Source organism: Macrotis lagotis, chromosome 1 (genome assembly GCF_037893015.1).
Source record: "Macrotis lagotis isolate mMagLag1 chromosome 1, bilby.v1.9.chrom.fasta, whole genome shotgun sequence".
NCBI classification, from domain to species: Eukaryota; Metazoa; Chordata; class Mammalia; order Peramelemorphia; family Peramelidae; genus Macrotis; species Macrotis lagotis.
This window is the reverse complement of record NC_133658.1, coordinates 292,770-743,050: the sequence shown is the minus strand read 5'-3', so window position 1 is coordinate 743,050 and position 450,281 is coordinate 292,770. Positions and strand designations below refer to the sequence as shown.

At 47.6% G+C, this 450,281-nt stretch overlaps 13 protein-coding genes, 3 long non-coding RNA genes and 1 other non-coding gene across 61 annotated transcripts; 9 read left to right on the top strand and 8 right to left on the bottom strand.

Annotated features, from left to right (window-relative positions):
* Positions 1–24,240: 24,240 nt before the first annotated feature.
* On the bottom strand, positions 24,241–117,706 carry ATAD2B (ATPase family AAA domain containing 2B). 2 transcript variants are annotated; one of them, XM_074194765.1, is made up of 28 exons: positions 117,479–117,706; positions 99,202–99,353; positions 93,111–93,160; positions 92,670–92,823; positions 91,864–91,966; positions 91,366–91,474; positions 90,272–90,388; positions 89,434–89,509; positions 87,146–87,244; positions 85,822–85,933; positions 74,395–74,510; positions 74,078–74,252; positions 72,501–72,589; positions 71,269–71,428; positions 64,622–64,712; positions 61,297–61,608; positions 60,648–60,780; positions 50,776–50,962; positions 47,453–47,638; positions 44,181–44,316; positions 41,565–41,761; positions 39,239–39,398; positions 32,026–32,148; positions 31,794–31,931; positions 29,570–30,220; positions 28,285–28,412; positions 28,066–28,194; positions 24,241–27,395 (listed from the first exon to the last, which is right to left on the bottom strand). In XM_074194765.1, the coding sequence occupies exons 1-28, from the start codon at positions 117,689–117,691 to the stop codon at positions 27,354–27,356; spliced, it is 4,338 nt and encodes a 1,445-aa protein (XP_074050866.1). In that variant the 5' UTR covers positions 117,692–117,706; the 3' UTR covers positions 24,241–27,353. The 2 variants fall into 2 exon arrangements, with proteins under 2 accessions (XP_074050866.1, XP_074050874.1); XM_074194773.1 differs by having other exon boundaries at positions 41,580–41,761.
* Positions 117,707–118,691: 985 nt separating this feature from the next.
* On the top strand, positions 118,692–139,188 carry UBXN2A (UBX domain protein 2A). 6 transcript variants are annotated; one of them, XM_074194715.1, is made up of 7 exons: positions 118,692–118,710; positions 130,245–130,299; positions 132,414–132,546; positions 133,309–133,415; positions 134,884–135,021; positions 135,290–135,448; positions 137,362–139,188. In XM_074194715.1, the coding sequence occupies exons 2-7, from the start codon at positions 130,259–130,261 to the stop codon at positions 137,552–137,554; spliced, it is 771 nt and encodes a 256-aa protein (XP_074050816.1). In that variant the 5' UTR covers positions 118,692–118,710; positions 130,245–130,258; the 3' UTR covers positions 137,555–139,188. The 6 variants fall into 6 exon arrangements, with proteins under 6 accessions (XP_074050816.1, XP_074050821.1, XP_074050808.1 ...); XM_074194720.1 differs by lacking the exon at positions 118,692–118,710 and adding an exon at positions 122,786–122,876; XM_074194707.1 differs by lacking the exon at positions 118,692–118,710 and adding an exon at positions 123,022–123,112.
* Positions 121,744–121,847, bottom strand: LOC141510530 (U6 spliceosomal RNA). Its single transcript, XR_012475001.1, has one exon. It is a non-coding gene; the product is annotated as a U6 spliceosomal RNA (small nuclear RNA).
* A 2,184-nt stretch (positions 139,189–141,372) lies between the features above and the next one.
* Positions 141,373–151,368, top strand: MFSD2B (MFSD2 lysolipid transporter B, sphingolipid). 3 transcript variants are annotated; one of them, XR_012470178.1, is made up of 15 exons: positions 141,373–141,467; positions 143,205–143,330; positions 143,534–143,658; positions 143,788–143,911; positions 144,038–144,116; positions 144,435–144,580; positions 144,715–144,805; positions 144,907–145,025; positions 145,537–145,620; positions 145,830–145,910; positions 145,998–146,107; positions 147,620–147,763; positions 149,292–149,468; positions 149,961–150,569; positions 150,988–151,067. XR_012470178.1 is itself a non-coding variant. In XM_074194495.1 (15 exons), the coding sequence occupies exons 1-14, from the start codon at positions 141,423–141,425 to the stop codon at positions 150,007–150,009; spliced, it is 1,500 nt and encodes a 499-aa protein (XP_074050596.1). In that variant the 5' UTR covers positions 141,373–141,422; the 3' UTR covers positions 150,988–151,073. The 3 variants fall into 3 exon arrangements, 2 of the variants coding, with proteins under 2 accessions (XP_074050596.1, XP_074050589.1); XM_074194495.1 differs by having other exon boundaries at positions 149,961–150,009; positions 150,988–151,073; XM_074194488.1 differs by lacking the exon at positions 149,961–150,569 and having other exon boundaries at positions 150,988–151,368.
* WDCP (WD repeat and coiled coil containing) lies at positions 146,963–183,826 on the bottom strand. 11 transcript variants are annotated; one of them, XM_074194396.1, is made up of 5 exons: positions 183,672–183,757; positions 175,146–175,371; positions 168,491–170,327; positions 166,727–166,832; positions 151,467–159,532 (listed from the first exon to the last, which is right to left on the bottom strand). In XM_074194396.1, exons 2-5 carry the CDS (start codon positions 175,193–175,195, stop codon positions 159,375–159,377), a joined length of 2,151 nt encoding a protein of 716 aa, XP_074050497.1. In that variant the 5' UTR covers positions 175,196–175,371; positions 183,672–183,757; the 3' UTR covers positions 151,467–159,374. The 11 variants fall into 11 exon arrangements, with proteins under 11 accessions (XP_074050556.1, XP_074050497.1, XP_074050489.1 ...); XM_074194388.1 differs by lacking the exon at positions 183,672–183,757 and adding an exon at positions 177,273–178,034; XM_074194455.1 differs by lacking the exons at positions 151,467–159,532; positions 175,146–175,371; positions 183,672–183,757 and adding exons at positions 146,963–150,335; positions 174,346–174,565.
* FKBP1B (FKBP prolyl isomerase 1B) lies at positions 178,142–183,087 on the top strand. Of its 4 annotated transcripts, XM_074194370.1 has the most exons (5): positions 178,209–178,247; positions 178,572–178,619; positions 179,826–179,934; positions 181,803–181,915; positions 182,548–183,087. In XM_074194370.1, exons 4-5 carry the CDS (start codon positions 181,805–181,807, stop codon positions 182,674–182,676), a joined length of 240 nt encoding a protein of 79 aa, XP_074050471.1. In that variant the 5' UTR covers positions 178,209–178,247; positions 178,572–178,619; positions 179,826–179,934; positions 181,803–181,804; the 3' UTR covers positions 182,677–183,087. The 4 variants fall into 4 exon arrangements, with proteins under 4 accessions (XP_074050454.1, XP_074050463.1, XP_074050471.1 ...); XM_074194353.1 differs by lacking the exon at positions 179,826–179,934 and having other exon boundaries at positions 178,142–178,247; positions 182,548–183,080; XM_074194362.1 differs by lacking the exons at positions 178,572–178,619; positions 179,826–179,934 and having other exon boundaries at positions 178,142–178,247; positions 182,548–183,085.
* Positions 183,827–184,618: 792 nt separating the features above from the next.
* SF3B6 (splicing factor 3b subunit 6) lies at positions 184,619–185,555 on the bottom strand. The gene is made up of 4 exons (XM_074194666.1): positions 185,451–185,555; positions 185,246–185,364; positions 184,990–185,128; positions 184,619–184,865 (listed from the first exon to the last, which is right to left on the bottom strand). The coding sequence occupies exons 1-4, from the start codon at positions 185,478–185,480 to the stop codon at positions 184,776–184,778; spliced, it is 378 nt and encodes a 125-aa protein (XP_074050767.1). The 5' UTR covers positions 185,481–185,555; the 3' UTR covers positions 184,619–184,775.
* Positions 185,556–186,201: 646 nt separating this feature from the next.
* Positions 186,202–192,507, bottom strand: TP53I3 (tumor protein p53 inducible protein 3). 4 transcript variants are annotated; one of them, XM_074194538.1, is made up of 7 exons: positions 192,355–192,507; positions 191,205–191,372; positions 190,486–190,643; positions 189,818–190,085; positions 187,948–188,160; positions 186,965–187,161; positions 186,202–186,462 (listed from the first exon to the last, which is right to left on the bottom strand). In XM_074194538.1, the coding sequence occupies exons 3-7, from the start codon at positions 190,621–190,623 to the stop codon at positions 186,268–186,270; spliced, it is 1,011 nt and encodes a 336-aa protein (XP_074050639.1). In that variant the 5' UTR covers positions 190,624–190,643; positions 191,205–191,372; positions 192,355–192,507; the 3' UTR covers positions 186,202–186,267. The 4 variants fall into 4 exon arrangements, with proteins under 4 accessions (XP_074050639.1, XP_074050629.1, XP_074050613.1 ...); XM_074194528.1 differs by lacking the exons at positions 191,205–191,372; positions 192,355–192,507 and adding an exon at positions 190,963–191,116 and having other exon boundaries at positions 190,486–190,670; XM_074194512.1 differs by lacking the exon at positions 191,205–191,372 and having other exon boundaries at positions 186,203–186,462; positions 192,355–192,506.
* LOC141493396 (uncharacterized) lies at positions 186,517–193,392 on the top strand. The gene is made up of 2 exons (XR_012470202.1): positions 186,517–189,175; positions 193,256–193,392. It is a non-coding gene; the product is annotated as an uncharacterized LOC141493396 (long non-coding RNA).
* Positions 193,393–197,502: 4,110 nt separating this feature from the next.
* Positions 197,503–235,774, bottom strand: PFN4 (profilin family member 4). Of its 5 annotated transcripts, XM_074194616.1 has the most exons (7): positions 235,663–235,774; positions 215,747–215,897; positions 211,145–211,281; positions 205,008–205,144; positions 204,601–204,738; positions 199,157–199,262; positions 197,503–198,286 (listed from the first exon to the last, which is right to left on the bottom strand). In XM_074194616.1, the coding sequence occupies exons 4-7, from the start codon at positions 205,122–205,124 to the stop codon at positions 198,258–198,260; spliced, it is 390 nt and encodes a 129-aa protein (XP_074050717.1). In that variant the 5' UTR covers positions 205,125–205,144; positions 211,145–211,281; positions 215,747–215,897; positions 235,663–235,774; the 3' UTR covers positions 197,503–198,257. The 5 variants fall into 5 exon arrangements, with proteins under 5 accessions (XP_074050717.1, XP_074050724.1, XP_074050734.1 ...); XM_074194623.1 differs by lacking the exon at positions 215,747–215,897; XM_074194633.1 differs by lacking the exons at positions 215,747–215,897; positions 235,663–235,774 and adding an exon at positions 234,973–235,190.
* On the top strand, positions 222,668–231,450 carry LOC141493247 (uncharacterized). Its single transcript, XM_074194341.1, has 3 exons — positions 222,668–223,651; positions 225,043–225,138; positions 229,482–231,450. The coding sequence occupies exons 2-3, from the start codon at positions 225,102–225,104 to the stop codon at positions 230,159–230,161; spliced, it is 717 nt and encodes a 238-aa protein (XP_074050442.1). The 5' UTR covers positions 222,668–223,651; positions 225,043–225,101; the 3' UTR covers positions 230,162–231,450.
* On the top strand, positions 235,563–289,210 carry LOC141493339 (protein FAM228B-like). 8 transcript variants are annotated; one of them, XM_074194593.1, is made up of 12 exons: positions 235,936–236,067; positions 236,151–236,201; positions 238,788–238,846; positions 243,536–243,755; positions 244,015–244,124; positions 244,847–244,915; positions 258,539–258,730; positions 281,397–281,484; positions 281,583–281,736; positions 281,829–281,915; positions 288,544–288,646; positions 289,020–289,210. In XM_074194593.1, the coding sequence occupies exons 5-12, from the start codon at positions 244,038–244,040 to the stop codon at positions 289,110–289,112; spliced, it is 873 nt and encodes a 290-aa protein (XP_074050694.1). In that variant the 5' UTR covers positions 235,936–236,067; positions 236,151–236,201; positions 238,788–238,846; positions 243,536–243,755; positions 244,015–244,037; the 3' UTR covers positions 289,113–289,210. The 8 variants fall into 8 exon arrangements, with proteins under 8 accessions (XP_074050662.1, XP_074050694.1, XP_074050670.1 ...); XM_074194561.1 differs by lacking the exons at positions 235,936–236,067; positions 243,536–243,755 and adding an exon at positions 235,563–235,688; XM_074194569.1 differs by lacking the exon at positions 236,151–236,201.
* A 6,769-nt stretch (positions 289,211–295,979) lies between these two features.
* LOC141493394 (uncharacterized) lies at positions 295,980–314,128 on the top strand. Its single transcript, XR_012470201.1, has 5 exons — positions 295,980–296,587; positions 296,955–297,057; positions 308,459–308,527; positions 312,459–312,539; positions 313,135–314,128. It is a non-coding gene; the product is annotated as an uncharacterized LOC141493394 (long non-coding RNA).
* A 6-nt stretch (positions 314,129–314,134) lies between these two features.
* On the top strand, positions 314,135–316,982 carry LOC141493400 (uncharacterized). Its single transcript, XR_012470203.1, has 3 exons — positions 314,135–315,152; positions 315,731–315,829; positions 316,743–316,982. It is a non-coding gene; the product is annotated as an uncharacterized LOC141493400 (long non-coding RNA).
* A 2,601-nt stretch (positions 316,983–319,583) lies between these two features.
* On the bottom strand, positions 319,584–401,222 carry ITSN2 (intersectin 2). Of its 5 annotated transcripts, XM_074194325.1 has the most exons (40): positions 401,080–401,222; positions 382,044–382,106; positions 380,941–381,033; positions 380,125–380,188; positions 375,378–375,541; positions 374,072–374,275; positions 373,884–373,980; positions 372,948–373,087; positions 370,762–370,825; positions 369,924–370,061; positions 367,222–367,307; positions 366,656–366,906; positions 360,973–361,122; positions 360,189–360,329; positions 359,782–359,869; positions 357,334–357,473; positions 356,715–356,795; positions 349,496–349,632; positions 347,435–347,559; positions 347,114–347,235; positions 346,786–346,964; positions 346,484–346,628; positions 345,594–345,799; positions 343,878–343,942; positions 342,986–343,152; positions 342,256–342,301; positions 342,049–342,170; positions 341,538–341,634; positions 341,168–341,359; positions 333,882–334,003; positions 331,841–331,947; positions 329,876–330,059; positions 324,809–324,907; positions 324,492–324,659; positions 323,408–323,623; positions 323,175–323,296; positions 322,252–322,334; positions 320,389–320,472; positions 320,130–320,303; positions 319,584–319,949 (listed from the first exon to the last, which is right to left on the bottom strand). In XM_074194325.1, exons 2-40 carry the CDS (start codon positions 382,072–382,074, stop codon positions 319,792–319,794), a joined length of 5,052 nt encoding a protein of 1,683 aa, XP_074050426.1. In that variant the 5' UTR covers positions 382,075–382,106; positions 401,080–401,222; the 3' UTR covers positions 319,584–319,791. The 5 variants fall into 5 exon arrangements, with proteins under 5 accessions (XP_074050426.1, XP_074050396.1, XP_074050403.1 ...); XM_074194295.1 differs by lacking the exon at positions 356,715–356,795 and having other exon boundaries at positions 401,080–401,221; XM_074194302.1 differs by lacking the exons at positions 356,715–356,795; positions 401,080–401,222 and adding an exon at positions 396,753–400,645.
* A 5,050-nt stretch (positions 401,223–406,272) lies between these two features.
* GCFC2 (GC-rich sequence DNA-binding factor 2) lies at positions 406,273–428,816 on the top strand. 5 transcript variants are annotated; one of them, XM_074194226.1, is made up of 19 exons: positions 406,273–406,488; positions 406,901–407,008; positions 407,812–407,943; positions 408,377–408,586; positions 409,286–409,380; positions 409,725–409,843; positions 410,437–410,623; positions 411,674–411,797; positions 413,332–413,419; positions 413,668–413,771; positions 418,976–419,005; positions 419,794–419,993; positions 423,134–423,281; positions 424,331–424,449; positions 425,094–425,170; positions 427,327–427,393; positions 427,632–427,778; positions 428,349–428,473; positions 428,564–428,816. In XM_074194226.1, exons 1-19 carry the CDS (start codon positions 406,305–406,307, stop codon positions 428,673–428,675), a joined length of 2,376 nt encoding a protein of 791 aa, XP_074050327.1. In that variant the 5' UTR covers positions 406,273–406,304; the 3' UTR covers positions 428,676–428,816. The 5 variants fall into 5 exon arrangements, with proteins under 5 accessions (XP_074050327.1, XP_074050355.1, XP_074050316.1 ...); XM_074194215.1 differs by having other exon boundaries at positions 406,274–406,488; positions 413,329–413,419; XM_074194245.1 differs by lacking the exon at positions 418,976–419,005 and having other exon boundaries at positions 406,274–406,488.
* Positions 428,789–430,857, bottom strand: MRPL19 (mitochondrial ribosomal protein L19). Of its 2 annotated transcripts, XM_074194280.1 has the most exons (5): positions 430,697–430,853; positions 430,498–430,582; positions 430,192–430,310; positions 429,982–430,116; positions 428,789–429,287 (listed from the first exon to the last, which is right to left on the bottom strand). In XM_074194280.1, exons 1-5 carry the CDS (start codon positions 430,770–430,772, stop codon positions 428,890–428,892), a joined length of 813 nt encoding a protein of 270 aa, XP_074050381.1. In that variant the 5' UTR covers positions 430,773–430,853; the 3' UTR covers positions 428,789–428,889. The 2 variants fall into 2 exon arrangements, with proteins under 2 accessions (XP_074050381.1, XP_074050370.1); XM_074194269.1 differs by having other exon boundaries at positions 430,498–430,857.
* Positions 430,858–450,281: the final 19,424 nt, after the last annotated feature.

Below are 450,281 nucleotides of genomic sequence, written 5' to 3'. Positions count from 1 at the left end.
TGTTCTGTCCTGAGGACAGTAGGAATGGATTTGCCCACATTTTTCCCCTCACATTAAAAGGGCTTTAGTCCAAGCAACAGTGTGCAGAAGGTGAGGAATGATTGCTAAAGACCACTAAGATCTGGCACAACATAGAAAACAGAACAAGCACAGAGATGCTTCCAAGGCACAAAATAATCACAATCTCAATAAAAAAGAACAGCCAGCATTCAGATATCCCACCAGCTGGGTCCTTCGGTTTGGTCTCTGTGACCGTCTTTATGCCTTGTCCTATATAACCTAAATGCCCACAAGAGGCTCTGGCGCCCATCCTCCTCAGTCCCTTATTATCCTTTTCAGTTCCTGAAGGGAGTTTGTTTACCTTTAAGATGGGCAGCTAGGTGACCCAGTGGATAGAGCACTGACCTTGGAGTTAGGACAGAAGTTTGAATCCAGTCTCAGATGCTTGACACTTACTAGCTGTCTGACCTTGGGCAAGTCATTTAATCCCAACTGTTTTGAATTCAGAGCCATCTCCAGTTGTCAATTCCTATCTGGCCACTGGACCCATATGGCTCTGAAAGAGAAAGTGAGGCAGGTACTTAGCCCTGTCTCCCCTCACTCCGATTCAATTCATATGCTTGTCATTACCTCACCTCCCTGATGTTATGGTCTCCTTGGAGAAGGAAGGACAGACACCATCATCATCACCATCATTATCATCATCGCCAACTTTAAGCAGGATCCAAATCCCTTAAAGACTCTCCAGTTAAACTGCCTTTTTCAACTGCCTTTGGTGTGTTTCCCATTTCTTTTGCTTATTTGTATCTCCAGCACTTAGTGTAATTTGGGCACATAGCAAGCAGGCTTTTAATAGTGGCACTATACTTTTGATGGTGCTTTAGTGTTTGCAAAGCTCCTTACAAATATCTCACATGATCTCACAGAAACTCTAGGAGGTAGGTGCTATTTCTAATCCCATTTTTTAGTTAAGGGAACTAAGGCAAGATCACACAATTCTTACATTTCTGAGGCAAGATTTGGACTCATCTTTCTGACTCCAACTACAATACTTTATCCAAAAACATAATCGAGAAGACCAAAAGCAAACCCAAGAACCACCACCAATGGTTTCAAATGTCTATGTAAATAAGAGTGCACAAATGAAATTCAAACCTAATCCAGGAGGATTCTGGCTTTCGAGGTGGAAGGGAATTTGGAGCCAGTGAGTCCAGTCCTTCATTTTACAAAGAATGAAACAAGCCCATGAGGATACAGGATCCTAGATCTAGAATGGAAACTATTGACATATGAGGAAACAGACCCAGAAAGGCATGACTTACCCCAGAGTCCCATATGTCAAAGGCAAGATTTGAACTCAGGTCTTCAAAGTCCATAGCCCATGTGTGGTCTTGGCAGGATGAGATGCAAGTCAGAACCATGGGTTCACTTTATTCCAGAGAAGCCAGAGGTCAAATGTAATCTTGTATGTTTGAAGGAATCCAGGGACAAGAGCAGAGAGTGGGTGGGAGCTTCTAGCTAAGGAGAGGGATCTCACAGCTTCTTCAAAGACAGGAAAGGCTGGAAAAGGGATGAAACATGGATGTGAGATAACCACAATCAAGGGCCCACAGAGGCTGAGGGTTCTAAAGTCACAGAGCGGCCTTTTGTAAGAAGGTCTCCATGGAAGTGCCCCAGAGCTTTCTTCTTGTCCTGAGTCTAAATGTGACTTAAATGAAGACATCAATGGCATGGTTATTAATTTTATAAATGACAGGAAGCTAACTAATTCAGTCAGTTAACAAGCATTTATTAAGCCTCCCCAAGCACAGGGAATACAAAAAGAGGCAAAAGACAGCCCTGCGCCCAGGGAGCTTACAATCAAAGTGGGAGACTACAACAAACTAGAAACTAGATAAATTGGAAATAGCAGAAGGCAATAAAATTAGGGGGACTGGGAAAAGTATCTTCTAGAAGGTGGGATTTTAATTGGGACCTGAAAAAAACCAGGAGGCAGACATAAGGAGGAAGAGCATTCCAGGCATGGGGAATGACCCTCGATATTCACCAGATGATAGAGCCAAGATTCAAAAAAATCTCTTTGTCTAGGCACTGGGCTGAACCTAAGATAATAAAATGCAAAACAGACAAATCTAGTGATCAAAATACCATTTCCCAAGTATAAAATGAGAAGGTATGATAGACTGCAGTTTTGGGGTTTGGGTCCCCAATGATTACTTGTTGTCTCTGTTGTATGTCTGTGACTTTTGGTGGCTGGCAGCTGGCAAGACCTACCTTCTTCACATGTCCTTAGGGACCTTGACCATGAGAGCTCCTGTACCTTAGCTGAAGAGTTCATAAGTGAGACCCATCTCTAAAAACCACATCTTTAAGAATCAGATAACAGAAAATGTCAGATGTAGAGTTCACTGATTCCTTCCAGAAAGAAATCCCAGACTGAAAAGGAAGAATTTACTTTGGGCTATGGTGTAAACCCATTATTCATGGTTTCTCATTTGATCCACCCCAGGAGGTAAGTGCTGTTATTATTCTAATTTTACAATTGAACAAATTGAGGTGAATAGCAGAAAAGTGCCTAGTTAGTAAATGTCTAAGGCCAGTTCTGAACTAAGATTGTCTCTATTCCAGACCCAGCACTGTGTGCACTGTGGTACCACCTAGCTGCCTCCAGAGACACCCAGAAACAGAATGGCCAACCAGAGCATCTAAGATTCAAAAAAACCTAACAAACAAAATACTTCAGTAAAAATCACACAAGACTTGCCAGTGATTGCTGGAAATGAGAGAGAATCTTGGAGTACAATATTCCAAAAGGCAAAAGATAACTCAGAGGGACATTTAAGAATTCTTGATTAAAATTCCAGAGATCAAGAGGCAAGAAAAAAAAAATCTAAAAAAGTTCAATTTATTTTAACAAAGGGAAGAATCTAAACAATAAAGGGCTTCCATTCTAATGATGGGGGGTAGAGGGGGGAAAGAGACAACCATTCCTTCAGATACTTAATATCTTCAGGGGTCACAGCGGAAGCTAAATGAGACAAATGTAGGAATTGGGTATGTTTGTTTTGTTGGTTTTTAAGAAAGGGGAAAAGGAGGATAAAAGGAATATACTAAGGATAGCACATGAGACATATAAAACTACACACACACACACACACACACACACACACAGAAACTGAATCAAGGAGAGAATAAAAAGTAAAACAAACTCATTTTGGATGGGTGGGAATAAAGGAGGAATTAAAAGACAAGAACAAAGTGTAAAAACCAGGGATCCAGTTCTGGGTTTATTGAGAGAGCCATCAAGAGAAAAAAAGGAAGAGGAGAGAAAGGAAAGGGGCAATAAAAAGGAAAATGCTCTTCTTATCACGCATTTTGTATTTTACAGAGGCAAACAGAGATTAAGTGACTGGCCCAGGGTCACTCAGCTGTTAAGTGTCTGGGTTCAGATTTGAATTCAAATCTTCCAGACTTCAGGCCCAACATTCTACTGTGCCACCTAGCTGAGAAATAAGCTCTATGGAAGAAAGAATTGGAAAGGCAATTAATAGCTTGATACAAAGGTTACAAAATACTGCCCAAACAGCAAACTTCCTGGAAATTAGAATAGATCAAATAGAAGCCAATGATTCCATGAAATAGTAAAAACATTGAAAAAAAGAGAAGGAAATGTAAGATAACTCATAGGAAAAATAAATATTCTAGAAAATCTGAGGAGAGATAATTTAAGAATCATTGAACTACTCGAAAGCCATGACCAACAAAAGTGCTATAATATCATATTTTAAGAAATCTTCAAAGAAAATTTCCCAAATGTCTTACATCTAGAGGACAAGGTAGAAATAAAAAATCCCCTGAAATAAACCCCAAAATGAGAATTCCCAGAACACCACAATCAAAATCCAGAGCTTCCAAGTTAAAGAAAAATACTGCAAGCAACTAGGAAAAAATAATTCAAGTACTAAGAAACCACAGTATCATATAAAACTTAGCAGCTATTCCTTTAAAGGAGCAGAGAGCTTGGAATATGATATTCCAGAAGTCCAAAGATATAGATTTACAACCCAGATTAACTTGGTATAATCCTATGGGGGAAAATGTATCTTTAATGAAATAAGGAAACTTGCCAGCACTTCTGATAAAAAGACCAGAACTGCAAAGAAACTCTGAAATTCAAATACAGGGGTCAAGGAAAACCAAAATAGACAACATGTTGACAATAAATCAATCAACATTCTACCATGGGGAGATGATATGTGTCCCACCAGAACTCCAATCAGACAAAGGGTCTGGGAGGAGTTATTATTTATTGATGGTCTTAAAAGCAGAATAAAATGGAAAAGAAGAGAGATTCACTGATGATGGAAAGAAGGGAGGGGGAGGGCTGACAATTTAATCTCAATTTCATTTGAATTGGATAAATTAAGGAAAAGGCAGGGAGGGAGAAGAAAAGGGGAAGGAGAGAGTGACATCTATAAATATAGATTTATAAATAAAGGGAGAGAGAGAGATGAGGGAGAATTTGAGAGAGAGAGGAGAGTTGGATATAGAAATACTTTTCACTCAACAGAGAAAGAGAAAGAGGGGAAGAGGGGGTAATAAAGAGGCAAGGCGAATTAAGGGAAGAATTAACAATCAAAATAACATCTAACAAAGATAAATAAAGATATTTATGCCAGCTTTCTAAATGGTGGCAATGAATTGAAACTGAGGGGATGTCCATCAATTGGAGAGTAAACAATTAGTGGTATATGAATGAGATTGAACACTATTGTGATGATGAAAAAGGGATGATTTCAGAGAAATCTGGGAAGATTTTTAGAAACTTGCAAAGTAAAGTGATTAGAAGCAAGAGAAAAATGTAAACCATAATAACAATATTAAAAGACAAAACAACTTAGAAAATTTAGGAATTGACCAGTAACAACACCATGACCAATCACAATTCCAAAGGTCTTGTGATAAAACATGCAGCCTATCTCCTGATGGAAAGAAAGATGAAGGACTCAGAGGACAAACTGAGATTTAGTTTTTGGATACGGACAAGTTTTGCTTGACTATACATGTTTGTAACTATGGTTTTGTTTTTCTCTTTTTCTCATTTGGGAGGAGGGAGGGAGAGAAGTCAATCATCAATAAAACTTTATTAAATGCTTGCTATGTGTCAGGAACAATACTAAGGCAGAGTCTTGTTAAGAGAAAATATTGGAATCTAATTTAAAAATGAAAAATATGGGGCAGCTAGGTAGCACAGTGGATAGACCACCGGCCCTGGAGTCAGGAGGACCTGAGTTCAAATCCAAACTAAGATACTTAATAATTACCTAGCTGTGTGGCCTTGGGCAAGCCACTTAACCCCATTGCCAATATATATATATATATGTATGTATGTATATATGAATTTATTATGCTTCAGTATAATTCCAAAAGAAACAGAGAAGCAATCATTCATGATCTCAATGAGACAACTGTAAAAATAGAAATGGTTAAGAGATAAACTGCATTATAAAGGCACAGAGACAATGAAACATATATGTGTAAGTGTTCTGTACATATATATTCCTATCAACTATATAAACATATCTATTATATATACCAAATGCCAAGGCTTCATAAGTTTCTGAAAGAAAAATTAATTGAATTACAAGGAGAACTAGACTGCAAAACTACACTAGTTGGGGGGTCTCAAAAGTGCTCCTTTCAGGTCTTCATAAATAAATAAAAAGATAAATAAGGACCTGAAAAATGTTCTATAAAATTTAGTCATGGTCACTCTCTGGAGCTTCTGTCTTACCTGTTGGCCTGAGCTGCTTGACTGCACAGAGATAGTACAGGATGAGATGGGAGGCACCAACTCTATTCCTCTATTACTCTGACCACACAAAGGACCCCTATAAGTTTGGCCATCTGCTTGTCCTCCATGTTCCACTGGCCCCTGACCCTGTAACTTGTAACCAGTATAATCTAAGGCCATTCAACCTCGCCATTCACTTTGTTGCTGCTGAAGCTCCCTCAGGACTTAGGGGGTCTTTCAATCTGCCCTACAACTGAGACCCATGAAAGCAGGGACAATCTTACTCTTTTTCATTTGTTCCTGGGTACTGCTTAGTAGAGGAAAGGCAAGTACTAAGTGTTTAGTAAGTGTCTTTTCATTCATTGTTTTTAAACTAAGAGCTAACACTATCTATATCAGAGAAACTGCCAATCTTTCCAGCAGGACCAGGCATAAAGCAAGGATGTACACTGTCACCTCTATTAATTTATATAGTTCTAAAATAAGCATAGGCAAAGAAGGATTTTGGAGATGACTTGATGGTTTAGTTAGAAAGTCTTAGAACTGAACAGAGGCAACCTCTTCACCAAAGCACTAAACGATGCAAATACTAAAACAGTTTCCATTCCTATGAATGGGGGCTGGGGGTGGGGGGAGGGTGGTCAAGGGAAATCAAAGATGTTGAGTTCAATGAAATGAAGCTCCAGGGGTATGCAGAGGCAATGACAGTGTTGGTCTCAGTCAATAAACATTAAATACCTACTTTGTACCAGGCCTCAGGTCCTCAAGGACCTGACAGTCTAATGGGGGAAGAGAGCTAAAATGGAGTGGAAGGAGAAAGGCAAGGAATTCAGTTGAATGAGAAAGGAAGACATAGTTGGCCTGGGCCTCCTCCTTAAAAAGAGTTCACTACACTGCCATCTAGAGATGCTGATGAGGGGTGAAAACCAGAACTAATATGATCGTGCAAGATGGCAAGGTTTCTGGGTGGAATACATCACATAGGAAATTAAATTTCATTTTCAATAGCAATTCTCTGCACTTTCCTCCCACTCCCCCAAGGTCTCAGATCTCATAGGAGTTGGAGGAGGGTGTAGTGGTTTCATGTCCCTGCTATTGGTTCAAGACCCCACCACTGTGTTGCTCCAATTTTAGGGGTCCAAGCAATGTTGTGTTCCATTTAACTATCTAACACTCAGATTAGCTTTTTACAAAGATAAACATTGAAATGGTTATTTCAAAGACTAATCAAGTACAAACATACTAACCTGACTCCAATACTTGTTGGCATCATCACCTCTAAACCACCTCAGTCTCTGGGCAGGGAAGAGTAGATTAGTTCCAATTTTTTTTGCAGTTCCTATATAACATCAGTCTATTAAGGTCCCAAGTCCAAGACACTTCGGGACTTAGAGGATAGGACCCTGTGTTTTCTGGGTTTACCTGGAAGTCTAGGCTCCAAGGTCTATATGGCTTAAGCTCCCACAAAACAAGCCCCAAACTCCATCTGTCATAACTCCATGGCCCAAGTGGAAGGAGAAAGAAGTCCTTCCGTACCAAACTTTTTCATGGCATCTTTACTGTGAGTGAAGGAAACATCATTTCTGGATGCCACAGGATGGGAAAGAGTCCAATTTAAAGACTCAGCTAGCTCTATGGAGTTAATGGTCAAAAGGCTACTCCCAACCTCATGATGATGAAATTTGTCCTTCATTCTTAAAGACCACCATAATATCAGGGAGGTGATGCCATGAGAAACAAGTGAATTAGATTTGACTGAGGGTGCTAATTCACCAGGCTCACTTTCTTCCCAGAGTCATCTGGGTCCAGTGGCCAGATATGCATCAGGATAACTGGAGATGTCCCTGGATGGAAGGCAATGAGGGTGAAGTGATTTGCCTAAAGTCATATAGCTAGTAAGTGTCTGAAACCAGATTTGAACTTAGATCCTCCTGACTCTAGGATTGGTGCTCTATCCACTACACCTGACTGCCCAACCTCATCATAAGATGGCAAAGATTAGCCATTCTCTGTATCAGGTCCCTAGTCTTTTCCACTTGGGAAATTCTGTCTTCAGTAGTCTGGGCATGCACTAAAGTCTTATTATACATAGCAGTTCTCAGGAAAATCACTGGGTAGACAATGGCTAGGGTGGAAATGAGAACCAAGTCAAAAAGACTTCAGAGTCCAGCAGGTGGTACCACCACCATCTAGGCCACCATTCAAACCCTGACTAGGGAGTCCAGAATCCTAAGCTCAAAATTCTTGGGAATAACTGTGTCCCCCAGATCACAAAACTTGTTTCTAACTCAGCCCTCAGTCATTACTGAGGGAAAAATCAATGTGGAGATGCCTGTCCACCTTCCTCACCATTATAAGCAACAATTGTTAACCAATTGCCAACAATAGACAAACACAGGAGCCCTGGAAGTGGAAGCATATATCCCCACTCCTCAAGTCACCTGCTCTGCTTATAGCTCAGCCCTCACAGCCAACATCCAGGGAAGCAGCTCCTGTGAATAAAAGGCTGGTATCACCACCAAATGTAAACTAACTGCCATGAGAGAGAGCCTACCTGGAGCAGCAAGCAGAGCACTCTGAGAGACAGCAGGTAGCATATGCTGGGAAAGTCAACCCCTCCCCACTTGACCACCATCCCCCTTTGGCCTCTCAGCCCAAGTTCATTGGGAATGATCAGGCCTCCAGCCCAGTGGCCACAACCCTCATCCTGGGAAGCAGCCCACAGGGAGATGTAGCCTGGGGTCTGACAGCTCCTACAGGGGCTTTAGCCACAGTTACTAAGACAAGTTCTTACCTCTAAAGTCCTTGGCCCTGTCTAGTGGCTCAACCTCAGAACCCAATATCATCTTATCAGTAGAAATGACATAAAAGACAAGGCATGACCATCTGCTTTGCTTCCGCACTAAAAGAGATCTGAGATCTTTCCAAATGACTTGGGAGGGAGAACAAAATAAGTATTTATCAAATACCTACAATTAGCCAGGCACTGTTCTAAGCACTTTAAAATTGCTCTCTCAATTGGTTTGGAGATGACTCGATGGTTTTGGAGATGACTTGATGGTTTTGGAGATGACTTGATGGTTTAGTTAGAAAGTCTTAGAACTGAACAGAGGCAATCTCTTCACCAAAGCACTAAACAAACTAAAGCAGTTTCCATTCCTATGGATAGGGGCTGGGGGGTGGGGGGGAGAGTGATCAAGGGAAGTCAAAGATGTTGAATTCAATGAAATGAAGCTTCAATGAAAAGAAGACTACTCTGGGAGGCAGAGATTATTCTCATTTTACAGATGAAGAAACTGAGGTACACTGAGGTTAAGTGCCCTTCTCAGGGTCACACAAATTGTGATCTACTGGAAATCACATTTGAACTCAGTTCTTCCTGAATCCAGGTCCAGTGAAAACTCCACTCTGGTGCTGCCCACTAGTGGCCTCAATTTGAAAAAGTCTTCCACATGTATTGTTACCCCATGAGAAAGTGAGCTCCTAGCACAAGGCATGTGAACCCCCAGAGTTCAGTGCAGCACTCTACTAATAAGCCCTTAATAAATGCTTCATTCACTCAGGGACTGGGGGTGCTGATTCAACAGTTTCCAAAGTAGCTCCCAAGTGTCAAACAGTCCCTAAATCTTAGTCAAGGCAGTCCAAGAGAGAGACATAAGAGAATTGGAGCAGGCAGGTGGGGGGTTGCACTGGGAGGGGCAAGGGGGGAAAGGGGAGTCAGGAAACGATGAGGAAGTGGGGCAAGTAACTGATCCTTGATAGAAGAGAGAGATTCTTAAGTGGCAGAGGTGAGGATTACTCTTTGGTTTGCTAACCACAAGAGAACAGTCCAGACAGAGAAGCAAAAGAGGGCAGGTAGAAAGGTAGACGGGCAAGAAGATGGATAGACAGACAGATAGGTAGTTAGGCAGGCAGGCCAGTATGCTCCTCCTGACGATGGTTGATGATCTTGGCCTAGCTCTGTTACAGAATGCTGGATGACTGCCATCACTGCCTTTATCCAAGTCACTAGTAAAAATATTAAAACAGCACAGGGCTCTCCCACTGGAGGATACCCACAAGTGCACATAGGTCCCAAACTAGTCCCTGGCCTCAGGTCTACAGGTTCTGTTCTCTTGCCCTTCAGCTGTCTTCTAGTCCTGTTCCTCTTTTCTCTGACAATGAGCAGCTTAATCATCCCATCTGCCATGTCTTTCCAGAACTCAAGATGTGGTCCTTCTGGTCTGGGGCACTTGATCTTTTGGGGGGCAGCGGGGTTGGGGCTATCTTCCCATTTCCTCATTTATCTCAGGCTGGCCCAACTTTTTCATCCTCCTTAGGAGAAAGTGGAATCAAGTAACTTGGCTTCCATTCAGAATTGTGATGTGAACATGAGCTCCAATCTCGGTGAAAACAAAACCAAAATCAGGAATTTGGACCAGAGACAATATTCAAAATAAATTAATCACTTGCTGCCTTAGATAAATCCAAAATTCCTATTCCTGAAGAATTACCTACTCTCTACTAATTTATCAAGGTTAGAGAGAAGGAAGATGGATATAATCAGAAATTAATTTTTAAAAATGCATTAAAAAACAAAATGAAAAGTGCTTATGCTATTTTTGTGGAGATGGAGCAATATGGACTAGCTGAAGAGCAACAAGTGGAGACTGGCGAGTCAGAAATGGCTTCAGCAATGTCTCTGAGGTCTGTGGTTAACTGTGGACTATCTAACACAAGGAAGGGGAGCAGCATCAGAAGAGGCTCAAGTGAAAGAACTGGCCATAGACAGGCTAGAGAAGACTCTTGGGGAAGAGGAAGGGTGTAGTGACTGGCCACTAAGCCCACAGTAGGCACTTAGAAAAACCTTGATCGATCAGATTAACATCAAAAGAACTGCAAATCAGAAGCAGGACGACAGTAAATCAGCCAATCTTGAGTCTGCCTTACTCTGCTGTCCAGTCCCTATATCTTAATCTTTTCTACCTATCAAATGATGAGTCAACATCCAGGTAAACGTTCCCTAGTTTTTTCAATCATCTCCTGCTCCCATGCCCCATCAGGTCTCCTGAGAAAACCCTGCCAATTCCAAAATCCCAACTATCTTTTAGAGTCACCATCTACTCTAGTAATAATCAGCTCACTCAATCCAGATACAGACTGCGCCCCATTGCTCTCAGGACACCTCCCCAATACAGTTCAAGATTGCATTAGCTGCTTTGTCAGTCATACTCAGGACTCTTCACTAAAACGTCCTCATTACCCCCCCCCAAAAAAAACAACTGCTGTCTAGGTGTATCTCTCCATCCTGAATTTATGAAAGTGATTTTTTGAAACTCAAGTGTAAGCATGGTTAGCAATCATTCTAATTGCTGGGCATTTCCCTCAGATTGAGGCAAAATATTGATTATATTTTCCCCTAAAATTTTTTTATTTTGTATAATCTTTGTTTTGAACATCCTTTTCATATCCTAATTCATCAATTTTGTCTCCAATAATTTCTTCCATTTCTTTGATAAGAATTTCTATCTTCACAATAGAGACATCATTGCTTTTTTCTAATTTTCACTCTACTTTATATCCATTGACAAAACAATCAATTGCAGAACAGGGCAAATTATCTCACATAAAAGAGGCAAGAAAGAGCTTTTATAGTGGAAGGGAAGATGGGGGAGGTAAAGGGGGAAGTGTGTGAACCTTACTCTCATCACAATTGGCTCAAAGAGAAAATAACATACACACTCAATTGGGTACAGAAATCTATCTTACCCTACAGGAAAGTAGGAGGGAAAGGGGATAAGAGAAGGGAAGGGGGTTGTAGCAGGGAAGGGGAGGGCACAGCTAGGTGGCACAGTGGGTAGAGCACCAGCCCTGGAGTCAGGAGGACCTGAGTTCAAATCCGACCTCAGACATTTAATAATTACCTAGCTGTGTGACCTTGGGCAAGCCACTTAACCTCATTGCCTTGCCAAAAAAAAAAAAAAAAACTAAAGGGGAAAAAACATGAGAAAGGAAGAAGGGAAGGCAAATTGGGGGAAGGGGCAGTCAGAAGCAAAACACCTTTGAGGAGGGATAGGTTCTCAAAGACCATGACATCAGGGAGGTGAAGGCAGGACAATTGGATTTCTTTAGTGAAGGGGTATTGTGCTAAGTCACCAGCCTCACTCTTTCCTACAGTGGCCAGATACAAATCAGGATGACTAAAGATGGCCCTGGATGCATGGCAATGGGAGACTTTGGCCTTTTAAAAGGAGGAAAATATAGTTAGCTATAGTAAATGTGAAAAAAATTGAAGCAATTTTCTCTGATAAAGGCTTCATTTCTCAAACATATAGAGAACTGAGTCAAATTTATACAAATAAGAACCATTCAATTGATAAATGATCCAAAGATATGCACTTTTTAGATGAAGTAATCAAAACTATCTGTAACTATAGGGACTGGACAGCAGAGTACGGCAGACTCAAGATTGGCTGATTTACTGTCGTCCTGCTTCTGATTTGCAGTTCTTTTGATGTTAATCTGATCGATCAAGGTTTTTCTAAGTGCCTACTGTGGGCTTAGTGGCCAGTCACTACACCCTTCCTCTTCCCCAAGAGTCTTCTCTAGCCTGTCTATGGCCAGTTCTTTCACTTGAGCCTCTTCTGATGCTGCTCCCCTTCCTTGTGTTAGATAGTCCACAGTTAACCACAGACCTCAGAGACATTGCTGAAGCCATTTCTGACTCGCCAGTCTCCACTTGTTGCTCTTCAGCTAGTCCATATTGCTCCATCTCCACAAAAATAGCATAAGCACTTTTCATTTTGTTTTTTAATGCATTTTTAAAAATTAATTTCTGATTATATCCATCTTCCTTCTCTCTAACCTTGATAAATTAGTAGAGAGTAGGTAGTTCTTCAGGGATGGGAATTTTGGATTCATCTAAGGCAGCAAGTGATTAATTTATTTTGAAAATTGTCTCTGGTCCAAATTCCTGATTTTGGTTTTGTTTTCACCAAGATTGGAGCTCATGTTCACATCACAATTCTGAATGGAAGCCAAGTTACTTGATTCCACTTTCTCCGATGGAGGATGAAAAAGTTGGGCCAGCCTGAGATAAATGAGGAAATGGGAAGATAGCCCCAACCCCGCTGCCCCCCAAAAGATCAAGTGCCCCAGACCAGAAGGACCACATGCTCTAAATCACTGTTGATTTGAGAAAAGCAAATTGAAACAATTCTGAGGTTCTCCCTCATACCTATTAGATTGGCTAATAGAACAGAAAAGGAAAATTACAAACGTTGGAGGGGATGTGGGAAAAATGAGACATTCATGCACTGTTGGTGGAGCTGTGAATGAGTTCAAGCATTCTGTAAAGAAATTTGGAATTATGCCCAAAGGGCTATAAAATCATGACCACCCTTTTACCTAACCCTATCCACTGCTAGGTCTGTATCTCAAAAGAGATATAAAAAAAACAAAACAAAAAGGACCTACTTTTTTTTTCAGAAATGATTACAACAGCTCTTTTCTGGTGGCATAAAAACATAAATTGAGGGGATGTCCATCAATTGGGGAATGGTTGAACAAATTGTGGTATGTGATGTTCATGGAATGCTATTCTGCTATAAGAAATGATGAGCACTATTGCTCTCAGAAAAACCTAGAAAGACTGATCACAGGAGCTGATGCAAAGCAAAATGTACTAAGAATAAAGTCACAATATTGTATGATGCTTACCTGAGAATGTCTTGGCTATTTTTAGAAATACAATGACCCAACAATTAAGGACTTATGAAGAAGAAAGTCATATATCCCCAGAGAAAGAGCTGATGCTGCCTGAGTACAGATTGAAATACACTATTTTATTTTTTTAGCTTTCCTTTTCTTTTTTTTAAGGCAATGGGATTAGATGATTTACCCAGGGTCACACAGGCAATTAAGCATCTGAAGACGCATTTGAACTAGGGTGCTCTGACTCCAGTTTGGTGCTCTATCCACTGCACCACCTAGCTGTCCCAAAGGTCTCATTTCTTTTTTTTTTTGGCAAGGCAATGGGGTTAAGTGACTTGCCCAAGGTCACACAGCTAGGCAATTATTAACTGCCTGAGGTTGGCTTTGAACTCATGTCCTCCTGACTCCAGGGTCAGTGCTCCACCTAGCTGCCCCTTCACACCGTGACTGTTATGGAAATGTTTTTCATGACTACAGCTTGTACTAAATTGGTTGCCTTCTCAGTGGGGGAGGGGGGTGTGAGACAAAAGAAGAGAGAGAATTTGGAATTTAAACAATTAAAAAGTGTATACACCCTAACTGCAACATGGGGATGATGACCAAACTTGATGGACTTGCTCAGTCCATCAATGCCAACAACCAGGAATAATTTTGAGCTATCTGGGGGCGGCTAGGGGACACAGTAGATAGAGCACTGGCCCTGGAGTCAGGAGTAGCTGAGTTCAAATCCGGCCTCAGACACTTACTAATTACCAAGTTGTGTGGCCTTGGGCAAGCCATTTAACCCCATTGCCTTGCAAAAAAAAAAAACCTAAAAAAAATTTGGGGCTGAGATGGAGAATGCCATCTGTATCCAGACAAAGAATTGTGGAGTTTAAACCATAGAATATTACCTTTAGTTTAAAAAAAAGCTATCTTATTATGTAATTTTGCTATCTCATATTTTATTTTTTCCTTAAGCATATGATTTCACTCTCAACACATTCAATTCTGATCAATATACAACATGGAACACTATAAAGATTATCAGACTGCCTTCTCTGGGGGGTGTGAGGAGGAAAGCGAGATTGGGGGGGGTTGTAAAATTCAAAAAAACAAAATAATGTTTGTAAAAAATTGGTTTTAGGTAGCTAGGTTGTGCATCAGATAAGACTACCAGCCCTGGAGTCAGGAGGACCTGAGTGCAAATCTGACCTCATTCACTTGATATTTACTAGCTTTGAAACCTTGAGCAATTCACGTAACCCCATTGCCCCATCTCATCCCCCTCACCCAAATAATTCTTTTTACATATAATGGGAAAAATAAAGTACTAAATAATTTTTAAAAATTAGAGACACTAATGCACTGTTGATGAAGTTGTGAAGGGATTCAACCATTTCTTTTTTAAAATTTGTTTATTTACACATTGTAAGAATAAACATACCCCCCCATAAAAATAGAAAAACCTCATGAAAAATAAAGTGAGAAAAAAATGAATAAATTGTGCTCCAATCTGGGTTCAGATACTATCAGCTCTGTCTCTGGGATGGATTGCATTCTTTCATCATTAAGTCCACCAGAGAAGTTGCTTCCGTATTTTTCCCCATGGTCACTATTTCTAATTGTATTTGTCTCCATCCATTTCTCCCCACTCCCACTTATTCTATTGTCTCTCTTCTTTCCCTTTGTCCCTCCTGAAAAGTGTGTTATGGGGCAGCAGAGTGGGTTAGAGGACAGAGAACCGACCCTGGGGTCAGGATGACCTGAGCCCAAATCCCACTCCAGACACCCAACAACTACCCAAGTCCCATGGTTCTGGGCAAATCATCCAATCTCACCACCTTGCAAAAACAAAACAAAAGTGCTGTATCTGAGTACCCTCTCCCACGATCTTCCCTCTTCTCTATCACCTACACCCCCCTTCCCCTCTCCCTGTCTCCTTTCTCCCATCCCCTTCCTTTCATTTTTCTCTAGGATAAGATAGATTTCTATACCCTATTAAGGTTTATCTTGTTTCCTCTCTGAGCCATTTCAATAAGAATGAAGGCTCACTCATCCTCCCCTCCCCCTTCACTCCATTGCAAAAGCTTTTTCTTGACTCTTTTAAATGAAATATCTTAGCCCATTCTGTATCTCCTTTTCCTTCCTCCCAGTACATTCCTTTCTCACCTATTGATGTCTTTATTTATATCTTCAGATTCAACTCTCTCCTGTGCTTTGTCTAAATATGCTTTTAACTGAAATGGTTCAAAAGACTTATCAGTATCATCTTCCCATGCAGGAATACATGCAGTTCACTATCATTAAATCCCTCATAATTTGCCCTTCTCCATCACTCTCTATGCTTCACTTGAGTCCTGTTCTTGGAGATCACACTTTCGGTTCAGCTCTAGTCATTTCAACAGGAAAGTTTGAAATTCCCTTATTTCAGGGTGCACCTAGGTGGCACAGTGGATAGAGCACCAGCCCTGGAATCAGGAGGACCTGAGTTCAAATCCAGAGTCAGACACAATAATTACCTAGCTATGTGACCTTGGGCAAGTCACAACCCCATTGCCTTATAAAAAGAAAAAAAAACAAAAAAAAATTCCTCTATTTCATTGAATATCCATCTTTTCCCCTAGAAGAAAATGTTCACTGTTGCTGGGTAGTTGATTCTCAGTTGTAATCCAGAATATCATATTCCAAGTCCTATGAACTATTAAGGAAGATGCTACTAAGTCCTGTGTAATCCTGACCATAGCACCACAATATTTGAATTGGTTTTTTTTTTGGCTGTTTGTAATATTTTGTTTGAATTGGGAGCTCTGGAATTTGGCAATAATATGCCTGGGAGTTTTTATTTTTGGATTTTTCAGGAGATTGGATCTCCTTCAGGAGGAGATTTAGGAGGATGTAAAATTCTATTTTATCCTCTGCTTCTAGGATATCAGGGCAATTTTCCTGCAGAAATTCTTTAAAAATGAAGTCCAAGTCCAGGATCTTTTCCCGGTCATGACTTTTAGGTAGCCCAATAATTTTAAAATTGTCTCTCCTGGATTTGTTTTCTAGGCGAGTTGTTTTTCCACTGAGAGATTTCATATTTTCTTCTAGTTTTCTATTCTTTAGGTTTTAATTTTTCTTGATTCCTCACAAAGTCATCAGCTCCATTCTACATTTGAAGGAGTAGTTTTCTTCAGAGAGCTTATCTCTTTTTCCATCTGGCCAACTCTGCTTTTTAAGAAATGCTTCTCATTAACTTTTTGACTGCTTTTTCCATTTGACCTAAACTAGCTTTTAACATGTTTTCTTTGGTATTTTGGGGTTATCTCCTTGACCAAGTCGCTGACTTGGTTTTCATGATTTTCCTGCATTGTTTTCATTTCTCTTCCCAATTTTTCTTCTATCTCCCTTACTTTTCAAAATCTTTTTGAGCTCTTCCACAGCCTGAGCCCAATTCCTATTTTTCTTGGAGGCTTTGGATACAGAAGCTTGGACTTTGGTGTCTTCTGAGTTTGCGCTTTGATCCTCTGTGGGACCAAAGTAATTATCTTTGGTCACATCCTTTTTCCATTTACTCATTTCCCCAGCCTATGCCCTCGTTTTCAGTTACTTCCCAAGCTTTTGTTAACCCCCACAAGGACCTCAGTTTGTTCACTGTCTTATGAGAGGCTCTGACTGCTCTCCTGGCCTGTGCTCTGGTCTGTGATGACCACAAGCACTCCCCTATACCCTGGAACTGTGAGGAGTTCCTGCTCTGCTTTGATAATAGGGGGCCCCAGACAGCAATCAGGGTCTGAATATGGACAAAGCACAAGAGTCCTGTCCCAGGGAGAGGCCTTGACAGTTCCCCCCCAACCCAATTCCCTTACCTTCCATGGGCTGAGTATTCTGGAAGCAGTTGCAGACGGCTCCCTGTTGGGTGGCTCCATGGGCCTGTTTCTGTTCCCCAGGGCTGGGGCTGCACAGGCCTGGGCTCCATACTTACTCTGGAGAGTTCTCCTACTGATCTTCCAAATTATGCTTGGTGATCCCTGGACCAGGAAGCCTGGAAACCTCTTCCACTGCCACGAACCTAAGCTCCTCCAGGGGCCCAGGTGACCCATGGGCTGTTCATTTAAGGCTGAAGTTCATTTGCTCTGGCGTGCCCCTGGCTGCTCTGCTGCCCTTTCTGACCCTGGTGGAACAGAGCCTTCCCACAGATATTCCAAGTTATCTTGGGCAAGAAGATAGTTTCACTGTTGGGTTCTGCCTTTCCAAAATTTAGTTAGTCTTAATTTTAAATTTGTGGAGCATTTTGGAAGAGAGCTTTAGGAGAAGTCCTGCCTTCATGCTGCCATATTGGCTCTGCTCCCCCCCAACCATCTCTTTCCAGCAATTTTGAACTATGCACAACAGACTACATCACTATTAGGTTTGTATCCCAGAGATTAAAGAAAAAAAGAAAAGGACTTATACATAAATATTGATAGCTCTTTTAGTGGTGGCAAAGAATTGGAAATTGAGAGGATGTCCATTAACTTGGGAATGGTTGAATAAGTTGTCATACATGATTGTGATAGAATACTATTGTGCTATAAGAAATAATGAGCAGAATGATTCCTGGAAAAACCTGGAAAGACTTCTATGAACTAATGCAAAGTGAAATGAACAGAACCAGGACAACATTGTACACAGTAATAGCAATATTTTTTGATGATCAGCTAAATGACTTCCTTAGCTATTCTCAAATATATGATGATCTAAGTCAATGAAAAATGCTATGACATAAAATACTGTCTGTCTCTAGAGAACTGATGGAATCTGAATGTAGATCAAAGCATTATTTTTAATTGGGGGGGAGGGAGTTGTTCTGTTTTCTTTCACAACATGACTAATATAGAAATATGTTTTGCATGACTACACAAGGATGATGGAGAGGGAGAAGGGAGAAAACCTGAAACTCAGTTTTAAAACTGAATGTTAAAAATTGTTTTCAAATGTGATTGGGGAAAATAGTAATTAGAATTTTAAAATAACAAATAACTATCAAAAATAAAAGAGTGCTATATTACACTAAAGTAGAATCAGGGCATCGAACAATCCGATGTGTTATACATGTACAGCAGTGTTTAACATATTTCCATATTAGTCATGTTGTGAAAGAGGAATTAGAACTAAGGAGAAAGGAAATCATGAGAAAGACTGGAAAAAACCCCAAAGTTTTAAAAAGTGAACATAGTATACTTTGCATTGCATTCAAACTCTATGGTTGTTTTATTTTTTCTGGATGTGGACATTTTCTATAACAGTTCTCTCAGGATGGTCGTCAAACACTGAGCTGCCAAGAGGAGCTGCATCCTTCTTAGTAGATTGTTTCCCAATGTGGCTGTTAATGTTAATAATGTTCTCCAGGCTCAGCTCACTTCACTTAGCATCAGTTCATGCAACTCTTTCCATGTTTTTCTAAAGACTGCTGCTCATGATTTCTTACAGAACAATAGTACTCCATAACATTCATATACCATAGCTTGTTCAGCCATTTCACAATTGATGGGCATCCCCTCAATTTCCAATTCGCTGCTACTATAAAAAGAGCTCTTATGGGTCTTTTCTTTTTTTTATGATCTCTTTGGGATCTAGGCTTAGTAGTGGTATTGCTGGATCAAAGGAGAAGCACAGTTTTATTGCCTTTTGGGCTTAACTCCAAACTGATCCAGAATGGCTAGATCAGTTCACAACTCCACCAACAATGCATTAATGTCTCAGTTTTCCCAAATCCTTTCCAATATCATTTTCCGTTTTTTGTCATCTTAGCCAATCTGATAGATGTGAAGTATCTCAGATCTGTTTTAATTTGAATTTCTCTAATCAATAATGATTTGGAGCATTGTGTCATATGAATATAATTTTAATTTTTTCATCTGAGAATTGCTTGTTCATATACTTTGACCATTTATCAATTGGAGAATGAGTATTCTTATAAATTTGACTTAGTTTTAGAAATTTTAGAAATTAGTTTTTTATCAGAAACACGAGCTGTGAAAATTATTTACAATCTTTCTGCATTCCTTCTAATTTTAGTTGCATTAGTTTTGTTTGTGCAAAAACTTTTAATTTAATGTAGCTGAAATCATCCATTTTATAATTTATAACATTCTCTATCTTTTGTTTGGTCATAAACTTCTCCCCCTCCATAGATCCAACAGATAAACTTTTCCATATTCTCCTAATTGGTCCATACTATCATCCTTCATGTCTAAATCCTGTTCCCATTTCAACCTTATCTTAGTATATGGTATGAGATGTGGGTCTATACCTAGTTTTTGCCAAACTATTTTCAATTTTTCCAGCAGTTTTTGTCAGTGAGCTCTTATCCCAGAAGCTGGAATATTCGGGTTCATCAAACAGTAGATTGTCATTTTAAATTTTTACATTTACATTTTTAACAGTTAACTTTTCTTATTAGGTATTTGATACAACTGGGCTTTGTATGGTCCCTTGGGGGAAGGAAGGTCAGCAACCTTTACAACCATCACAATAAGAGAGTTTGGGGACTGGCACCTCTCCCAGATCTTTTTTCTGAACCCTGATCAAAGCAGAGGCCTGCATGAAGCCCCACCTCTAGTACCCCAGTTCAAGTTCTTCCTCTCCTCCATGTTACATCACTCAAGAGATGCTCCTAGAAGATGACCTGAGCAAGTCATTCTTGGAACTTCTTGAGCCATCTGACTTGAACTGGGAGGAGCAGGTGCATAGAAGACATTCCACAACAGCTGCTCCCTTCTCCAATAAAGTCACCAGTCCTGTTTCCATCCAAGTTAATTTTTTAACTCTATTTCCCATAACAGTCAATATCTTAAAAAATAAAAATGTTGGGGCTGCTAGGTGGCGCAGTAGATAAAGCACCGGTCCTGGAGTCAGGAGTACCTGGGTTCAAATCTGGCCTCAGACACTTAATAATTACCTAGCTATGTGGCCTTGGGCAAGCCACTTAACCCCATTTGCTTTGCAAAAAAAAAAAAAAAAAAAAAAAAAACAACTAAAAAAAATGAAATAAAATAAAAATAAAAATGTTGTCATCACTTTCAAGTAACCAACTGTTGTTTTGGTTGATGTTGCACTAAATCCACAAATTAATTTGGGAAGTAATTGACATTCAGACATGAACTCAAAGACCTCAGTCTCTGGAGAGGTAAGAAATATAAGGGGGCCCCCTTCCGAGGACAATGGGCTGTGCCTGGGAAAGGAGGCCTTTTGGGGAATGGGGACTGATGTGAATTGTCACTATCCTGACAATTGCTGGCCCATTAGCTTTCTGAGAATGCATACCTAGTGTAGGCTTCTCTGACTACCTCAGGTCCTCCCCAAACTCTCACCTACCCTACTCCTGCCTTTCTAAATAGACAGTCATAATAAACAAGGTCAAGACAATCTGAAGGCCTGGGTGGGCAGACCCTTGGGCTCAGGAGAGTGGGGAGCCCATGCATCTAGGACATATCTGAGGGTTACCTGGTTTTGACGTCCATTCCCACTGCTGCTGTTTTGTATCTTGTGATGAGCATTTCTGAAGCTGCAGAGGGGTAAAGGGGAGGCAGCCCTGATTCAAGATTCAGGTAGGGAGATCACTTTTTTCCATTGCATCAAGTCTTCTTTTAGATTAAGAAAAAAAGTTCTCTGAATTTGGGTTGAGTTACAGGACAGGGTCGTTTAGGGATTCTCCAGTCAGAATGTGTATTTTTTCATGCATTTTGTATTGACATTCCCTTTATTTCCAGGTCTATCCTTTCCGCACCCCAAACCATCTCCTGTAAGATAAAGTAAAACTTCCAATGGTCAGACTGTGGCAGCCTAGAGTTTCTGCTGCTGATGCCCTGAAGGAAGTGAATGAATGAATCATCTTCTCCTGGGCCAGGTTTTGTCCTTCCAACTAGGCTTTTATCCCACCTCTTGATCACTGCATTAACTGTGTGGACTGTATCAGGGCATGGTGAGGGTCTTCCGTGCCTCTGCATTTCTCACAGTTTGATGATCCTCTTCAGGGCCATTTGCCATGGTGGGTCACTCCCTAACCAATGGGTATTGACTTTGCTCCTAGACCTTTACTATCACCAAAAACAACTTCTAACAAAAATTTGGGGTCCTTTCTTAGATCTCCCTGGGAAGTACTATGCTGAGGAATGGGACCTCTGAGTCAAAGGTTCTTTTTCTCACCTCTTAAGATTTATGTATGGGTTTTTCTAAAAGTGAACCATGTTTGGAACTCCTGCTAAAAACTCTTATTTCATTCCATACAATATAATATTTGTTATATACCCAAAAGCAATGTGCACTCTTTCATGTGTACTTTAAGCTAAATAGAAAATGAGAGGGGGGATAAACCTATTTTGCCAAGCTAGATATACCAGAGTGCAGTTACATGACAGCCAGTAAGAGAAGCAGACAGTCCCAGGAGGTAAAATTCAAGAAAACAGCTGCTTGTTTGTAGATAGATGGACAAAGCAGAACAAAAACAAAAACTGATGAAAAGAGATTCAGGACCCCAAACAATAGGCCACCCGTCCATCTAGGCATCTGCAGTAGCCCAACAGAGGATATATGGTATGTCTTATTTCAAAGAGGAAAGTACTGACAGATGGCAAATGAGGCCACTGTGTCTATTAAGAAGGTACACTCAGTAAAGGAATCCCAGGGGCCACAGTGCACCTCACTTGCCAAGAAAACTCCAAGGATAAAGTCCTAATTTCTATTGTCCACTTCTTTAACCGGCTTGTGGGACTTGGGATACCTTTCCTCCTAGGTCTCTAGCAATCATTTCTGCTTTTATTAGGAGAAAAGGAAAGTGGAACTAGGTGGAAAAACTCTCTGCCTCATCTCTCTCCTGTCTCTTCCCTCAATCAAGAGCTGCTTCTGGCCAGAGGGGTCAAGGATGGCCATCAAGTCTCCAAGGATCCACAGAGCTGGTGCAGACCTTCAAAGGCTCTTCCCAAACACAAGAATTTCAACACCCAAGCACTCCAGAGGTGATGGAGACTCAAAATGCTCATAGTCTCATCAACACAAAATAAGAAGAGTCTAAGTATGCATAGGAAAAAGGGGTCTCCTCCATCATCTGAAAGATGTTGCTTGGTTCCCCCCCTGTAAAATGAGCAGTTTGAACAAAGAGATTGCACCCACACACAAATTCAGAAGCGGGGCCTTTGTGGGCCCTAACTGGCATCTTGTCTGCTCTCCTTATGGCCCCAGTCCCCACTGTGAGTTCTTATTTTGCAAAGACTAGAAAATGGATGTTAACACAATTATGTCCCCAAATGAGCTGCATGCTAAAATGGGACATATTTGGGGGTGGGGGGAAGAGTAGAAAAAGAAACAGAGGTGGAAAAGAGGAAGACAAGACAGTAGTGAAGGGAGAGGGAGGGACAGGAGAGTGGAGAGTGAGACAGAAAAAGAGAAAGAGCTAGAGAGAGACTGGAAGAGGGGGAAGAAGTGGGAGAATGCTAGGGACTTAAAAATAGTCTGCTGACTACCCCACAGACAAGGTAAGTCACACCCCAGCCCCTTACAGCATCACCTGTAAGCTTGGGGCCCAGGGCGTCTTCACATATGCAATCAGGACAAGAAAGGAATGAGTTTTAATTTAGCTCTCCCTTTGCAAGAAAGCCCTAGGATGAAGACATGGTGACCAGGGCTAGGAGTAGAGAGGTCAGAGGCGCAGCTCAGGGTCGACTACCGTATCCTAAGACGACATGGGCTCGTCAGTCGGGGGTGGGGGGGGCTTCTCTATTTCTACCACCCAGCCTGACTGACCACTCTTCTGCCCTCCCTCTCCTATCCTTAAAGACTAAAACAATGGCCCAGTCTTTACCAGCCACTAATTCGGGATCTAAAGCCTTGGGTCACCTGGAAGGCTCCTCGGACCTTCTCCAGTCCCCACACACTGGGTTGTGGCTACATAGGTCCTGCCGCCTTGTTCTCCATCTCCCATCTGTGTCTTTGCCCAGGCTTTCTCCCTGCCTGAAATGCCCTCATCCCCACCCCAGCTTCCTTCATGTGGTCCCCCTTCCTGAAATCCATAGGCATCTCCTTGCATCATACACTTCCCCCTCCCCATCCCCCCAGGAGAATATTAGTTCCTATGGGGTCAAGTCTCTCCAAGGAGCTCAGGTAATTCTCAAATCAAACAAATTAAGCCCCCTACAAAAAAAGGGCTAGTTTTGGGCAGCAGCAGAAAAGATGGAACGGAACTTTCAGACTGGAGTGACAGCACTTCACCATAGCCCTGGAGTCGGGGAGATCTGAGTTCAAATGTGACTTCAGACACCAGTTCTGTGACTCTAGGCAAGTGACTTCATCCTGTTTGCCTCAGTTTTCCCAAATGTAAAATAGCTTGTGAAGCTCAAAGGAGCTATTTGCTTAACCCAATGTCTGGCCCAGATTAAGTACTCTATGAATTTGTGTCATTGCAGCCACCGCCTCCACCACCATCAACACCACCACCTAGGAAAGGAAAGGAATGAAGAGCCAGATGAAGCATGCAAGAGAGGAAAAGTCATCTCTCTGAAGCCAAGCATTTTACAAACAGGATTTCCACTCCCCCCCCCCCCGCCCATGGAAATTCTCTCCCAAGCTCTCTCCTGGTTAATAGAGATTGTCTCCAAATGACATTAAGCCTTCATCTTTCTTCCTGAGACCTGTCTGAGATGAGTTTAGGACCACAGGCACACTGTCCTCTTCCAAGGGCAGAGCTCAGGGTGAATGAAGTCCACCACACACCATCAAGAGACAATCATTTCTTTAACTGAGCTCCAGACATGTTTTTCTTGTCCTCTTTATTCAAGTATTTCACAGCAGGTATATTACAAATTACAGTAAATGTTCAAAATTCCAGAAGTTCAAAAAATTAAATAATTTACTTCAAACTAATGTAAGATGAAGTCAAAATGCAAAACATCAATTTAACACAATTCCAAATCGAGCTACAGAATCCAAAAGAGACCATCACGGATGATGTCTACTTAATTCTCCAAGTAGACATAACAGGAACAAAACCGAACAACAGGACGCCCAAAGTCTAAATAACCAAACGTATAAAATACAAAAGATGCAAGCACAAGCCCAAATTCAAGCTTACTTTGTGATTACAAATAATAATGATACTTATAATGATGACAACAGTATCCAGCTACAGAACCCGACACTGAAGATACTGACCAGATGGTTCCACGGTTGATTCACCGAAAACTTAACCAAGGAATGGGAAGACAAAGTATTACCACAACCCACCCCAGCCCACCCCACAAAGAAACCCAGTAAACCTATAAATACATTGGCATATGAGGAAAAAAAAAATCAAGTAACACACAAAGGACGCAACAACCCAAATTAATGCCAGGCAAGCTCCCTGGCTACCGGCTCCCGCACCACAGCAGTGACGGCGTGGGTGGCTGTCCTGGATCCCCCACTGGACAGACCCCAAGAGTAAGCTGATCATTTGCAATTTTCACAAGAGGAAGCAAGAGCAGAGGTCAATGTGCACAGAGTCTCCACTGGATGTTACACAGTGAAAAACAGACTCACATCAGTGCGCCACGGGTGAGCACACTTGGCGAACACCAGGCGCTTTTCACGATGGAACTATTCAGCATCTGTGACAGAAACAAACCACATTGTGGGCTTCTGACAGAGGCCACATCTGCTTCAAGTGGCAGTTCCCATCCCACTGTCCTCGCCCCCTGTTTCTCCAGCCACATCTAAGGGTCAGATTAAGGTGAAAAAAAACAAAGAAACTTGATCTTTTGGAAGCATCCTAAAATCCCTTGTCAAACTCACTGATGGCTAGAATCTGGTCCATACAAACTCAGTCACTCACTGAAAACCTGCAGTTCTGCCGTTCACAAGCTTAGGTCGTTACTAGAGCAGAATGCTTCTGAATTAGTGAAACAGGAATCAAGATTAAAAAAAATACTGCAGCAAGAACCTGAGAACTTGCCAAAAACCCTTTCACCAGAAACTTGCTACAAAAATCTGCTACATTTTTATTTCATCAAATCTTCAAAGTCTGTAACAATTTTCATCAAAATACAAAATGTTAATGTATTAGACAGTAAAATATTTGGAACAGGTATGATGGTAATAAATACTAAAGAAAGCATGAAAATCCTCCTGGGAATCAAACGGAAGCTACCCCAGAAACCCCCCCCCCTTTCAAAGGTTTGATTTTTAATCGCACTTGCCCACCTACAAAATACAGTGCTTGGACATGGGTCGCATCTTGAGTGATGAATGCTACAAAGTCTTAAAGTCTCTTAGGAATGGGGATTAAGGAAACAAGTGGCATTTTAGAAGAAGGGGAAAAACGAGGCATGAATGAGCTACCTTCCACGTCTGTCCATTGCCACGGCATGCACTTGGCTCCCTGGCCCTGGAGGACAGCAAAGGAGTGAGAACCTCAGTCTGAGCTCCCGGGGCACCAAAAGCCCCAGCCATGGTGGTTGAGGGATCAGGCTCTGTAAACACTGGTGGTCATAAAATACAAAAAGCTGAGGTAGCCTCACACCTCTGCAGGAGTCTGAGACCGACCACGTGAATGAAGCTCAAACACACCAGGTGTTGCATATATGGGAGAGATGCACCTGTGGGTAAAGGACGCTGATGAAGGAGGAGGTGACCCTGGTCTGGACACGTCCCTGACTACCTCAAACAAACAGGCACCGGGAAGGGGGGGGGTGCCCGTCTTTGAGGGAGGGCCTAGGTCATGTCCAATTTCTAGAGCAAATTTTTTTGGACTCCTGACCCACAATTCACCTCTGAAGAGCTACAATCGATACTGATTTGTGAATGAGATAGATCCGAAATGGGCCCAAATCAATGACATTTTGGGGGTGGGGAAAAAACAGGACACAGGGAAAGATAGGAGACTAGATTTCTGATTAATACTGCTTGTGCCTGGACTGTGTCCTCAGAGCCTCCGTGCAATGGGGATGTACAGAAAGCGGGGGGGGGGGGGGGGAGGAGAAGGACACGGATGACACACATGACACACCCTGCTGACCAGTTCCCTCTCTTCTCTGTCCACTTGGCAAGTCCTGGCTTCAAAAAAAGGGGGTCTAACTTCACTCATCTTGGACAATTGATAAAGACAGAACAGAGAGAACACAGGGAGACCGGAACTGATGAGGTTCTAGTCCCCATGGTCAGCAATGAATGCAGAACAGGGTTTTGTTTTGCTTGGTTTTTTCCAATGTGGCATTTCTAGAAAAGAAAGAGACCCTACAGGAAAGAGTGGTCACCATTTGGTCAATGGGGTGGCTCACCGAGCCCCCGCTGCAGCACCAGCTTCCTCCCCTCGAAGCTCTCGCAGTCGGTCATGGGCTACGACCCCCGTAGCCTCGTCTTTCTCCAATATTAAAAAGGCACATTAAAAGCAGTCCAAGAGAGCCTCCTCTTCTCTACACGTCCCCCCGAACAACGCCATGGCCAAAGTGGGTCAGAGAAACAAGGGGCGAGAAGATGGGAGGGAGACGAGACCCACGGCCGCCCGCCATTCCCAGCACCCACATGGCCGCCGCGGCCCCGCCCCACCACCTCACATTGACTGGTCTGCCGCTGGACCAGGTGCGGCAGAGGGAGAACGATTTCTGTAGCACCAAAGTCTCCATGCGGTGACGTTGTATTCTTTGTCTGTGAAAATACAACATGTGCCTGAAGTTCGGTTTGGTTCTTGTAGGCTGGCTGGTTTCAGGTACCTGAGACAATAGCACCAATGCAACAGAGGGAAAGGGGAGCGAGCGCTCCGGCCCGGCCCGAGGCTCCACCCAGGCTTGGTGCAGTCACGAAGCGAATGGCTCAGAGAAGGCTGCCCGCCCGTCCGCCCGCCCGTCCTCACAAGCAGCGTGGAGAGAGAGGAGAGCAGAGCAGGGGAGCGAGCTCAGAGGAACGTCTCAAACAGGTGGACGGTTCTTTCCATCTCCTGCGAGGAAAGAGAGAGCAGTAGGTCACCATCCCACAAGGGGGCCCATCCCTCCAACCACTCTGGCCCAGTTTGACCCCATGGTCAGGGACCCGGTCCCTGCTTGGCCAATTCACAGCCAGTGGTGGCTGCTGATTTCTACCGATTGTCTCTACCTCCTCAGCAAGCACAACACTCAGAGGGCCTTCTAGCAGAAAAAGGAAGGGCGGCTGCAATTTGGTTCTCCACAGGCTGGGTCTGCTTCCCATGCAGACCACTACAGGTGGCCTCCATGGGGAGAACCCAGAGAGGCTGCGGTCTACACCACTGCAGGGAAGGAAGCCACAGGACCACCCCCAAGCACAGGGGACCTTCAGTCTGAGCAAATGGCCTCAATGGAAAAGCTTGGAAAAACATCTTTCCTGACAGACGCGAAAGCCTCTAAATTTCCCATTCTGTCAGGAGGATGGACACCACTGAGTAGCAGAAGCGGCTTTGGCCTCCCTTACCCCCTCTCCCCAGCTGGCTTCCACGTGCTCATGCCTCAGGCCTCCCCTTGACACAACACCCTCAAATACCCAATAAAACTCAAGATGCTATCCAATCGCAGACCCCCAGATGAGAGGCGATGGCCTCCTTCCTCGGCTAGTGCCATGGGCAGAGTGGAGTGCCACGGATGCCTGAGGCTTACCTCCACGAGGCGGGACTTGTCATAATCTCTGCGATGTCGATAGATGCACTGACTGAGCAGGGAGTAAAGCCTCTCCAGCTGATCCACGGCCAAGTTGTTGCTTCTCTTGACCAGCAAATCCAACAGTTTCTATGGGAACAGGCAGGAGCAGAGAGTGGGTCTCGGGCAGGTGTGCAGGCAGCCCGCCACGGGCATGCCCTCCAGGGGCCGGGTGCTCACCTTCAGCCGCTCGTGGTCCACGACCAGGGGGGGCACGGGCTCCAGGGGTTCCTCCGGCACCAGGTCCAGGCTCATTGTGCGTGACGGCTCTAAAACTAATTTACGGTATCTCTTGCCCCGAGCAGCTCCTAGAAACAGAGGCAAGAGGGGAAGATGGGCACGGAGTGGGATGGGCCCCGCTCGCAGCAAGCACAGAAAGTGAATAAAACTCAAGCAGATGACCAAGAGGCACACTGAGCCCCAACAGCCCCAAGCGACGGCCCTGGAGAGGGCGGGCACAAGGCCCACACCCCAACGACCTTCCTTCTGCTCCTCCCTTGGGTTCTCCAGTCCCATCCCCCTGCCCCAGGTTGTGCCCACTTCCCAGAGCTGCTCTCCATGGAATCGGCTGCTGAGGCTCTGCCCCTTCTCGTCTTATTATCCACTTTAGTGTGCGGACTCCCCCCATCCCTCATGCAACTTCGACCCTGTTGCTGAGAGAGGGTCCCAAAAGCTCATGTCTGCATCTTCACTGAACTCCTACACTGGGGCAAAGTTCTCTGAGGAAGGGCAGAAAATGCCCTTCCACCCATAGAGACCTGGGGACATGCTCCCTGCTTGTCAAGACTCTGCCAGTCTGCTATGGGTGCTCCCTCACCCACTTCATCATCTCAGCCCTCAGCAGCCCTGGGCCTGGCTATCCTGGGGCTGGGCACCCAGGCCAGCCGTGGCTCCCCTATTCTCAAGCTCCCTGGAGCAGTCACAGAGCAGGGGCCTCAGTCTCCCCAGGAGTAGGAGAGAGGAGCGTGCATGGGCCATGGAGCAGGGAGCAGAACTTCTTGGAATGCCCAGCACTCAAAGGGCTTCATACTCAGTAGGTGCTTAAAAAATGAATCTCTGGTTCATCCGTTCCTGTGCTGAATCTTGGAAAGGTCGGGCATGATCCACCTGGTGCCAGTCAAATCAGCACGAAGTTTAGACCATGGCAGAGGGCCTGGCCTGGTATGTAGAGCCAGGGGAAGCTCACAGGGGTGAGCTCTGAGGAGCCCTTCTAGACTGTCTTCAGTTGCACCCCAGGCAGCTTCTACACCATCAGGCAGATCTCCTCCCCCCACCCTTCGCACCCTGTCAGTCTCCCCAGCACTAAATCTTCCTGCTCCCTGCCTCACTCCCATCCCCCAAGGTCGTTTTGGGTCAGTGCAATCCCATGATTCGCTGAGCCACGACCCTCGGGGGTCCCATCTGGGGTCAGGTGATGCAACCAAGGACACACTGACGGAGGCCAGAAGTCACCCAGAGGCCATACCTTCCTTATCGGGCTCCACATCTTTGCCCTCCATCTCCATGCTGTGCTCAACCCTCTCCTCACTGAGGCTCGGGAGTGCCTCAAGACCCAGTCGCTTCTCCACATCACCTCTGGGATTCTCCGGGGAAATCTCTGCTTTTTCCTTTGACTGATCCTCCAGAGGAGCATGGGGCTCTTGGAGGGAGGCATCTGTAGCAGTCCCAGCAGGGCCTTGGGAACTCTCAGGGCTGTCGATGGTGACCTCACCATTGAGGCAGCCCCCCACTCCAGGCAGGGGTTCCTCCTTGGGCACCGGCTCTGGTTTGAGCGAAAGGCTACTGCTGTTGGGCAGCAGGGACTCATTGGAGCTCTCCTCCTCGGTGGAGGCCCGGGGGCCATTGTCGAGCCTCGGCTCCGGCTCGAGGTCCATGACATCACAGGACGACTCGTCGTTGGTCATGGATAGGTCCCCTGTCTCCTCGCCATTCTCCTCGGGGCCATCTGGGCTGACTTCAAACTCACCGTTCTCGAGCAGCTTCCTGCCTGTTGCTGGGCTGTCGTAGTCGACAAACTTGCCATCATCCTCATCTTTTTTCAGGTTATTGGCCTTCCTCTTCTTGATAATACCCTTGCCCCACTGAGAGCGCCGCCTCGATTTTCTCCGGACCCGAACTGATTGACAGAAAAACAAAGGAAGGCATCAGATGACGAACAAAGCATGTAGGAAGAAGGACCCCCAGAAGGAAACCCCTGTCCTGGAAGTGGGCAAGAGGTGTGCCAAGAGCCTGCTCCTGTGTGAGCTCATCTGGTCAGTGAACAAATGAGTCAGGGTGGGTTTTTTAACTTAACAGCCAATTGCTGATCCCCAAGGGATCCTTGAATAGGACCACACCCAAGACACTGCCCTGCTGCCAACCTACGGCCCTGATCTATGGGGGTTTCTCTCAGGGCTAGCCAAATGGTGCAGCAGATAGAGCATGGCCCTGGAATCAGGAGAAGCTGAGTTCAGATCTAGCCACTTGGGCAAGTCTCTTAACCCTGAATGCCTCACATCCAGGGTCATCTCCAATCGTCCTGATCCACATCCGGCCACTGGACCCAGATGACTCCAGAGGGGACAGTGAGGCTGGTGACTTAGCACAGAAAACACCCCCAATCCAATTCACATGCTTGCCATGGCATCATCCCCCGTGATGTCAGGGTCTTCTTTGACGATGAAGGGCATACCTCAACTACAATGAATGCCTACAGGAGAGTGCAGCAGGAAGAGGGGAAAGGCAAAACAAGGGAAGGTCAATTAAATTAAAATGATTCAATGACAATCAATGGGGTGCTCCCTAATCATTCAGCTGGATGTTCTCCTGCTGAGAGGATTTTGCTTTCCCTCTCAGAACAGGAAGCTGGTGTCTGATAAGTCAATTGAGTAGAAGTGGCCCCCAAACACTGCCTCTCTGCTCCCACATCAGAGTCTCTAGGACCTCAGAGGCCATCTGGCCCTCCAATGACAGAGAGGAAAACTGAGGCTCAGAGCCAGGACACTCAGCCCCTTCTGTCCATTAATGGAGTAAACAGGTGGTCCGGAAAGGGGAGCCTGCAGCACCTCGACCTACCCATGAGAGGCCTCAAAGAGGCGAGTCTTTCCTCTCCCCCTCAAAGGACAGGGTGCCAAGTATCCAAGGAACTATTCTTTGGTGTCCTTGCTGTGACAAGAGATGGAGGATGAACAAATGGGGAGACAGGATGCAGACCAATAAAATATGGGGCCTCTAGTCATAGTCACTTGGCTGGTATGAACCCAGCGTTCTCTGCTATAGCGTAACACCTGAGCCAGTATCATTACTGGGGCATCGTGTGGCCAAGTCTGATCAAAATAAAACTACCTCCAAAGCCAGGGTCCAGGGATGGAACAGACAAAAGCTGTCAGCCAGAAGTCTGGCCATGGATGAGCTCCATGCGCCATCTGCTGGTCAACACAGCACACTGACACCTGCCTTGGCAGGGAAGGCACCTGGGGCATCCTCCTACCATCCACAGGCTGCCCAGAGCTTGGGGCGTGTGTGTGTGTGTGTGTGTGTGTGTGTGTGTGTGTGTGTGTGTGTGTGTGTGTAGGGGCATGCTCCACCTCTCCTTTGAAATGGAAGGGGTGAGGGAGGTGGGACATGACACAAGATGGGAGGCATCTAATCCCAGGGCTTTGGTGTCCTGCTCTCAGCTCCTCACACCCAAAAGTGTGGCAAAGACTCACAGGCACATTTATTTGCAGGATGGTGCCAGATGTCCATGGGATGCCTCTGCTTACTGCGGAACATCTCCTCTGATCTTGTTTCTGTCCTGCGGGCTGCGGAGCCAGGGGAACCGACTTGTTCTGCGGTGACTGGTAAGCCTGCAAATGGAGGAGTGGCTGCTGCACTACTGAGGCCTGTGGGCAGCCTGGCACCCTGCCTGCAGCACACCAACCTACACAGTCCCGAGCTCACCTCGTTTCTGTCTGGATTCTTTGATTTCTTCACAAAGCTTGTTAAACTCTGGGTCAAGCTCCGCAGCAATGATGGCATGGGCAGTGTCCTTCAAAGTGCAAGCCCTGTGCCTGATGATTTTATCTATGAAACAAGCAGAGTAATTTTATCTATGAAACAAGAAGAGTAATCGATGACCCCAGACAGTCCTGGGGAGGGCCCTTGGCCTAGAGGAAGTGCTAGAGACCAGCCAGGGGACTGGACCCTAAGTATCACCCAAGATTTTTGGTGATAACAGCCCTTCCCTAGTCTGTTAGGAGCCTGAGGTGAGGCACTGTTCAGTTTATAAATGAATGTGGAGGGTGTCATTTTACCCCATGGTGCTTGAGCAGCCCAGACATGAGCAAGGCCTCTGGTCATTTCAGCCACTTTCTGTTTGTCAGTGACATAGGCTCCGCTATCCAGAAGCCTTGGCCACAACTTGTTGGTTGTGTCAGACACTGGCAGATGCACGGGCCCTTCCCTCAAGAAGCTCCCATTCAGTGGAAGAGTCAACATGAAGGGTTATGCCACACATACCAGCTGGATTAACAACAATGGTCAGCACTGGACCTGCCCACTCAGACTGTCAAAGCACTTAACCAAGAGTATCAGAAGACAGCTGCCAATATGGTCATCATGTGGCAGTGAAGAAATCGAGGCAGGCTTCCTTTGATCCTTACCCACAACACTGTCTTCTGACCTTGGGTGATCTTGCTGGCCCTTCCCTCATGGCTCCCTGCCCCCGGCCTGATTGCTTCCAGTTTTTCATTTGGCTTAGGACAGTGCCTTGTAGACAGCAGGCACTTAATAAATGCTTACTGATTTGACCTAGAGCTAAGGGGGGAGACTAGGGCTGGAACCAACTGGAGAATTATTCTCTGAGAGATGATCCCTGAACCCAAGGGAGTTGATGAAATCACAGAGAGAATATTGAAGGATGAGCAGCAAGCCCAGACCAGGGAATGGCCGCAGGAAGAACCCAGAATGCATAAATAGACCACTTCCTGAGGTAGTTTGCCTAGTCTTTTCTTTTTTTTGAAAGACAATGGGGTTAAACCCAAGGCCACACAGCTAGGTAATTATCAAGTGTCTGAGACCTTTGAACTCAGGTACTCCTGACTCCAGGGCCAGTGCTCTATCCACTGTGCCACCTAGCTACCCTGCCTAGTCTTTTCTTGGGTTCTGTCAACATTTGTGGTATGGAGAGAGGCTTCTTCACAGCCAGTAGATCCTCACTCCTCTGCCCCAGGAAGGAATTATGTGTCCCTTCAAGGTGAAACCCAAGTTAGTGCATACCCATCTCTGCAGCAGCCCCCAGGAATCAGCAATGTCTGAGTCTTGAGCTACTGAGCCTTGTCCAGTGACCAAAGAGAGGTCTGACAATTACAATCGGGCAATACCAGCTTCTACCACAAATGAAGCCCAAAGGCAATAAGAAATAGCATCTCTTGGCACTTCTGGGCATCTCTCTCTGCAGCAGTCTAAATGGTAAATATGCACCCAAAAAAATCCCTACACCAGGACAAACGTCTACCACAGAGGGCGAAAAAGTCAAGAAATTGTCAAGGTCCTTAAAATTAAGTCAAAGTGGGCTAAACTTCCAAGGGGAGATGTGAGAAAATGCACCAGTGAGCACCAGCCTCTGTCAACCAACACAGAGCTTTGTGCTAGGCACAGGGGTGGCTCCAAGTACCAAGAGGGCACCATTTCTGCCTGCCAGGGGCAGCCTCTCTATTGGAAGGCAGGGCATACACCATGTGTGTCCTGAATGTGAGTGTATCAGTGTTAAAGAAAATTTCTAGTGTCTGTGTGCAAATCTGGGTGTGTATGTGGGCATGAATTTGTGTGTCTGTATGAGTGTACCCGTGTTTGGGAGAATGTCCACGAGGATCTCTAGGCATGAGTGTGTGTGTGTGTGTGTGTGTGTGTGTGTATCCACGTGGGTGCTTATGCAGGCCAAGCTCCTGGCTGGTTTTAGGGCTTTCTTCTTGGGATCTAAGGCTATTGCCTGGGAATGGCCCAAGCAGGAAACTGCATGGCAGCCCCACCACTATTGATCTCTGCACTTCTACTTCACCTCCTACCCCAATCCCAGGCCCTGCTGCTTCTTCTTTCCACCTCTTCCTGGAATCCTTCCCTGGCCCCTCTCTCTGCCCCTCTAGGTAAGAGTCCTTCCTCCATTTCTTTGGGAAAGTCAAGCTCTGGGAGGGCAGGGGCTGTCGTCCAGAGTCCTCAAGCCCTAGCATGTGGGAGATGCTGGGTAAATGTTTGTTGAACTAAATTCAAAGAAAAAGCAAGGGGGCGGTTAGGTGGCGCAGTGGATAAAGCACTGGCCCTGGAGTCAAGAGTACCTGGGTTCAAATCTGGTCTCAGGCACTTAATAATTACCTAGCCATGTGGCCTTGGGCAAGCCACTTAACCCCACTGCCTTGCAAAAACCTTAAAAAAAAAAAAAGCAAGGAGGCCAGGGGGACGAGCAGGCACGTCCTCCAACAATGACAATGGCTAAGTTCTAATGAGGAAGAGGACCAGCTACCAGTTACTGTTGTAAAAGCTCCATGCACACAAATTGACCGTGGGTACCATACCTTCTGTGGCCTGTTGGTTCCCAAAGACCAAGGCCCATTAAAAAGCACAAGAAAGATGTTCTGTACTTCTGAAACAGAAAAATCCCAAACCCTTTCAGTCCCAACACAAGAGCCCGTGAGAGCACCCTGCCCTTTTCTACAGAAGCTCGGTTAGGGTAGAGAGAACAGAAACCTGTTGGTGAATCCTATGGGAGGAATGATGGGAGATGGCAGACAAGAACAAACTGAGAGGAAACCTGTGCCAAGACTCAACTGAACCAAATCTTCCTGAGAATACCTCAAGATGAGACTGGAAGAAGAGGAAAAAAGATCTGTCTCCTGAGATGGAAAGGCCATCCTCATCCAGAGTTTTGAAAAACTAAGGAGTCTGAATGCAGAGCAAAACACACAAATAGTCATTTTAAAAAAACTTCTTTGATGTTTTTTCTTTCTTCCTTGTGGTTTTTGCCCCCCTTTAGTTCTGATTCTACTTTCACACCATGACAAAAAGGGAAATATGTTAAATTCAAATAGACATATTCCTCACAGCCAGAGGGAAAGGGGAAGGAAGGGAGAATGGTAGAAAAATGCAGAACTCAAAAGCTTACAAAATAGATGAATGCTGAAAACGATCTTAATATATAATTGGAAAAAATAAATGAAAGTAAAATTTAAATAAGAAAAAAGAAAATAGACTGTCTCATTTCTTCTAAAAAGCTTTCTATAACAGAGATAGTCACTCCCAGTCCTTTGTCCTAGATTCTGCCCACTCAACACAAGGAAAAAGAAAAAGTGCTAGTGCAGTTGGCCCAGACCAAGGACATGAAAGTACCAGTCACAAAACTCACACAAACACCAGGGAAAAGAGCACATTCAACTCTCAAAACAGACAAGGTAGTTGTCATTAAGAGGGAAAAAAAGCAGTATTAGGAAATCCATCTTTTTCCCAATCACTGGGGCAGCTAGGTGGCACAGTAAATGGAGCACCAGCCTTACAGTCAGGAGGACCTGAGTTCAAATTTGACCTCAGACACTTAATAATTATCTGGCTATGTGACATTGTAAATAAATTAATAAAAACATTTTAAAAATCCATCACTCAAAAAACTTTCCTAGAATCATCTGTCCACAGAGAGAGGAAGAGAAATGACTTGCTACAGAAAACAACATAATTTTAGCCTCCCAGGATCCTAGTCTATGTCTCTGTTGACCAGAAAGCAACATTCAATTTAGGAAGAAAGCAAAAAGGCAACAGAAAGACTCTCATCTCCCTAAGCTACCCCTCCGAGGTCTTAGAGATGTCACAAGAGATGCTACCCTAGAGTCAAAGCGTCAGCTGAATAGAATCCAAGAGGGAGAGGCAGGTCCCAAAGGGGCTGGCTACAGTCCAAGAACATGTCTTAGATCATGTACATTCGGAAGAGGGATTTCCCAGGCATCACTGGACCCTCCAGAGGCCAAAGACAGCAAGTCTGGGTGAGCTGAGTCTGCACCCAAGAATGCCAATGGTGCAGGGGCCATCGATCAGAACACACATCCCAGACAGGCAATGTGGATGAATAACAAGTTGAAGGGGGAGAGAAATACCCCAACATGTTCCTGAGGAGTAAGAGTCAGCTCTATTCAGCAAATGTGCTCCCAGGGCCCCAACTCACTCTCACCAATTCTCTAACAGCCATCAGTCAAGGAAGTTTCCCCACATGGAAAAGTGTCTCTACTACAAAGAATCTAGGGCCGGTCACTCTGCCGCCCTCTCCCCACCAGAGTCCCAGGTGACAAACTGTAAATGTACCATGCTGTCAGACCGAGAGCCGCCAGTGACTGCTGGAGGACACGCTAAGCTTCTGGGCACCAAGATAGAGGCCCCTCTGTGGTTCTGAGTCTCTGGGCCTCCAAAGTAGAGGGGTTTGGGAAGAAAACATCAAAATCTCTGCCTAGGTTGATTTTTTAATCTCAACAAAATGAAAACCTAAACAGTAGACCTCATAAAATATTGAATTGCCAGTCTCCCCATCACACACACCACACAAAATGCCATGTAAAGGATTTGTTGACAGTGCCCCCCCCAGTCAGTCCACAGCGGCACCTGACTCGGTGTGGACTTATCGATGAACTGACCTGACCATGTTCTAACTAGCTTAATGGTCACTGCAAGGAGTCTGAGTGAACAGGCCCCACCAACATTTCTTCTGGTGCCACCATCCCCTTACAAACTGAAAATAGCCCTCACCTAACTGGGCTGGATAAGGGGCCAAAAGAACCCAACCCCAAACATTAATGTCTCACTAGCCCCAGGGGCTGAAGCCAGTATTTAAAAGGAAGCTTTTTTGGCTAACAATATTGTGGTGGTCAATGTCCTGACACTTGGTTCAACGTCTCCCACATCAAGAGCTTCACCCATTTAAGGTATAAAAACAAAACCCCTTCCTGAGTTTGCCCAAACAACCAAAAGAGCTGGGAAGACAACTGAACAGCTGTTTAACAAGCGGCTGGGACCAGTCCATGGGAAGCATCTCAATCCACTGTCCCCAAGGCAATGTATATCACAGGTGCTCCAGGCTCAGAAGAACCAAGCCTTCTAATAAGAATAGTACAAAATTTCCTAAACTAAGAGTTTAATCACATTGTTCTTATGAAAACTTTTACCAATATTTCAGGGAAACAAAAAGATTTTTTGCAAAATGACATTACTTATCTTAAACCCTGCTCCTCCACTCCTCCAAACTGCTCCTTTGTGCAGAGAGAACAGAACACCTTGAAGCAGCAGTCCCTGTTGATACCCTTCAGGTACAGGGGGCAGTAAGCCAAGATGGGGAAACTGGAGGGAGGCTAAACCTGGAGAGGAATGTGCCAGCTGCCTCTAAGCATCCAAAAGATGACAATGGTTCCCTGAAGCACCAGCAGGAGGAGCAAGCAGGGAGCCCAGGAGCCTGGGGGAGCTCCTCCTGAACTTTTGGTGGGGGCACTTTTTCAGGCCCAAGAAGGATTGAGGAAGTGGCAGTGTTCTTGGAGGCTAGTGCCACTATCTGCCCTCGCCCAGGTCAGAACTCAGTGCCAGTGAGAAGAGCACCCTTTCCCAAGGGTCCCAAAGCAACTCCCCACAGCCTGAGGCACAGAGCTTCCAGTCCCAATCACTTCCCAATAAATCACTTCCCTCATCCAGAGGAAGAGAAACCAATGTTCTTGTGAGTGGCTCGGGAGATTCATGGCTCTGAAACAAGAAATGCCCCTTCTCTTATACCTATATCATGAACCGGGAATGTACACTAATTAGACACCTACTAATTGCTGGAGGATACCAGGAAAGACTCAAATAGTCCCTGCTCTGGAGGAATTCAGCCAGTGGGGGAGACAATGTGCAGATGCCTAGGGACCAACTCAACAAGAGGACAAGTGGAGGGCATGAAGGGAGGCTGGGAGAGGGCGGGCACAACCTGAGCCCCTGATGGGCTCCAGGCTGAGGCAGAGTCATCTCCCGCACATCTGGCAGAAGGAAGGTGAAGGCTGCAAGATGGCAAAGAAAGGGGCTTTTTGACAACAACTCCATAATTCTGTTGAAAGGCTAGAAGCTTTATAAGCATTTAGGGACAAGCAATGCTTGTTTTCAAGGAATTAAAACCATTTTTCAGCTGAAGGAAAAGCCAAGATGCAAGAGAAGCCCATCAGACAGCCTATAAAATGGGCATAACACATCAATCCTCATGGCCACTGTAAGAGCCAAATGATTAACACCTAAGGCTTAAAAACACACACTGAAAACTTGGGTTTAGCTTTCTATAGGTACCCTCAGTCTGTTCCCACTTGCACTGCCAAGTCATCAAAGGGACACCCCAGTGTTGGGATGTCAACTTGCAGGCCACATCACCGGGAGCATCAGGGCTGCTGGGGCCCAAACCAGCCTGTAGGTGGAGCAGAAGGAAATGGTCTCTGCTCTTTGCACTGGGAAGGGAGCAAGCACAGCAAATGCTCAGGGGCTCACCTAACTCAGACCAGAGAGAATGCCCAAGGAACACAAACAAAACCAGTCTCCTCCTTCAGGATGACAAAGATGCAGAAACGAGGAAAGCAAGCCCCAGAATCAGTCACCTTCTCTGGCTCTCCTCAGTCCCAGATCCTGCAGTGTCAAGCCCATGTCATGGGGACTCCAGAGAAACAACCTTCCGGGCAGGAGAATGAAGCCACCAGGTCACCCAGAAGTGCCCACATTCCAGCAAGTAAGGCCAGAGCAGCCTGACTTTGCAAATCGAGGCCAACGGTCCAGAACCCAGCCTTCCTCAGAACAGGCTCAGGTCTTGGGCTGAGGGAGATGTCTTCTCTCCAGGCACAGTGTTTTTAAATGTTTTGTTTTTTTCCTCAGGAAAGGAAGTGATGGTTTTTCACCTGGGGAGCATTCAGCTGGGAAATGGCCCAGAAAGGACCTACTGTCGGTAGTCATGTCTTCAGTGAACACTGTATCGTGGCCCTGTGGTCCCAGTACCTGAGTGACTCTGCTCATCCCCCTGCTTTCCTTTCTTTGAAGGGCACTTTTAATGTCTCTAGACATTTATCCCAGAAAACAAGATCGGTCCAAGAGTGGCTCTACCAGTGTGCCCACCCCTTCTGGGGGTTCCCCCCTCCCTCCTTACCTCCAGGGTCTTTATCTGGGTTATACTCTAATGCATTGTTACAGATGAGATCGATGTCATTCAAGAAGTCCTTAGCAGTTAAATAGTTGTGTTTATCAATTCTGGTGATGACAGTGGATAAGTCCATGGGCTCCTTGATCACCTCCAGATAATCAGACACCTAGAACAAGAGGGCACACTCAAGCAAAGGCTGTTCCAGAACCAGGGTTACTTAGGTTCACTCCTCCAGCCTCTCTGGGAAAGAGTGGCACCAGAGTCCGGGGATAGAGGGAAACAAGCAAAAGACAAGCAGATTCATGGTTCCCATGGAACCCCAATGGGCTCAAGATGAGGAGCCAGGGCAAGAACCAGCTCAGAGAGGAGCCGACTGTGCCAGGAACCAAAGCAGCTCCTTGAGAAGAGAGTCTGCAAAAGCTGCCCCCCACCCCATTGTTATGACTTCTCAAAATGACCAAGGGCACAGTCAAAAGGCTGTCCTATGGAGTTATTACAAAGTTCAGGCCCCATGCCCACCCACAGCACCTTCGCCAGTGCCCACTTCCTCATGCTATGGTGAGGGTCAGAGAGAAGAGGTGCTAAGTGCTTGGCTAGACACTAAGTCGACACTCCTGTGAGGGCAGGAAGCCACTTGCAACTGGCAAACCTGCGACCCATCCATGAGGCCAAGGAAGAATATCTGAGGAAAAGGGCACCCCCACCCCCTGTGCAACTCTCAGCTCTCAGGCCAGGTCTTGGGGCCCCAAGTGCTCATATGCAACTACGAGGGACAAGTAGGTGCCATTTGCGTTGGGCACTGTCCAAAAGGCTAATATGATCCCAGTGGTGCCCTGGGCAACACCAGACCACCATTCTCCACTAACAGGAAAGTTATCAGATCTCCTCAGTGCAAATTAGGGAAAGTTTTTATAAAAATCGTGGGGGGAAACATGTTGAAAACTGAAACTGCTTGGGAAACTGTTTTCCAAGGGGCTGGCTGAAGACAGGAGAAATTCCTATTAGAACACACAAAGGCTTTTATCCCCGAATGACCTCTCTCTCTCACAATTCTCCCCTGGCATCAGAATGCGTGGGCTTGTTTCCTGCCTCTTAATTACTGCTGATGAGGTGAACTGAGACACATCACTTCCTGTCTGGGTGTGGAGTGTGGCCAAAACCCATGATGCTTCTAATCCCAATTCCCCTTCCCTGATTACAATGGGCCTTGAAAGGGGGTGCAAAGTTTTAAGAGCCAAAAGCCTCCAAAAACAATTCCAATGTAATATAAGGTGTCACTGGAGGAATGTTACAAGAGTGGCAACAAAAGTCAAGGAAATAATTGATGAGCAAAAGAAAAAATAAAGGGTCTGTCCCCTTCTCAAACCATGTAATAGCTCCAAAGGACAGAGGCTCATGGGAATGACAGAAAAATAACCATCCCAAGTCAGAGACACAGTTATCACAAGGGGACTGCACAAACACAACACAGAAGTGAGAAGGAGGGAGGGAAGGAGGGAGGGAGGGAGGGAGGGAGGGAGGGAAGGAGGGAAGGAAGGAAGGAAGGAAAGGCAGGGAGGGGCGAAGGGGGGGAGGAGGAAGAAGGGAGGGAGGGCAGAAGGAAGGAAGGGAGAACCACCCAAGATGTTCAAACATGGAGTCCGAACGCTCAGAAGAGGGTCAGCAGAGGTGACCTCAGGTGTGTCCAAGACAGAATCTATTATTCCAGGATAAAAATTATGATTAAAGTTACTACTGAAAATTCCAAGTGGAAAATTTCTTGTCCATCAACATCAACCCCACTCATACAAGTGCACACACACACAAACACACAAGTAAGACGAGCACCAAGAGGTCAGAAATTTTCCACTGGGAACAGAGAACATGTCCTCATGCAGAAGAAGCCCCAGGGTGCATGCCTTGGGTGCTGGCCACCAGCCCGGAAGCCACCGTCAAGCAGGGGCAGCTCAGAGAAGCTCCAGGGATTGAAATCCCCGTGCCCCTTAAGAGGCCAGTCTCCTGCCCCTAGGGCTCGGGCCCACATCGCCATCTCCACCCCTGATGTTCCACCCAGATGAGATTTATCCTGGAATAAAAACTATCGAGGATGGACAGTTGTCAGATGGAATTTAAAATTGCCAAGTCAGTGATTAGAAGGTCCAATTGGGGTTTGAAATGACTCAGAATGTGCCTAAGAATCAATCACCAGACGGCTGCTGATGACAATGGAGGACCACATGGATAGAAAATTGGCAACAGAGGGAAGCATGTATCCATGCCTTCTTTTTTCAATTTTTTTTTTCTTTTTAGGCAGTTCAACTTCACTGTTTGCACCCTATTACGGAAACAAGACCTCTTCAATATCCACCGGTTTGCTGAAGATGCTAAAGCGCTTGTCTGTGGCCAGCCTCTTGGTCACGTCCCTGAGAAACAGCCGTAGCTCTCGCAAGGTGTTCTCCTCCTGGTCCTCCATGCGGGTTTTTTCTGATTCTGACAACTGGCGGGTTGGAGAAGGCAGTGCCAGAGGCAGCACCTCCATAGCGTACAGAGCTGAAGACAAAAGAAGAGGGTATTCACACAAGGCAGGTATAGGACCCACCCATCAGGACACACGGACAATTCAAAGACACAATCCTTCCAAAAACACTGTCCTGGGATAGCCTTTTCCAGAAGTCCAACTGAGGTAACCTGCCAGAACTGCCCAGGGAGGCCCTAGTTGACCATGGCAGGGCCCAAACTCCTTTCTCACAGCTCCACTGTTTGGAATCTTTCCTTCGGCTGCAGAGCAGCAATAAAGATGGAGCTGCTCAGAGCAGAGCTAGAGAAGAATCACCAAGGGCTGCAAAGATCTGCAAAGGGAGCCCATGGAGCTGGGTCATGGAGCTTCAAAGGGTCGGGAAACAAAGCACTCCAAGGAGCAAGTTACAAAATCAAAACCTCATCGCAAAGGAGTGCTGATGACAAGAAAGGGCCTGGGAAGTCTTTGTCTGCAGACCCAGGGCTGCCACCGCTTGGCAAAAACCCCAAGGGGATTCGGCCCAGGTCCAAGGCCAAGAGCAAACTCCAAGAACAAAGGCAAACAACAAACATGATGAATGCAGACAGACATGGTGAGAGCAGCAGGCCCCACCAGAAGAAGAAAAAGAAAGAAAACACTGGACAAGCTGCTTGGAAGAGTCCACAAATGAAGGAAGACCTTGATCCCTTCTCCAATAGCAGATTTTGCCCTAGGATTTCATACCCGCCCCTTGCTGCCTTTGTTTCTATATACATGGACTCTCACTGCTACCAAGCAGTCTCACTAACTGCCCTCCTCAGCTCACTAATGTCCTCACCACTGAGGGTCCATGTCTCCCTCCTCCTGGAAAAACCTTCACTTGATCCTCTTCTGTCTTTTATGTCCAAATCCTTCCAAAAGTGCCTCCACTCCTTACAATTGGACTTCTGAACTTAACATTAAACCAAAACTGTTCCCTCCCTCCCAGGTTACCAACTATCTCTTAGCTGACATCCAATGACCTTTTCTCCTTGCCCTCTGCAGCCTTGGGCACTGTTAGTCACGCTCTCCTTTTCTCTAGGTTTCTGTGACACCACTCTCTTCTGCTTCTTCTCTTATCTGACCACTCCTCCTCTATTCTATTTACAGTCATGACCACTGATTATAGAGATTACCCAAAGCTCTTCTTTGGGTCATCTTCTCTTTATCACTTGGTGATCCTGCTTTTCCCATTGCCTTTCAGACATCTTGACCTGGATGTCCAGTAGACATCTTAAACTCAACATGTTCAAAATGAAACTCATTATCTTCCTTTCTAAATCCACACTCCCTACCTTTCCTATTACTCCTTCCAGTCCCTCATGCTCCCAACAAAGGAGTAATTCTGGACTCCTCCATATCCAATATGCTGTCAATTAATCAATGTCTGTCAGCATCAACTCTGCAGCATGTCCGCTCAATTTCTCCTCTGCAGTACCTCTAGGGGATGCTCCCCTTCTTTCCCCTGACACTTCCCCCACCCTGGTACAGATACTGAATTATTATAATAGCTGCTGTGGGATGGGGTCAGGGGTGGGATGTCTGCCTGCCTTAAATCTCTCCTCATTGTACTCCATCTAGTCCACTCATTCAGTCACCAAAGTGATTTTCCTAAAACAAAAGTCCAATCATGTCACCCCCTACTCAACTGAGTCACTTAAGAGTTAACTGAATGGCCTCCAGGATCAAATCCAAAATGCTCAATTTGGCATTCAAAGCCCTTCCCAACTTGCCACCTCCCCTACTCTTCCAGTCTTCTACACTTCACTATCCTCACTTTGTTTAAAAGCAAAATTGGAAAATAAAAGAGAGATGTTGATAGGAAAGATATTAAGTTCACATTCTCCCAAGACAACCAGCCCATCCTCTTTCTCTGCAGCCTCTGCCTGAGGCCCTATAAGAAAGCGGCACCCATCAGTTCATGGGGTCAGCCCACTCCACCCGAGACATCTCTCATGTGGAGAAAGTTTTTCCTGCTATTCACAGCTCTGCTTTCAGTGCTGCCTTCTGGGACCAGCAGAATAAGGTTGAGCCCCTGCCCTTTCTACATGATACCATGCTGAAGCCTGAGGCCTAGCCTGCTCCCCTCTCACTTCCCCAAAGTTTCTTTCTAACCCTCTACTCCCACCCCAGCTGCTCTTATTTAATTACTCTCCACTTTGGTCATGAAGCCCCCAAGCCTGAGGTGAGATATGACCAATTTGTTAAGTGGCAACAAGGCAGCAAGTAGGTCTCCTTGGCACCTAGAGACTAAAGTCCCTCCAGGCCCTCCAGGACAGTGCCAGCTCTCCAACCAGGTCAAGCTGCCCACTGCCAACAAGGCCTTGAGGACCTGCCCCACTTGTCATACTTGTGGTGTGAGTATCTCCCACACAGTCTCACCCTCTGCATCCCATGCCCCCCATAGCTCATCTGGTCAAGGGGGAGGCTTACCAGCCTTTTTCCTTCTTGGTGGAGGCATTGATGCCTGGTTGAGAATCAACTCCTGGAAAAATTTGAGTCTGTCTTCTTCAATGGGCCTTTGAATATACAAGACCTCTTCATACTGGATTCGAAATATACATTTAACCTGCACCAGGAGAGAGGGAAGGGAGGAGAAGCATCAGGAAGTCAGTCTTCGTGTCGTTCTGCTAGCCTGGTCAATAAGAAAAGCCAATGGGGCTACTCCTCTCACTTTGACCACCAAGGAACAAGGGCAAGGGCCACACCCTGACTGTGTAGAGAAAACCTATGAGGTCTGCTCTATCTAGGCAAATGGTTAAGCTGTGCCTGACCAACTCTAACATGGAGCCTCTTCTAAGAAACAAAGAATGTTCAACTTCTCCCAAGATGAAAATTCAAAAGCCTAACACATTAAAAACAACTCCCTAGAAATAAATGCTGCCCCAGGGGGAAGGGGTTGGCAGTAGTTTAGGAGTTGGCATCTCCTCAGTAGATGTTTTCCATTGTTAGGGATGTGAACATTCATATTCTGTCTCCTTCTCCCCCCCATTCCTGATCCTTCCTCCCCTCCCCCTTCTCCTGTTTCAAAATACATCCTCCTCAACAGGAAACAAGTAAGAGGTGGGGAGTGGGAGGTTAATATAGTATCAGATAACTTCCAGATCCAGAATTAAGAGAACAGAAATCTGAAGGGCGAGCTGAGTGAGGTTCCTCTTCAATTGGGGAATGGCTGAACAAACTGTAGTAATAGGAATATAATGAATTATTGAGCCCTAAAAAATGACTAAAAAATGTTTCAGTGAAACCTGGGAAGACTTGAAGAATTGATACAAAGGGAAGTTAGCAGAACCAAAAGAACAATTTACAAAATAACAACAGAACACAAAAAACAAACAAACTTGAGAGACTTAGCTCTGGCAATTCACGGATCCACCATGCTTCCAAGGGACCAATGATGAAGCATTATGAAGCAGGGTACATACAGGCAAATGGCCATGTTGAACTGCAAGGTCATACCCTTTGGCAGGAAACACTAGTGCCTAGAACATCACCCATGCCCAATGAGTACTGCGGCTAGCCCTGTGGCATATGTATTGGAGAATATCTAGAGTCAGAGGGTAAACCACTCCCCAAGCACAATCCTTGTTCAACCCACTATGCAAAAGTATTTAAGCATGGTCTGAAGAGTGAACTTTCTCTTTTCTTCTTCGCAGGATGTCCCCTTTCTCTCTCTGAGCTAGAACCATGGTGCTTCCAGCCTACGCTGCTGGAGAAATATGGCCTCAGCTTCATGTGGCCAGACACACTGGAGTCTAAGTCCAGTCAGCTCTTAGAGCTGTTTTCCTTTCTGTCTTTCCCTCGGGCACTTTGATATTCAGCCTGTCCAAGATTTATTCTGTGAACTTTGCAGGCTTGTAAATTAAAAATCTTGAGCTTTCCCAACTCCAGGGCTACCCGTGAGTTTTTCACTTTCAAAAGAATTCTCATCTTTACGTTGCCCTGACTTCAACAGTACTCAACTCTGGACTGAGGTGATGGATTGTAGGTACAGAAACAACTATAGTGAGACTCAGCCTGCCACCAAGTGAATTTATTCTACTTGACAACATTTAGTGGTTACTGGAGAGGCAAGGAGAGATTATCAAAGGCCCCCAGAAGGAAAGGGGTCCACTAGAACATTACAAAGACTACGCAAGGTGGGAGGCTAGGTGGCACAGTGGATAGAGCATCACCCCTAGAGTCAGGAGGACCTGAGTTCAAATCCAGCCTCAGACACTTAATAATTACCTAGCTGTGTGGCCTTGGGCAAGTCACGTAACCCCACAAAGTGTATGGAAAAGAGTGCGGAGTGGCTCTGAAAATAGCAGGCAGAATTGATCTCTGAAAGTGTGTAGCACAATGAAACTATGTACATGGTGGGTGGGGTTCTTTATTTAGAACAAAACAAAATAAAATTTTAAGAGAAAATGTAAATGGAATGGTCCTCAAAGGAAATCTAGCACTAGCAGAGAACAATTCACAAACACAATGACCCACAGCCAAGGCCAGATGAGGGCAGGGGCCATGTCTTCGCTATCTATGTTTCCCCCAGCTGGCCAAGTGGTGAGGTTTATCTGACACTCTTGGTGGATGAAGGACACTCTGTGTCCCAAGGAAATAAATAAGGAACCTAAGAGAGGGCGATGGACTTAAGGCCCACTGCAGGCCTGCTACCCCACTGAGAGAGCTCCTCATTTTCGAGCCTGACAACACCTCCGTTCCTGGGTCAGACAATGAAGAATACCGAAATGCTACTGCCAGTCTAGCCCCCTTTAGGCTGTGTAACTTACATTTAAATCCAAGAAGAATTCTGAAATAAAATTCAGCTTTGGTTAAATAAAGATAGGCTTCGAGACTCAAAAGGTATGCCATGAAGACACATCCAACAAGCCTTACATTCATCAACATGTTCCCAAATCTAGAGATGAAAACAAATACAACATACACATAGGCTAGATATCTAGTTCTAGCACAGAAAAAGAGAATCTTGGCTTTCCCCCAACCTTCTCTGCTCCTGTCTAGGGCACCGCCAACCTGTCAGTCACGAGGGCTCACCTCCACATCTGGTCATTTCAATCTTTATGTCATCTCTTTTCTGCCCCTGCCCCTAGCTTGGAGCAGACCCTCATCCCCCCAGGACTGGACTACATTCATAGTCTGTGAGCCTCAAGGCTCTCCCCACTTCAGTGGGTCCCTAAAGTCCAGAACAACCTTGACATTCTTTCATCTTTTACCTGAGGTTGGCACAATGGCTGGGGACTCGCCCTCTTCCTCCATACTACATCCCAGCCTGACTGTCTGAGGGCTGCTGACTCTGTTCAACCATCCTCCATGTTCATGCTTCTGCATTATCTGTCCCATGTGTCTCACCTGACCTTTTGGAATCTTGAGGTCTTTGTGAGGCTGAAACTTTCTCTGGTCCTCCAACCACTTCTGCATGCTAACTTGGGGCTGACTCAGAGGAAGTGGTTCAGATGCATTCTCATGAAAGAATGGCACCAGAACCCTGGAGCACTGAGAGGGCAGATAGGTGGCAGAAAAGCCCGTGGGCAGCCCAGAGCCCACATGGTGCCAAGACTCTGCTCCAAACCACGGACATGGAGACTAAGCAGCTTGGACTTAACTCTGCAGACCCAGGCTCAGTCAGGTCCCAGGGTCGAGGAGGCAGTCACTATTCCCACATTGCCCCACATTGTCAAGCGGCCCAGGCACCATATGCTCACCTCCTCGGGTAGTTCGCTGTACATGGTCTCAGAGGTAGACAGGAGAAATATGGGGGAGAAGGATGGTATGTCCTGCAGCAGCGTCAAAAAGGTTGCTCTTACAGTCTCACTGACTGCTTCCCACCAGTCACCAATATGAGGCATGTAAACAATGCTTGGTACTGTTCTCCGGGCTTCACGGAAGATCTAACCGGAGGAATAAAGGCAGACAGAAAGGCACATGAGGCTCACTCTGTTCTCTCCTGGGAGGGACACCTCTGCAAACAGCAGCTACTCTAGACAGTCAAGAGATCCTGGTCACATGCTGGAGACAACAGGCAAATGATTGCATCCTAGAATTAAGAAGACTTCAGGAAGGTTTCCTCTATAAGGTATGCTCTTACTTGGGACTTGAAGGAAGTCATAGAGGTCAGGAATCTGAATAGAGGAGGAAGAGCATTGCAGACACAGGGGAGACAGTCAGAAAGAATGCCCAAAACTGAGGAGGCCAGGGAAACTGAATCCAAGAATAAGTGTCAGGGAGTAAGGGATAAGAAGGCTGGAGGAGTACAAGGGGCAGATGATAAGATACTTTTATACTAGAGTATTTTGTACTGGATCCTGGAGGTAACAGGGAGTCAGTGTGTTAATCTGGGGACAGAGTGGGGAGTGGACATGGTCAGACCTATCCCTTTGGTGGTTCAATAGAGGATGAATAGGAGTGGAGAGAGACCCAAGGCAGGCAGAACCCCCCCCCCCCCCAAGGCTACTGTAATAATCCTGGACCAGGGTAGAGGCAGAGGCAGAGAAGAGAAAGGGATGTGGCCAATAGATGCTGCAAAGGTGAAAGCAACCAGAGATGCAACAAAGGTAAAAGGGACAGACAGACATTGCCACCATATTAGACATGGGGGGGGGGGGGTCTGGGAGGATGACAGTGCTCTCTCCAGGTAATAGGGGAGTAGGAGTGGGCAGGATTTGGGATAAAAGATGATAAATTCTGTTTTTTGGACACCTTGACCTGAAGATGACTACGAGTCATCCAGTTTGAAATATCTGAAGGTTAGGTAGAAATGCAGGGTTTGAGTTCAGTAGATAGACTGAGGCAGGAAACAGACCTGAGTATCAACAACAGAGAAATGGTCATTATGCCCATGGGAGCTGATGAGAACTCCAAATGAACTGGTCTAGAGGCTGACAAGGGTCAAGTACAAGACCTTGAAGAACACCTAGGATTAGAGGTCTGGTGTGGATTTGGTCAAAGAGAAGAAGAAAAAGCAGTTAGAGAGGGAGGAGAACAGGAGTGACAAGAAGAGAGGAGCCAGGAGAAGAGAGTGACCAATGGTGTCAGAGGCTGCAGAGAGGTCAAGGAGCATGAGGACTTGTCATTAAGAGAGCAACTTTGGTAAAATGATGAGGTCAGAAGCTAAACTGCAGAGCAGAAAGTAAAGAATGAGAGGAAATGAGCATTATCAATCTCGAAGAGATGGGGGACCCTATTAGTGGGAAGTGTTAGGTACAATGCAGGATTTCTGAGAAGACTGATGCAGGTGGGTTTATATGTTAGAGATGGCAAGATCCAAGATAAGGGATGGAGCTGGCTGCTAGGAGTGCTTATGAAGGTGGAGAGGGTCTCCTCAGTCTAGAGCAAGAAACAGATGGCACCTGAGTGAGATACTACAGGAAGAGCCGAGTAGAGGGAGCTCCCAGCCTCCATCTTTTCTGTAAATTATGAAGCCAGGATCTCAGCTGTGAAGGTGGGGAGAGGAAGTCAGATCTGGAGAGCAGCTAGCTAGGGAGGCGTAGTAAAGGAGACAAGCCTGACAACAGCCTAGGGGAGGCCACAGTGAGTCCTCCACTTTAGTTCAGCAGCATGAGCCCCAGAGGTCCTGCTTCTGCTCCTCCCATCCCTCCACTGACAATATCAGACCACGAAGGTGCACCTGTCCTCTCCCATCTACCTCCAGGGGCCACACAGATGATCATGATTCCAAGGGTTGGTACCCTCTCCTCTGAAATTCTTCCCACAAATCTTTGGGTTTCCAAGTAATTTCATGTATAAAGAACTAGATCTGGAACAAGTCAAGTCTCAGAATGAAGACCATGGGGTAACCAGGAAAGAGGTTCAGGAAATGGAGTCTGACACCACTGAAGTCAAATGGGAAAAGGCTCCTTTTCAAGAGTGGGAGATTCTCCCAGAGTTCAGACAGATGGCCAGAAAAGAAGGGACAGGAGAAGGGGCAATCAGCTTCCGACAAGAAACCTCCTAAAAGGGGCTGTTAGGTGGCGCAGTGGATAGAGCACCTCCCTAGAGTCAGGAGGACCTGAGTTCAAATCCGGTCTCAGACACTTCATACTTACCTAGCTGTGTGGCCTTGGGCAAGCCACTTAACCCCACTAGCTTGCAAAAACAAAAAAAAAAAAGAATTCTCCTAAAAATGTCTCTAATGAAATGCAGAGAGGAAAGCAAAGAGAGAGGGAGAGGTAAAAGAGAGAGAGAAGTGCTAGAGGGGGGAAGAGGGGGAAAAAGGAGGAGAGAGGAAGGTGATGAAGGAGGGAGCAAAGATGAAGAGGGAGAGAGGTAAAGGAAAGGGAGAGATGGGATAGGGCCTTGAAGATCTAGACAGGAGAGGGCAGACAACATCACCAGTGTAGTCAAAGGAGAAAGATGAGAATGTTGTGCAGAGAGGAGGGCTCTGAAGGAAGAGCCCGGGGGAGGAGAGGGCCATGTGGAGGGGTGAGCAGAGAAGGCAGAAGGGGGGGGCCATAAAGGGAGCCAAAGAAAACCCAAATTTTCTCTAAAAATGTCCCACAAAAAGTTCAAATGAAAACTCCCAAGTATTAAAGTGAAAAGGGACAACCTCACACAAATTTTCTCCTTTCAAACTAACTGCCCTGGTTAGCCCACTTTCCTGATCACCTGGGTCACAAAACAGAGAAAAGAGACAAGCATGAAATCCTTTTTAAAAGTTTCTGACAGGGGCGGCTAGGTGGCACAGTGAATAGAGCACCGGCCTTGGAGTCAGGAGTACCTTCAGACACTTAATAATTACCTAGCCGTGTGGCCTTGGGCAAGTCACTTAACCCCACTGCCTTGAAAAATCTAAAAAAAAAAAAAAAGTTTCTGACAGACAGGGGAAGGACTCTCCTGAAATGACCCCAACCAGTGAAAGAGACCATCCAGGGCCTTGCAATCAAGCCCTCCCAGCTCCAAAGCTATGCTCTTGGCTCCCACAACTCCTGCCTCTCTTAGTGGAACCCTGGCTCTTGGTCTTCTTCCCCCTGAGGCCAAGTCATGACCCAGGCCCTAAGGGTACCTGCAGTTCATCTACCCCAGGACCTACCTGGGCACATGACTCCTCAGGTGTTTTGGCACTGACTGAATAAAGCGCAGGGAGGTCAAGTCTGTGCACAGAGAACTTCTCCAGAGTGTGCAGCAGGGCAGGAGCCAAGTGCGAAGTCTGCCCTGAGCCTCTCTCTCCAGACAGCAACAAGCGGGGCCTGTATGAAGTGGGCTGCTGAGAAGCTGACCTGTAGCAGGAAAAGAAAAAGGAGTCAGCAGAACCCTGGCCACAAGTGGAGAAAAATTTCCCCTGACTAGTTTATTAAAAAATGCCTGGGGGACAATGCAGATCAACAGAAACCAGAGTATGATGCAGTCAATGAAGGAGAGAGGGGAAAGAGGAAAAAAAAGAGAAGAGGGAAAGCTCAGTTTGGGGGTAGGACACAGAAGGGGAGGAGTAACACAGATAAGAGGAAAATGAGATGGAGGAGAGAGGAAAGAGAAGAGGGAGGGAGAGGTAAAAGAGAGAGAGAGGAGTGCTAGAGGGGGGAAGAGGGGAAAAAGGAGAGAGGAAGGTGATGAAGGAGGGAGCAAAGATGGAGAGGGAGAGAGGTAAAGGAAAGGGAGAGATGGGATAGGGCCTTGAAGAACTAGACAGGAGAGGGCAGACAACATCACCAGTGCAGTCAAAGGAGAAAGATGAGAATGTTGTGCAGAGAGGAGGGCTCTGAAGGAAGAGCCCGGGGGAGGGGAGGGCCATGTGGAGGGGTGAGCAGAGAAGGCAAAAGTGGGAGGGCCCATAGAAAGAGCCAAAGAAAACCCAAATTAGACTCCAGACCAGCTGGGCAGGAAGAGGAATGAGATGGACTTAGTGAACTGGCCAAGTCAGAACAGTCTGGGCCAGTCTTTTATCATCCAAACAACAAAAGTCAATCACATGGGTGGCTAGGTGGTGCAGTGGATAGAGCACCAGCCCTGGAGTCAGGAGTCCTTGAGTTCAAATCCGGCCTCAGACACTTAATTACCTAGCCATGTGGCCTTGGGCAAGCCACTTAACCCCACTGCCTTGCAAAAAAACAAAAAAACAAAAAAACAGTCCAAAAAACAAACCTAAAAAAAAGTCAATCACAGAGATATGTGGTTCTAGAGAATTTTCAGGTTTTCAAAGATCATCTCTTAAGTTTTCACAAGTCTAGTTGGGGCCCATTTTACAAATAAGAAAACTGAGGTAGAGAGAGGTTCAGTGACTGTAGCCAGTATCTGAGGATGGATCTGACTCCAAGGATGGTGCTCGAGGCTCTGTGTCAAGCCCAGGGACCTTCTCTAGTGACAAAACCAAGGTTGGGTCCTCGCCCAAGAGGTGGGTGGGTTTGCAGTCACTCTTATGCTCTTACTTAGAGAACAACACAGACATGTACTGTCCTCAGATCCACATGGCCAAGCTACCTTCCTGAATCAGAGGGTCAGTTCATCAACCACTGGACCTTCCTGCCACAGTCAATAATAAGAGTTCCTTCACCAGCCTGGGGAACCTCTCCTCCATCTTTGCTAGAGAAGCAAAGTCTAAAATCTTCTGAGAAATGCTCAGGCAGATCCCAGGGCCAACAATACAATAGGGAAGTTCTCCAGTGGGAAAAGAGGATCCAAAGGGGAAATTATCCAAAGATAGGAATATCACTGAACAAGAGATAGCCAGACCCTCTCAAGGCCTGGTGAGGTCTGGATGGAGAGCTACCAAAGGAGGCGAGGTCAACCTCAGTGAGAACTTTTGCCAAGAAACATCAATTTAGTTCTTCTCTGTGAAGCTTGCAGTTTGTTCTTGTCCTTCATTATTGAATAAGACCAATATGATATCACTATGTTTGTAACAAATGACAGTGTGTCCAACTGTGGCTGATCTGATCAATATGAGCTTGGAAGGCTCTACCACAGGTTGGATACAAATAGTCTATCTGAACCCTTGGGGTAGGGACTCTAAACCTATGAATGTCACGCTTCCTTTCAGCTGCTTCCATTCTGCGCACCTCATAAAGCGCAGCCCCCTCACTGATGAAGAAGACACGCCATGTTGGACGGTCCTGTACCAGGGTCTCCCAGGCTAATACAATCAATTCTGAAGTTCTTAAGAGGGACCTTCAGGTGTCTCGGTATCATTTCTGCAGAGCCCCTTATGAGTCCTTGTCCTGGATGAGTTCTCCATAGAATAATTAAATCTTTTTGGCAAGAATATTTCTGACATTCTAACAATGTGCCCAGCCCATCATAGTTGCCCTTCCTGCAGTAACGTTTCAATGCTTGGCAGTTTAGTTCTAGAAAGGACCTCAGTGTCTGGGATCTTCTCTTGCCAGGTGATCTTCAGAATCTTCCTAAGAAAATTTAAATGGAAGCGATTCTGTTTCCTGATATGGCATTGGTAGACTTTCCAAATTTCACAAGCATATAGCAATAAGATCAACTAAATGGCTCTCTGTAGACCTTCGGTCTGGTGGTCAGTCTAATACCTCTTCTCTCCCACACTTCTTTCAGAGGCTTTCAAATACTGATCAATGCCACCGTTAATCTCATTTTCAGTGTGTGCCAAGGTAAGAGAACTCGTCTACATCACTCACAACTTCTCCAATTTACTGTAATGGATGGTTCCATGTATGGATGGTGTGGCACTGGCTGGTGGAGCACCTGGATTTTTTAGGTTTTCATTGTTAGACCAAAATGAGCACAAAGAGCAGAGGATCGATCCAGACTTTGTTGCATATCTGCTTCAGAGGCTGCATTGAGGGAACCATCATCTGCAAATAGAAGATCCTGTACCAACACTCCCTTCCCTTTTATCTTGGCTTATACTCTTTTCAAGTTGAAGAATTCACCATCAGGGCTGTAGGTGACCTTGAAGCCATGCTCATCCTCAGTAAAGGTGTTTGACAACATGGCTGAAAATATCATGTTAAAAAGCATGGGAGCAAGGACACAGACTTGTTTCCTTGAGAAACAAGAAATCTTGAGAGCATCCTCCACTCTCCAGATCCCAGGTGAGCAAGTCATCATGAAACTGATGAACAAACATGAAATTTCTCATTTATGAGATTATAATTATGGCTAGCAATCTCTTCTGAACTAGCTGCATGTGAACATTCACACCAACTTGTCACAAAGCTTAAAACTGAGACCCAGAACAAATTGGAAACTGAATAACCTCATTTTAAAAAATGAGTGGACCAAAAAACAAACTATAGAAAGAATTAACCATTTTATCCTAGATAATGATAATAATGAAACAACATACCAAAACCTATGGGATTCATTCAAAGCGACTCTCAGGGGATATATTATAGCTCTAAATGCTTACATGAATAAATTGGAGAAAGAGGAAATCAATGAACTAAACATGCAACTAAAAAAATTAGAGAAAGAACAAATCAAAAATCCCCAATTAAATACCAAATTAGAAATTCTAAAAATTAAAGGAAAATTAATAAAGGCAAAAGCAAAAAAACTTTTGAATTAATAAATAAAACCAAAAGTTGGTATTATGAAAAAACCAATAAAATTGATAAACCTCTGGTCAATTTGATTAAAAGAAACAAGAAAAGCAAATTGCTAGTATCATAAATGCAAAAGATGAACTCACCATCAATGAGGAGGAAATTAAAGTAATAATTCAAAATTATTTTGCCCAACTCTATGCCAATAAATTTGATAATCTAAGTGAAATGGATGAATATTTACAAAAATATAACTTGCCCAGGTTAAATGAAGAAGAGATTAAATACCTAAACAACCCTATCTCAGAAAAAAGAAATTCAACAAGCCATTATTGAACTCCCTAAAAAAAAAAAATCTCCAGGGCCTGATGGATTCACAAGTGAATTCTACCCAACATTTAAGGAACAATTGGTTCCAATCCTATATAAACTCTTTAGAAAAATAGGGAAAGATGGAACTCTGCCTAACTCTTTCTATGAAACCAATGTTACTGTTACCTAAACCAGGAAGAGTTAAAACAGAGAAAGAAAATTATAGACCTATTTCCCTGATGAATATAGATGCAAAAATCCTAAATAAAATCTTAGCAAAACGATTACAAGTCATCACTAGGATAATACATTATGATCAAGTGGGATTTATTCCAGGAATGCAAGGTTGGTTCAGTATTAGGAAAACTGTTAGTATACTCAATTATATCAACAACAAACCTATCAGAAATCATATGGATCATATCAATAGATGCTGAAAAAACTTTTGATAAAATACAGCATCCATTCCTATTAAAAACACTAGAGAGTGTAGGAATAAATGGACTGTGCCTTAAAAAAATTAGCAGTATCTATTTGAAACCATCAACAAGCATTATATTCAATGGGGAGAGGCTAGAGGCATTCCCAATAAGATCAGGGGTGAAACAAGGGTGCCCATTATCACCACTACTATTCAATATTGTATTAGAAATGTTAGCATCAGCAATTAGAGAAGAAAAAGAAATTGAAGGAATTAGAATTGGGAAGGAAGAGACAAAACTCTCACTCTTTGAAGATGACAAGATGGTCTACCTAGAGAATCCCAAGAAATCATCCAAAAAAACTACTGGAAACAATTAGCAATTTTAGCAAAGTTGCAGGTTATAAAATAAACCCTCATAAATCCTCAACTTTTCTATATATGTCTAGCAAGATACAGCAGGAAGAGCTAGAAAGAGAAATCCCATTCAAAGTAACCTCAGACAATATAAAATATTTGGGAGTCTATTTGCCAAGACAGAATCAGAATCTTTTTGAAAACAATTATAAAACACTTCTCACACAAATTAAATCAGATTTAAATAACTGGGCAAATATCAACTTCTCATGGATAGGTAAAGCTAATATAATAAAAATGACAATTCTACCAAAACTAAACATCTGTTTAGTGCCCTACCAATCAAAATTCCAAAAAATTACTTTAACGAGTTAGAAAAAATTGTAAATTCATATGGAGAAATAAAAAGTCAAGAATTGCCAGGAGCTTAATGAAAAAAAGTGCAAAAGAAGGTGGCTTAGCCCTACCTGATCTAAAATTATATTATAAAGCATTAGTCATCAAAACTGTTTGGTATTGGCTAAGAAATAGAGTGGTGGACCAGTGGAATAGACTAGGTGTAAAAGCAGGAGCTGATTATAGTAATCTGCTGTTTGATAAACCCAAAGAGTCTGGCCATTGGGATAAAAACTCCCTCTTTGCTAAAATTTGCTGGGATAATTGGAAGTTAGTATGGAAGAAACTTAGATTAGACCAACACCTCACACCACCCTTTACCAAGATAAGATCCAAATGGTTACAGGACATAGACATAAAAAAACAATTCTATAAGCAAATTAGAATATCAAGGACTAGTCTACCTGTCATATCTATGGAAAGGGGAACAGTTTATGACTAAGGAAGAGTTGGAGAACATTGCCAAAAACCAATTAGATGATTTCGATTATATTAAATTAAAAAGCTTTTTGCAGAGATAAAACCAATGTAACCGAGATCAAAAGAAATGTAGTAAATTGGGAAACAATCTTTACAACTAATGATTCTGACAAAGGACTCATTTCTAAAATATACAGAGAACTGAGTCATATTTTTAAACAAAAGCTTAAAACTGATACAAAATAAAAAGGAAAAAAAGGAAAATCAGTCACTGCCTTCAAAGATTCTGCAGTTCCTGGGATTTGGGAGAGAAGAACTTATGCATCCAGAACTTCAAAACATAAAGAGAAAGTGTTGGGGACTGCTGTGTGTGGGAATACTGTAGATTATCAGCACCTGGTCCCTTTGAGCATCAGAACCTTGTTTTACTAACTGCCATGGGAGTGGGAGTGGATGAAAGAGTGGAAAGGTATTTAAGCACTGGTGTTTTGGAGCACTTGGAGATCTTGATGGAGTACTCCTCTCCTTTGTCTTCCTTGTTTCCTGCCTGGGAAAGATAAGGGAGTACAGAAGTGGGACTCTACAGAGAAGCTTTTACCAAAAAAGTTAGTCAATTTGTCAACATGCAAGACACTCGAGGCAGATACTCTTAGGGGCCATGGGAACCTGAAAGCTTGCAGGCCACAAGTTTCAGGTTTCAGGAGAACAGCAAGGCCCACTTGCTCTTCCTTACCAATGCTGTCTCATCTCCCACCTTCATGCCTTTGCCCAGGCATCATCTCAACCTCTTTTCCAAGCTCATCAGAAGGTCAGTCCTGGACCTCATGATCTATCTATATGTTGTTTCTTCCAGTAGAATGCAAACTACCTGAATTCGTCATCCTGACATTTTTAAAATGTTTGATCTCCTCTATCAAGTCAAACACAAAAAAACAAACTGGACATTTAAGTATGACTCCCTATCTCACACAAGCTGGCCTCACTTTTTCTGGCAGTCTCACCTTCAGACCCTGAGAGGTTGACAGCAACAATGGAGGCCATTTGGGCCCCTGGAGTCTTAAGAGATTCAACAAAAGGGACAGAAGAGGGACAAAGTGGGCTGAGTCCTGAGAACAGCTGGGCATCCTCGATGAGACCTCACTCCCAAGCTGACCCATCCTTGGCCTCAATCACCAGACAAACCCAGGGAAAGCCTGAGGTCAGCCTCTGAAGCTGACCACTATCACCCAACTTCTCCCCACTGAACTGCTACAGTCTGAGCAGGGAAGTAATTCCCAGTGCCCCACACCTCATCCACATTGCCCTGAGGCAATGCAAAAACCCACTGAAGGGCCTGTTCATCAGCTCCCAGGTCATGGCCAATGCTTTCTCCTCCACAGCTGCCTAAGGAAAGAATGGCCTGACCAAAAACTGTCCAGGGTGCATAAAGGGGCACAAACACAATTCAGAAGCAAAATACTAGTGAATAGGAATGGGGGGGGGGGGGGTATAAACAGAGAGAAAATGGTATGGATGTTAAAGAGTTAGTAATAAAACTTTGTATGTTAATGGGATGAACTCTCCCATAAAACATGAGCAGATAGCAGAGTGGATTAAAATCCAGAATCCTTCAATATGCTGCTTACAAGAAATGAATTTGAAGCAGACAGATACATATAGAGCAAAAGGCTGGAGCAGAATATATTATGCTTCAGCTGAAGTGAAAAAATCAGGGGCAGCAATCCTTATCTCAGTCAAAGCAGCTGCAAAAATACATCTCATTAAAAGAGATAAGGAAGGAACTATAACCTGTTAAAAGGTACCATAGACAATGAAGTCATTTCAATATTAAACATGAAAGGTGATACAGTGAATAGAGCACAAGCCCTGAAGTCAGGAGCAGCTGAGTTCAAATCTGTCCTCAGAGACTTAATAATTGTCTAGCTATGTGACCTTGGGGCAAGTCACTTAACCCCATTGCCTCCTCAAATAAAAAAAAAATTTTGATTAAACATGTATGCACCAAACAGTATAGCATCCAAATTCTTAGAGAAGCTGATTGAGTTACAGGAAGACATAGATAACAACTCTACTGGTGGGAGACTTCAACCATCCTCTCTCAGAATTAGATAAATCAAAACCATAAAATAAACAAGAAGGAAATTAAGGAGGTGAATAAAATGTCATAAAATTTAGATATGATAGAAGTCTGGAGAATACTGAATGGGGATAGAAAGAAATAAACCTTTTTTTTCTGCAGTACATGGTACCTACACAAAAACTGACCATTTATTAGGGCATTAAAAACCTCATTAATTAAATGCAGAAAGTCAGAAATATTGAATAATCCTTTTTCAGACCAAGCAAAATTACATGCAATAAAGGGCCATGGAGAGGTTCTGAAAATTAAAAATGAAATTAATAAAATCAAAAACAAGAAAACACTGAACTAATAAATCCAAGAGTTATTTTTTTATGAAAAAAACCCCATCAAAATAGATAAACCTTTGGTTAATTTGATTTAAACAAAGAAGAAAACCAAATTACTAGGATCAAAAATGAAAAAAGGTAAATTCACCACCAATGAGGAGGAAATTAAAGTAACAATTCAAAACTATTGTGCCCAACTGTATGCCAATAAATTTGATAATTGAAGTGAAATGAATGAATATTTACAAAAATACAGCTAGATGGCACAGTGGATAGAGCACCAGCCCTGGAATCAGGAGGACCTGAGTTCAAATCTGTCCTCAGATATGTAATAATTACCTGGCTGCAAGTCACTTAATCCCATTGCCTTAAATAAAAAAATTTATTGCTTAGGTTAAAAGAAGAGTAAATTAAATACTTACAGAACTCTCTCTCAGAAAAAAGAAATTCAACAAACTATCAATGACTTCTTAAGAAAAAATTTCCAGGGCCAAATGGATTCACAAATGAATTCTACCAAACTTTCAAGGAACAATTGGTTCCAATTCTATACAAACTATAGGGGAAAATAGGTTAAGAACTCTGCCAAATTCCTTGATGACACCAATATGTGCTGATAAATAAATCAGGAAGAATCAAAACAGAGAAAGAAAATTATAGATCAATTTCCCTAATGAATATTTTTCCTAATTACCCCATGAAAATTTTTAAATAAAATATTAGCAAAGTAATTACAGCAAGTTATCATGACGATAATACACAACAATCAAGCAGGATTTATACCAGGAATGCAGGGTTGGTGTAATAGGAAAATTATCGGCATAACTGACCATAACAATAAAACTAACAGAAATCCTATGATTATCTCAATAGATGCTGGAAAAGTTTTTGAGAAACCCATTCATACTAAAAATACCAGAGAGCATAGGAATAAAAAGATTGTTCCTTAAAATGATAAGCAATATCTATCCGAAACCACCAACAAGTTACTATATGTAATGAGGATAGGCTAGAGGCATTCCCAATAAGATCAGGGGTGAAATAAGGATGCCCATTATCACCACCATTATTCAATACTGTATTAGAAATGTTAGCTTTTGCAATAAGAGAAGAAAAAGAAATTGAAGGAATCACAATCAATAATGAAGAAACAAAACTCTTACTCTTTGAAGATGACTTGATAGTTGGTATACCTAGAGAACCCTAGAAAATCAGCTAAAAAACCCACTGGAAACAATTAGCAACTTTAGCAAAGTCACAAGATACAAAATAAACTGACATAAATCCTCAGCATTTATATATATATTGCTAACAAGAAATAGCAGCAAGAGATGGAAAGAGAAATACCATTTAAAATAACAAATAAAAGACTTGGGAGTCTACCTGCTAAGGCAGACACTGAAACTCTATGAAAACAACTATAAAACATTTTTCACACAAATAAGATCAGATCTAAATAACTGGGCAAATGTCAATTGTTCATGAGTAGGCTAAGCTAAATACAATAAAAATGACAATTATACCTAAATTAAATTACTTATTCAGTACCATACTAATCAAACTTCTACAAAATTACTTTAGTGACCTAGAAAAACTAGTTAACTTAAATTCATATAGAGGAACAAAAGATCAAAAATATCAAGGGAATTATCATGTCTAGGTTTTCTGACATTCTATTTACCTCCTTAACTTAATGGAAAAAAATGCACAGTAAGGAGGCCTAGTCATCCCAGATCTAAAATTGTATTATAAAGCATCAGTTATCAAAACTATCTGGTATTGGCTAAGAAATAGAGTGATGGATCAGTGGAATAGACTAGGTACAAAAGAGAAAATTACTGTTTGATAAACCCAAAGAGGGCCATGCTGGGTGCACATTTGAGGATGGCCCACTGCCCATCCAGCCCATGAATTAAACACAGAAACAAGAGCTTGACCAGAGGGACACCTCCATGGAAAGCCACCAGAGCCATCCGTGGGCCCAGCCCCTTCCAGTGAAAGAAAGAGCCCCTGTGACTCTCACATCACAAAAGCTGGGGCCACGGGACCACACAGTCCAAGGACAGTCCAAGGGTCTCCCTGGAGCCACGATGGGACCCTGCTTTATCCCCCCCTGGCATCAGTCTGATGGACACTCACGTGCTGAAATGCAGGTAGGGCCTGTGGGCAGCAGCTGGGGATGGTTTCTTTGGTGATTCGGAGGGACAGCTGGTCTCAAATATCGACAAAACGTTCTCATCATCGCTGTCGTCTAAAAGGAGGTTCTGCGTATCTGTCCACACACAAGAAAGGACACAATGGTTCTGAACACAGCCGGAGCCTATTCACCTTCCACCCCCATCCCCATCATGAACAATAGCCATCCAGAGTCCTGGCCTGGAGCCGGGAGCCAAGGCCTGATGCAAACCCCAGTCCATTTTGCGTAGTGGCTAACCTCCATCAAACAGAGTGGAAGCCTCCTTGACAAGTGACCTCTCAAAAGGACAGAATCTGCCCTGAGGCCAAACAAGGTCTTGGTCCTTCTGAGTCCATTCGCCCCTTCTCTTTCCAAGGCAAAAAGAAGGGAGGCTGGAGTCCTGTCAGGAGAAGGGCACCATAGGACTCTTGGCTGGGTCAGTGACATCCTGGGAAGCCACCTGGTCACTTGGAGCATCAGAAAGGACCACCACCCCAGAAAGGACAAAGGAGCTTAGGGTCGCAAAGCTAGCAGGTGTTAGAGGCAGGAGCTGAACCCAAGCCACTCTGAGGCCCTGTTATCCTGAACCATCAAGTCCCAATTTTACGCTACCTTCTCGTCTGTCCCCCTGGCTGCTCTCGGCATGAGGAAACACTCTCTGAAGAACAGAGAGGATGTGGTTGAAGCTGCGCTCCAGGAGAGGCCTGATGATGGGCGACAGGGCGTGGCCTGAGGCCGTGACAGCCCGCTGGGAGGCGGGTACAATGTTCTGCATGGCGAGGTGGAAGTCCTGCGCACTGAGCACGATGGAGGACACGTCCAGCTGCAGCTTGTGGCTGCTGGCGTAGATCTGTGGGTAGCGCCTGCGCAGGGCCAGCAGGGCGGCCTCTGTGCACAGAGCCTTGATGTCTGCACCACAGTAACCTAGTGCACACAGGGAGATAGAAGGGTGCGAGGTGAGAGCTGCCAGAAACCAAGTAGGGGGCTTCTCTGTCCCACCCAACGCCTCCTGTCTCCTCTGGTTCCCTCCAAACTTGGGGAACCCAAACAAAAACCTTCCCCAGAGGGAAGCACAAGCTAAATCATCCCCCAGCCTCTGTGGGGGTCCCATGGCCAGGGTCCGGGACTCCAGACCTCACTGCCCCTAACACCAATAGAGCGAAGCTCTTGATGGGAGCTCGTGGAGGGAGGCTGCAACACCACCAATCTACAGTCAAGGAAACTGAGGCAGGCAGAGAAGAAGTGACTCGCCCAGGGTCCCATAGCTGGCACGTGTCCCAATACCGGGGCTAGCTGCCTTTCACTCTACACTTCAGGCAAAAGGATGCAATCATGTGCTTCCAACACTAGAAACTAATTCAAAAAGCCATTCCAAAGGCTCCAGTGCGACAGACCCCAATTAAAGGGCACCTGAGTCCAGAGAAGGGCAGTCAGGAAGGTTCCTAGGCCTGAGGCAGGGTCCCAACACTCCCCAGCACACAAAGACCCTAGTTCAGAGTCGGCCCATGGGAAAGGCCAGAGGCAGAGAGGCATCGGTCAGAGGAGCCTCTGGGACCTGGGTCTGTCTACCTCCCTGGGGGTGCACGCCAGGGTCCCCAAGGGATGGCTCCTTGAGGCCACTCAGGACCAATGTGCTTAGATGATGGGGGTCTGGAAGCGGCCTCTTCTCCCCATTTTCATGGCTTAGGAGGAGAGCCGGGGGGGGGGGGGGGGGTGCGCCACATATCCTATTGAGTGGGGCCTTGGTTGCCCCTAGGGTCTTCAGAGCAAACAGGGGTCAGGATGCAGATGTTGAAAGGCGAGGCAGATACACACCCACAAGACCACACACAGACACACTCACACACACACACACACACACATAACACAACACACCCACATGCCACACATTACACACATACATACTCATACCCCCACCACACCACACATACACCCTCACCATACAAAGACCCACATTTACACCCATGGGACCTTTTCAGATCCCAACAAGGACAACAAGGACACTTTTGAGGAAGGAGAATACAGGGAGGAGAGGGGTTCCTCTCTCCTCTCACAGAAAATGACTGGATCCTACAAACAAACCCAGCCTTCTCTGCAGCAGCCTCCCGAGAGACTTGCACTGACCGGCGGCCAGCTCCAATAATGCTGACCACCGAGGACTTGGAGAGTTCCCTGAGAAGCTGGGAATCTGCTCCCTGAAGATCACGCTGGAGGTTCTGTGATTTTTTTTTTGTTTTTTCAAGGCAATGGGGTCGAATGACATGCCCAAGGTCATACAAGCTAGATAATTATTAAATGTCTAAGGATGGATTCGAACTCAGATCCTCCTGACTCCAGGGCTGGTGCTCTATCCACTGCACCATAGCTGCCCCGCAGTTCCCATGACTTTTGAGGCAGCAACAACTACCTTGAACCTGAGGCTGTGGAGAGCTAGGACAACTCCACACAGTCCAGAAAGACCAGACCCCAGCGACAGCAGGACCGGTACCCTGCTAGAGCCTAGGGCCCAAGTGAGCTAGGGTACCACCGATGCCAGGGCCCCCTGGCCACATCCAACAAGCAGATGGTTCTAAACAGTGTCCAGACAGGGGCCTTCAGCGGCCCACTCTCTGCTGGGGTCCTGAGGGGCCATGTGAAGCACATTCCTACCTCTTCTTTTGAGATTTCTATGAGATCTGAATGTGGAAGGGGTCATGTCAGTTGGGAGCCCTTCGAGACAAGGCTGCTTGTAAAGCACAAGGCCACCTCTGGGACAAAGATGGGTGGCTCTTCTAGCTTCAAAAATATGGTGACAATTTGAAAAACTGTCCCAACTGAAATTCTAAGGAACTCAAGGGGAAATGAGCTGCCCACATCCACTTTAGAAAGAAGACTGTGGCAATGCCCAGGGAGAAGGAGAATCTAAGACTTAGAAGGAAGGAGGAATCAGAGAGGGCGCCTAGCCGCTGGCAGGCCTGTGTGCTAGGGGCAGGGGCCGGGCGGGGTGGGGCAGGTCCCCCTTCAGGACCACCTCCAGGCAGCTAGTGCGGGCGTGGACTCTCTCCAGCCACGCCCCGCTCTCCCTCCCACCAGGCAGCACAAGGCCAAATCGACAGGGAATAGGTGGGGGGCATGCTGTCTGGTACCCGGCCAAGCGAAGCTGGCGGTGTGCTGGAGAGAGTTACGTTTTCTCCTCCCCTGAAGACGTCGAGGTCTTGGTGGTTCAAAAGCTGAGGGAGGCTGCTTCGGAGATGGAGGTCCCTGTGGATGAAGAGGATAATTCGGATGTAGCCGACTGGATATGGACTGATGGGCAATTTAGGGTTGGCTTCCTGGCTGGGAGAAGGAGCCTTCTCAACAAAGGGGACTCCGCCGGCTTATGTGAGGCGGGGCCGCTCTGCTGGCCTTAGATCCTGGTCTGTGTTCTTTAAGAATGAGAGGAAAAAGGAGGAAAAAAGGAGCAGCAGCGAAGGAGAGCCCTCTGCCTGGGCCGAGCAGATTCCTCCACGTAGCTGGGAGACAGCCTTGCTGCTCTCCAGGCTGCTCAGCACAAGAGCCCCTGCGTCCGGGGACCACGTCGCAGCTCCCTGGACACGCTGAGCAGGCAGCAGAGGGGTCAGGAGCTGGGCCGCCCGTTGGACAGATTCCTGTTTCTCCTAGGCATGTTTAGGATGGTTTGCTTAATGGAGGGCACCAGGTGCCCAGGAAGGAAGGGCAGCCTCTGCTGCCTGCCTTGTAACTTGGCTTTCTCAATAGCAGTCCCTTCATGTGGAAACGGTAAGAGATCACGCTCTAAATCGAGTCAAAACCATTTAAGAACAAAAGTCAAATCTTGTTTCCCAGGCTGAAAGACACACCAAAGCATTCCCTGTCCTTCCACACTGGAACTGCGGGTGACAGAGGCTGGACCAGAGCCAACACAGATTCAAAATGACCAGGTTCAAAGAGCGCCACTCACCAACACATTTCTCAGCCAGTTCGCCAAGGAAGAGGTCTGACAGTCTGGGGCTCCAGTCCCGGGTGTGGATCTGCAAAATGTGCTTCCGGGCCTGGAGAAGGAAAGCACAGGAAGATTATGGGGTGTCCCACGGAGTGGCGAGTACAGAGACGGCAACTCCTTTTGTGGACAAGTGCCACACAGGAAGGGGAAGGACAGACCTCGGACAGCACAGGAGGCAGGGGGCACCTTCCAGGGCAGAGAGAGACAACAGCACCCCCCCCCCCCCCAGTTAATCATTTCATTTATCAATTAATGGGTTTTTACTACCAATTTTGTTCATCTCTCCATTGATTTTTTAAGATTTCTGTCTTGGTGTTTAATTGGGGTTATTTCATTTTTTTTTTTAGGTTTTTGCAAGGCAAATGGGGTTAAGTGGCTTGCCCAAGGCCACACAGCTAGGTAATTATTAAGTGTCTGAGACCAGATTTGAACCCAGGTATTCCTGACTCCAGGGCCAGTGCTTTTATCCACTGCACCACCTAACCACCCCTGGGGTTCCAATGTAGTGTTTTGCTTTGTTCTGTTTATTATGTCCAATTCATTGAACTGCTCTCTCTCTTTTACTGATGAAGTATTTAGAGAAAAAAAATTTGGAATACTGTCCCATTGTGATTATCTTTAGTAAAATTGTTCTTTTGTAAATTGTTCTTTAGTAAAATTTGTTCTTTGACTCACCCATTCTTTGGGGATTAATATTAAGGTGCAGTAATTTTTGTAATCTTTGCAATTACTGAACATAATTTTTATTGAACTACAGTTAGCAAAACATAAATTTAATGTTTATACTTTTCTATAACAGAATTTAAAGCTTTGGTCAATTGGGTCAATTTTTGTGAAACTGCCTCACAACAAGAAATAGGTATATTCCTTTTTATTTCTATACAATATTCTCCAGAAATTTATTCTATTTAATTTTTCTAAGATTCTATTATGAGTCTTCATTTGGTTTTTTTTTTTGGTTAGATTTATCAAGGTTGAGAAGTAAACTATGATCTCCCACTGTTATAATTTTACTATTTCTCCCTGGAACTTATTTAAATTTTTCTTTAAGAATTGTGTCAATTGGTTTATATAATTTTTGTATTGATATGAATTCATTTTCTATGGGAACTTTTAGCAAGATGCACTTTATCTCTTTTCACTAGTCCTATTTGTGTTGCTGCTTTGTCTAAGATCATGATTGACACCAAGCTGAAGCACAGTAGATTCTGTTTCAGTCCCTTACTTTAAGTCTGTATGCATTGTATGGTTTCAAGAGTGTTTCTAATCAATGTATTGTTTATTCTGGTTTCTGATCCATCATCTACCCAATCTCAGTTCTAGCTTCCAGGGCAGGTGCCACACTGGGGCAGGAAGCTCAGCCTGAAGAGGAGCTGTTCTGAACTTGGGGGGGGGGGGGCTCCCAGCTGGCTACTACTAGTCATCAAGACTAGTAGCACAAGTGAAACGACCAGAGAAATATCAGAAAAGAGCAAGTCAGGAAGTTGCAAAACTCAAAACCAAAAGGGCAGAAAGCAGACTCCGCCAAGGAAGACAGCAGTTTGGGACGGAGCTTGCAGATCCCCAGGGCTGTGCTTCTTCAGATGGTAGAATAAAACAAAACCCCAAGAAAGCAGCAAGAGGTACCAAGAGGACCAAAAGTCAACCCAGATATTCCCCAAGAAAGAAGAAGAATCAAGCCCCAGCATGAAGTCCCAAGTCAAGAGTTTGGCTGGAAGAATGAGTACACAAGAAATGACTCCCAACACAAAGCACAATTCTAGCAACAGAGAAGTTCAAGACACCAATCCAAAAGGTAGGAATAGCTCCAAAATATTTATACCCAAAGCCTCAGCAAAGTATAGCTTCAAACAAAGTTCTTATTAGAAAAAAAGCAAGAATTCTGATTTCAAAAAATAACCTGAAGACCAAATGAAAAGAATTGAGTTAAAAAAGTGAAAATAAAGGAGAACTGTGCAGAATTAGCACCAGGGATACAAGGAAAACAGGTGGAGCTCTTGCCCAAAACAAAGGCTTTAGGTCACTCATTTTAGGAAGACACACATCAAAACTGCACAGATCTCTTAGGACCAGCGGGCAAAGGAGAAGCGGAAAAAATCCCACCAGTCACTCCCTGCAACATCCTAAAGAAAACTCTCAGAAACCAAATCTGGAGCTTCTGGGTCAGAGAAACGTCCTGGGAAGTAGTCAAGAAGACGAACACAAAGGAGCTACTGCCCACAAGATTCAAGACTTAACAGCCACGACTATGAAGAAGCAGAGAGCTGGAAAGATGAGATTCCAGAAAGCAATTAGAATATACTCCAGGCAAGAGATAGAAGAATAACTTAGACAGCAAAGGTGGGCATAATCCTATAAGGGAAAAGGTTGAACTTGAACAAAAGAAAACCTGAGGAAAACATTAGAACTGAACAGAGAATCTGACACACCAACAAAGGTAAACAGAAGCATGAAAGCATACAGAATTAAAGAAAAACTGTTAACCTTCTTGCATGGAAAGATGATGCTTGCATCTCCTCAGATTTGATCCCCTTGGGGGTCACAGAGGGAGTCTAATTAGATAACACTACTAATTTTCACAGGTTTACATTGTACTAATTATCTCTATTAGTGTCCTTACTCTCTTCTTTTTTTTAGTTTTTTTTTTTTTGCAAGACACATGGGGTTAAGTGGCTTGCCCAAGGCCACACAGCTAGGTAATTATTAAGTGTCTGAGACCGGATTTGAACTCAGGTACTCCTGACTCCAGGGCCAGTGCTTTATCCACTGTGCCACCTAGCCGCCCCTCCTTACTCTCTTCTAAGATTTTCTATGAAAACCCTCACATCCTCAGCAAAATGGGATAGTATTCTCTTCTCCTTACTATCTCTAATTTTTGTCTATTGTCTTATTATTATTGCTAGCACCTCTAGAAATTGAAGTAGATAATAGCATGGAGATCAGTCACCCACATTTACTGAAAAGCTTCTACCATTGTCCCCATTGCATATGATTCGTGCTTTTGGTTTCAGGTAATTTTCTAGGATATTAAAAAAAAGTCTATGCCTCGAGTATGTAGGATTTTTAGATTGATGTTTTGTACTTGGTCAAAAGCACTGTCCACATCTGCTAAGATAATCACATGTTTCTTGGTTCTTTTTATTTATGATTAGTTATAGGGATTGTATCCCTCGGATTGAACCATGTTTTGATCTGTGGTATAAATCCTACCTGAACATAGGGAATGATTTCATGGGTGTATCGCTACTGACAGGAGTTTATTTAAAATTTTAAAGTCAATATTCATTAATGATACATTGGCCTAGAGTTCTCCTTCACTGCCTTATACAATGGGGAGTTCAGTGGGCAGAACCTTGGGCCTGAAGTCAGGAAGAGCCGAGGTCAAACCTGACCTCAGACACTTCTTAGCTGTGTGACCGTGGGCAAGTAGCCAGACCTGTGGCTGCTTTGGTCTCCGTGACTATAAAACAGTTGTAATAACACCTCACCAATGCTGACAACAAATGAGATAAAATCTCTAAGATATGTCCCACATTGCATAGTATAGTCAACACCGAGATGCTAATTTCCCCTCCCCATCCCAAGTTTGGGCATTAACTGAAGAGATGGAAAGAGCAATTTCATTCAAAGTAACGGCACACATTACTTGCCAAAGCAGACTCCAAAACTACATGAAAAAAACTATAAATCACTATTCACAAATATAAAATTAGATCTAAACTGGGCAAATAGCAATCACTCATAGGTAGGTTGAGTTAATAAAATAAAAATGTTATTCTACCTAAATTACTTATTCAGTGCCATATGAACCAAACTTGCAAAAAATTACTTTATTGATCTAGGAAAAAAAATAACTTAATTAAATTCATATGGAGGAACAAAAGGTCAAGACTATAAAGGGATGGGGCAGCTAGGTAGTACAGTGGATACAGCACCTGACCTGGAGCCAAGAGGACCCAAGTTCAAATCCAGCCTGAGACACTTAATACTTACTTAGGCCTTGGGCAAGTCACTTAACCCCAAAGCTTTGCAAAAATCAAAAAACAAGGGAATTAATGGAAAAACTGCAAAGGAAGGCAGCCTAAACATATCAGAACTAAAATTATAAAGCATCAGTCAAAAAAACCGCTATGAGATAAGAAATAGAGTGGGGATCAGCAGAACAGATTAGGTATGAAAGAAACAGTAGTGAATGACTATAGCAATCTACTGTTTGATGAATCCAAAGACTCCATCTCTGGAATAAGAACTAGAATAAAAACTTCTGGGAATACTGGAAAGATAGTATGGCAGAAATCAGGCACAGACCAACTTCTCACACTGTGTACCAACTGATGAATATGGAAAGGCAATTCTCAGATGAAGAAGTTAAAGCTCTCTATAGTCATATGAAAAACTGTTCTCATTATTGGTTAGAGAAATGGAAATTAAAGCCCCTCTGAGGTACCACCTCACACCTCTCAGACTGGCCAATATTACCAGAAAGTGTAACAATGAATGTTGGAGAGGTTGAGGGAGGATTGGCACACTAATAAATTGTTGGTGGAGTTGTGAATGGATCCAACCATTCTGGAGAACAATCTGGAGCTATGCCCAAAGGGCAACAAAAATGTGCATCCCCTTTGATCCAGCAATGTCATTACTGGGTCTATACACTGAAGAGAACATGAAAAAGGGTAAAAACATCACTTGTACAAAAATATTCATAGCAGCCCTGATCATGGTAGCAAAGAATTGGAAATCGAGGAGATGGCCATCAATTGGGTAATGGTTGAACAAATCACACTGTAAATGTGACAGAACACTAACTATAAAAAAGCATTAGGGGCAGGATTTCAGAGAAGCCTGAAAAGACTGGCATGAAGTGAGCAGAACCAGAAGAACATTCTACACGCTCACAACACCAAGAGGTGATGGTCACCCAGGATGGTCTTATTCATTCAGCAGCACAATAATCAAAGACAAGTCTAAAGACTTGTTATGGGTTGTCTAATGTACTGTCATTTTTTTTCTATAATGCCTTTTCTCTTTCATTTGGATTTGATTCTTCTTTCATAACATGATCAATATGAATCTATGTTTAGCATAAATCAACATGTAGAGCCTATTTCAGATTGCTTTCTGCCAGAGGGAAGGGGGAGAAAAAGGAGGAGGGAAGAAAAATGTAAAATTCAAAACCTTACAAAAATATGACTGGTGAAAACTACCATTATGTGTTGTTGGAAAACGCAAAAAAATTATTTTTAAAAACCTGTTTTGGGGGCAGCTAGGTGGCACAGAGGATAAAGCACTGGCCCTGGAGTCAAGAGGATCTGAGTTCTGACCTCAGACACTTAATCATTGTCTAGCTGTGTGACCTTGGGCAAATCGTGTAACACTTTGCCAAAAACCTGTTTTTAACTATAAAGGGAGTCTGTCTGGTAGTATTCTTGAAATTAAGCTGTGTGACCTGGGTACCATTGGCTCTTTGAAAGTCTAGAGAAACCAAGAGGATTTTTCTCGGATCAATGTCTCCCAGCTAGATCCATTCATCCTATGGATCCACTGCCAGGGGAATGGCAGGGTCAGAGCCACCCAGCCTCATAGCTCTGAGCTGAGGCAGAGACCTCTCCAAGGGTACCCAGGGAGGGACAGTGGGGCCTCAAACTCAGGTTCCTGCTTGATTCTCAGGCCTAGGCTCTCTTCTTGAGATGGTGGTCCATACTCACCTTTATCAGGACCCCTGAAGCACAAAACAAAGAGGCTCCTCCCTCCTCCTCTCTTCTCCCAGTCTTCCCCCTCCCAAGCACCCAATGTGCCTTCTCCAGCAAGGACAGAAAGAAGGGCAGGAGCCATGTTGACCGGAAAAGAACAAGAAAACCCCCCCAATCACCATTCACTTCACTCTCCCAGAAATCTGGACAAGGATTGGCTCACAAAGGAAATGGCTGCAATGGTCTGTCTGCAGGGCCCCGGGTTGGGCAGCTGGACTCACACTAGTAACAAGGCAGATGGGTGAGGCATGGCCAAGGATTCAGCCTCCCATCTGGTCTTGGCAATGCCTTTGTCCAAGCAGCCATGGTGGCCCACACCTCCCATTCATTTCAGGGTGCAAACCACAAGGCCAATGGTCCGGTCACTCCAAACAGATCTAGAAAGCACTGAGACTCTCCTGCCCAGCTCCAGGTGGTGGTGGGCCCAGAGGCCCAATCTAAGGGGACCCCTTCCTGCAGCGACAGACCCAGAGTAGTACTAGCTCTGCCAGCATCCCCAAGGGCCCTGGCTTTGACCTGAAATCACCAGTCAAACATCCAGGAAAGACCCCAGCCCCTCAGCCAAGACCACAATCACTATAGTCCAGTCCCTGATTCCTCAGTGTCAGGATGGCCTTGAGGAAAGCAGGCCCAGAGCTGCAGACAGGGTCCAACCTGCCTTACCTACAGAGGAGGCTCTCAAGCAGGCTGAGGGGCCAACTCTCCTGCTTTTTCTCATGAATTCCAGAAGCTACAGCCCAGGGGCCAGGGTTCCGAAGGAAACCCTATCTACTGCCAACACTGGAGGCAAACAAGGGGTCTCATTGCCAGGGCTCTGCCCACAACCACCTCCTCCAGCTCCTGACCATTTACCTTTTGATCAGGCAGGTTAAAAAGAAATTCCCGATCAAAGCGGCCAGGTCTCCTGAGCGCAGGATCAATGGAGTCCAGTCTGTTGGTAGCACCAATAACAACAATTTCCCCCCTGTTATCCAGTCCGTCCATGAGAGCAAGGAGGGTCGATACAATGGAGCTAGAAGAAAAGAGGGGAGGAAGAAAATGGCTGAAGTCGGCTATAACTGGCACTCCCCCACACTGGGCACGGCCAAGTGGATAGGCAGCACCACAACCTTCCCAGAGAAGAGTAGCCCACCTCCATTGAACTCTCGGCTTCAGGAACCCTTGCCAGTCACAAAGAAAGGGTTAACTATGTATGTGAATTTGGCAAGCCCCACCTTATCCCAGGCCTGGGGTACAAGCATGGCCCCAAATGCTCCACAGGCAACCACTGCTGCCTGAAACAAGCCCCAAATGTGACAAAAGGACCAGAGGCCTGTGAGGCCCTGGTGTTCATGCTGTCCAGCCCAGATGAAGGGCACAAGGCTCAGCAAGGACCCTCTCATCTGTCAGGAGTTCCCACCCAGCCAGAGGACCCTCTCACTTACTGCCAGCCCAACACCCCCACCCCCTGATGCTCCAACTGGCCCTGGGGGGCCCCTCCTGCCCTGTCCTGCATGCCCTTCTTGAGTCCTTCAGAGTACTGACCTCAGAGGGCCTACAGCACCATCTCCCCAGGGCCAAAGATCACCTGGCCTGCTTCGATCTGCAGCCTCGGGTCTTAAGGCAAGGCAGCACTGTCTGAGGCTGGCCAACCGACCCACAGTAGAATATTGGTCCAAGAGGCCCAACAAGGAGAAGACAGTCCTGGCTCTGGTCCCAAATTCCACCTGAGACTAATGAGGGGGTTGGGGGCCACTTAGTCCTCTCACATAAAGCTCCCTACGCACAACCAATGGGCACGTGAACACAGCTGACCAGTTGCAACCATGATCCCATCACAGGACCCATCACCCCTGGAAGAGTTTGGAGACTGGCTGCAGTCTGAGTCCATGGCAGCGATCCCTGCACCTACCAGAAGGGCTAACATTATCCTGTGAGCCCCCAGACCCAGCCAAGGAAGATGTGATCGCTGAGCATCCCCCGGGGGTCAGCAGCAGAGTCAGTGAGAAGGCTGCGGACTCAAAGTTAGAAAACACACTTCTTCCTCCAGAGAGCCCTGAGGCCCTAGATGTTGGGAGCCGCAGAAGGAAGAGCATTCAAGTTACCTGTGTATCTGATCCTGTCGGCTCGATCGGACTGGAGCCAACCCATCAATCTCATCAAAAAAGATTATCGAGGGTCTCATTAGGTAGGCCTAATGGAAGAAAAAAGGAATGGTGAGCAACTCCCAAATACCAGGCCAGAGGTAAAGAATAGCACCTCCAGCACTCAGTGTCTGCCCCCCCCCACTCCACCCTAGAGACCTGGGGCTCCAGAAAGGTTCCTACATAGACCAGGGGCTCCAGACTCCTGAGTTTCCAAAGCACCAGCATCCCAAGGACTGGTGAAGAGGGAAAAATAGACAACAACCTGACATGTGAAAAATGTGGTTCCCCCCCAATGCCTTGGAAGGGCGCTGCCAGGAGAGCTAGCCAGGATCTGAACCCAGATCAGTTATGCAGTGGACCCCATTCCCTCTCTCCCCCCCTGCTGCAGGGAGGCCCCCGTGTCCCTGGGCTTATCTCCAGGACTGTTCACAATGGTGAGTTTGAAGTTCTCCAGGGAAGGGGCATAGTCCATCCTACACTGGGACTGCCCGGAAACCTGCCTCTTGGAAGCCCAGTTCCCCACTCCTAGCTTTGCTCTCTGAGGCCAAATCCTTTCAAATCCCAGAAGAGCAGGACTGCAGCACCCAAACCTTGGCTTCTTTCTCTAGGAAAGGCTCCTCTGTAAGTTGTGCTCCACCTCAGTCCCCCTGCGCAGGGATCCCTCCAGGCCACTGAGCCAGCCTGGGACACTAAAAGGATGTCTGCCCATAACAGGGCAGAGAACAGAGGAACTCTCACCTCCTCACTTCAATACCTGAGCTCCCAGTGGCTCCTTGGGCTACCATATCCCACTCTCAACCCCATCATCTTGCTGTTTGAGGGGTAAACTGCTGTCTAAGCACATTGCCCCTTTTGTACAGGAGCAGGTCAAGTTTCATGTTACAGGGTCTTTCTGCATCCTTCTGGACACAGACTCATTGGGAGGGTTAACTCTCCCTGCCAGCTTGGGACCCTTGGCAAACCTGGTTACAACCCCCCTAGGCCTTTACAACAATCACTGATAAAAATGTTCAAAGAGGACAGAACCCAGGGGCCGTCCCCAAAGTGTGGGACAGAAACACCCAGCTTCTGCTCCAAAGCTGGGGGCTGTCCTAATCTACCTGCAGGATTTGGCCCGGCTGCCCTGGGAGAGGGTCTCAAGAGAGCTCTACTGACCTTCGAGGTTGTCTGTCCCTGCCTGTCCCCTGAGGGAGCCTAAGAGTTCTCTCCATCACATCTATCTGAAGGCAACTTCACTCATACAGCTCACCTCCCCTCTCCATGAGAGGAAATGGCTTTGGATCCCCCCAAACTCAGCTAGGAGACGGGCCTTCACAGTCCCTGGGGAGCTTGGCTGGCTCGACTGGCCACCACCAGGCCCAGGAAGCCTCCAGAGGAGGCCTTTGGAGATCCCGAAGGGGCCATGTGTATGAACAGAACATTGCATGGCAGAGGGGCAGGTCACAGACTCCACAGAGCCCTCCCCCTATTCTCAGGATCTTCCTGGGGTCTCGCACCAAGGGCCCACAGGCTACAAACACAGGGCCCTCCATTACCTGGTCAAAAAGAAGTCGGAGCTGCCTCTCAGACTCCCCAACCCACTTGCTCAGACAATCGGCTCCCTTGCGCATGAAGAAAGCCACCTTCTTGTCTCCTTGGCTGCACTCATTGGCTAGTGCTCTGGCCACCAAGGTCTTCCCAGTGCCGGGGGGCCCATAGAACAAGCAGCCCCTATGGAGGGAAGGAAAGGGAGCCTGCATTAGCCAGAGAGAAGGCTGCTGTGAGCCATAGTGGAGAAGGGGCAGAGGCCAGCACATTGGGCAGTTCCCGGGGATCAGGGGTCCTCATGAACAGGACTGGAGGCTTCACCTACCTGGGAGGTTGAATTTTGAATTTTTCAAAAATTTCAGGATACAGAAGTGGAAACACGACCATTTCTTTTAGTGCATGAATGTGATGACTCAATCCTCCGATACTATCGAAACGCACCTTGGGAAGAGCAAGGGGAAAAAGGCCTCTGTCTAAGCATCAGTGCGGTCCCCAGTGCACTGCTCCCAGAGGGGCCCCCAAGACAAGTGCTCGCAGATCCCACCAAGCACAAACAAAGGTCAGGGAGAAGGGGGAAGCACCAATGAAAACAAGGCCCTCAATGAGTACCAGGACTGAATTCTCTAGAAAAGTTTGTGGCACATGCCTGTGCAACAAAGGTGGTCATGAGCTTTCCTAAGTCAGCCCAGAGAGGCAGATGTTTGTTTGACCTACAAGTCTGACACCAATGTCCATCCAGGACCACAGACTATCATTCTGCTTTTCTACAGTTTGTTCCTTTTCCTATTTGCAGAAGACTAGAATTATTCTTTGAGAATTTGACAAAAATTACTTATAAATCCTTCTGGTCCCAGGATTTTTTTTCCTTTGAGAGTTCATTCATTGAGCTAGAAAGTTACTAATAATACCTGTATTTTTTCATTTGTGAGTTCTCATTTTTCAGTTTTCATACTGAAAATTTAGTTGTCTTTTTTAAAAATAAAAATCAGAGAAGCAAATAGAAACATCCTGTTTGATGATTTGTTAATTCAGTGGCTCTTTTACTTTCGATTTTATTATCTTTGATTTTTAGTCTTTTGCTTCTGGCTTTTAATTGAGGCTATTTAATTTGTAGATATTCTAGAATTTTTTGAGACATCTTCCTTATTAAATCCACAAGAAAAAGCTCACAAAAAAAAAAATGAAGGGGTGGCTAGGTGATGCAGTGGATAGAGCACTGGCCCTGGAGTCAGGCATACCTGAGTTCAAATCCAGCCTCAGACACTTAATAATTACCTAGCTGTGTGGCCTTGGGCAAGCCACTTAACCCCATTGCCTTGCAAAAAACCTTAAAAAAAAAAGAAAGAAACGTAGACCTTTCTTGTATGCATGTGTGCATGTATGAAGAAAAACTAGCATATATCCAATAAGATCCAGGGTAAAGGCAAGATGTCCACTCCCAGTACAAATGTTAGACAGTATGCTAGAAAAGAAGGGGGAAGGGGAAAGGAAAAGGGGGAAAAGGGAAAAAAAGGAAAAGGTTCAGAAAGTGTGTGTGTATATATATAAAACAATAAAATTATCACTTCTGACATCAAGGGGGGGCGGAGCCAAGATGACGACAAGAACAAATCCCTTAGGTGCTCTCTCATTAATCTTCAAAACTAAGGATTCTAAGTAAATTTTCGAGAAACAGAACCCACAGAGGGAACCCAGAGAGACAGTTTTCCTACTCAAGGTAACCTGGAAAAGAGCAGAAAGGCTCTGCTCCCTGGGGTTGGAGGGGTGGCCCACCAGAGGGAAAAGAACTTCAGCCTCCCGGAGGCAGTCCCAAGGGCGGTGGGAGCCATGGCTCACAGCAGCAGGGCCGGGGGGGGGGGGGGGGCGGGCACTGGGCACAAATTGGGGGAACGGGGGGGGGGGGGGGGGGGGGGGGGAATGGCCTCTGCCAGAGTGAGCACGTGAAGTCCAGCCCTCAGGGCACACAGCAAGCAGCCTGGACAGCGAAGCCCCCAGGGCATAAGCCCATTGAACCTAGGGAGGGGAGTGAAGAGAGACTGCCAAGCTCTGCCCTCTGCCCCTGGAACAGGACTCTGAACACATTCAGATCCTGATCGCAATCTAGCCCCCCCCTCAGCCCCGTGGCAGAGGGGGGCGCATATGGTCATTCATAGACCAGGAGGGAGGACAGAGCCTCACACACACTAAGACCCTTGTAGGAGTGTCCCAAAAGCTCAGGAAGCACCCCCAAAACAGGCTAAGGCTGGGAAAATGAGCAAGCAGAGAAATAAGAGGAACACCATTGAGAAATATATTATCTGTGATCCCAAGAAGGATCAATATACTCAGTCTGAAGATGAGGAAGCACAAGCTCCTGCATCTAAAGACTCCAAGAAAAACAGAAATTGGGCTCAGGCTATGACAGAGCTCAAAAAAGACTTTGAAAATCAAATGAGGGCCTTAGAAGAAAAACTGGGAAAAGAAATGAGAGAGATGCAGGAAAAACATGAAAATGAAGTCAGCAGCCTAGTCAAAAATTCAAAAAAATGCTGAAGAAAATAGCATGCTAAAAAGCAGCTTAGGTCAAATGGATAAAACAGTTCAAAAAGTTATTGAGGAGAAGAATGCTTTAAAAAGCAGAATGGGCCAGATGGAAAAAGAGATAAGAAAGCTCTCTGAGGAAAACAAATCCTTCAGACAAAGAATAGAATTCAGGGAGATGGATGAAATTATGAGAAATCAGGACTCATTACTTCAAAACCAAAAAATGAAAAATTAGAAAATATGAAACATCTCATTGAAAAAACAACTGATATGGAAAACAGATTTAGGAAAGATAATTTAAAAATTATTGGAATACTTGAAAGTCATGATCAGGAAAAGAGCCTTGACATCATTTTCAAAGAATTACTATAGGAAAATTGCCCTGATATCCTAGAATCAGAGGGCAAAATAGAAATGGAGAGAATCTACCGATCTCACCAAGAAAGAGATCCCAAAAAAACCAACCTCTAGGAATATTATAGCCAAGTTCCAGAATTCCCAAGTCAAAGAGAAAATATTACAAGCAGCCAGAAGGACACAATTCAAATACCATGGAGCTGCAGTCAGGATCACACAGGACTTAGCAGCAGCTACATTAAAAGCTCATAGGGCTTGGAATATAACATACCAGAAGGCAAAAGAGCTTGGAATGCAACCGAGAATCAAATACCCAGCAAAAATGAACGTCTTCTTCCAGGGGAAAAAGATGGACTTTCAATGAACCAGGGGAATTTCAAATGTTCCTGTTGGAACGGCCAGAGCTGAACAGAAGGTCTGACCTTCAAATACAGGACTCAGGTGAAGCATAGAGATTGGAGGAGAAGGGGAAAATATGAGGGACTTAATGATGATGAACTGCATGTAATCCTGTACAGAAAAATGACACTGATAATACTCATATGAACCTTCTCAGTTAAAAGAGCAGGTAGAGGGAGCTTTTATAGTTGAAGCACAGGAGAAAGATGAATTTGAAGATAAAATATAGTGTAAAAATAGAGTCAATTGAAAAAAAGGGAAATGTAATGTGAGAAAGAAAAAGGAAAGGGGGAATATGCCAAGATATTTCATATAAGATTTTTCTTTATTACAATGAGCTATTGCAATGATATGGAAGGGGGGAAAACAAGGGGGAATGAGGGAATCTTTGCTCTCATCAGAGGTGGCTAGGAAAGGAAACAGCAAATATACTCAATGGAATATAGGCATCTGGAGTAAGAAGGAGAGGGGGACATGGGGAAGGGGGGGGGGGGGATGTTAATGATGGAGGAGAGGATGGACCATGGGGGGGAGAGTGGTCATATATAACACATTTTCTTTTTTACTTCTTCCAAGGGGTTGGGATTGGATGACCTGTCCAGGACCATAGGGCCAGGTGGATGCTGGGCCTAAGGGGTGGTATGGGGGCTCAGGGCCTCTTGGCCTCAGGACCAGGAATCTGTCTGCTGCACCACTCAGATACCCTACAGCAGAGTCAGAGTGAAAGGAGAGAGAAAATATAGTACATGGTAGTGCAGAAATACAAAAGGAGGGAGTTGCAATCAGCAATGGCAATGGTGGAAAAATATGGAAATAACTTTTGTGATGGACTGATCATAAAGAATGTGATCCACCCGAGTTGTTGGTGTTGGAACAAAGACTGAAACACATTTTTTATTATTATTATTTGGGGGGGGGGGGTGCAGGGCAAATGGGGCTGGGTGGCCTGCCTGGGGCTGCATAGCAGGGTGATCATTGGGTGTCTGAGGCCGGATTTGGACCCGGGTGCTCCTGGCTCAAAGGCCAGTGTTCTGTCCGCCACCCAGCCACCCCTACTATTATTACTATTTTATTTTATTTTATTTTGGGTCTTTTTTTTCTTTTTTTTGGTTTTTGCAGGGCAGTGGAGTTGGGGTGGCTTTCATGTCACAGAGCTGGGTGATTGTTGGGTGTATGGGGCCAGATATGGGCTTGGATGCTCCTGGCTCCATCCATTGTGCCACCTGGCCATACCCACAATTATTACTATTATTTTTTTTTAATTTTAATTCTTTTCTCTCCCCTTTATCGCTCAAATGAGTCTATATTTTTGGGGGGAGGGGGTATTTTGTTTACTCTTGAATGAGAATATTTTATTAATGTATTAAAAAAACTGTACAAAACGAGAATAAATATTAAATATAGAAATCAAGAAATGACATCAAAAGGGTGAACTAAAGAGACAAAGTTGAGGATAGAAAATAAATGTAGGTAAACCTTAAGCACTTCCATGTATTACCAACAAAACTAAGCCAGAAGAGACAAAAATAAAGTCCAGCTAAAATAACTTCAGAAGGGCAAAAGTGGTTGACTTATGTGAATTTAACTGTAAGACATTTAAAGAAAAACAGACCAAATAATTACAAAAATATTAATTACTCATGGGTAATTTTTAAAATACCAATACCACAAAAATTATTCAATATTATACAAAGCATCCTTAGAAAAGTTTAAAGGGTCGGAAAATGAAGAATGAAATGCATGAAAAGCTCAGAATCTCAAGGAAGTAACAAAAAAGTGGGAAGGAAAAATGGCCTAACAGACCCAACAGACTCCACTCTGCAACAAAGCAGTTATCGCCCAAACAGAGAGGTGCTGGAGAAATAGAGGCAGAGGAGTAGAGCAGATGAGGAATGGCCTAAGGAATCTCCTGGGGGGCAGTCCCCTTGCCTCGGCACTGCCATCAGCCTCAGGGAACAGACTCAGGGAACAGTGACAGGGAGTAGGAGCCAGGGGGTCCTCCCTCCATGAAAGCCTCCTTCCTTTTCCTGGGGATGCCCAGTCTAGGCAATGTGATCTCTCGGTTTGTTCCTAGGCAGGATGCTGCATGAGGCCACTGGGATTGCCCATTATTAAGTCTGCCCTTCTCAGACCTCTCCCATCACTAGGCCCATCATAGCCAGGAAGTGAAACTGGCTTCCGGGAGATCCCTGCTTATTGGGGGGACATGCACTTGTACCTCTTTCTTTGATCTGGCCTTCTCTGGAGCACTTCCAGGTCACTTACTCCTCTTAACAGATCCTCAAACTTCTTCAAAGGAGGAAGTCTGCCCAGGAGGTGATGATAGCTTACTGATAGTGATGTGAGGCTTGCAAAGAGCTTTACAAATGTCTCATTGGATATGCATAACCCTCATGGGGCCCTTATTATTACAGATCAGGAAACAGAGGCGGACAGAAATGAGGGGCTTGGTCAGACTTAAACAGCTAATCACTAAGCAAGTAATTCTATCTACAGTTTTCACTATTTCTACAATCGAAGTCATCAAAACACCTAATTTTGAGGCAACATCCTTATGAACTGACAGAAGGCTAATCCCTAATCCCTTAATCCTTCCCTCAGTATGCCCTCCCCCACTGGCCCCCCTGCCCAATAGCCAGAGCACACTGAGCTCTGCCCATACTTCACCCACAGCACTTGCTAGAGAACTGAGGAACAGAAGGAGTGAAGCAGAAGGCCAGGGGGACATCTCCCAAGTCCAGAGGAAAAAAGACTGGCATCTAGTTGAGGTCAGTTTAATCCAAAAGACACTGAGGCAGAGCCTGAGGCTGGCCCCAGAAAAAACTAACAACAAAAGAGGAATCAGAATATGGGAAATAAGGGAACATTTTTCATTTGAAAAGAAGACCTGTCTTCATTTCTCTCTGGATCTCTGATTTTCTCTACCATGCTCCCCGGTAGGTACCTTGTACCTTCTCACTCCGGGGTCCCAATGACCAAAGATATCAAAGGAAGAAAGTGCAGGTCCAAAGACTTTAAGGACAAGCAGCTAGAGCAAATGTATTAAGAACAGATGGGAAGATGACCTCCAGATCATCTACACGAGTCAAAGCATCCCTGAATAAATACTGCAAACCAAAAGAAAAACAATGAACCTCTATTAGGGCACAGGCCCCCATGGAGGCCCAAGAGAGCAGGGAACCTCAGTGGGATGCTCCCAAATGGCTCAAGAGATAAGTAAGTGTCAGAACACAGAACATATGATCTTCACAGGTGAAATAAGAGGTTGAAGAGAAAAACTTAAATCCAGAGTCTCGCTAAAGAAACCAAAGAGAATGGTGATTGGGAAGACAAAGACACCAAAGCAAAGGACAATCAAGCAGAAGGGAAGAAAAAATTCAGAAGTTTCAAAGAAAATATTCTCATAGCTCTGGCCTCCCTCCTTTCCTGGCCTGCTCCCCATAAGGCCTCCACCACCATTTCCTTCCTCCTGCACTGCAGGAGAGGCATCAAGTGGCCATCAGAGACCAGATCCTGCCCACTTGGGCAGCACTTCTAGACCAGGGGGCAGAGGCACCCAGGGGACCATGTCTAGTCCAAAGGACACCAGATGACTGGCACCATCCCGATTCTTCCCCAGGGAGGAGTCTCAACCTCGGTGCCTATGGGCAGGACCCTCAACTGTCCTTGAAGGAAAAAGTACATTTTCGGTCTTGACACCCAGGCTCTACCTCTCCTCTTGGGGCTCCTGAGGTCAGCCAAGCAATTTTCAAATCCATGGCACCCTGTTCCCGGGCTAAAGCTCTGGCTCTTCAGGAACATGAGAGGGAGGGGCAGGAAAAGGACAGCACAGATGCTTTTTTTTTTGGGGGGGGGGGTGGAGACATGCCATGGAAAGATGAGAAAGTCCAAGAGGAGGGAGGCCACTCTCACAGATCTGATTCCCCGAGAGAGGAAAGGGGGAAGGAGAAATCATGGAGGCCACGAGGTAGGGGATCAAATCGTGCACCTAAAACAGACATGGAGCAAGGACACCCAAAAGGAAGCTCCCAGATGTCTAGGGCACCACTCAATAGCCAGAGAGAATTCAACTCAGAAGCATATATTCCAAATCTACACCATCAAGAGGCCCTGAGGATAAAAGGAATGAGGGCAGAGCTGAAGAAGTCAGCCTGGGCAAGGGCATCCAAAAGGGCCCAACAGAGGAGAGGAGGAGCAGCTACTGCTGGGAGGAAACTCCTGGATGTCTGGGGACAGAGGCAACCAAGGCAGTGCACTGCAGAAAAGACATAGATGGTCCAAGACTCATCAAATTCTTGAATCCAAGATATGGACGAAGGAAATGTTAAGGATAACACCAAGTTGAAAACACAATGTTCCTCAGCAGAAAAATGGATCTTTGAGCAGAGGTCCTGGGGAATCCTCTCTGGAAGGAGAGGCTCCTCAGTGGGTCAGAGTGCTGAGGCTTAGCCAGACACCACCTCTTGGGAAAACGGTCAAAAAAGTCTCTAAGTGGAGGGCATGGCGTCTGGAGGCAGGACCAAAGACTTGGCTCGACAGCAATTCCACTACTCTTCTGTGATGTTATTGCTATTTGTCCTTCATTTGCAAAGAGAACCAATGTCACTTGACTGGCACATGAATCAGACTGAAGTCAGACAGAGCCTCTCTTTCTCTCCGCTCTGGTCATCAGAGTCCAGTGGCAGGCCGGCCAGAGTTAAGACACCTGGTGATGGTCCAGGATCCAGGGGATGACCTTGGTGCCTGTGATGTCTGACCAAGCTCTAAATGCCCCCATACCACTTGCTTCAGCCACCTTTCTGGCCTAGAACCTACCATTTTCACCTGCCCATTCTGCAGGAAGAAGTCTTCACAGGTATGGGGCAGACATCCCAATATGGGTTTCAGGTCGGTCATTATCCTCAATCACAAAAACAATTTTATCAGGAGATTCCGACGGCCCCTGCTACAGCTTCTTGAAGGCACAGGTGAGAGTCCCATGGCAAGTGGGCACTAAAGGAGGATAAGTAGCCCTGAACCCTGCCACCCCAGGTGCTCATCCTCGCTGAACACTTCAAACAGGGAAAGAAAAGACAATTGTGGTCCAATTGCAGAGTGGATGAGGGATTTGGAATAGTAAGGTGATGCTAGGTCACAGAGGGTCCTCAAATGTCAACAAGAAGAATCTGAACTCAACTAAAGAAGTAATAAAAATCCTCAAAGAAATTTCAGAAGGATAATGATAAGACCAATCCTTAGGAAAGAAATATTATGCTGACAGACACAAAGGATGGATTGGACCAGGGAGAATACAGAGGTGGAAATATCTTTTAGGGGGCTGTATACTAGGGAGGTGATAATGAGGGGCAAAATTGGGAGAGAGGAAGGAAGTGGATATAAGAGAAGGCAGGAGCAAAAAGGGGAGTCACTCAGTCCTCTGCTTCCCCCCACCCCCATTGCCTTCTCCAACCCATGGACATTCACCAGAATCAAACCACCAAAGACCTTGTTTTCCTGGAAACTCTTCTCTCTAGGGACTTTGATGTGCTGCTAGCTCTCTGTCTTCATCCAACCTGTCTCTATAGGGCTCTTCCTGAGGTTTTCTTTTCTTCTCCTCCTATACTGCTTTTCATGGGGATCTCATCAGCTCCCTTAGATTCAACATCCTGCTCTGGCTAATGATTCTCCAATCTGCTCCAGCCTCTCTGCTGCCCTCCCATCTCACATCTCCAACTGGATTGGAGACATCTCAAAGTGGACGTCATAAGATGTCTTACACTTTATATGTTCAAAATTATTCCTTTTCCCACTACACCCTTCTCCCTCTCCTGTCTTCCCTATTACTTACTGGAAAGAGTACCACCATGCTCCTAGGTCCACCTTCAGTGGACTCTTCACTTTCTCACACACACCCCTCCCCATATTCAATATGGTGAGAAGGTCTGTCATTTTTTACCTTTGCAGAAACACTCTAATACACATCTCCTTGAACATTGCCACCAGGCTTTCATAAAAAAATCATTAGTCTCAAAAATGAAAAGGATGAATGTACAACCAAAGTAGATGAATATAAAGAAATAATTAAGAACTATCTTGGGGCAGCTAGGTGGTGCAGTGGATAGAGCACCTGCCCTGGAGTCAGGAAGACCTGAGTTCAAATCCAGACTCAGACGCTTAATAAGTACCTAGCTGTGTGGCCTTGGGCAAGCTACTTAACCCCACAGTCTTGCAAAACTAAAAAAACACAAAACAAAACAAAACAAAAACTATCTTGCTCAATTATATGCCAATAAAATAGGAAGTGGATAAATATTTATAAAAATATCAACTGTCCAAATTAACAGAGTTAAGGAAGTAGAGACCTAAACAACCCAAGCAAATGTGCTATAAGGAATAATGGGAGATGGTTTCAAAATGAGGAAAATAATGCCTATAAGATCTAAGGAGAGGGAAAAAGATAGAGAGGATCACAGGAGGTAAAATTATATACAATTAAAAAGATTTGTAAAAAACCAATGCAGCAGCAATTAGAAGAAAAACTGGAAACTTTTTTTGATAAAGTCTAATTTCTCTAATGAATTGAGGATTGAGTCAAATATATGAAAATAAAGACCATTCCTTAATTGATTAATGGTCAAGAAATATGAAGAAGCAGGTTTCAGAGGAAGAAATCAAGCTATCAAAGGTCACAAAAAAATGCTCTGACACTAAAAATCAGATTGGCTATGATGACAAAAGGAAAATGACAAATGCAGGAAAATAGGTACACCATGGGGCGGCTAGGTGGCACAGTGGATAGAGCTCCAGCCCTGGAGTCATGAGTACCTGAGTTCAAATCCAGCCGCAGTCACTTAATAATTACCTAGCTGTGTGGCCTTGGGCAAGCCACTTAACCCCACTGCCTAACAAAAACTAGAAAAAAAAAAAAATAGGGACACTAATGATTATTGGTAGAGTTGAGAATGAATTCATCTCCTCTGGAGAGCAATTTCAGAAGTAGGTCCAGCAATCCCACTGCCACCTCTACACCCCAAAAGAGCAATAATAAAGGAAAATTTAGAGCAGCTCCTTCTATGGCAGTGAGGTATTGGTGCCATGAAGGGATGCCTATCAACTGAGGCATGGCTGAACCAGTTCTAATAGAGCAGCTATAAGGAATGAGGATGATTTCAAAAAAGGGTGGCAACTTATAAGAACTGAGGCAAAGTGAAGTGAGTAGAAGAGAACACTGTTCACAGGACCAGCAATAGTCTAATGATGCTCAACTGTCAAAGATTCAGTGATTTTCAGAAATACAGTGATTCAAAACAATTCTAAAGGATCCATGATGAAAAATGGTGTCCACCCCCAAAGAGAACTGATGGCTTTACAGTGCAGACTGAAGCATATTTTCCCCTTTTTCTTGTATTTTTTTCTTTTCCTAGATCAAGGAAAAAATGGTTTGTATGAATCCATAAATACAAAGGAGTGAGTTGTAAGAGAATTTAAGATTCAAAACAAATCATTAATTTTTTTTGGGGGGGGGGTAGTGAGAAAAGTCGGATCATATCACCTCCCTCTTCCCTTCAATATCAAGGACAAAATGCTCTACTTGGTGCCCCAAGTCCTTCCTACCTTCCTGGCCTTCTTCCCTGGCTCAGTCTTTCTCTGCTCCTCATGTGACCAACCTGTCCACCAAGGCTCCATCACCCCTGTCTTCCCTCATACTGGACTACACCAGTGGCTCTTGGGGGGTCTGCCTGCTTCTAGCTCTCCCTGCCCAGTCTCCATCGATCCATTAACCTAACTATGGCACTTCCATGCTCCCTCCACCTTCCCAAATCTTCTTTTTCCAGTCTTTTCTGGCCTCATATTCTGTGATTTCGCGAACCCGTGCTATTCCTCATAAAAGCCTCCACTTCCTGTCTCAGAACAAATCCCTGCTCCCGTACAAGTCAGGGCCTTCCTCAGGAGGCTTTCTCCAATTCATCCAGCAGACACCTTACTCCCCCCCCCCCCCCTTTAGATGGGAAGAGCATGGAGAGCACAGAGGAAATGTCTAATCCCCAATATGCAAGGTGGATAATGTCTCAACCATTTTCAAACACATATGGTGACCCCCAGTCACCTCATGGACAAAATTCCTCCACTGGGCTTTCAAATGCTGTGCAGATGGGCTCCAGCCTTCCCCCGACCTCCACCAAGCCCCTTCCCTGGGCACAATGCACAGGACTTGTGGTTGCTCCCCAAGCATGGGGGAGGTCTTCCTCAGTGAGTGCTCATGAGGTGGGCCAGGGGAGCGAGCAGGCCCTGAAATGGCAGGTCTCGCCATGCCCTCACCTCCCTTCCCTCAACTTTATCCTCAATGACCTGGAAGCTCCTGCCCTGAAGCAGCACGCCAGAGGCAGGGCCCCACATCACGAGGGCCAGGAAGAGGCTCCATGACTTCACCGGGGGGGGGGGGGGGGGGGGGAAGCCAAGGGACCTGCCACACATGTACAGCTGAGGCACCTACCGACTTGTCAAGTATCATTGGGTCAACATCTGCCAAGCTGGCACCAACTTTGACACGTTCTCGAAGAATACCACTGGCTAAATCTTCTGCTCTGAAGTTCATTGGCAAACACCTGCAGGAAAGAAAAGGCCAGGTGAACCACAGCAGGCAAGCCCACTCCCCAGAGCTAAGAGGCTCGACACTGGGTCATTTCTGGCCAAGCAGAGAGAGTGAACCCTCACATGTTCCCCTAACACTGGAAAGGAAGGAGGCCCAGGCTGCTTTCTGAAAAGCAGAATGCTTATCCTCTGCTAAAAGACCAATCATAAAATGAAAAAGTAGTCCAGAATGGGTCAGAAAAGAACCCCGGTCTATCACCACAAAGACCTTGGAAGTCCAATCTGAGAGAGTTCAGTCTTTAAAAAGAAATCCTTGCTGAGCAGGGCTTTGTGCCCCTCATAATTCAGCCCCCCAAACCCCTCTTTACTTTTCTCCCCCACCCACTCATTATCTGCCCCTCCTCCACATGCTCTACCATGTGTCTCCCATGTCACTGCCCCCCCCAATTCTCCTTCCATCCAAGTCTCTGAGTCAGGCTCCCCCTACCCCCAAGGCAGTCTGAAGACTCCTGGAGTGACAGAAGTAAACCAGAATGGCTTCAAGACTGGTACTCAGCCCTGGGCATCTCCAGGCATCCTTATTCAGAGTCTCAGTTCTGGTACAGACTCCAAACTGCTCAGTAGAGTAGGTAAAAATCCACTCTCTAGAACAATAGCACCCAATTCATTTTGTACCCAAAAATCTCTCAAGGGGTAAACAAAAGTGAAGAAGAGCATCTGCTGAGAGCTGATGCTGGAGTGTAGGGATCCCCAGGGGGCTCTTGTGATTCCCCTTTTACAGATGAGGAACTGAGGCTCACCCTGACTAGGTGACCTGCCAGGGATGCCCAGTTAGAAACGTCCAGGGGCCTGCACTCCTCCACCTGCCTGCCCTCCCCAAGAGCTCCTGAACCCTCAGGTCCAGCAAGACACTGCCTGAAGAACTGGGGAGTTCCCAGGTCTCTGGCAATTCTTTTAATCAAATCAAAAATCAGCAAGCAAGGAGCAGCTGAGTGGCACAGTAGATAAGAGCTCCAGCCCTGGAGTCAGGAGGACCTGAGTTCAAATTCAGCCTCACTCTTAATAGTTGTGTGATCCTGGACCAGTCACTTAAGTCCGATTGCCTCCCTCCCACCCAAAAAACAATTTTAAAACCCCAGCAGGCAGGGAACTCAGGAGAAGGAGAACAAGGGAGCCCAGCCCCCAGGACACAGTGGTTCTGAGCCACTGGCCAAGAAGTGACCCACCTATTCCTGGCACGGGCCATGCTCTTTGACTTCCTTCTCTCGAAGCGCTCCTCGTCAGACGAGGTGGTGTCACTGCTGTGAATGGCATGCTTCTTTCTCCTGTTCAAAGGAGCAAAGTCTCATCAGAACTATGCTTAGCAGCACCAGTCTGCTGGGCTGCCACTGCAGGATGAGCCCAACCACTTCCCCCCAAACAACAGGAAAGGCCGACTCAGGGCCCAGACAACGGCAGGGTGTCTCCAGGAGCTGCTGAGACCCCAAGGGTGAAGGGGAGGAGGCCCAGGACCACACTGGAGAGTGTCAACGTGGGGAGGCCTGTTTGAGGCCATAGACAGAGCCATGGAAGCCAGTAGTGAGGTCAAAGAGAGGAGAGTTGGCTTCTCACAGACAAAAAGAGAGATGGGGATGAGCCCGGGGAGAGGCCTTCGTCAGCACCATCTTGGGAGGGGAAGGGAGGAAAAGGGAAGAGAATTGCATCTCCTGGACAGGCCCACCTTCAGGGAGGCACTCCACCATCCCCCCACAGCACGGACCACTGGAGGTCCTCGCTGTCCTTCACAACAAGGAAGGCTCCACCAAGACAAAGGGCCCAAGTGCTGAGCCTCAAGGGCTCCCCACAATGACAGACTCAGAGAGCGCCGAGAGCAGGAGCCTGTGGCCAACCCCACCCAACACTTGCACTGAGACCCTGGGAAACCCCCTCAGTAGGCCGGGCTGGTTCTCAGTTTTCCCAGGGGACTTGAGAGCTCCCCAGATGATCCAGATTCTTTTTTTAGGTTTTTGCAAGGCAAACGGGGTTAAGTGGCTTGCCCAAGGCCACATAGCTAGGTAATTATTAAGTGTCTGAGACCAGATTTGAACCCAAGTAATCCTGACTCCAGGGCCAGTGCTTTATCCACTATGCCACCTAGCCGCCCCAATGATCCAGATTCTTTAGGCTCATGCACAAGGTTCAAGTACAAGTCCATCACAAAGAAGTCGAGAGAGCAGCCAGGGACCCTCCTCAGCTCCACACTTCCCTTTGCAGAGGTGGGGGTACAACACACACAATGTGGATTGATTTTTCTCCTTCTTCTTGTTCTTTTGAGAGGAAGGAGCCCTCCATCCAGCCAGACCTCCACAGCTTTACCAGAGTGGGGTCTTCCTCTCTGCACGTCTCCTGCCCGTCAACAGGCAGTGACACTTCTGGTCAAGAACCAAGACATGCTTCATCAAGGGCCAGCCACGAGGAGAAACAGAGGAACTGCCCTGCACAATGGCTGACCTAGAAAGGACAGGACGGCCAGGTGAGCCTCATAGAAACAGAGGGGGTAGGGAGGACCGAAGCCCCACTGGTGCCCTTTGTCTCCCAGGCTGGCCTCCTAGAGCAGAGCATAAGGTCCTTGAGGACAGGGGTTACTTCCCCTCCTTGTCTCCTCAGCAACCAATGGAGTGCTAGGCAAACACTAAACACTTCATAAATGCTTGTTCCAGAATTAGGTAGCGGCAAGGGTGTGGCCAGCCAAGATGAGAACCTCCTGGAACAGAGGTTCAGAGGTGGGCAGTGCCACCTGGCCCAGCACTGTCCCAGGGGAAAGAGGGCAGTGGACCACACTGATGAAGAAGCAATGTTATAATTCATCAAAGCACTGGGTACAAGGGAGTGGAGAACAGAGTCAGAAAGGCAGAGAGAAATTTGGGCTCGACCCAAGGAAAGACTGAAGTAATCCCCACTGCCTACAAAGAGCTGAAGGGTTCTGATTGCTGGCAGGGACATCAGGAACAGCCGCCGCTGCTGCCACCATTGCCTGCAGATCAGCAGCAGGAGCCCCAGGATGGGTCCGTACGTCCACACAGGAGCACAAATCAGGAGCCCATCAAGTGAGTGACAGAAATCCCTTGGAGAGAAGCATCCAGCAATGCCAAGGAGAAAGCCATCTGTACAGGGTCCACATTGGGCACACCCTGTCCCAAGAATCACAAGCAACTGCTCCACAATCATCAAAGCTTCCAAGACCACCTCAGGGGCCACTAGGAAAAAATGCCCGCCCCAATCAGACCGACAGACCAACAAGCTCTCCAAGAAGGCCTCACATCAAGGAATACAGGGAAGGGGTCTCCAAGATGGCTGGCTTTCCCTGCAGGGGACCTGGCAAGGTGAAGGAGCATCCTCAAGGAGCGTCCCTCCCCAAGCCACCACAGAGCGACCACTCGCCTGGCAACAGGGAAGATGGGTGGTGTGACCTTCCTGGCCACTGAGACAGCCAGGAATGGGAGGTCCTGGGTCCTGCCCAGCCCCCTCTTCTCACCTGATATGGCTTCTTCTGGCAGGAGATCTGTGGATGTCAAACAGGGCGTTCTCCCTCTTCTTCTGATGCACTGGAACTAAGAGGGAAAGCACAGGATGCAGACAAGGTGACTGACAAGTCCCCCTTCCCAAACTCCAGGACCTGACTTGAGGAGACCCCAGAGGGGAAGAAGCCCCTCTCCAAATGCTTCTCTAACGCCAGGGCTGAGGGGATCAGCTCAGTGAAACAAGAGGCTCTGAAAATCAGGGAGAGAAGGCTGAAAGGAGAAGCATCAGACTAGAGAAAAAGCAACCCAGGACAGAGGGGAGGATGGGAAGAACAGCCCATGCCCTGGAGGAGGGGGTATTCTGCCCACCCAGAATGGCCAAGGTGACTCTGGGAGAGCTCATTAAAAGGGAAGGGGGCGGACCTGGGGACCCCCAGACAGGGAGCTGGCTGAGGAAATGCCTTCTAGGTGGAGCATACCCTAGCATCCCCACTTCTCCCCAGGACCCAGAAGACAAGAGAAGCTCGAGGGGACCCCCACCACCACCACTCTAAGGGGTCTGCCTGGCCATAGGTAGGCATGTCAGTGAGGTAACAATCCTGCTTGGCATCTGCAGGGATGTGGGCCAGGCCACACAAAGTTCTCTGCTCCAAATCATAGACCCCAGACCAACCTGGCAGATCTTGTTGAGGGCACCCCATGTGGTGGCTGCCCCCACCTTGGGGAAGCTCTAGGTTCTTGGAAGTCTACTTCATACCTTCCTCTTGGCAGTCCCCCCAGCCCTGGAACAACCTTGTAGGACTTATCAGCACCCTCCCTCCAGGGACCCCTTGAGATCCTGACCATACTCACCTATGGGTGGGGCCTGGTATCTCTCCACAGTCTTCCTCTGCCTCAGGTTATAAGGGCGGTCATTCTCCTCGCCTTCAGCCTCCTCCACTTCAATGTCACCATCCTCCTCTTGAGATTCTAAACACAAGACAAAAGCTCAAGTCCACTAATCCCTAGTGAGCACTGAGACACTACCATCCCTCAGGATCGACAGGTATCCCCCCAGGGCCAGTCACAGAGCCCTGAAAGCCAAGCACAAACGGTCCTGTGGCACTCGTCGCCTTGTTTCCCTGAGGATCAGCTAACCCTTCGGTAGTACACTTCACACAGTTCCTCAGCTGATCCTCACCAGAGCCTTGGGTCGGAGGCAGGACTCATACCCCCATCTCACAGGAGAGGAAGGAACTCTCCCAGGGTTGCCCCATTCTACGGGCCTGGGGCAGGAGGAGCACTCAGAGCCTTCCCTCTCTCTTACAATCATGACAAGTCTCTCCACAATCCCAGCTGCATGAGGCCTGGCATGGTCTGGCTGCCAGAGCCCAGCACCCAGCCTGTATTTTTAAATGTAACACAAGTCTCCACTGCCAAAGTCCATTTCTATGCTTACTGCCTGGGCCACTGGTGACTAGCAGATAACCTGAAAACAGGGGTACCCTCATCTGGCAAGAGCATCCCCTTGAACCCCAAGAGGGCCTGGTGGGCCTGAGGCAACCAAATGCATCTGCCTGGAGCAAAGCGGCTCACTTTCTTCCCAAATTGGTAAAAACATCCCATGGGACCAGCTATTGGGAAAAGAGGTTTCCGACCCAAAAGCCCTTGCAGGAGGAAGCTATGGGCAGCCCCTGGACAAGGTCCTCACGTCAGGGGGCACTGCTGTCACCTGGTTGAGAGGGGACCATGCCAAGCCCAGCACCCTGGATACCCCCACAACTCCCTGAGACAAGTCTGGAATCTCTGTGAGCCAGAAAATGAGAGCCACTGCCTGGTCCTGGCCCAAAGGAGGGAGGGTCTAATCTCCAAGGACACTCGGTCTCCCATCAGTCCAGAAAAAAGCCCTCCCCCCACTCCCTTGGGCCAAGGGCACCCAGCCCACACAGCTCAGGGGCCTGACCAACCTTCTTCTTCCCCTTCAGTAGACACCTCATGATGGTTCTGTATGCCGTAGCTGTTTCTTCTCAGGGATTTCCTTCGCCTCTTGACACGTGAATACATGTCCATGTTTTCCTTTAATTAAAAAACAAATAAATAAACAAAGAGCTAGAGGAACAGGTTTTAAATTATAAAGGGGCAGAAGTAATCCAGGAGTATCCTGAATGGCATGCCTTACACCTCAAGGGCACAGTCAGTGGGCAGCTTAGTCCACCATATTGGGGAGGCAGAGTGGTACAGCAGGTAGGACCCTAGACTTGGAGACTAGCAGATGTGCGCTCAGTCTGCCTCAGATACACTCTGTGTGTGTGTGTGTGAATATGTGTGTATGGATGGATGTGTACGTGCACATGTGCGTAACCCTCACGAAAGCATCCACTCTCCTCTGCTGATAGGGCCTGGGGCAGAGGAAGGCTGGGACGCCCAGTACCCAAGAGGCCAAGGGAGGCTGCCGGGGCACGTACAAACTCTGTGTCGGTCCACATCCGAAGCCTCTCCACCTCGCCAGAGCGTCGGTTCCTCCGGATGTTGATGTTATCCATTTCCTGTAGGACCGCCTCGGCAGTGCTTCAGGGACACACAAACAAAGATCCCAGGCTTAGGGTCAGAGAGCCCATGCCACTCCAAGTCCCCAAGAAGTCACGTGTCCCCTTGAGACTGGAGGATATGGGTGGGTCAAAGACTCCCAGCCATGGCCTCGTACTCGGGGGGGGGGGGGGTCACCCCAACGCCTTTCCAAAGATTAGGTCCCGGCAGCAGGGTCAGTGCCTGCTTAGCAGGAAAGGCTGCGGCCATTCGATGGAGTCTTAAGAAATCTCATCGTAGGAGCCACGGGCTTTCCAAGGAAGTGACAGTGGCCTTTCATTTGTGAGGAGGATCAAAGTCAGCAAATCAATTTGGGTGGAAAAGAAGTTATCATATGTAGCAGGCAATTTGGTCGTCTCCAATGTTTTCTTTCTTCCTTTTGGATCTGTTTCTCCTCTCACCACATTCATTTGGGACCTTGTTTATCACAGATGCGAATGTGAAGACTTTCACATTGCCTTCTCTTGGAGGAAGGGGGAAAACTGTAAAACTCAAAGCCTTGCAAAAAAATGACTGGTAGAAACTATTGTATATAATTGGAAAACAAATTCAATATTTAAATAATTAAAAATTAAATAAATAAATCAGTCCCCCCACAAAAGGCAAGAAAACAATCAAGGCAGCTCCTCCTTAAAGGGACCCAAAGCTTGGATCTGGTAAAGAGACAGAGGGTGCTCCTTCGTACCTATTGACAAGTTGATCAAATAATAAGCTCTGATTCACACTTTCAAATCGGTTTTTCCTGGAGCGACAACTTTTCCTGACTTCCATATCCCCATTCATACAAGGCCGGTCCCCATCTCCCTTCTTTTCACCCCGGAGGGGATGACTTCGCAGAGCTGTGGGGAGACCAGAGGTTTCACTTGAAAACACAGAACAGCAAAATGACAGAATAAAATGCAATCATCTAATGTCTACTCTGGTTTGACCAAGAATAATACAGTTGAAGGTAAATGACAAACTGAATAAACCCTTCTCTAGCTAGGGTCCAGTCATCCCCAGTGGCCCCAATGGGCTGGGCAGGCACGGAGTCCCTTCACCTTCTATTCCCACTTAAAAGTTTACTGAATCATTGGGAGAAGAAAGTCAGTACTGACCGGTTCCACGTCATCCATAGAATACTCACATAAACTACTATGTCCGTTTGGTAATGTAGCACCAGGCTGAGAGGTTAACCTAGAACACAATTATATTTAACATGCAAACACATCCATTCACTTAAAGAAACAAGATATACAATACTAACAAAACAATTTTAAACAAAAAAGTTTATCATGAAATGTTACATTTTCATGAGCTAATTAATGAGGATGATCACTCTGAGAAGAGTAGCGTGTCCACTGGACAATCAGGGCAACCCTCTACTATCCCAAGCTCTCCCTTCAATAGTGGCGCAGTCAGGAAGCACCCTAATGAAAACACCCCTCAATTCTGGCATTTGAAAGGATGACTTCCAGTTGACCAGCCAAAAGCCTGGGGACAATGACTCTTCCCATTTAGCATGGAGCTCTGCCGAGGCTCCAGGCTCTGTCCTTATTGTCCCTGGGCTGGGGAGGCAGGGGGAAAGAGGGCAGACTTTTGAGGTGACAACACCAGCAGATACCCTTTCTGAAGCCTCCAGCAGGGTCCTCTGTCTGATCCCGAGAAGAGCTGTGGAGACTCCCAGGATCATCTGAGAAACAGACCCAAGGTCCAGAAGACCCACAGAGAAAAGAGGAAGCCCTCTGAACTACTAGACCAAAACCAAGCCTTCCAATCCATCCTCATGCCTACACCCTCAGGAGGATGGGAGTGCAGGGGCCCAGAGGACCCCAGAAGAGGCTCTCCCTCCTACCCTCTGCACAAGCAGGCCACTCAATATTGAGTCCCTAGAGCAGACATGATCCCCCATGCTGAGAAGACAAACAGCCCGGCACAGAGAAAGGACGCAGGCAATGGCAAGCTACTCATGATAGCCCACTGGTTACAGAACTAATTTAGGCCAGCCAAGAGGTTCGCCTAAGGGACATCTCTGGACCTCTCCTTATGTCTAAAATGCAGGTCCACAGTCAAGGACAGAGATGGCCCCTCCAGAGTAGGCGGGTCAGTCCAGAGAATGACTGGCCTCCCAAGAACAGCAATCACATGAATTCCTCTGCTATTCTGAGAAGCTTTCTCCATTACAGAGCATCCTCAGTTGCTTCACAATCACTTGGCAGTTTGAATGGTAGCTTTTCACTCATCGATGATGTGAGCAGTCCTCATTCTCCTGACATTGCGGTTCTTCTCCCAGGGTTTTTAGGACATTCCCCTCCTCCCTTCTGCTTCTCTTCCTCTCTCCAATTGCTCCTTCTCTGTCCTCTTTGCTGGATACTCCTCCAGATCATGCTCTCTAACCCAGGGGGGCCCCCAGAGCTCTATCCTGAACCCTCTTCTCTTCTTCTCAAAGGAAAAATTACTTCCTTGTATAATTTCATCATTTCCCATGGATTTAATTGTCATCTCTATGCAGATGATTTTCAGCTCTCCTTATCTGGCCTCAAGATCTCTGCTAATCTCCAATCTCACACCTCCAACTGCCTTTCAGACATCTCCAACTGGATGTCCAGGAGGCATCTTAATTCAAAATGTCAACAAGAGGTCTCATGATCTATCCCCCTAAGGTCTCCCCTCTCCTTACCTTCCCTATTACTTTTGAGGACCCCCTCCTCTTCCCAGTCCCTCAGGCTCTCACTCTAGGAATCATCCTATCTCTCTTTCTCTCTCTCTCTCTCTCTCTCTCTCTCTCTCTCTCTCTCTCTCACACACACACACACACACACACACACACACACACACACAACACGGTGTCAAAGTCTATCAAGCTCACCTCAGCAGAATTTCTCCAAGAATTTTACCTTTCAGGCATGATGCTGTCCCTACTCTGGTGTAGAGACCCCTTGCCACCTTGAGCCTGGACTATTAGCTTCTGGAAGGAGTGTGGGGATCTGTCTACCCCAAGTCTCTCCCCACTCCAGTCTATACCCATTCGTCCACCAAAGTGATTTTCCTAAAGTAAAGATCTGACCATGTCATTCCCTAACTCCCTACTCTCTCCAGAATTTAAAGAAACCCTCACTTGGTGCTGAAAGCCCTTCATACCCTGATCCCCTCTCCTCTCTCCCTTTTACTTACACGTCATTCTCCAATGCTCCCAGTCTCCTGGCTGTCCCACAAACAAGGTCCTCTTGTCTTTTGGTCTTTCCTCTGGCTGTCCCTCATAGATGAAATCCTCTCCCTCCTCTGCTCTGACTACTGGTTCTCTCCACTAAAATCCCACCTTCTCCAGTTGGCCTTTGCCAACCCATCTTCATTTCAGTCTTCCCCCTGTTCCTCATGTCCTCCCTGTGCTAAATCATTTACCCTGTGTATGTATTAAAATATTCCAATTCCTCTTATCTCTAATTTCTCCTGGCTAGACCCTGCAAGGTACCTGACCCTTCTGGGTCTGCATCTGCCTAAACTCACCTTCCTATGTCCTTGAATTGAACTCAGGACTTGAGCTTTTCCTCTGACTTAGCTTCTCAAATCTCTGTTGGTGAGGCCCAAGATGATGCTCCCCAAAAGACAGAGCACCTGTCCTTGCCTCTCTCTGGGCAGGTAGGGCACTTTTATCTCTTCCAAGGAAACGGTGAGTCTGGTGGTTTTGATCCCAAGCCAAGATTACAAGGAGGAGGTGGGTCCCATAATTCAGCCAAGCATCCTGAATGACAGAGTGGGGTCTAACCCCACTTCCTTGATGCAACCAATCATGTGGTTCCCAGCACCAGGATGCTGGCAACTGTCATCGGAGCCCTGTCTTCCTGGCATCTTGGAAGGCTAAGAAGCTCCACCTGAAGGTCTCTGGTCATTGAGGCCAGAGACCCAACTGATTGGCTCCTGCTGGCCTTATCTCTCAGCTGAATTTTCCAGGGAAAGGGGTGAGGGAGTGTGGTTCACCCACTCTCTCCCCCATTAGGATGCGAGCTCCTGGAGAGCAGGGATGATCTTCAGTCTCCTTCTGGAGTTCCAGAACTTGGCACTGTGACTGGCACATAGTAATTTGTTTAAAGAGAGGCATGGCCGCTATGGATCAATTCTAACACAACCAGGAGCCCTGGAGGAAGAACAAGGAGTGAGAGCCCCAAGCAGCAGGTCCAGAAGACTCACTAACTGGCTCTGTCTCCTGCAACTGAAGGTGGGCACGGCATCCCAAGGAGCCTGCCCTTCTTTCTATTGGAAACTCTTTCCAGATCCAGAACTGGGAGGCCCTGGCCACTCCTCCCTCACCACAAATCTCCTTGGGTTTCTATCTCTGCAGTATCTCAAGTCTCTGAATCTTTGTCTAATACCTCAAGTTTTGGCCCCCTGACAGCCATGTCCTACCAGAAGGACAGATTCAGTAGGACCTGAATGGTCCATGAGAGGACCCCAGGAGTCCACCATCCACCACTGCTCCTGGAAGGACTGACGGCGCGGTCACAAAGCCCCAGCCATCTTCTCAGACCCAGCTAGAAAAGGACCATGTGGACATCCCCAGGGCCAGGCAAGGGCCGGCACCAGAAAGGTTGGGGGCTTTCACCAGCCACCAAAGGAAAGTGGGGCCTGACTCCTCCTCTGAATATTTCCAAAAGGCTGCTACTCAATTCTATGTGAGACTACAAGCTGGCACCACCAGCTTCAGACACAGCATGTCTTTCAGAAACCCCTCCAAAAACAAAACAGCAAGCCCGAGTTCAAATTCAGCCTCAACACCGATTAGCTGTGGTACCCCAAGCAAGTGACTGACCCTCCAGTTTCCCCCTCTGTAAAATGGGGCTGACAGTCCCTCCCTCCCCAGAGTGCAGTAAGGCTCAAAGAAGGGATTATGCCTGGCCCCCAAATCAGGCAGGAGAGTCAGGGGAGCTGGTCAGGCAGAGGCTCAAGGTCAGCCATACCAATCAGACCTCTAATGGGATCACCTGGGGGAATGCATGAGACTTCCTACTCAGAAAAATGTAAAAGCCCAAATAATCAACAAACAGGAGGTTAGCAGAGGCCCCTTAGGAACTCAGAAGGGAATATCCTGGAAGACCTGAGTTCAAATGCTAACCAGACACTTCCTGGCTTTGTGACTCTGGTCCCATAAGTCCCTCCTCTCCAGTCTTCTCTTCTGTAAAATGGGCAGATAGCACCACACAACCTGGTTGTTAGGAAAACGTCAGCCCCTTACAACTGATACCCAGTTGTAGTGTAATGTCCCAGGAGCAACATGTGAGCAAAGAAAAGCAAAGACACTGATGGAAACTACTTGCCACCTGATTCCTTACAGAATGAAAGAAGAGGCCCAGGGGCAGCCCCTCCGCAGCCCAAACCTCACAGCGCCCCACCGATTCACAGGCCCCAGAGCTGCAGCAAGTCAAGACTGAAAGAAAAGAACTGGCCAAGATCTGCCCTAAGCCCCCACAGCAGTCTGGAAGAAGCACCAAGATGGTACCTGTCCCCATCATCCCAGAGGGCTTCCTAATGCCAAGGGGAAATGAGAGCTCCCAAGGCCCTGGGCAAAGGAAGAGAAGACAAAGTCTTGAACAGCCTAAGAGAAAAGACCTGAAGGCAAGGGGGGGGGGGGGGGGCCACCTGTCAGGACCAAAGCTCTCTGGGGATCATCCTAGCTTGGCCCCATCCAGCCCACCTGCTGGCTGGGACAAACAGAACTGGTTTTATTATTCTCCTTTAATGGGGGAGTAAAGCAAGTAAAAATTGCAAATCCAGAAAGGGTCCGGCAGGGGCCCTGGGTCATCTGGGCCAGCCTGGTATCTGGCTGAGTCCCTTGCTCAACGGGTGTCTGACGCTACTCAAGTGGCCCCTCCTGGTCTGGCTGTTCTGGCTGCCAGCTAGTGGTCTGAGCCCAGGCCCAGGCCAATGGACGTTCTCCAGACCCTAGGGGCTCAGAAACAGTTGGAACAAAATGCTTTTCTCTCACTTCACAGTGAAAAGGAGGGTTGGGATTCTTGGTCTTCGGGCTGGGTGGAGCTCAGCTTCCTGCCACAAGCTCTGACCAATGGAGCGATGAGGAAGGGCGCCGTGGAGTTGGGAATTCAGGACTGGCTGTCTGTCTTGGGAAGAGTTGTTTTCTTCTTCTTTGCTCTGGCAGGGACCTGGAGTAGCTTTTCAGATGGTGAGGGCCAAGTCTCACCAGAGGGTGCAGAGTTGGGCCCAGGAAGACACATGGGAGGCCATGGAAGAGCAGAATGAACTCAAAGGGTCCCCCAGAAGGAGGGGAAATGCTCAACAGAATAGGACACAAGGGCAAGGAGGAGGAAGTCTGCCCAGTGAGTGCAGAGGAGTAAAGGTGCTGAGGGTGGGGACGCCCAGAGGCATTCCTTCCCCTCCCTCGGTTAATGAAGCTGGGTGCTCACAACCTACCATTACAAGGGGCTCAATCAGATCTACCTGGGGGAAGATGAAAACCACTCCTCCTCTCTGTGTGTGTGGGGGGTGCCTCTATGGGGGCAAAACCTCAGGTCAGCAGGCCCTCCCAACCTGGTCCACCATGTCCTTAAGTGAAGGAGTGCACCAAAGAGAGTTAGCTCCTGCAGTTTGAGGGAGCACCTCAATTTGGGGGTTTTTTGAGTGGAAGGGTCTTTCCCTGGGTAATAAGCATAATCTGGCAGCATCTTTAATGATCCATGAAAAAATGACATCAGCCCTCCCAGGCAGGAACTGAACATTCCCTGGATATTTTCACCCTAAATTGAGGCACTACCTAGAACCACAGGAGGCAGTTCTCTCTGACGCAGGCCTGATCTCTGGCCATACAATGGCATCACTGAATGGGTGGGAGGCTATTTTCAAGGTTTCTAGAAGGATATATAAAAAGCTTCTCCCACCCTTCTCTTTAGGCTAAGTCCTTCCCATTTCTGCAGGCCCAAGCCTTGGGGAACAGCGGGTATTAGGCATGCCCAAACCCCTGCATGGGAGTCAAGACCCCCCACAAAGGGCAGCCCCTCTGCCAAGAAAGGACAGGAGGTGTAACACGACCATCCCACAATTCTAAGAGCACTTCCTAAAGCAGCGGCACTGAGATGGCCAACTGATCCGCCTAAGCGATGATGTGGTTCAGGCTGGGAAGACCTGGCCCTAAAGAAATGACTAGGAGATTCCATAAACACACCAGTAGCTTCTGGAAGCCGGGTGTGCCCAACAAACAGGGCTCAGGACTCAGGTGCCTCTCTGCTCACCTGGACTGGCCAGCTGCAAGGCTCCATTCCTCCCGCTGGCCAGGATTTCGTGGTTTGGATTTATCCTTGCAGAGGGCATCAGCGAGCTTCAGCGTGCGCTTGGCTGGTGGGGATATGTTACTATCACTCAAGCTGCCGTCGGCATCAGCATTCTGAAAGAAAAATCATGGAAGTGAAGCTATTTCCTCAGTTACCACGTTACCCAGACAAACCCAGGACCAAAGATCCACAGCTCTAAGGGTGGAAGAGGGGAAGGGGGTCTAGAGACCCTGAGGGTGAGCCCTGGGAGGAAGTGGGGAGCATGCTGGTGGCAGAGAGGCAGTGAGGCCTACAGATCTGGACAGGGAGGTGAGAGAACTGCTCTCAGAGAGGTGTTGGGACTGCTATGATGTGGCAATTTGGGGGGAGGGGGAGGGGAACCCACATGGCAGAGCCTGGGGCCTGGATTCTAACCCAGCTTCAAAAGCCCTAGTCATTGTCCTTGGGCCCACCACTTCAGCTTCCTCATCCATAAATGGGGAGTCAAGACCTCTCTGCCTTCCAGGGTGGTTGTGGGATAGTTTTACCCTAAAGGGGTACAGACATCGTAGCCATCCCCAACTCTCTCCTTCTTCCAAACCAGTTCAAACGTAACTGACATGACAAGGACAGAGGACCACTGAGGCAGGTTAGGAAGAACTCAGGAAGCCCCCCCCCCCGCCTCATGCAGGGGTCATTTTGTGAATGAGCTCCCTGGGAAGATGACTGCGCTAAACGCAAGCCAAGGGCTCATGAGTGTGGGGGACAAGGGCAGACCCACAAATTAATGCAATGAGACCAAGCTGTCAAGCTCAACAAGAAGGGCTGGAATATTCATCCAGACCCAAGCACAGCGGCCACTGGAGGGAAGGCCTTCTAGCAGCACTTCCTGAAGTGGCCCTTGGAACGAAGGAACAGTCTCCCCCAAAGAGCCAGCCAGATCACAGGCGGGCTGCCCAGCCATGCTCCTGCCCACTCCCCAGAAGATTACCGACTCCACCACCCCCAACATTCCAAAAGAAGCCTAAACAGGAGGAACAGTCCAAAGCGCCCAATGACGCCCCAGCTCCAAAGGGAAGGAGCCTGGGGAGTTGCATCTTCAATAAAAGCACCCCAACCTATAAAGCTTTTCATCTTCAAAGCAGATTTGTAACAAATGAACCTGGAGCCCAGTCCTCTGGGGGACGGCCAGACGGCCGGTGGATGGCTGAGAGCCATCAGGTCTTCTGAGGGGAGATGCACCGGGGGCGGGAGTCGGACGCCTGGTGGCCTGGCACCAGCATCTTCCCTGGCACAGGATTCCCCTTTGATACGCTTAACCGAAGCCAACCAATCCTTCCAGCGGCCAAGGAGCCTTAGAAACAAGTGGAAAATGTCCAAATCTTGCTCGTGCAACTTGGCTCAATGGAAGGACTGACTGACCCTCGGCCCACAGCTCCTCCTCCTCTCACCTCTCTAGTCTGTCAATCTTGGGGGCTTTTCGACAGAGCCAGCTCTTCCTTTTACCTGATTTCTACAGCTTCTTTCTCTTCACTGACCCACTTTTCCTCTAATCTCTAAGATCCTTCTTTTGAACTTACTTTAAGGTCATTTCATTTTTTTGGCATTCTGACTTTAAGTGAATGCTCAATTTATTGATTGTGTCTTTTTCTATGGCGCGCCTCCCAGAGAACTCGTGATGAAACCTGTTGCCCTCTTCCAGTCAGATGGAGCCTTGTTTTGGACCTAGCCAAGGAGGGAACATATTTTGATGGGCTACGCATGTTCCCCCTCTTGTTACAGAAGAGGGGGGAAGACAGAAAAAGCAGATCCAAAAATAAAATGAAACTGAATTTTTTAAAAGTATGTTTTTGGGGGTGGCTAGGTGGCACAATGGATAGTGCACCGGCCCTGGAGTCAGGAGGACCTGAGTTCAAATCCAGCCTCAGACACTTAATAATTACCTAGCTGGTGGTCTTGGGCAAGCCACTTAACCCCACTGCCTTAAAAAAAAAAAAGATGTTTTCTCCTGAGAATTACTTTGGCACATTCCAGAAATGTTGAGATGTTTCATCATCGTTTTCTTTCATCCTGTTATCAGTTCTATCATTGTTCTCTGACCCACTCATTATTGGGTCCGTGTCTTGTATTGTACTCCCTGAAATGATTATTATTTTGACTGCATCTTACTGCAAGCTTTATAGAAAGGGTGTATTTATTATTTCCAATTCTTTGGTACTTGGCTGTTAGATCTATATGCCCTGATATATAATGAGATCATAGCAGATGCAAAGAAAAGTCTGACAAAATACATCACTGATTTATGCTAAAACCCTTCCAGTACAGTCACATGTTTACATGATCACTAACTATCCAAAAGCAATAGTCATGCTCCACTGGGGTCCACCAGAAGCTTGCCCAACTAATCCTGGGCTAAGGCCAGAGGTATGCTCATTCTCCCCATCCTAGTGAATGTATTCCTGGAGATGGCTGCAGGAGCAATAAGGCAAAGGAGTAAATTCCAGGCATAAAGACAAGTAATGAAAAGACAAAGCTATCTCTGAGAATGGCAAGGTGGTTTGCTTAGAAAATCCTAGGGAATCAACAAAGATGTTGGCTAAGGCAATTAAGAACCAGCACAGTCACAGGCTACAAAACAAACCCTCAAAAATCAGTACATTTCTACATCAACAAAATCCCAGAGGCAATACTAGAATGGGGCATTCCATCCAATTAACAAAATGCATAAAATATTTGAGGCTCAACTCACCAAAGCACACCCAAAATGGTTCTGATTGAATCACAAAGTGTTCCTTAAAGATGGGGGGTGTGGAACAAGGCCTTCATTACAAGAGCCTAGTACCCTACAATGAGCAACAGGCTGAAGGCTAAACTAAGGCAAATACCAAGGGGATCCTTTGGAGAACTTTGTAAGAGTAAAAAAACTCATTTTAAACAAGGCAAGCTCTAAAAGATCACTTGTAATGTTGAAAAGAGGCAGGGAATTCAGATTAGATTAAAAAAAGTGGTTCTGGCTTTAAAAAAATCAAGAGACAAGGAAGAATAGGACATGACGGCATCCGAGAGTGGTCAGGACAAAAATAAAGGGAGCCTATCCAGCTGTTCCAGCCAGGTAGTCCTTCCCATGCCGAGCCACCAGGACGGGCTCAGTGGAGGCTTCTGGGTCCACCTCCTCCTCCCTAGGTTCTCTCCTCCAAAAGGACCGAAGAGAGCAAACTTTGTAAAAGAAGCTGATGTAGAAGAAAGGTGAAGGCAGTTTTCTTCCTGGAGAAATGAGATTTCATGGCATTTTCAGATAAGGCCCCCACCCCCTGGTTCTAACCCAAGGCCAGGGAGAACTTTCCTCTTACTCTCACCCTCCGCTGGATATTGGGTTCAATCCCGGCCACCCTCAGTTCCTCAGGCCCTCTCAGCTGCCCAGACCCAGACCCCTTCACACGCTGTCTCCCCAGCTAACTCCCCAAGTCAGGGCTCTTGCTCTTTGAACACCTACGTAGGCCAACCTGGAGGAAACACTGCTCATGCTGCTTGCCCAGTTTTACCTTTTCAACAACCCTCCCTAGTGCACTTGATGGTGGAACTGAGGCTTCATCCAACTAGCACTTAGAGGAGACATGGTGCTAATTAAAGCTGGCTCCCCAGCTCTTCCTGATAGGTAAAAGGGAATGGCTGGGAACCAGCCCAGCACCCTCCTGTAGCGCCCAACTGACCTGTTGTAGACCACAAGGGAAGGCTCCTAAGACTCCACCTCAAAACATTTCCCTAAATAATGGAACACTCCAGCCCAGAATCATCAAAACAGGTCAGAGCAGTGGGAGGGAGGGAGGGAGGGAAGGAGTGGCTGCTGAGTCCCAGCCACAAGAAACCAGGTGCAGTGGCCCCAGGGTCTCCCCCACCTCCCGGGCTCCCCTCTCAGCTGGCCACCCACACAGCATCTGGCCCTGGGGGGGGGGGGCGCTCTTCTTAGCCATTTCCAGGGAGAGGCCCCTCCTTTAGCTTCTGAAGTCTATGCCAGCTGGCCCAGACCTCCCCCCACCCCCAGCACCCTGGTCACAAGACCTTCCCAACAGCACTGGACTTGGGCCCGGCAGGCACACTCATGGCAATGCACAACAGAGAGCAAGAGAAAGGTGCCAGTTTTAAGTTTATAGAGCAAAAAGAGACAAGTCTTCCCCAAAATGGGCCAGACTGCTCCTAGGAGCCCCAGGAAGCCTCTGGCCCTCTGGCCACAAGGTGGCAGCTGCCCCTGCGTGCCCCAGGCCTCCTCTGAAGGCACTGCCTCAGGCTCTCCTCTCCCCTGCAGCCTATGGGCTATGTCACAGTCGTCAGAGGTAAATCAGACCTCCACAGGTGGGACTTTGGGCCCCTTTTCCAGGAATGCTGAAGGCTATGTGTGTGAGGCTGTGCGTACCTCCGTCCTCACTGTCCAGTCCCTGACTAGAGCCTGGATGCGCTCTGGAGGCTTTGCGCCAGGCAAACAGTGAACCGTGAACCAGGCTGCGGACGGGACTCAGAAAGAGGCTTCGACGGACTCCTGCAGTCCTCTGGAGGGGCCAAAGGACACTGGCTTCCAGACTTTTGTCCGAATCCCTCTCTGTCCTTGTCTGATCTGGAACTCCCATCCTCTCCCTAGGAACCAGCTCTTGGCCAAAATTGGGGTCACCTCGAGCCCAGCATCCATTCTTCTCTCAACTGGAGGAAACAAGGTGAGCTAAGCCCCCTCCCTAAGGAAAACAAGCTGGCTCCTCTGCCACCACCCACTGCTAGTCAACTTCTTCTAGGGTCTTCTCTTTTCTAAGAACTCCAAGACTGGCCCTTCTCCAGAGTCTCTAATGGGGGCTCAGCCACCCCACCTGCCAAGACAGCAGCTCACCTGTTCTCCAGTTCAAGGTAATAGAAGCTCTAGGTGAGCACTACAGCCCTTCCAACCTGGCCTCCACATTCCTACGCACGGATCCAGGCCAGCTCTTCTTGTTCCCATCCTCCACCTCCCACTTCCAAGTTCTTGCTCCCACGTGTCCCCGGGGGTCTATGAGGCCCCTTGGCCTGGCCTTGGCCTCAGCTTCCCTCAAGACTCAGTCCAGGACTTGTGGGCTTGTGGGGGCGCACCCTGCCAAGAGGGGTTATTTTAATCTCTCCATGAGGACCCAGGCCAGGAACAAAGGGAGAGGAACTTAATAAATACTTAATGGATTAGAATCCAAGGGGAGACACATCATTCCATTCTAAAGCCCCATGAACACTTACTCTTCCCCTGCATTTACCAATGAATTATATTTGTTGGAGGAATAAAAGTCACACAGGTAAACAAAATATTGTGTGTGTGTGTGTGTGTGAGCAGCGCTTACAACCAATCCAAAAACATTTATTAGCCACGTCCTATGTCCGGGGTACCATTGCCACGTACTATCACTGCAGAGGAGAACTGTCCGTGGCTCCCCAGAAGCTCATCTAATGGGGGAGAAGTCCTCAAGAGTCCTGCTGGGGTGGGGGGTGGAAGGGGAGCAGGAGGGGACCTGCCCATATCCAAATGCTCTGACCTGCACCCTTTTGGGCTGGCAGGAGCCTCTCCCAAGGAAAGCCAAAAGGACATTTCCCAGCACTCGTCTTCCAAGTTTCCCAGACACCTTCATAAAAAACAAGCTCCATCCAAGCTTCTGAAGGACCCTCCCAGAGGGCCAAGAAGGAAGCCCAGGGAGGGTCCCAGGCTCCTAATCATCCAAGAACTGACCCCCCCCCAATGGAGAGGTTTCTCTTGGTGTCAAAAAAGTCTTAGGCCACATAGTGACTCTAGTTCACTCGGTAGCCATTTTTGATGACATTTTCATCTGGTTCAGGCCCTCTCCGGAGGGGATGATGGGGACCCCAGTTGGAGTTCACTGCTCCAGAGATAACTGCCCTAAGCTCTGCAGCTGTGCCACTCGGGCAGGCCTGGCAAGCTGCTCCAGGGGCTGCCCAGGCCAGAGGCCCCAGGGGCAGGCCACACATTCCAGAATTTCTCTCTCCTGTTTGCCTAGGACTGATCACAAGAGAGAAGAGACCCGTTCCTTAAAGAAGCAAGGAAAGTATCAGGGAATTGAGGCCCAAGAGGCTCAGGACAGAAAGGACTAGCAGAGTGGACATCAAGTCACGGGTAGGCAAGAGGGAAGGAGGTACCTGGCATCTCCTTGGCCAATAAATCAAGCAGGCCTCATTGAATCTGGGAGCACTCACAGATTCAGGCCCCCCCACAAAGAAATTTGTGAAGAATTCAGGTTTCTCTAGTTGTCTTTTTTAAAAGTTCTGGGCCTCTGGCTTTTACTACAAAATGAGCAAGATTTCTGGTCCCTCCCAGCTCTCCGAATAACAATTTTTAGTTACCAATCTATGGCATAAAACAAGGGGTACTTGTGGTCAAAAAAACAGAGAGGTCGATTTATTCAAGCCCAATACTTAGAGAAATAGATTAAACAGATTCAGATTAAAGATGGTGATGACTAACCTTCACAAGACTTCTCATTGGACACAGCCAGAAATAAATGACCTATGAAAACAATGGGCATCAAGAGATGGTGGTCCAAGTGATCTGTGGCTAAGCCAAAAAAATAAGGTGCAATTCCCCAGGTGACCAGGATTTGAGGGACCCGGATGCCGGCTGTTGCTGGAGTGGAGAGCTGCAAACTCTGCCTTATCCAGTATGTTCTGCTGAGACGTTTTTCTAAATTTTTTACATTTTAAGAGGCTAGAAAGTGGAAGCCTGACCACAACATGGCAATTTTTTGGATTCCTCCCTTCACTGACTCTCTGCCTCTTCCTGGGAAAACCAATGCTCACCCTAATCCCCTGCTCCCCCTTCTCTTCATGGCATCATCTTCCTCTAGTCTCTGCTCTTCACCAAGGACAACCCTCCCCTTGGGCCCTCTGTCTTCTCCAGGCAATCCCCACTGGTCTCCTCCCAGATCTTCCACCTCTCCCTGGCCCAGCCTGTGGACCTTTCTCTGGGGCCCACACTCAAGTCCCCAGGCTCCCCTAGCCTCCATCCCTTCAAGGTATCCTTTGTGAGGATTGCTCCTTCCTTTGTCATCTCACCTCTCTCATTCATTTTTCAATCCTCTACAATCCATCTTCCAACCCAGTGACAACAACTTGCCTCCCTTGAAGTTACTAAAAAACATTTCATCACCAAATGGAATAGGTGCCCCACACACATCTCTGGAGCATCTGGCAGAGCTGACCCCTCTTTCCTCTTCTCCCACCTGGGTTTTGATGAAACTGTTCTCTCAGTCCTTGTCCCACCTGTCAGACAGGTTGCTCCTCCTCAGGCTCCCCTGGCTCACCTCACCTCACACCCCCTCAATGAGGGTGTTCCTCCAAGCCTTATCCCCGGGCCCTTTTCTCTCCTCTCTCTCATGGTGACCTCACCCACAGTCATGAATCTAATGATCACCTGGATGCGGGCAACTCTCAGATCTTTTGTCCCATCAGTCTCAGAGGCTCCACACACCCAGAAGACTTGTAATCTTCCCACCCCAAAGCCAACCTCCGCAAAACATGGCTCTCCCTTCCAGGCCTCCATTCCATCTCTCCTCACACTGCTTTTCCATCGCTCACCCCTTGCTCCTGACCACCTCCTAATCTATCTTTTTAGGCTCTTCCCATTGCAATGTGATTGTCCTGCAATGCAAACCTTACTCAAAACCCAGGGGCACCCAGGCCTGTTCTGGGTCATCCTCCAGTCTCTCCTCTCAGCACCACCTCTGTCCTTATCCTTGGACCTCCTCACTACTGCCTCTCAGAAGCCCCAGAATAAATGGGTCTTTCTTTAGTAAGGATCTAAAACCAAAGCCAACATAATCTGCAATGTGGATAATTGGAAGTCTTTCCAATAAGATAAGGAGGAAAGCAAGGATGTCCATTATTACCACAACCATCTAACATACTGTTAGCAACCAGACAAGAAAAAGATATCAAAAGTACAAACGTAGGCAGAAAAAAACAAAAATTCCAACAGAGAGCCCCAGGGAAAGCTAATTCCTAGCCTAAATAAAATCAGGCCACTTGAATCCACAGCATTTCTGGAGAGCATCAACCAAACCCTGCAAGAAGCTAGAGGAAGAGGAATTCCACTCAAGATAACCAGAGCATAAATCCTGGGGGGTGGGGGTCTCTCTGAGATGCCCTGGGACCCATGAACAGTGTCTATCACTTACCTACTTTGAAAGCCAGAGGATCTCTCACTGATTCAGTGACCACCCTGGAGGCCAAGAGGCATGAACTCCAGATTCAGATGAGGAAGGCCCCTTCTGAACAGGTCAAGGGCAAGCTGGTTGTTAGCAAGAGTCTCATTTTGTCTTTTCCAATGGAAATAAGGAAGATGAAGAGGGGAAGGACAGAAAAGAAATGCTTGTGAAATGATCAAACAGCAGTTCCTCCTCAAGATTTCAAGGTGCTCTGGTTTCCTTCAGCCCTGGGGATGATTCCTCCTTTCAATCTCATGACCCCAGACTTCAGGGATGGTGAGGGCACACAAGGACTTTTCTTTACCTGCTTGGCAGCCAATACCCAGATCACCCCTAAGAGCCCGGGGTTCCCATCATGTCCTGTGAAGACACCACCGAGAGAGAGCCCAGATTTCTGAGTGATTGGAAGCACAACCTCCTACCAAAAGAGCTAGAAAAGGCAACAGATAGGAGCTGGATGAGGAAATTGAAAAACACTGAGAGCCCTGACCAGCCAACTGGGCAAAGAACACCAAAGCAGAGTTCTCCAGACAGAGGCTCCAGACCCATCCAGGAACACACCATGCTCCTCCACTTGACAAACAAGAGCAGCAGGTCCCCCACCCACCTGTCTGGCATTCAACATCGAAGCCTCCCCTACCCATCCTGCGTAAGGACATGTCAGACAAGACCAGGGTCTCAAAGAAATCAAAATCCTAAGGGGGCTCCACCAAGCCCAGCAGCCCCACTCTCCACCAGGAGGGTTTAGCCTCAGGACACTCCCATGCTGACAAAGCAAGTGGTCAGAGCTGTCCTGGAGGCGACACAACAGGGAGTGAGGACTGGGTCACCAGCCACCCAAAGGAAGACAACTTCATCCTCGGACTGCAGATGTGGTACCAGAAGGGATCTGCTCATCCCATTGTACATACACACACATAAATCATACACATATAAACACATAGACACATACAAATCACACACACTCAGATACCACAAATACACAATCACTCACTCACGTAAACACACCAACACACAAATCACAATGACACACACAAATCACTCACACACAGACATACACAAATATCTCTCTCTCTCTCTCTCTCTCTCTCTCTCTCTCTCTCACTCACACACACACACACACACACACACACACACACACACAATGAGCCAGCTGAATTTCACAAGGGATAACCTACCCTAGATCCTACTTGACCATCTGGCATTTGGCTGAGAGATGTGGCCAATACAAGATCCCAATGGGCTTCCTTTTTGTGGATTATGAAAAAACAGGGGATCTGGTCACACAAATGACCCACTTCCAGAAAGTTTTCTCCTGCCCAAAGTAGTTGTCATGTTCCAGAGCATTTATTCCTGGCAAATGGATCCTGTTTGTAAATGTTCTGATTCAAGAAAGGAAGTTTAACTCCCTCCTTTCTACCTCACAGCTGGAACCTCCAAGTCCCACATAAAGCACAATGTGAAATCATTTGGACTCCCAGCCTCTGAAATAATCATTTTTTATTTTTCATCTCAAGAGCCAAAGAACAGACCCTGCCTAAGATTAGGGTCAGCCTTGACCACTGTCTGACACTCTTAGGCTGGAAGCCCTCTTGCAATCCCTGACAACACCACCTGGAGAGCCCCAAAGGTAGGAGGCACACATAAACCTCTTAGTCACAAGGAAGGGTATCCCTCTGGGAGTGCTGATAACTCCATTTTTAGAATGAAGTTGGGGAATTCTCTCTTAAAGCATAAGGTCCTCTTCAAGAAGGAAGGACAAACAGCAACAAAACCCAAAAGGGGCGGTCAGCAGATTTTTCATTCCAACCTGCTTTTGGAAAAGGAAAGGACAGATCCAAAAGCTGGGAGCTATGCATGTTAGCCACAGACCCAGGGGCCATATTATGGGTCACCTTCAGAAGGGTCCCCACACTATGTGGGATGGGGAAAGGAGGGAAAGCACACCAGAGAACTGTTCACCAAGCACCTCCTGTGGACCAGATAGATGCTGGGGAAGCAAAAGGAAGGAAAAACAGAGCCCCCTCCAGGGGGGAACCCCGTGTAAACAAAGCTAGACAAGCTCTTGGCAGGATTAACAGGTAATAACTAATGGGGGAGGGGTACTGGCATGAAGACAGTGAGGAGGCTGCTGTCACTGAGACTATGCCAAGTCATGAAAAACCCCAACAGGAAGGTCAGAGTTCAAATCTGACCTCAGACACAGGCTAGGCTCAGTTTCCTGTAGGCTAGCATTTACTGTGCTGTTTGTCCTTCCTTCCTGAAGAAGACATGACATCAGGGAGATGATGCCAAGACAAGTGAGTGAAGTGATTTGAGTGTGGGGAGCTAAGCTACCTCAGCGCCTCACTATCTCCTCCAGGTTCAGTGGCCAGAAGTGACTTGCCCAAGGTCACACAGCTAGTTAGAGTCATGTGTCAGAAGCTGGATCTGAACTCAGGTCCTCCTGACTCCTGGGTCAGTAGCCACTCACCTCCCTCTGGTACCAACATGAGGATAACATCTTCCACCTCAAGGTGTTCTGAGCTCTCTTACTGTTCCAAGTGGCCAAACTTCAGCCAAGGACCCAAGACCTCCTTCAAGGGGTCAGTGTCCTGGCTACATGTGCACCTCAAATGAAACGCTGGGGCATTTTTGAAGGACAGAGTGGGTTTAGCAGAGTAAAGCCTTTGGCAGAGTTCGCTCTCTTCTCTCCTCCATTCAGGCACTTCCCCAACTCCCACCCGCTTCACCCAAACCTCAGGCGAGGATAGCCCTTCTCCTCATCCAGGCAAAATCCTTTCTGAACCCCATCCCACAGCCTCCATTCCCCCCCATTGAAGTTTGCTCCCATTTTTCCTCATCTGCCCCCAACAGGCCCTTTGCTTCACCATCCTCTCTGGGTCAATACCCTCCCAGCTACAGTCCCCACCCATCTCGCTCTGCTCAGCTCCCTCTCCCTCCCTTCCAATCTCTGGGCAGTCCGGCTCCCCACACAGTCCTCTAGGGTGACCAAGGAGCTCGCAAGGCCAAATCCAATGACCTTTTCTCCATCATCCTCCTTCCTAACATGGCTGTGGGTCCTGACCCTGCCAGTTCCTCTCTGGAGCCCCCTCCAGATCACCCTGCAAGCCCTCTCCTCTGCTCCACCACGGTCCACGTGGCCATCTCATCAGTTCCCTTGGATTCAATTATCATCTCTGTGTCGTTGATACTAAAGTGTGGCCTAATTTCCTCTGCTGACTTTCTGGCTTGAATCTTCAACTGCCTTTCAGATATCACAAACTTGATGTTCAAAAAACATATTAAACTGAACATATCTCAAACTAATCCTCCTCTTTTCCTCACATTCTCCCCCTCTTCCTAGTTTTCCTAATACTGAAGATCATCATCATCCTCCCCATGACCTAGCCTCCCAACATAGATGAAATCCTTGCTGGCAACCCCCCCCCCCCATAACCAATCAGCTGCCAAGAGTCTTTTAGGCCCCTTCTATCCTCTGACGCTGCCACTGTCATGACCTAGGACAACCTGTTCCTGGGCCACAGCAGTGGTCTGAAGTTGAGGTCTAATCATGTCACCAACCCCCTTCTCAACAAACTCTAGTGGCTCACTCTTACCTCCAGAATCAGACAGCAAGCTTCCCCCCCTTTCCAGTCTTCTTACACCTTCTTACACTCTCCCCATTGTTCAGCACAAAGACAATGATGGCCCCTTAGACACCTCTTCAGGCTCTGAGCCAATATTGGTCCTGACTGTCCACAGGTCTGCTCCTCATCTCTGCCTCCTAGCTTCCCTCAAATCCCACCTTCCCTAAAAACCCACCTTCCGGACCATGTCTCCCCATTGATTTATTCGGTAGCCAGAGTGTGTTTGTACCTAGTAGTGTGAATGACGTCTCCCTTAGACTATGAGCTCCCTGAGGGCAGGGCCGTTCTTTGTATCCCCAGTTCTTAGAACTCTGCCCAGGACCAAGGAGGGGCTTAATATATAGTCAATGACTAATTGATTCATGGTCAAAAATAGCATCTAACCTGAGACCCAACAGATTTAACTCCCATTTATCTGCTATCTTCCCTACCGCCCTCCCAAGCATCTTGCTTAGAGGGCTTGCTTCTCCAGGGCTCCAGTCTTTATTAAACCCCTGAAAGGGCTGAGAGACAGCCTCTGACCCTGAGAGGGGAGGGCAGATCTAGACCCAAAAGCCAAGAATGAGGAAAAGAATGTGTATGTGTCAATAGGAATCCATGGTGCCAGAGAATCAGAAAGGAGGGAATGCTCCTTAACCAGGGAACAGCAGAACACGCTTGTGGTCTATGACTGAGTGTAGGCAATGATGAGGAGGAGGGTCCAAGGAAAACCTGGGAAGGGGAGGGATGCAGAGGGAGCAGACCCAGGAGGAGTACCTCAGCTGTGAACAGTCACTGGGAGAGACTTGGAGCCCCTCTGATCAACTAAACAACAGCCCCTTGGATCCAGCCACAGCCCCCCACATCCTGCACCCCTCCTCTCCTCCTAGCTCTCTCCTCAAACTAACAGCCACCATCTGACTTCCAGGCTCCAGAGGCAGGAGACCTGCTCTCTCCAAAGCGCTGGGTCAATCCTTGCTTGCTAGCATTCTTCCCTCCCCTCAAACCCTTCCCTCTTCCTGTTGAGACACCAACATGCTCCCAGCCCGGGCACCCAACCTCAGGGTGATCCCCAACACCCCTCCTACAGTCAAGCCATTTCCACTCAGACTGCAATCACTCAAGCTTATATTCAACCCTTGGAAACCCCAAAATCCTAGAGTGGTGGCCATTTCCTTCTCTACCTAACTTTACAGGTAGAGAAACTAAGGCAGACAGGGTTAGTTAGCAATTAGCTGAGGTCACATTTGAACTCAGGTCCTCCCGATTGCAGACCAGATGTTTGATGCAGTATGGTGCCAATTAGCTGCCCTAGACTATTGCAATAACATGCTCTGCTTTAAAGTTATTTTTCCAAAGTGCAAGGCTTAATGGGGGAAAAAAAGTGGGAAGCAAGGGGGGTCCAGCAGTACCTGCTCTCAAACTATCCTTCATAGCAGTAATCCTCAAAATCCCTTAGTATTGGTTAAGAAAGAGAGAGACGCCAACAACCCCAGGAGTAGTGTCAGATACCCCCAAAGTCCATGGGGTGCTGCTGAGTGACCATCAGCATGGGACCAAAAGCCATGAGAAAACTGCAAAGTGACTAACATATACCATGGAAGTGCCACTGGAGCCAAGATTGAGACATAAGGGGAGACATTAGAAACAAATTAGGAATCAAGGAAGAAATTACCTTTCAGACCTAAGATGAAGAGTAAGTAGGGCAGGATCCGATGTGGATCAGAAAAGACCACAGGAGGTAAAACAAACAATTCTGGGCATAAAGCTTTTGCACAAACAGAACCACTGCAGACAAAATTTGGAAGATTAAGTGGAAGGAAAAATCTTTTAAGAGTAAGTTTCTCAGGCAGCCAGGTGGTGCAGTGGATAGAGCACCAGCCCTGGAGTCAGGAGGATCTGAGTTCAAATCCAACCTCAGACACTTAATAATTACCTAGATGTGTGACCTTGGGCAAATCATTTAACCTCATTGCCTTAAATAAATTTTAAAAAAATTTTAAAAGAGTAAATTTCTCTGACAAGGGTCTCATTTCCAAGACAATGAAATAAATAATTCAAATTTGTAGGAATAAAAGCTTTTCACCAATTGATAAATGGTCAAAGGATTTGGATGCAGTTTCTCAAGAGAAGAAATCCAAATTTAAAAAGTGAGGTGGAAAAACATTCAAATCACTACTAATTAGAAAAAGTTAAATTAAAGCAACTCTGTGGTTCCACTTCACACTGCTCTGACTGACAAAGTTAAAAAGAAGGGACAAAAATAAAAAGGTGGAGAGGCTGTAGGAAGACAGGGCCTTCATGCACTACTGATGGAGCTTTGACTTGATCCAGGTCAACAACATGGGAATTGATTTTCCCTAACTATCTATTCTATGTACAATGGTTTACTTTCTTCCGTTTTTCTGGGGTAGTAGTGGTGAGAAAATAGATGCTTGTTAAATGTATAATAAAAATTTAAAAATGTGATCAAGCAGCTAGGAACTATGCCTAAAGAGCTACAGAAGATCTGACCCAAAGAGAACCAAGCAAGAAGAGAGGACATCTGGGCACTCAGACTTTTCTGGCACCTCTTAATGCCTAACCTTAAATTCACCTTCTGCCCTAACCCTAACCCTATCCACAGACTGGGGGAATGGCCCAAAGGAATGCACTGGAATACTTTTTTTCCAGTTTCAGAAACCTGTCTGATTACACCAAGCCACAAAATGAACGGCCTCTACATGGGGCTTCCAGGGCATCCTCCTGCTTAAGAATCCCAAGATCTCTCTAGAAAGCATCTTTCCTGGGAGTGAAGAAGTCTCTTCTGGGCAACCATAAACCACTGAACAGAACTGAGATATCACAGGTAGAAAGGCCAGCTCCCCCTGGACAAAACCAACACCAAGTACCAAGGAGATGTGACTCTTCTAGGCCAAGTATTCAGGATACACTGGAATGCAGCTGGGGCAGTCAAGGTGAAGGTTAGGAGGACCTCACACAAGCAGAGCCAAGGATGAAGCCCTCACAGCCACCACACTGAAAGCCTGCAGACCCATTCCACAAGTGGTCTGCCCCACCTCAGCTCTGCAGACTGATGCAGAGTACCCACTGAAACTACTAGGTGCCCAAGTTCAAGGATGGGTAGCAGACACAGGAGCTGTGAAGACCAAAAGCATCAGGATCTGTCCACAGCAAGTTTCCCACTGGGCAGCAAAGAGCGACAGGGTCAAATCAAGAGCTCCCTGAGAGGACTTCCAGTGGGGGAGACTCCCCCAAAGGAGGGGCTGAGGAACTGAAAGCCTCTGGAAGAATCCACTCACGGTGACTGATGAGCAGGGACACAGATTAGTTGCCAAAACTAAAACTTCTGGATGCCACCATTCTCCTTTGACACAAAACCAGAAGAAGCATAATTCTAAGGTTCTCCTTCAGAAGGCAAATCGATGAGTTTTGTTGGATATATGGCAGGACAACCAGAAACATCACTGCATGAGGTGTTAGCCCCTTTGTGTTAGGGCCACCCCTACACCAGCCCTGGGAGTCAGGGTATCTGCCTCAGACACTTAATGATTACCTAGCAGTGTGGCCATGGGCAAACCACTTAACCCCATTTGCCTTGCAAAAACCTTAAAAAAAAAAAAAGCAAGGCTGGTAACACCCAATACAATGGAGAAAAAAATCAACCAAGAGAAGACTCGCCCACTCTCCCAGACCTCAAAGTCAATACATAAGTGGACCAGAATCTGGAGGAAGCAGTGAGCCCAAATTCCTTCCAGTGCCCAGGTAGACCTCTGGACAGGCTCAAGTGGCATCAGGACTACCCAGACACATCACTCAAAAGAGGAGGAAATCCTTTAGAGACAGAGCCCAGACTTGTGCGAGCCAAGCACAAAATCAACACCAACCCAAAAGTAAAACTGAAACTAGAAGAGGGCACACAACTGACCAAAGAAAGGGAAATGGAGAGAAAAGCAGGCAGTGACCCAGGAGGAGATCATTCCACCAGGTATTTTAACTGCTCTGCATCAACCAACACCAGGAAGGAACAGAGAGTCTGGCAAGGTGCACAACCAGCAAAAGCTTATCTACTGGCCAAGGGCAATGGCAGTGTCAAAAACAAAAGTCCTCAGTCAAGTCTAAGAAAGGCTTTGAACAAAGATCATCAACAGCATCACCTCAGAGAAGAGAGGAACTGTTAAAGGAAAAAAACAAATTGATAAGAGGCTAACCTAAGCAAAATTATCCTGTCAGATGAAACTAAAAAAATACAAGAGACAGATAAAAATGGAAATTATGGGTAAAGAATTTTGTAACAAACTCAATTCACCACAAGGGACCACTGAGTCACCACCTCAAAACACTCAAAATCCTCAACAGGGTTCAACAGCTTCCATGAGGAAGCAGCAATTTTCCTAGTTAGGTCAGCCACAACTTGTTTGCCTCAGTTTCCTCAATTGTAAAATGGTGGACATTAACAGCACTGACCTCCCAGGATTGGAGACCATCTGCAAGCACGTAGCATGGTGCCTGCATCTCGGTGGGTGCTATGTCCACGTGAGCCAACTACAGCAGCTGGCCCAGACAAGCATTTGGAAGGGAAGTCTCCAGCAGGTACTGCCTTTTTTGTGGCATTTGAAACTAGTAATGACACTGAGGGTTTCACGACCTCTCAGGCTGACAGGTGAGTGGAAGGTGGACTGGAGAAGGGAGATCCCAAGGCAGGTGGGACCCTGCCTCAGTGCAGCAGCCACTGCCTCATCCAGGCCTGAGGTGGTAAGGGTCCACATCAAGGTGAAGGCTGGATCAGAGAAAAGGGGAGTAGCACATTGGAGCTGGGAGACCAGAGTAAAGGAAGTTTAGAAGAGGAGGCTTGGGGGATAGCAGAAGGACAGGTAGAGATCAGAGGGGAGGTTGGGGCAGACAAATAGATCTGAAACTCTTTGGTATAAAATGATAACTGAATCCATGGGAGCGGATGAAACCTCCAAGTGAAACAGTATAGAGAAGAGTGCTGCGAGAGATCCATACATAGTTACTGGGCACGACCTGAGGAGGGGGCAGTCAGAGAGGGAGGAGGGGAACCAGGGGAGAGGGTATTCTGAAAACCTAAGAGAGAAGAGAGGAACCAGCAGTGTCAGGGAGAACAAGGACTAAGAGAAGACCCCTGGATCTGGCCATGAAAGGATCAATGGTCACTACCAAGGAGATGTGGTGGAATGCAGAGAGGAAAGGAAGCAGAGAGTTGCTGAATGCATCAGGCTTCTCTCGAGGAGTTTGGCCAGGACAGGTCAGGGTGAGGGAAGATCATCGCTTAAGAAGAAGACCTGGGCTTGTGTGTGGGCTCTAGAGAAGCAGTCAATAGCCAAGGAGGGATTGAAAAGAAGTGACCAGAGGTGTAAAAGAGGCAGCAGGATCACCTGAACAAGTAGAGGGGCTAGCCTCGGTCAGGAGAAGGGACAGCGCTCCCCATGAAAGGGTGAAAGAAGGAATACCAGGAGCTCAAAGGGCCTGCCTCGTGGCAGGAAGGGTTTGGGAGAGCCTAAGGAAGATACAACTTGTAATGGACCCAGTCAACATGGTTTTCTTTCGGCAGAACAAAGACCAAGGCCGGTGGGAAGGACCCAAGGCTAACCCAGTGACTTTCAGAGAAGTGAACAGAAGAGAAAGCAGGCCAAGTGCTGCACCAGGAGGTCAAGAAGGGGCAGGGAGGGAGGTCCCGGGTCAGGCTTAGGGAGGCAAAGCGCTCCAGAGAAGAGGGCCACAGAGAAATAAGAGAAACGGTCCTGCCCACGACAAGCTTCCTCAGAACCTAGGGGATCAAGGCCGACAGCGGAGGGTGACTTCTGAGGGGGTGACCAGGAGGGGACCCCTGAGGGAGGCACACTCCTTTGGCAGAGGACGCAAGCAAGCAGGAAAACCACCATTATCCCTCAAAGTAAATGCAAAGAAGCAAACCACTGCATGAGAATGTTGCAAGACTAATGACTAAGCGGCCTCCCTCCTCCTCCTCGCAGAGGCGGGCCGGGCCGGGCGTGGAAGGCGGCCTGGAATGGCACATCTCCTCACCGGGTTGCCTAACTTTGAACTTGCTCTTCCTCCTAAGAGGGCCCTCTCCGGGAGGGGCAGGGAAGGAGGGAGCCCCCGGCAGCCTCGCCGCCGCCGAGGCCAAAGGGGCTGCGGGGTCCCCCCGGGGGTCCCCCCCGCGCGCGTCCTGCCCCGGGGTTCCCCTCTCCAGCCCGCGGCGCCGCCTCCCCCGAGGGGCGCCGGGCACCGGCTCTGCCCTCCCCGCGGGGCGGCCCGGCCTCGGGGGGCTCAGGGGGTCCGAGACAGGCCCCCGGGGGCCCCCCGCCGCTCTCCGGGCGCTGCCCAGGGGCGCCCCCGGCCGCGGGGCCTCGAGGCCTGCGGAGCCCCGGCCGGGCCCGGCCCCGGGGCGCCGCGAGCTGCTCTTACCCGGCCGCCGTCCAGCTCCCCGCCGCCGGCCGCCGCCCCCGGGCCCGCTTTGGCCCCGGCCGCGCGGCTCTTGGAGGAGCGCGTGCGGGACGAGATGAAGTGCCCGCCTCCGGGCCCGGCTGCGCCGCCGGCCGCCCCGCCGGCCCCTCCGGGCCCGGGCCCGGCCGCCTTCCCGCCCAGGAGGCGCAGCGCGCTCTTCCGGGTGTTCACCATGGCCGCCCCGGCCCGGCCCGCTTCTGCTCGCTGCTCGGGCCCGCGGGCGCTGGGCAGCAGCGCAGGCCCCGGCCCGGCCCGGCCCCGGCCCCGGCCCCGGCGGCGCCGCCTCGTCAGCGGCCTCGGGAGCGGCCCAGCGGAGCCGCCATCGCTCCCCTTTCTCTGGCGCGCGCGCTCCCGACGCCCGCGGGACTGGACGGGGGCCCGGGGGCGGGCGTGCGTGCGGCCGGACGTGCGTGCGTGCGGCCGTGACGTCCGTGCGGGCGTGACGTCCGTGCGGGCGCGCCCGCGCTGCGTCATAGGCAGGGGCGGCAGCCGACTTGCGCGCGCAGCGGTCAGAGCGACGCACGTGTGCGCGCGCGCCGCCCGCGACGGGCGGAGCATGCGTGTGCGCCGGCGCCCTCCCCTCCCCCCCCGGGAGCCGCTCTAGGCCCGGAGCGTCTCATCTCTATGGTGCGGGGGGGGAGCCCAGGCCCGCCCGGGCCGACCCCTGGGAAAATGGACTTCCCCGAGAGGAAAGGCCCGGGGGGGAGGGGGGCGCCCCCTTTACAACGGAGAGACTGAGGCTCCAGCCCCCGGGGCCGCCCCTCAGCTCCCTCGGCCCGGTCGGCCCTGGGGGTGGGCCCCAGCCCCCCCAGGCCGTGACCTTGTGCCGCTTCTCAAAGGCGCCGCCCCCTCCGGGCCCCGCCCCTCAGGGCCCGGGAGAAGTAGGCCGCGGCGGGCGGGGCCTGGGCCCCGGGGGCAGCCCCCAGCCGCGCCCCCCGGGCAGTGACACGGCGCCCCCCGCCCCGGTTCCGTCCAGGGCCCCCCGCGGGCCGAGCCTCCGGGGTGACCTCACCGGCTCCGCCCCTCCGCGGCCCCGCCCCCCGAGGCCCCGCCCCCGGACGCCCCCGCGGGGCCTGGCCGGGCTCGCTCCCGCGGCGGGGGCGGCGCGGGCGCGTGCACGTCCGTCCCGGAACCGGAGCTGCGGAGGAGGAGGAGGAGGAGGAGGAGGAGGAGGAAGGGCCGCGGCGGAGCAGGTGAGCGGGGGGCGGCGGCGCCGGGCTGGGGGGCTGCTCCCCCCGCCCCCACCGCCCCATTCTGTCAGCTTTGCCGGGGGGCAGGGAGGCCCGCCGAGCCCCGGGGGGCCGCCCGTGGTGGGGTCTCCGCACGGCGCGGGGCACGCGTGGCCGCCCCCCGCGCGGGCCCGGAGCCCCGGTGTCCCTCCGCGCGTGTTGAGCCCCCCGGGCCGCGGAGGTCCCCCTTGCCTCGGCCGCTGCCCGGCCGCCTCCCGGCTTGTTTGCGGGAGCTTCCCCCGACCCCCGAGCTTCCCGGGAGCGCTCCCCTGGGCTCACACGTGTGCCCTTGCCCGTGGGGCACCGGCCAGTGCCAGGCCCCGCCGCCGAGTGCGAGAAGTGGTCACGGAGCCTGCCGGGGGTGGCCGTCCCACAGACGGACCGTGGTGGCGGCACATCAGGAGCCCCGGGAGGAGAGCTGCCCCTCCAGCCTTGGTGCCCACCCGGGATTCCAAGACACCGGAGCGGGCACAGCGGCCCGCAGCCGACCCGGGTGTCGGGGTGTCCGCTACAACAGACCCACGAGAGCCCTTCCTTCCGTGTCTACGAGGACGGCCAAAACAGGCTCCCGGAGCGCTCAGAGGTCCGGGTCCATCAGAAATGCCCAGACTGTTCTCCTGCCAGTGGACTTCAGCGGCTCAGAAAGAGAGAGACCAGAAACTTGGAGCAGATCTGCCCAGCTTAACGCCAGTGGCTGCATGAAGCAAAACACATCACCACACCGGTTTCCCATTCGTACCTATCTCGCAAGTGACAGAGCAGCAGATGAAGATCCACAGAGCTGTTGTCCAAGCCAGGTCGGAGGGTCATCTCCCTGGAGGCAGCTGTGGGATTCCCAGTCATCGGGCCTGGGAGTGGTCTTTTAAGCATGCCGCCACTTAGCTCCATCACGAGGGAGGGGCTGGAAAAGATGGCCCCCAAAATTGGCTGCTCCACCAAACCTAGCCCTACCTGCTTACCTGTATCCTGGTACATGAATATATGTACCTTTATTGACTACACAAAATCCGGTAGACCTGAAAGATAAACAGCTGTTGTTGAGAAAGAAGCAGTAGGTATCACTTCCAAATAGCAGCCCTGCTGGCAAATGAAAACCAGCTTTCTAAAACTGGAGCTGGATACACATTTTTTCTAGAGTGGCTGAAATGAAGGGGAAAACCATGGTAGTTTTGTAATCAAAATAAGTCAATAAACTTATATACCTACCAAACAGGGTAAATGACAGGATAATAACAATGCTATTGCTGTTTGCAGAAAAACAGCACGCCGCCATCATCAGTACCTGTGTTCCCACTGTGACAAACCCTGATGAGGTCAAAGAAAAATTTTATGAAGACCTGAAGATCCTTATCATCAATATGCCAAAAAGGGGCAAGTTGATAATTCTGGGTGACTTCAATGTTACAGTAAACTCAGACTAGCAGACGTGGCAGGCTAGCAGACCTTAAAAGGAGCAGAGTTGGAAATAGCCACAGAAATGGTCACTTGTGCATCTCATGTCTTCTCATCACCAACACTGTCTTCCATTTACCTAAACTCAGTGAAATGTCTTGGATGCATCCTCACAGCAAACATTGGGATTTTTAATAGACTATGACATTGTAAAGGGAAGAGATAGGCAACATATGAGACCGATGAAGGCAGTGTATGGCACAGCATACTGAACCGATCGCAGACTTATTCACTCCAAGCTAAATATCTGCATTCAACAGAATCTGCAGCGCCAAGGCAAAAATGAACAATTAATATCTATAGATTAGTATGCTTCTCTGACTAGGAACAGTTTGTTGCTCACTTAGAGGGAAACCTGAGCTAACACATGGTTGGTCAAAGTGGAGCAGAAGAGGAAAGGACAGCTTTCAGAGTTTTGATTTACAGAACCACATAAACTCATCTGTACCCTCACACTCACAAGCATCAAGATTGGTTTGATGAAAATGGTGGAGAAATTCAGAAGCTGCTAAATGAAAAACTACAAATTTTTCTAAATATAATTTCTAACTAAACAGCTGGTTGGGTCATCTATTTCTAAGAAGGCTGCATTTAACTCCTTAAAAAGTAAAGTGCAAGCAAAGCTTAGAGAGATGCAGGATTCTTACCTCATTAAGAAGGCAGATGAAATTCAGGTTTAGGCTAATAGTAACAATCCAAAGGGTTTTTATGATGTGGTGAAGGCTATTTATGGGCCAAAGATCTATGATGCATCTCAGTTACTCAGTGCTGATGGAGCCACATTGGTTAGTGACAGGAACATTATACTAGAGAGATGAACTGCAGAGTTCCATAGTATTTTCAGCAAACTGGCATCAATAAATGCCTCAGGTTGAAGTCCATTCCTCTCTACTTCCAACTGAAGAAGAGGTTTTGAATATCATTAGGCTCCTCTCATGTAGCAAAATCCCTGTTGCTGATTCTATTCCAGCTGAGATTTACAAGGCAGGGGTTTACTGCTCGTACGAGAGCTGGCTAAAATCTTCTAGATTATAATTCAAGAGGAAGTTATCCCCAGCACTCCGGGGATGCCTCCACTGTTCATGTCTATAAAGGTAAAGGGAATAAGTTATTCTGTGACAGTCATAGAGTGTTTCTCTTTTAGTCATTGCTGGCAAGATTCTTGCCAGAGTCCTCCTCAATAGGTTGATCCTTCACCTGGAAGGTGGTCACTTAACTGAGAGCCACTGTGACTTCAGAAAGGACCAAGGAGAAATGTTAGGACTAACCAAGGCTTTTGATACTGTCCATCATAAGGGCTCGTAGAAAATTATGGCAAAATTTGGTTACCTAGGGAAGTTCATCAGTATTATTCATCAATTTCATGATGGCATGTTTGCCCGGGTTCTGCATAATGGATACTTTTCCAGGCTCCAGTGGAGTGAAATAAAGCTGTGGGCTTGCTCCCATACTTTTTTAGCACATTGATTTCACCAATAATGCTTCATTGAGAACAAAAGTTGTCATTAAGGTCAGTTACCACACTGATGGTAATTATTTAACTTGAAAAGTCTACAAGCCAAGACTTGTGTGTCATCCTTGTGCGGGGCCATGCTAATCTTCTCTGTATCATTCCAAATTTTTAGTATATGTGCTACCGAAGCAAGCACAGTATATGACTTTGTTCACCAATGATTGTGTATTCAGTCCAACCTCTGAGATCAAGATGAAATAGAGTATGGATCAATTCTCTGCTGCTTGTACTAATTTTGGCCTATTGATTTAAGAAATAGAGAAAGAGAAGTAAGAGGTTCTCCACTAATCAGCACCATAGCATCTTTTCATGGAGTTGTCTTGTTGCAGCAAATGAAGAAATAGTAAATGCTTTGGATAAATTCACTTACCTTAACAGTATACTTTCGAAGGATGTACTCATTGATAATGAGGTGGAAACCTGCTAGCTAGCTCAGTGTTTGGAGTCTCCAAAGGAAGGTGTGGTAGAGAACAGGTATTACCCTATCTATCCAACAGAAGATATATAGAGCCATTGTGTTCATTGTTGTTTGCCAGTGAAAGCTGGACATTATATCAGCACCATGCCAGGGGACTCAATCACTTTGATTTGAATTGTCTCAGGAGGCTTCTGAAGAGACTTGGCTAGAAAATATACCAGGCACTAAAGTCCTTTCTTGACTTGAACTGCCAAGCATTCAAACTCTACTGCAGAGAACTCAGCTCTAATGAGCTGACTATATGGCTCCAAGGCAAAATGTGTGTTTGCCTAAAAGAGTATTTTTCAGAGAACTTACACAAGGCAAGTGCTGATATACAGGTCAGAAAAAGCAGTACAAGGACACTCTCAAAGTCTATCTCGAACTTGAGAAATGATTACGAGATATGGGATATTGTGACTCAGGACTGCCCCATGTGTGTACCCTCATTAAAGAAGGCACTCTGCTCTATGAGTGAAGTAGATTTGCAGGAACACAAAAGAACTGTGAGATGTGTAAATTAAGAGGTCTCTGCACTCCCCACCTATCAATAGAGCCCTCTGACCTTGTATTTAATTGGAACTTTAAAGCCAAGAAGAGGCAAAGAGGAGAAAGGAGGGCATTTCAGGCATGGGGAATGACCAGAGCAAATACCCAAAGCCAAAAGCCAAGAAGCCAGGGGCACTGAAGAGTAAGGAGACTGGAAAGGTGGGGAGAGGGAAGTCATGAAGAGCTCTTAATGCCAAACAGCATTTTGTATATGATTCTGGAGGCCGTATGGAGCCACTGGAGTAGGAAAGTGACATAGTCAAACCACTTTAAGAAATTCATTTTGTGGGGCAGCTAGGTGGCACAGTGGGTAGAGCACTGGCCCTGGAGTCAGGAAGACCTGAGTTCAACTCCAGCCTCAGAGACTTAATAATTACCTAGATGTGTGACCCTGGGTAAGTCACTTAACCCCACTGCCTTACAACCCCCCCCAAAAAAATTCATTTTATGTAGTAGAAGGTACTAACCTGAGTTCATATCTAATCTCAGATCCTTAGTTAACTATGTGACTCTAGGCAATTCACTTAACCATGTTTGCCATGTTTCTTCGTCTGTACAGTGAGCTGGAGAAGGAAGTGGCAAACCATTCTTGTATCTCTGTCCAGGAAACTCCAAATGGGCTCACAGTCAGACATAATTGAAACAGTGAAAAACAACAGCAATGAAAAGTCATCAGTAAAGGGCTCCAGGAATCTGCACGTGGCCCTGAACTATTTCAAAGTTTTTTTTAATCGGTGACATATCACAAATGGCATATTTAGCTGACCTCCATACAACACTCAACTGGTCATCATACAGAATGACCATAAGAATCCAAAATCATTTCTGCAGAATAAAATGTTGGACTGACTTTGAGATGAATTTTTTTTTTAATGAGATATGCAAAAACTATTTTCAACAATCATTTTTTAGTAAGGTTGTCAGTTTCACATTTTTCTCCCTCCCTTCCCTCTTCCCCCACTCCCCTGACAAATTAATCTAATATATGTGTTTAGTGTGGTTCTTGTTCTTCATTATAGAAAAAGACCAAGATGACATTATTGTGTTAGAGATGAGTTACAGTGTGTCTGACTGTGACTGATCAGAACAATATGAGCCCTGAAGGGTACCACAGGTCAGGCACACCCTACACCCTAGTTGTATATGTATAACTATTAAACATATTTCCATATTAACCGTGTTGTAAAAGAAGAATCAAAACAAAAAAAAAGTAAGAGGAAAAAACCTATAAACCATAAAGCAAATTTTAAAAATTGAAAATAGGGGCAGCTAGATGGCAGAGTAGATAGAGTACTGGCCCTGGAGTCAGGAGGACCAGAGTTCAAATCCAGCCTCAGACACTTAATAATTGCCTGGCTGTGTAACCTTGGGCAAGTCACTTAACCCCATTGTCTTGCCAAAAGAAAAGTCAATAGACCTAACTCCATAAATATTTGGAGATTTGGATTTAGCCTGGAGGAAGAAAGGTTTAATGGGAGACCAGAGGGTCTAGCTTGGTTCTACTTCTCCCTAGAGACCTATGATGCTGAGGGTCAGACTTGGTATCTGATGATAATTGGATCAGCTGGTCAGAGGGCCTTTTGTGCCTCTGTATTTTAGGACTTTAAGGAAGATCTTTACAAAAGCAAGTAACCTAGCTCTCTTCCAAGCTAGGAACAAAGGAGGAGACTGAAGAAGATGCTCTTGGGGCTGTGGGCAATGTCCATGTCAGAGACTCTCTGGTCCCCTAGAGTTATCCCAGGGGAAGTAATCTACTTACTGGATGCCAGGCACTGGCTAAGGCTGAGAATGCCCCTAGAAATCCTCCCATCCTTTCTATTCTAACACGCACAAAAAAGGAGAAGGGGCTAACTTGGTGTAGAAGTTGGAGACCAAATCTGGAGAATAGGGGTGGCTGGTCTGAAGGGTCTGGGAAGAAACATCAGCTCAGCAGGCCCTGAGCAAGGACAGCCCCCTCCTCTGACTGGGGCAGGTGGACCAGCCAGCCATGGGCTGCTGCTTAAACCCTTAGTCACAGAGTAGGAGTTTGAGAAATACTACTGATTTTATGGGGATCACAGCAAGGGAAAGCTAGTAATCAGGCCAGGATGGAAGCACAATCTTCCTCCTCCTCCTCCTCCTCAGTTCTTACCCTGGAAGAGAGTTGGATTTTTCTGCTTATGATCTTGCCAAGGTCATAAAATCCCATTTTGACTAACTGAAGAGTAGGAAAGGAAGCATGTCCCATGGACACAGGTAAGGACCCTGGTCTTGCCTGTTGGAGGGTCTGGCCCAGGAACATCAGGAATGTAGCAGAATTCTGGGATCTGAGCCCTTATTCTTTCTGGCCCAGGGAAGAGCCTTCTTGCTTCCCCGGAGCTCATCTGTTCTAGGCCCCCTCATACTTGGGGCCACCATTTTTCCACTTTGATGAGGTTAATAAGTCGAGTGTAGTGGCAGTGGGTGGGGTGGACAAAACCAGTGAATCTGACTTGCCTAGCTCAGGTGTTTGCTGGAAAAGCCTGTGTGTTGTTTGGAGTTAGAGTGGAGATTTTTTTTCTCAAAAACATCCAAGGCTTTAATTCTGTAAATTTTCAGTGTAGAACTAGAGGGGGTTTTTCTTTTCCAAAGCTCCAGTGTTCACTGTCATGTGCTGTCTCTCCCTTTTTCTGTTTCTCTCTGTCTCTGTCTCTCTGTGTCTCTGTTTCTGTCTTTCTCTTTCTCTCTCTCTCTCTCTCTCTCTCTCTCTCTCTCTCTCTCTCTCTCTCTCTCCCCCCCCACCCCCCCATCCAGTTCCTCCCACTCATTAGAGTGTGGTCCCCAAGCAGCTATGTGGTACAGTGGATAGAGCACTGGCCTTGGATTCAGGAGGACAGAAGTCTGAATTTAGCCTTGGAAACTTGCCACTTGTTAATTGTATGTCCTTGCCCAATTCACTTCACCCTGATTGCCCCACATTCAGAGCTGTTTCCATCGTGATTCATATCTGGCCACTGGATCCAGAAGGCTTTGGAGGATAAATGAGGCTGGTGACAGCATAGCACCCCCCCTCACTCAAATCCAACTCATGTGCTTGTCATGGCATCACCTCTCATATGTCTTGGTCTTCTTCAAAAACAAACATTATTAGGGTGTGGCCCCTATTCAGGGTTCTCTCCCATACTCTGGTTGTCCAGTATTTTATGTGTGAGCTGAATCAGCACCCAGGAAAGCAGCTTTTAGCCTTGGGGTTGCCAACAGCTTCTGGGCTCCCTGAAAGAAATGGCCCCATACCTGGGGAGTGGGGTGGAAAGAGGCTGGTTTCAGTTTTGTGCTTTGAGTCCAGGCCCCTCCCCGAGGCTGGAGTAACTATTTCCTAAGATTCTGATGGTTCCTGCTGTTCTCCTCTCCCCCCTCTAAGTTCTTCTCTCAATCTTTTCTGCTTGGGACAACTCCTGTCCTCTGGGGACCTCTGGGTCCCCCATCTAGTCCAACTTGTCTAGCCTGGTCTTCACCACCACCCCCTCTGCTGCTGCCCAGCTTTCACCTTATTATCCTGTTTGATCCTCACCCCAGCCATGTAAGTGTCATGCTATTCTTAGCCTAGTTGCACCTAATTTTTTTTAATCTTGGTTTCTTAATCTTTTGTTTTCACCTTGCCCTTATTTCTTAATATATCCCTCCCTTCTCCTTTCCCAAGGAGCCAACCCTTATAAAGGAGGAAAACAATAGCAAAATTAATCCAAAAGTTAGCTGTGGGTGGCAATATATTGTGTTGTTTCCCCACCACCACCACCATAGTCCTTCAGCCCTGCAAGGAAGAGGGAAGGAGTAATTTCCAACTCCAGGTTTCCTAACCCAGCCACCTCCAACCTGGGACTTTGCTGGACATTTTGGTCCTGCCCACTTCTCTCTTGGGGACAGTTCATGACTTCTATTTGGAATTCTGCCCTAAGACTGCCTAAGATATAAGTTGAAATCCCCTCCCCAAAAGATCTATACCAGGAAAAAGGTCAGAGATTGGGGGGGGAGGGGATAAAAAGATGTCTAGAATGGAAGCTTCTTGAGGGCAGGGCCTGTCTCACTTTTGTATTTGTATGCCTATTGACATCACAGGCTCTAAATCAGTTCAATCAGGTGAGGCAGTGGCTAGAACCCTAGACTTGAGCCAGGAAGACTTGAGGTCAAGTACTGTCCACAACACTCCCCGGCTGTGTGAGATACTGGGCTAGTCATGAACCTTTTCAGTCCCAGTTTCCTCATCTGGAAAATAGAGACAGCAGAAACACCCAACTCCCAAGGTCACAAGATAATATTCATAAAGTGCTTTGTCATTTAGGGCCAGTCTTGGTCGTGAGCATCCAAAGTTCCATTGTCAGCATTTTCACCATTTGGTTTTCATGGTTGTCATTGTTCATTGTCTTCCTTTCTCTGAGTACTTTTTTATGACCCAGGAACATACCTTTATGCTCATGAATCGACATTCTTTCTAATTCTTGGTGATGACTTCCATGAGTTTGATCCTTTAGTGAAGAATTAAAGATGGTGTTAACCTCCAGAGTTTGTCCTTAAAAAGGACAAATGTTCACCTCCAGAGTTAGATCTCTGGAAAGATCAAAAGGAATTAGGTTAACATACTTGTTTATTAATAAATTTCTCTAAGCCTGCTGATTATGAAGGCTTGCCTGGGGCCCCCAAAATGGAGGTCTGGAGAGGGATTCTTTTACAATTCCACTATCTGAAAGAGGGATCTGATAAAGCCCTTGGGAGCAGTCTTCAACTACTCAGGGATTATCTTATTGGGGGGGGGGTGTTATTCCTAATCAGCAATTTCATTAGATCTTGGAGGAATGTCCTCTTCCAACTTAGAACCTTTGGGCCTTAGCAGTTAGGCTAAAGACCTAAAGCATGGGAATCTTCCCCCTCCCGGACCTCTGTGATGTTGATACAATACGTAGATTCGATGCAACTAGGTGACACAGTAGATAGAGTACCAGCCCTGGAGTCAGGAGGACCCGAGTTCAAATCTGACCTCAGACACTTAATTGTCTAGCTGTGTGACCTTGAGCAAGTCACTTAACCCCAATTGCCTTGCAAAAACCTAAAAAAAACAGTCTATAATGCATAGATTCATATTTGTTATTGATGTCAATATTCAGTAGTACAAAAACTGCTAAAGTAAATATTTGGGTGTATAAGGAATCAATGAATGAATGATGAAGCATGTCTTAAGAGGGGCAAGTTCTGCTCTCAAGAGTAGACTTCCCTTTTGGGGAGGAGTCACAAGGCAAAGGATAAAATTTAGAGCTGATAGTCCAGTCCAGAGTGGTATGGACATCTTATTTGGGTCAATACCACAAAAACTCCCTCCCTGGAGCCCAGGATGGCTCCAGGAGATGAGGAAGATGAGAATGATGCCAGCAGCATGGCAACTGAGAAATGATGTGGAGAGGGGCAGCTAGGTGGCACAGTGGATAGGGCACAAGCCCTGGAGTCAGGAGTACCTGAGTTCAAATCCAGCCTCAGACAATTGTCTAGCTGTGTGGCCTTGGGCAAGCCACTTAACCTCATTGCCTTGCAAAAAAAAAAAAACTAAAAAAAAAGAAAGAAAGAAATGGTGTGGAGAGTTTGCCCTGGTGTCTCTGGATTGCCACGAAAAATCACTAACAAACTTTAAAATGGGACAATATATGCCTTTCCTCCTCCAGACCTCCCATATTGACTCTTCCCACTTTTTGTTATCTTTGTCCACTTGTCAGGTTTAAGGTAAAACCTCAGATTTGTTTTCATTTATATTTCACTTCTTACTGGTGTTTTAGAGCAATCTTTCAAATATAAATGGTTTGCAATTCTTTTGAGAATTCTTCTCTAGTCTCTTAAAGCAAGTTATATATCCCATAAATAAGATATCACATGTTGTCTGTCCCTAATCCACCCCCATCTCCTTGAAACTCTGAGGGTCACCCAGACCCCTGACTGCCTTGGACAGGCTGCTGTGTGTTCTGGCTCACCCTTCTATCAGTCACCTTTAGCTTGTGCAGGGGAAAGGGGAGACTCTTGGGTGTCCTGCAATAGATCTTTCCTTTCCCACCCTGAAACTAGTCCCTGGCACCTCTCCTCAGCTGATGAGGTGGCAACATGAGACCTTTTAGAATTACAGGTGTCTGGGTAAAATACATAAATAAAAAAAAAAGTAATGCTCTTTAGAAGAAAAACAAAAATCTGTTTTGTTTTGTTTTTTTAAAAAAGACTTAACTGTGAGGTTCTTGAAGGCAAGAACTGTTTTTGCCTTTCTCTTAACATTTAGCAACATAGTTTGTTATCTGTCTAGCTGGGGCTATTAGAGAAAGGGATGGGCGTGGAGGGAGAAAGGAGCCTCCATACATCTTTGTTCCCTTTTCAAGAATCAGACCAGAATTGGCAGAATGATGATTTCATGATTGGAAAGGGATAGGGGGAGAGGCTTGGGGTCCTTGGAAGGAGGTACACAATAGATACCTATAAAAGCTGGTGAGGGAGGAAAGTAATCAGGAAAGGTCAAGGTGGGTGTGGGCATAGACTGCTAGTCAACTCCTGGGTCTGCTGATGTTCTAGGACAGAGCTTTTTAAAAAAATGTGATTTTAAAATTCTTGTTGATGACTTTTATTTTACATCACTTTCATTTTCAATTGCATTCCTCCCCATGATCTGTCAAAGAAAGAGGGAGGGGGAGGCAGTTAAGTAAAGCTGACGCACCCTGGCAAGTCTGACAGGGTTTGTCTATCCAGGGGTTCTCCAACAAAGTGGCTGTACTTGTTAAAAATACATTTTTTACTGATACCTACCTTTTCAATCTTCTGTCCTCCTAGTTTTCCCCCAGGATCCTCCCCAAGAGTCATCACGTAAAAGAAATAATATTTGAAAGAAAAAGAAGAAATTAGCAAAACTCATCAGTGCATTGAAAATAGGACCAAGTCAGGCTTATTCTCAATAAGTCTGTAACATCCACTTTGAGTTTTTGGTGCACCACCTTTCTTTCTGTTTACATTCTTATCATATTTCTCTTGGCTCATCTGACTTCACTCTGCATCTGTTCATATAACTCTTCTTTAAGTTTCTGTGTTTATCACACTCATAACTTCTTACAACACAATCGTATGCCATTATATTCAGTTATTCTTCAATCGATAGGCTATAAATATTTTGGTGTATGAAAGGAATGTCTTATCAGTGGCATAAAACCCTGAAGAGTGGAGTCTCTGGCATTTTAGGTGATTTATTTGCATAATTTCAAAATGGTGATATCATGTCGCAGCTCCAAAGTATGAGTATACCTCTCTCCCCTTCACTTTTCCATCACTGGGGTTTGTAAGGTCCCTTTTGTGGTTTGCCCAGTGTGAAGTGAAGTTTCAGGACTGTTTTGAGGGTGTTTCTCCTGTTAGTTGTGATTTGTCCTTTGAGAACCTCTGACCACGTCTTTGCTGGGGATGAATCAAATGGTTCTTGGTCTGAAAGATGGTGAGACTGAGTTGGGAAAGGGAAGGTTGTTGTTGTTGTTGTTACCTAGAGTTTCTTCTTTAACTTTGCAGCCAGGTCCATCAAGATGAAAGAGGTGGAGAAGCTGGAAAGTCTTCAAGAAAACTGGTGAGTGAAGAAGGTCCAGCTCAGGGTTTCTTGTCTCCCCCTTTCTCCCCTTCCCCCTCTCCCCTCTTCCTTCTTCCCCTTCTACCTTCTTCCTCTCCCTACTCTTCCCCCTTCTCCCCCTCTCCTCTTTCCTCTTCCCCCTCCTCCTCCCACCTCCCCCCATTCCCTCTCCCCTCTTCTGCACCTCAGATACACTAGGCTTGGCTCATGTACTTCTCTCAACAAGATGTGCCTTTTATGTCCTTAAGCTGGGGCCTCTTCAGAAGCAGAAGCTGCCAACCCCAAGCATCAACTTGCTTACCGGAAGCATAAGACCCAGACATAGGCAGCTTGGCTTTGGAGTTTGAGGACCTATGTGAGAAGGGCAGGGTGTTTTGCCCAGCCTCAGTTTTTCCCATTTGATTTTATGACCTCTGAGGTCCCTTCACACTCAGATTCTCACAGCAGTAGAGAAGGGGGAAGGGAAAGGAAGAAGCATTATTTAACCCATACTACTGTGCCAGATATAGTGGTAGCATTTTTTACAATTATATTGTTTGATTCCACAATAAGCCTGGGAAATACATTCTGTTGTGATCCCCACATTATATCCCACCCAGCTAGGAAGTGTCTAAGGCTGACTCTGGGACTGGTCCTCTGTCTGGACCCCCAGTTGTCCCTGGGGGATTTGGACAATAAATTATAACAGGAGCAGCACATATGGCATGTGGGTGTCCTTCCATCTTGATTAAGGAAAATTTTATCCTTTACTCTGGTCAATGGCTTCATGGACCATAGCATCTCCCCAAACTGAAATGAGCAGCCTGGACCCCCTAAATCCCCTTGGCTTTATGCATCAGCGCATTTACTCTTCCATTACATGCAGTTCTAGTTATCTGCTGTTCCCCCACCCCATTTCATATACCTGAACCTATTCCAGAGCCTCCTTTCCAGCCTCATCCATAAAATCACAGCACCCAGGACCATCTGTCTCATGGTGTTTTCTGGCCCCACAGAAAAGTCAAAGTTGAGTGTGATGTCCTGGGCCTTCCTCCGGATTAGCAGAGGTTGGGGAAAAAGAGGCAGGGGTGGTGAAGGGGGTGTTCTACCTGTACTCAAGGAAGGGGCCAAAGAAGCCCTTCCAGGGGAGAAGACAAAAGAACTTCCTACTGCCTCCCTCAAAGACTGGGATCCAGCCTGGGGTAATGACTCCCCAAGTGTTTCTAAGGCTCTCAGACTTTCTAAAAGCTAAGTAGGGGATCAGAGTGTGGAGTCATGGACAGCCAATGTCTTGGGTGAAGAACCTTGGGTAGCCAGTCTGTGAGGCGCTGTCCAGGGTTCCGGGAGCCTCTTAGGAGGGGGCTGAGGCCCTGGTGAAAAGACTTGGGCAGCCACCCTGCAGGGCATTGTCTAGTTGCCCTTGACCTCTTAGGAGGAGGCCAAGGCCTAAGTGAAGAGCCTGGGGTAGCTATCCTATAGGGTACTGTCCAGGGCTCTAGGAAGACTCTTAGGAGGGAATCATTGGGGCACTAACCAGGTTTTGGGAGGGCTATTAGGAGGGGGAACCCTACAGCCACTTTCTGCCTGTCAGGCTTTCTCTTGTGAAGGAGACGTACAGGCCTTTGTTTAAGGATGCTTGAGGGGGGAAGTATTGGGGGCTGTTGCCAGAGAACATGATCTTCAAGGTGCCATTAATGTGGTAAGAAGAGGGAGGGAGTCTTTCCTAGGAGCCTCAGAAGAGTCTGTGGCCTTCACTGGGGGTGGGGAGCCCCCCATCCTCTGGAAGGCAGTTTTCACAGTGTCATCTTTCATAATGAAAAGAAATGCTGAGTTTGAACAGTGCTCCACATAAGGGATCATTAATGCCAAGCAATGACAGGACATGTGTCCCCTGGCCCCCTCCCTCCCAACTCCTCCTGCCTTGAGAAGGCCCCCAGGGAATCACCCACTGCTGACTCCTTACTTAATGACCCAGGTGACTCAGCCAGACTGGATGCAACCATCTGAGCCACCTGTGATGCCATGTCCAGAGAGATGAGCCATTATGATGAAGGGCAGAGTCCACAGGCAAGGCCTCTGCTCTCTCTTCCTCTCTTTGAGGATCCTAAGGCTCAATCCCTGCCTTCCTCCCTTAGGGTTTGTGATTCTGGAGCTGAAGACCAGACCCTCCATGGCAGTCAAGCCAAGAACTGTGAGCTTTTCTTTGACAGCCTCTTGGAAGAAGCTCAGAAAGTTGGCACCGAATGTTTGCCTTCTGATAGGAGACAAGTGGGTATCAAGTCTCAGTCCTGACCCCTTAGGCCAAATTTGAAATGAAAGAAATAAGGTCTCATATTTGGGTTCAGAAATTCAGCTTGTTAAGAACGAGATGGGGGAAGATGTGGCTGGAAACCAATAGTTCTACATAAGTTGTGGGGGCTAGAGAGGCAGGAGATCCTGGCTAAAGAAGCTCTAGTCACTGTGCCCTCTGCCCTGCTCATCTTCCATGACTTCCAGCACCACCCTCTAGGAATGATATCCAGAATGAAGCCAGATGGTCAAACCATATCACATGAGGCTAGATTGTGAGGTTCTGAGATGTTTATGGAAAAGAGAACACTCATCTATGGTTGAGATCCTATCTTCAAGGACTCCAAGCCAGACCATATGTCTGTATTGCTGCTTAGGAGATCTCAGCTGTGGGTAGGAGTCCAATGGCCAGTCTAGGGAATGGGCAGTGGCTCATGGAGCTCTTTCCTATCACTGCCCTCACTGGGACGGGGAAGGAGCCACCCACACTTAGACCCTGGGGGAAAAGAACCTTGCCCTGGACAATGGTTGGTTTCAGGGCCCACTGTGATGCCCAGGCCAAGGGCTCCTCCCCAAGGCAGCCCCCTGTGCAGAATGTCCTGGATGCCTAGGTCCTGCTGCTTCCTTGGGCCAACCATCTAGGTGTGTCTTATCAGCATGTGTCCCTGGAGGGGGATGACGGGGCCTGGAGAAGGGCCCACCCACCAACTGCCTCAGTTTCCTTTGTGGGTGTTTTTGCAGGCTGATGTGAGCATTAAGCTCTGGAAGAATGGCTTCACCGTGAATGATGAATTTCGAAGTTACAAAGATGGGGCTAGCCAACAATTTCTGAATGCTATCAGGAAAGGGTGAGTGACTGGAATGAATCTTCCCCATTTTGGTAGGTGTGGTCAGGGAGCTGATAACTGAGCATCTGAAGATGGGAAACGTGGTGGGGAGGGGCTTTTGTGTTCATATTTCTTGGTGACTGCCCTTAATTAATATGGGAGCCCCAGAGCCCCATGGAGTGATGGAGGGTTCCAAGGTCATCACTGCTTCCTTGACTTCTGCCTCCCTTCCCTGGAAGAAGTGGGGAAAGGAAGGAAGTCTTGTCAAGATTGCAGAATGTACAGAGCCCAGGGAGCCTGAAGAAATCTTAAGATCCATCACCCAGCCTCCATTTGAGAGGCCAGAGAAGGGCTGTGTGCCCCTTTTTCTCCTAAGAGAGATCTCTGCTGGGTTGGCAGCCAGGCAGGGAGTAGATTAGAACACAAGAGTTTTGAGAAGGCTTGGCCAAAAGAGGAAGAGAGTTGGCTGAGCCTTAGAAGTATCTGGTGATTGAGGGAGGGATTGATGGGAGGCTGCCTCTGCATGCTACAGGGCTGGCCTCCCACTATGTGGCTCCAGAACCTCAGTTCCTCCAGGGTCCAAGAGGAAAGGAAATTTCTCGCCTTCCTGAAGCAACTGTGGGACACCACAGTGCCTTCAGCTATTAAGGAGTTCCAAAATCAAATTCGGCATCAGGCACTTCCAAGCAGTGAGATTCTGGGCAAGTCATTCTACCTTTGCCTGCCTCAGTGTCCTCATCTGCTAAATGATATTGAATTCTCAAGCACTTTTAAGGTCTGGTGATGCTCAGACATTGGCTTCCCATTCCACCCTTGGAGAAAGATCTGTGAGCAGATCTGAGGCCCCCTCCTTGTTTTTGATCAACAGTGATGATCATAGCAAGCATCCTCATAGTCCTGCAAGGTTTTCCACACACCTTAAAAGTATTGCTTCAGTTAATAATAATAATAACTAATATCTTATATCCTACCCACTGAGGGCCAGGCTCTGTCTTAAAACTAGGGATACAAAAATATGCAAAAGAAAATCCCTGCCCTCAAGGAGCTTACAATCCAATGGGGTGGGGGTGGGGGGTCTACCTGCAAAGAAATCTGCACAAAGCCAGCAAAAATGAAGAGACACAAGGTCCCATGACAAAGTAGGGGATAGGAAAGGCTTCCTGGAGGAAGGGGAATTTTAGGTGGCATATAAAGGAAGCCAGGTAGGGTAGTCGTTGGAGAGGAGAGGGAGAGTATGTGGACATCCAGGAGGCTCCCTGGCCCACCAGGCCTTCCCTGAAACTGGCATCCAGGCCCCTTACCCCCCCACACCAACCTTGACCCCTTGTTTCACTGAAAGCCCAGTTCTGGTGCCTCCTTTTCCCACTTCCCTTCATGATTTTCCCCTGAGCCTGGCCCTCATGCAATATCCCCTGCACCAGCCCCCAGGACAGCATTGACAGGCCTGCTTCTAAGCCTTGGTGTTCTCTTGGCTTTTGTTCTTCCTCAGGGAGCTGCCAGTGGAACTGCAGGGCATGTTTGATAAGGAAGAAGTGGACGTGAAGGTGGAAGATAAGAAGAAGGAGGTATACGTGTGCAAGAAGCCAGCCTTCCAGCCCTTCTCTGGGCTGGGCCACAGGCTGGGAAGGTAGGCTGGGAGGTGACAGACCAGTCCCACACCAAACTGGGCAGAGATGCCCTGGTGCTCTTGGTTAAACTTTAAACAAAGGGCTATACTGCTCTACCTTGTGCTCAATCATGTGTAAGGCGGGTGACTGTACCAAGAAGTGATGGACATCCTTCACACTGTGCTGGAGGGCTGGGTTTGTAGAGGGCTGGATTCATGGAGGGCCAATGGGCAGACATCCCTGCAGCCCCCCATCCCAGAGCTCAATAGGTTTCCTTCTCTCCCATAGCGCTACCCCAAGAATAGTTTCCAAAGTCAGCAGTGGGGACTCCAGGAACCCAAAGACTCTGATTTCAGTCCCCTTGAATCCCCTGGAGCCCATCACCAGCATCCAGATCTGGTTAGCCAATGGGAAGAGGCTTGTGCAGAGATTCAATGTGTCCCACAGGTGTGTTTTCTGGGATTGGGCAGGGCTGGGTAGGAGCAGGGTCTCTAGACATGTGTTTATTTAGCTCAATGGGAAACAAAATAGTATAGCCTGTCACATAGTGGGAATCAGCGGCAAGGTGGCTGGGAAACTGGATCTATGAGGAGGTCTCAGCTTCTCACCAGAGTTTGGAATGTGACTCCTTCCCCACCCCCCACCATACAGTGCTTTTAATTATTCTACCCCCCCAACTATAGCCATCCTGGAGTAATGTGCCCATTCCTGCCAGTCCCCAATCTCCCTCTTCAACAGCATTTTACTATCAAAAAAATGCAGTTGACATGCTGTCCATCTCAGGTTCCCTCTCCCTTCTAAGCCTCCTTCTTATAAACAGAATGGACCAAATTAATCTAATCTAAAACACGATGATATCATGAGATAACAAAGCCTTTGACAAATTCTATGCATCTTCTGTAACAGCATAAAGACATTTCCTGAATATGATAGATGGGTCATTTATCTAACACCAGGCCAGCTGAGAATTAAGGAATGGATAGATAGTACTTGACATCCTTCTCCAGGAAAAAGATCTTTCATTAGGTGAGTCCAGAGTCTTTATCTAAAACCACAACTCAGCATTAGAAATCATCAAGAAATAATAGAAGCCTTTCCAGTAAGATCAGGGGTAAAGTGCCTATCCCTGTGACACCTTTTTTTCATTTTCAAACATGCCAACTTTTGCAGTGAGATATGAGGAAGAAATTAAGAGAACATACATATTCAACTAAAAAAATTAACAATTTCAACAAAGAAAATAAGCCTGAACCCAACAAGAAGATTAGAGAAATTCCATTCAGAAATGTAAAAAGTGTATAAAATATCCAGAAGTCCACCTACCAAGGACAATACAGGAAGTGTACCATACAAGTGGAAGATACTATGTATAGGAATAAAGACAGGTCTAAATACTTAAGAGACAGACTGTTGACTCATGGTTGGGCTGTTCTAACTGCAAAAATGGCATGATTTCGATGGATATACTTATTCAGCACCATACCAACCAAACAACTAAAGGAGAAAAAAAAAAGAAAAAAATCTTTAAGTCTCCCTGGAGAAATTACCTGTTCCAGAGCCTCAAGGGAAATAATGAAAAAAGTAGGAAGGAAAGGGGCCTCAGACTTACTTGATGCACATTGTATGTACAGAAACAAACTGACCTCCTTGTATAGTTGGAGAACCAGGTGATCCCAACTCCTGGGAAAAAACCCACAGCATCACCACCCTCCTGGGAGGGGTTGCTCAAACTCACCAAACATTTTTTAATTCCTGAGTCAGGAGGCCAATTCTGTGCCATGAGCACTGAGCTAATATTGTAGACTCAGAGACCAAAATGTAATCTCTCTGCCCTTGGGGAGCTTCCATTCTCTTAAGAAAGGGGGATAATGGGGCAGCTGGTGTTGCCGTGGATAGAGCACTGGCCCTGGAATCAGGAGGACCTGAGTTCAAATTTGGCCTCATACATTAATAATTACCTAGTTGTGTGACAAGTCACTTAACACCATTGTCTTGCCAGAGAGAGAGAGAGAGAGAGAGGAAGGAAGAAAAGGAAAGAAGGAAAGGGGGATAACTTGGAAACAGCTGAGGGAATACTACTAGGTTATTTGGGAAGGAAAAGCTCTAAGACCATGGAGAGTCCTTGAGGGGAGCATCAGGATGAATTTTATAGAGTAGGTAGTGGCTGAAGGAAGATGAGGAAGGTGTTCCTTTGTCCCAGAGGACCAGAGGAAAGGGGAGGCAGACACAAGAAGATGAGCTTGCCCTAGCCAGGGGCCTGAACCAGGGCTGTCAGAAAAGGGAAACCCAGAGGGGGAAAGGGTGGCAGGAGCAGGGAAGTCTTCCTGAGCGCTCGCCAACTCTGTGTCCTCATTCACCAGGGTGAGCCATGTCAGAGACTTCATCAAGAACTATGAAGGCTCCCAGAGTGGTCGGCCCTTCACCCTGGTCACTGCGCTTCCTGTCCTCAAGCCACTGGATGATGCCCTCACACTGGAGGAGGCAGACCTGCAGAATGCAGTGGTCATCCAGAGACACCAGACCCCACAGGCAGCTCTCGGAGGCCAGTCCTAACCGTGCTGCCAGACATCCCCCCCCCCCAAGTGGCCCCTAGAGGGGTCCAGTGGTAGGAGGTAGCCCTGCCCTTCTCCTGCACTTTGGTGCAGATGCTATCACTTCCTTCAGAGGAGACCCAAGTGATGTGAAGAAGCCCCCTTCTGGGCTTCCTGGCAGGCTGGAGCCAGGCCACAGCTACTCCGGCCTCCTCTGTGAGCAGTGAGATGTTGCCGTGGACAGGGTGCAGCTTGGATCTGGTTTATTCTTCACATGACATTTTTTAGAAATTGTAGCTGCTTCCTCCTCCTCCTCTGGTTCCTCTGGAGTTCTTCAGGATCCATCCCTCTGCTTGTCTCAGTCAAAAAGAGACTTGCACCTGTCTGGACTTTGGTCCCCAAGAGTCCTTGGTCATTTTCCTTATTGTGTTCTCTGTACAGTGATCCTGAGTGAAAGAAAAAAGAAATAGGAGCCAAGCACAGATAGATCAGACTCAGGCCAGAGACCCCTTCCTCATTTGTAGGGATGCTGCACAGTGCAGGCAACATGTGGTCTTCCATCTGTCTGTACATGGTCAAGACTTGGATTTGGACCCCAGAAAAATGCTGCACATAAACATGTCTTTCTCCAGACCTAGGGGAAAAAATCCTATATTGCACATGCAGCATTAGACTTTCTGGAAGTGATGGGACCCAGGGACCAGTAAGTCCTCCCATCCCCACCGCTGCCTCCCCCTGGAAACCATCAGAAGAGCTGCACGTTGCTCGGGACACTTTAGACTAGCCACTACTTAGAAGACAAAATAACTGGAAATGGCATCAGTACCCTCCTCCCCTACCACTAGACACCCCTCTCTCAGGACCCTCAGAAGAGGGGGTGAGGCTCAGCATCCTCTGCCAAGTTCAGCTTTCTTCAGGGACATGGAGGAGGTCGTGCTGATGTCAGACTGACCTATCAAATATGCAACTAGTAATAGTTGGCCCCACCCTGCCAGCATCTCCAGTGCCTCTGGCATTGGTGGAATGGTTGGCAGCATGGGCAGCTGCTCCTTCTGGACGAAGAGGAGGCCCCGCCTGCTGTGCGCTGCCCACGTGGCATCACCAGAAGCTCTAGAGGAAGGACAGTTGGTTTCTTGGGCAAAAATCTACTTTTTTGTAACTGACGACTGCTCCCAATGTGAATCATTTCAGAATCTTTCAGTGACAAGAATGACCCATCTCTGTCCCAAGACTGACCAGGGTGGCAGTCTTGGAGAGCTTTGGTGAAGGATCATTGTGAAGAATTATCCTGACCTTACCTTCAGAAGAATCTGGCAAGCTTCCATGGGGCCTGAGGCTGGTTGCCTGAGCCTGCACCAGGGTTCCTCCTTCAAAGGAGGCTGGCCATGCCACTGCTTGGCTCACATGGACCCTGCAAAACCCTGTCTTTGTGGATCAATGCTGCCACAAATCTGATGGCAAGGGGTAAAAGAGCTGACAACAGTGCCTTAAGTAGGAAGTGGTTTGTGAGACATTCTCTGGGCATGTTTCTGAGAAGCCCAGCAACATATGCAGCCCCAGCTTTCCCCCTGCCCTTGGCAATTCATTCAATAGGGTAACTCCGTGTTTTAAATAAATGTAGAAAAATTCAAAATGCCTCTGTGTGTGTGTGTGTGTGTGTGTGTGTGTGTTAGAGACAAGAGATGGAGAGGGAGAGTGAGAAAGACACAGAGAGGAGTATGAGTGTTCTGAAAACTATCCAGTTCAGCATTGGAACTAGAAAAAGGACCTGGGGGGGTGGGGATGAAAACCAGGGGAGAACCAACTGCTCCACAGACCAGGGAAACCCAGGCACAAACTGTTGGGATCCATATGTGTAGGGGAAGCGCATTTCAAAGAGCTCAAGGAAAGGCTAGGACATCTTGGCCTGTTGTTTCAGAGGACCAAGCCCAGGAGGGAGAAGAATGCAAAGGATGAAGTTTGAAAGACCCAACAGGGAAGGATAATTCTAGTGAAGAGGGGAACGGGTGATCTGTCCATAGGATAAATGCGGATATAGGGGGGACTCACCAACTACCTTAGCTTTTAAAAAGAAACGTACAGAAGGTCAAAGTGTGGTCAGGAAGTGACCATCAGGAGGCCAGGTCCTGTAAAAATAGCATCAGAAACAACTCAAAGTGAACTGATGCAAGGGTGGGAACAAGGGGAGACCAAAGGAAGCTGAGGACAAAAACAAAAAAAGAATTTTTTTTAACCAATGTTGAGAGAAAAGAGAGGCAGGAGGGAGGGCTGGGACCATTCTTTGAGGTGGATAGAACGATGACAACTAATTCTCTTGGGCTCTGGAAAAGAATGACCAAGGGAAAGCCAATGACCATGAAGCCAATTGGCTGGGGATCAATCCCCAGCCCCTGGCCCAAGGGAAGATTTCCTTCAGCACAGAAGAATGAGGCCAGGGCTGGCTTGTCTCCATTAGTGACTGTCATTGTGGAAAACAGGAGAATGTGGGAAGTTCTGGAAAAGGGCAACTGCCCCGTTCTTAAAGTGGGGATGAAAAAGTCTGGAGCTTGACTTTGATTCCACAGGAATTCCAGAGCCAGCCCCCAGACCCCTTGGCTGACCTGCGAGGAAGAGCGTCCAGGCATCATGAGCCTCGTGTACCGGGGAGGTTAAGAGTGGCTGGCCCAGTTGTCAGTCTCAAAGGTGATTTGAACTCAGGGTGGTTCCTATTGGACTGAGTGACCAGGGCTGTAGGCCTTCCAGATCAGATTGCTGAGCAGTGATCTGAGAGTTTTCTTGAGTTTCCCCAAAGGAGCTGAGAGGGCAGTGCCATGGGGCACCCAAGAGGAGCAGCCACTGAATCAGACGGTGTGATGTCCCCAGTATCTTTATCTTGAATCCTCCTCAGGCTCAGGCAGCAAGAATCAGGTCCTAAGAAAGAAATGCCTGCCCATCTGAACTGACTGAACCTTCCAGAAGCTCTCATGAGCCTGGTGGGGTCCCTGTCCCCTTGAAACAAGCTTCACCCATAGGATTTTCTCCAAAGCTCCAATGACCCCTGATGGGATCACCCTGACCTCTTCCTGAAGCCTCCCTTCAAAGGGGGGGGGGGTGTCTCAGCACCCTTTCCATCCTAGAACAACTTCCCCTCATTGGTCCTGGTTTCTGTCGTCTGGGGCCAAACAGAAGAGGGGAGGGGGTCATCCCATGCTTTCATGCTTTCCGACCACCCCCTCCCCTTCTTCCCTGCTGAGACTGCACCCTTCTCTCCCAGGTATGTGCATCTGGTAGGACAATAAAGATTTGTCCTTTGCAGCCCCCCCCCCATAACAGTCCTGTAAGGGGAACACAGGTGTAATTATCGTCTTTTTTACCTTGGGGGGAACTGAGGCTCAGGCAGGGTTGGATTCCATGACCAGCGTTCTAGTATCTACCCAAGGACAAGGTGCCACCCCATGACTGTCTCTTCTCCCCAAAATGAAGCTCCTGGAACTGAAGCCAGGACGGCAGATATGGGGCTGCCAGGGCTCTCAGCTTCCCCTGGACTCAGTTCTGCCCCTTCTCACCCCCTGCCTTGGGTTGCCACATCCCAAGGGGCCCTTGGGCTGACTTCGCAGTCCTCTATCAAATCCCACCCTGACCACCTTCCTCCGCCCCCCCACTCTCCCCACCCCCAGGGCCATGCCCAGCTCCGCATGCAATGCCAGTCCCTGCTGTCCAGACCAAGACCCGAACGCGCGTCGGGGAGAAGCCCGAGTCCAGGAGGAGGGGGAGATACAGACCTCCCGTGCCCCGCCCGCCCCGCCCCCTAAACCAGCCCCTCTCGCCCCGCCCTCCCCGCCTGCCTCCCGAAGAGGAGCCGGCGCTCCGGGTGGCAGAGCCGGGAGAGGCCCCCCGGGCGGCGCGACCCCATGGCATCTTCCTCGGCCCCGGAGAAGCCGGAGGAGTGCCCCCAGGTGAGGGCGGGCGGACCGGGACCCGAAGCCAGGGCCAGGGAGCTCCCCAGCACTGGGGGCTACGCCCCGACCGCGTCGGGACTCCCCAAGGGGAAAATTTGGGGTGACTCCAGGCTGCGGTCAGCCTTGGGGCCGACTCGCCTACCTCCCCTCCTCCTCCACCCTCCCCTCCTCATCCTCCCCCACCTCTCCTCCCCCTCCCCTCCTCATCCTTCCCCCCACCTCTCCTCCCCCTCCCCTCCTCCTCCCCCTCCCCTCCTCATCCTCCTCCCCACCCCCTCTGCCCTTCCCTCCCCCTCCAATACTGCGCCCCTCTTCAGCCCCCCAGGAGCCCCAGCCCCCGCTGGCCTGGGGGCCCTGGCCCTCCCACGGCTGGAGCCGACATGACTTGGCTTTCCGGGGCTCTGAGAAAGGCAAGGCTGGGAGCAAGAGATAAGCTTCCTATCTGGGGGGGCCGGGCTGGGGCCCCTACTGGATGGGTCACCACCGACCCTGCCTGGTATCTCCCTGCACCCCCACCCCACCCCCACATCTGTCCTGGAGAGCTTGGGGTAAGGGCCCAGGGAGGCAGCAGGTGCTAGGCTGCTGGATCCCCAGCTCGGTGGGTGGAAGTCCTCTCAGTCCTGGAGCCCCTGGGAGCCAAGTTGGGGCCTTCCTCTGGAGGCTCTTCCATTCAACTCAGTCTCTCCCATTTATTTAGCATTTATTAAATGCCTGCTGTGTGCCTGGCCAGAATGAAACAGCCCCTTACCCTCCGGGAGCTGACCGGCTCCAGACAAGGAGACAAAGATAAAGGCCGCCTGCCCCACAGGCCTTGGTCAGCCCAGGGCCCAGGCCTGGGCAGGGACTTCACTCTGCCCCTTGCTTCTGGCAGTGTCTCCAGAGACCCCCCCTCTGAAGGCAGGGATGAACAGAAGAGGGGACAGCCATGGGTCTGTCTCTGGCAGCAGACATGAAGCCGGACCCCAACCTGAGCCCCTGGTCCCCGGACTCCCACCAGGCCTCCTGGAGGTCTTTGCGGCTGGGCCAGCTCTCTGCCTCCATCTCTCTCGGGTTCACACATAGTAGTCATTCTTCCATCCTCCCCCAGCTTCCACTTCTCTCCCATCCTCTACCTCTACTCAGAGATCTCGGAGATGGCAGGAACCCCAGGAGCCTCTGGGACAGCCCCAATCTGTCCAAGAACTCTCTCCACCATCCCCCTAAGGGGCTGCCTCCCACCCCACAAGGCAGCCCCTTCTGGCCAACTCACTCTTGGCTACCCCTTCTTAACACCAGGCCCACACAGGCCCTTGAAATCTGCCCCACCCACCCTCAGCTCCTGGGTCTGCCCCACTCCCATCAGAGCAGGTTGATGGGGGGGGGGGGGTGAGCCTAGGTGCTGTCTCCCCAAATATTTTCCCCTCATGACGTCTGGAGCTACAGCCTCCAGGGACCTTGCTACCAGGTCTCCTCCTGAGGCCCTTCCTCAGGGCCACATGGCCCCCCTCCCTAGAACAGGGACTGTTGGACTTGCTGGTCTTTGTGACCCTGGACCCCAACAGGGCTTAGCAAACAGGTGGGCACAAACAAGGAACAGTGGGGCAACTCGACTCGCTTGCTGCCCTCCCCAGGTGGCTGCAGACCTCAGTTTCCCCCTCTGACCCTGATGCCCTCCAAAGTTTCTTCTAGCTCTGATCTGTGGTCCAGGGATGGGGGAAGGGGCCGAGGAGCCAGCTGACCTTTGTCTTTCCTCAGGGAAGTCATGCCGGGCGCCTCTCGGTGATCTCTAAGCTCTGTTACAGCATCGGTGGGGCCCCCAACCAAGCCGCCTCCAGTGCAGCAGCGTTCTACTTGCAGCTGTTCCTACTGGATGTGGCCAGGGTGAGCCCCCTCCCCTCCTTCCCTCTCCCCCCCACCCGCCTACAGCCCTCTAGCCCCCAAACACCCCCTTTCCTGGAAGGGCCAGCTCCTCCAGGGCCAGGGCCTGGGGTGGTCTTGGTCTGATGGGTCCCTATTGGGGGAGGGGTGTCTGACCACAGCCTCAGAGCCGCCGGCCTCCCACTTCCCTCCTTCTCTGGCCCCAGATCCCCGCAGCTCAAGCCTCTCTGGTCCTGTTTGTGGGTAAGCTCTGGGGGGCGGCCGCCGACCCTGCTGCTGGCTTTCTCATCAGCCGGAGCCCATGGACCAGCCTGGGCCGCCTGACTCCCTGGTGAGCCCCAGCGGGGAGGAGCAGCGGAGGGGGGACACTGCCGGTGGCCACGGCCTCTGTGGCCAGGGCCGCTCCAGAGAGGTCGGGAGGAGGGGTCCGAAGCTCACCCCTGGCCTCCCCCCACCCCAGGATCCTGGGCTGCTCACCTGTCCTGGCCCTGGTCTATTTTTTCCTCTGGTTCCTGCCTCCCACCACCCATCTCCGGGGGCTCTGGTACGCAGCCTTCTATGGCCTCTTCCAGGCTCTCTCCACGGTGAGTGCCTCCCCGGCAGCCCGGGGCCCGTCCACCACTAAACCTGGGCCTCTGCCCAAGCCGGAGGGTGGCCTCTCCAAAGGGAGGGTCGGGTGCTTAGGGTGCTGACGCCTCCCCTCCTTGCAGCTGCTCCAGGTGCCCTACTCGGCCCTCACCATGTTCCTCACTCAGGACCAACAGGAGCGAGATTCGGCCACTGCCTACCGTGAGCCAGGCGGTGCCCGGGTCCCCCAGGGAGCCGTGCAGGCAGGGCTGGGGAGGGGGGCCTGGGGAGTGTGAGTGAAAGCCTGGGAAGGAGGGGTCTTGGTCAGAAGGGCCTGGAATGCCATGGGAGCAGTGGGGGTGGGGTGGGGGTGATCCGGTCAGACCTGGGCTTTAGGACAGTCACCTTGGTGGCTGAACTGGAGGAGACACTGAGGCAGGCAGATCCCCCTTCCACAGCCAGGTCTCAGGGGATGAGGGTCTGCACCAGGATGGGGGCAGGAGGGGCCTCGTCAGTGACCCCGTCTGCACCCTCACCCAGGGATGACCATGGAGATGGCAGGGACGCTGCTAGGAGCCACAGTGCATGGCCTGATCGTGGCTGGTGCCCACAAGGCCCCCAGATGTCCAGGGGCCAACCTCACGGACCCACTTCTGCCTCTGGCCTCCAGCGTCTCTCCCCACACAGTAAGACTCAGCCTGCCAGTGACCCACTGGCCAAAACAAAGATCCCCCTCCCCGGGCCAGGGACCTTCTTGGGTGGGGGAGTGTGGAGGGGGCTGCAGAGCTTCTGGCTCTCTGTGACCCCCCTGACCCTACAGGGCCAACTCTACATGATCGCCGCCGGGGTCATCGCAGGAACCTACCCGCTGTGTAGCACCCTGCTCACCCTGGGGACCACGGAGAAACACGGTGACTGGGGCTGGGCTGGGATTCTGTTTGGGTGGGGGGCTCCCACTCCTCCCTCTGGGGCCAGGCCCAATTAACGTCCTGGGTCCGGGTGGGGCCACCAGATCCCTACATCCTGGAGCGGCCCATGGTCCCCTTCTTCCAGGGGCTCAGCCTTACCCTCAGGCATCAGCCCTTCCAGAAGCTCGTGGCCTCCTTCCTCTTCATCTCCGCCGCTGTCCAGGTAACTCTGGAGCCGGGGTGGGTGAACCCCGAGATAGAAGGAGGGGCCTTGATGCAGCTGAGGCTGGAGGGGTGGCTGTGAGGGCTGTCGAGGTACAGCGAGGGGGGGCGGGCAGAAAGGCAGACTCAGGCCGGGGGTTCCCTCGTCTCAGCATCTGGGCCTGGGGGAACAGCCGCCAGCAGGACACAGGTTCGAGGGACCCAGCCAACATGTGGGCAGCTGGGCTCGGCCCAGTGGTCCTCGATAACAGATGGCGAGCCTGGCAAAGGTGTCATCCAGCTCTGGGGAGAGCCCCAGCACGGACCCCCAGTCAGCACTATCCCGGGCCCCTTCCCCATGCCCTCCCCCCTAAGAATGGCATCCCCAGAAGACCAGGACCAGTGGCCCAGGAGAGGCTCATTCAGGCTACCCTGCCTTGGGGCTGGGGATTTCAGTGGCCCACCCCCCGGGGGGGGGGGGGGCTGGTCTCAAGTGCTCTCTAGAGAAGTCTCCCTGGTTCCTGCCCCTGCAGGTTCAGCAGAGTTACCTTGTCCTCTTCTGCACCCATGCTGCCCCCCTGCATGGCCACACACAGAGCCTGGTGCTGCTGGTGCTGGTGAGGGGGCTGGCACGGGGGGGGAGGGCATATCAGAGGTCATGGGGGGAGAAATGGACCTTCTAACATGAGTGCTTGGGGATCCCCCTACCCCAGAGCTGCTGGTGCTGGGGAGGAGGCCATTTGGAGGGAGGGCAGAGAACTGGACCATTCTGAGGGATAGAGCTTGGAGAGTCCTCCCCAGCATTGACAGCATGGTTCCCCCCAAGGTGGCAGCTGTTCTGAGCACCCCATTCTGGGAATGGTTCCTGCACAGAGTCGGGAAGAAGGCCACAGCCTATGGGATTGGGGTGCGTAAGTGCAGAGGGGCCCCGGCTGGGCAGACAGGGATGGGGGCGGGGAGTGGTCTCTGACAGGCTCCCTTCTCCCCTCCGCAGATGATGGTGCCCTCTGCGATCCTGCTGGCAGCCGCCCCCACCGTCCCCGTGGCCTACGGTGTGGGCTTGGTGTCTGGGGCCAGTATCTCTGTGGCCTCGCTCCTGCCCTGGTAGGTGACCAGGGGGTGGGTAGGGGTGCAACCTAGTAGAGTAGAAGGGTGGGTGCAGGCTCAGGAGCTGGGCAGGACCTGGACAGGCCAGAAGGAAGAGTCAAAGGCTAAATTCCCTCAGAGAGTGGACCTCGAAAGAGGCCGGAGCTCCCACGGAACAGGAAGGATCTACATGGATGTGTTGGGCAATTTGCACCAAAGAAAACCTTTTAAGATCAAAGTCCTTTTCGCTATTTGATTTTGTCTGGACTTGGCGGCTGGGGATGCTTGGAATCACATACAGTGATGTCATCCAGAGTCTTTGTTGACCACCTGCTACTCACCAGGGAGATGGGCTCCTGAAGGGCCTGGACAACAAGCACAAGGGTCAATAAACGGAAGACCTGGATGGCCACTTCCTTTTTTTTTTTTTTTGTAAGACAAACAGGGTTAAGTGGCTTGCCCAAGGCCACACAGCTAGGTAATAATGAAGTGTCTGAGACGAGACTTGAATCCAGGTACTTCTGACTCTAGGGCTGGTGCTTCATCCACTATGGCCACTCCCTTCTGACACAACTAGCTGTGGGTCTCTGGACAAGACCTCCCTGAGATTCCCTTGTCTCATCTGTACAAGGGGAATCAAAAGTAATACCAATGTCAGGGCAGCTAGGTGGCACAGTGGATAGAGCACCGGCCCTGGAGTCAGGAGGACTTGAGTTCAAATCCAGCCTCAGACACTTCATAATGACCTAGCTGTGTGGCCTTGGGCAAGCCACTTAACCCCACTGCCTTGCAAAAATCAAAAAAAAAAAAAAAAAAAAGAAAAAAATTAATGCAAAGTATCATATAAATGTAGTTTATAGTAACTATAAATTTGATAAAGACCTAAAAGTAAAAAAAAAAAAATGAAGCTATTCAGTGTACAGACTAGTAGAGACAGGGCCAACTGGGCAACACAGGAGGCCTCGAATGGCAGATGGCACCACTAGGCTTGGCTCCTGGGACCAGGGGGAGCCAAATGAAACCTCTTGAGGGATGGGGGGAGCAGACTGCTCTGTGCACTGTGGGTAGGGAAGGGTGGCACCAGAGTCCAGGGGAGAGGGGCAAGCAGCAGGCCCTGGGAATGGAGAGAAGAGCCACTGCTGAAGTGCCACATCCCATGCCATGCCCAGAATGCCAAGCCTTTTACAATCAGCATTTCATTTGATCCTCACAACCACCCTGGAAAGTAGATCCTATTATTATTCCCATTTTACAGATGGGAAAGCTGAGGCAGGCAGAGATGCCAAGATTTGTCCAGGGTCACATGGCTAGTAAGGTTTAAGGCCAGATTTGAAATCAGTTCTTCCTAACTCCAGCAGGCCCTGTGTCTACCGAGCTTCCTAGCTACCTCAGGACAGTGTGGAGGACAGAGAGGCAGGGATGGGAAGATGGGCAGGTGTGAATATTCGCCCATGAGCTTGGGTAAGGGGATGAAGGCCTGGCCTGACCCTCATGCCCCTCATGGACAGGTCTGGGGGGCTTTGTTCCCAGGTCCATGCTGCCTGACACTGTGGATGACTTCAGGCTCCGGAAATCTTCTCTGAATAGCCTGGAAACAATCTTTTATTCCTCCTATGTCTTCTTCACCAAACTGACAGGGGCCGGAGCTCTGGGCATTTCCACCCTGAGCTTGGAGTGAGTGACTGAAGCTTGGGTCCACATCCAGCCTAGCTCCTGGCAGGAGCTGGTGGGGCTAGAGGATCCAAGGGGACCGCCTCCCCATCTTTGGGGCTACTCCCCCTGGGAATGTTCAAGGTCATCCCTGGTGGGTCCTGCCTACTTACTCCATTTGTCTATGACCATGACCGTTCAGCCGGCCTAGAGCTAAGTGACTTACTCAGGATCACCAAACCAGGGAGACTGATCCCTTGTTGTCCTTGCCAAAGGGGAAGTAGACACTCTTTTTCTCTGGGCTTCCCCTCAAGAGATGCCCCTCTCCTCCCTTTGACCCTCCTCAGGGAGGTGACCTGGCCTGGTCTGGCCACTCAGATTCTTCCAGTGGGTCCTTCCACCTCCCTTTCCCCTTAGGAAAACTCCTAAAATTGAGCTGCAAAGAAGGTGTTGAACCCCTATTTGGGGTGACTGCAGGGGGTTCAGGTTGGTCCCCATAGTTTAGACAATTCTTTCTGGTGTTTCCAAGGAACTCTCTACTCCAACTTTCTTCTTGTGGAGCCAGACCCCACTTCAGGGTCCCTTGTTCCCTGCCCTCACTTCCAACTTCTGGGCATCAATTTATACAATTCACCTTGGCTGCTGAGCTCCCTTAGGGGTCCACATCAGTCTCTCTAGACAAACTACCCCCCCCCAACTGGAATTCTTTCAAAGCCTTAACTATGTCCTTCTTGAGTGTCTCCTGTTCCCCAGGGGCTGACTTCCCCAAAAGAATCTGAACCCTGAGATATTTTTTCTGAGTCCTTTGAAAACAGCTCTCCCACTTCTATGGCACCTCTTGGGCTGTTCCCAGATTTTTCTCCACTTTAGCAAGAATTATGGGACAAAGTGCTTGTTACCCAAGGTTTCCAGCATTTCCAGTTACAATTAGGTCCTGAATGAAGGATGAAATTCTTAGCTAAATCAAGGTGTTACTAGCTGCTCCTCCTTTGGCAAAGGCTAGGAGAGAGGAGAGAGAGGAGAGAGGAGAAAGACAGAAAGGAATGGATGAGAAGAGAGAAGAAAGGAGGAAGAGGAAGGGGAGATAGGAGGAAGAGAAAGGGAAGGAAAGAGAGGAGGAAGAGGGGAAGGAAGGGGAAAGAACAGGAAGACACAATGAAGGAGAGGGAGAGATGGAGACAGACAGAAGGAGAAAGGAGGAAGAGAAGACAGGAGAGAGGAGGAAGAGAAAGAGGCGGGGGAAAAGAGGAGAGAGGAGAGAAAGAGAGAGGGAGGGAGGGAGGAGAAGGAGAAGGAGGGGAAAAGGGAGAGGACGGGGGGAGAGGGAGGAAGAGGAGGAAGAAGGGAAAAGAGGAGAGAGGAGGGGGAGGAATGTCTGTAGAACCAGACCCACATTCCCGCCAGAAGGGTGAACCCCCCAAATCTCAGTAGGATACCTGTGAGTTCACTTTGCCTTCTGTAGCTAGGACCCCGGGTTCATTTGTTTAGGGCCTGAGTGTTGTGTTTGGGTTCGGATCCTCGAGGGCCTGGGCTTTACGGGGTTTTGTCTCAGGTTTGCAGGCTACAAGTCTGGTGCCTGCAAGCAGTCTGACAAAGTAGTCGTCATGCTCAAAGTCTTAATTGGAGCTGTCCCCACCAGCATGGTGCTGATCGGTCTGGGCATTCTGTCCGTTTATCCCATCACCGAGCAGAGACGCCAGGAGATTGCCCACCAGCTGGATAAGCTGAGGTGGGTACCACAAACCCAGATCTGTCACTAGGGAGGTGATGCTAATGTCCCCAGCCAGCCTCTCTGTCTCCTCCAGAGGCATCTGGGCCCATGGGCCAGATAGGAATCAGGACAGTTGGAGCTGGCAATAGGAGATCTTGATTTTTTTGAGCTAACACCTTTAATAGGTCTGTTTGGCTGAGGCCATCAGTGATTAAGGGTAGGTTAGAATGCAATAAGGCAAAGAATGGCCTCTTTTCTTTAGTCAGAAAAAAGAAAAAGAAAAAAAATCTGGGAGGGGAAGACTCTTAGGGGTTTCTGGCCTAAACAGAAACAACTGCAATTCACATTCACTGAATGAATCAGGAACCAAACAATGACCAAGTGGAGCACGACCTGGGACTGTATTGTTGGCCAGTCAAGGAGAACTAGAGTGATTGGGGTTTAAGGCATGGTCCTTAAAAAAGAAATCTTTTTTTTCCTTTCTCCTTTCCCTTCCTTCTGTCCATCCAGGGTGTCATATTCTTACCTGCAGGTGCTCTTCCGAAAAGAATATTTATAGGTGAGATTTCTTGAAGACCCTGCTTTAAGCCTAAATCCCTCTGGCTTGCCTTGATGGCCAACAGTGGTGATGTTTGTCCTTTGTTTTCAAAGACCATAACATCAGGGAGGGCAGTGCCTCAATCAAACTTAGACCTAGAAAAGATCTTAGCTTAAAAAGACCAAGGTCTTCCACTGCATCCAGGGCCATCTCCAGTCTTCCTAATTCCTATCTGGCCACGATGACTCCAGAGGAGAAAGTGAGGCTGGGGACTTAGCACAGCTTCCCCCTCCAATCCAATCCTCGTCGCTTGTCATGGTGTCACCTCCTGATGTTATGGTCTTCTTCTAGAACAAGGACAAACAACAATAGTTAATCCATGGGAATGGATGAGATCACCCAGTGATATGAGCACAGAGCCCTGGGGGACACTTCTAGTTAGAGGCATGATCTGGAGGAGGAGAACCAGGAGAGCCGATGTTCTGATCACCCAGAGAAAAGAGAGCGTTTGGGAGGAGAGAATGGCCAACAGTGTCCATGGCTTCTGAGAGGTCAAGGAGCACAGGGATGGAGGAAAAGCTGTAGGTTTGATAACTAAGAGGTCACTGGGAACTTTGGGGAGAAGAGTGTCAGAAGTTAATTGTAAGGGGGTGACAACAAAGAAAGTGGAGGCCTCAATTGTAGATGACCTTTTAGTCATGACAGGGGGAAGAGTTGGAGGATGAAAATGTCCCGTGAGGGTGTTTTCAGGATTCAGGAGACCTGGACATATACCTGAGCAGCAGCAAAGGAGACAACAGTTATGGAAAGACTGAAAATGAGAGAGGAGGCGTAGTGGAAGTGGCATTGGGCTCTAAGTGACAGGCAGGAGCTAGCAAGGGAGCTTGGTAAAGGCTTGGGTAAAGGGCGCCATCGTTTCCTCTGGATTTTGGGGTGGTGAAGGGCAGTGGCAGCCTCTTCTCAGAGGGGCCTCTCTCATGCTTGCCTCTCTTCTCACAGGAACGAGGAGCCAGTGTCCAATGACTCCAGTCCCAGAGGAATCCAGGGCGGAGCGCCAGCTCTGACCACAGGTTCCTGAGTCTCACCCAGCAAAGGCCTCAGTGACTCCCAGCCAGGCATTTGAAATGAGAAGGAAAGCCAGGCCCATGCTCATGCTAGAAGATGCTGCCTGCCAGCTTATGGCCAGATCCCACGTGGCCAGGTACCCAGAGACAGTGCTGCATCCCCTTGGCAGAGCCTGAAGGATATTATCTCTGAAAGGGCACGTTTGATCTCCCAAACCCTCCCACAAACCTTGTCTTCCTGTTGCTCTGAAGGCAATCCCAATTCCCCATTTCCCCAGACACAACCTAGGAGCCCCCTGGATTCTTCATGAACTCTCTCCAATCCTGTTGCCACATCCAATATGGCACCAAGGTCTGTGCTCTCCCTTTACCCCCTTGGACCCTGCCCCCACCCTGATTCAAGCCTTCTCTATTCACATCTGGATCACTGCAGTAGCTGCTGGGGTGTGTCTGCCTTCCCCAGTTCCCTCTTCGGCTACCAATGGGGTTTCCAAGAGACCAGGTCTTGCCATGTCATCCCTCCCACTCCCCATTTTACCTCCAGGATCCCACACAAAATGCTCTGTTGGACTTTATAATGTAGCCTGCTCCTCCCTTGCCAGGCTTCTTACACCTGACTCCCCAACCTCACCCTTTTCATGTCATGCAATTTTCTTCTGACCTCCATGGCTGTCCCCACGAGACCTTTCATCTGGCTATTCTGCTATAACTCCTGACCCTCCTTACTCCCCCATCTCATGCTAGGGTCTCTCCTTGTTACTGGCTTGAGGTGGACATCATTCTTTGTGTTGTCCACTGTCTTATGCCTCTTTTTGTATTCCAGTACCCAATAAACAGTAGGTGATTAATAAATGTTTATTGAGTACCTACCAACAAACTGCAGGGTTCTCATGGTTTCAGAAAGGCAGAAGCCCCAGCTCGGTAGATACAGAAGCAGGGGCCTGGACCCCCACACACACACCACACATGCACCATACACACACAGGTGGCAGCTTTTCTGATTTAAACCCAAGCAAGGGGTGTTGTCACTGCTGAAGGTCCTTGGGGCTCAGGTCACTAACCTTGCTGCCGAGTGCTCTCTTCCCTCAGGAGTACTCTATCAGACCCCAGGCCTGAGGCCTTTATTTCTAAAATCATGGTCCCACAAAAATGGAGGCTGCCAATCATGAAGTGCTCATTGCAGGAGATGGCAAGATAGTCCCCCATGCCTCAGGAAGCTTACATTCTAATAGTGGAAGACAACATATAAGAGTTGGAGAAACGGAGGAAAGGAGGGAGGTCCCCAAGGAAATCAAGTGAGCTGGTGAAGAAGTGGAAAATCCAGAGATTGAATCAAATAAGTGAGCAAGGGTTAGCACATAAGAATGAGAGAGATAAGAACTGCAGGGGAGGGGACCTGTTCAGGCATGTGGGGTAGGGAGGGAAACACCCAGATGTATGATCATGAGGCAGGAAAGCTTGACCTGGGCACAGCCTTCAGGCTCCTGAACCACACAGTGATAATATGGTAGGAAGTAAATCCCTCAATTAGGTCAAGTTCCCACCACTTAAATTCTTTTTTTTTAAATTTATTTAGTACTTTATTTTTCCCCAATTACATGTAAAAATAATTCTAAACTTTCATTTAAAAACTTTTAAATTCCAAATTCCCTCCTTCCCTCCTCACTCCTTCATTAAACAAGCAATTTGATGTTATACACATTATAGTCATGCATAATATTTGCATAATTATGTTGTGAAAGAAATCATAGCCGCGCCCACACACACACCCACAAAAAGAGTAGTGCATTGCTAGTTATAGCCCTTTGTTCCGAATTGCTCCACAGAATGGCTGAATCCATTCACAACTCCACCAACAGTGTATTACTGTCTCACTTTCCCTATATTCCAATTTTGTCATTTTTCTTTTCTGTCCTATTAGTCAATCTAAGGTAGTTCAGAATTGTTTTAATGTGTATTTCTTCAATCAATCAGCCGTGAGTTAAAATATTTTAAAATATGGCTATATATATATATATATATATATATATATATATATATATTTATATAGATCACACTGATAACCTCATCTGAATACTATTCATATCCTTTGATCATTCACCAATTGGGGAATGGCTCTTATTTTTATAAATTTGACTCGGTCTCTATGTTTGAGAAATGAGGCCTTTATCAGAAAAACCTGCTTCAAAAAAATTTATTTTCAGTTACTATTCCTATTTGCTTCAATCCTATTCCTATTTTATTCACTTTCACCCTGTCCCTCCTTCAAGTGTTTTGCTTCCGACTACTACTTCCTGCAGTCAGCCCTATTTTTTATTAAGCCCCCACGCAACCTTTGCCTTTTATTTCCTTGCCCTCCTACTTTCCTATAGGATAAGAGTAACTGAGCCGATTCTGATGCAAGTTCATTTGCTACCTCCCCCATCTCTTTTTTTCCCCCTTCACTGTTCCTTGTCTTTTTTTTTTATTTTTTAGGTTTTTGCAAGGCAAATGGGGTTAAGTGGCTTGCCCAAGGCCACACAGCTAGGTAATTATTAAGTGTCTGAGACCGGATTTGAACCCAGGTACTCCTGACTCCAAGGCCAGTGCTTTATCCACGACGCCACCTAGACGCCCCTTCCTTGTCTTTTTTGAGATAATTTATCCCATTCTACTCCCCTTCTCTTACTCCCAGTACATTCCTCTCTCCTTAATTTTGTTTTTCTTTTTATATATCATCCCTTCATATTAGGAGAGGGGAATGTAATGCAAGTAATATGTGTGTGTGTGTGTGTGTATTTTAAACAGCTCAAAATCATTATGTCCCTTATGATTTTGCTATCCTATTTACCTTTCAATGCTTTTCTTGAGTCTTGTATTTGAAGATCAAATTTTCTGTTCAGCTCTGATCTTTTCCTCAGCAGAGTTGAAAGTCCCCTATTTCATTAAATGTCCATCTTTTCCCCTGAAAGAGTATGCTGTTTTGCTGGGTAGTTGATTCTAGTTGTAACCCAAGCTCTTTTGCCTTCTGGAATATCATACTCCAACCTAAATCTTGATGACTGTGGCTCCAGGATAGCTGAATTGCTTCTTTCTGGATGCTTGCAATATTTACTCCTTGTGTGAGCTCAAGAATCTAATATTCCCGGGAGTTTTCCTTTTAGGATCTTTCAGAAGGTGATGGATGGATTCTTTCAATTTCTATTTTTATCCTCTGGTTCTACAATATCAGGGCAGTTTTTCTTGATAACTTTTTGAAAGATAATGTCTAGTCTTTTTTTTTTTGATCATGGCTTTCAGATTGTCCAATAATTTATAAACTTTCTCTTGGATCTATTTTCCAGGTCAGTTGTTTTTTCCAATGATATATTTCACATTTTCTTCAACTTTTTCATTCTTTTGGTTTTATTTTTATTATATCTTGGTTTCTCAAAGTCATTAGCTTTCATTTACCCAATTCTAATTTTTAAGGAATTATTTTTTTCAGCAAGCTTTTGCACTTACTTTTCCATTTAGCCAATTCTTTTTAAGATAGTTTTCTCCTTATTGGCCTTAAATTGCTATTTTCTTCATGTTTTTCTGTTTTGTGTCTCCTTTATCAAGCTGCTAATGCATTTTTCATGATTTTATTGCATCACAATTCTCTTCCTGATTTTTCCTCTACCCCTCTTGATTTTCAAAATCCATTTTGAGCTCTATGTCCTGAGACCAAATCATATTTTTCTCAGAGTCTTAGGATATAGGATCTTTGACTTTATTATCCTCTTCTGAGTGCATGCTTTGAACTTCCTTGTCACCATAATAATTTCAATGGTCAGATTTTTTTCTATTGTGTTTGCTCATTTTTCTGGGCTTTGACTTGATTTTTAACTCTTTATTAAAGTAGGGTTCAGTTTCCATGGTGGAGGACTCACTGTGCCAAGCTGGTGTTTTGTGCTGTATTCAAAGATATTTTGGGGGAACTGTAAGTTTTTAGTTTGTCCAAGGATGTATGATCTAAGGAGATCTGGCCTGTATTCAGGTCTGTACAAGACCACAAATATTCTTTTCTGCCCTGGAACTGTGAGAAGGGTCCCTGTTCCCCTATGTCAGCAAGCTCTGGTGTGTTACTGCTCTTCCTAGACCTGACTGTGGCCCAGATCCAAGGATGGGCAAAGTAACAAGAGTCCTGCCTGAGTGCTAGCAGAGAGACTGCTCTAATCTCCTCCTGAACAGTTTAACTTTCTTATCTCCTGTGGTTCTGAGTGCTCTGGAAGTTGCCACTGCTACTGATTCAGTGACTCTCAAAGTCTAGGCCTGGGTTGCACTGATGCAGCTTGCACTGGACTGCATTCCACTCTCTGGTGTGATAGACCTCCTGCTGACCTTCCAAGTTGAGTCCTTCACGCCATCTTTCTCTGGTTTCTGTTGCTCTAGAATTTGGTTAGTCATTATTTAAAGGACTTGAAGGGGTTTGGGGGAGATCTCAGGGGCAAGTCTCTACCTTTACCCTTTTCATCTTGGCTCATCTCAGCACTCAAATTCCTGAAGTGGGCTCTGATTAATCCATCCAGAATCACAGGCCTAAAGCTAGAAGGGTTTGCAGAAGTCTGACCATCCCCCATTTTGTAGTGTAGAAAACTGAGAGCCCAAGATTAGGAGGTAACCACCTCCCTGACTTCCTTTAAGTTCCCACTAAAATCTCACCTTCTGTAACCCATTCCAGTGCCTTACCTCTGTTAGTTATATTCTATGTAACCTACAATATCTTGCTTAGTTAGCATTTGTTTGAATGTTGTCTCCTTCATCGGATTGTAGGCTTCTTGAGGACAGGGACTGTCCTTTGCCTTTGTATCTTTAACTCTTAGCAACATTCGTAGCAAATCAAAAGCAGTTGATGTTTACTGATTGAGTGATTGACTTCATGATTTCTCTCCTTTTTATCTTATTATTTTTCAACATCAATTTTTATATAATTTCAGGTTTCAAATTTTTCTCCCTCCTCTTCCCAAGACAATAAACAATCTGATATAGGTTTTACATGCACAATAATGTAACATATATTTCCATATTAGTCATGTCATGAGAGGGGAATCAGAAGAGAAACCATGAGAGACAGAAAACAAAAAAATGAAAAAAAGTGAAGAGTCTTTTTCAGTCTTCATTTAGACTCCATAGTTCTCTCTCTGGAAGTGGATGGCATTTTCTATTACAAGTCTTTTGGAACTGACTCTGATAACAGTATTGCTGAGAAGGGCTAAGTCTATCATAGCTGATCATCACACTATGTTGCTGTTACTGTGTACAATGTTTTCCAGGTTCTGCTCTCTTTTGTAACTGGCTTTGGGCATAGGAAGAAGGAGGAAGATTGCTGGCATAATTAGAAAGTTCAGTCCCCTTTTTGAGAAAGCTTGCATCTCTGCCTTGGGCCAAGATGTGGGTAGCCCATTAGAGCGTGGATATTAGAAGTGTTCATTCTTTATTCATCAAACCTTAATTTAACAAGCATCATCCTATATACAAGAACTCTAAATAAGATTGTAGCACACCTCGGCATTGTCCTATCGTAGACAGCAGGTAAGGAATCTGGCTACTTTTGTCAGAAGATTGGAGAGAGAATGTTGCAGTGTGTGGAAGGGAGGGCGCTTGTACAGTCCAAGCTTGAAAATAAGTTTGAAGCCCTTCAAGACATCTTCTCCAGCTGGCTGCTCTGAGGTGGTATCCCAAGAATGACAGAGAAGGGGCACAGCAGCTGTGGGGGCAGAGGTCATGTTAAGGGTGCTTTCATAACAACAAGAAAGAGCTCCGCTGTTGTTCTAGGCCCTGAAGTCACAAGAACTTTCCCATTCTTGTCAAACTGAAGGCCTGTTGTTGTCCATGGACACAAATGCCTGCCAGAGGATAGCAGTACTCAAGAACAGCTTAAGCAAGAAATAGAAGACTCCAGGAAGCACAGGCTGCATCATCTGTGGCTTTGCACTGGAAGCTGAAGAGGAAAATGGATTTGAGAGATGGACAACTGACCAAGAAAGTGGTATCTGAGAACGGGATTTAGACTCTGGACCACAAACTTAAAATACAAAAGTGTCAGGCTCCTGGACAGAAATGTCCAGCAAACAGGTGCAATTGCCAGGTGGTAGACAATCCTGTTTTTAAAATGTCTTTAAAATAAAAAAGGGTAGAGGGGAAGAAGACTCCTCTGAACACACACCAAAGTAGACACCATGAAGAGGAGAAGCTACCTCATAGCAAGAAAAACAGCCAAGACACCCAGAAATTCAAAGTCCAAGAAAGGAGTCAGTGGGAAACCCCAAATATAGGTAACATATAAGAGGAAGGCCTAATATACCGGGGCAGCTATGACTCCATTAGTCATTGAAACACCCAGAAGAAAACATAAGGTCAAAACCCCAGGTCTGGCAGACATGCTCTAAAAAACAGTTCAGGAAAAGGGGAAAAAGCACATGAACACAGAATAGGGAAACAAAGGTCACAAGGAGATGGCAAAAAGAAGAAACAGCAACCACATGCGGAGTCATGATACCCCCTTCATTATTCTGACATCTGATTGGAGTGAACCCTCTCTTTTCCTTTTTTCCTCCCTTCCTCCTCCCTCTTGCCTTTCTTCTATTCTCCTTTCTTTCCTTTTCCTTCCACTCTCCATCTCACTGCATGAAATAGGCCCCATCAATTCCTTCTTGACTTGCCTGAAGAATAGTTTCATTCTTTCAAAAGGGAGAGGAAACAAGGGGGAACAAAAAGAAAACTGGGAGATGCTCAAAAACTAAATTCTGAGGTCAAAGGGAAACACTTTTGATGAGGTGGAAGCACCTATGTAGCTGGGTCTAATAATTTCACTTCTGCTCCATCTCTTGGGAACTTCACCTTCGTGACACCTCTGGTGGATTTCTCCCCTGTGGTGTTTCTAATGGATCTCTCCTCTGTAGCATCTCTGGTGATCTCGCCCCTGTGGCATCTCCGGTGGATCTCACCCCTGTGACATCTCCGGTGGATCTCTCCTCTGTGGCGTCTCCAGTCAATTTCTTCCCTGTGGTGTCTCTGGTTGATTTTGCCCCTGTGGCACCTCCAGTGGATTTCTCCTCTGTGGCGTCTCCAGTGTTCACCCGTGTCATTGCCCTCTTCTCTCTTCTGCTCTACTCCCATCCTGGCACAGGCCCTCATCACCTCACATCTGGACTATGGCCATAGCTACTAAGGGGTCCAGTCCATCCTCCAGTCATCAAAGGAATTGCTCTAAAGCCCAGCTCTGACCACATCACCTTCCTTTTCAGTAAACTCCAGTTGCTTCTTAGTAACTATCACCTCCAGAAGCAAATACAAAATGCTCTATTTGGTATTCAAAGCTCTCCATAACCTCTCCCCTCCACCCACCCCTCCAAGTCTTCTTACACCTGACCCACTGTCTCATAATCCCAGACTGTTCCAAGAACAAGACTTTCCATCTCTCGAGTTTTGCCAGGCTGTCCCTCCTATCTGTAATGCTCTCCCTTCTCCCTTTTGCCTCTAGGAATCTAGAGCTCCCCTCAAGATTCAGGTCAGGGAGGGACAGCTAGGTGGCACAGTGGATAGAGCACTGGCCCTGAAGTCAGGAGAACCTGAGTTCAAATCTGGCCTCAGACACTTAATTGCCTAGCCGTGTGACCGTGAACAAGTCATTTAAATCCATTGCTTTGCAAAACAAAAGAAAAAAAAAAGATTTAGCTCAGGGTCCCCCTTTATGGTTTGCCCCTTCCCCAAAATTCACTTATCATTTTGTGTTCATTCTCTATATGTGGTGTCTCCATAAACTGGAAGCACCTTGAGGTACAGACTGCTGTTTCTCTTTTTTGCATTCCCAGGCTCAAGCACAGTGCCTGGTACATTTTGGGGGTGGGGTAGCACCTTGAGGGGTGCACTATAGGGAAAGGTATTGGGATAAACTTGTACAAATTTTCACAACCAATCTGGGAGGGAGGCACTTAAGTTTTGATCCCCATTTTACAAATGAAAAAACTAAGGCAGTGGTGACTTGATTTCCCCAAAGTTCACCCAACTAGGAAGTATCTGAGGCTAGATTTGAGCTCAGGCCTGCTTGGCTCCCAATCAGTCCAATCCAGCACTCCCTGAGCTGTTTGGGGCCTGCTGGACTCTCGAAGGGCCATAGGTCCCATGGCAGCCATGGAGAGAAAGACAAGACTCCTTGGTGGTGGTAGTGGTGGCAGCAGCAACACCAGACTTTATTCTTCCTGTCTGTGACACACTGACCCCTTTCAAAGTCACCTGTTCCCAAGAGCTCCAGACATCTAGAGGCTGCAGAAAAGCCTCACAGAGGTGCAAACATCCAATCAGCGGATGGATGCTGATTCACTGGATGGGAGGGCCCAGGCCATTGTTGCTGCCATCTTGGATGGGAGGGCCCAGACCATTGCTGCTGCCATCTCGGATGGTGATCTCCTCAGATGCCGAGAATATTAGAGGGATGAAACCTTCACTGTCTGCCGAAAGGAGGATCCAGAGGGAGCCTGGAATTCCAAGAGAGTGAGGTCAGAACTTTCTTCAAGAGACCTGGAGCCAACCTCCTCCACAGCTCCCCCACCCCCTTCTCCTGAGTCTTGTCTGCAGAAGCCCAGGGCACCAGCAGTAACTAGGGTACCCTGGAATCAAAGGAAGCCAAGGTGATACAGTAAGGAGAAAAAGGCAGAGCCAAAGTGTCAATGGCTGACAGTGCAAAGCAGGGTCTGCAGAAGGGACCCCAACTCCTGCCCCTTTTCAGCTAAGGGAAAGATAAAATATTTTGTTCTGACCTCATGAGCCCCATTCTCGGGCCAGAGCCCAGCCTGATACCCAAGAGATCCTGTATCTATAAACATACTTCATGCCAGGCAGTACCCAGCCTGTGTGAGAAAGCAGAAACACCAAAGACACTGTTGTCATTCTCAGACAGCTTCCCTTCCCTGGGACCTGCCTTTGCTGCTCATGTTTTTGGTGTCTTCCCTCACTGTTGAACCTCACAACTCTATGATGCATCGGAGGCAGAGGGACAGTCACATGGCTGGAGACGGCAGGGAGTTGACTCCAAGTCCCACCACAAGGCCTCCCCCCTTGGTCTCATGTCTGCAAGCAGCCTTGGCAGGGGTGAAAGGAGGCAAAAATCTCAAGGATCACCTGAAGCTTTCAAGTCTATCACTTGGAGGAAGGAGAAAGGCAAGAGGGGCTCCCAAGACTTAAATCCGATCCACGGTTCTGCCTCTTAGGAGCTGTGGGACCTCAGCTTTCTCATTTGTGCAATGGGACACTTCCACTTGAAGGTCCAGGCTTGTGAGGAAAAAGGGTGTGAATCTCGGCAGTTCAACACAAGCCATTAGACTTCCTTCCCATCTTCTCCAGGAGAGCCAACTGTCATGATAACCTCCATCCAGATAAGCTCTCACTTTTCTCTAAAACATTCTTCCCAAGATCCTACCATCTCTTCCTCTCTTCTTAATCTTCTGCAGTCTCTTTGAATGAAGTAGCTCAAGGCTGACTCTGCTACCTGCACAAGAGATGCCCTACCATTTGAGCCCCCCTGCCCCCCTGCACCCCCTCCAATAGGCCACCCCGCCCTCTGTCATTCTGCTATGTCCCAAAGTCTGTCTCCTCTTCCATCTCCTTCCAACCAACCTCCTCCAACAGGCTACCCCATCTGCTGTCCTGCCCCCTCCAAAAGGCCATCCCCTTTGTCATCCCACCCTCTCCAACAGATTGCCCCCTCTGTCATTCCCTGCCATCCCCCTCTCCTGTCCTCATTCATTCTCTCCTCTGCTAGTTCCTTCTCACCTACTCACAAACATACCAAGGTCTCCCTATCCTGAAAAAACCCTTTCTTGTACCAGATCTCATCTTCCCTCACTGGCTAAACTCCTCCAAAAGGCCATCTACACTAGGGACTTCAAACTCTCTCACCCTCTCCTTAACCCCTTACAATCCAACCTCAACCTTCCAAATGATCAAATCGAGTGGCGTTTTCTCATCCTTCTTCCTGACCTTCTTCTTTGCAGCCTCTAACACTGTAGGTCACTCTGAATACTCTCTATTTTCTAGGTTTCCAGTATTCCTCCTCCCTCTTCTTTGCAGGCCTACCATTTGTAGGTGGCCCTCAGGGTTATGCCCTAAATCCTCTTCTCTTCTTCCTCTCCCTTCTTTTGGTGATTTCCATAATATCTCTGAAGTTGATGGTCTAGTATTTCCCCTTTGAGCTTCCATCCCTCATCACCAAGTGTCTTTTGGACTTTCAGCTGGGGATCCTCTAAACTACTTCAAAAGCAACATGCCCCAAACAATGTTTTCCTCTTCCAGGCTTGCTTACTTTTTTGGTTCCCTTTGAAGTTTCAAATTGTCTCCTTCCTTCCCTCCTCACTCTACACTAGCAAAGGCTACCATTTGTTAGATTTTAATAACTGTTTATTTCTCCAGAGGTGGATAGCTTTACCTTCATGGGGCCTTTATAGTTGATATGAATATTTATAATACTCAGAATAGCTTACTTGTTCAGTTATTTGAACAAAGTAACTGTTGTTAGATACATGGTTCTCTTGGTTCTGCTCCTTTCACTCTTCATTATCTTTTCATGATCTTCTAAGATCACTGGGTTTAGCATTTATTTCTTATGGGACACCAGTATCCATCACAATCATATTCCACAACATGTTCAGCCACTCCCCAACTGCTGGGCACCCCTGCAATTTCCAGTTCTCAGTCACCACAAAGAGAGCTGCTATAAACCAGAGAAATATCGTATGCCCTAATGGTGGTATGGGGGTGATGATCAGCCATGATGAACTCACTCATTCCATCAGTGCAACAACCAGGGACAATTTGGGGCTGTCTGCAATAGAGAATACCATCTGTATCCAGAGAAAGATTTGTGGAGTTTGAACAAAGACCAAAGACTATTACCTTCAATTTAAAAAAAGCCATTGTCTTATTATGTAATTTTGTTCTCTTATACTTTATTTTTCTTCCTTAAGGATATGATTTCTCTCTCATCACATTCAACACAGATCAATGTATACCATGGAAACAATGTAAAGACTAACAGACTCCCTTCTGTGGGGGGTGGGGGGAGGGAAGCAGGATTAGGGGAAAAATTATAAAACTCAAAATAAATAAAATCTTTGAGAGAGAGAGAGAGCGAGCATTGCTATAAACATTTAGGCTGTTCTAATAAAGGTCCTTTTTCCCTGATCACCTTGGGAAACAGATCTAATACTGGTATGGCTGGGTCAAAAGGTATATGCAGTTATAATACTCTCTGGCATAATTTCAGATTGTCTCCAAAATGATCAGTTCACCGTTAACTATTAACAGATGTTTCAATATCTCTACCAATATTTGTAATTTTCCCATTTTATTATTTTAGTCAATCTGAGAAGTGTGAGATGATATCTTAAGGTTGTTTTGATCTGCATTTCTCTAATCAATGATGTATTTTTTATGCAACTATAAATAGCTTTAATTTCTTCATTCAAAAATTAACTTCATTTCTTTGGTCATTTCTCAATTGAGGAATGATTCATTTACTTAGAAATCTGACAAAGTTCTATGTAAATTTAAGATATAAGACATTTATTGAAAAATAATCTAAAATCCCCCCCGATTTTCTGCTTTCCTTTTAATTTTGGCAATATTGGCTTTATTTGTACAAAAACTTTTTAATGTAATCAAAATTATGCATTTGGTATCTCACACTGCTCTAGAAGTCTGATGGGTAACATGTTCCATATTCTAACATACTAAATTTTTTTGGTTTGTTTTTTGTAAGACAATGAGGTTATGTGACTTGTCCAAGATCACATAGCTATTTGGTTATTATTAAGTGTCTGATTTTAACTTGGGTCCTCCTGACTCCAGGACTGGTGGCTAGCTGCACCTAATTTATTTATATTTCCCATTATATCTAGGTAATACATCATTTTGATCTTTTCTTGGTAAATGGTGTAAGATATTGATCTATGCCAAACTTCTGCCAGATTGCTTTACTAATTTGCCCAACAATTTTTTTAACCAAATTATGAAATCTTATCCCCAAAGTTCAGATTTTACTTTTGTCAAACACAAGGTTATTATAAATATTTACTATTGGGTATTGTATATTTACACTTAGACTTTTTTTTTTCATTTTCTTTGAAAATTCTTGACTTTTTGTTTTTCCAAATGAGTTTTATTTTTAGTAGCTCAAAATAATTTTTTTGGTAATTTAATTGGGATGGCATTAAATAAGTAGATTAAATTGTCATTTTCATTATATTGGCTGTCCATATGAACAATATTATCCTAATTCTTTAAATCTATTTTCATAAAAAGGGTTTTATAATTATGTTCATGTAATTCTTTGGTTTGTATAGGCAAGCATAATATTCTTGGGTATTTTATGCTTTCTAACATTATTTTAAATGGATATTATCTCTTCTTGCAGGGTTTTGTTGGTGATATATGGAAAAATTGATGATTTATGTAGATTTTATAATCTGCATCTTTGTTAAAATTTTGATTTCTATTGTCTGTAAAAAGAGACTTTTATTTTGGAAGGGATGTGGGAAATCTGGGACACTAATGCACTGGAGGAGTTGTGAACTGATCTAACCTTTCTGGAGAGCAATTTGGAATTATGCCTAAAGGGCAATAAAAATGTGCATACCCTTTGATCCAGCAATACCACTACTGGGTCTATATCACGAAAAGATCATGAAAAAGGGTAAAAATATCACGTGTACAAAAATGTTCATAGCAGTCCTGTTTATGGTGGCAAAGAATTGGAATCTGAGGGGATTCCATCCACTGGGGAATGATCAAACAAATTTAGGGTCTATGTATGTGATGAGACACTATTGTTCTATTAGAAACCAGGAGGGATGGGATTTCAGAGAAGCCTAGAAAGCTTTGCAAGAACTGAGGCTGACTGAGATGAGCAGAACCAGAAGAACATTGCACACTCTAACAGCAACATGGTGGTGATTAACCTTGATGGATTTTCTCACCCCATCAGTGCAATAATCAGAGACAATTTTAGGGGATCCATGATGGAGAATGACATCTGTATCCAGAGAAGAAACTGTGGAGTTTAAATGAATACCAAAGCTGATTTTCTTCAATTCTTCATTGCTGTCTACAAAATTTAGCGATCTCTAATATTTTCCTTCCTTTTGGATCTGATTCTTCTCTCATAACAAGTTCAATTTCAATCTATGCTTATCATGGATGCCAATGTAAAGACTATCAGTGTGCCTTCTGTTGGGGGAGGGGGAAGGGAGGGGGTAGGGAGAAAAAAATTATAAAATTCAAAACCTTGCAAAAAAAATGACTGGTAGAAAATACCACTGTATGTAATTGGAAAACAAAATATTTAATGAAAAAGATTGTTTTATTATCTCATTGATCATTCTGATTCCTTTTATTTCTTTCTTCTCTTAATGTTAGCATTTCTAATGCAATATTATTTATTTTTTTCTCATGTACTATTGATGATAATGGGCATTCTAATAAAATACTGAACAATATTGATGATAATGGGCATCCTTATTTCATTCCTGATCTTACTTCTAGCTTATACCCATTACAAACAATGCCTACTGATTAGACAGAAGCTTCTTAGCATTTTAAGGAAAAATTCATTTATATCTATGCTTGCAAGTGTTTATAATAGGAATGAATGTTATATTTTGCCAGAAGCTTTTTCTGCATCTGTTGATATAATCATATGATTTTTGTTACTTTTGTTATTGATATAATCAGTTATGTTAGTAGTTTTCCTTACGTTAAAAAGCATCCTTGCATTTCTGGTATAAATCCCACCCTGGACATCATGTATAATTTTTGTGATATAATATTGCAGTTCCTCCTGGCTGTTAGCTTATTTAGGATCTTTATAAACAACATTCATTAGTAAAATTGGTCTATAATTTTCTTTCTTTAAATGAAAGAATTCAGTTTTAAATCTATCTGATTTTGAAACTTTTTTCTTAGGAAGCTCATTTATGAACTGTTCAATTTATTTTTGTAAAATGGGTTTGATATTCTATTTCCTCTTCTGTTAATTTCAGTCATTTATATATATTTTTCATAAGTATTCTTCCATTTCACTTAGTGTTTTATTTATTGGCATATAATTGGTCAAAATAACTCCTAATAATTGTTTTGATTTCATCTTCATTAGTGATATAGTCACCCTTTTCATTTTTGATATTAGCAATTTGATTTTCTTCTCTCTTTTATTCAATTAATCAAGGATTTATCTTTTATTGTTGGAATTTAAAAAAAACAACTTTAAATTTTATTCATTAATTTAATGGTTTACGGGGCAGCTAGGTGGCATAGTGGATAAAGCACCGGCCTTGGAGTCAGGAGTACCTGGGTTCAAATCCAGTCTCAGACACTTAATAATTACCTAGCTATGTGGCCTTGGGCAAGCCACTTAGCCCCATTTGCCTTGCAAAAAAAAAAAAACACCTAAAAAAAAAGATTTAATGGTTTTCTTACATCCAATTTTTTAAATTTCTAGTGTTTAATTTTAATTTGTTCTTTTTCTAGGTTTTTTAAAAACCGCATATCCAATTCATAGAGCTACTTGCTCTATTTTATTGATTATCAGCATTTAAAGACTTAAACTTTGCTCTGAGAACTGCTTTTGCTACATCTCATGGGTTTTGATATGTTGTCTCATTACTGTCATCCTCTTCAATGAAAACTTGTTCTTTAAGATTAGGTTTTTTTTGTCTCCAATTTTTTTTTGTTCTTGTTTATACAAGGCAATGGGGTTAAATGACTTGCCCAAGGTCACAAAGCTAGGTAATTATTAAGTGTCTGAAGCCAGATTTGAACTTGGAACCTCTTGACTTCCAGGGCTGATGCTCTGTCCACTGCATCACCGAGCTGCCCCTCCAATTAATTTCTAATTTGTGTTTCCATGGTCCAAATGTGCCTCTCTCTGTCAGGTTCTGAACCTCAGCATTATCCCTCATTTTTCCTTACCCTGCACATCCAATGATTGCCTTGTCCACCTCCACAACATTTCCCACAGCTAATCCATTTTTTCCATTTATGGAGCCATTCTCTTCGTTCAGGCACTCATCACTTCCTACCTGGGATGACACACAAGGGTCTCTTCACTGGCCTCCTTGCCTCCAGTCTCTCTCCAATGCAAACTATTCTCAGTCAGCTGCCACAATGACTTTCCTTAACAGATCTGATGTTGTAGCACACCAAGCAATCCCATCCAGTGTCTGTCTCTTAACTCAAGCATCAAATGCAGTCTTCCCAGTTTACCTTTTACTATCCCACAGAGCCTGGCCTCCTCCCTCCCTCTGGGGATATGGCACTACCCCTTCTCCTCACTCTCTGCCCTTAGTCCCCATCTTCTGCATGAAGGTTTCCAGATCCCCTCAAACCACTAGGACCTTCCATCCCAAACAGCTGTGCCTACCGTAGGACCATCTGAAAGCAGTGTATCTGACTAAGGTGCATGTACTTAGTACTGGGACAGCATGGAATGTTGATGTGTGTATATTTTTCCCCATGTACTCTACGTCAGATAAGGGTCATCCTGGTAAGGGTGGCTTGTTGGGGTATTGCCCGAGGCCTTCTCATCCCTGCCCCCAGACCTGCCTTCCAAGAGCATGGACCCAGAGGATGGTTAAGGGTGTGCCCCCTCCAGGAAGCCTCCCAAACCCTGACTGACTCACCGTGCTGCATTTCCACCAGAGACAAGCCAAACATCTGCTGGACCATCTGCAGGCGCAGCTTGCCGTGACAGAGAAGGACTGCTCTTTTGTTGGCCATGGGCCCTGTCTTCGAGACAAGGACAAAATCTGTTAGCTGACAACCAAGATCACAAGGCCTGGGACTCCTCCCAACCATGGCACCGTCACTATCCTCTCATGCAGGCCATGCGACCCTGGTGCCAGGGCCAGGAAAACCCCCTTGGCTGAGAAGCCTCCCAGGCCAGGATCCCCTCAAGGGGGGACAACCTCTGACTTTTCATCAAGAGCCTCCAATTTCAGCCTTTGCCTGAGGATAGACCTCAGGGCCCAGAACAGGAGAAGGACAAACCAAGACACTGATATTAAGCACTATTGCTGAAGGCAATAAAGATCAAAGAGAAGGACTTTACAAAATTCACACAAGTCATATGAATTATGTTTTCAAATGGACACTACTAAAGAGTTTCCAAGAAACTGACTCAAAAATGCTCTTTTCCTCTCTGGGGTATGCTACCTCCTTCATGGGCTTCAGCCCAGTCCCTGGTTGCCTCCCCACCCAGAAAAGCTGCCTTCCCTGGGGAGGGCTGAAGTGATACTTCTGGCTTCTTCCTTCCAAGAAAGCTCATACTCACTTTTTCAATTGGAATAAACAAGAGAATAGGAAAAGAGTGACTTTTTTTTGTTGGGGCTTTTTTTTTTTTTTAGGCTTTTGCAAGGCAAATGGGGTTAAGCGACTTGCCCAAGGCCACACAGCTAGGCAATTATCAAGTGTCTGAGGATGGATCTGAACTCAGGTACTCCTGATTCCAGGGCCGGTGCTCTAACCACTGAGACACCTAGCCACCCCAAGAGTGAGTTTTATAATCAAATGTTTCTTATGTTGGCTGAATGGAAAGTTTCTCTTTTTTATAAAAAAAAATATCTCTGACTACAACAGTCTCTAATCATTAAGAATGAAGACCTAATGAAATAACAGCCATCTGTCAAGTGCTTTACAACCCTTAAAGTGCTAAGCTACAATCTGCCTTGGTGGAAGAAATTTCTTCATGGGGAGGGGGCCCAAAGACCAAGAGAGAGGGGTAGAAGCCCTCTTCCCAGGCTCTGCCCACAATATGCTGGCTTGGGGGGAATTGGTTGGGGACATAAGATTCACCTGAGATTTACCAGACTCCAAGGTTCAAAATGACTCCCTAGCATACCATCAGGGCAACAATCAGGCTTAATTTTGGGGTGTCTGTGACAGAGAATGCCATCTGTATCCTGAGAAAGAACTGTGGAGTTTGAACAAAGACTAAGGACTATTACCTTTAATTTAAAAAAAAATGTTATCTTATTATGTAATTCTGCTATATCTCATACTATATGTTTCTTCTTTTCAACTGAGATCAATGCATACTACGGAATCAATACCTTCTGTGGGGGGTGGGGGGAGGGAAGCGAGATTGAGGAAAAAATTGTAAAACTCAAAATAAATAAAACCTTTCTAAAATTAAAAGCCCCCCCCCCAAAAAAAACCAAAAAAACAAAGTGACTTCCTAATCAGTCCAATAATTCAAGAAATGAATAGGGAAAAAAACCTAACTAGAGAATTTGATCAGTCTTCTGAACTCACAGATTTCAACACCATGTGAATAATGAGTCCAAACTGACAAGTCCCAAGTATAAGGTCCTTACTTCCTCTCCAAAAAGTGGCAGCCCAGCCCCCATGTGGTGCTTTCTAGAGAGTGGGGGCTCAGGGATAGTTACCTGGCATGTGATGAGAAGAAAATCCGGGTCTTGAGACGGTGGGTGAGTGGTGGGGGTCAGCGGCTGCGGCTTCTCCTGCAGAAGGACCAGGAGCTCTGAGAGGCGCTGGGACAGGTCCATTAACTTCCCGGACAGCTTCTCCAGCGTCCCACACAGCTGACTTTCTTCCTTCTTGCTCATGATGACCTGGTCATGGGGAAGGGTCAGGGGCTCATGGATCAGGTGACACTGGGTCTTCGACAAGCTCGGCCTGGAGTTGGGAGTCGGCGTGGGCTTACTCGGCTGGGGAGGGACAGGCCTGGGGTTCTGGGCCTCTGAAACCACCGTGATGTCCTCAATGAGGGGCTTCCCACTGGGCAGAGACTGGAGAGGGAGGGTCCCCGAGAGGAGGAGCTCCTTCCTCTGGGGGAAGATGGAGCAATGGCTCTCTACCAGCTGCCCCTTGCTGCCCATGCCCAGTGGTGCGCCGATGTTGCAGAAATCTTGCTGGCTCCAGGTGGACTTCAAGGAGGCCTCTGACGCAAAAGTAACCTCCCTGACTGCCAAGCGAATGCTATACTTGTCTGACTTGGAGGAGGGAAGAAAAGTGGGGTCTGTAAACTTCTGCTTCCCAACCAGAATCAAGAGCAGCTTGTCTGACAAGAAGCAGATGCCTTTGGGCCTCTCACAGGCCTCTAGTCGGATGCATTGGATGCCCGTGGTTGACGAGGGGTTCAAAGAATAGATCAGAATGACATGGCACATATTGGAGGCTACGGCCATCACTTGTGACGTGGGGTGAAACGCCAGTAGGTCCGGCACCAGGATGCCTGGGATGCCCACCTTCCAAGTGTTGGTGAATATTCTATCAAAGGTCACCAGGACCAAATGGGAGGAATCCTGGTCAGTCCCAGACCAGTCCTCTCTGAGGTGGAAGAGCGGGTGGGAATCAGCTTGATAGCTCACGGGCACCATCTGAGTGTGATCCTCAGACTCCCAGGAGGAGGGGGATGTGGGCAAGGACAGTGTCAGGTCAGTGGTGGTTCTTCTGGTGTCCTCAATGGGCTCCTCCACGATGTCCACCCCGGGAGGAGGGGGGGGCAGCCTCTCTTGGGGAATCAGCACCTCAGAGGTCTCAGTCGAGCTGAGGCCACAGATCTTGTCCAGCGGGAGCTCAGTGGCCACTGCGATCTGCATGTCCACAGTGGCCAACACAGAGCAGATGTGTCCGCCTACATCAAACACCGGGCAGAAGGAGCAGGCCTGCAGGGTCTTCTGAGAGTCGTCCCACACAAAGGAATGCAGGGCACTGCCCACAGCCACCACTAGCCTTTGGCCGTCATGGGTCCAGCATGCGCAGTGCACAACACCCTGGACCTTGACCAGGTCGGCCTTCACCCGCGAGTTGTCACAGTGCACTGAGTACAGCACAGAGACGTCGTGGCTGGTGAGCACGGTCAGGATGGCCTTCTTAGGGTGCCACACACAGCCCTGGGGTAGCACGGGGAAGGGCTCCCCGATCTCGCAGGTCTGGGTCACCAGTAGCTTGCTCTGCTCCATGGGACTCGTGCACAGCTGCCACACAGTGACATGCTTCTTGTGCTGTACTGCCAGTAGGGTGGGGCTGCCCACCGGCCCGAGGGGGCCCCAGGACAGGCCGTGCACGTGCTCGAACTGCTGGATGATCCTTGAATCCCCAAACAAGGGCTCCTGGTTCTGCAGCTGCAGTGCTGTCAGGACCACCTGCTTCCCATCGGTCCAAATGATGCCGTGGATGGGATGGATAGCCTGGTACAGAGCGTTGAGGCCACTTCGGAGGAGTTTGCCCTTCCCCAAGTCCATCCTTCCTGTTAGGTACCTGAAATCAGAGAAAAGACCAGCAGTGAAGCAGCCCCAGGAACTCAGGGGTGGGGATCCCCGTCCTTCCCACAGGAGGAGACCCCAATATAACCCCTTGTGTGAAGGGTGCCCCATGAGGCTGGGTTTCAGACAGCCACATCTCACCCTAGGAAACCACAAATTAAAAGTATCTATGTTCTCACTTGCTTTACCTCAATACTTCCCAACTACATTTGAAGGTTCCATCTGCATCTTGAGCTCCAAAGCCGAGCTCACTTTAGCACCAAAGTGCACCCAGAACCCCCCACCTGCATTGCAGGGACTGAGCCCAGAGCCTCCTCACCTGAACTTCAGTCACCACAGATAACAGGAAGGCCTGTCCTCATAACAATCATTTATGAACCCCAATTCCAAACCCAGGAAGATGCCAGGAGGATAAAAACTGCATACGAGAGTAAGGGGTAGGATGAGAAAAGCCCCCTAGTCCCTCAGGAATGATTTCTTAGGAAAAGACAGTTTCCTGGCCTCACCTTAGGGCCCAGGTAGAGAGGATGGGTTCCACTGCCACACAGTAGTGATTGCTGAGAAACATCAGATGTCACATTATTAGAAGCAAAGGAAAACATATCAGTGTTTCGGACCCAGCATCCCTGGGATGAATCATGAAAATCCAAAACTTCCAATCCCACATACTGCTCTAGCCCATGAGATTCTGCTGCTCCAGCATATGTGGCAGGAGCACAGAACCTGAGAAGAACCCCCCCCCCCTTCATCCAAGGGAAAGGCAGGAGCCCAGGTGGCGTGCTTTCAAGGTCCACGATTCCACTGATGCTCCTTGCATCTGACCCTGATTCTTTGTATTACCAGTCCTTCCTCAGGGCTTGGCAATAGGAACTTAATACATGCTGCCTGGGATTCAAGTCTTCTCTGTCACACACTTGATGAGGATGATGACGTTTGTTCTTCATCTGAAGACGGACCACAGCATCAGGGAGGTGATGCCATGACATGCACATGAACTGGATTTGAGTGAGGGGGGCCTCACTTTCCCCTCCTGAGCCACCTGGGTCCAGGGGCCAGATATGGATCAGGACACCTGGAGATGGCCCCAGATATGAGGCAGTCCAGATGAAGTGACTTGCCCAAGGTTCCCCAACTAGTAAGAGTCAAGTGTCTGAACTTGTGTTCACCTGACTTCAAGGCTCTAGCCCCTGTACCACCCAGTTGCTTGCAGCCTCCTCCTCCCTGATCCTTCCATGGATGCTTAGAATTCATTGTGCAAACCCTCATTCACTTACAGGCTGGCTGCCTTTCTCAAAAGGAGGGCAAAGTGAAGGTCTTGTATAAATATTCGTAAGCTCCTATTAAGGTGGCCTGGAGTTAGGAAGCTTCCAAGCTGGGGGACCCTGGACATATCACTCACCTCTGCCTGCCTCCACTTCCCTGACTGTCAAGTCGGGTCATGGCAGCAGCTAGCTCAAAGGACTGCTGGGAAGACAATGAGATCACTGGGAAATGACGCTTATTCCCTCTTCACTCCTTACATTACTCCATGGAGTCTTGAACTTGTTTTCTTAATTTTTTTTTGAATTTACATACTTAATATCACCAAACTTGAGCATTTCAATAGACAAAGAGCAGAGCAGAGTATTTATTGTCTAAGGAACAACTTCAGAGTTGTCGGTTTTGAAAAGTGCGCATTCCTCATCTGCCCGTGGCAGGGCCGATAAGAGTCAGAAGACAGACCCTGCTCTCAAGAAGTTCACAGTCTAATGGGGGAGGCAGTAGGGAAATGATGATGTGAAAGTAAGGAGATGTAAAAAAATAATGAACAGAGGGAAGGCGTCAAAAGGAGAAGGGCTGAGGGTCAAGATTTTGTTGGAATTTGAAGGATGACAGGGAGGCCAGGAGGCAGAGATGAGGAGGGAGGGTGTTCCAAGAACAGGGGACAAGTGGAGAAAAAGCCTGGAGTTGGGAGATGGAGGGTCAGTCAGGAGCAGAGTCACTGGTCAAAGAAATGTGTTGGAAATGAGGTGGAAAGGGAAGGGGAGGGCTGGTTGGGAAGAACTCTAAAGGTCAAACAGAGGCTTTTGTATGTAACCCTGGAGGAAACAGGAAACCAGTAAAGGTTACTGAGGAGGGGGTGACATGGAAAGACCAGTAGTTCAGGAAAATTCCTTTGATGGCTGAATAGAGGGTGGGCTGGAGAGGGGAAGAGACTGGGGAAAGCAGAATCCCCAGCAAAGACTACTCCAACAGTCCAGGGGAGGGGGAAACCGAATGCTGGGGGATAAAGAGATGCAGTTTATGGGGAGACAATGCCAGTCACTGAGAAATCATAGCTTATGATGCTGTGGAAGGGGGAGCCTCTTCTCAATCCTGATTTTTCCTGAATAATGGCTGGGGTTGGGGGGAAGGGTCAGATAGCAAGGGTGGGGGGGGAGCACCTGAATCAGGATCCTGGATAGATTAAGGCTGAATAGAATTGGGCTTGATGACTGGCCTTGACATAGTGAATGGTTCTTGAGAGTGGTTGTGGCTAAAATGCTTCATCACTCTATGCCCTTGGCCAGAACAGCCTCCTGCTGGGGTCCCTGCCTTCCAACCTCTCCTGGTCTCAGGCCCTCAGGCAAAGCCCTAAGATTCCCTTCCATTCACTCAGCATGCTTTCTGTCTCCTCCAGTCACACTTGAGTCCTAGAGGGCAGGAAGACCACAATTCTTCCTTTCTTGGGACTCTCCAAGATTTAGTGTCTGCTAACCGACCTCCTCCACTGCCCTTACTTTAGGAGTGAGAGTTTCCTTTTTGGTTGCATTGTCAACTCAATAGGGCCATGAGGCCCTGGGGAGGGCTCGGAGAGCTGGCAAGGCTTGCCATCCAGGTCAATACTCTCATGGACATCCTCTGGGATTCTCTCTCCCCAGGTCCCAAATGGCTACAAGTGAGGCCCGGTCGGAGATGAGGGGACCGAGCTGCCATATGCAACCACCAGGCAGATGACATAGCCCAAAGAGAGTCCCGTTCCTGATTCAATTCAACTGAACCAGCACCTGACAGGTCAAAGGAGGCCCCAGCCTAACATTCCAGTGGGGGACCCGGGCACTGAAGGCAGAGAAGAGCTCCTCCAGAGGGGTGGGGAAGGCCCTCTGAAAGAGGGGACCCCTGAGCTAATAAATAACCCTGAAGAGAATTAGGAGAACTAAGAGGTAGGGCTGAGGAGGACGGACCTAGAAAGACTAATGAAAGGGAAGGTCGCATCCATCCACTGAAGACCGATGCAAAGGGTCAGGAGACAGGTGGAGTAAATGTGCACTGACCCTAGAGTGAGCCTGGACAAGAGACCCCTTCCCTGGTCCTCCGGGATGGATGCGTCCCTTTTCACGGGTGTTTCCCTCAGGGTGAGCTCTGCCCAACAAGTAAGTGACAGACCCGACTCAGTCCGAAGCGTATGACCCAGGGTCAGCAGATACTACCTGCCCCACCTGGGGTCTCCCAGATACTCAGATCAGTCATTCAGGCAGGGCAGGCAGGGGCGAGCCCTTGAGGGTCCTGGGGGAGAGGCACACAAGTAGCTGAGGACAGAGTAGTACCTGCCTGTGGGGGGGCTCCAGGGGCAACCAGGGCTCTGCAAACCTTCACAGGGTGGGGAGGGGGGAGGGAAGGGAGGGGAAGGAAGGGGCTGTGCAAGGTTCTGTGACTGTTGCTCCAACCAGTGGTCCAGAGGAGGGAAGGGCAACTGGCCCCACCCCTTACAGGACAGTTGGCCCCGCCCCAGCCCCACCCCATGAGGAGTCAGGTCGCACCCCCAGGATATGCAGGGAAGCACCTGGACCCCCCAATATCCAGGTCTCATCCTCCCAGAATACCATTGCTGGGTGAGCAGCCACCATCCTCGGCCGGGAGGACAATCAGGTCACCCCAAAACACCTGGGGTGTCAGGGCTGTCCACAGAGGCTCCACTGCAGAGCCAACACAGAGAGAGCCTGGGGTGGGGATCTCATGTGGAATGCCCCAGGATTGCCAAGGTTAACAGATACCTGACTGGGCCAGCATAAGAAGTAGGCCACAAGCTCAAAACAAACCAGATCTTGACCTTACAGGGACTCCATGACCGGGCTGCTGAAGGAAGCCCCATCTCCTCCTAGAAGGTACTGGGGGGGGGGGTCTCTGCTGAAAGCAGGGCCACCGACAACTGCCCAACCGGCCTCCCCTATCCCCTTTAAGATCAGGCCGCAGTCTTCTCCGGCTGGCCATCCCGTGGCCTGGAGTGCTTAGCCACCTCCTCACCTGTCTCCTGGCTTCCCCAGCTTCCTTCAACTCTAGACAGGGACATTTCCCCCAACCCCTCCAAGTCTAGTGCCTTCCCTCAATGGGTTATCCCCAGTGTATCCTGGACCTGGCCAGGGCCTGGCTCTATGCACACAGCAGGTGCTCAATAAATGCTTGGCTGGCTGTGCACTTCTCAGATGACGTTTTTTTCTTATGCTTCAGTGAACAAGAAGAAAATACCCCCTGGGCTTCTAGGATTTCCAGTTCCTAGTCAATGATCCAAGAACACAACCCGAGATTCCCCGGCTGTTTCCATGTCACAGTGTAGCCCCCCCAAAACCCTGATCTTTTTCAGACAAAATGCCACATTTCCCTCTCATTTTGTACTTCCAAAGCACTCTCTGTACAAAATATTGGACTATCGGCTTCTCCCCCTACTACAGGAGTACTCTGGGATGTGAATGGGGCATGGGAGCACCAGTATAGGGATGGAGGTTAGGAATGTGGTCTCCCAAATGGGGGAAGCCTCTTTTGGCTGGGGGTGAAGATCCACAGCTTTCCATCTTACGCTCTGGATACCAGCGACCACGAGGTCCACTCCACTGTTGCTCTAACCATCCTCAAGCTTGACAAAAATGGCAGTTGAAGGCAACGCCAGTCCCAGCATCAAAGGCACAAGAATGGGTGTTGCTGAGAAAGTAACAGGAGATCCCAAGCCTGGACTCCTGGGCCTGCTTTCCAGCCGTGTGTTCTCATCCACTCAGCACTTCACTTCTCAGCCCTGGGGCTCCTGTCTAAAGAGAAATGTAGATAGCACACCCCCACACTCACAGGCATACTCTTCCCCTCCATCTCCTCCTGTCTCCCTGCTTCCCTTCCCTTCCCACCCTCAGCGACGCTGCCTCCCACAAATGACCTCGTCCTGCTGGTTCAGACTTGAAGATGAGTGGAAAAGAAGCTCCCCCAGGCCCAAAGCAGGCCCCTCAGGGGTGGTTAAGAAGTGTGGACAGACTGATAGACCTGGCATAGATACAGCCCGGGACCCAGGAAGCATTCAAAGGGATGGGCCCGGGGGAGATCCCATGGAGCCGAGTCCAGGGGTCAGTGACAGGGGACCCCATGCTTAAGACCACATGGATATCTTTAGGCAGTCCCAAGGCCCCTCTTCCCCACGCCCAGCCTAGCTGAACCAGAGAGGACCAGCCACTGACTGAGGAAGAGCCCAGCAATCCCAACAGAACGAGTGAACTGCTCCCAAGCCCAGCTGGGTCAAAATCTTGGGGGTCCTGGCTCCCCTTCCTGTTTGGTTGACTCTATATGTCCATGCAATTCTGAACAAAGGTCACCAAATAGCAATCCTGAGATGAACGGGTCACAGCTGGAGCAGGGGAGGGGGGGGTCAGGGGTACACTGAACTGACCCCTTGAGTCCCTTAGAGCTAGCCTCACGCAGCTTCTTGGGGCATGGAGAGTCGAATGTTAAATTTTCAGTGTGAGCACTAAAACCTCAACCAGGGCCTGATTTACTGTTTTATTTCTAATTTGAGAACAGTGTTAAGAAAATGCTACTACTCATTTAACTTAAAAGTATGTCAGGGGGCGGCTAGGTGACGCAGTGGATAGAGTGCCGGCCTTGGAGTCAGGAGTACCTGAGTTCAAATCTGGCCTCAAACATTAATAATTACCCAGCTGTGTGGTCTTGAGTGAGCCACTTTACCCCATTTGCCTTGCAAAAAAAAAAAACTAAAGAAAAACCTAAAAAAAAATGTCAGGAACCCATTCCTCCCCCGCCACAGACCCTGTGGTTGATTTAGTAGCAAACCCCTGCCTGAAGAAAAGAGCCACCAAGAAGAGGATACCCCAAAGCTGAGATGGCCAGGAGCCCCACCAGGGGAACCACCCCACTCAGCAGTCTCGCAAAATGTTTCCCATCCTGAGATTTTTTTCAGTGTTAAGCTCTGAGGTGTCTAAGAGCCTCCGACCCTACGTCATCCAATGAGTCTCTTCAAGGGAAGGGGAAGGAAAAGGCATCGAAGGGCTCCCTTTGTGCCTGGCTAAGCCCTTGACCCGGGCCCTCACAACCCAGGGAGGGAGTTAAGCAGACAGAAGTGAAGTGACAGTTGGTGAACGTCTGAGGTCACATCTGAACTCAGTTCTTTCCGACTCCAGAGTCTGAACTCTATCCACTAGGCCCCATGCAGCCAAGGGAGACTCTAGAGAGGGGCCAAACCTGAGTTTTACATGACTCTTTGAGGTCAGGTACTGCAAGGGTCCCTTCATGGGATGGATGAGGGAATAGCCCAGGGAATAGCTCAAGGGCCAGGAGGAGCCATGTGGGTACACGTGTATGGGGGGGGGGGGGCGGAATCATGTGTGTGCATGTGGTCCAACAGGCCCAGACAGTTCTGAACTAGTGCTTCACACTTACATTTTCAGGGCCGCCCCAGTCCTTGAACCCCTCAGTTCAAATTTCAGGGAACCCCCCCCCCACTTAATAAATAGAATCAGCTCAGCTGGCATCCAAAGCCTTGGCTGTCAGGGGTTTCCTTTGGTTTCTGTCTCCCACCACTCTCTTCCACGGGTGTCTCATACCCACACCCTATCCTCTGTCTGCCAAAGGCTTCAGTCAAGGGCCAGCTGCCCCTTGGACTCTTCCCAGATTCCTGTCACCCCACTTTCCAGACCCCTTTACTCACTCTTCCCTGGAACTCATACTTCCGGAGGAGCCCCGGGCAGCTGGGCTTGTGACTGCACTAAGCTTGGACAAGGATTACACAAATGTTCTGAATTTCATTCTCTAAAACCACAAAGTACTTCAAGGTCGTCTTGGACGCTGGGAGTGAACCCTAGTTGATCCCTGGGCCACCTGACCAGGATGCAGAATTGGGGTTTCTGGTCTTCTGGACCCAGATCTCCAACTAGAGAGGAGGGTCCTTCCCCTCTTCCCAGGGCAGTGTGGGAGCCACCTCAGGGTGGACCTTGTGACCCAGTGAGAGCAGCTGATACCAGGTCTTATCTGGGAGACTGCAAAGCACCTGCCAGGCTGTGTTTCCTTTAATAGCATCAGAGAGAAAGGCTCTGCGGCCCCCTGGAGGGAGGGGGCTGGGGAGCAGGCTCACAGCCAGCCACACAACAAGCTTCTGACGCTCCGTGCCATCCTATTTTTCCAACACGTTCTCTGGGCTGATGTGGAGACACCCACTGTCTTACACAAGGAATTAGGACTCCGGCAGGATAAAGAATGGCCTGCCCCCTTGGGCACCTTGCCCACCTCGAGGTTGACAAAGCACTTTCAGCCATCTTCCTCCAAGAAGTCAGGGCTATCCTGAACTGGAGAGGGCACCTGAGGCCGGGTCCCCGGGAGAGGAAAGTGAGGCGTGGAAGGGCCCCAGTGGCCGCCTGAAGTCAGTTCACTGGGGCAGTGAGGGCTCTCGTGTAGTGTCTGCACTCCTCAGTCCCCCGCCCCGCTTGCAACGCGGCCCGCCTCTCCGGGCTCCAGGGGTGGAGGGAAGCGCCCCATTGGCCGAGGGGCGGAGTGCCGGAGGCCGGCTGGCAGCAGCTGCGGTGGCAGCCGCAGCAGAGGCAAAGACAGCGGCGGCTGGTGACCACCCTGGGGCCGGGAGGACAGGTCGCGATGGGCGTGGAGATAGAAACCATTTCCCCCGGAGATGGTGCGTCTTGGCAGTGGGTGAGGAGGATGAAAGGGAGGGGGGAGGGTGACCAGGAGGATGGGGGGGGGAGACCAGGAGGATGGAAGGGGAAGAAAGAGGGGTGAGGGAAGGAGAGGAGGAGGGGAGAAAGGAGGGAGGAGAAAGAGGAGAAGGCAAGTGCCCTGGCAGGTTGGGCAGACTCTCCCTCTAGCTCCCAGCCCAGCCCCACGGCGAGTGCTGGATACCCCCCTCCTCACCCAGCCAGGCCATCCAGGATGCCCCACAAGCCACAGAAAAGAGGGCTCCGGCTCCCTGGCCTAGGCAGCGCCCTTTGTCTCCCCACAGGAAGGACATTTCCCAAGAAGGGCCAGACCTGTGTGGTGCACTACACAGGTAGGTAGGCCTCTTGGGTGGGTTCTGAGCTCCTGGGAGGGGTCTCTGTCATCAGGCTTTAGCCAAAGCCTTCCCAGGGAGGAGGCTCAGGTTCTGGCCTCTGGGCTCCCTCCCAGAACGACCCAGCAGAGGGTCCTTGGGCTGGAAGCTGAACTTGAACCCAGGTCCAAAACCCCCTCCAGAGCTCCTGTTTGGATTCTTCTCTTTGGTGCTCCACAACTAGGCTGTTGCTGAGCCTTGAGATCCCCACCCAACTGTGGCAGGTTCCAAGTTCATGGCCAGAGGTGAACACAGCCACTCATTTAAGGGCAGCACAGACCAGGCACTCCTGTATTATTTATTTTTGTGGCAGATCTCTATGGGATTTAAACAGCAAAACAAAACACTGCAAACAGTTCGCGATCCCTTCATGTCCTCAATCCCTCACTGGCTTTAAGGAAAGATAGGACTTGCCAGGGTGAGGCCCCCCGGGCACCCAAGAGGCCCCAAGAACTGGGAGAGTCCATGGAGCCAAGGAGCACCACCAGAGACGGGCCTCCAAGACCTGAGTCTCATCTCCCGCTTCATGGCGGGGGGCAGAGGGAGAGAGAGAGAGAGAGAGAGAGAGAGAGAGAGAAAGTGGCACCAGGGTCAACCTCATCCAGGTCTTTTGGGCTCCACTCTGGGCCTTAATGTGATGTCTGCTGGCCCTGCTTGGGGACCCTTTCTAAACGGCTCCTCCTATCTCTGGGTCACATCCTACCCAAGGGCACCATTGGCCTTCCGGCACTAGCTGCTTCCCACTAGGGTTCCAACACCTTGGGGGGTAGGAACAGCCTCCCCCAGAGGAGGCCGAGATGCACCAGCCTCTGAAGACCCAGAGCCCAAGCACACTACACCAACAAGCCAATGAGAAGCTGGTCAGCCATGACCTGAAAGAGCATCCACGGACCCCCAAGTGTGTCGGATGAGGTAGCTAAAGCTTCTGCCCTGAAAAGGGAGCTGGCAGGGCAGTCTGAAGCCAGTCCTTGGAGCCTCTGGTCAGCCTGTGCCTGATGACTCTCAAGCTGTCATTTGCCTCTCCTGGTCTTGTCCACAACAATAGCACCAGCAGGGACTTGGGCAAAAGGGCATAAGGCCTGGGCTACACCTCAAGGCCTGTCATCCCAGAAACAAGGCCCACAACTCATGCCTCTGTGGCCTTTCCCCCATCCTTATCTCCCCCAGACCCTGGTTCCACTGAGCAGCTGCCTGGTACACTAGGCTCGGACAGCAACAGTACAACCCTCCCAAGACAGAGCAGAGGACAAACCACTTCGAAGGAGAAGACATTGGGGTAAATTTTAAGTTGGCCTCAAAGAAAACTCCCCATAAACTAAAGCAAGGCTCTGGGGGAAGCAGAGGGGACAGAGAAATGAACCTGTGACTTTCTTCAAGGGGCTTCCTGCCAGCCTGGAGCAGTCAGTGACAGGGTCAACACCCAAGGGCCCAGGGAAGCTGGGGAGGGTCAGCAGGGTGGACTTCAGGACCTCAGGAACCACATTCTGTCAGCTTAAAGCACTTCTCCTGATCCTCAATACCCTGGTGTCATCAGCTGAGCTGGCCAAGGTGAAGGGACAGAAGCATGGGGATGGGGGCAAGGCCCAGAAGAAAGGTCCAAACTAGGGTGAACAGCACCAGCGGGGGAGCGGGGGGGGGGGGTCTCAACAAAGATGCCAGAGGCTCTCCAGAGAGAGATGGGGTCATTGGGGAGAGTCAAGGGGACAATTAGAAACAATCTGAAAGTCAGAGGTGTCTAGAGGCTGTGTGATTCTCCCATACACCCTCATCAAGGAAACCTGGAAGTACAAAGATTACCTTCTATTGTCCCTTCTTGTCAGCCCACTCCCCTCCCTCCCTCTAGGAGATGCTCTGACTTCTAAAGTCAGGGACTTTCCACTAATCCACTCTTGCCTCCTGGGGCACTTGGATGCCCACCATGCAGCCCAGGCACCTCTGGGTCACCACTGGTCACTACCGCAGCCAATGGATGCCCATCTTACTGCATTATGGTCCTTTGGGTCACTCAAGAGTGTTGTCTCTTTGGAAATCCCATGACCTGTTGCCACATGGCATCCCAGAGACAACGAGTGCAAAAAAAAAAGTGCATTTGTGAAAATGAAGAATTTGGGACCTCTGAAAAGTTGGATTTTCCAAACATAATGCAACCTGACACCCTCTGCACGAATCTATGCTGGAACTATATACATACATACATATATGTATGAGAGACACCATCAAGATTTCCTTAAAACCAAAAGGTTTGGGGTCCCCAAGGATCTAGTCAGAACAGCTTCTCCAGATGCCATGGAGGTGCCATGGAAGTACCATGAAGTCATCCGCCAGATCTCCTCTCCAGTCCACATCCTGAAGGTGCGCACAGACAGTGTCATAAGCATTCTGAAGAGAGGAGAAAGATAAAGGTCTGGAGCGGTGTCTCTTCTAAATGGCCCTTTGGGGTGGATCATGCTATCCCCAGTCTCTTCCATTTCATGGAACCCTTGCCAGTTTCCAGGGTCCTGCAGTGTGTCTTTTCATTTTTTATTTTTTTTCATTCTTTCTCAATCTGGTGCGTAGATCTGCATCCTAACAACTTCACCATACAAAATATCAGGCTCTAAAATGACACCCCAGCAGTTGGCCCTCATGGCAGTCAACCAGGACCTAAACAAGGCACTAACCAACACAAAGCACCCTACCTTTAGGAAAAGCTCACCAGCCATGGGAATGGGTTCCATGGCACAGCCCCTCTTTCAGACAGTCTTCCTGCCTCTAAGCCTTGTGGCCCTAGGGTCAAAGTGTGGTCTGCTGTCCTCTTCTCCAGGCCCTCTCCTTGAGGCAGGATCCTCTTTTTCAGTGACCAGAACTGAACTCAGTGCTCCTGGGCAGAATCAAAGGCTCTCTCCCTCTCAATCTCAACACTGTCCATCTATTCATGCAGCCAAAGATGGCATTGCTTCCTAAAATCACATTGCTGAGTTCATGTCCATTGAGATCACAAATACTTTTCAAACTCTCCTATTGTAGCCCCATTTTTTCCTGTCCAGAAAAAAACCAATTTAATTTTTTTGAGTTCAGATCTTAAACTCTCTTGAAGGAAGCATTTGTGAGGTCTGGGGGGTTGTCCCTGGATGCAGAGTTAATACCAATCTGATGTTTTGGCAGGAATGCTCCAAAATGGGAAGAAGTTTGATTCCTCCAGAGATAGAAACAAGCCTTTCAGGTTCAAGATTGGCAGGCAAGAAGTGATCAAGGGCTTTGAAGAAGGCACTGCCCAGGTAAGACCCTGAACCCACATGAAGTGAGGTTAACTGAGGGTGGCAGCCTCATAGCTTATTTCTCTTCACCCCTAGGGCTGGCTCCCAGGACTCTCAGTCCAAGGAATACTGTGGGCCCAGGAGTCCTGTCCCCACATCCTGTCTTTGGGGCTCTCCCCAAACACTGAGGGATCATTCAGCAGTCTGACTGGAAATTAGGAGCAGAGGAGACAAATTGGCAGAGTCAGCAGTGACTAGGGATCATGGTGCAGGCAAGGAGAGATGCGGGCAGCACTGCTCTCTCACTCACTTGCTCTCCCCTGAAATCAGCTAGTGATCGCTTAAAGAGGAGAGAATTCCTTAAACTGGGGATCAGGGCCCTTAAGATCACTAGGTGGCATAGTGGATAAAGTACTGGCCCTGGAGTCAGGAGGACCTGGGTTCAAATCCAGTCTCAGACAATTAGTAATTACCTAGCTGTGTGACCTTGGGCAAGCCACTTCACCCCGTTTGCCTTGCAAAAACCTAAAAAAAAAAAAAGATTGCCTCTGGCAGCCTCTCTCACACACGGGAGCCAACACAGCCCGCTGGTCCTTTTGTCATCTCTCATCCCAACCCGGCACCTTCTCCTCTTTCTGCCCCACACTCTCCAGATGAGCCTGGGTCAGAGGGCAAAGCTGACCTGCACCCCTGATGTGGCATACGGGGCCACGGGGCACCCGGGAGTCATCCCCGCCAACGCCACCCTCATCTTTGACGTGGAGCTGCTCAGGTTAGAGTGAGCCCGGGGTGGCCGGTCCGAGGCCCCCCTCGCCACTGCCGCCACGCCGCCGCTACCCACAGCATCTCCCCCTTTGCCCGGGGGGCCAGTCCTGCCCGGCCGCAGCCGGCCTCTGTCCTGGCCGCCCGCCGCCGGGGTCCCCGGGGCGCCAGGGGAGCTTCTCGGTTTTGAGGAAACGCCACGTGAGAACCTTCTCCAACCGGATGCTTTCTTTAATTGCATGTACCCCGCTGCACCCCAACCCCCACGCGCTCCCCCGGCCGGCCCCAGAACAGACCCGCGCGCATGCGCCCACCGGCTGCCCGCCACCCCACGGCTCCTCTGGAATGAAGACAAATGCAAATAAAGGCTCCCCGGAAGCGCCTGGGGCTCCCTCCCTGGGGCCCAAGGGTCCTGGGAGGTGGGGGCTCGGGGGCTCGGCGCCTCGGCCAAGGAGAGGCCAGGCCCGGGAGGGCTGGCCCGAGGAGGTGGCAGGCCGGTGCCTCGCCCCAGGCTCCGCTGCTGCCCCCGTGGGGCTGGCATCGGCCGGGCCCTGCCCTCCGGGTCCCGGGAGAACTAGGGGCCCACGGGCCGCGCGGGGCCCACGGGCCGCGGCCACCTGCCTCGGACCCCGGAGGCCACAAGGGCGCCGGAAGCCCCCCGGGTCCGCCCCCCGGGCGCCCCTCTTCGCCCCGGGGGGGAACGGCCGCGCCAGGGCGCAGCAAGGGGGCAGGGTCCGGGGGGCCGCGCGGCCCCGAGCCCGCCCCCTGGGCTTCATTCTGGCCTCGCTGGGCCCACGCGGCCAAATACCGCGACGTGACTCTGGAACTCGGGGCTTTGGCCAGGGGCGCGGCTAAGGGGGCGCGGCTGAGGGGGCACGGAGGAGCCCGGAAGCGGGGGGCGGGCCCGCCATGCCAGGCCGCGGCCCCGCCCCCCCGCCACGCCGGAAACGACGCCAGCCCCGACCCGGAAGTGACGCCGCCGCCGCCGCCGCCGCCAGCCCCGGCACCGACTTACCGGACGGCGCCCCGGGGGCTCTCCGCGGCCTCTGGCGCCGGTCGGGACCCGGCGAGGAGAGCAGCCTGGCGGGCTCCGGCCCGGGGGCTCCGGCCTGCGGCCTCCGCGCGCCCACGCCGCCGCTTCCTGGGCTCGCCCGGAAGTGACGTGCCGCGCGCGGCGGGCCACGTGAGGGCCCCCGGCGGCGCAGGCGCAGTCGGGACGTCGGCGCCTTCCTTCTGCGCGCGGTCCTGCTGCCGACCCACGGAGGGGAGACCCGCGTTCGAGTCCGGCCGCCGCCACCGGCCCCCCCGCGTCACCAACCGGACCGTGGAGCAGGAGTTGGCCCGGACACAGCCGGGGGCAGGGGAGGGTCCGCGGGGCAAGGCTGGCGGCTCGGAGCACTAAGGACAAGCTGGCTGCGGGTGCAGACGACCCCCCGGGAGGAGTCCTGGGACCCCGAAAAAGCGGAGCGGCCAGAGGACTGGGGAAGGGGGGACCGCCGAGTTCGGGGTCCCAAGAGGAGCGGGGCTGAAGAGGGCGGCGCAGGAGGATGCTCCAGGGCCTCCCCCCACCCCCGCGGGGTTGTTCTTCCACCAAGGCTCAAAGTGAGCCCCCTAATGGGAATGCTGCCCCTCTCATTAGTGGACGTGACCCGGCCAGCCAACTCTGTGAGAAACCCGTGGCAGGGGTCCTCCGGAGCCGGCATGTGGAGTGCCAGGCGGAAGCCGGCAGAGGGGCCCCTCACAGGACTGTCCCTCACTTTATCGAAGAATAAATGTTTCTTAGGCATTTCCTTTGGGAAGACCTTGACAGACAAAATGGAGGGGACTGATTCTGGAGGTAAGCACTGTGATTTCAAAAAGGAGTAAACTGAGGCAGAAGTCGAGTAGCTTGGCCAGAGTGTCTAGGCCACCCATCTGGAGGTCTCGGGCAAGGAAGGGGGGCACAGCTGGAGACAGCAGAGGTTGAAGCCCAACACCTTTATTTCCAACGGGTACGAGAAACACCACAATGGACTAGGCCCTTTGGGGCCCGGCCAGGCCGCATCTGTCCAAAGGTACGGCGCCCTGGGCCAGGCATGGCCAGGGAGAGCTCTGAGGTCCTGGGGGGGGAAGGAGCCCCTCACTTGGGCGGGTCGGTGTTGATGCCATACTTCTCCTTGAGCAGCTTTAGCTGCTCCTCTTTCTTCTTTGTGTCCATCTTCTGGAAAGCCTACAAGGAGAGGTGGCAGTCGGCTTCCTGGCCCGGCCCTCCCCACAGGGATCACCCGCCAGGACCCCATCCCGGGGGCCGGGACCCCATCCCGGGGGCCGGGACCCCATCCCGGGGGGCGTACCCTGTTGGCATTGTAGTAGAGGACCACCAGATAGCGGTTGCACACGTTGAAGCCCGACAAGTGGTCGCAGGCATTCTTGGCATCGAAGATGTCCTCATAGACCACGTAGGCGGTGCCTCGGGTTTCCGGGGTGTTCCCGCTGAGGGGAGAAGGCGGGGCTTGGGGGCGCGCCGCCCGGGCCCCGGCCCCGCCCCCTCCGGCCTCGGCCCCGCCCCCTCCAGCCCGCCCCGGGCCCCGCCCCCCGGCCGCCACTCACACGCGGATCTGCCGGATCGGGCCGTACTTGCCGAAGATGTCGTACATCTCTTCGGCCGTGATCTTGTAGGGCAGGTTGCGGATGTAGAGGATGCGGTTCACCTCGGGCGGGAGCCGGATCTGGGGGGCGAGGGAGCCGGGGGGCGCTCAGGGCTGGGCCCGGGCCGGCCGGGGGGGGGGGGGGGGCGGGGGCGGGGCACACTTACGTTCGCGCGTTTGGCCGCTTGCATCGCCATGGCGGCGGGGTTGGGCGGGGGCCGTCGAGGCCGGGGTCCGGGCCTGTTCGCTGCGGCGTCGGCCGCCGCCGCCGCCTCCTCCTCCTCCTCCGCCGCCGCCGCCGCCGCCGCCGCCTACCCTTTCTCGGCCTCCTCTTCCTCGCGGCGGTCGCGCCGAGATCCGACGGAACTACCGGCTTCCCCTCGACTTCCGGCAGCGCCGGAAGTCCCGCCTCGCCTTGGCGCCGTCTGATAGCCGCTGCGCCTGCGCCGGTGCGAATCGTCCCGCCCCCAAGGCTCTTCCCTCAGGCTCCGCCCCCAGCTCCTGCCGGGCCTGCCTGGGGGCGGGGCCTCCTGCCCTAGGTTACTTTGTATCCCTCCTCATCCCTTTCCAGGACGGCCCGGGCCCGGGTCTCCGGGCAGGAAGAGTTGAGGCCCAGCAGGGTCCCTGGAAGGGGGCATCCTCCCTCCGGGTGAGCTGCAGAGCTTTGTGCCACTCCGAGGCCACTGGCTGAGCCCCAGAACGGCTGGGATCTGCATGGGCCGGGGCTGGGGACCCCCCAACTCTGCTCCTCCTTCCACAGACCCAGCCAGAGGTGTTCCCAGCTACGGCCTTATAGGCCCGTTGGCACACCACCTCCACCGGCCAGGCCCCCGGCCCACCCCCCCAAGAATCACACACACACAAGAGGGACCCTGAGATCCCCCAGGGCATAGGAGAGGTGCCCCACCCCACCCCTGTCATCTGCCTGGGAAGCCTTTTAAGAACCACACCACTGTGGGGTGACCAGGATGTGGTTTATTGTGCTCAGGACCTGCTGAGTGGGGCCACCTCCAGGACAATCTTGCCCAGATTCTTATTCTCTTCCATGTAGGTGTGAGCTTCCATCACCTGCTTCAGGGGGTAGACTCTGTCCACCACAGGCCTCAGTGCCCCCTGCTCATCCTGGTCAAAATGAGGCAGGATCTGCTGGGTGAAGGCTGCTACCAGCTCTGCTTTGTACTGACCAGGCAAAAAAACACAAAAGCTTGGCTTTACTTGAGGCCAGGAGGCCCCCCCCCCCCCCCCCCCCCCCCCCCCGCCAGCCAGCTGCAGCCTCAGGTTTGTCATTTGTGAAATGGATATTACATGGTTTACACATTGACCCCAGCCACACACCACTGACCCTGGGCAGATCCCTCTAGGCCTCACAGTCCACCCACTGATTTACACCTGTTTCCCCATGGGCCCCAAGGTTTAGCTCTTTTGGGGGTGTAGCTCTTTGGGTTGCCCTGACCCCAAAGCACATTGATTTAGGAAGAGGGTCCCAGGTAGCTGTGGGGATTCAGGTAGGAGCTCAGCCTCAGAGAACACAAGGCCCTGGGCCCCCAGGCTCTTGGGACACATCCTCTGGCCTTCGGGATAGAGAGCCAGCTCAGGGGCCCTCCCCACTCTCTCAGACTCTCCTGCACTCCCCAGGTCTCCTCTAAAGATAGTGGGTAATAAGCATGAAGGAAGGACTTGCTTTCTTGTCCCGAGATCTCAGCAGGCTTGCAAGCAGGCTCCCTCGCTTAGCCAGGAGCTTGGAGAGAAGCTCCCCGTGGACTTCGGCCCCCCCAAGCAGGCCGTACAGCACCCAGCGGCCATCTTGGGCCAGGCAGGCCACATTCTTCTCCCAGTAGGACCCACCGATACAGTCCAGAATGACATTGACTCCAGCACCTGAGGGAGGGAACATGGGGTGGGCATCCCAACCTGGACTGAACAGATGCTCGGTTCCAGGCAGCAGCTGCCCTAGGAGGCCTGGGAGAGCCTCAGCTCGAGGAATTGGCTCAGGCCTCTCCACATCCCACCTCCCAGAGCTAATGTGGGCTCTCTCTGAGGATGCTTCCTAACCTGGGGGAGGCTCTACAGTCAGACCAGGGAACAGAGGCTCTCAAGGCAGAGATGACATTGCCCCTGAACAGTCCACACCTCAGTAACTTTTCTAGTGGAAGGAGGGGCAGGGCTTTAAGGGGTCAGGGGGTTCCCTTCCTCCACCCATACAGATCTCAGCCAGTGGCCTTGGAAAGGCACATATCCCTGAAGCTCATCTGGTGACCAGCCTCTCATTGAACCAGCTCTTGGACCATGACCACAGAGTCCATCACTGAGGCAGGGCCCCAAGGATTTGAGCTTTCAAAGACTTTCCACTATGGAAAGCATCAGAAGACTTTTGTGGAGGCGGTGGGCAAGTGGATGGATCAATGGTTAGGAAAAAAGTAGACACACACATACACACACGTGTCCTCAGCTCACTTCAACTCTGGGTCTTGCCAGCCTAGGGTTGGAACCCTCACAGATTCAGACTTAGGAGGCTGCCCCTGGGAACTTTTGCATGGTTCTCAGAGCCTGGCCAGGGGACCAAGGGGCCTTGGGTGCCTGAGCCCTTAAGATGGCTGTGGGAACCCAGCTTCCTCTCCTTGACCACATCTGCACATCCTGCCTGGGAGCAGGGAAGTGGCTTACCCTTGGTGAACTCCAGTGCCGCAGCTGAAAAGTCCTCTTCCTTATAGTTGAAGCCAGCAGCAGCCCCAAGCTTTTTCACTGCCTTGATTTTGTCCGGGGACCCGGCAGTGATCAGGGGAATGGCTCCAGCCTGGAGGGCCAGCTGGACGGCAGCCGTGCCCACACCACTTGACCCGGCATGTATCAGCACCGTCTCCCCAGCCTTTACTCGGCCTATAACAAACAGTCCTTGAAACAGATCCCACCGTGCCACATATATTTACTGCTTGCATCCCCAGGGTAGCAACAGGGTCTCAACTTCTTGCTCCCCCTCAGATTTCACCTTCAATACCTCTGGAGGTCTTTTCTTCATTGGTTTATCCCTTATACATTCTGGAAGAGTCAGAATCTTGGAGGAAACACCTAACCTAGGGCTTGGAGAACTTCCCCCCATTTATGAACATGTCATCTCATCAATAAAATGGAAGTTATTATGATATTCATTTTACAAACAAGGGGGCTGAGGCAGACCAAGGTCAATGACTTGCCCAGAATCACATAGCTAGTAAGTATCTGAAGATAGATTTGAACACAGGTCATCCTGATTCCATGTCCAGTGCTCTAGCTATACTGGCTAGCCTTAGTAGGGAAGTCCCAAAAAAGTCTATTGTGTTTTGGGATCTTATATCCAGGTCATTATTAAAAACAAATAAACCTCCTGTGACTGGCAAAAGGGATGACTCGTGATTGGCACAAGTAGCAAGCTTGCACTGAGGAAAGCTAACAAGCAGGGACAACCCAGACCAAGACTTAAGACAGGGAAGCCCTCAGGAGGAGTCCAGGGAGGGTTTTCATTTTTTTTTTCTATTGAAGGCAGGGACATGGAAGAAAAAAGAAGCCTTAGAAAGAGGACAGTGGGCAAGAAGCTGCTCCTGGCCTGGGCTGGAGCGCCCCAGAAGAGTGGAAAAGAACCTGTCTGCTAGGTAACTGGCCTGGCCGATTTTTAAAAAGTTTTAAATTGAAAGGGAAATGAGAAGGAAGAAAAGACACATGGACACATATATGTGTGTCCACATGCACAAATATGTACACACACCTAATGGTTGAGTTACCCTGAAGTTCATGGGAACAAAATTTGAGAAATGTGACTTGAAATTACTCTAAATGGAATGAATTCTCTATGGAACCAGATCTCAAGATGAGTAGAAGGGAATGAGGGAAGTGAAGAAGGACAAAAGGCAGCATTGAGGTAGGTGGTAGATGGAGGGGGGGCTTGGGTGGAGGGGGAGCTGGTCAAATCCTCCTTTCCTTGTTTTCTCTGTCAAAAAGACTGCCAGGGACATGCTGTATGACCTGGAGTGAACCAATTCCCCTCTCTGTTTCCTACTCTTGTTTGAGGTTTCCATCTCCTCCCCTCTTCCTAACATATACCTTCTGACTCCTCAGCATGAGTCCTCTAGGCTGGGCAGAACTCTTGGTCCCCTACTCCTTGTACACCCTCCACCCTCTGCCCCCCCCCCCCCGCCTCTCAATCCATAGTAGCATCCCTTGGGAAACCTGGACTTGACCCAGCACAGGCAAAGGTGGTCATTTTTTTTTTTAGGTTTTTGAAAGGCAAACGGGGTTAAGTGGCTTACCCAAGGCCACACAGCTAGGTAATAAGTGTCTGAGACCAGATTTGAACCCAGGTACTCCTGACTCCAGGGCCAGTGCTTTATCCACTATGCCACCTAGCTGCCCCTGAGGTAGTCATTTCAATCCTAGCATTGCTGCTGGCCCAACCTGTACCAGAGCAGGGATCCTCTGGAGTGGGTGCTACTGGTTTCTGAGGCAGACTGTTCTCCCCACAGGGCTCCCAGAGCTCTGTTTCTAGGACCAGGAGCTTCCTTACCTACAGAGTGGAGCAGCTGGAAGGCTGTGAGCCAGGCCTCGGGGATGGCTGCTGCCTGGATGAGAGTCAGCCCATGGGGAATAGGCATGAGGTGATCTTCGGGGACCACAACATATTCCGCTTGTCCTCCCCCAGCAAGGAGAGCCATGGCCAAGGACCCTTCTTTCCATGGCCCCTGGCACCCAGGTCCGACTTGAGCCACTTGGCCAGAGGCCTCCAGGCCCAAGATGTTGCTGGCTCCTGGGGGTGGCTTGTACTGGCCACGACGCTATAGAGAATGCAAGAGCATTAGAGGAGGTGCTTCCTGCCTACCTGCATCTCCCCTACCTGGCCAGGTCATATGCAGAGAAGAGACTAGAAGTGACTGGCAAATTGAGGTGACAGAGATCTCTTAAGGAATCCTTCATTAACAGATAAACTGAGGCCCCATAAGTGACAGTAACAGGATTGCAATAGAAGGTGTCTAAAAGGTGAGACTTCCCCAGAATCTCTAGAACAGAGGCCCTGGCCCAGCCCAGGAATGTTTGGGATGAAGGGACAAGGGGCCGGGATTTGTCCTCAGGAAACCTGGGTCCCTACCACTCACCAAGGAAATGAGTAGATTAAAACCCCTAAACTATCCTCCTTGCAAGGTACTAGGGATTCCTCCCTGTCCTGCCCATCCCTACCTGTAACACATCGGCTCTGTTCAGAGCGCTGGCAGACACCTTCAGGAGGACTTCTCCTGGTCCTGGCTTGGGCTTGGCCACCTCTTTCAGGCAGAGGGTTTCGGGGCCCCCGGGCTGGTCAAAGTGCACAGCTAGCATGATGTCTCTGTTCTCGCCATCTGAGCAGACAGAGGGAGAAGGTGAGACTAGAGAGCAATGAAGAAAAAATGGGTTTAAAGGTTGGGATGGCAGTCTCTCCTTGTCCTTCCTTCACCAAAGATCCAGGAATCATTCCTTCAGGAAAGATAAAAAGCCCTTCCAGGGGCCAAGCTTGGGCCAGGCCTAGGAAAAAAAGGACAAAAGCCTTTGAGATTGTCAGCCCATTTGTCCAGGGTTGACCCTGGGTCCAAGATCCCCTAGGTTTCCAGCTCTCAACAGGACCACTCACACCCCCTGCTTCCCCCGCCCCAGAGCCTCAGCCCCTAGTTAAGTCCTTACTATGGGCCAGGCCTCCTGCTCAATCTGGGAAGCAGACTGCCCAAATAGATGGCTGAAGAGCCTGAGGCTGGCCTCAGAGTCAGCCCCCCATCCTGGCCATCCCCAACTTAGAAAGGCCACAGGCCTAATGAGTTCCAAGCAAAGGGAGGAGGCTTCCAGAAGTCCTTTCTGGGGAGGAGCCAGGGTTAGAAGGGATTGCAAGCTCAGTATGAGTCAGCAGTCTGCTGGGGCACCCCACACACCTCCTGGACCCCATGCCTGCTGCCCTGGTGCAGCCACACTGGGAGCATTGTACTCAGCTCCGGCAGCTCGGATCACCCCAGAGCCTTGAGAAGCGTCAGTTGTCTACAGCCGGATCCCTCAGAATTCTTGTCATAGAGGCTGAGGGGGAGCAACTGGGGGTGTCTGGTCTGAAGAAGAAAAGATTGGTGCTAACTGCTCAGCCAAGGGGAAACAGGGAGATGGTTCACATTTGGTTCCAAAGGGGAAAACTAGGAGCAGTGGGGTGGGGGGAGAGAAACAGAAGGAGACAGGGAGGAGGAGGGGAAGAGAAAGAATGCTTGTCAACATCAAAAGGGTTTGTGGAGTCAGGAGGACCTGAGTTCAAATTCGACCTCAGACACTTGATACTAGCTGTGTGACCTTGGACAAATCACTTAACTCCTTCGCCTCACAAAAACCAAAACTAAACAAAAACCATCAGACAGATGGACAATGAAGAAATCCAAACATCAAGTGCAGTGGGTGACACCCCACTTTAGGACCAAGGTGATGGAGCCAGGCAAAAGATCAACAGGAAGGAAATACCTAGGCTAAGCAGAATGTTTTAAATCCACTAGGTTCACTGAGAAATAAATCACTTAGACATTTAAACATTTGCCCCTCAGAAGGTCCTGTAGGCATCATTTGGGAGGCTGTAGGCAGTAAGTAGAGGTGCCTCCACCCCCAGCCCAGGACTTCCTAGGAGAGGGAGTTACTCCCTTGGAGTATCAGCATGACCTAGGATCCTCTCCAGAACCTGGAGCCAGCTCCCAGGCTAGGCTGCTGCCCCAGAAAAGGCTGAGCTCTGGAGGGTGACAAAACAACTGTCCTCATGGGCAGCTGGGAAGGGCATGGGCTGGCCCCCCTGGGCCAATCCAGGGTGTGGCTGCTGCCAGTGTTTAGCAGAGCCCATGGGGCAGGGGAACCTTGGGGCATCTGGTGTCGCCCCTACACTAAAGGGTCCTCTGTCACCTCCAAAGCGCTGGCAGGGTGGGGGGAGCTCCTCATCCCCCCCATTTGGGAGGCATGTCGTGATCCCCAATGCTGTGGGACTGGTGGCAGAGTCTAGATGGAGGGGGCCCTCCAAAGTGCCCCTGCCCCCCATCCCCACTCCCTCCTCACAGCTCCTACCTGAGACAGGACATACACGTGGGAGCAGAGACACACAGCAGGTGAGCCCGGGGTAGTCCTGCCTGGGAGGGGCCGTCTCCTTCTCTCCTTCTCTGACTCTGCCTCAGCCTGGAGGAACAGGCCACAGATCTTCTCCCAGCTCCGCCCCAGCCAGCAATTCCACCTACTGTCACCCTCTGCCTGGGTTCAAACCTTGAAGCCTAGGTGGCTGCTCCAGCTCCCCAGTCAGGCTGGGAAGACAGGCGGAACTAAGACAGGGCCTGGGAGCCTGGAGGTGGGGAGAAGCCCCACAGTGCCCCCCCAACTCTTAGGAGGTATGAAGTCATCTAAGACGGGACCTGGAGGTTGGGGGGAGAAGCCCCACAACCCTCCCCCCAACAACTTCTGGGTGGCATGACCCCTGAGATGGGTCCTTGGAGCCTGGAGATCGGGGAGCCCCACAGTTTCCCCCCACACAACTCTTAGGAGGTATGAAGTCATTTAAGACAGGGCCTGGGAGCCTGGGGTTAGGGTGGGGGAAGCCCTGCAGCCCCCCCTCACCCCAACTTCTGGCTAGCATGAGGCCTTTCTGCCTACCAACCTCCAACTGGACAGCTCTCCTCACCTGCTGAGGGAATCTCCACATCAACCTGTCTGAAAGGGAAATGTCTCACATACACAGACACTCAGCCCCCATGGCAAAGAAGGGCTCCACTATCCTCTCAGGCCACAGCCTGTCCTCCTTGACTCTTCCGTCTCTCATCCATTTCTAATCTGTTGGCCAGGCCAGTCTTTGCACCGTCTGGCAGATGTGTATGTGGAAGGTGTATGGGGTAGTCAGAGGGGCTAGCACCTTAGTGTGAGGGCTGTTCATCCCCCTCTGGTGTTCCCGATTCACCAAACTCTCACCTTTGGCTTCTAGGAGCTGGAGCATATGCTTTGGGCACATCTGATGTTTGGTTTGTCCTTTATCAAAGAAGACTATGACATCAAGGAGGTGATGCCAGGACAAGCATGGGAACTGGATCTGAGTGGAGGGTGATGTTGGGGGGCTGAGTACCCAGACTCACTTTCTCCTCTGGAGCCATCTGGGTCCAGTGGCATTTGGGTTAAGAGACTTGTCCAAGGTCACATAGTATCAACCATCTGAGGTCAGATTTGAACTTAGGTCTTCCTGACTTCAGGTTCATTCAGGTAAGCCATCAAGATGGACTGAACCGGGTTGAGTGTAACCAAAGAGTCTCAAAGCCATCCATGAGTTGGGGGATGGCTATTCTAAGTGTGGCAGGGTGGGTGGATGAGATGAATTTGTTTCAACAACCATGGAAGCCTCTGGAGTACTGAGAGCTTGGCCAACCTCGCATATGGACCAGAGGCAATGAGGGGAGGGGGAAGGAGATTAATATGAGGTGTCATGGTGAAAGTAGAAATGACAGGATGGGTCAAAGATGGGAGCCTGGGCCATTAGGACAATGACAGCACCTAGTTTGGTTAGGGGGAGGGTTCTAATGATAAGATGGGTCCTCTTCTGGACTAGTGTCTGAGAGAACTCTGGAGCATCTGGTTTAATGGCTGATGATGGGAGACTAGAGCTCAGAGCTCAGGATTGAAACTGCATTATAGAGGAGGTGCACACATTTGGTACCTAGATGACTAGGACAGAAGCTTGGAAGATACCCAGGTCAAATGAGAGACATTGACACAGGAAAGGGAACTGGGAAGGAAAGGTTCTTAGAAGGGCAGCTAGGTGGTGGAGTGAGTAGAACACCAGCCCTGGAGTCAGGAGGACCTGAGCCCAAATCCAGCCTCAGACACTTAATAATTCTCTAAGTGACCTTAGGCAAGTCATGTAACCACATTGCCTTAAAGAAATTTTTAAGAAAGATTTTGAGTTTTACAAATTTTCCCCCATTCTTGCTTCCCTCCCCCCACCCTCCCAGAAGGCATTCTGTTAATCTTTACATTGGTTCCATGTTATACACTGATCTCAGTTGAATGTGATGACAGAGAAATCATATCTTTAAGGAAGAAAAAGTATAAGAGATATCAAAATTATATAATAATGCTTTCCCCCCTAATTTGATGGTAATAGTCTTTGGTCTTTGTTCAAACTCCACAGTACTTTATCTGGATATAGATGGGATTCTCCATTGCAGACAGCCCCAAATGTACCTGATTGTTGCACTGAAGGGATGAGCAAGTCCATCAGGGTTGGTCATCACCCCTGTGTTGCTGTTAGGGTGTACAGTGTTTTTCTGGTTCTGCTCATCTCACTCAGCATCAGTCCATGCAAATCCTTCCAGGCTTCCCTGAATTCCTATCCCTCCTGGTTTCTAATAGAACAATAGTGTTCCATGACATACATATACCACAGTTTGTTAAGCCATTCCCCAACTGAAGGACATTTGCTTGATTTCCAATTCTTTGCCACCACAAACAGGGCTGCTATAAATATTTTTGTACAAGTGATGTTTTTACCCTTTTTCATAATCTCTTCAGGGTATAGAATCAGTAGTGGTATTGCTGGATCAAAGAGGATGCACATTTTTGTTGCTCTTTGAGCATAATCCCAAATTGCTCTCCAGAAAGGTTGGATGAGTTCACAGCTCCACCAACAATGTGTAATACTGTCCCAGATTTCCTGCATCTCTTCCAACATTGATCATTGTCCTTTCTGGTCATATTGGCCAGTCTGAGAGGTGTGAGATGGTACCTCAGAGATGCCTTAATTTGCATTTCTCTAATAAGTAATGATTTGGAGCAATTTTTCATATGACTATGGATTGCTTTGATTTCCTCAGCTGAAAATTGCCTTTGCATATGCTTTGACCATTTGTCAATTGGGGAATGGCTTGGTTTATTTTGAAAATTTGACTCTCTGTATATTTTAGAAATGAGTCAGTCCTTTGTCAGAAATACTAGTAAAAATTGTTTTCCAATTTACATTTCTTTTGATCTTGGTTACAGTGGTTTTGTCTGTGCAAAAGCTTAATTTAATGTAATCAAAATCATCTAGTTTGTTTTTGGTGATGTTCTCCATCTCTTCCTTCGTCATAAACTGCTTCCCTTTCCATAGATCTGACAGGTAAACTAGTCCTTGATCTTCTAGTTTGTTTATAATATTGTTTTTTATGTCTAAGTCCTGTAACCACTTGGATCTTATCTTGGTATTGGGTGTGAGGTGTTGGTCTAATCTAAGTTTCTTCCATACTAACTTCCAGTTTTCCCAGCAGTTTTCATCAAAGAGTTTTTATCCCAATAGCTGGACTCTTTGGGTTTATCAAACAGATTACTCTAATCATCTCCTTTTGCACCTAGTCTGTCCCACTGATCCACTACTCTATTTCTCAGCCAATACCAGACAGTTTTGATGACTGATGCTTCGTGATATAATTTTAGATCAGGTAGGGCCAAGCCTCCTTCTTTTGCACTTTTATTCATTAAATCCCTGGAAATTCTTGACTTTATTTCTCCATGAATTCCCTTACTTTTTCCAACTCATTAATTTTTTGGAATTTTGATTGGTAGGGCACTAAACAGGTGGAATTGTCATTTTTATTATATTAGCTCGACCTATCCAGGAGCAGTTGATGTTTGCCCAGGTATTTAAATCTGATTTTATTTGTGTGAGAAGAGTTTTGTATTTGTTTTCCAAAAGTTTTTGAGTCTGCCTTGGCAGGTAGACTCCCAGGTATTTTATTTTGTCTGAGGTTACTTTGAATGGGATTTCTCTTTCTAGCTCTTTCTGCTGTATCTTGCTAGTCACATATGGAAATGTTGGGGATTTATGAGGGTTTATTTTATATCCTGCTAACTTTGCTAAAGTTACTAATTATTTCTAGTAGTTTAAAGAAATTTTTTAAAAATAAAAAAAATCCTCAGATAAGGGAGAATATTGAATCTAAATGGCTTCCACACATTTCTAGGACAGCTGACTATAGAGGTCATGTGGTAGGAAACTGAACCACATTTATTAAGCACCCACCATGTACAAGACCCTGACTTGGACACAGGGATGCAAGACTGAAGAGGAAGGGTCTCCAAACTGGATGTATCTGACCAGTGATTGTCCAGCCTCACCCTAAAAAATTCCATATATGGGAGGCTGCCCCTTTCCCCAGGGCCTCACAGCAATGTTTCCTGCTCCCAGACTGGGAGGCTGCCTCTTCTCCCCACTGCCCCCACCCCAGTCTTCTCTTCTCCAAGGTAAACCTCTTCTGTTCCTGCATTTAGTTTGGGTTGCCTGACTTCTAATGTCCTAAAACCCTCAGAGGTGGGGCAGGGAGGGGACCTGCCCTCCTGGGGACCTCAGGAGGAACAGAGCAACACCCAGCCCTTGAACACTCATCCCACCGGACAACAGCCAGCCAAACTTTCCACCACCCAGTTGGTATGCCAGAGCACCTGCCCTGCAGCTTACTGCTGTGAGTCAGGAAGGAGACACCCACACCTGGCATCTAACCTTTGGACAAGAGACAGTCCTCAGGAAGGCAGTGGGGGATGCTGAGGTCAGGCAGACTGGGGACATAATCCTACCCCAAGCACTCCTTAGTTGCATGCCCTCCTCAGTTTCTTCATCTGTAAAAGGATAGCAAATAACATCCACCTCACAGGTTTCTGGATCCCCCCTCACCTCCGCCCCATATACACACCCAATCTCAGGTGAGTGGATTGGGCTGAGCTCTGAGTTCAGATAAATGGAAGCTCTGATCACTTGGAAGGAAAGAGAATAAACATTATGTGGAATCTGTGCCAGGCTCTCTCCTTCTCAAGTTGGTTCTGTCCTAGTCCTGGGACTGGGCCACGTTGGCGGCTCATTGCTGGGCTGTCCCAAGCTCCCCTGAGGAGTAGCAGGGACATGGAGAACCTTGGGAAGTGACAGCCTGTATCTGCCAGGAAATGAATGGCCTGGGCTCCAGACACAGTGGCTCTCCCTTCCCAATGGACCCTAGAAGGATGTGCCCCCTCTGCAGGTAGAGGGCCCTGGCTCAGGGCTAGGATGCCCTCCTCACTCCTGTTCACCAAATAAGAAGCACTTGCTTCCAGATCACCCCGATGGCTATGAGGGAGCAGCAATGGGGATGAACCTGTCTTCCCCCACCCCCCTCAGAGGGCCTTATCTTCCCCTCCAGGTCAAAAGTCCCCCTGCTCACAGAAAACAAACACAGGAAATAGTACAGGGGTTTATTTGACTTTTAAGGAGCCCAGCAACCGACCTCTCAGGGAAGCTCCCCAAGTCTGGTTGGCACGTGAGGGAAGGGCACACAGAGAGGGATCCAGAGAGCCATCTTGATAACAACTGTAGTTCCTATTCTCAAGTCTGGCCATGGGTTACTCCTCAGGCCCTGGCTTGAGGGTCCTCTGGCCCTCTGATCTAGGCCACTCCCAAGAGAATCCACTCCCCTGGAAGCAGCACATCTATCCCGAGGCTGGGTGACACAGGATGCCCTGGAGAAACAGCCTTTTGGTCAAGAGGGGTGAGGAAGAGGGTTGCTTCTTCAGGTTAGACGCCTGGATTCTGACCCTGGACACTTGAAGACTGGTCCTAATTCAGTCCTTAACCTCAACAATGACCCTGATGTTGGACAGTTCAAATTGTCAACTATACTATCGTCCCCAATTCTGACCTTGCCCCTGGAGAGTTTGGGTTGTTCACCATATCCCCAACCTAATCCTGGCTCTGAGCCCAACCCTGACCTTGACCCTGGCTATTTACTATAATGTCAACCCCAATACTGACCCTGACTCTTTCCTTTAACCCTGGACAGTCTAGGCTGCTAATGTTAACCCTAACCCTGCTTCTGACCCTGGACAGGACCTTTACCTGTGACCATGACCTAGTCTATGATTCATTATCCCAACCCTTCCTCTGAAGATCAATTGTTTTTCTTGAGAGTTGAGGTTTTCAGAGTCTTAGGAGTGGATTAATTTCCCTTTTTCCTTAAGTAGTCACCTAAAAGAAAACACGAGAGATGTCCTGACTTGGCAGTGGGCAATTATGGGGGCCCCACAGCTTAGCTCTGGCAGAAGCCTGGGTCAGGGTCAGGTCTCGGAGGCTCACTGTGCTACAAGTAGCCATTCTTTGAGGCCAAGGACACCCAGGTGTGAAAGAACTGGGGCTGAGGATGAAGGGAATAAAACAGCTAAAATCTGACTCACCCCCCATGTCATCAGAGCCAGCACCTGCTGTTCCACCATAGCAGACCCGGGATTCAGAGGGGCTCGCTCCCTGCCCTACACTATGGGACCAGGTTGGGCATTTCCTGGTGATTTTAGGAAATGGCCTGCCAAAACCACAGCTGTCTTCACTGCCTTCTGCTCAAGAATCTTCCAGGGCTCCCCCAGTGCCTACCCAGCTGTGCTTCCTGATTGGGGTGCCATCCCCCCTCCCCTCAGAGTCATCTTCTTCCAAAAGCCCTAACAGATTTTTCCCCACTTGACTGTGTATTTAGAATATGCCCCATCCAAACACTTCTCTGGGAATGTCAGGTTCCTCCAGGAAAGGCAGGCCACAGCGCCCACATGCTTAGAGACCCACAGTGTCCATGGACTGGTCAATGGGGGAGGCTCCCTATGAGAGGAGGGGAAGTTCTGGGCCTGAGGCCTGGTCTGCAGGGAGATGGGGGGGGGGGGTGAGACAGGGCCTTGGAGGCAGCTTGGGCAGGGTCTCAAACAGCTGGCTGAGGAGGCTGCAATTCCCCCTAGCAGTGAGGGGCTACTGAAGGCTGCCAAACCAGGGGATGAAAGTTTGGCAGCCACATATGGATGGATGAGCTTGCCATTGTGAAAGTCTTCTACCAATGTCCCCACACACATCCCTTACCCAGCTTCTCCACAGCCTCCACACACACACTGGCATACATGTCCTCTCTATATGTGGCCACCAGCAGGTAGAGATGGGTTTGAACGACCACCAGTCCTGTGTTGTTCTAGGGAGAAGCAGAAGATTCTGGCTCCAGACACAGAGACCCTTCTCCAATCCCAGACCTCCTATTTGTCCCCTGCCACATCCATCCTCTAAAGGCCTGGTTGGCAGGGCCTTCTTGACCTGGGCACTGGACCTCAGAGGTCAGTACTGTATAGTCCCATGCCTGAATTGCCTGGCATTATGCTGCAAGGTTTGGACACTAGAGTGAAAAGGGGGGTGGGGACAGGACTGGCCAGCACTTTGTAGAGGTCAGCTATTGCTACTGTAACCTGGGCTCCACAATTCTCCTCATTGGTGGAGACGATGACTCAAGGAGCAGAGCTGTGGAGAGCTTGAAAGATAAGAGCCCCCCCAAACTGTTTTCCCGCCCTCCTTGGCTCCCCAGCATCTACAGGGTAGCAGCCACAGGCCTGGTCATGGTCTCTTGGCTGGAAAGGGGCAGCCCACTTGGAAAGGTGCCTTCTGGGTAACCCCAAGCTTAACAGGTAAGATCCCAGACCCTCTAAAGAGGGGAGCCATGTGATTCATTGGGTTCCTTGGAGAAAGCATGCAGGTACAGAGCAACAAAATCTCCATGGGTAAAGGATGAGGCTCAGAGACAGAGTGGAAGTCCAAATCTAAGAGGTTCTGATCCGCTATGTGATAGAGGGAGGGCATTCCTAAGGTCTGCTGAGAGATAAGGCTGCAAGAAGAGAGCCCCAAGAAATGAGCCTGGCATCTTTTGTTCAAAGGAAGGAGTGTAGCCTTCTACATCCTGAGTTTTTGGAGAGAGAGCCACAGGAATTGGAGTTTTAGGTAGCCTAGCCTCAGGGAGTAAGGATGAACCTTTGAGAGGGACCACCAGGACCCCCACCATGAGGAACTAATCTTGTAGTGGCGTGCATCTGGCCAAGAACTGTTGGCATCAGTGGGAAAGAGCCAATTCTGAACTTACTGCCTTAGACATTGGGGGGGGGGAGGGGAGAACATGTATTTATTCTTGCACTTTCTTTGAAGTAACTATCCTTTTAAGAGGGCAAGGGGGTGGTACCCAACAGTGGGGGGAACACAGCTGAAGGAGGCTGGGGATAGGACAGAGCAGCGGGCCATCCTGGTCCTCACAACCATCAACTGGGAAGAAGCAGGAGGCAGCTCCATTCACTGTCAACAACTGCCCCCCACCCCCACCCCAGGACAGACAAGCTAGCCTACTGGAGCAGCAAGCTGGGCCATCCAAGAGAGAAAGGCAGCCAATGCCGGACAACCATCTCCCCTCACATCCTGATGGAGCCAGCCCAGGTCCTTGAACCCAAGGGCCTCAGGAATGGCCAGGCTGCCATCCCAGGGCCCACAGCCATCATCCTGGGAACTGATCCTGAGGACCCCAAAAGGAACGTCACCAAAGTCCTTGGCTCTATCTAATGGCTCCCCCTCAGAAACTGCTATGTGACTGAGCTCCCCCTATTGCCAGTTGTCCTGACCTCTATCCTGCTGATGACTCTGGGGTAGAGAGTGAGGGTCTGTCTCACTTAAATCCAGTTCACTTGAAAGTCAAGTCAAGTGTTCTTTCAGAACAAAGGATGGCTAGTCCCCTAAGGCCCTAGGCTGGCTGCAATATATATATAGATTCTGCTCCCCACATTTCTGGAGCTCTCTCTTCCATGGCCATGAACAGATTGAACCCAAAGGCCAAGGGCTCAGGCCTATTTCTCTGGGACCACATGACAACTGATCTACCCAGATGGCAACAATTTCTGGTGTGGTAGCCTACAGGGATAACTGGAGCAGGCTTGGGTCTTTCTGAAGCTTCTCCCAAGCACATGACTAACTCCAGAAGGTCAAGTGGGACACTATGTCTCTCCAGGAGCAAGAGAGGCTGCATCAACAAGCATGTGCAGAATCTGACTTTCTTGGATAATGTCCACTCTTTTGTTTTTTTTAGTTTTTTTGCAAGGCACTGGGGTTAAGTGGCTTGCCCAAGACCACACAGCTAGGTAATTATTAAGTGTCTGAGACCGGATTTGAAACCAGGTACTCCTGACTCCAAGGCCAGTGCTTTATCTACTATGCCACCTAGCTGCCCCTCATCACATCTCTTGGTATCTGTGTGTGGCAGTCTTTCTGTGTTTCTCAAGATCCATCATCATTAGAGGAATCTGTCCCACTCGTGGACCACAATCTAGTTGATCATTTTCCTCTCAATAGGCTTCTTGGTTACCACAGAAAGTGTGGTTAGAGGTTTCTTGGGAAATGTAGAGTCTTCCTCTTGTCCAAAAGAGATTAGGGCAAGGTTTAAGTGACTTGCCCATGTCACCCATCTCAGAAGAGTCTGAGGCCAGATTTGAATTGAGTTCTTCTGACTCCAGGCCCATACTCTCATTTTGCCCCCCTCTACTGCCTTTGTTTTCTGTGGGTAAGATGATACTTGGAAGTCACTTAAACCTTGCCTTGGTTTCCTCAAACTGTAAAACAGGGATAATAACAGGGTGTTGCTCATGGGGTTGTTATGAGGATCAAATGAGAGAATATTGGTAAAAAGTGCTTGATGCTTAAACAATCCTCACCCCCTTCCTCCTCTCCTTATTTCACCAGGCACAGGAAGAGTCAAGGGATGGGGGCCTGACTTCTCTCCCAAGAGAAGTCTGCAGATGTTATGACTCAGACAACCATAGTAGAAGCCTGGATCTCTTCAGCCCTAGCTAGCTTACTTCTCAAAAATGCTGAAAAGGCCATCTACGTTCACTAGGGCCCTCTCTTAACTTCTTACCATCCAGATGTAGACCTCATCATTCCATCAAAACTGTTCTCTCCAAAGTGACCAGTGATCTCTTATTGCCAATGGCCTTTCCTCAGTTCTCATCCTTCTTGATCTCTCTGAAGGTCTAAACACTGTTGCTGGATTCTCTCTTCTTTCTAGATTTTCAGGACCCTATCCCTTTCTGTTCTCCTCCCTCTCTGACCATGCCTTTTCAGTCTCCATGGCTGGATCCTGTCCATCAGATCATATTCTCTAATTGTAGTCTCCCAGAGCTCTTAGTCCCCTGAGACCTCTTATCTTCTTCCTCTATTTCCCATCCTTTGGTGAGTAAAAGTATAATAAGTTTCTTAAAATCTATGCTCCTGGTAAAAAGAATACTCAGCCTGTGAGTCACCTCGCCACTGGGTAAGAAGTCAAGACTCCCAGGGATCTCCCCCTATGTAATTACAAACTCAGGAGGACAAAGATCCAGAAGCTGAGAGACTGGTCCTGCCATTAAGAAACGAAAGAGATGAGACAGTATTATACAAGGATGATAGTCTTTGGGGAGTAGTTTTGGGCAGAGATCCTGTGCATCCTTCATTGTCAATCTACTGAAAGGAGGTTAATAATTTTTCCTAGTCTCTGTTTTTGCATAAATATTTCCCCTTTCTCCCAATTTGAGGTGATCATTACCTTCATGGCTTCCACTTGTGGGTTAGAGGTATAAAACTCCATGGATAAACTAGCTTTCTGTTATTTAATTTTTAGCCTAAGAAAATTAATATGGTTAACAGGTAATGACCATCTCTATGCTGATAATTCTCAAATCTACCCTTGTCTCTCTGCTGACCTCCAACCCCTCACATCCAACTGTTGCCTTTCAGAATCTTGAAAGTAGACATCTAACACTTAACTTGTACAAAACAGAACTCCTAACCCTAATCTTAACCCAACCCCTCCCCTGTCCTAAATGTCATTTTACTGTAGAGGGCAACTCCTAGTCCCTGAGGCTCCCAACCTACAAATCAACCTGAACTCTTTCTTTTTAATTTACTTAAGACAATGGGGTAGCCCAAGGTCACACAGCTAGGCAATTATTAAGTGTCTGAAGCTGAATTTGAACTCAGGTCCTCCTGACTCCAGAGTCGGTGCTCTATCCACTGTGCCACCTAGCTGCCCCCATCCTGAACTCTTAACTATCTCTCACCCTCTCACACCCCCACCCCCATCCAATATGGTGCCAAGGCCTGTTGATGTCACCTCTGCATCATCTCACCATCTCTCCAATTTTCCCCCTTCTCTCCTCTGACCCTGCCCCTACCTTGGTGCAGACCTCCATCCCCTCATGCCTGGACTATTGCAGTAGCCTGGGGGTGGGTCTGCCTGCCTCTAGTCTCTCCCCACTCCAGTTCATCTGCCATTCAGCTAGTAAAGTGAACTTCTTTAATCACGTATTGCTCCACTGAAAAAACCCCAGAGGGTCCCCGCATGGCCTCCAGGATCAAATACAAATTGCTTTAATTGATTTTCAAAGCCATTTCAAAATGTGGCTGCCTCCTCTTTCCTTTCCAGTCTTCTTACAACTCACTCCCAATATTTCCTCAGGCCTTCTGGTTATTCCATGAACAAGACCCTCTACATCTGGGTCTTCTCTCTGGTGTTCCACAACCCTGGAATACTCTCCCTTCTCAATTCTGATTACTGAACTACCTGGTTTCCTTCAGTCTCTATTAACATCCCCCTTTTCTACATTGGTGGCTCCCAATGTGTGTCTCAGGAATGTTCCCTGATTCTTGAATTGACTGACTGGTTCCCCCTCTCAGCTTCTGCCTACCTTCCCTACCTGTGGACCTAGAAAATCCTGTACTCAGACCCTTATCCAAGACAGAGAAGAAACTGACTCCAATTTATAAGACCAAGAGCTAATCCCCAACACATACAGGGCCAAAGCCATGATGAACAGGGAGTTTCTCAAGAAGAAATGTAAGCGGGTGGCTAGGTGGCACAGTGGATAGAACACTGGCCCTAGAGTCAGGAATACCTGAGTTCAAATCCAATCTCAGACACTTAATAATTACCTAGCTTTGTGGCCTTGGGATAGCCACTTAACTCCAATGCCTTGCAAAAAACCTAAAAAAAATGCACTCTACAGAAGGAAGCATAGACAAGCAGAAGAGCATGACAAGCTGAATTTTCCTACTTAAAAAAGATAATAAAGCTATCCATTACAGTCAGTTTCATTTCAAATCCAAATTTCCTATTCTAATGTGACTGTGAAAGTGCTCATTTTATTTGATGTTTGTTCAGTTCATTAAAGTAAAAAGAAAATGCTCAGTAATCAAAATCATAATGGGTTAATAACAACCCCAGATTAAACAAATTGAGGTGACTCATTTCTTAGAGAAGACAAAATGACAAGCACACAATTAATGGTTGGTGAAGATAGAAATTGGTTCACCCAAAGCAATTTGGAATTAGGACATAAAATAACCAACAGGCCATGCCCTTTGACTCAGAGTCTCTAGAAATGCTATCAATCTCCCATCTCCACCTCTCTTGCAGAGGTGAAGTTTACCCTCCCAGCTCTGCCCAAGGGCCCCCATGCCACTCTGTCACATACCTTCTTGGCATAAAGGGAGCGCTCATCTGCTCTGACACACGTGTAATACTTCTCCTTGAAGTAGAATCCTTCCCTTCGAACTTGAAGAGGGTTCTTGGAGAATCCATTCACAAGCACACGGATGTCATTGGGTGTTAACTGCAGTTGACAGGGCAAAAGGGGGGAACGGGAGCAGCATTTATTAAGGGCCTCCTCTGTGCCAACCTTAGGTTGAGTGATCTGCCAAAAAGACCCCATTTGTTCCTCACAATCAGCTTAGGAAAGGGGGGCTCTTATGAACTCATTGAATGACTGAGGAAACTGAGGCAGGAGAGGATCAGGGCCTTGTCCTGGTCCCCCAGAGATTCAGTGATGGGGGCTCAGTGTTCAGGCACTAGTCAACCCTGACCCCAATCTTCTTTTCTTACATTAAACCCTGGTGAGGACACCAAGACAGTCCGCTTGTGAAGCTTGATGATGGCAGCACAGTCCACATGTTTTGTCCCTAGGAGGGATTCTAGCAGCAGGTTCTGCACATTGCTCATTCTGGGTCAGTTCTGGGACCCTAGAGGAGCAAGAGGGAAATGTATGAATGAATGAATGCATGAAACCACCGTACTTAAAGCACCCACCATAGGCAAAGTGCTGAGGACCATTGTGGGCATGATGGATCATCATCCCTTGGAGAAGGACACAAGACCACAACCACCAGGGGAAGATGCCCTTAGAGGCTCCAGTCCAATGCCAGCCTAAACAAGAACCTCCATGCTCAGAACACTGGCTGGTTCTACCATCCTGACCCTTTGCACTTGTCTTCACCCGATATGGCCTCAAGGCCCTGCCCTTTTCCTGGGGTCTTCCTCACCTTTTGTGTAGCTACATGGACTGCTAAAACATCCTGAGTTGGAGGTTTGTTCTTTTCAGATAGACAATTGTCCAGCTATGGCTCATAAAAAACCTGAGACGGAGTTTCTGGATAACTGATAATCAATTTATTGATAAAGCTAGCAAACAATAAGCAAATGGGCAGTGATCTCGCAATAACCAAAGACAAAACTATGGAGGTCAGCAAATGCTTAAATGCCTTTGGAAAAATGGGTGCCCCTGAAAGGCAGAGACTAACTTTAATTGGTGAACAAACAATGAGGAAGAGGTGGGCTGGAAGCCTTCAGTTCCACCAGTAGTAGACTTGGCTTGATCATGAGACTCAGCTATTTGGATAAAGTGTGTCCAAGTTGGAATTCACTTAGATTAGATTCTATTTACACATTAATCAGAAATAAACCCTCCTAGTCCTGTAGGGTTTTGCCTAAGAAGTAGGAGAATGTTTCTGGAGGATGAGCCCACTATCATTATCAAAGACTGAATGACTTACAAGGTCTGATCCCTAAAGGAGGAAATAAAGGGGAGAAAAATCCCTTCAATCTTAATGTTATAAATGGCTTGTGAATACTTAGTCCAGAATGATTAAAATAAGGGGAGAGGGGCATCAGTTCCTGGAAATGCTAGGTCTTATATGCACTTTGAGAGGTTGATCCCTCTCCCTTTTGTGCCAATCACTGGCTGGGGTCACAATTTAATTGGTACATTTGTCCCATAAATTTTCTCCATATTATACTAATGAGCACAGGGAAAGGAACAGTAATCTTCTTGAGCATGTGCAAAGGAGGAGTGAAGGAAGTAGACCCTACATTAACTCAGAACTAGGTGGGGTAGACTTGATTTAATCTCAGGTTTAAATCAGGACAAGGCCAAGCCTTTGTCTTACATTCACATACTTGCCCAAAGTCACCATTACTGGCAGACCCCAATCTTTGGGTCTAACAATCTCCCTTCACATTCTGGTGGGACTCAAACATCCCATATTCCTCACAATTCCCCCTTTTTCTTTTTTGATAAGAATTTGGGTTCCATACCTATTAGTGATCTTTCCTAAATCACAATCCTTATTTTTGACATGACCACTGACTTTTTCTATTAACATTTTTACTTGCTCATTCTCAGGCATGGACCCAGCCTATTTTCCAGGTTTGTATGGGAATACATACCAACTTTCTGATGTCCTTGCTTATTCCTTTTACTACTTGCTTATTGTCATCTATCTTTAGGCAGCAAATTGATAGATTAAATCTACCACAAATTCCTCCTTCTCCAATCAACAGATTGTCTAAAATAACTCTATGTTGAATTAACTCACTCTCTTGTTTGCATGGTTTAGTCAGCCATGACTAGGCCCTAGGGCCTTAGTGATCTACAGTTTAGAATCTAATCAGCATATAAATTGGAGTTCCAGAGCCCTAGCTCCCATCCTGTGCCTAGGTTGCAGGCCCACAAGTCTGGTTAACAACTCCCTGACCAATCTTTGGCAGATGGATATATATATATATGCAATGGTGATCACAGTTTTCTTTGTCATAATGCGTCCTGACAAAGGATCCAGGTACCATCATTACATCTCACATGAGTCTCAGTCCACCTATCTCTGATAAGTTGTACAATCTAGAATATGTGTACCCTGCTTCCAAACAGAAATCCACAGACATTTTACTCCCCAGGAAAATATCCTGTCTAGACCGGTGTAGACAATAGTCACCCTGACCTGACACAGAAATATGCCACTGGCATTTCTCTCCTCTGGACCAGAATCCTGTGCCCTAGTGCACCTCTGACCAGGAACTGAGAATCTAGGTCAGACTCAGGGGACTGGCATCCAAGGCCAGCTCTCAAACTTCTGTGGACCATCACAAGTCCAACAGTTAGCCACACCAAAAGACTGGGCAATGACTTCTGTTAGTTGGATTTTCCTGCCCTTTACTAATACCCTGTTCTCTAAATCAGAGACAGGATTCTCCCTGGAGAGGTTATATAGACTCATGAAGGATATGATACCTTATCTATAAGGAGAGGGCCATAAATAGGGGTTGATTGCAGAACCAAGGGGAAGTTACAGATATCAAAAGGGACAGCTCCCCTGACTACATAATGTACACATAGGTGAGAGAACTGGTCCAGTGTCTCTCCTTCTCTCTTCTCTTCTCCCTGGAGATATCAGATGTCCTATATATCTTCTGAATCTGTTCCAAAAAAGTCCTCTCCAGCTCAGGTGATTAGTTGAGACCTTATCTTCTGGTAAAGAAACTACTTAACATTTTACTCAGACCAAAACACGTTTTCATCACAAGACAATGAGATTCTGGAGCTTATTAAAATTTACATTTTGCCTTATTCACTGTCATGTTGACATCCACACTTCACTTAAACACAATGAACTTCCAGAACCATTTCACTACATGAGTAAACTCAACTTAAGCTTGTAACATATACATTTAACAATCATCTTAGTACAAAAGATCTATGTACCCAGCATAGGTCTTAAAATAAAAAGTCTTGACATTTTTGCTTTCATTCCAATAATGACTCAAACATCCTTAACCAAAATGAATTTTTTTTCTTCCAAAATATACCATAGATTTTCCTTTTCCTGATTCTTTATCTGATTCACATTCCTTTCCTAAGGAATTAGACCTTGAATTAGACCTTGAAACTGTAATTATCTTAAATTAGGCCATGAAACTGGAATTATCCAAAAACTTTCTTTTATCTAAATATTCCCTCTAACATAAAAATTAAGGAATCTTAATTCCTTTGCAAACATGTAGCTGACAGCAGATGCTAGAGTCACACACCTAACCACCTATCTGGCTATTACAGGCGCCCCCCCCCCCCCCAGCCAAGTATTCTATTCAACCAAAGAGGCAGCTCCAAGGCAAAATGAATACTAGAAGAATTAATGTCAAGAGATGGGTGTCTCTGAGCAGGAACAGTTTGTTGCTAATTTGGAGGGAAGACTGAGCCATCACACAGTTCACACAGTGATACAGAAAAGGAGTGTGCAGCTTTCAGTGATCTGGTGTACAGCACTGCATTTGCTCTTCTGGGTCAGAACACAAGGGAACACCAAGACTGGTTTGATGAAAATGATGGGGAAATACAGAAGCTGCTAAATGAAAAACAAGAACTCCACAGGGTTTACCAGCAGGATGGCTCATCCATCTCTAAGAAGTTGGCATTTAATTCCATTAAAAGTAAAGTCCAAGCAAAGCTTAGATGCAGGACTCTAGACTCAGTAAGAAGGCAGACAAAATATAATTTTATGCAGACAGAATCAAAACTCTTTTATTATGCCCTGAAAGCTATTTATGGGCCAAAAACATATGATGCATCTCAACTATTTGGTGCTAATGGATCCACATTGAATAACAATAGGGACATGATTCTAAAGTAATGGGCTAACACTTTCATAGTATTCTTAACAGACCATCATCAGTCAATGCAGAAGTCACTGACTGTACTTCAAGCTGAAGGTCATCAGTCCTTAGCTAAAGTTCCAACTGAAGAAGAGATTTTGAATGCCATTAGGCTCTTTCCAAGAGGCAAAGCACCTGGTACTGATTCTATTTCAGCTGAGATCTACAAAGTGGAGGGGGTCCTCTACTCATCTAAAAACTGAATGAAGCTTTCCAGGTTATATGATCTGAAGAATTTAGGCCCCAGGAATTCAAGGATGTCTCCATAGTTTATTTCTGTAAAGATAAAGGGAAATCTAAAAAAAACAAAACAAAACAAGAGTGGCTAGGTGGTGTAGTGGATAGAGCACCAGCCCTGGAGTCAGGAGTCCCTGAGTTCAAATCTGGCCTCAGACACTTAATAATGACCTAGCTGTGTGGTCTTGGGCAAGCCACTTAACCCCATTTGCCTTGCAAAAATCTAAAAAAAAAAGGTAAAGGCAATAAATTGTCCTGTGACAGGGATATTTCTCTTTTAGTCACTGCTGGTAAGATCCTTACCAGAGTCCTTCTCAGTGATTCCTTCACCTGGAAGGTTGGTCATCTTCCTGAGAACCAGAGTTGCTTCAGAAAGGGTCAAGGAACAACTGCTGCCTGACAACTATAGGCAAAATGCCAGGAACAGAACAGAAGTCTGTATACAACATTTATAGATCTGATCAAGGCCTTTTATACTGTCAGTCATTGGTGGGGGGGATGAGGAATGTATGGTATTGGTCTTCACAGGGTATGGAGGGGAGCCCTTAGGGAATCCATTACAAAGGGGGAATGGCCCAGTCAATCACAAGACTGGGAGAGTTTTCCTAATTCCATTCCAGGGATAGCAAACCCCAAACAGGTTCTCAACCAGTCAAGAGTGAGTTTGCACAATTAGGCAACTGAATATTAACCCACATACCCCCTGTGACAATTGGGGTTCATTAGCATATCATGCATCATAAGATTGGGGGGGGATCATATTCGGGGCATGTCATGGAATGGGTAGACCTCTTATATTGTAACTCAAACTCTGAGAGCCTATGAACATCTAAGAGGGAGGAGAAAGAGTTTCTGAAAACCATAAATTACCTGAGATTCCAAGACTAATTCGTGCTTCATGCCTAGGTGAGTTACCCGTACCTTGTAAGGTGTATCTTGCAAGGTTCGTGAATAAAACGTACAATTTTCTCTCACTCTAGCAGGTTTTTCTTTTCATTCATTTATAACAGGGGGTTATGGAAAATTAGGTCAAAATCTGGTCACCCAGAAAAGTTCATCAGTGTTGTACATCAGTTCCATGATGGCAGGCACACCTGTGTTCTGGATAGTGGATAATGCTCTTGAGATTTCCCATTCACCAATGGAGTAAAACAAGGATGTGTCCATGCTCCCATACTTTTTAGCATGATGCTTTCAGCCATGTTATTAAATGCCTTCAACGAGCATAAACATGGGTCAGCTACCACAATGATGGTGAATTCTTCAACTTGAAAAGGCTACAAGCCAAGACCAAAGTGGGAAGAGTGTTAGTGCAGGATCATCTGTTTGCAAATGATGGTGAATGAACACCAAGAAAAAAACAGGTGCTCCATCAGCCAACACAATACCATCTATATGTGGAACCATCAATTACAGCAATGGAGAAATTTTGAGGATTGTAGGTTAGTTCGCTTACCTTGGCAGTGTCCTTTCCAAGGAGGTACACATTAACAATGAGGTTGGCACCAGCTTTGCCAGCACTAGCTCAATTTGGGAGGTTCCAAAGAAAGTACTGGAGAGAAGAGGTATTAGACAGACTACCAGCTTGTAGGGGCTACAGAGCTGTTGTGTTGACCTCATTGCTAAATGCCTGTGAAACCTGGATGATCTACCAGCACCATGTCAGGACTGAATAGCTTCCATTTAAATTATCTTAAGAAGATTCTGAAGATCACCTGGCAGGAGAAGATCCCATTGCTAGGCAATGGGGTTAAGTGACTTTTCCCAAGGTCACACAGCTAGGCAATTATTAAGTGTCTGAGGCTGAATTTGACCTCAGGTACTCCTGACTCTGGGGTCAATGCTCTATCCACTGTGCTACCTAACTGCCCCCGGAAGTCCTTTCTTGAATTAAAATGCCGAGCTTTCCAACATTACTACAGAGAATGCAACTACATGGGCTGGACACATAGTTAGAATGTCAGATAAACATTTGCCAAAAAAGCTATTTTATGGAGAAATAACACAGGGTAAGCACTCACAGGAAAGTCAGAAGACGTGGTACTGAGACACCCTGAAAGTCTCATTGAAGAACTTTAGAAATGATTGTATATCTTGGAAGACACTTGGCATAGGACCACCCAGCATGGCGTGCCCTCATCAGTGAGGGGTCTGCATTCTATGAGGAGGCAGAATTGAAACAGTTCAAAGGAAACATGACATTCATAAGTTTAGAGTACCCACCCCAGGTATTCACATGGATTATTTGTGCCCAACCTGTGGCAGAGCATTCTGAGCTCGTATTGATCTGATCAGCCACTGTAGGACACACTTAATTTGTCTCAAACAATGTTATGTCATTTTGGTCTTCTTTGATAACAAAGGAGAAGAACCAGTACAGGATTTGAGTTGTTGGTCTATACCTATTTTCTCCCATGCTGTTTTCTTGGCAATTTTTGTTTAAAAAAAGTGAGTTCTCATCCCAAAAGTTTAGGTTTTTGGTTTTATCAAACACTAGATTACAACAGTCATTTACTGCTAAATTTTGCATACCTAATCTATTCCACTGATCCACTACTCTATTTTTAGCTATCAGATTATTCTGATGATTACCATTTTGGGTTTCTGGAAGACAAGATGACAAAGTAAGTATGAAGGTTGACAGGAAAGGTCTACCTCACTCAGATAAAAGGAAAATACATCCCAGGCCAGGAAATATAGGAGACCTTGTGTCTCAGTGTGGCACCAGGCAAACAAGCAACACCAGGATAGCCCTTCTGCCTCAGCCTAGTACCAGGTAAATAGAAAGATTCCAGCATTAGGAACCTCATATGTGCCTCAGGGCAGTGCTGGGAAAATGGGCATATGCTAGTACCAGGACACTCCACATGCCTCAGTGTGGAAAGCAATATCAGTACCCCCCCCCACTCCATCAGCACAGCACAAAGCATCAGGATCTCCATGGGCATTAGGGCAATACCAGTACAACACCAAACAGCAAAGGCCTACACAATACCTGGTACAAGAAGCTTGGGGCAGTGTTCCTTCTACCCAAGGAAGTTAGGGTCAAGGCAAGAATAGATGAGCAAAAAAAAAAAAAAAAAAAAGAAATAGAATCTGACCAGAGAAAGTTATGGTGACAGGCAAGATCAAGAAACAAATTCATGGGGCAGCTAGGTGGTGTAGTGGACAAAGCACTAGCCCTGGAGTCAGGAGTACCTGGGTTCAAATCTGGTCTCAGACACTTAATAATTACCTAGCTGTGTGGCCTTCGGCAAGTCACTTAACCCCATTTGCCTTGCAAAAACCTAAAAAAAAAAAATTCAGAAGAGGCCAATAATGTCAAAACACCAATGGGTAAAAGCCCAAAGAAATATAGGAGTGGTAATCAAGTACGGAAACAACTCAGTGAAGAACTTAGGCAGGAGTTCAAACATCAAATAAGAGAGGTGGAAGAAAAATTGGAAAAATAAATGAGAGAGAATCATGAAACAAAAGTCAAGAGTTTAGTAAAAGAAAACAACACTTAGAAAACAGAATTGGTTAAATAGCAAAAGAGGTACAAAAGCTAATTGAGGAAAATAATTCCTTAAAATTAGAATTAGGCAAATGGAATATAATGACTCCATAAGACATCAAGAATTAATTAAACAAAATTAAAAGAAGAAAATGCAAAATACCTCACTGGACAAACAACAGACCTAGAAAACAGACCGGGGAGAAACAATGTCAGAATCATTGTACCATATGAAATCTATAAGAAAAAGTAGGACCTGTGCAGGATCTTTCAAAAGGTTATCTAAGAAAACTGTCCTGCTATCCTAGAACCAGAGGGCAAAATAGGCATTAAAAGAATCCATCAATCACCTCAGGAAATAGATCCCCAAAAGAAATATCCCAGGAACATTACAATCAAATTCCAGAATTTCCAGGTCAAGGAAAAGAAACAATTCAAATAAATACTGGAGAACTACAGTTAGCTGCAACATTAAAGGATCAGAAATCATGGCACATTATATTCTTCTAGAATAGCAAAGCAGCTAGGTTACAACCAAGAATCACCTAACCAGCAGAACTGAACATAATTCTTCAAGGGACAAAAGGCTTTCAAGCTTTCATGAGGAGAAGACCAGACCAGAACAAAATAAAATGATTTTCAATATCAAGAGAATAAAAATGCAGAGGAAAGAGAAAACACGTAGAATTCAGTGGGGTTAATCTGTTTATATCCCTACATGTGAAGATGATACTTTTAATTTTTTTTAGGTATTTTTCAGGCAAATGGGGTTAAGTGACTTGCCCAAGGCCACACAGCTAAGTCATTATTAAGTGTCTGAGGCCAGATTTGAACTCAGGGACTCCTGACTCTAGGGCTGGTGTTCTATCCACTGTGCCACCTAGCCACCCTGATACTTATAATTCTTTTAGGTTTTTGCAAGGCAAACGGGGTTAAGTGGCTTGCCCAAGGCCACACAGCTAGGTAATTATTAAGTGTCTGAGACCAGATTTGAACCTAGGTACTCCTGACTCCAAGGCCAGTGCTTTATCCACTACACCACCTAGCCGCCCCGATACTTTTAATTCTTAAGAACTGTATCACTAATAGTGCAATTAGGAATATACATAAATACAAGGTATGGATATAAGGTAAATCTGAGGGAATGCCATAAAAAAAGGGATAAGGAAAAATTACCTAAGGATTTCTGTAAGCAGAAAGAAGGGAGAACACAGAAATCATCTTATTTCTATATATGACCAACAAAGTCTAGCAGCAAGAGATAGAAAGAGAAATTCAATTTTAAATAACTACTCATGAATCTATCTACCAAGAATAACCAAGAACTATATGAACACAATTACAAAACACTTCTCACATAAATAGAACCAGATTTTAAAAACTAGGAAAACGGAAATATCTCATGAGTAGGCTAAGACAATATAATACAAATGACAATTTTTTCTAAACTAATTTACATATTAAGTGCCATACCAATCTACCAAAAATGTATTTTATAGATCTAGGAAAAAATAACAAGGAAATTAATCTGGTATAACAAAAGGTCAAAAATATTAAGGAAATTAATGAAAGAATATAAAGTATGTATACATACATGCATACATACATATATGAATGTATATATATATATATATATATACACATATATATATATATAAGTTCAATTGTAGCCTTGGGGAAGGAGGTGTTAAAAGGAAAAAAAAATAATGCAGCAGAAATCAGAAGAAACTCTACAAAGAAGGAGAGATGGACAATTTTGAACACAATGTGTAGTATTTATTATATAAGCTTTCTTGAAATGCAAATTTATTGCTTTATATTATAAATTCTTTAATGTTTTGCTGTACACATGCCTTTTTTTCTTATTTTGTGAAGTTTAAAAAACAATTCTTTTAAAATAAATTTAAAAATACAGAGGAAGGTGACCTTGCACTGCCAACTCTCAAACTGAACTATAAAGGGGGTAATCAACAATACTATCTGGTCCTGGCTAAGAAATAGAGCATAGATCAATGGAACTGATTAAGTTACACAAGAGATAGTAACAATCGTAGCCACATTGGGTTTGAAAACCCTAAAAACCCCAGCTTCTAGGATAAGGACTCACTATTTGGAAAAATTATTGAGAAAACTGGAAAACAATATGGCAGAAACTAGGTATAGACCAACATCTTATACCATACACCCACAAAAAGGTCAAAATGAGTACAGGATTTAGATAAAAAGGGTGATACCATATCAAATGAAGAGAATAAGGAATATTTTACCTGTCACAGATCTGTGACGAAAGGAAGAATTTATGATTATTTCTTTGGGATTTTTTTGGTTTTGGTTTTTACAAGGCAATGGGGTTAAGTGACTTGCCCAAGGTCACACAGTTAGGCAATTATTAAGTTCCTGAGGTCAGATTGTACTCCTGACTCCAGGGTGAGTGCTCTATTCACTTTATCACCTACCTGCCCCTATGATTACTACTTTGTACAATTTGAGACTTAATATGACTAGACCTCATCCTTTTGGTTGACTGATTCTTGATGCTTCATAGAGTCAGAAGCTTCTATTTGCCCAATTCTAATTTTTAAGGAATTGTTTTTCTCAATGAGTTTTTTAACTTTCCATTTGGAAAATTATACTTTTTAAGGAATTGGTTTTTTAATTGAATTTTTGTGCTTCCTTTTCCAAGCTATTGACTCTTTTTTCAAGATTCTCTTGAATAACTCTTGTTTATTTTCCCATTATTTCTTCTTCCTCTCTTGACTTTTAAAATCCTTTTTGAGGCTTCTAGGACTTTTTGAATTTAAGACCATCAAATTTCTCTTTGAAATGTCACATGTCAGCACTATGATACTGTTGTCCTCTTCTGAGTTTGTATTTTGAGCTTTCCTGTCACCATAGTAGCTTTCTAAGATTAGAACTTTTGTTTGTTTTTGGTCATTTTTTAGCCAATCTCCTGACTTTTAAAGTTGAGCCTTGTTCCTGAGACACAGGGGCCAGTGTCCCACACTTCTTGCACTGAGGGTCAGGGGCCCAGTCACTGACTTAGTAGGGCTGCTGGCTTTCCTGTGGCATAGGGTAGCTTGGCCTAGTCTCACCTATTGTACTCAGACTTCTGGAACTGGCAGCTCACCTCCTGTGCTGGGGCTGGAAGCCTCACTGCTGTGGTCAGCTGTGCAGCTGAGCCAGACCACTGGACCCCCTTTGCTGATATATGCTGGGGCTGGGGACTTCCAGCTGATTTGCCAGGTCACCGTCTGTTCTGGGCCGCTCTCCCCTTTTACCTAAATGAGACAGATCTCTTCTGAAGTCCTTCTAAGTTGTCTTGCACTAGAAAATTGTTTTGCTCTGTCTTTTTGTGGGTTCTGTTGCTCCAGAATTTGGTTTGGTTTTTTTTTTTGTTCTTGCAAGGCAATGTTAAGTTACTTGCCCACACAGCTAGATGATTGGTGTCTGAGGTTGGATTTGAACTCAGAACTTCCTGACTACAGGGCTGGTGCTCTATCCACTGCGCCACCCAGCTGCCCTCAGAATTTGTTTTTGGGCTTGATTTTAAAGTTGTTTTGAGGGGAAAGTGGGAGAGCTCAGGGGACCCTCAGCCTTTTCTCTTCCATATTGTTGCTACCTCTGAGGAATTAATTTTTCTAAGGATACAATTGTATAATTTTAAATTTTCAAAAGTAATAGCAGTTCTTGTAAGAAATACACTGTATACAGGGGTTTCCCAAAATATCCCAATGAGAAAAATTAAATGCACAATATCTAGATAAACAATGTTACAGATTTAAATGTGAAACAAAATTTCTGAATGGAATGGAAAAATCACTTCATCCATTTGTCAATTTTGACAATCTAGACTGACTACATTCAGAAAAGAACAGTCATTTTGATTCAATTAACATTAAATTCTCATTAGTTTTGTTTTTGTTTTTAAGCTTTTTTCAAGGCAAATGGTGTTAAGTGGTTTGCCCAAGGCCACACAGCTAGGTAATTAAGTGTCTGAGACCAGATTTGAACCCAGGTACTCTTGACTTCAGGGCCGGTGCTCTATCCACTACACCACCTAGCTGCCCCATGAACTTCATTCTTGAAGAAGACCATGACATCAGGGGAAGTGAATTGGATTTAAATGGGGGCTGGGGGGGTTATGCTAAATCACCAGCCTCATTTTCTCCTCTAGAGACATCTAGGTCCAGTGGCCAGCTATGAATCAGGACGACTAGAGATGGGCTGGGATGTGAGGCAATCAGGGTGAAGTGACTTGCCCAGTACCACACAGCTAGTCTCCATTGTGCCACTCTTGGAAGCCAGATGGCAAAGTACACAGAGCTCCAGATTTGAAGTCAGAAAGACTTTCCAGAGATCATCTGCCTTGCTAGAAGCCAGTTCTGAGGGTATAGGACCTAGGTGCATATCTGGCTGCTCTTGTCACTGGGTCTCATCTCATCTGATTTCATGCTGGGTGTCCTATAGGTCTGACAGGAGCAGTCCTTCTTCCTAAGGCCTGGATCTTTTCCAGACTCCCAGCACTTCCTAAATGTCCAGGGTCACCCTCTCAGTTTACCACTGGGTCACAATTTCCCAAACTTCAGAATTTGCTCATAGGGACCAAGAAGACCAGTCTCCCTGCCCCCAGCTTTGGGGTTAGAGATTTGGTTGCATGGCTTGTAGGCCCAGATCTATCTGGGATTCCAAGCCTCTTCTGCCTAGAGAGTCTTATCAGGAGGATGGGGAGGGATAAAAGAGGAATGAGAGGGAGAGAAGTAGGCTTCCCATTTTGATCACCTTCTTTACAAGCCTGACCCTCCCACCTGTCTCCCTCCCTCTATAGGGTGGAGTCTCTGCCCTGAGGACAGGGCGTGAGCCTTTCTAACCTCCTGCGGGACCTCACCCTCTGTAAATCCCTGTAGGCCAGCCTCCAACCTAAGAATTGTGGGAAAAGACCCCCCCCATCCTTCTCCCTCCACAGTTCAGAGTTCATATGACCTAGGCAGCCCTAACAAGGAACCTGGAGTCAGAATGAGCCCTGGAAGCCACAGACCCCCACCCCAGGTGAGTGCAGTCCATCCACAGATTTGACCAACTTCAGCAAGGAAGACCATTTCTATAGACATAGAGGATTGCCTGTGAAGTTGAAAAGAGTATTTAGAGATCATTTCTTTTATTTTAATATGTACATATATATTATTTATTTATTTGTTTTTCCAACTACATGCAATGGTAATTTTTAACCAATCTCTATTATGCAAGGTTTTGAGTTTTACATTTTTCTCCCTTCCTGTCCCCCTTCCCCTGACAGAAAGCAATCTGATCGAGGCCCTATATTTATAACCATGTTAAACATTGATTCATATTGATCATGTTGTGAGAGAAAAATCAAATCCAAATGAAAGAAAACATTAAAGAGAAAAAATGGCATAATATATTAGACAACTTTTAAAAGTTGAATATAGTAAAGTTTTGAAATTGTCCTTGATTATTGTGCTGCTGAAATGATTAAGTCCACAATGTTTGATCATGATCCTATGATTTTAGTGTCAACAATGTTCTGCTTCTGCTCATTTCCCTCAGCATCAATTCATGCAAATCTTCCAGGCTTTTCTGAAATCATATCCCTCCTGATTTCTTACAGAACAGTAGTAGTCCATCACATACATATACCACAGTTGATTCAGTCATTCCCCAATTAATGCCTCAATTTCCAATTCTTTGCCATTAAGAAAAGAGCTGCTATAAATATTTTTGTACATGTGGGATTTTACCCTTTTTCATGATCTCTTCAGGATACTGACCCAGTAGTGGTATAGCTGGATTAAAGGGTATGCACATTTTTATTGTCCTTTGGATGTAATTTTATGGGTCATTTCTTTACAAAAATAGACATGAAACTGAATCCAGTAATAACCACAATGCCCTCTTCTCTGCTTCAAATTGATTCATTGCCACTTTGGTATACAGAACACTAACCCCCCCAATTGCTGCCCTTACCAGTTTTGCAAGACAATGGGGTTAAGTGACTTACAGCTAAGTATCTGAGGCTGCATTTGAACTCATGTCCTCCTGACTCCAGTGCTGGTGCTCTATCCACTGCACCACTTAGCTATACTCCCCCCCCCCACCCCAAAGTTTGCTTTTAAATTCTCCCTCATTCCATGTGACTTCCACTTCACTCCAGTCTCTGTTACATAGAGTTCATGTCTTTGTGCCAACCTAGCCCCCTCCCCATACACATAACTTCTTCCCTTCCTCTCAGTTTCTTGTGCTCAAGCTCTCCCTTTATGGCAACTGAAGGTCCAGGAAATTTTTCACACTAAGACTTGTCTGATTTGGTCTGGGGCAGAACCTTGAAAGCCTCCTCAGCTCTTATCCTTGGCAGTGCTGCTGTCAGAGTAGAGACTGGCCTGCTGCTCTTGTCCTGCCTCAGTTCACACCACCCTTCTCAGCTCTCTGAATCCCTCTCCTTTACCAGTTCTAAGGTTCAGTCAGTAAGGATATAGAAAGACCCTACTGTGTGCCAACATTGTTCAAACCTTCAATGGCCATAAAGGAACAGGGTCTACCTCCAAGGTGCTCCCAGTCACCTGGGGAGGCAGCAGCTGTGTCCAAATCGGCTCCATAAGGGTAGGTGTGAGGTCCTCTGAGAGGGAGAGCACTGACAATTTGGGTTATCAGGAAGATTTTTCTTTGGGTGAGATTTTGACTGAAACTTGAAGAAAACCTGGAGTCCAAGGTGAGAAGGAAGAACTTTCCAAAAATGGAAGTCAGCCATTGGAAAAGCAGAGTCAGATGATGTTGGGAGTCCTGGTCTAGGATCAGTATCCTTGGGTAGGAGAGGAGGAGAAGAGGAGTCAAGTGTATAAAGACTGAAAAGGGGGTGGAGCTGGTTATGGACACCCATCATGTGCTACTTATGCGCCTTAGATATTTTATCTCATTTGATCCTGTTAAAGAGTCATCTTGGTCCTTTCTGATAACAGCCTGAATAAGGCAGCTTTGGATGAAACCAGGCATGAATGCCACCGTTTTTGAATCTGCCCAAAGGGCAACATATCCAATGACACCAGGGTCTTTTTAATAGAATTGGATTAAGGAAATTTGAAGCAAGGTTCATTCATGATATTGGCTTATGGTTTACTTTCTGTTTTCACTTTCTCTGGTGAAGGTATTAGGTCTATATTTGTCTTGGTAGGATATTTTCTTATTTTTGGAATTATTGTGAATTATGGGTACTAACTTTTTTCCAAATTTGATAAAATTCTCCTGTGAATCTATCAGAACCCATAATTTTTCCTTTCATTCTTTTACCTCTAAGTGTATTTCCTTTTCTGATTTCAGATTATTCAAAATCTCTAGCTGGTCTTCTGATAGTTGAACATTTCATATTTTTGTATGAATGACTTTATGTTCTAGGTTTTCTAAGTTTCTATAGCATAAAACTGCATAATATGTTTAGATTATCCTTTTTTATTTCTTTAGTTCTGCTGTGATTTAACTTATTTGTTATTTTATTGATTTGGTTTTCTAATCTTTTCCTTTAAATCAGATTAGCTAAGGGTTTTATCAACTTTATTAGTCATTTCAAAGAATCCAGTTTTCATTTTGTTTGTAATTTCCATTTTTTATTTCTAATTTATATATTTCCCTTCTGATTTTTAATATCTTCTCTTTTGTGCTTATTTTAGGTTTTCAAAAATATTTTAAAGTACATGTTCAATTTATTAATCTTCTCTTTTTTATATTCTTAATATATGATTGTAGGGACATATTATCCCCTGAAGATTACTTTAGTCTTATCTCAGAACTTGTCATATATTGTTATATCATTGTCATTTTCTTTTACAAAGTTATTTCTGTTATTTCTTCTTAGACTCAATCATTATTTAACAGGTCATTGTTAAGTCTCCATTTGGGTTAGTATCTTTTATTCATGGTCCCTGAATCAATTTCCATTCTTATTTCATTAGGTAATGAAAGAATATATAGATTATTGTTGCTTTTTTATATTTATTTGTAAGATTCCTATTCCCTCATGGTTAATTTTTATATAAGTTCCATTCTTCCTTTGTTGTGCCATTTAGAAGATTCCCTAAGTCTTTTATTTCTAGTTTCTCCAGAAATCTCTCCTGCTTTCATCTCATTCACAGTATCCCCTTTTCCTCTCACTCATGTAGAGTTTCCTTCCTCTCTTCAACTAATCCTGTTCATTGGTTTTTAAAATTTTATTCATTTGACTCCTTCTTTCTAACAAGAAGTTCTCTTACTCTGAATTATCCATCTTCTCTTTCTGTTTTACCTAGATTCCCATTTTTCTGATTCATAGTTCCTCTACTGAGCTGGTCTCTCTTTTCTGTATACTGCATACAGTTGAAGTCTCCATGATATCTATTCTAAGCTCTGTCAATGCTTTGTGGGGTTAATCCCATGGTTTCCCTTTTCCATTGTGCCTCATTTTCACAACAATGTGTATCCTCTGTCAGAGAGGATATTGATCCTCCTGATCTGTACTCTTGTTGACCTTTTATTTTTCTTGCACATCTTCCTGGAAATCTCAATCCTGTAACCATGTTCTCCTTTACTCTTCCAAGTGCTAGCTGCCCTCTAAGGTGACAATCCCCTCCCACACCAGGAAAAATAGACTTTTCAGGCACTAAAGCCCCAGACCTCAGTGTGAAGTCCTCAGTCTGAAGTCACCCACAAGAATGTTCATCAGTTCCTTCCTTTCTCTACCTTTTGAATCTTCCTTCCTCTTCATCTAGATTCTCTTCTCTTTCTGAGACTACAGAGGTAACCTCCATCCTCATTCTCTTGAACACCTTCCTTCTTCTCTCTAGGGTTTCAGGATTCCCTCTCTCCTGGTTTTCATCATGCCCTCAAATCACAGATGTTTCTAAGGTTCTATGCTGGGTCCTCTTTTCTCTCTGTTGTTGCTGTTGTTTAACCTTCATTATCAAATCAGAGAGATGATCCCATGACTGTGTGTGGGGGGCTGTGCAAAGTCACCAGCCTCACTTCCCCCCCAGGAGTCAAGTGACCAGATATGGATCAGGATAAGTGGAAATAACCCTGGACAGTGTCAAGGCATTTGCCCAGGGTCTAACAACTAATAAATGTCAAGTATCTGAGGTCACATTTGAACTTAGGTCTTCCTGACTCCAGGGTTGGTGCTCTCTCCAATGAGTATCTTGTTCTTCTCCTCCCTTAAACTCCTTTATTTAGTGATTCATCACTGCCTCTATGCTGATGATTCTCACAAACTACCTTTCTTGCCCTAATCTCTATCTCTGTTGCCTGGCTTCAAGTCATAATTAAAATTAACCACGGGAAGGTTTCTTTCAAGCCCTCTCAATTCTTCTGCTTTTTCTATTTTAGTTATTTCTATTTGTCCTTTGTGTAGCTTTCGTTGTATATATTTGTGGAATGCTATCTTCCTCATTAAACTGTAAGGGCAGGGACTGTCTTTTGCCTCTTTTTTACTCCCCATTGGTAGCAGATCACCTAGCACCGGACTTGGATAAGACCTTGGCACATCATACTCTCTTCCATGTCAAGTAATTCTACAAAATAAGCAAGCTCCTAGAATCAGAGTGTTGGGAGTCTATTCACAATAGCCGCTTTTCTAACTAAAAATATTTCAGTTCCTCTTTATTGCTGAAGATCCACTTTTTGTCCCATAGTGTTAAACTCAAATTGGTAGGATGGGTCACCCTGGGCTGCATTCTGAGCTCCAATGCTCTTTGGAACAATGTTTTCAATATAGTGGGGTTACATTTTTTTAATTTTTGCAAGGCAATGGGGTTAAGTGGCTTGCCCAAGGCCACACAGCTAGGTAATTATTAAGCATCTGAGGTGGGATTTGAACTCAGGTCCTCCTGACTCCAGGGCCAGTGCTCTATCCACTGAGCCACCTAGCTGCCCCAGGTTTACATTAATCTTGCATTATTCCAGTGTCCTTTCCATTATATTTGAAAGTCATTCTCCTAATGGCTTATTGGAAATTTTGTTTCTGAACTGAATTGTTAAATATAACCATGAACAGTCTTGGAGTTTGCAGCTTTGAGTTTTGGGGCTTTTTTTTTTTAACTATAAGTGATTTGTCAATTATTTGATCTGGAATTTCATTTTCTCTGTTCAGAAGTTCTGGCCAATTTTCTTTGAATATTTCCTTCATGATTGTGCCAATGTTGTTTCCTTCTGGGAGACCTCAGATTCTTGGGACATCCTGTCTTTGAGTTTAGTATGTTTTGCTTCAGCAAGGGGCAGATTTTCTTTTTATGTTATTGATTTTTGCTTCTCTTCTTCTAGGTTATCCTTTTGTGTATTTGTATTTCCTATCTATTCTCTTTTGTTTTCTTAAGGGAGGCTTGCTATGGCAGATTCTAGATTTTCTCTTCCCTTATTCTGGCATTTAAAAAAAAAGAAGACAGTAGACAAAAGAAAGGATCTGATTGGGGAGAAGTTACCCAATTCAGGGACTTGATGGAGAAATCAGTCAGAGAAGTTGAGCCAAGTGAGAAATGTGGGAGATATCTGAGGTGAATTTTCATCTTAAAAGGAGGTTCACCCTATGGTGGTTAAAGGAGGAATGTGGGAGGCTTGAGAAGGAAAGTGGTTTGGAATAATAGCTTTTGTGGGATGTGAGTCAGGGAATCAACTGGAGAGTAAGTTGTCCATCAATAAAAGGACTGCCTTTCTTTAGGGACAACCCACACTATGGATACTATCCAATGATAAAGTAACTCAAGGGACTACAGAAAAAGAAAGATTTATTTATTCTTGGAATTCTCAAAAAGTGTAAAAGAACAAAAGATTCCTCAGTTATTTTCTGTGCTTGTTTCCACCTATAAACTGATGAGGATTGAACTATTTAATTCTAGTCTTTCAGCTCTTCATCCTCTGACTTTGATCATTTAGGAAATAGTGACCTTTAAGGATGTGGCTGTGGACTTCACCCAGGATGAGTGGGGCCTCTTAGACTATCCTCAGAAGAATCTGTACAAGGAGGTCACACTGGAGAATGCCCAGAACCTGCTCTCTCTTGGTAAGAACACTTCCCCTGGTGATTCTAATTCTGCAATCAAAGGAAGTAGCTTCATTCTGTAGTGTGCTGGGTTTGGAACATTTATCAATTACAAATAAGTGATGATCTCCTGTGTTTAAAATATAGATTCCTCTGGTTGGCTGACTTTCCTATTAAAAAGCCTTCAAAACTGTATGATAGGAAGCTGAGAGTTTTCTTTGTTGCTCCTGAAACTGTCCTAGAAATTCTAGGTAGTTTCTGATCAAAGAACCAGTTAGTGTGGAAGCATCTTAGATGTGAAATGAATCTTGGGTTATTTAGTTTAACTTCTACCTGGACATAATTTATGAAAACTGAAGCAGTTTTTTATGCAACCCCTTCCTCTTTGGGATGTGAGTAGTTTTTGAAATAATCTTTTTAAGAAGTATCAATTTATCACAGTTCCTAGATGTGTCTAGTGAGGCTGGTTGGTCTGTAATCTTCCTTCATGTTGCCCTAAAATTCCAGTATAGATGGTAGAAAAGGGAAGGCAATAAACATTTATATGCACCTACTATTTCCCAGGGGCTATGTCAAGTGCTTTCTTGACAATATTATGCCAATTTGTCTTCATAATAATCTTCTGGTGATATTAGGTGATATTATATCTCCATTTTATAGTTGAGAAAACTGAGGCAAACAGAGGTTAAGTGACCTGTTCAAGAGCACATAGCTAGTAACTGTCTGAGGCCAAATTTAACTCAGGAATGGAAACTATGCAATGAGTCCATCCTTCTGTGAAGGAGGTGCACCATGACCAATTTTCTGACTCCAAACTGGTTCCATGATCTTCTCCCCAAGCTCTCCCAAAATAAACTATGGGAACTATATTCCAGGAATCTTGGGAACTATATTCCAGGAATCTTGGGAACCACCCTGTGTTCCTTGGTTGCACGCCTCTGGTAGTGTCATGAAGAACAGACTGGTCAAGAATCAGAATTTGGACCAACTTGGGTTTCTGGAGTTTACCAACAGGAGACTCTCAACCCAAATGGACAAACACTCCTAAATGAACAGTAGACAAGGTTTATTTAGATTTCAGGGAGTAATCAGGCAAGGTGATGGGGCAAAATCTGATTCATCAAAATCCCTATTGCTGGAGTTCAAGGCTCATCTAGCCCAGTAAACCTTTTAACCAGTTTTAGAGGTTAGCAGTTTTGGCCAGAATGGATTTGGGGGTAGTGGTGGAGGATTTGGATGTTTCTCACAACAGGTTGTACAATACATCCTATTTTGGGTTTCTTGAATTAAGAAGCCCTAATTGACCAGTACAGACTCCTCCTATGTGTGAACATACTGAAGTGATTCTCAAAATGGAGCACTTCTAAATTTCAAATTTCTCTCCATCTTTATCCCTTATTTCTTGTGCCCAGGACTTCTAGTTTCCAGGGAAGATGTGATCTCTTATTTTGAGCAAAGGGATATACCATGGATGCTGAAGCAGGAAAGCCTGAGGAACCATTGTCCAGGTGAGTGAGGTTAAAGCAGGTATATGAACCACTGAGCAACCTTAGTTTCTTCATATGCAAAATGAGGTGGTTGTAATTCAATGGTCTTTCAACTCCCTTCCTGGGATCAGTCTATGATCCTATAAGAAGTCAGTGTTTGGAACTTGGGGGACATGGAACTCTTTTGAAAGTACAAAAAGAGCTTTGACTATCCAAAGAGCTCTCTTTCTTAAGCCCTCTTCAAGTCGAACATTAAGTACTTTCTTCATAATAGGCCCTATGCTAAGCCCCAGGATATAAAGAGATTCAAGGGCCTCCCTGCTCTGAGAGAGCATAGTCTGCTGGGACAGATGACATGCCAACAACTATGTAGAAATCCACACTGAACAGGTTAAGGTACTAAAAGATAAGAAGATTGGAAGAGGCTTACTCTGGAAAGTGGGCTTTAAATGGGGCTTAGAGAAGTCAGGCCAAGAATTCTAGGCACAGGTATGGTGAGGAAGGGAGACCCTGACCACTGGATTACAGCAGAAAAGGCAAAAGTTGCATGAAAGAAAACTGGATGAGTTGGTTTAGCAGCCCTAGACCACTTTATCTTTGATCCTTTGGGGAGCCAGAGGAAGTTGTGGAGTAGGTGGGGACATGGTCAGGCAGATCTTTGGGAAGAAGAATTGACACGATTGGGGGAAGCCTTGAGGTAGTCAGCCCAACAAACAGGATCTTAAATACCTTAGGTATGAAGTGATGTGGACCTGAACAATGGCAGTACTGGGGAAGTATGTGAGGAGTGTACATAAGAGCTGTCACACAGGTAGAATCACAGGACTTTGTGACAAATTGAACTTGGCTCAAGGAAGGGTAAATGTGAGTCTGGATTATTGGGAGGATGCCCCAGGGAGCATTAGAATAGCAGGAAGATGAGAAGATTGGAGGAAAGAGAGAGTGTTTAGTTTTGGGACATGGCAGATGAGAACCAGGAGAGAATGGTGTCACTAAAACCTAGAGAGGAGAGTGTCAAAAAAACGGGGAATACTGACCCTGTCAAAGCTCGGAGAAGTCAAGAAGGATGAGGATTAAGAAATGGCCATTGAATTTAGCAAATCAACTCCAGCTGTTTCATTCCGAAAAGGAGGAAAGATACTGGATACTCTCTCATGGGGATGATTCAGTCAAATGAGAGTATTTTTAAGATAAGAGGTTTAGAAATGGTTTTATTTGTAACAAAAGGAAAGAGAAGGAGAGAGTGAAAATTAGTGGAAAATGAGGATACTAGAGGAGGATGGATACTAGAAGGGGTGGAATGGGATTATTTGTACACTTAAAGGGATTGACTTTAGCATGTAGAAGGACCATCATTTCATCTGTTACTGGGCCAAAAAGGAAAAGAAGGCATCTGATTTATATGCGATCAGGAGCACAAAAAAGCTCTTCAGAAATGTCCAGCTTTTTTCAGTGAAATAAGAGGTCAAATATTTAAATAAGTAGGTGTGACTGAGGAAGAGGAGAACAGGTTAGTTACAAGGGAGGGTTGGGAACAAATGAAAAAAGATATTGATGTTTCTGAGATGAGTGGCATGGGAAGTCAATTGGGGGGATATCAAAAGACTGACTTGATAGAGTGAGGGTTCCAGTGAGATTATGTGCTAAAGTCTATAGAGGATCCAGGGCAGCCTGCACGTAAGGAGTAAAGGTTGCTGCCTTATTTGGAAGTCATACAAGATTAAGCTTTGCAAAAAGTCTGAATCCAAAGCACTTTCCTGATCTCTGCAGCTCAATCTCTGTCCTGTTCTTGGGAGATGCATTAGCCAGGTTCATGAGGGTGACCACCATCTTAGTTTAGAGAGCTGGGTGGTAGAGATCTCCAGGTGTTCCATGTAGGAGACCCTTCAGGAGCTTTGACAGAAGCCTCTGTGATCTTTGGTGCTGGGGGTGGGGTCAGGTTCCATCAGGGTTAGAACCTGCCAAGGTGACCACTTAAAGGTGACAGGTGAGAAAACCACAGTTGACAACAAGCACAGAGACCAGAATGCAGAGACTGAGGTAGGGGTTTGGGGCCTGGTGTCAGTCCTGGGCAGGTCATCAACACTGATTAGGCACCTTTTGTTTGAAGCACTGTGCCATACTCTGAGGGTAAAAAGAAAGGCAAAAGATGGTCCCTGCAGCCATAGAGCTCAGGAGAAGAAACATGAACCTCACTCTTAGTTGCTCTACTAGGAATAGAGTATTTTGGAATGGAAATACATTTAATTCAAATAGAGAAATAAGGGAATATATGGAGTGATGATAATAAGGGCAAAATTGGGAAGGAAACAGTCAAATTAAGAGTAATAGTATTTCTACAGCACCCACCATACACCATGGGTTTCATAAATATTATGTCACTTGATACTTCATCACAGCCCTATCAGTTAAGTGTTGTTATTATGCCCATTTTACAGGTGAAAAAACTGAAGCAAACCAGGTCACAGGACAAACAAGTTTCTGAGGTGGGATTGGAACTCAGGTCTTCATGACATTCTATCCACTGCACCACCAGCTGAATTCTGATTTTTAAACTACACCATACAAATGTTCACATATACATGAGGTGGAAATGGGATAACTGGACACATTCTCTTGCTAAGGGATGGAAGTTAATTTTTTTTTCTTTTTAGCCCCCAATTCATCAACAAAATGAGTTACTAGTTACTATTTAAAAAATTTATTTTCCTATTGGTTCATGATAAATAGTGTTATTAAATGATAAATACACTTGAAGGTAAATTGCACAACTGCAAAGATAGAATTTCTTCAGACATAACCTTTTCTACCACCAGCAAATAGGCTGAAACTCTACTGAATGGCTATCCCTTTAAGAAGCTGCCATATGGGGGCAGCTAGGTGGCACAGTGGATAGAGCATCTGCCCTGGAATCAAGAGGACCTGAGTTCAAATCTGACCTTAATAGTTACCTAATTGTGTGACCTTGAGCAAGTCACTCAATCCCACTGCCTTGCAAAAACCAACCAAAAAAAACTGTCACATGGAACAATAGTAACATAAGCAGAACATGAGTTCAAATCAGAAAACAATCTCAGTATTGCAATAATTGGCAATTTAGGGTCTATTTTGTAGAATGGTTGCGTTGGTCCATGAGGTGGCCTCTACCATCCATGGCTATTAATCATGGTTTTCAAAAGCTCTTGAGAAATGTCCAGTTTTTTTTTCAGTGAAGTAAGTTCTCAGATAAGATAGTGTGGATGAGGGAATGGAAGACAAAATGCAAACCCAATATCATTTTGATCAAGTGATTGCAACTTTAATGATGTGTTTACAAGGTACCCCAGGAATGAGAGAACTACTGTTGTGGAGTGACAGACCACCAATGAGGGTCTATGCATTCCTGTGACCATTTGCACATGAATGTCTAATAATCCTGGAAGTTTGGAAATAATTTGATATCAAGTTAAAAACCTGAAAGAATGGGTTGCATTTAGTAAAAAGCAGTCAAGAGTTTGATGATATTGCACCAACCCCCAAAGCCTGATCATTATGATCTAAAATCACTTCAGAAAGAAACCAGTTAAGAGTTTTTAAATGCACCTGCTTGTTGTCTCAGAATTTTGTAATTTTTTACAAATTTTTGATGTGCAATAAGTCAAAATTTACAATTTTGTAACAAAATTGGACAATTATTTACTGGCTAAAGTGCCATAAACAATTTTAGCTCAATTCCCTTAGACCACTGTCTTGAATCTCCAGGAGTTTTGGGAACCACTTAAATGGGAAGGGCTGCAAGAGGAAATAAATAAATAGATGTAATGAGCCAGAACAAAATCCCTTTCGCATCAGATAAATACAGTGTTGGCATTCATCAACTGATCTCAGATACTGCAACAGAAAAAAATAAGATCGAAAATGATTGCCAGAAAAATTACATAATGTTTAGAGATGATAATGAAATAATATGGATACTTAGTATTTTGTACCAAATAGCATACCATCTAAATGAAAAGGAGAGACTGCAAGAGGAGACAATCTGTCTAGTATTGTGGGCAAGATCATGTTCAGTCACAGAGCTTGTGTCCTTATTCTCAGCTGCTGGGATTTGGGTTAAGTTAGTCAGCAATTCTGAGTCATGAATATAATGAAAATCCTGGTTCTGACTGTGTCACAGATTTGTTATGAGACTAATGTGAATGTGTGTGAAGCTCTTTATAAATTAAATATTGGATATGAGCTAATGGCATTTTCAAATGATTGATTCTACCCATTTAAGTTTGAAGACTTTCTCTTTGCCTGGGGAAATAGAATACAAATGAGGAAATAATTATATATGTGTATATATGTGATTATGTAAATAATAGTTTATTTTTTTCTTTTAGAAGGCGATATCAGACCTGAAATAAAGGAGACTCTAGCAGAGATAAATCTTTCTGTGGAAGAAACTCAGAAGCAAAGATTCATGCATGATGACCCCTCTGACTTTACTGGGCCAGAAAGGCATGCTGTACCTCAGAGAATCCACACCAGAGAGAAATCTTATGGATGTGTTCAATGTGGAAAAACTTTCCAAAAGAAACAGAGACTTGCCGAACATCAGAGAATTCACACTGGAGAGAAACCTTATGGATGTGGTCAGTGTGGGAAGACCTTCAGGTGTAGGTCCAGTCTTTGTAAACATCAGAGAATTCACACCAGAGAGAAACCTTATGGATGTGTTCAGTGTGGAAAGAATTTCCGACAGTGCAACAAATTTGCTCAACATCAGAGAATCCATACTGGGGAGAAACCTTATGAATGTAATCAATGTGGAAAAAGTTACCGAATGAAACAGAAACTTACTGAACATCAAAGAATTCACACTGGAGAGAAGCCTTATAAATGTAATCAGTGTGGAAAGACTTTTCGAAAGAAACAAAAACTTACTGAACATCAAAGAATCCACACTGGAGAGAAGCCTTATAAATGTAATCAGTGTGGAAAGACTTTCAGACTCAGATCCATTCTTAATCTACATCAGAGAATCCATACTGGAGACAATCTTTATGAGTGTAATCAATGAGGAGAGAGTTTAACACAGAGGGGCAGTGTTATTGTATAACAAAGAATTCATCCTGGAGACAAATTTTGTAAATGTAATCAGTGTGGAAAGACTCCATATACTGGAAAGAGAAACATTATGAATGTAATCAATGTGGTAAGTCTTTGTGCAAAAGTCAAATCTTATTTCTCATCAGAGAATTCATACTAGATAGAATTTTTATCTGTAAGGCAGCTCAGCAGATAGAATATCTGACCTGAATCTGGGAAGACCTGAGTTCAAATCCAACTTTAGACACTTCCTAGTTGTGTGACCCTGTGAAAATCAGGATCTTAACCTCTAATTATCCAATAAAATGGATTCCTGGAGAAGAAAATGGCAAACTATACCAGTACATGTGCCATGAAAACTAATTGGGATCAGGACTAATTGGGATCATGGACATGACTGAAATACCTGAACAACAAAATAAGAATTCCTATCACATGAATGAGGAAAGACATTCAAATAAAGTTCAGAGACACAGAAAATTCACTCTGGACACACACTGTATATAGATTCAATGTGGGAGGCCTTCAGCCAGAGATTATCTCTGACTTTATATCAGAGGATTCATCCTGGAAAGAATGTGCTCCATGGGGATGGGCATTTCTTTACAAGATGGAGGTCATTGTGAAGGGTTAAATTTTGTTTCTGAATGTAACAGAATGGTGAAATAAGGAAAAGGAATTGGTGCAAGTCAGCTAGGTTGCAAAATGGCAAAAGGCAGCAATACAGTTGTGCATAAACAGCAGGATTGGGTGAGAGGAGACATCAGGATGTTCTTGAAAACAGAGTATCTTTAGAAGAAAAAGGATTTCTGTGAATATTATGTCAACTAGGGAATAAATGTTTAGTGAAGTGAAGAAATTAAAGTTGTATTATTAAGGATTTAAAAATTGGCGCAGTTTTTGTTTGGTCATTAATTCTTCCCTTTTCCACAGATTAGACAGGTAAACTATTCCATGCTCCCCCAATTTGTTTATGGTATCATCTTTTAGGTCTAAATCATGTGCTCATTTTGACCTCATCTTGGTATATGATGTAAGATGTTGGACTCTACCTAGTTTGTGTCATGCTATTGTACCTGCAGTCTTTATCAAATAATGAGTTTTTAATCCAATAATGTCCCAAAAGCTGAATTTTTGGGGTTTATCTAGATTGCTATTTCATTTACTACATTGTATCGTGTATCAAATCTATTCTACTGATTCACCACTGTATTTCTTAGCCAGTACCAGATACTTTTATAATGATCACTTTTTAATACAATATATTTAATACAATACAATTTAATTACAATTTAATACAATTTTGAGATCTGTGTTTGGAATTTAAGGGTCCTTAAAATTTGGTCCCTTCCTGTCTTTCCAATCTTCTTCCATGTTATTCTTTCCACAAATACTGTGATCTAGGGATTTGATCCTCTTTGTTTTCCCCACATATGCCTCCATCTCCCACCTTGTCCTGGCTCTCTCCTCTGCCTCTTGACCATATATTAAGGCATAAAAATTTTATTAAAAGCAGAAAAGCAAAACTATTAAATGTATCCTTTTCAGAACACAATGCAATAAAAATTTTTAATAAGAGACCATGGAAATAGAATAAAAACTCATAGGAGACTAAACAACCTGATGTTAAAGAATGAGTAGGTTAAAGAAGAAATCATAGGAACAATTGATTATGTTAATTTTAAAAAAGTAACAAAAACCCTGAGATGACATTAATAGTTTTATTAAAGAAAATTACAAATATGAGATAATATATCAAAAGAAAATTACAAATATGAGATAATATATCAAAACCTATGAGATACAGCAAAAGCAATAATCAGAGGAAAATTTATATCTCTACATACTTTACATTAATAAAATGAAGAAAAAGAACAAACTAAAAGTTCACAATTCTAAATTGGCAATTCTAAAAATTTAATATGAGATTAATAAAGCTGAGCATAATAAAATTATTGAATTAAAAATAAAACTAGTTTATTTTATGTAAAAAACAAAAGAGAAAAGAGAAATGCAAATTTCTAAAAATGAAAAGGATAAATACACTAATATTGAAGATTAAATCAAAGTGATTATAAGAAGTTATTTTTCCCAATTATAGGTCAATAAATTTAACAATTTAAGTATTTAAGAATATTTATAAAATATAAACTGCTCAGGTTTGTAGAAGAGGAAATATAGCTAAAGAGACATATTTTAGAAAAAGAAATTGAGCAGGCTATAAATGTGTTTCCTAAGAAAAGAAGAAGCAGAGAATTTACAAGTGCATTTTATCAAACATTTAAAGACAAAACCAATTCCAACAGCAAAAAATTTAGAATAATAAGGAAAGAATGGGTCCTTGCAAATTCCTTTTGTGAAACAAATATGATACAGATGCCTAAACCAGGAAGAGTAAAAACAGAAAGAAAATTATAGACCAATTTCACCGATGAATAAAGACACAAAATACTAAATATGGTTTTGGCTAGGAGATTATAACAATGTTAAAAAGATTTTATATTGTGACCATGTGGGGTGGTTTAGTGAGGAAAATTATTAATAAAACTGATTATATTATATATAGATTTCTTAACCATTAACAAGTATATATTGTGCTATCATTTTAAATTCAGTTCCTATCTTTCAAAAATTTTTAAAACTTTTTTGATATTTTTTGTTTTTGATTTTTTTTGATATTTTGTTTCAATTTTTCCAGTTACATGTCATGAAAGTCTTTCATTCATTCTCCTGAATATTCATATGGTACACATTTTTCCACCACCCTCTCTTTCCATTCCCTACTCCTTAGGTGAACAGTCCTATAAAAGTTGTATATGTACACCCATATTCAACATGCCCACATATTAATCATTTTACTTATGAGGAATTAGGACTAAGGGAATAGAAAGAAAACCATAGGATAGGAAGGAAAAACATAAGAGGAGTTTTTAAAAAAGTGAATATAGCATACATTCAGATTCTGTACTTTTTGTTGCCCCCCCCCCCCCCCGCGAATGTGTATGGCTTTGTCCATCACAGATCTCACAGTGTTACCCTAGATTTGAACTTCTGAGAGGCGCTGCTTCCATCACAGTTGATCAAGTCACAAAGTTGTTGTTAATGTGTACAATGTTCTTTTGGACCTGCTCCCTTCACTCTGCATCAGTTCCTGTAATTCTTTCTGTGCTTCTTTAAAGTCTTACCACTTGTGATTTCTTATAGAATAATAATACTCCATAACATTCATATACCATAATTCATTGTCTTTCCCCAGTTGATGGGCATCCCCTCCATTTTTGATTCTTTGCCACTACAAAGAGATCTGCTATAAATATTTTTGAACATGTAGAACTTTTCCCATTTTTTATGATTTCTTTTGGATAGAGGTCTAGTATTGGAGACCAATCCTTTTCTTTTTCTTTTTTTTTTAAGGTTTTTGCAAGGCAAATGGGGTTAAGTGGCTTGCCCAAGGCCACTCAGCTAGGTCATTATTATGTGTCTGAGACCACATTTGAACCCAGGTACTCCTGACTCCAAGGCCGGTGCTTTATCCACTACACCACCTAGCCGCCCCGAGACCAATCTTTCTTGTCAGCTTTCTAAGTTGCATTGGGTTGAGAAATTGTTTCACACCATCTTTTTGTTGGTTCTGCCACTCCAGAATTCATTTTGAGGTGTTATTTTATAGTAGTTTGGAGGTGAATTTGGGAGAGTTCAGTTGTTGTCTTTCTTTGCCATCTTGGTCTGTCCCCTATTGAGGAACTTCTTAAAATGAAGCAGCCTCCTATGCCAAACTCTTAATCCATTCTTAGTTACATGCCTAGTTTACATCAAGCCTATGGATCATTTTGAGTTAATCCCATTTTTTCTTCCTTTTTTTTCTCATGAAGTCATTAAGCACCGAATGCAAAGTGTTTTAGTTTTGAGGATCTTATTATATTTTTTTGTGTAATTTCTCTGTCTCTTAAAACAGCTATCGGTACATAAGCCACAATTATTTCTGGGGTATTTTTCCAGTGAGATATCATGGGCACTGAAAGATTAGGATGACAATAATGCCATGAAATTATGTTTCTTGTGCATTGAGATTCACAGTAAATTCCCTTCTGGCAACTTTTTTATTTTTCTCTCTGAGAAGTCATCCCTCCATTTAGCATCAACTTCCTTTTGTCATTTGCTTCATCCGTAGCTAGAATGCTACCAATGCTATATGACTCACCTTCTCTGGTGAGTTCATTCATTTGTCATTGAACAAAGGTCTTCCATCAGCCAAGTAAAAATTTGTAAATGGTCTAGGTCTAAAGAAACTGGTTATTCTTACCTCTCTTTCTCCCCTTTTCTCACTTCCTCCTTCTCTCCCCTCTTCTCTGTTTCCATAGCTCTTTTTTTTGGCAAGGCAATGGGGTTAAGTGACTTGCCCAAGGTCCCAGAGCTAAGTATTAAGTGTCTGAGGCTGGATTTGAACTCAGGTCCTCCTGACTCCAAGAGCAATGCTCTGTACACTGTACCATCTTTTCAAAGTTCTTTGATGGAAATGATGGACAATGTGACTGCATCTTTAAGGGATGTCAGGATCTTCAGGACAGGTAGGGGCCCATCGGAGCAAATGCCACTCTTGGAGACAGGGAGACCCGAGTTCAAATGCGGCTTCAGACACTTCCTGGACAAGTTACTAAGCCCTGTTTGCCTCAGCAGCTGTGGAAAGAAATGGCAAACGGGCCTAGTGTCGTTGCCAACAAAGAACTCGAGAACAAGCGTGTTCACTGTGACTGAGACGATGAGTTTGAGGAGACACTTCACCTGGCGGGGAGGGAAGGCCTCGTCTCCGCGGGCTTCTCGGCCTACCCGAGCCGGGCGAGGGGCGGGGCCTCACCTGCCGCACCTGCCTCAGGTTCCTCACCCGGAAGTGGGCTAGAGGAGATGGCAGCGCCCTCCCGTGGGAGCCCGGCAACAGGAACGCAGGCTTGGCCCGCACACGTCTGCTGCGCGTCATGCGTGTGCTGGGGAAGGGCCACGTGGCGGCCTCGCCCCAGCCTTCCTCCTGCAGGAGCCGGCAGGGGGCGCCTCACGGACGCCTGGCCCAAGGCAGCATGTCCCACGCATGCGTGCACCGCGGCCGGAAGCCACATGACCGGTGGCGCCAAGGGGCGGCCCCGAGCCACGGCACGTGACCGGTGGCAGCGCACCCGGGGGCCGCCAGGGGGCGTGGCGGCGGCACAAGCCGGCCTCGGGCCCGGGCGGGGCCTCTGTTGGCCGGACACACAGACAGCCAGCCAGCCGGGCTCCGGAGCCCCCTCCTCGGCCCCGCCCGGGGCACCACGGCTCCCCCTTCACCCGGCCGCCCCCCCCTCCCCCCGCGCCCCAGGTCCCGGAGCTGACCCCGCCCACCCTGCCCCATTGGCTGCCTCCGGGCGGGCCCGCCCCGCTCCCATGGAAACGGCCAGGGACGCCCAGCGGGCGGCCGCGCGGGCCAGACGAGCCGCTGCCTACCTGGGCCGCTCCGGCCCCAGCCGCAGGTCCGGGCCGCGGGGACGGGCGGGCGGGGGCGCTGGCGAGCGCAGCGCCTGCTCCCCGAGGGCGCCTGCGCCTGCGCCGGGCGGGCTCCGGGCGGGCCGGGGGGGAGGGCGCGGGGAGGGGGCGGGGCCGCCGCCCATTGGCTGCCTTCTGTCGTGGAAGGGGGCGAGGAGGCGGGAAGGCTCGCGAGACTGGGGGGCGGGGCGGGCGGCGCCGGAAGGAGGAGCGTCTCCAGTCGCCATGGGGACCGCCGGGGGCGGGGCGGCCTCGGGGCCCGCCCTGCCGGCGCCCGCAGCGCCCCCTGCCGGCAGGCGGCCCGGCCCGGGGGCCGTGAGAGGCACCTTTCTTCCGTTGGGCCTTGTTCGTCGTCGGGCCCAATAGGTATTCACCTGTTCACCATCCCTGCACCTTCATTCCGCTGTTATTTCACGCATTTGTTCATTTTTTTATTTGTATTTTTTTAGGTTTTTGCAAGACAACGGGGTTGAGTGGCTTGCCCAAGACCACACAGCTAGGTAATGATTAAGTGTCTGAGGTCAGATTTGAACCCAGGTCCTCCTGACCCCAGGGCTCGTGCTCTATCCACCACACCACCTAGCTGCTCCTTTAATCACATTCTTTTTAAACCATTCATTCATTTGTTCATTCATCCATTCCTTTTTTTGGGGGGGCGTTGGTTTTTCCGAGGGAACACAGTTAAATGACTTGTCCAAGGTCACATTACATTTAGAGATCAGATTTGAATTCAGGTCTTCCTGACACCAGGACCAGGTGTTCTATTCACTGTGCCACCTAGCTACCCATCATTCATCCATTCTTACAGGTATTCACTTATAAGGGCATGTACTCATTTGTTCATTCATTGGGTTATTTATTAATTGATTTTTACAAGGCAATGGATTTAAGTGACTTGCCCAAGGTCACGTAAATCAGTAATTATTTAATGTCTGAGGTAGAATTTGAACTCAGGTCCTCCTAACTCCAAGGCCAGTGCTCTATCCACTGCCCCACTTAGCTGCTACTCATTCATTATTAATTCACTCATTCATCCATTCACTCACTTTTTCATTCTTTCATGTAGGTGTTCATTTATATGGGCATTCATTTGTTCTGTCATTCTGTCATTTGTATATGCCAGCCTTTAGACACCTAAGTCCCCACCTTGGGCTATGCTCTGAGCCAGCCACTGGTGGGATACAAAGATAGTAAAAATTAAGACCCAAAATATTAAGCATATTTATTAAGGGCAGTGGGTAGAGTTCCAGCCCTAGAGTCAGGAGGACCTGAGTTCCAGTGTGACCTCAGACACTGGCTAGCTGTGTGATCTTGGACTAGTCACTTAATCTGGATTGTCTCACAGCCAAGGCCATCTCCAGTTATTCTGATCCATATTTGATCACTGAACCCAGATGCTCAGGAGCAGAAGGTGAGGTTCATGATTTAGCAGGAGCACCAGTCTACTGGGGAAGACAACAGGAAAACAATCATTTACAAACCTGATGTAGACAGGACAAATAGCAAACAATCCACCAAGGAAGGGCACTAACATTAAGGGGGATCAGGAAAGTTTTCTATGGAAGATGAGATTTTAACTGGAATTTACAGGAATCCAGGAGACTGGGATGATGAGGGAACACATTCCAGATGTGAGAGATGCCCAGAGAAAAGGCATAGCACAGGAGATTCTGTGGAGGGGAGCCAAATGTAAGAAGACTGCAAAGGCAGAAGGAGGGAAGGTTATTGATGGCTTGGAAAGCCAAACAGAGCTTTTTGTTTTGGGCAAACAGGGAGCCCCTGGAGTTTATGGAATAGGTAATACGGTCAGACTTTCACTTTGGGAAAATCTTTTTGGTGGCAGAATGGGGGATAGACTGGAGTAAGGGAGAGACGTGATGAGGGTCTGCATCAGTGTAGGGGCAGCATGGGAGAAAAGAAAGGGGCATTTAGGAGAAATGCTGCAGAAGCAAAACTGGTCAGAGACGCTGGAGTTGGGAATTGGCCAGAGATGGGGGAGGGGCAGAGGTGACATGGACCAGCAGTGTCAGAGGCAGGGAATTTAGGCAGCACCGCTGGGTCCGGTCCCCAAGGTGGCATTGATGGTTTTGGCAAAAGTTTGGAGATGGGGGGGTGAGAGTGAGGAGTCCTGGATGGCCATACCTTCAGGAAGGGGGGGGGGGGTATTTGAGGAAGAAGTAGAAAGCCCACTATAAAATGTCAAATTGTGAAGAGCCTCCAATGCCAACTTGATGCTGCTTATCTTGGAAGTAAGCAGGAAGTCCTTGAAGCTCCTTAATCAGTGCAAGAACGAATCTGTGGCTAAATCCTGTAGTTTGTACCTTCATTATGTCTCTCCTTCATGCCCCTTTCTGTCCTTTGACACTGAGCCTCCCCCTCCTCACCTCCCTCCTGAACTATTCCAAGAGCCTGGTTGGGGGGTGGAGGGGTGCCTACCTTATCTCATTTTCTTGTCCATCCTCCAATCAGCCATTAAAATGCTTTTCCAAAATTAGAGGTCCCATTATGTCAGCCCTCTATCCCTCCAATCAATATAACCCAATGGCTATCACCTCTAGGGAAAAAAAAATCAAAATTCTCTACTTGGCATTCAAAGTCCTTTATTATAGCCATCCCCACTGCCACCCTACTCCACCTCTCTAATCTTTGTACCCTTTCATCTCCCTTCTCCTACTGGTATCCTAGCCTTTATCTTGGCTGCCCCTGCCTAAAGTTTAGTTCTAACACCACTTTTTTCTAAACCCTAATTTTCTGGGGTCCACAGTTGGCTCCTCCAACTCCCTATGATTTCTTTACGCTTGTCCACATACAGGCTGTCTTGTGACCCCTTCTTTAGTGTGATGCTTAATAAATGATTGTTGACTGAGTAAGTGATATAATTGAGTTGAAAACTCATCAGATGAGATGGTCAGTGGGCCATGTTCTGGCCCATCTTTACCCCTCCTGAGCTATCTGGCTAGGGAGTGGAGTGGTTAAAGTGGATTTTCACCTCAGTACTCAACCTCTGGACTATGCTTGGGAGCTTCCTTGGCCTCTTCTGGGTAGGGTTTGCAGGAATCTTAATGAAAGCTTTTCTTATTGGTCAGGTCAGACTTCTTGGGATCTCAGAAAGTGAAGACTCAAGAAAGTTTTAGGATCCTAACAGGTAAAGAACTCATTTCATTTTATTCATTTTTAAGTGTTTACTTCCCAAACCATTATTTCTCAGAACTGCCTCCCCACACCACACACACACACACACACACACACACACACACACACACACACACACACGCTGCCATACAACAAAGGAAAGCAGCACCATGCAGCTGCATCCACTGAGTGTGAGCTATTGGGGTCTGCTCCAGACTCCAGAGGCATTCCCACAAGTGTCCAAGGGGCACTGAGTTGTTTATAATCACCTTCCTCAGGGGGATGCTGGTGAAAATAGGTAACAGCTGGCTCTCTGGTGAGACAAGCAAGGAAGGCACACTTGTAAATTTAATCTGCATCATTAAGATTGTTTCCATGGCTTTACGTCTAGACAGTCAACAACACAGTCAAGCTTGATTTTTAATGTCTTTATTAACTAGATGTGGACATGAGGCCCTCCCAAAGTCTGGGATGAGACTTTTATTAGCTAAGAACAATTAACCTCAATTAATCAAAGACTTTAAAGTGAAAAGTCTTTGAAAGTCATTGGATGCTTGGAGTATACCCAGAAAGTATGTTCAAGTGGTGACATGCCTTGGTAGGGAATCTAAAATATAGAGCTACTTCTGGAACAAGGAGACATTGGAACAAGTAATAAACCAGGGGAAACAAAAGGGAAAGATACAGAGACAGAGTCAAAGACAGAGAACAAGTAAAAAAACCTTGAAGAGGAGTCTTTTAGGTCAGGGGGTGAGAGAAGCATCTTAACCTTGCTCTCCTCCATGGGATTGAACAAAGGATTTAGACATTTCCTTTAAGGTCCTGGCCCTGGAAGTGTCCTCTGAATGGCACCTCCAAAATGAAGTCAGAGGAGGGGCTTGCAAGGATCAATGGGGGTTATCAATGGAGAAATCTCAAGACTCTCTCAGGAGAGCAGGAAAAGGCCAAAAATTTTCACAAGTTACTGCAAAGAGTTAAAATTTTGTTCACAGAGTTCTTTAGGAGGGCACTAAGGTAAAGAGAGTAAGATAATGGGCAGGGTAGCACCACCATGAGTAGCAAGAAGAGGAATACAACTTCTATAGCATCTGAGTTAAGATCAGCAAAGACCCAACTGAACTTTTATAGGGAGCCTAGCTCACCACTTTTGCAGGGAGGAGACAGGAGTGGGGAGCTGTCCAAGCGTGACCCAACTGGACATGACTGGTGACTGGAGTCAGTTATACACCTGGGAAGGTTAAGAGCCGGACAGATGGAGGAGATGTAGGGGTTTTCCTAGCAGATTTCCATTTGAGAAGAGGGTTATCCTGAACAGTGGGAAGTCAGAGGCCCACAGAAAATGACAGTCAAGCATAGAAAATTCCTTATTTACAGAAAAGCTAGACAAACATTTCTCCATCTTTTTGAGCCCCCCAAGAAGGGGATCTATGAATGACACTATAGCCACATATGGTCTCCTCTGGACTCTGTCCACTACCCATCTATTGACCCATTTTGTAGTTGTTTCTTCTTGGCCCAACTATACTACTTCTATTGAAAATCTCTCTTGTTTCTTTCCTAAAGAACTTTTTGTTTGTTTGTTTGTTTGTTTTTGGCAAGGCAATGGGGTTAAGTGACTTGCCCAAGGTCACACAACTAGGTAATTATTAACTCTCTGAGGCTGGATTTGATCCTAAAGAACTTTTTAACTTTTTGCAGTATTCTGTGAATCAAAATTGATGCCTTTTCTTACCATCCTGGGTCAGAGAGCTTTGTGATTTCTTCACTGATAACAGAACCTCCAGTAGTCCTTGAAAGCCCCCTTCCCAAGCCATTCCTCCAGCTTCATACATGTCATCCAACTTGGAACTGAAGTTGGAGCTTTACCTAGGCACTCAGCTTCAACAGTATTGATTACAATGGGAGACCTGTCTTGGGCAGAAGCATACTCTAATGGCCCCAGACCACTATATACCCACCATGGTGCTACATTGGAAGGGAGAGGTAACTGTCCCGAAGAGCCACTCCCAGTCTCTGTGTCATCTGCTCCTGTTAGAACACAGACTCCTTAGGGGCAGAGACCATTAAACGAGTCCATGTCCAGTCATGGGATCAAAGAGTAGGAACAATTCACATTTTTTCCAGGTTCCAGATTTTTTTTCTGGATCCTTGACCCAATCCACAACTCCACTACTTCCTTCCCTCAGTCTCTGAGGTCAGACCTCAGAAAGGCTTCTTTTTGCCTTTCTAAGATGATTGTTCTTGTTGGGATTCTTTTTCCCAGAAAGTTGCCAAGAGTTTGCTTTTTTTTTTTTGGAAATCCATTTGTTCCCACTCTTTAACCCTTTTCTTTTGGGAATGATGCATCTTCACCTTATTGACTTGTGTCAGTTCTCGGCTCAGAGAGAATGGATTGAAAGCCTTTTTGTCCCCTCTTGGACTGCACAAAAGGGAATGTTCTCATTTGTGTTGTGGAATCTTCTTGATCTGTTGCCTAGTTATGAATACCTCTACTCCCAGTTCTATAGCTTAAATCCACTTTTTCTAAAGATGAGTCCTTTTACATATCAGGCACTCGTGTGAGACACTGACCTGAACCTGATTCATGTAAGAAACTAGCAGTTCTTGTCAAATAGATGACCCTTCCCCACCCCTTCACCTAGGTTACCTCCTTATGGTCACTGAACCCATGGCTACCATAGGCAGGTGTTTGGGCTCTTTCTGTTCCCCTGATATCTATTTTTTTGGACCATGATTTCAGCTTTCTTTTATTCTGTAGTTTGAGATCTGGTAGTATGGGACTTATTGCATTCCTACTCTTTTTTTTGTGTGTCTGTGTGTAGTTGCCCTTGAAATTCTTCATCTTGGGGCAGCTACGTGGCACAGTGGATAGAGCACTGGCCTTGGAGTCAGGAGTACCTGGGTTCAAATCCGACCTCAGACACTTAATAATTACCTAGCCATGCGGCCTTGGGCAAGCCACTTAACCCCATTGCCTTGAAAAATCTAAAAAGAAAAAAGGAAAAAAAAGAAATTCTTCATCTTTCCTTCCTCCCAGTGAATGTAGTTTTAAGCAGCACTTGGGTTATTTGGTTGGTATAGCACTCAATCTGTAGTTTAATTTTTCAACATTGGTATAGCAACTTCCAGCCAAGATGGCAGAGAGAAGAGAGGCACAGTTCTAAATTTTTCTGATCTTTCCCCATCTATCATATGAAACAAACCTCTTAACAGAAATCTGACTCACAAAACCCAGAAAGAAAAGCCAGGAGAAAGAACATCTACCTCAGGATTTATCTTGGGCGATTCCTGGCGGGTGAGTCCCAGGGCAGAGGGCAGATCAGTCTCAAATCAGCCAAATTAGTGGCTGAATTGGAGCCATGGAGCCTGAGAGCCAGACCTGCTTGATCAGCGGTGGGGCTAGACTGCAGGGGCTTGTGTCAACTAGGGAGCAGAGGTGTTGGCACTGATCCTCTGGAGTTTGCTGACAGGGCTGGGGGGAGAGTTCCTGTGCAGGAGAGTTGTGGACACCACCCTGGGCTCCTCTGGTCTGAGGCCTCCATTGCAGCTGAGGCTTCTTTCCAGAACAAACAATTACAGACTACTGCCTCAGGCACAGGTGTGTGAGCAAAAGAACCAGCCCAGCTGACAATAGGGAGAGGGATGACCTCACCCCAGGGTAAAGCCCGCCATTGATTGATGGTAAAAGGATTCAATAGCTTCAATCCCTCCCTTAAAGCTAAGGGAGAAGGCCTCAATCAAGGTCACAGACACTCCAGAGAGAGCACCCAGCACCTCCTACTGGCCAGCCAGAGAAATTGCACTCAGTGAGTAAAGCCTCTAGTGATCCCAAGCCCCTGTGAACCAGCCCCTCCCCAACTCAAGGTCTTAGCAAAATGAAGAGGGGTCAGTGGAAAGGTGGATCCATAGAAAAATTCTTGGAAGGAAAAGACTTACTCAGAGAGACCTAGAATCTCTGAGGAGAATATGATCTATTCTCCAGCACAGAAAGACTTCCTTGAAGAAATAAGGAAGGAGTTCAAAAATCAACTGGAAAATTGGGGAGAGACAATACCTTGCAACAAGAAAACCCTTAGAAAACACAATTGGACATATACAAAATGAGAACAACATTGGTACAGCACAGTCATGAACATGAATGTGAAGAAGCCTTTTTACTTCTATACTGTTTTATTTATACGAATCCTGAGTGTGCCTTGGGAGGTTAATGCTCAAATAATGCCTTTCCATTAATTTTAGCCATCAGAATCTACTGACCTTGGAGTCAGGAGGAAAGGAGTACGAATATAGCCTAAGACAATAGACACACCACTTTGTAATCTTGAGCATATCACTTCACCCTGATTGCCTCGCATCCAGGGTCATCTCCAGTCATCCTGATCCATAGCTAGGCACTGGACCCAGATGGCTCTGGAGGAGAAAATGAGGCTGGTGACTTAGCACAGCCCCCCTCACTTAAATTAAATTCACTTGCCTGCCATGGGCTCTCCTGATGTCATGGCCTTCTTCAAGAAGGAAGGGCAATATCAGTCATCAGAACCCTTAAGCCCATTTTAGTGCAGACTTACATGATTCATGTCCCCTCAGACCCTGATGGCCACCCCATGATGTCCCCTTGGGCTTTGCTGCCCCTTCCCCCATTAGAATATAAGTTGCTGAAAAACAGACACTTCCTTGACTAATCTTTTGGAACTTGTTCCAGCACAGGGCACTGGCTAGGAGAGCATCCATATAGTAATATCTCCAGCCGCCATTCCAGCACTGTCCACAGAAATGATCCCTAGACCCCATTGGCAGGATCTGCTCCTGGCAAAAGCTTTAAAAATTCACTAATCAGCAGATTATAGTCCAGTGTGAATTCCAGGTACAAGCCAAACCAGGCATTGGGAGGAAGGCGTTTCTACCACGTACCAGCCTTTGTGGTAAGCATTTTACAACAATTTTCTCATCTGAGCCTCACCTCAGCTTTGGCTCATTTTACAGATGAGGAAACGGGCCAACAGAAGTGAAGTGACTTATCCAGGATCACAAAACTAAGTAGTGTCTGAGGCTGGATTTGAACTCAGATCCTCCTGACTCCAGGCCTGGTGCTCTGGGCAAGTTGCAGTCTCCACCTGTGCCTTGGTGAGGGTTTTGGACTAGAGTTCTGATTCCCTGTCTGGTCTTATGTCTCATTTCCAGGGTTGCTCTAGTTTGGGACCACAATGAATCAGAATGGAAGCTGTGCTGAGGCTTCTGCACAAAGAAGCTCCAGAAAGCACATGGAAGCCCAGAACATGTCTTTTGTGGAGGTAGGATATCCATGAGGGCCTCATTCTGGGCCATATTTGGACAAATGTGAGGTGGGTCTGGTTAGACAGCAAGCTGTGAATGGCAGCCAAGAGGAGGAAGCCCAGAAATTTGAGCTGCCCCTAGAAGTATGGAGGAAACCTGGTGAGGAGGCCAAAGAATGAGATGTGAGATGCTGTTCCTCCCCTCCTGGCAAGGATTTAGGGGGTGTTTTCCTGCCTTGATGACGGGGTCCTAAATAGGGGTTCCTTTTGATTTAGGATAGCTTTGGAGGCAGCAGTAGTCCCTACTCCACAGAGGACTCCCCCCCCCCCCGCCCCGCCCCCCAGCCTTTCTCCAGAGGCTCTACAGAGACTGAGGTTCTGAATTGATTTAGTAGGAATATCTAGTCCTGTTTGTGGTTGTGAGCTGTTTCTCATTGGCTCCTTAAATTGAATTTTGTCTCCTATGAATTTCTGAGTGTCCCAAATCACACTCTGGAAGTGACCTCAGAGACATTTTAGCAAGAAAACTGAGACCCTCAGAATTAAGTGACCCGCCCAAGGTCATACAGGACATTAGGTAGAAGAACCAAAATTTGAATCCATGTCCAGTGGCATTCCATTGCTTGGGGTGCCTCTCCCACCCGGCCTCATCCCCCAATACATCCTAGATTTGCAATCCTTTGATTTGCACAAGACTCAAAAAGGTGTCTGTGGCTATCAGGATGTTACTTCTGTTTTAGGCCTTAGCAAAGGACGACATTGATGCTGTTGTTGAGGTCATCCTAAGCAGAGAAAATTGCATCATACAGGTGAGCAGCAACCTGGTGGTCAGCCTGGGACTGGTCCACACCATCCACAGTTGGATGTTTCTGAATCACACTCATCCAAGGATTCCCCACTTGTCTGCTTGTTCACACCCACAAATCCTCTGGAACTGTCCCTATGATTATATGTTGCCAAGCAGCATGGTTAGGTATAGGAAGCTGTCCTGAGTTCAAGTCCCACCTCTAACTCATCCTGATTGGGTCCCTGGACAAGTTATGTAATTTCTTTGCCCTCTGGGCAGCTAAGACTCTGAGTTTTCAAAAGAAGTATTTATCTTTGACCAACTGTGTGACCTTTGACATATCTTAATATTTTCTCTCCTTTAAAATATTTTTAATTGAAACTTGTGAAGTTTTGACTGGGGTTTCCTGGTACTTAAAATTCTTTTTTTTTTTTCTGACTCTTAATAGTATTTCTCTTTGTGTTGAATTTTTTCCCTATATTTCCTGGGGCTTTCCATTTGGGCTCCTTTCAGGAAGTGGTTGGTAGATTCTTTATATTTTCATTTTGTTTTTGTTCTGATCTAATTAGTTTGATGATTTCTAGGAATGTGGTATCTGGGGTTTTTGTTTGGTCTTAGGTTTTGGAGAATTCTATAACTCTTCATTTATTTCCTCTATGGCTATTTCTCAGGTTTCTTGTTTTGATCCAACATATACTACAAATTTTCTTCTTTCAATCTTCTGACTTTGTTCATTATTTCTTTTTGCTTTTGAAGTCACTGAATTCTTATTGTTCTATTCACTTTTCCAGAGAGTCTATTACTTGAGTGGGGTTTTCCACTTTCTTTTTTTTTCTTTTTTCTTTTTTTAAGTTTTTTGCAAGGCAAATAGGGTTAAGTGGCTTGCCCAAGGCCACACAACTAGGTCATTATTAAGTGTCTGAGGCGGGATCTGAACTCAGGTACTCCTGACTCCAGGGCTCATGCTCTCTCCACTGCGCCACCTAGCCACCCCGGTTTTCCACTTTCTGAGTTATTTCAGTCCAACCACTATAGTCTTACAACTGCTCTGCTACATATAGCCAATCCCTCCTGCTCCCATCAAACAAAAGAAAAGCTTATTTTCCTTTATACGAGTCTAATTTTAGTCATCCCCACATAAACTTCCATACAAACTAAATTTGCTTTAAATGATTTTTTTTTAAAATAGTTGTCTTGCCCCTTTCCTTTAACCTTTTCTTGAATATAATCCAGATAACAATTAAGTTTAAAAATTACTTGCAGGGGCGGCTAGGTGGCACAGTGGATAAAGCACTGGCCCTGGAGTCAGGAGTACCTGGGTTTAAATCTGGTCTCAGACACTTAATAATGACCTAGCTGTGTGGCCTTGGGCAAGCCACTTAACCCCATTTGCCTTGCAAAAACCTAAAAAAAAAAATTACTTGCAGAGGGGAATTGGTGTCAAGATGGTAGAGTAATGACTAGGACTTAATCAGGTTCTCCAAAAATACCCCTGTTTAAAACAATGCCTCAAATCAAATTCTAGAGTGGCAGAACCAACAAAAAGTACAAGTGAAACATTTTTCCAGCCCAAGACAACTCAGAAAGTGAGCTGGAAAGGTCTTACTCATTGTAGTGAGAGTGGAGTACAGTCTAGCACAGACAGTGACCCAGAAAGTCAGTAGCAGACCTTGGGGACAAGATAGTAAGAAAGCCAGACAACTGGTCAGGAGGAGATTACAGAGGACCCTTTGTTGGCAATAGGTGCAGGACTCAGTGGCATTGCCCATATGGTTCCAGGATGGAGTCCTAGGGTAAGGAAGAATACTAGAAGAAGTGGGGACTCTATTCACAGTTCCAGGGCAGAAAAAAGTGCTTGTGGTCACTCACAGATCAGAGCAGTGACCACATCTTTTCCTTAGATTTAGACCACTTTGGAAAAAAGTTTTAATTTTAAGTTTTCATTAAAGGTCTCCAAAATGAACTTTAAAAACAGCAGCATGAAAAACTTGAAACTTGGGCTAGTTCCCCCACTCCACCCCAGGAAGAGAGCCCACATTTTAAAAAATCAAGAAATAGACTGGAAAGATGAGTAAATACCACCAGGAAAACTCCCATCCAAACAAAGAAAGATATGATGGTGGGGGCGGCTAGATGGTGTAGTGGATAAAGCACCAGCCTTGGAGTCGGGAGTACCTGGGTTCAAATCCGGTCTCAGACACTTAATAATTACCTAGCTGTGTGGCCTTGGGCAAGCCACTTAACCCCATTTGCCTTGCCAAAAAACCTAAAAAAAAAAAAAGATATGATGGTGATAGGGAAGATAAGACACAGATTCAGAAGAAGACAATAAAGTAAAAACAGCTATGGACGAAGCCTCAAAGAAAATTGAATTGGACATGAGTCCCAAAAAAGAATCCCTGGAAGAAATAAAAAAAATTAATTCAAATATAAGAGGTAGAAGAAAAGTTGGGGAAAGAAATAAGAGTGATGCAAGAAAATTATGAAAAGGGAGTCAAAAGCTTGGTAAAAAAAAGGTACAAAATACGCTTAAGAAAACAACACCTTGAAAAGCAGAATTAGCCAAATTAGAAAAGGATTACAACAATTCATTAAAGAAAAAGTACAATTGATTAAATGGAAAAAGAGATACAAAAGTGCACTGAGGAAAACAATTCCTCAAAAAATAGACTTGAATAAGTGGAAAGCAATGACTCTGTAAGACATTAGAAAATAATAAAACAAAATTAAACTCTGAAAAATCAAAGAAAATGTGAAATACCTTACTGAAAAAAAAGTGATTTGGAAAATTGACCACAGAGATAATTAAAGAATTATTTGACTACCTGGAAATCATGATTTTTAAAAAAAAAAAAAGCTTAAAATTATATTTCAAGAAATTATTAAGGAAAACTGCTCTGATCTCCTGGAACCAGATGATAAACTAGACATAGAAAGTAATCCACAGATTTCACCCTGAAAGAGATCCCCCAAATTAAAACCTTCATGTATATTTATGGCCAATTTCCAGAGCTCTGAGGTGAAGAAGAAAATACTGAAGCATCCAGAAGGAACCAATTCAAATTTGTGCAATCACAGTCAGGATCACCTAAGATTTAGCAGCTTCTTCGCTAAAGGATTGGAGAGCTTGAAATATGATATTAGAGCTAGGATTACAATTAAGAATCACCTACCCAGGGGGCAGCTAGGTGGCACAGTGGATAGAGCAATGGTCCTGGAGTCAGGAGTACCTGAGTTCAAATCCGGCCTCAGACACTTAATAATTACCTAGCTGTGTGACCCTGGGCAAGCCACTTAACCCCATTGCCTTGCAAAAGAAAAAAAAAGAATGACAATACTAAGTCAATACAATGAGAAAGAGCAGATCAATGAACTGGGTATGCAACTAAAAAAAGAACTAGTAAAAGAACAAATTAAAAATCCCCACTAAAACACCAAATTGGAAATCCTGAAAATCAAGGGAGATATTAATAAAATTTACAGCAAGAAAACTAGTGAACTAATAAAACTAGGAGCTAGTTTTAGGGCAACCCCCCCAAATAAAATTGATAAACCATTCATTTAAAAAAAAAGATAAATCAAATTGCCAGTATCAAAAATGAAAAGGGTAAATTTACTACCAGTGAAGATGAAATTACATAAATTATTAAGCACTATTTTCCCAATATTCCAGTATATGTAACAATCTAAGTGAAATGGAAAAAATATAAATTGCCCAGATTATCAGAAGAGGAGAAATAAATGAAACACCTAAGAATGAAATCCACATAGCCAGATGGATTCACAAATGAAGTCTATCAAACATTTAAATAACAGTTCCAATATTATATTAAACTATTTGGAAAAAATCAAAGGTGGAGTCCTACCAAATTCAGTGTGTATGTGCACATGTGCAATTATTTTTTGTAAGGTTTTGAATTTCCCATTTTTCCCTCACCCTCCCTCCCCTTCCCCCTCCCCCTGACAGAGAGCAAACTAATACGGGTTATACATACATAATTATGTTGAACATATTCCCCTTTTAATCATGTTGTGAAAGAAGAATCAAAACATAAACAGATTTTAAAAATTGAAAATAGTAAGCGTTGGTCTACATTCAGACTTCATAATACTTTCTCTGAATTACCACTGGGGGATTTAGAATTTTAGAATTACCATTGGGGAATGACTTGTATTGTTATTTGACTCAGTTCTCTCTCTATATATTTTAGAAATGAGCCCATCAGAAGCACTGTTGTAAAAATTTCTCAACTTGCTGAATTCCTTTTAATCTTAGTTGCATTGGTTTTGTGTAAAAACTTTTAAAATTTAATGTAATCAAAATTATCCATTTTGCATTTTATATTCTTTATCTCTTCTTTGGATGTAAACTATTCCTCCATTTTTGTAGATCTGACAGATCTGACTTACGGTTTCACCTTTTATGTCTAAATCCTATATCCATGTTGACCTTATCATGGTATAGGGTGTGAGATAGTGGTTCATGTCTAGTTTCTGCAATACTCTTTTTCAGTTTTCCTGTTTTTGTTAAAAAGTTTTTATCCCAGAAGCAAGTCTTTGGGTTTATCAAACAATAGACTACTATTTTACTACTGGTTTTGTATTTAATCTACTCCACTGATCTTCACTCTATTTCTTAACCAGTACTATAAACAATTTTGATGACTTCTGCTTTATAATTTTAGATTTGATATGGCTGGGTCACTTTCTTTGCATTTTTTCATTAGTTCTCTTGATATTCTTGACCTTTTGTTCCTCTATATGAATTTTGATGCTATTTTTATAGCTCAAAAAAAGTAATTTTTGGCAGTTTGATTTAGAAATGTTTTTTATTATATTAGCTCAGCCTATCCATTAACAATTGACATTTGTCCAATTATTTAGCTCTGATTTTGCATTTAAAGTATTTTGTAATTGTCCTGTCAGATAAGATTCCCAAGTATTTTATATTGTCTACCAGTTACTGTAAATGTAATTTCTCTTATCTCTTGCTGTGTTTTATTGGTAAGAAATAGAAATGCTGATGATTTGTGGATTAATTTTATATTCTGCAACTTTGCAAAATTATTACAAGTAGTTTTTTTAGTTATTTTCTAAGATTCTTTAAATAAACCATCATATCTACAAAGAGTTGAGAATTTTGCCTATTCTAACTCCCAATTTTTTCCTTATTGCTCAAATTAACATTTCTAATACAATAAGTGGTGATAATGGGTATCCTTGTTTCACTCTGATGTTATTGGGAATGCTTCTAAACTTATTTCTATTACATATAATGCTTGCTGATGGTTTTAGATACTGCTTATTGTTTTAAGGAAAATTCCATTTATTCCTATGTGATCTAGTGCTTTTAATAGGAATGGATGCTGTTATTTTGTCAAAAGTTTTTTCAGCATCTACTGAAATAATCATAAGATTTCTGTTAGTTTTGTTACTGATGTAGTCAATTATTCTGATAGTTTTCCTACTATTGAACCAACCTTGCATTCCTGGTATAACTCCTACCTGATCATAGTGTATTATCCTAGTGATAGCTTGCTGTAATTGCTTTGCTAATATTTTTGTATCCATATTCATTAGGAAAACTTTTCCTGGTTTAGGTATCAAAACAATATCTTTCACCTATTTATTCAAATAGTTGATTTAGAATTGGAATTCTTCTTTAAAGTTTGGTAGGATTCACTTGTGAATCCATCTAGCACTAGAGTTTTTTTTTTAGGGAGCTCTTTGATGACTTGTTCAATTTCTTTTTCTGAAATGGGGGTATTTAAGTATTTTATTTTCTCTTCTATTAATCTGAGCAACTTATATTTTTATAAGTTTTTCTTCATTTCATTTAGATCGTCAGATTTACTGATTTACAGTTGGGCAAAATATCTTTGAATTTTTTATTTTCTCTTCTATTAATCTGAGTAACTTATATTTTTATAAGTTTTTCTTCATTTCATTTAGATTGTCAGATTTACTGATTTACAGTTGGGCAAAATATCTTGGAATTATTACTTTAATTTCCTCCTCATTGGTGGCTTTTCATTTTTGATAGGTTTACTTTATTGGTTTTTTGATCAAAACCAACCCTTAGTTCAATAGTTTTCTTAATTTTGACTTTACTAATCTCTCCTTTGATTTCAGAATTTTTAATTTGGTATTTAATTGGGGATTTTTAATTTCTTTTTCTAGCTTTTTTAGTTTTCTATATTTTTTAAAATTGATCTCCTCTATCTCTGTTTTATTTCTGTAAATATTTAAGAGGCATAAAATTTCTCCCAATAGCTGTATCCCACAAGTTTTGGTGTATTGTCTCATTATTGTCATTACCTTGATGAAGTTATTTCTATGATTTGTTTGATCCATTCTTTCTTTAAAATTAGGATAGTTTCCAATTAATTTTCAGCCTTTCATTCCATAGGCTTTTATGATAAGTGATTTTTATTGTGTCACAATCTAAAAATGATTTATTTAATATTTTTACCTTTTTTACATTTGATTTTAAAGTTTTTATAAAACATGGTCAATTTTTGTGTCCCCATTAAATTTTCTCCAGAGGTCTATCATTTCTAACTTTTCTAAAATTCTAGTCACATCCTTAACTTCCTTATTTTGTGGGTAGATTTATCTAATTCTAAGAGAGGGAGGTTGAGGTCCCCCTCCAGTATAGTTTGGCTGGCTATCCTTAACAACAGCTGTAGCTCATTTAGCTTCTTTTCTAAGAATTTGGATGCTATACAACTTGATGCACATATATTTAGTATGGAAGTTATTTCATTGTGTGTGATGCCCTTTTTAAATTTTTTTTTTTGTTTTTTGCAAGGCAGTGGGGTTAAATGACTTGCCTAAGTTCTCCTGACTCCAGGGTCAATGCTCTATCCACTGTGCCACCTAGGTGTTCCCTATGGTACCTTTTAAGAAGTTTCCTTCCTTATCCCTTTTAATGAAATCAATTTTTGCTTTTGCTTTGTCTGAGATAACTATTCCTAACCCTGATTTTTTCTTTCTTTCTTTCTTTCTTTCTTTCTTTCTTTCTTTCTTTCTTTCTTTCTTTCTTTCTTTCTTTCTTTCTTTCTTTCTACAAGGCAGTGAGGATAAGTGACCTGCCAAAGGTCACACAGCTAGGTAATTATTAAGTGTCTGAGGCTGGATTTAAACTCAGGTACTCCTGACTCCAGGGCCAGTGCTCTATCCATTGTGCCACCTAGCTGCCCCTAACCCCTGCTTTTTTTACTTCAGCTAAAGCATAATATATTCTGCTCCAGCTTTTTACCTTTATCTTTTTTTTAAAGGTTTTTTTTTTTTTGCAAGGCAAATGGGGTTAAGTGGCTTGCCCAAGGCCACACAGCTAGGTAATTATTAAGTGTCTGAGACCAGATTTGAACCTAGGTACTCCTGACTCCAGGGCTGGTGTTCTATCCACTGTGCCACCTAGCCGCCCCTACCTTTATCTTTAATGTATTGTAGGATTCTGGTTTTTTAATCCACTTTGTTATCTGCTTCTGTTTAATGGGACAGTTTATTCCATTCTCATTCAGTTATTACTCCTTATTACCTTCCATCCTATCTCCCCTTCATTTATGCTTTTCGTTCTCCTTTCACCCTAGCTCTCCCTCACCAGTGTTTTGCTTCTCAATACTGCCTCCTTCAATCTGCCCACCCTTCTATCAGTCTCCCTCCCTTTTCTTTCCCCTTTTACTTTTATCCTCCCTTTCCCCTCCTAATGTCAAAAGGATATAATAAATTTCAAAACCCAACTGCATGCATGAGCCTTTGAACCAAATTTGGTTAAAGTAAGATTCAAGCAATTTTCATCCTGTCTTCTTTCCCTCTACTGAAATAGGTACTTTGTACTTTGTCATGCGACATAATTTAAACCAATTTTGCCTCTCCCTTCCTCCCATCCCAATACAATCCTTTTTTAATGTCTTTTTTTTAAAGTTTTTGCAAGGCAAATGGGGTTAAGTGGCTTGCCCAAGGCCACACAGCTAGGTAATTATTAAGTGTCTGAGACCGGATTTGAACCCAGGTACTCCTGACTCCAAGGTCGGTGCTTTATCCACTACGCCACCTAGCCGCCCCTTTGAATGTCCTTTTAAAAATCATTCCATCAAAGTCAAATTATGTCCATACTTTTGGCCTAAGTATACTCCCTCTAATAGATACAATTCTGAAGAGTTATGAGTGTCTTCCTTCCATTTAGGGATATAACAAGTTTAATATTATTAAGATAACATTCTTTTTGTTTTTCTCTACCCTTTTATATAACTCTTGAGTCTCCTGTTGAAGATCAAATTTTCCGTTCAGTTCTGTTTTTTTCAATCAGGAAAATTTGAAAGTCACCTATTTTTTTAAATGTCCATCTTTTTTCCCTGTAAAGAATACGCTCAGTTTTGCTGGGTAATTCTTGGTTGCAATCCAAGCTCCTTTGCCCTCTAGAATTTCTTATTCCAGGCCCCTCAGATCCTTTAATGTTGATTCTGCAAAGTCCTGCATAATACTGACTGTGGCTTCTGGGGTATTTGAATTGCTTTTTTCTGCTTCCCTGCAGGATTTTCTCCTTGAGCTGATAATTCTGGAATTTGGCTACAGTATTTCTTGGTGTTTTCATTTGGGATCCCTTTCAGGATCAGTGGATTCTTTCAATGACTATTTTCTTCCTCTGCTTCTAAGATATAAGGGCCATTTTTCTTGATTTCTTGAAAGATGTTGGCTAAGGCCCCCTTTTTTTTAAAATCATGGCTTTCAGATAGTCCAGTAATTCTTAACTTACCTCTCAGAAAAAGGTCAGTTGTTTTTCCGATGAAGTATTTTCTATTTTCTTTTTTTCATCTTTTTGATTTTGCTTGACTGATTCATGATGTCTCATAGAATCATTAACTTCCTCTTATCCCAGTTTATTTTTCAAGAAATTATTTTCTGCAGTTAGCTTTTGCATCTCCTTTTCTATTTGGTTAATGCTATTTTTAAAGGAGCTATTATCTTTTTCTATTTGTTTTCACATTTGTCCAATTGTATTTTTTTTGTTTTTTGCAAGGCAATGGGATTAAGTGACTTGCCCAAGGTCACACAGCTAGTAATTATGTGTCTGAGGTCAAATTTGAATTCAGGTCGTTTTGACTCCAGGGCCAGTGCTCTATCCACTGCATCACCTAGCCGCCCCTTCAAGTATATTTTTAAAGGATTTGTTTTCCTCAAATTTTGTGCTTCATTTTGCAAGATGTTGACTCTCTTGTATTTCTTTCTTTTTGTGAGGCAGTGGAGTTGTGACTTATCCAAGGTCACAACTACTAGTAAGTATCAAATGTCTGAGACTGAATTTAAACTCAGATCTTTTGACTCTCATGCTGGTGCTCTCTCCAGAGTCACCAAGCTACTCCTCTCACTTTTGCATTTCTTTCCTCAATTTTTCACACTCTCCTCTGCAACTTCACATGTATTACTTTTTCTGCCATCCTCTTTTGAAATGGCATTTTGTCCCTGCTCATCTCCAAGAACTTTCTATAGTTCTAGCTTTTTTTCTCTCATTTTGTTTTGTTACTGGGCACTGTCCAAAGCTGCTTGTGTTAGGAGAAAGAGGCCTATTCTCAGACTTTGCACATTGAGAACCATAGAAGTTTGCTTACTGAGCTGGGCCATCTAGCCCAGTCATGTTGGCTGAACAGGGGGCCTGGAGCTCCTGCGCTGAAGTTCTCCCAGCTGGCCTGCCATGCCATCGGCTTGCTGAGGCTGGATTCCAGGGACCTCCTCCAAGATCTTTTCTGTAGCTGAGACCTGTACTCACAATGTTATGTCCATGCACTGCTTGTAGTTCCCTGTCTGGGAACACTATTGCTTCACCTGAAACTGGAAGATGCTCCTCAGTATAGAACTATATACATATGTGTGTATGTGCATCTATGCATCTATATATACAGATATACTGTGCTACAAGAAATAAGAATGGCTTCAGAAAATCCTGGGAGACTCCTGCGAACTGGTGCAAAGTGGGTGGGATCAGGAGAACATTGCCCACAGTAACAGTATCACTGTTTGAAGCCCAGCTGTGAATGACTTAGCTATTCTCAACAATATGGTGATTCAAGACGATTCTGAAGATGCTTTGATGAAACATGCTATCCATCTCCGGAGAAAGAACTGAAGAAGTCCAACTACAGATTGAAGAACACTTTTTTTTCTTGTTTTGGGGAGTTTTTTGGGGGGAGGGGATATGGTCAATGTGGAAAGGAGTTGCATGATTGTATACATATAAACCATGTCAAATTATTTGCCTTCTCAAGGAGGGAAGAGAATGTTAAACTCAAAATTTAGCGAAAGGAATATTTTAATTTTTTTTTAGGTTTTTACAAGGCAATGGGGTTAAGTGGCTTGCCCAAGGCCACACACACACACACACACACACACACACACACACACACACACACACAGCTAGGTAATTATTAAGTGTCTGAGGCCGGATTTGAACTTAGGTACTCCTGACTCCAGGGCCCGTGCTCCATCCACTGTGCCACCTAGCTGCCCTGCAAAAGGAATATTAAAAATTGTTTATATTTACAATTTATTAAAGAATAACCTTTCCCTTCTTGGTTTCATTATCCTTTACTTTTGGTATCTAATTTTTGCACCTTAATTTTTAAAAGGGAGGCAAGATGGGCATTGGGGAGAGTGCTAGGTTATATAGCCAAATGCCTGAGGTTTGAACACTGGCTGTGAAATTTATAATATTGTGGTCTTAAGGAAAATCTCTTAACTCTTCTGAACCTGAGTTTCCTCATCAGTAAAATAAAGGAGTTCTGGATGATTTTCAACTTCAAATCTTATACCTTAAATATTATTTGACATCTCAAGTTCTATTTTTCCATTCTTTTAAAAGAGTATTTACCCTTGTATTTCTTTTGTTTGTTTTTGTTTTGCTAGGCAATGGGGTTAAGTGCCTTGCCCAAGGTCACATGGCTAGGCAATTATTGTCTGAGGGCTATTTTGAACTCTGGTCCTGACTCCAGGGCAGGTGCTCTATCCACTGTACCACCTAGCCACCCCCACTCTTGTATTTCAATTACTCTTACACTAGATGTGACTGAAAACCTACAACATTCATTATTGCTTCCTTTTACAATATAAACCTTGATAATTCTTTACTCATTACTTATATTTAATACTAGATGTCATTGTTAATTTTCACCTCCTTGGTCAATTTGCATGTTACTAGTACAGCTCATTTCTGGATTTCTCAGGAAGAAAGAAGTAAATTTTCTGACCTCATTGAAGAACTATTCTTTTTAATGATGTAACAGTTTTATGAGTTTTGGTGTATATTAATTTCTCTTTTTTCTGGCATAACATATCTTAGCCAGGCCTTTCATTTTTTAAATCATTGTCTAATAGTCTAGTCTTATATATTGATACATCTTTTTGAATATGTGAATTGTTTCTTCCTGGTTTTTTGTAGAATTTTCTCTTTGATACTTACAATTTTGGAGTGAGTTAAACTTCAGGTTCCTCTAAGCTGTGAATTCTATTTGCATTCCACTGTTCATTTTCAAGACTTTCAGGGCTGCTATTTTTTTTCTGGGGGAGGAGGAGTGTTTCATGGTTTCCTGGATATTAAGACTCTCATTTCTTAATTTTTTTCCCTTGAGATAATTCATTGTCTCATTGAACTTTATTTTCTAGTTCTATTGCTTTGCTTTGTAAAGAACAAAAGTCTTCTTCAAAAGTAAAACTTTTACGCTTTAAATTTTTTTTCACTCTTAGCTTTTTAATCAGCCTGAACCCCTCTATTACTGACAGAGTCTACTGTTTCTCTTAAATTCTTTTTTAATCTTGGTCTTATTTCCAGTCTTCGATGCCAGATTTTTCTTCTTGAGATTTTGAACTGCTGTGGAAATTCTTTGGGGAATCCCTTTTCTCTTCTAGAGGTACATTGTTGCTACCATGTTAATCTTTTTGACTTAGACATTTCTCTTTTTCATATACCCCTTATTATTGATACATTTTCCCTTCTTACTCAGCATGAAGGCAGATGAAATTCAGTTTTATGCAGACAGTAACTGTTTGACAATTTCATGCAGTTTTCCTATCTTTTATCTCCTTATTCTTTTTTTTCCTCTTTGGAAGAGTTATTGCTATTTTAAGTTTCTGCAGTTGAGTTGGGTCTAGTCAATGGAACTCTTTCACAATGTTCTCTACAGAAAGGCATGTGAATGTCCCACAAACCTTTGGCATCTTTCATTTTATAATTATGGACCAAATTTTCTGCCCTCATTAGCCTTGCTATGTCACTACTGATTGCATAAAGTTCTCAAATCTCACTGGATATGTTGTCTTGACTTGGAGAATCTTAACAAATTCTAACAACAAGAGCTTCTTTCCAAAGTGGGATGGGTGGACTCCTGGAGTTTTTCAAGTTTTCATGTCACTTATTGGGTAGGTGGCAAATATTTATAGATGTCTTGGAAGTTCAGTTCAAATCTAGGAACCTGTGATTCTTTGTTCTTCATAGAATCTTTTCTCCCTCTTCATCTTTTGCCCATGACACCAGCATATCTTTGTTCTTATTCTCCTAATGAGGATATGCAGTATAATGACAATTTGCTCCATAAAGTATGCTTTGATTGGTTCACTGTTGGACAAGGATCTCGCCTTTAAAACAATGCTGACAGCTAATTAATACTTATGGACAGTTAGAGAACCATATACCTCGTAAGCCTACTCAGGCTTTCTGTCTACCAAGCTGGCACCATCATTGTGGAAGCTGATGGTGCTACACAGGAGGGAGGAATGTTTTATCATTTTCCTTATTTCTGAGTTGACATGGGTAAAGAATTCATTTCTTGGTATTTGGTGGCCTAGTAAGGAACCTTTGGAAGCCCCAGTCACTGAGGGAGGATCCCAAAAGAGGAGGCAGCCAAAAGCAGCTTTTCCCTTCTTTATCTTACCTACCACTCTCCATGGGATTCAGTCCAACTTCTTCATCCTTGACAATTTTGGACTCAGCTCTCCTGTCCAAGAAAAAAAAAATCAATGGCCAGACATGGGCAGTACTTATTTCTATTTTACTTTTTCAGCATGGATCCCTAGCCACTTTCCATCTTAATTGTTTAAAAAAAAGTTTTCAAAAATGACCATTGAATTTTTTTCTTTTGTGATGAGTCTTGGGAAAATGTTTTTGGGGAACAAACGTGTGGCTCTTTTCTTGTTGGACCTTTGATTCCTTCCACCTAAACTAGATAAAGTAAGGAGATCAGACAAAGCAGGTATTCCAGTTCTCATCTTCATTGCATAAAGGAGTAAATAATATGGACGATAGGCAGAAGGTCCAAGTTTAGTAATAGAAAGGACTTCTGAGGGAGGGGAAGAGTCATATTTGTTAATGCATTTCAGAAGAAGCCCAGGGAGTCTTTCTTATTATGTCTTTACAGAAAGGAGAAAGTGTCTCAGATATGGAGAATAAGGAACCACAGAACTTCCTCAGCTTCATGAACTCTTCTCTTTGGGAAGATTCTCTCCCAGTAGTGGCAGCCATTCAAGATGGTGGGAGGGGGTTACTATGAAGTGGAAGAAAATGAGGTGCCATGTTTGTGGCACAGGTGAGAGTAAGTGGATGACAGAGTTTCCTCATTCTCCCATTTGCCTATTATGTCTCACTTTCCCTTAGGAATTGAACAAGTATTTACAACACCAAGATTTTTTAAATGAGAGAAGGAAGGAGATGCTGCATAAGAGATGGGTTGAGAATGTTGCCTGTCCTCTCCAGCAGAAAATCATCGAGAAAGTGGGTTCTCCAAGGGAGATCGAAAAGAGGAAGTGTCTGGAGCGGGAAGGCTACCGACGCTTCAGGGACATAACGGTACTGGACTCATTCAGCTGGTAGGGGGAGCTCTTCAGGGGCACGAGTTCTAGAAATGGACATGTTCCCATTTCTGAGTGTGGGCATGTGGGCAGTGGAGACTAGGCCAGAGCCCAATGGAATGCCAGATCCTCCTGGGAAGGTTGGTCTCTCTGGGCTACAATGCCCTTCTTTTTCATGATGGGCAAGTTTATTTAAGACATAAAGGGATGGAGAATCAGAAAGAGACACACACTCACACACAAAGTAAGTGTGACCATCTGATTCGTTCCCTCCCCCCAAGTTGATGTATGTATTAAGTATCTCTGGTGGGGAAGGCTTTGTCACCACTGGAGCTAAGAGCAGCAGCAGCATCAGACCTCATCTATAAATTAAGGGCTAGATAATTTCTAAGATCTGCTTCAACTTTGTCATTCTGTGGATCAGCCTCCCCCCCCCCCCAAGCTAGTGTGAACTCACCTAAGGACAGGGTCAATGAAGCAGAGCCTTCAGGGCTTATGGAGTGCAGAGGAGATATAGATTGGGAGGTGGTATCTGAAAAGGGGCTTTGGTTTCTGAACCACAGTTCTTGACCAGAATGAAGTTCACTGAGAAGGGCAGGGATGCAGGTGCTCAGAAATACACAGAAGGAAAACCAAGATGAGAGGTAGTGAGGAAATCAGGGGCTTCTGATAACTATACACATGAGATGAGTTAAAGGTCCTAACCCCAGGGAGAAAAGGTGGCCTCTTAGTTATCATGGGGACTTGTCCTGAGACCCATAAGAGGAGATGGAGAAAAAGTAAATATATATGTTTGTGGTGTTGGCTGGTGGTGATCCCCAGGGACTGGACAGGACTGCCAGTCTGGGGTTGAAAGATGCCACTGACCACGTGGACTGAACATTTCCATCACCTAACATGAGGGCTGAGATCCCACCTGGCCTAAAAAAAGTACCATCATGTTAAAGATGGTTATGAATGCAGTTAATAACTTCTGGATTTGTCATAGTGATAATGTCAGCCTGCAAAAATTAGTCCATTCATTTATTAAGTGCCTGCTGTGTGTCAGTCACTTTAGTTCTTGTCAAAATCATTATTAAGAAGATGGCTAATTGTCTCCCCAGCCCCGGGTCCACCCTCCCAACATTCCAGAAGGTGGCAGGCTAGATCTAGTAAGAGCAGCTCTGGGGAAACCTGGAGGGCCTGAGTCTCCACTGATACATTCTTCATGGATGGTCTATTTGTGGAGCCAGATTAATTAGCTTGTAGAAAATAGAGTAAGGACAGCTGGATGAAAACATATTCCAGGAATACATACAGAGAGTCCCTTGGGATGACAGGTCCAAGCTTCCAAAGCACAGGTGGCCAAAGGGGAAAATCATTAATGTAGTTAATCTACAGCTCCTTGTGGGATGGAAGTCCTTTCCTATTTTTGTGGAGCCCTTGTGAATTTTCCCTTGTTCACATGTAGTGAATTCCCTGTTAAGTTCTGGGTCAGGGCCCTTGTTGAATTCAGAAACTTTTCTCCTCATATCTAGTTGTCTTCTCTCAACTCTTGGTGGGATGTGTTGTTTGTTCCTCATCTGCTATTGTTGCTGCTGCTGCTGCTGTTGATGACTATCCTTCTTTCTTGAAGAGGACCATGACATCAGGGAGGTGATGCCATGACAACCACATTAATTGGATTTGAGTGAGGGGTAGCTGTGCTAAGTCACTAGCTTTACTTTCTCCTCCAAAGCACTCTGGATCCAGTGGCCAGATATGATTCAGGATGACTGGAGATGGCCCTGGATAAGAGACAATCAGGGTTAAGTGACTTGCCCAAGATCACACAGCTAGTCAGTAGCAAGTGTCTGAGGCTGGATTCGAATTCCCATCCTCCTGACTCTAAGGCCAGTGCTCTATCCACTGCTGCCACCAGGTTGCCCCTGTTCCTTGTCTAGTCTCTCAGATGATGTTGTTGGTGGGTCAAGGGCTCAGGGAAGAGGCCTCACTTGTGTTGGTGCTTTCTCTCAGTCCCGATGTGCTTGTCATCCAATTTCATCTAATGGCTCAAGGGGTTTCACTCCTGATCAGAACTTTTTTCTGCAACTAGTTTATGTCTTGGATTTCTCTGAAAGTTGCCCACTCTTTTTCTACTCATCTGGACTTAAATACCCTCAAATATCAAGACTGGTTTGATGAAAATGATGGGGAAATACAGAAACTGCTAAATGAAAAACAAGAACTCCACAAGGTTTACCACCAGGATAGTCCATCCATCTCCAAGAAGGCAGCATTTAATTCCATCAAAAGTAGAGTACAAGCAAAACTTAGAGAGATACAGGACTCTTACTCAGCATGAAGGCAGATGAAATTCAGTTTATGTAGACAGTAACAAACCAAAATTCTTTAATGATGCCCTGAAGGATATTTATGAACCAAAGACATATGGTGCATCTCAGCTACTCAGTGCTGATAGATTCACATTGATTAACAATAGTGACAAGATTCTAAAGAGATGGGCTGAACAGTTCCATGGTGTTCTTAACAGACTATCATCAATCAATGCAGAAGCCATTGACTATTTCCCTCAAGTTGAAGTCAATCAGTTCCTAGCTGAAGTTCCAACTGAAGAAGAAGTTTTAAATGCCATTAGGCTCCTTTCAATTTGCAAAGTACGTACTGATTCTATTCCAGCTGAAAACTACAAGGTAGAAAATCTATTGGTCATCTAAAAACTGAAATTTTCCAAGTTATATAGCATGAAGAGATTATCTCCCAAGAATTCAAGGATGCCTCCATCATTCATCTCTATAAAGGTAAAGGGAATAGATTGTCCTGTGACAATCACAGGTGTATTTCTCTTTTAGTCAGTGCTGGTAAGATTCTTGCCAGAGTCTTTCTCAAAAGGCTTTTCCTTCACCTGGAAGATGATCATCTCCCTGAGAGCCAGTGTGGCTTAGGAAGGGTCAAGGAACAGTCGATGTGATATTTGCTGCCTGTAGACTCCAGGAAAAGTACCAGGAACAGAACAGATGTCTCTATATGATGTTTGTAGATCTGACCAAGGACTTTGATACTGTCAGTCATGAGGCTTATGAAAAATATGTCAAAATTTGGTAGCCCAGAGAAGTTCATCAGTACTGTACATCAATTTCATGATGACTTGCTTGCCCAGGTTCTGGATAGTGGACAATGTTCTCAAGATTTCCCAGTCACCAGTGTAGTGAAATGAGGCTGTGGCCTTGCTCCCATGCTATTTAGCATGATGTTTTCAGACATCTTATCAAATGCCTTCACTGAGGATGAACTTGGCCTTAAGTTCATCTACTTCACTGATGGCAAATTCTTCAACATGAAAAGACTGCAAGCTAAGACCAAAGTGGAGGAAGTGGATGCATGACCCTTTATTTGTGGATGACTGTGCATTCAATACAGCCTCTGAAGCTGAGATGCAACAAAGTTTGGATTGATTCTCTCCTGTTTGTGCAAATTTTGGTCTAATAACTAACACCAAGAAAACACAGGTGAAAACACACCATACCATCCATATGTAGAACCACTGGTTACAGCAAATGGAGAAGTTTTGAATACTGTGTACAAGTTCACTTATTTTGGCAGTGTCCTTTCCAGGGAGGCAGACATTGACAATGAGATTGACACACTCATTGCCAGAGTAGTCAGTGTTTGGGAGGCTGCAAAAGAAAGTGTGGGAGAGAAGAGGTATTAATACTGACCACTAAACTGAAGGTCTAGAGAGCCATTGTACTGACCTCATCACTGTATGCCTGTGAAACCTGGACAGTCTACCAGCACCATATCAGGAAACTGAATCACTTCCATTTAAATTGTCTTAGGAAGATTCTAAAGATCACCTGGCAGGAGAAGATACCAGACTATGAGGTCCTTTCTCAAGCTAAACTGCCTAGTATTCCAATATTACTACAGAGAGTGCAACTATGTTGGGCTGATCATGTTAGAATGTAAGAAGTACTCTTGCCAAAAAGACTATTCTGTGGAGAACTCACACAGAGCAAGTGCTCATATGGGGGTCAGAAGAAGCAACACTGAATGCCCTGAAGGTCTCTCTTAAGAACCTTGGAATTGATGTGCAGCATTGTAGACACTGGCACAGGAATGCCCAGCATGTTGTGCCCTCATCAGTGAGGGTGTCGTATTCTATGAGAAGGGAAGAATGGAAGTAACTCAAAGGAAATGTGACATACATAAGTTTAGAATACCCACCCCAGGTGTTCATGCAGACTATTTGTGCCCGACCTGTAGTAGAGAATTCCAAACTCATATTGGCCTGATCAGCCACAGTTGGACATAATGTCATTTGTCTCAAGCATAGTGATGTCATTTGTTGTTCTTCAAAAATGAAGGACAAGAAGCATGTCTTGGATTAATTTACTGAGCCATCAACTGAATTAGCCAACCCCATATGGACCTTATACGTTCTGATCTGAACACTGTTCTCTTTCTTCCATAGACCATCTTGATCCTAGAATGTGGGTACCTTTTAAAAAATATTTTATTTTTCCCTGGTTACATGTAAAAACAAGTTTTAACATTCATTTTTAAAACCTTAAGATCTGGATTCACTCTCTTCTTCCCACCCCGCTCCCTCTCACTGAGGAAGTTATTTAATATAGGTTAAAAATGTGTAGTCATGCAAAACATTTCCATAATAAGTCATTATGAAAGTACATAGAAACCTCCTCCCTGCCAAAAAAAAGAAGCCTCAAGAAAAATAAAGTAAAAATATGTTTCAATCTGTATTCAGAGACCAGTAGCTTTGTCTTTGGGGATGGATAATATTATCATAAGTCTTTCAGAGTTGTCTTGGGTCATAGCTTTGCTGAAAAAAGCTAAGTCATTCACAGTTAACTATCCTACAGTGTTGCTATTACTTTGTATATAGTACATTTTCCATTGCATCTGCTCATGTAAGCCTTTCCAGGTTTTAATGAGAGCATCCTGTTAATCATTTCTTAAAGCATAATAGCATTCCATCATAATTACAAACCACAGTTTGTTCAGCCATTCCCCAACTGATGGGTATCCCCTCAATTTCAGATTCCTTGCTATAAGAAAAAAGCTGCTATAAATAGCCTTATACAGCTAGGTCTTTTTCCTTCTTGTTTTTCATCTCTTCTGGATTGTAGATATGATAGTGGCATTGCTATATCAAAGGGTAGGCATGGTTTTATAGTCCTTTAGGCATAGTTCCAAATTGTTTAATCATTTTACAATTCCTTCAACAGTGCATTAATGTCTCATTTTCCCAACGTTCAGCAATTCCCCAACTGATGTGTATCCCCTCAATTTCAGATTCCTTGCTATAAGAAAAAAGCTGCTATAAATAGCCTTATACAGCTAGGTCCTTTTCCTTCCTGTTTTTCATCTCTTCTGGATTGTAGATCTGATAGTGGCATTGCTATATCAAAGGGTAGGCATGGTTTTATAGTCCTTTAGGCATAGTTCCAAATTGTTTAATCATTTTACAATTCCTTCAACAGTGCATTAATGTCTCATTTTCCCAACATCCCCTCCAACAAATATCATTTCCTTTTTCTGCTATTAGCCAATCAATTGGTATAAGGTATTGCTCTATTTGGCATTTCTCCAGTCCATAGTGAGTTAGGACTTTTAAAAACATTTGGCCTTAGAGAGCATTGATAACCTCATCTGAAAACTGTTCATATCTTTTGATCACCTTCCTTATGTTCTCTATGTTTGAGAAATGAGATCTTTATATCAGAGAAACTTGTTTCAATATTTTTTCCACAATTACTATTAACTGTATTTCCCTCTGTCCTATACTTCCACCTCTAATTATTTTATTCTTTCCTTTCACCCTGTCCTTCCTCAAAAGTGTTATGCATCTAATTATCCCCTCCCTCTTTTTCTTCCCTTCTATCACTTCCCCCTAACTATCTCCCATCCAATTTCCCTCTTACTTTCCTCTAGGGTAAGATAGATTTCTATACCCAATTGAGTGTGTATGTTATTCCCTATCTGAATCAATTTTGATGAGATTAAAAGCTTTTTCTTACCTCTTTTATGAGAAATAACTTACCCATTCTGCCTCCCCCTTTCTCCCAGTACATTCCTCTTTCACCCCTTAACTCTTATTTTTAAACATTTTATTTGTTTTCCGATTATATACAGTAGTAAATTGTACCCATCATTTTTTTCAAGGCTCTGAATTCTACATTCCCCCCCCCCCGTCTGACAGTGTCTACATTGTTTCCATGCCATATATTGATGTAAATTGAATGTTATAAGTGTAAACTTAAGAATAAACATAAACTCCCTCCCCCACAAGAAGATGGGAAACCTCAAGAATAGAGAGAGAGAAAAAAAATTGTACTTCAGTCTGTGTTCAGATTCAAATGGCTCTGTCTCTGGGGTGAGTTCATTTCTTTAACATAAATCCACCAGACAAGTTGCTTCAATATTTCTCCCTCAGTTGCTATCACTAACTATACCTCCACTCTATTCCTCCCCACTCTCGTTTATTCTATTCTCTCTCTCTCCTTTCATCCTGGCCCTGTCCAAAAGTGTGTTGCATCTGAGTACCCTCTCCCTTGATCTTTCCTCTCTTCTGTCACCTATTCCCCCCTTCCCTCCCCCTATTTCCCCTCATCCCGTCCCTTTCCTCCCATCCTTCTCCAGGGTAAGACAGATTTCCTCACCCTATTAAGTGTGTATGCCATTTCCTCCCTGAGCCATTTCCGATGAGAATGAAGGCTCACTCATTCCCCCTTGCCTTCCCTCCTCCCCTACATTGAAAAAGCTTTTTTTTGACTCTTATGTGAAATCTCTCAGCTTCTTCATCTCCTTTTCCTTCCTTCCAGTACTTTCCCCCATTACCCATTGACTCCATCCCTTTACCACATCATACCATTATATTCTACTCCTTCCTATGTCCTGTCTATATATGCTCCTTCTAACCACTCTTATAAATGAGAAAGTTCACATGAGTTATCAATATCTTCTTCCTGTGCAAGAATACAAACAGTTCAACATCATCAAGTTCCTCATAGTTAGTCCCTCTCTTCCACTCCCTCTATGGTTCACCAGAGTCCTGTACTTGGAGATCAAACATTCTGTTCAGCTCTGGTCATCTCATTAGGAAAGTTTGAAAGTCCCCTGTTTCATTGAAAATCCATCTTTTCCCCTAAAAGAGGATGTTCAGTTTTGCTGGGTAATTGATTCTCGGTTGCAAACCAAGATCTTTTGCCTTCTGGAATATCATATTCCAATCCCTATGAGCCCTTAATATAGATGCTGTCAGATCCTGTGTAATCCTGACTATGGAGCCTCTGTAGTTGAATTGTCTGTTTCTGGAAGCTTTTAGAATTTTCTCTTTGATTTGGGAGTTTTGGAATTTGGCTATAATATTCCTGAAAGTTTTTCTTTTGGGATCCCTTTCAGGAGGTGACTGGTGAATTCTCTCAGTTTCTATTTTACCCTCAGCTTCTAGGATCTCAGGGCAATTTTGCTGTATTATTATTTCTTGAAAAATGAAATTTAGGCTCTTTTCCTGGTTGTGGCTTTCAGATAGTCCAATAATTTTCAAATTATTTCTTCTGGATCTGTTTCAAAGGTCAGTTGTTTTTCCAATGAGATATTTCATATTTTCTTCTAATTTTTGGCTTTTTTGGAAGAGTTTTATTTCTTCCTGATTTCTTGCAAAGTCATCAGCTTCCTTTAGTTTCATTTTGCATTTGAAGGAGTTATTTTCTTCAGAGAGCTTTTTTATCTCCTTTTCCAGCTGGCCAATTCTGCTTTTTAAGGCATTCTTCTCATTTGCCTTTTGTTTTGCTTTTTGCATTAGGCCTAAACTGGTTTTTAACATATTATTTTCTTCAGTATTTTTTTTGTATTTCTTTCACCAAGCTTTTGATTTGGTTTTCATGATTTTTCCGCATTTCTCTCATTTCTCCTCCCAATTTTTCTTCCACCTCCCTGAATTGCTTTTCAAAGTCTTTTTTTGAGCTTATCCACAGTCTGAGCCCATTTTCTATTTCTCTTGGAGGTTTTGGATACAGAAGCTTCAATTTTATCAGTGTTTTGCTCTTCCATAGGACTGAAGTAATTCTCTAAGGTCAGATCCTTCTTTCCAAGGTCTTAAGTTCTCCAGCCGCGCTTTGATATGTAGATGACCACAGCTTTGCCCTCTGCCCTGAGGCTATAAGGCAGGATCCAACTATTTTAGTAAGGAAGCCTAAACTGCACCCTGAGTCTGAGTGTAGGCAAACAGCAGAGTCCTGCCCCAGGAAGAGCAGAGAAATCTCTGCAGACTTCCCCTACCTTCTCTGGGTGTGCTGCCATTTTGGCTCTGCCCCTCCTTAACTCTTTTTTTTTTAGATTTTTTTGCAAGGCAATGTTTGCCCAAGGCCACACAGCTAGGTAATTATTAAGTGTCTGAGGCCGAATTTGAACTCAGGTACTCCTGACTCCAAGGCCAGTGCTCTATCCATTACGCCACCTAGCCGCCTGCCCTTAACTCTTTTTTAAAAAATTTTTATTTAAAGCAATGGGGTTAAATGATTTGCTCAAGGTCACAACTCTGTCTTAAAATATATTATTCCTTTATATTTTTCAACCCCCACCTGTGCCTTGTTATAATATATTCTCCTTCTGTCAAAATAAATGAGAAAGTTTGTATGAGTTATCAGTATCATCTTCCCATGAATAAGCAGTTCAACATCATTAAGTCCCTTATAATTTGCCTTTCTAGCTTACTTTTTTTATGCTTCACTTGAGTCTTATATTTCAAGATCAGATTTTTCTGTCTTTTCATCAGGAAAGTTTGAAAGTGCCCTATTTCATTGAATGTCCTTTTCCCTGAAGGAGTAAGTTCAGTTTTGCTGAGCAGTTGATTCTTGGTTGTTATCCAAGCTCTTTTGCCTTCTTGTATATCATCTTAATGTAGAAACTGCTAAATCTTGTGTTATTCTGATTATGGCTCCACAGTAACTGAATTATTTCTTTCTGGCTGCATGTAATATTTTCTCTTTGACCTGGAAGCTCTGAAATTTGGCTATAGTATTTCTGGTAGTTTTCATTTTGGGCACTCTTTCAGGAGATGATCAGTCAATTCTTTCAATTTTTATTTTATCCTCTGCTTCTAAAATATCAGGGCAGTTTTCCTTGATAATTTTCTTTGTTTTTTGCAAAGTAATGGGGTTAAGTATCTTGCCCAAGGTCACACAACTAGGCAATTATTGTCTGAGATTGCATTAGAACTCAGGTGCTCTTGACACCAGGGCCAGTGCTCTATCCACTGTGCTACCTAGCTGCCTCTCCTTGATAATTTTTTGAAAGTTGATGTCTAGGCTTTTTTTGATCATGGCTTTCAGGAAGACAAATAATTTAATTATCTCTCCTAGATCTGTTTTTTTACAGGTCAGGTGTTTTCACTTAAATTTTTTTACAATCATTATCTTCCCTTTGCTCAATATATATTATAAGGAATTTCCTTCATGAGCTTTTCTATCTTCTTTTCCATTTGTTCAATTCTGCTTTTTAAAGCATTCTTCTCCTCATTGACTTTTTGGACCTTTTCCCATTTGGCCTACAATGGTTTTTAAGATGTTATTTTCTTCTGTATTTTTTAATGTCTCCTTCACTAAGCTGCTGACTTGGTTTTTATGATTTTTCTGGCATTCCTTTCATTTCCTCTTTCCAATTTTTCTTCTACTTCCCTTGATATTCAAAATCTTTTTTGAGCTCTTCCATGGTCTGAGACCAATTCATGTTTTTCTTGGAGGCTTTGGATATAGAAGCTTTGACTTTGTTATCAACTTCTGAGTGTGTTTTGATCTTCTCTATCTCCATAGTAACTTTCTATGGTCAGTTTTTTGTGTTGTTTGCTCTTTCCCCAGCTTGACTTGATTTTATCTGTTAAGGTAGGGCTCTGCTTCCCGGGTGGAGGGCACCCAAACTTTTGGGGTTTTTTGGCAGCTGGTTTCAGAGATATTTCTAGCAACCTGCAAGTTTTCAGTCTTCCAAGGTAGAGGTGTTTACTCTCCTGAACTGTGGGTGACCACAAGTACTCCTTTCTGCCCTGGAACTATGGAGAGAGTCCCCTATTTCTTTGGAACAGTGAGGTCTGTTAGCTACTGCTTCTCCTCTTTCTGGGCCTGTGACCCAGGACTGTGACCAAGATCAGAGTATGGGCAAATTTAACAGAGTGCCTCAGTGATAGCAAAGAGACTCTTGTAATCTCTTTCTGACCATGTTAACATCTGTGGAACAAGAGCTACCAGAAGCAGCTGCCTTTGCTGATTCAGTAACTCCCAAGGATTGCTCCTAGTTCACTAGGGTCAGGTCTGCTGGGCCAGACCTGCCCTGGGTTGTGCTCCATTTTCACTCTGGTGTGGCAGACTTTCCTAGCTGACCTTACAAACTGTCTGAGCTGAAAGGTCTGGAAACTGATCCAGTCTGTTCCTGGATTGCTGGAACTGGTTTGCTCCAGTGTGGCTGTACTGCTTCTCACCCAAATGCAACTCCTCAACCCAAATGTAGACCCATCCCACTAATCTTCCAAGTTGTCTTGGGCAGGAAAATTTTTTTCAGTCTTTTTTGTGGGTTATGCTACTTTAGAATTTATTTAGAGTCATTATTTAAAGATATTTGGAGCTCAGTAGAGTCCTTGTCTTTACTCTGCCATTTTGGCTCTGCCCCGAGTGTGAGATTTTTTTTACATGATGAGGAGGACCCCTATGTAGAGACCCCTAGTGTCTGCTAATTCTGGGAGCTGTCCTACTGTGGAGCAGTTGTCCCTTTCCTGGGTGAGTTCTAATCCTGACCTAGACAAAGTGAAGTAATTGGTGAGGTCTTGTGTGCCAGGAGAGCAGGAGTCTCCTCAGTGGGGGCTTCAGTTGGGAAGATTGACATCTTACCTGAGCTCACCAAAGCTTCCTTCCTAGGGCTTATTCTCTGGGGAGAGCTTCGCTGCCTGTAGCCTATTTGTGCCTACTGTGTATAGCTTAGTTGTCCTTCAGACCACCCCGAATTTTGATTCTTTTAAGATTTCAATGACTTCTGGACAGACTTCAATGGAGAGATACTAGTGTTCATTTTGATGCACTGATATTTAGAAGGATTTAGAATTGCTCCTCTTTTTTTTGCTTTTTTTTAAAAGAGATTTTATTTATTTTGAGTTTTACAATTTTTCCCTAATCTTACTTTCCTCCATCCCCACAGAAGGCAATTTGTCAGTCTTTACATTGTTTCCATGGTATACACTGATCCAAATTGAATGTGATGAGAGAGAAATCATCTCCTTAAGGAAGAAAAATAAAGTATAAGAGCAAGATCAGACAATAAGATATCAGTTTTTTTTTTTTTTCTAAATTTAAGGTAATAGTCCTTGGTCTTTGTTCAAACTTCACAGTTCTTTCTCTGGATACAGATGGTATTCTCCATTGCAGATAGTCCTAAATTGTCCCTGATTGTTGCAGTGATGGAATGAGTGAATTCATCAAGGTTAATCATTGCCCCCATGTTGCTGTTAGGATGTATAGAATTGCCCCTCTTGACTAAGGTTCCTTCAACTCATCCCCCTGGGAATCTGGGTCAGAATCACTGGCATCTGCTTGTAGAGCTTCTCATCTTGCTCACTGTTCCTCCGACTGAAGAAAACGAGTCTGTGGTTGACTCTCCACCTGAGCCAGGGTCTCTCCCCTCTGAGATGCTGTTTGGTGCAAGGTCTTACCTTGGGTTTCAGGGAGACATTTCAGCATCATGAAGAAGCTTCACCTACTTTCCGCTTTTCTTCCCTCCAATTACAGGCCTAGGTTATCATCTGTTGGTAGCTACAAACTGCCTGTTGTGACTGAATTTTAACAAAAGGGTTATCTGAGGCAGATCTCTACCTGAGAGGATATGTATTCATGAGCATGCTGCCCATCAATAAATGGGTTCATGGCTTACCTCCATCAATGTCAAAGACTCCAAGTAAAAGATCAGCTGCTCTGTTAAGAGATTGTGGGGAAACAGAGCAGGACAGATAACATCATGGGAGCTGTGGCACAGAGTACATGATTGGTTCAAGCTTGACAACAGAAAAGTAAGGAACTCCCTTTTTCTCTCATGAGCCCAAGAAGTGCACATGAGACAAGAAGTACAGAGATATGAATCAGACTGTTTTGGACAACAAACCAGTCATTTATGAAGGAGAGTTGGGTGGAGAAAGTCTTGCAGGACTGACTCCCTCCCACATACAGACATTTCCCAGGGTCAGTTAAATTCCTTGAGGGAAGAATAGATGAATTTTAAAATTTAGCCCATTATAGGCCAATGGAACTTAGTTCAGAGACAAAGAACCATGAATTCAGCAGTTACAAAGTGATAGATTCTATTTTAATCTTCTCAATTCCTCCTTTGATCAATGAGAGATAGGAACTTTTCATAGATCATTTGTCTATAATTTAATCTTTTTAGATCCTTAACACAAATGTCTCTGGTGGACATTCAAAATGGGTATTAGCAAATAACTAATGAAAAGTTGAAAAAGAACAACAGTAAAACCGATTGAGTTGAAGCCATAGCAAGGACAACTAAAATAGAGAACTAAATTAAGAAGGGCGATAGATACATCTCAGCAAACAGATAGCTGGGAAATCAAAAGTCCAAATAATGCTTATAGTCATTCAGATTAACTGACATTCAGGCTGCGAGCATCCCAGCTTCCTGTTTCCAATGTCCATGGAAGTAGTACATTTTATCTTGATCTCAGATGTCCCACGCAGTCTCAAAATCCTTGGACAATTTTGAAGGGGACTCCTCTTCAGTAGATCTACTTTTCTGGTTTCATATTTTTGGTAGAAATTCTTAGATGTTCTTGTTAAAATCTTTTACAAAATAATTATGTTTAAGAGGTTTCCTAAGTATTTAAAGTCAGCTCAAATCTTATAGATCTGATAACATTAAATTAGGAACCTATAGTTCGTTAAAACTTTGGAGAATTTTGGGGAATGGCTTAACCAACTGTGGTATATGTATGTGATGGAACACTATTGTTCTATTAGAAACCAGGAGGGATGGGAATTCAGGGAAGCTTGTAGGGATTTGCATGAACTGATGCTGAGTGAGATGAGCAGAACCAGAAAAACATTGTCCACCCTAACAGCAACATGGGGGTGATGATCAACCTTAATGGACTTGCTCATTCCATTATGCAACAATCATGCACAATTTTGGAGTATCTGCCATGGAGAATACCATCTGTATCCAGAGAATGAATTGTGGAGTTTGAACAAAGACCAAGGACTATTTATTACCTTTCAGTTAGAAAACAAAACTATTATCTCATCATGTAATTTTGCTATCTCTTATACTTTATTTTTCTTCCTTAAGGATATGATTTCTCTCTCATCATATTCAACTTAGTTTAATGTATACCATGGAAACAATGTAAAGACTAACAGCCTGCCTTCTGTGGGAATGGGGGGGGGGGGAGCAAGATTAGGGGGGGGAAAATTATAAAATTCAAAATAAATAAAAATCTTAAAAAAACCCACCTTAACATTGGAGAATTTGGAGAATTTCAGTTTTAATTACCCCTTGCTGTTTCTGTCTTTATCTGAACTCTTTACCTATACAAACACTATTAATAATAAACTAAAACTAAAGGTAGTAAAATCTTAAAAAATAACAGTAAAAAAAAAAACCTCTGAAAATCTTGACTTATAAATTAGTCCTTCTGGTTAAAGATTGAATATTTATGATGGCAGCCAGGTGGTGCAGTGAATAGAACACTGGCCTTGGAGTAAGGAGGTTAGGAGTTCAAATCCAGTCTCAGACACTTGACTCTTATTAGCTGAGTGACCTTGGGCACTGCTTTGCATCCAGAGCCATCTCCAGTCATCCTGATTTGTATCTGGAGGAGAAAGTAAGGCTGGTGACTTGGCACAGCATCCCTTCACTCAAATACAATTAATGCTTGTCATGGCATCATCTCCCCTGATAGCATAGTCTTTGGGAATGAAGGACAATCATCATTATCAGTAATATTTATCAAAGTAGACCTATAAACTAGGGCTGAGTTCTCTTCTAAATTATTGACTCCATGATCATTTATCTTTCTATGATATAAGTTAACTAGCTGTTACCATTGATATATTTAAGAAATTCTGGGGCAGTTAGGTGATACAGTGAATAGAGCAGCGCTTCTGGAGTCAGAAGGACCTGAGTTCAAATGTGGCCTCAGACACTTAATACTTACTTAACCATGTGATCTTGGGCAAGTCACTTAACCTCATTGCCTTGCAAAAAAAAAAAATTGAAATACAAACTGAAAAATCAAAAGCTAAACATTTTTCTGCTGTTGTTTGTCTTTCATTTTCAAAGATGAACATTGATGATTTCTTGTTTTGGGATGAATTAGCTTAAGTGAGATAGAACTGTACAAAGTTGAAAGCTTCATTCTTTCTTCCATAGTCATTGAAGTCCAGTGGTAAGACAAAATTCATGATGACTGGTGATGTGCCAGGTTGCAATAGATGACCTTGGTTTCTTTTGTGTCTGACCTAGCTCTTAACACTCCACAGCATATGCCTCAGCTGCCTTTATGGCCATTGGAACAAACTGTTCTCATTCTTCTATTCTTCCAGAGGAAGCAGACATCCCCCTAACAGGTGGGTTTGAGGACTATCACTTACCTATATAACCTTATTTTAGCCTGCGTGCCTAAGTGGTTTACCAGGGTGTGGCCACTGTACATACTTTCTAAAGACACAGGTAAGATCTCATTAGGTGGATGAATACCCTTAAAAGAACTCAGAAAGATCTCACATTAGAGGAGCAAGTCCTCCTGAACTCCATACATCTCAACTAAAAATCCTTCTAAAAATAATCACCCCCCAAATGTTACTTATCATATCCTTCTTTGAGCATTTCTTTTTTCAAATACAGCTTAAAATTCAAACAAAAAGGCAGTCATTAGAATTTCATAAAATAATCACATTATTATGTTGATTAAAAATGTAACTTCAATACAGACCATTCTAAATTTACCTTTCTAATGTCAGAACCACAAATCTTTTCTATTCAATAAATATACTTAAAAATACTTCCCCTTATTCAAGGAGTGTTTAAAATGGGGAAGGAGTACCTTGTTTCATAGGTTCTTTCTTATAAAGCTGATCATGATTCATTTACTTCCTGAAGCCAGCTGGTTTAAAAATAGGAAGGTTTTTTTAAAAGATCTTTTTCCCATCCATGATACCCCTGTTTTCTTTTTCATAAAGTAAGCATTTATTATTCTTCACTTTGAAAATATACTTAATATATTTTTAACACCATGACAATAGCCTCCACCAATTAAATCAATAATTGCACAGTATCCAAATAAAAAAAATTAAGTTCTCCAATGATATGATATACCATTAGTTTAACAACATTTCATATTCAATGGATTCTTGGAATTTACAACACATGACACATGAATTTAAAACATGAAGCAAAACTCCAATCTAATCAGATGATACTAATTCAGTGAAATACATTTCTAAATTACTTTTTCAACAGGAAAACATAATTTCAGAAATGGTTTTAAATTCATAATCCTCAAAGTCTGGAAAGACAATAATGCAGAAGACATAGTTCAACAAAGACTCAATTAGCAAACAGTACCATATACAAAGTCCAGATGAAATCACCTAGGACAAAACTTACTGATTTGAAGTCAGTATTAATTCATTATATCCTGGGCTAAGCATTTCAAGCTATTGTTAAATAAACAAGCAAACAAACAAACAAACCTTACTGGGCTTTCAAGGCTTATAAAAGCTTAAAATTCTTCATTACTTGGATGAAGACATTTGAAAGAGATTTTTGTTATGCCAAAAATCACAGGAAAAATATCATTATTATGTATTGCATTCCCAAATCAGTACATTCATATAGTTTACAACCTTCTCTTAACAACTGAATCCAAAACAAAAGAATCCAGATTTTAAAAAGAGTGTACCATTTTAAACATTTCTATTAAACTGAATTATCAAATTTACATTAGCCACTTTTCTTTATTCATGTCACAGATTGGTAAACTGAGGGGACTTGTTTTAACATCACACATTTGGGAATTTCCAGATCCATGCATTTTTCCCAACACTTTGTCTTTAATGCTAAAGAGTAGAATAAACTCTGACTTCTCATAAGCATCTTATGACAACATTTCATATTATGGGATTCACTATTTCCAATTTATTCATTAAAAGATTTTTTAAATGCCAGTCTGACATTAGGTTTAAACTATTCCAATCATTCTATATAAAAGCACATTTTAATTTAGTTTAAATCTGGTTTCTATTTGCTTATCAGTTTAGTCCTAGCTCTCTATAGTTTTTCCCTATATAATTCCAAATCAAACTGAAATTTTTGTTACTCACATGCCCAAGAGAAGAAATACATGAAGTTCCACTAAAAGTTTCCCCAAAGATTTCTTTCAACATATGTGTCTCCTGTGGTCTGAAAGTCCATACCTATTTTATTATCTTCTATATTCTTCTCTTAAAACAGTGAATAGAGCACCGGCCTTGGAGTCAGGAGTACCTGGGTTCAAATCCGACCTCAGACACTTAATAATTACCTAGCCATGTGGCCTTGGGCAAGCCACTTTAACCCCATTGCCTTGAAAAATCTAAAAAAAAAAACTTGCTTTAATTTTAATATTCACTCCTTCAATTCACCTTATTCCAATAGCATTTCAGACTATTATTCTCCAATCTTTACTTCACTGAGTTTCTTCTTTATAATTTGAACAGAGTTAAACAAAACCAATGATTTCTTGTTCTGACTTTGCCAATACTTTAATTATATTAAAAACTGTTGGGGTTTTTTTTTTTTAACCAATTCTGTTATTTCCTAAAAGATGGAAGCACCAAAAGTCCTGTAAAATAATTTTGGCAATTATAAAAATCTTTATCAACTTACACAAACTTGGATTACTAAAACAACAATGACGTTCTGGTATATAATTTGCAGAAATGAATAATCTAATATAAATAATAAAAATTAACAAAGAATTTAATAATAAAGAATTTATCCAAATAAATTTTACTTACCTTTCAGGTTAATTTCTTAAATAAGTTTCTCTGGGCACAATTCACTTATAAAATGCTAGATTCAAAACAATAAATTTGTCATTCTGGGTTGTAGTGGTAGTGGTAGTGGTGGGGGGGTGGCAGGAGTCTCTTATTTCTCTTAAAACAAAATCTAAAGAGTATTAACTCTAAAATTCACTAGATTATTTCAGCATTTAATCAAACCTTTAACCCAAAATCTGGAGATGCATAGTAAAAACTTACATTTGTCAAAAATTAACTTTCTAATTTATGTCATAAATTTCTGTGGTTTGAGGGGGGAAAAATTCCCTTATCTTTTATCTCTCCCCATGTGCTCCAGAAACATCCAAAGAGTGCAGGTCTGAAAAGAAAGAGACTTGTTTTAAAAGACTTAAAGAACTCAAAAAATAGTCACAAGACAGTTATTTTTTTCCCTTAAGTGTTAGGCATACAATTTTCTGAAAGTACTCTTTAATAAAATATCACTGACAATATATATATATATATATATATATATATATATATATATATATATATACACACACACACAGAGGCTTACCAACAGATAGTTGTGAGAAATATGGACCCTATATTGTTTATAATTTTGGATGATTTTGATGCTACAGTAGACTCAGACTACCAGCCATGGCAGAGAATCCTTGGGAGGAATAGAGTTGGAAATACCAACAGCAATGGTCCCTTACTCCAGCAGACTTACATTGCATGACCACCTCATCACCAACACTGCCTTCCATTTCCTAAATGCAATAAAACTTCATAGATGCACCCTTGTAACAAACTTTGTATTCAACAAAAGCAGCAGCACCAAGGCAAGAGCACTACCAAAAACACTTAATATCAATTGGGAACAGTTTGGTGTTATCATGGAGAGAAAATGTGCCAATACGATTGGCAACAGTGGAACAGAAAAGGAGTGGGTAGCTTTTGGAGATGTGGTAAACTTTTCTGGGCCAGAAAACTCTCAAACATTTATATTTGATGAGAAATTCAGAAGCTGCTAAATGAAAAACAAGAACTCCAAAGGGATTACCAGCAGGTTAGTTCATCTGTCTCTTAGAAACAACATTTTGCTTTGTCAAAAGCAAAATACATAGCTTAGAGATGCAGGATTCTTGGCTCAGTAAGGCAGCAGATGAAATTCAGTTTTACACAGATGTTTGACCTTCATTCTCAAAGAATACCATGACCTTAGGAGTTGATGACAAGCACATGAATTTGAGGGCACCCAAAATCACCAACCTCGCTTTCTCCTCCAGAGCAATCTGGGTCCAGTGGCCAGATAGTAAGACGACTAGAGATGGCCCTGGATGTGAGGCAATCAGAGTTAAGTGACTTGTCCAAGGTCATATGGCTAATAAGTGGCAGGTGTCTAAGGCGTATTTAAACTCCCATCTTCCTGACTCCAAAGTCACTGCTCTATCCATTACTCTGATAGTAACTATCCAGGGCATTTTTGTGCCCTAGGGTTGTTTATGGACTAAAGCCATATGGTACATTTCAACTACTCAGTGTGGATGTAGCCATCAATGTGACTTCTTAGTGATATGAATCCTATTCCTAATCCTAATTTCTAACCCTAGAAAGATGGGCTCAACACTGATACTCATCAGATCAGCAATCAATGCCAAAGCCATTTACTGTTTACATCAGGTTGAAGTCAATCCTTTTGCCAAACTTCCAACTGAAGAACTTTTGAATGCCATTTGGCTCCTCTCATGTGGCAAAGTATCTAGTAGAGATTGTTCTGAGATTTACAAAGCAGGGGGCTCATATAAAAGCTGACTGACATTTTTTGAGTTATATGACAAAAGATTACCCCCTCAAGAGTCCATCTCTATAAAGATTGACCTGTGACAATCATGGGATTGGGATGTCTCTCAGTTATTGCTGGCATGATTCTTGCCAGAGTCGTCCTTAAGAGGCTAACCCTAGGGGAGGCTAGGTGGTGCAGTGGATAGAGCACTATCCTAAAAAAAAAAAGAGGCTGACCCTTCACTTGGAAGATAGTCATCTACCTGACAGCTTGTGTGGCTTCCAGAAGGACTAATGGATGGTTTGAAGGATATTTGCTGTCTGACAACTCCAGACAAAATGCTAGGAATAGCATTTTGTGCACAATATTAATGGTTCTTACCAAGGCCTTTGATATTATCAGTTATGAGAGCTTGCAGAATATTGTGGTTGCCTAGAAAAGTATTGTTCACCAGTTTGATGATAGCATTATTGCCTGGGTTCAGGATAATGGACAGTGCTTTAGCACTTTCCCAGTACCCAGAGCTTTTAAATTATTTATTTACAAGACAACCAAGGTATATACAAGGTTAAGTGGCTTGCCCAAAATAATTGGCCATCACTTGGAGAATGGCTTTTATGGAGTACTGTTGCTGTATAAGAAATCATGAATGGTCGGACTTTAGAGAAGCATGGAAAGAATTACATGAATCGATGCCAAGAAAGTGAGCAGAATCAAGAGAACATTGTATACCTTAACAACATTGTGAGTAGACCGACTATGATGGATGTAGCTCCTTTCAACAGTTCAGATAGCTAGGACAACCTTGGGAGACCTGTTATGGGCAATTTTGTCCTCATCCAGAGAAAAACAAAAAATAAACCAAAAACCCCCCTACAAAATCTGAGTGGACACTGTGTTCACTTTTTAAAAAAATTCTTGTTTTTCCTTCTATCCCATGGTTTTCTTTCTTTTCCTTTAGTCCTAATCCTTCATACACAAAATGACTAATATGTAAACATGTTAAACACAAATGTTTATAAATTTTATTAGACTGTTCACCACTGAGGGGAGGGTGGTAGAAAAATATATGCAAGTGGATGAAGGTTGAAAAACTTTGATAATACTTAAAAACCACATTCACAAAACATTTTAAAAAAAGAGAAAGACTTGCCCAGAGATACACAGCTAGTGTGAAGAATCTGAGTCCAGATTTGAAGTCAGGTCCTCCTAACTACAGGGCTCTATCCACTGCACTACCTAGCTGCTCCACTCACATGCTTTTCTTGTATAATGTTTTCAGCAACATTATCAGATGTTTTCAATAAAAATGAAATGGCATTAAGATCAGTTACTGCACTTATGGCAAAGTATTTAACTTCAAAAAGCTACATGCCAAGACTAAAGTGAAGGGAGAGTTGGTAGATAATTGTATGCTCAAATGCTTAAGTTGAGATGCATCAGAGCATGGATCAATTCTCTGCTGCTTGTGCTAATTTTGGCTTAACCATCAACACCAAGAAAAAACAGATGCCCCACCATTCAGCACCACACCATTTATATATGGAACTATTGGTTACAGCAAATGGAGAAATACTGAATGCTGTGGATAAGGCAGTATACTTTTCAAGGATGTAGACATTTAGTGAGATTGACACGTTGTCAGAGCTGACTCAGTGTTTGGGAAGCTCCAAAGAAAAATGTGGGAAAGAAGAGGCATTAGATTGACTACCAAGCTGAAGGTCTATAGAGCTGACCTCATTGTTGTGTGCCTGTGAAACCTGGACAGTCTACCAGTATCATGGCAGGAAACTGAATTGCTTTCATTTGAAATGTCTTGAAGGCAGGATGGCAGGATAAGATACCATACACTGAGGTACTTTCTCCCAAGCATTTAATCTCTTGTGATGGAGAGTGTAACTCCATTGGGCTGGCCACATTGTTCAAATGTCAAATGTACATTTGCCTTAAAGACTATTTTATATTCAAACTCACACAAAGCAAGAGATCATAGACCATCAAAAAAAGGGATACAAGGATACATCCAAGGTCTCTCCAAAGAACTTTGGAATCTATTTATTGGGAGACATGAGAGACACAGGCACAGGACCAGCATGGTGGACCCACATCAGAAGTGGTGTGGTCTATGAGCAAAGCAGAATTGAGGAGTTCCCCCTCCCCAAATGAGATGCTCAAATTTAGAAATAACTCTTCTCCAGATGCTCATATGAAGTATTTGTACCTGATCTGTGATAGAGCCTTCTGAGCTTATATTGGTCTTATCAGCCTCAGTCAGATACACTGTACCTTGACCATGACATTGTCTTTTTGGTCCACCCAATTGGGAAAGCTGTATTTACCAACTCTTTCAATAGTTACTTTATCTGATAATTTATCTCCTTTGCTCAAAGACATCTCTGGTCCAATTTAGGTAAAGAGCACCTTACTTGGTTTGATTGTTGGAGACCTTGTTAGCTCATATACAAAATAGAATAGAGGGAGGTTCTGATAAGGATCTGGGTAGGAAAACTCTTTATCCTTATTATACCTCTACCACCAACTGACTTGATTGAATTTTAATGAAAGGGCAAACTATGGCAGGCTTTAGCAGAGACAAGCTACCTGCTGATAATTGGGTCCATAGCTTGCCCCTATTAATGTTAAAAATCCTGAGCAAAAGGACAAAATCTTTTATAGGACTTAGGGAGTCCAGAACAAACAACAAAACAAGATAGATGACATCACGGTATTGGGACAACATGCTTGGTTAGAAGTTTGGTCATGGGGCTGGCAATGACCCCTTCTTTTCTCATGAGACTAAGAAATGCTCTTTATTGGAGCCCAGGAGAGAGAGGGGTCCAGACTTTTGGGAAGCAACCAGACATCATTGAAGGCTCAGACTTCCTTGTTTTTCATTCATCCCCTAAGGTCAGGTAAATTCCTTGAGGTAAGAATAGGTGGATTTTAAAATTTTACCCCCACTACAATTCAAAAGAACTCAGAACCATGGCTTAAGCAACTGAGGACAGAATCAACTGTAACTTGTAAATAGGATCCATAAGAAATGACACAGGGTTAATGTTAGCCTTCTTATGTCCAAGGAGCAGGCCATTCCAATTGTAGGTTGTTCAGCTGCATAGACATTTCCATTTGTTTCCATTGATTTTTCTGATGTGGGTTTAGGAACCTAGTTTAAAGTCATACAAAGGGTACCTTTGTATTTCTGGAGCTTGATATAGAGTTGGCATTTAATAAATACTCGAATGATTTTTAAAAGTAGTAGCAGCCATCTTTGCATGATATCAATGAAAGCAATTTTGAATAACTGGTATTTATTTCACAGGATGAGAAGAATACAGGGTAGGGAGAACCTGTTGAGATCACTGGGGAGAGTCAGGTGTCAGAAGTGGGGGTGAATAGAAATGGCAACTCTAGTGTGCTCTATCCCAGGCAGCAGCCTAACATCAGAGTTCCATCTCCAAGATGCTTCAGCCCAGGGGTTAACCTCACTTGGGGTAGAGAGGCAGTTTCCAGCTGCTTATGGAATGCCCCACCACCACCAAAGGGCCCTCAGGTCTGCCCAGCCTGCCCTGGGTCAATCTTGGGTCCCAATGGCAGAATTTGGGTCTCTTTTATGCAGAGAGGTCTTTCCTCATGAGGAGAAGGTGCAGAAGTCAGCTCTGGCTCTCAGGGCTGGAGTGCTCAGCTCTGAGGATTTCTTAACCCTTATCCTGTCTGAACTAGTCATGAGTCGGAGCCTCCCCCTTCCTCTGGAGATTCAGTGTTTTCTGAGGCACAACCTGATCCTTGGGTGGGTTGAGGAGAAAACTTCTTATCACTGAAATCATGTTTGTTTCTTCCAGGTTACCCTCCCACCATTCCATGATCCCCTGTTACAAGCCCAGGAGAACAGGGATGAGGACAACAGAGCAATTCTTCAATGTGAGACAGGTACTTTAGAGAACTGCTAACTGTCCTGTCACCTCACACTTTTAGAACAATCCAGAGCTGACTAATCAATGTCTCATGTGCTGCTTCTCACCATTTAGGAAAAATGTATACAATGAAAGAGTTTAAAGAAATAGAGAAAGCTAAATGGCTGGCCAAGCTTCCACAATCCCTCGCACGGCAGAATATGAATCCGAGTGAGTGGCTTAAAGTCCCAGCTGCATATGTGGAAAGTGAATTTCGTCAAAGATCCAGGTAATGGTTGGTTCCTAGCATTTTAGTCTGATGCTTGCTCAGTCCTAGTCTTGGAAAGAAGTCGTTCCTCAGTAACTCATTTTATTTTTAAGGTTAAAAGTTAAAGTGAATCGTAACCAGCTCAGTGTGGACTTCCGAAAGTCTTTAGAAACCAATGGAGAAGTTGATGAGATTTCCCAGTAAGTCTTTTATCAATAACTTCATTATTCCCTCATTTATTACTGTTGTAGCTGGGTGACATTAGTTATTCATCTTTTTTTGAGCTTGTTTCCTTTCCTGCACATGGAGTTTACAACATCCCCAAGGAAAGCACTTTCAGATCTTCATAGAAATGTGAGTTGGTGGGGTTTCTCTCACCTGTGAACTATCAGTCATCTCCTTCCCAATTCTGCTTAGAGAATGCCAACACTGGAGTTGGAATAGATACACGGAATCCTACACTCCATACTTCCATGGACAGCATTTTCCTCCCTAGGTCCTCTGTTACTGACTTGAAAGTTCTTTTCACTCAGAATAGCTTCATCACTCACAGTAACTCTTTGAATGAAACTGCCATTACTGTGATATTTGTCCTTCATTCTTGAAGAAGATGGTGACAACAGGGAGGTGATGCCATGACATGCACATGATTTGAATTTGAGTGAGAGGGATGCTGTGCTAAATCTCCATCCTCACTTTGTTGTCCAGAACCCATCTAGGTCTAGTGGACTGAATATGAATCAGGATGAATGAAGATGACTCTAGCTGGGAAGCAATCAGGATTAAGGGACTTGCCCAAGGTCATTTAGTTAGAGTCTGAGGCTGTATTGAACTCAGATCCTCCTGACTTCAGGGGCAGGTGCTCCACCCACTGTGTCATCTACTTGTCACTGCTGTATATCATGTTCTTCCCACTCAGAATAGCTTTGCAATTCACAGTTACTCTTTGAACAATACTGCCACTGCTGTACACAGTGCTCTCTTGGTCCTCCTTGTTTCCTTTACACTTTCAGAGGTTGGAGGCACTGGAGGATCAGTTTCTGTACATTAGCTCATGAGCGTAACAAACAAGTTCACTTTTACCAGGAAACCAGAGGACAAAGAGACAAAAGCAAAAGTCACAAGTTAAGTGCCAAGAGAAAATGACCCTCATGTCCACAGGGATTTGTGTATCCATCTGTCCCATGGAGGTTGATTAGAGCCATGTTCTAAGAGTCCTTGTTGGGGCACATAAGGCCAGGATAGCTCCCATCACTGATTGGGCAGAGCAGTAGTGTTTTCTGGTGCTGACACTGGATTGCTCTATTGCCTTCTTCTGGGTGGCATGTTTACTTTTTACTGCTGGGGGTGGCATCTCATGTCTTCTCCATTCTCTATCCTGTTGCCTACAGTTCCCCTCTCACTGAATGGGAGAGTGACAGCTCTCTTTAGACAAGAATTGAATGTGAGTCAGCACCCTGAGCAGCATACCCAAGCCAAGACTGGCTGTTCTTTAGCCCTCTGTCTCAGGTACTGATAAAAAGTCTGGTCCCTCAAAAAGAAGCTGACTTAATATTACAAGGTTCTTATAACAGTCGATTTCAGAGACTGCTCAGAATCCCCTCCACTCAGAGCAGTTCAGAGGCTTAATTGCTAGGGCAAGTGTTGCTTCCAAGATTCTCTTTGGGCTGAGAACTAAAATTTGATGAGAAAGGTAAGAGTAATCCCTATCACCCTCTGAACCACATTTCTCTTCTTATCATGCACACCTCCAATAACCAAACCTTGCTAGTCCCTGTGTTTACCTCTGCCCTTTTCCTGAGCTCTGCCATCATTTCTTCTTCATCCCCCGGAAGTCCCAACCCTCCTACCTGTGGGATTTGATTTCCTTTAATCTCTTCCTCCTTTCAAGGGGACAAAGAGCTATCTATAGAGGCTATCATTGTCCAGAAGAAGAAGCAGGAAGAGTTTCTCTAAGGAACTCTTTTGTTTCTGGTTGCTTGTGAGGGTAGTGCTGAATTCCTCCATCTAGACACCCAAATTAACTGCAGTTAAGACTTTTAGAAAAGAAAGCAATTTTAAGAAGTAAAAAAGATAGCCTGACTGGGATTGCCCAAGCCTCAGCTGCCAAGATCCTTTAAGAACAGGGATGAGGCATCATACCTTGATTTAAATGGCCACAGCTTTGCCAGAAGACAGAACCAACTTAAATTTGGGAAGAGGAGTTCTCAGAATCAGTTTTGATACATCTAAGCTGGGTGACTGTAAGTTTTCCTTTCAGGAGCTTGATTTTCCTAAACTGTAAAATACTGATAATAATTCTGTAACCACTTGATGATGATGCTGTTGGGCAGGGTTAGTAGTATAAGTGAATACTCCTCCTTGATGGACACCCACCTTTGGTGGAATATGAGGGTAGTCATTCATTCCAAACAATATTCTGCACTGTGTGGGCCAGTTCCTTAATCACCATCTTTTCCACTGAGCATGAGGAGAGAAGTAAAAACTCCAAACCCCAACAAACCAATAGGAAAATAATATGAACCATGAGCACACCAGACCAGCTTGGCTCATAGAATCAAGAGAGAAAACCTATAACTCTAATTGCTTACATCACTAAAATAGAGAAAAAGTAGGTCAATGAGTTGGGTTTGAAACTAAAAATTAGAAAAAGAATAAATTAAAAATCCTCAAAGATCAAACTGAAATTTCTGAAAATCAAAGGAGAAAATTGCAAGTAAGAAAACCATTGAACTAAAATTAAAACTAGGAGTTGGTTTTATGTGGGGGGGACCCCACAAAATAAAGAAACAATTATACTGATTTTAAAAAAAGAAGAGGAGAAAAATCAAAATAGTATAAAAAATAATCCCCACCAATGAAGAGGAAATGAACACAAATTTTAGGAGTTATTTTGCCCAATTATATGCCGATAAATTTGATAATCTAAATGAAATGGATGAATAGCTACAAAAATATAATTTACCCAGATTAACAGAAGAAATAAAATAATCAAATAACCCAGTCTTTGAAAAGGAAATTGAATAAGCCATCAATGAACTTCCTAAAAAAAAAATTCCCAAATTGAGATAAGATGCGCAAGTTAATTCTACTAAATATTTAAAGAAAAATTTCAATACTATATAAATTATTTACAAAAATAGGTGGAGTCCTACCAAATTTGTTTTACAACATAAATATGGTGCTGGTACATAAGCCAGGAAGAGACAAAACAGACAAAGAAATTTATTGACCAATTTCCCTAATGAATATTGATGTAAATTTTTTTTTTAGGTTTTTCTCAAGGCAAAATGGGGTTAAGTGGCTTGCCCAAGGCCACACAGCTAGGTAATTATTAAGTGTCTGAGACTGGATTTGAACCCAGGTATTCCTGACTCCAAGGCCAGTGCTTTATCCACTACACCACCTAGCCACCCCAATGTAAAAATTTTTAAGTGCTAGCAAAGAGATTTCACAAAGCTCAGATACAATGATGAGTTGAAAGAATTCAGGGCTGATTCAATGTAAGGAAAACTTTCAGCATAATTAATCATATCAATGACAAAGCCAACAGAAATCAAATCTCAAAAGATGCAGAAAAAACCTTTGACAAAATATTGCACCCTTCCTATTAAAAACATTAGAGAACATAGGAATAAATGGAGATTTCTTTAAAATAATAAGTAATATTTAAAACTATCAGTAGGCATCTGTAATGAGGATAAATAAGAAATCTTACCAACACAATCAGTGGTGAAACAAAAGTGCTCAGTATCACCTCTATTTATTGTACTGGAAATCTTGGTAATAAGAAAAAAGTACTGAGAGAAATTAGAAAAGGCAATGAGGAAACAAAACTATCACTCTTTGCAGATGATTTAATGTTATACTTAGAAAATCCTAGAACTAAAAAACTACTTGAAATTATTAACAGTTTTAGCAAAGTTGTGGGATACAAAATAAACCCACATAAATCAACAGCATTTTTATATATTACCAACAAAGTTCAGTAGTAAGAGAGAGAAAGGGAAATTCCATTTAATATAACTGTAGACAACCATAGACAATATAAAATACTTGGTAGTCTACTTGCCAAGACTAAGCCAGAAACGATAAAATTATAAAACATTTTTCACACAAAGTCAGAGCTAAACAATTGGAAAAATGCTAGTTGCTTATGGGTAGGTTGAGCTAATGTAATAAAAATGACAATTCTACTCAAATTATTTTTCAGTGCTATACCAAACTACCAAAAATTATTTTATAAAAGTAGAAAAAATAATAACAAATTCATCTGAAGAATAAAAACTCAAAGATTATCAAGGCAATCAATGAAAAAAATGGAAAAAAATACCAGATCTCAAACCATATAATAAAGTGGTAATTGTCAAAACAGTATGGTATTGTCTAAGAACCAGAGTGGTATATCACTGGAATAAAATTCAGAAAAAAAAATTACATTATAGGAAATTCAATAGTAGTCTAGTATATGCTAAACCCAAAGATCCCAAGTTTTGGGAAGAAAATAATAATAAATTAATAATAATTAATAATTATTTTTTTTAGAAAAACTGTTCAAAAAACTGGAAAATAGTATGGAAGGAACTAGGAATAAACCAATATTTCATAGTGTATACCAAGATAAGTCAACAGGTACATGATTTACACCTAAAGGGTGATAGCTTTGATAAGCAAATTGAGAGCACAAAATAATTTAGATTTATGGATAAAGAATGAATTTAGGGCCAAAAAAAGGATGTGGGTAGCATTACAAACTGTAAAACAGATAATTTTGATTATATAAAATTAAAAGTTTGGTGTAAACAAAGCCAATACAACCAAAATGAAAAGGAAAGCAGAAAATTGAAAATATTTTGCTATAATAAAGGCCTCATTTCTCAAATATATAAATGAGCCCAAAATATAAAAATACAAGTCATTCTCTAATTGATAAATTGTCAAAAGATATGAACAGGTAATTTTCAGACAAGGAAATCAAATCTATCTATAGTCCTATAAAATGCCCTAAATCACTATTGATTAGAGAATTGCAAATTAAAAGAGGTACTACCTCCCACATATCAGTGGTTCTAATATGACAGAAAAGTAAAATGTTGGATGTTGGAGGGAATGTGGGAAAACTGGGATGCTAATGCATTATCATTGATGTGAACTGATCCAATCATTCTGGAGAAAAATTTGGAACTATATCCAAAGGGCTATAAAACTGCATACCCTTTTATCCAGCAATACCACTGCTAAATTTGTAACCTAAAGGTATCCCTAAAAAAGCAGCTGTTTTTGTGATAGCTAAGAATTGGAAATCAAAGGAATGCCCAACAATTAGGGAATGGCTAAACAAGTTGTGCTATATGATTGTAATGAAATATTATTGTGCAATCAAAAGTGAAAAGCAGGATGATTTCAGAAAACCCTGGAAAAACTTACATGAACTGATGCATAGTGAAGTGAATAGAACCAGGAGAACATTGTACACAGTAATAGCAATATTCAACAAAGAACTGTGAATGACTTAGCTATTCTACACAATACAATGATCCAAGACAACCCCAAAGGACTCATGAAGCATACTGTCTCCAGAGAAAGAACAGTATTTGATACAGACATAAGCATGCTAATTTTCATTTTTTTCTTTTGAGTCTTCTTGTATAAAATGACTGATATGAAACTGTTTTACATACTTGTACATATATAACTATATATATAATTATATATATATATATATATATATATATGTGATTGCTTACTGTCTCAGAAAAGGGGAGGGGATAAAACTGAACTGTAAATAAAAAATATATATTTAAAAACAAAACAGAAGAACCAGATTCAGGCACATTCACTCAGAGCTCTTGTTTTGGGCAAAGTCCTAGGACCTCTGTCTTATTGTATTTTCCTACCACAAATCATTCAATGGTTCTTTTTCTTCCAGTTGTATTATTTGCAAATAAGGACATAATATGACCAGTCATAATTTAAGACTAAATTAGGTAGTGAGCACTGAATTTGAAGTCAGAATGACATGTTTGACTCCTTCTTGATACTTATTTGCTATGTGATTCTGAGGAAGTCATTTAACTCTTAGCTTGTTTCCCTGTCAAATGGAGAGAAGCATGATGACATCATGGAGATGCCATGAGAAGCACATGAATTTTGTGCAAAGTCACCAGCCTCACTTTCTCCTCCAGAGCTATCTGCATCCAGTAGTCACATATGAAGCAGGATGACTGGAGATGGCCCTGGATGCAAGGCAGTTAGGGTAAAATAACTTGCCTAAGTTCACATAGCTAGTTAGTATAAAGTGGCTGAGGTCACATTCCAACCTCTGTCCTTCTGCAGTCTTCCTGATTCCCAGGCCAGTGCTCTAACCATGTTGCAGAGCAAGGACTAAATCCCAGCTCCTGAAAGTTTAGATAGTTAGCTCTCTCCCATATATAGAGAAGAGAACATCTCACTCGTGCCTGTGTTCATGTGCATGGAAGAATGGGATGACATTGTTTGCCCTTTGTTTTCAAAGACCACCAATGGCATCTTGGGGTGATGGCTAGCCTCATGCAAAATTGGATTTAAGGCAGAGCTGCACAAAGTCATCCATTTCATGAACAATGGCATCTGTCTCTCACTCAACACACACACACACACACACACACACACACACACACACACACACACACACACAGAGTTCTTGGGGCAAGTAGTGCTGGAAAAGGTCTCTGTCATGACTGATGTTCCTCTGCACCCTTGTTCTCAAACCTGCCACTAGCCCAACTTTAGTTACTGCTTCCTTCAGCATTTACTCTGTGTATTCACCAAGCTGGATTCTTTGGACAGGAAGGACGTTTCTGAGGAGTTCAGCAGAATTTGCTTTAGTCCTCCTAAGCAGCTTCCTGATTTGAAACTGAGCCTTGAGATGACAGATGAAAAGCAAGACTCGGTGAGAGAAGGTTCCTAACTGGGGGGAGGGATGCATTCCCTTGAAGACCTTGTCACCAATATAACAATCCAAGAGAAAAATGAAATATCAAAGACAGGCCATAGGGAGTGAGCTAGAAGTAAAAAGGAACTTCTAAGGAAGCTCTGTGGAACACCTTAACAGCAGCCAGCAGTCTCTTAGGGCCTTGGCTGAGGAGCTGGCTCTAACCAGAATCAATCCTAGCTAGGCATTTCCGTCTCCAAGAGAACTGAAGAGTGGGAGGTTCCCTGGAAGGGGTCAGGCACACAAGTGAGAGCTGCTTTCCAAGTACCATTGCCCCTCTAAAAGTCAGATTTTTTTTTCCTTTTCTGTCTGGGTATGACATGCTGAACAGGTGCCTACAGCTAGAAAGCATGAAGAAATCACAGTAAATGACAATCCAAGTGTCACTGACATCCCAGCTGAGCTAGGCCACGAGAGCTTCTGAAGGTAGGCCTGCATAGGGCAGGCAACAGATACTGGGTACTACCCAATGCCTACTTACTGACCACTCCTAAGAGCTCATAATAAATTTTTTTACTGAAATGTGTGTCAGAGTAGTGGTTGGAACATATAGATGCCACTGTGAGTGGCCTTGGTAGACATGACCACTTGAAGCCTTCAGGATTCCTGACATAGGAGCAGATGAAGTCCATGATGGCCAGGCTCAGCCAGGTTCCAAGAGAGCCATTGAGCTAGAAACATCTTTTCTGTGAATCTGGGTTCAAAAGAAAAGCTGCTTCCCTAATTACCTCTACTCCTCACCAAACAGTAATGAACCAACCTGGAAAAATTCCCAAAATTAAAAAGGTAAAAAGGAAACTCTTGTTGGTAGAGATGAATGCCCTATTATGTGGGAGGTGGCAAGGCAGAGCCTTCAGGAAACAAGAGAGCTTCATTCTGTCCTTCCCCTTTGGGGACTCTTTAGGAATGGTTTCCTTTGCAAACTCATCAAACCTTCTTCAGGTGGTCTCTGAAGAAAACAAGAAAAAAGTCCCTGTTTCCCTTATGCTTTCATTCTTAGCCTGTTACACTAGAGGCTGGAGGAAGTCACCCCCTTGGGTGAAATCCAGGATTCTTTCTTGGCCAAGTTACCTCACTCCCACAGGGAGCTGCTTCACACTGTCATTTCTCTACAGTCTCCTGTGAAGATCTTCTCTAATGCCCATTTTGTTACCAATTTGGATAAATGGGTTCCTCTACTGTTTGCTGAATATTCTTTGTAGAAGTGCTATTAGGTGGGAAAGGGGGTCAAGCCATGATATGAAGCTTGGGGTCACCAGGCTTCCTCAAAAACAAAGCAGTTAGAAATTAGATGGGAACCTGATCATATCCCTGGCAATTTTCAAAGGATCAAGTAGATAAGGCACTTTTGAGCCCAAGATCCCATCTCTGAGAAGAGCAGATGGTCGTCAGGCCCATGAATTATGTCGCCCAGAACAACAATCATGGGAGGCTTGGGTTGTACAGCAAGAATATATGGGACACACCAAAAGATCAAAGTAATTAGAATGTTCAGTGTCTAAAGGTTCAGTGTTTAGTCTTAGGTTATTACAAGAGTTCTTTGTTTAAAGATGAAGAGGACATGCTTTCATCATTCAAAGGACTCACAAGTTAGCTGACCCATACATAACTGAGAGACTGGTCACCTTTCCTGTTTATAAAATAACCCTGGAGAATGGAGGGAGCCCTGATCAGGATGATTCATTGCAATCACCAATTGCCCAGAGTTAGTTTAGCATTCTAATGAGCAGGTGGAGAGAACTGATGGACAATGACTTATTCATAAACTGAGGAAAAGAGACTGTCCAACCGTACAAGATTTTCTAATTCAAAAATGGACCTTGAAAGAGATGCATCTAGTGATGGAAACTATAAATGATTACAGATCAGGAGATCACAATTCAGGGGTGCTCATTTCCAGTTCAAACGTACTTGAGACTTTTAGAGGACAGATTCAACCCAAGAGCTCAGAAATATTGCTAGTCGGGGCAGCTAGATGCTCTGGTCAGGAGGATCTGAGTTCAAATTTGACCTCAGAAATTTAATACCTACTGGTGTGACCTTGGGCAAATCACTTAACCCCACTGTCTTGCAAAAAACCCCAAGAAAAACATAAAAAAATACTGATAGCCATCCTAGAATGGCTTGTCAGGTATAATAATGTTAATGACCACTGACTGACCATCAGCCCATATCAACTACTAGCCCTGATATAGGAGCTAACAGGAGAGAATGGGATGAGTCCAGCCAAGAGATGGCTCAGGGAAATGTACCTTCCTTGTAACTACATGTTTACTTCTCCGTGAATTCCTGCATGTCTCATGCTTGTTCATTTGACTGTGCTCTTGGTTGTGTTTTGTGCAATGGCTCTGTCCTCTTACCTGGAAGGCTCTCTTCCATCCTCTCAGCCTCCTGGCTTTCTTCAAGTCCTAGTCAGCACCCCACCCTCTACAGGAACCCTTACCTTAATGCTAGTGCCTTTCTTCTATAATTATTTTTTTATCTTGTATTTGTACCTATTTGTTTGCATGTGTTCCCCTCCATTGGACTGCAAACTTCTTGAGAGCAGCAATTGGTTTTTGTTTGGTCTTTCTTTGTATTTCCAATGCTTAGCATAGTGTTAAACATTTAATGACAAAAATGGCAAGTAGAAATTAGAGCAGTTCTGTTAGATAAGGATTCATCAGAGTAATGAGTTCTTCAGCTGAGAATCAGATCTCAGCTCAAACTAGGAGAAAGAGAAAGCAGGGAGGGAGGGGTCTGGGCAGAAGAGCTAAACCAAAAGGTCTCAATCCATTGGAGATTAGGGGATGTCTACCCTAAACATGTAAGACTGGTCAAATGGGCAGATGGGAACATTTTTTCTGACACCCCTGAAGGTAACTAAGGCAGATGCTGTTGAGTACTTAAAGCTTGGTTAGACAATGAAGACACCAAGGTCAACCACTGTATCCCTAGCCTTGACTTGACTATCTTACTCCTGGACTGGGATAACTTTAGAAGAGAGAGGCCAATGGCTTTGAGCAACTCTACCACACTTAAATCCAATTTATGCACAAATCAAAAGATATCACTCTTATCCTTTTTCTGTTTTACCTATCTCAAAGTCCTTTGGTAACATGCAAATGAAGAAGCAGTAGGTGTGGCTAACCTGGGAGGGTAGGCATAACCCTGAACACAGATGATTCAAACCAAAAGAAGTAAACAAAAGGCTCAAAATGAGAGGCTCAGGACAATGCGGTTTTCACTTGCAGCAAAGCACCATACCACTCTCTTCAGTGCTTAGGGTTCAATTCTGATGAGATCAAAGAACACAATTCTAGGTGACTTTAGTGCCAGAGTAGACACAGACTACCAGATATGACAGGAAGTCCTGAGGAGAATTGGGAGTTGGAAACAAGAGTCGCTATGGTCATTTACTACTGAAGATTTGTGCATTTCATGACCTCACTACCAACACTGTCTTCCATTTACCTAAAAACAATATCGCTTCATATGGATGCATCCTCACAGCATTGAATAGACTTATTTTTAAAGAGACATATACAATACAATTTAACCTCTTCAAGCTAAATATTTAGTCAAAAAAAAGTGGCAAGATGACTAACAGAAGACGTCAAAAGATTAGAACACTTCTTCAAGTAGGGACAGTTCCTTGTTAACTTGGAGGGAAAGCTAAGCCAACACATAGTTGACAACAGTGGAGTAGAAAAGGTGTAGGTAGCTTTTAGAGATTGGGTATATAGCACTGCATTTCATCATCTAGACCAGAAAAAGAAAAATCAAGATTGATTTAACAAAAATGATGGGAGTAATCTGGAAACTGCTTAAATGAAGGGAAATTTCATTTATCTCCAGGAAGGCAGCATTTAATTCCATCAAAAATAAAGTGGAAAAATACAGGATTCTTGACTCAATAATTATATAGATGAAATTCAGTTTTATGCTGGTAGTAATAATCCAAAGCACTTTTACAATGACTTGAAAACCTATTTATGGGCCAAAGCTTTATGGTACAGTACATTCAGTGCTGATGGAGCCACATTGATTAGCAGTAAGGATATAATCCTGGTGAGATGGGGTTATACTTCCATAGGGTTCTCAACAGACCATCATTAATCAGTGCTAAAGCCATCGACATTTTATCTCAGGTTGAAGACAAACCCCCTCTAGATGAAGTTTCAACTGAAGAAGAGATTTTGAATGACAATAGGTTCCTGCTGATTCTATTCCAAATACGATTTACAAGGCAGGGGATCCATTACTGGTACAAAAGCTGAGTGTAATTTTCTGGTTTATATGGCAAGTAAAGGTTAATACCCAAGAGTTCAAAGACATTCCCATTGTCTCTATAAAGGTAAAGGAACTAAAGTGTCCTGTGACAATCATAGGAGTGGGATGTTTCTCAGTCATTGCTGGCAAGATCCTTGCTAGAGTCCTCCTTAATAGGCTAGTCTTTCCCCTGGAAGATGGTTATCAACCTAAGAACCAGTTGATATGGTGTTCACTGCCTGACCCTCCAGTACAAATTCCAGGAGCAGAATGCACATCTATACACAGCATTAATTGATCTGACCAAGGCTTTTGATTTCGTCAGTCATGTGGGTACCTTGAGAAGTTCATCAGTATGTGAGGAATATGTGGGTTTTTGGGTTCCACAGGAATGTGAAGGGAGGATTGTTAATTTAAATTACAAAGAATAGGGTCTGCCTATATTGGTGCCTATGGGCAGATATTGAGTTCAAGTCAAAAGACAGCCTCAATCTGATCCAAAACTGAGGTGAGGTAGGATGTGCCCCATCTATTTTAAATTAATCTAGGGTCTTGACCTTCTCCTTTGCTCATGCTCAAGGAGATAGCTGATCTTGCTCTTTAGTATAATAAGCAGGGTGGGGGAATTGTATGAGAACTGGTATATCAATTAGATTGTAACCCCAGCCTATGGTTGGCATGAAGGGGCAGGAACAAAGCTTTCAAACTGCAAAAAGACCTTCCTTTCTGGGATTCTTTAACCTTTCTCTCCCACCTTGAGAGAGTTGTGCCATTTTGTTAAGATATCTTAATAAAAGCCATTTTAATCACTCTGGACTAAGTATTCATGAGCCATTTATAACAAGTATTATGTGCCAGACTCACATGGGAGCACTTTTCCATACCCCAATGGAGTGAAGTAGGTGTGTATTGTGTCCATGCTTTTTAAAAAAGCAAGTTTTCAGACATCTTTAAAGATGAAAGTGGCATTAAATTTAGCACTATAGTAAAGTTTTTTGTTTTTGCAAGGCAATGATGTTAAATGACTTGCCCAAGGTCACACAGCTAGGCAATTACTGTGTGAGGCTGGATTTGAACTTGAGTCCTCATGATTTCAGAGTTGGTGCTCTATCCACTGCACCACCTAGCTGCCTTTATAAAGTTTTTAACCTGAAAAGGCTACAAGTCAAGACTAACATGGAGGAAGAAGTTGCATGTGACTTTTTTTGTTTGCAGATAATTATGCCCTCAATGTAATTATGCACTCTGCCCCTGAGGCTGAGATGCGACAGAGTACGGATCAGTTCTCTTCTGCTTGTGCTAATTTTGGCCTAACAATCCAGTACCACAAATATGAAACCCATCAGCAATAGGAGAAATATCGATGGCTGTGAATAAATTCACTTACCTTGATGTTATACTTTCCAGGTATGTCCACAAAGATGAGGTTGATGCATGCATTGCCAGAGCTAGCTTATTGTTTAGGATGGGAGAGGAGATATTAGGCAGCTTACTAAACTGAAGGTCCCCAGGAGCCATGGTGCTGACCTTATGTCATACACCTGTAAAACCTGGACCAATGGTGTACGGACACCACGCCAGAGAACTGAAACACTTCCATTTGAATTGCCTTAGGAAGATGCTGAACATCACTGGCAAGATAAAGTACCAAATACTGAGGTCCTTTCTCTAGCTGAACTGCCAAGCATTCAAACTCTACCATGGAGAGCTAACTCCAATGGGCTGAGTCCTAATGCCCAATACATGTTTACCTAAGAGATTATTTCACAGAGAACTCAGGCAAGAAGGAAGTCACATAGTGGTCAGGAAAAGCCATACAATAACACTCTCAGAACTTTGAATTCTCATATTTTGAAGAACTGTGGAATAGATTTCAACATATGGGAGACACTAGCACAGGCGTGCTCAGCATGGTGTGCCAGAACCCAAGAAGGTCTTGTACTCCATGCACAAAAGAGAATTGCTGTAATTTGAAAGAAATGTGAGATACACAAATTTAGTCATCTTCACTCCAAATTTTCATGTGGATTATTCGGGCCAACCTGTGGTAGAGCCTTCCAATCATATTTGGCCTTCGTTTTCAAAGACCATGCCATCTGAAAGGTGATGCCACAACAAGTCTGTGAGCTGCATCCCAGTGAGGGGGGCTGTGCTACGTCAGCAGTCTCACTGTCTCTTCAGAGTCTTCTGGGTCCAGTGGCTGGGCTTGGATCAGAATGTCTGGAGATGGCCTTGAATGGGAGCAATGGAGATTAAGTGACTTGCCCAAGGTCACACAGCTAGGGGACAGTGTCTGCGGCTTGCCAGCTCTCTCCGCTGGGTCCCCAAGCTAGCTTGGAGCCTTCCAAGCTCACATGGGTCAGGCCCAGACACACGCTGTTCCTCAGTGTCAAAGTCTGGTGAGGTGGCCTGGTCTCTCTAGAATGAGGAACAAGCAGAAAACCTTGAACTTCATCTGGGGGGAGGCCGCCCCGCCCACAAGCCCCCTCGCACCCCAAGGCCCTTTCCAGTTAGAAACTCCCGGCTCAGGCTTCTCGGGGAGCAGGGGCCGGGAGCAGCCGGGGTGGGGCGGGAGTCCCTCAGGAGGCCCCTGAAACACAGGGGTCTGCTCAGGGGCCCCTTCCCTGGGACTTCTCCTGCGGCTTCCTAGGGAAGAGTGAGGCTCTGAGCTTGGACCCGAACTTGGGAGAACTGCAAGAGGAGTGCTGAAGTGGGCCCTGAAAGCCCCGAGAGAGGGCGAGCACATGTGAAATGGAGCCAGGGGGGCACAAGGGGTCCCTGAGGGGTGACTGAGAGTTGGAGCCTTGCTGTGGGAAAGTGAACCCAGAGCACAGGTGGTGTGTGTGTGTGTGTGTGTGTGTGTGTGTGTGTGTGTGTGTGTGTGTGTCTGTGTCTGTGTGTCTGTGTCTGTGTGTGTGTGTCTGTGTGTGTCTGTGTGTCTGTGTGTGTGTCTGTGTGTCTGTGTGTCTGTGTGTGTGTGTCTGTGTGTATCTGTGTGTGTGTGTGTCTGTGTGTGTGTCTGTGTGTGTCTGTATCTGTGTGTGTCTGTGTAAATTGAATCTAGCTTTTGAAATTCTTTTGAGAACCAGCCACCTTCAAGTTCCAATTTCTGGTATTCCCAAACAAGAGACAAAGTTCTTCCATCCTGTAAGACAGAGTGACAAAGTTCTGGCCTCAGACAGGACAACAGCATCTTCTTCCAGCCTCGTTCATTTAAGGGAAGCTCAGGAGGAACATAGGTTAACTTGGATTGATCAGAGATGCTTCCTCTCTTAGTTGGGTCATGGCCACAAACTGGCCTTACTGTGAATTAACCAGCCTCCCCGACTTTATCCTTCTCTGACCGACTATCCTAGTGGTCCTGTCGACAGGGAGGCTGGAGCTCTCCCCTCAGCTCTGATGCCTTTTAAAGAGAACATGTTTAAGAGGGTTTCAGAGCCTGGAAAGCAGGAAAGTATTACTCTAACATAATTTTGAACTATAGGAGCTGTCATCCTCAGCAAGACTTTGAGACGTGCAGAATCAGTCAGCTCCTGCCAAAACCTCCTTTCATCAACCAAGTTGGAGCTCTTGGGAACAAATTTGGGGCTCTCAGATCTTGAAGACTCGTCAGAAGGGACATTATCTAGAGGGACTGTAGGTCCATAGGTAAGGTGCTTACATAAAGCTCCTCCTAATAGATATCGTAACTGAGAAAGCTGACCCTGGGGCCCAACTCAGGATCCTTCCCTGGTGAAGGGGAATTTCTAGGAGCATTCTCTCCAGCAGTTGATTTATGGGAATAAGCTCTGGCTTCAGACTTAATTATGTGATCCTGAGCAAGTGACTCCAGGCTTTATGCATCATTTTCCCATCTATAAAATGAGGGTAATGCTCTCCCTAAAAGACAAGTCTGCCCATGGCCCTCTAAAAATGCCCATTGGAATTAATACTATGGTGCATAAGCCCTTGGTTAATCAGATGGAAAGGGAAAAGCATGACTTGAAATACAGTCTTCTGTTCTGGCATTTTCTAGAGACTGCCTGTGGTGAGGACAATGGAAAGACTTTTCTACACTTCTCCTGTTTCACAACAGTTTCAAAGATTGGCTGGAACCAAAGCCACTGATGTTTCTGAAGGTAGGGACAGACTCACCCAGAAAGGAATTCCTACAGGAAATGGGATTGGTGTCAACTGTCTTTGGGGCTGCTGCAGGTATAGACCTGTCTCTGGGGCTGTGGATGGAGCAGAGGATGGGGGACTCTATTTTGGAGGCAGAACTTCTCAGAATTAGACCCTGGCTCCAGGCTAAGATCTGCCTTCAAGGGCTGGTCTGACCAGATCCCCTTTCACCTCCCTAAGTCCACCAGTGCTTTGAAAATTCTCCACACAGGGCAGCTAGGTGGCACAGAAAAATAGAGCATCGACCCTGGAGTCAGGAGGACCTGAGTTCAAATCCAGCCTCAGACACTTAATAATAACAATTACCTAGCTGTGTGGTCTTGGGCAAGCCACTTAACCCCACTGCCTTGCAAAAAAATGAAAAAAAAAATGATAAAAGTTCTCCACAACCTGGCCCTGAACCATCTTTCCAGTGAACTCCTGGTCGCTTCTTCTCCCCTACCCAGCTTCCTCTGCAGCCAAGCCAGAACTGCCTATTCTCTTTTTTTTCCCCATCCCTCCCCAGGCCTTTGCCTGGGCCACACTGACCCTGGGATGCACTCCCTTTAGGGCTTAGCTCTAGCTTCTCCCACCCAAGCAGTCCTCTTCACGTTGTCTTAGTATTCCTGCCCCCCCCCCCCCCCCCCCCCCCCCCCCCCCCCGCTTGGAGGGAAGCATCCCTAGGGCAGCCAGATTTTTCTTCATTATCTTTGTTCTGGGCTCAGCCCTGGGCAGCCCTGAAACAAGGCTTATTAATTGTAACCTGGGCTCCAACCTTTTGGTAGATTGTCTGTACCATTTTACAAAAGATGCCCATTCACAAATGCACGGCATGAGAGGCGAGGAGTTATTTTGGGGTTTGGTGTTTCTGGGTATCTAAGGCCTGAGCTGCTCTCTACCAATGATTATATCCCTCACATCCATTTGGGGCCACAAAAGCCTCATTATATTGGTCACTGCTAGCCTTACCAACAGATGAGGACTACTCTCTTTTTGGCATCTTTGTCAATCCCCGATCGGCCATTTTCAGTAAAGTCCATTTTATTCTGTGTGTTGTCTCACCCCCACACAAAGGAAGTAAATGTGTTCTAACCCTCCCCACTGGTATCAAGATGCCCTCAGGGTCTGGAGGGCTATGCCCACAAAGCATAATCTCTGGCAGGTTCTAGCACAACATGAGCTCCTTGTCCCTTGGCCAAAAGGCTAGAGAACTTGTAGTCATCTTGACGTGAGACCGGGAGAAGGAAAGAAGGAAAGTGCCCTTGAATGAGCAGTGGGCTCACAGGCTCTCCAGTGATGGGACTCAACACCCCATCCATGGAGAATCATTTGGTGCTACTTGCATGTGTTAGTGATGGGATAGCAGTATCTTCCTTGTTTTCTCCTGCTGTCACAGGAAGACCAGGAGATGTGCAGAATATGCCACTTGCTGACCTTGCAGTCACACAAGAGGTCCAATAACATCCTTTCCCTGGTCCCCTGGTCCTTTTCCACTTTGCCTTCCCTACCTCCCTCCTCTCTTTGTGTTATTCATTTTTAAATCCATCAGATTAGCATTTCTAGAGCACCTTCTGGGGCCAGGCACTGGGCTAGTAGCCCTTTTACTATCAGGATCTCAGAGATGCCATTTGGCCCCGTGGTTCCATGCGCAGCAAGGGACATCTTGTGGAGGGAGGGCAGCATGTGTAGATAGAAGGTGCTCCAAGGAGCAGAATGAACTTCAGGACCAGTCAGTCCACATCAGGTCTGAAGAAGCAGGGCAGAGGAGACGATGTCCACAAAATCTTTGGGGGAAATGTTGGGCAGGACCTTTAGTCCATTTTAGAAGTGAACCAGTCTACTTGTAAAGCTAAGCTGTGCTTTATAGTGAAGGACTCATCTCTGGTGCTGGAAGGGTCAGTCTAGCATCATTGACAAAGCACCTAGGTGAAGCCCGGCGATACAGAAAGAGCCATAATCCATGTCCTCAAGGAGCTTACAGTCTAATGGTTACCAAGCAAGTCCTAGACAGGATAAATAGGACATTCTAAATAAAGGAAGGCATTGAAATTTAAGGGGACAGCTTCCTGTAGAAGGTGAGATTTTAGTTGGGATTTGAAGAAAGTTGGTGAGTTCAGTGGTTAAGAGTGGAAGAGGGAGAAGACTGGTTAGAAGGGAAAGCAGAGATGGAGGGTCTTGTCCGTGGGGACCCTGGCTTTCTGAGGGGTAGATGTAGCCTCATTGGGTCTGGGAGCGGAGGGCAGAGTGCTATCATGACAAAAGGTCCAAGGCTTTGACTTCCTGAATTCCACATTTCTAATTTCTGATTTTAATAGATTTCTTGCTGAGGCAGCTTTGGGGCACAATACCTAGAATGCTGGGGATGAAGTCAGAAAGCCTTGATTTCAAACCCAGCTCCAGATACTTAGTAGCCGTATGACCCTGGGCAAGTCACTCAACCTCGATCGACCTTGGTGTAAACCAATGGTAAAATGGGGTTAGTTTTTCCTTCACTGAGTTGTTGTGAGGATCCAATAGGATAGCATCTGTAGATGGCTTAGTGCAGTGCCTGCTCATAGCAAGGACTTCTTCCTTTCATTTTTCTCCTCCTTACTTGAAGGCCACCTCAGCTCTCAGCAGAATTCCTTACACTGCTCGTTCTTCTCTTGGCCAATGCCACTACACTAGTTGCAGTTCTTTTCCTTGTCCCATTGTTCACTCTTTCTCAAATCCCTCCTCCTCCTAATTTCATTGATAGTGGGAGTGATGGGAGTCAGCACAGTCTGCTTTATTGATCACTGATCTGGAACCCTACCAAGGGCCCTAAAATCATACTGGTTGCTGCAATCCTGTAGAAGCAGAAGGGATACAGGAAGCAAATATGACTAAGCACTGGGGAACTCTGCTAGCTCCTCGGAAGCAGGCTCAGGCCACAGGGGGCTCTCCTTGGAGCCTCTCCAGTCTAGCAGCACCTGTCCAAGCTTGGTTCTGTTGGCTCACCCTAACGTCAGTGTGAGAAACCAGAGCCAGGTCAGTGGAGCTTTGGCCCCTCACATCATTGACAGCCTTGTCTCTGTCTAAACTCCTCCATATGGAAGACTGAGCCTAGTGTGTGTAGTAAATACAAGATTAAATAAAAGCTCATGCCAATGACCAAACCTGGAAGTAAAAGGTGAAATCAAGGATCTATCCTGGACTTGCTGGGGGTCCCTGGGCAAGTCCCTGTGCTTCCTGAGACTGCTTTCTGCCTAGAAAGGGAAGTAGAACCCCTGAGAACAATGTGGGAACTCCTTGGGTCTGATGGGTATCTTCAGAACTTCTTCATGGATTGATGATTCATTCATTCTTTGAAACTGAAACCTAAAAGATCGACTTGGGAAAGTCCCTCTCTTCCAGATATGCATAAACATACCTTGGTGGTCCTGCTTTTGGCCAATCCAGCTTTGAAACTATGGGAATTCCAAAGCATGTCCTGGGACCATGCAATATGAGCTTTTGGGGTGGTGGCAGCAGCAGAGGAACTTTATGTATTTGCTTTTAACAATCATTACAATTCTTTTTCATTTCCAAATTCTCTCCCACACATCCACTATACATTGAGAAAGAAAGCAATGTGACACCCATTATACAGGTGTATGGGGTGTTCAGGGAGGATTAGCATGGTATAAGAGCTATGGTACAAGAACTTCTCATCCAATTTTGGGGTTCACCTGTCACCCAACTCTCACCTATGACCCCAAGAAGCTGCAGTGGCCATATTCTTGTAATCTGTTTTGGAGTATGAGCTAAATGAGGTTGAGGGTAACTGATGGCCTCAAACCTATTGAGGAATTTGGGTGTCTACACAAAGCATGTGAAGATTTCTCCTGACAGAATAATTGGATGAGAACAATTTCCAGCAGCCACGAGGGCAATTGAAGCAGGCTCCATAGACTGCTTAGAGGTTGGTCAGATATCGAAGACACCAAGATCATCCACTGCATCTTAAGTCATTACCAATTGTCTTGACTCTGTCCTGCCACTGGACTGTGATAACTCTAAAAGAGAGAATGAGTTCAACAACTTTGTGCAACTCTACCATATTTATGCATGGATCAAAAGACATCATCTATACTATTTTGCCATTTTTACCTATCTCAAAATCCAGGCACAAGAAGCTGTAGTCACAATCATACACACAGGTGGCCCACGTCAAAGGGTTGTCTTCTCTCTGGAAATAGCAGTGGAATTCAGTAGTCTTTTAAAGATCACACTGCTCACCATCTGATGTGAGGAAGGGGCTAGAAATAGAAAAGGTGCCCTAAAATTACCAGACAACAGGGAAGGAATGGAATTGAAAATACAAAAGCAATGATCACTTACAACTGAAGACTTGTGCATCTCATGACTATTTTATCACCAACACTGTCTTCAGTTTACCTAGGGTTAACCCTAACCCTAAACCCTAAATGCAATAAAACTTCATAGATGTACCCTTGCAGCAAACATAGGCACCTAATAGATTGTCGTTTTAAGGAGAAAAGACAGGATATTAAAGTGATGAATGCAATGTGTGGTGCAGAGTTCTGGACCAATCATAGACTTATCTTCTTCAAGCTAAGCATTTGCATTCAACAAAAGCCACAGGGCCAAGGCACAATGACTACTAGAACAAAATGTCAGTGATTAGAGTGTTTTTCCCCATGTCAATAGTTTATTGCTAACCTGGAGGGGAAGGTAAGCCAACACTACAATTGGCAACAGAGGAACAGAAAAGGAGTGAGCAGCTTTTTCACTCAGTGCTAAAGGAATCACACTGATTAGTGATAAGGATATAATCCTGAAGAGATGGGCTGAAAATGTACATGGTGTTCTCAACAGACCCATCAAAAATCAATGCTGAAGTCATTGACATTTACCTCAGGTTGAAATCAACCTCACTCTAGATGAAGTTCCAACCGAAGAAGTTTTGAATGCTATTAGTTTCCCTTTCTGTATCAAAGCATCTATTCTAGTTAAGATTATGAAACAGGGTCTACTACTCATAAAATAGCTGACTTAAGTTTCCCAGGTTATATGGCAAGAGGAGGTTATCCCCCAGGAGTTCAAGGATGTTTCTATTATCCATCTCTATAAAGATAAATGGAATAGATTTCCCTGTGACAATCAAAAGTAGGGGTCGGTTTCTCTCTTAGTCATTGCTGGCAAGATTCTCGCCAGAGTCATTCTTAATAGCCTGACCTGGAAATGATTATCTACCTGATAGTTGATATAGTTTCAGAAAGGGCTGCTGAACAGTCAGTATGGTTTTGCTACCCAGCAGTTTCTGGAGAAATGCCAGGAGTAGGACAGAGGTCAGCACCCAATGTTTGTTGATCTGAGCAAGGTCTTTGATGCTGTTGGCCATGAAGATTTATGGAAAACCACGTCAAAATTTGGCTGCCCCAAGAAGATCCTTATTGTGGTAGGTCATTTTCATGGTCACCTGGATTGTGGATGATGGACCGTTGGTGGTGCTTTCCCAGTCATTCATGAAGAAGGTTCATGTGCTTGCTCTCATGGTTTTTACCATGATGTTGTCAGGGGTCTTCAATAAGGATGAAAATGGCATCAGGGTCAGCTAAACACAACTGTAAATTATTCAACTCGAAAAGGCTACCAGTCAGGACTAAAATGGTGAGAGAGTTGATGCATAATTTTTTGCTCCAAGATATTGTGCTCTCAATGTAGCTTCTGAGACTGTGATGCAACAGAGCATGGATCAGTTCTTTGCTGCTTGTGCTAATTTTGCTTTGACAGTTAATACCAAGAAAAGTAGGGTTCTTCCACCAGCCAGCACTACACCTCCATATCTAGAATCATTGGTTACAGCAAATGGAGAAACATTGAATGTTGTGGATAAGTCCACTTACCTTGGGAGTATGCTTTCCAGGGAAGTACATATAGATAACACATACATTGCCAGAGCTAGCTCAGTGCTTGGGAGGCTCCAAGCAGTAGCTCAAAAGAAATGTGAGATGTGCAAAGTTAAAGACCTCTTCACTCCAAATATTCATAGGGACTATTTATGCTGGACTTGTGGGTATTAGAGCCTTCTGAACTTATACTGATATGATTGGTCACAGTTAGACACACAGTATCTGACATCATTTTGGTCCTCTTTGAGAATGAAGGACAATAGCTAACTAAGGAACATTATACATGTGAAGTTATGCAAAACATACTTCTATATGTTTCTAAGTAGTAAAAATAATAAAAATAAGGTAGATAAAAGTTGTTTAGATCTGCACTCATTTTCTCTGGATGTAATAATATTTTTCAAAGTAAGTCCTTTGGAATTGTCTTGGTTGATGATAGCAATTAAATAAGTATATTAATTGAGATATAATTATCATTTTTTTGTTATGTAGGCTCATCCTACCCATATTGATTCATTGTTGTCTGCCAAACATTTTATATTGTCTGCATTTATCTTAAATGAAATTTCCCTTTCTATCTCTTATTGCTGGACTTTGTTGGTAATAGATAAAAATGTTGATTTTTGTGGACTGATTTTTATATCCTGCAACTTTGCTAAAGTTGTTAATTATTTCAACTCGGTTTTTTTTTTGTTAATTCCCTAGAATTCTTCAAGTATACCATTGTATCATCTTATGGTTTTATTTCCTCATTACCCAGTCTAATTCTTTCAATTTCATTCCCCCCTCCCCTTATTGCTATGACTAGCATTTTTAGAACAATATTGAAGTCATGGTGATAATAAGCATTCTTACTTCACTGCCTGATCTTATTGAGAAGCCTTCTAGGTTATCATCAGTACAAATAATACTTGCTGATGGTTTTAGATAGACTTTTGGGTTTTTTTGGTAATGTTAGAGTCTTCTTGACCCCCTTGCGGTTTTCTTGGAAAAAATACTGAAATAGTTTACCATTTCCTTCTTTAGCTTATTCTACAGTTGAGGAAACTGAGGTAAACAAGTTAAATGACTTGCCCAAGATCATGCAGCTAAGTTTCTGAAGCCAAATTTGAATTCAGGTCTTTCTGACTTCAGGTTAAGTACTCTAACAATTGCACCATCTAGCTACACTTTTTGGATAGATACTAAGTATAATTTAGAGTATTCCTTCTAATATTTTTGTTTTTGTTTTTTTTTAGGGTTTTTTTTTTTTTTGGCAAGACAAATGGGGTTAAGTGTCTTGCCTAAGGACACACAACTAGGTAATTAAGTGTCTGAGGTGGGATTTGAACTCAGGCACTCCTGACTCCAGGGCCAGTGCTCTATCCACTGCACCACCTAACCTCCCCTCCTCCTAATATTTCTTAATAGGAATAGATGCTGTATTTTGTTAAAAACTTTTTATGCATCTATTGAGATAATAATATGATTTCTATTTATTGGTTTTTATTATTGGTATGGTCCATTATCCTGATAGTTTTCCTAACATCGAACCAGCACTGCATACCTGTATAATATGTTTGTGCTTTGTTCACAATAGTAACTTTTTGTGTCATTTTTTTTGTTGTTTGCTCATTTTCTTGACTTTTACCTTTATATTAAAATAATGTTCTGCTCTTGGGATGGAGGGGGATCTATCACAGTCTTCAGGTTTTTACTATTGCTGGTTTTCAAAGCTGTTTCAGAATTGTGCATGGGCAATACAAGAGAGTCCTACTCCAGTGCCAGCAAAAGATCTCCTGTGATCTCCTTCCTATCAGTTTTACAACTCCCTTTCCCATCTATGGACTGAGAACTTAATTCAGTTGCCCCCAAAGCCTCCTGTGTTAGTGTGGCCTACCCTAAATTGTTCTCCACTCTCAACTCAGAGGGACAGACCTTTCCTGACAACTTTCTCAGTTATGTTTTATTTTCTCAGTTATCACCTCATTCTTTTGTTGGTTCTGCCACTCATTTGAGGCATTATCTTAAGATTATTTGGAGGGGAATTTGGTAAAACTCAGGTAAATCATTGACTCTGCCATTGTTAGGACTTATTCTAGGTATCATTTTAAAATTAGCAGTATTCCTTTTTAATTAATATTTTTTATTGTAGTTTTCACCAATCATTTTTTAAATTATTTATTTATTTTAGGTGTTTGGTTTTTTTTGCAAAGCAAGGGGGTTAAGTAGCTTGCCCAAGGCCATGCAGCTAGGTAATTATTAAGTGTCTGAGGCCGGATTTGAACTCAGGTACTCCTGATTCCAGGGCCAGTGCTCTATCCACTATGCCACCTAACCGCCCTCCAATCATTTTTTTTAAAGGATTTGAGTTTTACATTTTTCTCCCTTCATCCTATCTCTTCCCTCTCCATGACAGAAAATAATCTAATGTAGGCTCTACAAATGTAATTATGTTAAATATAGATCCATATTAATGTGCTGTGAAAGAAGAATCAAATCCAAGTGGAAGAAAAAAACAGAAAAAATAATGACATAATACATAAGACAACTTTTAAAAGTTGAAGAGAGTAAGCTTTGGTCTGCATTTAAACTCTACAGTTCCTTCTCAGGAAATGGATGGTGTTTTCCATCACAAATCTTTTAGAATTGTCTGAACAAGTGCATTATGGTTGATTATTACCCCATGTTGTTGGACAGTATTCTTCTGGCTCTGCTCATTTCACTCAACATCAATTTATGCAAGTCTTTCTGGAAGTAGTAGCATTCTTATGCAATAATTCCTTAAAATCCCAGTATAAAAAGTGATAAGTATAATATTAGCCTACAGCAATATTATGGATTTAGATCATGAAACACAAAACTCATTGTCTACCCAATAATCTGTATTCCGTTGGATGCTTTTCTGAATTATCTGATCTCACTCATCTACCAGTTTTGGCATTTTTTGTGCTAGTTTCTATGGCAGTCAGTAGAGCGTACTTATAATCCAGTTGCACTTAAAGTTACAAAGATGGCATTCATAGTTACTGTGAATGCAGATTCCTCTATTTTATTTAACAAAACCCAATATAAATTCAAATCTAAAATTACTCATTTAAAATTTTTTCTACTTAATTTCAGCTACTTTTCTATATCAATAAGAATATAAAAATCAGTTCAATAAATGTTGAAAATCATGAGAAATCTCAAAGCCAAATTTAACTTTCTGATGAAGTAACAAGCACTTCTCCATTTTATAGCCATGGAAATCTTTCTGTTCTCCTTTGTATCTTAATGAGTTCCAGAACTTCCTTAAACTTTTGTGCAATCATTTACTACATCCTAAGGTCTTTGTTGGCCTGTGTTGGACATCTGAAGATCTGACAAAGAGCAGAACCCTGTAGTTCCAAGTCATGGGTGCTGGAGCATAGGATTTTTGAGAAATCCAAATTCTTAATTCACACTGGCCCCTAATTGACTTTTTTTTTTTAGGTTTTTGTAAGGCAAATGGGGTTTAATGGCCTGCCCAAGGCCACGCACCTAGGTAATTATTAAGTTTTCTGAGACCGGATTTGAACCCAGGTACTCCTGACTCCAAGGCCGGTGCTTTATCCACTGCACCACCTAGCCGCCCCCAACCCCCAATTGACTTTCACATATATTTTGGTCTTTGACTTTCTGTAAATTTCTTCCTCTTTTTTCCTATAGGCTTTGATTAAAGACCTACAAAGCTTCCAAATTGTACTTCTCTTTTCACATTCTGATTTAACCCTTCATTTTCTTTCACTACTGCTTCCTCTATCCCTCCCTTCTGTATTTCCCAATCATATCCTAAACCACCTCCAAATGTAGTTGTTCTTTTCTCCTTTGCAAATTAACACAAGTTTGCTTATTCAGTCCTAGTTAAATTAAAAACTTGTTCTGATACTCAAGGCGTACAGACTCTTTCATTTTGTCAGGTAAAACTTTTTCAATTTTGTTTTTTAAGAACTTGCCAAATACACAGTCTATTCCATTTTTTTTTTTGTGGCTTTGCTTCTAATTCATCCATGTAATAAGTTCTCTTAAATCACTTACAGAGGCGATGGTATAAGAGACAGCTAACACACATCCAAAACACACAAAACACTAGCCTGGCTCTGCAGACCTCTCCATTTAGAACCCAAAGTTGTTGGAATGCAGCTTTTACAGTCCCCCCGCACTCCCACTTTCTAGTAGACTCCAAGGAGGTGAATTCACCTGAATGCACATTGGAAAAGTTCTTGGAAAGTTCTTAGACATGAGGTTTCTGAGATAGTCTGAGCTAGTTCTATCCCATCTGGGTTGACAAAATGGTCACATAAGTTTTCTTTTGTTCCCCCCTTTTTATGTTTTGAATTTTAGAAAGGTTTTATTTATTTTGAGTTTTACAATTTTTCCCCCAATCTCGCTCCCCTCCCTCCACCCCACCCCCACAGAAGGCAGTTTGCTAGTCTTTACATCATTCCCATAGTATGCATTGATCTAAGTTGAATGTGATGAGAGAGAAATCATATCCTTAAGGAAGAAACATATAGTATGAGATATAGCAAAACAATTACATAATAAGAAAACTTTTTTTAAATTAAAGGTAATAGTCCTTGAGCTTTGTTCAAGCTCCACAATTCTTTCTCAGGATACAGGTGGCATTCTTCATCACAGATACCCCAAAATTATGCCTGATTGTTGCCCTGTTGGTATGAGCAAGTCCATTAAGTTTGATTATCATCCCCATGTTGCTGTTAGGGTATACAATGTTCTTCTGGTTCTGCTCATCTTGCTCAGAATCAGTTCATGCAAATCCTTTCAGGCTTCCCTGAATTCCCATCCCTTCTGGGTTCTGATAGAACAATAGTGTTCCATCACATTCATATATCACAGTTTGTTAAGCCATTCCCTCAGTTTCCATTTCTTTGCCACCACAAACAGGGCTGCTATGAACATTTTTGTACAGGTGATGATTTTACCCTTTTTCATAATCTTTTCAGGGTATAGACCCAGTAGTGGTATTGCTGGATCAAAGGGTATGCACATTTTTATTGCCCTTTGGGCATAATTCCAGATTGCTCTCCAGAAAGGTTGGATGAGTTCACTGCTCCACCAACAATGTATTAGTGTCCCAAATTTCCCACATCCCTTCCAACATTGATCATTGTCCTTTCTGGTCATATTGGCCATGAATTTTCTTTGGATCACTGACTAGTTATTAATGGCAAGTCAGCATGAACCAGAGAGAGATTTTACTCCCTTTTTGCTCAGAGTTTGACAAACTCTATCAATTGATGGAAATGTGTCTTTCACAATTTGTGTTGTAGTTATCTATTACATGAAATAAAAAAATATTTTGATGATGACAAGGATTTCTCTTGGAATCTCAAAATCTCCAGGAACTGTAAAATCATTGCTTCTTTTCTCTAAGTCAGAGTTCTACAGATGGTAAATCTTGGCTTGAGTGGCAGTAATTCTGGGACCTTTTAATTTTTTAGGATTTATTCCTGAATAGAATTTACTTTTGTCATTATAGAGATTGGCAAACTGTGGTGTTCATACAGCTGTCCATTTGCTTTTGTGCCAAGAAGAAGTGATTGAGAAGGTGAGTGTAGCACAGCATGCATATTATCTGCATCTTGCATGCTGGGCAGGGACCTGTGGATATTGGCATCAATTGATATTTAGTCTCAAAAACTTTTATTGAGTACTTAGTCTATATCAGAAATGTTCCTGGATATTGGGTCTATAAGAATGCAATCTCTGCCCTCAATGAGCTTCCATTCCACTGTGGAGGGTAACAGAGAGAAGTTCATGAAATCTATTCAGAGCAAATAGTCAATAATTCCATTGGTGAAGAGAGAGTGGGACTTTTGGGAGATTGGGGCAAGCCTTGAGGAGACAGCTCCTGAGTTGTGCTTGGAAGGGAGCTAGGAATTCTAGGAGATCACGATGAGGTGGAGGGCACTCTTAATCTGCAAAGCAGGCTGTGTGGAGCCCCAGAGAGAGGAGATAATGTGAGATGGGTGCTGTGTGGGGTAGGTAAGTGGCACACACCTAGTGGTGGTTTGCTTCTTGTCAAAACCCAGACAAGGTTTGCAACTGAGAAGTCAGGCCTTTTTCTGGGTCACTACCTCAAGAGTCTTCATCACCTCCAATGAAGTTTGTTTGCTAAGGAAACATCCAAAGAGCATGGAACATCTTTTGTTAGGACCCTGCTTACTACCTATGTGCTGCTTCTCATGATTATTGGTTGATACCAGTCTTATCAGCCAATACTAATTAGCTTTAAGAAAGTTTAAGGTCAGGGTGACTAAGTGGCACAGTGGATGGAGTACTAGCCCTGGAGTCAGGAGTATCTGAGTTCAAATCTGACCTCAGACACTTAATTCCTAATTTGGTATTTAATTGGAGTTTTTAATTTGTTCTTTCTCTAACTTTTTTAGTTGCATGCTCAGTTCATTGATTTTTCTCTTTTTCTATTTTATTCATGTTAAGCTTTTAGAAAATGTTTTGACTGTATCTTCTAAGTTTTGGTATGTTGTCTCATTATTTTTTGTCATTGTCTTGGATGAAATCATTAATTCTTTTTATGATTTGTTGTTATTACACATGATTTTTATTGCAATATGGTCTGAAAAGGACCAATATTTCTGCCTTTCTGCATTTGATTATGAGGTTTTTATGACCTAATTTTTATGTAGTGCCATATATTGCAGAAAAAAAAGGTATGCTCCTTTGTATCCCCATTCAGTTTTCTCCAAGGGTCTATCAGGTTTCTAACATTCTATTTACCACCTTACCTTCCTTGTTTATTTTTGGTCAAATTTATCTCATTCTGAGGGAGGTAGAGGTCTCCCACCAGTAGAGTTTTGCTATCTGTCTTCCTGTAACTCATTCAGCTTCTCCTCTAAGAATTTGAATGCTATACTGTTTGGTAAATTCATATTTAGTATTGAAATTATATTGTCTATGGTACCTTTTAGGAGGATATGGTTTCCCTTCTTATCTCTTTTAGTGAGATATATTTTTGCATCTACTTTGTCTGCCATAAGGATTGCTACCCTTGGCTTTTCACTTCAGTTGAAGTAAAATATATTCTGCTTCAACCTTTTACCTTTATTCTGTGTGTATCTCTCTACTTCAAATAAGTTTCTTATAAGCAGCATATTATAGGATTCTGATGATTTTTAATCCACTCTGCTTGCTATCCACTTAGGCTTTATGGGAAAGTTCATCTCATTCATATTCAAAGTTATAATTACTCTTTATTGCCCTCCATGCTATCTTCCCTCCATTTTCATTTTTGCCCTTTTTTCCCCTTATCCCTAATTCTCCAGTATTTTGCTTCTGAATACCACCTCCTTCAGTGTGTTTGCCCCTTCTATCCAGCCCCACTCCCCTTTATTTCCCTTTTCCCTCCTCTTTACTTCCTTCTTTCAGTTCCTCCTTTCCTTCCCCTCCCCCTTTCCCCTCTTAATATGTGAAAGATAAGGTTTTTTTTCTTTTAATTTTTGCAAGGCAATGGGGGTTAAGTGACTTGCCCACAGTCAGGTAATTATTAAGATAATCAGGTAATTAGGTAATTATTAAGTGTCTAAGGGCAGATTTGAACTCAGGTCCTCCCGACTCCAGGGCTGGTGCTCTATCCACTGCACTACCTAACTTTCCCTGAAAGTTGAGTTTCTTAACTCAACTGAATTTGTTTGTTAATACCTCTTTGAGCCAAATCTGATGAGAGTAAGATTCAGGCAGTTTTCTCCTCCTCCCTTCTTCCCCTCTCTTGCAACCCTAACCCTTTGCACCTCTTCATGTGATATAATTTACCATTCAATCCCCCCTTTCCTCCCATCTCTTTACTGCCCCCCCCCCTTTATTAAGGAGATTTTTTTTTTTTAGGTTTTTTTGCAAGGCAAATGGGGTTAAGTGGCTTGCCCAAGGCCACACAGCTAGGTAATTATTAAGTGTCATGTCTGAGACCGGATTTGAACCCAGGTACTCCTGACTTCAAGGCCGGTGCTTTATCCACTACGCCACCTAGCCACCCCTAGGAGATATTATTTTTAAGTCATTATGTCAGTCATGGACAATTCATGAGTACCCATTACTTCTGGCTAAGTATATTCTCTCTAATAGAGTTACAATTCTCTGTAGTTGTGAGAATCTTCCTCCCAGGTGGGGATATAGCCAATTTCATCTTATTGAGTAACAGGTTTTTTTTTTTTCTTTTCCCCTGTTTTACCTTTTCATGGATCTCTTGACTCCTCTATTTGAAGACCAAATTTTCTGTTTAGATCTGGTCTTTTCATCAGAAAAAGTTGAAAAATTCATATTCTCCTTTGAGCTGGTATCCTTATCTTCAGGATAATATCCAATGGGCCCTACTTTCACTGGCCTTTCTTCATTTTGGGCCCTTTCACTAGGGTCTTGTGTTGGGCAAGGGGCTGGTTCTCAGACCTTTAGTGTTGAGAAACTTAGAGACCCTGCCCACTTCTGGGGGTTATTCATTGAGCTGGCCAGTAAGGGATGACAGCAGTTGTTGGTTAGTAGCCCTCTCCCAGGATCTGTGCTGTCCTAGCACAATCTGGACTGGACCCTCAGGCTAAAAAGTCAATCACCTTAATCAGCAATCATCTGAGGGAGTTCTGCCCCACACCCAAGGCCTTGGGGATAGGTGCTAACACCTGGTCTAATCAAATAGGTGCCTGGGCACCTAGCTGGAGCTCTCCTGCCTGCCACACACATAGCAAATACTTCTGCTTTCTCAGGTCAGTCTCCCAGTTTCACCCTGCTGCCCCTGCTCTGTGTCTCTTCTCTCTGTACCTGGCACATCCATACTCCCCTGTGATAGACCTTACTGTGAGATGTTCCCCTTGGTTCTTCTCTGGGTTTTGTGGGTCCAAAATCTGTTAAGAGACTTGATTCATGTTTGTTCACCATCTTAGCTGGAAGTCCTAAATTGATTTTCTCAAGTGAAGGTCTAAACCCCAATAAACTCTCCCAAGATTGCTACTCCTGTGACTTCCCATTGCTTGTGGTGCTTTGAGTCCTCCCATCATCTGACTCTACTCTATATCTCCCATCATTTTGTACCATGCTTTCTGTATTTGATTAAATTGGTCAGCCCCTTCCCAGCTCCAAGCATTTCTACAAACCATGATTCCTGAGCCTGGAGTCAGCCCTCCTCCTTAGTTTGGCCTTGAGACAGAGTCCCACACTCACTTTCCCAGGGAGGCCTTCCCTAACCTTGTGTTTACCTCAACTCATTTTGGAGTAGACACAGATGACCTCCCCAAGGGTGGAGCCCTTTTGGACTCCCTCAATGGACATTACAGAATTAGGACTGGGTTGGTTTATGGCCAGCCTAGTGTAGGTTACAGACATGGGCATTTCTGAGTGAAGAATGTGGGAAGCTCTCTCTTCTGCTCCAGTCAGCATTTGTAGTGGATGCTGGGATGCAAGAGGGAACCAAAAAGTCTTGGGTTCTTCTCTTTCTAGCCTCCCTGGGCTCATGGGCTCAACTCTTCTTTCCCCAGGGCAATGTTTTCAGCAATCACTATGACCCTGAAGATTATGACCCTTTTTACATGAAGAACAACAACCCAGAGTATCTCAAGGTGGGCCTGGGACCCTGAGGATTCAATGTGGAGCTAGAGTGGGAGTGGTTCTCTTCATTTTCCTTCTCTCTCCATGGGAAGACTCAAGGAGACCATTTTTAGGGTAATCAAATGGACATTGCTAAAATGTCAGCAGATACCACTTTATGCTGTTGGGATGACTCAGAATTTTGAGCCTGGGGCAGTCCCCGGCAAATGCCCGCCCCCCAGAAGGCCACAGATGAGGCTCCTGTCTCACAGAATAGCCCATGACCACACTGCCCTAACCAGGAGCAGGGGCCCTCAGGCCTGGCCCACCTACTCTGGGTAAGATTTTAGTGAATGAATTTTACAGAAGTCAGTCTTGCTCATGGTCCCAGTGGCAGAATTTTGAGCTCTTTTATGCAGACAGAGCAGAAGGGGTAGCAGGCTCTGGCTCCTTGGCTGGAGGGTCATCTCTGTTGGTGAATTGGCTGTTAGCTGGAGCCCCACCCTCTCCTTTGAAGGCCCAGTGCTTCCTGAAACATGAACTGGTGCTTGGGTAGACGATTCTTGGATGCCCCTGAAACCATGTTGGTTGTCAGATCAAGCCTTCAACAGATCTCCTTTCTTCCAGGTTACACTCTCACCATTCCAGGATCCCGTTTCAAACCCAGCAAAACAGGGATGAGGAGAAAAGAGTGATTCTTCTGGAGAACTGCCAACCGCCACATACACATTGAGAGAACAATGAACTGTTGTGTGCCAGACAGGCACAGTGCTAAGCCCTGGGTTATATGATGGAAATATAGGGTGGCTGAGGGGCATGGCTGGAGAGCACTTTATCAGAAAAGAATCTGGGGTCAGAGTGGACTGCAAGGTCAAGATGCGTTAATGTTGTGCTCTGGAAGCAAGCTTGAGGGTCCTTAGGCATGGCTCCCAGAAAAGGAATGGGACAAGGATGATGGAGAGTCCCCCTGTTCTTTGCTCTGACCCTTTCTCATCTGGGGGTCCTGGACCTTGTAGCTTGAAACATTGATAAGATGGGAAGTGTCCTGAGGAGGATGACCAGGAACACAGTGTCTACAACTCAGAACTCTCTGGTCCAAGTCTCTAAGTGTTATCAATGGTTCATAATTATAAATATTGAGTCCAGTATTTAAAATGGCTTTTATTGTTATTTCCTTGCAAAGAAGGACCTTCTGTCCTAGCAAGGGAAGGCCCTGAATTACTACAATGCCCAATCTTAGAAAGATTCATTCCTCTGGCCAGTCAATGGCCAGGGTTACAATCTCTCATGCCATACTATTCTCTCATACTAATGAGCACAGGAGAATGAATAGCAACATACATGAACCTCTTTGAACAGGTGTACTTGTAAAGGACCAGGAGCCAATAGTCAAAGCTAGTTTTTGACCCCCCCCCTCCTGGGTAAGGAGATTTGATGTGGGCTGAGGAGACCTCACTCAGGTCAATAATTGGTCAGGATCATTTCTTTTCTCTTCTACTTACACACCTGCCCATAGGCACAATCGCAGGCAGACTTGTCTTAGTAATGTGTATATACATATATACTCACATATATATACAAGATACATGTGTGTATATATATATGTGTATATATATATGTGTATATATATATATATATATATATATATATATATATTACACACATTGGGAGTGGGATTGATTGTGTAAGGGGTGTGTGTGTGTAAGTAATGTGTGGGGGACAAACGCCATACATTCCTCACCCTGAGGCCCTGGGGGAAAAGCAATTCCTCCAAAGGGAGCCAGCCCCAGGGGAGGGTGTGTAGCCTTGGTCTTTCCACTGTCAGGTGGTGGAAAAGGGGCATTTAGCTTGGAGAGGACTCAGAACTCCCTCTGACACCTCTCCCAAGGCTGCTACCCTTTTAGGGTTCTGTATTCCTCTTGAATTATTCAATTGGTGTCAATAAACCAGTCAGAGCTAATTAGCTTTTAGAAAGGGAGACTCCAACCATTCCCCCTAAGTGAGGACATTCCCCCTGAGGACACACCCTTCTCCACACACGTACAGAGTCCAGGAAGCGTTCCCAGCTCCCACCCCCTGCCTCTCTACGAAGTCCTCCAAAAGTTCTCTGCTTCCCCCCCCCGCCCCCCACAAGGAAACTTTTTGGATGAATGGATGCAATCCCACATCCCTTCAAGTCGCCTTCTTTGGGGGGCATAGTTCTCACAAACAATCCCAAGCTCCTGGTGTATGTCGGGATGGCTGGACTGGATGGAGGTGGACAGACCTACTCCCCACTGGGCTTCCACCTTTGATTAACTGATTCTTTAATTCATTCTTAAAGGTTTTCTCCATTGATAAAGGTTTTGGAGGAGTGGGACACCCCCTTCCAAAGGGAGGAAATAACAAGCGATTGTTAGTGCCAGACATGCTGCTAAGAAAACAGCCTCTACCTGCCCTCCCCTGGGTTATGTTCTAACCAGGAAAGACCACTGAAAGAACCAAAGCCTGGGGAGGTCCGTGAGGACATTTGTATGTGGGGATGGTTTTGCAGTTCGGAAGTCAGGAGCAGGGCTGGGTGTACCGGACCAGCCATGGGGAAGAGGGGGCTCAATCTCACAGTGGCCCTTCTGGGCTAAGAAGGCCAACCGCAGCTGAGGCACCAGGTTTGTTGGGTGAAAGGGAAATGAGCCTTGTTCCTTCAGGACCAGGGTCAGCGCCCCAGGAAACCCCCCTCTGGGGGAGCTGTCCCAGCCCAGGTCCTGGAGGCGTCTAAGCAGCATTGGGAGGGCTACCTGAGGTGGGAGTGGGGGCGACTCTGTGTGTGTGACTGTGTGTGTGTGTGTGTGTGTGTGTGTGTGTGTGTGTGTGTGTGGTGTTTGTGTGTGCGTGTGACTGCGTGAGCATCTGTGTGTGACTGTACGTGTGCATGAGTGTCTGTGAGACTGTGTGTGTGTGTGTGTGTGTGCGCGTGTGTGTGGTGTGTTTGTGTGTGTGCGTGTGACTGCGTGAGCATCTGTGTGTGTGACTGTACGTGTGAGTGTCTGTGTGTGAGACTGTGTGTGTGTGTGAGACTGTGTGTGTGTGTGTGTGTGTGTGTGTGTGTGTGTGTGTGTGTCTGTGTGTGGTCAGGGAGGGGGTAGACTCCAGGTTGCTGCTCCGGCCCCTTCTAGCTCTCGGATTTGGGGGTTTCTGGGGGACTCCCAGGCTCTCACTTGGGTTTCTTCTCTTCTTCCATCTGCAGGAAAAATATACACAATGAAGGAATTCAAGGAGATAGAAAAGGCCAAGCAGCTGGAAGGGCCGACCACCAGGCCAAAGGGGACAATGGCCCAAAGAGCAGGTGGGCCTTGCAGCCCCTGCAGGTGTGTCCCAGACCAGAGCAGCTTTGACTTGGATGGGGCAGGACTTCCTTACTGACAGTAGGACCCGGACAGACCAGGGGCTGCTTTGTTCCCTGTTCCCAGCCAATTTAGGTATTTTGACTGAAAATTTAGGGGATGTGGAAGCAGTTTTTGGTGAATCATTCTGAACGCCTAAACTCAATGGCTGGAGCAATCTGCAACTCCAGCAACCATGTATTAGTGGGCCTGTCTCCATCACCTCTCCAACACTGGCCACTCCCATCTCACTGACTTTGAGCTCTTCTGCTAAATTCCCCTTAGTGATTCGAAGGAATCTCATCTACAGCTATATATTTTTAGAATTGTTTATCGGCTTCACTCTCCTATCCACTTGGAATGGCCTGTTGGATAGAGAGCCAGCTTCAAAGCTTGACAAAGCTGGCTTCGAATCCATCTTCTAATAGACATTGCTTCTGGTTTCAAATGGGACAGGGGGCCAATTCTGAGAGTGGGGGTCCCTAAATGGTTCCATGGCCCCCAGGCATCTTTAGTTGGGGACTGGTGGTTCCTGTTTGATCCCTGCTCTGAGGATTTAAGCTGCAGAGGGGTAGGGGGTGCTAAAGACAGGTTGGGGGGAGGGCAGCATTCTCACCTGGAACAGACCCAGAAAGACAAACCAGTATAAAGTTCCTTCTACCCACTCTCACTGGATTTGCTTTCCAGTCCTGTTGATGCCCTACACTCCCCTTCCCAGAGCCCACTGAATCAGTGCCAAGCCTCAGTGCCCCCCACCCTCCGACCCCTGCCTTGACTTGTGCAGAGGATTTCAGGAGGCTAGCTCCCCAATGTTACCTCCTGATGGATGCCAGCTGACAGCCTCAGGGACCCCCTTTTCTTCTGACTTTCCTTCAGTGCTCTGGCCATGATGGGCTCTGTAAGGAGTTGTCTGTGCAGTGTGAAGAACTTCCCGGTGCTGAAGGAGGCCCAGGAGAAGGTGCTACGCTTGGTGAGCAGGGCCTGCCCATGTCCGGGCTTCTGTGATGATACCCGTGGGAACCAGGGAAGCCCAGAGGTCAGAAGCCCAGACCCTGGTCCTCATTTTTCCCTTCCCTGTGGTTGTGGCTCTGCTTGTCCCATTGATGTCATTCATTGACTCCCTCCCTCCCACCCAGTGCCTGCCCTCAGGGAGCATGACCTCCAGGGGAACTCACATCCCTGAGCAGCTTTGATCCCAGGGGAATGAATAACCCTAATGGGGGCATGTGAGGGGGCTGGGGACCCTCCCAACTTACCCTGATCACTGAGCAAGTGCTGAGTGTTAGTAAGCTGGGAGTTCTGGGGCCGGTAACAAGCAAGGCTGCAGAGGCCTGGGCCCATTGTCCTGCCCTGCTCGGGCTAGTCGGACACTGTGCCACAGCTAAGTGGGCCTGACCTCTCTTCCCCACACCACTCCAGGGCAGAATCTCAGGTGGGGAATGCCAGCAGTTACTCCTCTGTGAGGAGGGTCCTGGGGTGTGGCTTTGGACTCGGGGCTCAGGAAAAACCAGCACCTTTCCCCAGCAGGGATCAGACCCCAAAGGCATCATCATGAGGTCAGCAGATAACTGTCCCGAGGGGTTGGCATCATCGGGAATTTGAAATCAGCAGCTCAATTCTTCCTCATGTGTCCTGAATGTAAGGGGCTTTGTGCGGGAATGGGCTGTGAGGCTGGTACCTGGGCCCAGTGCCCCCCCCCAAGGGATTCCTGACCTCAGATGCCAGACCCTGACCTGGGGGCCTCTTTCATTCCAGCCCCTCCAGGGCCAAGTACTAGGAAGGGCTGGTTTTGCTCCTGCTAGGAGTCTGAAGGACCTTCTGTAGGGCTTGGGGAGGTGGGGGTGGGGGTGGTCCCTCGGAGAGGGTGTTGGGCCTGAGGGGGTCAAATAAAGCGAGTTGTTTGTACAATCCAGTCCTGGCTTCTGGTGGGGTGGGGGCTCCCTTCCCCAGCAGCAGATCTCACCCACTGAAACATGGCCACAGAAAGTCTCCTGATGAGCTTCGCAGAGGGTCTGGGGACCAAGGAGCTGCAGAATAGCCTCAGAGAAGAAACACCCTCTGGAGCACCCTGGCCAAAGGGCTCACCAGCCTCTGCCTGCAAACTTGGGGAGGGGGGCTACCGTTGGCAGGACTCGCCTCCCCCACTGCCAGAAATTGTCCCCTTATTACAGCCTCAGCCCATGCTGGGCATTTTGGGGTGCCGATGGTAACTTGGAACCCCTCAAAATCCAACCAAGGAAACTCCAAGCCCAACACCTTAAAAGGAGGCTGGGGGGGGTCTACTCCCAGTGAGAACTGGTTGGTGCCCCAGTGGATGGCATGTCCCAACATGGCACCCTCCTTCAACTTGGAAAGGGACCCCACAACTCCAAAGGAAATTCATTTCTTGAACTCGAAGAGGAAGACTTTATACTGCTCCCTCCTGAGCCCCAAGCAGGCTCCTGGCCACCGACTTTCCTGGGGCCTGGTTGGGTGTTAGACACATCCCAAACAGGTGTCCAGGTGAGGGCAGTGCCTCTAGAAGGTCTGGTCTCCCTCTGGTCATTTTGTTCCCAGGAAGAGTCCTGCAAGAATTCTCTGATGCTTGGCATCAATCTAGGTGAAGTGGCCCAATCTGGCCCTGGCCGGATTCACTGAGGAAGAGGGTATGGCTTGCTTCCAAGGATGGAGATGAGCAAACCATCCCTTGAATGGCCTTCCTGGGCTGACTCCCTTCCTTTCCCTGGAGGTGTGGCCCAGCCCCAGGCCCCCAATTCTGACCTTGCAATATTCCTGACAATGAGCGCCCATGAGTTACTGTGCCCTGGCTCTTGTGGGTCAGAGGTCTGGAGCTGCTCCTGGCAGAGGGACTAGAAAGCTGCTCTGACCCTGGCTGCCTGCGGGGCAACTCTGGGCAGTTCCCTCATCTGTAAGATGGGGACCCTGTCTTCCAAGTCTCTGGGTTCAGAGGAGAACCCACACCACTCCACAGCTAGACCGATCAAAGCTTGCGCTCCTTTACCATTCAGCTCTAAAATGGAACCTGGATTAATGACAAGGTCCTTCCCACCGCACTCACCCCACCTGGAAGGCCCCAGGACACTGTCTGGCCCAAGTTAGGAGGGAGGGATGATCCCTCGCCTGCAGCCCAGCCTGGGGTCACGCTCATTGTGTGGGCTGCCCTGTCAGACTGCTGACTCCCCTGGAGGGCACCCCAACTGAAAAAGGACATTGGGAAAGGGGGACATCTGGAGTTTTACCATCAGGCTGGGGAAGGACAGACTGAAGGATGGAGAAGGCAAAGTTCAGGGACAGGACAGCCAAGAGACCGAGCTACCTGTGAGCTAGCCCGGGCTCAGGGACTGCGTTCCCATCCTGGGGAAAGGCCCCAAGCTGGGTCCTGGGGGTTGTCCTCACAAGGAGTCAGAACTGGGAGGGCCCAGAAGCCCCTCAACCACTGAGGAAAGGATACCCAAAGTCAATCAGCATGATCTGGCTCCTGGTAGGCAGCTGCCCCTCCAGTCCACCCCACACATACTGGACCTGGAGGAGCAGCCCCTGGCCCAGTCTCTCGTGCCCCACCCCCAATCAATCACAGCACCTTGACTGCAGAGGGCTGGGTCCACAAACATATATTTTCTCTCTGTACATGTTGGCAATGACAAAGCCTTCAGATCCAATCCTATGCTAAGATGCCAAAACAAAGCATTTGACAGAAATAATTTACACTTAAGAAAATTAAATCAAAAACTATTTTCCACATCATTAGAGGTCACAGTATTTAAAGAAAGTCAAGTCTCTCTTCAAAACCACCTGATCTGAGCAGAGGGGCCTATCAGAGGCTTCACCCCCAGGGTGCCCCAGCCCTGCCTGGGGACCTGCCCCAGCTTGGAGGTCGGACCCAGAAAGTCCCAAAAATGGAGGCCAGTGTCCCCGGGCCAGGCCTCTAGAGCAGCGTCTTCTGCTCAAAGAGCTGCAGATCCAGGCGAACCCACACCTCGCCCGTGGGGACCTCGTGCAGCAGCAGTCGACGGGTGGTGGGCCCCTTGCTCTCCTGCTCCATCCGAATCTTGGCCAGGGGGATTTCTGTTCGACCCAGGAAATCTGGCAAACATAACAAAGCCCCTCATGTCTCCGGGCAAATAAGTGTTGCCCACCCGCGCCAGCCCTAATCTCCTCCGTCCTCCCTTTCCTTGGCCCTCTTGATACCCCAATATTTAGGCTCCCCAACTCCTCCAGGACTCCCCTCTGCAACTGCCCTCTGTCCACGGGACCTCCACCCACCATCCGGGGAGAACTGGTCCCGGTCAAACAGGGTCAGGCACAGCACGTCCTGGTAGAGGTCTTTGATGAAGAACTGACAGTTGAAGTTCCACTTGGGGTTCAGGGTGTCCTGCAGGGTCCGAGTTGTGAAACTCTGGGAGCCCAGGCTGACTTCACAGTAGGGATTGCTTTTACCTGCAGAGTACAAAACCCAAATGGATGGGAGCCCCAAGCTGGGCCCTCTACCTTGCCTCGAGGGGCCCGGGTGCCCAGTGCTCACCATTGGGTTTGCAGGCCTTGAGCTCCGAAGCCTCGATGACATGCACCATGAGCCGGCCGATGCCTGACAACTTCTGCGACCGTGCTGCAAGGAAGCAGAGGGGCCCACGGTCAAGGGGCCTGGCCTGACTGTCGGCCACGGGGCAGGGATGACTCCAGAAGGATTCCAGGGGAGGGGTCCACCAAGCCCCCCAAAGAGATGGCTGGGAGGCTGGAGGCGACAAAGGCTCCCTGTAGCAGGTGGTGCCCCAGCCGCCCTCGCAGCAGGCAGTCTTCTTGAGATCCCCAAGATGACAGGGGCCCACCCATCCCCACCAAAATTAGTGCTGGGGTTCAATGACAAAAATCCAACAGAAAGGAGCTTCCAGACCATAGGCACCAGGACAAAATATAATTAATACAAAGTCAGATTGAAGGGGGTTTGGGAGAAGGTGCATTGGGATCTTAGCAAAAGGGGGGTTGAGCTGCCTTCTGAAGAGAGGGGTTCTGGGAGCAGCCTAGGCAGAGGCAGGGAGGTGGGAGGCACAAGGGGCTCCTTTAGCAGCCTCACTGGGAGGGGTGGGGGGCTGCCCAGTCAGGCCTAGCCGACACGGGGTACTAGACTCCAAGGGAATCTGGTGAGTAGGACGGTCCCATGGTTAGTCCTGGGCATAAGGTCACCTGGGTCACAGTGTGGAATCGGGCCAGAGGGGTGGAGAGACTAGAAGACTGCCGACCAATGAGGAGGCCGGGCAGTGCACCAGGCAAGAGGTGGTGATGGTAGCCAGTGGCTATGGGAGGCAAGACAAGAGCGTAGGTGGGGAGGGATGGTGCCAAGGAGGTAGAAGATATGGCAAGTGACTGGCCATGAAGGCTGAGTGGCGTTAAGAATGACACCAATGTCATGCCCATGGGCACCTGCCTTTGACAGAGAGTGACCTCTGGTCAAGGACTGAATCTGGGAGGGGAAAGAGCAAGTTTGGGTTTGGGTCCAAGGACTGAGGGCCTGGGGCGGGGGTCCAGGGCAGAGCTGGCAGAAAAGAAGGGGTCAGATGGAGGGCAGGCAGTGGCCAAGGGCACTGGTCAGTGGGAAAGGAGAAGAGCTGAGAAAGACCATCCGATGGGATGACCCTCTGGAGAAGATGGAGGGGTCTCAAGCAGCTGGGAGGGAGGATTCAGGACCACCTTGCCCGGTGGGGGTAGATGGGGGAGTGCCCAGGAATTGGTGAGAGGGGTGAGGGGAGAATGTAGAGCCAAGATGGTTGGAGTCAGAGAGTGAAGCTGGCCTGGGGGGACACGTCCAGGTCTGGGTGAGACGAGGCTCAAGGAGTGTGGAATGAGCAATGGGGTCATGACCGGGGAGGTGAGGAAGAAAGGGGGGACAAGGCCAGCACGCCCCCTGCACGAGAAGGTGAGGTCCAGTGATTGCTCAACCCCTCAGTCTTGGCATGTCTGGCATGCAGTAGATGCTTAATAAAAGTCTGGCCCCCCAGTGAATAGCCCACCCCCTACTGGAGGTCTTGGCTACGTCTTGGCCCCTGCCCTGGTCCCTGCCTCTTCCTGATCCCCTCTTCTCCTTCGGGCCCCTGCACCTGTCCTTCCTCCCAGAGTCACTATTCCTAAAATGGATTAAGGACAGAAAGCGAGAATTGGGGCCGGAATCAGAGGCAGGTGGATGCGCAGACTCCTGGCCAGGGATGGCTGGTGGGGGGCACAGGGGGCAATGCCCTTCTTTGGGTCCTTGTTGCCTCCCCCTCCCTGCCTCCCTCAGCTAGGCCAGCCTCCTAGCAGCTGCCCCCTGCCCCGAGGGCCGCCCCCAGGTGGTGGAGACTGCCTGAGGCCTGGGGGGCATGGCCACTGGGCCTGGGGTCCCCAATCCCCATACCTTGATAGGCCTTCTCCCGCCTCTTCTTCTCAGTCTCGATGTACTGCTCTGAAGCTGCCTTGATCTTCTGAACCCAGGCTGTCCTGGGGGCAGAGAGAGCGTGGGGACCCCAGGTCCTGTGGGCACTGCCCGGAGGCCAAGGCCGGACAGGTGGGGGCTCATGGGGGGTGGGGGGGTTGGCCCACCTGCGTGGCCTCCTGTCTCTTCCTAAAGCCTGCCCTCCAGGGAATCAAGGGCCTCACCCCATCAGTGCCCAGCTCCTCCCTGGTGCCCACTCTAGCTCAGGGCACAGCTGACCTGTGGTCACTGTTCTTGGATCCCCACCCCAGGAGGGTCTCTGAAGACCCCCAACCCAGAGTGGAATGAGGAGATCTGCGGCCTGTTCTGACCTTAGCCCGGCCGGTGATGGCCTGCTCCACCCCCGAGCACTCACTGCCCACCAGGGCCGAGGGTGCCTCTGGCCCAGGAGCTGCCCTCCTGCTCCAGATCTCCTCTGTGCCTCTCTCCTCTCCAAACACCTTCTAGCTTCTGGGGGAGCAGGTCAGTCAGAAGCTCTGGGTTCAGAACCGGCCTCTCTCCTTAGCCAAGTGACCCTGAGCAAGTCACTTCTTGGCTGTGAAGCCACCCTCCTGTAGCCATGTGAATCCCCTGGGGGGGAAGGGAAGCGTGGCCTCAGACACCGCCAGGCCTCCCTCCCCTGAGCTGGGACCCCTTTCTGGGACGCAGAAGCGAGGAGACAGGTCAGGGAACAGAGGCAGACAGACATGCCTAGAGTCGGGAGCCAGGGAGGAGCTGGGGCAGGATTTGAACTCGGTTCTTCCCAACTCCAGGCAGGTGTTTGCTCTGTGCCCCAAGTATGAGGAGAGACTGACGGAAAGAGAGGGAAGGAGGAGGGGATGGTCCCAGCCCAGAAGGCCCCTGACCTCTCGTTGATGTTGTCCACTCGGAGCGTGTAGACCCGGTCAATGTGGGAGATGTGGAAGACGGGCTCGTCGCTGGAAGGGTCCGTGGGCAGCTTCACCAAGACCTCGTTGAGGAAGACGGGCTGGGGGAGGCAGGAGCCGTGTGAAGGCCGGCCGGGCCGGGTGCGGGGGTAGGGGGGGTGCCGCCCAGCAGGTGCCCCACCCCGCGGTGCCCTGCCCGCGGCCTCCCTCACCGTCTTGTACATCTTGAACTGGGCGCTGGACTTGGCGCTGAAGAGCTTCTCGGGGCCGGAGGCGGCCGGGAAGGGCTTGGCGGCATGGGTCATCAGCAGGAAGTCGGTGAAGAGGAAGCCGAAGAGCTCCTTGTTGCTCTTGGCCTTGTAGAGCTTGCCGCTGTGCAGCAGCTTCCGGGGGCCCAGGCAGTTGGTCAGCGAGTTAAACACCAGTTGCTTCAACAGAGACAGGGGTCGCTCAGATGGGTGGGTGGCGACAGACAGGAGGGGGCTGGGGGGGAGTTTAACAGTGGCATGGGAGGGCTCTTGTGGGGGGCTCCAGTCCCTGGGGCTGAAGAAGCAGAGAAGCTGGGGTGGAGTCCAACTGGGGCAGGGGGGGTAGTCGGGCTCTGTCCTATAAACCTGCCCCCAGCCCCTTTCTCCTCAGGGGCCGGGGGCTGGGATTAGCCCAAAGGTGAGGAAGGGAGATCCTGGAACACCCCCACCTCCTCCAGCTGGGCCCTGTCCCTGGTCCTGGGGATGGGACATCTGCACACCGCCTATGATCAAGGTTTCTTCTGCCTCCACTGAGGCCTTTCAAGCCCCAAACCTGGCTAACCTCAACCCCAACAGGGGCATAGTGGCAGACTGGGAGTCAGGACCCCCACCCCAGACCTCAAGTGCACTCTCCATGATCACAACAACAACAACGATAATGATGATGATGATGATGATCATCATCATCATCATCATCACCTCATCAATAATAGCAATGATCAGAAATTATTACTGATGAGTAGAAAACACCAATCAAGACGATGCCGTCGCCAGTGGAGCATTCTGAGGGCAGACACTCCCTAGGGAGGGGTGCCCGGCCCACCCAACCCCTTGCTAGCCTGACAGCATTTCAACCTCCCTTTCATCTCTCATCCAGCTTGCCAGGGCAATTACTTTCTGGCAGCCTCTCCCCTGTCCTGCCAAGCCTCCAGGGTCCGGAATCAACTTTGTAACGCACAAGTGTCCAAGATCTGCCATGACCCCCAGAGCTAGAACATCCTGAGCAAGCGGGGAAGTCTCCGGCCTCAGGAGCCCCCCCCACCCTTACCTCGGCAAGGCCTTCACACTGGACATGAGCCTGGATCCACTCCAGGCGGTCTGAGTTCTCTTTCTCCCGAACCCCTTCGTTGACCTGGGAGCAGAGCTCTTCGGCGCGCTCCAGGGCGAGCTTCAGGGAAGAGTGGTCCACGTGGCTTTCTGGGGTATTCTCCAGGATCTAGGGACCAGCCCAAACAGCACTGACCTTAAGGCAGTTTGGTGACCCTCCTCAGACTCTGGCTGCTCTCTCTCCTTTCCCCTCCCCATCCGGTGGTCCTGGAAGGGGCTGTTGCCCATCCTGCCCCCCTGCAGCCCAAGGAGACTCACATTCTTGATGAGCAGTGGGTAGCGTGTGATCCTCTGCATGGGCTTCAGCAGGAAACTGGACAGCGGCATCCCTTGGCAGCGAGGGTCACAGGCCAGTCTCTGGTGAGGTCACAGAACAGACAGTGACTGCCTGCAGTCAAGAGCTCCCCCAACCCTCTGATATCCTGGCTGGGGGTTGGGTCTCCAATCAAATTGGAGCTAGGGATAAAAACGACCTTGACCCCAAGTCAGAGACAGATGAACAGGAGAGCCCCTGGCCTGGGGACCCCATCCTGCCAAGAGGAGAGGCCAGGGCACTGGCCCCATCCACAGAAGGGAAGGTCCCTGGACTCACTCAGTTAACCACAGTCACAGAACTGGAACCAATGATGCCAAGCAGCACCTTGGCCATCCTCTTCATGGGACTTTGTTCTGGCTGATGGGACCTGAGGAGGGATGGGGTTCTATGGGCAGGTGCCCTTCTCTCTTAAGACCAGTGGGTGACCTGTGAGAATGGGCCTTGCTTGGGGTGGGGTCTGCTCCTTCCTTCTGGGTGAAGGAGGCTGGAGGTCACAGCCTTATGAGATCTGAAAGGTCAGGAGGAGGACAGGCCACCAAGAGGTCTGGGAGGGACCATCCAGACCCAGCTCAGTAGGAGCTGAGATAATGACCCACTTGATGGTGAGGTGGAGTTTGGATGTGAACTGGGAGGACCTACACTTTGCAGAAACAAATCTTCCCAGAGACTTGAGCTGGTAAGGAGAGAGCATGTTCCCCAAGATGTTGGAGAAAAGGCTGTATTTTTTATAAAAATAAATACTGCTTTATTTTTTATATACATATCCCCTTGAAAAACTAGCTGATAGTTCAATGGAAGTCAAGTACCACTCATTAGTAGGGGGCAGAGAACTGGAACCCTGAGGGGGAGAAGAGGTCAGCCTTGCTCTGGGGGGGGGGGTGCCAAAAAATGTGAATCTTTCATGCATTTGGCCAGATTTGGTCTCCCAGCCCATTCCTGCCATTTGTGGTCAGGTCATTTCAGAAATGGTCATTATTTTAAATGATTGTTACAAATGCAATACAGTTTATCAGTTTATCAGACTTCCTTTCTAACTACTTACATTTGAATTAATTTCAATGAAGTAAAGGTCAGAAACACTATCTTTTCACCTTTCCTTCTCTTCTACCTGGTGACTCTAATTTGTGTTTCTTCTTTTGAAACCTGCTCATCTTCTTTGGTTGATGCTCCTCTTTAAGAGATTTTTAACCAACAGTTCCTTATTTAGAAACTGATCTACCCCACAGAATTGTGAGGATGAAATGAGAAAACAAATGTCCAACACTTTACACATTTCCAAGGAATAAAATAAAATAAATGATAATGATAATGATGAGGATGTCATGTTTACTATATATTTTCCCAACTTTCTTTTTGTCATTCAGATTTTTTTTACAGTAAACACATTAATCTTGTCCTAATAATAATAATTGGGATTTGTGGGATGAAAATCTCCCCTCTATAAAAGGAAAAAATACCTTATGACATTCTACCTCTTAAATAGTTTAAACCTGTTGGAAGTTCTCATCTGGAGGCTCATGAAGTCTGTGTGTGTGTGTGTGTGTGTGAGACAATGAACTGAGCAGTGGTGGCACTTCCCCTTGGTGAAAATTGTTTCCTCTACAATTCCAAACTACCACATCCCCAACAATTCTGGTGTTTGTGCAGTAATTATATCAATCCTTGCCAATGCTAACCACGTGCAACATGTTCTTGCCCTTTCTCAACCTGCCATCAAATAGTTTGCAGACCATATCAAGGGTTACAAGTATTGGCAGATGGTCAGATGTCTGCCTGTGACCTCCTGGGTACCCTCTGCCCTGCCCCAGCCGGGGGCTGACTCATCAGCTGTGCATTAATGTGATTGAGGCACTGCACCATTCATTTGACAGCTGAGGAAACCGAGGCAGATTACAATGAAGTGACGTGCCCATGGTCACAAGGATAGGAAGCATTTGACCCTGGACCAGGGTTCTAGGAGGCCACTGCAATGCCTTGTTAATTGTTTCTAAATCTTGGGATCAAATCATTAAGACAAACTCTTTTATCTGGACAGCTTTTCAGTTTTATGTAGTTTTTTGCAAGGCAAATGGGGTTAAGTGGCTTGCCCAAGGCCACACAGCTAGGTCATTATTAAGTGTCTGAGGCTGGATTTGAACTCGGGTACTCCTGACTCCAGGGCCGGTGATCTATCCACTGCACCACTTAGCTGCCCCCTTTTCAGTTTTATGTAAAGTTTTATATTTTGTCTTCTGTAATTGCTTCTGTCCCATGGTTGATTAAGAAATTCTCCCACTCATAAATGCAAAATATTAAGGATTAAAATCAGTTTCCCCCTATTTTTTTATAATATTTTCTAGTAAAATTATTTAATATTAAAGCTAAGGGACAGCTGGATGGTGTAGTGGATAGAGTACCAGCCCTGGAAGTCAGGAGGAGCTGAGTTTAAATATGACCTCTGAATTTATTACCTGGTAGTGTGACCTTGGACAAGTCACTTAATCCCATCGCCTTGCCAAAAACAAAACAAAACAAACTATTAAGGCTTATGTATTCGTGTAGAATAATTACGGGTTATGATGAAAGGTGCCAGTTTAAGCCTGATTTCTTCCAGACTGCTTTCCAGTTTTCCCTGTAGTATTTAATCAAGTAGGGAATTCTTTCCTATATAATTTATATTTTCCATTTTCTAGAACATTGGAGTGTTGAGTTCCATTGTTCCCAGTTCATCCTTGACTAGTCTGCTCTATTACTCTTATCTGTCCATTTTTTAACCATTCCCTTATGGTTTTGATGATTGCCATTTTTTAATATGGTTTGAGTTTGGAAGTGCTGTCCCTCCTTCCTCATGATTTCTCTTTCAGTATTTTTGAGCTCGGTTTTAGCCAATTAATTGCTTGGAATAGAATTTTCCTTCTGTTACTGCTTCTTAGATTTTGTTATTATAGAAACATTAAGTTTTATCTGTTGACTTTATAGCCTGTGGCTTTGCTGAAGCTATTTATCATCTCAACTAGCACCTAGGATCTCAAGGTCTCTTTGCATCTGCATCTAGAGGAGTTTGTTCTCCTTCTCTCATGGGGTCACCTGGAAAAGGGGTGAGACCAGGTACCCTAGCCCAAAGCATGGAGCCCTTGCAGACACGGGATTGTGAACAACTGACTCCTTGGGTTCTGAAGTCACCCAGTTGCCCTCCCATTACCTCTTCCCCAACAAGAGTGTGGCAGACTCTCTATGCAGGTATATTTTACAGGAGGTGAGTCCTGAAGCCAGGCCAGAGCTCTCAGACCACGGCTTTCCTTTCTACAGGGTCACTAAGCACCCCACTAAGAGCTCCATCTAGAATGTTGCTAGGACTACAAATCTAGTCCTCTTGCCTAGAGTTTAAGGCCTGCCTTCCCTGCCTTTCTCCTTACTTCCCTTTGTGGAAAAACTCGGTCCTTCTCCCCATGTGCGATGTCTCTACTGTGCTCCGTAACCCTCCAAGGATCCCGCCTGCCCATCCTGCCACTTCTCAAGGATGCCAGCGGCTTTTGGCCTTCTTGAGTCTGAAGAGCTGCCATTTGATCCCTCTGGGGGAGGCCCTCCCTTGAAGAAATGGGTCTTCCCAGTCCTCCTGGAGGGGCCCTTGCTGAAGGCCTGTGGCTTTCCTGGCCAGCTTTGGATCCCAGTGTACTCTCCTATTTCCTTTTTTTTAGGTTTTTGTTTTTTGCAAGGCAACAGGGTTAAGTGGCTTGCCCAAGGTCACACAGCTGAGCAAGCATTAAGTGTCTGAGGTGGATTTGAACTCAGGTCTTCCTGACTCCAGGATCGGTGCTCTATCCGCTGTGCCACCTAGCCGCCCCAACACTCCTATTTCTGATTCAGCATTTCCTTCCCTTCTCAGTGACCATGCCCAGAAACATGTCTAGTCTTTCATCTTTTGAGCCCATTGTCTCCACCTGGGGGGGACAGGAGGAAGCTCAAAGAGCAAGGTCTCTATGGCAATCTGCAATCGAGCATCTTTCCACATCACTTGTCTTGCCTGTGTTCTCAGGCCACCTGCCCTCCTGACGCTCTTCCAGCAGTCCAGAAGCCAATCACATTGGCAGATGACTTCCCCAGGTATTCACAGTGATTTCTTCTACCTCTTTTCTTCGTATCACGCTCCTAAATTTAAATGTCTGGTGATCTCTTTTCTTCACTTCTCTGCATCATGGGCCGCCATGCTTGCAGGTCCTGGTCCAGGCATGGGTCCCCTTGGACCACAAATATTTCTTCTCTTTGCCTTTTCAGATTTCCTTTGTTCCTCACTTGACTAATCATAATAATGGTGAGTTAGGGAGTAATTTAAGGTTTTCTTATTGTCCTCATTTTACAGAGAAGGAAACTAAGACAGACAGAGGTAAGGAACCTTGCCCAGGGTCACACAGCTGGTGAATGTCTGAGGTTAGATTTGAACTCAGGTCTTCTAGCACCTATGCACTGCACTATTCTGAGCAGCTCTTGAAACCTGAGATCACTTTTTCTTTGTTTTTAATAGTTTGACAATTAGGAGGCTGGGTGAAGAGGAGAGGTTTCTCCTTGTTGGTGAGAGTCTCTCCACTTAATTGCCTGACTCTGTTCCCCTTTCTTTTGAGCACCAGAGGTTCCAGTTAATCTGCATCACTATGGTCTTGTCTGCCAAATCTGTTGGGCCTTTTCAGTTCTGGGACTGAATTGAGTCCTGGCTCAGGGGTCCAAACCTCAGAGGAAGTGGTTCCTCCAGTCCTGATCTTCCTAACCTTAGCTCTTCGCTGGACTTGGATTTTTTCCATTGATGATCTGGACACGGGTTGGCTAAACTGAATTTTGTTGGCTGTGTTTTGGGGAGGCTGATGGAGGACTCCATCTGTGGGTGATATTCACTGAACCCCGGCTCATCACCCGCTCGGAGCAGATGCTCAGTGGGGAGGAGATTCAAACCTATGACCCAGGTGAGGATGGAAAGGTGCAAGATGTCAGCCTAAGTGGGGCTGGCCCTTGGGCATGGACCCAAGAGGGAGTGTTACCTTCAGGAACTCTTTGAACTCGGCATCCTCATCAGTCTTCTGCTGAAGCAAGGCTGCCCCGTTGAGTTGGCAGCTGCAGAATCGGATGTAAGCTTGCATGTGGGACAGCTCGGCCGCCACGATGTCCCCAATCATCTGCACTGGCATCTTCTCCCCTCCCGTCTTCTTCCGTACCCGCAGAGCCCTGTGGGAGAGCCCGGCAGCTCCAATTCACCATCCAGCTGTCCACCCAGTGTGCCGGGCGCATGCGGGGCTCTGCTGCCCCTGCCCCAGTGTGACCTTGCTGCTGTGACTGCAGACCATGTGTGTGCACACAGTCACACACATGCACACTGAGCAAATTATGCATGTACCACTCATGGGTACACTTGCACCTCACATGAGCAGATGCTCCATACCCTCCCACGATGCATCCAAGCAGAGTACACACTCACATGGCACACCATGCATACTTTACCCATCCACACCATTACACACTCACATGTGCATACCCTCTGGCCTTTGTGAAAGCCCCAGAAATAACAGCTGCAGGCAAAGGAGGGGTTTCTGGGTGTTACAAAGCTCCCTCCCAGGGAGGCAACGGGGACTTTGCAAGGGGAGCAGAACCAGAATGAGTCCCCCAGGGGCTTGCAAGTGACCAGCAGGAAGACCTGCAATGGGGCTGGTCTCTGCAGCTGCCCACTTCATCCTGCTTCATTCTGCCCACTGGGGTCCAGGAGGACAAGGTGAATCTTTCCTGTCTCACTCCAGGCTCTTCCCCTGACCAAGATCTGGGGCCCTTCCAGCCCCTCCAAAAAATGGTGGCTGTGGTCAGACCCAGGCCCAGCCTCTGCCAACAGAGCTTGAGAAGGTCCTACTACCCTGCATTCTTGGCTGACTTACAGCACTACTGCCTCATCATTTCCTGCCCGCACGCACTGATTAGGCACTGACTGAGTGCCAGATCCTGCCCAGTCCACAAGGGACACAAAATAAACAGGAGCTCACCACCAGAGGGAAGGCCCTGTAATGAAGAAAGGCCGGACCTGGTCAGGGAAGGCAGGAGGGAGGGCACCTCAGGTTCAAACCCACCGGAGCCATGTACATGGCCTCCAGTCAGTACAGGGAAGTGTCCTGGAAGCCCGGCCCACTGGACAAGGGGAGCTCTCCGAAGGGAGGCACCCGGGAAGGGAAGGGGAGGGGCAGACTCAGGGTCTCCTGTGGGAGAAATAAGCTCCAAGTGTTCCAAGAAAAGTCTCAATCCACATCCGGGTTCAAGGTGGACATGTTAGCCTGTGAACACAAGAGGCCTCGGCCCGCAGCGTGTGGATCATCCGGAGCCCCCCGAGGTCACTGTGAATGATGTGGGGCCCTCTCACCAGTGTCCTGCACCCTCATGTCTCACCCAGGAAGCAAAGGACACCCGGTGGTCCCACTATGTGGATCCCAGAGGAGAGACTCAAGGGTCTTGCCCAGGGGCTCAGAGTCCAAGTCCAGTCTGCAGACCTTCCAGGGCCCCTCAGGGCCCTTTATAAGTGAGAAAAGGGGACAAAGTGGGGTGGCCACCGAGGGGACTCCCAGCCAGTCTGGAGTCCCCCAAAGGAGGTGGGACCCAGGCCACAGGGGGGCGCCCCCTGCTGGGCAGCTTTGTGGTCAGCAAGGTCAAGGCATCAGTCAAGCTTTGCTGACATCACACACACAGGGCTAGGTCTCCTGGACTTTCTAATCTTTGTTGAGGGTCTTCTGAACCCTCAGCTCAGTCTGGGGGGGGGTCTCTATAGACTTTTCCTTTCCCAGTTGTTTGAGAATATAGGGGGAGGAGGCTCTGCTCTGGGTCCTTAGGTCTGGCCTCACCCAGTTTGGCGACAAGGGAACCCTCAGTGAGCAGTGGGGGTTGGGCTGGGGAACCTCAGAGAATGATGAGGGCAGGACTGGGGGGACCCTTGAAGGGCAGTAGGGGGTGGGCTGGGGGACTGGTCCACTCACTTGAGGAGCTTCGTATTAGACATGATGATCTCCTTCCAGTTGACAAAGATGATGGCCATTTCTCCTTCACTAAGACAGCCGGCCTCGGCCATGCGCTTCTGAAAGACCTAGAGTCCCCCCCAGCAAGGAGCCTATTGGCTTCCAGACCCAGACTGCTTTGTGCCTTCAAGACAGAAACTGCCCTCGGGGGTTGTGGTGCGGGGACCCTGGTGGGGGGGGGGCTGAGGCAGAGGAACCCCCCCTCAGCAAACTCAGGTCACTTTGCCATCCACAAAGAATTACAGGTGTTGCCTCATTGCCCCCCCCCCCCCAGTCCCTGGGAGGGAGGGTGGCTAGACAACGGGGAAGGGGCAGAACCAAGTGTCATGTGGAGCCCAGGGGGACACACGGGTAAGACCTGACCCTGGGAGGCGGCGTCCGGGGGCCCCTGGGAGGGCAGAGGGGTCTGTCTCTCTCTGTCCCCCTGCCCAAGTGGCTGCTCCTCCTCAGTGATGCCTCCAGCATCACTCTGTGCCCCTTCCCTCCACCTCCCACCTCCAAAGAACCAAGTGAATCCAGGCTGGAGGGGAGCAGTGGAGGAAGTCCCAGAGGGGGTCAGGGGCAGGACGCTGCGCTGTGGCGGGGCCTAGGCCAGTTGAGACAAGGAGAGGGACCTAAGGACCCAGTCAGATCTAATCCAAAAGGGTTTAGATTTGAAAGAGTGGAGACACACACACACACATGCAGGCATGTCTGTGCACACACACATGTGCGTGGAGTGAACTGTGTCTAGAAAACAACCACGATGGCGAAGAGAGCAGCTGACACACCCGGGCACTTCAGGAAAGCTGGCAGCCTCCAAGGTCCACCTGCCAAGGGGTGGGGGGAGTTTGGGGGCAGCTCTCTGTGGGACGACCACGTTCTCTTGGGAGGATGGAGGAGGAAATTTGGCAGGGAGAGCTCCCGACACGGGGAGGCTTGTGCATATGCGCAAATGATTCTGGTCTTCCTTTGCCTATTTATGCCTTGTAAGCACCAAAGCAATCCTGTCCTTCGGGGTTCAAAAAGTCAGCTGCCCAAGTCCTAGGCGGGTCAGCGAAGTTGCCCCCAGAGATGCTGGGGACAAGGGGGTCTCTGGCTATGTACCCCCTGCCCCGAGGCGTCCAAGCTTGGACTCGAGGGGAAAAAGGCCACTTTTCATCAGGAGTTTGCCCAAAAGTAGTGTCATCTGGCCAGGGAGACTGGGAGCCCTGCTCTCAGTGGGCATGGAGCCTGGTACATGGGGGTGCTGGGTCGATGTTACATAAGGGGATTGGGGGGAGGATAAGAACTGGAAGGAAGACCAAAATGAAGGAGGAGTTGGGCATATGGATGAGGTCCAGGAGGACTATCCTGTGCTAACACAGTCCTCTGTAAGATGGAGGGGTGAGGGGTTTGCAGGCGGTCCCTCCTGAAGATCCAGAAGATCCAGAAGATGTATGACAAACATGATGGTGGTCTGGTGCCTATGTCCCGCAGAGGTCACTGGTAATAACAGTGATGGGGCTGGGGCACATTCTCGGCCCTCCGCAAGGGAGGTTCTTGTTCCCCTTTGATGCTTCAAGAAACCCAAACAGTGAGTGAGGGTGAGGGGCTAATGGGTTGCCAGCTTTCAACCTAAGCCCTTGGATCCATTGGGACCCTCTCTGATCTTCGCTGTTCTTCAATCCCTGGGTCCTTGGGGGCCACCTGGACCCCATCCCAGCTGTGGCCCTTCCTGCTCATACAGGTCAGCTTTCTGGGGCCCCCCTTCTCTGCCTCCCTTTTTTCTCTCTCCCTCGCCCTCCTTGATGGGATGATGAGAAGTCTGGTTGCTCCCCAGGCAAATCCTGGAAGCCATGGGGTGATGGGGGTGTGTGGTCCACACCATGGGAGAGATCCATCGAAGTGGAGGACGAGGAAAAGTTGTCTGAACCTTGGCCTGGAGGTAGGGTCCTTCCTCAACTTCTGCCCTCGGCCCTGGCCAGCTGACCCCAAGGTCTCTCCATCTGTCTTACCCAGTCACCTCAGGTAGGGGCCTCACCTCAGTGACCAGCTGCAGGTCATCCATGTACCTCTCCTCGGTCCGGATCAGCTCGTGGATGTAGCCCTGCCGCTTCCTCTCCATGGGGGCCATGGTGTCCAGGCTCTGGAGATCAGCACACCCTGGGCAAAGTGCACAGACAGTCAGCCAGACCCCTGATGGGGGAAGGGCAAGGCAGAGGGCGGCACTCCCCTCGCCGCCTCTTGGAAAGGCTGCATGCCCACCGTGCCCTGACGGCTCTGCCACCCCTGGCCCAAATCTCCCCCAGCTGAGTCCAGATGATCTGATAAGTCACTCCCTGCCCCCACGGGTCCAAGTGACACATCATCCTCCAGCCAAGAACGCTGTAGTGGCTCTGCCGCCCCCTGGACCAGTTCTAACATCTGGGCCTCACGATGGGAGCCTCTGCCTGCCTCCATCCTCATCCTTGCTTCCCTTCGTACGGGTTGTGTCCTGACCAGGCCTGAGGGACAGTGGGCCAGACCCTGCTGCCGGACAGCTGGCAGGCTGCCCCCCCGACCTGAAGCCCCCACTTCCACAAGCCTAGCCTTGCTTCCTGGTTCCAAGCAGGTGATCCTCTGGGAAAACTTGCCTCAAATGACCTCTATGAGTATTTATTTAACACCTACTAGACACCAAGTGCCCAAGACACAAAGGCACAGACCTCCCCCCTTGAGGAGCAGGCTAAGAGGAGACAACACCCCAACGCCCTTGTACCCATGAGACCCAGATGGGAAGGGGAAGACCAAGAGCCAAGGGAGTCAGGAGGAAGAGACTACCAGACCCGGGTGATCATGGCCAGAAAAAATGCCCAGGGCCTGGCCAGGCCAGAAGGCCAGGGGCATGGAAGGTGGAGGAAGCCTGAGAACCCAGGAAGGGCTTGGAGGAGCAAGTGTGCTCTGTGTTCGAGGCAATAGGGAGGGACAGGGTCAGGCCTGGATATCAGAAAAGTCACTCTGGAGGCTGAGTGGGCAAGGTCGGGCGCAGGCAGGCCCCCCAGCAACTACTGCCAGACCAGGCCCGAGGCAAGGAGGGGCTACACCAGAGTGGCTGGCAGCAGGATGGTGCAGAGGGAAGACTGGTAGGTTGTGGCACCATATTGAGTGAGGGTGGGGAGAGTGAGGGCCAAAGCCTGAGGGACGAGGAAGGTTAAAGGGTGGGGAGGTGGAGGGTTTAGGGGGAAGTATGGTGAGCTCAGTTTGGACATGTCCAGTCAAGAGAAGTCAGGCTGGGGGCAGCCAAGAGACCAGGGCAGGACGGGCAGAGTTGAGAACCATCGGCCCGAGATGGGAATTGAATCCGAGTGAAGGAGTAGGAAAATGGAAAAGAGGAGGGGTCCAGGAAGGCTCCCAAGGATCCCCAGATCTGACAGAGAGGAGGAGAGCATCCAAGAGAGGAGGGGCGTCCGAGGCCAGAGAAGAGGCCCCTGGATTTGACACTTGTGGGTCATTTGTGATTGAGTGTGGAGGCTGGAAGGAAGTGGAGGCCATAGATGGATAGATCCCAAGAAAGAGGGGTGGGGGGAATGAGAGAAGGCGGAGAGACGGATGGACGCACGGACACCAGGACAAGGCCAGGGTGCTGCAGAAAAAGGGGGGCAGCTGGAGAAGTGAAAGGCCTGGATGCCCATTCTCTTAGATTTTTTTTTTTTTTTTTTTTGCAAGGCAATGGGGTTAAGTGGCTTGCCCAAGGCCACACAGCTAGGTCATTATTAAGTGTCTGAGGTCGGATTTGAACTCAAGTACTCCTGACTCCAGGGCCGGTGTTCTATCCACTGTGCCACCTAGCTGCCCCCTGTATGCCCATTCTCACACCAACTGGGGCACCCCCTGGGTCTGCCTCGGGCCTTCAGATCCTCTCCCTTCATCTCCCAGAGTGTCCCACATTCATGCTGGATGGTGGGGAGGGGCCCCTTTCCACGGAGACCACCGTCCTCCCCGGGATGCATCTGGCCATGCAACTCTCATCAGGAAGCCACTATGTGCCCAGGGACCACAGTTGGCTGGCAGATCCTCAGTCCCCCAAAAGGACTGGTCATGCTTGGTGCTTCAGAGTCAATGGAGCTAGGCAGGATGTGCCAGAACGGGTGGGCACCTAGGACCCTTGACTGGCATGGGACCTGCCACTGCCATGATACCTCAGGAAGCCCATTTTCCCTCTTCCAAAAACCTCCCTAGAAATCATTGTCTCCCCCACAAGTGCCCCCACCTTGCCTCTACTTTCTCATTCCCCACTCAGTTTTCAGCCTCTGGCAGTCTGGGTCCTGTCCACCTCACAAGAGGATCCCCTAACCCCACTCGTCACCAGGCTCTTCCTTCAGAACTTGCCTCGTCTGGTAGGTCTTCCTCGAGGTTCTGCCCCATTGGCCTCCTTGCTCCCCAACCGGCCAAGCCAACTGTCCATGCTCCCCACAGGCTCTCTAGTCTGAAAACATGGTACCCCAGAGGGACAGCCTATTCTGGGGGGCTCCCAGCCAAGGCAGAGAACACAAGGTGATGGCTCTACCTTGGCCGTGGCTGCAGGTGGGCTTGCAGGAAGCTGGGGCTCCAATTGGCCCCCCTCCCCTGTGCTCAGACTCGAGGACTCCCCGGGAAAGTCGAACTCGCTTCCATTGGCCTGGCTTCAGCCCTCTCTCACGTGACTTAGTCATTGATCTGTCTCCATCGGGACGGACATCTGACAAGCTACATACGCCATTGCCCTGAGAGCGCCATCCAGGCTAAACCAACGACGTCCTGGAGGAACGGCACTGGCTTTCCTCATGGGGAGGCAGGTGCTCTCCATTTTCCGTCTCTTTCTGTCCCTGTCTCTCTCTGTCTCTCTGTGTCACCCACCTCCAAGTCAGGGCCTGAGTCCCTAGGAGCCTTGCTGGAGGCCAGCCAAACCCTGGTCCACCAGCTGGGCCCAGTTTGAACTAGAATTCTCTTCTGCCTCTTTTTGTGTGTCAGTGGGACCCCCATTCTACAGGTGAGATAATCGAGGCTTGGGGGGGGCGTTTGAAGGGGCTCGCCCAGAGTCACCCATTTAGCAGGTCTAGGGTGGGTCCGGGCAGGGAGGAAGGAGGGGGGAGATGTGAATGGGAGTTGGCTCAGCCTTCACCTCTAAAGGATGAACCTGTCACCTGCTCTGTTATTGGGGGAGAGCAGAGGGAAGAGATAGGGGAGGGGGATGATGAGCGAGCGCTGGAGTGGGGATGCCGGAGGGAGACAAGAGGCACAGCACACTCCAACCAAGGCTCAGAGTTGTGCCCTCTGGCCCCAAGACTGCAATGGCAGTGCCAGCTATTGGTCCCCCTTGGCTAGAGTCTCGGAGACCCTTCTAGGGCATCCGGGAGATTTTCCTGCAGATCTGGCTGTCACTCCCTGGACACCCCAATCCCAGGGGATGCCCACTGCCCCTTGTGAGATAGGCGGCCAGGGGTCACTAGTGTCCAAAGACTCCTGCTGCATCTGTCCCCTTCACTGTCTTCTCTGCCCAGGTGATGCCACAGAAACCAGAATGGGAGGGGGCCCCTTCCAGGCCCTGGCCCCTTCGGCTAAGGCAGCCCAGGGTGGGACTGAACCTGGGCTGGGTGGGCTGCCCTTGCCCAGCACTTCTGGGGCAGGACCATGGTGGGTTCCATGGTGCCTGATAGGCCCTGGAAGGAGGCACCACTGAGAGGCTGACGGTGACCCCAGAGCAGGTGTCCGGTTTGGGCACCAGACTCCCCCAGCGCCTGCTCCTTGATGTCAGAACGGGAGTCTGACCTTGGCGGACTCCCCTCCACTACGTGTCTGCCTCAGGGCAGGCGCTGCCTTCATAGCCTGGACAAGCTGCCCAGCCCTGGCCCAGCTTGCTAGTTAGCTGGGAGGTTCTACTTAGTCCTGGCTCTACCAGGTGCTGCAGAAAAGGCAGATGGGAAAAACCTGCACCCTCTAGGACTCAGGCCAGTCAAGAGAAGAGACAGCTATTGGGGGGAGCAGGAAGGGTCCAGGGTAGGGGAGGCTAGTCAGGCAAGGGTATGGGGGCAGGGGATGAAGCATTGCTGCTGTTGAATCTGGGGATGGCTTAGGGAGAACCCCGAGAATGAGAACCCACGCCTGGAAGCCCTGGGCCTACGCCATCCTTGGCGGCTCCCACAGTGAGGGGCTGCTCGCTCAGGAGGCCTCAGAAGCAACATTTCAGATTTGTTAGCTTCGCACTGTGCCCAGGGTCCCCAGGAGAAGGGGGATGCCCTGGCATACCCACACATTACAGGGAGAGGTCTGGGCCCTTGGGGGCACTCGCTGACCTTCCTCCTGGAGGTCAGTTTGGGGGTGACACCATGCCCAGGCTCATCACTTTGCAAGAAACTCCTGACAACAGACAACAGACAACCTGTGGCGCCCACCCTGCATGGGGGATGGGGGGTCCTGCACCAGGAGTTCTCTCTCAGGGGGCTTCCAAAGAAACACACGCACAACTCATCTGGTTTGTGTCCCTTTAATAAACTGCTTGCATAGTTGTTGGACAGACAGGGAAAATCCAGAGATGGCGACAACGAGCCCCAGGCCCAAGCATGCCCACGGGGCCCGCCACCTCTGACGGTGCCCGGCAACAACGCAATCACAAGGGACATGGCAGCAGCGCAGAGCAGCATTCCTTAAGGCCCTGTCCCCCCAGAGCATCTGGATTCGCTGTCAGAGATTCTATTTAAATGTATCTTTCAATAACTTGGCAAATAGCGCTTTGGACCAGAGGAGGGGGCGGCGGCGGTGGCTCCCTCAGACGGCTCCAGGAGAGGGGTCTCTCCTCTGTCTGCGGACACCCCTAGACTCCCCTGTCCTTGAACCCTTTCTGTGTCTACCCACAGAAAAGGCACAAGCTTCTGCCGAGACCCTATAGTCATTCAGTTGCGAACACTGCCGAGGTGAGTACATCCCGTCAAACTGCGCCTCAGCTCATCTCTGTCCCACATCTACCTGAGGGTGAAGATCCCCAGAAGCTCTCTGAACTTCGGAGAAAGACAGATTCCCTCTCCCCACAACTGACTCCATGCTGCCAAAGGCACGCTCTCCCTGGTCGGGCCCGCAGTGCCTCCCCGGGGCCTGGAGCCTAACTATTGCACAAGAGAGGCTTGGGAGCTGGGGAGGACTTTTCTTTGGAGAAAACGCCCTTCCGGGGTACCGAGCCCAGTCGGCCCCCCAGTCAATTGCACAGACATTTGTAAACATGATAAAATTGCATAAACAGCATTTATTCGCTTTCCTGTACAATGCGACACTGATGGTCAGAAACTCAACTTGCACTAATGACGCCAGGTGGCCATCACAAGCCGTGAGGTCTGAGCTAAGGTGCGATCTGCAGTGGCCTTTTCCAACGCGCCCTTCTACCCCACCCACCGGCCCCCGAGTCTCCTAGAGATGGGGACCCATTGAGAGGTCTCAAACGCCAGGCCAAGGCCTCATAGATCATGACCGTGCCCGCAAGTCAGCTGCCACTGCGCCATCCTGGACTAGGAACCTGACCAGTAGCCCCTGGAGGCTGATGAAGGCCTGCATCGGGTCAGTGCTGCCCCCCCTAATTTCAGAGGCGACCGCTTCTGGAACCCAAGGCCTAGACAGTGGCCCGAGGTCAACAAGGCAGAGCCGGGAGCCGAACCCTCGCGCCCTCGCACATGTGCCTTGCATTCTCAGTCAATGTTCTCAGGACAGCCTCCCAGCCACACGGCCACCCCAGAAAGCCCCAGTGCCCACCACCCCCAGGCGGGGTTAGCAGAGAGGGCTCAAGTGAGGGCAGGAGGTGGCCAAGGGCTGGCCCCCGACCCCCGCAAGCTCCTCCTGCCTTTGAGCCCCCGCACACGCTGATGTGGTCACTGGCGCTTGAGGAAAAGCAAAGCCATCACAGCCCATGGAGGAGAGCAAGCAGAGGGGGGCGGAGAGATAGTGGGTCTTTGTGCATTGGGGCGGCCGCCCAGGGAGACAGGGGATGCGAGAGGCTGGCCGGTTGGGGTGGGGGTGCAACAGCAGTGAGAGTCACACAAAGACCCACTATCCTTCAAAGTGTTACCCAGAACTAGGACGTTTAAGGGGGAGCCCCAGTCCAGAAGCTCAGGGGGCTAAGGTCCGGCCGCGGCGAAGGCCTCTTAGTGCAGGAGCCGAGCAGCCGGGGCGCCTGCCCGGCCTCCACGCTAGAGCCAGACCAGGAGGATAGTGGGTCTCTGAGGAGCTTTCACGCTGGAAGACAAGAGTGCGTCCTAAAAAAAAACAAACGAGGAATCGATGAGCACGGAACCAGAGCAGCGCCAGGCAGACAGACAGCAGACACGGTGAAGGAGCGACGCCTCGGCGAACCCCAGAACCCAACCCGCCTCATTCCTCTTCCCCAGGCCCACAAGGCACCCCTCCCCAGACACACCTCCCCCCACTGTCAAGACATTTGCCTGCTGTCTTGCCCATCAGACAGGTGGGGCTGGCACTCAGACAATGCTCACTGACCCCTGCCCAGATAAGTGATCAAGAGTCTGAGACAAGGAGACCACCAGGCATCAGATGACCCAAAATGCCCACCCTCTGCACAGGTGCCCATCCAGAGGACACAGCGGGAGGAAGGCCTTGCCCTCTGAGGGGCACAACAGAGCCTTCTGGCAGGGGTCTCCCCAGAGGCAACTGGGGACCACCATACCCACCAAGAACACTGTTATCCAATTTTAATGTTATCCTTTTAAAAACCTTGGCATCTCCAAACAGACCACTTGCTAAGGGCTGTGCCCACATCTGGCCACCTTCTCCCTGCTGCTGAGGGCTCATGGCCTCTCAGAGGCAGAGATTGTCAGTGCGACCAGTCAGGGGCCGGCGATGGGACAAAATTAAATTCAGAGAATTGAATACTGAGCGTCCACAAAGCAACATGCCCACTTGGAGTCAGACACTTAGTCCCGTCTCCAAGCAGGCAGACCATGAGAGAGCTGCCCACTCGTGTCACTAGATTGGGCCCATTCATCCCAGATCCCACCTGTATGCCCCAAAGACAAGCCAGAGCCCCAACTGGCCAGGCGAGGACATGAGGAAACGGGAAGGTTTGGGCCCAGGTTAAGTGCTCCCTGAGCATGCCACTCTCTGGAGGTGGGACAGGAAGCTGCCAGAGGGGCAGCAGGAGTACCTCTGGGCATGACAGGCCCAGAGGAGTTCCCACCTGGAAGGCAGTCTACATGAAAGCACAGGAAGGAGACTTGGCATCAAGCAAGGAGGCCGCAGGTGTGGGAGAACCCTCGCACAGGGCATCCCCCTCCCCCAACCACAGACTCGCGCAAGATAGATGCTACTCACATTGCTGGCTGGGGTCCGAGTCGGTGGTCATCTTCACGTAGTTGGCTGGAAAGAGGCCGGTCACCCCACCGATCTCCCCGTGCCACCAGTCGGCATCATCTCTGCTCAAGACGTTGATGAGTTGTCCTTTGGAGAAATTCAGTTCATCCTCATTGTTGGCGACATAATCGTACATTGCTATGACCTGACACCCTGGAGGGGATGGAGGGCCAAGAGTCAGTCCCACATCTGCACTGCCAGTCCAGGGTGACCGGCCCATCTGGACTGTGATGGCAACGGCTCTCAGGATGAGATGGGCGCCTGACTGTGCGGTGTGAGCACTCTGGAGGGAGAAGCTTGAGAGGTCTGTGTTAGGGGTGACTCTGGGTACCTGGCTGCGAGGCAGGGGTCCCTCTCTCACTCGTCGGGCCCAGGAGCTTCACATGGCTGGCTGGAAACCATCCCTTCTGGCGTTTTTTCCCTCTGGCCTGAAAAAGGCTCAAGGTCAAGGCCCGAAGGCAGAGGGATTGCCAGGGTGCCACCAAAGCCCCTGTGCTACTGCCACAGGGCACAAAGGCCATTGACGCCTCTGCCCTGAGAAGAGATGCCAGGCAACTGTTGCTGGAGTCAGGGCCTCACTCTCAGCAGACACAGAGGGACAGCACCCCAGCCTCCCTTCCTGGCAAGGCTGCCAGGTGCACCTCTTTTCCCCAGTCACCCCCTGGATGGCCCTCTTTTAGCATGTGCCTGCCACCCCACAAGGCAGAGAAGGTTCAGAGGCAGTGGACTGAGCCCTTCCAGGTTAGGGCATCAGGAGGCGCCTGACTGTGCCAGGACCCAGAGACTATCTAGTGGACAGGGCGCATGGCCTTGGCCTGTGGGGCGGGGGGTCAGGGGGTTACCTGCAGCTCCCCTTGCCACCAGCCACTGGGGTTTTTCTTCAGAATCAGGATCAATTGCCCAGGTGAGAGGCTGAGCTGCTCAGCCCCTGAAGCCACGTGGGCAGCCGTGACCTGGGCGATCTCTGTGAGAGGAGAGGGAGGGGCTGGCTGGGTCTTGAAAGACTTCTCGAGGCCCGCCCCAGAGTGGACCCCACCCCTCCAACCCACCTGGCTTTTTGTTCTGGGTCCCACCTCGACCACCGCTTCCCAGGGCCTGGAAAGAAAGTGGAGAGTTGCTGTCCTGCTGGCTGCTGACTGACCTCACCTCGCAGAAGATGGGTCATCAATCCCGGGAGCATGCTGCCTCTCAGGAGGACCTCACCTGTCACCCAGTCTCTACCAGACCTCTTGGGTACTGCCCTCTGCCCATCCCAGCCTTGCCAGCTGGTCTACAGCCGAAACCACCTCTCTGGAGGAGGTCTGGACATGCCAGCCTCCAGCCTCCCTCTTCCCACCTTTTCCCTCCACGTGGCCTGTGCCACCCTGGCCTGCCAATTGCTTACTCTGAGCTCAGCACAACCATGCCAGCTGGCTGGCACTTGGGCATGAGACTACCCTGCCATGTCCTGAGATTCTACCAAGAGCTCAGCCTGGGTGGTAAGTGCACTGGCCAAGATGCAGTCCACCTCTCCCTGGACCCCACCCCCCTGGGATTCTCCCCTACCCCCAATTACTGTCCAGTGGATCAGAAGTCCCCCAAGGGCAGGACCCAGCTTCCTCTCAGCAGGCTTGCTCAATCCAAGTTTGATGAATAACAAAACATGGGTGCCACTAGGGTCTCGACTTGATCTCCTTAGAGCACTGCCCTCTGCCCTGACATTCAGTGGTGCCCAGACCAGTCTCCCTCTGTCCTCAGCTTCCCTCCTTTCCCCAAGGCACGGTCCTCAGGTGTGTCTACCTCGGGCTCCTTTGCTCTGACATAATTGGACGGGAAGATGCCGGTCCGGCTGTCAATGGTCCCCGTCCACCACTCCCCATCCTTCTGAGTGACCAGGATCTCTTCACCCTCAGTGAAGGTCAGATCGCCAGGCTCCGTGCTTGAGTAAGTATAGAGTGCCACGTATTCTGCCAGGAAGAGGGGATGACAACTTGGCTGTTGTCAGGTCACATGGGTGGCCCACAAGTGAGGCCTGCAGGACCCCACTTCTGTTGGGCTTCTGCCCAGAAATGCCAGTCGGTGCCTTGTGTGTGTGGGGGGAGACAAAGTCCTAGGAGACCCAATCACCTGCCAAATGGCATCATTCTACCCCAGCTCCGTCTGATCTCCCACAGTGACCATAGCTTCCTCCTTGCTCTCTCCTCCTGCCTCCCTGCCCCCATCCAGGGACCCTGGGCTGGGGGCTATGACCCTAGAACTGGCTTCTCCCAGGAGATGGTGCTATTATGATTCTGTTTATAAATAAGGAAACTGAGGAAGGACTAGATATTGGGTCATTCTAACCCCAGACCCAGCCTCCTAACACTGTCCTGTGTCTCTGCGTCATGGACCATGATGTATGAGCAGCTGCCCCACTGCGGGGTCAAACACAAGTCCCTCAACTTCACCACTCCACCACCCACCCACCAGGCCCATCCACCCAACTGTTCATGCTCACCCCCCCAGCTTCTTTTTACACAACACACATGCAAACATGGACACACACACACACACGCACATGCACACACACGGAGACATACAAACTCCCCTTAAAAATGGGAGGCATTTCATAAATCCTGGAGGCCCCCTCCCCCTAAAGGACTGACCCCCAGTGTGGCTCCTAGAGTCCTGTCCAAGGAGATCAGACCGTTACCTTCTCCCATGGTGGGGCCTGCGCCACTTGGCTTCCGGCTGATGCTGGCATAGACAGCTTCTGGTCTATAGGTGGAAACAAGAGGGGAGAGGTGACTCCTGGCAGGGGGGCTCCCTCCCCCCAAGTGCCTTCACTCCAGAACCAGGCTCCAGTCCAGTTTCCCCCAGATCCTGGCTGAGGAAGCTGGACCAAGTCTCCTCCAATGTAAAATGAGACTCCTAACCAGTCCCCCCCACCTAGGGGGACAGTGAGGGTCCAGGGAGCTCAAGTACAGTGCGAGGTACACAGGGGGTGCTGCATAAGCACCCCACCCCCTGCTCACCTACGGCCCAGAAATCCCAAGAACAGGAAAGGCTGAGGCCAAGTCCAGGACCTGCCTGGTCCAGTCACCTCAGTCATCGGCACAGCACCATGCTGCCTGCCACACCCAAGCACAGAAATGCTTTCTTTAGATTACTGATTACTCATTGGTTTATGCCTTTAGTTATTCACTCTTTCATGTTTATTCAGTCATTTGTTCAACCTTTCCCCTGCTTGTTCATTCTTCCATTTACTCATTCATTCATTCTCTCATTCATCCATTCCTTCACTCAATCATTTCTTTGCTTATTCACTCATCTCTTTCATGTTTATTCACTTGTCCCTTCATTCATTTTTTTTTTAGGTTTTTGCAAGGCAAATAGGGTTAAGTGGCTTGCCCAAGGCCACACAGCTAGGTAATTATTAAGTGTCTGAAGCCGGATTTGAACCCAGGTACTCCTGACTCCAGGGCTGGTGCTTTATCCACTGTGCCACCTAGCTGCCCTCATTCACTCTTTTGTTCATCTATTTACTCCTCCACTCAGTCATTTGCTCATCTCCAAGTCGGTCATTCAGCAGACTCTGCCTGTGCCCAGCCTTCCCTTTCCTTTGGCTGTCACTATGAGGTCAATCTACAGGCTCTTGGGCTGCCTCCCTCATCCTGTCCCAATCTTGCCCCACCCCCATCCAGGCAGCCTGTGACGACTGCTACTGCTTCTTTGGGAAGACCTCAATCTGAGCTTCCCGCAGTTGACATGGCCCTCCAGTGCCCCAACAACACTGATTGAGTGCCTACTGTATGCTGAGCAAAAGCTAGGGTCAGGACAAGCCTATGAGGCCTTCCACCATGCCAGGGCACAGAGCTGAGCTTGGTTTCAGGAAGCCCCAAATTCAAGTATGACCTGAGACCCTCCTAGCGGGGGGCCTTTGGGTAAGGCATTTCGGCTCCCCTGTAGACCTGGCAGTTCCTGGGAAGTTGTGAGGATCCAAAGAGTTAATAATTGCAGAGCCCAGGCACATAGGAGGTGCTCCATAAATGCTGATGCTAGGACTGGCCTCTGTGCATCTCAGCTGATTGCACCAACCTCTCTTCCATACTCTACTGCATCTATTTCTCAGGACAAGATGACCCTGGCTTTCCTAAGGCCGAGGACAGAGTGGTAGAGTGGGGAAGCCCCGAGTTCAAGTCCAGTCTGGAACACTGGCGGTGTGACCCCCTTGGTCAGCTTCAGGGTCCTCATCTCAAGCCTCTGGCTGGTCATGGCTCTGTTCTTACTGCTCTCAGACAAGCCTCAGAGTCTGTTCCCAGCCCAGATCCGGGGAAGCAAAACCAGGGCCTGACAAGCCCTGGGGGACGAGCCCAGGGGAGCTCAGAGCGGCCCCCAGCCCCTCCCTCAGCCGGCCCAGGGTACTCACTCTTCCTTCCTGGTTTCCGACCCCGCGAGCATCTTGACATAGGACTTGGGGAACCAACCGCGGCCTCCGTGCACCGTCCCGAACCACCAGTTCTCCTGCTGTTCCAGAACCGTGATGATGTCATGCTTGGAGAAATTCAGGTGGTTCTCCTTCTTGGCAGTCCAGGAACAGAGGGCCTGTGCCTTCAGGTTTTCCACTGTCTGTCCCTGGGGAAGGCAAGTCCAGGGGTCACTCGGCTGAGAAGCAGGAGCAAAGCAGAGCCCCTGCCCGGACTGGGAGGTGGGGTCAATCTACAAAGTAGACCCAGCATCTAAGTGGGGAGCAAGGGCCGCCACAAGGAGGGTTCAGTCAAGTTTTGTCAGGTACAGTGAACTGAGAGAGGCAATAATGCCCAGAAGAGGTCAGAAGACCTGGGTTCAAGTCTCACTTCTGGTGGCTGCTGTCTGGGTGCCCCTTTGCTGCCTAGGGCAACTCAGAGAGGGTGGGTTTAGGGTCCAGCAGCCAGGGTTTTCTTCTCTCAACCTCCCCCCAAGATCTGTCATTCAGCCTGTGAAGTCTCCTTCAAAGTCCAGACCCCAGACCACTGCAAGGCAGAGCTTCTTTGGGAAGACCTCAATCTGAGCTTCTACTCTATCCCCCTCATTTTACAGGAGGAGAAACTGAGGCAACTTTATCACACAAAAGGCATTCCAATGAAAGGACATCGGAGTGGTGTGTGAATTGTGCTTTAAATTGGGAGAAGGAACAAGACCCAGCCCCAGGGGCCCTGTGGTGCGGGGGCAGGCCTCCTTCATGAGTCGCCCCTTATTGGGGTACCAGGCAGCGTGGCACCCAAGGACAGGCAAAGAGAAGAGTTGGAGACATCCCGAGACAGAAAAAGGACCACCCACTTGTCCTTGAACGGGAGATGCGGATCCAGGGGACACAGTTCGAGTGAAAGCGGATTTCTTCTGCCAGTTGGCATTAACCGTGAGGGCAGAGAAGGGGATGTTCTGGTAATCGGTCTCTGTGCTGGGCTGTCCTGAAGAACGGGATCTGCGGGGGGGGGGGCAGTATAGGCACATAAGGAAGCTCAGTGGCCGGACCCCAGAAGCCCTCAGAGAAAAAGCGGGCCTGGGGGCCACTGTAGTCTGGCCATCCTCTTGGCCATGCCCAGGGCAAGCCCAAGCCCCCAGACTGTTCCCAAACTTACTCAGCCGAAGCAGATGAGGTAGTAGACAGAGCAGTCGCAGGGGGCAGCAAGGCCTTCTTGGGGGACACAAGCTTTTCACTGGCCGACACCTTTTCAACATAATTCCCTGGGAACCAGCCAGAGTGGCCTTGAAAACGGCCATAGAGCCAGCCAGGTTCTCCTGTGGTCTTTTCATCCACCTGAAGAGAGAAAACGAGAGGCTGGGGCGACAGGCCAAGAGTGGGAACCTGTGATGCCCAGAGAGGCTGCCCAGCCAGGCCACCCCAGGAGAACCTTGATGGGCACCCCCAGAGTGGATGGGGTGAGGAGCCAGCACTGCCCTCCTTACCTGCACGAGGTCTCCGGCACTGAAACTCATCTCGTCATGACTCCTGGCTTCAAAAGCATATAAGGCCTTGTAGGTCACCCAGCTGGCTGTTGTCCTGGGCTCGGGGGCCCCGAGGGCCTCGCCTGAAAGAGAAGATGACCCTCAGCCCCAGCTGCATCCATCCACTCAAGAGAGTTGAGGGCCAGACTGCGGCTGCAGAAGGACCCCAGGCCTGGGAAGGGCTGGTGCTGAGCCTGAGGCCAATGGCAGAGCTGGCTCCACCCAGGGAGGCCTGCTCCAGACCCTGGTCCTCCCCCCTCTTCCCCCCTTTCTCAGCCTCACATGGCTTGATCTCGGCTCTTGGCAATTCTTGTTGGACTTTTTCTTCTAGGAATCGTTTCTGTTTCTCTTCTTCCTCTTTCTTCAAGTTTTCTCGCCACAGGTTTTCCTTCCCTTGCTTCGCTTTCCTTAAAAGATAAAGAGACCAGCAGGCTTGGGGCATCCTCCTGGAGTGGAGAGGAGCTCCTCCCTGGGGGTAACTCCGCCTGGGGTGGGGGCCCTGAAGGAGGCTGGGCGCCATGGCTTGTTACTCACTGAGAAATCTTTGCTCTTGAGCCCAGGCCCTCCTCTTGCCTTTGCTAAGGCCCGGGGCAGGAGACCTTGCCCCACTCACCTCCGGCTCTCAGCCTGCTGCCTGCGGACACTCAGAACCCTCCTGCTTCCTTTCTCAGAAAGACTCCCCAGGGGAGTTGCCCCTGGGGTCTCTGGCAGCTTCACATGCCCACCCGGGTAATAAGACAAAGCCTCTGACAACCTCTCCCTAGAGAGGAGATGCTCCTCTTGGGAGGCCACCAGTCAAGGAAAGAGAAGGGACAAGGACAGGGCAATCCCTCTGTTCAGGTCAGTGGTCATGGCCTGAAGCTCAGGACAGGACTAAAGTCAACCCATAGGAGAGACTATGAGTGTAATGGGTTAAGAGTGCTCTGGGAAGCCTAGGAGGATTCCATGAACTGATGCTGAGTGAGATGAGTAGAACCAGAACAACACCGGCCACCCCAACAGCAACAGGGGGGCGATGATCAATCTTTTTGTTTTACCTTATTTAAGGCAATGGGATTAAGTGACTTGCCCAAGACCACACAGCTAGGTAATTATTAACTGTCTGAGGCTGGATTTGAACTCAGGTCCTCCTGACTCCAGGACTGGTGCTCTATCCACTAGGCCACCTAGCTTTCCTCAATGATCAATCTTTTTTTAAAAATTTAATTTTGAATTTTACAATTTCCCCCCTAATCTCACTCTCCCCCGCCCCAGAAGGCAGTCTGATAGTCTTTACTTGATGATAGACATCACTAAACTTGCTCATTCCATCAGAGCAACAATCAGGGACAATGTTGGGGGATCTGCGATGGAGAATACCATCTGTATCCAGAGAAAGAATTGCAGACTTTGAACAAAGACCAAAGTCTGTTATCTTTAAATTAGAAAACCCATTATCTTACTATGTAATTTTGATATCTCTTATACTTTTTTTCCCCTCAAGGATCTGATTTCTCTCTCATCACATTCAACTTAGATCAGTGTTTAGCATGGAAACTATGTAAAGACTTACAGAATGCCTTCTGTGGGGGGAATGGGGAGAGGGAAGGGAGATTGAGGAGAAAAATTGTAAAATTCAATTAAAAAAGATAGAGTGCTCTGAGCTCCCTGAATTTCTTCTGCATGAGGATCCTTCTGGATCCTTTTTTCCCTCGATTTTTCTGTGGTGAAGGAAAAAAAAAATCAATCCTGGTCTTGAGACCTGGGGAAATGGACCAGGAATCATCCAAGAATCTGAGAATGCCTCTCTGAGGACCTCTTTCTGAAGCTTCTGACCCGGAGGAAGAAGACACTAAGGAGCTCAGGTGGTGACCAGTTTAACCAGTGCACAAACAATGGAGAGTCATTCATGGCCACTGAGACAAGGCGGTCAGCCTCCTATCAATCTGGCCCTGTGCCCTTGATCACCCTCATTCTGCTCACGCCATGGACTGCAAGACCTCTTCCAGGGCCTGCTTTGGGCTGGTGCCAGGTTGGGTCCCAAGGATCCCATATCACACCAGCAGGCCCTGCCCCCCAGGAGCTTCCCTGACCCTGTTGTCTGCAGTTCAAGGCCTACTGATGGGTTTTCTCCATGTATGAACACTGCTTCCTGGCTCAGGGGCCCACATGCTGATGTTTCTGGGTCTTGAGAGGGAGCATGAGAGGGCCTGGCTCCCCTCACATTCTGGCCGTCCCTACGGGAAAGGAGCCCAGGGCCCCAAGCATGGGTCCAGGAAGGGGAGGGAAGGCCCCAGCCCCAGCTCACAAAAGAGTAGCAGAGTGCCCTAGCAGATGAGCCTGGGAGCCTGTGGTCCGCCTCACCTGGTAGCCTCTTCCTCCAGTTTCTTTTTCTGGGTCACCTCGACCCTTTTCCTCTCAATCTCTCTGAGTTTTTCACGTTTGATCTGATTGAGCTGCTCAAGGGCCAACTGCTGTGTGTTGTAGTTTTCTCTCAATTCCTATGGAAAAAGAAAGAAAAGTCATGAGAACTGGAAACAATGCAAGGAGGTGTTTCAGCACAAACAAGGCAAATCTGATCAGAGCAAGGAGAAGACAGGAAAATTCCAGCTGGTGGAGCTGGCGGCTCCTGGAGAAATGCTTCCCCCTGCCTCCCACAGGACTAAGAATTGGATTTCAATCATTTTCAGGAACAGTGAAAGCTAGGAGAGGGGAGAATTTTGGGTCCCCAATAAGTCTTGCAAAGCTGTTTAAAAAAAATTAAAGACCAATTGCCTTCTGGTCATGTTTTTGAATGAAAAGTGGGTTGTTGGTGGGCAACCCATATTTTCATTGTTGTGTATCTGATTATTAACTCACTATTACTAAAAAAGAGGAGCCAGGACTAAACACTCTAAAGAGGCCTGCATTATCTCCATGAGGACAAAGAGTCTCAAATGTCAGCCCTGGAAGAGCTTTCAGAAGACATCCCCTCAGGGCAGCTAGCTAGGTGGCACAGTGGATAGAGTACCAGTCCTGGGGTCAAGAGGACCCGAGTTCAAATCCAGCCTCAGTTACTTAATAATTACCTAGCTGTGTGACCTTGGGCAAGTTACTTAACCCTCATTGCCCTAAATAAATATAATTAATAATAATAATAATAATAAGTAAATTTTTAAAGACATCCCCTCCTGGGATTTCAGAAAAACCTGCAGACGTGCATGAATTGATGCTGAATGAAGTGAGCAGAACCAGCAGAACATCAGACACACTAATATATTTGGTGATCATCAGCTGTGATAGACAAGTTCATTTCAATGGTACAATAATCAAAGACAATTCAAAAAGACTTGTGATTCCAGAGAAGGAATTGTGGAGTTTGAGTGTAGACTAGAGCTTCCGATCTCCGAGTTTTAAAAGTTGTCTTATGTATTATGTCTTTTTGTCTTTCTAATATTTTTTCCCCTTCCATTTGGATCTGATTCTTCTTTCATAACATGATTGATATGGATCTATATTTAACATGGAAAAATGTGTAGAGCTAGATTGTTTACAGGGGAGGGAAGAAAAAATGTAAAGCTCAAAATCTTGCAAAAAAATTGTTGAAAACTAGCACTACATGTAGTATCTGGTATAGACACATATGTGTGTGTGTGTGTGTGTGTATGTATGTAGAGTATATAGTAAAATTTTATAAAAAGACATCCCCTTTAACCCATGGCTGAAAAGCAGTCACCATGAAAAACATCCCTGATAAAGGACAAGTATGGTATGAGTAGTTCCAAGCTCCTAGAAAACCTGACAAAGAGGTGACCCTGCCTAGCCCGGGACAGTGAGCAGGATGACAGACCCTAGTCATCTCTCTCATCACAAACACACACTCTCTCTTTCATTTTTTCATGATTAAACATTGCCAGGTTCTTCCGTTCTTCCTGGACATTCTCCAGCTTCTAAAGCACCCAATGGTCCACATTTCCTCATTCCCTACCCACACCACTGAAGATGCTTTGTCCAGGCAACATGCTGATGTGCCACAACTGCCAACTCACCCACCAGTCTTTTCTCAGTCTTGGTCTTACTAGGTGGCCTTCTTGCAGATACTAATCTCACTGACCACCCATCCACCCTCAGAGACTCTTCTTTAACCGGCTCCTGACAAAAGTCATCTTCACAATGTTTGTATCAACCAAGTGACCACCAACCAACCCTTTGCCTGAAGATCCCAGGGTGGGGAGCCACTAAAGACAGCAAAGGGGACTCTACCTCTAGGAGGGAAGATAGGAGTCCAGCAGCAAGAGAGCCAAGCTTAGAATCAAGAAGACTTAACTTCCTGAGTTCTGATCCAACCTCAGACACTTATGAATTGGACGCCAACTGGGAATGACTGAGATCAAGCAGCCTCATGGTTTCCCTAGGACCCTCCGGCCCAGTCTCAGGGCTCCCTCCCAATCTTGCTAGGACATGCCCCATGCTGTCACCTCCTCTGGCCGCTCACCAGGCCAGTGCCCAGAGACTTGAGCAAGACAGAAGGCAGACAGAGGCCCTGTGCTGCCTGCCCCTGGAGGCTTGAGTCTGCTCAACCCCTTGGGTCTTTCCTGTACAGACTCTCTGTAAAACTTGTTTCCTCACCAGCTCTGTCCCTTGAGTCAGCCTCTCTACGTCTACTTTTAAGTTTCTGTGGGCGTCTTCTGTCATTTTTAAGAGAACATATTCAATACTGCTGTGAGACAACCAAGAATATGCTTGGCCTGAAATAAGAACACGACAAGATACTCGCCCATGCAGAGAGGGGGCTGCAACTGTGGGACATTGTACGTGGCATCAGGTCTGGGGGTGGCAGGTTTGGGATGGGCTGAGTGTTTCTGCTGGTTTTTCCCTCTGCTCTTCTCCTTTTCTCTCTCTGTCTCTGTCTTGAACTAAGAATTCTTTGGGAGGAGAAAGGGAAAGGATTGCTGGGGAAAACCTCAATTGTAAAGACCAATATCATTTGCTGAAGGTTGACCCTTCGGCTTTCCTTGCTGGCCCTTCTTCCTGCCTGGTAAAAGCTGGTGAGGGTCGCCAGGATCCATGGCTTCTAGACAGCACGGTCTTCCTTGGCACATCAGCCTGAGGACTGATCATGTGAGCAGAGATGCCACATGCCTGGAGAGATGGCAGATGAGTGGCTTGTTACCAGACTCAGACCCCTAGGCTGCCCTCAAAGTAGAAGCACAGGCCTCATGTAGGAGTCACATGCACACATCCCCAGGCAGCACTTTTGATGGAGATCATTGATCAGGAAATAACAGGTGATTAATCTGCCACAATTGCCAACTCACCCACCAGTCTTTCCTCAGACTTGGTCTAACTAGGTGGCCTCTCTTGCAGAACCTGAGATCCACTGTGACTCCCACAAGGAAAATGGAAAGCTCCCTAGAAGAAGGTCCGCTCCTCCTCTTGGCAGAAGGTGGACTCTGGGCAAACACTGGGTCAGTTGTTTTTGCTCCACACATTTTCTCTGGGATGAAAAGAGTTCAGTTCTTGGGGCACAGGCTCAGAAATGACCATACTGTTGAGACTTTCAATCAAAGCTCTACATGCACAGCATCTGCCATCCACAGATTGTAGTATAGTTCTGAGCCTGCCACACTGCATGCCGACAAATGGAACGGCTCCTCCCGTACCAGCTGGCTCCTGCTGACCAGCTCCTTCTGGGTCTCCCGGCTGCTCTGTCCCACACACTACACTGATTTTCTCCCGACACACCTCCTATGGGTAAGCAGGAAGGCACCTTTTCTCAGCTCCCCCAATGAGTTCCTTCACAGTGCAGCTCAGGTGCCTCCTCCAAACAGACCCCTGCCCCACCAGGACTCAGACTCGTCTAGGGAACTCCTCTCTTTGCACACACTTTCAGCAGACATGTGGTTCCCTCTATAAAATGAAGGCTCTTTGAAGGCAAGGACAATTTAATCTTCACATATCCCTAGAGATTTGTGCCATACACAAACTGCAAACACAACCTATTTTACACATTGGCACAGGGGAGCGATAGAACTGCCGAGGAGTGAGGGTCAGATGGGAGAGTGGAGCTGAGAGACCCGCCACAGGATGATCTCACAGGGGTGCCTCCAGGAGGAGTAGTTAGAATAAAGAAAAGCAGGCTCAAGGCCTGAGTAACCTCGGGGTCCCTTTCATCAAAAAGATTCTACCTAAAACACCCTGGACACTTTTCTTGTGATGATGTGGCCAGCAAAGTCTCTAGCTGTGGAGACAGCGAGGCGAGAGTGGACTCCTCAATCCCACACCCACACAATACAGGCTATGCTGAGGACAGAAAAGAGACAGGGTCTGGCTCAGTAAATGGCTAACTACTTCTTAGAGAAGTCTGTCCCCCCAGGGTGCATGAGCCCTTGGGGCCCTAACCTCATCTTAACAACTCTTCTCATTTCTGTTCCTCTGGGCACTGATGGTGCTCACATTTCTTGACTTGATATGCTGCTCATTCCCTCTTTTTATGGAGGAAGCTACCACAACAAAGGACATTCACCCTTTTGGACCTGATTCTGACCCACAAGGAGGAAGATGGGAAGAAGGTGGTCAACAAAGAGGAAGAATTCTAGACAAGGCCCAAGAATGACTTCACTCTGGATGGGGTAGAGGGGAAGCCCAAAAGGGAAGTCATCCTAAGAGGGGTAGCTGGCTCTTAAGAACAAGATTTTGGGAAGAGAAGTAGAAGAGGTGTCCAACAGATGGAGACCAAGAATAAGTGGAGGAAGAGAAGCAGCTGGAAGTGAGTGAAGAAGAGACTGTAAACCCTTAAAGAAAATCAGGCAGAACCTCCAAGCCAATACAAATGTAGGCCATTGATCAAAGTTATGTTGAGGTCCAAGGAAGACTAGGAGTCCACTGAAGTGATGGAGTAAGAAGGTGTATGTAGGATAAAAAGGAGATAATCGAGAGGGAAGGCTTCATGAAAAGAAGCCAGGGAAGCAGTAGTCAGAGCAAAGGAGGAAGAGTATCCAGGCCTGGGGCATAGCCAGAGAGAATGCCTTGAGTCAGGAGATGGAGGGTCCCATTTGTGGGATAGCCACAAGGCTGGGGCCACTAAATCAAAGAGGATGTGAAGATGGTGTAAGAAGACTGGAAAAGGGTGTGTGTGAGATTGCTATATTATGAAGGGCTCTGAAGACTAAACAAAGCATTTGTATTTCATCCTGGAGGCCACAAGGAGCCATGAGAGTTTTTCAGTAGGGCTGTCATGGTCAGAGGTGAACTTTAGGAAAATCACTTTGGTGGCTGGAGGATGGGCTGGAGTGGGGGCAGTGAGGCAGGAAGGGATCCCCACCACAGACTCCTATAGTTCCCCAACCCCAACCCCATCTGGGGAGCTCTGCCAAAGTCCAGGCATGAGGAAATGAGGGACTTGGTGGGGAGGCATCCATGGCCGAGGTGAAACCGCCCAGACCTGGCCGAGGTGAAACCGCCCAGACTTGGTGAAACCGCCCAGACTTAGTAAAACTGACCAGACTTGGCCCAGGTGAAATCAGCCAGAAATGTTGCAGAAGTGAAACTGATCCAAGGTGAAATCCATAGGTCACAAGTGCACAGAGAACCAGTGTGGTTTGGAAACGTCCAGTGTAAGACGTCTCCAGGACGTCCAGATGTCTGAAAGGTGGTTGGTGGTCAACAGGGAGACTGGGGCAGGATAAGGAGATCTGAGAGTCGTCAGCATAGAGATGGTCATGAAATTCCTGGGGGCTGATGAGATCACCCAGTGAAATAGGACAGAGAGAGAAGAAGAGAGAACAGAGCCCTAGGGGATACCTCTGGAGGAGGATTCAGCCAAGGACAGAGAGTGAAGGAGGAAGAGAACCAGGAGAGGAGTCCCCAAAACCCAGAGAGAAGATGCTATCAAGGAGAGTGACCAAGAGTGCCCAAGGCTACAAAGAGGTTAAAGGGGTGGGGATATTCAACTCTCACTTGATTCCAATCTTGATGGGCATCTCAATGTCCCTCCAACTCACAACTCTGGAACAGCACCAGTACGGCTAATCCTCTGATACCTCTTCAAGGATAGGCTTGTCCTGTTTGGGCCTTCCCTACCATCACATTTCAAAGTTCCCTTGGGTCCTAGGAAAATGCTTCATCTTCCCATCATTCCCTTCATATTCCTACTGATGAAAGTACTAACAAATAAAGGTAGTCAAGTGACAAGGTACAGGGTGCTGGGACTGGAGTAAGGAAGAGCCAAGTTCAAATCCAGGCACAGTCATTTAACTAGCTGTCTCTGACCCTGGTTAACTTACTTAATCACTGCATGTCTTAGTTTCCTTTTCTCTAAAATGAGCTAAAAATGCTGCCTCCCGGGGGGGTGGGGTGGGTTTGACTATGAGGATCCAATGAAATAACGTAAGTCTGGCCCACTCACTTATTCCCTCTCCCACCTTCCCAAAGGTAGCAGGACAGAAGTTCAAGAAGTCCTGTGGTAGACAATGGGCAGGCCTGGATAGGCCAGGGTGGGTCATGCAACAGCATCACTGACGTTCAGGGCTAGAAAAACGTTGGCCTCCGTCTCCCAAATGGACCACAAAGGTACAGACCAATTTAAGTCAATATTCCTCCCCTCAAGGAGTTTTTGTCCGACTGGCAGACAACACATAACATGCTGGGTACAAGACCGTGTACCCCCCCAAACCAGAATGCCCATTGTGGAGTTGTCTAAGAACCAACCACACTTCTGCTGTACAGGTCACCAGAGGCAATAGCCAATCAACTGCAAGAACTCCTGGGACACTTCGATCCAAATTCCCTTCTTGTGGGATCCTGTCTCCCCCTCATTAGAAAAGTCCCTTGAAGGTAGAAACCACCTCTCACATTGGCACAGTGCCTGAATCGAAATCAGGGTTTAAGAAAAGGTCACCTAGAGGAAGGGTCCCCCGAAATGTGACTTGAGAAGTCAGGGTTCTGATGAAGTGGAAGGGAGAAGAATGCTCCAGCCTAGGAGGCTGGAGCAACGGGGCAGAGGCAGGAGACAGGATGCCAAGTGAGGGCAATAGCAAAGAGGCTGTCAGTGTTGTTTGCACATTAGGGGTGTGAACAAGGAGGGGAAATGAGCCAGCAAAGTCTCCTGCCATGAAAGGGCAATGGGGGGACAGTGCTCCCTGGGGAGCCTGGGGCTGGGGTGGGTGAGGGGCAGCCCAGAGCCCTGCAGAGGCTGAACAGTTTGTGCACAATCACATTTCTTTATCTTACCTGACAAACAAAACCCCCTGTCCCTGGAAGCCTGGTTCCCAGATCCCACTTAGGCAGGGAGTCCCACGAGCCCCGCTTTCTGCTCAAACACTGACTCACCCCAAACACCATCTCCCATCGATCATGGGCTGAGCCCACTCCCTTCTCAGTCCCGCCGAGAGGCTAGGAGCTGGGGCAGACTGAGAGTTTGGTCTCTTTGAGAGAAAGGGAGCCAGGGGCCCGAGTCTTTGGCTCCAAGCACAGCCAGTCAGAGAGCAGAAGGCTATGAAAGCGAGCAGAAAGGAAAGAGGTCCACATGGTTTGTGCGGCAGGGGAAGGCAGAGAGAGCCGAGACGTCACTCCAAGAAAAGCGAGCCCAAGGTGGGAAAGTAACCTTAAGTAAGAGGAAGAGGTGGTGGAGACAGCTGAGCAGGGACAAAAGGCACCGCAGCATAGAGTCATCCACAGTCACACACTGAAAGATAAGGCAGACAAAAAGCCCAATTAACCCAAGGGGGCTGCTGCATGCCTGGGGCCCTGGTTCTCTCTCCTCACTCATGCATGGCCTCCCCGCTCCTCCTGCCGCTCCTTGGAGGGCGGTATCAGAAAAGCGGGCCTGGGACTCCAGTGCCATGCGATGGAGCCAGGGCTACACTCTGCTTTGGGGAGCAGAGCACTGGCAAGGATGTGGTGGCCTGCCGCACTCTGGCCACAGCTCATGCAGAGAAGGACAGGGGCTGCCGGCCATCACCGCTCAGTCACCAGGTGCCCAAGCTTCAGGCTGCAAGGGTAGGGCTGGTAACTGCTGCTCTAGCATCCCCTTCCCTTCACCCTGGCAAGCCTCGGCCGAGTTGGGGGGCTGGTGACCCGGGTGGCCATCCCTTCGAGGGAGCTGCTCCAAAAGCCTCCACCAACCAAACCTAAGAGCACGACACAAATGGGGTGAAGACGATGAACCCGACGCGAGCATGCACAGCCAGCCCTGAGGGCCTGCTCCCAGAGTAGGGGCTCACCTTCAGCTCACTGTTAAATGCATCCATCTCGGAGAGCTTGGTGGCTGTCTCTCTTTCCAGCTCATCCAACTGCTCCTTCAGTCTGTGGCAGAGACCCTCCTTTTCCAGAGACTTCTTGTGAACAGCCCCGATTCCCAGATCTGAAACACACACACACACACACACACATACACACACACACACACACACACACACACACACACACGGCATTGTTGGTGGCAGAGGTCCCAGGACTCAGGCTCTGAGGCCAGGGCTGGGTCTTCCTGACTAGGGAAGATGGTGGTAGTGGGGCTAGGGATAATCTCATTCCAGCTTCTCCTGAGCCCTGCCAGGATCATTACACATGATGAGAGGCTGGTGGTACAGCAAAGAAAGTGCTGGACCCCAGTGCAAATCCAGATGTGGACACTCCTGAGCTGGTGGCCCTGGAAGGCACCTAATACTGCCTGCCTCAGTTTCCTCAAACATAATGGAGGTATAATAGCAACATTTCTTCCTAGGGTTGTTAGAGTCAGAGACTTTCTGTAAGGAGCTGGCACAGTGCCTGGCCCACCAGGGTGCTCTAGATATGCTTCTTCCCCTCCCCTGGGTCTCGGAAGGCAGTTGGTATTCAGTCAGCTGGGGGAGAGGGGGGTTGGCAGGAGCTAGGTCTGGTGCCATCTATGGCAAAACACACCTTTAAAGACATGTTCTACAGGGAAGGAAATGCAGGCAGGGTTCAAGAGGGATCATCACTGAAGGCAGTCAGTCACTCAATCCAAAGTATTTTAATATGGAGCAGCTGGGTAGTACAGCCCTGGAGTCAGGAAGACCTGAGTTCAAATCAGCTTCACACACGCACTAGCTATGTGACCCTGGGCAAGTCACTTAACCCAAATTGTCCAAAAAACTCAATCATTTATTAAGTACCTTACAAGGGTCTCAAAGTGCTGGGGATACAAAATGAGGTCAAAGATGATCCACAAGACAGGACAAAACTGAGGTCAGAAAGCACGTGCATATGTCAGAAGGGCAGTGAGAGGCCCAGTCTATCAGGGTCATTTCTGGGGTTCTGAATAGTCACTAACCATTTTTTTTTCAAGGCAATGGGGTTAAGTGGTTTGCTCAAGGTCATACAGCTAGGTAATTATCTGTTCTGATGCCGGATTTGAACTCAGTTCCTTCTGACTCCAGGGCCAGCGCTACCTAGCCACCCCGTCACTAATCATTTTAACTGGAAATTCTGTGGCACTGTAAGGTTATCAAAGCACTTTTCACATATCATTTCATCAATCCCCACCACAATCCTAGGAGGTAGGTGTTCATTTCAGCCCCATTTTACAGGGGAGGACACTGAGGCACACGGAAGTTTACTGGTTTATCCAGGATTACACAACTAATGAGCATCTAAGGTAGGACTGGAATTGGACTTCCTTTTCTTTTCTTTTTTTTCCTTGAGAAAAGCAAAGGAAGGAGCCAAGCATTAGGAAAAGAGAGAAAAGGGAGCAGGAAGAAGACAGAGACAGAGAGCAAATCAGACAGGGCCCTTCCCATAGATGCTGGACATGAAGCTAAAAGGTGGCAAAAGAAACCAAATGCAAGAGCCAAACCCCAGTGGCCTTTTGGATCTAGTGTCAAAATGAATTCCAGGATGGAGAAGAAGCAGAGAATATTGACTGGACAATTTCCATCCTCAAACCAGGAGACAAAATTCACTGGGGGAAAAATGTGTCCTCAGTTTCTCCAATAATGGTCACAGCTTCAAAATAAATAATTTTATTATATTCAAATTTATAAGTCCAAAGCCATTAGTCAATTGACAAGTGACCAAAAGGATATGAGCCAGCAGTTTTCAAAGGAAGAAATATGGCCAACGACAACACAAAAAAACCCCAACTCCAAATCCTTCATTCAAAATTAGGGAAATACAAATGAAAGCAATTTGGAGGCTCCAGTCCAGACCATTAGATTGCCTAAGACCCCCAAACCTTGAAGATATGGAGATGGGCACTTGGGGGGGGTGCAGAGCCTGGTCCGGAACTAAGCAAGCCCTCAGCAGGACTGAACTGAAAAAAGTATCAAATCAGGGAGGAAAGAAAGACCATGAAGATGTGTCTGCACAAAATGCTCCCATTGCTCAGCCATTGGAGCATGGCTCAACAAATGCAGGGATACGACTGTCCTCTCTACCTATGGACCACTTCAGAGAAACCCAGGGACTCAGAGGGAAGCAAGGAGGCCTGGGGGAAAGACTTCTGCAAGGATAAGGACTTGCCCAGATCTCCTCACCACAAGGGCCTCTAGTGGCTGGAGACCCAATATCATAGGCATGGCCCACAAGGGCATCACTGAGCAGGTTCGTTAACTGAGGCTTGGGGCCGAGGGCTTGGGCAGAGTCTGGAAGAGCTGCCTCCCCTGGCATGGATAGAGAAGCCAGCCTAGCACCAAGGGGACTGGGAGGGAACTCACTGGCTGAGGTGTCCGGCTGTAGGTGCTGAACTCTCTCTTGGAGTCTCTGCTTCTCCGGTACCAAATAGACAAGCTGGTTCTGAGATTCCTTACAGAAAAAAACCAGGAAACCCTTTGTTGGAGGTTCCCTACTTCCAAGCTGTTGTCAAATTATTTCTAAATAAGTCCTCTAACCCTCTCCTAAAAACCAAAAAACACCCCAAAACCAACCACTCCCCCAAGTCCCCAGTCCAGGTCAGAATCAGAGGCCAGAATGAAGCCTGGGAAGAGCACAGCATAACAGTCACAACCAAAGAACTTCTCCTCAGAGCTCAGTGCAGTTCTTCCAGAAAGCCCTGTGGCTTTGGGAGCAAGGCTGAGTTGGGCCAGGGGGAGGCATGGAACCTAGCCTCGGGAAAGGGAGTCACCTGGAGCTGCTGCTGAAGCTGTGTGATTTCCAGGATCCCCAGGTCACACTGCTTGTCGAGGACTTCCAACTCATTCCTCCGAGTCTGTTTTCTCTGTCGCATATCCTCAAGTCTCCCTGAGATTTGCTGATGTTTGCCATTCTGTCCAAAGGCCAAGAGAGACAAGAATTAAGAGTCAGAAAATAGAATGAGAAACTTTCTCCAGTAGATGCCTAATGTTTCTTGATTGGTAATGAGGAAGAAGAGCCTTCCAGGCTTGAGGATCAGCCCATGAAAAAATCTGGAGCTGGGAACTGAAGTGTGGCTACATAAAGGCTGGAAGGGGGGGATCATTTTGGAGCTCCCTGAACTCCACTCTTTTTTTTTAGGTTTTTTTTTTTTGCAAGGCAAATGGGGTTAAGTGGCTTACCCAAGGCCACACAGCTAGGTAATTATTAAGTGCCTGAGACTGGATTTGAACCCAGGTACTCCTGACTCCAGGGCTGGTGCTTTATCCACTGCACCACCTAGCCACCCCTGAACTCCACTCTTAAACATGGTCCAACTCTTTGCCACTTTCCCTCTGTGACCAATCCCAATCCAATGAGTCCCTCCAGCACTGGAAGGTAGCTGTCTTGCCCAGCAACCTCGTCACTGTATTCTGGCAGGTAACAAATAAAGGCATCAATGAAAAGTAAAGGAGAATCCTCCATTCTGAATCTTTGCACTTGAAGGCCTCCCACCAAAGAACTCTGTCTTGGGTGGCAAGGGGAAAGACCAGCCCACTGTAGCGTGAAGCTCTCACCAGCGCTTCCAGCTCGAGGTGCAGACCCTTCTTCCTCGTTTGCAGTCGGACAATTTCTTCCTGTTCCCTATTCCGTTGATTGAGAAGCTCCTGTCGGCGAATTCTCTCCCATTCCAACCGGCGCTGACGCTCTAGCTCTTGTTTTGCAGCCTGCAAGAAAGGAACAAAAGGATTGCGATGACAAAAGTGACCTTCAGATGATATGGTTCAAAGGCTCTCATGCCACAGACAATGGGGAGCCTCAAAAGAACAGACAAACTAAGATAACACCACAATCTGCAGCAACAAAGGAGAAAAGAAATTCTTTGGGGTATTTGAAATTGGAACCCTTCTGCATGAACAAAATCAATGTAGTCAAGACAAGAAAAGAAAATGGGGAGTGGGGGGAAAATCTTCATATTCAAAGTCAAATGTGGGTCTGCTATCAATGATATAGAGAGAAATAAGACAAATATCAAGTCCAGGATGCATCCCTAGTAGTCAAGTTGTCCAAAGAGATGAACAAACAACTCGAGAATAACTGCAAGTTTATACCCCATCACTCCAAATCACTTGGTCATTCAACCAAGATGACACAAATGGACAGAACCAATGCCGGAGGCACCTGTCATCCTGTCTGTAAAGAACTGAGCATGGCGGGGATGGCTAGGTGGCGCAGTGGATAAAGCACCAGTACTGGAGTCAGGAGAACCTGAGTTCAAATCCGGCCTCAGACACTTAATAATTACCTAGCTGTGTGGCCTTGGGCACACCACTTAACCCCATTTGCCTTGCAAAAAAAAAAAAAAAGAGACCCCCAGGCACCCTTCAAATTTCTCCAACTTCTGTGACTGTAAAAATGCATAGTATTAGTATCATCAGAATCAGAACTGGAATGGCCCTCACAAGTCTAATCCAGGTGAGGAAACTGAAACACCCAGCAAGATGAAGCAACGTGGTTAAGGTCATAAAGGTGGCATGAAATAGATGAGGGGAAGCAGCGTAAGATGGTGCCCTAGACTTAAAGTCCATAAAGAAGAAACAAGCTGTGTCCTAGGATCTGGGCTAAGCACTACATATATGATCTCGTTGGATTTTCACAAAAGCTTTGTGAGACAAGGGCTATTATCAAGAGTGGGATACAAATTCCAGCCCTGATATATGCCTGTGGGATTTGGGGTAAATCTTCCCCTCTCTGGGCCTTGGCCTCTGCACCTATACAAAACGTCCTCCCAGGTATCTTGTAGCTCAGAATCCAAGATCCTATAGTAAGTGGCTTCCTGGGTCTTCTCAAACAACAGATACACTGGTCTAAAATCTAGTCAAGGTCTCTTCCAGAGTTCTGGCTCCCTAGCACCAAATACATCTTGGACAATTCAAATCATGGCCTGTACTTACCAGAGAAATACTTCTCCAAAGCCAGCCTTCAGAAGGAAAGCCTCCCTATACTTATGCCAGCATCACTGAACTGAAGAGTATGTGTTGGGGAATGGGGTGTAAGACTGGAAAGGGAGGAAGGAGCAGCTAAGTTCAGTCTTTCCAAAAAGAGTATTTTATATTTGCTCCTGAGGGAAATAGGGAATCACTAGAATTTTTTGAGTAGGGGCTAACATGGTTAGACCTGCACTTTAGGACAGTGGCTGACTTGAGATAGATGGAAGATGTCCTCCCCCAGCTTTTGCCACAGTCCAGGCATGAAAGGATAAACTGTACCAGGATGGGGAAGTGTCAGAATATAGAAGGGGGCATAGAGGAGAGATACTGCAGAAGGAAAATGGACCGGAGATGGGGAAGGTGAAATGGACCAGAGATGGGGAAGGTGAAATGGACCAGAGATGCGGGAAGTGAAATGGACCAGAGATGAGGGAAGTGAAATGGACCAGAGATGAGGGAGATGAAATGGACCAGAGATGTGGGAGGTGAAATGGACCAGAGATGCAGCAGAGGTGAAATGGACCAGAGATGTGGGAGGTGAAATGGACCAGAGATGTGGGAGGTGAAATGGACAAGAGATGCAGCAGAGGTGAAATGGACCAGAGATGGGGAAATGAAATGGACCAGAGATGGGGAAATGAAATGGACCAGAGATGAGGGAAGTGAAATGGACCAGAGATGCCGGAGGTGAAATGGACCAGAGATGCGGGAAGTGAAATGGACCAGAGATGCGGGAAGTGAAATGGACCAGAGATGCGGAAGTGAAATGGACCAGAGATGCGGGAAGTGAAATGGACCAGAGATGAGGGAAGTGAAATGGACCAGAGATGAGGGAAGTGAAATGGACCAGAGATGAGGGAAGTGAAATGGACCAGAGATGAGGGAAGTGAAATGGACCAGAGATGAGGGAGGTGAAATGGACCAGAGATGAGGGAGGTGAAATGGACCAGAGATGCAGCAGAGGTGAAATGGACCAGAGATGGGGAAATGAAATGGACCAGAGATGGGGAAATGAAATGGACCAGAGATGAGGGAAGTGAAATGGACCAGAGATGCCGGAGGTGAAATGGACCAGAGATGCGGGAAGTGAAATGGACCAGAGATGAGGGAAGTGAAATGGACCAGAGATGAGGGAAGTGAAATGGACCAGAGATGAGGGAGGTGAAATGGACCAGAGATGAGGGAAGTGAAATGGACCAGAGATGAGGGAGGTGAAATGGACCAGAGATGCAGGAGGTAAAATGGACCAGAAATGAGGGAGGTGAAATGGACCAGAGAAGAGGGAGGTGAAATGGACCAGAGATGCAGGAAGTGAAATGGACCAGAAATGAGGGAGGTGAAATGGACCAGAGATGCCATGGAGGTGAAATAGACTGGAGAAGCCTTGGAGGTGGAACTGACAGGCCCTGGCTATAGTGAGCTCCTCAAGTATACAGACTGCCTCTTGCCCTTTTCTGCATCACCAGTGCTCAGCACGTTGTGTGTCAGAGTAGAAATTCACTGCTTGCTGATGACATGAAGTTGAGATTGCAAGCCTTGGTTAGGAGATAGCTTAACTTTTTCCAGATCCAAATTTATATAGATAGGCTTAGGAAAAAATGGCCTAGTCCTAGCCCTGTTCCAAGGACTTCAAGTCCCATGCTTTTGTCTTCTTCACCCATGCCTCATCAAGGTCATCACTTGACAGTCCAAAAGTCATGGTGTACAAAGAACCCCAAGCCTCAAGGACAGAAATAGCTAAATGAGGCCATTGCAGCTAACTCTGTATCCCAAAAGGAAGTAGGTTTGGTATCTCATGAAAATGCCAGATGAGGATTTTCTTGGCATTATCAATTGTTACTAAGAAAAGATGAAGATAGATAGTGAGTTGAGATCTGGCCTCTAAGCCACTTGGGGTGGCTCAGGTTCTTCTGCCTTGGTTACATTCTGGCTGATGGAACCCAGGCAAGCATCTAAACCTCTCAGGACTCCCAGGCAGATCTCTCTGATACTGAGTAGGACAAAGGAGGAAGCGTGTGAATAGACCTCTGCAGCAAGGGCTTGGGTGCGGAATCTTGTCCACTCCCAATTAGTGACTCTTCCTGACTGCACTAGGGTAAGGCGCACATAATTCACGGAAGCAGAACTGAATTCTTATTTGTAGTTGGAAGCTATTCAGCTGCCCCCCTCCCACATCTTTGCCGACTGAGCAGATGGAGGAGCCTTTCCTGAACAGGGATCTTGCAAACAAATAGCAGGCAAAGGTGGGCCTGTGGTCTCTCTTCCTTGGGCAGGGGTCCAGGAGTAGCCAGGAGTCATTCAAGGCTAGTCAGTTGCCTGGACCCTACAAAGGCCTGGGAAGCTCTACAAAGTGCTATCTGGGAACAGGAGAGAAGATCTGAAGGTTGGGGGTGGGAGGGTTTCATTTTGAGTTTCTGGCTCAGAAGGGGGTATCTGAGGAAGGGTTAGTGACTTCTGTACAAGTGAGAAATCCAAGTATGTCTGGAGGGCTGATAATGAAAGCTGGGTCACCCACCCTTCACCCCTTTCCTTTCCCCCAGCCTCAAAAGGGATGGATTTCTCCTATCTGGCCCTGATCCCTATCCCAGGTTCAGCAATGCAGTTGCTTAAGTTGCTTAAGCAGCATGCGGAGAGTAGCCCCTTTCCTGACTGCCCCACCTGTTTGTGCCCCTCCCCTGCCACCTGGGCCTGCACTGCTCTGTACCTGGGGCTGCCTCCCTCCTGAGGAGGTTCACTCCTTGCACAAGCAGGAACTAATTCACACTTGACATATCTATTTCCAGCACACACATACACACGCACACACACATGTATGTATCAAGAAAGAGAGGAAAGGGCATTGAGACTTAGCAAACTGACTTCTTGATGCCTGTGTCTTCTAAAACTTATGAAAGAGCTTTTCACCAAAAAACAAGTGGAAAGGCCCACTTGCCCTGCTAAACTAGAGAGCTAGCTGTGAGAAGAGCTGTCCTGGGCTTCTGACATCCACAGACCAGACCACGGCTGCCCACAGAGGCATGGATGGGGTGGGGGACCCATCCCAGAGGAAGTGGACACGCACAAGGTGGGCAGATCCTGGAGACACAGGAGAGGGCACGAGGGGGACAGGCACAGAGGCAGAGGAAGAAGTGAGATCATGGGACCTCACTTCAGTCCTAGGTGGGCTCAAGAAGAAGCCCATGGTCTGCAGGGTTGCCAGGTTTCTGCTCGTGCTATCTGTGTCCATGGGAAGGGGCTAAGGACTTCTCAACCACCCTGAAGATAATTTCATGCCTCAAAAGGCAGAGAATAATGCTGGTGCCCTGGGGGGAATGTGCTATTTTTATCCCAATTTTTATCCTGGGCCCAGCTGGGGCCACCCAAGGACAGGACACACAGCTGACACTTTATCAATGCGGGCTTTTTCCCCAAGCAGCCACCTGTATAACTAATCATCCCCATTGACCTTCTCCAGGGGGTCCCAACCAATCTGAGATGGCCTCTGGCTGAACCACTTTGCTCTCAACTTAGCAAAACAGACTCGATGAGATAATGGATGGAAAGAGGAGGAAGTTGGGAGGTGGTCCAAAGCCTGGGGGGAGATTTGACCCAATGCACCAGTTGTACACTGATGCCCTCTTAGCCTCAGCTTCTTCAAGGACCACGGCTTACTTTGCCATCTCAGGTCCACAATGGAGATGGACACAAGACACAGTGAGTTCAAAAAAGAAGTCCCAGGAGCCCAACCTGAAGCAGCAGAGCCACCAGCACCAGGACAGTGGCCCTGACCAGGCCACACGGACCTTAGAGAAAAGGTTCATGACATGGGGCTGAGGGGAGGTGGAAGGGGCCAGAGAAGCCACCAATGTACACCAGAGAAGGCCCAAAGTGTGCAGGGCTTCAGGACCACAGACTCAGAACTCCAAGAGATCAGAGGTGTCACATAGGAGGAACTACACTCAGGAGCTGTTCCCGGGCAAACAAAGACTAAGAGGCTCTTGAGTTCAGTTCCTCCCTAGGCCACTGCCCCCCCGTCCAGGTGACCTGAAGCGAGCACCCCTGTGTTGAGGCCTCAGCCCCCCAGGCCCACGCCAAACCAGGGCTCCTCCCAGCTCTGAGCTGCTGGGACTCACTGGGGACAAGGGAGCCCCACTCAACGTTCTGCTGCCCCTATTAGTCGGGCCATCAAAGGTGCCTACTGTGTGTCCAGAACAAGGCAAAGGGGAGCAGGTCCCAAGGACTGGTTGGGGGGAAACAGGGAGGAAGCTTCCTGTGACTCCGGGCTTGTTACCTCCCGCCGCTCTGCGTCTCTCCTCCTCTCCTCCTCCCGCTGCCTCTCTAGCTCCCGCTGCTTCTCCAGCTCCATTTGCCGCCTCCACTCCTGTTCCTGGAGCAGCCGCTGCTTGCGCTCAAGCTCCTCCTTCTCCTTCTGCGCCTTCCGCTCAGCCTCACGCTGCTGCTGCTCCAGCAGCGCTTGCCGCCGCTTCTCCAGCTCTAGATTGCCTCGCTCATAGTTTGCCTTGCGCTTATCCTCAAAGGTCACTAAACAGGGGACACTGTGGTGAGGGCCCAGAAAGCCCCAGGCTCCATGCCCCCTTTTTTCTCCCTCTGCCCTCCTACAGGATGGGGGACCCTCCTTTGACCCGAAGGGTGCCGGCAGCAGGCTTTTTTCTGGGTTTCTCTTCAACTCCCTGTATGTGTGGGGGTGCTGGGCCCAGTCTGATGGACTCCCCGCCCTGCGCCGGCCTGGAGTCACTCCTGAGACACCATGGACTCATTTCCCACGGGCCCCTCAGACTTGAGCCCTTGAGAGTCATCCTTTCGGCACAGGTGGCGAGTGAGACAACATCCAGGTACCTGGTAACTTTTTCTGGGGTGGCTCATCTTGGGTTTTCTCGTAGCAAGGCTGAGTGCCATTAAGGGAATCCACAGGTTTGCCTCCTCTGGAAAAAATCAAAAGCAGTTGTTGGGAAAAAACCTCTGCAGCTGACTTTAATGACAAGCAGGGCCCCTTTTGTGCTTCCATGTTAAGAACAAGGGAGCAGGCTCAGGAAATCTTTGCTGGACAGTCACCTATGAGCTCCATCACACACCTCTGCCTGAGGAGGCCTGCTGCCCACAAGCCTCTCCTCCCCTGCTGTCTCACCAGCTGACTGACCTGCACGGCCCAGCTCGGAAGGCAGCGGCCACCACCAGGCTGGATGATAGTCTCAGCCCTTTAAGTCTCAGAGCCTGCTCTCAGTTAATGGGGCTCACATTAGTCTGGTGGGTACACGGATAGCTGAGGCCACTTGGGGATGGGGTCGTCTTTCATTCTTCTCCTTCTATCTAACCAGACCCATCTACACAAATCCCTTTCTTCAGCTCTGCATTTTACCAAGACACCTGTAAATTGGGACCCCCACTCTTCCCAGCTTCCTCCTGATCTTCTGGTTTCTGCAGACAGCCTCTAAGTCACCTGCCCTCACACCTTGGGCCGCTCTCCTCATCACTCCACACAGCCACTGAATTTCCCTCTTTCACAACTACCCCAATTCATCCTGGGGTGGTGGTGGTGGCAATGAAGCATGCTGCCCTTGGAGTCAGGAAGTCCTGAGTTCTAATCCTGCCTCAGATATGTGCCAGCTCTGTGACCCTGGGCAAGTCATTTCACTTCTGTCTCAGTGTCCTCAACTGTAATATAGGGATAACAATAGTATCTCCCTCACAGGGTTGCTGTGAGGAACAAATGGGAGAATATTTGTGAAGGGCTTCATTAGCCCAGGGTCTCCCATACAGCAGGGAATGCATAAAGGCTCATTCTCCCCTAGCCCCGCTTCAACCAGCAGGGCTTGAACAGGCTAAATGGTGGCTGGCTGCCACTGGCAGTGGGGCTTCTCCACCTGTTCAGGAACCTCTTCCCCAGCAATTACTATAGAATTCCCCACCCCACCCCCAACAGCATTTACTTGTATCTAATGACTGACAACCATGTTCCTCTAAATGAAGAGCATTTAGACTGTACAAAATTAATTTAGCACAAATTAGGAGAAGTCAAAGGAAGCTAGCTGACACAACAGATAGAGCACCAGTGCTGGAGTCAGGAGGATCTGAGTTCAAATCCAGTCTCAGACACTTAATGCTTACTTTACTAGCTGTGTGATCTTGGACAAGTCACTTAACCCCTTGCTCCATAAATACCAAAAAAAACCCCCCAAAAATAAAAAAAATGAAGAGGTTAAAAAATTTTTTTTGAAAAATTTTCAAAGTAAATTTCTCTGAGAAAGGTCCGATAACTAAGACACATAGAACATAATAAAAACTCTCTAAGTATAAAAGCTATTTCCAAAGAGAAACTGGTTGAAGGATACAATCATGCTGTCTCCTGTTATCTGTTGCCTAGGTTACCCCATCTTCTGCTCTCCAGAAGATCTTGCTCTCTTCTCTTCAGGCCTCACCTTGCCCACCTGCTGGTCCAGATCTCTCATTTGCCCCAACTATGCCAGTTTCCCATTCACTCCTCCAACCCACATAGACTAGATGTCACCCCACTTTCTGGCATTTGAGCCTGTCCCAACAGGCTAATGCCACCACCACCACGGCCCCTCCCAACTCTACAGTTACATCTCAAAAGTCTAACAATGGCTGAGCATTCACAAGCCAGATTAAACGAACTTGTGAATTCTGGTGCTGGGAGCTGGCTGAGGACTGGGGAGGAGGAATTCTGCTGCAGATTCTGCCCCTCCCTGATGGGGACCTCACCTCACACCTGGGAAACCTGAGGGCCAGCTCAGTGCTCTTGCTGGGTGCCCACCACACGTCTGGCATTTCCTAGACTGTTCTCATACGCAGCTCAGGGTTAGAAATGAGCTGCCCCCAACCTGCACCCACCACGCATCTCTCTGTCTCTTGTTTCACATCTCATCTTTCTCTTTGTGTCTTTCTCCCACAAGGTGGATTCATCCAATGGTGGATCCATGGTTTTTATTCACAAAATTTTGCCTAAAGAATTCAATAGGCAGGGGCAACTAGGTGGCGCAGTGGATAGAACACTAGCCCTGGAGTCAGGAGGACCTGAGTTCAAATCTGACCTCAGACACTTAATAACTGCCTAGCTGTGGGACCTTAGCAAAGTCACTTAACCCCATTGCCTTAAATTTAAATAAGTAAATAAATAAGAAAGAATTCAACAGGCATTTCTGAAGGGTCAGTGTGTAGACACTGTCTTCAAAGGGCTTATATTCAACCAAATAAAACCATGTGTACAATGGATAAATGAGTCCAGCAAAAGTAAAGACAAGTAAATTTTTCTTGGGGGGGGGGGGCGTGTAGGGCAGATCACTAATCCCTCAGATGCTCAGTCAAGGTCTATTAAAAATATAGAGAAGAGTTTCCCAAAGTGTCCCAGTCCACTCAGTTACTCCCTGTTTATCTCTGGGCCCTATCAGAGTCTGGACACAGGCATGGCCTTGACAGTCAGAGGACTGATCAGGCCAAATTCAGAGTAACTGGAAACTTCATCTTACTCAAGGGCTTCCATGGGGCAACTGCAGCAGGGAGGAGCCTCTAGGTGCGCTTACCTGAAAGGAGGCGGCACCAGCTCCGGGGGCAAGGTCAGAGGCAGTGGCTGCCCAGCTCTGGCCATGTCAGTCAGGTGCATGGCCAAAATAAACTCTTCTGCTTTGAGTTGGCCATCGCCATCCACATCAGCCAGATTCCTGAAGGAAATTCACTCTCAGAAAGTCCCAGGCACACAAAATATCAATAAAAATAATCCCAATATTGGTAAGAGCCAACCTGCCCTGGGGTGCCCTTGGGGATCCAGCCTGTTAGTGTTATTTCACAGCCCAAGTCCCTGGAGCCTGCAGGCAATGGGGTGGGCTGGGCAATCATATAAAAGAACAGAGAAGCTCCTTAAATTCTAAAAGGCTGAAGAGCCTACTGGTCTCTGCCCATATTTGACACCTACTGGGCACCCTACCCAATTCAAGGCTGAATGGCTTCTCAGTGGCTCTTCTAAAAAGGTTGGCAGATGATGCCCTCATGAGCCCCAAGGGCATCAAGCCTCCCTTGCCTTCTTTTTAGGGTAGCCCAGTTGAGTCTCTGGGTTAACCCCCTCCTTTCCTTAAGAGGTCTCAGGGTCAGAGCCCGGAGCTAAAGGCAGAGAGGGTGTGGAATCTGAGGAGATGGATTCCAACGTGACTCGATGGCCTCACCCCTTGAAGACCTGGATATAAACCATGAAGGAGTGTGATGGTCTCCCCGAAATCCTTTACAAAATCAACTGCCACTGATACAAAGAACTCTCCAGGAATCCCAACCATTTCCATTGTCCCTTTCAGGTCTTCCTGTCTGGATGGGAATTTGGGAGGCTCATGGGCAACTTCACCCAAGGCCCCTACTGATGATCAAACTCACCAAATAGTAGCCAGCTGGGTTTGAGACAGGTTAGACTGGAGAAGGGCGTTCCGAGCCTGGAGACCTGGGGACAAGGTGGGGAAGATGGGAGAAGAATGTCACAAGAAGACCTGGAGGGCCCTACTTCTACCTGCTCAAAGGGGACAAGTTCTCCCTGGGGCCTTTGGTTTCTGGCTCCCAGAAATGGAATAGCCAGCGGAGAGACAAAGAGCCAGCCTCCAGCTCTGGCCCCTGGGGCAGACAAGAGCGGGGAAGTTCCCCTAGTCACAAATGCGGGGGCAGGCAAACAAGGCCCATTCTCCCCAGCTACCTTGCCTCTTCAGTAGGTGAATATTCAAGCTGGGTGTGCCAGGAAGCGGTCTGGCTTACTCAGCATCTCCTTCAGGAAACATCTGGGCCACTTGGGCCAGTGCCCTCAGAGAGTGTCCTGCAGGGCTTCCCCACTGGCCCCATGGGCAGCAAGGTGGCAGGGGTTGTCCCCTCCAACTCTCACAGGGCTCATTTCACCTTCACCCCACTTGACCTCTCCTTTTTGGCCATTTTTTCCTCCCTCTGACTTCCCTGGCCACCCCTTCTCCTCACCCCCCCCCCAAGTGACCAAGGTCCCCTGGGCTCTCTTTCCTATGTTCTTACACTCAGCATCAGTGACTTGAGTGGGTCATGGCATCAGAGTCCACAGGCCTGGGTCTCGGGCCCATTGTCCTCCTGGCTCGAGTCCCCCCAGCCTTCCAGCTGTCCTGTTTACCCTCAGCTTTGTCTCCCCCCAAACCAATGGCCAGAGCCTGTCGCTACATCTTCCCCATCTGTTTACTCCTTCCCTGATTCTTTCAATGGTCCCCACAGGGCACCCTCAGAAGAGGGCCAGACCCACTGCCCATACTTGACTGGGCTCTGCAGGGCCCCTAGTGGAACACTCTACTACCCACCCAACCCACCCCCACAAATAGTTCTGACGCCATGTGGCCTTTGATTATGAGATACTTGGCCAACAGAATCTAAACTCCATGAGGGCAGGGACCCTCCCATTTTTCTGTCCCTGTATCCCCTGGGCCTGGCTCACAGTAGGCATCTGACAAATGGCCACTGAATCCGTGTCTTCCCCTCTCCCACAACTCACAGGTGGAGGCCCAAACCCAAAGGTCTCCAGGGGAGAAGCAGGCTGAGGATCTGGAACAAAGCCCTTCTGAAGGTCCTGCCATGCTCAAAGCCCTTCATACCCTCCACCAGAAAGTGCCAGGGAATGAGGAAGGAAAAGAGGAGGTAGAATGGAGTTCAGTCTGGCAGGGTCAGGCCTCTGGGGGCTGGAGATGAGTGGCCATGACATCTGACTGGGGAGGGCATGGAAGGCCTTCCAAGCCAGGTTGGAAAGGTTGTGCCAACTGGACATAAAGCCGATTGATGGCTCCCTGTTGGTCTCCTTAGAGGGACAATCACTGCCCATCTCCAGGTCATCAAGGATGCTTCTCTCTCCCTAGTCTGAGTACCCAGGGTTCAATCATTAGGATAATTTCAATAGATAATTCTAAATTCTCCTCCTACTAACCTCCCCCCCCCCGTGTCCTCCCCATGTCCTGAGGCATCTAAAACTCAAGATATTGAATAAAAGAACTTTGCTTTTCTCCCCTATTGAGGATACTGAGTCCCCTTGACTCTTCTCTCTTCTTCACGTCCTCCATCCAGGTAGGTGCCAGGACTCCTCCCAAGGCCTATCCCACATCCACTGCTCTGCCCCTGCCTTGGAGTCTGTCAAAGCTTCCTAAGAGGTTCTCTCATGCCTCCGTGTACCCCCAACTAGCTCCGTCCTGGGAGCTCCCTAGAGAGGCCCAGAGGGAAGGTGCTCCCAGGAGGCTGGAGGACAGTGGCTGTGCTCCATCTCCCCCTCCCTCACCTTTGCCCAGGCGTCTCCCTCCATTGTTTTTCAGGGCCATTCCCCGTGCCCACCCAGGTGTCTTGAGACTCTAGTATGCTTGCCAGAGCAAGGAGGCCATTTTGGCTTTCGAACCCTAGTCAGGGTTCCATGGGCCCTCTGCCTGAGAAGGGCTTCTCAGTCTGATCTCTGACTCCCTGGATAAAAGGAAGCAGCTCCCTTCTGACAAAGGAGTCAGGGCCCATTTTAAAGAAAATGAACATCAGTGTTCCACTACAAGATCTCTGCCTCTGCTCCTCCAAACCTCAGCTCTGCTTACCTGAGAGGTAGCCCGTCATGCCCTTGTCCAGGCTGTTAAACTTCTGGCGGTATTTCAGTCTTGAGGGCTGGGGGACAGCCCAGTCAGAGGTCCCAACTTTGGGCGAGCTCCCTGTCAGGGAGGCAGTGGAGGATGTGGAGCTGTAGGGAGAGGGAGAAGCAAGTAAGGAGACTGGGTGGCAGCCCTCCAACAGGGAACAAGGGGCGAGGACCACTCCCAAGGTGTAGAGGGCCCTGGGACTCTCCCCAAGAGATGCTTGTTAGGAGGGAAGCCTGGAGGGGGGCTGCCCATACTGAGCTGAGTCTAAACTTCGGCAGAAACCCTTTAATTGTGTGATATGCTGGGTCCCTGAAGGAGCTTTCCAACACTTCAGGGGAGCATGGTCCAGACATCAAATGAGGAATTGGGCTTTACTGGGGGGGGGGGGGGCTCCTGCAAATGGACCCTTTTTAGCTAGGCAAAGCTTCAGCAGCAGGATCCACTCCAAATTCATCTGCAGGATGATCACTCAGGATTTGGGGGAAAGTGTCTTGGGGGTGAAGGTGGGGGCAAAGCTGCTTTCTAATCCAAAACAATGACATGGGGAGACTAAGTGGCACAGTGGATAGAGCACCAGTCCTGGAGTCAGGAGGACCTGAGTTCAAAGCTGGTCTCAGACACTTAGTAACTGCCTATGTGACCTTGGTTAAGTCACTTAACCCCATTGCCTTGCAAAAACCAAACCAAAACAAAACAAAATAACAACTAGTTTCAGAGCTGAACCCAAAATGCTCTAAGGCTCTACAGAAAATTGACTTGGGGGCAGTCTGTGAACTACAGAAGGCCAACGGGGACTCAGGGAGACAATGCCCAGGACAAACCCTCAGAGAAGGAAAATGGGGTGCTCTCCCAGAATGGGTCAGAAGTGAGATACTGAGAGTTCCCCAGGGCTTGTACCTGCTCGATCCCAAGTCGATCAGAGACTGAGCCTTCTGGATACAAGAACCACCAAAGCTGCCCATCAAGAGACCATACGATGACGTGTGAGGCAAGGCTAAAGGAAAGAGACAACAGAGGTTGCCCCTCCTGGACATTCCCCAGCGGGGACCCCCAAACGCCAACCGTCCATGCTCCGAGGCACTCACTTGCTGATGAGAAGGGGACAGCCATGGGCTGGAGCAGAGTGGCAGTTCCATTGGGCAGCGAGGACGTACTAACAGAGGGCACCAGGGGAGCAGCCATGCCCAAGGGAGGAAGGGAAGTGACTGAAGGTCTTGATGATACAGGTGCCATGGGGGCGGCCGGAGGCACACACTGAGGGATGGACAGGTTAGGCATGCTTCCCATTCCTGTGGGGGACACGCCAGACCAGCAGTAAGATCCAACACTGCTCCTGACTCAAGGATGGTGCATGTGCCAGATGATCCCCAAAGTCTGGCAGGCTCCCCTGAAGGGAGCTAAACCCTGTATGGGCCTCGCCCTCCTGATAGCACTCAGCCAGGCTAGGCACATGTCATCCTCCACCAGATACTCTCTTCCTCCGGAGGAGTGGGGCAACATCACTACCAGCAAACACAGTGCCGGGACCAGACTGGGGCAGCAGATCCTCCCAGGCACTACACAGAGGCAGGTCATACTTCCTCTTCTGCAAGGCTCAGAGTCACCTCCAGAGGAGTTAAAAGGAGTATTCATTGTACTGGGATATATTGGGAGACAGAGAAGGATGAGAGGCATGCAAAGAGAATAGCCTGCATGTCATCTGCTATTTCTGGTGGTGGGTTTCCAGGAAACATTTTCAGTTCTGGTGCCCTGGCCAACATCTGAGCACAGGCCAGGGCCTGCACGATTCATCAAGTGCTGACCCACCGAGAGCAGAGGCTTGGGGAGATGTGAAAGCACACACAAGGGCCTGACCCCATGGGAAGGAAGGTTCCCAGCAGATGCTAGTCCAACCTGACCAAAGACTGTGCGTGAAAGCATGTCTAAAGGCCTCTGGAGGAACCATAAGCAGGAGCTGCATCTGTTAAGGCCTTGTAACTTGTGGCCCCGAGTGGACCCCCCCCAGAAAATGTTGATGACTTTGAGACTGCCTGCTACAAAATTCACCCCTGGGATGGCTAGAAATCATTCCAGACCCTCCAGGCCCCCATGTGGTATTGGCAACAGGGGCTCTAAGGGAGTCGTGACTGGTCCTGTTCTTTTCTGCAAACATTTCAATGAAAAGACTGGTGCCATTTGGGACCTGGAACCTGTGCTGAAGGCCAACCCTGCAGAAGGACCCAGGGCTTCCAGGGTGGACCCTGCCACCCACTGATTGCCCAATTCTGACTCCTGCCCTCCCAGGGAGGGACCCCAGAGGGTGCTCAAGGCCCCTTTGTACCATGCATGGTTAAGATTCACTGAAACTGGGGAAACTTTAGAGGAATTGTGGTCAAGGGCAACTCCAGTTACCGAAGCGTGCAGATGCCAAGGGAGAGAACACCGGTGGCTGCTTCATGACCGGAGGCAGGGATGGAGGCAGGCGCTGCCCTTGAAGCGTGAGTTTGATGAGTTTCATAGCAATGGAGAATTCTTGCTGGTCCATCTTCCCATCTTTATTTAAGTCTGATAATGTCCTGAGAGCAAAGAAAGAATAAGACAGACTGAGCAAGGGAGTGACATGAGAAACATTCTCCTTCAACCCCACCAATGAGCAAACACCACAAATATGGACAAGAGAACTCAGGAGAAGCATCTATGCATCCTGGCTGGCCCGCAGCTCCTGTACTACTCTTGAGGGCAGGGAGTCACCCAGCGCCAGCTCAGGGACCTTCCTCATGGAGAACAGTGGGCCCCTCTGGACGCTTCCCCAGTGACAGTACCTTTCTCTCTCCTAACAAGCTCTTGAATGCATTTATCAGAGCCCCCGCTTAGGTCTACCCTCCTCCAGGTTCCATGACGCATTTCCTTTAGTTAGTCCTCATCCTACAGGGCTTGAGGTCCTTTGTCCCTCTGATTGCACCCCTCTCTGGTCCAGAACTGACCACAGCTCTGGAATGAGATCTGAGCAGAATGGAGGACCAGAACATCTCCAAGGTCACATACATGAAAGCAGCTGAAAATCAATGCATCTGTCTCTTCTTATCTTGTCCTGGGCTGAGTTATTCTTTGATGACATGACTGCCCAAGACTGCTCACTCAGATTGAGCTTATGGTCTCAAACTCCCAGATCCTCTTCAGACAGACTAATTATACCTAAAAAGGTACTAAGGGCAAGACTTTCTTTTCCCTCTTACTAATTTCATTCTTTTTACGTGCCCTGATGGTTTGGCCTGGCAAATCTTTTCCAACTCTAACTGTCTTGATGGCAGCTGTCCATGGATGCTTTCCATCCAACGGGCCAGGGCCAGGTAGAGACTGGGGGCCGAGCCCTGGGGACCTTACTTCACAGATATCTGCTTTCACGGCTCAGTACATCTGGGTTCTTCCTGTGCTGTGCCCCTGCTCCAGAAACATAGGAGAGACTCTGCCAACCAAACACAGTGCAGTTCTCCAGGTAAGGAAGCCTTTGGTACCTGCTGCCAGATTGGGGGCTGGTGGAAGAAGGTTCTCTGACAAAGCTCCCTTCTAAATGTTCACTAACTATCCCTTGATTCCCATCCTCAAGAACTGGGCCAAGGGTCAAGGTCCCCCTTTCTGCCCCTCTGTGAACACTAGAACAAATGTACCAGGGAAGAAGGTAAAGACCAAGAAAGAACTATGAGAAAGGGGGGGAGAGTTATACAAAGTTCAGGGGAAAAGGATCAGGAGGCCCTACCAGGTCCCTCCTCAGGAACCCAAATGCTCTCATGAAGCTACAGAGGGGCAGCACTCCCCTGCACAGGACCCTAGGAAGGTCACGTCTGATCTTGGGGCACATTTTGGGGAGGATTTTGGCAAGTTGTAAACACTCAGGAGAGGGTGACCATATGGTAAGAAATCATGCCATAAAGGCAGCCGTGTTTAGCCTGAAGTCAAGGGGAAAAGGTGGCGATACGCGAAGACTCAGAAAGCAAGCCCCTCTTCACCCAGCTGGAGGATGCCACCATGGAGCTAGGTGGGAAAAAGACTGGGTAACAGGACTTCAGGATCCACAGCAGCTCAGCTGCAGGATGCCAGGGTGAGCTTCTCAGGGGTGTAGGCTACAGGGGCCATTCTGGGTGGGTGGGTGGGGGAACAAAGGGAAGAGAAAGTTGGCAATGAGTCAAGGCTGACTCCAGAGCTATGAACAATGACTCCTGTCCAGACTGGACTCAGTCTCTGAAAGTTGCCAGGAAAACTGAGAGCCCAAGTGCTCCTCTGGGTGATGCACCCCCAGGAGTCAGACAGGGGCATTAGTTCCCAGCTCCAGGTACTATGGAGATTTTCCATCTTCTTCCATTCTGCTCGGTGCCATCTCAGGACCTTTTCTGGTCCCAGCTCCTCCTTGAACCAAGGGTCCAACCCCATTTCAACTGGACTCTTCATGCCCAAGACACCAATCAGGTTCCAGAGAATGCCATTGGCAGATTGCTTCCAGAGCCCTAAAGAGGTCTGTGCCAGGCAAGAGAGAAGAGATATTATCCTAGAGGACCCTGGGGAAATGAGTGACCAGGAGGGGAAGACAAGGGAATACCCAAAGGGAATACCCAGAGGCCAGCCAGTGGGCAATGACCTTATCCAGGGCAAGGCAAGAGACCCAGAGAAAAGCACCCAGTGCCAGCTGGGCATGGCAGGGACTTCTAAGCTCCCTTCAAGGCTCTTCTTTCCTCCCACAGTGCTTTTAAAAACCCTATATGATAGAAACCCCCTAATTTCATGACTTTGGAATAGTCCAAATCAGAAGGCTCTAGAGGACAGAGAGATGGCAGGAGACTGGTCTAACCATTATGTAAAGTCACCTGAATTGTCCCACAAGAAGGACTAATGTGGAAGCCCAGGACCCCAGCTCTATGAAGGCCAGGTGCTCACCGACTGGGTAAGATACCACCCCAGACTTCAAGGGAGAAGCAAGCAGAGTCAGCAAAGCAGTGGGTCTGGGACTGCCACTATCTTCTCCACCACCACTCATCATAGTGACCCACTGAGTGCTACACAGCTCTCATTGCCCTTTTGTCTCCTGGGTCTGAGAGAGGGATGGAGGAGGGAGGGATCCAAACATATTTTAAAACCACTGGAGGCCCTCCTTCTGTGCCCTTGGCTTCCCTGCTCAGCACGGTGCAGATCTCATGGGGCTGCTGGATGCCTGAAGGCTCCTTCTCCAGTCCCTGCCCTGGATGACATCTTCCAGAAGAATCTTTCAAATAATCCAACTAGTAACCACAGGGGGTCTTTCAAGACAACTCTTTTTGCCTCTTAGGGGCAGTGGGGTAGCACAGTGGATAAATAAAGACCTAAGTTCAAATCTGACCTCAGACACCTCAAACTATGTGATCTTGAACAAGTCACTTTACCTGCCTGCCTCGATTTCCTCATCTGCTACATGGGGCTAAACAACAGCACCTCCCTCCCAAAGCTAATGTGAAGATCAAACTGGGTCATATTTGAAAACACTGGTGTATGGCAAGGGTTTAATATCTTCTTCCCTCCCTCCTCTCTTTCCTTCCTTCCTTTCTCATCCACAGCTTCCTCCTTGATCATCAGTCTGCATTTCCTATCCACTGACCAATGGTTCAGACACTTCAGTCCTTCTTTACCTCTGTCTCCTCTTTAACTGGCTCATTACACTTTTAGCTTCAGGACTTCAGAGAGCTCTCCCTACCTGTGCCCCTGGGCATGGTCCCATGTGGCTTTTCCCTGCCCGGGTAGGCAACAGGGCCTCCATGGCTCCACTGACCAGCTGATGCAAGCAGGCCTGCCATCCCTCCGATTTGCTGGCTCTGACAGCCAAAAGCAGCTCAGGTCGTCCCCAAACCTTCCCTGAGCCTCTTGTCAAATCTGCCCGCTCTCAGGTTACCCACTGTGGCCTTTTCTCAAGGCTCATCCTTCTTGGCCACTCTGCAGCCCACCTCCAAATCCTCTGATTAGCACCTTTCTGGAAGCTCGGGGGGGGGGGGGGGGGAGGCAGGAGGACCATAGATAATTTGTTTCATTTCTTCTGGGCACTGGTCATCCTTGGGAGCAGCTCTGCCCTCTCTGACATGCCTCTCCCTCAGGTCTCTCTCTGACCACAATCTCATTTTTGGCACTAGGTTCCATGCTCTTGTGTCTGGCACATCCTTTGTTCCCTCAGGCCCTTGGGAAGGAGTGGCCTGCCTGGCTCCCTCACTCTGAATCTAGCATGCTGCCAAGTCTGGGTGGGCAGCAACTTCCATGAGCCTCTAGGGATTTTCACCCAGGTGTGTGACTGCCTGGCCCTCCCTCTGGCCTGGAAGCTGGGCTGCCTTCCCTCTGATGCTGGCTTCTTTCTGCTCCAAGCTTCCCCTGGTTCTGAGGGTTCTAGGAGCAATCCTGGTCGGCATTGGGGACCCCTGCATTGGGTCTCTGGTTTTCTTTCTGATTATTCCTTCTGGGGCATTTTTAGCATTCCTGGGGTATGGGCTGGGAAGGCGGCTCCTCTAGAGAGCCCAGGCACACCCACTGTCCACTCCTGCTCAAGAGCTTCTGTGTCCCTTCAAGATCAAGCTTCAGCTTCCCCTTTTGGTCTCTGATGACCTACAAGGCCATAGGCCTGGAAACTCCAGGGCTGTACCAAAGGGTTTCTGGGCATCTGAATTTGGATTGTGAGGGCAAGGGCCCAGCACACACAATAGGAACCTAATAAGTGCTTACTGCCTGGATGACATCAAGTGAGGATCAATGGACAAAAAAGTATTGCAAGAAGATGGCAAGATGGGGAAAAAAACAACAAATAAATAGAACTCAGATATGGAAAAGCTAAAAAAAGGGAAAAAAATTATCTAGGAATTAAAGATGACAGATCAGCACACGCACAAATCTGAAAGATTCCAAAATTAACTGAGAAAAGAAAAATCTGGAGAGAGATCTCTCCTCCTAGAGAAGGTACAGAGTGGTGCTTCACCACATTGGAACTGCCCAAAGAGCTGGAGAGGGGAAGCTTCCCTTCAGGAGACTCCCATGGGAGGACACCCTTCTATAAGGAGAGATGCAGGTCCTAACTTGTCCGTGGGTACCAGACTTCAACTGAAAAGTGGTGCCCACCCACCTTCAAGAGGCCAGTCACAAAAGGAGGAAGCTTTACCATATTTCAGCTAAAACAGGAGCTGGAAGGCCAGACTGTAAGAAGAAGCCACGCGCTTGGTCACCTATGGCAGAAACAAGAAGAAAAATAAGCCACTGGGCTTGGTTGATACTGAGACAAAACCAAAACAACTCCAGTCATGAAGTTTTGGAGGGAAGGCAGTGGTGGGGGAGGGGTGTCAGGAGAGCTGGCGAGGTTTGGGCAGGACCTTGAAGGAAGAGGAAGAGGGGAGCAGGGGGTGTGGCAATTTCTGATATAACCAGGAAGTACTAAGGGATGCCCATCTTCCAGTTGGCAAGGTGGCACTGCAGTGAGGGACGTAAACAGAGAATGCTGTGACAGACGCTCTCCTTGAGTCAGGTCGCTTGAGGTGAGGGAGCTCCAGATACATTCTTGCTGTTGGACTCTGTGTCCTCAGTTGAGGATCAAGGGAGAACCGACTTGTCCAGGGTGATGGCCAGTGGCTGGCACACAGCAGGCACTTTATCAATGACGGTTTTCTCCCCAAGTAGCCTCCTGCATAGCCAATCACCCACATTTCCTCAGTATTGACCTTCCCCAGGGGATCCCAACCAATCTGAGATGGGCATCTGGCTGAACCACTTTACTCTCAAATTAGCAAAACAGAGCCTGTCTCCAGATAACATATAGAAAGAGGATAAGAAATATGTGGAGGAACTCAGGAGGATGCATTTGCAGTCCCGAGTGGCCTGGGAGCTTAGCCCCTCCTCTCTGGGCAGTGATTGGGTCGGGCAGGGTGCAGTCAGGGTTGAGGAGGAAGGAGGCAAGCAAGCGTGAGGGTGCCGTCACACTGACCTGTGATGTAGCCTCCAGAGGGCCGGAGGTTGTCAAACTGCTTATCGTGTTTGGTCCGCTCTTCTGAGGTGATCGCCCACATGTTGGGGCCCCCTAAAAACACAGGGGAAGATGCAGTCATGAGACCTCTAACTGGAGCAAGAACAACCCCTTCCCGAACTGAAAACTGACCAGCTGGGGTAGAGGGCAGTGTCACTGGCAAGGGTCAATGACAGGAAGGAGATATCCATCTACTGCCATGCTCACCCCGAGGGCCAGCTCCCAACTAGGGAAGAGGAGGAGGAGGAGAGGAAGGCTCAATCTAATGGGGAAAGAAAACTGAAAAAGCTAGAAGGCAAGAGGGAGGGGGAAGGAAGCCACGACTTGGCTTATGAGCTCCAGCTTTAATTAGAAAAGAGATTTTTGGGGGGGAGCTTTGCACCTAGGGATATATGTGAAGGGGTGAACCAGTTCTATTCCAAGAATGCCTGCTCTGGTCCTGACTTTTTCCCTACAAGTATCAACACCAGCTTGAAGGGCAGCAAAAGACTTTTCCTAAGCTGTAAAGTCTGCTGGTGGGATCCAAGGTACACCCATGAGAAGACTGTCCAGGCAGAAGGGTCATAAGTCATTTGGGGCCCTAGGACTTGGAAGATGGAAGGCCACCCTGAAATCTTGGGGGCTGTCTGCTGCCTATGATGATGAGGATAACGACGATGTTTGATGCTTGTCCTTCATTCTTGAAGTCCATAACATCAGGGACAAGCACATGAATGGGATGGGGGTGGGGTGGCTATACTAAGTCACGAGTCTCACTTTCTCTTCTGGAGCCATCAAGGTCCAGTGACCAGATATGAATCAGTACGACTGGAGATGACCCTGGATGTGAGACCATCAGGGTGAGGTGACTTGCTCAAGGTCACACAGTAAGTGGCAAGTGTCTGAGGCCAGATTGAAACTCCTGACCTTCTAACCAAGGCTGGCACTCTATCCCTGTGCCACTGAGCTGTTCTAGACCAGAGGTGGCAGCAGCAGTCAGTGGGAGTTCTCTCTGAGTGCTTCCAAGAAAGGATGCAAACCCCAAATAAGCAGGCAGGCCTCCCCCACTCCCCCCATCTCCTTACCATTCATAACAGCTGGAAACTGAGCCATCATGGTTGAGGGGCTGCCTTGATGCTCTCAGCCATCTGCAACAGGAACAAACACACTCTGGGGGCGTCCATAGTGCGCCCACCCCAGGAGACAGGGGTGGGAGGTGGGGCAGAAAATTCTGACAGTAGAAGAATGCGTTTAAAGAGAAGTCAGCAATCACTCACAATGACTACTGGGAAAGGAGCAAAATGTCCAAGGCCAGCTACAGATTGGGGTCTGGCCTGTTGGAGGGGTGCAGTTCAAGGGGGATGCCCCCAACAGGCAAGTTCAAAGGTCCCTCTGATGGGACAGAACACTGCAGGTGAGTCTAGAGGCAATAAACGGTAGGTCATTTTGGTGGGGGCCAAACAGCAAATACAGGAAGTCCCAAGTTGGATTTGGAAGGAAACAAGGGGCTATGAGAGGTAGAAGTGAGGGACAAAAGCATTCCAGGCACAGGAGACATGAATATGGAGGGGGCAGAGCCCGGAGGAGGGAGATCTGAGGACCACTTTCAGCAGCAATGAGGGGGAGGGGAGAAAAAGGCTAGGGGAGCAGTTGAGACCTAAGCTCCCCAGGACCTGTGCCAGGGTGAGGGAGGGGAGGGGGCAGAGAGGAGAGAAAAGGTCAGGGAAAATGAAGAGTCAGACTGGAGGGTGGTGCTACCTCAAGGAGAGAAGGAAGTTGGCCAGACCTGCTCCTCAGGTCCAACTCAGGGTCCCACCCAGAAGGAAGCTTGGGGTGGGGCTCTTTCCTTTTCCCTGTTACTACCCCAGCCTGGGGCATGGACCTGCTGGAGCTGCCAGGCCATCAGGTGGATGGCTGATGTGGGGGGAGAGTGGACTGTCCCAGCAGGGTCTGTGTCCTGCTACTTGTTGGGGGCAGGGGGGTGGGGGTGGGGGAAGAATATTTACTTTTTACTGACACTGTCAGCCTAGTAAGAAGGCTTTCATTCTTTGTATCTGCATCCCTAGTCACCTGGCTGTAAATACTCATTGAAAAGATGTGATTGATTGGTAAGATTGCTGACTAGAGAGAATGGGGCTGGGGCTGGGGGTGGGAAAGGTGAGAGGGAGAGAGCAGAGTTGAGAAGGTATGGGGAGTTCTAGTGGGTGGGATTGTGCTGAAGACCAGTTCCAGGGTTCTCACATCCATTTCTCCATCCTCTGACCTACTTTGGATCCTGCCCCAACCCCCACTTTGGAGACCCATGGTCCCTCCTCAAAGTTCTGGCCACTCTCCTCTCCTCTCCCCCTTCTTAAGACACATAAGTCATATGGGGTTAGAGGACAATCACTCAGGTCCCACACCAAAGAAAATGTGATGAGTTCTTTCTCCCTTTATATCAGATTCATGATGGACTGAAATGGGAGTCAGCTATAGTCCTATTTCTGAGAATCATGGGTTCTTATAACCAGAGCCAAAAAGGATGGGGAAACTGAGGTCCAGAGAAGACAGGTCACTTGCCCAAGGTCACACAGATACCCTGGGAGAAGCAGGACTTACACCCATGTCCTGTAGTCAAATATTCAGTCACAGCAGCCAGCCTGTGTTTGATTATTCAGTAAAACAATGAATAATTCGGGTGTATTTTGCATAGTCATTATCTAATTGGCACCCGGATTATTGGCACCAATTTTTGATGATTTCATGATGATGTTGCTGTCTCTAAAGGATGCGAGCTGGCCCCAGACCAAATGGGCATTCTCCAAACCCAGACAAGGAGACCAAGAACTAGAGATGCTTTCCTTCAATAGCTGAGCAGGGAAAATGCTTCTAAAATTAGTGCTCCTGAAGCAAAGCTGGGTTATCATTAAGGTGTTGGGGGTGGGGGGGAGATTACTGGGCAGGAGGACAAAAGAACCTTTTCCCTAATGATACACATGCCTCCAAAATAGCAATTTACCTATGATTTCCGATTAAGAAATAAAAGATTATCATTTTAACATTAAGAGCCTCCGTCCAATGCCGTCTAGCTTTACTTTGTTTTTCAAAGGGGAAAACTCAAGACCAAAGAAGGAATGGGGGGGGGGGCCAGCTAGGTGGTGCAGTGGATAAAACACCTGGAGTCAGGAGTACCTGGGTTCAAATCCGGTCTCAGACACTTAATAATTACCTAGCTGTGTGGCCTTGGGCAAGCTACTTTACCCCATTTGCCTTGCAAAAACCTAAAAAAAATTAAAAAAAAAAAAACCAAAACAAAGAAGGAATGACTTATTTGCTGAACAAGAAAGAGGAAAAAAGAGATCCTCAGCATGGCTACCAAAGAAAGGTTCCTTTCCCTTGGGCATGAGGTCAAATTTTTGAGACCTCACCCCCTGCAAAGTACAAGTTGGAGAAATGTTTCTTTCATATTGAGTCTTGTGGATGGGGCCTTCCCCGGGGATCCCCCAAAGCTGGATGAGACTGGACACCATTTCTTCTTGTGGCTCTGATATTCTGTGGGCCTGAAGAGATCTTGGTTAGATCTTTCAAAAGTTCCAGTGTCTTCATGTATTCCTGGAGAGGCTGGGGCTGCTGACTCCCTAAAGAACAGTCTCCTCTCCTCATGCTCTCCCAGGTCACCCTGATTCTGACTTTCCAGTCCTCAGGAAGACAAGAACAAGGAAGGCAAGATGGGAAGTAAGCTCTCTAAGTAGGAACAAGGGTGAATTAGCCTTGGAAACATTCTGCTGGTGATACCATAAGCAAATGGAAGAGACTGGGATAGCTCACCTATCAGATCTATGGATAAGGGAAGAATTTAGGACAAAACATGGTGAAACATGAAAGGGATAATTCTGCTTATGTAACATTAAAAAGTCTTGGCACAAAGAAAACCAATGCATTCAAATTAGAAGGAAGGCAGAAAACTTGGAGAACAAAATTTGACAGCAAGTATCTCTGCTAAAAAAGGCCTCATTTCTCTAACATTAAGAGAATGGAGTTAAATTTATAAAAATACAAATCATTCCCCATTGATAAATGATCAAAGGATATGAAAGGGTAGTTTTCAAAGATATCATCACTATCTAAATTTTAAAAAATGTTCTAAATCACTATTGATCAGAGGAATGAAAATTAAAACAACTCTGAGGGACCACCTCATGCCTATCTGATTGCCTAATAGGACAAAAAAGGAAATGTTGGAGGGAACATGGGAAAACCGGGACACTCATGCACTGTTGGTGGAGTTGTGAACTGATCTAACTCTTCTGGAGAGCAAAGGGCAATTGAACTGAACATACCCTTTGATTCAGCAATACCAAGTCTATATCCCAAAGAGATTTTTATTAAAAGGGGAAGAGGAGGAAAGGACCTATTTGTTAAAATATATATATACATACATACATATATATATGTGTGTGTATGTATATATATATATATATAATTCTTTTGTGGTGATTAAGAACTGGAAATTGAGAGGATTGCTATCAATTGGTGGCTGGTTAAACAAGTGGTGGTATATGATTGCAATGGAATATTATTGTGCTTTAACAAATGACAAGCAGAATAATTTTGGAAAAAACCTAGAAAAATTTACATGAACTGATGCAAAGTGACCAGAGGAGCATTGAACACAGTAACGGCAATACTGTTTGATGAAGAACAATGAATGACTTTTTGCTTCAATCCAATGATCCAAAACAATCCCAAAGGACTCATGATAAAAAATGATAACCATCTCCAGAGAAAGAATTGAACAGTCTGAATAGACTACATCATTACTTTTTACACCTTCTTTTGAATATTCTTTAACAAAATAACTAATATGGAAATGTTTTACATGCTTGCACAGCTAAGGTCTCTGAGAAGGGGGAGAGGAGGGATAGATTTGGAACTCAAAGCTTTTATTTAAAATGATTTTTAAAAATTGTTTTTACATGTAATTAGGAGAAAAAGAAATTCATTAAATGAACCCCATCATTGACCAAGGGAAAAAAAAAGATCTGTTAAGGTAGGTAGGATTTGAGTCAAGCCCTGAAGGTCAGGCAGAAAGGAGAAAAAAGGGGAGAGGGCGAGCATTCTAGTGCTAGGGCAAAGGAAAAGGCAAGAAATGGGGAGATGGGAGTATCAGGAGAAGGAGGGTCAAATCACAAAGTATGAAGGGTAAGAACAATGGAAGAGCTGGAAAGGGCCAAGCTGAGGTGAGAGGGAGCCACTGCAGCCGACTGTGCTGTCAGTGATGGTGGGGTGATATGACCAGATCTATATACATCTCTATTTGTATATCTATTTATCCACCTACCTACCTATAATTGACTCAAACTTCTAATAACAGCCATTCCATAGCTGATAAATGGTCAAGGGATATCAAGAGGCAGTTCTCAAATTTGGAACTACACCCAAAGGGCAACAAAAATGTGCATACCTTTTGATCCAGTAATACCACTACTGGGTCTACACCCTGAAGAGATGATGAAAAAGGGTAAAAACATCACTTGTACAAAAATATTCATAGCAGCCCTGTTTGTGGTGGCAAAGAATTGGAAATCAAGTAAATGTCCTTCAACTGGGGAATGGCTTAGCAAACTGTGGTATATGTATGTCATGGAACACAATTGTTCTATTAGAAACCAGGAGGGATGGGAATTCAGGGAAGCCTGGAGGGATTTGCATGAACTGATGCTGAGTGAGATGAGCAGAACCAGAAAAACACTTAACAGCAACTTGGAGGTGGTGATCAACCTTGATAAACATGCTCATTCCATCAGTGCAACAATCAGGGACAATTCTGGGCTGTCTGCAATGGAGAATACCATCTGTATCCAGAGAAAGAACTATGAAGTTTGAACAAAGACCAAGGACGATTACCTTCAATTTAGGGAAAAAAAAAAAACCAGATATCTTATTGTCTGATCTTGTCATCTCTTATACTTATACAAAGAGATCAGAGAGGAAAATGAAAGGAGTTAGGGAAGGAATTAGAGGGAAGTTGGTGGAAGAGTCCATATGGACAAAATCATTTAGAGCTGTCCTGTTCGTGGAGGCAAAAAACTGGAAACTTCGGGGATGTCCATCAATAGTAGAATGGCCAAATGAGCTACTGTATGAGAAGCAAAAACGAAGGGGATGGTTTCAGAAGAAATCTGTTAAGACTTGTATGAACTGCTGCAAAGGAAAGGGAGCTCAACCAGAGAACAATTTATAGACTAATGACAATACTGTAAAGGCAAACAACCTGGAAAAACCCAAGACCTCTGGCCTCAACATGAGTAGCCATGTTCCAGAGGCCTATTGAGGAAACATGCTGTTCACCTCTAGATATGGCAGGAAGGACTCATGGGAGCAGATGGAAACCTACAGATTGTTCTGGATCCTATTTGTTTAGAATAAGTTTTGTGTTTCTTGCTTTCTCAGTGGGGAGGGCTGTCGGGAGAGAACTTGGAGCTGAAAATAAGATTGACAAATGTCCCTGACACTGGCTCCATGATTACCTTCCTGGCCAAGGACAGATAGCCTCCCTCCCTGTCCTGTTCTTGGCTCTCATTTCCCAGCTGCAGTCATTATTTTATCCCTAGCAGCTCAGAGTGATTCTCCTTAGCCAAGAAAAGAAGAGTAGCATGGGAGCTAAGTGATTCCTCCTCAGGTGATGCACATCCCCTCTTCCTTTCAACAGCTTGCTTTTTCTACATGAAAAAAAAAATCCACCAGCCAATGCCTATCACCTGGCAGAGACCCCAACCCAAAATTATGATCCAGATCCATGGGCCACTCCCAAAGTTAAGAAAGGGAAACTGCCCTCCTTACAGATTTATGGGCAAAGAGGTCCTTGTTGAGAAGGCAGCATCTTTCTCCTGGGGCTGGGTTGGAATTGGTCCAGGCTGACCCAGAGCAGAAGATGTGAGGATAACCTGATTCTATTCATTCACAGAATGGTTGGAGTTAGAAGAAACTGAGGCCTCCAAAGATTCTCACCCACAGCATGACTTTGTGGACATGGAAGCCTAAGTGGAGAAGCACCAGCTGCTAGAAGCAAAGTCCAGACTGAGGTCAGCATGCACTTCCCAGTCCTCAGAGGTCTTCAAGTAGAAACCGGGGTCGTCCAGAGGAGGTTTCCTTTGGCATTTGACTGGATCAGAAATATTCTCTACTCTCCCATTCCTGACTCTGAAACACCATCTCCTCATATCTAACCCATGACAGCTAAGCACTAAGGATTCTCTTGAAGTCAGAAGGAAGGAGGAGGTGGTTCAAGCCCTCTCTGGACTTGTGTGACTGGGCCTTGGCTTCTTTCTCTCTAAAACAAAGGGCCCCACAATCATCAGGATGCTTAGCCCAAACCCCCTTCTGGGTCTCCCTCTCATGCCCACATCCAACCCAGCACAAAGTCTCAAAATTTTTGTTCCATCTTCAGTCCACACCTCCTCCTCTTTAGTCTTCTTGATCTCACACTTGGATATGGGAGTGATGGATCTCCCCAGCTCCTGCCTTTCCTGACATCAACTGCACACTTCCAAGGAACTCTCATTCTCAATGCTAGGGGGGGGGAGGGGGAAGTGGGGGTGGAGTGCCCTCTATTCCCTCTAGAGCAAGTCACCTCCCTGGCAATCTTCTCCCTCTGGAATATCCCTTGGCCATGCTGGCCCCCTTCCACCACTGGGGAAGGCCCTTCCAGTTAACCTTTAAACCCTTCTTGGCTATCCTTCTACTTTTCAGGATTGAAACCCATGACCCCACACAGGAAACTTTTCTTCATGAGGGCAGAAAGTGTCTTTCTTTGACTTCTCCCTGTATTCTCAGAGTTTAGCCCAAGCCCAGTGGATGGCAGGAGTTGGTGAGATGCTTCTTGACTGGTGGACTGGGCATTTAAAGCTGTTCACAACATGACCCTTTGCTAGTTTTCCATTTTTCTGACCCTTTAATGGAGTATCCAGACCCTATTTGGCTGGCCTCAACTGCGAACCTCTGCCCTTGCTCTTGTGTCATCTTTTCCATTAACCTTTCTGAGTGGGACCAGGTGCTAATATCAGTCCCACCTAAGTTACTTTCTACCCACTCAGTAAGAGCAGGAGAATATTGTGGAATAGCAGGAATACCAAGAGCTTGACAGCAATCAACTGGAAAAGAATGGCCCAAGGCGATTCCAGAGAGAGGTGAGGAACTCCTGAGGAAAGGCTGAAGCAGACTTTTTTCACTTTCTTTTTCTTTTTTTTTTTCAATATGGTTAATATGGGAATAAATCTTGCATGACTTCAAACGTCTGTTATCATTGCTTGCCTTCTCCAAGAGTAGGGGAGGGGCAGTAGGGAGAAAGAATTTGGAATTCAAAATTTTAAAAAAATGAACATTAAAATAATGTACAAATAAGTATAATAAGTTCTAAAAGTTACTTCCAAAAATGAAATCTATTCTGCCATATTGATATATATCGTTCCTTTACAAAGTCAGCTACCAGAGGGAAGGGTTTGCTTCTGCCGTTCTTCGAGTCCAAAGAGCTTATGGTTAGGACTGAATCAGTAATACTGGACTGATTCAAAGTTGCCTAGGAGGTGTTTACATTGTATATATGTTAACTCTGTTTCCTTGGTTAGAAGGTGAGCTCCTTTGGGCCTTTCCTCGAATTGAAGGCAGTTTAATTTTGTTTCTTCCTTTCTCCCCCCCCCCCCAAAAGAGCTTCACAAATGCTAACAGACTGACCCGTGTACCACCCAAGGAAAAACTTCTCCCTTCTTTCCTGTGGATACAAACCATTCTGACAAGAAAAATGACTTTGCTCTGTGCCAAGCACTGGGGACACAGACTCAAAAGTGAAGCAATGGCTGCCCTTGATGACTTCGGGTTAAGACACAGGCCAGAGAGGAGGAGGGGGAAATGCCAGGAAAAGTCTTCTGACACCCCCCCAGGGCAGCTCACTGACCTGGCCCCTCCAAAAGCCACAGGGCAAGGTGAAGTGAGGCGAGGTCCGATGACCAAACGGCCTCTTGGAATGGAGAGACTGGGCAGTTATTCATGACAACTCTGAGAGGGCATAGTCAGAGCCTTGCCCCAAATCAGCAAGCAGGGCCCCGGGTCCCAGGGAGTCAGACGCACTCCGTTCTTCACAAGTTTGGCTAGCAGGGGCCCTATACCCAAAAGGGTTGACTGGCTTACCCAGTCAGTTGGGGTCAAAGGACAAACCCAAGCCATTAAGTAAGAATGCAGAAGTCAGCCCACACGACTGGTCCTTGAGACCCTCTCTAACCCTAAGGCCACCAAGCTCCATTTCCAAAAAAATTAATAAGCCCAAGAAATGGGACCTGTGGACTCCAGGCCCAGCAGTCTCCCCTGAGTCCTCTGGACCCAGAGCTGCCCCCTGCAAAGCTCTCCTCCTTCCCACTGCCCTGGCAGGTTGGAAGGACAGAGCTTTCTGAGGTCCTAGGTGTTGGTAAGCAATGACAAGAGGGGAAGTGGGGGGAGCCCCAGGGAGCTGCCAGCTGAGCAAGGCCTTCTCATGACTGCAGACAACTCCGGAAGAGCTATGTCACAGAGGAAGGGCCTGGCTTTCCCTCAGGCCCTCTCACCCTCCCCAGCAGCTGAGGTCACGAAGGCTGAGATTAGGCTGGTGCACATGGGAGACCAAAGGAGGGTTCTGGATAGTCTGAAGCATGTAGTACTCTCATTTTCCTTTTCTGTCTTTGTTCGAGTCTTCTTGTTCAAAATGCCCACCATGGAAATGTTTTTCTTGACCGTCCATGTGTATAAGCTCTATTGCATTGCTAACCACTGGAGAGAGGGATAGATTTATAACTCAAAACTTTAAAAATTGTTTTCACATGGAATTGGGGGAAAATATTTTTGTAAAAAGGTAGATTCTGAAGACCTTGCCACAAAGGACCCTATCCCTAACAAGGAGCTGCTCTGGCCCTGACTGCCCAGCACCTCTAAGGTCAAGATGCTAAGTCATATGCAGAATTGGCCAGACCTCATTCCTGAAGAACTGTCTGCTTGAGGTCACTTCTAAAGGCCCTGGGGCTGCTGGCAACCCCGGGGAGGATCCTGAGCAGCACTGTGTGGACCAGCCGGCAGAGTGCTGGGCTGGGCATCAGGAAGCCCAAAGCAATCCCCTCTTTTAAGGGAGAGGAGGTGAAAAGGAAAAAAAAAAAACCTGCTGGTTTAATTGGGAAAAAAATGAGATGAAACCGCTGGCTAAGGATGGCATTTCTCCTCTAACCTTACACATTCATGTCCTTGATCTTCCCAGCAGAAAGTCACTGCTTGAGGACAGGGATGTTCACCTTTCTGCCACTGCTTCCCTAGTGCTGAGAATGGGCTGCAGTGACCCCTAAGGGATAAACCAGCCCCAAGGCCTCAAAATATAAGAGATCATTGCTAACTTGGAAATTAGCAAGATTTAAGGGAAAACTTGGAAAAAATAAAATGGAGTCCAGAGAAAGGCTCTACGAGGAAATGTCAAAGATGGGCCCATCGAGGAGGAGCTCCAACAGTGCCTGGCTCAGAGGGCAGGGACATCCCCAGGTGCCACCCTCCTGGGCGTGACCCTCTGCTGCCTGTGGCCCACAGAGGGACAAAGGCTGCTTAGGACACCTGACATACCTACAGGACCCCCAAGCAGGGAGGGTCCTGGTCACTCAAAAGAGAATGGGGGAGGGGTACCCAGGATTCCTCATGAGGATGGAGAAGTTTTGGGTATGAGTTCCCTGAGCATCCTCATTGCTGCAGCAGACTAGCTAGCACTGAGGGACATGTATCACACTCCCTCCCAATTCCGTTTCCCCAGCTCTTAGCCCCTGAAACAAGTGGCCAAGGGAGGTGGGGTTTGAAGGCTAGGCCTTTGGAGCCATCTATTTTAGGACCAGCAGTTCTTTGCTGGCTGGGAAGTCTTTGAGTCTCCTCCAAATCTAATGAACCTCAACAAGACTTTTTTTTTCCCCTTAGATTTTTCGAGGCAATGGGGCTAAATGGCTTGCCCAAGGCCACTTGGCTAGATAGTTATTAAGTGTCCAAGGCCAGATTTGAACTCAGGTACTCCTGACTCCAAGGCCAGTGCTCTATCCACTGCGCCACCTAGCCGCCCCAAGACTCACTTTCTAAGTAAGGGAGAAGACCCATTTAATCCTCTTCCATCACTCTGAGATCTGGGGACTGGCTAGGGAAGCAGAGCTTTGTCTGAGGGATGGAGTCCAGAGTTAGCCTCAGTCTCTCTAGGCCAGGATCTGTCAGAGGCAGGTCTAGAAGCAGATCTTCTCAAGGCAAGGCCCCAAGAACCTCACTATCTTCTCCATTTAATGCCCTCTCCAGTAAAAGAAGAGCAGAGAAACCTACTGTCCGGTGACAACAGAAAGACCAGAGAAGAAGCCAGGAGGTGTGTCAAGCCAAAGGGTGGAAAACAGGGCCTTTCCATCCCAGAAGGAGGAGGAGGAGGGGTGGAAAACTACTCCACTGATGGCAGCTTGGAGGAGAAGCTGGTCCACTCAGCATCTGTACTCTTCCTTTTTAAAAGATGTTTGGCTAGAGGGACAAGTGACAGATTCAGAAAGGAAGGCCACAGACAAAAACAAAAGTTAATAGAAATCAAAATAACAATAGGAGATCCACTCCCAGGCCCAGAGCAGAGAGGTCCAGGCACCAGGGGTGGGCCACCAGACAGAGCTTTCTCTGCTGGAAGGGATTCAGAGATGAGGAGAAACCCCTGGGCTGGGCAACACCAGGCTAAAGAACTTGCCCCCCCCCCCCCGACATGATGTAAAGAACAGTCCGAGAACTTGAGTTTTCTTGGCACAGTGCATTTTTCTGTTCCTTTTGTAGACTGTGGGAACCTGCCTGCCCACCAGAGGCTTCTATTCTCTCAGGGTCAGGATATACAAAGTCCAGATCCAATCAGTGCAAGTTGATTTGGGGGGGGGGGGGGGATGAGGAGAGAAGTCCATAAGGATACTACCCGACATGACATACTGGCCTCTGAGCCTGGCACCTAGCAGGAACTCAGATACTTCCCAGGGACTGACAAATGGCCTTGCCACCTGCATCCTCTGCCTTGTCCACACCAGGACCTCCTATCTATCACTCCTCAGGATGTGCTCATCTTCCCTTCAGGGCACCAATTCAACTGGCACAGGACCTCCCTTGAGTCCTGCTTCCAAAGATGCCTGCTAGCCCAGCCTGACATCCCTCCCACACTTGGCTTCCACCATTCCTCTGACCCATGGGGCTGCTACAACTAAGCCCTCACTGCCAAAAAGTCTTCCTTGGACATGTTCCCTCCCCCTCCCCAATCTTTTTTTTCTCTTTTAAAGGCAATGGGGTTTAAGAGACTTGCCCAAGGTCTCATAGCTAGGTAATTATTAAGTGTCTGAGGCCATATTTGAACTCAGGTCCTCCTGACTCCAAGGCAGGTGCTCTATCCACTATGCCACCTAGCTGCCCCCATATTCTAGCTCATCACCCCCCCCCCCTCCTCAAGCTTCTCTGGTTCTGGGAAAACTCCACCCCCTCCCCAGGAATTTTATGAACATATTAAGGCTGACTCAAGCTCCCCTTCTTTCTCCCCACTCTTTCCTCTGCCCCTGTCTCCCAGAGACCACATCTTCTTACCAAAGCAGACACTCCCATTCCATTCTGTCTTCCTTGCTCTCTCTCTCTGGCTCTTGGTTCCTTCCCTACTGTAGATAGGTCTCCCCCCCACCCCAACCATCACTTGATTCCCCTAGTAGCAACCCTTAATTTGCCTAGCATTCAGGGCTAAACTTCTTGAGAAGCCAGGAAGGGTCACTTCTGCTCCTCCCACTTTCTTCATCTTCCAGAGGCACCACGAATCCCCCTGATCCCCAAAACCGGTGGCCTTCTCTCCAGGACTGGCCTTTGTGACCTCCTTGGTGCCTCAAGAGCTCTCCTTCCTGATATATTCTTCACATCTTCAGTACTTCTCTCTCTCTCTCTCTCTCTCTCTCTTTCTCTGTCCGTCTGTCTCTCTGACTCCAAGGACAGTGCTCTATCCACTGTGCCACCTTGCTGTCCCACCACTGCCATCTTTAATCCAACTTTATCTTTGCCTCCACACCCTCCTCTTTCCTGGCCTGGGTACTCCCTACTCTTAATCCCCCAGGCCTCTCCTTCCAAACTGTGGCCAAGACCTCTTGGTTGTATCTTCACAACACCTCTTGTTATAAAAACAGCACCGTCACCTCACACCTGCCCTACCACGGTGGCCTGACAGATGAACAATAATTAATACTAATGACGCTGATGGTGATGAGACCAGTTAACATTAGGACAGCTCTGACTCTATGCCATTAGGTAGTACAGTGGATAGAGCACTGGGCCCAGTGTTGGGAAGACTCCTCTTCCTGGGTTCAAATCTGGCTTCTGTCACTTACTAGCTATGTGACCCTGGGTAAATCACTTCACCCCGCTTGCTGTAGTTTCTTCATCTGTAAAAACAAGCAGGAGAAGATGATGGCCAACCATTCCCATGAGCACTGGGCCCAGTGTTGGGAAGACTCCTCTTCCTGGGTTCAAATCTGGCTTCTGTCACTTACTAGCTATGTGACCCTGGGTAAATCACTTCACCCCGCTTGCTGTAGTTTCTTCATCTGTAAAAACAAGCAGGAGAAGATGATGGCCAACCATTCCCATGAGGCCAGACACAAACACGACAATTATGAAGCAGGAGTGCTTAATTATTATTTCCTCTGACCCTCATACCCCACTTTGATTATCTCTAGTTTACAAAGGTGAAATAACTTGCCTAGGGTCACACAGCTAGGTAAGGGAAGCCCCATCTGAACTCAAATCTTCTCACTCCACTCCAGGTTACCTTCTCCTCAGACAGATTCAGTCCCTGGGGACTCCCTGTCATCTCTGGGATCAAATCTAAAAGCTGCCTTTCAAAGTTCCTCTGCAGCTGGTCTCCCAGCAGACCCTGCCTCTCTGCCTCTCCCCCTCCTTTGTGCTATCATTTGAAGGCTGTTTCCCCTGTAGACTCTGAGCTCCTTGAGGCCAGGGGTTACTGTCCCTTGTTCCTCCTTAGCTCCCAGCACCTGCCCCAGTGGCTGGCACAGACCAGGAGGGCATCGCCTCTACAGGGCAGAAGAGTCAGGGTCAGAAGCTGCCTTTGACCCAAGCTGGACTTGAGGGCTGGCCTGGGTGAGGCTTCAGACCCCAAACCCAGAATGTATTCCCAGCTCTCTGACCCGCCTTCCCATTCCAGACCTAGCAGGGAGCGGTTTGGAAGGGCCTGGAGTCCGGAGGAGGAAGGAAGGGCTTCCTTCCTGAAGCAACAAAAGCCGGAACGTGATTCACCTCCCACCAAGACCAAGAGTTCACACTGTCAGTGTCCAGGAATGGGGCAATGCCAGTACAGTGCCACCACACTGACTCACAAATCCCTGACACAGCCCTTGCTGAGCTCCACCTGCCAGGGGCTAGAGTGGGCTGGATAAAAGACCCCTGCCCCACCAGGGAAATGCAACTTCTGGGGGACCTGGGACCTTGAGGCAGTCTGGTGAAGGCACATGGACAGACCCCCCCCCCCCCCGCATCTCTGAACATAAAACAGAGAGCATTCTAAAGGAAAGCAATTACACTAAAATACAGTTAACACAAAACCCTATGAATTCTGGGAAGCTGAATCATGAGCTCCCATGCTCTGGGAGAGGGGCTGCCTGAGATGACACCGCTATGCAGCCCTCCCCAGTGAGGAACTTCCCTCCAAAGTCAACCAACTGGAAAGCTATCTAGTCAAGAAAGGAAGTTAAGACTGAGATCAGGTGAGGGCCCCAAGGCCGACCATCGCCCCTCGTTGCCAAGTTGTCAGAAGTCCTTTCAACTGAGTTCACCAAAAAGTGAAGGTTCTAAGAGCTCAAGAAAGGCCCTTGGCCCACTCCCAACTGCAGGGTTGGCAAAGCCATGGGTCCGGTCAGCCTGCCCTGTCTCTGTCGGAGGCTGTGCCCCCAGATCAACACCCATCTTGCCCTGGGGGCTTGCCCTGGGTCTCCTGCCACAGGGCAATACATGGAGCAGGGGTCAACCCCCCCCCCATTGCTCAACCTCATTTCTCCCACCAGGTTCAGATCTGCTCTCCCTGGTGACCTTGGCACCCCCCCCCCCCGAAGTGACAGAGGGGAGGCTCTAACCAGGCTCATTTCCCCAGAGCCTCAAACGGACACACTCTGGTCAGAGCAAGGCAAGGCTGAGAAATATGGCCAAATGACAAACCGGACTGGCCAAGGCCCCATGACCCTCTCCTCTCTGAGGAGGGGAGGGAGAACTCCTGATGCCCACCCACCAACAGAGACACATACATGCAGACACACAGAGATACTTATGCAGACAGACACATACAGAGCCACACATACAGACACACACATATGCAGACACACGTTCACACACACACACAGATATACAGGCAGACAAATACAGAAATACATGTAGTCACACAAAGACACATAAATGCAGGCACATGGACACCTACGTAGTCAGATAGACACACGCACTCACACAAAGACACAGGCAGACACATATAGACACACACAGTCACATAAAGACATACAGACAGACACAGTCACACTGATATGCAGACAGAGACACCTACATAATCAGACAAGAGACATACAGATGCAGACACATATACACACACACACAAAGAGACATACATACACAGTCACACAGACAAATGCAGACACACATACACCCTTCTGCTCCCACCAGCTGCCTTGGCATTTCCGGCTGTCACTCTTCCTGCCCCACAGAGGGCCCCCCCATTGAGGCCCAGATCTACCAACCTGCCAGTCTGCTTCCTGTCCTGACAACGAGGAGGAACTGAAACAAGCCCAGGGAGGGTGAGGCTCCCTCTGAGCTCATCTCCCTGGCCTCCTGGGCCTCCACCCCCTCAGAGCCCTGCCCACCAGAATCAGCCCAGGGAACGACCCTGGCCCTGGCGGGCAGGGTCCAGGTCTCCCTTTGGCACTCAGGCCAGAGCCCACCTGCATTAGCCAGGAGTGACCTTGGAACCCCAGAGTCTGAGTCCCCTCACCATCCAAACCGATTTAAGAATTACAATAAGACTTCAATGACTCCAAACATCAGGAAAAGAGCCCTTTCCAAAGGCCAGGGAACTAAACTCCAATAAATCCAAGCATCCGCCAGGGATTTCAGAATCAGGGGCTTTTCCACTGACCCTCTTGGGGATCACACAGCCTATGAGCCTCAGTCTCCTGTGCCCACACAGACCCAGACAGAGCCTGGAAAGAATGGCCAGGGACTTGTGGCCATGATGGCAGAGAGAAGACAGGCACTGTGCTAAGGTCCTGGCTTTCCCTCATAGATAATATGAAAGAATGGTTGGTGGCGAGTCCATTGAGATACAGACTGTCTCTTTTCCTGACCTCGGTGCCTTTGGGCAGTGCGCAGTGCACACCCTGAGCTGCAGATGCGAGCCCTCACTGTCCAACCCAAGCCAACCTCATAGAGCAACACAGGCCACATGGAAAAAGGGAACCCAGTCGTTCTTGCCAACACCAGCTTCCACTAGCAAGGATAACCAGACCTCAGCATGAGGGAACCCCTTGGCCTTGAAGAACAGCTCCCCTTCCACGACAGCTCCACATAGTGCAGTTCCTGAGCTCCCATCACCAAAGAAAACAAATTGGAGGTTGAGCTGACAAGGTTCTGACATAGGGCAAACAGTCATCCCAAAGACAATAAGGGGGCAGCCAGGTGGCACAGTGTGTAGGAAGCAAGGAGTCAGGAGGCCCTGAGTTCAAATCCAGCCCCAACACGTAATAACCTAGTTGTGTGACCTTGGACAAGTCACTTAACCCCACTGCCTTGCCAAAAAAAAAAAAGACAATAAAGGTCAAGAGTAGATACATGTGCCTATCCGAAATAGGGGAGGCAATGCCCTAGGGCACTCGCTCCCTGATAAAGGTGCCAGTCTCTGCTCTCTTACAGACCCCAATCTGGAACATGATGGTGTACAGGAGTGCTTCCTAACAGCAGTATCCAGTTCTATCGTTTAGCAGATGAAGATGAGATGCCCATCAAAGGGAAGAAATGGGGACAGAAGGAAGTCACAGTTGTCCTTGCTCCCAAACACTTGGACCCTGATGCGCATGGGTTCTGGAAGCCCATGCCAGGGACACAGGAGCCTCAGCTAGGAAGGCTTTCAGGAAGGCACTGGTGACCACCATCCCTGGCAGGCTGGCCATACCCAGGCTACATGAATTAATGACCTGTATGTGGCACCTCACAAGATAAAGGGAAACAAGAAATGTCTCCAGGCCCAGAAGATCCCCTCCTCTTGGATAGTGACTGGGCAACGGGCACCAAGATTCCCAGCAGCCTCACACATCTACTGACCACTGGCAAGTCTCTACATGTGCGCTTTTTTGGTCATGGTGGCCCAGTCTATCAGGGCTGACATCTCACTCCAACTGAAAGTCAAAGCCAGACAAAAGGGAGTTCTGCTGGGCTGAGTGTGGGCACATCCTCATGGGTCAGCTGGTCATCTTACCTTTCTGACATCTAAGGAGTTGGGCCACCCTTGATCCCAGTAGATAGCTCCATAGAAACTCTGCAAAAGGCCTTGGCAGACCTCCATGCCAAACGTGATACCTGATGTGCCCTTGGAGGTCCCAGGTTTGAGACCACTAGGGAAGACTGGCCAAGAAATAAAAGGGGACTCCAGGTTTACTGTCTGCTCAGACCCTTCACCCCAGTCTGCCCCTATCTTTTTCTCGAGAAGAACCCTGGAGGGCTTCATATAAACACACGTCACTGTGAAATGAAATGAATGGCAGACTGCAGAGCCAGGGTCACCGTCCTGGGGAGACACTTCCCTTGGTGGGCATCATACTATGTCCCATGTGAGATGAGGAGCTCCTCACCTGGGGTCCATGAAGGAGGTTTAAAAATATTTTAATAGAACTAGTTTCCTTTCTAATCCTCCACATTTACAGACAAGAATCTGGGAAGGGGTCCACAGGGAAGAACCCCTAAGCTAGACATCGCAGAGTAGAGCAGATGGGGCCATGGACTAGGGCACTGTTGGTACCCAGATCCATTGTTATTATGAGTAGAGAGGGAACAGAGGCAAGATACTGGAAAACAGGATGCCAGGGCTTGGCATCAACTGGAGGCTGAAGAGTAAGAGAAAAGTAAGAAAGTAAAAGAAAAGCACAATAGCTCTGGAATTTCAAACTTGGGAACTGGGAGGAGTCTGGTGGGGGGAAAGGGTGGGCTTAAGGGGGGAGATGCTGGGCACCATCACGGGCCCAAGTCGAGGTGCTGGAGGGGGATGTCCAAAGGAGAGAAACTGGGGCTGGGAGTATAAACTGGGGAGTCACTGCCCTTGGGATGTTTAATGAGATAATGGAAGGAGTTTGAAAAGTTAGCTAAGATCTGGGATATTCAAGGAAGGAAAGGACTGTAACTTGAAGGAAGAAGGTAGGAGGATGACCACCCTCATTCAGGCTCTTGTCATCTCCCCTGGAATAGGGCAATGACCTCCTCATTGGTCATCAGGCCTTTAGATTCCATCCACTCCAGGCCATCCTCCTCCTGTGTGGCCTTCTTATGCCCAGGCCTGATCATGTGACTATCCTACCATGGATTCCCCCTGGAAGGCAGGTACTGGAAACCCATCCCAACATGGGCTTAGCTTTAAAGTCCTTCCTGATCTGGCCCCACCTGGCTTGGCAGCCTCCCTCCCACACCCAGTGATACCTCTAAAGGGAGCACCTTGCTCCACCTCACATAGGAGTAGTAGCTAGAATAGGGAGCCTGGCCTCAGGAAGACCTGAGTCCAAATATGACCTCAGCCCCTTCTGAGCCACTGGACCTAGGCAATACATTAAGCAAGACTCTAGGCAAAACCTGTCTTCCTCAGTTTGGAGATCATAGGGAGGTTGAAGCTCCAATGAGATCTGCAAAGTGCCTGGTATGGTAACTGGTCCATAGCAAACACTCTAAAACCGTGGTTATTCTCAGTGGCCTTTGCCAGGCTGCGTCTCCCTCTTCTGTCTCCCAGAGTCCCCTCTCCCTTCAGAAGGCAGCTTGACCCCACTTCTCCAGGAATACTTTCCCGGCGCACCTTCTCCCAAATCCCTTCCATCTGACTTCATTTGTATCATTCTCTTTATATCTACTGTATCTTGGTGCCCATGGTGCCTGGGACCCTCAGGACCCAGTACACGGTAGGAGTTTGAGAACGCCCCTTTTGGACCAAATGGGTGGATGGAGGGTGTGGGTTAGTGGGGGTGGAGGACAGGTGTCTGCAATGCCGAGTCACCCCGTTTCTGCCAGGGAGGTGTGGGCCTGTCCCCGGCTGTCCTCAAAGGCCCCGAGGCAGCCACTGACCGAGGGTCTGCGCGGAACCCCATAAAAAGGCCCGTGTGGCATGGGAAGGCCCAGACCTGGGGCCAGAGAAGCAAGGCTCGAACCCTGCAACGGCCGGGTGAGCCCTTGTGAAACGGGGACAGCCAAATGTAAGGAACGTTTTGAGGGCAGATGCTGGAAAGCTGCCTCAGGTCACCCCCGCCCCAGCTAGAGGACCGCAAGCAAAGGGCACCAGACCCTGCTGAGCTGGGCCCACCTGCTCGGGGGCCAGGCCTGGTCAAGGATCGGGTCTCCGGTGACTACGGGAAGGTTCCCCGGGGCCACTGACCGGCCCTGGGACGCGCTCCTGAGCACCTCTTGTCCCCAGGGCTGGGGGCTGCCCGGCCCGTGGGCCCCCTCCCCTGGAGCCCGGGGCGCCCTCCACAGCCTGGGCCTGGCCACGGGCTCAGGGGAAGGGTCTTCCTGGCCCCCCCGAAGAAGGCCCTCAAGCTGCCCGCCCCGGGGCTCCCGGAGCCGGCGGCCAGCCCGAGGGGGCGGTGCGGGCGAGGGCACCCCGCGGGGCCCGGGCGCTGCAGAGGCCGGGAGCCCCGGGAGCCGTGGGGGCCCGTGCCGGGGTCCCGCGGCCCCCCCGCCCCCGGGCCAGCGCGTGACGGACCCACGCCACGGGCCCCGCGGCCCCCCGCCCCCGCCGCGGCCTGGCAGGCGCCACCGGAAGCGGGGCCCGCTTCCTGCTTCCTGCTTCCGCACGCCCCCGCGCCCCCTGCGCGCGCCCACCTGCCGCCGTCTGCTCCGCTTCCGCCTCCGCCGCTACCTCGGACGCCCGTGGGGTCCCGCGGCGGGGGGGCCCGACCGCGCTCGGAGCCTGACGAGCGACGAGCCCCGAGGCCGCTGCGCCGCCTGTCAGCGCCGCCCGGCCCCGCCCCGACGTCACCGCGCCGTCCGCCGGACGGAAGCGGGGGCGGGGCCGGAGGGGGCGGGGCCTAGAAGTGCCGGGGAGGAGGAGCGCGAGGGGCGGGGCCGCCGGAGGGGGCGGGGCCTAGAAGTGCCGGGGAAGGGGAGCGCGAGGGGCGGGGCCGCCGGAGGGGGCAGGGCCTAGAAGTGCCGGGGAGGGGGAGCGCGAGGGGCGGGGCCGCCGGAGGGGGCGGGGCCTAGAAGTGCCGGGAGAAGGGGAGCGCGAGGGGCGGGGCCGCCGGAGGGGGCGGGGCCTAGAAGTGCCGGGGAGGGGGAGCGCGAGGGGCGGGGCCGCCGGAGGGGGCGGGGCCTAGAAGTGCCGGGGAGGGGGAGCGCGAGGGGCGGGGCCCAGAAGTGCCGGGGAGGAGGAGCGCGAGGGGCGGGGCCTAGAAGTACTGGGGGAAGGGGAGCGCGAGGGGCGGGGCCGCCGGAGGGGGCGGGGCCTAGAAGTGCCGGGAGAAGGGGAGCGCGAGGGGCGGGGCCGCCGGAGGGGGCGGGGCCTAGAAGTGCCGGGAGAAGGGGCGGGGCCCAGCGCGAGGGGCGGGGCCGCCGGAGGGGGCGGGGCCTAGAAGTGCCGGGGAGGGGGAGCGCGAGGGGCGGGGCCCAGAAGTGCCGGGGAGGAGGAGCGCGAGGGGCGGGGCCGCCGGAGGGGGCGGGGCCTAGAAGTGCCGGGGAGGGGAGCGCGAGGGGCGGGGCCGGAGGAGGCGCTCTGTGGAGGCCGCGAGGGCGGGGCACTTCCTGCACGTGCTCCGCGCTGCACCTGGGCCAGGCAGCCGGGCTCAGGGAGGCCTCAGCCTCAGTCCTGGCCCAGTTAGAACAACCAAAAGAAATAATTTAAAATTGTAGGAAAAATGAACCACAAAGTGAAAATGAACGAAATTGCTCATCGTTAAGAGGCACAGGAGAGGACCCCTCGATGTCCCCGCAGCCCTATGAAGAAGGCCTTTGGGGAGACCAGGGCCAGAGAGCCTGGGAGCCTGGGGCCCAGAAGGTGAAGGCGCCTCCTCAGAAATGAGGGAAGCAAGGCCGGCTCCAGCTGGTGCTCCCCAGGCTTCTGATTCCTCCCCATCCCAACACTGAGGGGGGGCTGGGGGGGCTGGGGGACAGCTGGCTTTTCTCCACGATTCCTGGTGCAGTGGACTTTGTCAAAGTTTAATTTCTTTAATCCTCCATTTCTGGTCACAGATAGGAGGGTCTGTAATCTGAATGCCAACGTCAAGGTCTGGAAGCAGACTTGGCTTCACACAAGCCATATTTCCCCATCGCACCTGCAAGCTGGCATGGTGAGGGACCATCCTGAGGAAGCAGGAACTGGGGAAGGGGCCACAGTCTTCCGGTTTTGTCATAATTAATACGGGCCTTGAGAACACCTTGTGACAAAACGTTTAACCCAATTGGCTGGCCAACAACAATTTTACGTGTAAATATGCTCCCAAAACTTTGTATCAGGGCTGATATCTTTAATGATATTATACACACACGCATAGGTTTTTAGTAAGATCTTTTTGTTCTCATTTTCAGCCTAAGAAAATTAAGGTTTACAACTTGTAAATTGCTGCAAGGGAGTGTGGAAAGATCACCCCAGCTTTGCCACTCATTCCCTGGGCTCCCTCTGAAGTTCCTTCAGCTTCCAAATGGGCCCCTTTTCAACTCCCCCTCAGGACAAGGGAGGCAAATACCAAGTAGTAGCCCTCAAGTTTTCATCACACCAACCTGGTTGATGCTCCAAATGGAAGCACAAGTGTGGAATGTTCCAGGCAGCAGCCTTGAGAGAGCGCTTCCATTTGAATGAATTTCAAAGCCTGAATTATCCACTCTTTCATCTACAAGGGCAATGTCTATCTTGGGGAGGACACCAGACACTGTCCTGATGGCTCCTGGGGAGGGCTGGAGAAAGAGAGATCGATTCCTTTGGCCCTTTGGTAAGCCTGCTTGCAGAAGGGTGTGGGTGGCTAGCGTTAGGGCTAGTTTCCACTGAGAGCTCCTACAGGTATCTATTGCTGGTAAAGCATTATAAGTCAATGGGGCATGGCCAAAGGGAAGAATGCAGTCTCCTTGGGGGCTTTTGAGCTAGAGTGCTTCAGAAGAAGGGGTCATCAGCACCAGTAACAGGTTCTCCTCTGCTGCCTTATCTGGACGCAGGCACCTGGACTGCTTCTGTGCCTGCCATCTACTCTCTGATGACAGGTGAGGAGGTGAGGAAGCTCTCTCAACCCACTCCTATGAACAGACTGAATCACAAAAGAGAGAGTGAGGGAGGACAACACTGTGAGGAGCTCTGTTCCTAACATTGGCTCTCCAGCGCCCCCCAAGTCTATTTATCAGACAGGCAGTAGGTTCAGTTCTTTAGCCAAGGATCTATTCCATTCAGATGGGCAATCCCCAACACAAGAGTGCATCTCCCAGAAATGCACTGATATTCTGGAAGGACCTAAGGCAGGGCAGCCCCGGGCTCAACACCTGGAAAATCTCCTTGTCCTTGGCCACTGAGCCCCAGAAGGACACATGCCAGCTAAGGAGGACAACGAAGAGCCAGAGGAGTTGATCTCTCTTTGTCCAGCCTTCCCCCAGGAGCCATCAGGACAGCAACAACCAGGAGCAGGAACCTTGCTGGGAAGTTCTGAGGTGGGCACAGGGTGCAAACTTCTCAAGAAAAAATGATGGTGAAGGCCATGGTTATCCTGCACTGAATGACTAGAGGGCTGTATCCCAGCAAGTCAGGGGTCTGGACTGAGGGAGCCATTTCATATACTTATTAAGCACCTACTATGTGCCAGCCACTGTACTATGGTCTTTACAAATATGACCTTTAAAACAGCTTGAGAGGTAGGCACGACTTTTGTTTTACAACTGAAGAAATTGAGGCAAAGAAATTTAATGACTTGCCTGGGTCATATGAGCAGTAAAGGTCTGAGGTTAGATTTGAACTCAATTCTTCTTGACTCCAGATACCGCCTGGAGACTCTGCTGCACTTACTGGACCACCCAGCTACATTAAAATGCTAAGAAATGGGCTCAGCCCCTGGGATGCCCCAGGCCCAGGTTCTCACCTGAGAAGCTAGGCCAGCTCCCTGGTCTCCCCTGCTCACCTCACATTCAGGTGCCTTCCAAGAAGACAGAACTCTAGTCCTATGCCAAAGCAAGGCCTCCTTCATGCACAATGCGACAGCCTGCACCCCTTATCGGCCCTACCAGGATCTTCACTCCCCCCCTCACTGGACCCCTCCTGCCTCCATCTCTCTCATACTCTTCTTGCGCCTTTACAATCTCCCTCCCCACCTCGTCATTCCACCATAACTAATGTTCTCTACAAAGCTGGCGAGGCCTTTTCTCAGCCCTTATCCCCCAGCCTGATGCTGCCTTGGACACTGTGGATCACCCCCTCCTCCAATCCTCCAATTCTCCCTAGATTTTCAGATTGCCCCTGTTAACAGTGTTTTATGAGCATAAATACTTAAGAGTGATTAAAATGGCTTTTATGAGGAACCTCTCTCCTAGTGAGGGAAGGCCCTGAATCACCACAATGTTCAGTTTGAAAGGCTGGTTCCTCCCCTTTGTGCCAGTCATGGATCAGGGTCACAATCTAACTGATACATGCACCTCCATGTCTTCCCTGCCCTGCTCATTAGATGAATGAGGGGAGTGAACAGTAATATGCATGAACCCCCTCTGGCAGGCACAAAGAATGAGGACCCTGGGTCCACTGGGAGCCAGATGGAGCAGGCTTGGTCTATAATTACATATATATGTGTATATATATATATATATATATATATGTATATATATATTTTCTTCTCACATTCTGTGGGAGCCAAACACCCTTCATTCCTCATAAACCCCCTTTCATCTTCTTTTCCCTCAAGACTGCAGTAGCCGAGGAGGGCAGCCAGGGGGAACCATGTTGAGTGCTGGGCCTCTGACACTTCCTGGACAAGTCTCATAACCCTGTGCCTCAGTTTCCTCATCTGTAGGGGAAGTGGCAAACCACTCCAGCATCTTTGCCAAGAAAACCTAGATGGAGTCACAGAGAATCAGACCTGATAGACCCCCCACATCTCCATCTGCCTTTCAAATAGCTTGAACTGGCCATCTGATAGACATCTCAGGCTCTTTCCCCAACGCCTTCGCCTTCCTGCCTTCCCTATTGCTGATATAGGTCCTTCCCCTTCTGGAAGAAAACCATGAGGTTTGGAAGGTAAGGCCATGTCTTGAGCGAGGGGGGGGGGCTGGGCCATGTCCCCAGCCTAACGTTCTGGGTCCAGTGGGGGCAGCTTGGGGGGGCACAGTGGACACAACACTGGTCTTGGACACAGGATGGGAGACTAGCCTCAGAAACCAGATCCTTACTAGCTGTGTGACCTTGGGCAAGTCACTGCCTCACCACTGGGACCATGTCCCTGGTCTGGCCCCCTATCTGGTCTGAGGACCCTTAGGAGACAGTGAGGCTGGGGGCTTAGCCCAGCCCCCTGGCTCCAGGCATGGCCTCACCCCCCGACCCTGACCTCACAGACCAACCTGGGTCTAGCAGCCAGATATGGGTCAGGACCACGGGAGGCAACCTGGGGGTGAGGTGGTCAGGACGAAGTGACTGGCCCAGGGTCCCACAGCTAGTAAGGGTCCGGTGTCTGAGGCTGGACTCGAACTCAGGCTGACCCCACTCCCTGATCCAAGGAGTGCCAGGTCTGTCACCGGTAGGCTCTGAGTTCCAGTCTGCCCTCAGGTAGGAGGCCGGCAGGGGCACGGCTGGATGTGGGGCTCCAGGTTCAGCCCGAAGCTTGGGAGCTCCCTGCTCTGCTTCCGTGCCAACCCGGCTGGTTCAGGACCCCGGGGTGCCATCTGCCTCCTCCCGCCCTGAGCGCCTGGGGGAGGGGCAGGGGCAGGGGCGGCCCCCCCCCCGGAGCCGGGAGGCGGAGCCGGGCGGGGCGGCGGGCCAATGGCATTGGGCCCCACTGCGCAGGCGCTCCATCGGAAAGTGTCTGACTTATTCAGATTGCGGGGAGCCGGAAACAGTCGCGCACGGCTTCGCGCAGGCGCCAAGGGCCCCCGCTATGTCGCAGCGACCCCCGCGGAACTTCCGCCGGCGCCGTGCGGACTCGGGTTCCAGCTCTGGCTCCGACTCGGACCCTGGGCCCGGCCCTGATTCGGGGCTCGGCGGCCGCGCTCCCGAGCGCGCGCTCGGGGCTCCCCGGAACCGCGGCCGCACCCTCGTCTGGGCGACTTCCCGCCGCGCAGGTCCGTGGGGGGCGGCCCCCGTGGGCTGGCGCGAGGGTGCGCGCATGCGCGGAGACTCGTGGCGCATGCGCCGTCCTGCCTCTCGGCCCAGGGAGCCCCAGGGAAGATCAATCCACGTCCGAGAGCCCCTTTCTCGGTGATGCTCCTCACGGATGCGCGATCTCATCGATTCCCTGGCTCGTGGAGCAGTGGGGTCCCGGCTGGACCGAGAAGGAAACTGAGGCAGCCTCAGGAGGGGCCTCCGTGTCCTCTCGTGTCAAGGGGGGTCGTGACCCTGACCTCTGCAGGCCCCCTCCACACACGCACACACGGTCTCAGTGTCCCCATCTGTCGAGTGAGGGCCCCCTCCCAGTCCTGAGCCCCCTTCCAACCCAAGCCACTGACCAGCCCCACCCGTCCACCCTGTCCACAGGCACCCCCAGCTCTGGACCGGCCCCTCCAGGCCACCCCCAGGGGGGTGAAGAGGCCTCCACACCTGAAAGCTGCTCCAGTTCTCCAGAAGGGCGTGGCGGCTCCCCAGGTAGGTGAGCAGGTCCTCCCTCCAGGCGGGTCCATTCTGACATCAGTGGAGTAAGGGCACCAGCTGGCAGGAGCCGAGGGACCCTCCCCTCCAGCCCCCCTAGTCAGGGGACCCTGGAGGGGGGTGAAAGCTCCTGCTGGAGCCCCAGGACTGGCTGGAGAAGCTGGTTCAGCCTGGGTAAGAAGGGTTGACCTTGGACTCAAGGTCAGTGGTGGTCTTGGGGAGACGGTGGGTTGGACAGCCCCTGGGTGGGGGGTCTGCACCAGAAGCTCCCAAGTCCCCTTCTGAATCTGTAGGTGATGAGGACTGCCCTCTTCTGGTCTAGGGGAAGGAGTTCTTAATGGGGTCCAGGTGGTACCCTCTACTTCCTGATGGGGGTCAGCACCCAGCCCCTGACACCCTCCCCCACGATCCCCTACAAAGAGCTAAGTGCTTTGTGCAGAGCGTGATTCTGTTAGTGGTGTATCTTGGGTGGTCCCTGGGCCCAGAACAAGGACCCTAAGACAAGGATGGGATAACCAGGAGCCTTGGAATGCTTCTGCCTCTGAAGTTGGGACTGAGGATGGCTCTGGGGGAAGGAGGGAGATGCTACAATCCACTTTATTGGAGGGACCCTCTCCTTTGAGAAGGGCACAGCTAGTTTCAACTGGGCTTGGCCTTGCTAAGTATATCTGTCTTGCTGTGGAAGCTGAGGGGTCCCGAAAGAGCTCCCCTCATCCCAATGGGGCCAAGGTGTACATTTGAGGTCTTCGCTCTTGGGGCTTCTGGTACTGACTAGGATTGAGGCTCTTCTTCACCCCCAGAGACCCTCTTGGCTCCTCCCCATGAGGATGAGGACCCTGAAGCCTGGGGCCTCTTGGGAAGCAGCTGTGATCTTGGCTCATCTGGAGAAGAGGCTTCATCCTGTTCACCACAAGCACAGGATGACCGGTCAGGTGAGGGGGGTCTTAGCTTTGGTGCCACTGACCGCTCAGCAATCACCTTCCATTGCCCCACACTGCCTGCTGACTGGCGGGCAGGCCCACTAGAAGGGGAGGGGACCAGGTAACCTTTGGGTTGTGCGGGGGGGGGGGGCTCGTTCTCTGTCTTCCAGGGCTGGCCCTGGGTGACCCTCAAGGTGCTGTGACCAGAGAGAGGACCCGGGCTTTCCTGCAGTGCCTGGGGCAGGGGTCCCCCTGGCTAGTCCTGGATGTCCATGACTTTGTATGCAGTGTTTGTGGGCTGGTGGCCAGGCATTCCATGAGAGTTCAAGCTTTGACCCGGAGGCAGGGGGACCCAGTTGTGAGCCCGTTGCAGCAGCAGGGTGGGGGGGCTCCTGGGCAGATTTCTTTTCTAGGGGGCTTGACCATCCTGGTCTTTTGGTCCCAGAGAGCAATGCTTACCCTACCCAAGCCCATGCACTGCAAAGAAGGTGGCGGCAGGGGCCCAAGGAACAAGAGGATTATCTCCCACTGGATGAGGGGCCACGGGACCACGTCTTTGATTTCAAGGGGAGCAGCGACACTGACTCTGAGGACGGGCTTGCCCTTGAAGGAGTAGGGATCCCCCCGCGGAGACTGCAAGGGCCCAGCAGAGCCGGTGAGGCCCCAGCTCTGAAATCCTCCGCCTTCCTCGGCTTGTGCGTCTTCCCCTCCTGGGAGTCTGCACTCTGCCATGGCACAGATGGCCGCATGGGCATTTCTGTTGTGGGTCTGGGTCCCAGCTGGGCACGGTTCCTTGGTCCAGATGGCACAGAATGGTTGGACTCGTTGGGCTGCTGGGTCAGAGGGCTCAGGAGGAGCCTCAGAGAGCACTTTATTTTGCATTTTTCTCTTTTTCAGGGCTCTTGCCCTGAGGAGGGAGCACACAAGCTCTCCCTGGAGCTGGGCTCTGAAATCACCTTTACCCATTTATTTTTGGGGAATGCCTCCCACTCTCATAAATACAACTCCACTCCTTATTTTAGAGATGGGGAGACTGAGACACGGGGAGGTGACTTGCTCAAGGTTCTGTAAGCATCAGAGGTGAAATTCGAATCCAGGTCCTGGGGTCTCAGAGCCAGTGCCTTTGTACTGAAACTTGTTTGGGGGACGCTATGTTACAAGAAGTTACCTAAGAAGAATGATTCAGTTGGACGAGTAGGGGATGGGGGGAAGACTGAGGGCGATGGGGGAGACTGAAGAGTGTGGGAGAGCTGGTAGGGCAAAGGGTAAACGGGGAGGTCAACAAGTCCGGATGTCCTTGGCAGAGAAGGTAGGGCGAGGTCCCGGGCCCTACTGACTCCTTTCTTCATTTTAGCCTCCGGCAGCGAAGGCAGCTCCGAGGGGGAGGCACAGGACATGTGGGAGGCCCAGCAGATGAGGAAGGCTCTGAGAGCCCCAGACACGGCGCCCGTGGGTACCAGGCTGCTGAGTGGGGGGTGGGGAGGGCAGGCTATGCCTCACCGCCTTGGAGTGGGGGGTGCCCTCATGTCATCCTCTCCAGTGCCTAGTTAGATTGACTTCATTTCATGCTTTTCCATGGTAACTTTGGAATGGGTGTCCCCTGGCGTATTCTCAGGCCGCTCTCTTTCCAGAGCTGTGTTCAGAACCATGCTGAAGCCGAGGCTGGTGTGTCACACCATGCTCTGTATCTGCCCCCCACTCCCGCCCAGGAGAGAGGTGGAAGGGAGGGAGGTGGGCTTGAGGTGCACGCCCATGGGGTGAGAAAGGACATGCATGACCTTTGGTGGCTGTAGGTCCCAGAACCTGGCCTTACCCATGTCCAGAACCATCACCCACTGAAGAGAACCTTGGACTGGCCCCTTGCCTTCCCCCCGGTGAACTTGGAAATCATCAAGAAACAGCTCAGCTGCCGGTGAGTGGTCCAGTGTGTAGAGTTTTGTGGATGGAGTAGCTGGACAGCCTTGGGGGTGGATGGGGGTCATGAAGGGATCAGAGCTGGGGGGATGGGGGGCTTGGGGAGGGGGATCAGCTGAGGTGCCATGGCTTCTCCTAGAGGAGTGTGATTGCACCTTGGGTCTTGTCTTTTGGGCCTGTTCTTAGGCCAGCATGGGGTGGGGGACACAGACTTCCAAGCAGGTCTGGGACCCTCCCCACCTCAGGGTCACCTCAGGGGTCTCACCATTTGCTTCCAAGGCCTGAGGCCAGAGCCCAGCTAGTTCCTCATTGGCTTCTAGGCCCCTCCAAAAGCAGTTTGCCCTACAGATGGCTTAGATTCCTGACCCTTGACCCCGGCCAGAGCCTGGCAGTGTGCTGGAAACATCATCTCTAGGGCTGAAGAAATACTCCTTGTTCAGTGAATGTGTCTGAGAAGGTGGAGTGGCAGAGCAGGGAGAGGAGACAGGGTGCCATGGGGACCCCTCAGTGCCCTCTGCCTCCACAGCCTGGGGGACGTGATGTTCCAGGTGGAGGAGCATTTGAGTGACCAGTATCTGGTTCCTGGTCTAGGTTGACATCCTTGGAGGGTGTGCACCGTTCCCACCAGAGAGAATATGAAAGATACTTGCAGGATATGGACAGTGCCAAGAATGCCATTGCAGACCTCGAAAAGGCACCAGATCCCACTCCCAGTCATGCCTTTTACAGGGGCATGAAGGCCTACCTGGCCACCCTGGTCGACTGCCTGAGTGAGAAGGTATGGGGGTTGGTGGGACTGGCAGCCTGGCCCATTCCCTGAGCCCTTGCAGCCCTGCGATTCCCAGAGAGATGGTGGCAGACCTCTTTGTGAGTTTCTAGGGCCATGACCATGGTGTTGTCCTCCCTGGATCTCTGCCCATCCATGACAATGCCATGGGAGTCCTTCCATTGGCCATGGCAGCCCTGATCTCTCAGAGGATCTGCTCTGGTAGGTGAGGGAGGGGCTGCCATGCCTGTTAGTATGGTGGGGGGAGCCCTGTGGCTTGAACCAGCTTCATTTTACAGATGAGAGAAACTGAGGTCTTGGAGTTTGAGGGTCACAGACCCAGCTGGGCTGGACGACCCAAAGCTTGGAAGGGTCCTCTAGGGCACTGGGGATGAACCTCTTGTGCTGCTGAGGGGAGTCTGAGTCAGGGGGCAGGAAGCCACAGAGAAGTCAAATTGGGGTTTCTTGCCTCAGGCCTGTGTACCTCTGTCACTGTTGGCTGTTCACCAGGATGGGCCCAGCTTCTTAACTGGGATCCCATAAATCTGCTCTGTCATCCCTTGGATTGCTGTATTTGAGTGTGGTTGGCATCCTTGGGGAGTGTTTGTTCTATGTAGTTAAAAGGGAGATTCTAAGCAGGATTCCCTGACTGCCTTAAGTGGGCATAATGTAGGACCCAGACTGGGAAAAAGTCATTCTCTGCTGGGGATCCTTTGACAACTGCCAGGGATGGCACCATCCTGGGCAGACAGCCCCAAGCCCAGCTCCAGGGAGAGCGTGTGTTCTCCCTCCTCAGGGCTTGCGTGGGGCCCCGTCCACTTTAAACTGGGTTAGGAGGAGACGTTCCCCTTGGTCAGCCTGCTGCTCGAGGCCTGTGTGTGTGTGTGGGGGGGGAACTGTCACCTTTGCAGGGCAGAGGTCTGCCTGGTGCTGGGCTTCCAGGGCTTCCTGCCTTGTTTCTATTCAGTCAGCTGTTCGAGCCAGAATGCCAGTGAAGTAAGGCCTATTTTCTGCCCCTGTGGCTCCTCTCTTCTTATCTGTTATTTTTGCTTGGCATTTCAGATCCTGGCCATTCAGGAGCTTGAATCAGCCCTGCATACCCTCCGGCAAGAGCACGCCACCTTGGTCCTGAAGCGACGGCAGACAGAATTACAGAAAGAAGCCGCGTGCTTGCAGCGCCTAGCAGGTGAGGGCCGGGCGGCTGGAGTCTTCCTCCATTAATGGGGGCATTGGTATTGGAGTGGCCAGAGTCAGGCTGGATGTGTCCAAGAGAGAACCCCCAGGTTCCAAGCCAGGTCAGAATCGGAGCAGATGAAGGAGGCTCTGTCTTCTGTTGCTTGCAATAGTTTTAAATAGATTTTGCAGCTTGCCAAGGCTCTCAAACTCCATTATAGAATAAGGGTTCAAAATTCTATTTTCCTTGCATTTGGGAGGAGCCATCCTGTGGCTATCTGGAAAATGCCCAGCAGCCCAGGCACCTCTGGTCGTTGGCTGGCTGAAGGTCCCTGGCCCATGGGTGGGTTCTGTCCATCCCTGTTCCTGGGTCCTGGGGAGTCTAGGGGAAGGGTCAAGGGCCAGACCTGCAAATGCAGATAGATGCAGATTCAAAAGAAAGCGCAGATCAGGTTTGCAGGAGAAGGTCCCGGCAGCTGGGGGGATTGAGTGGCCACATGGAGCAGCAGTATTTGGGCTGAGTCTGGTGGAGACCAGAGGGAGGCTGGGGAGGACTGTGAAAAGGGAGTGTGAAAGGGGATCATCTAAGATGCAGGGCCATACAGAGGGGTCTGTGTTGGATCCTGAGGGCCCTAGAGAACCCCTGGAGTTTAAAATGTGTGGGGGTGGGGGAGACGTGGTCAGACCTGTGCTCTACGAAAACTACTTTGGGGGTGGAGTGAATGGAGGATGGGTTGGAGTGCAGAGACCTGAGGCACATGGATCTTCCCCTCCCCCAGCAACTACTGTCAGATGCCAGATGTGAGGAGATGAGGGTCTGCATCACGGTAGCGGAGTGGTCAGTTGAGAGGAGGGGGTGTGTCTGAGAGATGCTGCAGAGCTATAAGCACAGGCCCTGGCCCCATCTTGGATGGGGGGGGGGAGAGTGAGAGTGAGCAGTCCAGGGTTGGGAGCCTGAGGGTCTGGGACGCAGGGGGATGCCTCCCCAGTGATGGGGAAGGTAGGAGCTAAGGTGGCAAGTTCTGTTTTGGATGCCTCTGGGATGTCCACAGCCAGTAGCAGTGGGAGGGTCTTATCCCTTAATCAGATGACCCTCCCTGAGTGCAGGGGCTGAGGCCTGTCTGTATGGGTTGGCTCCTGTTTTCTGACCTTCCCCTGGAGGGCCTTTCTCCAGCTGACAACAAACTTTGTATCTAGTGGAAGTCAGTGGGAGATTGGTTTGGAATCCATCCTTCCTCCAGTTGTGTATGAGGCTCCCTGAGAAGGGGCTGGGCATGGGCAGGGACATGGGACGCTTGGGAAAGGGTTGGCTGTCCCATTAGGCTAATCCAACTGTCCTGAATTTCTGAGTGCTCTGATGATGGAGGGAGGGCCAGAGTCAGAGACTGTTCTGGGATCCTGCAGGGAGGATCTGACAACATGCACACCTCACACACAGACATTCACATTCACCACAAACCACCTCACATACCCTCCAACAGGGAGGTGGACAAAGCTGGCCGGCAGAGCCATCAGCTCCTAGCGTTAAGCTCTTTGTCATTCAGTAGCCAGAAAGATGGACGAAGCCCCAGCGCCCAGCAACCTGGCAGAGGATGTGGAAGCCCAGAAACTCTTAGAAGAGACTGCTGCCCACAGGTAGCCTGGCAGAGCCAGAGCCCAACCGCTGCCATCAGGCCCAGGGCATCATCTCCATTGCAGCCCTGGCATTGCTTGGATGACTTCTCTACAGTCATGGGGAGCTCCCTAGAGAGAGGAGGACTGGGGGAGAGGGCTCCCCATCCCTGGAGATCTGTAGATGTAGATGGCCCCGAGATGACTGACTAAGGTTCTTAGACACAGGCTTTCTCTGCTATTTGTCCCTCATTTGTTGTTATAAAACGCAGGATACAAAGAAGACAAGCCAGGGAGAGTTCTGGGACATCCGAGCATCAGGAAGGCATGTCTAGTGATGACGACAATGAGGGGGCTGACGTCCAAGCGAGGCAAGGTTGGTGCTCGTTGCCTGTGTCCTTTATTTTTGCTTGTTTTTCTTGTTAATGTTGCCAATTTAATTTCATTTTTTCAATCAATCGACAAAAGTCTGCCTCCTCCACCTCTCTGTCCCTCCCAATTGAGAAGGGAAGGAAAACAAAATCTCTTGCAAGCACATTCAGTCAAACAAGTTTGCCCATTGGCTGTATCCAAAAGCCACATTCCATGGTTTGAAGGCATGCCGTAATGTCCTCTGGACTCCTAGTCGGTTATTCCCCTGATCACCAGGGTTCTGTCATTCTACACACTGGTCTCCTGGTTCTCCCTGCCTCCCCGCAACACTCTCAGTAGCCGCCTCTTCCTCTTTTCTTCAGAGGGAGTCCTTCACTCAAAGAGGCAACTGCTGCATGCTCCGGACCTGACTAAGTTTGACTCAGGGCAAATTCCTCCCTTAGTCTATTCTCCTTTTGGTTCCCCTGTTCTCTCTTCTGTGCCCAGTTCTGTGGGTGTGCATGGGTCTGTGTGCGTGTAGGAATGTATGCGTACACGTGTGGGTGTGGATATAGGCACAGTGTGTTGTGTGATATGGTTGTGGTTTTATGTGTAAATGTGTGACCATGTGTGTATGTGGTGTGTGTGTGTCTGTGGATTTGTGTCTATGTGGCAGATATGTATTGTGGCATGGGTGTGAGCTGTGTATCTGTGCATGTGTTGTTTGTGTGTGTGGCATGTATATGCATGCATGTGTGTATATGCAGTGTGTATGAATGTGTGTTTATGTGTGTGGTAACATGGGAGATGTTTGTGATGTGCCTAGTGGGTGTACGTGTGCACGAGACACATGTGTGAGTGTGCATATGTGCATGCAGAGTCTTTCCTTTCATCTGAGGTACAAGAAGAAATACTTCTCCTACCTTCTGCACCCCAATGATAGGAGATAATATTCCTTGACCGTCTTTTCCCACCCCCACCCCCTCTTACCCTCCTTGCTCATTCTTCTTTTACTATAAGGCCTTTTGTCTATTTGGATTCCTCTATGACTCCTCTATGCTGATGAGAAGATTCCAAGTAATCCGTATATCATCTGCCTTTGTCAGGTGCAGTAGCCCCATATTCAATATGGTGGTAGGGCCCGCTGATTTCAGCTCTGCCACATCTTTCCTATACACCCCACCCCTTCTCCCCCTTGAGAGAAGCTGCCCCCATCCTGGTGCAAGCCATCATCACCTCACATATGGACCAATAACCTGACTCTAGAGTCTCCCCTCTCTAGTCTATTCTTTCCAAAATGATTTTCCAAAATCCACCAGTCAGAGCATGTTTAAATCCCCCTCCCCTGGACTCAGTAAATTCCAGTAACTGCATTTGGCCTCCAGGATCAAATACAAAATGCTCTGTTTGGCATTCAAAGCCCTTCATGATCTAGATCCCATCCTCCTTTCCGGTTTTCTTACCTTACGTCTGGACAGGTTCTCTTTGATGCATCAATACTGGTCTTCTAGCTATCCTATGAACAAGACTCTTCACATCTCTGTGTTCTGGGTATTTTCTTTGGCTGTCCCCCACACCTGGAAAGCTCTCCTTCCTTCATTCCACCATTGGATTCCCTTAAGAAGAAGCTAAAGAAGCTAAAATCCCACCATCTGCAGGAAGCCTTCCCTAGCCCCTTTTTTCCAGTACCTTCTTTCCTTTAATTATTTTCTGGTTATCCTGTCAGTGCCATGTTTGTATTAGTTTCTTGTTATCATCCCTTAAAAGGAAATTGTAAGCTCTTTGAAGGCAGGAACTGTCTTTACTTCCTTTTTTTTTTTTTTTTTTTTTAGTATTTTTACAAGACAAATGGGGTTAAGTGGTTTGCCCAAGGCCACACAGCTATGTAATTATTAAGTATCTGAGGCTGGATTTGAACTCAGGTCCTCCTGACTCCAGGGCTGGTGTTCTATCCACTGCGCCACCTAGCCACATCCCTGTCTTCTTGTATTCCTAGTTCTTAGCATAGTGCCTGGTACATAATGGGCATTTAAAAGGTGCTAAATTGATTGATTATCCTTATTTAGTTCCTTATGATTGGGGGGAGGGTATATCTCATAACTATGTTTGAACTTCAGAGATTCTTGGCAGATGTGAACTTTTTTCCTCAGGAATGCATGGAAATCCTCAATTTCATTTAAAATCAATTTTCCCTCCTTCCTCCTTTTCCCCTCTCTCTCCTCTGCCTGCTCCCCCCACTCCCTCCTCCATAGCATTATAATCAGTTTTTCTGGTTGGTTTATTCTTAATTATAAGCCCATATCCTTGGCCTTTTGGAAGAGCATATTCCTAGCTTTTCTCTTCTTTATGGTAGTGGCTGTCAAATCATATAAGATACTAGCTTTGACTCCTTGGTATTAGAATTTTTTCTTTTTTAGTGCTAGCAGCATTTATGCTTTGATCTGGAAACTGGTTTCCTCTTTCATCTTCCTGGAAGTTTTTACTTTGGGGTTTCTTTTAGGAGGTGACTGTTCAGTTCTTACTCTTTCCTCTTTGCCATCTGATTCTAAGACCTTTGGGAGATTATCTTTTAAGATTTCTTGAAATGGGCTGTCCAGGCTCATTTTGGGGGGGGGGTCATGTCATTCAGGGATTCTTAAATTTTTTTCTTGATATATTTTCGAGATCAATTGTTATTTCAATTTTCTTTTCAGTCTTGATTTCATTTGTCATTTGGACGTATTTTGTTCCTCTTGTGCCATGCTGTTAATCCTTTCCAATTCTTTCTCATTCCCATAGTTCTCATTTCTTTTCCAATTTTTTTCCCTCTAGCACTCTCATTTTCTTTTTTCTTTTTTTTTTTATTTAGGTTTTTGCAAGGCAAATGAGGTTATAATTGGCTTGCCCAAGGCCACACAGCTAGGGAATTATTAAGTGTCTGAGGTTGGATTTGAACCCAGGTACTCCTGACTCCAGGGCTGGTGCTTTATCCACTGTGCCACCTAGCCACTCCTACTCTCATTTTCTTATGAAAAAACATTTAAATTTTTTTCCATCTGTTCCAGGAATTCTAGTTGACTTTGTGCCCAGTTTGTCTTCTCTGAGCATTTGCTTTTAGATATTTTGAAGTCGTTCTCTTCTTTTGCATTTATGTCCTAAACATTGTGACAACCAGCATAGATCATTTGGGTGGGATTCTTCTTTGTTCTTCCAGCCTACTTCCTGATGTAGGATTTGATATTAGCACTGGGCTCTACACACTTCTGGAGGTAAGGTTTGTGCTGTTTCTGTTGATCCTTTCTTGGGGTGTCAAATATTGTGTTATCCTGGGATTTCAAGGGCGGCTCAGACTGGGTACTTGTGAACATAAAATATTCCCAGAGGTTTGCTGTGAAAATGGAGGTTCAGTCATGCCCTGGTAGGATTAGGGGATTAGCCTAAGCAGGCTGTCACAGTTTACTGCTCCCCTGGTAGCATAGCATGCAGAGTTCCATTTAAGAAAAAAAACAAAGGGAGGGAAGGAAATGTTTATTACAGTTTTCACAAGAACTGGGTGTATGACCCCCTCACAGGGGCAGGTGCGCACACACACACATACACACACATGCAAGCAAAAAGCATGCTGTTTTTATTTCTGCCCCTGAAACTTCAGTTCCCTCCCCTGGGGCTTCTCTAAGGCCTCTCTGAAGTGCCTGGTTCCCTGCCCTTGTGGGTCCCAGTTCCTTATCAAACCTCCCATTCCCTGCCTTTAGTCAGATGTCCACTACAGACATGGGAATCTGATTCATTAGTTCACCCAGCATTCTAAACGTATGGTTTCTTGCTTTCCTGTTTTAAGTTTACCCACTGCTTATCAGTAGAAGTAGATCTCTTTCTTGTTGGCTTCCTCCATCCTCCCCATTTTATCCCCATTTTATTGTTTTCTCCATCCTCCCTATCTGTGGATCTGTAAGACATAGACTTCCTTCCTCAGTTTTTCATAACTGATATAGAAATGAAAACTAGGGGCAGCTAGGTGGTGCAGTGAATAGAGTACTGGCTTTGGAGTCATGAGTACCTGGGTTCAAATCCAACCTCAGACACTTAATAATTACCTAGCTGTGTGGCCTTGAGCAAGCCACTTAACCCCATTGCCTTGAAAAATCTTAAAAAGAAAAAAAAAAGAAAACTAATCCCTTTATTACACTGGATCCAGGGCAGAGTTTGACTGCTGCCCCCTTGCTCTGAATTCTGCAAGTTCCCGACCTAAACAGGAGTTCAGTGCCTAGTGGAGAGCTGGGAGGCTTGGCTACCCAGAGGGGCAGAACTAGTTGCCAGCTCCCCTTAGATCTGGGCTTCCTGACCTGGTCAGCCTGGGCTAGAGGCTGAAACCAAGGTCTTTCTCTGATCTTGAGGGTTCATGCCACACTGTTGCTGCTGGCTTCCCAATGTGGCTTCTGCTGCTCAGGGTGCAGCCTGGACTGGGAACCTGGAATGGAGGACAGTTCACTTCCATCTGTGCTGGTGCCCTAGTATGGTGTATGGTTCTGGGGCTCCTGCTTGCCTCAGCTCATATCTTCTGCACCAGGCTTTGTCTGCACAGTTCTCTCTTTTGTCTCTCTGGGCCAATCTTTCCTGGAAAAATTAGTTCCTGTGACTTTTTTTGGATTTCCCCCTAGAATTCAGTCTGGTACATTTTCTAGGTCTTTTGGGGGTGAGGTGGGGATTGACTCACTGTACCACTTGGCTCTGCCCTTCTTTATTTTCTAAGTTTGACTTCCAGTGTTCTTATTGCACATAAAAACATTTTAAACTCCTTTTTAAGATTCTTGCTTCATCTCTTCCAGGCAGCCAGGTGGTCTTGGAGTCACAATAGGAATTTGAATCTGGCCTCAGATAGGACACTTACTAGCTGTGTGATCTTGATCAAGTCACTTAACCCTGATTCTCTCATGTCAGGGGCCATCTCCAGTCATTCTGATTCCTATCTGGCCATTGGACCTGGATAACACTGGAGGAGAAAGGGAGGCTGGGGACTTAGCATAGCCCCCCCCCATTCAAATCCACTTCATGTACTTGTCATGGCCTCATCTCCCTGATGTCAGGGTCTTCTTTGAGAACATCAGTTGAATTTTGTTGGTCTTTGAGGTTTTTTCTTGTAATTATTTTGGAGCCATTCTCTTCTGGGTTTGGGTCCTGACTGCCTCTATCACCTCTTTGTGGTGGGATTCTTGTTGTTTTCATTCTTCCTGATTGTGAACTTGATTTTAGGCCCAGGCCCTGAGCACTCCTGGAGGGAAGGTAGGCTGATCCACCTGCTGCTTTCTTGGGGATCAAAGGGACAGCTGAGGCTGGGGAATTCAATTCTCCCAAAGTGTCCCATGCAGGCTAAAGCCTGATTGCTGCCCTTTTACAATGATGTGCTCCTGCCTGGGGTGTGGTCTGAGGAACATAGCGGTGGGCCGACCATGGCTGCTGCTTCTCAGCTTTGCTGGTTGGGAGGCGTGGAGCTGACCTGCCCCTTTTAGCTTCTAACCTTGCTCCTCAGCATGGAAGGCTGCCTCTGGGTGTCATCCTTGGCCTCCTGGCCAGGCCCTATCCTCAGACTCCCTGGGAGCTTTTCATTGGAGTTCTCTAGGTCTTTGTGGCAGAGATAAAAGGGTCGGATGGGGGAGTTCCATGCTCTTTGGCCATTGGGGTTCTGCCTTCTCCACATCCCCAGTCTCTTGCTCTGTTTCTTTGGAGCCATGGTTACTCCTGGTTTGGCTCCTAGAAAACCCTCAGGTGTGGAGTGCAGATTGGCAAAATCCTGGAGGTCCCTGTTTATTTCTAAACATTGGGTGCTGATTGTAGAGGTGGTCCCAGCATCCAGGGATAGCAGCACTTTTTTGCTTTGGATGGTGTTGGTGATGGAAGTTCTCTAAAATTAATAGACTTGCGTGGATAGAGCGACAGTGCTGTCCCGGCCGCTGAGCATGCTGTGGGTTGGGCAGCATTGGGGGGGGCACTCCCCTTTATGGTATGTACTGGAAGAGATTCCCTCGCTGTCCTCCCTCATGGTCCACCTGGCTTTGCCCTTTGATCTGCAGAGGCTATTTTACAAAGCCGTCACAATGTTTTCGAAGATGTCACTGAGGAATTTTCTGATATCCAGAAGATCTTGCTGAGATTCCAACAATGGCGAGAGCGGTTTCCTGATTCCTATTACAATGCTTATGCCAGTCTCTGTTTACCCAAACTTTTCAGCCCCTTCATAAGGATTCAGATGTTGGATTGGAACCCACTTAAGGTACTTGGGAAGGAACATGATAGTTGAGTGGCCTCCCCGGGGATCTGGTCCCCAGCCTGGGCTTGGAGGGGTAAAGCACCATGTCTCTTAGGGAGCTTCCTATCTTCTCCATGTCTGTAGGCAGTTTTGGCCTCCACCAGTTGTTGAGGTCAGAGAGGCACCAGCAGTGCCCAGAATAAAATAGCAGGAATTTCCCAGGCAGGTACTCTCTGAGCCAGAAGCAGGCAAGAGACCCTGAACCCTGGCTCAGATGAAGGAGGAATAAAATGGGGGAAGGATTTCAGGAGGGGACGAGCCAGTCCATACCTAAGTACAAAGTGAATTGGACCTGTCAAGATCACCGTGGAAATTCCAAAGAGGAGGTGACACCTCAAGGATGGGAAAGACCATCAGCATAGTCCAGGAATGGGCATCCCATTTAGCAAGGTCAGGAATCAGCTGGAAGGTATCTGCCAAGTGAGGATTAGCCAAAGGAACCGGGGGTTGAGCTTTCAGGAGAGAAGACCCAGGGGATGTGGAACCATGTTCACGGATCTGAAGGGCTGTCTCAGGAGTGATGAACTTTGATCTTCTTGGCCCCAGATGCTGGATCTGAATGTGGGGTCTGGAGAGCCTTCAGTCAAGGTCAGAGGACCCCTTATGGGTCATGAGTGGAGGGGATTCTTTGTGACTGAGACATTGTGGGTGGGGCTGCTGATGGGGGGAGTGAAGTGAGGAGGGCCCACTGTGTATGTATGTGGCCTGTGACTAAGGGTAACTGTAGAGATGAGGGCTCAGGCCTAATACACTTGATTCTAGAGGTGACAAACAGACCTTGAAGGCGAGGCAGTTTTGGGTCTGTGGGAAGGGTCTGGACAAGCATATAATTGGCACTTGATGTGGGCCTGGTTTGTGCTGGCCATGGAGGGTACAGAGACACAGGAGACAGGCTGGGCCTTCAGGGAGCTCACTGCTGATTCACAGGAAGAGGTATCCCCACTACCCGCATGGGTGAATCCATTCCATATCCTCCCTTATCTTCGTTCTCTCTCCTGTCTGCTTCCCTCCTGCTTTCAAACATGTCTAGGTTCCTCCTGCCTCAATAACCCTTCTTTGGTCCATCCATCCTCCCTAGTTCTGTTTCTCCTGCCCTTTGTGATTAAATTCCTTGAGGAGGTCCTCACTTTCCATCTTTTCTCTTACTTACTGTCTGGCTTCTAACCCCTTACCCTCTCACCCTTCAAGTGAAACCTCTCCACAAGTTTCCAGTGGCTTTTTTTTTTCAGTTTAATTTAATTGTATTTTAATTTCAGGTGCACATTTTTTTCTCTTCCCAACTTTCCCCCATTCCAAAGAAAAACCCTAAAACCAAAAACTCAAACACAATGATCTCTTAATCCCCACATTCACTGACCTTGATTATTTTCTCTTTAGAATTCTCTGACACTCCTTTGTCTTCTCTTCTCTACATTTGAGTGCTCCTCCTTAGTTTCCTTTGCTGGATTGACATCCAGGGCTCTGGCCTGGGCCTTCTTCTCTTCTGCCTCTAGACTGCTTCCCCTGGGGATTTCAACAACTCCTTTGGATTTAATGACTATCTCTGTGCTAATAATTCTCAAGTCTATTTATGCTGACTTCCAGCCTTTCAGACCACTCCAACTGGATGTCCAGTAGACATCTTATACGCAATATGTCCAAACCAGAACTCATGATCTTTCCCCTAAAACCCTTCCCTCTTTGAAACTTCGCTATTAATATTGAGACCACCATAATAGTAATAAGAGTTAACTTTTATAAAGTGGGTTCTATGTGCCTAACTCTGTTAAAGGGCTTCACAGTTGTGATTTTTGTACACAAGAGCCCTGAGAAGTTTTCTTATAATTAAGGAAACTGAGGCAGTCAGAGGTTAAGGCACTGCCTGAGATTATCCAGTTTGTAGGTGTCTGAGGCCAGCTCAGGTCTTCCTGACTCCAGACCTAACACTATCTACTGTGCCACCTGTATGTCTCCAACCTCCCAGTTCCTCAGGCTCCTAAACTAGGAGTTATCCTGGATTCCTCATTCTCTCTCCTTCAATTCCCCCTCATTCAGTACGGTGCCAAAGCCTGTGAATTCCCCTCTGTACCATCTTTGGTCTGTTTCCTCTCTGTACCCTCTTTGGTCCATTTCATTCTGCACCTGTCTCTAGTCCAGTCCTCCTGTGCACCTGTCTCTGGTTGTTTCCTCTGTACAGCTATCTCTGTTTCTCCTCTGCACCTGTCTCTGTTTGTTTCTCCTCTGCACCTGTCTCTGGTCGTTTCTCCTCTGCACCTGTCTCTGGTCATTTCTCCTCTGCACTTGTCTCGACCAAATTTCACTCTGCACCTGTCTCTGGCCCGTTGCACTCTGCACCTGACTCTGGACTATTTCATTTCTGCTCCATCTGGTGGCCTCCCTTGCTTCCTTTTTGTCTCAACTAAAATTCTGCCTTCTACAGGAAATCTTCCCCAGCCCTTCTTAATTCCAGTGCCTTCCTTCTGTTCATTATTTCCCATTTACATAGCTTGCTTTCTGCCTATCAGTTTGCATGCTGTTACCCCCATTCAAATGTGAGCTCCTTGAGGGTAACTCTGTCTTTTACCTCTTTTTTTATCCACCCTCCACCCCACCCCCATGTTAAGACACAGCACCTGGCACATAGTAGGTGCTTCATCAATGTTTTTTGACTGATGGACTGATCAAGAAGAATGGCATCCTTAGACCAAGTAGATAGAAAACTCACCATTGAGGAGAGAAAGGGTGAACTGTGGGTCAGAATGTTACTGGTGAGCCTGGTGCTATTTAGGAACACCATCCTACCTTGTGTCTGAAGGCCCTGCCCACTGAGTGGGGCCAAGGAGGGCTCAGGTCCCATCTGCAGGGCTGTGCTCAGCTCTGGGCAACAAAGTTCTTATTTCATCCTTAAAACAATCCTGGGAAGTTGGAATGATTTTTTTTTTCGGTTTCCATTTCACCCATGAGGGAGCTGAGACCAGGAAAAGTGAAGTGACCTGCCCTGAGTCACTCAGCTTGGCCATGTCTGAGGCAGGGTTTGAACTTGGTCCTCCTAGCTTTCTGTGCCAGTCTTTGGGATCTTTATGGATTCTGCTTGAGAGCTAGTTTTTCTCTTGTTTCCTCTTAAGCTGGACTGTGTCAGTCTGCAGCATATGCCCTGGTTCCAGTCCCTAGAAGAGTTTGTCAACAAGGGGGAAACCACCCAGAAGGAAGACAGCCCTGACAGGGAGATCCTGCCGGCTGCTCTGGACAAGACTGTCCTTCCTCATATCACAGGTATCCTCTGTCTGCCACAGACTCTGAGCCACCGATATCTCGGAGGTACCCAGCACATGAATAGTCATCCACATGTGCTGCCTAACCCATACTGGTGCAGTCTGTAAACCTCTCCTTTCTTGGAGGTTCTCTTAGAAAACCAGCTGTTCTCATGGTGTGGGCAGCCAAGGCCCATGGATCACAAGCTGTTGGCTTGTGATCCCTGGGCTTCTGGGTCTTAGCCTTTGACTGTCCACTGACCCAGTAGTTCTCCTTCTCTTGCTACCTCACAGGTCCACGAGGAGCATCAATCAGAATTAAAATTACCAGTCCCAAAGCCAGGGCATGTCCCTGGCGGGGAGGGGGGGAGTCTGGCCTGCACCCCTGACTGCTGCAGACTTTGCTTGTGTTCTGGCATTGAACATAGTGGACCCTGAGCTGGACCAGTGGGCACCTTTGGGGGCAAGGCAAGACTGGATGGTTTGTTTGGATTCCTGGCCCAGGTTCTCAGATGAGTCCTGAGGACAATTACTCTTAAGGAGAGACTATCCAGAAGGGACCCATACAAGGCCCCATTCAAGGATGGGGGTCATCTTTGAAGCCAAAGGCAAATAGGCTCCTTTGATGCTGCATGTTTCTTCTACACTGAGGCCCCTTGCTGGGATGAAGGCACCTTGACCTGTGCCAGCCGGGGGCTCAGGATGCCCTCCAGAGGCCTGAGGGACAGCTTGTTGAGTTGTGGTTTTCACTATGAGACAGTTTCCTCTTCCTCCTGCACCATGCTTTTGTGCAGCACCCACCCCAGATTGGTCAGTTGGCATGCCTTCTCTAGTCCTTGCCATGCCAGGAGTCTGACCCTCTGGGGATGGGACTCTTGGGGTACGCCAGCAGTGAGTCAGGATGCCCCATTCCCCCTTGGAGACCAAATTTCTTCAGGAAGAGGAGCTAGCTTCCTTAGAAGGAAGAACTATAGAAGGGACTAGACTATTGAGTCAGTCCATCAGTCAGCACTTCTCAAGGTCTGGGCTTGGGGGCTCGGCTGGGTCGACAGACAGGATGTTTCTTTTCAGGTTTTGTCAGATTCCTTTGGGACCCTCTGTCCACATCACAGACCAGCAGCCTTGTGGAACGCTGTAGGGAGGTGATGGGACTTCACACAGTTACACAAGACAGATGTAACACCACACAGGTTTGTGGACCTGGAGATCCTTACAGGGCCCTTGATTGGGATGGGGAGCCAGGGCAGGAGGCAGGGAGGTCATGGACAGGTAGATGCAGAATAGGGACAAGGTTTCTCAGTAGTAGAGGTGATGAGAGTCAGTGGTCAGTCAGTCAGTCACTGCTAAGGCACAGAAACTCAGGGAATCTTTTTGGCACAAAAACTGGGGTAGAGAGGAGTGTGAGGAGGGAGCCAGAGATGGCATTAGATTTGGGCTAGGCAGAGGCAGATGGACAGAGGGAACCAACCACCAGAAAGGAGAGGGCAAGGGCCAGATGTCAAGGAGGCTGTCTGTCTGCACCCTGTCAGTAGGGACAGTGGGGTCTCGGGGTTTCTCATCTCTGAGGTCTTGGGAGTCCCCATAGTCTGATCTCCTTCCCAAGGGCCTAGTATCCATTGAGTAGTGGGATTTGGGGCTGGTGAAAGGGCATGCTTCAGGTGGGGTATATAGCAGAGCTAGCCTACAGGACCTAGGGAGCAACATGGGTGAAAAATACTTAAAAGAGTGGGGAGGACTGGACCCCAGCATCCCCACCTAGACCAGGTAGCTGCCAGGGACCTCGCATTCTCTTTGGCTATCTCAAGTTACTGAGGCCTTAACCCCTAAACACCAGGAATTGATGGATTCGGTGATTTCAAGACTGAAGAAGGCAGTCGAGGAAGACGTCTTTATTCCCCTCTATCCAAAAAGGTAAGACTGGTCCAGGAGGAATGAGGACCACATGCTGGGGTCAGCTTGGTGGTCTAACTTCACTGCTGCAACCCCCTACCTTTTCAGCTCTCCCACCTTCCCCTGAAGTTCTTCCAACCCTCCCATGGCTTTCCTTCTCCACTCTTGCAGCTCATACACCATTTGCTGTGAGCTCTTTCTTCCCTCTTCCAACTTTATTGTCACTTAGGGACCTTCTGCCCCTCTCTTCTCCTTTACCCCCATCTCCCAGGATGAGGTGACCTTACTTCTGACCAGTGAACTCTTCTACTTGCTCAAGGGATCCCATGCCATGGCATCCTTCTGGTCTACCTTCTCTCACTTCATCTTCACTCTTCTTCGCTACTGGCTCCTTCCTTTCTGCCTGCAGACATGACCATGTCTTCTCCATCCTGAAAAATTCTCACTTGCTCTTTCCATTTCTACCAATTGCTGTACTTCATCTTGGCTGCTTTTCATGGCAAATTTCTTGGAAAAGTTCATCTACACTAGGGTCTCCACTGGCTCTCTTTTCTCAGTCTCTGCTTAATCCCTTACATTCTGGCTCATCATTCCACCCAAACCTCTCTCTCTCCAAAGTCACCTGTGATCTTTTTTTTTTAAATTTTATTGTAATTGGTGCTTTATTATTTTTGAAAGTGAAGATGATCATACATATCACGTAGAAATGTAAAGCTTCTTAAGTGACATGTCATTGCCCAGATTGGTTTCTTTCCTTTGAGGTATTGAGATAATAACACTGAAGACATCCTTTGGATTTTTTTTTTTTGTAAGTAGTATTTGATTTTTTGCAATTCCATGTAAAGGTAGTTTTCCACATTCATTTTTTAATATGATTTTGAGTTCTACATTTTTCTCCCTCCCATCCCCTCTCATCAAGATAGAGATGTACATGGGCTATCATGGAAACATATTTCCAGATTAGTCATGTTGGGTGAAAGAAGAAATAGAATAAAAGGGAAAAGCCAAACCATACAAAAAGGAATGGAAATCATCCAGATGCCATGGTTCTTTCTCTGGATATGGATGGCATTTTCCACCATGAGTCTTTTGGAATTGTCTCGGAGCCTTGTCTTGCTGAGAAGGGCTAAGTCCCTTGTGGTTGAGCATCACCCAAGGCTGCTATGGACAATGTTCTCTTGGACTTCTCTGCTTCTTTTCCGCAGCATGAATCCATGGAAGTTCAGGTCTTTCTAAAACCCACCTGCTCATAATTTCATATAGAACAGCAGTACTGTTAACCTTCATATCCCCGTTGTGAATCACCAACTCCAGGGGCTCAGACTGTCCTCATTGGCCTTGGCCTTTCAACTCGTCATTCTTTTTCTCCTAGCTTTGTGACCCTCCCACTCCCTGTCCATCTCCTCCCTCCCTCCTTCCTTTGTCCTTGGCTGTCTCCTTCTCCGGACCACACTAACTGCAGGTGTCCCTCGGGGCTCTGTCCCAGGCCTTTTTCCTTCTCCCTCCAGACTTCTTCCCTGAGTGATCCATCTCCTCCCATGGATTTAATGCTGAGGACTCTCAAAACCTGTTTCCCTTCCCAAGCTCTGCTAGCTTCCAATCTCACATCTGACAACTCCTCATTCTTTTCCCCCCAAGCTCATCTTCCCTCTTACTCTCAAGGGCACTGCCTTCCTCCCAGGAGTCATCTTGGAGGACTCCACTCCTCCTTGCTCACCCTCCACATCCAACATGGAGCCTTCCTTCTCAAGGCAGGGCCAAACCTCAGTCAACTCCATTGACCTCATCTACAGGATTGAATGCCAGTCTTCCTTATCCATCCCCTTCTCCCTTTCCTTTTTTCTTGACTCCTTGGCTTCTGTTTGAACCTTTGGCACAGGCCTCCCTGGCAAACACTAGGTGCCTAATGAGCCACAGGAAATTTCAATAATTTCATAGAATTAAGGGGTAGGAAGGAAGTAGAAGGGGGTAGAAGGAAGTCATTTGTCGAAGGACAGGCTTACTGGGTCCCAACTGGCCAATCACGAATCCAATCTTATTTATCACACACACACACACACACACACACACACACACACACGCACGTGTACTCAATCTTGGGGAGTCAGAGAGGACTTGTGGGGGGCAATGGCTTGGACACCCAGGCAGTCCCCTCATCCTCTCCTTTTGGTGACCAGGGTTGTGGAGGACAAAGCCTCGCCACACTCCAGGTTCCAAGAGCGGCGGTTTTGGTCAGCCATGAAGGTGAGCAGTCTGCCTCTATGGATGGCAGTTTGTAAAGAGGTCTGGGGTCTCTGGCCCTTGTGTGGACATTGGACTGATGTGGTCCTGGCTCTGCTGAGTCATTCTTCTGCAAAATACGACTGAGCGCCTCAGCGCTCCAAAGAGGTGGGAGTTGGGGGTCAGAATAGGTGGGGCACCTGGGTGAGCCAGGGATATGGGAAGGTGGCACAGGCCACCAAATCTCCCTGTTCGCTTTCAGCTCTTGGGCAACATTCTCCTCTGGGATGGTCTTGTCCCTGAAGATGCCTTACGGGAGCTGGCGCTGGACAAGCTGCTGAACCGCTATCTCCTCATCGGGCTCTCCAACGCCCATCCCGGGCCAGGGATGGCCGAAAAGTACCGCAGGGTGAGGTGGTGTTGGCAGGGCATTCCCAGTGGGCCCAGGAGCCAATGCCCTAATGGGGAGATGGTGGTCCTGGGAGAATCTGGCAGGGAAGGGTCATCATCCTCTTGATTCCAGGGCTGGTGCTCTATCCACTGTGCCACCTAACTGCCCCTGGGAGGGTCACTCTGGCTCAGAAAAGGTGTAGATGTTGAGGGCAAGAGGGGCTGCCCAGGGGAGTCAGTTGTCCCCCCCCCCCCCAGGGACAGTGATGGAGATTCCAGAGTGGGAGTACAGAGAAGCCAGGAAGGAGAGGCAGTCCCTGTTGGGGGGGTGGGAGGCATCCCTGTAGAGCCAAGTGCTTGGCCTGCAGCTGACCCTTGACAGGAGAGGAGGTGGTGGCACGGGAAGTGCCTCCGCCTCCATGATGCTTTGTACCTTGGGACCCAGCAGCCACGGAGGCTGGACAGCGATGCATGTGGTTCTGCCTATCACACATGACCCTCCATATTGAGGCAACCCGTGAGAAGCCCATGGGGAGGGTTGGAAAGAGGGTTCAGGGGAGTGCCACTGAGGACTTGTGTGGCTGGACAGGTGGTAGATAAACTCCCCGAGAGCTGGCTCCGTGGGCACTGTGAAGAGTCTCCCGACCCTCAGCTCGTGGGCCTGATGCAGGCGCTGGGGAGGGCTGCGCAGCAGCTCTGGGACATCAAGCTTGGGTGAGTGCCTCGATCAGGGGGCCCTTTGTGTGTGTGTGTGGGGGGACCGACCCCTCTATCCCATATCCATGTCCTTCCTTTGGCCTCCAGGTCGGAAGCGCGAGAGATGGTCCTTCTGATGGGGAAGATGAAGGCACCGAGGCAGGCCAGCGCCTTGGCAGAAAGAAACCAGCTGGATCCCGCGAGGTCGGGTGGGAGCTAGCCGCAGTGAAGGGCCAACCTCCGGGTGGGTCCCCGCCTCTGAGGACCCTGGCCAGGCCCCATTCTACCGTCACCAGCCGACCCCTCCCCCATGCCATCCAGCCACACAGGAAGTGCCGAATAAACGTTTATTGTATACGTATATGGTGCGGTCAGTCTGGGTGCCGGGGGCACGGGAGCTGGGTGCCGGGGGCACGGGAGCAGGCCAGGCCGCGTCAGGCGCCCCCGGAGGCCTCGATCTCCTCCCAGATCTGGGCTTCCAGCTCGGCCGTGCGGCGCTCCCGCATCATGTCGAACTCCAGCCAGGGCCGCCGCCGGCGCTCCGCCTCGCGCAGCCGGGCCGGGCTCAGGCAGAGGTCCAGGCGGGCCCCGCGGAGCCCGAACTTGGGCCGCTCCCAGCGCTTGGACCAGGGCGGCGGCTTCATCCTCACGCGCAGCGCGTTGAGCGGCGCCTCCGGGGGCCGCGGCTCCGGCCTCAGGCCGGGCTCCACCGTGCTGTACTCGGGCAGCGCGTCCCGCAGGTAGCTCAGGTCCGCGTCCAGCCGCCGCTCCAGCCGCAGCACCTCCAGGGCCTGCAGCCGCGGGCTGTACAGGTCGTAGCAAATCTCCACGCCTGGGGGGCGCGGGGTCAGAGAGGGGCGGCCAGGGCCCCCCGGCCAGGCCCAGGCCCCCTCCACCCAGGCCCCCCGGCCCAGGCCAGACCCAGCCCCCCCCCCCCCCCCCCCCGGCCCAGGCCAGACCCAGCCCCCCGGCCAGGCCCAGGCCCTCCCCAGGCCAGGCCCAGGCCCCCTCCACCCAGGCCCCCCGGCCCAGGCCAGACCCAGCCCCCCGGCCAGGCCCAGGCCCCCTCCACCCAGGCCCTCCCCAGGCCAGGCCCAGGCCCCCTCCACCCAGGCCCCCCGGCCCAGGCCAGACCCAGCCCCCCCCCCCCCCCCCCCCCCCGGCCCAGGCCAGACCCAGCCCCCCGGCCAGGCCCAGGCCCCCTCCACCCAGGCCCCCCGGCCCAGGCCAGACCCAGCCCCCCCCCCCCCCCCCCCGGCCCAGGCCAGACCCAGCCCCCCGGCCCAGGCCAGACCCAGCCCCCCCCCCCCCCGGCCCAGGCCAGACCCAGCCCCCCGGCCAGGCCCAGGCCCTCCCCAGGCCAGGCCCAGGCCCCCTCCACCCAGGCCCCCCGGCCCAGGCCAGACCCAGCCCCCCAGGCCAGGCCCAGGCCCCCCGGCCCCGCCCCGCCCCCCCAGCCCAGGCCCCCCCCCGCCCCCCCAGCCCAGGCCCCCCCGGCCCCGCCCCGGCCCCGCCCCGGCCCCCACCTTGGCCCTCGATGACGTTGCGCAGCACGAACGTGGCCCCCAGCCCGTGGCCCGAGCGCCGCGTGCAGATGCCCACGAAGCGCTGGCTCTTGCCCTTGGCGTGCGGGTCGGCCGAGGTCACGGCCAGGATGCTGCCTGGGGGGGGAGGGGGTCAGGGCCTGCCGACCCCCGCCCACCCCCGCCCCCCCCCCCCCCCGAAGCCCCACGCACCCACGTAGAACTCGGGCACCTGGAGGACCTTCCGGCGCTTCAGCATGTCCTGGCGCTCCAGCCTGAACTTGAGGGGGTCCGTGCGCCCCCGGGGGGGGATGAACTCGGGGCTTAGGAACCTGCGAGGTCGAGGGGAGCTGCTACGGGGCGCCCCCCGCCCGCGCCCCGGCCCCCCGGCCCCCCCGGCCCCGCGCCCCCCGGCCCCCCGCCCGCGCCCCCGGGCCCCCCGCCCGCGCCCCCGGCCCCGCGCCCCCCGCCCGCGCCCCCGGACCCCCCGCCCGCGCCCCCGGCCCCCCGGCCCCTCACCTGCGCCCCGGCTCCGGCTCGCGGCTCTTGTCCACGATGAGCGGCCTGGGGGGCGGCCGGAAGCTCCCGGGGCCCGAGAGGAGACCTGCGGGAGACGGGCCCGCGTGGGTGGGGGAGGGGGGCCCCGCGGGTGCGGGCTCCGCGGCGCCGGCACCCCTTCCCCCCACCCTCCCCTCCCCTCCCCTCCCCCAGGTCTCACGGCAGGCGGGGACGCGCGGCGCGGCCCCGAGGCGGAGACGGAGGAGCGCGGACGCCAGGGCCCCGGGCGCCGCCATGTTTGCGGGGAAGGGGCCGCGGACGCGGCACGTGACCGCGGCCCGTCGGACGGCGGCCTCGGAGGCTCACACCCAACGTTTCGCGAAGGCGGCCCCGCCCACAACCGGCTCCTGCGGGAAGGGCCGCGCGGGGGCGCTGCCGAGCCAGGCGCCGGGCCGGAAGTGGCGCTTGGCCGGGGCTCTCGGAGAAGGCCGTGACGTCAGAGGGGGCGTCCGGGAGGGGGCGTGTCCGCGGGGGCCGCGGCCCCCCCGTCTTCTCCCTCTCGTGCCCGGGGCGGGCGTGTGGCGCGGCCCGGCCCTGCGACCCCCGGATCCCGGGCGGGGGGCCGGATGTCGTCCCCAAATGACGCGGCCGCGGGCGGGGCCGGGGGTCGAGGCGCCACGGGCAATTCCGCCGGCCTGGGGGAGCCCCGAGCCGCGTCCCGTGCGACCCCGCCGGGGCTCAGTTGGGGGGCCCTGGAGGAAGGTTGCCCCGGCCTTGGCTTTCCTTAAAAGGGTTTGAAGCGGGGCGCAGTGGGCACAGCCCAGCCCCGAGTTCAGATCCGGCCTCGGGCCCCCGGGGGTCCCCAGCCGCGGGGCCTTGGCCCGAGCCCCGTTTGGCTTCAGTAAATAAACAGGAGCAAGGCAAAAGAGGTTGGAAACGTTCTCCCCACAGAATGCTTTATGGAGCTTCCCTGGACCCCACCAAGAACAAAAGGAAGCCCAGGAAGGGTGAGGGGCTCCTCAGGCACCCCCACTCGGGACCGGCTCCTCCGTGGCCAGGCGGCGGCAGGAAGCTCCTCTGCATTAATGCGGCACCAGGCCCGGGCTGGCCACAGGCACAAGTGTGGCCCACTCTGAGCAGGCCCCCGGGGGCCGTGTCCATCCAGGCCCAGACGGCCGGACTGCTGGGCAGGCTGCTTGTGGAAGTGCGGCGGTGGAGCCCCTGAGACGGAGCCTCCCGCCTGCCCTCAGAAAGCTGGGGAGCAGGCCCCGTTCTTGGAATTAAGTCAGAATGAGGGTGAGGAAGGTTCTTCAGCTGGTAAGGACTCTGAAGAGTCAGGTCCTGGCCATGACAAATGGGGTGAGCTGCCATGGGTTCTCGTGTGTTTTGGGGTGGCCACAAGCTTCAGGTCTTCCAGTAGGTTGGAGGGGCAAACGGGCCACCTGGGACCCCAGCTGGGAGCCTCTGGGACCAGGGCCTGGGGAGGCACAGGCAGGGCACTGACCTCAGAGAACTTCCCAGAAGGGCTAGAGATGTGCCAGAGGATGACTGGGGGCTGGGGAAAGGGGGGTTGCTCTCAGTTTAAAGGGGGATTCTACTCTTGCTCTCAGACTGGGGCCTGAAACCCTAACACATATACATTGTCTGCCTGTCTGTCAGTCTGTCTCTCCCTGTCTCTCTCTCTCTCTCTTCTCCCTGTCTCTCCCTCTCTCTCTCTCTCTCTCTCTGTCACTTTTGCCCCCCATCCTTCTCTCCTTTCCTCTTCTCTCCCCTCTTTCTCTTCTTGGGGGGGAGGGTGTGAGACAGAAAGTAGGGGAATACAGTGAAAAGGGGGAGAATGGGCTTCTGAGGCCTGGAGCCAGGGATCTGGAGACCCTTATGGTCTGTGTGATTTGAGGGTAATCTTGGGGGCAGTGGGACAAATGAGGGCCAGGGAGGGGTCCAGCAGGGGCTCATGGAGATGGGGCTGGAGGTGACCAGGCCTCTTTGGCCCCGGCCAGCTGTGCCCTGTTGCCTAGTCTCAGGCTCCTAGAGACCAACTCCAGGTCCTGGGGAGAAGCTGAGCCTCTACAGAGCAGAGGAACCCAAAGGGCCTTCTGCAGGCCTTGGGGAGCCCAGCCTTTAGTCTTTTATTGGCTCTGGCCAGCCTTCTGCCCGTATGCCCACTCAGCCTGTTTCTCCCATGACTAATGCCCCCACCCCCGTGGGAGGTGGGGTATGGGCTGGAGCCAGGGCCAGGAAAGGCGGCTCCTTGTCTTTCCCTGCTACTACCTGCCTCTCTGGGCTTCTGGGATATTGCAGGGCAGGGTAGGGGCCCCGGCCAAGGCCTGTGGAAAGAGGTGATGGACTGGAAAGGAAGCAGCATTGCCAGGGTTGGGGGGGTGGGTGTGGACCCCAAGGACTCAGTTGACCCCTCATTTTTCCTGTTTTCACATTCCTATGAGGTCACTACCAGAGCCAAACTGCCTGATGCCATGGGGAAGCTTCTTGGCACAGACATTTGGGAGATAGTGGACTGGGTGGTGGTGGTGGTGATGGTGGGCCTTCCTGGCAGGGCATCCGTGACTCCCCTTCCCCATCCTTGGTTGGCTGTCACCCTGCTTGTGGGGTACGGGGGCTTGCCCCCTAACCTGGCTTTGGTGCTCTCTCAGTGAGCAGGCCTCCTTTAGAATGAGAGGAGGCAGCAGTGGAGAGGGGGCCGGGAGCTGGGAGGCCAGACCTCTGCAAGGGCCCACCACCTCCTTGCCTTGTGGGCAGTCACTCATCTCTCCATCACTCTTTGCCCCTTCCAGAACCAGGCTGGCTCTGGACACTGAGAGCTTAGGGGGGTCTTTTCTGGCATCATTGGCTCAAGCACTTATCACCCTCAGAGCCACTTACCAGCAAGTAGCTCAGACAAAGAACACTGTAGAGCGGCAAGCCTTCTCTTCCACCCTGGGGTTAGCCAGTGGTCTCCCACATTGGGCCCACTGGGTTCCCTTCCAAATTTGGCCTAGCTGCTGGAAGAGTCTGAAGAAAACTGAGAATGGACTCAGTTCTTGGACCTCTTGGGGGTGGTGGTGGTGGGGGCTTCCTTACCCTGGTGACCCCTGGGTGCACTCCAGGGCAGCACCATCTCTTACCTCTTGACAAGGGATCTGCCAAGCTGGAGAGCACACTGAGCCTCATGCCAGGTTAGGGGGAGTGAGGAGGCCAAATGGGGTGGGTGATGGGATACTGGGGGTCCTGCAGCAGCAGAGACACCCGACCACATCCCCAGCTTCTCTCCTTGGATGTGCTTCAAGGGGAGGTTGTGCCCCGGTCACATGTGCTCCCCATGTCAAGGCAGCTCTAGTCACATAAACTGGCCACGTGTGGCCTGTGGACCTTGATTCTGGATTTGCATTCATTCATGAGCTTCATGGGTGGGTTTGCCTTTGATAGGCATCTGGGGAGTACAATTCATTCAAAGCCAAGGTGTTCCCTAAAACTGACACAGTGAGAAAAGTGACTAATGCCCCCAAAGTCTGAGGCCTGGCCTCAGTGGGACAGTGACACTGTCAGGGGCTCCTGAGGGGAGCCACATGCACATGAAGAGAATTAGCTGACCCATGACCTCCAAGGCTTTGGTGATGGCCTCAGCTGTCCCTACTGGATGGGCCCCTGCTGGGGATGGTCCCTGGGCCTTGGCAGAGCCTACTAGCCATGGGCACCCACTTGGGACTGAGATGCTCAGGGCTCTCCACTCGGAGCTCAGACTTTTGTTCCTAGTTCCTGCCTCTGTCTGGTCTGGGTGGCCAGCACAAACCCCCCGCCTCTTCCTGTCTCGTGTTGAGTGAGGCCAGGCTGAAAGGAGCCAGTACCCCTGACAGGTCATCATAGAAACCCTTGGCTGGGCCGAGTTCCCCTTCAGGGCATCATCCCTAGTGTTTCATTTCTGCTGCATCCCCTGTGACCTTGCTCTTCTCGAGGCCCCAGTGGCCCTCCTTTGCCTCATGCATGTGGCTGCTCTGTGGCCCCCCAGTCTTCTGCACATTCCAAGGAGTCCTGCGAGTTGGGTACCCCCCTCCTCACATGCAGCAGCTTTTCCAAGCTTCTTTAATGTCACTCACTGATACCCAACAGGGAATTGAACATTTCCAGGAGGAAACTTCTTAGAGAAGGATCTCCTCCTGGAGCCGGGAGGGCTCTCAGAATTTGTCCCTCCCACTCCTTCCCCTCCCAGGTAGGTTTTTCTGTCACCCTCAGGTAGGAGCGGCCACCTCCCGGTCGCTCCAAAGACACCCAGTGTCAGGCCCTCCGCCCCTAAGTGTCCTGGTTTCCTGCACACCTAGAGCTTGTGTGGACTGGAGCCCTGGTTTAGTCAAACTGTCTCCTCCAGTTCTCATGTTTAATTAGTGTCGCTAAATCTCAAGACTATCTAGGCCAACCCACCCCTGTGCCCCCTTCCCAGCAGCCCCAAAGAGTGCCTCTCCCTTGGGGCAGCTCATTGCAATTGGAACCCCTCTGGTGGCTAGAAAATTCTTCCCATGGCAAAGATGAATCCTGGCTGCCTTGTTGCTCCTCCTGTCTGGCAGAACCTGGCGAATGCCTGCCCTTTCAGCCTATCTGGTCCTGGAAGATAGTGGTCAAACCTCCCCTGGCATCTCAATTTCAGATTGCATCTCATTTTTTTCCCCCCAAAACTTCAGATCATTCACCATCTTGGCTATCCTTGGAGGCAGAGAGGGAGCAGTAAAGACCATCAAGGCACACTGCCTCTCCCCAGTGGGGTGATGGGAAAGTCCCTTGTCTCTGAGCCTTAGTAATCTCATCTGTAAAAGTGTGTGTGTGTGGGAGGGTTGAATTTGTTGAACCATACCTGCTCAGCTGAGAAGGGGCCTTGGGCAGAATAAAGATCCCCCATATGCTATGCTAGAAAAATAGATAGTTTTTTGGAAAACATCAAAGGGAGAGAAGCCACTGCCCCCCCCCGCAGTTCAAACTGAATAACTTGAATTGTTGATTGTTTTTCTTGGGGCAAATCTGATTGGGATTCCCTCCTTGCTCATGGGTCTGTCACATGACAATACCCATGTCCCTTCTTCCCTGGTCCCTTCAAGTGAAGTCCCCTACATGTCACGGCTCCAGACCCTTCCCGGCTCCTGATTCCCTCCTCCATATGATAGAAACACACAGAACTCAACCCCTTACCTCAGATGAGGTGCTCCCAGGAAGGAGGCCAGGAAGACTTTAGCTCCTACCCTGGATATCTGACACCCTCCAACACCCAACCCTGACCCCAAATAACTCACATTCAGAGAAGCTCTTTTCGAACCACATTTTCCAACCTGTGTCTATGAAGTGTTTTGTTTGAACTCCTAGATTTGACATTTATTTTTTTCTTTTTGACGTTTATTCTTATGAAATTTTAGCTTTTTTACTTCAACTTATTGCACAGTGACAACTGTCCCTCCACACTGATAGTATCTGCATATTTGATGAGCTTTAGTCCAAGTCATTGATCCAAAGGGGACAACATGGGCCCAAGAACTGAGCACTGGAGTCTTCCACTGGAGACCCACTGCCATGTTGATTTGGAACCCTGCATCTCTTCATCTTTCTCTAGACAGCCGGAAACACTTGGTCCAAAACTTTGCTAATGTCCAGGGAAGCTCTACCCATGGTGCTTCCCTTACCTACCAGGATAGCAATCCTGTTGGAAAGGGAAATGAGGTTAATCTGGTGTGACTTGTGCTTGAGGACTCCCTGCCCTGTCCCCTTTTTATCCCCAGTGTGCAGTTCAATGTCCACCCTATGGTAAATACTTAGGTGCTTTCTCTAGTTCTGTCTGAAGTCACACTGGCTCTCAGCCCCATTTCTTTTCTAACTGGCTGCTAACCATCCTTAAAAATACTTCTTTTATGTTGTTCCTTTCTCTCTCATGACTTTTTTTTCCCCTCAGTTCTCAGAGCACTGGCCTTGGAGTCAGGAGAATGCAAGTTCAAATCCAGGCTCAGACACTTGATTCTTACTAGCCACGTGACCTTGGTCAAGTCACTTAACCCTGATTGGCCTCCATCCAGGGTCATCTCCAGTTGTCCTGATTACTATCTGGCTACTGGACCCAGATGGCTCTGGTGGAAAAAGTGAGGCTGTTGACAGAGACCCCCCTCACTCTGATATACTTCATATGCTTGTCATAGCTCCCTGATGTCAAGGTCTTCTTCGAAAGTGAAGTACAAACATTATTATTATATTTTTAAATAGTAGATTCTAGAATTTTGCCAGGAATTGATTTCAGATCTTGGACCTGGTCTTCTCCACTGTCCTTACTTGTATCTGCTCTTCTCCAGTCCGGGGGCACAGCTCCTATATTCCAGTCTTTTACCTCCCACTGACTGTGGTTCAGTAGACTCTCCTAGCATTTCTTTTTAAAGGTTTTTGCAAGGCAAATGGGATTAAGTGGCTTGCCCAAGGCCACACAGCTAGGTAATTATCAATTGTCTGAGATTGGATTTGAACCCAGGTACTCCTGACTCCAGGGTCTGTGCTTTATCCACTGCGCCACCTAGCTGCCCTCTCCTAGCATTTCTTTCAGAACCTGAGGCTCTGGTAGATTTCTCTCCATCGACTCGAACCTTGGGGACCAACATTTTATTTGCCACTTTTGTTCTATCCCTTCTAGTCTTAAGATCTAAAAGTCATTGAGAGAGAAAACTGAAGTTGAGTGAGAGTCAAGCTGCTCCATCTTCTCTCCTTGGTCAGCCATCAGTGCCTCCTGTCTCTCCTGTGATCATCACCTTCTTTCTCCAATATAACTGAGCCCCCCCTCCATGGATCATTAGATTCTACTTCTGAGCATCTGCCCCCTACCACTGGGCCTCAAGCCCTCAGTTAGTGGGTTTCTTCCACTTAGCTGTTAATGATTAGCTGACCAACTCCACTTAACCAATTAACCTCAGTTAACTTTTGCAAAGGAATTGAAGCTATAGCAAAAACAGAGGTACAAACTTATCCTCCCACCTTAAACTCTCTGGTCTCCCACTGCCCTAAGGGGTGCCCAGAGTCAGGTTGGGCTGCCCTGGATGCCTTCATGGCTGTGTTTTGATTCCCTTCTAAGAAAATGATCCAGGCAGTGTCTGGTCCATGGAAATGTTCATTGATTCTCTGTCTGTCTGTCTTGATGGTGCACTGCATGGAGCAGGGGGCTTGGAGGCAGGAAGACTTGAGCTCAAATCTGGCCTCAGACAAGAATTGCAGGATTCTGAACAGGTCACTTAACCTCTGTCTGTCTCAGTTTCTTCATCTGTAAAATGGGGAAGGTAACAATCCCAGTCTCATGGGGTTATTGGGAGGCTCAAAGGCCAGAATAATTCTAAAGCCTGTATAGACTCACTCTCATTATCTATCATTTCTCTACCTGACCTCCATATATCCTTTTTGTTTTTCAATTTTATTTTTTTCTGATTACATGTAAAGCTAGTTTTCACATTCATTTTTTAAGATTCTCAGTGCCCATTTTTCTCCCTTTCCCTTCCCCCAAACAGCAAGTCATCTCATATAGGTTGTACATGTATAATTATGTTAAAGATATTTCCCTATTAGTCAAGTTGTGAAAGAAGAATCAGAACAAATGAGGAAAAAGACATGAGAAAACCACTTTTTTAATAAGTGACCCTAGTCTGCTTTGGGGAGTCCATCCCCTGGATGTGGTTGATTTTCCTTCACATGTCTTTGACTCCATAGATCCTTGAGGGACAGTGTGTCCCCAGCTTTCTCTTTAAAACAATCTCTGGAAGGAGAGGCCATTTCCTCTCAAGATTTTCATCGTTTCTACTTCAAGCATCTCCTCATTGGTGAGGAGAATATCCCCATTGTTGGTCCTTTCTTACAACAAGTCAAGAAGAGATTGGCTATTTCTGCTTTTGGTCAAAGGTGAAGTCTGGATCATGGCACTCTCTCATGTCTGGGCCAGGTTCACCATCCTTTTTCCTGAACTTCCTCCCTTTGCCCAGGTGTTGTGGCTGCAGCAAACTTCAGGGACAGTGTCCTTCTGTCTCTCCTGGTAACCTTCACCCAAACCCTCTCCACCAGGCTTTCCTTCTTGACTTCTCTCAGTGTCAGGTCCCTTATCCCCATCTCCCAGAGCCTCAGCCTCCCTATTTGAATGCTCTGTTCTTTCTGAACAAAGAGCCAGCTTTCAGCCATGAGTTTCATTCCAGCCAGAACAGTGTTCACCATGAGGTCAACTTTGTCTCCATTTGATTTTAAATAACTTTTTTTCCTGATTCTTGTCTTCTATTTGTTTTCTCTTATGAACTTCTGGGTGTCTCATCTCTTTTTCTTTCTGCTTTGCAGCTGCCTCTGGAGTCCCTAAGTTAATGGGTCCATGTGGGCAGTTTTCTCCCTTCTCAATTTCAAGTCAATTTTTTGATGAAATTTCCAAGACTTCAGGTAAATACATTTTGATGAATCCTTCTTAGGTAGGATGCCCAGTCCCAAGCATATGAAGAGGTCCCCTAGCAGAATGGGGGGATAAGAATAATTTGTTCCAAGAGCCATGAAGGCAGTTGAAATAGGTGCTGTGGAGGACTTGGAGCTTGGTTAGGAATGGAAGATGCTAAGGCCATTCACGCAGCCCAGGCCATCAACAGACATTCTGACTTTTGTCCTGCCACTGAACTTTGATCATTCTGGAAGAGAGAATGAGGCTGATGACTTTGGGCAACTCTGCCTCTCCTCCAGTTGATGCACAAGTCAAGACATTGCCCTGTGATGTCATTGGATAGTCGCCCATCATTCCTATCTTTTGAACCATTGTCCGGAATCCAAGTGTCATTCTCAGACACTCATTGGTGCCCGTGGGAATCTCCAGAAGTTGGTGGTAATCATCTGGTCTGACAAGTCTTAGATTCTGTCATATCCTGGATACATGCCCTGGAAGAGAGAACAGACTTCTCCATTGTTGCTATCAGACTGAACAATAGCTACCTCAATTCCCCTCAACAATTGTCTCCCCACCACTCTACTTCACCTTTCCTGGGCATCTCTCCCCTGAAAACCCCTGGGGATGCTCCCTACCATTCCCTGGAGGACAAAGAGTTTTAGAACTGTAGATAAGGAGCCTCAGCCCTCTTCCCTCCAAGGGGACCCAGGTGTGCATGCAAATGACTGTGAAGTGAGGGGTTGAGGGTTTTTTGAACTCTTCTGGCTCACTGTGCCTTGAACACGGAGTTGAACTACAGGGAAAAAGCTCTAAAACAGAGCTGAGACTTGGCTTATGTCTAGGGTTCCAGCTCACTTTCCCCCATATCCCTCAAAGATTCTCAGAGTTTCTTCTCGAGAAGAACTCAATGTCCAAAGTAGATCAGATATGGGACAGCTACTTATTACTTCTATCCACACCCACATGCACCCCTGCTCTTGACATAGAAGTAAGCCTATGTATGAGGCCAAGCCCCCAGACTCAGACTGGGGACTCTGGATGACCCTATTTACACATAAAATACAAAAGATCTTCAAGTATGCAGTGATAAATACTTAAACCTGAAACATGCTCCTCTAATGTTCTCCTGGGGACTAAACACTTAAATGTTTAAAAGGGGAGTTGCTGAGCAGGGTATTGCCAGTCACCTCTGACCCCAGCTGTCTTCAGAACCCAACTCTCCAGATCTCTTAGCCTTTCTTGGGCCTTTCTGCAGGATGCTCCTGCTGCTGGTTGTTGTGAGAGGAGAGGCCAAGGTGGGAGGGCAGAGTGGGCTCTGCCCTTGTCCCAAGTATGAAAGGGTCAGCTAGCAGCCTAAGCCATAGGCCAGAGATTGATGGGGGAGGGGGCTCCCAGAAGCAGTAGGAATCCAGCTCAGTCACATGGGTGATCCCTGCTTGGAACAGAGGATTGAGGGAAGCCCTTCTGTACCCCATTCTACTCTCCCCCAGATTTGTTTGGCCCAGTTGTTCCTATCCTCAACTCTTGGGGACCTGGGGAGGCTCAGGCATTGCCATGTCAAGCATCTTCACCTGGGGCCTCACACTGAACAGCCTGCAAAGACCACACTGTACAGTGGACCTCTTGGGGGCCCATGAGGGGCCCCCTCAGACCAGTGGGGAATGCCTGGAGATCTACCCAACCCCTAAGGACAGTGAGGTAGCACATCTTCCAGGTCTTCCCTCATGCACATTTGACTCTAAACTTGGGGCTCTTCTCAGTAACCCACACTGCCTCCCCCGCTGCCATAGCACACCAGCCTTTCTAATTGTTCATTGCACTCAAAATTAATACAAAGAAACTTGTGGGGTTGGGGTATGAGGTCACTGGTAGTCAGGGGTGGAGGTGGGCAGGGAAGGACCAGGAGAAGCCACTTGGAGATATTTGTGCTGGTAGCATAAGGGATTTGGGGGCCAGGACTCCTGACTCTAGACTTTCCCTGTCCCCTGAAACCTCTTTCCCTGGAGAGCTCCCTGAACCTGAATCCTTCCACTGGAAGTCTCTTCACCCTGAAAGCCTCACCTTCAGATTACCGGGTCCTCCCAGAGTGCCCATTCAAAGAAGGAGGCCTGGGCCAAGGCCACCTGCTGTCCTCCTGACTCCTCCTGGACTTTCTCTACCCCCGCCCCTCTTGCAGCTTCCTTTACATGCATTCTCTCCTCTTAGAATATAAACTTGAGGTCAGGGACTGCCTTCCTTCTTTTATTGGTATCCCCAAGAGCAAGTGCTCACAAGGGGCCTCAGAGGGAGCATTACTGGGACATCCTGAAGGTCTCTCTTAAAAATGCAGCATGGGAGACCCTGGCCCAGGACCCCCCAGCATGGCATACCCTCAGCAGAGAGGGGCCTCCATGAGCAAAGAAGAATGGGAGCAACTCAAAGTGTGAGATACACCAGTTTAGGGCAGGCACCCCAGGAGTTCCCATGCGTAGTTTGTGCCTGACCTGGGGTTGGGCATTCCAAGCTCCTGATCAGCCAGTCGGACACACGGTCATTTGTCTCAAAGACAGTGATGTCATTTTGGTCAAGAGGGCCAACTGGCATCCGAGTGCCTGGCCTTCAGTAGGTACTGACCGACGCCTTCCAGGTTTCCTGACCTTCCCTCTTTCCCTTGCTCCAGCCCCTTCTGGCCCAGGACAGCCTCTGCACTTTTCCTCTCCGTTTCTGCCCCAGTCTGAGAGTGTCCCTTCATCTGCCTTATCTCAGAGAGCCACTCTCCCTTTTCCCTGGCACAATCAGACTTCCAGACCTACTGTGTCTCCACTTCTTCACCTTCACCTCTTCCCTTCTCATTGCCCTAGTCTGGCTTCTGACCCCACCCTTCTTTGGGCAAGGTGACCTCCCCACTGGGAAATCCAGAGGGCCCTGGAGTGGGAGAGGGGAGGCTTCCTCCTTCTTAACCTCTCTGATTTTGGATATTCTCGTGTGTGTGTGTGTGTGTGTGTGTGTGTGTGTGTGTGTGTGTGTGTGACAGATACACAGACAGACAGACAGTTTGCTTTCTTGGTTCACTGGTCTCCCTGTACGTCATCCCCACTTCCTGTACTGTTTCCCAAGACTCTGACCTCATCAGTCTCTGCCTGTTTCTATTTCTTTGTCTTTCTTGGTCTCGGTCTCTCTACTGCCTCTGTCTCTTTCTGGGTCTGTTTTTGTCTGAATTCTGGTCAGGTACACTTGGGAGGCTTTTATGTAGACCTTCCTGGGGTGTCCTAGCAGCCCTTCTTTCTCTCCTTGTCTCTCTCAATGTCTGTCTCAGTTTCTTCCTCCCTTCACCTCTCTAGCTCTGTTCCTGAAGCAGGAACCACTTACTGGATGTCTCTTCTTGCATATTCTGTAGGCGTCTCAAGTTGAACATGTCCAACTCATTGACTTTTCTCCAAATCCATCTAAATTTCCCCTTTTCTGTTGACAGTCACCGTTCTTCCAGTCGTCTGATTTCACAACTTCAGAATCCTCCTTGAGCTTCTCAAAATTCCCACATTCTAAACATCTTTTTTTTTTTTTTAGGTTTTTGCAAGGCAAATGGGGTTAAATGGCTTGCCCAAGGCCACACAGCTAGGTCATTATTAAGTGCCTGAGACCAGATTTGAACCCAGGTACTCCTGACTCCAGGGCCAGTGCTTTATCCACTGAGCCACCTAGCCGCCTCAAAATTCCCACATTCTAAAGGCTGTGATTTCTCCCTGCTCAAAATGGCCCTCCTCCCTTCCCTTCTCTGCCCAAAGATGTGATGGCACCTCTGGGTTAGGCTTCTGCATGGCTCACTCAGATTATTGCAATAGCTTCCTCCTGATCTCCTTACTTCTGGTCTCTCTCCTCTCCATTTATCCTTCCTCCCCCCTCCCCCCCCACCCCTGCCCCAGGCTCTCTGGGTAAACAGGACCAGATGCCTGTCTAACACAGGACAAGGACCTTGGCCTACTCTATTCTGCAGCCAGAGGGCTCTTCCTGGCAGCTGCAGATACAACGGTTATCTAAGTTCTCCCACCTCTGGCTCCGATCTGCTAACCTCAGAGGGGCTGAGAGGCCGTCGCATGGATGAGGTTCAGTCACTCTGGGGCTCTTTCAGTGCCTCACCCTGGGAAACCCTCAGAATATTTTCTAATAAGAGTAACCTTGGTTATGACCCCCAGGATGGAGGAAGACAGGTAGATCTTCATGGTACCTTTTAGTCAGGCCTGGGACACCCCAGGAAGATACATAAAACCTTCCCAAGTGTACGGGGCCAGAATTCAGAAACTTCCAAGGACTGGCACATTCTGTGATCTGGGTGAAGAGAACCCAACAGTCAGTAGTCTGTGGTGAACATAGATGTTTCACATTGCCCAGACATGGTTCTAGGGCCCAGGACAGATCTGGGGTCACCAAGGAGAGAAGGACTCTCTTTCCCTACCCTTCCCTGCAATCGTGTATATTAGCAGCTAGGCAGCAAGCTGGCTCAGTGAACAGAGTCCTGGGCCTGGAGTCAGAAGGACCTGAGTTCAAATCCATGGTTAGACATTAACTGTTTGACCCCGGGCAAGTCACTAATCCCCAAGTCACTAACCCTGAAAGCCTCAGTTTTCTCACCTGTCATATGAGCTGGAGAAGATTATGGCAAACCACTCCAACCAGACCCAGCCAGATGACTGAACTACAACAATAAGCCACCGACTGACTATTAGGCTCTCTGACAGAGAATGATCTGTACCACCTATGTGACAGCAGTCTTATCCTAGGACTCCCCCCAACCCAATTCTCTTGTTGCAATCAAAATGGTCATCTCTAGCCACTGAGCCTTTGCCTTGACTGTCCTGGATGCTTGGAGAGTTCTCCTTCCTCACCTCAGTCTCAGAGAATCTCTAACTGCCTTCAAAACTTTCCCACTGAGAATTGTTCTGATTCCTTTCACTGATTAGCTCTCTCTCCATCTTGAAATAGCTCTCTTCCTTTGTATTCTTGTGATTTCTTGTTTTCAGTTCAGCATAGTATGAGGAAGACCCCCTTGGTCAGTTCAGAGCTCTCCCTTCAACATTCCTGGGGTCCCCTGGACAGTTACCAGATTTAAAGCCCTTGTGGACTTCTCAGACACCCAGGAATAATCCCCAAGAGAAGGAAGGGCACCTCTGGGGCAACCCCAGGCCATTGGGCCAAAAACAGCCCCGGAAACAAAGCCTCCCTGCCTGTGGGTGCAGCAGCGGTGAAGCGGTGACTGGGGCCCCAGTGCCGGGATTAGAGGGGCCCATGGCCCCTTCTGCAAGGCCACTGGAGTTAAACATTAACTGCCTTGAGGACTAGCTGGCTCCCTCCACATACCTTCCCAGCTCCTAAGAGGAATGTTTGGCATCATGCTGTCTGGTCCAAGGGCTTTAGTGGAGCTTCTAAGTCATGGGCAGACCGCCTCCTGAGCCCAACCCTCACCAGGCTGCCCTCCTACATGCTCTGAGGAAAGGGGGTCAGACTTCCAGAATTTCACTTTTCAAATGCTTGCTGAAGTATTTCAAATAGAAAGAGAAGCAAATGGGCAGTGAAGGATATTCACTGATTCTGCCTCCCCCCCCCAATTATTTATTTTCCTGAAGCTCCACAGCTTTCTCCCTGAGTGACCTTGGATACGTCAAAAAACATTGGTTAATCTCCTGTCTAGGTGCCAAGTGGGTGAGGTAGGCACACAAAGACAAAATTGAAAGCGGTTCCTGCCCTCAGGGAGTTTACAGTCCCCCAGTGGAAGGTAAGCCTTCAGTTAGTGGTGTAAATTGGATCCAGCAAAGATTAAAAAGAGTCAGTGAGGCTGGAATGGAGGGAACCCAAAGCAGAGGCAGATGAATAAAGCTGGGAAGGACTTCAGAGCCAGATAGTTGGAGACCTGAAATGGCTGAGGAAAGAGGCTCTATATAGTCCTAGGACTGTCAGAGAGGCTGTCTCAAAAGCTTTTGGAGTGGGAGAGGTAGAGGTCCAGAGCAAGGTCAATGATATTGGGAAGTCATTGCCAATAATCCAGGTGACAGGTGATGGGGCCTGAGTCAGGGAAGGAGAGGAAGGGATGGATGTATGGGAGAGATGGAATGGAGCAGGTGGGAGGACTGAGGGAGGAGAAGGAATCAAGGATGGCATCCTCATTGCCATCCTTGAACCTGAGTCACAGGAAAGGCTAATGGCACCTCTGCAGCATGGGAGAAGTTGGAGGAGGGCTCGGTTTCCAGAAAAAGATATGACTTTTATTTTGGACTTATTCAGTTGGGGATGTCTATAAGACAAATGCAATTAGAAATGTCCACAAGGGGTGGCTAGGTGGCTCAGTGGATAGAGCACGGCCCTGGAGTCAGGAGGACCTGAGTTCAAATCCGACCTCAGACAATAATTACCTAGCTGTGTGGCCTTGGGCAAGCCACTTAACCCCATTTGTCTTGCAAAATCCTAAAAAAAAAAAAAAAGAAAGAAATATCCAACAAACAGTTGGTGACATGTATGTATGTGTGTGTGTGTGTGAGCGAGAGAGAGAGAGAGACACACACACACACACACAGACAGAGAGAATGAGAATGAGGAGAGGGCCCAGGACAGAGCCTTGGGGAGATTCTTAGATGGAAGGAGCATACAGTTTAGAAAAGGTGACTGAAAAAGTGATCAGAAAGGTGGGAGCCAAGTGAAACAATGGGACCCATGTGAGGAGAGAGAAGTCAGAAGAAGATTCCAAATAATAAATAAGCAAAAAGAGTTAGTTGAGGTGATGAAATGAGGGTAGGAAACTTTTGGGAGGAGTCCAACTGAGAAAGGAAAAGAAAGCTACTGAACAACAACATCAGGGCCAAGCAGGGAGGCCTGGGGGGTACTTGTAGGTGGCAAAGGAAGAGCTGGAGAGGAGGGCAGGCTGAGGAGGCTCTAGGACCAAGAGCTCCAGAGGAAGGGTTAGTTTGTCCAAGGAGCTCGGCTGGGGCCTGGACCCAAAAAGATGGGGCTAAGAAGGGGTCTAGCTGGGGAGCGCAGCGAGTGTGTGTGGGAAGATGGAGCCCAGGACCGAGAGGTCCCTTTCCCGTTGTAGCAGGGGGCTGCAGCTCCCAATTGGGTCTTGAATGTTGGCTCTGTGGGGTGGTCTTTCCCACTCTACCTTGCTTCACAAGATAGGTAAGTTGTGATGTGTTAGGGGAGGGAGGTAGAGCTGATCCTGCTTTGGAGCAGCTGGGGCTGAAAGTAGCCTGGGCCTTCCCTAAGTTCCAAGGGTCTCCCTAAAGATGCTCACCTCAGGAGTCTAGGGGCATAATAGTCTACCAGCACTCTTTATTAAGCCCTACAAGCTAGTTGGGAGGATTTAATGCAAATCGGTAAAATGGTATGAACTGTTATCATGAGCCACAGTGGGTTCCATGGGCAGGAGGAAACAAGTCCTGCCCTAGAGGAGCTTAGGGAAACACCAGGACAGATGGAAGTGAGTCAGTCAGGGGAGACTTCATCGAAGGGGCAAGGACGCAGAATATTCCAGGCATGAGGGAAAACTGGGCAAATGTCTGGAAGCTGGAGATGTGCCTGGAGAACAGCTCTAGAGTGGGTTGTCCGATAAAATCAAAGCCATCAGAGAAAAGACAGTTTTGGGACCTTGACCTCGAAGAGGAAAATGAGGGAGGGGTGATGGGGGGAGGAGCTTCGAATGGAGCCCTTGAATGACAGATTGAAGAGTGCGGTGGAGTACTGGGGGCTCCGCTGGGGCTCCTAGGAGCAGCTCTGGATCCTCCCTCCCTCCTGAGCCTTCTTCCTTCCTTCCTTCCCCAAGGGCTTGGCCAGGGAGTCATCTCCAAGCCTAATTTGGAAATGATGCGGTCGACAATTGGCTCTAGCAACCTGCGCCTTTGGGGCCGGGCCGGGCCGGGCCGGGCCTGCGGGCCGAGACTTCCTGGGGCTCCGCCTGCTTTCCTGCCCCACCAGGGGGCTGGCTTTCCTGGCCGTCCAGTCCCTCCTCCTCTGCCTCCCATTCTCTCTGGGCAGGGCCTGACCCCTATCTGGCTCTCCTGGGGGGGGGGGGGGCGATTGTGTCCTCTCTGCCCCCTCCTCCAGAGCCCTGGGGCCCAGGCCAAGCCAAGAGACAAGGGCCAGAGACTCCCCCTTCCCCCCATGCTCTTGTCTCTCCTGCACAAGGTCCACGTCTGCCTCTCTCTCCCTTTACTGCTTCTCTCTGTCTCTGTCTCTCTCCCCCTCCCTTTGCTGCTTCTCTTTATCTCTCTGGCCCCACGTCTGTCTCCGTGTCTCTTTTCTCTCTGGCTCTGGCTCTCCCTCCCCTCCTCCTCTGCTCCACGAGCTTGAACTTCAGCCGGGGCGGGCGGGCAGTCCTAGCCTCCCGGGGGCGGGCCCCCTCCCCTTCCCCCTCCCCTTCCCCCTCCCACCCAGGAGCCGGCTGACTGGAGGCTGAAGGAAAGGAGCCAAACTTTTCCTCCTGCAGACGCCGGGGTGTGCGGGGGGCCGGGAGGAGGAAGGAGGCGCCGGCGCCGGGCCCGCCTGCCCCCCAGACTGGGCTGCTGGGGCCGCCCCCCGAGAGTCCGGAGATCCCGGGGCCCGGGTCGGTCCTCCGCTCCGGGGGAGCCGCGGCCAGGTAAGGGAGGCTCCCCCCGCGCCCCCTCCCCCCCCCGGCGCCACAGGCATCTCCCCGGCCCAGCCCCGGACTCAGTTTCTGTTTGCGTCTGTCTGGGTCTCTAGCCCCCGGCCCGGGGCCCGCTCTGCTGGGGGCTGGGGGGCTGGGCCCAGCCCGGACACGCTCTTGGCCCCGAGCCCAGGCCGGCGGCGGCTCCTGCTCCAGGCTGCCCGGGCCGGCCCGACGTGTCCCCGCAGGCCCCCCGCCCGCCCCCCGCGGGGTCTTTGCTCCCCTCCCTCTCGGGCCCGCCCCCGGCCCCCTCCGGGCGGAGCTGGCGCTCTGGCCCGCCCGCCTGTCCCCCAGGCTCCCGCCCCGCAGGCCCGAGTGTGGGCGCCCCCCACCCCGCTGCTCCTGAGGCGGCCTGGAGATCCTGACCCGGTCCCTCCCCGACCCCTTACCGCTGCCCTCTCCGGAGAGATGCCGGGGACCCAGCGGGGGTCGGACCTGGGAGAAGACGACCAGCACCCAGCTTTGGACGGGAGGGAGAGGCGAGAACGAATCGCGGAAAGGCAGGAGAGGGTGGAGGGGCCGCCGGGGGGCGTGGGGCTCGGAGCAGAAGAGAGAATGCCTAGGGCCCGGAGGGTCCCCATCTCCGGGAGTCAGGTGTCGGAAGCCTGGAAAGGGAAGAGGGGGGTTACACTTTGAGGGGCTTTGAATGCCAAACCGCATTTGATATTTGATCCTGGAGGCCAGGAGTCCCAGGATCAAGTAAGAGTGTGTGTGTGTGTGTGTGTGTGTGTGTGTGTGTGTGTCTGCGTATGTGTGTGTGTCTGTGTCCGTGTTGTGTGTCTGTGTCCGTGTGTGTCTTTGCATCTATATCTATGTCTATGTCTGTGCCTGTGTCTGTCTGTGTCTGTGTGATGTGGGCATCACACGGTCAGATCTGCACTTTAGGAATAGCTGAGTAGAGAATCGACAGGAGAGAAGAAACCAGAGACAAGCAGCCCCTTCCCCCCCCCCCCCAACAGCCACTGTCCATAATCCAGAGTGAGGAGATGAGGGTCTACACAGGGTGGGGGAAGGGTCAGAGGAGAGAAAGGCAGCATGGATAAGAGATATTACAGAGATGAAATCATCAGACCTTAGCATCATATAGAATATGGGAGATGAGTTAATGAGAGGAGTCCAGAATGATCCCTCCTTTAGGATGGGAGGCTGCTGCTGTCTTCAACAGTAATATGGAAGGAGAGGGCAAGACTTAGGGGGAAAGACCATGAGCTCTCTTTGGACAAGTTGACTGTATGATGTCTCCTGGATGTCCACTTCAAGATGTCTGAAGGGCAGTCGGAGATGTGAGTGTGGAGCTCAGCAGAGAGACTAGGGCAGAACCTAGTCTGAGATCTAGTCTGAGAACCTTCCTCACAGAGATGGTCATTAAATCCTTGGACAGTGATGAAATTCACCAAGCGATGTAGTCTAGAAGAACAGAAGAGTGTCCAGGACAGAGCCCTCGGGGACCCCCACAGTTAAATGGTCTGGGTCCAGCCAAGGAGACAGAGAAGGAGCAGTCAGAGAAGGAGGAGGAGAAGCAGCAGAGATGGTTCCCTGAAAGAGGAGAGAGTGACCAGCTCTGTCAGAGGCTGCAGAGAGGTCAAGGAAGATGAGGAGGGAGAAAACAGCCCTGGGTTTGGCCACAGAGATCATCTATAACTTTGGAGAGAGCAGTTTTGGTGGAATGGTAAGATTGGAAGCTGGACTGGAAGGGGTTAAGAAGAGAGCCAGAGGGGTGGCTAAGTGGGGAAGTGGATAGAGCACCAGCCCTGGAGTCAGGAGTACCTAAGTTCACATTGGGCTGCACTCAATAATTACCAACTGTGTGGCCCCTTGGGCAAGCCACTTAACTCCATTGCCTTACCAAAAAAAAAAAAAAAAAAAAAAAAAAGAATAGAGTCAGGCTTTGTGGAGTTAGCAAAGGGCAGAAGATTTCATCAAGGAATAGAATGTGGAGGTCAAAGAGAAGCAGGGTCAGAATGCCGCTGGGGGGGACAGGGGCCTGCACCCGCTGAAGATCCAGCCAAGGAGATTTAGAAGGAGCAGAGAGCTAGAGGGATTACAAGGAGGATATCAGAAGGCAGGAAAGTCAGCAGTGAGTGGCAAAGGATGCAGAGAGGTCAAAGAGGATGAAGCCAAAAAGTCACTGAGTTTAATGAAACTGGAGAGAGCAGTTTCAATGTAAGGTGGGGAAGTGGAGACAGCAAATGTGGTCAGAGCTCTGTGCAAGGGAGGATGGCAAGGCTCTTGTGATGGAACTAGAGGAAGTGAACAAGGAGCAGTAGATTGAGAGAATCTGGACATGAGGCTGAAGCAATGATGGAGAGGGACAGCCCAGAGGGGACAGATGACATGGAGAGGCCAGGCGAAGGCTTTCAGATGGAGACTGGGGAGATGGGGGCTGTCACTAGGGTTCCCTTGGTAAAGGGAAAGGTGAGAAAGGCCCTGGACTGAAAAAAGGGAGATGACAGCCAGAGAGTCAGGAACACACTGGATGTGGGGAGGGGAGAACCAGTCTTGTCATGCAGTCCCTGAGACAACTGACTGGTCCTGGCAGTAAGGCTCAGTAAGATATGAGTTCAGATTCAGCCTTAGACATTAACTAGTTGTGGTACCTGGGCAAGTCATTTGATCTCTGTTTACCTCAGCCTTCTCAACTGTAAAATGAAGATAATACTAGTGCCTCCTTCCCAGAATTGTAAAGTTATTAGCATAGTGTGGGACACATTGTAGAATAAAAGCTTGTTTCCCACTCCTTCTCTCCCTTCC

Excerpts from the sequence above, each read along its gene's own strand:
- ATAD2B (XM_074194765.1), bottom strand. The coding sequence starts at position 117,691 with ATGGTGAACACCCGGAAGAGCGCGCTGCGCCTCCTGGGCGGGAAGGCG. Across the intron at positions 47,639-50,775 it reads CTGAGGAGTCATGTGCCCAG|ATCTTCCGTGAAGCCCGGAG; the intron begins GTAGGTCCTGGG and ends TCCTCCGGTTAG. Across the intron at positions 44,317-47,452 it reads ACAGCGAACTACCCGAGGAG|GTTAAATGTATATTTCGAAT; the intron begins GTGAGCATATGG and ends CTCCTGGTGCAG.
- UBXN2A (XM_074194715.1), top strand. The coding sequence starts at position 130,259 with ATGAAAGAGGTGGAGAAGCTGGAAAGTCTTCAAGAAAACTG. Across the intron at positions 130,300-132,413 it reads GAAAGTCTTCAAGAAAACTG|GGTTTGTGATTCTGGAGCTG; the intron begins GTGAGTGAAGAA and ends TTCCTCCCTTAG. Across the intron at positions 135,022-135,289 it reads CTGGGCCACAGGCTGGGAAG|CGCTACCCCAAGAATAGTTT; the intron begins GTAGGCTGGGAG and ends TCTCTCCCATAG.
- MFSD2B (XM_074194488.1), top strand. The coding sequence starts at position 141,423 with ATGGCATCTTCCTCGGCCCCGGAGAAGCCGGAGGAGTGCCCCCAG. Across the intron at positions 143,659-143,787 it reads CTGGGCCGCCTGACTCCCTG|GATCCTGGGCTGCTCACCTG; the intron begins GTGAGCCCCAGC and ends CCCCCACCCCAG. Across the intron at positions 146,108-147,619 it reads GTGGCCTCGCTCCTGCCCTG|GTCCATGCTGCCTGACACTG; the intron begins GTAGGTGACCAG and ends CTTTGTTCCCAG.
- WDCP (XM_074194396.1), bottom strand. The coding sequence starts at position 175,195 with ATGGTTAGAGCAACAGTGGAGTGGACCTCGTGGTCGCTGGTATCCAGA. Across the intron at positions 170,328-175,145 it reads TGGTCGCTGGTATCCAGAGC|GTACCTAACAGGAAGGATGG; the intron begins GTAAGATGGAAA and ends CTCTGATTTCAG. Across the intron at positions 166,833-168,490 it reads TTCTTCTCATCACATGCCAG|ACAGGGCCCATGGCCAACAA; the intron begins GTAACTATCCCT and ends CTTGTCTCGAAG.
- FKBP1B (XM_074194353.1), top strand. The coding sequence starts at position 178,211 with ATGGGCGTGGAGATAGAAACCATTTCCCCCGGAGATG. Across the intron at positions 178,248-178,571 it reads AACCATTTCCCCCGGAGATG|GAAGGACATTTCCCAAGAAG; the intron begins GTGCGTCTTGGC and ends GTCTCCCCACAG. Across the intron at positions 181,916-182,547 it reads TTGAAGAAGGCACTGCCCAG|ATGAGCCTGGGTCAGAGGGC; the intron begins GTAAGACCCTGA and ends CACACTCTCCAG.
- SF3B6 (XM_074194666.1), bottom strand. The coding sequence starts at position 185,480 with ATGGCGATGCAAGCGGCCAAACGCGCGAAC. Across the intron at positions 185,365-185,450 it reads AAGCGGCCAAACGCGCGAAC|ATCCGGCTCCCGCCCGAGGT; the intron begins GTAAGTGTGCCC and ends CTCGCCCCCCAG. Across the intron at positions 185,129-185,245 it reads CCGATCCGGCAGATCCGCGT|CGGGAACACCCCGGAAACCC; the intron begins GTGAGTGGCGGC and ends TTCTCCCCTCAG.
- TP53I3 (XM_074194538.1), bottom strand. The coding sequence starts at position 190,623 with ATGCTAGCTGTGCACTTTGACCAGCCCGGGGGCCCCGAAACCCTCTGC. Across the intron at positions 188,161-189,817 it reads CCAGCTGCTCCACTCTGTAG|GCCGAGTAAAGGCTGGGGAG; the intron begins GTAAGGAAGCTC and ends TGTTTGTTATAG. Across the intron at positions 186,463-186,964 it reads TGAGATCTCGGGACAAGAAA|TACAAAGCAGAGCTGGTAGC; the intron begins GCAAGTCCTTCC and ends TTGCCTGGTCAG.
- PFN4 (XM_074194616.1), bottom strand. The coding sequence starts at position 205,124 with ATGAGCAATGTGCAGAACCTGCTGCTAGAATCCCTCCTAGGGACAAAA. Across the intron at positions 204,739-205,007 it reads TGTCCTCACCAGGGTTTAAT|TTAACACCCAATGACATCCG; the intron begins GTAAGAAAAGAA and ends TGTCAACTGCAG. Across the intron at positions 198,287-199,156 it reads GGAGGCTGTGGAGAAGCTGG|GTGACTACTTAAGGAAAAAG; the intron begins GTAAGGGATGTG and ends GTTTTCTTTTAG.
- LOC141493247 (XM_074194341.1), top strand. The coding sequence starts at position 225,102 with ATGCTGAAGCAGGAAAGCCTGAGGAACCATTGTCCAG. Across the intron at positions 225,139-229,481 it reads CCTGAGGAACCATTGTCCAG|AAGGCGATATCAGACCTGAA; the intron begins GTGAGTGAGGTT and ends TTTTTCTTTTAG.
- LOC141493339 (XM_074194561.1), top strand. The coding sequence starts at position 244,038 with ATGAATCAGAATGGAAGCTGTGCTGAGGCTTCTGCACAAAGAAGCTCC. Across the intron at positions 281,737-281,828 it reads GAATTTCGTCAAAGATCCAG|GTTAAAAGTTAAAGTGAATC; the intron begins GTAATGGTTGGT and ends TTTATTTTTAAG. Across the intron at positions 288,647-289,019 it reads CAGATGAAAAGCAAGACTCG|GTGCCTACAGCTAGAAAGCA; the intron begins GTGAGAGAAGGT and ends CATGCTGAACAG.
- ITSN2 (XM_074194325.1), bottom strand. The coding sequence starts at position 382,074 with ATGATGGCTCAGTTTCCAGCTGTTATGAATG. Across the intron at positions 359,870-360,188 it reads AGCTTCAGCAGCAGCTCCAG|GAATCTCAGAACCAGCTTGT; the intron begins GTGACTCCCTTT and ends TTTTTCTGTAAG. Across the intron at positions 347,236-347,434 it reads AAGAGCCGAGATCAAGCCAT|GCGAGGCCCTCGGGGCCCCC; the intron begins GTGAGGCTGAGA and ends CTTCTCTTTCAG.
- GCFC2 (XM_074194215.1), top strand. The coding sequence starts at position 406,305 with ATGTCGCAGCGACCCCCGCGGAACTTCCGCCGGCGCCGTGCGGACTCG. Across the intron at positions 409,381-409,724 it reads GAGCCCCAGACACGGCGCCC|GTCCCAGAACCTGGCCTTAC; the intron begins GTGGGTACCAGG and ends TGGTGGCTGTAG. Across the intron at positions 419,006-419,793 it reads TGAGCACTCCTGGAGGGAAG|AGGCTATTTTACAAAGCCGT; the intron begins GTAGGCTGATCC and ends TTTGATCTGCAG.
- MRPL19 (XM_074194269.1), bottom strand. The coding sequence starts at position 430,772 with ATGGCGGCGCCCGGGGCCCTGGCGTCCGCGCTCCTCCGTCTCCGCCTC. Across the intron at positions 430,311-430,497 it reads GAGCCGGAGCCGGGGCGCAG|GTTCCTAAGCCCCGAGTTCA; the intron begins GTGAGGGGCCGG and ends TCGACCTCGCAG. Across the intron at positions 430,117-430,191 it reads GGTGCCCGAGTTCTACGTGG|GCAGCATCCTGGCCGTGACC; the intron begins GTGCGTGGGGCT and ends CTCCCCCCCCAG.